The sequence below is a fragment of the Hyperolius riggenbachi genome, chromosome 1 (assembly GCF_040937935.1).
Source record: "Hyperolius riggenbachi isolate aHypRig1 chromosome 1, aHypRig1.pri, whole genome shotgun sequence".
In the NCBI taxonomy this organism is placed as follows: Eukaryota; Metazoa; Chordata; class Amphibia; order Anura; family Hyperoliidae; genus Hyperolius; species Hyperolius riggenbachi.
This window is the reverse complement of record NC_090646.1, coordinates 343107461-343684176: the sequence shown is the minus strand read 5'-3', so window position 1 is coordinate 343684176 and position 576716 is coordinate 343107461. Positions and strand designations below refer to the sequence as shown.

The window sequence follows — 576716 nt, the reverse complement described above, 5'->3', positions numbered from 1 at the left end:
AGTACTGCACGGTTTCCTTCCGAAGGCCTGAACTCTCCAAGGCGGGAGGAGTCAGGCTGACAGTAGGAAGATTAGTCTGAAAGTAACACTCAGAAGGTAGTGTCACTAACAGGACGGGGAACCGCCTCCAATAGTAAGGTCGGTTCTCGAGGTCGGACAAGCCAGGTTGTAACACACGGACAGATAAAGTACAGAATCATAAGGCAGAGGCGGAGTCTAGGTACAGGCAGGGTTCGGCAACAGGGTATCAGAAATATCGAGGTACAAGATCAGGAGGCAGAAGCAGAGTCTAAGGACGAGCCGGGGTTCGGCAACAGAGTATCAGAATGGCAAGGTACAAGATCAGAGTTCAGGAGGATAGTCAGGCAGGCAAAGAGTCATAACAGATAATCACAATCAAACTAGTACTTTAAGCTATCAACAGAATCTAGCTAAGTGTAGGATTACAGCTCCAGCTGGTCCCGGCACACTTAAGGATCTGACTACAGGTCTGAGTGCTCCCACGTATGTGTTTGCAACGCCAGACCAAGAGCAAGTGAACAGCCAGCAGTATATATACACAAGGACCTCTCCAGGACCTCCCTTATTGCTGGACCAATGAGAGTAGTGGAAAATGTCAGCTGACCCGCCTGGTCAGCTGACTCCCTTCTGGCTGTTATTTAAGATCTGCCTCTGTGCGCGCGCGCGTGTCACTCTGAATCTAGGTGGACTATCAGTCCCAGCCACACCAGTACTGTTTTGCAATGTATCCAGTGAACTGAGTGTGGGAGCCGCCTCTAATGCGGATTCCGCCGTTACCAATGCGGATTCCGCCGTTCCCAATGCGGATTCCAGCGCTCTGCCTATGCGGCATGCGGCGTTTTTTCCGCGTTGTGACGCCCTGCTGGACGCGGAAACAGCCGCCTCACCTTGAGAGGCAGCGGCTTTTCCGCGTTTCATCACAATTAGCATATTTCATCCGACCAATAAAAGAAAAGTGTTTGTAAACTAAAAAAGTCAACCTTCAAATAATTATGTTCAGTTATGCACTCAATACTTGGTCGGGAATCCTTTTGCAGAAATGACTGCTTCAATGCGGCGTGGAAAATGTAGAAAGGAGGATCCGCAGACCACAACAGGTTGAGGTAAAAAAAGGCTGATGAGTTTATTCGAAAAAGTCCACAGACAGTGCAATAAAATCACAGGATCAACTGACGCGTATCGGGCCTACCATCTGCCCTTAGTCGTAGTTAAAAGTGAACCTGTACAGGAGGGAGTTTATATGTGGCCGGGGGAGAGAAGACTCCACCCCCGGAAACACACAAGCTACCCCTTAAAGAGACATACATCCCAACATTTGCAATACAGAAAATACAATAATAACATCAAAAATATTATATAAAAGATGTAAAAAAGCGTTACCACTGAAAAACTACAAAGTTAAGTGTTGGCGGAGAAAAGAGAGGAGAGAAGACGGCAACAACAATTTACATAAATTAGTAACTAGATACAATATGTTGTCAAAAAGAGAAACAAAGGGATTTCAATATGTGTAGACTAAACTCAGATCCCATCTCTTGTTAAGACCCTGTGGTATACGAGTGCCTAGCCTATGAATCCAGAAAGCTTCACGTTTCAAAAGTAATCTTTGTAGATCGCATCCCCTAACCGGACAAACTACTCGTTCCACCCCCTTTGCCTCCTATATTATTTGGTACGGGAGGTTTATAGATGACTTACTTTTGGTGTGGGGGGGTCCCCCCGCCCTCCTCGAGGAGTTCCTGATCTACGTCAACCATAATGACCTCAACTTAAAATTTACCATGAGTTCAGATCCAGTTAAAATTGACTATTTGGATCTCACTCTCATGGGGGATTCCTTATCACATTTAGTCTCCACTCGCACCTTTCGGAAACCCACAGCGGGTAATTCCATTTTACTTGCCAATTCATGCCATCCCAGACACACCATAAATGCCATCCCCACAGGGGAATTTATTAGGGCTGCGCGTAACTGTTCAAATCCTATTGATCTTGAACAAGAATGCAACTTGGTGGAAAGTAGACTTAAGCAAAGAGGCTACACTAAAAGACAGCTGGCTGTGGGACGTCAGAAGGGGACCAAGAGACCACGTTCAGATTTATTGAAAAACAGGGCGAAGAGTGAGGTCGGAGATAATCAGGTCACTTGTGTCACCGGTTACAGCCTTGAATTCAATAAGATTACAAATATTATTAAAAAACATATCCCTGTGCTGTATCCGAATACAGAACTTAAAACCATCCTTGATAGAGGGTGCCGTTTCTCTGCCAGGAGGGCCCGCACTTTAGGGTCCATTCTCTCACCCAGTCTTTTTCGGTCCCCCTTCTCTCTCCGCACCCCCACTTGGCTAGCCACAGTAGGTTCTTACCCCTGTGGATTTCCCACCTGTAACTACTGTCAGTGTCACAGGAGAGGCAATACAGTCTTTTCTTTTGCACACAATAAAAATTTCCCCATCAAACAATATGTGAATTGCAACACGAAATACACGATCTATGTTATCTCCTGTACGACATGCTGTATACAATATGTGGGATGTATCACACGTCACCTCAGAGCCCGCATAGCAGAACATTACTGTGGCACCAATTGGAATACATTTCGCAAATCTGCAGTTTCTAAACACTTTGAGACTGTACACGGGAGGGATCTATCTTCCTTTGTTTTTCAGGGGGTGGAACAAGTAGTTTGTCCGGTTAGGGGATGCGATCTGCAAAGATTACTTTTGAAACGTGAAGCTTTCTGGATTCATAGGCTAGGCACTCGTATACCACAGGGTCTTAACAAGAGATGGGATCTGAAATTAGTCTACACATATTGAAATCCCTTTGTTTCTCTTTTTGACAACATATTGTATCTAGTTACTAATTTATGTAAATTGTTGTTGCCGTCTTCTCTCCTTTCTTTTCTCCGCCAACACTTAACTTTGTAGTTTTTCAGTGGTAACGCTTTTTTACATCTTTTATATAATATTTTTGATGTTATTATTGTATTTTCTGTATTGCAAATGTTGGGATGTATGTCTCTTTAAGGGGTAGCTTGTGTGTTTCCGGGGGTGGAGTCTTCTCTCCCCCGGCCACATATAAACTCCCTCCTGTACAGGTTCACTTTTAACTACGACTAAGGGCAGATGGTAGGCCCGATACGCGTCAGTTGATCCTGTGATTTTATTGCACTGTCTGTGGACTTTTTCGAATAAACTCATCAGCCTTTTTTTACCTCAACCTGTTGTGGTCTGCGGGTCCTCCTTTCTACATTTGTCCTGCTATGGTCTGGCTTGCCTGATCCTGCACCGATTGGTATGATGGTTGGGGGTAGAGCGTCATGAACTTTCCCATTGTCAATGCGGCATGGCATGGAGGCAATCAGCCTGTGGCACTGCTCAGGTGTTATGGAGGCCCAGGATGCTTCGATAGCGGCCTTAAGCTCATCCAGAGTGTTGGGTCTTGCGCCTCTCAACTTTCTCTTCACAATATCCCACAGATTCTCTATGGTGTTCAGGTCAGGAGAGTTGGCAGGCCAATTGAGCACAGTAATACCATGGTCAGTAAACCATTTTCCAGTGGTTTTGACACTGTGAGCCGGTGCCAGGTCGTGTTGAAAAATGAAATCTTCATCTCCATAAAGCTTTTCACAGATGGAAGCATGAAGTGCTCCAAAATCTCCTGATAGCTTGCTACATTGACCCTGCCCTTGATAAAACACAGTAGACCAACACCAGCAGCTGACATGGCACCCCAGACCATCACTGACTGTGGGTACTTGACACTGGACTTCAGGCATTTTGGCATTTCCCTCTCCCCAGTCTTCCTCCAGACTCTGGCACCTTGATTTCCGAATGACAAGTAAAAGTTGCTTTCATCCGAAAAAAGTACTTTGGACCACTGAGCAACAGTCCAGTGCTGCTTCTCTGTAGCCTAGGTCAGGCGCTTCTGCCGCTGTTTCTGGTTCGAAAGTGGGTTCATGCTTCCATCTGCTGAAAAGCTTTATGGAGATGAAGATTTCATTTTTCAGCACGACCTGTTGTCACATGCTCACAGTGCCAAAACCACTGGTAAAAGGTTTACTGACAATGGCATTACTGTGCTCAATTGGCCTGCCAACTCTCCTGACCTGAACCCCATAGAGAATCTGTGGGATATTGTGAAGAGGTAGTTGAGAGACGCAAGACCCAACACGCTAGATGAGCTTAAGGCCGCTATCGAAGCATCCTGGGCCTCCATAACACCTGAGCAGTGCCACAGGCTGAATGCCTCTATGCCAAGCCGCATTGAAGCAGTAATTTCTGCAAAAGGATTCCCGACCAAGTGGTATCAGTGAATAATGGCGCACAGTGCCTATGCATAGAAATGGCGCCGCATTAAAAAGATACGCTTATCGCTATTTATCGTTAGTACTGCATAATAATGGCGCACAGGGAAAAAAGAAGAAAAACGGCACACACTAACGTTATTTATCAATAGTGGCACACACTAACGTTATTTATCAATAGTGGCACACACTAACGTTATTTATCAATAGTGGCACACACTAACGTTATTTATCAATAGCGCCCTACATAAGCCAAACTGCAGAAGTTATTAAACTGCAAAATGATGAATGGATTTAATGTAACACTGTCAAGGTTAGGGTTAGGCACCACCAGGGGGGTGGTTAGGGTTAGGCACCACCAGGGGGGTGGTTAGGGTTAGGCACCACCAGGGGGGTGGTTAGGGTTAGGCACCACCAGGAGGGTGGTTAGGGTTAGGCACCACCAGGGGGGTGGTTAGGGTTAGGCACCACCAGGGGGGTGGTTAGGGTTAGGCACCACTGGGGGTGGTTAGGGTTAGGCACCACCAGGGGGGTGGTTAGGGTTAGGCACCACCAGGGGGGTGGTTAGGGTTAGGCACCACCAGGGGGGTGGTTAGGGTTAGGCACCACCGGGGGGGTTAGGGTTAGGCACCACCAGAGGGGGGGGGGTTAGGGTTAGGCACCACCAGGGGGGGGTTAGGGTTAGGCACCACCGGGGGGTTTAGGGGTTAGGGATAGGTACAGAGAGGGTTCTGTGTGTTAACGCTAAATAACAATAAGGCTTTAACGCCAAATAACAATAAGGCTTTAACGCTAAATAACAATAAGGCTTTAACGTTAAATAGCGATAAGCGGCAAACGGATTAGAGGCAACACTGTGCGCCATTATTCACAGGCGCCATTTTCAGATGGATGCCGACCAAGTATTGAGTGCATAACTGAACATAATTATTTGAAGGTTGACTTTTTTAGTTTTAAAAACATTTTTCTTTTATTGGTCGGATGAAATATGCTAATTTTTTGAGATAGGAAATTTGGGTTTTCATGAGCTGTATGCCAAAATCATTAATATTAAAACAATAAAAGGCTTGAACTACTTCAGTTGTGTATTTATATATTTTACATTTATTTGAATCTAAAATATATGAAAGTCCAATGTTTATCAGTACATTACAGAAAATAATTGTAACGATTGTGGAATTCTCTCCATGATCAGCGCACAGGGCGTGCGCTGACACTGCGGAAATCCTCCACAAGCGTATAATTTGAGGGAGCCCAGCAAAAGGTGCAATGCACCTGTAGAGGGAAATTCCTGTCGGCAGGTGGAGCTGTGGAGTGCAGAGGAACAGCTCCTCTGCCCTGCCACAGACGCCAGACAGGAATTGTACGAAGGGAAGAAACGCAGGGCAAGATAGCCCTGAAAGAGAGAGATCAAAGTGACAGAGGGTATGTGCGTCCACCAATCTAGTCGCCACCCTGCGGCGATGAACACACAACAGAGGAAACCAAGTGAGAACGCAATTGCAAGAGAAGCGATTGCGAAAGAGAATGAGCACAGGGATAGAATGTATGTATGTGCCCCAATCTAGTCGCCAACCCGCGACGGTGCACACACAACAGCAGATATGAAGTAGGAACGCAATCACGAGAGAGGCGATTGCCAGAGGTGACACAAGGCTACAGCAAGGCAGAGCACGAGAGTAGCAAAGGCACAGCAAATCATACAATGAGAAGATAAGGAAAATAATAAACACTAACTACGGTAAACGCGAACACCACACTCATTCGCAACAGCGAACGCGTTTTCTGCGCGGTCTCCGCGTGATAAGCACAACAGAGACAAGCACGCCTAACTAACCACCGACAGACAAACATGAAACAGAGGACGCGAACGCTTGCTTAACGGTTACGTCACCAAGCCTCCAGCAAGCGTTCGTAGCAGACAAGACAGATACACGAAAACAGGAATAAGTGAGAGATACGATCCACTGCTCTTTCCGCCAGAGCGAGTGCGATCCAAGTACAGCAAGAGAGATGGAGATCAGACGGATCCACAGCACTAGCGCAAGGCGAGTGCGATCCAGGCAAGACAGATCAAATGAGATAGCTGGTAGCAACCGCTGCTCCAGCTATACTCCAAGAACAAAGATCAGAACGACTTCCTGTTAACCACCGCTGGAACAGGACAATCGCAACAGACAAACAAAACAGATATGCAATCCTAACTGCACTAGGGAATCTGCCTAGTGCAGTCCCAGGAATTACTCTAGGCTAATCTTCAAACAATAAGCAAGGCTGACACTCCAGGAGTGTTTCACAGGACAAACCCTTTTGACCAGCCCAGGTCTGTGATATCACATGGTATTTATAGAGCAAGCCTACAAAGGATGTGGCTAGGCAATCTGCATGACAAACGTATGCAAATTCCTCAGCAGCAAGCTGCAAAACTGACAAAAGGTCTCTCTTCCAGAGACCTGCAGAATGCAGACCTGAACAGTGGTCAAAAAGCTGCCTGCCTGCGCAGGCAGCCGAGCGGATCCTCACAATAATGAACTTTATTACAATATGCTAATTTTTTGAGAAGATCATGTAGATTAGCAAGACAACTTATAACATGATAGGCCACAAGGGAAACACAAAAAGGAGTAGGGGAGGCCGGCACAGCTTTTCAAAGAAACTGAAACCGTATATGTACACCTCTCAACTTTATGAGATATGAAAGAGTGACACTTTAAAGGACATCTATCAATAAACAAGTTTTTTTAAATACTCTGTATTAGGGTTCACATTACCACTAGTACCAGGGGGACTGTATTTATTAAAATTCTCTATGTAGGTAGCGATCCACATTAACAAGTAGATGAAAAATAATTTGTCCCCTTAGGGACCGCACTCACCCGTCCAGATGGACCACTATCAGACTGGTCAATAGCGTTTTAGGAGTGCTCCTTGTTGGCGTCCGTCCGGGTGTCCTGATTGTGCTGCCCCGTATGTTATCCGTGCAGGGTGATGTCTCCAATATCGATAGATGCCTCCAATGCGGCTAGATGCCTTCAATTAACCTCATAGAGGGTAGATGTCTCCAATGTGCCTCATGTGTGTGTGGGGGGGGGGGATCAGCAAAGACCCCTGCATGCTATTCACTTATATGGAGTACACTACCGCCCAGCAATCTAACAGGGACATTAACCACTTAAGCCTAACTGGACGAAAATTTTCGTCCAGTTAGGCTGCGCGCACTCCCGCGGGTCGAGCGCGCTCCTGTGGGCCCCCCCGTGCACGCCCCCGCTGCTGGCCGCTAGCCCACCGATCAGTGAAAGGGATTTTAAATCCCTTTCGCTGATTGGACCCCCCCGAAGAAAAGCCAACAGCGTCTCTTCAGACACTGCGGCTTTTCTGAGCTCTGGTCTCCTTTCTTCTGCCTGGGAGCGAGATCGATCGCTCCCAGGACTTTTTGATTGTGGCCATCTTGCGGCCAAATAGCTAACTACACCAAAAAAAAAAATTTAACACTGAATAAAATACATTTACAAACATTTACAATTCCCAGTTTACCTCCCACACCAAAAAATACCCACATGCAAGTTTAAATAACAAAAAAAAAAAATTACAATAATAAAAAAAAAAAACATAAATAGTTACCTAAGGGTCTGAACTTTTTAAATAAGCATGTCAAAGGAGTATATCAACATGATTTAATAAATTATGGGCTTCTAAATAGTGATGGACGCAAATTGAAAAAATGCACCTTTATTTCCAAATAAAATATTGTCGCCATACATTGTGATAGGGACATAATTTTAACGGTGTAATACCTGGGGCATATGGGCAAATACAATACGTGAGTTTTAATTATGGAGGCATGTATTATTTTGAAACTATAATGGTAGAAAACTGAGAAATAATGAATTTTTTCCGTTTTTTTCTTATTCTTCCTGTTAAAATGCATTTACAGTAAAGTGGCTCTTAGCAAAATGTACCACCCACAGAAAGCCTAATTGGTGGCGGAAAAAACAAGATATAGATCAATTCATTGTGATGAGTAGTGATAAAGTTATTGGCAAATGAATGGGAGGTGAAAGTTGCTCGGATGTAAAAAAAAATTCAACTTTAAGTGGTTAAGCCAGTACACAGCGACTGTGAGCACTAACAATTTGCAGCAAATCTCTGGGTACAGAGTATGTGAAATTTATTAACTCTGATCCAGTGAAGAGCGATTTCAAACAGTGTCACTCTTGATTTTTATGTACTCTAAAGGTCAAGCCAAAATTGGCAAAGTGCGACACATCTTTTGCAGTCTCCAAGAGGTTTTCTTCCAAGTTTGCCCTGTATTTGGCTCCATCCATCTTCCCATCAACTCTGACCGGCTTCCCTGTCCCTGCTGAAGAGAAGCACCCCCAGAGCATGATGCTGTCACCACCATATTTGACAGTGGGGATGGTGTGTTCAGAGTGATGTGCAGTGTTAGTTTTCTGCCACACATAGCGTTTTGCAATTAACCAAAAAGTTCCATTTTGGTCTCATCTGACCAGAGCACCTTCTTCCACATGGTTGCTGTGTCCCCCACATGGCTTGTGGCAAACTGCAAACGGGACTTCTTATGCTTTCTATTAACAATGCCTTTCTTCTTGCCACTCTTCCATAAAGGCAAACTTTGTACAGTGCATGACTAATAGTCGTCCTATGGACAGAGTCTCCCACCTGAGCTGTAGATCTCTGCAGCTCGTCCAGAGTCACCATGGGCCTCTTGACTGCATTTCTGATCAGCGATCTCCTTGTTTGGCCTGTGAGTTTATGTGGATGGCCTTGTCTTGGTAGGTTTACAGTTGTGCCATACTCCTTCCATTTCTGAATGATCGCTTTAACAGTGCTCCGTGGGATGTTCAAGGCTTTGGAAATCTTTTTGTAGCCTAAGCCTGCTTTAAATTTCTCAATAACTTGATCTCTGACCTGTCTTGGACCTGTCTTGTGTGTTCTTTGGACTTCACAGTGTTGTTGCTCCCAATATTCGCTTAGACAACCTCTGAGGCCCTCACAGAGCAGCTGTATTTGTACTGACATTAGATTACACACTCTATCTATAGGTGCACTCTATTTAGTCATTAGCACTCATCAGGCAATGTCTATAGGCAACTGACTGCACTCAGATCAAAGGGGGCCAAATAATTATGCACACACCACTTTGCAGTTATTTATTTGTAAAAAATGTTTGGAATCATGTATGATTTTCATTCCACTTCTCACGTGTACACCACTTTGTGTTGGTCTTTCATGTGGAATTCCAATAAAATTGATTCATGTTTGTGGCAGTAATATGACAAAATGTGGAAAACTTCAAGGGGGCCGAATACTTTTGCAACTGTATGTATGTATGTATGTATGTATGTATGTATGTATGTATAGTATATATATACATATATACATACATATATATATACACACACACACGTGTATATATATATATATGGCCTGTGCTTCTGCCATATTGTTACTGATTTTTGCCTGGATTTTGACTACTCTCAGCCTGCCGCCTGCGTGACCTCTGCCTGGATTTTGTCTACTCTCTGCCTGCCGCTTGCACCGACTTCTGCCTTGATTTTGTCTACTCTCTGCCTGTCGCCTGCACCAATCTCTGCCTGGATTTTGACTACTCTCTGCCTGCCGCCTACACTGACCTCTGCCTGGATTTTGACTACTCTCTGCCTGCCTTATTTGTAAAGTTTTACAATCTTTTCAGTTTATTCATAAATGTAATTATTTCAACAAATTTGTTTTCTAATCTTTTATTTATATACCGACTGTCTACCAGGCTTTTATTCTGACATATTTTGGTGAGTTATGACTTAAGAATTGGAGGCCTAAAATTCTCGAAACAAATGTACCGCTTTCGAGACAGATATGCACCGCCATTCAGACAGATATGCACCGCCAGGGAGTTTAATATTATCCTTCGCTCCTAACACAGCTCACAAATACATTCAGTGTTCTCCTCACAGTATGGCACAGAGGCTGAGGAGGGAAGCTGATCTGAGGAGTTAACAGGGCTAGATGTGCTGGAATATTTCTGGATTATTACTAGCAGTAAGGGAGATTTCAGTCAGGGAGACATGTAAACACTCCTCCTGGCTGACTGCTTGTGTGATGTTTCACTTCTGGCACAAGGCTGCAGCTTGTAACAGCTCTGGCTTCTCCATGCAGGAAAAGGGGAAACCCAGGGCAGGGCCGAGGCAGAGGCGAGAGAGGCTCCAGCCTCAGGGCGCAGTGTAGGAGGGTGCGCACAACTCTAATCTTTCCCATATTGTGTTTGAAGCAGAGAGAAATAAGAAAGGGGGATACATGGCAGTGACTGCAAGCCAGATAAGTAGAGATGAAGGGGTTGGGGGCCCTGGGGCGCCTATTAAGGTGCCGATACATCTAGCGATGTATGGGCAGATTCGAACAAGAGATAAATCTCTCTCTTATCGAATCTGATAAGAGAAGGATCTGTCAGCTGCCAATTTACCACAAGTCGATTCCCGATCAATTTCATGCTAAAATCCATCTGGTATCGGCCATCCACCGCCTTGCCGCTGTGTCTCCCTAATGTAAATGTCCCCCATGCCCATAAAGCGGCCTCTGCTTGTCCCTACTGGCTTCCAGGATTCCATCTCTGCATAAACGCGCTCCCCACGTGGTTTCCTCGTAAGGGCGTATGTGTGTGACGTTGTGCACTTACTAGGAAACCACGTGGGACGTGCATATATGCAGAGATGGAATCCCGGAAGCCAGTGGGGGACAAGCAGAGGCGTGGGAGAGGTAATGTATACATTTACACGGGGCACGGGGGGACATTTACGTTAGGGGGGACAGCGTCGGGGGTTTCATCACGCTCGTCCATTGTCGGAAAAATGCACACCGTTAATGCCGCGCACCTGATCGAGCAACATCTTGTAGCATGCGCGATCGAGAATGCGACCAATTTTCATCCCGAAATTGGTCGTATTGTCGGTCGGGCATGCACTTGGTGGCACTGATTTTTATCCAGTTCGATTATAATAATCTAATTGAATGGTCGATTGGCCAAGTCGCCTGATGTATGGCCACTTTTAGTCTAATAGCAATTAGTGTTTGATGGCTGGGTTGGGAGGGATGGAGGGGCGCATTTTGGTGTCTCAGCCTTGGGTGCTGGAGGACCTTTTCCTGGCTCTCATCCTGCATGCTGCATTTCTTCTACATTCCCATCATCCAGAGAAAAATTGCAATGTATCTGTGATTTGCAGTATTAGAGAGTTCTAGCACACAGCCAGCTCATTGCACATTTTTATGTAAATGGCTGAAAAAATGGAAACCTACTTGCTCTTTTAAGTTGAAAACACAGTGAAAAACATGATCTTCAGCTTCCATTTGCATCATCTCGATGAGGATGAGAAAGACCAGGGGAGACAGGCTGAATAGAGCAGCAAGCAACAGCACAATTCTGCACCCATGTAGACTACATGCAGTTCTTTCGTAATACAAAAAGACAGAACAAAGGGTGCAGTACACAGCTGTGTACACTAGATGGTACCACAAGTTTTTGCCTGGATAACCAGTCCCCCGAAACTGCCTTGTGAGAGTTTTTGGACTGCCAATGGGACTTTTATGCTAGGTACATACCATACAATTTTCTGGTAGATTTACCAAAAAATGATTTAAAAAACTATCAGAAAATTGAAAAAATTGATTGAAATTCATATCGGACATGTTGGAAATAATCGATCTGGCAGGTAAATCTGCCAGAAGGGTCTACATGAAAAGGGCGCCGGTAAAAAAGGGCGCCTGGTGGAGCCCATATATAGCAACTTCGGCTACAAAAAAGGCGCCTGGTGTAGCCCATATAAACTTCGGCTACAAAAAAAGGTGCCTGGTGTAGCCCATATAAAAACTTCGGCTACATAAAAAAAGGCGCCTGGTGTAGCCCATATAAAAACTTCGGCTGCAAAAAAACTCCAGGATGTGTAAATTACTATTCCCCCTCCAGGGCGCCATGGATAGTGGGGGAATGAAATAATTCGGCTTACAGTGCTTGTAGCCCATATAAAAACTTTGGCTACAAAAAAACTCCGGGATGTGTAAATTACTATTCCCCCTCCAGGCCGCCATGGATAGTGGGGGAATGAAATAATTCGGCTTCCAGCACTTGTAGCCCATATAAAAACATAGGCTACAAAAAAACTCCGGGATGTGTAAATTACTATTCCCCCTCCAGGCCGCGATGGATAGTGGGGGAATGAAATAATTCGGCTTCCAGCACTTGTAGCCCATATAAAAACATAGGCTACAAAAAAAAGGCAATAATATGGGCTACAAAGGGGCACCTTGCTGTAGCAGAAAACCTTGTAGCCGAAAAAATATGGGCTACAAAGGGTAGCCCGCTTGTAGCCTATATCAAAACTCGGGCGCCCTTTTCTACACCTTGTAGCCCATATTTCCAGAAATAACATTGATGTCTATGGCGGCGCCCTTTTCATACAGGCAGCTCGGGCGCCCTTTTCAACCGATCCCTGCCAGAAAATTAGAACCAGCTTTGCCACCAATTGCCCTACTAATTGTAAAGCAATTTTGTTTCTCAAAATTAAATCTCAATTTCGCAAAACTTTCCTAATATTCATAAAACAGTAGCAAAAATGTAATTTGGACAATTTCTTCTATCTCAAGTTGTATTTAAAAATGTGTTTGCAATGTACAGTCAGGGTTGGTGCTATCATAGAGGCAAAGGCAAAGGCCTGTAGGGACTCTAAGGTGTTCCCTCATCTTAACTGTTGCTCCCTGGGGCCTCGAAAGAGTCTATGGCAGAGTAGTGTCTGACCTGTGCTGGGGGCCAGGCGAGAAGCTACACTGACAAAGACTCTGCAGGGGCCCTAGGGAACACAGTTAAGTTGGGAGGTGATTGGAAGGGAGGGGCAACAGCCAGCTCAGGGGCCCAGAAGGAAATTTAGGTTGCAACAAAGGGATCCTGATTCCGCTTTTCAGTTGTGGGGGGGGCGGGGTCTGTTGGGGGCCCCCAGGTTAATTGTGCCCTGGGGCTCCATTGTTACTAGAACCAGCCCTGTGTACAGTATAATTTGAACAGGATTTAGTATACATGTTTTAGCACAAATAGCACATTGTCATTTGATTGTTGTTGTTTTTTATAGGCGTCTTATAAATACTTAATTTTATATACAACCACACAACAAATCATAGGTTCTAGAACTGCACTAATAAAAATAACAGCGTCACACTAACCAACAATACAGTGCAGCACAGGGTGTCTAAACACATAGGTGTGACTGGATTCTTATAACCCCCCATGTTTGATTTTATTACACTTATGAGCAGCAAGAATACTGTATAATATACAAGAGTAATGAAGCAAGGGTTGCGCCCCTATTGTGCATGATAACTAGAGCAGAACCGAATATGAATTGTTGTTCTGGCTCTTAGCCCCCTAATAATATAATAATTCTGAGAGAAGAGAAATGAAAGTTATTAAACTAAAAGCTTCTCCCGAGGCTCTGCCAGCAGAATCTCTCCCAGAAATGCAATCGTTCTGCTCAGAAAGCTGGGGGTGGGGAGGCTACTTGTTCTGTGAATGATGCATTTTGGTGCAAAAGCATCTTTCTAACGCATTAACCCATGTTTTCTCTGACAAGCATGCTGAATGTGCACATTTGTTACAGGAAATAGATGACTGAACACTTTCATGTATGATTATGTTTCTAATTTATGTTTGTTTGAACTCCAGCCACGCATAAAAAACACTTTCATTAATTAAAATCACTGGATGAATCTTAAATGCTACTTTTATAATTGCTGAAATTTGTTTTAATATTAGGTTTACATAATTTCCAGCTCTTCAGGATAGGGGGAGAGCCAGCACTGAAAGCCAATCAGACTTAAACCCGTCCACACATTAGATTGTTGGTGCCACCTCTGCTGAGAATCTAGCATGTGTGCAGGACTCCCAACCCTCCCAATGCCTTGGCGAGAGATCCAGCCTGCTCCCTCCTTACCAATGTTGTGCACCACACATCGTCCCACCGCCCCTCCCATGGTAACAGAACACATCACTAGCAGCACATCTGTAAAGAACTCCGCTCTATGGGACTTAAGAGGCACATACCCCAAAATAAAAATAATAAATATAAAAACTAAACACGCAACCTTAGTGGATAAAATTGGCCGTAAGGCGTTGTCTATTGCGGTTTTCAAATTAAAGTTGTTCGATACTTTTATTCAATGGAATACTTTAAATATTAATTCAACCTTAACTTTATTAAAACTGTAAACAACATAAATAATTCAAATTTAAGCATATCAAAACACGCATCAGTCGAACAACTTCTACAGTACTTAGCCCGCCCACCACCGTGGGCAACTTTTACCGCCAATAAAGGCAATAGCCTACGACAGTCCAGAAAGTCCAAGAAGAGGGAGGGTGGGAGGGGGATCGCAGCTTGTCCTGACAGACACTGAGGAGAGAATGACAGCCTACACTGAGCTGTGACAGGAGCTCAAAGCTCATTGGCTGCCGATAACCCCACTCCTTCTGACAGCTGCCAATCAGGATTAACTCCAGATGCTCTTGCCCAGATACCTGGAAACCTCAGATATCACCAGCCGGCCCCTGAAAGAAAGGAGGGAAAAAGCAGTACCACAGAAAACCAAGTGTATAAAAACCTATGCATATATACAAGCAATACCATAACCTGTATTTTGTGTGGCCACAAAGTCCCAAGAGGCCCTTGCTCCATTATGTCGCTCAGGCCTTACATGGGACTTAAGAGGCACACACCCTAAAATAAAAATTATAAATATAAAAACTAAACATGCAACCTTAGTGGATAAAATTGGCCGTAAGGCGTTGTTTATTGCGGTTTTCAAATTAAAGTTGTTCGATACTTTTATTCAATGGAATACTTTAAATATTAATTCAACCTTAACTTTATTAAAACTGTAAACAACATAAATAATCCAAATTTAAGCATATCAAAACACACATCATAGTCCAACAACTTCTACAGTACTTAGCCCGCCCACCACCGTGGGCAACTTTTACCGCCACCAGACAGGCTATAGCCTGGCACCCAAGCCCACGGCCTTCTCAACCATATTCTGAAGCTCCATATTAAAAATGTCAACACCAATTGGGGACAAGTGAACTAAGTCCTTCCTATACAAACCCCGGACCCCCCCTTCCAAGTCAATGTGTCTGTAGGAAAAACCTCCGACCGAAGGGAGAAATTTGCACCTTGCCCAATTTACCCGCTTCCTAATTTTGTCGAAAAAACGCTTATTGGGTGAGACGTACCATAACAAACGAGGGACAATTTTGGAGAAGACAAAAACCGTGTTCGGAAAAATGTCTCCAATCTGCAGAAAATCCCGACGCATCCTAGCCAGAAGGTTTAAAGTTTTGACTTTTCCCAGGTCGTTTCCCCCTAAATGGATTATTAAGATGTCAGGAACCGGCCATTCGTCTACAAGGCAAACTAGTTTGGGCAACAGAGCTTCCCACCTCATACCCCTACAACCCTTCCAGTATATCTGGAAAGAGTCACAGTCTAAGTCCAGGTTGTCTGTATAAGGCCTCTCCTTAGCCCTTCGTCTTGCCCAAAAGATAAAAGAATGGCCGATAATCCACACCACCTGCTTCAGACCTAGGAAAGAAAACAAGTTATTCTATACAACCAAAGAAGGACGAACGTATAACCTATACCTATGGGACTCCCATCTGCCTATATTTTTAATTGTAGATTCCGACAATCCTAATCTCACAGCTTCTGTGGCTGCCCCAATTCGGAATGAGTGGCTTGAGAATTTAAAAGCCTGCAATCCCAGCGTATTCATATATTTACCGAGTATAGCTCTAAACTGAAAAATCGAAAGCGCCGACCCGTCGGCATGGGAAAGAAAGGAAGGAGACGAAGAACGGATACTGGAAAATTCGCTGACCAAGCGCACTGAGCAAGACGAGGAACCATCTAATTTAAAAAGTGTAAGCCAAACCCCCCGGCCGGCCCTATCCGTTTTAGACTTTTTATGAAAATGTGAACCGCCGTACTCGACAACGATACATCCTGGGGGCGAAGACCGGAATGCTCAGATTTGGCTTTTGCGACCAATTCTGAGATGCGCAGGGCTCCAAAAAAGGCTAAAGAAAGCCACTCGAAACAGACGAACTTCGTATTCAGAAGAGCAAAGCAAAGGAAGAATAAGCAACAAGTCGCCTAAAAGCTCGAAAGAAATCGGACACCTACCATCCGGCACCGAAAGACCCAAATGGAAGCCCTTCATCATCTGCTTCACTAGACAGTAGTCCGTGCACGGGGGCGAATGATGAAGCTTCCTAAAAAAGGAGATACCACAAAGCTTATGCTGTAACGATGGGATTAAGGCCCCTAAAGACACTTTGGAACAAACATAAGACAAAACCAACTCTACTTCATCAGCGAATGGCGACTTTTGAAACAGCCCAGTGTAACTGCACCAGTCCTGCCATGCAGCTGAATAATCATCCCATGTTTTTGCAGACAGTGATTTACGAACAGAAGCTGTTATTAAGTCCCAATCAAGGTCCATAAGTGCGCCGGGCAAGTCATTCCTTCTTCGTCCGCCAACGCCGCCAACACCCTGAATGTGGAGAGCTGCTGCCGGGATAAAGCTTCGGCAATCAGATTGGACTTACCGGGTAAATGTACAGCTTTCAGCCACATGTTAAAATTAAGACAGAGCAGGACTAATTGTCTAAGAATATGCAAAACAGGAAGGGATTTAGATGTAAGGCAGTTAACTGCATAGACCACTCCCTTATTGTCCGATTGGAGCAGAATCCGCTTGTTAGCAAATGATCTACCCCAAATCGACAATGCCACTAGTACAGGAAAAAGTTCCAAAAGAACAATGTTCTTAACAAATCCTTGCTCAATCCATGACACTGGCCACTGTTCAGCACTCCAGTGGCCCTTCCAATAAGCACCATACCCGATCGATCCAGCTGCATCGGTAAATAAATCCATCTGATAGTCTTTTATAAACTCCACCTGCCACATTGACCTTCCGTTATAGTTGATCAGGAAGCTATGCCACACCAGGTCTTCCTTCACGTCTCTGGTCAAGCGAACATGCCAAGAAGGATTCTTTAAACCAGACAGCAATCGTGCCGTGCGCCGCGAGAATACTCTCCTCATGGGCATAATGCGGCTCGCGAAAGCTAGACGGCCCAGGAGTTCTTGCAGCTCCTTGACTGTCGCTTTTGACTTGCCTAAAAGGTAGTGCAGCAATGACTTTAAAACCAAAATTTTTTCAGGGGGTAAACGATATTCCATTAAAACTGTGTCGATTGTAATTCCTAGAAGAACCAATTCCGTGGTCGGTAAAACCGATTTCTCTTCCGCAACCGGAACGCCAAATTTCTCCACTATGTCGTGAAAAGTTAAAAATAAGTTAACCGCCTCATCGGAACCGGGAGACCCGACGAATAAAAAATCATCAAGATAGTGTAAAGCCGCACCGGAACGACATACTTGCTGAACTACCCACTTGATGAACGTTGCAAAAATTTCAAAATAAAAACAGGACAGGGTACAGCCCATGGGGAGGCACATGTCGAAATAAAAAAGACCATTAAATTGAAAACCGAGGGAATTGAAAGCTCCTGGCCAAATTGGTAGCAAACGAAACGCCGATTTAATATCTGTTTTGGCTAGTAATGCGCCTTTACCGAAACCACGGATCACCGATACAGCCTGATCGAAGGATAAATAAGAGACAGATCGTAAATGCGTTTCAATGGAATCGTTTAGAGAGTCACCCTTGGGAAAAGATAAGTGATGGATTAGGCGCCATTCGTCTGGGTCTTTCTTCGGCACAATTCCCAAGGGTGACAATCTAAAATCCGTAAACGGTGGTGAGGAAAAAGGACCGGCAACCCTGCCTGCTGCAATCTTCTTGTCGATTTTAGATTGGACTACGGCTGACAAATTTTTAACCGATTTAAGATTCTCAACCCAGGAACAGCCAGATCCCGTAAATGGGGGAATATAAAACCCGTTCGCAAAGCCATTAAGCAGATATGTGCTGATCTCCCGGTTTGGGAAGTGCTCGAGCCACGTAATTAACTTGAGGAGCTTCACTGGCGTCCGCGCTCCGCAGAAAGGACGCCTTAGTGGAGCCCTGCACAGTAGCTGCTACTTTCTTATAGCAACGCGCTGCCGGGTGAAGGCCACCACAATTGACACGCTCGTGCTTGTATCAGCAGTTAGCCACAAACTTGCACTGTGACTCGTTAAAGGCATGACAAAAGCCTTTCTTAAATGTTACATTGCTAGCATTCCCACTTTGCGTGTTAGACTTAGGAGATTGCGCACGCTGTGGTAACAGTATGCTGATCCAAAGGCTGACATCTTTCGAGCCCCAACGCAGAGAGGGATAGATGGACATCTTCTGATGATAAGCGTCATCATAAGTAAACCACGCCATCCCTCCATACTGCCGTTGGGCCTCGAAAACAGTATCCATGTGCTGGAATAAACCTGCCGCAAGCTCCAGCTGCTTTTCAACTATAACACTGGCGAGAATTAAGAATGCTTGAAGCCAGTTATTAAATGACCTAGTTACAGGCCTACGCCTGTCTTCCTCCTCCTTCTTATCCTTCAGCAAATAGTCTTTACTAAAAGGAAGTAAAGAAAGCAAATCCACGTGCTCGCCCCGCCAGATCTTTTCCTTCACCGCAAGAGGTAAATGTGGAGAAGTGGAGAAGAAACGCAGGGTAAAGCCTCCTTATACAAGAGCTCTGAAACGCCAGACCTAATAACAGGAGGAGGAGTGTTACCAGTCTCTAGCGATAAAGGAAAATTTAAAGGCAAAGGAGCAGGGTTAACCATTTGATTGCCTGGGGGTACCCAGACAGCAGCAGATGAAGCAGAACTAGTAGGAACAGTATTAGCAACAGGCAATCTCTTGATCACTTGTTTTAAACAGTCAACTACAACATTCAATCTATCAAACAAACCCTCCCTGCGTTCACCCCTGCTCTCACCGTGTCTAGGAAGAGATGTCTCCTCGTCGGAGGAACTGGAATCCCTGACGCCAGCGACAGCCTCTCCTGCAGCAGCAGGAAGACGTCCGTCCTGGATCACTGTGCCAGCAGAACTGGCTCCAGATGCTGGGAGAAATCCTTGAACACGGCTGGATGTGGTGGAGGGGGCCCCTGATTGGCAGGCAGCCCCATAAGCACTCCCGGTGAGGACTCCAGAAAGGTGCTGCTGTGCAAAGTGGTCCAGAGTTGGCATGTCAGAAGCAGTAGGGAGAGGTGGGAAGGTGCTGGAGGAAGTGCTGGGAACATCCACAGGGAGGGGGAGAATCGGTGGGGGCCAAGACACAGGAGCCGCTTGGATGCCCGCAATTGTGCCCACAGAAGAATATGCTAGTGGGCTGCTGTGCGCTCTGTGCGGGGGGCAGACTGCGTATTGGAGGCGGATGGCTGGGAAGAGGGGGCGGAGGAAAGCGCTGGAGCGCAAACAGACCTCAGATCCACGGCAAGATGGCGCCCGCCGGTCACATGACTGCACCCACTTCCACCCTTACTATTGCGGCTACTTCCTGTGGGCATGGTGCTCCGGGATTTCGCTCCCCGCACGTCGGGAGAATAGGGCCTCCTTGGCTTCTTCGCCCTCTCAGAGGTGCCTGGCTCTTCTACTGACCACATATGCTATTGCTCCGTTGTTATTGCCTGATGAAGCGGGATCAAACCTGCGAAACGCGTTGCATATTTGGAGTTCATAAATAAAATATATTGACTGTGTTTACTACAGTCGTTGTGTGTCTACTTGGAGGAGGTAAGTCCACCACTACCTCCTCTATTTACCAAGAATTTGGTTTTTGTTTTTTAAGCTCATTTAGCTTCCTTTTATCCTTTTGGCGCCTCTGTTCTCCTGCATAACATTAGGGAACTGTATAGGGAAGGGTGGGGCCACTAGACCCCAGAGAACTGTATGGGGGGGGAGACCACTAGACATCAGGGAAGGTTATAAGGTGGCCAATAGACTTGAGGTGGGCCCATGACTAGATCCCAGTGCTCAACCGTGTATCTGAGTTTGACACCCCTGAAACAGAGGATAAAGCAGATGAAGATGCTGTTAAATAGTTTACATACAATGGCACCACAGTGATGCTGAGCTTTTCTAAGTTTTATATACATTTTAGAGTTCCTGACGAGCTAATAGGACATCATTTTTTATCAGAAAAGCAGAGTGTGCTGAGCATTGATAAATCTGTATTTTCATTGAATTATAACTGTGAAATATGTAACAGGCAGAAAATTTTACAGAGGTCAGCTGGTGCTTTATCACAGCTATTAGCCAGCACAGCTAGGAGTCTGTTACTGTGCTATCCGACATCTGGCTGGCATGCTGTTGCAGTGTGGATTGTAATAGAAACATCATGCTGTTAAGACAGAGCATCTACCCATCTCTCCTAGCTTGACCTGCAGTGTTTGATTAGTCACAGGACAAAGCTAACCTCGTAAATATCAGCTGGTATTAAGGAATATGTGAAGTGAGAGAAGAATGGAGAGTGCCTCTGGGTGACAACCATTTAATAAATGTTACTTTCCTTTAACCTCTTAGGTTCAGATAAGGTTGCACCAAACAGACAAAGTAAGTTCCCCATGTGATGTCATCAGAGAGGTTGGGGCCATTTCACTAGGCTAAGTAGCTTTGCTTCCTTGTATAGATGAATGAAGCATAGGCGTGGATGTGTTGGGACCCTATTGGTATGGTATGCACATTAAAACCCCAAGTTATTTTGTTTACAGATGCATATAACAGCATGTTTAACATTTTGGATTTGAAAGCCAGAATTCAGCTGAAAACAACCTCCAATAGAAGCATATTCATCAAAAGTATGTAGTCAGAGAATGAGTAAGAGGAAGAAGTATGTGAATATTCTTTTGCATTGAAAGGTGAGCTCCATAGCTGTGCTGTGATTGGTAAATAAGATTCATTTTGTTCCTATTTACATTAAAGTCTGTTGGACACAAAAAGATTTAGGACCAATTAATCATTGTTGTGCAGCAAAAACACTCAGGGCAGGGTCACAATTTTATGGACAAAAATCACACACATACTTTCACACGTTTTTTCGGACACCAACCATGTTCATATGCTTTTCCGCAGCAGCTAAAGTCAAATATAGAATAAATGTGCTGTGTCCTAGGAGATGCAACAGGCTGTCCGTTTTTAGGCCCCCGTGCAAAAAATTTGCATCAGATATAAATGAGTCCATTGATTCACATTGGCTGCCAGTCCTAATGCGAATTTGCATTGTGCAAAACTGCACAGAATTCTGTCAAGTACGAACCTTGCCTCAGGCTAGCTTGGACACACCCCTGAGAGCCCTAGAGCATCATGGGTCCTGTAATTTTTATTGTTATTACTACTGAATGAATTGATAATTAACCACTTCACTCCAAGGGTCTTTCCCCTTAAAAACCAGTTAGCGCTCCTTCTATTTATACATTTATAACTTTATTACTGCTTATCACAATGAAACAATCTATATTTAGTTTTTTTTCACCACCAATTAGGCTTTCTTTAGGGGGTACTTTTTGCTATGAATTATTTTATACTAACTGCATTTTAACAGGAAACTTAAGAAACATTTTTAAAAAATCATTATTTCTCAGATTTCGGCCATTATAGTTTTAAAATAATACATGCTATGTAATTAAAACCCACACATTTTGTTTGCCCATTTGTCTCAGTTATTACAACGTTTAAAATATTTCCCTAGTACAATGTATGGCACCAATATTTTATTTGGAAATAAAGGTGCATTTTTTCAGTTTTGCGTCCGTCGCTATTTAAAAGCCCATAGTTTAAAAATTAACAGCAATATAATCTCTGGACATACATATTAAAATTTTCAGTCTGTAAGGTAACTATTTATGTTTTTTTTTTTTTTTTTTTCTTTTTTAATGCAAAAAAATATTTGGATGTTTATAGGATATTGTGGGAGGTAAAGTGTTAATTTTAAATGTATTTGTGGATATTTTTAAAAAAAATTATTGTGTGTAGGTGTAATTTTACGATTTGACCACAAGATGTCCTTGCACATTACTTCCTATTGCATCTCTATAGTACGCAGGAAGTAATGTGTGCATGGGTTCCGTCGGAAGTAAAAAAAATGATCATGGCATCTCTTTGATGCCTGCGATCATTCACACAGGGACAGAGATTAATGAATGGGAGCTGCATACCCATTCATTCATCTCCTGTCTAAAGATCGGTGGTGATAACGAGCGCGGGAGCATGCGGGGGGGGGGGGGGAGTGGGAATGTGCAGCGGCAAGGGACGAAGTAGCTATGTCCCTGCAAGGGGAAGAGGGAATTTGCAGGGACGTAGTTACTCGTCCTGGGGGAGGGGAAGTGGTTAAATCATCTCTGGAGATTTTCCTATGTGACACTCAGGTCCTGATCCCATTCACTTTTTCTCCTAAGTTTTCTCCTACGAGATAATTTTCATCTTCTGTTTAAAATAACTTTTCAGTACTTTGCAATTAAAAAAAAAGTAAATGAAAAAGTACTGTCAAAATTATGCTAAGTTGTTGCATGCTTGTGGTGGCTCGGGCACGCAGTGTGAAAACTGTTGGAAGCACACAAAAGTCCAGACAGGAGCAGTATATGGAAAAGGAATAGGAAGAAGAATTAAATAGAACTGTTAGCTTAACAATAAATCTTGAAACTCTATAGCAAAATGTTGCTGCCACCTCCCACTTTGGACAGTGAACCTGTCAGTGGCAGCTTCAGATTTTTGGGGCACATGAAGAGGGCACAAAGTTAGCTAGTGGGGCCATTGCGACAAAAAAAATATACCCAACAATAATCTATTATAGTATATATTGTGTATTCAACAGATATTACAGTAAAGTCCCAGTTATCCAGAACTCAGGCATCCGGATGTCTCAACTAACTGGCATGCCTGAGGGATAATGGGTGCTGAAATTCAGAGATTTTAAAAGCAGCAACAACTTACCTATCCTCCATGCTCCGTCTGCTACATATCCTGCAGCTCTCAGCTGATCAATGGCCAAAATTGGGTGGCATGGGGGGGGGGGCACTATACACAAACAAGATCCTCAACAGAGGCAGTCGTTATCACCACCTCATCCGAGTTTAATCTATAATATAACTTTTATCCAGGGATTCCCCAAAATCCTAAAATTATCTGGAGGGTTCCCCCAGGGTAAAATCGTTGAGAAAAGCCTTTAACTCTGAAAATACACGATATCAGAGATATTTTTACAGAAGACATTAGTTCAGTAGCTCTTTAGTCATAAATGCAAATGTTTTGGCTTATAAAAATAAAAGAGCAGCTGAGCAAATTGCTTAAAGGTAGTTGGAGGCGCCCGTGTCGGATCAGGTGGACCTTCTGGTATGGTCCCTGGGTTGTATGTGTGTATGTGAACACTAATATCACAGTTCTATATTTATAGAGATAGCCTACCTTGTTAGTAGTAATCAAACCGTATAAAAGGAAATTCAGAATTTATTTGTGCACATCGATGTGCACAAATAAATTCTGAATTTCCTTTTATACGGTTTGGCTATCTCTATAAATATAAAACTGTGATATTAGTGTTCACATACACACATACAACCCAGGGACCATACCAGAAGGTCCACCTGATCCGACACGGGCGCCTCCAACTACCTTTAAGCTCATGCTACATCTACTCAGAGGGTCCACAGATACCAGGAACACCCTGTCATATCTGAATTTTTTCTGGAGCGACGACCGTACCGGACGGTAAAAGGCCGAGTGGGGGCGGTACTCCCCCACATGCTGAGACGAGTGGTTGCCTACAGCAACCCACACTTGTGAGTATTATTCTTACTCTACCACTAACCTGACGTTAGTCCAACGGTAATACACTAGATCGGGCTCCCGATCTCCCTGCGTTTTTGTCGTTTCAAGTCTGAGCTGAGCAAATTGAAACATGCCATGAAATATTTTGAGAGGGCATAAGTAAAGCTGCAGGAAAAGCAATTCCTTAAGAAATATGAAAGTACAATAAGGCAGGGATGAATGACAAAATTCTAAAAATGATGGATCAAAGGAAACAAATAAATAGTAAAGCTGTGAAACCAGACCATAGGAGAATGAATAAAGAAAAAGAAACAAGTGAAAGGAAGCAAAGGTAAAGTTGATTAACAACAAATGTAGAAAGGTAGACAGGAGACTTAGAAATATTGCAGCAAGATCAGAACCTGCAAAAAAAGGTATCTGCCAAACCCCATAATTTATTGTTTCATAAGACAATACACAAGACACAGAGGCACATATGCAATTAAAGTTTTTCTCGAGTTAACTCCTTGGAGATAATTTCCATATACTCTTTAAAATAACTTTTAAGCATTTTACAATTGATAAAGTACCCAAAAGTTGGTGAAAATTACTATAAAAATTATTTTGAAGCATTTTTTCTTGCTTTCTGGTTGTGTAAAATGCATTTTATGACAAGGTGTGAATTTGTCACCTAGGAGAAAACTCAGGAGAAAAACTTAATTGCATATGGGCCCGAGCATTATTGTATTTTCTCCTGGGGGACTGGCTTGAGCCAAGATTCAAACCCTTGTCGTAGGGCTCAAGTCCTAAATCAAAGACAACAGCCTTACCAGTACAGTATCCGGCTGACCCCGGAGGGATGCAAAAACATCCTTTTTTATTGGAAATAAAGATGACAATAGGAAGAAATAGGCAGAATATAGAAGAATGTTTTCGAGTAAAAATAAAAAGTGTGATATAATCAACTATGAATGAAGTTAACGCCATCAATTCTAATGCTGGGGATACACGGTACGTTTTCCCCCTTATCAATCGAACCGCTGATGGCTCGATTGATAATTTCTGACAGGTCCGATGACCCCGCTCGATCCCCGGCCGCTCGATCCCCGCGGGCGGACAATAGCAGGGAGTTGAGCGGAAGATAAGGAAGCACCTGCGGGGACGAGCGGGAATCGATCCGGACGGCGTCGGGGACAAGCGGGGACGCGGCGGGAGCTGATCCGAGGGCTAATCGAGCCGCCGGGTCGTACCGTGTATCCCCAGTATAACATGCAAAATTGTAAATATAATCAATAAGCTAAGCTCTCATAAAAAAAACAGGATTAGACAAAATCATGCCAGACTGGTGAAATACTCTTAGTGACACAGCAATTAAGTTTTTATAGACCTTTCCATCTTAAAGCGGAATATAACCCTGCATTTCAACTTTGCTCTAAAACATTATTTACAGTATATTATATGCAACCAGCATTTTTTTTTTACTAGACCAGCATTGGAAGGGTTACACAGGGCTTTAAAGTCCCTAGAGATTTCTGCAGACGAATCCGAACTTGAGTTAGATACTTTTTGTTTACAAATATGTGTTTATTATGACTCATCTCTCTCACTGAGAAGGAGCTTGGAGGACAGCCAAAGAGATGTATCTATTGATAAACAGTTACACACTAACTAAATAGAATGTAACTATCTGAATGTCTGCACGGAACTTAAAACCTCTGTGTTTAACCCTTCCAATGCTGGTCTAGTAAAAAAAAAATGCTTTTTGCATATAATATGCTGTAAATAATGTTTTAGAGCAAAGTTGAAATGCAGGGTTATATTCCGCTTTAAATTATAAAACATGGTATTTATCTAAAAATCTTAAATGCTCAATATGTATTCCAAAAAACAAAAGAATCTTGGGCTACTAGAAGTGAGAAATTTAGGACAATAAGCTTCATCAGTTCTTGAAAGTTCAGCTTTTTAAAAAAAAAACACTTTATTAGAATAAAAATCAGATTAACAACATTCGTTGGTCGATAAGTCATTATACAACTCCAAGCATAAACGATACAAAGTAGTATACTTTAGATCCTCTTAGCATTACAAAATAACAGATATTTGACTCTTGCATTACTATCTTGCTGTTAATAGTAATAGTTACATTTAAACTGACCAACATAGTAATAAACAGTTGAATATCAACAATTACCTCAATGCTGGTCTCTCCCCCTCCCAATAGACTGGCAAGAACAGTATGTTCCATAGAGCTTTAGCTAGGTCCCTACCTTCCCCTGATCCATTGTCCACACAGTTTTATATACTAGCTACCGTTAGTGGAGAGTCTAACCATATACTCCAAATTGCTAAGTATTTCGCCTCATACCCTCTATGCACATAAACCAGTTTATGGTATGGCAAGGCAAGGCCGCATTTATTAACCACTTCCCGACCGCCTAACGCACAGGGGCGGCCGGGAAGTGGAGCCCTTAAGGACCGGCTCACCCACAGAGGCGGCGGTCCATTTAAGGGCATGGGCGGAGAGATCGCGTCATCCGTGACGCGATCCTCCACCGGCGCCTGTCACCGGACGCCCGCCGCAACATCCCGCCGGCTATACGGAAGCGCCGGCGGGATGTTAACCCCGCGATCGCCGCATACAAAGTGTATAATACACTTTGTAATGTTTACAAAGTGTATTATACAAGCTGCCTCCTGCCCTGGTGGTCCCAGTGTCCGAGGGACCACCAGGGCAGGCTGCAGCCACCCTAGTCTGCACCCAAGCACACTGATTTCTCCCCCCCTGCCCCAGATCACCTACGGCACCCCTCAGACCCCCCCTGCCCACCCCCCAGACCCCTGTTTGCACCCAATCACCCCCCTAATCACCCATCAATCACTCCCTGTCACTATCTGTCAACGCTATTTTTTTTTCTCTCCCCCCCTGCCCACTGCCCCCTCCTGATCACCCCCCCACCCCTCAGATTCTCCCCAGACCCCCCCCCCCCAGACCCCCCCCCCTGTGTACTGTATGCATCTATCCCCCCTGATCACCTGTCAATCACCTGTCAATCACCTGTCAATCACCCATCAATCACCCCCTGTCACTGTCACCCATCAATCAGCCCCTAACCTGCCCCTTGCGGGCAATCTGATCACCCACCCACACCAATAGATCGCCGACATCAGATCACCACCCAAACGCAGTGTTTACATCTATTCTCTCCTCTAAACACCCACTAATTACCCATCAATCACCCATCAATCACCCTCTATCACCACCTGTCTCTGTTACCCATCAGATCAGACCCTAATCTGCCCCTTGCGGGCACCCAATCACCCGCCTATACGTTTAGATTGCCCTCAGACCCCCCTTATCAATTCGCCAGTGCAATATTTACATCTGTTCTTCCCTGTAATAACCCACTGATCACCTGTCAATCACCTGTCAATCACCCATCAATCACCCCCTGTCACTGCCACCCATCAATCACCCTCTGTCACTGCCACCCATCAATCAGCCCTTAACCTGCCCCTTGCGGGCAATCTGATCACCCACCCACACCAATAGATCGCCCGCAGATCCGACATTAGATCACCACCCAAACGCAGTGTTTACATCTATTCTCTCCTCTAAACACTAACTAATTACCCATCAATCACCCCCTATCACCACCTGTCACTGTTACCCATCAGATCAGACCCTAATCTGCCCCTTGCGGGCACCCAATCACCCGCCTACACGCTCAGATTGCCCTCAGACCCCCCCTTATCAATTCGCCAGGGCATTATTTACATCTGTCCTTCCCTGTAATAACCCACTGATCACCTGTCAATCACCCATCAATCACCCCCTGTCACTGCCACCCATCAATCACCCCCTGTCACTGCCACCCATCAATCAGCCCCTAACCTGCCCCTTGCGGGCAATCTGATCACCCACCCACACCAATAGATCGCCCGCAGATCCGACATCAGATCACCACCCAAGCGCAGTGTTTACATCTATTCTCTCCTCTAAACACCCACTAATTACCCATCAATCACCCATCAATCACCCCCTATCACCACCTGTCACTGTTACCCATCAGATCAGACCCTAATCTGCCCCTTGCGGGCACCCAATCACCCGCCTACACGCTCAGATTGCCCTCAGACCCCCCCTTATCAATTCGCCAGTGCATTAGTTACATCTGTTCTTCCCTGTAATAACCCACTGATCACCTGTCAATCACCCATCAATCACCCCCTGTCACTGCCACCCATCAATCACCCCCTGGCACAGCCACCCATCAATCACCCCCTGTCACTGCCACTCATCAATCAGCCCCTAACCTGCCCCTTGCGGGCAATCTGATCACCCACACCAATAGTTCGCCCGCAGATCCAACGTCAGATCACCTCCCAAGGGCAGTGTTTATATCTGTTCTCTACCCTAAACACCCACTAATTACCCATCAATCACCCCCTGTCACTGCTACCTATCAGATTAGACCCCTATCTGCCCCTAGGGCACTCAATCACCCGCCCACACCCTCAGAATGCCCTCAGGCCCCAGCCCTGATCACCTCGCCAGTGCATTGCTTGCATCTATTCCCCCTCTAATCACACCTTGAGACACCCATCAATCACCTCCTGTCACCCCCTAGCACACCTACCCATCAGATCAGGCCCTAATTTGCCCCGTGTGGGCTCCTGATCACTCGGCCAAACCCTCAGATCCCCCTCAGACCCCCTTCCGATCACCTCCCCAGTGCATTGATTGCATCTATTTTCCCCTCTAACCACCCCCTGAGACACCCATCAATCACCTCCTGTCACCCCCCTAGCACTCCTATCCATCAGATCAGGCCCAATACAACCTGTCATCTAAAAGGCCACCCTGCATATGACCGGTTCCACAAAATTCGCCCCCTCATAGACCACCTGTCATCAAAATTTGCAGATGCTTATACCCCTGAACAGTCATTTTGAGACATTTGGTTTCCAGACTACTCACGGTTTTGGGCCCGTAAAATGCCAGGGCGGTATAGGAACCCCAGAAACGGACCCCATTTTAGAAAAAAGAAACCCCAATGTATTCTGTTAGGTGTATGACGAGTTCATAGAAGATTTTATTTTTTGTCAAAAGTTAGCGGAAATTGATTTTTTTTTTTTTCACAAAGTGTCATTTTTCACTAACTTGTGACAAAAAATAAAATCTTCTATGAACTCGCCATACACCTAACGGAATACCTTGGGGTGTCTTCTTTCTAAAATGGGGTCACTTGTGGGGTTCCTATACTGCCCTGGCATTTTAGGGGCCCTAAACCGTGAGGAGTAGTCTAGAAAACAAATGCCTCAAAATGACCTGTGATTAGGACGTTGGGCCTCTTAGCGCACCTAGGCTGCAAAAAAGTGTCACACATGTGGTATCGCCGTACTCAGGAGAAGTAGTATAATGTGTTTTGGGGTGTATTTTTACACATACCCATGCTGGGTGGGAGAAATCTCTCTGTAAATGGACAATTGTGTGTAAAAAAAGTCCAATGAGTACCTTTAGGAATTCACAGGTCATTTTTGTTTCAAGACTACTCCTCACGGTTTAGGGCCCCTAAAATGCCAGGGCAGTATAGGAACCCCACAAATGACCCCATTCTAGAAAGAAGACACCCAAACGTATTCCGTTAGGAGTATGGTGAGTTCATAGAAGATTTTATTTTTTGTCACAAGTTAGCGGAAAATGACACTTTGTGAAAAAAACAATTAAAATCAATTTCCGCTAACTTGTGACAAAAAAATAAAAACTTCTATGAACTCACCATACTCCTAACGGAATACCTTGGGGTGTCTTCTTTCTAAAATGGGGTCATTAGTGGGGTTCCTATACTGCCCTGGCATTTTAGGGGCCCTAAACCGTGAGGAGTAGTCTTGAAACAAAAATGACCTGTGAAATCCTAAAGGTACTCATTGGACTTTGGGCCCCTTAGCGCAGTTAGGGTGCAAAAAAGTGCCACACATGTGGTATCGCCGTACTCGGGAGAAGTCGTACAATGTGTTTTGGGGTGTATTTTTACACATACCCATGCTGGGTGGGAGAAAGACCGCTGTAAATGGACAATTGTGTGTAAAAAAATCAAAAGATTGTCATTTACAGAGGTGTTTCTCCCACCCAGCATGGGTATGTGTAAAAATACACCCCAAAACACATTGTACTACTTCTCCCGAGTACGGCGATACCACATGTGTGGCACTTTTTTGCACCCTAACTGCGCTAAAGGGCCCAAAGTCCAATGAGTACCTTTAGGATTTCACAGGTCATTTTGAGAAATTTCGTTTCAAGACTACTCCTCACGGTTTAGGGCCCCTAAAATGCCAGGGCAGTATAGGAACCCCACAAATGACCCCATTTTAGAAAGAAGACACCCCAAGGTATTCCGTTAGTAGTATGGCGAGTTCATAGAAGATTTTATTTTTTGTCACAAGCGGAAATTGATTTTAATTGTGTTTTTTCACAAAGTGTCATTTTCCGCTAACTTGTGACAAAAAATAAAATCTTCTATAAACTCACCATACTCCTAACGGAATACCTTGGGGTGTCTTCTTTCTAAAATGGGGTCATTTGTGGGGTTCCTATACTGCCCTGGCATTTTAGGGGCCCTAAACTGTGAGGAGTAGTCTTGAAACGAAATGTCTCAAAATGACCTGTGAAATCCTAAAGGTACTCATTGGACTTTGGGCCCTTTAGCGCAGTTAGGGTGCAAAAAAGTGCCACACATGTGGTATCGCCGTACTCAGGAGAAGTAGTATAATGTGTTTTGGGGTGTATTTTTACACATACCCATGCTGAGTGGGAGAAAGATCTCTGTAAATGGACAATTGTGTGTAAAACAAATTAACAAATTGTCATTTACAGAGATATTTCTCCCACCCAGCATGGGTATGTGTAAAAATACACCCCAAAACACATTATACTACTTCTCCTGAGTACGGCAATACCACATGTGTGGCACTTTTTTGCAGCCTAACTGCGCTAAGGGGTCCAAAGTCCAATGAGCACCTTTAGGCTTTACAGGGGTGCTTACAATTTAGCACCCCCCAAAATGTCAGGACAGCAAACACACCCCACAAATGACCCCATTTTGGAAAGTAGACCCTTCAAGGTATTCAGAGAGGGGCATGGTGAGTCCGTGGCAGATTTCATTTTTTTTTTGTCGCAAGTTAGAAGGAATGGAAACTTTTTTTCTTTTTTGTCACAAAGTGTCATTTTCCGCTTACTTGTGACAAAAAATAATATCTTCTATGAACTCACTATGCCTCTCAGTGAATACTTTGGGATGTCTTCTTTCCAAAATGGGGTCATTTGGGGGGTATTTATACTATCCTGGAATTCCAGCCCCTCATGAAACATGACAGGGGGTCAGAAAAGTCATAGATGCTTGAAAATGGGAAAATTCACTTTTTGCACCATAGTTTGTAAACTATTGCTATAACTTTTACCCAAACCAATAAATATACACTGAATGGGTTTTTTTTTATCAAAAACATGTTTGTCCACATTTTTCGCGCTGCATGTATACAGAAATTTTACTTTATTTGAAAACTGTCAGCACAGAAAGTTAAAAAAATCATTTTTTTGCCAAAATTCATGTCTTTTTTGATGAATATAATAAAAAGTAAAAATCGCAGGAGCAATCAAATAGCACCAAAAGAAAGCTTTATTAGTGACAAGAAAAGGAGCCAAAATTCATTTAGGTGGTAGGTTGTATGAGCGAGCAATAAACCGTGAAAGCTGCAGTGGTCTGAATGGAAAAAAAGTGGCCGGTCCTTAAGGGGTAGAAAGCCCTAGGTCCTCAAGTGGTTAATTGTAACCAATGAGGTATAGTAGGGGTATCAGCAGCCATCCATTTTAAAACAATAGTTTTCCTTGCCATAAACAGAGTCTCCTTGATCAGTATTTTTTGAAACTTGTTGCCCATATCCACTTTCAAAATTCCCAATATACAAAGTTTAGCTTCAAGAGAAATGGTAAATTCAAGTACATGTGACGATAAGTTTAAAACTTGAGACCAAAAATTTTTAACTATAGAACATTCCCATATTAAATGCCAAAAATTAGCATATTGATATCCACATTTAGGACAATTGGAGGAACTCTGCCGATTAAATTTGAAGATAGATTTAGGTGACAAATAAGCTTGCTGAAGAATATAGAACTGGATAACAACAACAACAACAAACAACATTTGTAAATCGCTTTTCTCCCGTAGGACTCAAAGCGCATAAGCATGGCTCAGACCATCGTGGTACAGAGGAAGAATTTTATAAGTCCGGAAATGCCAGGCTAAACAGGTGGCTTTTCAGTCTGGATTTGAATAGCTCCAGGGATGGTGCTGTCTTTACTGGGTGTGGCAGGGAGTTCCAAAGAGTAGGGGTAGCATGACAGAAGGCCCTGTCTCCAGATTTTTTGAGGTGCACTCTGGGAGTGACCAAGTTTATAGAACTTGCTGATCTAAGTTTGTGAGAGGTGTGGTGCAGCTTCAGCAAGTCCTTCATGTATCCAGGGCCCAGATTGTGCAGGGATTTGAATGTCAGCAGTCCAATCTTGAGGAGTATTCTCCATTCTACTGGTAGCCAGTGCAGTGAGCGAAGGATCGGTGTAATGTGACAGTGGCGAGGCTGGTTAGTTAGTAATCTGGCAGCAGCTTTCTGCACTAATTGCAAGCGACGCAGGTCCTTTTTGGGGAGGCCAGCATAAAGGGCATTGCAGTAGTCCAGCCGTGATGTGATAAAGGCGTGAACTAGGGTTGGAAGATCCTCTGGGGGATCAGATGTTTAATCTTTGCAATGTTCCTAAGATAAAAATGAAGGAAGATTTAACTACAGATGGAATTTGGTTTCTGAAACTGAATTCCCCATCGATTAATACGCCAAGGCTGCGCACAAGGTTGGAGCTGTTTATGTCTGAATTCCCAATCCTGATTGGTGTTGATTTAGGATAGAGCTGTTTTGATGGCGAGCACTGGCTTTGGACAAAAAGGACCTCAGTTTTGTCAGCATTCAGTTTCAACCAGTTATCATTCATCCATACCTGTAGCTCAGCTAAACAAGAATTTATTTTTGGAGTAGGGTCTGTTCCACCAGGTTTGAAGGACAGGTATAGCTGTGTGTCATCGGCGTAGCAGTGGTACGTCAGGCCATGTTGTTGAATAAGTGTACCGAGTGGCAACATGTAGATTGCACAGCAGAGGGGATAGGATTGATCCTTGTGGCACTCCGAATTGTAGAGGTGCAGGTTTGGACATTATGGGTCCTAGGGATAATCTCTGTGTTCTGTCAGTCAGGAATGATCTGAACCACTGGAGGACTGATCCACTGATGCCACAGTACTCCTGCAGTCTGTTAAGCAGGATTTCATGGTTAACTGTGTCAAAAGCCGCTGAGAGATCCAACAGGATTAGGATGGAGCATTCCCCTCTGTCCCTTGCCATGAGCAGGACACAAGATAAGCGTATTATTTGCTGCTGGAGATGCCTGGGTGGGCGCTATTAACCAGATCGGCCTATCTGGACGGTAGCTAGCATATAAAACTGTGTGGACCTTCATGAGTGTTCAGCCAGACTGTTTTGTTGGAAATATCAGCTTTGAGGGACGTCTGGAAGCCGTCCCTAGGGGGGGGGGGGGGGGGGGGGGGTACTGTAATGATCTGCTCTGCTGTCTGCACAGGCAGGCAGCTTTTTGACCATTTTTCAGGTCTGTATGCTGCAGGTCCCTGGAAAGGAGACCTGTCTTCACTCTGCAAGTTTCAGAGTTGCTGTTCTGGTGAGGGATTTGCATTCACTTATCTGGCTATTGATAGCTCTGCCTCTCTTGAAGGCTTGCAGTATAAATACCATTTCCTCCCAGAATTCCCTGCTGGTCATAAAGGTTTGGTTCTGCTGGACTTACCTTGAGTTACAGCCCCTCTGCTAATTGTTTTCTAAATATTGTCTTAGAGTAGTATCCTTGGGAGTGCACTAGCATTCCTTCTAGCGCAGTCAGGTTGTTTATTATCTGTATTGCCTAGTTCTGTCTTATCTGTTGCAATTGCACTTTCTCCAACGGCAACTGACAGTGAATCGCTCTGTCTGTTTGGATCGCATTCGCCCTAGCGGTAGAGGCGGTGGATCTTTCTGTATTCTGTCTTGGAGTGTAAGCCAGAGCAGCGGTTGCTACTGGTTGCTCCATCTGTCTGTCTGTTGGGATCGCATTCGCCCTAGCGGTAGAGGATCTCTCGGTACTCTGTCTTGGAGTGTACCCAGAGCAGCAGTTGCTACTGGTTACTCCTTCTGTCTGTCTTGTCCGGAACGAACGCTTGCTGTTGTCTGGGTGAGGCAACTGATTAGCAAGTGTTCGCGTTCTTTGTTTGTTTTCTTTTTTCGTGTTTCATTTGTTAGTCAGGGTTGGTACGCTTTGTCGCTGTTGCGCTTAACTTGCAGTGACCGTGCTTTGCATGCGCTTTGTCGCTATTGCGCTTAACGTGTGGTGACCGGGTGTAGCTAGTCCTGTCTGTTATTTTGTGTTGGATTATAGTTTGTTATTAGTTCTGTCTTTATTCATACTATGATCTGTCTTTACTCAGTCTTGTGTCTCTATTAGCAATCGCTATTCTTGTGATTGCTTTCTCACTTTGGTCTTCGCTGTTGTATGTCAACCGTCGCCGGGTGGCGACTAGATTGTTGGACATACATACATTCTGTCTCTGTGCTCACTCTCTCTCTCTCGAGAGGCTATCTTGCCCCGTATTACTTAATTTCGTACAATTTCTATCTCGCATCTGTGGCAGTGCAGAGGGTTTATTCCTTTGCACTCCACAGCTTCATCTGCCGGTTGGAAATCCTCTCTACAGGTGCATTTGCACCAAAGCTGGGCTCTCTTTTCCAAGCGCTTGTGGAGGGTTTCCGCAGTGTCAGTGCACATGTTGTGTGCTGACCACGGAGATAATTCCTCATTTTTTACAGTATGACCAGCCAAACCGAAATTCCCAGTGTGGAGGGAATTTCTGATTTGTATGATTTTGTCGAATATGGTTCTTGTACCTTTAAGAGGTTTAAAAGACTAGACTGCAACCAAAGAGGACTTTCTTTCTGAATGCGTAAGATTTTTTCTTAACCCTGCATTTCAAATTACTGATTCTTCCATGTGGGCTCTCCAAATAACTTATGTTCTATTGCAAGGAGATCTGTTTCAGTGGGCTTATGAGATTTTGAAAAGTAATTCCTGGAATGATAAGCCTTATCAGTTTCTTACATTAATTTTTTCTCACTGGTTTTAACTGCCTTTCTTACCACCTATTCTTGATGAGTGTGTACCTGCAAATCAATCAGCTTTTCTATCCATTCCATGCAAAACCATTCAGTGTGATAATGAATGCAGTAACAGCTCCCTTGCATCTAGACAGCAGCCACTTGTAGCGGCTAAGACTAAAAGGAGAAAATATAGGAATGCTTCCCAGCTGAAAAATCCGTTGCCCATAGCAACTACAAATAAAAAAAAATATTTCTGTAAAGTTTGAAATTTGGAACACAGTTGAATGTGATAAATCCGGAGAAACTTCTCAGTCTCAGGTTTTATTACCTCCAGCAAAAGCATATGTGAATCCTATGATAGGCAGAGTTATTCAGTCCATTAAAGGAGTAAGAAAATCTATGCGTGTTCCTGATCCCAACCCATATGAGGGTTACCTTGATACAGGGTTGTTTGAGCCTCCATTTGCTCCATGGGAGATTGGGGCTTTGATTGAGGAGTTCGATATTGATTGGAAGGCGTTTTACGATTTTTACATCGCAGAAAGCGAAGAGATTCTTAATGCTTGTATTAATTCTGTGTACACTTTGATTGAATCTGGTGAGTGTGACGAGTATTTTGTGGATCCGGTGATGTGTGTGTGGCAGACGATTTTGTATGAATTGCACACACACCAACCAATTGACTCCAATAAAGAGACAAAGTTGTCGGATGATTGTTTCTGCCTTTCTGGGGTAAAGCAAGTGAGTTTAGACTCTGTGCGATCTGAAATGAATGAGTGTGCTACTGTTGTTGACACCAGTGTGAATTCTGAAAGATTCTTTCCCATGGCAACTGCTTGTGTGGAGTTTGAATCCGTGCGATCTAATGTCTTTTTCTCTGGTGTTCCTGCAAATTATGATCAACATGAATGTGTCAGTTTTGTCAAAGATATGTGGGATCCCTTGTCAATTAAAAACAGATCTTTTTCTCCCAGTAATTCTTTAAGATCCTCCATCTATGATCCTGCTATGGGGAAAATTCCTAAACTATGCAACCTCAAGAGTAATGTTAATGTGACTAATAAAGTTCCTCATGTTGTTGTCGCAACTTCTTCTGCAAATAAATCTATGCCTCACTCTGTTCACACCTGTGAAAGCACATTGCCAGATGAAAATTGTTCCAATATTCCTGTCCTGGACATTTTACAATTTGGTCCTCAGATTTCGGAGGCTTGCGCTTTAGAAGCTTCAGTTTCACAACCGAAAGCGATCTTGGATTCACAAATTTTGCGTTCTGCCTCCCCTGATTCGACATTGTTAGCCGAGTCTAAGGGTGACACAGCGCTTTGGTTGTGTGAATCTGATACTGAGGGATCTTTGCTTTGCCCAGAGAATATTTCTGTGAGCCTACCCTGTACCATGAATAAAACTATGATGTCCACTCGCACTGACATTTGTGAGTCCCTTTCTTGCTCTGAAGAAAGTACTGACTTTCCACCCTATACTCTAGATGAGTCAATGTTGCCTTGCATAAAATCTCCTGCAGTGAGCCCAGAGGCTCTTCTAGGTATGGCAACTATTCTTACCTGTTTTTCTGCCATTTTGGAATTGCAGTCTAGTTCGACTGCTATGCAGGATTCTGCGTGCAGTGAAACTAGAGTCAGGGAGTCAGTGTTTGTTCCAGTAGATATTCCTTGTCGGGCTGCCCCGACCTTCATGAGTGTTCAGCCAGACTGTTTTGTTGGAAATATTAGTTTTGAGGGACGTCTGGAAGCCGTCCCTAGAGGGGGGGGGGGGGGGTACTGTAATGATCTGCTATGCTGTCTGCACAGGCAGGCAGCTTTTTGACCATTTTTCAGGTCTGTATGCTGCAGGTCCCTGGAAAGGAGACCTGTCTTCACTCTGCAAGTTTCAGAGTTGCTGTTCTGGTGAAGGATTTGCATTCACTTATCTGGCTATTGATAGCTGTGCCTCTCTTGAAGGCTTGCAGTATAAATACCATTTCCTCCCAGAATTCCCTGCTGGTCATAAAGGTTTTGTTCTGTTGGACTTACCTTGAGTTTTTTGGGGGGGACGTCTGCTCCACCCAGCCTCCCCCTCCGGGGTGACGCTGTGGTCCCTAGGCAGTGAGAGAGCCTGGGGCCCCGCAGTCCCCCGGTTGTATGGGGGCATTGGAAAGCCTCCCCGTGGTGCTCCTGGATAGTGCTATGTAGCATGAACTAATTCCCGCAGGGCAACCGCTTCGCGGTATTAGTTTTAGATCCTGCAAAGTTTGGCATGCGAAAGCAAATGCATTTTTGCATGAGCAATGCCTTATGATAAGCCAATTTAGCCAGATTTGCACAGCCAGACTTGTAAGGATTAAGCTTGGTGTTGAGCACGCATACATTTTCTTGTGGTTAGCATTACCTTGAGTTACAGCCCCTCTGCTAATTGTTTGCTGAATATTATCTTAGTGTAGTATCCTTGGGAGTGCACTAGCATTCCTTCTAGCGCAGTCAGTTTGTTTATTATCTGTATTGCCTAGTCCTGTCTTATCTGTTATTTCTCCAACGGCGGCTGACAGTGAATCGCTCTGTCTGTTTGGAACGCATTCGCCCTAGCGGTAGAGGCGGTGGATCTTTCTGTATTCTGTCTTGGAGTGTAAGCCAGAGCAGCGGTTGCTACTGGTTGCTCCATCTGTCTGTCTGTTGGGATCGCATTCGCCCTAGCGGTAGAGGTGGTGGATCTCTCGGTACTCTGTCTTGGAGTGTAGCCAGAGCAGCGGTTGCTACTGGTTACTCCTTCTGTCTGTCTTGCCTGGCTCTTCTACTGACCACATATGCTATTGCTCCGTTGTTATTGCCTGATGAAGCGGGATCAAACCTGCGAAACGCGTTGCATATTTGGAGTTCATAAATAAAATATATTGACTGTCTTTACTACAGTCGTTGTGTGTCTACTTGGAGAAGGTAAGTCCACCACTGCCTCCTCTATTTACCAAGAATTTGGTTTTTAAGCTCATTTAGCTTCCTTTTATCCTTTTGGCGCCTCTGTTCTCCTGCAGAATATTTATTGATGTTGATTTACCAGGTATAAAGCCGGTCACTTGCCACAAGTAACTCTTTTCCTCTATAAAGCAAGTCTGGTCAGGAAGAATTAATGTAAGAATAACCTTTTGAATTGTATTAGCAATTATTTTGGCAAATATTTTATAATCAGAATTTAATAAAGAAATGGGTCGACATGAGGAACAGTCAAGAGGGTCTTTACCAGACTTTTCTAATAACACAATAGTCGCATTATAAAATGAAGGGCGAAATTTCCCAGATTGAGTAATAGAATCAAATAATTGTAATAGCATAGGAGCTAAAAATTCCCCATACCGTTTAAAGACTTCAGTAGGGAACCCGTCAGGGCCTGGTGATTTGTTACTAGCCAGAGATGCAATTGCAGTCTGAATTTCATCTAATGTAAAGTCTTTGGCCTCGTTCACATCAGGGCCGTTTCTGTGCGCTTTTTACAGCGCACTGCCATGTGCGATCACCAAGGTATTGATTTTCCCCTGTAACTAAATGTAGCTGGTTCACATCTATGCACTGCGCTGAGCAGCGTTACAAAAACGTAGTGTTGCATGCATTTCTGTGCACTGAGCTATAAAGCGCACATCAATGCAAGTGAATGGGTGCGCTTTTTTAGCGTACAGAAGCGCGTACAAGCGCATAGAAGCGCATGCGTTTTTTACACCTAATTGAAGAAAAAAATACATTTACATACAAAAACAAAGTTTTATTGACAACTGCTGCTGCTACAGTAAGCAAAACGTGTTTTAAAGAAGCGTAGCACAACGCACAGAAATGCACACTAAAGCGCGCACAAGCGCATGCGTTTTTTACCACGCGCTTTCTCACGTTTTTCAGCGCAGCAGATGTGAACGAGGCCTTTGTCTAGTTCTGAAAGTTGTGCTTCTGACAGAGAAGAGAGGTCAGTTTGGGCAGTATAGGCATCTACTGTATCTGTGTCTGAGATACATTAGAACGGGACTCATATAATACAGTATAATATTGTAGAAAGCAGTCAGCTATATCTAGTGTAGATACTAGTATATCTGAATTGGGGTCCCTAATTGCAGTAATTGTAGAGGAACCTCTAACACCATGGGCCAACTGGGCAAGCAACTTCGCCGATTGAACAAAGAACCTTTTGTTTCTGAAAAAACTGAGTTTGTTTAACCTGTGCATTTAAATAAATATCATGCCGTCATTGTGCTGCTAACCAAGACCTGCGACTCTCATCCGTGGGCTGTATAACAAAAGTAGACTCAGTGATAGAAACCTGCTTAGATAGTCTTTCACCTTCAAGACGATTGTTTCGTTTAACTACTGAAATTGCAGAATTAAATGAACCTCTTAAAAAGGCCTTCAATGCTTCCCAAATTATTGATTTATCTGTAACTCCAGGATCCTGCTATATAAATTCAGTTAGTTCAGTGGAGACTGGATCCGGCTCCGAGACCGGCAGCTGTGCTATCCAGAATGGATTCAGCCTCCACTGCCCAGTACAAGGAATAGCAGATACCTCTATAGTGAACAACATGGGTGAGTGATCTGAAATTGCTCTAAGAAGGTACTCAACTCCTTTTACCTAAGTTTGCGTATTAACAAAAAAGTAATCAATTCCAGATAGTGCTCCTTTTTGCACTGTGTGACAAGAATATACTTTCTTTGTTGGATTTGCAACCCTCCAAATGTCCACCCATTCAAGTTCCCCAATAAATCTGGCTAAGTATGTAACCCCAACTGTTACAGACACAGAGACATTCATTTTATCTAGTACAGCGTTCATTAGCATGTTAAAATCCCCCATACAGATTAGTTTCGCTCCAGGGTAATCTGAAGTAAACAGCATAATTTTATTTAATAGGTCTAAAGTTCAGCTTTATATTATCCTTGGATAAAATAAAGTACAAATCAATGAAAGGTTATTGTTTTTAAAAGAATCACCCCATTCAAAATATCCACATTTTGTTGTGTTGCAGCCTGGAATGAAGGCACATATAGAAAGAAAATTCCAGCTATATTTACTTACTAAAACTTATAAAGAAATAGAGAATTATTAATCTTCCCTAGTGTTTCCAACCTCTCTCTTCTCTTTGTTGTAAACCAGCAATGGAACCCCTGATCACACCCTTACTCACCTTCCCCATTGTTATTGTTGTAAAGTCTCTACCTAGCCTGTACAAGCAGTGTTGGAGGTTACTGAATTTCACACACATTTTTATACTCTCACTACATTTATATTCACTAGTGATGTATTATCATCCAATGTATGAGGGACTCATCCACAACAACATTTCAAATGGTTTAGAAGGGGTTGAATTTTTAAAAGGCAGTAGTAAGTCTGGTGGTTCAATTTAGGAGAACTGGTACAAGTATTCTGAGGCACGAGAGTCAGATACTTTGACCTAGGGACATGAATAATAGGGACAAGTGAACACCAATGATTTGATGGACACGCTGAATAATTATGAATGGTGGGATATTGTTTAATTACCATATTTTTCAGACTATAATGGTGTTTTTCAGTGTTTGTCAGGAACCAGTCCGACGAAGGCTTTTTATAAGCCGAAAGCTCACTGTTTATCCATCTCTAAGTTAGCCAATAAATGGTATCATCCTGATTCAAAACTCCTTGCTTTCAGACTATAAAACACGCCTGGCCATAAGACTAGGTTTAGAGGACAAAAACCAGGGGAAAAATATATATACTAAACCTGGTGCATCCATGGTGAAGGGGCATCTTGTGGACTATGCCCCTTTGTACCTCATGTCTTGTACCTCTTGTGTCTCCCTGTGTCCTCCTCAGTCCCCCTTGTGTCCCCCTCTGTCCTCCTTTTGTCCTCCTCTATGTCACTTCATGTCCCCATGTCCTTAGTTTGTCCCTCTGTGTCCTCCTCTGGATGGGCACATTACACAGAGTCCCCGACATTGGGGCAGGTTGGAGGTTCATATCGGTAGGCGTTCACAAGTCAGGAACTCCCTGCATTTGGACTATAAGACGTGGTGACTTTCCCCCCCCCCACTTTTGGGGGAGAAAAAGTGAGTGTTATAGTGGCCGGATAGTGTAATGATTAAGGGCTCTGCCTCTGACACAGGAGACCTGGGTTCAAAACTCAGATCTGCTTGATCAGTCAGCCAGCACCTATTCAGTAGGAGACCTTGGGCAAGTCTCCCTAACACTGCTACTGCCTATAGAGTGCATACTAGTGGCTGCAGCTCTGGCGCTTTGAGTCCGTCAGGAGAAAAGCGCGATATACATTTTCTGTGTTTGTTTGTTATAGTCCAAAAAATACAGTATATTACTCAGAGTATGACACATGCTGCCTAATAATTCTTGTGGACAACACAATGTCTTATTATATTTGGGAGCTACATGCTTCCTAATTATGTTATATGGGGGTTTCACACTGTCTAATTATGTTGTTTGAAGGCTACACACTCTGTAATTGCTATTTAGGGATACCCTTTGCCTACTTATTTTGCTAAGGGGGCACTCACCCAGTATTTATGTTGTTTTGGGTAAAATACTGCCTAATTGTTATTTGAGGCAACACACTGCCTAATTATGTTGTTTGTGGGCTACACACTGCCTAATTATATTATCTGAAGTCTGTTCATTGTTATACACTGCCTAATTATGTATAACCCTTAAGCATAGTGGTTTGCTAATTCTTTGCATGAAGATACCAAATAAAGGTGATATTTTAGTGTTATAAGAAAATGGTGGGTCCCACCCTCAGATATATCTTTAGCCAATGGATTACTATTTATTATTCAAATGTGAGTTATGGGGAAATAAAACAGTGTTGGGTTGTTGACTATTAAGAAATAAAGTAAAAAAAAAAATGAAATCAAGGTGAAATATGAAATTCTTAAAAATATATCGACACAAAAGCCAGGATAGGATGGATCTGAAGGGTGTACAGTGTCTATGTTATTTGGAGTCAACCCACTTGCATGGTTACACACTGACTCATTATGTCATTTGGAGGCTACATCATGTTTTACTATGCCATGCCAGCTGGTCTGGGATTAGCTGGTGTGCTATGAGCCTTCTCTATGGCAAATGATGTGGTGACGGTTGCGTATTCACTTGGTCATCTACCTCTATGCACACTAGAAGGCCTAATACATAATAAACATTGCTTCTCCAGTTTCTATTTTCTGCTTCCTCTCACTTACTCTAGACCAGTTGTGCAGTAACAAAGTAATGCCTAATTATTTTAATTGTGTGTTGCACCTTGCATAATTGTCATTTTAGAGTTAAACACTGCCCAATTATGTTGTGTGGGGGTACATACTGCCTAATTGTTAGTTAAAAGCTACACACTGCCTAATTATGTCATTTGGGGCTACTCACTACTTTATAATGTTGTTGAGGAGATATGCTGCCTGATTATGTTCTATGGGAGGGATACGCTGCCTAATCTTGTTTGAGGGAGGGCACACTGCTTAATTATGCTGTTTGGTGGGACACTGACTAATTGTGTTATTTAGGAGGACTGTAATGATCTGCTCTGCTGTCTGCACAGGCAGACAGCTTTTTGACCATTTTTTAGGTCTGAATCCTGCAGGTCTCTGGAGAAGAGACCTGTCTTCACTCTGCGAGTTGCAGAGCTGCTCTTCTTGTGCGGAATTTGCATCCACTTGTCATGCAAATTTGCTTAGCTGCTTCCTCTGATGGCTTGCAGTATAAAAAACATTTCTTCCCAGAATTCCTTGCTGGTCATGATGGTTTGTTCCTGCTAACTTACCTGGAGTCTCAGCCTTTGTGAATTGTTTGCTAAGATTATCTTAGAGTAATTCCTTGGGAGTGCACTAGGCATTCCTTCTAGCATAGTCAGGTTGTATTATCTGAATTGCCTTGTACTGTCTTTCTGTTGCGATTGTCTTGTCGCCAGCGGCGGTCGACAGGAAATCGTTCTGTCTGTTGGGATCGCATTCGCCCTAGCGGTAGTGGCAGTGGTTCCTTCTGTATTCTGCCTTAAGGGTGCTAGCCAGAGCAGCGGTTGCTACTGGTAGCCCCATCTGTCTGTCTGTCTGTCTGGATTGCATTCACCCTAGCTGTGGTGGCGGTGGTTCCTTCTGTACTCTGGGAGTGTAGGCCAGAGCTGCGGTTGCTACTGGTTACTCCTTCTGCCTGTCTTGTCTGGAACGAACGCTTGCAGTAGGCTCGGTGAGGTAACCGTTTAGCAAGCGTTTGCGTTCTCTATTTCGTGTTTGTGTTACTTTGGTTAGTTAGGGTGGCACGCTTATCACTGGGCGCCTAACACACGGTGATCGTGTCTTTAACGCGCCCACTGTTGCGAATGAGTGCGGAGTTCGCGTTTAGCTAGCGTTTGTTATTTTCTTTGATGTTCTGATCATTGCTATTTGCTATGTCTTTCTTGCTACACTTGTGCTCTGTCTAATTCAGTCTTGTGTCACTATTGGCAATCGCCACTCTTACGATTGCGTTCCCACTTTGTTTCCGCTGTTGTGTGTTCACCGTTGCTGGGTGGCGACTAGATTGGTGGACACACATACATTGGCAATCGCCCCTCTTGCGATTGCATTCTCACCTTGTTTCCACTGTTGTGTGTTCGCCATCGCTGGGTGGTGACTAGATTGGTGGACACGCATATATTCTGTCTCTGTGCTCTCTCTCTTTAAGGGCTATCTTGTCCTGCGTTGCTTCAACTCGTACAATTCCCATCTGGCATCTGTGGCGGTGCAGAGCTTGTGTTCCTCTGCACTCCACAGCTCCATCTGCCGGTGGGAATTTCCCTCTACAGGTGCATAGCACCATAGCTGGGTTCTCTTTAATCACACGCTTGTGGAGGATTTCCGCAGTGTCAGCGCACATCTTGTGCGCTGACCACGGAAATAATTCCGCAATCGTTACAAGGACTTAGTGCCTCACTATGCTAGTGGCATATATGCTGCCTAATTACGGTATGTCATTTAGTATTACATGCTACCTAATAGATGTTTCGAGGATCCCAGAAACGGTTGTTGTTGAAAATGGTACATTCACTTTCCCTCTCAAGTTCATATGCTGGTGCTGCAAGGGGAAGCTAGGTGGGGATTTATGTCACTGTGTTGGCAAAGATGGGAGGAGCATGTCTCTGCATTTGGGTTGACCTACAGGCATCTGCAGTGATGGTCAGGTGTATGCAAAATTTGAGAGATGAGGTTACAATGGTATACTAGTGAGGATAACTGTCTTTGAGTATAATAACCTCTGTATATGGCATCAACTTCTATTATCATTTTTTAAGTCACTCAGTTTTCCTTCAATGCAATTGTAGGTTAGTACAGAAAATAGAAATGTAGTTACAGTTTCCCACATTCTGTGTGCTCTGACTACCAGATTACATAGTCTGTATTTAGCAGTTCCCTGAAGTATGAGAGGCATCTTTGTAAATATAGCTACAGGGCATTCTTGTATCTATATCATAATCCTGTGTGAAGATGCTGTTACGTTGCTCTTGTGTATCCCACTCCCATGACCCTATAATGATTTCTTCCCATATGAACAACTCATTCTAGAAATTAAAAAAGACAGACAGTTTTAATCTGAATAATATGCATGACGGTCAGACCATGACCCCTTAATGCAGCGCTCTTATGAAATATACATATTGCATGACTGTTCCGATTACTGTGCAGCCTGCAGAATTAATATCTGTGAAGAGGTTTGCATTACATTAAGTGCTGGGCAAATGCCTGAGGAACTGAAGCTTCAGGTATGTTATTGGTTAAATCCCAAGCCTGAGAGAAATATTTCAAGATCAGAGTGGCAGACATTGCATGACGTGAGCTGGATAAAGCCAGAGTCTAACACCCCCACTTACAGATTTGATTGTGCTGAAGGCTGGCAGAAAAGGGAATTAAATCAATCGAGCGGTGCGTATAAAGCTGATGACATGAAGAAAGTTAGAACAGTCATTTTATCCCAATAAACACAATTCGTTTTGACTGTATAGAGGAGCACATGCAATGTTCTAGTTATTTCTATCATTCTACTTACAAATGTAACTTGCTTTACGGTTTATGGTTTGCTTAATCATTGAAGAATTTTAGCCTTTTGTCCCCTTAACTAAGTAAAAGGACTTTATATTCAAAAGCAGCTCATAGACTGTGACAGATTAATGTAAAATGGGGTCCGAAGCAATATAAAAGCCTTGGTTCCCCTTGCATCATACCTGGCAAGGTGAGGTGGGGCATGGAACTAGAAGAAATAGCAGTCAGACCTCTGGGCATACACCAGGCCCTAGGCAGTTTTCTAGGTTACCAGGTCTGGCTCGGCTTAAAGAACAGTATTTGTTATTGAAAGGCACATGAAAAAATGATGATGACTGCAGGAGGCTCAAACAAAAGCCAATCTGTACTATAGTAAAAAAAAAAAAAAATACTGCGGAGGTATCGGATAGTCAGGGCCGGCCCTAGACTTTTTGCCGCCTGAGGCAAATTTAGAAAAAAATTGCCGCCGCCGTAACCGGTCCCCCCCTCCTGTGGGGGGCCGCCGAGCCGGAGGGGTAGCGGGCAGGACGGGGGTATTGGGCCTAGCGGTGGGGAGGGGGGGTCGGTCCCCCCCCTCCCTCGCTTTGGTCCCCCGATCTGCGCTCCCCTCCAGCTGTGAATAGGAAGCAGCCGATGCCCAATAGTAAGAGGCACGGGCGGGGAGGACTCACCTTTTCCGCGTTCCAGCGTGCGCTCCACTGACGTCACTTCCTGCATCGCCGCCCACTATATTGTAAGTGGACGGCGATGCAGGAAGTGACGTCAGTGGAGCGCACGCTGGAACGCGGATAAGGTGAGTCCTCCCTGCCCGTGCCTCTTACTATTGGGCATCGGCTGCTTCCTATTTACAGCTATTTACAGAGGGGAGCGCAGATCGGGGGACCCAGGCGAAGGAGGGGGGGTCCGACCCCCCCTCCCCACCGCTAGGCCCAATACCCCCGTCCTGCCCGCTACCCCTCCGGATCGGCGGCCGGCCCCCCCGCACCCACGGACGGGCGGGTGCCGCCCCTAGAAGTTTGCCGCCTGAGGCAAAAGTTTCACCCCGCCTCATAAGCGGGCCGGCCCTGTGGATAGTTCACATTGCTATTGGCTCTGATACCTTCACTCTCCCCTGTACATCTCCTCACTAGTTTCCAGATACCAACCCAATCGCAATCTCAGATCTGCACATGACTATCCATCGTCCTCCTCTAGAATTACCTCCTCACATTCACGTATACAAGACTTCTCACGTGCTTCAGCCCTCCACTGCAATGCCCTATCACAGCACGTCCGTCACTCTCCAACCTTTGATATCTTTAAATGCTCTCTCAAAACTCACTTCTTCCAGCAAGCCATTCTCTCTTTGTCCTAAGGCCAAGTTGCACTGCTAATAGATAATACAACACACTGCCTCTAGGTATGTTTATTGTATACTACCCCACCTCTTGTCCCCCTCCCCCCCATTCCTTTAGATTATAAGCTCGCAAGGCAGGGCTCTTTCACCCTATTGTGTCTTGGAATTCATTATACATACATAGTTACATAGTTATTTTGGTTTAAAAAAGACATACGTCCATCAACTTCAACCAGAGAATAAAGTACAACACCAGCCTGCTCCCTCACATATCCCTGTGAATCCAGAGGAAGGCGAAAAACCCTTACAAGGCATGGTCCATGGTCCAATTAGCCCCAAAAGGGAGAAAATTCCTTCCTGATTCCAGAAGGCAATCAGATAAAATCCCTGGATCAACGCCACTGGGCATTACCTAATAATTGTAGCCATGGATGTCGTTCAACACAAGGAAAGCATCTAAGCCCCCTTTAAACGCAGATATAGAATTTGCCATAACTTCTTCCTGTGGCAATGCATTCCACATTTGAATCACTCTTACTGTAAAGAACCCTTTCCTAAACAAATGGCTAAAACGTTTTCCTCAAGATCATATCTCCTGGTCCTTTGTAAAAGCCTAGGGACAAAAAGCTCATCCGCCAAGCTTTTATATTGCCCTAAAACGTATTTATACATGTTAGATCTCCTCTAAGGCGTCTCTTCTCCAGACTAAATAAACCCAGTTTATCAAACCTTTCTTGGTAAGTGAGACCTTCCATCCCTCGCATCAATTTTGTAGCTCGTCTCTGCACCTGTTCTAAAACTGCAATATCTTTCCTGTAATGTGGTGCCCAGAATTGAATTCCATATTCCAGGTGTGGCCTTACTAAAGAGTTAAATGGGGGCAATATTATGCTAGCATCTCAAGTTTTTATTTCCCTTTTAATGCATCCCAAAATTTTATATGCTTTAGCTGCAGCGGCTTGGCATTGAATGCGATTATTTAACTTGTTGTTGATAAGTACTCCTAAGTCCTTCTCCAAGTTTGATGTCCCTATATGTATCCATTCATTTGACCAAAATTCATGACTTTACATTTTTCAACATTGAATTTCATCTGCCATTTATGTGCCCATATAGTCATCCTATCCAGATCCTATTGCAATATGTCACTATCCTCCTGGGAGAGTTGATGATTCTGCGCAATAGCAACATTGCTTTCTACAGCATCTACTAGGTCATTAATAAATAAATTGAAGAGCGCTAGACCCAGTACTGACCACCTGTGGGACCTAACTGCTAACAGTCACCCATTTTGAGTATGATCCATTGACCACAACTCTTTGTTTTCTGTCCATTAGCCAGTTCCCTATCCATGCACACAGACTCTTCCCCAGTGTAATGCTTGGGGGGTTATACTTTGACCACCCAAAGCAACAAGGCTGGTAGCTGAATAATGGAAGAGGCTACACAGGCTGCCCAGAGCAACTGCAGCTCTGGGCTTCCAATATCGCTACAAATAAAACACAATGGCAGCGCAGTGCGATGTTGCGCTGCCTTCGTTCGCACTGCGCTGTCTTAGCGATAGCAAGCATTCAGACAGGTACAAGACAGGACTATAGATTGGAGTGTAACTAGTAGCAACTGCAGCTCACAGTCACGTCCACAGAAGCAGAGCAAGCAGGCTAACAACAGTCACCAGCAAGCATCCACCCAGGCAAGACTACAGGATAGAACGTAACTAATAGCAACTGCAGCCTATAGTTATGTTCCCAGAAACTAGAGTAGCAGGAATACTACCAGTCACCAACGTGGTGATGGCAGAATCCAAGCTATCTGGATAATGGACTTCACTGATCCACCGCAGATGCAGCGAACGTCCATCAAACATGAAACTAGGCAATACACAATAATAAGAAAAATAACAAACGGCTTAACTAACGGACAAATATGTATTAGCAAGTCTGCAGAGAGTTGATGATTCTGCGCAATAGCAACATTGCTTTCTGCAGCATCTACTAGGTCATTAATAAATAAATTGAAGAGCGCTAGACCCAGTACTGACCACCTGTGGGACCTAACTGCTAACAGTCACCCATTTTGAGTATGATCCATTGACCACAACTCTTTGTTTTCTGTCCATTAGCCAGTTCCCTATCCATGCACACAGACTCTTCCCCAGTGTAATGCTGGGGGGTTATACTTTGACCACCCAAAGCAACAAGGCTGGTAGCTGAATAATGGAAGAGGCTACACAGGCTGCCCAGAGCAACTGCAGCTCTGGACTTCCGATATCGCTACAAATAAAACACAATGGCAGTAGAGTAGCAGGAATACTACCAGTCACCAACGTGGTGATGGCAGAATCCAAGCTATCTGGATAATGGACTTCACTGACCCACCACGGATGCAGTGAACGTCCATCAAGCATGGAACTAGGCAACACACAATAATAAGAAAAATAACAAACGGCTTAACTAACGGACAAATATATATTAGCAAGTCTGCATATATTTTTATCAAGAAACTAGCTAAAGCACAAGTAATAAGGTCGCACAGAACTACAATAACAGAACTATACAGTGTAACAAGGTGCCCAGCAGACCAGCATACTGACCGCTATGATGGGCAGGGTCTAAAATGGGAGGCAGACTTTTATATCGGCATCAGCCAATTGATGCAAGTATGCAAATTTCCACACAGCTGAATGGTAATCATTCAATCCTGAGCTGGCTTAATTACCATTTGCTAGCTGGCTGTGAATATAATACACTCCCATAAGAAATACATGCAGTATTATGTAACAACATGCATGCAGGAAATCCAGGGCTATCTGGCCGCAGCTCAGCTGCAACAAGCAATTGGTGGTATGATGACAGCATCCTGAGCTGCCCAGAACTGCAGAGCGATTGCACATGACAATGAGACTTATTGCGAATGCACAACCGAATGCAAGCAGATAAGCTAGAACTGTCCGTTTGCAGCTCCACTGCAACGGACAGAACACGCTACAGGAGGAGTCCTTACACCCAGTCCTTGCATCCTCAATTTTTGTACCAGACTTTTGTGGGGAACAGTGTTGAAGGCATTTTCAAAGTACAAGTATATCACATCTACAGCATTCCAAATATCCACATTAGCGTTCACTACCTCATAAAAGTTGAGCATGTTAGTCGGTCAAACAGGACCTGTCCTTAGTAAACCCATGCTGATGCTAAGAAATAAGATTATTTTCTGCTATGAAGTCTTGTATAGTATCTCTTAGTAACCCCTCAAATGGTTTGCACACAACTGTTGTTAAGCATACAAGTCTATAATTTCATCATGTTACTTTTGTCACTGTAATTACCAATTCTGTATTTTGTTACCACTTCTGTATCTTGTATATTGGTGTATTGTCTGTATTATTGTTTGTTTCTTACTTTATACAGTGCCACGGAATATGTTGGCACTTTATAAATCAATAATAATAATAATAGTCAGTTATGAAGGAAGTGTAGATGTGAATGCCACATACACTGTACTGTACCAAGTATGATGAAAACTTTCATTTGCACATGTAAGAATGTTGCTATTGCCAAATGGTCTAAACTAGGAAAGTCTTACTTCTATTTAGTACATACATGTCAAACTCTGGCCTCCAGAGCCATCAGAGCCAATTTGGCCTGCAAGTGTTTTCCCTACTTTGCATTATGCTTGTCCCACTGTGGACCACCAGGGAAGCTATGTCAGGGATGAAGCTGTAGATCATCAGAGAAGCAATATGGGGAGGAAGGGGGAAAGCAGTAGACACCAGGGAACTGTATGGGGCGGGGGGGGTGGAGGGGGATTAGAAAACAGGGAACGCTGTTATAAGATTTTGCAGCAGTCCTATAATAGAAATCATTATTATTTTAAAATAAATTCTCAAAGATTACCAGTATTACCATTAAATAAATACAACATACAATTGGAGAAGTGGCAGTGTCATGGTCTCTGCCAATGTCTTGGATTTATGCTATACAAACATAGCGCTTGTTGCTTGCCAACACCTGTGATGTAATAGAGTTTTGTTTTCATCCGGGAAAAGCAAACATTACAATATTAAATTAAATTCGAAAGCATTAACAATGTTACATTAAATAATTCTACAATTACACAATGTAAAAAACAAAAAAAAGTCCATGTAATTGTTATCATTGATTTTATAAATGACAGTGGAAATAATGTTTGTCTATGAATCCCCTGTGCCTGAAATGTAATATACTAAAAACAAAAATGCCATTCACAAGGTTGTGGCAGAAGGGTGATGTATTACCTCATTATTTCTCAATCTTAACAGTAAAACATAATTGTTGAAACTGAGATAAAATATAAACGAAAACCTCCTTTTATAACAGGATGGCCTGAGTGATTATAAACATATGCATGCACATAAAGTTGTGTTCTTTATACAATGCTAATGCAATGTGACTGTGACAATAAGCCACCCACTGAAGAAATGACAGTACAAATACAATTGCACCATACTAAGCTGTGTTCTTTACTTTTTTTGTGACAAAATGGCTGTTACAAGTGACACACTTCAGAAATGGACAGTATTGCCTTGAGGACCCTTTTCCACTGTTATGCACAATTGCAAGCCTCAATTTCACCGTTGTCCCTGAGGTAAAACCATTGGGAACAAAATGTGATTGTGCAGAGAATCACGCAAGCTGGCGTTCACGTATAGGGGAAAAAAAAGCGGGTAGAAGAAAATGAGCACTGCAATTTACTCTTGGGATCAGCAAAACGCTTGCGATCCAGTTTATGAAGCGGATCGCAGCTAGTGGAAAAGGGCCCTTACTGTATAAGTACGTAGATATATTTAGGTGGGTTAAAAAAAACACAGATAGTCCAAATAGTGCAATATGTAATAAAAGGTGATAATTTATGGTAAGACAATAATTTATTCACCAAGGTGGGCTTCATAGGGGACAACGGTCGCTCTCTTTAGGAAAAAGTAGATGACCTTCACCGTGACTAACACTGGGAGTGCCTCATTATTCTGCCTACTATTCCTATTGGCACTTTGACTGGCCTGAGGAAGTGGGCTCAGACACACAAAATGTGTTGCCTGTGCTAAATAAATTGAATTGTCTTATGAGATTGCCTTTATTGAGGTGAGCCACCTCTTCCCCTTCTTTTTATCTGATTTTAACTTAGTTTTATACATCCCTGTGTGCCTCTTTTCCATGTTTGCCTTACTGTATAAGTAGCAAGCCTGTATAACTACAAATATATAAACATTGTTGCCGTGATTTACCGTGAAATTGGAATTGCACAAAAAAGCACAGCAAACACAGTGGAGCTATGATTGTGCCTTTTCTCTGTGTTTGGCAATTTTGCAGTGAAAATGAGCCCTAACTGAAGAATAAGTGCTCGTTCAGACTATGCGCGCTGCCGTGCGCATTTTGGCAGCGCTCATAGTGTGCGACACACAAGAACGGTAGAAAGGCATAGACAGCCCTTCTACCATTCCCATTGTATTGCACTGCCCAGCAGCGCGATGCGCTATCGCGTGCTGCATGCATTTTCAGGAATCGCAGCGCAGATCCCATTCACTGCAATGAATGGGATCACTAGTGCAGCGCATAGTAGCGCAGATGGCGTGCGATCGGATGCATTGCGTTCTGATCGCACAGCCATCTGCGCTAATGATGTTGTGATGATCCGCTCAGCTGGCTGCACAGGTAGACAGCTGTTTGTCCATTCCTCTAGTCTGTGGGCTGCAGGTCTCTGGAACAGAGACCTGTCTTTCCATTGCAAGTTTCTGGTCTGTTCTCTTGCTGGGGAATTTGCATACATTCTGTAACGATCGGTGAAGCACGGAGAGGTCTGATTACCAGTGATCTGCAGTATCACAGGAAATACAGACGTATACCAGATTATATGTGATCTCCAGTATCACCGATAATCCAATATACAAGCTAACCTCTGTTCACCGGAGTAGAGTGTAGTGATTGGTGCAACAGTAATACAGAGGACAAGCCTCAGTGCAGCAAGGAGAACTGCACAGATTCCTTCCGCAGATCTGAGCTCTCCAAGACGGGAGGAGTCAGACTGACAGAGGGAAGGTAAGTCCGAAAGTGACACTCAGGAGGGAGTGTCACTAACAGGACGGGGAACCGCCTCCAATCGCGAGGTCGGTTCTCGAGGTCGGACAAGCCAGGTCGTACACACACGGACAGACAAGGTACAAGATCAGGAGGCAAAGGCGGAGTCAAAGTACAGGCAGGGTTCAGCAACGGGGTATCAGATATATCGGGGTACAAAATCAGGAGGCAGAAGCAGAGTCAAGGAACGAGCCAGGGTTCGGCAACAGAGTATCAGATATAACGAGGTTCAAGATCAGAGTTCAGGAGGATAGTCGAGGCAGGCAAAGGTCATAACAGATAATCACAATCAAACTAGTACTTTAAGCTATCAACAGAATCTAGCTTAGTGTAGGATTACAGCTCCAGCTGGTCCCGGCACACTAACGGATCTGACTACGGATCTGGGTGCTCCCACGTATGTGATCGCAACGCCAGACAAGATATGAGTGAACAGCCGGCAGTATATATACTCATACGTGTCCCCCAGCACCTCCCTGATTGCTGGACCAATGGGGAGCGGAGCTAGAGTCAGCTGACCTGCCTGATCAGCTGACTCTCTCCCGGGTGTCATAAACCTTGTTTGAGTGCGCGCGCGCGCGTCACTCTAAACCCTGTGGGACTACGAGTCCCAGCCACAGCAGCCCCGCTCTGCGGCTCTGCGGCTAGCGACGGCCACCATGCACATCTGGCCACGAGATCTTGCGTTCTAGCCGCTCCAGGATGTCCCGCGTTCTTATGAGAGTGGATCATCTCCAAGATCTGGAGACGGAATGGTAATGGAACAAATAATACCCCGTCTGGTTTCCCTTCCGGGATATCCTGCTGAAAAGGACACAAAGTCTCTTTCCAGTCCTCCCAAGTCTCGGTGGGACAATGGTCTCGGGAACAGAGGGCTGTGCTTTCTCCGGCTCAAAACACCTAGAAAGTGCGTCTGCCTTGGTATTCTTACTACCTGGCGTATACATGATCAAAAATGTAAATCTCGAGAAAAATAGGGACCATCGAGCCTGCCTTGGGCTTAACCTTTTAGCCCCCTCGATGTATTCCAGGTTTTTGTGGTCGGTATACACTGTGATAGTGTGCTCAGCTCCCTCTAGCCAATGACGCCACTCTTCGAAGGCCAATTTGACGGCTAGGAGCTCCCTGTTGCCTATGTCGTAGTTTCTCTCTGCCGGAGAGAACCTTCGGGAAAAATAGGCACACGGGTGTAGTCTACCCTGGAGACCAGAACGCTGGGACAGCACAGCCCCCACCCCGATCTCCGAGGCGTCTACCTCAACAATAAACGGAAAAGAAGTGTCCACGTGTCTGAGTATGGGTGCTGAGCAGAACAGTCCTTTTAACTTAGAAAAAGCCTGTACGGCCTCGGGAGGCCAATGAGTGGAGTCTGTCCCTTTTTTAGTAAGGCTAGTGAGAGGGGCGACTACTGTGGAGTACCCCTTTATAAACCTTCTATAATAGTTTGCAAACCCCAAGAACCGTTGCAATGATTTTAACCCCACCGGCTGCGGCCATTCCAGAACCGCGGAGACCTTGGCAGGGTCCATAGACAAACCTGAGGTGGAGATTATATATCCCAGAAAGGCAACCGATGTGACCTCAAAAATACATTTCTCGAGTTTGGCGTATAAAAGATTCTGCCTCAGTTTGTCTAATACCATCCTGACATGGGTTCTGTGTTCCTGGAGGTTGTTAGAAAAAATGAGAATGTCGTCTAGATAGACTAAAACGAACTTTCCCAACACCTCCCGAAAAACCTCATTGATGAGTTCCTGGAAGACGGCCGGGGCATTACACAATCCGAAGGGCATCACCCTATACTCGTAGTGCCCATCAGGGGTATTGAAGGCCGTCTTCCATTCATCGCCCTTCCTTATACGCACCAGGTTGTATGCCCCCCGTAAGTCCAGTTTCGAAAATATCCTAGCCTCAGTGACCTGTGTGAACAAATCGTCTATAAGTGGTAACGGGTAGCGGTTCTTCACTGTGATTTTATTGAGGCCACGATAATCGATGCAAGGCCGTAAACCCCTATCTTTTTTTTTAACAAAAAAGAAACCTGCCCCAGCGGGTGACCGGGACGGCCTAATGAAGCCTTTTGCCAAGTTCTCACGAATGTATTCCTGCATGGCGAGTTTCTCGGGACCAGATAAATTGTATAAATGGCCTCGAGGGGGCATACAACCGGAATGAAGGTCAATGGGACAGTCAAAAGGACGATGCGGAGGTAACGTATCCGCGGCCTTGGGACAAAACACATCGGCATAATCAGCGTATTGTTCCGGTACCCCTTCCACCCGTACCTTAGTTAGACCCAATGTCAGACTCCCCAAACACTGCTGGAAACAATGCGGTGACCAGGCTGTCAACTGTCCTGTGGCCCAGTCTATCTGCGGGGAGTGAACCTGCAACCAAGGCATGCCTAGGATAATAGTGGAGGTGGACATGTGTAAAACAAAAAATTGTAACTGCTCCCCGTGCAATACCCCTATGGTGAGCTTCACAAGCGGAGTCTGGGACAGCGGACAATTCCGCTGCAAAGGGGAATCGTCGACTGCCGTGACCTGAATGGGGGGTCTCACGGGAGTGAGTGGTAGACCCAACTCCTGAGCAAACTCAAAGTTCATAAAGTTAGCCGCTGAGCCGGAGTCAATGAAGGCTTCAGTGGCAACAGACTTATCATCCCATGTGACCGTACAAGGGAGAAGTAATTTTCTTTCTTTAAGGGGTGAGGTTTGTGTGCCTAGGGTGTCACCCCCCACTACTCCTAGGCAGACCCGTTTCCCGCCCTGTTGGGGCAGTTTCGCACCCTATGCCCTGCCTCAGCACAGTATAGGCACAGTTGTTCCGTCATCCTCCGCCTTCGCTCCACCTGGGTCAGTTTTGATCGACCAATTTGCATCGGTTCTGGTGGAGGCAAGGCCGAAACGGGCGAGACAGGCGGAGATGCTGTTATAGAGGATGCAGCAACCGGTGCCGCGTACGAAGTCACCCTAACACGATGACTGCCCCTAGCCTGCCTCTGATGGCGTAGCCTGCGATCTACTCGAATGGCCGATGATATGGCCTCGTCAACTGTCTTGGGCTCGGGTACAGTTAACATTAAGTCGGAGACCTCCTCCGTCAACCCAGACAAAAAATAATCCATTAGTGCGAAGTTATCAAATCTAGAGGTGACTGACCACCTACGGAACTCCGCCGCATAATCCTCGACCGAACCTCTGCCTTGCCGCAAAAGTTTGAGCTTCCGCTCTGAGGACGCAGCAAGGTCAGGGTCGTCGTAGATTATGGCCATGGCCTTAAAGAATTCCTCTACCGAGGTCAGAGCGGTATCGGTAGAAGGCAGATTATATGCCCAGGACTGGGAGTCCCCAGTCAACAACGTTTTAATAAAGATGACCCGTTGGGTCTCAGTCCCCGAGGATCGGGGTCTCAACTCGAAATACGACAACACTCTACTCCTGAAATTCCGGAAGTCAGATTTGTGGCCGGAAAATTTGTCAGGTACAGGCATACGTATGTCGTCACTAGGAGGGGATCGCACTGCATCAACTGACGTCTGGAGGGTTCGCACTGAGCCTGATAAGGCATCAATTAAGGCTTTGTGCTGGCCCAGTGCTTGATGGATACTGTCCACCGAAGTGGCAAGCGCAGTCAGAGGATCAGCGCGTTCCATCTGTCTTTTGGTCTGGCGTTCTGTAACGATCGGTGAAGCACGGAGAGGTCTGATTACCAGTGATCTGCAGTATCACAGGAAATACAGACGTATACCAGATTATATGTGATCTGCAGTATCACCGATAATCCAATATACAAGCTAACCTCTGTTCACCGGAGTAGAGTGTAGTGATTGGTGCAACAGTAATACAGAGGACAAGCCTCAGTGCAGCAAGGAGAACTGCACAGATTCCTTCCGCAGATCTGAGCTCTCCAAGACGGGAGGAGTCAGACTGACAGAGGGAAGGAAAGTCCGAAAGTGACACTCAGGAGGGAGTGTCACTAACAGGACGGGGAACCGCCTCCAATCGCGAGGTCGGTTTTCGAGGTCGGACAAGCCAGGTCGTACACACACGGACAGACAAGGTACAAGATCAGGAGGCAAAGGCGGAGTCAAAGTACAGGCAGGGTTCAGAAACGGGGTATCAGATATATCGGGGTACAAAATCAGGAGGCAGAAGCAGAGTCAAGGAACGAGCCGGGGTTCGGCAACAGAGTATCAGATATAACGAGGTTCAAGATCAGAGTTCAGGAGGATAGTCGAGGCAGGCAAAGGTCATAACAGATAATCACAATCAAACTAGTACTTTAAGCTATCAACAGAATCTAGCTTAGTGTAGGATTACAGCTCCAGCTGGTCCCGGCACACTAACGGATCTGACTACGGATCTGGGTGCTCCCACGTATGTGATCGCAACGCCAGACAAGATATGAGTGAACAGCCGGCAGTATATATACTCATACGTGTCCCCCAGCACCTCCCTGATTGCTGGACCAATGGGGAGCGGAGCTAGAGTCAGCTGACCTGCCTGATCAGCTGACTCTCTCCCGGGTGTCATAAACCTTGTTTGAGTGCGCGCGCGCGCGTCACTCTAAACCCTGTGGGACTACGAGTCCCAGCCACAGCAGCCCCGCTCTGCGGTGTCTCCGCAGCGGGGACATGTGCGCGAACCGCCGCGTCCAACAATCGCCGCGTTGCACAACATGCTGCACGGAGGCAGCCGCCTCATGATGTGAAGAGGCGGCTGCCTCTCCGTGTGATGCGGAAAGAGCCGCCCGCCGCTGGCTCATGGCGGCGGCTCTTCCGCGATTCCTCACACATTCGTTATGCAAATCCCCTACCTGCCTTCTTTGATGACTGGCACTATAAGAGCTTTATGTTTCCCAGAATGCTTTGCTGGTCATTTCCCTTCCATGGTCTGTTCCTGATGGACACTGCTGGAGTGTCAGCCATTGCTATCTAGTATAGTTAATTCCTGGGGGTTGCTTTAGGCTCCCCTTCTAGCCCAGTCAGGTTGTATTATCTGTATTGCCTGTTCTGTCTTGTCTTGCCTGTTGCCATTGTCCTGTCCCTATGGTGGTCGACAGGAAATGGTTCTGATCTCTGTTCTTGGAGTATAGCTGGTGCAGCGGTTGCTACCAGCTATCTCTTCTGTTCTGTTTCCTGGGATCGCGCTAGCTACTTTTCGCTAGCGCTGGGGATCCTTCTGTTCTGTCTTCTGGGATCGCGCTAGCTACTTTTCGCTAGCGCTGGGGATTCTTCTGTTCTGCTACTCTGTACCTGGATCGCGCTAGCCACTTTTCGCTAGTGCTGTGGATCCTATCTCTCGCTTGTCCCTGTTTTCGTGTGTCTCTCGTCTGCTACGCTACACTCTGTTTCATGTTTGTCTGTTAATGGTTAGTTAGGCGTGCTTGTCTCTATTGTGCTTATCACGTGGAGATCGCGCATAACCGCGTGCACTGTTGCGAATGAGTGCGGTGTTCGCGGTTAGCTAGCGTTTGTTATTTTCCATATCTCCTTATTGTATTATTTGCTGTGCCTTTGCTACCCTCGTATTCTATTCTGATCTGCCTTGTGTCACGTCTGGCGATCGCACCTCTCGCGATCGCGTTCCTATTTCATATCTGCTGTTGTGTGTGCACGGTCGCGGGGTGGCGACTGGATTGGCGCACACACATACAACCTGTCCCTTTGCTCAATCTCATTCGCAATCGCCTCTCTTGCGATTGCGTTCTACACTTCGTACAATTCCTGTCTGGCATTTGTGGAGGTACAGAGGATTGGTTCCTCTGCACTCCTCAGCGCCATCTGCCGACAGGAATTTCCCTCTACAGGTGCGTAGCACCTTTTGCTGGGTGCCTGCAATTACACGCTTGTGGAGGATTTCCGCCGTGTCAGCGCACGCGTTGTGCGCTGATCACGGAGAAAGTTTCACAACCGTTACAGAATGACCAGCGAAACCCAAAACCCCAGTGTAGACGGAATTTCCGATTTGTACGATTTTGTCGAATATGGCTCTTGTACCTTTAAGAGATTTAAAAAACTTGAACCTGAATCAGCAGACGAATTTTTGTCTGAGTGTACGAAACTGTTAGCGAACCCTGAATTCCAATGCACCCCAGTGTCTACCTGGGCCCCCCAAATGGTCTACATTCTGTTGGGGGGCGAAATGTCAATGTGGGGTTATGATGTGTTAGATCATACCACCCTGAGTCAAAGACCCCTGGAATTCTTGGCCTTTTTAATTCACAATTGGCTGAGATTACCTCAATTACCATACCCCCTTAATGAGTTGTTGTCAGCAGCTCAATCAGCTGTTCCATCTACTCTTTCATCCATAAAGCAGCCATCCAAAGCCTCTAAGTCTAAACGTAAAAGATCTAGGAAGGCTTCCCAGCGGAAAGATCCGTTGCCCATGGCAACCACAGATAGAGAGGTTATTTCTGTCAAGTCTGAAATGGGCAAAACCATGCAGTATGATAATGATGTTTATAATGCATCTGCTGATCAGTTTCCAGGTTTTTTGCCCCAATCCAAAGCTTATGTGGATCCTGCCATAGGTAGGATCGCACACTATATTAAAGCAGTTAAAAAATCTGTACTCGTTCCTGATCCCCACCCATATGGAGATTATTTAGATACTGGGTTGTTCGAACCGCCATTTGCCTCATGGGAAATCGGGGCCTTGGTGGAGGAATTTGATTTGGATTGGAAAGCCTTTTGCGATTTTTACATCGCAAAAAGCGCGGATGTCCTGAACGATTGTCTTGACTCTGTGTGCCTTTTGATTGATTCTGATGAATGTGACAAGTGTGTTGTGGATCTGGTGATGTATGTGTGGCAGATCATTTTGGATGAATTACACACACACCAATTAATTGATCCCAATAAAGAGGTAAAAGATTCCCGTTCTGTTCCTGCTCCAGTTCCATCTGTAGACTGTGCGCACTATGATTGTTCATCCTTTGTTAAGTGTGCATGGGAGCCCCCGTTTGAGAAATGGGAGATCGAGCTTCTGGTCTATGAATTGGAATGTGATTGGAGATAGTTTTACAATCATTACCTTTCTAAAAACGAAGCAGTTTTGTATGCGTGCATTGAGTCTGCGTGCACTTTAATCAAGACTGGTGAATATATCTCTGACTTTGTGACTCCGCTGTTTGACGCGTGGAGAATGATTTTGGATGAACTACATGCGCTTCAATCTGCTAAAAACACATTGTCAGCGGACGATTGTTCCAATCCTCTGGATTTAAAGAAAGTCAGTTTTGAATGCATTCCCTTTCCCAAAGCAACTGAGTGTTTGAAGTCTGAGTGCAAGTCGTTCAGAGCAGTTGCTTGTGTGGAAGTTGAACCAGTGCGGTCTGATGTCGCCACCGCACGTATGACTGCAAAAGGTCTGTGTGGTCCTGTGTCTAAGGAAGACAGATTTTTTCCCTCAGGTTCTCTAAGATCGTCCGTTTGTGAGCCTGCCATGGGGAAAATTCCTAAGTTATGCAACTTTAAGAAAATTATTGATGTGTCTAATAAAGTTTCTCCTGTTGTTGTCGCCACTTCTTTTGCAAATGAATCTATGTCTTATTCTGTTCGCACCTGTGCAGGCCTGTTGCCTGATGACAGTTGTTTCAGTGTTTCTGTCCTAGATGCCTTGCAGTCTGCTCCGCAGATCGCGGAGGTTTGCGATATGGAAGCGTCAGTTTCGCAACCTAAAGCGATCTTGGATCCGCAAATTTTGCGTTCTGACTCCTCGGATTCGACATTGTTAGCCAAATCTAAGAGTGAGACAGCGCTTCGGTTTTGAGAATCTGATGCTGAAGCTTCTTTGCCTTGTCCAGAGAAGCTTTCTCTGAACCTGCCCTGTACCATGAATGAAGGCATGATGTCCACTTGCATTGACATTTGCGAGTCTGATTCTGAAGAAAGTATTGACTCTCCACCCAGTACTCTGGATGAGTCAATATTGCCTTGTACAATATCTCCTGCCCTGCCCCTAGAGGCTCGTCTAGGTATTGCTGCCTTGCTGACTACTTTTGCAGCTCTTGTGGAGCTTCATTCATGTGTAGTCAATGATGATATTACAGTTACAGAAAATTCTGAATTTGAGTCCGAGTCTTCTTTTGAAAGACCAGTACCTGTGACCTTTACTCGTGATGATTTTCTGCCCGGTACTGGTTTTGATCTTGTCGTGTCGGACTCTGAGGTTGGCAGTTCCCCGACATGTCCTGAGGTTTCTCCTGTACTAGTGTACCCCGATGTGCTCTGTGACCCAGAAAGCCCAAGTGGGCCTCGGTTACCAGCGTACTCAGATGCTTCCTCAGTGGAGACATGTTCTGATATAGCCTGCCTGCTTGCATGCCCAGAAGTGGTCCCTGAAAGTCTTGATCTTGATGGGTGTCCTGCTAATTTTGAGTCTGGAATGATCATAGGTTCCATAGGGGTTCTTGGTGGTTCTCCATGTGAGCCTGGTGAGCGTTCTGGCTTCTTGGGATCTCTGCGGAGCTTCAAGGCGTTCTGGGAGATTCCGGGAAAGGTTTTGCTTGGTGCCCTGAATACGATCAGCAATGGCTTTGGTGTTGTAAGGGACACTTCGAACGGGTATTGCGGCAGGTTTGGTATTCTTGGACGCTCCTTGGAAGGTGGTGGGTATTGTCTGGAGGGTGTCGATGGCTTCTTCTCTGGTGTCCACAGTCCTGATGGGTGTTACGCTGAGACTTGCAGTGCTGATGGGCATGTTTCGGTGGCTTCTGCTTCCGATGAGGTCGGTTTCGGATGGACTGATTCTGGAATTGGGCCTTGTCGGCCTGTCCTGACCTTCATGAGTCTTCAGTTAGAGTTTTGTGATGATACCAGTTTTGAGGGATGTCTGGAATCCATCCCTAGAGGGGGGGGTACTGTGATGATCCGCTCAGCTGGCTGCACAGGCAGACAGCTGTTTGTCCATTCCTCTAGTCTGTGGGCTGCAGGTCTCTGGAACAGAGACCTGTCTTTCCATTGCAAGTTTCTGGTCTGTTCTCTTGCTGGGGAATTTGCATACATTCGTTATGCAAATCCCCTACCTGCCTTCTTTGATGACTGGCACTATAAGAGCTTTATGTTTCCCAGAATGCTTTGCTGGTCATTTCCCTTCCCTGGTCTGTTCCTGATGGACACTGCTGGAGTGTCAGCCATTGCTATCTAGTATAGTTAATTCCTGGGGGTTGCTTTAGGCTCCCCTTCTAGCCCAGTCAGGTTGTATTATCTGTATTGCCTGTTCTGTCTTGTCTTGCCTGTTGCCATTGTCCTGTCCCTATGGTGGTCGACAGGAAATGGTTCTGATCTCTGTTCTTGGAGTATAGCTGGTGCAGCGGTTGCTACCAGCTATCTCTTCTGTTCTGTTTCCTGGGATCGCGCTAGCTACTTTTCGCTAGCGCTGGGGATCCTTCTGTTCTGTCTCCTGGGAGCGCGCTAGCTACTTTTCGCTAGCGCTGGGGATCCTTCTGTTCTGTCTTCTGGGATCGCGCTAGCTACTTTTCGCTAGCGCTGGGGATCCTTCTGTTCTGCTACTCTGTACCTGGATCGCGCTAGCCACTTTTCGCTAGTGCTGTGGATCCTATCTCTCGCTTGTCCCTGTTTTCGTGTGTCTCTCGTCTGCTACGCTTGCTGGAGGCTCGGTGAGGTAACCGTTAAGCAAGCACTCGCGTCCTCTGTTTCATGTTTGTCTGTTAATGGTTAGTTAGGCGTGCTTGTCTCTATTGTGCTTATCACGTGGAGATCGCGCATAACCGCGTGCACTGTTGCGAATGAGTGCGGTGTTTGCGGTTAGCTAGCGTTTGTTATTTTCCATATCTCCTTATTGTATTATTTGCTGTGCCTTTGCTACCCTCGTATTCTATTCTGATCTGCCTTGTGTCACGTCTGGCGATCGCACCTCTCGCGATCGCGTTCCTATTTCATATCTGCTGTTGTGTGTGCGCGGTCGCGGGGTGGCGACTGGATTGGCGCACACACATACAACCTGCCCCTTTGCTCAATCTCATTCGCAATCGCCTCTCTTGTGATTGCGTTCTGCGCTTCGTACAATTCCTGTCTGGCATTTGTGGAGGTACAGAGGATTGATTCCTCTGCACTCCTCAGCGCCATCTGCCGACAGGAATTTCCCTCTACAGGCTGGGTGCCTGCAATTACACGCTTGTGGAGGATTTCCGCCGTGTCAGCGCACGCGTTGTGCGCTGATCACGGAGAAAGTTCCACAACCGTTACAGATGTGAACGAGGCCTTAGACTAAGACTGCAGCTTAGCATGTTATCAGAAATTACCAGTAAAGGGCAGCAAATCTTAAAGGGGAAATGGGGGGGGAGGTAGTTGTTATTTAGGTTTAGTACAAACATCATTTTTTTTTTTTAAATAAGAAATGTTAATGTGTACCCTAGGCGGAATATTTATAATGATTGGGACACAGAGGTATGAAGTCATCTCATACGCCTGTGTCCTTCCTGTTCTTCTTTGGGTCCCCCCAGATTGCTGCACTCCCCACTGCAAAATTGCCAACAAGGAGCTTGTTGGCAGCTTGAGAATGGAAGGGGCATTCTTTTCAGAAGAGGAAAACCTGCAGAATACCCTCACAGGGGCTAATAACTCTCCTTCCCCACCCTGCATTACATCTCGCTCGCCCCTTCTCCGTCCTCCTCGGTCCTTCCCCTCCTCTCTGTGCTCTACGAGGAGACGCAGAGAGCAGAGATGCAGCATGTGACCATTTATTGTTTTCTTAAACTGAAACCAACGGATTGAAGGCTGCAGGAGCGGCGTGCAGTGGCGGCACTACCTGATCCAATGACCCCGGATCAGTTAGATTTTTTTTTTTTAAAACATTTTAAACATTATGCGGTAAAATATGATATTTGCTTAACGTTCCACCTGTTGGTTTGGCTGAGGAACGTTTAAGGTCAAGAAAGGCCTAATTTTGCTGCTGAGTGGTACAGGTAACTCCGCAGAGAACAATAGGTCAGTCAATAAGCCTAGAGTCTTTGCGTTTTCACACACACATTTTTCGGGCCAGTCTATGCAGGAGAAGTGCACCCTCTACGTATCTCTCCAGCGGCTGCTGGAGAGATACGCAAACAGCGCACTTCACTTACATCAGACTGGCTCAGACTGATGGAAGTGCGGGGACCCGGTGTCGGAGCTGCGGGAATATTGAGGACGGCGGTGTTGGAGCGATCGGAGTGGATGGGGCTGGAGGAAGCCCAGGTATGTATAAAACTTTTTAGTTACAACAGCTCTGGTACACTTTAACTAATCCAGGCAGAATACAGGAGCCAGCACCATGCTCTACACTCCTGACTTCTCCCATCGCTTCCTCAATTCCTGCAGGCATGTATGGGGTCTCCATAGCTTGAGGTGAGGGGACACACACCTTGGGGGCCCCTACAGGCTCTGGGGCCTTGGGGCAATTGCCCCCTTTGCCTCTATGGAAGCACCGGCCCTGTATGTGAATTATCTCATAGCAACCATTAAGGAAATATTTTTCTTTCATCTGACTACAACTATTCTCGTTAATGTACCTATCCTAGCTTCTTTCATATGTTTATGCAATTCAATCAAGTGTACAGATACTACCTTTTGATTGCTTTACAGAGTTCTCCTTTAAGGTCCTTATCTTGCTAGTAGTTCAGACTTTCTGGCTGATGCCTAGTAAAGCTGTCATCAGATATCCCTGAACACAAGAAGGTAATAATCAAGGCATTTCTCTTCAGTATCCTTTATTATGGGCTATATCCCCTTCATGGACAATTATTGAGCAAATTTACTGACAAGTTATCAGGATTTCCTTCTTCACACAATATGCAAAGTGTCTGTCCTCACTGTTTTGTGTCATGCCTGTGCTATCCATCTAAGGAGAAAAAAGTCTTTCATTCTAAAGGAAGCTTTCAAGTATACCTGTAGGGGGAAAAGTGTCCTAAATAGATACCACAGTAGAGGCTTCCCCCATCCCTCTTGCCTTTGCAGTGCTAGGATTTGTTAAATAGGCTTGCTTGGCTGCGCTCCCATTGATATACAAGTACAGCCACACAGTGTAGGCACAAGATGGCTTGTGCCTGCGCAGTAATATCGAGCCACTCGTGTTTGTTTTTTTCTGCCTCACATGAGCGGCTCTGTGCAACTGTGCAGGTGTGGGCCACCTGCAAAGTGTGGCTGTGCTCCTTCACAGACGGGAGCACAGTCTAAACTTTCACAGGGTCCCAGAAAGTGTCTGTTGGTCTGGAGGAAGAAGTGGGAAACCTCTGGAGCCTCTACTGAGGTAAATATCGGATTTATTTTTGTATTAACGTGTTTGCTATTCTCTTTACATCATCCTTTATTATGATTAGACCTGTTTCATCAAATCCTGGATAAATAGAAAGGGTAAAAACAATCACATACCATATATGCTTCAGTTTAATCAATATTCAGAAATGTCGTAAAATACAAGATGTAAATATATGGCACCTGGAGATTTAAGATGCAGAAGACCACGAAAGAAATGTTATGCAAAATAGATGCTTTAGCTGTGCCGTTAGCCGCAAGGCGCCAAACCCCACTATTCCTAACTGGGGCAGCGAACATGTAACACGTACGGTTTGCAGGAATAGGAACAGTGAGAGCCCAGAACTGAAACAGGAGTGAGGTGAGCTACTTACCCAGCATTGCTTCCTGGCTCAATCTCTGAATAGAGGGGAGGAAGGCAGGACCACTAGGACAACAGAGAAGGCTATATGAGGTGGGAGAGGAGGACCACTAGACCACCAGGGAAATCTATATGGGGTTGGGGGACCACAAGACTACCAGGGACTACTGTGAGTGGGCTGAGGGACATTAGACCACCAGGGAAAGCTATATTGGGTTGGGGGAACCGCTAGAACACCAGTATGTTGTAAACAGTTAAAACAGAGGCGCCATAAGAGATTCAAATATGTTAAAATGGTAAAAATTATATATAAAAAGGGCAAGTATAAACTTATCTCTCCATAAAAGAGTCAGCAAGAAATGTATCATCAATATTCTTCTATTATACACTCCCAAAAAATTGTAACATGTTTTGCGGGTCTTAGCCCACTTCCTCTTGCTGACTCTTCTATGGGGAGGTAAGTTTATACTTCCCCTTTTTATATATAATTTTTACCATTTTAACGTATTTGAATCTGTTTTGCACCTCTGTTTTACCCATTTACAACATACTTTGTCCACTATTAGTGGAGGGGTTATCCCCATCTTTCCAACTTCTACAGAGTGCCACATCTTAATCCTGAGAGGGAGCAGGTCTAAATCCCCATCCTGCCTGAAAAGTGGTTGCCTATTGGTAATCCACATTTGTGAGTATAACCTCATATACTTTACAACTACATAATTTCTGGTCTAAAATAACTACACTAGATTGGGCTCTCGATTTTCTGTTTATATCTCGACTACAACTAACTTGCCTAATCTTCATGCTCTATCCAGTGACTGACTAAGCATTACCTTATGCTCATACTGTGCTGTGTGATCTGGTTTTCTTGTATTCCTGTATTGTCATATTGCTGTATGTCACCCCTAAATATTGTCTGTAACCTAAACTAATGTCCAGCGCTGCATAATATGTTGGTGCTTTATAAATACAACAAATAAATAAATAAGTAAATACAAAGAACACCAGTGACTACTGTGAGTGGAAGGGGGACCACTAGACTACCAGGGAAAGCTACATGGGGATGCTGGGACCACTATCCTGCCTGGTAAAACTGTAAGAGGGATGGGGGAACCACCAGACTACCAGGAAATGCTATATTAAAAGTGGGAGGGGGCCATTAGACTACAAGGAAAAACACTACAAGGAATGCGGGCCACTAGACCACCGAGGAATACTGTATGGGGGATGGGGACCACTAGAAAACAAGGGAAAACTGTAAGGCGTACAGCACATAGTTCTCTATGAGGCAGGGCAGCATATCAGAGGCATTTTGAAGAATTTAAGGTGATACTCTGCCTAATTATCTTTGGGGAACTCATGCCTATTGATGTGAAATGCAAATGCTGTCCAAATGTGTTTGGGGAACGTGCTGCCTAATTATATTTTTTGGGTGGGAAAGCTGCCTAAATTTTTTTGGGTGGGGAAAAACTGCCTAGCTTTGATGATTGGGGCCGACATGCTACCTAATTATGTTTTTTTAGAGAAACACTGCTATTTATGTTGTTTGCTGCACACACTGCTGCATAAGTCATGTGTGGGGGATTTTTGTGCTTAAATACAGTATGGGCTTGATTAATCAAGCTGCACTGCTCTCTTAATGAGAGTAGCGCAAGCCCAGCGCCCGCTATGCTGCAGTAGTGCAGCATAGCATGCCCTGGTAACTTACACGTGCTCCTTGTAACTGATGGCTTTTCCACTTGTCCCACCCTGAGCCCCTTTGGGTCCAGTGGCTTTCTAAGACACGATCCCGGCACTTTGATTGGCCCAATAGGCTCCCGGTTACTTGACAGGCAGCCGAATGGGCCAATCAACGTGCGGGGATCACGTGGAGTGGCCATTAGTTACAATGAGCGTGTGTAATTTACCAGCGCATGGTACACTGCGCTACCACAGCATAGCATGCGCTGGGCTTGCACTCCTCTCATTAAGCTGGGCTGCTTTAACAGCGCAACTTTATGAATCAAGCCCTAAGTGCTTACAGAGGACAATATATATCTTGTTATGTCTCATATGTCTGTTTATATGGTATTTAGGGCCTTATTTTTCTTCAAGGAGAAGGAGCACACTGTTGGTATGTTTGTGTACATTTGTCTCCACCCACAGTGTAACATGACACACCCATTTTTGCAGCAGACTACATGTATATCTGTGGTATGTCTAAGCGTTCCTTTTATCTGGATTAAACATTTGAGAGGTATGTTTTTTGTATTACAAAAAATGATGAAATTGCATGTACAGGTGATGGCAGTATTTTAAATATAAAAAAGATAGTGACATTTTTGTGGTGTACTTTTTCACTTACAGTGCTGCACTAATGAGTATGCGGAGTACCCTCTCCCTAATGTGTCTTGGGGCAGTGACACAATACTCAGTTGTTTGGGGGGGGGGGGGGGAGATCTGCCTAATTATGTTTATAGACCACTGTTTAATTATAATATGGGGAGGGGGGGGGGGAGGGTAACTCCATATTGTTTGTGGACACATTACTCAACTATATTTGGAGACAGGAGAGACACTGCTTTATTGTGATTTTGGGGGGTAAGAGCACTGCATATTGCTTAAGGGCAACTAACTAATTATGCATAGTTGACATTGCTTTATTATATAAAGGGTGAACACCACTGATATTTGGGGGCACACTACCTAATTATGTTTGTGAGACACACTACCTTATATTTTTTTTTTTTTTGGGGGGGGGGGGGATACTGCACGATTATTTTGGGTTTGGGGGGGGCACACTTCTGAATTATGTTTGAGGACACACTTCCCAATTTTATTGTTTGAGCAGACATTACCTAACTGTGTTGCTTAGTGGTTTTCTGCATATTTATGTTGTTTAAGGGACACTGCCTAATAATTTTGCATGGGGGCACACTCCTTAATGATGTTTTGGAGGGTATGCTGCTAATTTGTGTCGTTTGAGGGATACATGCTGGCTCATGAAGCTGTTTGGGGGGGTTACATGCTACCAAATTATGTTATTTGGAGGAGGGTACATGCTGCCTACAATTCTAGAAAATAAGGCATGTCTCAGATGGCATTTAGACCTTATTTTTTCCTTTGAGGAGAGTGAATTTTGTTTAAACGTTTGTTTCCACTAAGGGGCTCCACTGATTTCTCATTACACCCATACTAGTTCCACATACATAATTTGTTCATTAGGATGAATGGTGCTTTGGAGTAACCCCCAAGAATCTTAAGGGCGATAGAGACCAGGAGCCTAATGATGCGATAGCACTTGGATGGTTGGTATAAATAAGAGAAACAGTTATAATCACAAAGATGTGTTGCAGTACCTGCACCCACCATCAGAGCCTGTCTGATAAAACCATCCATGCTCGGTATTCCACGTATGCTGTGCAGGTCCTGGTTGGTCGCTCTTCTTAAAAGATTTTTTGAGGGGACACTGAAAAGTGTTTCAAAAAAACTATGACCCAATAAAGGCGTTATGACTATCTGAACAACAATGTTGGAGGCTCCCTGGGTGAATACTATTGTAGTAATAACTGCAACTGGTATATAGAAGGTGATGAGCCTTACCTCTCTAGCTGAAAACACCAAATTAATTGGAAAGATATTTATTTGTTCAAGCATATAAGGGACAACACATGCCTCAAGCTTACCTTACTATACAAGGCACTGTATAGACCTGAAGAAGCTGGACAGTACGCGTGAAACGCGTTGTCCCTTATGTGCTTGAACAATTGAACATTTTTCCAATTAATTTGGTGTTTTCATCTAAAGAGCTAAGGCTTAATGAGCCGTAGTGTGCCCTATGCATGTAGGGAGTGTGCCTGCCTTAGTTATGCGAATTGCTTCCTTAGCGATGCGCGAAGCAATGCGTGTAACATTAACTGTGAGTGGCCCTGCTTCTGTGAAGTATCCACCCACATTTAATGTTACACGCATTGCTTCGCGCATTCCTAAGGAAGCAATGCGCATTTGTTTGTTTTTAAGCAATAAATTGTTAATATCTTTTAAGAGTGCAAGTGACCAACAAGTTTGTTTATTTGTTTTGTGACGGTCACTTGTCATATCCTATATTGTGGAGCACTGTGGTGTGAATTACAGAGCCCTTCCTGAGGTTGCCAAGGGCTGAGGATTATTGCTATATATAACGGAGATCACTAGTGGAACTGGTTACTTCAGCAGCTGGTGGAATTATTGTATCAGGAGAGAGAGTTGGAGGAGCGCCTGTATTTTCCTTACAACTGTGCCTACACTCCTTCCATAGCAGCGTGCACTGATGAATCAAGCCCATTGCCTTCCATATACCAGCTGCAGTTATTGCTATAAAAGTATTCACCCAAGGCTCCTCCACCAGTGTTGTTCAGATAATCATTTGTTCATGTGCATGAATTGCATGACCATGCCTTCTTGCTGATTTTCTGCTGAGACTAATTCCATTAAAAGTAGCAGATGAGGGGCGTGGCTTGCTCATGGCGCGCGACGGATGTCTCTGGTGAGAGCTCCTGCTGGCTGACCTCCCTGTAGCCTCAATAAGCTTACAATAGCGTTGGATTTTGGACTCTATGGGTGGCAGAAAGAAGAGGGAGGAATCAGGAGCTGCAACTCCCGCTAAAAAGGGCAACATCCAGCAGTTTCTCCGCCCGCTTACCAGATCAGCAAGCATGGACGTGATATCCAAGATGGCGCCGGAGCCTCCTCTGAACGACAGGGCCGCAACCTCCCCGGGCAGCGTTTCGCTGCCAGAAAGTACTCCCAGACCCCCACCATCCCCCACCAGGTCTGAGGGTGCTGACTCCTATCTGGAGGTGGACCTTCACGAGTACATCAGGTCCTTACCCACTAAAGACGATCTGGAACGATACGTCAGCCGCATAGAAGCGACTTACCAGAGGGAGCTGGAGGAGGTTAAATCCGAAATCAGGTACGTAGGCCACAGAGTAGAGGAGACTGAGAAGGGACTGGAAGCACTGGCACAAACACAGAAGTCCCAGCAAGCAACGATTGACAGGCACACCTCGCAGCTGAGGGACATCTATTTGAAAATAGACGACCAAGAAAATCGCCAGAGGAGAAACAATCTAAGAGTAAGAGGCATCCCTGAAGCTACCAAAACCCCAGATCTGGTTCACACTCTCATAGGCATATTTAATATGTTCCTGGGCAACCCGAACGATTCTCCAATTGAAATCGACCGGGCGCACCGCACCCTGGGCCCAGTCAGCACCGACCCAGAAAGACCGAGGGACGTGGTGTGTAGAATCCATTATTATAATGTGAAAGACGCCATTATGCTGGCTGCCCGAGACAGAGGTCATGTGGAACTGGACGGCGCGAAAATCACCATCCTTTCTGATCTATCTCGCCTTACCTTACAAATGAGAAGGGCGGTCCGGGCCGTCCTGGATGCACTAAGAGAGAGACATATCCTATACAGATGGAGCTATCCTTTCCAACTACAAGCAAAGCATGATGGCAAGTCTGCATCCCTGTCTTCCCCGGAGGACTTAGACTCGTTCTGCGACACGTTGGGCCTTCCTAAACTCCATATCAAAGACTGGCCGCTGGACGCCCCAGACAACAAGAACCCTCTTCCACAACGACCCCGCTGGCAGACCGCGGGCAGAAATAACAGACGACGAGCATATCCTGACCAGAATCAGGACAACCACACTGGGTGAGATAAATCGTTTAATCTTATCAATTCACTTTCCACGTTGCCCCCCCAGCCATGGATCTACCTGTCTCCTCATTAAGCCCCAAGCACGACTGATCTGGCCATGCATGGCCGCCCCTAAGTACTAAGTAGCTTACTTAAGCCCGGGGCAAGGCCTTACACTCGGTGACAGATTAATCCGTTACAGCCTATGTTACGCACCGGGATCCATGTGGGGACACTGTCTATGATCCAGACAACATGGCGCTCTCTGTGGAGGGCCTGTTCACCCTATCTAAGACATATATGCTTTTCAGCTTCCTCAGCCGGATCCCCGGCTGGCTGGCCTGGGTCAAGCTCTCAGTTTGGCCTCAACGTTACTTGACTAAACTATAGTTTGCTTTTACAAATCCAATCCGAAAGAGACTCGGGGGGAAAGGCTACGGTCTGCCGCGTTCTGTTATGGGCCTCCTCGCTCCGCTGCACCTAAGCCCTTACATTCTTGGGCTTTTCAGTTTTTTAAATGTGCATTTCTTTTGCTCTGCATTCATTGCAGTTCATGTTATTAGTTATATGTTCACCCTTATTGTTTTCAGATGTTACGTGAAAGTTTTGTTTCTACCAACGATGTTCTTGCATATGTTAACGCTTTTTATGATTGTGCTCACCTATTACACATACACTGCTGTATTCCTACCGGCCACGCGCGTCCTGATAACTTATCAGGCTTAACATTGAGTATAAGATTTTTCAAGGCAATACGTGTGGCCGGTGCATGTGTGTTTTTCTTAAATCTTTGATATCATCAGTATGTAATGGTTTTATAGTTACTTATTCCCCATATAGCTACGAGACTAGTAGTACTTACTTTTGAGCAGTAGCCGTTATCCCATATTTATACTACGCCAACAGGGGCTAGGTAACTGGTTAATATACTAACAATATCTCTGTTATAATCTGGAATTTACTCTTACTTTGTAAGCGATACCGTTGGTTTCTTCCCCCTACCCCCTCTCTCTCCCATCCCTCTATCCCACCCCCCCATTCCCCTACCCCCCTCGACCCTCATCCTCCCTTCTTTCCTACTCTTCGCTCCCTCTCCCTCCCTACTTAAAAATGAGGATATGCTTGCTCTCTCAGGCTGTCTATGTAAAAGACTATCACAATGTATGTATTTCCTTATGTATATTGTCACGGACGGTTGCGGGGACGCAGGCGCGTCCTGGAACCGCCCGTGAAGAAAAGAACGATCGCACTCGATTCCTGCATCGATTGCGCCTCAGATCAATAGAACCAAGATTTGACGTGTAGTATCCCTATGCCTAGGAACAGCTGGGGGATCTGTCTTAGCTGAAGTGACAGCCTGGGGGGAAGGTGTTAATTAGCTTGGACATATTCCCTGTGGAAGGCACAATTCCCCTTTTGGTTCTGGGAACCAGGTGACACTTAGCTGATCTCATGGAGATGTTAATTAACCAAAAGATGCCTAGGTACAGCCAGGCAGGCTACGAATCCACGGGAGGTCTTGACACTTTGCTCCCTAGTAAAGATCAAAGGAAAGTCAGCTGTTAGCAGCTAGAACACACCCTGAATAAACCTGAAGTCTCATGGCATAATCCATAACTTCCCAGATCTGTAATATTTCTGGGGTTCCTGAGATGGCAGCTTCACCAAACGTGGGGGAAGTGTAGCATGAGCCCCAGTGCTGGTTCTGAGGAAGTTTCAGAACATTCTGAGGTAAGGACTGCCAGTTAGGCAGTTTGAAAATGCCCTGATGATACCACAGGGGTCCCACCCCTCATGTCTGGTATCAGGGCGCTGGGTAAATCGAGACAGACCTGAAAATGTTAATAAATCTGCCCTGACCTGTACGGTTCTGTGAGATAGAGCCCATATATGGGTAGATATGATTTCTAGCCCCCAGGATAAGAGGAGGGCTCATCTTATCTTCTAAGGGCGTGTATGGCTCCCCGCCCTCACTCCCTCCTACTGAAGCAGGGGCATAAGAATGGCTGAGGACCCAAACTCAGGGTCCTCCACACTGAAACATCTTGAATTCATCAGATGCCAGCTTGAGGATATGCTGGCATCCACCTGGTCTGAACTCTGAACTTTGATTGAAATCCAGAACTGATTTTTCCCACAAAAAGGACATCTTTCCAGGAACTAAGTCTTTTTCTCCCTTCTTTTATTTTTTATACTGGCTATTACTGTTTTAATAATTGTTGATTTTAATAATTGTCTGTATATATTAATTATTTATATTGCTGTGAATAAAAGACTTCCTCCAAGTCATTCACTGTCTGCTACCCTGCTTATCAGCACACACAGAACTGATCCCGGGTCTCTGAAGATACGCTACTGTTTGTTTGTTGTTGGCTAGACAGAATATCGTGTGTTTAACCGTTTTATTCGCAGGATTAGTCAGTTAATGGGCTCCACGGTCCCATGGTAACCGCGGTGGTGGCAGTTTACTCTGAACCAGTGGGTGAAGTTGTAATCACCCGTGTCTCACAGGCCCCCTTCTGAGTTGTCTGCGGCTAATTCTTAACGGTTCCTGCGCATTGACTGCGACCAGAGTTCGCACGATCTGTGCGCTGGCACCGTTTAGAAGGCTAAGGGCGGTCAGCCACTAGGGCTCCTGTGACAGTGTTAGGCAGCGGTTGGGACCTGTGTTGTGCTGAAAGTATTTGCGATAGCGCTAGCGCTATCGAGAAACGAACTAATTCGTTGGTGTAGCTGGAAGGCAATATATTTTTTATATATACAGAGAGACTGTGTAGCCAGTACCCCTCCCCAAAAGTTTTATTTTATTTGGCGTGGAAATGTCCGGGAACTACAAGAAAATGTGCCTGGCGGACCTGCAAAATCTTTGCCAAGAGAGAGGCATTGATGTCGGCCGCAAGAAACAAGGGGACCTGGTAACGGAATTGTTTCAATGGGATACCCAGCAACTGCAGGAGCTGGATGTGTCTGCTGAGGTAGACGCTGACCCATCTGACTCAAGGCAAGGGGAACCAGAGACTGAGACTCCTGACCGTACAGAGGTTGTGCATCCTGAGGGCCCTGCATCAACAGTTACGCAGGAGAATGTCAGTGTGGACCCCAATCCCAGAGTTTCTGAAAGTACTCGCCTGGAACCGGCCAGTACTGGACTGTCCGCTTGTACTGATCCGCTAATGCAGCAGGCATTACAAAAGCTGATGGACACTGACCTGGACAAGTACCTGCAGTACATGCGTGAAGAGCGCCAAATGCGGGAGCGAGAACGGGAGCGCCAATCTGCAGAGGCGCGGGAGAGACGACAGCATGAGCTCAACATGGCAAAGGTTCAACAGGCCAGCCGGAGTTCACCGCCCAGCCTCCCTGCTGAAGGAGCTGCACCACCCGTAAGTGCAAAATTTAAATTTGCTAATATTGAGAAAGACACAGACATTGACTTGTTTTTGCGGTCTTTTGAAAAAGCATGCCGTCAGTATCGTCTGTCCCAAGACCAGTGGGCCAGACATCTGACACCTTTGCTGCGCTACAAAGCGCTTGATGCCTTCGCAGAATTGCCTGCGGAGAAGGATAATGATTATGCTGCTATAAAAGACGCTATCATTACTAAGTACCAGCTGACGCCAGAAGCCTATCGGAAAAAGTTCAGGGCCTGGCAGAAAAAGCCTTCTGATTCGTACCGAGATGTGGCCAGCAGCTTGCTCACCACACTCCGCCAGTGGACACTAGGCCTCACCAAAGGGTCTTATGATGTCCTGGAGGACTTGATAGTCCTGGAACAATTTCTGAACATTTGCCCTGCTGATGTACGCCAGTTTGTGCTAGAACGCAGGCCGGCTTCAGCAACTGTCGCTGCAGACCTTGCTGAGACTTTTGCAACTACGCGGGTGGCTGATACCCGCAGGACTGTCCCATCCAGCTGGAGAGGAGGTCAGCCCAATACCTCGGCAGACCTTCCTGCCCCTGTGAGCCGTCCGCCACAGAGGCCACCCAGCGCAGCTGCTGCACCCAGGCCTGCAGCCTCTGGAGAGGTCACCTGTCACTACTGCCACAAGACGGGACACATGAAGTTCACCTGTCCGGAGCGGAGGCAGACACCACCAGCACCTGGATCATCTGCATCACCTGTACCTCACCCACAGCAGAGGCAACCCGCCAGCGAACCACAGCCTGGATCATCAGATTTTGTCCTGTTTGCCCGCGGAAAGGAAATCCGCGACCGAACCGACCAGCAGCAACTTGTTAGAGTGAACGGCAAAGTTGTCACCGGATTTCGAGACACCGGAGCTGACATCACGTTAGTTCACTCACATCTTGTGCCAAAGGAGAGCATCAGCTCCAGCCGATCCCTTGCCCTTACTGGAGTAGAGGGCACCCTTTTTCACATAGCCCACGCGACAGTGAAGCTGGATTGGGGATTAGGGATCCACGAAAGGGTTGTTGGGGTTATGAAGGATCTCCCAGTCCCTGTGTTGCTGGGGACTGATTTGGGCAAGCTTGTGTCCTACTATGAACCTGCCACGACTGCCTTGTCGCTCATGGGAGGAGACGGACTCTCCACCCACCACCAGGTACTTTATACACTTGGGGGAGCACCAGGGGGAGGCGGGTTGAATGTGCCCAGTTCAAGGGTACCAGGTTCAATAGTGCCTGCTTCAAAGGCACCTGAGTTTGATGTACAGACTGTCTGTTGTGATGATGCTGTAACTGTACCTGAGTTTACTGTACAACCTGTCTGTAATGAAAAAATGTCTATACCTGTCAATGTCATTACTGCATGCAATGATGATTTGAGTAATGTCCGTCTGTGCCATTCTGACAGTGTACCTGTGCTAGCAGTACCGCGCAGCTGCACTGCTCAGAACCCGAGCTCAGAACAGGTGGAGGGGGTTCCGGCCTCCTCCCCCTTCTCTGACCACAGGGATGAGACCTTTCAGCCGCTGGCCTCGTGTGACATGAGCCAGTTGGCTGAAACTGACAGCGCCGTATTCTCAGCCGCACTACAAAGTGACCCAAGCCTGAAGGTGCTCAGGCAGCAAGCCGCTGAGCCCCTCGCAGACGGGGCCGCTTTCAAGGTGTACTGGGAAGGTGGGAGACTGTACAGTGAGTCTGTACAGCCCCCTACAGGTAGATCCCACGCGAATACCAAATCGCTTGTGGTCCCGAGTGCGTTCAGGGGACATGTGCTGAAATCCGCACATGGTAATCCTCTGACAGGGCACTCAGGGGTCCGCAAGACACTTGCCGGTATTCGGAAACAGTTTTATTGGCCCCGGATGAACAGGGATGTAGCAAACTACTGCAGAGCATGTGCCGTCTGTCAGGAGCTGGGAAGGTCCAGGGATCCCCGCGGGGTTCCCTTAGGTCCACAGCCACTTAGCGGTGGAACCCCGCGTGGGCTGGCTGTTGACCTAACCAACCCACTGCCCGTTGTCAGCAGTCCCGGCAGACACCACGTCCGACTGCAGTGGCGCAAACGCCCTGTCCAGAACGGTCCATGTCGGGTCAACCCTGAGGGTAGCAGACCGCGCCCGGTCCAGGGGAACCGAGCCACAGGCTCCAATAGGTTTTCCCGCCGCACCGGCAACCCGAGATCCGTCAGCCAGGTTGGCCGACACGCAGCGGGCAGCCGACACCAGAACGCCGACGGGCTATCCCGTTGCAACGGGGAACTAGATCAGATCTCGCAGGTTAGCGGCACCGACACACATCTTGCTGATGAATGTCTATCTGCCTTCTCCCCAGGGAGGGCTGTCACGGACGGTTGCGGGGACGCAGGCGCGTCCTGGAACCGCCCGTGAAGAAAAGAACGATCGCACTTGATTCCTGCATCGATTGCGCCTCAGATCAATAGAACCAAGATTTGACGTGTAGTATCCCTATGCCTAGGAACAGCTGGGGGATCTGTCTTAGCTGAAGTGACAGCCTGGGGGGAAGGTGTTAATTAGCTTGGACATATTCCCTGTGGAAGGCACAATTCCCCTTTTGGTTCTGGGAACCAGGTGACACTTAGCTGATCTCATGGAGATGTTAATTAACCAAAGGATGCCTAGGTACAGCCAGGCAGGCTACGAATCCACGGGAGGTCTTGACACTTTGCTCCCTAGTAAAGATCAAAGGAAAGTCAGCTGTTAGCAGCTAGAACACACCCTGAATAAACCTGAAGTCTCATGGCATAATCCATAACTTCCCAGATCTGTAATATTTCTGGGGTTCCTGAGATGGCAGCTTCACCAAACGTGGGGGAAGTGTAGCATGAGCCCCAGTGCTGGTTCTGAGGAAGTTTCAGAACATTCTGAGGTAAGGACTGCCAGTTAGGCAGTTTGAAAATGCCCTGATGATACCACAGGGGTCCCACCCCTCATGTCTGGTATCAGGGCGCTGGGTAAATCGAGACAGACCTGAAAATGTTAATAAATCTGCCCTGACCTGTACGGTTCTGTGAGATAGAGCCCATATATGGGTAGATATGATTTCTAGCCCCCAGGATAAGGGGAGGGCTCATCTCATCTTCTAAGGGGGTGTATGGCTCCCCGCCCTCACTCCCTCCTACTGAAGCAGGGGCATAAGAATGGCTGAGGACCCAAACTCAGGGTCCTCCACACTGAAACATCTTGAATTCATCAGATGCCAGCTTGAGGATATGCTGGCATCCACCTGGTCTGAACTCTGAACTTTGATTGAAATCCAGAACTGATTTTTCCCACAAAAAGGACATCTTTCCAGGAACTAAGTATTTTTCTCCCTTCTTTTATTTTTTATACTGGCTATTACTGTTTTAATAATTGTTGATTTTAATAATTGTCTGTATATATTAATTATTTATATTGCTGTGAATAAAAGACTTCCTCGAAGTCATTCACTGTCTGCTACCCTGCTTATCAGCACACACAGAACTGATCCCGGGTCTCTGAAGATACGCTACTGTTTGTTTGTTGTTGGCTAGACAGAATATCGTGTGTTTAACCGTTTTATTCGCAGGATTAGTCAGTTAATGGGCTCCACGGTCCCATGGTAACCGCGGTGGTGGCAGTTTACTCTGAACCAGTGGGTGAAGTTGTAATCACCCGTGTCTCACAGGCTCCCTTCTGAGTTGTCTGCGGCTAATTCTTAACGGTTCCTGCGCATTGACTGCGACCAGAGTTCGCACGATCTGTGCGCTGGCACCGTTTAGAAGGCTAAGGGCGGTCAGCCACTAGGGCTCCTGTGACATATATTGTCGCAATTTGATGGTCTGTTTGTTTTCTCAAGCACCTCAATAAAATTTTGATTGTTTAAAAGTATCAGATGAGAAGGACAATTGACCGATTAATAAATCTGTCTATACTTAATCCAAACAAGCCTGTAGTGTCTAGCTCACTTTTGCTGCTGGTGTGAACAGACCCACACCTTCTGTGTCTACAATAGAATAGAATTCAGAGACATGCAAAAAGGACAAAGAAAACAAATTAGTATTTTGACATAGTATACACTAATGAGAAGGACAGTGCCTGAAAAGAAGTATATAAATTTCCAGCAGATAATGGACAGAGTAGAGAGGATATTATATGAGGCTCATGTATAAATCTGTCATATGGAGTCATTTTATCAGTCCACACAAAACAGAGTCACACTGTAAACGGCCTATTCTTAGGACATTAGAGGAAGTACATTGTATTTTAGTGTTCATTTCTATTATAGTGTCAGACATTTTTTGTACCTATCATGATTTAACTGAGAAAAAACGGCATGAATAATTATTAGTAACAGTAGTAGGACTAAGAATCATAACAATAATAAATATTGTTAAATATTAATGCTTGTATCTGGGAAAAAGGGGGCCTCTAATAGTTCAATACAAAATAAAAAAAGAAACAAAATACAAAATTGAGGGTTTACCGGCCCAGTAATCTTATGCATAAAAATACCTAGTGATACAGCATAAAAAAGTCATTAATATACATTGGTTATAATGTCAATATGATGGGGATGAACTTGGAAGGGGGGGAGGATGCTACATTTGTGGATATACCAGCCCATTGAGATCATGCACAATTACTTCTTTACTCAAATTTTTGTGTTCATTGTTAAAGGAAACACACATGGCCGTCATTAAGATTTCCCCTGAAATTACACACACCGTGCTATTTCATACCCTCGGCTTATACTACAAGTCAATAACCAGGTTTTTTAGGTAAAAGTTGGGATTTTTTTTTACTTTACCTAAAATGGCAAAATTTTTACACTGACTTGGAACTTTATGAGGTCTTGTGTTATGCATCCAGGGAAGTCAGCTGTAGTAGGCCCCTTTCCACTTGCACATTTTGCGCAATACAGGTGCAGGCAATCACTTTTTCAGCAATGCACAGTGTATGCGATGCAAATGACATCAGAAGTCATAGACAACACTGCCTAATATTTCCATCCATTCATTGCAATTCAGCACAGAATCACCATGCATGGTTACAGACAATTTCACGCAAACACAGTGCGATGCCATTATAAATAAAAGGGATCACAACCAAATTGGGGCCAATCACACAGCAATGCAAGTGCAGTGCATTGTGATGCACTGCACTTGCATTGCTGTGTGATTGGCCCCAATTTGGTTGTGATCCCTTTTATTTATAATGGCATCGCACTGTGTTTGCGTGAAATTGTCTGTAACCATGCATGGTGATTCTGTGCTGAATTGCAATGCATGGATGGAAATATTAGGCAGTGTTGTCTATGACTTCTGATGTCATTTGCATCGCATACACTGTGCATTGCTGAAAAAGTGATCAGCAATGCACAAGTGGGGAAGGGGCTGGAAGGCTCCAGAACACCCTTACTAAAGAGGTGGCTGTGTATTGCCATACCTAATCCCTTCCACTGCCTGCTGCTGTCTGCCTGCTCTCTCCATTACCAATTTACAGTTTTTATAAGGAGGCAAACACACTGAATTATGCAGCGTAGCTAATGGTTTTCATAAAGCACCGTTATCTCTTTTTCTTTAACGTTGATTCATTTCCACACTTTTTATGTTTATCTGTATAAAAACAGAGGGATCAATGGTGTTACATCTGCTAAAGGGCAAAGCTTAACCCTTTGGGCACCGCCGCATGTAAATCCTACGACGCACTTGTGGCTGCCCTAGGCTGATGTAGGATTTACGCCACCCACTGTTTCCGCTTCAGTCCCAATGCGATCGTGCGCATCCGAGAGGGGAGATTAAGCTGTCATATGACAGCTGACATCTCCCCTCAGTGATCAGGAGCCATCGTGATTGGCTCCTGATCATGTTATCACTACGATCGCCGGCGGATCCTTGTGATCACTGTTAGAGCTGCGGCAGTGGGAAGGGAAGAAGAGGATCCATGCACCTTCCTGATGTACCCACGACGATCGTCGCTCCCCTCCGCTATGGCCGGCATCCCCGCACGCTTTGCATTGTGTTGGGTCATCAAGCCACGACCCGGAACTGAGCATCAGTATGAGCGGGGATGCCGGCCAGATCAGAGGGGTCCACAGCTGCTCATTGCTGGAGCCTGGGAGGTGAGTAAAGGCTGCTGGCTACAGGGGGGACACCTGACTACCAGAGGGACACCATGCCCAGCTAGCCACAGTGGGGACCTCCCCCCCAAACGTGCCCCCTCCCCGCATGCAAAATCGCCTGGTCCTTAAGGGGAGTTAGGCAGGTGGTCCCGAAAGGGTTAAAGAGGCACTGCCTGAAGTAAATGATTCAATGAAAACCAATTTTATGTCAATTATCTTGGTTTCAGCATCAGAAACCTTCGTGTCCTTTATAATAAAGCCCATAGTGTCCCTGCGTCATCCTCCTCCTGACTGTGTGTCTGAGGTTTTGCGCTACTGTGCATGTGTTTGGACAGGAGGAGGATGGGGACAGGGGGGTGGGCGGCTGTTGTTGCGGGCATGCGAGCGCGTGCATGTGCGCACGGCGGTTGTGTGGACGCATGTGCGTTTGCGTGTGCGTGCGCTGCAGGTGTGCATGCGCACTGACATGCAGGACAGACCTAAAGCCTGTTTTTAAATGGGCTTAGGTCCCCTAGTGTGTATATATTGCTTTATATAGGTATATAACCCTGTTCCCCCAGTGATGTTTAGCTCAGGCTATTTAGTTATGCAGCCTTTTGCCCCAGAGCACTCTGGGAGATCAGGTGTTGTTTCTGATGACTTTGGGACAGATAACAAACAAACATTCTGCAGTGATGCACCTTACTAGCAGCAAAGATGTGTTCATCTGTGATAGATTTTAGAATGTAAATCAGGGAGAGGCATGTTTTTACAATGGGGAAACATTGACTGAATATTTTATAACTGAATATTGTGAAATATAAGCAATTTTAATCATTTTTTATAAGAGAAAATGTATTGAATTGTTCCAATATTGGCACTAACAGTAGCACCAGTCAAAAACAAAAAAAGAAAGAAAGAAAAAAGAACATAAAATAACATAGTTACAATCCAAAGCATGGAAAGTTCAGACAGAACATAAATTAATTTAGCAAAAATGCAGGTAATGCATCAAAACAGCATACTACCGGTATATTAAATATTCAGTAAAATGCAGAATATTCTGCAAGACTGGACTGTTGTTGACATTAAAATCCCTACACAATTTTGGCGCTGGATACATGAAGGACTTGCTGAAACTGCACCACACCTCTTACAACCTCAAATCAGCAGGTTCCATAAAATTGGTCAATCCCAGAGTGAACCTCAAAACCTTTGGGGCTAGAGCTTTCTGTCATGCTGCCCCTACCCTTTGGAATTCCCTACCAGTGCTACCACACCCAGTAAAGACAGCCCCATCCATGGAGTTATCCAAATCTACTTTTTTTAGCCTGGCATTTGCGTACTTATAGAATTCTTCCTCTTTACCACAATTTCCCAATCAACCACTCTTTGGTCTAAGCCATGCCTTTGCACTTTGAGTCCTATGTGAAAAAGCGCTTTACAAATGTTATTTGTTGTTGTTGTAGAACAGACAGCATAATAGGTAGGGATACTTAAGCAGAGTCAAATAAAATCACCCATGATCATATCCTCAATTTACTCTGTCTTGGACTGAGGAATTGATGTCTAAATTTGGAATTGTGGTGTCGAAGGTTTCAGCCCAAATCGACCATATCAAATTTGGTGGTTTGGTTGCAAAATTGGTAAATCAGCTTATACAGTGGTAGAGTTCACTAGCCTTTTCCAATCTGAAAAACTAGGTACATTCTGCTATTTCCACTTGAGAATAAGAGATTTTCTAGAGTAAAATAACAGGATCCTGATAAGCACTTGTTTCCAGCGACTGTATGAGACATCTTGTAAGATTCCTAACATACATGCCTTGAATGAAAACACATCAGGAAGGCACAGAACGTCTCTCAGGAAATGGATTTCCAATAATTATTGATTAGGGGACAAAACCAGACACAGTGTGTCTGCATTATTTTGGGCACATTTAAAGCAGCGGCCATTATATAGAGGGGTCATCTTGTTTGGGCAGACAGGAGAGAAACTGGCCTGGTGAAATCACTTAAGGCTAACAAGCTTATCATGGGAGTCAATAACTGTTGTAGTAAAATAGACTGCAATATCCTCCCAATCATCCTTAGTAATGCTATTGTCAGTGCTCGACCAGCGCCCCCACACAGACATGCATTTCTGAACACAACAAGGCTAGTTAAAGTTATTTAACTTTTTAATATATATAAAAAGTTAACATCTGGAGATTGCCTTGTAATGTCTTTTTATAGGCGTAATTGCTGAAGACCTGATGAAGTCAGGTCCACTTTGGACAAAGCGGTTTGCGCACTCACAGCATGCCTGAGTTGAAAATACCTAAAAAGGGCATGTCTAGGAGGGACAAACTATCACTAAAAATTTGAACAATTCTTAAAATTCTAAGCTAACAAAGGCGGAATGTGGCGGGGGGCATGCTATCAGGGGCAGATGCTACAAGGCTGACTGACAGCCTCACATAAATAAAGTCAGCTAGCAACAAACAGATTGTTGCTAGGTTGGCAACCTTTTAAGGGGGTGCAGCCCAGGGCAGGGGGGGCTGGCAGCGGCGATACAGTGACCCAGAGGCATATCTTTGTGCACATTGACATGCCTCTGGGTCCTATTAGGATTGCAGTATGCTGCCTCGGGTTCTCTTTAACATTATGTTGTATCCAGAAGATTTGAATTAAACCACAATGGGGAGTTAAGTGATATTGGAGTGACAGCGCAGGTCGGGGGAGGGGGGTTTGTCATCCAAGGGCAATACAACTTTGTTAAAAGTACAATAAAAGCAAAGATGTTTGTGGCTTACCTCTCCCATGACACTAGCGAAATTGACTAAAAGTAGTTTTTATTTGCATAAGCAAAATAAAAATGACTTTTAAATGACTAGGGTCTTGAGATGGCTCTCTTGTCCTGCCTATCTAGCTTTGCTGTAGCTTCTTGTTCTCTCAAAATTACAGTCTGGCATAACCATATAGCAAAAAAACTAAAGTATTTTCCTACTCTGCATTATCCCACTTGCTTTTGTTTTAAAGTAATGTTATCTGTGTAAAAAGCACAAGTCTCCCAAGATGCCAATTCTGTAGTGATGAGCGACAACTATTGCAGGGCTATGTTAGATACAGTTCATTCAAAAAGCTGTTCAGATAGGACAATTAGCTCTCTTCTGCTTAATATCATTTATTACTGCTTATAGAAACTCTATGTCGTGTTTTCTTTAGCCTTATCTAATGTAATTGGTCATCAAACAATACGAGAGCTCACTGCAGCAGTGAACAGTGACTGATAATTCTCCAGTGTAAAGCGAAACTATACACACAAGTTTAGAAGTTTGTTCCTATGGTGCAGCTAATCTGTTGGAGCAGCTCATAAGAAATGAGGATCTAATCTTGCAACAGCTGCAAAGCATCTTTTTAAAATTTTTTTACAAACATTAAATGCATAAAAAAAACAATCCTGTTCAATAGGATGGATTTTAAAGGGAATCCAAATTGAAAATAAACTTATGATATAACTTATGATATAATGATTTGTATGTGTAGTACAGCTAAGAAATAGAACATATAAGTCTCATACTGTTTCCAGTAAAGGAAGAGTTAAAGGACAACTGAAGCTAGAGGGATATGGAGGCTGCCATATTTATTTTCTTTTTAAGCAATACCAGTTGCCTAGCAGCCCTGCTGATCCTCTGCCTCTAACACTCTTAGCCATAGACCCTGAACAAGCATGCAGCAAATCACGTTTTTCTGACATTATTGTCAGATCTGACAAGATTAGATGCATGCTTGTTTCTGGTGTGATAAAGAGACTACTGCAGCCAAATAGATCAGCAGGGCTGCCAGGCAACTGGTATTGGTTACAAGGAAATAAATATGGCAGCTTCTATATTCCTCTCACTTCAGTTCCCCTTTAAGAAACTTCAGTTGTTATCTATGAAAAATAGCTTCTCTGAGCTCTCCAGCTAATTTAGTCAGTGCTCTTTTCTGAAGCACTTATCACAACCTGTTTCTTGCTGTTTCTTGTTTGTTTAAGGTTTTTTGCTGCAGAGTATAGATTATAAACTGCAAATATTAGAGAGTGATGATAAAAAAGCTATATAACTAAAAATACAAATATGAGACTCATATCTTTGCTACTAATGTTCTATGAATTACCCGTACTACACATACAATTCATTATACCATAAGTAGTTTTTTTTCTTCGCTTCAGTGTCACTTAACTGTCCCAAAATGGTTGTCGGACTATCTTGTTAGATGTGGTTATATTTCCTTCTGTCGGAGCTGCAGTTAGCAGAAGCAGCAGACAGACGTTTGTGTGACCTAATTCTGCTTTGTGCCTTCTCTTGTCTTCCTGCAGCCACTGCAGCTACAGTCATCTATCTGATTCCAGTCTTCAGGTGGAGGAGATGAAGCGAACTAAACAAAGATTTATACGTGAATAAACCTTGGTTATTTTTATAAAATATGGAAGTGCTGTTGTGGCTGGATGTAACATTAGGATTACATTAGAAGCGCGGCCTCCTATCCTTGGTCTTGCTTCTATTTCTGCTGTGTTTACAAGAGTACACTGCTCACATGGCAGAGTTTTTCAGTAGGATCTCTGCAGATGAGTGGCCTTCAATGTATCTATTCAGCTGTTAAAAAGGTGAACATTAGTGAGCACAGCAGGCAGGGGAAAGATTTATTTTGTGTCCCTTTTGTACCTCACCTCATTTAGCAGCAACCTATTTGGAAAACACTAAATTAGGCAGTGTCAAATGTACCAGTGGTTTCAAAGGAGAAGTAATTTCAGTTGGTTGGTCATGTATTGCACGGCAGTATGTTGTCTCATTTAAAGCAAATGTCTATTAGGTAAGTCTTTATAGCACTCTAGAGACAAAAATGTTATGCTGCCTGTATGGAGAGGGTTCAAATGAGGTAAGTACAATAATCCCCTATGAAGTGCAGGAGTTCTGCAAAGGCCACATAGGCCATGGCCTAAGACAGCTGCTGACCTCAGGGGAAGGGGGATGGATATAGAAGAGTAAGGCTGGTGCACCTAGATCAGGATGCAAATGGAAAAAGTAGTATGTTACTACATACAGAAGAGGGATGCTGCTGCCCAAAAGGGGCACATGGAAGGGAGGTCTGAAACTAAAACTGCTGTGTGCAGCCTGTGCCAGTATTTTTACCGACTTTAGGACTGGCACAGTCCTGAGGTTGGTGAGGTTGCTGGGCGCATGTAGCACACGGCAATTTTAATGGTACAAATACCAGGAGAGCACCACACATTAGTGACATGTACTAACCCCATTGTACTTAATGGCGGGCGACTTGCTAAAAGCTGCGCTCATGCCAGAAGAAGAGGGTGGCTCTGATCAGCTGAAGGGTCCTGGGCAGCGGAGGAGGAACGGAGGCCAGCGTGGGAAACCTCATTAGGATCCAGAGGCTTTTCTCTCCTTAGATAAGTATCTGTTTCTGAACCTGAGCTTCAGCGTGGGTTCTCTTTAAAGCGGTATAAAACTCTGACATAATATTCAATAAAAACATGTTTTCCTACTTTTTTATGCCATACGGTTATCATATTTGCATCTGTGCATACGTATTATTATTCATTTAGAAATTACAAGTTCCCAAAATTACAGTTTTTTGCTTTGAGAGGTGACTTTGCATCTTATTCATAACTGGTTTTATTCATTATGTATTGAAGGCAGAAATGCTTTGAGTTTCTGTCTGTGTCCAGGAGCTTCTGCACAGTCAGATAATGTGTCACATTCCTCACTTGATACAATTAAGTAAACACAAGATAACATTATCTAAACTTCGGATGCATCCAGATTTCTCTGCACTGAACTTTAAAGTCCTGTGTGTAACCCTTTAAATGCTGTTCGAGTAAAAAAAAATTCTGGTTGTATATAATATGATGTAAATAATTTTTTAGAGCAAAGAAGAATGCTGGGTTTCATTCCGCTTTAAGAGAGCAGTGTTATCTGTATGCAAATGAAGTAGTCAAACAGTAAGTCAAATGCAATCAAACTCTCCTAATCACTGCTTATAACAAGAGAGCTGCAAAGTGTAAATGTTCATTATTTATTTTTGTTAGCAGCTGAATGAACCCGATTGTACCTCACACTGGCAAGGCTGCTGTGCAGACTTCATAGAACTAGGATAATAGACTGCAAGGAGATTCTAAATAATATTGCTCCTATACACACGATTAATCATGAACAAGTTCAAACAAGTTCAGGTTTGCTTTTTAGTTGAATTGAGAAAAGTCAGATTTTTTGGAAAAACGACGGCTAAGGAGTGACCCGATTAACATCAGAGGGCAATACAAAAAAACATTTAAAATATAAACTGACTTAAAAAAAAAAGATCAGTTTAGGGTCTTCACTCTCAGCTCTTACTACTCCTTGTCCTACCTGATATTACTCGGGCGAATTGGGGAACACTAGAAGGGTGTTTTGTCCACTAACAACAGCCTACATGCTCCAAAAGGTTGAGACGTATTCTGCAAACAGGTGCTACAGAGCCTCGCTTAAAGGGATACTGTAGGGGGGTCGGGGGAAAATGAGTTGAACTTACCCAGGGCTTCTAATGGCCCCCCGCAGACATCCTGTACCCATGCAGCCAGTCACCGATGCTCCGGCCCCGCCTCCAGTTCACTTCTGGAATTTCAGACTTTAAAGTCTGAAAACCACTGTGCCTGCGCAGCTGCATCCTCGCTCCCGCTGATGTCACCAGGAGTGTATTGCACAAGCCCAGTATGGTCTTTGGTCTGCGCAGTACGCTTCTGGTGCCATCAGCAGGAGCGAGGACACGGCGACGCAGGCGCAGTGGTTTTCTGACTTTAAAGTCAGAAATTCCAGAAGTGAACTGGAGGCGGGGCTGGAGCATCGGTGAGTGGCTGCGCGGGCACGGGATGTCTGTGGGGGGCCATTAGAAGCCCCGGGTAACTTCAACTCATTTTCCCCCGACCCCCCTACAGTATACCTTTAACCACTTCTTTGCAGGGCATCAATGTCCTCTATTATGGACAAAGGCCTCATTCCCATCTGTTAAGTAAGTTGGCGGTAACAACCCCACATGTGACTGTAGGCCACAGTGGGTGATTTCCAGTTACATATGGAATTCGTAATAAAGAGAGCTGCAGATATCTATCCAATCAGAACTATCCAATCAGGTGAGATTATTATTATCATCATTATTGTTATTGATTTATATACACCATCATCTTCCGTAATACCGTACAATATAATTACTAAACAGGGCATAAGACAAAGGAAGTACAGTATAAGTATGATAATTCAAAATATTCTACAATACAGAATAGCAGTTGCAAGAAACAACAGGTGAGGAGTCCCTGCCCCTAAATTTAAGGAACAACTTGTGAACAGGGCGGATTCTAGACCTTTTGCTGCCTGAGGCAAACTTGCGAGGATGCGCTCCCCTCCCCAGATTTGGAATGATCGCACAGCACCCAACAATTTACTCTGCTTCATTCAATGTTCTCACATGACATGCTGCAGCTCGACACAAGAGCACACTGGCTGTCTGTGAGTCTGTGACAAACAAACTGCTCACCCTCAGCCACTCCATTCCTCCTCAGTCAGGACAGCTATACCACCTCCTCCCTTCTGCTGTGCAAGTCAAATGAAACCCTGCTGCTCTCCTGCCTCCCCCCTCCTCACTCACTGTCAGACTCCTCACACAGCACAACAAGCTGCTTTTCCCCACTGATGATCTCTTCACCTCGCTCGCTCGCTCTCCTTTTGTTTCTCTTCCTACTCTGACTGCATGCTATTAGTGTAAACACAGTAGAAACATGCTGCCCCTGTAATCTCTGCTGCTGCCTGATGCAAATGTTTCACCTTGCTTCATGAGAGAACCAGCCCTGCTTGTGAACACAGACTTCAATTAAAAACTACTTCATACAATTATAAAATACATTTTCATTTAATTCTGGGGTTAATTTATTATTATCATTTATTAATATAGTGCCATCCTCCTCCACAGTACTGTACAATATCATTACAAGACAGGGTGGAATTTTGATTCATTTAGCTGAATTCAAATTATGGCAAATTGTACCATCCTTAGTTGGCAAGAGGATGAAGAGAAAAATGTGTAATGTTTGCCATAAAGGTACAATTGCTGCAGTGTCTCTATCTCTTAGTATAATGATGTTAAAGGTAATGCTGCTCTTTGAAAATATTGCTTCCTATCATAACGATTGTGCAGTTACAGATCCCATAGCCTGCAAACTAACGCATATGCCAGCAGTCTGACACATTAACCGAAATGCTGCTCAGTTGAACATCCCTGTTTATGTTTTCAGAGATGGAATGGAAGATAAGCATACAGCAGGCACTACTGGCACTATAGCAATTGGGCATCCTTCTCTGATCTGCCCAATCAATCCCTCTCCATGAGAGCGGCTGGCTGATGGTCAGCTAGTGCGCCCACAGATGACATTGTGACCCTATCCAGCTGTCTTCAGCCAGATCAGGCACCTGTTTTCTCATGTTTATGGGGGAAATATTTTCATTAACAATAACTGCAGCTGTCAACAGATTGCAAGAGCAGGATGGCATTTTTATACCATCCTTCTATTTGTAAACAAATGGACAGAACTCTCTTTACTCTTTAAAGAGAACCAAGCACCATTTTTTAGCACCCAGGGCATCTCAATAGCATGTAAACATGCATGTCACCAATGTGGCTCATTATTTAAAAAAAAACGTACATTTTTCTCTTCTTTTTACATTTAAAAGTTTATCAGGGGGCTTTATTATTCTACTTCCTACCCACCATGCTATATATCCCCCCTGACCAAAATTAAATATGTGGAAGGCAGGTGTGTTTATACCACATTACCACATCTAGAGGGGAGACACACAAAGTGCCTCAAATAGCGTAATTCAGTTTATTCATGTAGAAAGGACAATGGTATTGCACATACATTAATCAAGAGCAGAGAGGAAGTCCTGAGTTCCGATCTGCTTTGAAAATAAAGCAACTGGTCAACAGTAAAGAGTTTCAGAGAGCACAATCAAAACAATAAAGCACTAAACAAATCTAGCAATTGTGTGTCTGGGGAAAGATCGAGTATGAACAGGGCAAGGGAAAAAGAGCCAGGAAACCGCAACAATTGTAAATGTATTACATCTTTAATATATAAACAGATCAAGAACAAAAACATATAAAATCAAGGAAAGTATATAAAATCCAAAGTAACGGCGTGATTGCCCATCCAGTGTCCAGGTGAGACATTTAAATTTTGAGGTTTAGTAATAGACAAGGACATTTTATGATTTTATGTCACTTTTTAGGGAAAATGAGAGTGAAGGCTGTATAGCCGTATATGACATTAACTGAAGGTAATGGTGACTTGGGACAGATGACCCTGGACAAAAAGTCATATTGGCAGAGCTCTATGTTAATTTTTGGAGTCTTTTTTAATGTCTGTTGCACAAATTCAGATATTTATTTTGCGTGACACTTAACCCTTGCAGCTTGTTTTTGTAGTAAAGTCTGGATTCTGTTCTGTTTGTGTCTTTGTTCTCCGCTGCAACCACGCACCCCAATGAGAAGGCTGCAGCACAACATTAGCAGTAAATAAGGAATACGTACTCCGGAGGCATAACTATGTATAATCCTGGCTGATAATGAGTATTTGCAGCCCTAAATTATCCTTCCTCTAGGCTGTAATAATGGAAAGGGAAGAAGAATATTACCCCTGGATTCAGCCAGTGAAAATGGATGAGGCTTCTGGCTTTTTGCCAGATAAAAAGACCACATACACTCTGCAGAGTTTCATTGTGTGGAAGAGGATTTGTAAGACAAGGTGGATTAAAGGCAGTGCACACACTGGGGCCAGATTGTCAGTGAGGAGCCAGCTACTCACTCTTACACACGCACAATTACTGTCACCCGCAGGGTTCAGGACTAATGTTGGTGTTCGTTTTCGGGATCCTGTATTTGGAAACTCGAATTATGCTGAACATGACACTTCAGCACCCAAGCTAGTGGACAGAGTCACAGGATTGCATTCCACGTCAGAAGGAGGAAGCATTGGAGTGTCATGAAGCAAAGTATGAACGGCACAGGAGTGACCCTCCTGTGACACATACATCAAATAAGGGTGTCAGGAAAAAAGGGCACGGGGTATAGCCAAAATTGTAAAAAGATATTGCCTATAACAATATGTTTATTGATTCTTCATCATTATCTGAGATAGAATAATAAATATGTTAAAATAACGGTGATAAAATCTCAACATACCATCTATAACAATGAAAACGAAAATATATGTACAGTTATAATAAGCATAGTAAAACACTGGTAAATATTACCGATATCCCACTACAACTCTACTGAGGCCTAAGCCTAAGAACCCCCCCCCAGCTTGTATCTTACCCTAAGATCCCCCCTTGTGCTGTCTAACCCTAAGACCCCCCTGGTGGTGCCTAACCCTTTAAACCACACTTCCTGACGCCTAGCCCTAAAACTGCCTTCCTGATGCCTAGCCCTAAAAACACCTTCCTGACGCCTAACCCTAAAACTGCCTTCCTGACTCCCAACCCTAAAACCCTCTTTCTCCGCTGCAAATAACATTAATGCAAAAAGCGATACATTTCTAAAATAATAAAGCTCAAAACGATAATTTACAATGTAATTCTCAAAACGAAAAATTTTGTTTGGATGGGCCCGGTGCCGCTTTTTATTGGTCTCCCAAATTTCTTCTTTAGTGCCCAAAAGCTGATAATTTGTATTAATGCCTGTGGGACACCCAAATAGTCCACAAGACACAGGCACCCAAATTTCCTGTTCCCCCATTACCCAGTCCACTAGCTTGGGTGCTGAAGTGCCATGCTCGGCATAATTCGGGTTTCCAAAAACTGGGTCCCGAATTCGACCACCAACATGAGTCAGGACTGCATCCCTCCAGCAACAGTTCTTGTCCAACTGCTATATAGACGCGTCAGTAACCTATTTCAGTTATCTCTGTTAGGCCTCTTGCACACTGCAAGTGATTCCGATTCAGATTCCGCTTTTTAATCAGTTTTTACATCCGATTCAGATTCCGCTTTGCAGTGTGCAGGGAGCAAACTGCAAATCGGAATTGGAATCAGATGTAAAAACTGATTAAAAAGCGGAATCGGAATCGGAATCACTTGCAGTGTGCAAGAGGCCTTAGAAATGACTGAACCAGAAACTTTTTATAGTGTAACTAAATGTTTAGCTTGGTTGTGTTTAGCTTTGCTTTAAATTGAGTGATAGAGACATCCCTGCCTCCAATCACAGTAGTGCTGAAAGGTCTTTGCAGCAACAACTGCTACTATGACTAAATTTGACTGACCATGACAGTCACAGAGCATCTTTATATGACAATTTCTGCTGCCAGCCCCCTATGAGGAATCTGAGAAAGACCTGAAAACGTCAAGGGTGAAGCAGAAGCAAATGGCTAGCCTATGCCATCCTATTCCATAAGTACTCCCCCAGTAGAAGGCTGGATACTGCTTATTCTTAATCTCCTGGTTAGAAAAAAATCTGATAAAACAAGCAAAACACCATCTTCACAGATGCTGTGCACAAACCTTTCACAACTAGATTGGGCCAAGCTCCTTGCATACTGTTGGCTGTTTTCCTCCACTATCAGGCAGTGTATGGGAATGTAGGTTTCTTGCCCTGCTGTAACAGAGAATAGACTTATAAGTTATAGCATGTCCCTTCCTTTTCCCATTGCCCATACTGGAAACAATAAAGCACCACCCATCCTTTTGTATTAAAATGTACCTGAGACGAATGAAAAAAGAATTTATACTTACCTGGGGCTTCCTCCAGCCCCCTGCAGTCCATCTGCTTCCTCATATGCTTCTATTTTCCTCCGTTGTGCCATGGTCAGTACTGTAAAGTCTGCAACCCAGCTCAATTGCAGACTATTGCTTATCCCAGCCACACACAGCACCCAATCTTGCTCCTGTAACTAGCTCCTGCATTTACAGTTCGTTAAGACTGTATCTGTGCTTGCCCAGAATGCAATGGAGGAGGCACAGGGCCCATAACAATGCATATGGTGTGGCCTGCAACCCAGCAGGATCACAGACTTCACAGTGGCAGAACAAAGGGGAATAGAAGCACATTGAGGGAGCAGACAGATTACAGGGGGCTGGTGGAAGCTCCAGGTAAGTAAAATACCATCGCTCTCATTCATCACAGGTTTATTCATCTCATGTTAACTTTAAACTGCGCTAGCATACATCTAATAGCTGGATAGTACCTATAACGGTCAGAAAATCATCCGAATGATAAAGACAATTTGCATATCCATCAGCTACCGGGTGAAAAAGGTATTCTGTTTGCTGCTGTTATGACAAGCTGTCTGGCTGTCTCTAAAGGTCCTATTTTATATTCCTCTCTAGCAATAAATTTATAAAAGGTCATTCTCAACTAGAAACTAAAAAAAATATTACTGTAAAAATAAGATAGTTATAATCAACATGAAATGGGTTGGAGAATAGATACCAGACTTGCCGTGAATATTTCCAGTGAGGAAGCATGTCTAACAACAGTTTAAATATTTAAACATCAGCTGAGCATCACTGTAATGAAGTCTTCTGAGAAAGTGTTAGTATGCAGCATATACCAGTGAGCAGCAGTAGTACTGGTCAGCTGTCCTGATATCGCCTGAATTATTGTGTTTAGCTCCAGCTTGGGCTTAGTCAGGCAAATAATTTGCCTAGGAACTATGAATGCAGATGAGATGATTTGCCTGCATGCATAATAACAAGGTGATTAAAGTGGCTTTTCATGGCCCACCTCCAGACTCATTGTAGCAATACAAGAATGGACTCTGCATGGAGTGTAAAGGGTCATTAGCCAACGTAAGTCAGTAATGAACAATTACAAATGAGAGATTCACTAAGTTCATTGTCAAGAGGGAAATCATTATTTAAAAGGCAACTGAGACTGCCAGGGGTTTCCACTCACTGCTACAGTGATGAAGTTTGTCATGCACATGTAGTGCAGCACATTTCAGTGAAGCAAATTGTGATGTATCATCCAAATTGTACATGAGTATAAAGCATCAAGATCTGGCAAAGTGCATATGATAGTTGTATGCAGAAGCGTATCTATGGTATGGCAGTTATGACTTGTGCCCTGGACTTGGGGGCACAGTGCACAAACCATGCTTTGCCATGCCCCAGATCACTGGCCTCCTTAAAGGGATACTTAAGTAAAAAAAAAAAAAAGATTTTTACTCACCTGGGGCATCCCTCAGCCCCCTGAAGCTGTATGGTGCCCTCGCAGCCTCGCTCCGATCCTCCTGTCCCTGCCGGCGGCTACTTCCGGGTTCGGCGACAGCCGCCGACAGGCTGGGAACGTGAGTGATTCTCCGCGTTCCCAGCCACTATATCACCCTCTATTCTGCTATAGCGTTTATGTTATATGCTATAGCAGCATAGAGGGTGATATAGCGGCTGGGAACACGGAGAATCACTCGCGTTCCAAGCCTGTCGGTGGCTGTCGCGGCGTCGCCGAACCCAGAAGTAGCCGCTGGCGAGGACAGGAGGATCAGAGCGAGGCTGCGAGGACACCATACAGCTTCAGGGGGCTGAGGGATGCCCCAGGTGAGTAAAAATCATTTTTTATTTTTGACTTAAGTATCCCTTTAAAGGACATCCGAGGTGAAAATAAACTGATGAGAAAAACAATTGTATCTATCCGCAGTCTCCTAAAAAGATATCCTCAGATATCCACAGTTTTATTTTATATTTAAATCTAGTTTTTAGGTTTTTACTGTCAAATCTATGAATTATTGATCCTTTTTATCTCTTTCCTGCTCTCAGAAGCCATTTATTAACAGTAAAGCGTTTTATGGCTGTACATTCTTATTGGTGAGGGTTATGCTATAGTCTGACCCAGTCCAACCCGGTCCCGACCCAGACAGAAACTGTCACTTGCATACCTGATGTTTAACTCTTTCAGGCAGAGAAATAAAAAAAAGGAACACAGCCTATTTATTTGTGTGCTTGGCACTATACATACACATGTCTATCTCATCTATCTCATCATGTCACATGTCACCTCGGTTGTCCTTTAAGGCAACTTAGGAGAAGGTGGTGGAGAGAGAGGATAGCTGTCTGCTGTAGGTTGACAGCACTTACGTGTCTTGGCATTCTCAACCCAGGCAAGGTATATCTGCACACCATATCCCAGTTTTTTCTCTAACCCTCACCCATTGTCCTATCACTGAGGATGCTAACATGAATGCAGGCTGGAACGAAGAGACATTTACAGGGGTCTGTCATGGGGTGCTGCCTGATAAAAGGGGCTGTCTGTTAATGGAGTCTGTCATGGGGTGCTGCTGCCTGATAAAAGGAGCTGTCTGTTATTGTGCATCTGTCATGGGGTGCTGCTTGATAAAAGGGGCTGTCTGTTATGGCAGCGGTCATGGGGTGCTGTCTGATAAAAGGGGCTGTCTGTTTTGGCAGCTTTCATGGGGTGCTGTCTGATTAAAGGGGCTGTCTGTTATGGCAGCTGTCATGGGGTGCTGCTTGATAAAAGGGGCTGTCTGTTTTGGAAGCTGCCATGGGGTGCTGTCTGATAAAAGGGGCTGTCTGTTTTGGCAGCTGCCATGGGGTGCTGTCTGATAAAAGGGGCTGTCTGTTATGGTAGCTGTCATGGGGTGCTGCCTGATAAAAGGGGCTGTCTGTTATGACAGCTGTCATGGAGTGCTGTCTGATAAAAGGGGCTGTCTGTTATTGCAGCTGTCACAGGGTGCTGTCTGATAAAAGGGGCTGTCTGTTATGGGCATCTGTCATGGGGTGCTGCCTGATGAAAGGGGCTGTCTGTTATGGCAGCTGTCATGGGATGCTGTCTGATAAAAGGGGCTGTCTGTTATGGGCATCTGGCATGGGGTGCTGCCTGATAAAAGGGGCTGTCTGTTATGGGCATCTGTCATTGGGTGCTGCCTGATAAAAGGGGCTGTCTGTTTTGGCAGCTGTCCTAGGGTCCTATCTGATAAAAGGGGCTGTCTGTTATGGGCATCTGTCATGGGGTGCTGCCTGATAAAAGGGGCTTACCCCTGTGAAGTACTCTGACTAGAATGTCGGAATACACATTTCTCTTTGTCTCACTCTCTCTTTGTCTCAGTAGCCATGGACTATATGCAATGCAGATTGCAGGAGAATGCAAATTGCCAAATCAACTTATAGCCATAGTGTAGTGGCAGGTTGCATTGTCTGTTATTTTTTAAACACAACGGATTCAATGTGAAAGGAGCCTAAAGCTACATACACACGGGGGACAAATGTCCCCCGTGGCATGTTTACCACCGACCAGGGAGCGACAGCTGTCCACATGTCTCGCCAGAAAGGTAGAGACGCGCCGGAAGCTGTCTGTGAATGGAGCATCCCCCGGCCGGATGCTCCATTCACTTGCATTGTGTTTCCTGTCGCTAATCCGCATACACACGCGGACTAGCGTCAGTTGCGGCGCAGTTGCGGCGACAGCTGTAACCGGCGATTGAACATGTCAATCGCCTGGCGACAGCTCCGACGGGCGACGGTTGTGGGAGTGGGATTGGCTATGATCAGCCACCCATTCCCGAGCAACGTTCCAGGTAGGGATGGTCAGAAATGCTGATTTCCGATTCCGATGGAATTTCGCATTCCGACAAATGTCTTCCCAATTTCTGACTCTGGTGAATGTTTTTTTTTTTGTGTTATTTTTGTCAATAAAGTTAGTTCATTGTAAAAAAAAATGTTTTTTTGCAGAATCCACTATTTTTTGAGGATGTATGCTATCATGCGTAACCCGCATTTTGCAAATAGCAACTGTGGTAACTTTCACATTCTCTGATTGGCCTAATACTTCTAATTCTTGTGATTGGGCTTAACTACTTCACAACTGAGGGGTTTTACCCCTTCAGCATTCAAGCAATTTTCACCTTGTAGCTCTCCTTCCATTCATTCGCCTATAACTTTATCATTACTTATCACAATGAAATGAACTATATCTTGTTTTTTTTGCCACCAATTAGGCTTTCCTTAGGTGGGACATTATGCCAAGAATTATTTTATTCTAAATGTGTTTTAATGGGAAAATAGGAAAACATTTGAAAAAAAAACATAATTTTTCAGTTTTTCAGCCATTATAGTTTTTAAATAATGCATGCTACTGTAATTAAAATCCAAATCATTTATTTGCCAATTTGTCCTGGTTATTACACCATTTAAATTATGGATAAAACAGCAATAGGAGGCGCCCTTGTTGTATGGTCCGCAATTAAGCTTACATATAGCAAATAAGATATATTGTAGATCGCCTACCTTAGGAATGGACACTCCACTCGGTAGAATAGATGTAATTGTTTATTGGTGATAAGCACTTAGGACAACGCGTTTTGCGGCATGAACCGCTTCATCAGGTCAATATAGTGCTGTATATTAATAGTGTATATCCTGGGCGCCAAGGATATACACTACTAATATACAGCACTATATTGACCTGATGAAGCGGTTCATGCCGCGAAACGCGTTGTCCTAAGTGCTTATCACCAATAAACAATTACATCTATTCTACCGAGTGGAGTGTCCATTCCTAAGGTAGGCGATCTACAATATATCTTATTTGCTATATGTAAGCTTAATTGCGGACCATACAACAAGGGCGCCTCCTATTGCTGTTTTATCCTGAGTGTAACATCCCACATCAGTGTGATTGTTATTTTTTGCCACAAACCTGTGGCAAGAAAGTTTTTTCTGAAGGAGCTGCGACCATCCATCTTAAAGACCGAGTGGGGACGGGCTTTCTCCACATGCTTATTTGAGTGGTTGCCTCTCCAAGCAACCTACACTTGTGAGTAATATCATTTGTATATCTTGACCAGATTGCAAAGATAATACACTATAGGGGCTCCCGGTGTCTCTGTGGTTTTTTCTTTTTTGTCCACATAGTACCATTTAAATTATGTCCCTATCACAATGTTTGGCACCAATATTTTATTTGGAAATAAAGGTGCATTTTTTTCAGTTTTGCGTCCATCCCTAATTACAAGCCCATAATTTATAAAGTAACAGTGTTATACCCTCTTGATATGAATAGTTAAAGAGTTCAGTCCCTAAGGTAACTATTTATGTATTTTTTTATTGTAATTTTTTTTTATTACAAAAAAAAGTTGGTAACAATTGGGGAGTGTGGGAGATAATGAGTTAATTTATAATGTAAAACTATGTATTTGTATAATACAATGAAAAATAATGAAAAATGCTTATGACTGTAGTTTTACTTTTTGGCCACAAGATGGCCACAGTAATTTTTTGTAAATGGACCTGTAAGCATAGTAAGTACGCTTACAGGAAGTTCAGTGAGGCTGGGAAACTTTTTTTTCACATTGATCGCACAGCTTCTCATAGAAGCAGCCGATCATTGCTGTGGGGACTTAGATCAACGAACGGGAACAGTTTTCCCGTTCATTGATCTCCGGGCGAGCGAGTGGCGGCGTGCACAAGCGCGGGAGCATGCGCATGAGCGAACGGGAGCGTGGACAGCGGCGGTAGCGGCGAGGGTGCATATATCTACGCCCCGGGCGAGGAAATGAAGTTAAAAGGGGCGTAGATATACTGTACCTGGGCGGCGAAGTGATTAAAATTCTGTGATATTCTAATTTCCGCTGTAAAATACTGATAATTCCCTGATTGTCCCAACACTTCTGTATCTTGTGATTGGCCAAATCTTGGTAATGTGGAATTCCGATTTCCACATACCGATTTCCACCACGTACAGCCGATTTCAGATCGGAAACTTGGAAACCGGGATTCCACGGAAATTCAAAAGCTCATTCCTGACAGTATGTGCTGTACATTTATATGCAAACTGCTGCAGGAAACACAGTGTTAAAAAAACAACACATTGAAAGATATTAATGCAGTAACTTTTTATTTCATGAACTTTAAATCACAGATTGTAAATGTCTCTTGTATCCAGTTAAGAGTCTTTCAATTCTTGTTGTATGGATTGTTGCCAAGACTCTCTTGCAGATCATTTCTAATTCCGAGATATTTGGCCGTCTGCCATGCACAGCATATTTGAAGATCTGCCCACAGATTTCCAATGATGCTGCAGCATCAGGGGACCGAGAGGACCATTCCACAACCTTCAGCTTGCTTTAGATGAACTAGTGCATAGTGGATTGTAAGGTATGGCTACAATCATTGATTTGGAGTACATCTTATCCCCTATTCAGTTTTAAGCCCAAGTTCACATTTTTTTAATGCATTTTATAGAACACTGTTTTACATTATGTATGTATTATAATTGGTTAAAAAAAAGTTGCTGTTTTTACAAAAGAAAAAAAGCAGCCACAGAACTATTGCATCAGTTGATTTCCTCCTCGGAAATCTCCAGCTGCCTGTTCAATCTATTCCTTCCTTCTCTCAGGGCTTGTTCACACTATGGGCTTGATTCACTAAACAGTGATTACTCAAATATTACACCTTATCAAAGATATCATACTTGTCAAAGTTAACCTTCCTTATCAGGGTAGCATAGTAAGCGCTACGAGCCCGCAGGGCAGGACGAGTGCCATTGCCAATTAGTAGTCATAAGTTTGTAGCGCTCGCTATGCTACTCTGATAAGGCATGTCAACTTTGATAAGGTGTGATATATTTGATAAGGTGTGATATTTGATAAGGTGTGATATCTTCGATAAGGTGTGATATTTGAATTATCACAGCTTAGTGAATCAAGCCCTATGAGTCTTTTCATTTTTTTTCAACTCTGGCAATTTTAAAAAGTGCTTTAAAAGCACTTGTGCAATAAGTTACAAGGTTAGTGTTCTCACATGAGCAATGAGCTTTCTCTCCGATCGCAAACACGTGTCCTGCACCATTTCCTGAGCATTTGCACTTCAATGGAAGGTATAGGAAAATTGCTAAGTGCTCTAAAAAGTGCTTTAAAAAATGATTTTGTGAGCGCTTTTGCTCTCAATCTATATTAGATACATTCAGTTCCAGGTCAAAGAGTTCACTTCCTGATTGTCTTCAGGAAGAAAATTTTAAATCGCCGGACGTAAGCACTTAGAAAAACGCTAAACAAAGCGCAATTCGCTCTGAAAGCACAGGGAAAAGCATTTTAAAAAGCGCCCACAAAAGCGTTCAGCACTTGCGATTGCAATGGCGTTTTCGATTGTGAAGAAGGCCTCAGTCAGTTTGAAACCATCATAGATTGTCAGTCATCAGGAACAAGAGAAACCAGTCACTTTCCTCCTTCATAGCCATGTAACTGCAGAGTAAGGCAGGGGTCGCACATGTCTGTCTTCAGGCGCATTTTCTGCACCAAAAATAAAAATTAAACTGAGAACTCATGAGAACTTTATTTACTACAAATGCACATTGGCCCATAAGCAATTCACTTTTTCTCCTAGTTGATATTTTCACAACTTGTCATAAAATGCCCTCCCTGGTGTTCAGTTTCTGCTGGCTTTCTGTGCAAAAAATGATTCAATTAATTTTCATAACCCTTTTTCTTTAACTTACCAAAAGGTGTCAAGCATGAGTCTAGTATACATTTTGAGTTTAATAAAAGCTTGAAACACAAAATCAAATCAAAACTAAAATGTCAAAATTACTCCCCAAAATCTCTGATCATTTACACTTCCGAGCTGCAGCTGCTCAACCTGCAGTAATGCGAATGTAATGGTAGCCATACATCTAGTGATAAAGGGCAGATTTGACCAAGAGGCAAATCTCTGTCTGATTGAATCTGATTAGAGAGAGATCTGCTGGCTGCCCATACACAGCAGGCTGATTCCCATTCGATTTCAGCATGACATCTCTCAAGAATCGTCCACTGTCCCCTTAGTGTATAAATGTACCCCACCATGTGTGATTTTATACATTACCTGTCCTGTGTCACCCACTGTGCGGTGCTCATCCGTCTTCGGAATTCCCCGCAGGTTATTGAATTGAATTTAATAATAATTAAAAAAAATAGTTTGCCACCAGATGTTGATGCTGAGGCCTGACCCTGGTGTCATCAGCACCGATCGTTGGAAAACATGTCACTATTGAAGGTACACAACGAGGGATCAGCACGCCAATGGCAAGTATAAGTGCCCCGATTATAGGTAGCCAAGTATAGCTGACAACAGTATAGGTTAGCCAGGTATAGGTGCCCCAGTATAGGTTAGCCAACTCTAGGTGCCCCAGTATTAGTGATGTCGCGAACCTCCGATTTTCGGTTCGCAAACCCCGTTCACGAACCTTCGTGGAAGGTTCGTTCGCGGAAAAGTTTGCGAACCACAATAGACTTCAATGGGGATGCGAACTTTGAAAAATAGAAAAAATTATGCTGGCCACAAAAGTGATGGAAAAGATGTTTCAAGGGGTCTAACACCTGGAGGGGGGCATGGCGGAGTGGGATACATGCCCAAAGTCCCGGGGAAAAATCTAAATGCTAAACTGCAGGCATAAACTGCTTTAAAACATCTTGCATGTGTATACATCAATCAGGGAGTGTAATTAGAGTTCTGCTTCACACTGACACACCAAACTCACTGTGTAACGCACCGCAAACAGCTGTTTGCGTAGTGACGGCCGTGCTGGACTGGTGCGCACCATGGCGAGAGTGTAGGCCGTGGCGGTTTTCAAGCCCATATGGTCGACGGGCTGTGGTAGCTCAATGATAGAACAACAGTGACTGTCCAGCTGATCAAAGTTGGCCTGACCACAATGAAGCAACAACCTTATTATCTTTTGTGTCCCACCCCCACCCGAGACACTCAAATAGCCGGCGGTCATTGCTTCATTGTGATACGCAAGCCCCTTCACCGCGGCAAGGTAAAGATCATGAAGGGGGATGGGCACATGTACATGCCTTTTGTTTTTTTTTGTTGCAGCCGCCAGCAGTGCAGCCAGAAAAATTAGGCAGGCATGTACACGCACCAGAAAAATTAGTGTAGCGGCCGCTGCTAGCAGCTGCTAGCAGCGGCCTTAAAAATTCAGGAATCCGCCTTGAGTCCTGGACCCTGTTGGTGGTGGTGGAGAAGGCAAGTGACCTGCAAGCAGAGATGCTGTGTGTGGGGACTGACTTAGTCTTCGGTCGTGCAGTAGCCCTCGGTTATCCATTCCTCATTCATTTTGATAAAGGTCAGGTACTGAACACTGTCGTGACTTAGGCGACTTCTCTTCTCAGTGACAATGCCTCCAGCTGCACTGAAGGTCCTTTCTGACAGGACGCTTGCGGCAGGGCAAGAGAGAAGTTGTATGGCAAATTGGGACAGCTCTGGCCACAGGTCAAGCCTGCGCAACCAGTAGTCCAAGGGTCCATCGTCGCTGCTCGCAGTGTCTACATCCACACTCAAGGCCAAGTAGTCGGCTACCTCCCGGTGCAGGCGTTGGTGGAGGGTGGATCCGGAAGGACTATGGCGAGGAGTTGGACTAAAGAATGTCCACATGTCCGACATCACCCTAAGATCGCTGGAGCGTCCTGTCCTTGCCTGCGTGGACTTGGGAGGAGGAGGGTTACTGCCAGTGGTACCTTGATTGCGTTGTGCAGCCACATCACCCTTAAACGCATTGTAAAGCATCATCGACAGCTTGTTCTGCAAGTGCTGCATCCTTTCCGCCTTGTGTTGAGTTGGTAACAGGTCCGCCACTTTGTGCCTGTACCGAGAGTCTAGTAGCGAGGTCATTCGCCTTGAGTTTTTTGATACAGGGGTCCCTCAACAGGCTGGACAACATGAAAGAGGCCATCTGCACAAAGCTGGATGCAGACATACTCTCCATCTCCTCTTGCTCTTCCTCAGTGACGGGACGCAACTCCTCTTCCTCCCTCCAGAACAATACCATGGGAACGTGGAGCAGCAGAAGCCCCCTGTGACGGCTGCCACAGATGTTCTTCTTCCACCACCTCTTCCTCCTCCACAGAAACACCTTCCTCATCATCATCATCATCAGAGTCTGACTCCTCTCCTTCCCCACATGACTTCTCTTCCTCCTCCACCTCCTCCCCCCTCTGTGCTGCCGCAGGTGTTGTGAAAACATCGGGTTTGGATGTAAATCGCTCCCACGACTCCTGCTGCTGTAACTGTTCTCGTTCACGCTCCTCCACAGCTGTATCCACCACTCTACGCACGGCACGCTCCAGAAAGTAGGCATAGGGGATCAAGTCGCTGATGGTGCCCTCAGCGCGACTCACCAATTTGGTCACCTCCTCAAAGGGCTCCATGACCCTGCATGCATTTCGCATCAACGTCCAGTTGTTGGGCCACAACATCCCCATCCTCCCAAATTGTGTCCTTGTACTGTAATGATACAGGTACTGGGTGACAGCTTTCTCCTGGTCTAGCAGGCGAGAGAACATCAGCAGGGTGGAATTCCAGCGAGTCGGGCTATCGCAAATCAGGCGTCTCACAGACAAGTTGTTTCTACGCTGAATGTCCGCAAAGCGTGCCATAGCCGTGTAAGAGCGCCTGAAATGCCCACACAACTTCCTGGCCTGCTTCAGAACTTCCTCTAAGCCTGGGTACTTGGACACAAATCTTTGCACGACCAGATTCAGCACATGTGCCATGCGGGGTACATGTGTCAGCTTTCCCAAATTCAACACGGAAATGAGATTGCTGCCGTTGTCACACACCACGTTGCCGATCTCAAGCTTGTGCGGGGTCAGCCATTGCTCCACCTGTTTGTTAAGAGCAGCCAGGAGAGCTGCTCCAGTGTGACTCACCGCTTTGAGGCAAGACATGTCTAACACTGCGTGGCACCATCGTACCTGGCATGCAGCATAGGCCCTGGGGTGCGGGGGCTGTGTAGCTTGAGAGGGGATCGCGGCACCAGCCAAGGAGGAGGAGGAGGATGACAACAGCGAAGAGGTGGTAGCAGGTGGAGAGGAGGTGGCTGGAGGCCTGCCTGCAAGCTGTGGAGGTGTGACAAGTCGGTCCGCTGCGCAGCCACGTACTCCCTGCTTGCTGCCATCGGCCACCAGGTTGACCCAATGGGCTGTGTACGTAATGTAGCAGCCCTGCCCATGCTTGGCAGACCAGGCATCCGTGGTCAGGTGGACCCTTGACCCAACGCTCTTCGCAATAGATGACACCACTTGCCTCTCAACTGCACGGTACAGTTTGGGTATGGCCTTTTGTGAAAAATAATTGCGGCCTGGTATCTTCCACTGCGGTGTACCAATGGCCACAAACTTACGGAAAACCTCCGACTCCCCCAGCTTGTATGGTAATAGCTGGCGAGCTAATAGTTCCGCCACGCCAGCTGTCAGATGCCGGGCAAGAGGGTGACTGGCAGACATTTGCTTCTTACGCTAGAGATGTGGCGAACTGTTCGCCCAGCGAACATCTCTGGAGCTCTTACTACTTCCGGGTCGCACTGACCCGGAGTAGTACGCCTGCGCTGCTCGGCTGAGCGCGTCCTAGATCACGCTCCTGTTGCTGGGCACTCTCTGCGCATGAGCGTGATGACGTCACGCACACGCGCAGAAAGTGCCCGGCAACAGGAGCGCGATCTAGGACGCGCTCCGCCGGGCAGCGCAGGCGTACTACTCCGGGTCAGTGCGACCCGGAAGTAGTAAGAGCCCCAGGGATTTGGAGATGTTCGCCGGCGAACGGTTCGGGAACCGTTCGCCACATCTCTATCTTACGCTCAAATACTTCCTTCACGGACAGCTGGGTACTGCTGTGGGCAGAGGAGAAGGAACCGCTCAAGGGAAGAGGCGTTGTGGAGGAGGGTGGCTGTGAAGGTGCAAGGGAGAAAGCGGATGAAGACGATGCACCTGAAGGAGTAAGAGGAGAAGGAGGGTGGCTTGTCTTTTGGGTGCTGCTTTTCCTCAGGTGTTCTTGCCATAGCTTTTTGTGCCTTTTCTCCAGGTGCCTTCGTAAGGCACTTGACCCTACGTGAGAGTTGGCCTTTCCACGGCTCAATTTTGCTGGCAGAGAGAACAGATGGCTTTGCTCCGATCTAAGACACACATGTTAAAACATTTCCAAACCGCTGAGCCCCCCTGGGGTGATGACGCTACGGTGGCATCAGCAGCTGATGTTGAAGGGCATGTTGGCTGGCTGTCCATAGCTGGCGATAAATGGCGCTGGACACTGCCCCCAGCTGTTTCTGAGGATGAGCTCCCTCTGCTTCTATCATGGAGTCGTCTCCTCCTACTCCTCTCTGACTCCCCCTCTGAACTGTCCCCCTGGTCATCTCCTCTACTGGGAACATACGTGGCATCCGTATAATCGTCATCATAATCCTCCTGCCCAGCTTCGCTTCCCTCAGACACCTCCTCAACTGCACCAACTTCAGGTGGTTCATCATCCCCCTCCTCACACGTTATGTCCATACTATCGCCACCTAACTCAGACGTATGAGGTGGTGTACCTGCGCCTTCTTCTAGTTGTTGCAGTAGTGACTGTGAATAAGTGATTTCACCACCACCAAATAACTCCTGCGAAGTGTCAAATGCAGCGGATGTGGTGCTTGCTGTAGCGCTGGTGGCTGCGGGAGATGAGGTGTTCTGTGTTAAATACTCAAGCACGTCCTCACAATTTCGGGAATTGATGGCACGTGCCTTCTTCTGAGCACTGTATTTTGGGCCAGGTCTGCACGAAATCACAGCAACACCACCTCGCACAGACCTGCCGGTGCCTGGTGGCCTTCCTCTGGGTTTGCCTCTACCTCTTCCTCTACCTGGTTTGTCCATTTTGTCCATCTCGGGGGGATGCTAGGTATATGCAGTGAGCTGGGTTCACTCAACACAACAGGTAGTTAGATGCAGTGAGCTGGGTTCACTGAACAGTAAAGGTACTTAGATGCAGTAAGGTGGGTTCACTCAACACAACAGGTAGTTAGATGCAGTGAGGTAGGTTCACTGAACAGTAAAGGTACTTAGATGCAGTGAGGTGGGTTCTCTGAACAGTAAAGGTACTTAGATGCAGTGAGCTGGGTTCACTGAACACAATAGGTAGTTAGATGCAGTGAGCTGGGTTCACTGAACACAACAGGTAGTTAGATGCAGTGAGGTGGGTTCACTCAACAGTAAAGGTAGTTATATGCAGTGAGGTGGGTTCACTCAACAGTAAAGGTAGTTATATGCAGTGAGGTGGGTTCACTCAACAGTAAAGGTAGTTATATGCAGTGAGGTGGGTTCACTCAACACAACAGGTAGTTAGATGCAGTGAGCTGGGTTCACTCAACACAACAGGTAGTTAGATGCAGTGAGCTGGGTTCACTCAACACAACAGGTAGTTAGATGCAGTGAGCTGGGTTCACTCAACACAAAGGTTGGTATATGCAGTGATGAGGTGGGTCAAGTAAACACAACAGGTACTGGGTATATACAGTACTGGGTAGTACAATGTGCAGCTCCCTGTCACACACACAGGTAGTCACTGAATGTGCTTGGCTGCTGGCAGAGGCACACACACTATGAATTAGCAAGGCTGTGAATGCAACAAAAGTGTCAGTTTGACACACAGAAAAAAAAAAAGTACAGGATTAGCTCTGAAAAGAGCTGTTGAGGGATGCTATAAAAGCAATAATAATTAGCCAGGAGCAAGCTAAGCAGCCAAGAACCTAACTTATCTGTCCCTAGGAGAACAAGTCTGCAGCAGCTGTCCCTAGTCTGTCTCTAGCAGGTACACGAGTGAGTGTAATGGCCGGCGAGCCTGCCTTATATAAGTGGGGGTGGGGCTCCAGGGCTTAGTGTAGCCTGAATGGCTACAATGTGCCTGCTGACTGTGATGCAGAGGGTCAAAGTTGACCCTCATAGTGCATTATGGGGCGAATCGAACTTCCGCAAAAGTTCGCCTGGTGCAGGCGAACGCGAACCACCAAAGTTCGCCTGGAGCTGTTCGCCGGCGAACCGTTCGCTACATCTCTACCCAGTATAGGTTAGCCAACTATAGGTGCCCCAGTATAGGTTAGCTAGCTATAGGTGTCCAGGTACTGGTTAGCCAGCTATAGGTGCCCCAGCATAGGTAGCCAGCTATAGGTGCCTCAGTATAAGTTAACCAGCTATAGGTGCCCCAGTATAGTTAGCCAGCTATAGGTGCTTCAGTATAGGTTAGCTAACTATAGGAGGCCCAGTATAGGTGCCTCCCCTCACTGATCCCCCCGAAGTGATTCTTGCCCCCATCTCTCTCTCTGCCTCCCTCCATCTGCAGCAATAGCGCCAGTACAGGATCCCCGGCAGCAATGTCCCACTCTGTTCTTCCTCCCTCCGCAGCGATAGTGGGTGGCTGGCGCTGTTACTCTCTTGCCCACTCCGATGGTGCCACCAACTTCGTTCTTCTCTTTCCACAGCACCATATCAGGGCGCAGCATGATGACATCATCATGCTGTGTCCTGGTATTGTGGACAGAGAAGACCAGATGGGGGGTTGCTATCAATGCGAGCGAGAGGCACGGTGACTAACAGCACTAGCCACCCGCTATAGTTGCGGAGGGAAAGAGGGGGGCATCGATGCAGGGGGGATCCTGTACGGGCGTACATGCAAAAAAGGCGTCGGGAAAAAAGGGCGCCTGGTGTAAGCGTTAATCTGAAATATCGTTTATAAAACAATTATATTTTAATATTTCGTTTAGGCTTCTTTCCCACCAGGACGTTGCGTTTTAGGGGACGTTATAGGTCGCATAACGTGCCCCTAACGCAACGCCTGGTGGTGGTGGACGAGGACGCTACCTAGAGCTGCGTTATGCAGCTCTTGGTGCGCCTTTTTTGTGCAATGCATGCGGAGACCACGTGATCCGCATCACGTGGTCCCGCCAGCCAATCGCCGCACAGAGCGGCTGCTCCAGGAAGTAAACACTGCACGTCACTGAGTGCAGTGAATATTAATTAGCCATGTGGCTGGCCGCGGAGGAGGAGGAGGGGGGGAGACCTCCTCCTCCAACATTACTGAGCATATGCAAACAGTCTAACGCGGCTTAGCCGAGTATAACGCACAGCATGCAGCACTTTATTTAAACGTGCTGCGTTACAATGTAACGCAACGTGGGCACTGTGAACAGCCCATTGATTTTTCATTGCTGTGCAGTGGGCTGCGTTACAGGCTGCACTAACGTGCGCCTGTAACGTCTTACTGTGAAAGCAGCCTTAGAATAATGTTTTACAAATGCAAATCATTAAATAATGTCTATGAAATGTTGTATTGGTAAAACACTATTCTCTGTAATTATAGATGGAAAATTACAATAACGTTTGTATATTCACAATGATTATTATAATTATTATGATTTAAAATGGATTTTACAATGTTTACATAAGTACTGTTTGTTATTTTTATTTTTTTTTATCATTTAACCAGATCAGGATTCAAAAACATACTGTATCTTTACATTTTATACTACTATAAAGTTTCTAAACTATATTTTGTAACAATTTTTGTTATTAAATTGATAAACCTTTAACCTCCTTGCCGGTTATCCCGAGCTCAGCTCGGGGTAACCTGCACAGGAGGATTTCTCAGGCCCCGCTGGGCCGATTGTCACAATTTTTGTTTTATTGCACGCAGCTAGCACTTTGTTAGCTGTGTGCATATCCCGATTGCCGCCGATTCGTCGCTACCCGCTACGCCCCCCACTCCAGAACCCTTGCGCAGCCTGGTCAATCAGTGCCAGACAGCTCTTAGCCGTGGATCGGGATTCCATCATCCATGGCGACGGGGAAAGCCGTGCAGGAAATCCCGTTCTGAACGGGATTTCCTGCTTGCAAAGATCGCCGTCGGCGATCGAAGTAGATAGAAGGATGCCGCTTGTCAGCGGCTATCATGTAGCTAGCGCTAGGCTAGCTACATGAATTAATTAATTTTTTTTTAAATAAGTGCTGCGCCGTTAAAAAGCCATTTAGTACAGATTAAAACTATTTTCACAGATATAAAAAAAAAATCAAATCATAAAAAAATACATTTGTAATAACTGTAGTAAAACATTAGTAAATATTACTAACATTTTACTACAACTAAACCTAACCCTATTCTCACACAGAAACCTTCCTCTACCTATCCCTAACCCTTAGACCCCCCTGGTGGTGCCTAACCTTAAGACCCCCCTGGTGGTGCCTAACACTAAGATCCCTCTTGTGGTGCCTAACCCTAAGACCCCCCCCTTGTGGTGCCTGCCTAACCCTAAGACCCCCCTGGTGGTGCCTAACCTTAAGATCCACCTAGTGGTGCCTAACCCTAAGACCCCCTGGTGGTGCCTAACCCTCAGACCCCCCCTGGTGGTGCCTAACCCTAAATCTCCCCTGGTAGGGCCTAACCCTAAATCTCCCCTGGTGGTGCCAAACCCTAAGACCCAAATTTCCTGCTTCCCCTGGACGGACGCTGTTGCTACGGAGAGAGATGGAGGGAGGCACAGAGACAGCGAGATGGGAGAGGAGAAGAACGGTGAGGTGGGGGCAGGGCCGTGCAGAGGATACTCAAGGGGGAGTGCTCAAATTTGAAAAAGGGGCCCTAATCGATTAATCATGCTAAATTGTGTATGTAATACCCCCTCCCCAGAAAGCAGTATTAGACAGTCCTAACCCAGTCTTCCCCCACCCTCCCTCCACACACACACCTTTATACCAGTATCAGGCAGACTTTGTGTCTCCTTCCAACCAAGTCTTTTGGCGCTACCACCCTCAAATCAGCAGTGATAGGTGCCCACTATTAGAATGGGCACAATGGAGCCTGAGGTAAGCACAGACTCACCTTTCATTACTGGGAACCTCTGTCCCTCTTGATCAGCACCCAAGCTTCTTTTCAGGCAAAGAAGAAGTGGTTGCCAATATGCAGTGGTTGCTAAGCATTAGTAGGTGCAAAAATGCAGTAAGTGCTAAGGTGCAGTGAGTGCCCAGATGCAGTGGGTGGTAAGATACGAAGGTCCAGTTTGTGCTAAGTTGCAGTGGGTGCTGCGGTGCCAAAGTACAGTCTGTGTCAAGCTGCTGTGGGTATCAAGGCCCAGTTTGTACTGGGTGTTTATTTGCAGTGGGTGCTAAGCAGTATTGGGTGCTAAATAAGTAGCAGATGGTAATAAACAATTGTGGGTGCCATGTGAGTGCTAATTGGTACAGGGAGCCATGTGAGTGCTGGACATGAGTGAGTAGGGAGTGCCATGTGTGAGTCTCATGATGCATTTCAGCTTTTATTTGCTTTTCAACAGCGGTTATACAGCAAGAAAGCTGTATAACCACTGTTGAAAAGCAAATAAAAGCTGAAATTCATCACAGAAGGGTCGAGTCCAGATTAGATTGTATGTGTATGGACTGTATTGCATTGGAGAATTGATGTCACTCCTACCTTAATCTGTGACTTCCCATGATCGATTGGACACAGTCTGAGGCCCATGGACTTTTCTTTGTTGTATGCATGTAGTGGATGTCATGTGACGGCTTGGTGTTTGTGCTGGGCCCCAAGTGGAGGCTTAGTGCAACTGGAACTACTGCAGATGAAACATGTGGGTGTTGGGTGCAGGTACTGGGTATCACATAGGTGCGAATACTTGGTACCATGCCTGCACTGGGTGCTAGCTATGGGTGGCCATGGTGCGTCATGTGTGGTGCAGGTACTTCGGGTGCTAGTACTGGTTATGTGGGTGCAGATAGTGGGTGCCATGTGGAGGCTGTGTGCAGGTGTGAGTAGTGGGTGCCAAGTCAGGGTTGGGTGCAAGTACTGTGCCATGTAGGTGTGAGTACTGGGTGCCATCTATAGGGTGAAGGGGAGCAGGTAGTGATTGTCATGTGGCTGCTTGATGCAAGTACTAAATGCCATATGGAGGCTTTGGGGGAGGTCACTGTGGGTCTTGGGGGAGGTAGAGGTCATTATGGGTACTGAAGGAAGGGGAGGTCACTGTGGGTGCTACTGTGAATGTCGTAGTTGATGCTAGGGGACGTAAAGGTCAGTGTAGTTGCTGGCAGAAGGAGAGATCAGTGTGGGTTCTGGGGGAAGGGTAGGTCATTGTGGGTGCTGTGGAAGATAGAGGTCAGTATGGGTGCTGGAGGAAGGGGAGATCAGTGTGGTTGCTGGGGGAAGGGTAGGTCACTGTGGGTGCTGTGGAAGATAGAGGTCAGTATGGGTGCTGGAGGAAGGGGAGATCACTGTGGGTGCTGGGAGAATTCAGTGTGGTTACTGGAGGAGGGAGAAGTCATTGTGGATGCTGGGTGTTGGGAGAGGTCTATGTTGGTGCTAGCGATGGGAGAGGTCAATGTAGGTGCTGCTTTTGCGATGGGAGGTCCCTGTGAGTGCTGCAGGGGGCAGGAGAGACGTCGCTGGGGAAGGGAAAGATCACTGTGGGTGCTGGGGGAGCGATAGGTCTGTGTGGGTGCTGGGATAGGCAGGATGACTGCTAGAGCTGGGGAGGGAGAGATGATTGTGGGTGCTAGGTGGAGGGAGAGGTCACTGTGGGTGCTAGGTGGAGAGAGAGGTCACTGTGGGTGCTAGGTGGATGGTGAGGTCACTGTGGGTCCTGGGGAAGGGAGAGTTCACTGAGGGTGCTAGGTTGAGGAAGAGGTCACTGTAAGTGCTAGGTGGTGGGAAAGGTCACTGTGGGTGCTAGGTGGTGGTAGAGGTCACTGTGGGTGCTGGGGAAGGGAGAGGTCACTGTGGGTGCTAGGTGGAGGGAGAGGTCACTGTGGGTGCTGGGGAAGGGAGAGGTCACTGTGGGTGCTAGGTGGAGGGAGACGTCACTGTGAGTCCTGGGGAAGGGAGAGGTCGCTGTGGGTGCTAGGTGGATGGAGACGTCACTGTGGGTGCGGGGGAGGGAGAGGTCACTGTGGATGCTAGGTGGAGGGAGAGGTCACTGTGGGTGCTAGGTGGAGGGAGAGGTCACTGCGGGTGCTGGGGGAGAGGTCAGTATGGGTCCTAGGTGGAGGGAGAGGTCACTGTGGTTGCTAGGTGGAGGGAGAGGTCATTTTACTTGCTCCCATGCAGCGAGGGGGGAGCTTCCAGCGGGTGGGTGGGGCTTAACACGGTTGGGGCGGAGATTCTTTTTCGCAGCCAGAGGGGCCTTTTTTGAAGATTTAAAAAATGTGTCTGGGCACCCAGAGCACCCCCCCCCCCCCCCTCTGCACATGCCTGGGTGAAGGCACCCACTAACCTATTCTGAGAGCACAGAGTGCTCTAGAAATCCTCCTGAGTGGCATGCCTGACACTGAAAGGGAACCCCAAAAACTGAAAGACAGGCCTGACTCCCTGCCTCCCTCCCTGTTTTTGCTGATGTGAGCAGAAATTTTAACCAGCGAAATAGAAGTTTACTTTTTTGTAAAACATGCACAGATTTCTTACAAATGTTTATATGAACAAAGCTAACTGGCTCCTTTGTCAAAGAGGGAGCTGTGTATAAAGGTCCATACACACGCCTGATCAAAGGCAACGACGAGTCCGTCGTCACCTCCTGCTGGGCGTGTTTTCAGCAGACAGTACAGCGTGTGTACAGTCTGTTGGTGGACTGATAAGGCTGTTTCTGAGCGATCCGCCCAGCGGATCTGTATGATCTTCCATTAGGGAGCGGGACCGTTCTTCCTACTCTTATGTAACAACAATAAGAACACCCTCCACATGTGTATGTTCCAGGTACAATGCAGTGATGTCTCGGATTGACGCCACCAAAGTGGCTCTGTACTAGAGTGTCCCGGAGGTACTTGGCTCTCCGAAACGTGAGACACGGACGCTCCGGAACTGCCTGACCCACTACTGGGTCATTCAATAAGAAATACCAATGTTTTGTAGAATATTGCGTAGAGCGGGGTGCTGAGCACAATACCTAGTTACAAAACGTAATTTGCTATCTGCCTCTGACCGCTTCCCCGAAGTACATGGTCTGCGACATAAGAGACTAGAATTATCCCTTCTCCTAACTGTTAAATGCCATTCGAAGTACCCCATCCGGATAACCTCTATCCAAAAATCGAGTACACAAACAGTCTGCTTGTATTTTAAAGCTCTTGTCTGAGGAGCAATTGTACCTCAGTCTAAGATATTGTCCAGTGGGGATCCCCCTAATAGTGTGAAAAGGATGGAAACTATTAGCATGTAGTAAGGCATTAGTTTCCTTCCTAAAAAGGTCGGTAAAAATAAGGCCATACTCCATAATGGAGATCCAAATATCCAAAAATGAGATCGTAGTCTCATCACAGACCATGGTAAAACGGAGATTTCGGTCATTGACAGCTTACCCACAAATTGGGACAAGTCATCCCGTGTGCCGGTCCACAAGATGAAGATGTTGTAAATGAACCTGTGCCACGACACAATGTAACACAGGTGCATAGTGAGATCATCATCTGAGAAAATGGACCGTTCCCACTCCCCCAGGTACAGGTTAGCATAAAATGGAGCACACGTCATGCCCATCGCTGCCCCCTGCACCAGGAGGTAGTGGGTCCCATCGAATACAAAAATGTTGTTTGTGAGCAAAAATCTCAACAAAGCCAAAAGAAACTAATTGTGCCCAGATTTACCTAGGCCACGCTCCCCCAAAAAGGTCGCTACTGCTAAACCTTGAGCATGCGGGATGCTTGAATAGAAGGCCTCCTCGTCCAGGGACACCAGAATGGTGCCGAGTGGCACCGTTAATTCATCCAACATACACAACAAGTGCGTGGTGTCTTTTGGTTCTTTTTATGTAGGATGGTAAACTCTGCACGTGGGGCTGGAGGTGCCCATCAATATAGATGCTATTTTTTTTTTAGTTATAGCACCTCTACTGGACACAATTGGTTGTCCAGGAGGATGAAGTAGCCGCTTATGTACTTTAGGTAAACTGTAGAATGTTGGAATTATGGGGTCACTGACCTTTAAATATTGTGCTACATTCGTATCAATAAATCCACTTTTAAGCACATCATCATTAAGCACCTCCAGCTCCCAAATGCACCTTGTAAGCCTGGACGGGGAGACCCTCAGATAGCATCCCGGATGCTCAAGCAGGTCCAAACACATCTTACGATAACTAAATGTAATCATAAGGGCGACGTTGCCGCCCTTATCGGATTAATTAATCTAATTTCTCTTTAAGCCAAGATAGCGCTTCAATCTCATCCAAAGTCAGATTAGGGGAACCAATAGTACCCGCCCAGTATATTCAACTGTGAAATATCATGCTCAACGGCCCGTATAAACGTTCTTAATCCTGCATTGGTAGTAAGTAGGGGAAAACGACGTGACCTACAACTAAATTGCTTATTAATATCTGCATATGTATAACCCCTGTGTAGATTAGCAGAGGACTAAGATGGAAGCGCTACCTCATCTGCAGCGCTAGACCAATCAAAAATCTGCCCTTCTGCAAATAACGCCTCAAGATCTTCTAATGTGTCAAGATCACTGTCTGTGAGTCCACTTGCTGGGGAATCTTGCTGGAGCTGTTGTTTGCCACGGAAGGTTTTAAACAGTATCTTGCAACAAAAAAGTTGTAAATCAACTATAAATTCAAATTTATCTAAATTCTGGACAGGGCAAAAGCCCAAGCCATGACTCAGTAAAGACTCTACTGCAGTTAGTAAAGACTCAGTAAAGACTCTACGGCAGTTGGTAAATTAGTATCCGTTAGATTAATAATTTGTAAACTGTCTTTTCCCTCCGTGACAACCTCAGCCCCAATCTGCAAATTGCCCAACAGGGAGACCGGACGGTCTTCACCTATAGGCCTACAGTAACTGATCTAAAAAAAAACACCCGGTATAGAGGCTGAAGAGGAACCAAGCCCCCCATTTCCACCCTTTACTGGCCCACATGTTGACCCACCACATGCTCCTGTATCAGAATCCTCTGTATCAGACTTTTGTTTGTTCTCTTTCACTCCTTCCTTAGGGTTCTTTTTATTAGATTCAAGTGATCTCAAAGGATAACTCAGTTTCTTATGCTCACTAGGTTGTCCGATGGATGGTGCAAAACCTTCACTCGCTGCTGATGAATCCAACTCGCCACTAGATGGGGTAGGTTTTGGGCCTCTCAGTGGTCTTCCTTTAGGATGCAAAATTTTTGGCCTACTATTCCACCGGTATGCAGTACTGATTTTTTAGGCCAAACAATCACTATTTATCTTGCGATCCCTAGAGATATCTAATTCACGGTTGTATTTTTTAATATGAGTTGTAAGTGATTCGTTTCTCTTTTTATAAAGAGGATCCTCTGCGAAACCACTCAACTTGAAGGTGATCTTACTAATTACTGTTTCTATTTCTTTCAACTCGGATTCATCTAATTCAGTGAGTAGGGTCAAGCATACCTGGGCACAATTCTCAAAATTAGTTTCCCACTTTTTTTTAAAATCCGGAGTGATGTTTTTACGGTGGGGAAAAATCTGAAATCTAAGCCAAGCTGGAGAAAAATGATCATCAGAATACTGATTATTGTATTTAATATTACACCATATTTTAGACTTGTGTTCATACAAACGTTCAAGCTTCCTAAAGCCTGAATGTATGGTCTGCTGTGCTCCTCTGCTGTCTGCGGTGAGTCCACAATCACTCTCGACCTCGGAGACAATGCTCTCCCACTGTAACATATTACCTCCAAAAAAAATATCGGAAACGTGGAGTATTTATGTCATCCCCCAGGGTTCAATGTCCCTGTTATAACCCCCAAATCTGGGTGTCCAACTCCGTAGGGGAGTGCACCAATAATCTCTACATACCAAACAATTATAATGGGGTACCTATATACGTACTACAATTTATACCAAATGGAGAGGAGATTAAGACTATAGGTAATCCCTGCTCGTCACCAATATATTCCAAAATTGTCAAAATACTTTTATTCTACACAAATATAATACAAAATTGTGACTTAAAAATAATATGAGATGGCCATCCCAGCGAGCAAAGAACCACATCTCACATGCATTTACACACACACACACACACACACACACACACACACACACACACACACATACACACACACACACACACACACACACACACACACACACACACACACACACACACACACACACACACACACACACACACCCCACTATGTCAGCTTATAGGCTATCAATACTAGATGGTATAGGATGCACCAATACTTCACATTGGCAGTCCAATATTGCAAATGGTCCGTCACAGTCAGTAGTTAGATGGATTGCAATCCACTTTATACAGTCAAATTGTCTCAAGCTAATTATGGCACGCAGATATGAAGCATATGCTTACTGAGTAGGTGCTGGCTAAGGGAATAGGAAAAGCCATGATTAAAACTCTGGTTCCCTGCATCATCAGAGGCAGAGCCCTTAAACACAGGGGCGTAAAAATAGGGGTTGCAGAGGTTGCGACCGCATCGGGGCCCTTGGGCCAGAGGGGCCCCAAGAGGCCCTCCCTCAACCACAGTATTAGCTCTCTATTGGTCCTCTGCCCATAATATTCACTTTTACAGATGCTTTGAATAGTGGTAATCATTAACAAACTGTTCCCCATCCCCTTCTTGCACCTCTGACACTGTAGTTGCCATTGGCAGGTTTTGGTGCGCCTTATCAATTGCTATGTATAGATTGCTTGGGGGGCCCCATGTAAAACTTGCATCGGGGCCCATAGCCAGGGCTGGATTTAGGTCAGGGCCACCTAGGCCATGGCCCAGGGCACCACAGGAGCAAGGGCACCAAAGCAGCAGGGTGAACTTATGCAGCATTTTCAAACTTGCAAATGCTGCAATGCAGGGAGATCAGGTGAGCGCCTGACTGCGGTACTCTGCTGCTAGCCGCCTGTGCAGCAGCCACCTTGCTCTCTGTGCATGTTTGCATTGTGGCGGGCGGCTATGGACTTGGGCAGCATTGGAGACAGAGGGGAAAAGGAAGCTTCTGCACTGGAGATGAGCAGATAAATGAGTGACACTGATGGCTGGCTGCTGCAGTGTGAAGGCAAGCTGGCTACATATACTGAAAGGGGGGAAGTTGGAAAAGGAGGGATTAAGGGAGTCATAGGGTTACCTATACTATAGGGAAGGGGGAAGGGGTCATCTGGCTACCTATACTAGAGGGGGTCGGCTGGTGACAGTGGCCTTGGGTGGTAAAGAGTTTAAATCCGGGCCTGCCCACAGCTCCTTAGCTACACCACTGCTTAACCACTTGAGGACCCACCCTTTACCCCCCCTTAAGGACCAGCGCTGGTTTGATTGATCTGTGCTGGGTGGGCTCTGCAGCCCCCAGCACAGATCAGGGTGCAGGCAGGGAGATCAGATTGCCCCCCTTTTTTCCCCCCTATGGGGATGATGTGCTGGGGGGGTCTGATCTCTCCTGCCTGCTGTGGGTGGCGGGGGGGGCACCTCAAAGCCCCCCTCCGCGGCGAAATTCCCCCCTCCCTCTCCTACCTGCTGCCTCCCCCGGTGATCGTCGCTGCACAGGACGGCTATCCGTCCTGTGCAGCCAGTGACGGGACGTCCCCTGTCACATGGCGGCGATCCCCGGCCGCTGATTGGCCGGGGATCGCCGATCTGCCTTACGGCGCTGCTGCGTAGCAGCGCCGTACAAATGTAAACAAAGCGGATTATTTCCGCTTGTGTTTACATCTAGCCTGCGAGCCGCCATCGGCGGCCCGCAGGCTATTCACGGAGCCCCCCGCCGTGATTTGACAGGAAGCAGCCGCTCGTACGAGCGGCTGCTTCCTGATTAATTAGGCTGCAGCTGGCGACGCAGTACTGCGTCGCTGGTCCTGCAGCTGCCACTTTGCCGACGCACGTTATGAGTGTGCGGTCGGCAAGTGGTTAAACAGTACACTATCCAGCCATTAACAGTAAACATACTCATTAAGAATTTTGATGCAACAGCTCAAGAAGTGAAAGCCAAAGGAACCTCTATCACAGGGGTCTAAAACTTGCGGCCCACGGGCCATTTGCGGCCCTCGATACAATATTTTGTGGCCCTTGCCGGCAAAAGCTTCCTTATAGTTCGATTCAGTGCTCCCAAGTAATCTGCCGCATCCCCGCCGATAAACAAGGGCTGCAGAGCCCCCAAATCACCTGGGGGGCAATCCGCCGGCATTTCCTGGAAGGGGCAGAGCTTTCAGCTTCAGCTCTGCCCCTCCTGACGTCAATCGCCGCACGGACTGCCGCCTCTCCCCGCCCCTCTCTGTGAAGGAAGAGTGAGAGGGTCGGGCAGAGGCGGCGATGCGCCACGATTGTGAAATCCCTTATGCGGCCCAGCCTCATCCTGACTTTGCCTCCTGCGGCCCCCAGGTAAATTGAGTTTGAGACCCCTGCTCTATCATTTTCAGTAACTGAAGAACAAAATTGAAGATGATAATATGGATGTCACGTTATCATCAATTTACTCACCAAATTCCAGACATACAGTACTGTATATGCAACACATTATTTCCAAATGTAAAGAATTCTGAGAAATCATATTTGTCATAGAAGGTGATCTTATTTTGCCTCTAGAACCTGCTTTAGATACATCTGATGCGATCTCTCCCTTATCATTCAAAAAGCTCAGTCAGGCAAATTAAGCCACATATGACTCTGTTACAACTAATTGATATTTGTGCTTATTTAACCCAACAGACAAATACTATACTTTTATCTCCCCTGCCTCAAAAATACAGTAGAATAGACTACCTAATCCTTATACCAAAAGTGATAGATGTAGGGATAGGTTCTACAAGTATTTCCGATCCTTCACCAGGTAATATTGTCCTTACAGTGACCCATAACAAACATTCATAAAGGCAGTTGAGATTTAGACAAAGACCCCAGCTTTTAACTTAGCTGTAGGGATAGCAGTGGTGCCTGGAGGATTGATCCATTTGAATGCATTTGTTTGAACATTTGCATGTGAGTGTGCAGAGGATTGTTGTTGTTTTTTTTTTTTGCTATTTTTCTGGCCACACCCCTTTTGGCACCTCCCTAATAATTTATTTAAATGTCCTAACTTGAGGGGATGCGCCTAGATATAGATTTATCTTTTTCTTGTAACTGACCCTTGTGGCCAGTGTATAATCTGGTTGCACTCCCTATTTTCCGTCTGTCACCATTGCCAGGACGCACACAGTGTATGCTGGTGTAAGCCTAGTGGACATTAATATATTTTGTTAGCTGCCTTGTAAGTTTAGTTTGATGCACTATCTGTCCCAGGCGAGGGCAGGAGGATGTGTGCTCCTAATCTTTTAGATAGGTTTGATGCAATAACTGTTTGCATGTCTGCACTATGCATGTTACAGGGCTAGAGTTAGGACATCTATGATTACCTGGGTACTTCTACACAGTGTTAGTGACTACACAAGATAATGAATTCTTTAGTAACTAAGATCCCAGCTTTTAACTTAACTGTATGGATAGCAGTGAAAATAGTCATAGGCCAGGTAAACCTCTAGCTTGGACCACAACGAATAGGAACTAGAAGCTACAACTTAGCTGCAATAGGAAACAAATTGGTACCAACTGTTATAAACTAGAGAAAGACTGCAGAGCAATTCAGAGAATACTAAGATAGCCTCTAGAATTTAAAACACAACACTACACAAAACAGAAAGAAAACGGGATTACATCAAGGGCAACGGCCTAACCTGATTCAATTAGAGCACTATACAGGATCCAGAAGCAACAATAACTGAAATGGAATTGTTCCTTGCCTTATAATAGTTTGAGCCAGGAAAATGCCCAGGACCTGACAGTCTAACCACTCAGCATTACAAAGCATGCAAAGACTACAGGTTTGTAAAGACCTTTAATAATATTCCTAGGGATCCAAAACAATCAGTCAAACTTTTGGAAGCCTTCATAACCTTGATCCCTAAAGAAGGCAAAGTTGTACAGGAATGTTCCTACAATCTTCCTATTTCCCATGTGAAAAATGACTTTAAGTTGTTAAAAAAGTGTGAACAATATAAATAAAATGAAGACAGCTCAGGAATTACACAGCATACAACTAAAACTGCCTTTTTAACCACTTGCCGACCGCGCACTCATACCGCGCGTCGGCAAAGTGGCAGTTCTGCGTCGCCGGCTGCAAGCTAATTAATCAGGAAGCAGCCGCTCGCGCGAGCGGCTGCTTCCCGTCAATTCACGGCGGGGGGCTCCGTGAATAGCCTACGGGCCGCCGATCGCGGCTCGCAGGCTAAATGTAAACACAAGTGGAAATAATCCGCTTTGTTTACATCCGTACAACGCTGCTAACAGTAGCAGCGTTGTACCAGATCAGCGATCCCCGGCCAATCAGCGGCCTGGGATCGCTGTCACATGACAGGCAGGAGCCTGTTAGAGGCTGCACAGGACAGATCCGTTCCTGTGCAGCCTCGGATCTCCGGGGAAGGGAGCGAGGAGAGGGAGGGGGGAATTTCGCCGCGGAGGGGGGCTTTGAGGTGCCCCCCCCCGCAACACGCAGGCAGGAGCGATCAGAACCCCCAGCACATCATCCCCCTAGTGGGGAAAAAAGGGGGGCGATCTGGTCGCTCTGCCTGCACCCTGATCTGTGCTGGGGGCTGTAGAGCCCACCCAGCACAGATTAGCTAAAACAGCGCTGGTCCTTAAGGGGGGGTAAAGGGTGGGTCCTCAAGTGGTTAATACTCAAGCCAGTTAGTTTAATGGAAAATGCATAGTGATCAAGAGCACTAAAATGACATTGTATGATGACATTGAATCAGGGGCAATAGGAAACTCGCTTGGCTTGCTTTGAGCTTTTAACGACTGGAATTGAATCAGGCCAAAGATGAGAGTATCATCATTAGCTCTTTATAAATAGGTCTGCAAAACTGCTTAGCTTAGTTGTGTATTCATTCATGCACTTTTCTTTTACTTCATATGGCATTACAAATGGCTTGTCATCACTGTTGTTTGTCACTGGAAATTTATTCTGACATTGGCTATCTTTAATCATATCAAGTAGGTCATGTCAGTTCTAAGGCATTTTACAAGGTAAAAGAAACCTCATTTTTAAACCACGCCTTGAACTATAAACCTTCATTAAAGCATACCTCCCAAATTTCAGAAATAAGGAAGAGGGACACTTGAGCCACACCCCTGCCATGCACCTTATCAGACCCCAGCACATCCCTAGTCACCTATACCATAAAGATTCCATAAAAAATATGTTGTTTTATAATACAAATAACACTGGTCCTTTCTATCCTGGTTCATTTTCCTTCATATTAACATTTGAAAATAGAAATATATACATTAATATAAAGAATGGGAATAAAGTTTAAAGTAATTTAACCACTTAAGGGCCACAGTGCTAAACCCCCCTAAAGACCGGTCTTTTTTTTTAATAAAATGGCCACTGCAGCTTTAAGGCCTAGCTGCAGGGCTGCACAACACAGCACACGAGTTATCCCCCCCCCCCTTTTTCTCCCCACCAATAGAGCTCTCTGTTGGTGGGGTCTGATCGCCCCCTAGTTGTTTTTTTTTTTTTTAAACAAATATTTATTTGTATTAAAAATATCTATTCTTTTATTTGTTTTCTTCCCTCTCGCTCCCGCCCACTCCCCGCCAGCCAATCACGGCGATCGGCTGTCATAGGCAGAAGCCTATGAGAGCCGATCGATCTCTTGTCCCCCAGGGGACATTCGTGTCACACGGCTGTCCCCAGTACAGCGCTGCTGCTGATCGCAGCGCTGTACTGTGTAAAGACGATTACACCGTCTAACAGTCCCCCGAGCGGCAATAGCCGTATGGAGACTGAAGATGGGGCGGAGCTCCGCCCCCCGACAAGGAGATGCGCGTGCACCCTGTGCGCGATCTCCTTCAGTAGCCAATTGGCGTTAGGCGGTCCTGGGGCTGCCGCCGCGTTCATGCCCATTGGCGTGACGCGGTCGTTAGGTAGTTAACCACCCTGGCGTTCTATTAAGATCGCCAGGGTGGCTGCGGGAGGGTTTTTTTTAAATAAAAAAAAACTATTTCATGCAGCCAACTGAAAGTTGGCTGCATGTAAGCCCACTAGAGGGCGCTCCAGAGGCGTTCTTCTGATCGCCTCCGGCGGCCAAAAGTGACACGGAAGGCCGCAATGAGCGGCCTTCCGTGTTTTGTTTACTTCGTCACCATGGCGACGAGCAGAGTGACGTCACGGACGTCAGCCGACGTCCTGACGTCAGCCGCCTCCGATCCAGCCCTTAGCGCTGGCCGGAACTATTTGTTCCGGCTGCGCAGGGCTCAGGCGGCTGGGGGGACCCTCTTTCGCCGCTGCTCTCGGCGGATCGCCGCAGAGCGGCGGCGATCAGGCAGCACACGCGGCTGGCAAAGTGCCGGCTGCGTGTGCTGCTTTTTATTTCATTAAAATCGGCCCAGCAGGGCCTGAGCGGCAGCCTCCGGCGGTGATGGACGAGCTGAGCTCGTCCATACCGCCCGGCTGGTTAAACACATTTTCAGTAGAAATATCCGTATATTTACACACATCTGTACAGGAGTCCTGAAAGGTGGACAAATGAAGAAAGAGGGACTGTCTCTCCAAAAGAGGGACAGTTAGGAGCTGTGAGGTAGAGCCATCTGAGGAAATCACAGCCTGAAGTGCTTGCTGCCTGGGCTGCAAGGGCTAACTGACCCTGACAAATATTGCTGCTTGTTCCCCAGAGCACATACCATTCCTAGTATTGAACAGAGCAAGATGAACGCCTATGTGTGTCTGGTAAATAGCATAGCGTTATGGAAGCCCCCTCTCCAGTGCTCCCCCATTCAGCAGTATAAGGGCAGACTACCGTGCAGGAAAAGAAACCTTGTATCTTTCACCTCTGCCGTTAATCTTCCTGTCACTGCTGTGAGACCAGCGGCTTCTCTCTACTCACATCACCACGTGGAGAAGGAGGAGAGGGAGGAAATGCCAGCCTCTAGGGGGAGCAGTGACTGAAATTCACAGCAACGAATGGCGTGGTGAGAGATGCAAAGATTACGTCCGTTGTGCAATACTCTGCCGAGCCGGGGAAGATGTAGAGAAAGCGGGATAAAGAGGGGGCAATACTGGACCCGAGACCAGACCCCCCAAAATGGGAGAATCCTGTGATAAATGGGACTGTTGCACCACATGATTAACCACTTGAGGACCTAGGGCTTTCTACCCCTTAAGGACCGGCCACTTTTTTTCCATTCAGACCACTGCAGCTTTCACGGTTTATTGCTCGCTCATACAACCTACCACCTAAATGAATTTTGGCTCCTTTTCTTGTCACTAATAAAGCTTTCTTTTGCTGCTATTTGATTGCTCCTGCGATTTTTACTTTTTATTATATTCATCAAAAAAGACATGAATTTTGGCAAAAAAATGATTTTTTTAACTTTCTGTGCTGACATTTTTCAAATAAAGTAAAATTTCTGTATACATGCAGCACGAAAAATGTGGACAAACATGTTTTTGATAAAAAAAACCCCATTCAGTGTATATTTATTGGTTTGGGTAAAAGTTATAGCGTTTACAAACTATAGTGCAAAAAGTGAATTTTCCCATTTTCAAGCATCTCTGACTTTTCTGACCCCCTGTCATGTTTCATGAGGGGCTAGAATTCCAGGATAGTATAAATACCCCCCAAATGACCCCATTTTGGAAAGAAGACATCCCAAAGTATTCACTGAGAGGCATAGTGAGTTCATAGAAGATATTATTTTTTGTCACAAGTAAGCGGAAAATGACACTTTGTGAGAAAAAAAAAAAAAGTTTCCATTTCTTCTAACTTGCGACATAAAAAAATGAAATCTGCCACGGACTCACCATGCCCCTCTCTGAATACCTTGAAGGGTCTACTTTCCAAAATGGGGTCATTTGTGGGGTGTGTTTACTGTCCTGACATTTTGGGGGGTGCTAAATTGTAAGCACCCCTGTAAAGCCTAAAGGTGCTCATTGGACTTTGGACCCCTTAGCGCAGTTAGGCTGCAAAAAAGTGCCACATATGTGGTATTGCCGTACTCAGGAGAAGTAGTATAATGTGTTTTGGGGTGTATTTTTACACATACCCATGCTGGGTGGGAGAAATATCTCTGTAAATGACAATTTGTTAATTTTTTTTACACACAATTGTCCATTTACAGAGATCTTTCTCCCACTCAGCATGGGTATGTGTAAAATTACACCACAAAACACATTATACTACTTCTCCTGAGTACGGCGATACCACATGTGTGGCACTTTTTTGCACCCTAACTGCGCTAAAGGGTCCAAAGTCCAATGAGTACCTTTAGGATTTCACAGGTCATTTTGAGAAATTTCGTTTCAAGACTACTCCTCACGGTTTAGGGCCCCTAAAATGCCAGGGCAGTATAGGAACCCCACAAATGACCCTATTTTAGAAAGAAGACACCCCAAGGTATTCCATTAGGAGTATGGTGAGTTCATAGAAGATTTTATTTTTTGTCAAAAGTTAGCGGAAAATGACACTTTGTGAAAAAACACAATTAAAATCAATTTCCGCTAACTTGTGACAAAAAATAAAATCTTCTATGAACTCGCCATACTACTAACGGAATACCTTGGGGTGTCTTCTTTCTAAAATGGGGTCATTTGTGGGGTTCCTATACTGCCCTGGCATTTTAGGGGCCCTAAACCGTGAGGAGTAGTCTTGAAACGAAATTTCTCAAAAATGACCTGTGAAATCCTAAAGGTACTCATTGGACTTTGGGCCCTTTAGCGCAGTTAGGGTGCAAAAAAGTGCCACACATGTGGTATCGCCATACTCGGGAGAAGTAGTACAATGTGTTTTGGGGTGTATTTTTACACATACCAATGCTGGGTGGGAGAAATACCTCTGTAAATGGACAATTGTGTGTAAAAAAAATCAAAAGATTGTCATTTACAGAGGTATTTCTCCCACCCAGCATGGGTATGTGTAAAAATACACCCCAAAACACATTATACTACTTCTCCCGAGTACGGCGATACCACATGTGTGGCACTTTTTTGCACCCTAACTGCACTAAGGGGCCCAAAGTCCAATGAGTACCTTTAGGATTTCACAGGTCATTTTTGTTTCAAGACTACTCCTCGCGGTTTAGGGCCCCTAAAATGCCAGGGCAGTATAGGAACCCCACTAATGACCCCATTTTAGAAGGAAGACACCCCAAGGTATTCCGTTAGGAGTATGGTGAGTTCATAGAAGTTTTTATTTTTTTGTCACAAGTTAGCGGAAATTGATTTTAATAGTTTTTTTTCACAAAGTGTCATTTTCCGCTAACTTGTGACAAAAAATAAAATCTTCTATGAACTCACCATACTCCGTACGGAATACCTTTGGGTGTCTTCTTTCTAGAATGGGGTCATTTGTGGGGTTCCTGTACTGCCCTGGCATTTTAGGGGCCCTAAACCGTGAGGAGTAGTCTTGAAACCAAATGTCGCAAAATGACCTGTGAAATCCTAAAGGTACTCATTGGACTTTGGGCCCCTTAGCGTACTTAGGGTGTAAAAAAGTGCCACACATGTGGTACCGCCGTACTCAGGAGAAGTAGTATAATGCGTTTTGGGGTGTATTTTTACACATACCTGTCACAGGAACCCTAGTGGCTGACCGCACTTAGCCTTCTAAACGGTGCCAGCGCACAGATCGTGCGAACTCTGGTCGCAGTCAATGCGCAGGAACCGTTAAGAATTAGCCGCAGACAACTCAGAAGGGAGCCTGTGAGACACGGGTAATTACAACGTCACCTACTGGTTCAGAGTAAACTGCCACCACCGCGGTTACTATGGGACCGTGGGGCCCACTAACTGACTGACTAATCCTGCGAATAAAACGGTTAAACACACGATATTCTGCCTAGCCAACAACAAACAAACAGTAGCGTATCTTCAGAGACCCGGGATCATTTCTGTGTGTGCTGATAAGCAGGGTAGCGAAACAGTGAATGACTTGGGGAAAGTAGTTTATTCACGCAATATAAATAATTAATATATACAGACAATTATGAAAATCAACAATTATTAAAACAGTAATAGCCAGTATGAAAAATAAAAGAAGGGAGAAAAATACTTAGTTCCTGGAAAGATGTCCTTATTGTGGGAAGAATCATAAAGTTCTTGGTTTCAAAGTCCAGAGTTCAGAGTTCAGACCAGGTGGATGCCAGCATATCCTCAAGCTGGCATCTGATGAGTGCAAGATGGTTCAGTGTGGAGGACACTGAGTTTGGGTCCTCAGCCATTCTTATGCCCCTGCTTCAGTAGGAGGGAGTGAGGGCGGGGAGCCATACACCCCCTTCAAAGATGAGATGAGCCCTCCCCTTATCCTGGGGCTAGAAATCATATCTACCCATATATGGGCTCTAACTCACAGAACCGTACAGGTCAGGGCAGATTTATTAACATTTTCAGGTCTGTCTCGATTTACCCAGCGCCCTGATACCAGACATGAGGGGTGGGACCCCTGTGGTATCATCAGGGCACTTTGAAACTGCCTAGCTGGCAGTCCTTACCTCCGAAGGTTCTGAAACTTCCTCAGAACCAGCACCGGGGCTCATGCTACACTTCCCCCACGTTTGGTGAAGCTGCCATCTCAGGAACCCCAGAAATATTACAGATCTGGGAAGTTATGGATTATGCCAGGATGTTCTAGCTGCTAACAGCTGACTTTCCTTTAATCTTTAGCAGAGAGCAGAGTGTCCAGACCTCCCGTGGATTCGTAGCCTGCTTGGCTGCACCTAGGCATCCTTTGGTTAATTAACATCTCCATGAGATCAGCTAAGTGTCACCTGGTTCCCAGAGCCAAAAGGGAAATTGTGCCTTCCACAGGGAATATGTCCAAGCTAATTAACACCTTCCCCCCAGGCTGTCATTTCAGCTAAGACAGATTTCCCAGCTGTTCCTAAGCAGAGGGATACTGCACATCAGATCTTGGTTTTATTGATCTGAGGCGCAATCGATGCAGGAATCGAGTGCGATCGTTCTTTTCTTCACGGGCGGTTCCAGGACGCGCCTGCGTCCCCGCAATCGTCCGTGACAGCCCTCCCCCTTGTCCGTGGCTTAGCCACTCATCCGCAAGATGTGTGGCGGCGCCGCTAACCTGGCTGACGGGCCTCGAGTTGCCGGTACGGCGGGAAAACCTATTGGAGCCTGTGGCTCGGTTCCCCTGGACCGGTCGCGGTCTGCTACCCTCAGGGTTGACCCAACATGGACCGTTCTGGACAGGGCGTTTGCGCCACTGCAGTCGGACGTGGTGTCTGCCGGGACTGCTGACAACGGGCAGTGGGTTGGTTAGGTCAACAGCCAGCCCACGCAGGGTTCCCCTGCTGAGTGGCTGTGGACCTAAGGGAACCCCGCGGGAATCCCTGGACCTTCCCAGCTCCTGACAGACGGCACATGCCCCGCAGTAGTTTGCTACATCCCTGTTCATCCGGGGCCAATAAAACTGGTTCCGAATACCGGCGAGTGTCTTGCGGACACCCGAGTGCCCTGTCAGAGGATTACCATGTGCGGATTTCAGCACATGTCCCCTGAACGCACTCGGGACCACAAGCCACTTGGTATTCGCGTGGGATCTACCTGTAGGGGGCTGTACAGACTCACTGTACAGTCTCTCACCTTCCCAGTACACCTTGAAAGCGGCCCCGTCTGCGAGGGGCTCAGCGGCTTGCTGCCTGAGCACCTCCAGGCTTGGGTCACTTTGTAGTGCGGCTGAGAATATGGCGCTGTCAGTTTCAGCCAACTGGCTCATGTCACACGAGGCCAGCGGCTGAAAGGTCTCATCCCTGCGGTCAGAGGAGGGGGAGGAGGCCGGAACCCCCTCCACCTGTTCTGAGCTCGGGTTCTGAGCAGTGCAGCTGCGCGGTACTGCTAGCACAGGTACACTGTCAGAATGGCACAGACGGACATTACTCAAATCATCATTGCATGCAGTAATGACATTGACAGGTATAGACATTTTTTCATTACAGACAGGTTGTACAGTAAACCCAGGTACAGCTACAGCATCATCACAACAGACAGTCTGTACATCAAACTCAGGTGCCTTTGAAGCAGGCACTATTGAACCTGGTACCCTTGAACTGGGCACATTCAACCCACCTCCCCTTGGTGCTCCCCCAAGTGTATAAAGTACCTGGTGGTGGGTGGAGAGTCCGTCTCCTTCCGTGAGCGACAAGGCGGTCGTGGCAGGTTCATAGTAGGACACAAGCTTGCCCAAATCAGTCCCCAGCAACACAGGGACTGGGAGATCCTTCATAACCCCAACAACCCTTTCGTGGACCCCTCCCACTCCCCAATCCAGCTTCACTCTTGCGTGGGCTATGTGGAAAAGGGTGCCCTCTACTCCAGTAAGGGCAAGGGATCGGCTGGAGCTGATGCTCTCCTTTGGCACAAGATGTGAGTGAACTAACGTGATGTCAGCTCCGGTGTCTCGAAATCCGGTGACAACTTTGCCGTTCACTCTAACAAGTTGCTGCTGGTCGGTTCGGTCGCGGATTTCCTTTCCGCGTGCAAACAGGACAAAATCTGATGATCCAGGCTGTGGTTCGCTGGTCGGTTGCCTCTGCTGTGGGTGAGGTACAGGTGATGCAGATGATCCAGGTGCTGGTGGTGTCTGTCTCCGCTCCGGACAGTCGAACTTCATGTGTCCGGGCTGGCGGCAGTAGTGACAGGTGACCTCTCCAGGCGCTGCAGGCCTGGGTGCAGCAGCTGCGCTGGGTGGCCTCTGTGGCTGACGGCTCACAGGGGCAGGAGAGTCTGCCAGAGTATTGGGCTGACCTCCTCTCCAGCTGGATGGGACAGTCCTGCGGGTATCAGCCACCCGGGTAGTTGCAAAAGTCTCAGCAAGGTCTGCAGCGACAGTTGCTGAAGCCGGCTTGCGTTCTAGCACAAATTGTCGTACATCAGCAGGGCAAATGTTCAGAAATTGTTCCAGGACTATCAAGTCCTCCAGGACGCCATAAGACCCTTTGGTGAGGCCTAGCGTCCACTGGCGGAGTGTGGTGAGCAAGCTGCTGACCACATCTCGGTACGAATCAGAAGACTTTTTCTGCCAGGCCCTGAACTTTTTCCGATAGGCTTCTGGCGTCAGCTGGTACTTAGTAATGATAGCGTCTTTTATAGCAGCATAATCATTATCCTTGTCCGCAGGCAATTCTGCGAAAGCATCAAGCGCTTTGTAGCGCAGCAAAGGTGTCAGATGTCTGGCCCACTGGTCTTGGGACAGACGATACTGACGGCATGCTTTTTCGAAAGATCGCAAAAACAAGTCAATGTCTGTGTCTTTCTCGATATTAGCAAATTTAAATTTTGCACTTACGGGTGCTGCAGCTCCTTCAGCAGGGAGGCTGGGCGGTGAACTCCGGCTGGCCTGTTGCACTTTTGCCATGTTTAGCTCATGCTGTCGTTGGCGCTCCCGTTCTCGCTCAGCGGCATCCCTCTCCGCGTGGCGTTCTGCAGCAGCAGCAGCAGCCTTGCGTTCTGCAGATTGGCGTTCCCGCTCCTCGCGGGCTTCCATGTACTGCATGTACTTGTCCAGGTCAGTCTCCATCAGCTTTTGTAATGCCTGCTGCGTTACCGGGTCAGCACCCCTGGACAGTCCAGTACTGGCCAGTTCCGGGCGAGTATTTTCAGAAACTTTGGGGTTGGGGTCCACACTGACATTCTCCTGCGTAACTGTTGATGCAGGGCCCTCAGGATGCACAACCTCTGTACGGTCAGGAGTCTCAGTCTCTGGTTCCCCTTGCCTTGAGTCAGATGGGTCAGCGTCTACCTCAGCAGACACATCCAACTCCTGCAGTTGCTGGGTATCCCATTGAAACAATTCCGTTACCAGGTCCCCTTGTTTCTTGCGGCCGACATCAATGCCTCTCTCTTGGCAAAGATTTTGCAGGTCCGCCAGGCACATTTTCTTGTAGTTCCCGGACATTTCCACGCCAAATAAAATAAAACTTTTGGGGAGGGGTACTGGCTACACAGTCTCTCTGTATATATAAAAAATATATTGCCTTCCAGCTACACCAACGAATTAGTTTGTTTCTCGATAGCGCTAGCGCTATCGTAGATACTTTCAGCACAACACAGATCCCAACCGCTGCCTAACACTGTCACAAGGAGCCCTCAGTGGCTGACCGCACTTAGCCTTCTAAACGGTGCCAGCGCACAGATCGTGCGAACTCTGGTCGCAGTCAATGCGCAGGAACCGTTAAGAATTAGCCGCAGACAACTCAGAAGGGAGCCTGTGAGACACGGGTAATTACAACGTCACCTACTGGTTCAGAGTAAACTGCCACCACCGCGGTTACTATGGGACCGTGGGGCCCACTAACTGACTGACTAATCCTGCGAATAAAACGGTTAAACACACGATATTCTGCCTAGCCAACAACAAACAAACAGTAGCGTATCTTCAGAGACCCGGGATCATTTCTGTGTGTGCTGATAAGCAGGGTAGCGAAACAGTGAATGACTTGGGGAAAGTAGTTTATTCACGCAATATAAATAATTAATATATACAGACAATTATGAAAATCAACAATTATTAAAACAGTAATAGCCAGTATGAAAAATAAAAGAAGGGAGAAAAATACTTAGTTCCTGGAAAGATGTCCTTATTGTGGGAAGAATCATAAAGTTCTTGGTTTCAAAGTCCAGAGTTCAGAGTTCAGACCAGGTGGATGCCAGCATATCCTCAAGCTGGCATCTGATGAGTGCAAGATGGTTCAGTGTGGAGGACACTGAGTTTGGGTCCTCAGCCATTCTTATGCCCCTGCTTCAGTAGGAGGGAGTGAGGGCGGGGAGCCATACACCCCCTTCAAAGATGAGATGAGCCCTCCCCTTATCCTGGGGCTAGAAATCATATCTACCCATATATGGGCTCTAACTCACAGAACCGTACAGGTCAGGGCAGATTTATTAACATTTTCAGGTCTGTCTCGATTTACCCAGCGCCCTGATACCAGACATGAGGGGTGGGACCCCTGTGGTATCATCAGGGCACTTTGAAACTGCCTAGCTGGCAGTCCTTACCTCCGAAGGTTCTGAAACTTCCTCAGAACCAGCACCGGGGCTCATGCTACACTTCCCCCACGTTTGGTGAAGCTGCCATCTCAGGAACCCCAGAAATATTACAGATCTGGGAAGTTATGGATTATGCCAGGATGTTCTAGCTGCTAACAGCTGACTTTCCTTTGATCTTTAGCAGAGAGCAGAGTGTCCAGACCTCCCGTGGATTCGTAGCCTGCTTGGCTGCACCTAGGCATCCTTTGGTTAATTAACATCTCCATGAGATCAGCTAAGTGTCACCTGGTTCCCAGAGCCAAAAGGGAAATTGTGCCTTCCACAGGGAATATGTCCAAGCTAATTAACACCTTCCCCCCAGGCTGTCATTTCAGCTAAGACAGATTTCCCAGCTGTTCCTAAGCAGAGGGATACTGCACATCAGATCTTGGTTTTATTGATCTGAGGCGCAATCGATGCAGGAATCGAGTGCGATCGTTCTTTTCTTCACGGGCGGTTCCAGGACGCGCCTGCGTCCCCGCAATCGTCCGTGACAATACCCATGCTAAGTGGGAGAAATATCTCTGTAAATGACAATTGTTTGATTTTTTTTACACACAATTGTCCATTTACATAGAAATTTCTCCCACCCAGCATGGGTATGTGTAAAAATACACCCCAAAACACATTATACTACTTTTCCTGAGTACGGCGGTACCACATGTGTGACACTTTTTTGCAGCCTAGGTGCGCTAAGGGGCCCAACGTCCTATTCACAGGTCATTTTGAGGCATTTGTTTTCTAGACTACTCCTCGCGGTTTAGGGCCCCTAAAATGCCAGGGCAGTATAGGAACCCCACAAGTGACCCCATTTTAGAAAGAAGACACCCCAAGGTATTCTGTTAGGTGTATGACGAGTTCATAGAAGATTTTATTTTTTTGTCAAAAGTTAGCGGAAAGTGACACTTTGTGGAAAAAAAACAATAAAAATCAATTTCCGCTAACTTTTGACAAAAAATAAAATCTTCTATGAACTCGTCATACACCTAACAGAATACCTTGGGGTGTCTTTTTTTCTAAAATGGGGACACTTGTGGGGTTGCTATACCGCCCTGGCATTTTACGGGCCCAAAACCGTGAGTAGTCTGGAAACCAAATGTCTCAAAATGACTGTTCAGGGGTATAAGCATCTGCAAATTTTGATGACAGGTGGTCTATGAGGGGGCGAATTTTGTGGAACCGGTCATAAGCAGGGTGGCCTTTTAGATGAAAGGTTGTATTGGGCCTGATCTGATGGATAGGAGTGCTAGGGGGGTGACAGGAGGTGATTGATGGGTGTCTCAGGGGGTGGTTAGAGGGGAAAATAGATGCAATCAATGCACTGGGGAGGTGATCGGAAGGGGGTCTGAGGGGGATCTGAGGGTTTGGCCGAGTGATCAGGAGCCCACACGGGGCAAATTAGGGCCTGATCTGATGGGTAGGTGTGCTAGGGGGTGACAGGAGGTGATTGATGGGTGTCTCAAGGTGTGATTAGAGGGGGGAATAGATGCAAGCAATGCACTGGCAAGGTGATCAGGGCTGGGGTCTGAGGGCATTCTGAGGGTGTGGGCGGGTGATTGAGTGCCCTAGGGGCAGATAGGGGTCTAATCTGATAGGTAGCAGTGACAGGGGGTGATTGATGGGTAATTAGTGGGTGTTTAGGGTAGAGAACAGATGTAAACACTGCACTTGGGAGGTGATCGGACGTCGGATCTGCGAGCGATCTATTGGTGTGGGTGGGTGATCAGATTGCCCGCAAGGGGCAGGTTAGGGGCTGATTGATGGGTGGCAGTTACAGCGGGTGATTGATGGGTGGCAGTGACAGGGGGTGATTGATGGGTGGCAGTGACAGGGGGTGATTGATGGGTGATTGATAGGTGATTGACAGGTGATTGACAGGTAATCAGTGGGTTATTACAGGGGAGAACAGATGTAAATATTGCACTGGCGAATTGATAAGGGGGGGTCTGAGGGTAATCTGAGCGTGTAGGCGGGTGATTGGGTGCCCGCAAGGGGCAGATTAGGGTCTGATCTGATGGGTAACAGTGACAGGTGGTGATAGGGGGTGATTGATGGGTGATTGATGGGTAATTAGTGGGTGTTTAGAGGAGAGTAAACGCTGCGCTTGGGTGGTGATCTGATGTCGGATCTGCGGGCGATCTATTGGTGTGGGTGGGTAATCAGATTGCCCGCAAGGGGCAGGTTAGGGGCTGATTGTTGGGTGGCAGTGACAGGGGGTGACAGGGGGTGATTGATGGGTGATAGGTGATTGGCAGGTGATTGACAGGTGATCAGTGGGTTATTACAGGGAAGGATAGATGTAAATAATGCCCTGGCGAATTGATAAGGGGGGGGTCTGAGGGTAATCTGAGCGTGTAGGCGGGTGATTGGGTGCCCGCAAAGGGCAGATTAGGGTCTGATCTGATAGGTAACAGTGATAGGGGGTGATTGATGGGTGATTGATGGGTAATTAGTGGGTGTTTAGAGAAGATAACAGATGTAAACAATACATTTGGGAGGTAATCTGACGGCGGGTTTGCGGGCGATCTAATGGTGTGGGTGGGTGATCAGATTGCCCGCAAGGGGCAGGTTAGGGGCTGATTGATGGGTGGCAGTGACAGGGGGTGATTGATGGGTGATAGGTGATTGACAGGTGATCAGTGGGTTATTACAGGGAAGAACAGATGTAATGAATGCACTGGTGAATTGATAAGGGGGGGTCTGAGGGCAATCTGAGTGTGTGGGCGGGTGATTGGGTGCCCGCAAGGGGCAGATTAGGGTCTGATCTGATAGGTAAAAGTGACAGGTAGTGATAGGGGGTGATTGATGGGTGATTGATGGGTAATTAGTGTGTGTTTAGAGGAGAGAATAGATGTAAACAATGGATTTGGGAGGTGATCTGATGTCGGATCTGCGGGCGATCTATTGGTGTGGGGGGGTGATCAGATTGCCCGCAAGGGGCAGGTTAGGGGCTGATTGATGGGTGGCAGTGACAGGGGGTGATTGATGGGTGATTGATGGGTGATTGACGGGTGATTGACAGGTGATTGACAGGTGATTGACAGGTGATCAGGGGGGATAGATGCATACAGTGCATGGGGGGGGGGGGGGGGTCTGGGGAGGGGGGTCTGGGGAGAATCTGGGGGGTGGGGGGGTGATCAGGAGGGAGCAGGGGGCAGGGGGGGGTATAAAAAAAATAGCTTTGACAGATAGTGACAGGGAGTGATTGATGGGTGATTAGGGGGGTGATTGGGTGCAAACAGGGGTCTGGGGGGTGGGCAGGGGGGGGTCTGATGGGTACTGTGGGCGATCTGGGGCGGGGGGGGGGAGAAAATCAGTGTGCTTGGTGCAGACTAGGGTGGCTGCAGCCTGCCCTGGTGGTCCCTCGGACACTGGGACCACCAGGGCAGGAGGCAGCCTGTATAATACACTTTGTAAACATTACAAAGTGTATTATACACTTTGTATGCGGCGATCGTCGGGTTAACATCCCGCCGGCGCTTCCGTATGGCCGGCGGGATGTTGCGGCGAGTGAGCGGCGACAGGCGGAGGCGGAGGATCGCGTCACGGATGACGCGATCGCTCCGCCCATGCCCAAACAAGGACCGCCGCCATTTGTCAATACGGCGGTCCTTGCGGCGTCTGCTTCCCGGCCGCCATTTGTCTATACGGCGGTCGGGAAGTAGTTAAAGGACCACTTAATAAAAAATAGTAAAAATAAAAATACATGTGTACACATACTTATAAGAAGTACATTTCTCCCAGAGTAAAATCCACTATGAATTACTTTTCTCCTATGTCCCTGTCACTTACAAGAGGCAGTAAAAATCTGACAGGTTTCAGACTAGTCTATCTCCTCATTGGGGTTTTCTTTACTTTCAAAACCACTAACTGAACAGTAGATGCCCAGTTCAACTACCAAAATAGTGTGCAAATGAGTAGGCTGGCTAGTCGACATCTTTGTATAGCTCCTTTCTGGGAATTGATTTTGTAAAGAATAAAGGAGATATTAAAGGTCCCCCATGAGGAGATGGATCTGTCATATTTTTACTGCCTATTGCAAGAGACAGCAACACAAGAAAAAAGTAATTTATTGTGCATTTTATTATGGAAGAAATGTGCCCCACAAAAGTATGCGTACACACGTCTTTTGAATTTTACAGTTTTTTTCTATAGTTGACCATTAAATGTACTCATTTAGTTGTCCAATTGTGAATTGTAATCCTTTCTTATTCATATATTCATATTCAACTGTGTACTTTTCAGATCAAGGTACACAGCACTGCACCAAACTAGTATACACTCACTACCCACTTTATTAGTCGAGCCGAGCGGATCAGTCAAAACCAGCATTATCAGCCTGCCGACAGACTGTACACACGGGGAAGCTGTTGTCAGAACGGCTGCCCCGCGGGCAGGTCTGATGACCCAACGTTTGAAGAAATCAGGTGTGTGTACGCGCCTTTAGATACTATAGGTTCAATTGTTTGTTGACTGAAATAATCAAACATATGGCAGCAACTCAATACATTGAGACATCTGTACATTGTGCAGACAGGTTGCTGAAGTTTGATCAGACTGTATGGGGAAGAAAGGAGCTTTAAATAACTTTGAATGTGTCATAGTTGTTGGTGCCAGAAGAGCTGCACTAAATATTTTAAAATGATGATCTAGTGGGATTTTCTTGCCTAAACATCTCTAGTGTTTACTGAGAATGGTCAGAAAAAACAGAAAATATTCAGTGAGCAGCAGTTGTGCAAATGAAAATATTTTGTTGGTGTCAGGAGACATCTGAGGAGAATGTGCTGGCTGGTTTGATAAGTTTGAAAAGCAACAGCAGCTCTACTAACCACCTGTTACAACCAAGGCATGCAAAATACAATCTCTGAGCACACAACACATCATACCTTGAAGCAGATTGGCTACAGCAGCAGGAGATCACACCGAGTACCAATCTTTTGAGCAATAAAACACTGAAACTGAGTACAGGTTCACAAAAAAAGTAACTACTATGTTTTGCAAGGATGTTTATTTACATACGAGTGTCTTTATTTGCTTCAATAATAGCAAGACAACCTGCAGAGGTAGCAGAGCCTTGGCCACTCTACAGCACCATGTAGTCCGCTACAGCCACCTGGCAAGTCTCACTACTCATATACATGCAAGACAGAGGGGAGAGGGAAAAAAAACACTTGTGCTATGTGATTTTGTTTCTGAAAGGTTCATTTTAAAAACTACAGTAGAGTTTGCATTTTCTATTGTTTTGCGAATGAAATAAATTAAAATAAAAGCACATATGTTGCCTAAATAGCAGCCTGCCCCATTTTTACAAGTGGCCCTGCATTTATACAGAACTTTATGGCATCTCTAAGCACTAGCTGATGGCAGCCTTTGGTAGAAAATAAAACAAGATGAAGTACGCTGAAAAAAAAATAGTGTGCATTGATGGCCTGCAATACGCCAGCTGTAAAACAATGTTGCCAAAAGTCCCATTAAAGAATGATTCTCCTGCCATACAATGACAAAAATGGATCGAGTGTTTCCCACCTGCATTGCTGCAGATAAAGCTATTCTGATGCTGTCTGCAGAACTGGAATGAAAAATAACACAAAATAAACCAATGTCTCTTTGAGCTTTAGAAAGATTGCTGTAATTTAGCTTCACTCTTTAACTACTGCAGCTGTAGCCTGCGACCTCTGCCTTATTACTTCCTATGTACCTCTGCTGCCTTATTATTCCCTTTTGACTTCTCCTTCAAGTATATGTTTATTTCTTGCTACCAATTCTCTTTTTTGCCGCTGCCTTTCTTTAATTTGCCATGTAAATTTCCCCCCAGGCAAACAAAAGGGCCCGTATAGCTTTAAGAGTGGCCAGGGTAAAATAAAATAGCCTACTATGAAATGTCAGTTTATTCTCTTAAAATTGCTGTTAAAGAGCACGTGACACCCATGCTAACCTAGAAATAAAAAACACATATATAAGTAGATAAATACTACTTCTACTTGCGTAACAGATGTATTGTGCTATCCACGTACTGATTCCTGTGAATTTTATAAAGGAAAAGCAGAAAATCCTATTCTAGGCAGTGGCCATCTTGCCAAGCTAATGCTGACATCACATCCTCCCTGACTCTTGTTTTCCCCCCTCCCTTCTCTTGCTCATTGTGTATTCATTAGTTGCCCTCCTCCCAGAGTCTTCAGACACTCCCACTGAGGTGTATACTAGGAACTACACTCCAATCGCTGAGTCATCTCAGCCTTGCTTGTAAACACAAGTGAGCAGAGATGTTTCAGATAAGAAAGCTAGGCATAATAATATATTATAAATAAAAATAACTCCCAGCATTCAACTCTTTATCACTGTTTGGCACTAGGGCCAGTGCTCATAAAGTATGTGATAACTCCAAACCATAACAGCAGAAAAAGTTTTGCAAGTTTTTAATGCAGGGTTAGCATCTTTATCACTTAATACACTCAGACCAGTTGCTGTTGAAATTTGATTTTTATGGTGACAATACCGCTTTAAGAAGTTCTGTGTTTGGCCTGGTACACACCATCCAACATTTACTTGCGATTGTCAAATGATCAGATAAAAATAATTAAATTGACTGTTCAATGGAAGTGAATTCTGCTGCCATGCATTTGGGAACAACTTCAGGTGCGTCCACACGTCCAACTCTTTTAAACTACCTGTCGTCCAAACGACTTGTAGTGCAAACAACAAGTCGTTCAGACATCATGTACACACTGACCAACAAAGCGGCTGATATGCTAATTTACTTAATTTACATGTCGTTTAACCAACTTGATAATGAACAATGGACTGAATAGAAGAATGAACTAGATTAAATGGCTGATGAAACGACTTGTTATTTGAATGTCTATTAGTGTGCAACTAACTAAAAATCAGACGTGTGAAAACTAAAATGTTGGTTCTAAAATAGTTGGCCGGGGATCTGACTGTTTGTTAGCAGCCATTATGTTTTTTCACCCTAACCGCCCCCTTAACCACTTCCCGACCGCCGCATGTACAAATGGCGGCCGAGAAGTGGATCCTGCAAGGACCGCCGCATGTACAAATGGCGGCGGTCCTTGTATGGGTGTGGGCGGAGCGATCGCGTCATCCTTGAAGCGGTCCTCCGCCGGGGATCGATAGCCGGCAATTTAGCCACACATGTGGTATCGCCACACATGTGGTATCACCGTACTCGGGAGAAGTAGTACAATGTGTTTTGGGGTGTACTCTAACACATACCCATGCTGGGTGGGAGAAATAACTCTGTAAATGGACAATTGTGTGTAAAAAAATCAAAAGATTGTCATTTACAGAGGTATTTCCCACCCAACATTGGTATGTGTAAAAATACACCCCAAAACACATTATACTACTTCTCCCGAGTACAGCGATACCACATGTGTGGCAGTTTTTTGCACCTTAACTGTGCTAAGGGGCCCAAAGTCCAATGAGTACCTTTAGGATTTCACAGGTCATTTTGCGGCATTTGATTTCCAGACTACTCCTCACGGTTTAGGGCCCCTAAAATGCCAGGGCAGTATAGGAACCCCACAAATGACCCCATTTTAGAAAGAAGACACCCCAATGTATTCTGTTAGGACTATGGTGAGTTCATAGAAGATTTTATTTTTTGTCACAAGTTAGCGGAAAATGACACTTTGTGAAAAAAAACAATACAAATCAATTTCCGCTAACTTGTGACAAAAAATAAAATCTTCTATGAACTCACCATACTCCTAACGGAATACCTTGGGGTGTCTTCTTTCTAAAATTGGGTCATTAGTGGGGTTCCTATACTGCCCTGGCATTTTAGGGGCCCTAAACCGTGAGGAGTAGTCTTGAAACCAAATGTCGCAAAATGACCTGTGAAATCCTAAAGGTACTCATTGGACTTTGGGCCCCTTAGCGCAGTTAGGGTGCAAAAAAGTGCCACACATGTGGTATCGCCGTACTCAGGAGAAGTAGTATAATGTGTTTTGGGGTGTATTTTTACACATACCCATGCTGAGTGGGAGAAAGATCTCTGTAAATGGACAATTGTGTATAAAAAAAATCAAAAAATTGTCATTTACAGAGATATTTCTCCCACCCAGCATCGGTATGTGAAAAAATACACTCCAAAACACATTCTACTACTTCTACTGAGTACGGCAATACCACATATGTGGCACTTTTTTGCAGCCTAACTACGCTAAGGGGTCCAAAGTCCAATGAGCACCTTTAGGCTTTACAGGAGTGCTTACAATTTAGCACCCCCCAAAATGTCAGGACAGTAAACACACCCCACAAATGACCCCATTTTGGAAAGTAGACACTTCAAGGTATTCAGAGAGGGGCATGGTGAGTCTGTGGCAGATTTCACTTTTTTTGTCGCAAGTTAGAAGAAATGGAAACTTTTTTTTTTTTTTGTCACAAAGTGTCATTTTCCGTTAATTTGTGACAAAAAAATAATATCTTCTATGAACTCACTATGCCTCTCAGTGAATCCTTTGGGATGTATTCTTTCCAAAATAGGATCATTTGGGGGGTATTTATACTATCCTGGAATTTTAGCCCCTCATGAAACATGACAGGTGGTCAGAATAGTCAGAGATGCTTGAAAATGGGAAAATTCACTTTTTGCACCATAGTTTGTAAACGCTATAACTTTTACCCAAACCAATAAATATAGGCTGAATGGGTTTTTTTGATCAAAAACATGTTTGTCCACATTTTTCGTGCTGCATGTATAGAGAAATTTTACTTTATTTGAAAAATGTCAGCACAGAAAGTTAAAAAAAAATCATTTTTTTGACAAAATTCATGTCTTTTTTGATGAATATAGTAAAAAGTAAAAATCGCAGCAGCAATCAAATCACACCAAAAGAAAGCTTTATTAGTGACAAGAAAAGGAGCCAAAATTCATTTAGGTGGTAGGTTGTATGAGCGAGCAATAAACCCTGAAAGCTGCAGTGGTCTGAATGGAAAAAAAGTGCCTGGTCCTTAAGAGGGGTAAAGCCCACGGTCCTCAAGTGGTTAATTGCTTCTAAATGAGTAAACACATAATACATCTATTTTACATGCTTGTAAAATAAAGGTATCCCCTTGTGAAGAGGCAGAGAGCTTGCGTTCATCTCCCCTAATCCAATTAGCAACACTCACACAAGTGGACTATTACAGCAGATAAAGGGGAGGAAATTATACCAAATAACAGAAGAAGTGAGTGTGTCCTGCTGTCTTTTATACACACCTAAATTAACTATGAGGGCTCATTCACACTAGAGGCGTTTTGTGATTTATTTTTTTTTAGTGCTAGCGATTTTTTAAAATCGCCCTGAAAGTGCTTGTGCAATGATTCTCTATGAGAGAGTTCACATCTGAGCGGTTTGTTTCCAATCCGCTTAGAAAAGCGGTGCCTGTACCATTATTGAGGCGATTTTGCCTCAATGAAAGGTATAGGAAAAATGCAAAACGCTCGCAAAATCGCTTTGTGCAGCGATTGCGTTCACGTTTTTAAGAATAAATACATTGTATTTATTCTTTTCTGGGTCAAAGAGTTCACTTCCTCACTTGCATCAGGGAGTGAATTAAAAAAACACTCGGGAAAGATGCTTAGAAAAGCGCTTTTCACAAAAACGCAAGCCCAAGCCCAGGGAATGAAAAAAAGTGTCAAAAAAACCCCCAATGCGAACGCTAATGCAATCGGTACGCAATATGAACGAGGCCTAAATGCTGTTTTAGGGAAACTGGCTAGGGCCACATAATCTATACCTTGTGATTAAACAACAGGCTTTTTAGCTATATTAAGTTAGCAGGTAAGAACTATTTACACTGTTCAAAGAATAGGTGAGAAAATAATACAAATAATCTTGAAAACTGGCCATACCTGTATTTTACCGCTACTTATTCCAGCATTAACTACTAATATTCGCAAAATGGGGGTATGGTGTACTGTGAACTATTTTGGACAGATCATTGTACTCCCTGGACAGCGACTCCTTCACAGGTCAGGGGGTGTTTATATGGAAGAATGCACAAGAGATACCCGTATGGCTGTAAAGGGGTGATTATCTAGAGGTGATATGAGGCTGTGCTCACTTGAAGCGTCCAGCCATCTGTAAACAAAAAGTTCCTATTTTTACATGTCTTTGCACATGTTGAAGCATTTGAAGTGAATAACGTATTCCCTTGCTTCTCTACCATAACTCTAGTAAATCACCCCCAAGGAGCGTGTTTATGCATAACTTCTCTTGCAGTGTTGCTAACACAGTGCTATAATACTGGGCAGTATATGTGTGTCTATTAATAGTTCAAATGGTAAATGGTAAAGGTGACATATGGCTAACCAGAATTCCAGAAACAGTGAGTTAATGCGCAGTGACTGCTGGACACTTTTGGTACAAGAAAAGATTAAATATATAATGAATTTTGAAGGCAAATCATGAATCTAAAATGAACTAGCCTATAAATTATTCATTGTTACTATTACATTTTTTTGACATTAGATGAAACTATGTGAAAATACCTCATATATAAAATTATTTCTTACAGATAGTTGGAATGTCAGTTTTTCCTCCACTTATCTAATAATTTGACAATGTATGTTCTTGACACTGAAAAATGGGTGCTTAATACACTATCTATAACAGGCAAATGGAGCGACTCATTGGAAAGTATTTTTGGGAAGGGGGTAGGCTTAAGAAATGATTCTTCTCTTGTAAGAAATTACTTGATCACTTATTCGGTGCGGGAATGAAAAATGAAGGTGATTAATTCTGTAGGCATACCATCTACTGGTAATTTTTCAAGCGATGGAAGGAAGAGTGATGCCACACATCTCTTCTTTTTTTTGTCCTGAGCTGAGGTTTAATATTTATTTGGCAGCTGCAAAGTGGTGGAAGAGCCCTATTTGCCCTATTGTGACTTACTTTATTTATTTATTATAAGTTAATACTGAACACCTAGAATAGGAAGTTTGAATGTTCACAGAAGAGCACTGCTTGGGATTAAATGGGACGGAGAAGTCGCAGCAAAAATAAGTGGTAGTGAATGATAGGTATATCTATATTATGTGACTAAAAATAATAAAAAATAATAAATAAAAAAATGGCTTACCTTTACCTTTAAATGCCAATTTCAAGCAAAATTTCCTCAGACACTAGCTGTTTAGGTGCTCCGAGCTTACTGTCTACAGTATCAACATACTGTTTTGTATTTAATCTGAGGAAGAGGATTGTGCTCCACAAAACGCATTATCTTTTATAGTGTCTGATGACTAATAAATCTTTCGTTTGAAATTGGCATTGCCCCTTCTTTTAGAGGTAAGCCATTTTTATCATTTTTTGTCACATAATATAGATATACCTGTCATCCACTACCACCTATTTCGGGGCGACTTCTCCCTCCCAGTTACGTCACAGCCCCACAGCTGCTTTGGGGGGGGGGGGGGGGTTAGTCTAGTGTTCACTTCTGAACTATTGCTTTTTTCTGGAGCACAACCCACATACAGGTATGTGACAACCTAAAGCACCCAGGGGAGGATTGGATTTCCTCACCTGCATTCATACTGTGGTTGCTAGTTATGCAACAACTCATACTTGGGAGTATTCTTTTGCTCTTTACGACAACAGGATCAGCACTTGACATACTACAACATAAGGGTCTCCTGGTGTCTCGGTATTTTTTCCTGTATCCCTAGGAAGTTTGTTAAATCCCTTGGGATAACACACACCCTTTTTTTACTGCTTGGGATTGATATGCTCAGCAAGTTGGGTGAGTACAGAGTGTATAGTGCCCTTACTGAAAGATGCATACTGTGGGTAAATGAGGGGTTCTGTGCAGGGTGGGCAATGCAGACTGAGAAAGTAGTAAAGAGTGGATTAATTCAGTCAGAGAAGGGGTTAAATACTATAGAGGAATAGATGTGGTGGGAATCAGCAAGCCCATTTCAGGACATTTTGCTGCAAAGTTTGAAACAAAGCTTTGTGTTTTGTTTTCTTTTAATAAATGAATAGACAAGGATACGAAACTTTAGCAGCATGTTTTTCCTGTTTATACTTTTAGAAAAATGTATTCTGATTCTTCATTTTTACACAGCTTAAAGATAATTAATCAGGAACAAATGGAAGCTCAAACAGCACATTAAAGGTTAAGGGTCATACACATCAAATACTGTTGTGCGCATGGATTGGGATTTGAGCCAATCCAGGACCAGGTGCTGTACTGATACATTGCTGCCCTAGAGGCTAGAGACATATCTGTTGCTATGGAGGGGGGAAGAGAGAAGCTGGAAGGGTGCATTGCACTATCTGCACATGGCAATTTTACCGATGTATAGTGAAACATGGCTTATGTCCCATGTGCAAGAAAAGTAATGCACACAGCCTCAGGCAACAAATGGAAGAAAATTACAGTAACTGCAGCTTCCCTGTGTTTCAGGAGAGCACTACCATCTACTTTAAGGAAAGCTTGCCAGGGAAAAGAGGCCCTACTCTTGTCATTAAAAACACTAGGTCTTTTTCAGCATTCATTATAGGCAATATCATGGCAATAGGCCTCCTGAAGTAAAAAATCATGGTCTAGGCCTTGGCCTATCTTAGGCCATTGAAGCTGCTAAATCATAACAAAATTATGTTGGTATACTAAATAGTCATCAATGGTAAATAGCCTAGCTACTGGGGAATAAGCGTTATGGTTCTGTATGGCAGGTCTATGTGAACTTGATTACTTGCCTGATCTCTCTTAGTTCAAATGACCAAGAACACATGATGATTTCAATAAGTAAACTATAGTATGAGAGCTGGATTTTACAAATGACTAAATATTAAATTGTTTCCTTGTGATTGGATATGCAAAACATGATCCTTTTTGAATAAAACGGGGTTGAGCACAATATCCACAAAAGAAATAACTCTGCTGGGATTTGTAGGGAATTAAGTCAGTTGACTTGTGTTGTGTACCCTGGAGCCCAGTGATCTGGATAAACAGGGGTGAAATTTACAAGTTATTTATAGTTCAAACGAGGGCATGTGTAAATGTGGTAGCCAGTTTCTCCTTGCTACTAAGTAGCGATCATTGATTCTTAATAACTCTCTGTAGAGTCCTGGAATGGGAATAGAAACTATTGTCGTAATGCGAAACATTGCCCATTTCAGCCAAAACCTAACTAATGAACTCCTACCTAGATTACATGCTTTCAAGATTGCTTGCTCTAAATAACAGTGGACGGTATCCTCTACCTAAAACAAAAAACAATTCAGTAGCTCTGAAGCCCTTTCATCAAATAGCTGTCATTCCGTGCAGTTCACTTGATTCACACCAAATGAGTACAGGGGAGACTATTCTAAATGTCCTTAGGGTCAAAGCCCTCAGCAAACAACTGCATGCTTCAATGTGTTTCTGTTTACATAGATCAATAATCCATGATTCTCCTTCTGTACAGTTACATCCTGAAGTGTATTGTGTCACTACAGTCCTTTAGTGTGAATGAAATAATAGCCATACTGGTTACTGAGGTAACCAAAAAAAGACACTCACTTGAATCCAGGAGGATATCATCGAAGAATCCATAACATACAATAATCTTGTTGGGCTATCTGGGATGCTTATAGACAATTTTCCTTCAAAGTCTGACATAAAAAGGTTAGAATAAAGTGAGGATATATTGTAGCCAATTTTTGTAGTAAATAAAACTGACTGTCAAGCACAATATAATTTTCAATCCATATGTCTACCAATGCAGATAATCTCAGGTCCTCATAAAGACACCACAAGAGTCGGTTCAGTCAGATGGCTGCTGGTGTCCGTCTACATCAATTAGCCTCAGGATCCACCATGTGCCGCATTGAGATGAATGGCAGCATTCATCTCAATGCGTTTACTGGTGACTGTAGCCAGTTGAATTTTCCAAGATGCTGCATGGAGCTTCTAGTCTCTGTTGCATTTGTTTCATTTCCCCATAGAGGTTCAAAAGGCAACACAATGATGGAACAATGGAAAGTGATGCTGAATGCTTTTCTGCTCGGTAGCAGAAAAGCGTTTAGCATCAGCAAAACAAGTCATAAGAACTGCTCCTCCTAAAGGATAAGGGTAATTTAAATCTCATTAAGGTATAATTACCATTTACATTATGTACAGTACATAAAAGACAATCTTCAGGAAGCTATCCTGATTCCTAAATTGTGTAGCTGGTTTGGAAAATCTATGGTGTGGTGCATATTATATATGAGCTGATGTGTGCAGCACCAAATCTAAACAAAGTAGCAAGAGGATGAAACAAAAATTCTATGCCAGCTACTCTATGCAGACCAGCTGTATTTTGGTGGTTTTATAAACCTAGGAAAGCAGAAGCAAAATGGCATTAACAAATAATCATAGATAAACAAATTGTTCAGTTTACTACCATTCTTCTGGTGAACACACAAAGCAATTTCCCATCTGATCGACGGGTGATTGGCCAGGAAGTTGTAGCTTGTGGACATGTCCAAACTGCTCCTGATCAATAAAGAGATCAATTTTCCCGATGATAACCTTGCTAAATTGATCCCTTTCACAATCGGAAACAGATCAGACATGTCAGAAATAATCGCCCGATTCCTGCCGAATGGACGGGAAAGTGCATCGTGTATTTTTCAGTATAAAGGGGCCCATACACTGGGCGATTTCAGCCATTGATCAATCGATCGATTCTATAGAATTGATCGATCAGAAATCGATTCTAACAAGCTCCCCATTCAATCGATTTGCGGCCGACTTTCGATCGATTTCGATCAATTTCATCTATCTGACAGGATGGAAAATCTAGGTCGATCTGCTGCTGCCAGCAGTTTGATGGCCCATAGAGTTGCATTGGATCTAATGGTCCAATAATGCATTTAGATCAATTTCCAATACATTTCATTTTGAAATCTATTGGAAATCTGTTCCTAGTGTGTGGCACACATCAGATAGATTCCTGTCAGATTAGACTTCACAGGCATCTGCCAGAAATCTATCTGATGATCGAATCTGCTGCAAATCTATAAGTGGTTGGCCAACTTAGCACCATCCTCAAAAGCTTTAACAAGATTATCTACAATCACTTTAAATACTGGTTCTCCCACTAGAGGCAAGTGAAGATTCTTGTCACTGTATTTGCAATTTTACCAAACTTTAGTCAACCCCAAAGACAGTAAGGTAATAGTAATCACTGACAAATACAGTATATTCTGGCATATAAAACTACTTTTTAATCCTTGAAAATTTTCTGAAAAGTCGGGGGTCGTCTTATACCCCGGGTGTCTTTAATGCCGGGTGATACACGATGCTGATACGCGATGCACATATGCGACATGCTGATGATTAATTACCGGGTGATGGAGATTCGGGAGGTCACCGCATATGCTGGGGGAGAACTCATCGCTCAAGGTCTGGGACGCCTAGGGTATGGAAGAAAGAAATCACGCTGTGCCCATAAAACATGCCTCTTCCGCCCGTCTGGCCCACCCTATTCTGTTACCACCTCTCAGATCTCGCTGCTGAGGACTGTAATGTAGCAGCGCAGGCGAGCATGTGCGACATCTGAGAGGCGGAGAAGGAGGTAAATAGGATACTAGGGCTGGCCAGACGGTTGAAAGAGGCATGTTTTATGGGCACAGTGCAATCTATTCTTCCATATCGCTCTGATAAACAGGGAGGCAGGGCGAGCTGACCAATCCGCTTTAAGACAGGTAGAGTTGACCAATCCGCTTATGGAGAGTTGACCAATCCAACCAGTCAATCACCTGTATACTGTTATATACTGGGTACCACATATAGTACAGCACCAGTATCTGTTCATGCATAGCACTAGTATATGATGGTTTTTTAATATTTATTTGGTTTGCGTTGGAAGAGGGCTAGTCTTATACGGCAAGTATATCCCAAACTCTATATTTTAAATGGAAAAGTTGGGGGGTCGTCTTATACGCCCAGTTGTCTTATACAACTGCAGTGTTAGGAAGTCTTGTCCAAAGACTTCTTACTGAATAGCTACCGACTTCAGCCAGGATTCAAACCCAGGTCTCCTATGTCAGAAGTGCTGAAGGCAGGTAGTTACATACAGTATGTTCACAATTTTGTCTCATAACAGCACAGCTGGCTTCTGGCTACCACTCCTATGCTGGGGATACACGGTACGTTTCTGTACCGTGTATCGACCAGCTGATCCGGCCAGTTGATAATATTTAGCTGGCCCGATCATGCCACTCAACCCGCGCCCGCTCGATTTCCGCCGGCGGACAATGGCAGGGAATCGAGCGGTGATAAGGAAACGACGGCGGGGACGAGTGGCAATCGATACGCACGCACGCGCGGACGAGCGGGGATGCGCCGCACATAAAACGAGCCGTGTATGCACGGCATTAGACATTTAGACATTTTCAGTGGATTAAATGTTAGGGTCAATAAACACATTGGGCCTAAATCACTTCACTTTATCTTCCAAGTTTTCTCCTAGGTGATCATTTTTGTCTTCTGTTTCAAACAACTTTTCAGTACTCTGCAATTGAAAAAGTACCAAAAAGTAGGTGAAAAGGTGCTGTCAAAATTATTCTTATTTTATTTTCCTAAAGTGTATTGTGTCACTACAGGCCTTTAGTGTGAAGGAAATAAGTCATAGAACTAGCGAGATAACCAAAGATTTAAGACACTCACTTGAATCCAGGAAGATATCGTTGAAGAATCAATAACATGAAACAAATAAAATCTTGTTGGACTATCTGGGATGCTTATAGACAATTTGTCCTGGTGGCTTAAAGGGCATTTTATTGATGAGATGTAAAAATATCACCTTAAGCTGGCCACTAACGGTCCAATTTCTAGTGAAAAATCGTTCGAGCGATCAGAAATTCTGATCGGACGAAAGATCGTTCACTACACCACCTACTAACCGATCATTGCTTCCTATCTATCACGACCACCAAGAAAATCCAAATTTTCGTTCGACGAAAATTCATTCGGGCGACATTTTTTTCACTCGTTCATAATCGATTGTGTCCATCAATGGAGATTATTTACAACCAATCCGATCAGAATTTCTGATCGCTCGAACGATTTTTCGCTACAAATTGGACCATTAGTGGCCAGCTTAAGAGAAAGCTTAGGCAGAAAAGTGAATTGCATGCGGCCTACTGAGTCCCACAAAACTCTATAGAAAATTAAGGATTCCTTCATTAGAATAAAGCCTGTGAGGAAAGTGGTCAGAATGACATTGCAACAGATGTCTGCTGGCATCTGATGTATGGTAGTACAGTACTGTAATACCTAGGTAAAAACTCAATATCAGCCTAATACCAATAATTTAAGTGATCTAAAGCCATATATGATCATGTATAGTGGACTTTCAAATAAACGTACACTGTGCATCATATGCAGTCTAATCAGTTAGATAAATGTTTAAATTAAGCATTAAATAGAATAAAAGATCAAAAATCAAAGACCTGTCAATCCATCAGTTGAAGATATCACTGAAAACTTCATAAAAGATGGCAGCACCTTTTTATCCCCTGAGTGTGAGCACTAGCTTCTAGCTTCTCTGGGTGGGGGATTTTAGCTTTGTACTGCATGAATCAGTACAAAGTTAGTGAGGGCAACATTTCCATTGTGATGGTATTACCAAAATCAAATCAACATAGAGTAGCACAGAGTAGTTATTATGGAAAACAATATCAGGGAGGATCTCATCTCACTGAAGACACCCTATACAATTTGTGGCAGATCTGGTAACCTAAAGACTACTGATTGAATACTGGGTCTGCTACCTTGCATCAGTAGATATTATGCAAACAGTGGTGCACATAACAGGTGGGGGCCCCGAGCACTGCCACTGCTTGTGACCCCAAAACCTGCATGCAACACAAAAGTGAAGGCGCGCAGATGAGCCCTTGAGTTGCACCACCAGGAACTCATCCCCACTAACACCTCAACTTACCGAACACAAAAGAAACAAATGCTCCCTCCCAGACAGCACTTTGCCGTTAAGGGGGTAGTGGGGGTGAGTTCCTGGTGGTGGCAGGCTGGCAGCTCTGGGGCTTGCCCGGGCCCCCCCCCCCCCCCCCCTCTTTGTGTTGCATGCAGGTTTGGGGATCCCGAGCAGTGACAGCATAATAACGTTTAAAGGAAAATATTTCCTTGTTACAGCTTGTTACTGCTGTAGAACGCCTACTGAGAATCGGCGGAGTGGTTACTTTCTGGTATCCTGAGAGTTAACCTCCATGATTACATATTAGCTTAGAATTTGGCAGTCGGCAGTGAGCTGGCTGCTCAAATTACACTAGCTCATTACTTGCTGAGAAGAGAGAATTAGACAGGCTATTCTCTATAAACACGCACAGGATGGCCACAGGGTGGATTTCGCTGTGTTTCCTCGTCTCCTGTGCAAGAGTTAAGGTCCGCTTTAAAGTGAAAAGACAGGTACAAAATTAGATACTTACCTATAAAGAGGCATCCCGCCTCTTTCTTGAGACCACTGCCACTGCCCAGACCTCACTGGAAATTCATGTGCATGAGCGGGGCCGTAGAGCACCTGCGCGAGTACAGCTGCACCTTCAGAGTACCATAGAGCTGCTTGTGTACAAGTGATTGCAAGGGATTGTGGTTTCTTATGCAGGCACGGCTCACACACGGCTGGGAGTATGGCCACAAAATCTGACAACCCTTTGTTGGATACGTTCCTCTGCTTTCCTCTCCTTAGGTGAGTAGCTAACTTTTTTTTATTTTATTCCACCTTAGGTATATTTTAAGAATCAGCATCATAGACCAAGAGACATGTGTGAATGACTAAGCATATTTATGTTACAAGTTCCCTGAGACCCTGTACATAGAGCAGAATTAGGCTGGGCAAAACTATAGTTTAGGATTGTTTGTACTGTGTGCTGCCAACTGGCCAAGCAGTGGAAACTCATGTCCACTTAGCTCAGCTGTATGTACTATCCTATAGACCTATAGAGAGTGGAGGAGGAGGATGAACAGATGGAGGCTCAATGCAATGCCAGTGGATAAAGCAATTGGATGAAAAATTCTACTGCAACTGATTACTTCTCGCCTGTATTTTGACTGGCACAGAAGCTGGGGATGGCTGGACAGACATCAAACTGACAGCTGAAATAATCACAAACGATCCTTTCAACTGTCAAACGTTTAATGTCTGTATATACCTTTAGGCACCTCTCTGTTAATGTAGCAAACAATATTATGATAATCCGTTGCACATACAGGTGGAATGTGTAGATAACAGCAGATAATAATGGCTCTCTGTCACATATTGAAGTGCTTCTTATTATTAGACCTAATACTGCAAAAGTGCAGAAGTTATAGAACAGTTTAATCATAATGGGACATCCCAGAAGCTGTTTATCTTCTATGGAGGCACTTAAATCCACTAATGTAATTCAAATGTAAAATATTGATCTGCTTTATAAAGAAAGCCTTAATGTTCCCACATAGTAATGATTATTTTAAGTTATAAATTGAATGCAATTTATCATTAGTATTGTAGGAAAAGTATCAATTAATTGAGAGTTCATTATTAAAGTGGAAAGCACCAAATACTTAATAATTATTTTGATTTATTATTGTAATGTTTACCTGAGAATCCCTTTTTTCATGAATTTTGTGTGCTGTTTTTTCATGCTGTATTTTCATGATCATATTTCATATGATTTGTTGCCTTTCTTTCTAGGATGCATTTCGTTTTCTTAAGACCCTTTTCCACTAGGAAGCGAGATCGCAAGTGCAATCACGTAACCCTCAATTTCCATTTGCTGGGGTCACGCTGTGAAGCCACCGGGAACATCAGCCAGCGATGCAATTTGCAATTTGTGAAAAAACTAATCATACTAGTGGATAATGTGAACTTCGATTTACATGAAAACAGTGGTGTTTTTGCGATCAGGAAACCAGTTGCGATCCGCTTCTTGAAGATCTCAGGTAGTGAATCAGGGCCCTTACTGTACATCTGCTTGGAGAAACACAATTACAGGTTTTCTAATGACTATGTATTGTATGTCAGTCTGTTGTTGCCTGGACATGCATTGATATAAGATGCAATAAACCACGCTAATCCTGCTACATTACTAAGAAGCAATTACCACATATAGCAGTAGTTGTAGAATACAGCTCACCTAAGTGCTTATAATAATAATAACAAAAATGATGCTCAAATTATATTCATAATGTGGTCCTATAGGCCCGTTCCTACTGGCCACATTCGCCTGCATCTTTGTGGATGCTTGCAGTTTGCTTGTCACAAGTGTGACATATTAGTCGTCACCCTCATGCAAGCAGTGCTTTTTCAAATGCGCTGCTGCATGCATTTTTCGAGGGAAAAACATTAAAGTGCAAATTAGAATGCATGCTAATGTGAAAAACCCACAAACGCAAATGTATCCTGTTTTCTGCACCTGTAGGTTGTAATGTAGGCAGGTCATGTTTTTACATTGGACTGAATCTGGCCAAGATTCTAGACTCTTGAGGTTGCTTAACCATTTCAGCCCGTGGGGATTTTTCACCTTATGCATCAGAGCAATTTTCACCTTCCATTCATTCGCTAATAATGTCATCACTACTTATCACAAGTTATTGATCTATATTTTGTTATTTCCGCCACTAATTAGGCTTTCTTTGGGTGGTACATTTTGCTAACAATTATTTTTTTATAAATGCATTTTAACAGGCTTAATAAGAAAAAAATGGAAAAACATCATTTTTTCTCAGTTTTCGTCCATTATAGCTTTAAAATAATCCATGCTACCATAATTAAAACCTATGTATTTTATTTGCCCGTTTGTCTCAGTTTTGACACCATTTACATTTTGTCCCTATCACAATGTTTGGCGCCAATATTTTATTTGGAAATAAAGGTGCATTTTTTCCGTTTTGCGTCCATCACTATTTACAAGCTTATAATTTAAAAAATGTTCGTAGTATACCCCCTTCACATATGCATATTTAAAAAGTTCAGACCCTTAGGTAACTATTTATGTTTTGGGTTTTTTTGTTTTTTTAATTGTAATTTTTTTTTCCATTAAAAATTTTATTTGGGTAATATTTTGGTGTGGGAAATAAACAGTTAATTTTAAATGTTAAAATATGTGTAAATTCCCTTAAAAATTTTTTGTAGATGTAGTTTTACTATTTGGCCACAAGATGGCCACCTTGAGTTTTTTTTTTAATCTTGTGCTTCTCGCTAACTGGAAGCACAAGGAGGACGGGGAAACTTTTTGTTGCAGAAAGACTGCGGCCTCTGGTAAGAGAGCACGGTTTTTCTGCTGGGGACACGGATCAGTGAACGGGAACCATGTTCCCGTTCACTGATCCCAGGGCTACCGGGGGACAGCACGGGGACATGGCGAGAGCGCCCCGAAGCGCGGCACCGCGGCAGAGCAGCCGCCTGGACATGAGGATCACGTCTGGGCGGCTGAAATGGTTAAAAACCCGGCATGCTGGGTGAGTCCAGTGCCTGACCACACTGTTTCCCTCTTTAAAGTGTACCAGAGCTTGTTTAAATAAAAATATTTATACATACCTGGGGCTTCCTCAAGCCCCATACTCTCCGAACGCTCCCACGCCTCCGTCCTCAGTCTTCTGCAGCGCGGGTACTGGGTCCCCGCACTTCCGTCAGTCAGAGCAGGTCTGACGAAAGAGAAGTGCACCCTCTACATATCTCTCCAGCAGCTAGACGCACTTCTCCTGCATAGACTGGAGCTGACTGACAAAAGTGCAGGAACCCGATACCGGCGCAGCAGAAGCCTGAGGACGCGGGGTGGGAGCAATTGGAGCGTATGGGGCTGGAGGAAGCGCAGGGGCGTAGAAATAGGGGGTGCAGCGGTAGCGACCGCATCGGGGCCCTTGGGCCAGAGGGGCCCCGAAGGGCCCTCCCTCAACTACAGTATTAGCTCTCTATTGGTCCTGTGCTCATAATAATCACTTCTATATATACATTGAGTAGTGGTAAACATTAACAAGCTCTTCTCCATCCCCTTCTTGCACCTCTGACACTGTAGTTGCCATTGGCAGGTTTTGGTGCGCCATATCAATTGTTATGTATAGAGTGCCTGGGGGGCCCCATTGTAAAACTTGCATCGGGGCCCACAGCTCCTTAGCTACGCCACTGAGGAAGCGCCAGGTATGTATAAATCTTTTATTGAAATGAGCTCTGAGTCCGTTTAACCCTCTGTATGAACTTTTATTGTCTCTGCAATTTGCGTAAAAAGACTTAAGGTAGTCATACATCTAGCGACCAGAGTCGATCAAGACGACTGGGTCTCCACCTGGATTTGTGCAAAAATGCTGGTTTATTGTACCATAGTAATAGAAAAAAACCCACAACGTTTCGGCCTGCGGCCTTTATCAAGTGTTGATAAAGGCCGCAGGCCGAAATGTTGTGTGTTTTTTTTATTACTATGGTACAATAAACCAGCATTTTTGCACAAATCCAGGTGGAGACCCAGTCATTTTGTCTTTCCTGCTGTGAATGTTACACACCTAAGAGGGATCCAGGTGTGGACTGGTTGACTCCCTGGTATATCCATTACCTTGCAGTAGAGCTGTGGAAACACTATTCTTGCTGCAGAGTCGACCAAGAGACAAATCTCTATCTTATCAAATCTGATGAGAGAGATCTGTCAGCTGCCAATACACCACAGGCCGATTCATGATCAATTTCATGCTGAAATCTCTTGGGAATCAGCCTTGTGCACCGCATACGGCCGCCTCGCCGCCCCGACACTGTACCTCCCTAATGTAAATGTTGCCCTAATGTAAATGTCCCCATATAAAGTGTAATTCTAATTCAAGAAGCAGATAATAGTGTGGCACTCCCTGTAATGATACAACTAATATGCGGGAGGAAACAATTGAAGCTGCAAACCACTCTTCGCCTCCACAAACCCTTCAATGAGATCCAAGGAATGCTGGGACATGTGCTCCGCCAAATATCATGGAAGGAAGAAAACAGCAGAAACATACATAAAGAAGCAGAGGCGTGCACCAATGTCCTCTAAACCGATCCTTTCACACCCTGGGCACCCACCAGATCACCGCCACCACAATCAGTATGTATGACATATATCTACATGTACACTGATGTTTACCCCACTGCATGGATTTGATCTGGAGGATTAAAAGGCAAGATTTGTTTAGAGGACATTGGTGCACGCCTCTGCTTCTTTATGTATGTTCCCAAGTAAAGTGTATACATTACCTCTCCGTAACCTCTGCTTGTCCCCCGCTGGCTTTTGGGATTCCATCTCTGCATACACACACGCACCACACATGGTTTTCTAGTATGGACACACATGTGACATCACACACGCGCCCTTAATAGGAAACCAAGTGGGGCATGTGTGTATGGAGAGGGAGTGCATCCGGAGCAGAGGAGGGACTAGCGCAGGCCGCAGACAGGTAATGTATACACTTTCCATGGGGCACCGGGAGGACAGTTACATTGGGTGGGGACAGTTTTGCCGCATTCGTCGATCGTCGGAAAATTGCACGCCATTACCGCCGCACACCTGATCGAGCAACATCTTGCAGCATGCGCGATCGAGAATGCAACCAATTTTCATCCCTGAAATTGGCCGCATTGTCGGTCGGGCATGCACTTGGCGGCACCGATTTTCATCCAATTCGATTATAATAATTGAATTGGATGGTCGATCGGCCGCCAAGTTGCCTGTTGTATGGCCACCTTTACAAGCCCACTTCAAAGTGACCCTTAGCTCCTCTCTTTAAAATAAAATGCATTTACATACTCTTTTCTTTGCCAGTATTATATACATATGTTATCTCTGTCATTTACTGTCATAAATATCTTCCCTTCCTGCATTCTCAATTTGCTGATTGAAAGAGGTGCAGTATCTGTTCCCTGCTGTGTCCACTCCATACTATGTAAACTTTGTCATCTCAAGAGAAGCTAAGGGGTCATAAAAAGAGTGTGAGACTTAAGGCCCATACACACGTCGGATTTGCGCGAACGACGGGTCGTTTGAACGTTCCGTCGTTCGCACGTTTCCGCATGAAATCCGGCGTGTGTACAGACTATCGTTCGGGAGATAAGACTGGTTACCAACGATCCGCCGGATTTCATGCGGAAACGTGCGAACGACCCGTCGTTCGCGCAAATCCGACGTGTGTATGGGCCTTTAGGCCTCAATTCACTAAGGTTAACTCCTGTCTTTAATAACTCTTCAGAGCTGTTTTACAGTTATCACAATTACCGTATATCACCATGGTGATAACTGTAAAACAGCTCAGAAGAGTTATTAAAGACAGGAGTCAACCTTAGTGAATTGAGGCCAAGGAATGTGTTTTTTACAATTTGCCCAGATCACGATGGCAGCCCCCTGAGACAGTACATTCTAAAACTATGGCCAGCAAGGTGAGATGTATTGGTGAATTAATGCTATTAAGCTATGCAGAACATGGAAGATATCAACTGAATTAAAGCTTAACTGAGCTTGCTTTAAAGACTAGTGTACATCTAAGTTTGCTTTCAGTTTAGTTTCAGTGCATATCCTAAGGCCCATTGTAGGAAGTATTGACACTTTGAGGAAATGCCTCAGTGACTGCTGGGTGGATTCCCTATTACAGCCTCTTAACCCTCCTGGCGGTTTGCTAAAAAATCGCCAGGGGGCAGCAAATCTTTTTTTTAAAATTTTTTTTTTTTTTTCATGTAGCGAGACAAAGTCTCGCTACATGATAGCCGCTGCTCAGCGGCATCCCCCCAGCCCCTCCGATCGCCGCCGGCGATCGGCGATCAGGAGATCCCGTTCAAAGAACGGGATCTCCTGGAGGGCTTCCCCCGTCGCCATGGCGGGTAGCGGCGGCGATCGGGCACTGCACGCAGCTAGCAAAGTGCTAGCTGTGTGCAGGAAAAAAAAAAATTATGCAAATCGGCCCAGCGGGGCCTGAGCGGTGCCTTCCGGCGGCATAGCCCGAGCTCAGCTCGGGCTTACCGCCAGGAAGGTTAATAGGTGCTTTCCGGGTTATATTGAGAACACTAAGCATCTTTTGGCCAGCGTATAGGGACATAAGTGGAAGCCACAGCACAACCGGGTTACCATCTATGTCAAATCCCTCTATTCCTGCATTCCACACCATTTAGCTCTGATTGCACTACAATACCATCTTGACAAGTATTCTGCCTGTTCTGCAGACCTCCGGACCTTTTGTTTGTCTTGTAGTCGAGTACCTCCTGACCCGCAACTACTTTATGTTTGATGGTGGCTTCTGCCTCCAGTGGTGAATGAGGGCCACATTTTTGCCATCTTTTACCAATCTCTATATGGGATGGTGAATGGGGCACTGCATGTTTGGAGGTGGGAGTCATCTTTTGGCGTGTGCTGCGTGGTACAGGAGGTACATTGATGGTCTTCTTGTTGTGTAGAAAGGTACTTTCACTGATATTCCAGTGCTAATGGAATACCTTAACGCAAATTAACTAAACCTGCAATTTACCCATACTTGGGACAAGGTGTGAACAAATTATTTTGATAAAAAACCTCAGTGGTGACCTGTATGTAAGACAGTCAGTACCACTACTTTCAGAAAGGCCTGTAGTGGAAATTACACCCTCAGGGTGAACAGTTGCCACCCAACTCACACCATTCAAGCTATTCCGGTGGGTGAATTTATTCAGGTCTGACTGGAGAATTCAAAGTTGTGGAGAGCCATCTACGGGACCGGAGTACCTCAGGTGGGTTCTTGAGAGGGGCAAATCTAAAGTTCAAGTTATGCCCAAAACTGATTTACACGGCTGCTGCTAGAGAAACCCACCTTCATCACCACTAATAGGTTGAAATTTACAGAAATTACAAACATTATCAAGAAATGCCTCCCATTTTGGAGGTGGACAAGGGTCTACGGCCTTTCTTGCAGGGGGTGTATGATTCGCTAGCAGACGAGCACCCACTCTGGCTCGTCTTCGGTCCCTAAGCCTTTTTTTATTCTAGAGCTCAGTCCTCCACATGGCTTTCAGATGTGGTGTATCTACCTGCTGAGACTGTTCGGTACATTGCAAAACACAATGTGGGGTTTCTGTCTCCAATGGCCATAGCTACCCCTTTAAGCAGTTTATTAACTCAAAAAAGTTGTTTATCTTATTACCTGCAGCGTATGCTTTTTGGAGTACATAAGGGGAAATACTAGGACTTCGAGGGCTAGGATAGATAAAAATCAGATCAAAAATGGCGCACAGCGCCGAGGGTAAAAAAAAAAAAATTATAAAAAAGGTATTTATCAACCGAACGCATGGAGGATCTATCACACACAATCTACTCAAAAAATGAACAGTTTTTGAAGACATGGAGACCTTGGTTTGAATTTACTGAATCTGATGAATATAAAAATAGAATGGAGAATTAGCACACTTCCCGTCCCAATACCCTGGCGTAGTCTGAGCGTCTTGTTATATATAAGTCATGATGGAGACTTTCTGAGACCAAAAAATTTTACACAGGCATCTGTGGTTCCCTGTACATCTGGTGCCGGCCGTCTCTTTCTCTCTCTTTCTTCTTTCCTTCTTACTGTATTTGTCTTGTCTTCTGTTTTGTCCTGTATTGTCTTTGTCCCGAATTAGCTCTAACAGGGAAATGTACGTACTCAGACAGCCCGAACTTGGATATTTTAGAAGGGTGTATCCTGAGTGTATGATCCCTCTGGGCCTCAGGTGCACCAGAAATCTCAAGATTTAAGTGAAACCTTTTCCGTTTCGCTAATTCATACACATGGGGGCAGACATGTGTTATAGGGAAGTTACATTATAGCTAATATTTCTTTGTCATTTAACCTCCTTGCCGGTCTAAAAAATCCGGCAAGGAGGCAGCGCCGCACTTTTTTTTAATTTTTATTTTTTTTAAATCATGTAGCGAGCCCAGGGCTCGCTACATGATAGCCGCTGAGTGGCAGCATCCCCCCACTCCGATCGCCTTCGGCGTCGGGACGTCATAGGGAATCCCGATCCGCCCCTCAACGCTGCCTGGCACTGATTGGCCAGGCAGCGCAGGGCTCTGGGGCGGGGGGGAGCGACTCGGCGCGGCGGATTGCGGCGGATCGGCGGCGAGCGGCGGCGATCAGAAGTTACAAGCAGCTAGCAAAGTGCTAGCTGCTTGTAACAAAAAAAAAATTATGCAAATTGGCCCAGCGGGGCCTAAGATATCCTCCTGCGCAGGTTACCCCGAGCTGAGCTCGGGATAACCGGCAAGGAGGTTAAAGTAGAATACCTGTTATATTTAAGGTTTTTGAAATACTCATTGTGCCCTGTTATTATTTGCATGGTGGCGCTGTTTGGTCACCCGGTTATTGTAAAACATGTGAATATCGGGCGCGATGTGAGGCGCTCTGTGTCTTTTTGTTTTTATTGTTAAACAAAAACTTTTTTCAAAAATAAAATTCTTTAAAAAAAAAAAAAAGTTATTTATTTTTATACCTGCAGCATATGCTCTTTGGAATACATAAGGGGAAATACTAGGACTATGAGGGCTAAGATAGATAAAAATGAGATAAAAAATGGCACACAGCGCAGAGGGGCTTCAGTCACCGCATGGTGATTGGCTGGCTGCAGTCCTCCTGTAAACTAGGAAGTGAAGGAGCGATCCCCGGGACAAGGTAATGTATGCCGGTGCACACATCCACCCCCACTCCCCCCCCCCCCCCCCCCGCCCCCGCTGCCTAACACTCTACCATTCCCAGCCCCGCTGCCTAACACTAGCCCCCTCCCCCCCTGAATTTTTTTAATGGCGCACCGTTCCGCTGATAAATATACCATAAAATGCAATTTGCCGTTTTAATGTATTACAGAGTAACTGTTAGGCAAAAAAAGCTAATTTAAATCTCTATTCTCCAGTTTGGAAGGAAGCCAACAAGGCAATACTGAAGTTAAAAAGATATCTTACTTTTTTGTTGGCTGAATAGCAATCCTCTTTATCCCCAGGCTGGTAAGGAGGCCGCAGGCCGCATAACAGAAGGTGCAGAGCATGCTGGGAGGGTTTTTATCTCTTCACTGCACTCCCTGGTCCTCCCCTTCATTTCCCTATCCCGCCCTAAGGCTGCTTTCACAGTGGGACGTTACAGGCTCACGTTACAGCAGCCTGTAACGCAGCCCAACTCACAGTAATGAAAAATTAATGGGCTGTTCACAGTGCACACTTTGCATTAGAGTATACTGAGACCGCTATTGTTCCTAGCCACATGGCTAATTAATATTCACTGCACTGTAGTGTTGTCCAGATCATGAACGATTCGGATCTTTGATCCGGATCTTTTTTGTGAGTCGAATCATCCGAAATTCGGTTCACAGTGGATGTCTGGAAGAAACAGGACTGCAGCTTCTGTGCACAAGCACAATATTCCTGCTCTGCATCTCTCCCTTCCCCATTAGCACCCTCAATGTGCCTTCATTCTCCTGAATCATTGAAAAGATCCGGACTTCCCAGTATAGAACGAAAACGGCTCACCTCTGTTCATCTGACAGCCCCGCCCCCCCGGGACGATCGCCCGCACCCCCCCCCCCTGACAGCACGATCGCCCGCAACCCCCCCCCCCCCCAATGCCCCCCTTCCCCGCTGAGTGACAGACATTATGCCCCGTTAGACCAGAGACTGGTGGGAGTGTCTGATGGCTGGGGCTTGGGAGGGCTAAAGAATCATCAATCAGGAAGCAGGGTAAGGGAGGATGTTACATCACAATTGGCTTCAGACAAGACAGTCAAAGATGGAACCTGCCATGAACTGTCAGGAGCATCAATCTCTGCAAATACTTAGCAGTAGTAGCTAAAATTACTGTAGTAGCTAAAATTGTTGTGCTTGCTATGATTGTTGTGTTGTGTGTCTTGTCTTCCATACTATGTCCCTGCCATGTGTACCACAAATAATAATTCTTGCTGTATTTGGCGAAATAAAAACGATTCTGATTCTGATTCTGAAATACTATATAAAAATTCTGTGAATCCAAACGTGGACAGTGAAATGCATATGTAATGTAAGTACAGCCAATCTTTAGCTACTGATACATGTGTTTTTCTCTGAGACCCTATACCTAACAGCTCCTCTTTAAACATTAATGTATTTACATTAAAAAGGTAAATAGCGTTTTATGGTACATTTATCGGCGGAGCGGTGCGCCATTTTTAACTGTATCCTTATATAGGGGCAGGATGGCTTAAAACTAACATCTCTAAAATTGCAAAACATTTCCACATCATAGTGACATGTCCGATTTTTCCTTTCAGGAGATTGAGAGAGTCTTTATCCGCGCTTTGAGTCCGCCAGGAGAAAAGCACGATATAAATGTTCTGTGTTTGTGTTTGTTTATTTCTAAGAGAGGAGGGGATCTATAGGGGAGAATACTCACAAGGAAAGCCCTGTGGATTTTCAGTTTAGAAATAAGAGTGCCTTGGAGTTCTAATGCCAGATAGGACCTAGCTCTGGCCACTTAAAAATTTATTGCGTTTTTCCCATGATCTTTTTCAGTATGTGACTCTCTCTCCATTTATTGTCTGCGCTGTTTTTCCTCTTTTTTCCTTATTTTTTCCTTAGTGTGCTTTATGTGTATACACTGTTTAATTATGTGCCTATTAATATGTATTTGGTTCCTATTTTGGGGTTTATTTATTTATTTATTTATTGTATTTATAAAGCTCCAACATATTACGCAGCGCTGAACATTAATTTAGGTTACAGACAATATTTAGGGGTGACATACAGCAATACGACAATACAGGAATACAAGAAAACCAGATCACACACCATAGTATTTGTACCAGGTAATGCTTAGTCAGTCACTGGATGGAGCATGGAGATTAGGCAAGTTAGGTTCACTCAGATGCATAGCATGGGTTCACAGTAATGGAGGTGCAAGATCAGGTAGGACACACTCCTCTTTCTGGGCAGATAAACACAGTTTCTCCACCCCATTTGTGAGAGGTGTAGGGCTTGCCCCAAGTACCATGTCTATTTAAGTGTGATGTTTAGCCATTGTACAACAGCTAAGGACTAGAGTAGTCCGAGCTTGTGCTAATATGGTGCTGTGATTGGCTACATCCATAAATAAGAAGTTACTTCGGCACCGTGCAGATCCTCTGCACTTTTCATTTCTTAAGTACACTAGTGAAAGGGGAACTGAAGTTGATCTGAGGTCACTTTGAACTCTGAAACTAAATACAAAGGTCTAAGTATACTAACTCAAACTGATCACCTGAAACAAGTTGCTCAAATGAAGCTGACTAATTGCAAATACCTTCTGTTTTCAGAAAGAAAATGTATTTGTTGCTATGCAATTGGAAATACACATGTCTGCCTGAATTTGAGCATGTTATGCTAGTATTATTTCTGGTACTTGCAGTATTTTGACGTTGTTAACCTCCTTAGCGGTAACCCCGTGTGTGACACGGGGTAAGCCGCCGGAGGGTGCCGCTCAGGCCCTGCTGGGCCGATTTACTTAATTTTTTTTTTGCTGGACGCAGCTAGCACTTTGCTAGCTGCGCCAGCACCCCGATCGCCGCCGCCGCGCGCCCGATCGCCGCTATCCGGTGCGGCGCGCGGCCCCCCCCCCCCAGACCCCGAGCGCTGCCTGGCCAATCAGTGCCAGGCAGCGCGAGGGGTGGATCGGGTCTCCCAATGACGTCCCGACGTCGCTGACGTCGGTGACGTCATTCCGCCCCGTCGCCATGGCGACGGGGGAAGCCCTCCAGGAAATCCCGTTCTTTGAACGGGATTTCCTGATCGCCTATCGCCGGAGGCGATCGGCGGGGCTGGGGGGATGCCGCTGAGCCCTCGGCTCGCTACATGATTTAAAAAAAAATAATTTTAAAAAAACTGCTGCGCTGCCCCCTGGCGGTATTTTTCATACCGCCAAGGGGGTTAAGGCATGTTCCATTGAATGGAGGATGGAGAATAAATCATTAGCCAGCACCACTCGAATGCCTGTAGCAGAATTTGTAGCAAAGCCTAGAAGTGCCAAGTTGTATGAACTGGGCTAACTGAGAACCATGCACTTTACACTTAGTAACTTAGTTTGGTTAAAAAGGGCATTCGACCATCAAGTCCAATCAGAAAATAATATATAAGTCAGCATTAGGTACTTTTCTCTCTTGCACTCTTACATACCCCTGTTGATCAAGGGGAAGGAAAAAGAAACATACAAGGCTTGGGCCAATTAACTTTTAAGGAGAAAAAAAATCCTTCCCGACTCCAGGTGGCAGTCACATAAAATCCCTGGTCCAACTTGGTTGGGAGTGAACTAGTAATTATAGCCGCTGATGTCCTTCAATACAAGGTAAGCATCCAAACCTCTTTTAAATGCAGATATAAAATTTATCATAACTACTTCCTGTGGTAAAATATTCAACATTTTAACAACACTTACTATGAAGAATGTCTTCCTAAATAGATGGGAAAACCTTTTTTCCTCCATACACAGATCATGTCCCCTTGTACTTTTGTACAAGCCTAGGACCAAAAATCTCATCTGTCAAGCTTTTGTATTGCTGTCTGATGTATTTATACATGATAATCAGGTCACACCTTAGCTGTCTTTTTTCCAAGCTAAATAAACCCAGTTTGTCCAACCTTTCTTGATAAGTGAGACCTTCCACCCCGATTAATTTAGTTGCCTGTCTTTGTATCTGTTCTAGTATGTTAATGTCCTTCCTATAGTGTGGTGCGCAAAACTGTATTTCATACTCCAGATGTGGCCTTACAAGTGAAATGTACAGAGTGAGTAGTATACTATCATCTCATGAATTTATTTCCTGTTTTATGCATCCCAGAAATGTATTTGCTTTAGCTGCTGGTGCTTGGCATTGAATATGGGTATTTAACTTATTATCAACCAGAATTCCCAAGTCCTTCTACAAGTCTGATGGTCCCAGCTGTAAGCCATTTATCTTATATGTTGCTCTACCATTGGCACATCCAATGTGCATGATCTTACATTTATTTACATTAAATTTTATTCTACTATCTGTGTGCCCATATTGCCATGCTGTTGAGATCCTGTTGTAAAATGTCACTATATTGCTTACTATTTATAATTCTGCATAATTTTGTATCAGTTGCAAAGGTGGCAACATTACTCTGTATTTCATCTGCTAGATCATTAACCACTTGCCGACCGCGCACTCATACCGCACGTCGGCAAAGTGGCAGCTGCAGGACCAGCGACGCAGTTCTGCGTCGCCGGCTGCAAGCTAATTAATCAGGAAGCAGCCGCTCGCGCGAGCGGCTGCTTCCTGTCAATTCATGGCGGGGGGCTCCGTGAATAGCCTGCGGGCCGCCGATCGCGGCTCGCAGGCTAAATGTAAACACAAGCGGAAATAATCCGCTTTGTTTTCATCCGTACAACGCTGCTAACAGTTGCAGCGTTGTACCAGATCAGCGATCCCCGGCCAATCAGCGGCCGGGGATCGCTGTCACATGACAGGCAGGAGCCTGTTAGAGGCTGCACAGGACAGATCCGTTCCTGTGCAGCCTCGGATCTCCGGGGGGAAGCTAGGTAGGAGAGGGAGGGGGGAATGTCGCCGCGGAGGGATGCTTTGAGGAGCCCCCTCCTCCCGCAACACCCAGGCAGGCAGGAGCGATCAGACCCCCCCAGCACATCATCCCCCTAGTGAGGAAAAAAGGGGGGCGATCTGGTCGCTCTGCCTGCACCCTGATCTGTGCTGGGGGCTGCACAGCCCACCCAGCACAGATAAGCTAAAACAGCGCTGGTCCTTAAGGGGGGGTAAAGGGTGGGTCCTCAAGTGGTTAAAGCGGTTTAAAACCCGGACATAATATTCAATAAAAACATGTTTTCCTACTTTTTATATGCCATACGGTTATACGCCATTTTTATATGCCATACATAGTTGCATTTGTGCATAAGTATTATTATTCAATTATAAGTTATAGCTTCCCAAAAGTACAGTTTTTTTGCTTTATGAGCTGACTTTGCATTTTATTAACCTCTTGCCACCCGCGTCACGCCAATGGGCGTGGCCGTGACGGCAGCCCCAGGACCGCCTAACGCCGATTGGCGTAAAGTCCTGGGGCCCGCTAATGTAGGAGATTGTGCGCACGCTGCGCGCGCATCTCCTGCTTGGGGGCGGAGCTCCGCCCTGCCTTCAGTCTCCGAGCGGCGACTGTTAGACGGCGTGATCGCCGTCTATTTACACTGTGCAGCGCTGCGATCAGCAGCAGCGCTGCACTGGGGACAGCCGTGTGACACGGCTGTCCCCCTGGGGGACAAGAGAGCGATCGGCTCTCAAAGGCAGGAGCCTATGACAGCCGATCGCCGTAATTGGCTGGCTGTGGTGAGGGAGGGAAGGGTTTTAAAGACACAGCTTAAAAAAAAAAAAAAAAAGCAGGAACAATAATATTTATTACTAAAAAAATAAACATGGGGGGAGCGATCAGACCCCACCAACAGAGAGCTCTGTTGGTGGGGAGAAAAGGGGGGGGGGAATCACTTCTGTGCTTTGTTGTGCGGCCCTGCAGCTTGGCCTTAAAGCTGCAGTGGCCAATTTTACCAAAAATGGCCTGGTCACTAGGGGGGTTTAGCCCTGCAGTCCTCAAGAGGTTAATAACTGCTTTTATTCATTCATTCATTCATTCATTCATTCAGGCAGACATGGTTTGACTCTCTCTCTCTATCCGGGAGCTCCTGCACAGTCAGAGAATGTGTCACATTCCACACTTGATACATTTAAGTAAACACAAGATTACATTGTTTAACTTTCGGAAGCGGCCAGCTCCAAAGGCATTGAAGCTTCTAAAGTCTGTGTTAACCCTTTGAATTATGTTCTAGTAAAAAAAATGCTGGTTGTATATAATATGCTGTGAATAATCTATTAGAGCAAAGAAGAAATTCTGGGTTATATTCCGCTTTAATAGATTGAAAAGGATTGGACCTACTACTGACCCTTGTGGGACGCTACTGCTAACAGTTTCCCATTTTGAATATGACACATTTACTATTTATTTATTATTTATTTATTGTATTTATAAAGCGCCAACATATTACGCAGCGCTGAACTATCACTCTTTCCTTCTGTGCCTTAACCAGTTCTCTATCTGCATACATACATCATAGCCCTCTGTCCTCAGCTTCTGCACCAGGCTATTGTTGGTAACAGTGTCAAAAGTCTTTGCAAAGTCTAAGTACACAACATCTTTAGCTTCCCCAAGATCTAAATGTGCATTCACTACTTCATAAAAGCTACAAAACATATTATGCCTAGTACACACAATGAGATTTTCAGGCAGATTTCCTGCCAGATCGATTATTTACAACATGTCTGATCTGATTTTGATCGATTTTCCGATCGATTTACTGTTCACTGCTACGGAAAATCAATCAGAAAATCAATCGTAATCAGATCGGACATATTGAAAATAATTAATCTGGCAGGAAATCTGCCTGGAAATCTCATTGTCTGTACTAGGCTTTAGTGAGACAAGACCTGTCTTTAGTAAAGCCATGCTAATGAGCTGAAATGAGATTATTCTGTGCTATAAAATCTTGTATAGCTTCTCTTATGCTGGGAATACACGGTTCGTTTTTGCCTTCGTTTAAACCTTCGATTCGTTCGGTAAACGAATCGAGTGTTGAAAACGTATGTGAAAATAGTCATAATCTCATTATAGTTTCGATTAATAGACCCCAAAAACGAACGACTAGTGATCGAACATGTTTGATATTATCTCTCTTTATCCATCTAATCGAGCCATTGGTAGGCTTGATGGCTGTTCAGATCGATTATATATTCGTTTATGCTAGTCCGTCCCTGTAAAAAGGGATTTTCGTTTCGTTTCTTTGCAGCCTTCAAACATTGGAAAAACGAAACCATCAGAATCGAAAAAAAAAACGAAACCGTGGGTGGTGATATTAACCGTATGACCGATTATTTCGGGATCGAAAAGGACAAAAGGCACAATCGAAACGAAGGTTTAAACGAAGGCAAAAACGAACCGTGTATTCCCAGCATAAGAATACCTTCAGTTTAAACACAATTTATGTTAATCTTACAGGTCTATAGTTTCCCAGTTCTGATCCTGGCCCCATTCTTAACCGCTTCCAGACCATGGTAATTGAAATCTACATCCTGCTTGGGACCTGTTATCCCTGCCAGGGAGTACATTTCAATTACTGCACCGTATGCTCCTGCTGCTATCGCCGATCGCGCCACTCTCCCATCACTGCTGCCCACTCGCTCTGATGTCGGTATGAAAGAAGAGCTCCTTGAGGTGATTTCATTGGCTCTTGACCCTGTGATCACTGAGATTGGTTATGATTGATCACAGGGTCAGGAGCCAATTAAATCAGGTGAGAGAGACGGGTCCGTGCATTGTGACGTCAGTGAGCCCCAGTTTTGTACCAGAAAGTCTTTAAAGAGAAACTCCGACCAAGAATTGAACTTTATCCCAATCAGTAGCTGATACCCATTTTTACATGAAAAATATAATGATTTTCACAAACAGACCATCAGGGGGCGCTGTATGACTGATTTTGTGCTGAAACCCCTCCCACAAGAGGCTCTGGTACCGTACGGTACTCTGGGCAAACTGCCACAATGTAACAATGACACACACAGGAAATGGCTGTTTATAGCTGTCTGTTAAAGCCAGAACAGCTACATAATCTGCCCACAGTAACAATGTCACCATGTAATACATGTCAGAATGTGAATCTGGGAGAGGAAAGATTTTACAATGAGCAAACTCTGACTAAATCATGTATACATAATTATTGTAAAAATTAAGCACCTTTTTATATTAAATTATTTTCACTGGAGTTCCTCTTTAAGGGGCCAAAGACTTCTGATACTTAAAGTAAACCAGAGATCTAAAAATAGCAAGAATAAATACTTACCCAGGGCTTCCTCCAGCCTCATAAACACGTCTGAGTCCCTCGGTGTTCTCCCGCGGTCTGCTGTTCAGCCGCGATCAGCCCTGGGAACTGGCTCAGTCGCATCAGTCCGGGTCTATGGTGCATGCAGAAACCCAGACTGGACCCAACTGAGCCAGTTACCGGGGCTGATCGCGGCGGAACGGTAGACAGCGGGAGGACTCCGATGTGTTTATGGGGCTGGAAGAAGCCCCGGGTAAGTATCGATTTTTGCTATTTTTAGATCTGTTGTACACTTTAACCACTTGCCGACCGCACGCTTATACCGTGCGTCGGCAAAGTGGCAGCTGCAGGACCAGCGACGCAGTACTGCGTCGCCAGCTGCAGGCTAATTAATCAGGAAGCAGCCGCTCGCGCGAGCGGCTGCTTCCTGTCAATTCACGGCGGGGGGCTCCGTGAATAGCCTGCGGGCCGCCGATGGCGGCTCGCAGACTAAATGTAAACACAAGCGGAAATAATCCGCTTTGTTTACATTTGTACGGCGCTGCTGCGCAGCAGCGCCGTAAGGCAGATCGGCGATCCCCGGCCAATCAGCGGCCGGGGATCGCCTCCATGTGACAGGGGACGTCCTGTCACTGGCTGCACAGGTCGGATAGCGTCCTGTGCAGCCTCGATCGCCGGGGGGGGCAGCAGGTAGGAGAGGGAGGGGGGAATTTCGCCGCGGAGGGGGGCTTTGAGGTGCCCCCCCCCGCATCACCCAGCAGGCAGAAGAGATCAGACCCCCCCAGCACATCATCCCCATAGGGGGGAAAAAAGGGGGGCAATCTGATCTCTCTGCCTGCTACCTGATCTGTGCTGGGGGCTGCAGAGCCCACCCAGCACAGATCAGTAAAAACAGCGCTGGTCCTTAAGGGGGGGTAAAGGGTGGGTCATCAAGTGGTTAAGTACTTAAAGGGACACTGTAGGAGGTCGGGGGAAAATGAGTTAAAGTTACCCGGGGCTTCTAATGGTCCCCCACAGACATCCTGTGCCCACACAGCCACTCCCCAATGCTCCGGCCACGCCTCTGGTTCACTTCTGGAATTTCAGACTTTAAAGTCTGAAAACCACTGCGCCTGCGTTGCCGTGTCCTCACTGCCACTGATGACACCAGGAGGGTACTGCGCATGCCCAGTATGGTCTGTGCCTGCGCCGTACGTTCCTGGTGACATCAGGGGGGCGAGGACACGGCAACGCAAGCGCAGTGGTTTTCAGACTTTAAAGTCTGAAATTCCAGAAGTGAGCCAGAGGCCGGAGCATCGGTGAGTGGTTGCGCGGGCACAGGATGCCTGCGGGGGACCATTAGAAGCCCCAGGTAAGTTCAACTCATTTTCCCCCGACCCCCCCTACAGTATACCTTTAAATAAGGGAAAAACATCAGCTTTACACCATAGGTAGCTGACCCACTTGAAAGAGAATTGTAGAAAATAAGGTAGAGTATCCTATCAATAATTGAACTCAGCTCCCTTAATACCCGGGGGTGAATGCCATCGGGGCATTACATCTATACTTAAAACACAACTCTAAAGAGGGAAATACTGAAGCATTCATTGTTGACTACCTTCTGAAATATGTTGGTTTTCTTGCTTTAATGGCAGTTATTTTATTTGACAATATTCAATTACAACCTGAAAAGTATATTCAGATTAGTTGTTTTGGCACATCTAATTTGCATATCCAGCGTTCCAGCTTCATATTACCTATAACTCTCACATGTTCCATTCATTATTATTATTATTTATTGTACTTATAAAGCGCCAACATATTACGCAACGCTGGACATTAGTTTAGGTTACAGACAATATTTTGGGGTGACATACAGCAAAATGACAATACATGAATACAAGAAAGACCAGATCATGCAGCACAGTATGAGTACAAGGTAATGCTTAGTCAGTCACTGGATGGGAGCATGGAGATTAGGCAAGTTAGGTTCACTCAGATGCATAGCATGGGTTCACAGTAATGGAGGTGCATGATCAGGTAGGACACAAAAGGAGGAGGACCCTGCCCAAAGGCTTACAATCTAGAGGGAGAGGTAAGGACACGAAAGGTAGGGGACCAGAGTTCAGCTGTGGGTTTAGAGCACTTGTGAGGGGTAGTAGGCCAGAGTGAAAAGGTGAGTTTTGAGGGCCTTCTTGAAGATGTTGGAGGGGGCTGCCCTAATGGGTGGAGGTAGGGAGTTCCATAGTGTTGGAGCAGCTCTTGAGAAGTCCTGGAGGCGTGCATGGGACTGGGTGATGCGGTGGGCTGTTAGGCGAAGTTCATTGGAAGAGCAGAGTGAGCGGCTACGTGTGTACCTCTGAGTAAGATCGGAAATGTAGGTTGGACAGGTTTTGTGGACAGATTTGTAGGTCAGGCACAGTATCTTGAATCTGATTCTGGACTGGATAGGAAGCGAGTGGAGGGATTCAAGGAGGGGATCTACCGTGGTGGATAATTCTGGCAGCTGCATTCATGATGGACTGCAGTGGGGCTGTTCAGGTCATAGGGAGACCAGACAGCAGGGCATTGCAGTAGTCAAGGCAGGAAATTATGAGGGCATGGATGAGGAGTTTGGTGGTGGCAGAGGTCAGGAAAGGGCGAATCTTACAGATGTTACGAAGGTGGAAGTTGCAGGACTTTGTGAGGTTTTGGATGTGGGAGGTGAAGGAGAGTGCGGAGTCCAGGGTGACACCCAGACAGCAGGCTTGAGAGATAGGGCGAATGGTAGTGTGGTTAACAGTGACATGCACATCTGGGAGGTTCATGGATGGCCGGGGTGGGAAGATCATAAATTCCGTTTTGTCTAGTTTTAGTTTCAGGAACCTAGTGGACATCCAGGAGGAGATGGCTGATAGGCAGGAGTAGACCTTGTCCATGGTAGTGGTGGATATGATAGGGGTGTGGAGGTAGATCTTGGTATCATCTGCATACAGATGATAGTTAAAACCCATGGAGGAGATAACCTTGTCAATGGAGGATGTGTATAGGGAGAACAGTAGGGGGCCAAGGACTGAACCTTGGGGGACTCCCACCGAGAGGTGGTTGGGGGTGGGCGAGGACTCATTGAAGGCAGTCGTGAAGGAGCGGTTGGAGAGGTAGGATGAAAGCCAAGACAGAGCGAGATCGTGAATGCCCATGGACTGGAGGAGTAGGGGATGATCTACTGTGTCAAAAGCTGCTGAAAGGTCAAGGAGGAGGAGAATGGAGTATTTACCTTCAGATTTAGCTAAGGCAAGGTCATTGACCACTTTGGTGAGAGCAGTTTCGGTTGAGTGGGCAGGCCGAAATCCAGATTGCAGTGGGTCTAGCAGTGAGTTGGCATTGAGGTACTGGGTCAGGCGTTTGTGAACCAGACGCTCAAGGAGTTTTGAGGCAAAGGGGAGGAGGGAGATAGGACGGTAGTTGGAGGGTAGCGAGGGGTCGAGGGAGGGTTTCTTTGAGCAGGGGTAGTACAGTGGCCTGCTTGAAGTCTGAGGGGAAGGTGCCTGTGGATAGGGAGAGGTTGAACAGGGTAGTGAGGACTGGGGCCAATTCTGTGAAGTAAGGCTGGAGTAAATCAGAAGGGATGGGGTCAAGGGGGGAAGTAGTGGTATGGGAAGTCTGCAGTAGGTGGGTGACTTCCTCAGTGGTAGTAGGAGTAATAGTAATATAATAAGGATTAGGAGATCTACCTAGACCAGCCATTTATCTTTGTTGTCTGTTTCCCCATGGCTGTTTTTAGGCATAGACAAACCAGGCATATGTTTTAATTGTTAATTCAATTAAGAAAGGACTGGTAAGTAATTTTAACACCTAAATGGGAACTTCTGATGTGCATAAGCATAACAGAAGAGGTCTGAATAGCTTAATAATGATATGGCAGGTGCTACTAACATGCTAATTAAATTGTAATTGTTTTAGATTTGGTCTGTATTGATTGTTGCAACTCTTCTGGATTTCCAGTGCAAGATACTAATGAAAGCGTATCTATGCATCTATCAGCTGCTCCTTTCTTATTTTTCAGGTCCAGGTGGATTGGATGGGAAATTCAGATTTCTTCAGGATAGGTAAGTATTGTAGTACATTTCTTTTTTTATTACAAATACCTGAAGTAATTAGGAAATAGTAAGCAACAGTACCTATAATAAATACTATGTATGTGGTACCCTGGCTATATGTGATCATGCAGTATATACTTTCATGTGTATTAAAATAAGGTATTTATTCTTCTTACTAAAGCTGTGCAGAGACTCAGACAGACTCAAAAAGGGTTGGAAAGCAAACAGGAAAGATGCATTATTCAGTACAGAACGTAAAGTGAGCACACGGCTTGTATTTAATGTCTTCATCACTGTGAGTATTTTTTACCCTTGTGACCAAACTGATTCTGCTGAGAAGACTTTAGCCACTTTAATATTTATTCGCAGAGGCCTCAGTTCCTGTAGTAGTGTTTCTATCTCATCCTTGGTGGTGAAGAAGAACACAAAGAGGGTTTGTGTAACAAAGTAGTTTTTCAAGGCCAACTCCAGGTACAGATTGTTATGTATGGGTGTTTCACTATCTCACAGCAGACCTTTTATTCAGCACTTTTTCAGCACAAACACAACGGCTCCATTACAGTATTTTTTTTTCTTAGCAGGTTATTTCAAGCTGAATGTAATCCATTTCCTCTGTGGGTTGTAATGGTATCTTAGGCCATAAAAAAGTAAAATTGTATATTAGAGATGATCATTCTTTATACAGTATCACACAACTGTATAACAAATAAAAAGATGCCACTTCAGTAGAATTTCCCTCTTTCTGATACAAATGTAATTTCAACAGTAGTGGACTGGTAGACCTGAACATAATGGCGTCAATTCACCTGAGAGGATTTACTAAGAAAAAAAAGGTAGGTAGTTTATCTCATGAGGTATTTTAACACTCTGGAGTCAATTCACCAGTGTGAGAGGACAGAGAGAAAAGTGTTTGATAGCAGGGGATAATGGAGAGATATGCATGAGGAAAGTGTGAGAAAGCAGAGAGTTAGGTAATCGGTATTAATGATTTACATGGGATTCTTTTCCTCTCTGTAATCTTGAAAGTGAAGCATTGTGGGTAGGAGGCGGAGTTTTACCACTACGTGACCAGAGTATTCCCGCCTTTTACTGCCAGATCATATCATAAATCATATCACGAGTGAGTCTGAACTTCTTCACCACCTCTGTCTCAGTAAAATTATAAAGAACTGTTCTCTCACGAAAAATACGAGGGGCGATTAAACAGACCCTCCTCCTGCGCCTTCGTCTCCTTATAATAGAAGCAAGCTCTAAGGCCTAGTGCACACCAGAGCGGTTCGGCTGCGTTTTGCGATCCATTTGCGGCTGCGGATACGCTTGGGTAATGTATTTCAATGGGGTGGTGCACACTAGAGCGGGAGGCGTTTTGCAGAAACGCATACTCCCGGGCTGCTGCAGATTTTGGATTGCGGAGGCGTTTCTGCCTCAATGTTAAGTATAGGAAAAACGCAAACCGCTCTGAAAAACGGCACTTCAGAGCGGTTTGCCAGGCGGTTTTTGTTACAGTAGCTGTTCAGTAACAGCTTTACTGTAACAATACATGAAATCTACTACACCAAAAACGCTTCACAAAACCGCAAAATGCTAGCTGAAACGCTACAGAAAAATAATAAAAAGCGTTTCAAAATCTGCTAGCATTTTGCGGATCTGCTAGCGGTTTTTGGTGTGCACCAGGCCTAACAGAGTAAGCTCAAAAGGCTCCATCTTCCACAGCAGCAGCTGCTGTGTGAAAACCACGATATCTCCAGGTTCATTCAGGGGATAAAGAGATGAAAAAAATAACGAATGGCCACACCCCCTTTCTTCCCTGGTGAATTGTGATTTGGAGAAAAACTAACTACTAACTATCACTTATTTATCTCATACTTATCTCACATTTATCTCTTGCATTTCTCTCTGTCGATATTTTCCCCTATACTTCTGGAGAATTGCTATTTGGAGATATCACAGGAGGTAAATTACCTCCCAAGAGATAAATAGGTTGGTAACCTCTGGTGAATTGACGCCAATGTGTTTCTAGCACTGTGTGTGTGCTGCAGGTTCCTGTTCTGCATCACTCCTCCAGTGCGCTACAATTTTCTGTACTCTCTCTCCCAGTCACAGGAGCGTGATCAAGGAGGCATGTGAACGAGGGCGCGCATGCACAGTAATCCCTGACTGGCTAAGTTGGGGACTTTACCAGATAGACTGCAGGGGGGCTGGAATAAGCCAGGTAAGTAAAAATCAACTTTTCTTTTCACTTAACGTATCCTTTAAGCTTGTTTGCTTAACCTTTTAATGTAACATGTTTATAATTATCTTTTGTTTTTAATACACTTTATTTAAAAAAAAATATTTTTAGAGGTTCATAGACATCCAAGGTTCCTATGACCAGTATAATTTTGAATATGATGTTGAACCCCTTCGATTAAGGCTAATTTATCACCAAGAGCTCTGTCCCCAATAAAATAATTCCACTCTAAGTTGCCACCTGGTCTTCATTATAACACCCAAACTTTAACATTAGCCACTACCCCTAGTGAGCAATGGCTTCTATGCTACCAGTGGGATGAACGGAACTTGTAATTGTACTTATGTCAGAAGGAGGACGTTTTATGGTGGCCATACATGGTACAATAAAACGTTCGATTATCCCGTTTATTCGATCTAACTGATCAAATCAAATAAAAGTTGAAAATATTTTTTTTTTCGCTCAAGAAATTTGAACGATTATTCTGTTTTTTCGAGAAAAATCAGATCGGACATGCTGGAAAAATCTTTATATTCGATCTAACGGAATAATCAAACTAAATTATCTAATCGAAAAAAAAAGAAAAATTGTACCATGTATGGCCACCTTTGGAGAGATGGAGCATGATGTGAAGCGCAGCGCACAGAGCCTGGGAACAAGGGTGAATTAACTCTGTCTGCATAAGTACAAATTCGAGTTTGGTTCCAAATGCTTTGGGAGCCTTGGGACGTGGCTTTGAGTTTGTGTGCTCATCCCTAGCTGCCAGTGACCACCAAGTAGCAACCCCTAAAATTGCTCCACCAGTTGAAGGGACAGCAGGGGCAGGCTGCAGGCAAGTGTAGTCAAGTAACAAGCAGAGGTCGAGGCTCGTGGAAGGCCAACTTTATCAAGGTACCAGACCAAGGTTGGGGCAGGCAGCAGGCTCTTACAACAAGGTCACAAGCCGAGGTCAAGACAGGTGAATATCTAGCGATATCAAGGTTTTAAGACAAAGTCAGACCAGAGAATCAGGTTTGAGAATAATCAGACAGGCTGTGTTGAGAACAAAATTATGGATCACAGAAGACAAGGCAGGCTGGACAGAAGAGACATGGTCAGAACAAACAGCAGTGGGCACTGGCTGGAGAAGGCCTTTCATGGAAGACAGAAGGCACTTTGAAACAAATTGTTGCGTGTTGTGCATGTGTATTTGCATTTACAGTGCCCACAGTATGCGCACGCAGGACTCGACATATATGACTGCACGGACCGCAAGTGCAGTACTGTGGACAGAATAGTGTTACAAACTTAGTAATTGGAGTGCTCATATTTTTGTGTGAAATAAGGTTTTTACATCTAAACATTTCTTGAAGGGGCACTATGGCAAAAAATTGTAAAATTTAAAATACATGTAAACATAGACAAATAAGAAGTACATTTTTTCCAGAGTAAAATGAGCCATAAATTACTTTTCTCTTATGTTGCTTTCACTTACAGTAGGTAGTAGAAATCTGACAGAAGTGACAGGTTTTGGACTAGTCCATCTCTTCCGAGGAGATTCACAGGGATTTATTTATTTTCAAAAGCACTTAGTGAATGGCAGTTGCTCTGAATATTGATTTCATCAATATTCAGCGTTCTGCAGGAAAATGCCGAATTTCATGTTCCGATTTTTCTGTTCCAAAGGCATTTTCCACTGAAGTCAATGCAGTCAATACTTTCCAATGCTGGAAACAAGAATTTTCAGCAAACGTGATGTTATTACAGCGGTGATGTTTGAATTTGGAAAGAAGAATTTTCAGCAAACATGGTGGTAACACAATGGCTAAGAAAGTGATAATTGGCTTCTAAAACAAGAATTTTCGGCAAACAGTGACACCAACAAGATGACCGCCAGGGAATCCCCAGAAGCCACAATAGAGTGGCAGACTGAGCAATTTTCCACATGGAGACCAGGAGACCAGGGCAGGGGATGCACTGATCCCCTGGACCCCCCATTCATGTAAAAAAGCGCACATTCTGCCATTCTAACATGGCCTTTGGGGATTCCCCAGCAGCCATCTTGTTGGTGTCACTGTTTGCCAAAAATTATTGTTTCAGAAGCCAATTATCACTTTCCTAGCCATTATGTTAACACCATGGTTGCTAAAAATTCTTTCCGAATCCAATTTTCACCATGTTACCGCCGTGTAGGCTGAAAATTCTAGTGTCCAAAGCCAATTTTTGCATGGTGAGAATGGAATGTGGTACTCAAAACAAGATAATTTTCAATTTTTGTGATTTTACTCGGAAAGTCTGAATTCTGAGAGCTCCTCCTTAGTTTCTATAAGTTCTTATGGTGTGGCTAACCTATTGGAGCAGAGGGGATATTTTGACTACAGTTCTACTTTCATGTTTGAACCTTTGATCACATAATGATAAGCAGCTGTCTTGATGAAGTCTAGGTTTCAGGTTGTGTGAATGTCGCTGCTGCTAGAATTGCATTATCCTTTTCTTCAAAGTTCATGTAAATGAGCACAGACTGAATCTCTCTGAAAAGTCTGCAGCTTCTAGCAATGACAGTCTGTGCAGGACGTGGGTTCCTGACAGGTTGCATCAAGAGATGTATTTGCTGCTACTAGTTGCAGCTATTAAGATGATAAGCAGCTGCTACTAATGTATCCATTGCACATGCTAACAACTCTTGCACACAATAGCAAATAGTTATTGCTGCCATAGTGTTTCTAAGACATGATCGCATACACCTGAGTAGACTAAAACAAGATGAAATCTATGGTATCATTTGATATTTGTAAAATATGAATATATTTCATATATAATTGATACCATTTTGATGTAATGTATGTTAACATATAGATTAAATATGTTTTATTAAGATTCATTGATCGACAGTGCTGGGAAAGTTCAATTTTTCAGAGAGTTCTGATGAAACCTCACTGTGACATGTTTATTGTCTCTTTCGTTTTTTTTCTTACTAGGTATATGAAATGTATTATGAGAAAAAGATAAGGCAAAATAACTCATTAGACAAATGTAGTCTCATACACACAGAGCCGGGACAAGGTCCTCCAGCACCCAAGGCTGAGACACCAAAGTGCGTCCCTCCATCGCTGCCAGGCTCCCACCACAGCCGTCAAACACTCATTGCTATTAGACTAAGAAGCAGCCCAGGGCCTCCAACCCTCAACTCCTTAATCTCTAGTCATCTGGCTTGCAGTCACTGCCATGTATCCCCTTTTCTTATTTCTTTTCTCTGCTTCAAACACAAAAGGGTAATGATAGCTGAGTGAGTTGTGCGCCCCCTCCTACACTGCGCACTGAGGCTGGAGCCTCTCTCGCCTCTGCCTCGTCCCGGCCCTGCATACACACCTTGAATCAGTGTCACCCTTTTCCTGCAGTTTCTTCTGGATTCTATTAGCTATATGAGCTGTCATGTTCTCCCCTCCCCTTCTAGTTCCCCTTATTTTTGCAGGGGCAGGTGTGAAGAAAGAATCTGCAACTTCTCTAAACTTTTATAAGAACAGTGTCCTATCCCTTCCCCCATTCCCCACTGATGAAAGCTTTTGTTTGCACTCTGCTAATGTGTGCAATAAAATAATTACATCAGTCCTTATCTGCCTAAAATTTCTGCACTGGGGAAGGCCCTGCCGTCCGCAGAAGTAGGGTAATAAAAGCCTCTGCTAAACTTTTAAATGTAAAAAGAAGAGGTAAAATAAAATGTTTTTTTAGTAATGAGCCACATTGTTAGCATACATATTTAATGTGCTATTGAAATGCACTGGGTGCTAAAAATTGTGCTCGGTTCCCTTTAATAATCATTAGGGTGACACTGCAGTTCACAAGTGCTGTACATATAGATTTACATGCTTCTAAACTATATGCAAGCAGTGTGAACTGTTCAATGGACAGAGAATGAGGGACAGCCGAACGGCACATAAGAGAGCGGCTTCTGGCAAGTAGGGAGAGCAAAAATATAATGTTAGGCTGCATTGGGGGCAGACATTACATATATGTAGTGGCTGGATAGTGCACTAGTTAAGAGAACCACCTTTGACATAGGAGACAAGGGTTTGAATCCTGGCTGGGGACAGTATCTATTCAGTAAGGAGTCCTTAGGCAACACTCTACTGAGTGCCCCCTTAGTGACTGCAGCTCTCAAGCGCCTTAGGTCCAAAAGGAGAAATACGCTATACAAATATTAACATTATTATAGATTCTCAACCAAGATGGTGCTAGCTGACTGCCTTGGCTGAGTTCCCTCTAGCGTATGTACGAGGCTCTAGTCTCTCCTGTGATATGGCCGTACAACTAATCAAAGCACTTCTACAGACAAATACCAGTTTTGTGACTGAGTGCCTCCACAGGTCTATGAAAAATGTTTCTGCCAGGAGTGGGGCTTTAAAAATGCACTTCCTCACACTAACTAAATTCAGCTTTCCTCAGATATTCAAAACCTATTACAACTTTCTCAACTTCCTGTAGATGATTCACTATACATAATCTAGATGATGTCAAGAGCAATTTTTATTCCCAAGTAAAGCAATCTGATTTTATCATTGGATTTATATTTGTATGTAAATTGGTTTTCCAGGCAGTAAGATCCAGGAGTTATTTTTATATGTTGTGTTTTAAATGGAGGTTTAATAAATTTGCTGCATTATCAGAGATTGCTGGAACATCCACTCTATATATCTGAGATGTGTTTGTCTTTGAAATCCCACACTGAACATGCCTCACTCAGAATGACACAGTTACAGAGGAGGAGGTATCATTAGGGTGTTGGTCACATACGCAGCAAAGGGGCTTCCTCAGTCCGTGACAGCAGCACAAGCGGGAAAACGGCTCCCTCTCCGCATACAAATTCACTCACTTCTGCACTTCACAATGCCTCCTATTAGGCAGCCAGTATTATTCTGTCAGTTTGAGAGAGACAAATTGATGTGGCACAGTGTACATTCCACAGGGTTACTTATCTACTCCTTGATGGGCTTCCTCACAATCTACTATCTATATATCTTCCTGAATGACTCATCAGAATTACAAAATGGGGATGTCAATGATCACCATCTCTAAACGTTACTGTTTCCTAACCTAGGTCAGTTACTTTGTGTAGTTATAAATATCAACATCCTGCAATATTACCAAAAAAATGCCTACATGTGTTAGTCACTGCTGCACATACTGGTGTGTGTGTGTGTGTGTGTGTGTGTGTGTGTGTGTGTGTGTGTGTGTGTGTGTGTGTGTGTGTGTGTGTGTGTGTGTGTGTATGTGTGTGCGTGTGTGTATATACTGTATGTGTGTGTGTTTGTGTGTGTATGTGTGTGTGTGTGTATGTGTGTGTGTGAGTGTGTGTGTGTGTGTGTGTGTGTGTGTATATACTGTATGTTTGTGAGTGTGTGTGTATATGTGTTGCGTGTGTGTATATACTGTATGTGTGTGTGTGTGTGTGTGTGTATGTGTGTATGTTTGTGTGTGTGTGTGTGTGTGTGTATATACTGTATGTGAGTGTGTGTGTGTATATATGTGTGTGTGTGTGTATATGTGTGCATGTGTGTATATACTGTGTGTGTATGTATGTGTGTGTGAGTGTGTGCGTGTGTGTGTGTATATACTGTGTGTGTGTGTGTGTGTGTGTGTGTGTGTGTGTGTGTGTGTGTGTCTGTGTATGAGAGAACACATCTCCTTTTTTACCTATCCTTGCTTTTTTTCTCTTTCTGGCACTGTCTAATCTTGTCCATTTCATATTGGCGGTGTTCCTCCTGTACTATTGCTTTTGTCTGGACAGTGTCCAAATTCACCCCAGTACTGGGCGACAGACAAAGAATAGATGACCCCAAATAGCCCTTTTGTTAAATCGAGATGCTTTATAACGACAGCAATCACACATGCCAAATGAGAAATCTGCTCTCTGGAATCTAAAGTGTTAAAAAAAAGAAGCAGAAGAAAAAGAAAATGCAACTGGTATTATGGCACAGGACACTTGATGCCCAGGATATTACTGCAGTGTATTTTCTGCAAGCATCATCTTTACAAGACTGCCTAATCATGTTTTTTGCATTTTTGGTGTGTTGGTTTAGCTAACAGCGTATGTGTCTTTTTCAGGTTTCATTGGTTTGATTCTCTTACGACCTGAAGTAATTCCTGGTGTCCTTTAGTAATTGCTTGCTGTCCATACTGACTGAGCTCATAAAACTGTAGCCTCTGTTGCACCTTGTGAGAAACCATCCAAGTGTGCAACTCATGGTCATGCTGATTAGTCTTATTAGTCCCGTCTCTGTGCATGCCCTTGCCTTGTGCTTACTGTCCCAGACAGTCTGCGAGATGTGACAGAGCCAAGGGACCCATCTTTCTTTTGATTGATCCTGACTATAATCAGAAATAGCATTTATTCAGCTTAGTCACAACTTTATAGTCAGCCTGCAGAACCCTGTACCTAGTGATCCCGCATTTTACCCTGCCTGTTTATTCTGACTTCCTTCAATATAAATTGCTTGACAATCCCTCAGTTGTCTAGATGATGTCACACAAGATTCATGTTTTTAAAAGGTTCATTTATCATGTATCTCACATTATTTTTTCTCATCTACAGCCACCCTTTAGCATTTCTTATCTTGCTTTCCCCTGCCTGCTTTCTTTTTCCTGTTCATCAATATTTTTGACCTCCTCTCCTCTGGTCCCTCTCTCCCTCCTGGTCTCTCTCCCTCCCCTCTCTCGTTCTGTTCTGTCAGTATCACCAGACTCCAGCAAACAGTGGCAGAGCAGATCTCAACTCAGCATTCAGTCTGATTCATCCTGGAGAAATAGCATTCCTTCTTTTCCCATCATTCACTTTCTAATTTCCACACCTTTGTCTTCATTCATCTCATCATCTTACCTATGTATTATCTATGTATGTGGCTGTCCACTCTTTTCTTATTTATCTCCACTGACCTCTCCTCTCATGCACTTTACTCTCCCTCTGTTTCTCATCTGCTCCTTTCATCCTCAGCTCTACCCTCCACTGTCCCATCCTACTCATCATTCACAAGTGTGCCCCTCTTACTCACTTCACTACCTTATCTCACCCCCTCCCCTTAGGCTGTACCTTATGGATATTTTACACTGGCTTTGTTTATACCTTGGTGTGTTCTGCAGCTTAGTGCCTTGCTATGGTCACCCTCAGCCGTGTCGTATTCTCGCCCGTATTGGACACACAGTCCGTCTTGGTGCCCTCTTACCCCTGGCTGGACACTCTCAAACAAGAATCCAGAATGTTCTTTCCCGGATTAGCCGCAGCAGTTTGCTTCCCTACAACCTGAGTTTGGAGGTGGTTTCTGGAGCTCCCAAGGAAAGGGACCCTGCCTCATTGGCACGATGGTTGTGCCAGGTAATAGTAGCACAAGGGGTGGCTGCAGTTCTGGCATTCCCTCAGTCACAGGAGGAGCTACTACAATTGGAATTCTTGTCCAGTTTTTTGGAAATTCCGTTCCTCAGTATTCTGGAGCAGGAGCAAATTACTCCACTCAATACTAAGGTAATTGCTCAAAACCTGTTACTTTGCAAGTGTTTCTTGTAGTACACAACATATTCTGTGTACATAACCACACCAAATGCATGCTAAATGTGACTAAAACTGAGACGACTATGCTTTTCCTTAGGCTCTTGTATCATGTGTCTTTAAACCTACCTATATACACCTGAAGTAAGCATTTAGTATTTTCTGTAATCATTTAACTGAACTTGTAACTCAGATAAGTGTAACCTTCCATCCACTGCTCAGATTTCAGACTCCTATCCAATGTCATTTATCAGGGGTGTTTTGTGTGTTTTGTCTAGTGTTTATTGGGCAGTCAGCTTACCATCACTCAGCCAATCATACAGTCACAGCAGACATAGCTTCCTACCTTCCAGTAATGAGAAACACATAGAATTGTCTATTAAGGGCATGCATGCCGCTGTCTGTATTTGTGAAGACCTAATGTATGTAGGACTAATCCTTATTTTGACTGAAAATCCATTACAGAAAAAAGGAGGCTGCCATTACATCTCTCCTATGAAAATGCAAGTTGTCAGGCAAGGTCACGTCTGTTCATGCTGGGGCCCCATTTTAAAATCATTATAGGGTCCCCTGGCTCTTTATCGTCTAGTTCAAGATTACGTCCTACAGGGAGAAATGTGCTACTCCAACACATTAACAGCATTGAGTGCATTATACTAATTGTCTCCGTAGCATATGATTATTTCATCCTAATTTATTACCTTAATAGCGCTAGTTATCCAAGTTGTTGCAGCCAAACACTGCTTGGCTTCCTGTCACGGGCTTCTATGATTATAATTATTCCTTAGTGTCACGCTGATCCTCTGATGTGCATGCTTACTCTGGCGGGTGACTCAAAGTATTATAGCCAGAGGATCAGCATGAAGATAAGGCAGCCATCATGTTCTTAATGGAACTAGCAATGACAGGCCCTGCAATCCTCTCAACACACATTTACTGGAACTTAAAGAGAGTCTGAAGCCTACAAAAATACCTCTTTTTACTTGTCAGTTCTTTTCAGCATTAAGGCCATAGCTGAAACGCCGCATCCCTGCGGCTGAGCGCTAAATTAATACCCCTGAAATCCCAGGGCAAAATTCGGGGCTCCTTCCTGGTAGAGGCAGAGATTTGTGCTCTGCCTCTACTCGCGTCAATCTCCGCCGATCTCTGCCTGCTCCCGCCCCCTCTCAGTCTTTTTTCACTGAGAGGGGCAGGGAGAGGCGGAGATCCACGGAGAGACTGGAGGCAGAGCTACAGCGCAAAGCTCTGCCTCCTCCGGGCAGCAAAATCCACGACCTGGAAAGTAATGGAATTTTGCCACAGGAGTTCAGGGGTATTAATTGAGTGTTCAGCTGCGGGGACGCGGCGTTTCTGCTATGGCCTTAATGCTGAAGAGAACTGACAAGTAAAAAGGGGTATTTTTGTAGGCTTCAGACTCCCTTTAACTTAATATTATATGTATGTATATATAGTAACAGTAACAGAGAAATTCGGAATCGGCTGCCTTAGGCTGAGACAGGCAGGAATGGAAGCAAGTCTGGAGAAGCAGTCCTTATGTGTGCTGTACGAACTATTTACAATATGTATAGAAAATAAACATGTTGTCACTGGATGTGCTAAAAACTAAATTTAAAAAGTGAGAACGCCTCTCTATACAAGACAAGCCTAAGGCATCGTTCACACTATGGGCTTGATTCACAAAAGAGTGCTAACTATTAGCATGGCCGTTTTCCCGTGAATTTTCGCATTGCGCGCGATCGTGAATTTTCCTGCGAAATCGATATCGTTTTCGCGCGAAAATTCACCTTTACGTGCGAAAATGTTATCGTTTCGCGTGAAAATTCGCGATCGCGCGCAATGCTAACAGTTAGCACTCTTTTGTGAATCAAGCCCTATATGTGTTGCGGTGCACATTTCTTCAACTCCTATACTGTGGGATATGCAAAAACATCAGAAGTGCATAGATTGCACTTGATGTTTTTTTTTTTTTTAATAAAATGCAATGCTAACCTATTCACTGTAGATGGCGCGTGATGATCACGTGCATTGTGTTCTGAATGCATGACCATCTGTGCTTACTAATGTGAACGAGGCCTAATATTTGCCTTATACCAAACAATTCAACATCATTCAAATATAGCAGTCTTTTCCAGCAAAAATCACAATACCTTTGCAGCCTAGCACACAACCTGTGTACTCTTCCAGATCAGACTATGTAATGCTGTGTTGATTAGGCTTTTATTTCCCAGCTGAGCAATCTCTTAGGGGAAACAGCAAAAAAAAAAAAAGAAAGTGTGAAAGTGTGTAATAATGGTTTAACCTCTAGCCGACCGCGTCACGCCGATGGGTCCTGGGGCTCTGTTTTGCAGGAGATCGCATGCAGGCTGCGCACGCATCTCCTGCTTGGTGCCTTCAGCGCTACTCGGGAGACTGTTAGATAACGGAACTGCCATCTAATTACTGGGACAGCGCTGCAATCTACAGCAGCGCTGTACTGGGGACAGCCGTGTGACACGGCAGTCCCCTCCAGAGGCACAGGGGTGACCGGCTGTCATAGGCTGAAGCCTATGACAGCTGATCACGGGGATTGGCTGGCGGGGGGAGAACAAGAGATTAAAAAAACACATTTTTAATTAAAAAACAACAACAAATAAACAAAAATAAACAAATAAACATCTGGGGGGCGATCAGACCCCACCAACAGAGAGCTGTGTTGGTGGGGAGAAAAGGGAGAGGGAATCACTTGTGTGCTGTGTCGTGTGGCCCTGAGCTTGGCCTTAAAGCTGCAGTGGCCAATTTCTCAAAAAATGACCTGGTCTTTAGGGGGGATCAATACTACGGTCCTCAAGTGGTTAAACAAAATTAGGCAGGTGCATAAATTTGGGCACTGTTGTCATTTTATTGATTCCAAAACCTTTACAGCTAATTATTAGAACGTAAATTGACTTGGTAAGCTCAGTGACCCCTGACCTACATACACAGGTGAATCCAATTATGAGAAAGAGTATCTAAGGGGGTCAATTATAAGTTTTCCTCCTCTTTTAATTTTCTCTGAAGTATAGCAACATGGGGGTCTCAAAACAACTCTCAAATGACCTGAAGACAAAGATTGTTCACCCTGATGGTTTAGGGCACATGCGTCAAACTCCAGGCCTGGAGTGCCAGATCCATGCTAGTGTTTAGGATGGACTGAGAAAGAAAGGAATGTGTTCTACCTGATAGACCACACCCTTCCTGATTCAGACCCATCAATTCATTTGAGCTGTATCAAAAATGTGTGAGGATCTCGGCCCTCGTAGGACCGGTTTGACATACCTGGTTTAGGGGTGGGATACAGAAAGCTGTCTCAGAGATTTCAGCTGTTTCAGTTAGGAACATATTGAGGAAATGGAAGACCACAGGCTCAGTTCAAGTTAAGGCTCGAAGTGGCAGAATAAGAAAACTCTCAGATAAACAGAAGCGACGAATGGTGAGAACAGTCAGAGTCAACCCACAGGCCAAAGACCTACAACATCATCTTGCTGCAGTTGGAGTCCCTGTGCATCGTTCAACCATTCGGTGCACTTTACACAAGTAGATGCTGTATGCGAGAGTGATGCAGAGGAAGCCTTTTCTCTGCCCACAGCACAAACAGAGCCGCTTAAGGTATGCGAAAGCACATTTGGCCAAGCCAGTTTCATTTTGGAATAAGGTGCTGTGGACTGATGAAACTAAAATTCAGTTATTTGGGCATAACAAGGGGCGTTATGCATAGAGGAAAAACAACACAGCATTCCAAGAAAAACACCTGCTACCCACAGTAAGATATGGTGGTGGTTCCATCATGCTGTGGGGCTGTGTGGCCAGTGCAGGGACTGGGAATCTTGTCAAAGGTGAGGGATGCATGGATTCCACTCAGTATCAACAGATTCTGGAGACCAATGTTCAGGCATCAGTGACAAAGCTGAAGTTGCGCCGGTGCTGGATCTTCCAACAAGACAATGACCCTAAACACTGCTCAAAATCCACTAAGGCATTGATGCAGAAGAACAAGTACAATGTTCTGGAATGGCCATCTCAGTCCTCAGACCTTAATATTATTGAAAATCTGTGGTGTGAGTTAAAGAGAGCCATCAAACCTGAATGAACTAGAGATGTTTTGTAAAGAGGAATGGTCCAAAATACCTTCAACCAGAATCCATACTCTCATTGGAACCTACAAGAAGCGTTTAGAGGCTGTCATTTCTGCAAAAGGAGGGTTTACTAAAACATAACAACCAACAATTTATACAGGAAAATCATGAAAATTAACAAGGTTGCCCAAACTTTAGCATCCCACTGTATAACTGAGACTTTCCATTACTTTAACCTCCCTAGCGTTCTGGACGAGCTGAGCTCGTCCAGAGACGCCGGAGGTCACCGCTCAGGCCCCGCTGGGCCGATTTGAATATTTTTTTTTTAAAACACGCAGCATGTCCTACCCGATCGCCGCCGCTCGCCGCCGATCCGCTGCTTGCCGCCGCGATACAGGGCCCCCGCCGAGATCCCGTGCGCTGCCTGGCCAATCAGCGCTAGGCAGCGCTGAGGGGTGGATTGAGACTCCCTGTGACGTCACGACTTTGATGACGTCACTCCGTTCGTCGCCATGGCGACGGGGGAAGCCCTGAAGGAAATCCCGTTCGGAACAGGATTTCCGGACGGGTCTTTGCGCCGGCGGCGATCGGATGGGTGGGAGGGACGCCGCAGGAAGGGGGGAATCATGTAGCTAGCGCTAGGCTAGTGTAACGAATGTGGAACTTTCTCCGTGATCAGCGCACAACGCGTGCGCTGACACGGCGGAAATCCTCCACAAGCGTATATTTGCAGGCACCCAGCAAAAGGTGCTACGCACCTGTAGAGGGAAATTCCTGTCGGCAGATGGCGCTAGGGAGTGCAGAGGAACCAATCCTCTGTACCTCCACAAGTGCCAGACAGGAATTGTACGAAGCGCAGAACGCAATTGCAAGAGAGGCGATTGCGAATGAGATTGAGCAAAGGGACAGGTTGTATGTGTGTGCGCCAATCCAGTCGCCACCCCGCGACCGCGCACACACAACAGCAGATATGAAATAGGAACGCGATCGCGAGAAGTGCGATCGCCAGACGTGACACAAGGCAGATCAGAATAGAATACGAGGGTAGCAAAGGCACAGCAAATAATACAATAAGGAGATACGGAAAATAACAAACGCTAGCTAACCGCGAACACCGCACTCATTCGCAACAGTGCACGCGGTTATGCGCGGTCTCCACGTGATAAGCACAATAGAGACAAGCACGCCTAACTAACCATCGACAAACAAACATGAAACAGAGGACGCGAGCGCTTGCTTAACGGTTACCTCACCGAGCCTCCAGCAAGCGTAGCAGACAAGACAGACACACGAAAACAGGGACAAGCGAGAGATAGGATCCACAGCACTAGCGAAAAGTGGCTAGCGCGATCCAGGTACAGAGTAGCAGAACAGAAGGATCCCCAGCGCTAGTGAAAAGTAGCTAGCGCGATCCCAGAAGACAGAACAGAAGGATCCCCAGCGCTAGCGAAAAGTAGCTAGCACGATCCCAGGAGACAGAACAGAAGAGATAGCTGGTAGCAACCGCTGCACCAGCTATACTCCAAGAACAGAGATCAGAACCATTTCCTGTCGACCACCTTTGGGACAGGACAATGGCAACAGGCAAGACAAGACAGAACAGGCAATACAGATAATACAACCTGACTGGGCTAGAAGGGGAGCCTAAAGCAACCCCCAGGAATTAACTATACTAGATAGCAATGGCTGACACTCCAGCAGTGTCCATCAGGAACAGACCATGGAAAGGAAATGACCAGCAAAGCCTTCTGGGAAAAATAAAGCTCTTATAGTGCCAGTCATCAAAGAAGGCAGGTAGGGGATTTGCATAACGAATGTATGCAAATTCCCCAGCAAGAGAACAGACCAGAAACTTGCAATGGAAAGACAGGTCTCTGTTTCAGAGACCTGCAGCCCACAGACTAGAGGAATGGACAAACAGCTGTCTGCCTATGCAGCCAGCTGAGCGGATCATCACAGCTAGCTACATGATAAAAAAAAAAATGCACAAAAAAAGTTCCATCAGAACGCCAGGAAGGTTAATGTAATTGACTCATAACAACTTCCAAATACACGTGTCCAAACCGTGTTTATGTTCTCAGTGTACAATTGGCAGAACTATATCTCATCGCAAAATATTACCCAACTATTTAACACTACAAATGTATCCTAGCATAATCTTCTTTTTTATGCATCCCAAAGTTTTATTTGCTTTTGCAGCTTCTGCTTGACACTGTGTACTACTGCTTAGCTTATTGTCATATAGTATTTTCTAGACCAAGAGTGTCAAATTCAGTTGCATAAGGGGCAAAAATAAAAAGAAACTGTGAGGAAACGCGGAAAAGCCGCCGCGTGTGCCAAGAGCTAGGCGGCTGACTCCGCGTCCTACGCGGCGGTTTGCACGCGTCTGGTTGTGTGGTGGAACGCGGAAAAGCCGCCGCATGTCCTGACAGCAAAGCGGCTGTTTGCATGCAGCAGCATGTGCTTGGTGTGGCTGGGTCTGTTAGTGCACCTAGGCAGATGGAGAGCTATGCTCGTGCGGGCCTGAATTCAGGACCTTTATACCTGCAGAGGAAGTGTCAGCTGATCAGGAAGGTCAGCTGATTCCTGCAGGACTCATGATTGGCTGAATGGTTCGGGCGGGGCAGCAGAGTCCAGCAACTATATATTCTGCTGCTTATTCAGTTGCTGGTTGTCTGGCGTTGCGATCACATACGTGGGAGCACCCAGATCCGTAGTCAGATCCGCAAGTGTGCCGGGACCAGCTGGAGCTGTAATCCTACACTTAGCTAGTTTCTGTTGATAGCTTAAAGTACTAGTTTGATTGTGATTATCTGTTATGACCTTTTGCCTGCCTGACTATCCTCCTGAACTCTGATCTTGTACCTCGATATTTCTGATACTCTGTTGCCGAACCCCGGCTTGTCCTTAGACTCTGCTTCTGCCTACTGATCTTGTACCTCGATATTTCTGATACCCTGTTGCCGAACCCTGCCTGTACCTGACTCCGCCTTTGCCTCTTGATATTGTACTTTATCTGTCCGTGTGTGTACGACCTGGCTTGTCCAACCTCGAGAACCAACCTCACTGTTGGAGGCGGTTCCCCGTTCTATCAGTGACACTTCCTCCAGAGTGTTACTTTTAGACAATCCTTCCTTCTCTCAGCCTGACTCCTCCCATCTTGGAGAGTCCAGGTCTTCGGAAGGAATCCGTGCAGTATACCTTACTGCGCTGAGGCTTAGTCCTCAAAGTGTTACTGTTACACCAAACACTACACTCTACTCAGGTGAACAGAGGTTAGCTGGTATATCGGATTATCGGTGATACTGCAGATCACTTATAATCTGGTATACATCTGTATTCCCAGTGATACTGCAGATCACCGGTAATCAGATCCTCTCTGTGCTTCACCGATCGTTACAGAAACAGCCTATGTTGCGAGCCAAATTTTTTAATAGGAACAATTATTGAGTATTCATAAATTAACAATGTTTCAACCAGAAATATAAATTTGAAAAGAGTGCAACAATTTTTTCCTTAATAAACTAAATTGAAATAATTGTACTCCATCACCGACACTGTCCCATAGCACAAGATACAGACTGGTTTACCTTCTCTAAGCACAAACATGTAAAAATCACTTTCCCATTACATTGTTTGCCTTCAGTGTCAACTTTTCTCTTTTTGGGCATTTTGAGATCAATATACAGTATCTAATCACAGCATAGGAGATTATTTTCAATGTACAGAAGGAGGGAGAAGAAGAGACTTTACCGGCTATCTGTGGCTGGATAGTGTACTGGCTAGGGGCACCGCCTTTGACATGGATGACCAGGGTTTGAATTCTGGCTAGGGATAGTACCTATTTAGTAAGGAGTTCAAGGCAAGACTCCCTAACACTGCAGGGTGGCCCTTGGCGCGTCCCAGTGGCTGCAGCTCTTGAGCGCTTTGAGTTCGACAGGAGAAAAGTGCTATACAAATGTTTGGATCATGATTATCTTGGCAAATGGTATGGAGAGGGCTCCCATACTTTGCATAGGAGCGCAGAAAACTCTCATAGCAATCGTGCCCCTATGTGATTTTCCCCCCCTAATTGGCAATTCAAACTAGGCTTTTTTTCTCCCCTTGGAAATCCCAGTTGAGCTGTACGTCTGACGAATCACAGAGCAATCACCGCCAAATTACGCTGATGGAAATGAAAAGAAGCACAATCTTATTGCAGCGTGATTTTGCATGCAACCGCGTTTCCTAGTGAAAAAGGGCCTTTACTCTGTTCTTCCCAGCTCTACTGAGGACAGTTATATGGCCATATCCCGAGTACCTAATTTTCTGTGTACGTTCTGTGAAAGACATAAAAAGTGTGTGACAAGTATAGCACATAAATTAGGTGACTCAAGCAAGGCCTTAACTTTTCTGCATTTAACACATCTATGTTTTCTGTATTTGGAAGGGCAAGTAAATGCTAATGCAAAATCAGCTGTGATTTCAAATATTGATTAAATGACAAACACAAAAAATGTCCCTGTTTGAGTGACACATAAATCAAAGTCTTTAACCCGAGTAGGTCTTGAATTTTTGCAATCACTCTTTTGTGTGACACCAAGACTTTATTAACCATTAAGCACTTGTTGGCCAGGACAAATTAAACGTTTATTTTTTTTTTCGTGCAAGATCCGGTGAATGCTTAGTGTTGATGGGCTTCTGTTTTGCTTCTTAAATGCAAGGTTGCCTGAAGGGCACGGCTACTGAGGTGGCTGCTTTACACCCCAAGGCTAACAAGGTCTCCCTAGGCAACAGCTTCTACTATTCTGAAGCCATATGTAGCATGTTTATAGAATGAAATACAGGCTCTTGATAGTTATGTGGTAGTGGTAAATCCCTATGCAACATTCATGTTGCAAAACAGAAAAACGTGTTTATTGAAGAAATGAAGCAGAACCATGCAGAGTATTTTGTTCATGCCAACCATCCCATTTTCCATGTAACAAAAACATTGCCTGTTAGACTAGACCCTCCATGAGTACATAAGGTTTAGTTGTATGTCTTGCCTACCATAGGTGTCAATCTGCAGAAGAGGGTGCAGTGTGCTCTTTCAGTGTGCGCTCCATAGATGATGGCAAGAAAGTCATTTGAGATGTCACATGACCACCTTTAAACTCCTATAAACCAACCTGGATTTTTAGAAGCTTGTTTTAGTATAAAAAACTCTGGACCTGTCCATAACTAACTCAGCTCTATGTTATAACGTCCTGTCCCTATGATATAGGGCTTGGTTGACAGCTCACAATGTAACTCTCTGTCAACCAGGGAAAAATCAAAGCAGAAGAGTAGTCCCCTCATAATGCTGAATATGTGGTTCATCAAAACAGTCTGTTAAAGTGCCAGATAGAATTTCCTTAATACCGTGTATCCTAAACTATAAGTCGAGAAATGTAGGCCTGACTTACTAAATGAAAATATAGGAGTCAACTCATAGGCAAGTGAGGCCTAAATTTCTCAATCTATAGCCTCCCTCTCTTTCCCGCTATGTGAATAAGAAGAGCACATTACCCAACTCAGTCCTGGGTCCTCTCCACCTCTTCATTACAGCTGGTTAGCAAGCATCAGCATCCCTCCAAAGGCTCCTGATGTCATGTGACATCCATCCAGAGCATGAGGGATGCTACAGAGGACCTGGCGCTGGATTAGGTATGTGCTCTTCTGCAGCTGCACTGAATAATCACATAGCAGGAGAGAGACAGTATTTAATGGCCATGATTACCTGGGGGGGGGGGGGGGGGGGGGCTCAGGATTAGAGATACTGGCTGCATTCCATACTAAGGGGTAGGGGGTTACATATACAGGCTGCACTGCTTACTAAGGTAGATGATGGGTGTGTAAGTACTCCACTTGGCACCACATAAGTTTATTCTAGTTTAAGAGGGTAAAATATTGGGGTAAACTTGTATATGAATTCAACTTATAGTTGAGCATATATATTAGTTCCCCTTTACAATAACATTTGTGAAGTGCTTTTCTCCCATAAGACTCAAAGATATATATCCTGCAATGTCACAAAACAAACATTTTAGAAAAACAAAAGATTTTGCAATAGGGATTTGGTGCAGCAAATGCTTAATAGTTTGTCTTTTGAATGGTATTTTCTATTGTTATGCTTCCTTGCATTCCTTTTGGCACTTTCTTAGCAATATTGTCAGGGATCCTGCTTGGCATTTACCACTATGACATTGATGGTTTCTCTGTTTTGCTTTACGGCAAGTGTGGAATTTTTCCATGTAACACTGTTGTGCACTTTACAGGATGTTTTTGCTTATGACAATGATTTACAATCCGCCTGGCACTTTTCCATGACCTTGAGATTGTGTGTGACAGTTCACCATTGAGCATAAATGGGCGTTTGGGAGCAGGGAGCCACAAGAGTGCAAGAGCAATGCCTCACACTTGACATTAGCCCACACAATTAACTTCTGCCTACGACACCCTGGTATGAGGAGGCCATATTCACTCACCTGAGAATGGCATCATTTGTTCTTATAATGGATGATGCGGAAATAAGAGAAGGGGTGAGTGGGCAGAATTCAGTTTTGAGCTACTTTGGCTGCAGCAGACCTCAGCATATATTTCACAGAGAATGGCTTAAGTATGTAAGTTGGCAGATTCTCTGTGAATTTACCTGATTAAGGTGATGCTTGAATGTGTGTTATGCTACTATGAAAAGAGGATAATCCTGAATATTTGAATAAGTTGCAAAGTCTCTCCAACATATTTAATTCAGGTGCATAAACAAAATATTTCTACACACACACACACACACACACACCTACACACACACACACACACACACACACACACACACACACACACACACACACCTACACCTACACCTACACACACACACACACACACATACATACACACACACACAAACACACAAACACACACACACACACACACCTACACACACACACACACTACACACACACACATACATACATGCATACACACATACTACACTCATACACACACACACACACACACACACACTACACACACACTACACATACATACACTACACATACACACACACACACACACACACACACACACACTACACACACACACTACACACACACACATACATACATGCATACACACATACTACACTCATACACACACACACACTACACACACACTACACATACATACACTACACACACACACACACACACACACTACACACACACACACTACACACACACACACACACACACACACACACACACACACACACACACACACACACACACTACACACACACACATACATACATGCATACACACACACACACGGTGGCGTAGTGGTTAGCTCTCTCGCCCTGCAGCGCTGGGTCCCTGGTTCGAATCCCAGCCAGGGCACTATCTGCAAAGAGTTTGTATGTTCTCTCTGTGTCTGTGTGGGTTTCTTCCGGGAACTCCGGTTTCCTCCCACATTCCAAAAACATACGGATAAGTTAATTGGCTCCCCCTAAAAAAAAAATTGGCCCTAGACTACAGTACTTACACTACATAATATAGACATATGGCAATGGTAGGGATTAGATTGTGAGCTCCTTTGAGGGACAGTTAGTGACAAGATATATATATAGACTGTACAGCGCTGTGTAATATGTCGGCGCTATATAAATACTAAATAATAATAATAATACATACATACATACATGCACACACACACTACACACTACACATACATACACACACACACACACGCACGCACGCAAGCACACACACACACACACACACCAGTTAACTAAAAATGTTTTACTGCAGTGTGCATTCCTCATATATCTGGAAGAGTTGCGGTTATTTCCCATTGTGACACAGCCAGCCGCAGGTTGCAGAGACAGATGTTACAGTGTTTTTCTACATTTGTCATGCAGATTTGAGACACACGAGTATCTTTAGCATTATGCTCTCTTTTTCTGGCTTTTGTACTTAGAATCATTTTACATGAGTGGTGACTGTACAAGAGGAGTGCCATTTATCACAAACGCAAGGGAAGCTCTGTATACAGCCCTGTAAACATATGTAGTAGCCTGCATTAAATATGTCAAAAGTAGATCATTTATTTTAATGTGTATAGATATGATCTAATCTACTTTGATATTAGACGTATTAAAAGCTCCATGTTTATAACTGTGCAGAGAATGCAGCTTACTAAATTAGAACAGAGAGGAACACAGAGAATAAAGAAAAATAACAATCCCATAAATATCATCATCACATCTTACACACAATGATCATCTTGTGGTTGTTTTACTATACTGCAGTTTAAGGTAATAATGTTGTTAAATCTCTAACAATTGTAAGACAAATTAAAGAGGCACTGTAGCGGCATATAGTAGTAAATTATTCAAGATACCCACTTTTACAGTAATGATCTAGGTTTCAGCATCAGGAACTCTTCCAATATCTATATATTGTGGTATATTGGTATGTAGCCCTGCCCTCCCAATGATGCTTGGCCCCCCGACAAGCATTCTGGGAGACTAGGCATTATTTGTACTGGCTTTGAACTCTCAGTAAACCAACAATGTAAACCAAATCATTTCTAAATACAGTATACTTACATTCCTTGTTGTATGTTAACCCATGTATCTATTGTCCAGCGCTGCATAATATGCTGGGGCTTTATAAATATGATAATAAATAATAATAAATTAATATTGTACATTTGGTAAATTGCTTTATATCTATATTTTTTGCATGCCCGACTCATCTTTTCCCCTGTCACCTTACTTAACCCTATAGTATAATCAGTTATGTATTATTCTGAAGCTGTCTGGAGGCTGTAACCTCTGTGTATTGTTGCCACTATAGGTAGTCTCTAACCAGCCTACACAATCTCTTCCATTACTCCCATATGTACATACAAGAAGGGCGCCTGGAAAAAAGGGCGCGGGATATAGTCAAAATTACAAGCTTTTAGCTAAAACAATATTTTTCGGCTATAGTTTATAAATGAAAATCAAGTGCTAAATATGTTGAATAAACAGAAATGAAATGGCAAAATACCATCTATAACCAAAAACGATATTGGAAATGAAACGGCAAAATACCGTCTATAACAAAAAATGATATTTACACTTGTAATAAGCATAGCAATACAATTGTAGATATTACAGGTATTTTATTGCAACTATACCTAACCGTACTCTCACACAGATCTCTCCCTATCTCTAACCCCTAGACCCCCCCCCCCTTTGTGTAAATATACATAATTTAATAAATTGTATATATTAAAAATATTGTACTGTAACTATACCTAACCCTACTCTCACACAGAACCCGCCATGTACCAATCCCTAACCCCTAGACCCCCTTGTTGGAGCCTAAACCTAAAACCCTCCTTGTGGTGCCTAATCCTAACTACCCACCTGGTGGTGCCTAATCCTAACCACCCCCCTGGTGGTGCCTAACCCTAACCGCTCTCCTGGTGGTGCCTAACCCTAAACCCCCCTTGGTGGTACCTAACCCTAACCACCCCCATGGAGGGGCCTAACCCTAACCACCCCCCTGGTGGTGCCTAACCCTAACCCCCCTGGTGGTGCCTAACCCTAACCACCCCCCTGGTGGTGCCTAACCCTAAACCCTCCGGTGGTACCTAACCCTAACCACCCCCCTGGTGGTGCCTAACCCTAACCACCCCCCTGGTGGTGCCTAACCCTAACTCCCCCGGTGGTGCCTAACCCTAACCACCCCCCTGGTGGTGACTAACCCTAACCACCCACCTGATGGTGCCTAAACCTAATCATCCCCCTTGTGGTGCCTAACCCTAATCATCCCCACTGCACAATCACCCTTACACACATATAAACAATAATATTCCTTAAAATACTTCATTACAAATAACATGAATAGAATAATGTATATATTTTTAATAGAATAAATAGCCTTACAATCACGTACGCATTAAAAATCTTAAAATAACGATAATATTAAAAGCGTTATATTAGTAAGATAATACATCTGAAAACTATGATCAACACATTATAATTCTGAAAACTAGACTAATACCAAAAGAAAACTCAAAAAGGAGAAGGCAGGCACTCAGTAAAATGACATGTATGCTGGTAGCTGCATGTATGGCTGCTGGATGTGCGCTCCCTGCAGTAGTTACGTGCTCTAGTCTAGATCATGTAGATACACTATAGCTGACAAACTGGAGCAAGAAGAAGTGATCTGGCACTGTAGCTTTAATTGAACATGGCAAATGTACAACTCAGATGGATGAACACAATTCACAGTGAAAAGTTCAATAGTGAAAGTTCCTTGTACTTATCGTGCTCCTGCTGGGGTGTGGGAGATGACTGTGGGCGCCAGAGGGTGCACGGCCTTACAACCATTTTTCTGTGGGGTGAGCTTTGCTTCTTCCGAGGCCTGCGTGCACAATGTGTGGTAGTGTTGTCCGGATCATGAACGATTCGGATCTTTGATCCGAATCTCTTTTGTGAGTCGAATCATCCGGATCATCAAAATGAACGATTCGGGTTCTGCAGAACATCACCCTGTTCGGGTGATGTTCGAGTTCGGCCGAACATCTGATGGTGTTCGGCCAAACTGTTCGGCCATATGGCCGAACTAAGAGCGCATGGCCGAACGTTCCCCGAACGTTCGGCTAGCACTGTGATTGGCCAAACGGGTCACGTGTAGTGTTGGGCGAACATCTAGATGTTCGGGTTCGGGCCGAACATGGTCGCGATGTTCGGGTGTTCGAGCCGAACTCCGAACATAATGGAAGTCAATGGGGACTCGAACTTTCGTGCTTTGTAAAGCCTCCTTACATGCTACATACCCCAAATTTACAGGGTATGTGCACCTTGGGAGTGGGTACAAGAGGGAAAAAAAATGTTGTGACCCTAGGCTATGACCTCTTTGGCCTAGGGGCCCGAAACTCACCAGTCATGTTCCCCCTAAGGGTCCCTACAATGCTAGAAAATTTGCCACTGCTGAGCAATTGCCCTTTGAAAAGATGTGAGATTTTGGAAAGTGAAATAGGGAGGCAATGAAAGCCTATGGGGGATTTTACCAATTTTGGACCCCTGTAACTCTGGTTTGCAGAGATGTAGGGACCCCATCTTTGGAATCCAAGTCTAACAATATGTCTTCTACCTGCATGAGACATTTCGTGAAATTCAGACGTTGCTAACGGCCATGGCTGAGATTTATGTACGTCAGCATCACTACCATTGAAATTGCCCAAACAAACAGGTTTTTGTGACCCTAGGCTATGACCTCTTTGGCCTAGGGGCCCGAAACTCACCAGTCATGTTCCCCCTAAGGGTCCCTACAATGCTAGAAAATTTGCCACTGCTGAGCAATTGCCCTTTGAAAAGATGTGAGATTTTGGAAAGTGAAATAGGGAGGCAATGCAAGCCTATGGGGGATTTTACCGATTTTGCACCCCTGTAACTCTGGTTTGCAGAGATGTAGGGACCCCATCTTTGGAATCCAAGTCTAACAATATGTCTTCTACCTGCATGAGACATTTCGTGAAATTCAGACGTTGCTAACGGCCATGGCTGAGATTTATGTACGTCAGCATCACTACCATTGAAATTGCCCAAATAAACAGGTTTTTGTGACCCTAGGCTATGACCTCTTTGGCCTAGGGGCCCGAAACTCACCAGTCATGTTCCCCCTAAGGGTCCCTACAATGCTAGAAAATTTGCCACTGCTGAGCAATTGCCCTTTAAAAAGATGTGAGATTTTGGAAAGTGAAATAGGGAGGCAATGCAAGCCTATGGGGGATTTTACCAATTTTGCACCCCTGTAACTCTGGTTTGCAGAGATGTAGGGACCCCATCTTTGGAATCCAAGTCTAACAATATGTCTTCTACCTGCATGAGACATTTCGCGAAATTCAGACGTTGCTAACGGCCATGGCTGAGATTTATGTACGTCAGCATAACTACCATTGAAATTGCCCAAATAAACAGGTTTTTGTGACTCTAGGCTATGACCTGTTTGGCCTAGGGGCCCGAAACTCACCAGTTATGTTCCCCCTAAGGGTCCCTATAATGCTAGAAAATTTGCCACTGCTGAGCAATTGCCCTTTGAAAAGATGTGAGATTTTGGAAAGTGAAATAGGGAGGCAATGAAAGCCTATGGGGGATTTTACCAATTTTGCACCCCTGTAACTCTGGTTTGCAGAGATGTAGGGACCCCATCTTTGGAATCCAAGTCTAACAAATGTCTTCTACCTGCATGAGACATTTCGTAAAATTCAGACGTTGCTAACGGCCATGGCTGAGATTTATGTACGTCAGCATAACTACCATTGAAATTGCCCAAATAAACAGGTTTTTGTGACCCTAGGCTATGACCTCTTTGGCCTAGGGGCCCGAAACTCACCAGTCATGTTCCCCCTAAGGGTCCCTACAATGCTAGAAAATTTGCCACTGCTGAGCAATTGCCTTTTGAAAAGATGTGAGATTTTGTAACTGTAAATAGGAGGCCCAATTAAAGCCTATGGGGGATTTTACCAAATTTGGAGCCCTGTAACTCTGGTTTGCAGAGATGTAGGGAACCCATCTTTGGAGCCCAAGTCTAACAATATGTCTTCTACCTGCATGAGACATTTCGTGAGATTCAGACGTTGCTAACGGCCATTGCTGCGATTTATGTACGTCAGACCCGCCACCATTGAAATTGCCCAAATAAACAGGTTTTTGTGACCCTAGGCTATGACCTCTTCGGCCTAGGACTGCATTGAACGCGACCCACGCATTGTGCGCATTCTGGACAACACCAATTACTATTTATTGTTTATTGAACCTCTCATCTGTATTACATTTATGACTGCATGGCGACAAAATGCAAATTGCTATCCGCGCGCTTCTTGTCCTCATGCAAGGCCTGGGTTGTTGTGTCTCAAAGCGTGGCCTTCTCCTCCTGCGCCGCCCTCCTCCTGTTCCATCACGTGTGCTGCTGCTGGGTTAGCGTTACCGGTCCCTTTTCCTGGAACCTCTTATCTGTATTACATTTATGACTGCATGCCGACAAAAAGCATGTTACCTGTGCAAAGAAAACAGACATTTCCCGCGTTTAAAAGACAGTTTTCCCTTTGAAACTTTAAAATCGATTTTCTCAAAAACTATAAGCTCTTTTTGCTAATTTTTTTTTCTCTTGTACCCACTCCCAAGGTGCACATACCCTGTAAATTTGGGGTATGTAGCATGTAAGGAGGCTTTACAAAGCACGAAAGTTCGGGTCCCCATTGACTTCCATTATGTTCGGAGTTCGGCTCGAACACCCGAACATCGCGGCCATGTTCGGCCTGTTCGGCCCGAACATCTAGATGTTCGCCCAACACTAGGTCCTGGAAGCAGAGCAGAGATGGATCGCTCAGTTGGAGGGGAGCCAGCCTTGCAGGGACAGGTAGATGAGAGAGGGGACATGGGTGCCACTGCCAGATATGTGTAGAGCACACGTACTGGCTGTAATGTGCTGCTCATTTTAGGCTGTCTGTTCCGTAATTGTGCATAGTGAACAAATGGGAAACTTTTGGCTCAGAAGCACAGCTCAGTAACTTTGCAGACAGCGTGCTGGGCTAGAATGACTGTGATTGCAGTGCAATATCATCCTCCTGCACTCGGCTCTAAACAGCTGCACTTCACGTCTCCCTAAATTTATGATGAGTGTTCTAGGTGAGAAAAGGACACATTGGGGAATGCTTTCTTTCACTGTGAGACGTTTGCATTAAAAAGTATACAGATGAACATATAGGTGAAATATATTTAAAGCATATGATTGCAACATGTGGGTAATGTGTGCAAAAAACATTTCTGCTCTCCCATCTTCGTCCACCTCCTCCCTTCTCTGTCCATTCCCTGCCCTACCCTGTCCATCTTCTCCCCTTTTCTGTCTGTCCACCCCCTCCCCTTCTCTGTCCACTACAGGGAAAGTCCTGTTCTGCTAGTCATTTCACCCCCAAATGCTTCCCTAGTAAAATGATTCAAAGATTTGGATCAAAGATCCGGATCTTTTTAATGATCTGATTCGAATGATCCGAATCCTTGAAAAGATCCGGACTTCCCATCTCTAATGTGTGGATCGGAACAGGCTATTGAAATAGCCTGTTTCCGTATAGGATCCCCGCCTACCCGTCCCATGTGTCACCGGGCCAATGCAATAGGAGAGCTACCTCTGGCTGCATAATGTCGCGATCACGAAAACGTCATCACGCTATGAGGGTGCTGCTATCCGGCTAGGAGGGGAAGCATTACCATGGCAACGGCCGTGTCTCGTTTTGCTGTCCCGAGTGGCCACAGCGGAAGGCAGTCAGCCAATGGGCAGCAGGAGGGGGCGGACCAACTGTCTACATGGAAATGCTAAACAAAGAGCCTATGTTACAATAATGACAACCTCCCGCGCCACCCCCCTCTGGTGGTGCCTAACCCTAACCCCCCACCTGGTGGTGCCTAAACCTAATCATCCCCCTAGTGGTGCCTAACCCTAATCATCCCCACTGCACAAGCACCCTTACACACATATAAACAATAATATATTTATTCCTTAACCCTTTCTGGACCAGCACCCTCTGCCCCCTTAAGGACCAGAGGGTGCTGGTCCAGCAAACCGCCGCTTCCCGACGAATCGCCGCAAGTTACCGTCGCTCCCGCCAGACACGCCGCTCTGTCCCCACCGCAGGCTGCTCTCTCTGCCGTCGCTATGATGGCAGAGCGCTGTGCGTCGGTCATTGGCTCCTGACCCTGTCATTCCATGTAAGCAAATGGGAACGGCTTATATGAATGACAGGGCCAGGAGCCAATGAAAACGGCTCCAGCCCGGCTCACAGTGCTCTGCCGTCATAGAGGCGGCAGGGCAGCTGATTGCGGCGGGGGCAGAGCGGACCGAGCGGCGGGGACAGGCAGGGGCGCGCTGTGAATGGGACGTAGAGTTTACGTCCGGTCAGGACCGCAGCGCCCCCTGCCCGCCGTAGATTCATACTCGCTCGGTCCGCAGGTAGTTAAAATACTTCACAACAAATAACATGAATAGAATAATGTATATATTTTTAATAGAATAAATAGCCTTACAATCATGTACGCATTAAAAATCGTAAAATAACGGTAATATTAAAAGCGATATAATAAATCTGAAAACTATAATCGATGCATTATAATTCTGAAAACTAGGTTAATACCAAAAGCAATGTATTTCTAATACAATAAGGTTGAAAACGATATTTAAGCATTATACGTATGAAATCGAATTTTAAAACCATAAAATAAGTGTAAACGTAAAACCAAAAGTCAAAATGAATTTGTAAAGGATATTTGTAATAAACCTTTTTCTGTAAACAAAAACTTTTGTTGACACAATCTCTGCAACCGCTATTTCTTGGGTGCCCTAATTTCGTGTTGACTGCCCAATAGCCAATATTTTGCATTGCAGCCTATGGCGGCGCCATTTTTGTCCATTAGCCATATGCGCCCCTTTTCCTGCGCCGACTCCCACAGTTTGGTACATTTCCTTGCTGTTCGTAAGCAATTTGAATCTTTTTTTTTTTTTTTTTTTTATAATCTCTAATTGAAAGCATGTATGACATCAAAATAACAACATTAAAATATCTATATTAAGATCATTTACCGTACATTAGTAGCAATCAGAAAATGATGCACTTATGAACAAACGTTACCATCCAATCAATGTAATCAGCACACACAACTTCCACATTTTTCAGTTTTTTTTTGTTTTCATTTTTTTTCAACAACATCAGAGAGGAAGAAATTAAAAAGGTCTAATGACCCAACATGGGTAGGAATATGAACAATACTATTGGAGATAGCATTTCTATAGATAAATTGCAGGCTTAATCCACATAGAGGTTGGTCTCGCTACAATGTCCCACCAGCACACTAGCCAGCCCTGCTAGAACCTCCATGTCAGCATCATCCAGCTATATTGGAGTAAAACCTTATTATTATTATTATTTAGTATTTATATAGCGCCGACATCTTACGCAGCGATGTACAGTATATATATATTGTCTTGTCACTAACTGTCCCTCAAAGGAGCTCACAATCTAATCCCTACTATTATCATATGTTTATGTATGTATTATGTAGTGTAAGTACTGTAGTCTAGGGCCAATTTAGGGGTGTGACAATTAACTTATCTGTATGGTTTTGGGATGTGGGAGGAAGCTGGAGTACCTGGAGGAAACCCATGCAGACACGGGGAGAACATACAAACTCCTTGCAGATGGTGCCCTGCTGGAATTCAAACCCAGGGACTCAGCTCTGCAAGGCGAGAGCGCTAACCACTACGCCACCGTGCTGCACCTTAACAAACATAACCACACACAAAAAAAAAAGATAAACATCAATAACGCCGCAGCTGCCCATTTTATCCCAGGCAAGCACCAGTTAGGGCCAAGGCCATACAGCAATTTGAATAGTTTTTAATAAAACTTTTCTAATAAAAAAAAAGAATACAATGGAAAAAAAGTGACAGGAAGTTCATTTGATTGCTCTAATTCTAAGCTGCATACAGTTTGCATTAAATTGGTGTGCAAGTAGTAATTATTATTTCATTGGCCATCCCTACTGACTTATATTCTGAAGGCAGAGTGATTTGTTAAGCTACAAGATAAATGATCTCAGCCTGGAACTTGACTTTTTCCAGTGTGTTTCTGAAACTCTGTAGGCAGTCTGGACATGTTGCACATCCTGTGCTGTTATCAAGATGTCACTCAGATAAGCAAACAGTTGGAACCCTTGAAGTGAATGTCAGAGTGAAAATTGTGTTTTTTTCGTGTTCCCTGTAACAGCTAGTCTGAATGATAGGACTTAAAACCAGCTATGCTGAACCAACATTATGGAATGTATTTTCATTCCCTGTAAAAATTGATACTGAAGAACAGGAAAGTTTTGAATAATATTTTGGCTTTCTGTCCCAGAGTTTAGCTTCTTGGTGGATGTTACAACCTGACTCTAATGTTTTATAGTTATTGTCATTATATTATTTTTAGTTTTGGATAGCACAGAAAGGGCTTGGATCTTCTGTGGTTAATTCTGTTAGTACCCCATCTGGAAATAAATTCCACCTCTTCTTGTGCCTTAGATTGTCATGGCTTTTCTCAAGTATCTAATTTAGGACAATAGTGTTTAAAACATCCTTATATTTTCACTTTCTGATATACAATCATATGCATAGCATGTAAAGCCAATATCTATACAAAATAATATTAACTATTTATTTATTTATTTGTTTGTTTTTTATCTTTATTTTTATCTTTCTTCTCCCTGTGACACCTTACCCCACCCATTAGTATTATCAGTTATGTATTTTTCTGAAGCTGTCTGGAGGCTGTAACCTCTGTGTATTGTTGCCTCTATAGGCAATCTCTACACAATCTTTTCCATTACTTCTACAGTTTGGTACTTTTCCTTGCTGTTTGTAAGCAATTTGAATCGTTTTACCTAAGAGCAGGGATGCTCATCACAAAGTCAATTTTCCCAAATCTGGGTACTCGAATTCGTGATCGTTGATCTGAATTCGAGTGCACCCGTGAGTTTACTCGAAGTTCGGACGTGATGACGGGTTAACCCGTGATCACAAATCCGGATGCGGCAGTGATTAAACTGCCAAAGCCCGACAAATTTAGCGGTTAAAGAGACACTGAAGCGAAAAAAAAAATATGATATAGTGAATTGGTTGTGTACTATGAATAATTACTAGAAGATTAGCAGCAAAGAAAATATTCTCATACTTTTATTTTCAGGTATATAGTGTTTTTTCTAACATTGCATCATTCTATAATATGTGCAGATTACACAACACTCAGCATTCAAAATGAGTCTTTCAGAGCAGTCTGTGAAGTAATGACCTCTCCTCTAGCAGAGAAAAGTAAACAGTTCACTTACAGTTGAGATAATAGAAGTCAGATAACAGCCCTCTCCACGACTAAAGGTGGCCATACACTGGCCCAATTTGCGGCCGTTTCGACAGCAGATTCGATCCTGGGATTGAATCTGCTGCCAATCGTTCGCGCTAAACGCACCCGCCGATCCAATTTCCTCCCGAAATCGGATCGGTCCATCGATCGCGCCGTGCGGGAAATTACCCTCGATCGCCCGCGGATAGGGTGCGCGTCGCTACGACGCTGGCTCCCGGGCGTCTTCTCTGCGCTGCACCGCTCTGTTCCGGCTCCATCCCGGCGCTTCCTGTGTCACTGCAGTGACCAGGAAGTTCAAATAGAGGGCGCTCTATTTGAACCTCCTGGTCACGGAGTGACACAGGAAGCGCCGGGATGGAGCCGGAACAGAGCGGTGCGGTGCAGCGTGGAGAAGACGCCCGGGAGCCAACTTCAGGTAATGTATACGGGGGGGGGGGCACAGGCGGCAGGAGCAGCTCAACAGATTGTGATCGGTTTCAGGCTGAAATCGATTCACAATCTGTTTGCAGTAAAGGCAGCCATACGATCCCTCTCTGATCAGATTCGATCAGATAGGGATCTGTCAGCTGGTCGATCTAATGGCAAATCGACCAGTGTATGGCTACCTTAAGACTTAGTCGGAGACTTAATGGCTTGTTTGCATAGAGATAACAACTGGAGTTTCTTAACTCTTCCTGTACTGGAAACAATTAGACTGATGTATCTAATCTTAATGTTTTATTTCTTAGCTGTACTACACATACAAATCATAATATCATAATTTTTTTTCCGCTTCAGTGTCTCTTTAAAGAGAATCTGTATTGTTAAAATCGCACAAAAGTAAACATACCAGTGCGTTAGGGGACATCTCCTATTACCCTCTGTCACAATTTTGCCGCTCCTCGCCGCATTAAAAGTGGTTAAAAACAGTTTTAAAAAGTTTGTTTATAAACAAACAAAATGGCCACCAAAACAGGAAGTAGATTGATGTACAGTATGTCCACACATAGAAAATACATCCATACACAAGCAGGCTGTATACAGCCTTCCTTTTGAATCTCAAGAGATCATTTGTGTGTTTCATCCCCCCTGCAGCTATCTTCCACTGAAGTGTCAGGCTGTTTCTTCCTGCAGAGTGCAGACAGCTCTGACTGTATGTAATTCCTCTGTATGTGAAAGCCCACCTAGCTCAGAGGAGGATTTATCCAGCTTGTAAAAGATAAGAGAGAAGAGAGAAGCTGCTCTAATCTAAATAATACACAGGCAGTGTGCAGAGAGGGGCCTGGATGGGGGAGATGCATCACAGAACCACAACACTGAAGAACTTGGCAGCCTTCCAGACACAGGCTGACAAGTCTGACAAGGGAAAGATACATTGATTTATTACAGAGACAGTGATAGCATAAAGTGCTGCAGTAAGCCAGAACAGATTAGAATAGCTTTTGGAACTTGTAGGATGATAAAAAACAGGATGCAATTTTTGTTACGGAGTCTCTTTAATAGCAAAGCCCCCTTACATGGTATAAACACACAATTTGCCAGATATGTTAAGAAGAATAGTGGGAACAAGAGGAAATTTTTTTTCTCAAAAAGACCTTATACTTTTTGAGAAAATCGATTTTAAATCTTAAAAGGAAAAAAGTATACATTGAAATGCAGTAAATGACAGTTCATTAATGAAACAAAACCTACCGATGTTAGCAGTTAATAGCAAAGCCACCTTGCATACTAAAAACACCAAATTTTCAGGATATGTTAAAAAGATAGTGGGAAAGAATATTTAAAAAAACAATTAAAAAAAAAAAATGTTGTGCTGATTGTGGGAATTTTTTTTTTTAAATGGCATGGGGTCCCCCCTCCTGAACCTCTGTAACCCCTTGTCTCCCATGCAGACTGGGAAAGCCAGAATTCGGAGTCCTTGCCAACTGGGGCTTTGCACCCTGAGCTATACCAGCCCGCATGGTCCATGGTATGGGGGGGCTCCGGGGGAGAGAGGAGGCCAAGCCTTCCCCTTTCTCCCCAAGCCCTTGTCCAAATCCATGGACAAGGGGCTCTTCCCCACCTCTGGTGCCCCAGGAGGAGGTGGTGGCAGGCTGGCAGCGATTCCCGGGGGGGGGAGGGGTTCAGGGTGGCATCTGGAAGTTCCCAGAAGGGGAAGGGGACCCCAGATGCCCACCCCCCTCCCAGGAGAAATGAGTATAGGGGTACAAAGTACCACTTACCCATTCCCATAAAGGGTTAAGTAATAAAGATTAGTGAGGCACCTCTCTATGGTAGCAATGTGATGTGCCATGGCAAGACCTGACAGCACTCCTGGTCGACCTTATACTTGAAAGAAAGATGCCGGCACCATCAGATATCCTCTTATGCTCTTTTATTGATCCATATACACAGCAGCCGTCATGGCAATGTTTCAGAGAAAACTTCTCCTTTATCAAGCTAAGCCGCAATGTAGTACACTTTATGCTAGTATTCTCATGGGGAACATCGCAGGGTGACGTCAGCGGGAGCAGCGTCATCCGCTCGCTCCAGCCCACTCAGAGGAACAGCGAATGATGTGAGCGCCGACTTCCGTCGGCGCCTCCCATCACTTTAGATGTAAACATAACGGCAGAGCGTGGAGCAAACCATACTAAATAGAGAAGGTGATCGCAACTCTATTAAATAAAAGCAAGAAGTTTTAAATCAGGATGATACCATTTATTGGCTAACTACAAATGAATAAGAATAAACAAGCTTTCGGCCTTGCAGCCTTCGTCAGGTTTACATCCTGTTAGTTTGCAAGCTGGTGGTACAGACAGCTTATATACATGCAACATCAAAAGGGAAAACAGATATTTTTTTCAAGCATAAATACGTCATTAAGATGCCTTAATACAAACAGACCATCTAAATGGGGTAAGATAAGGATCCTTGTTTACTCCATTGCTTACCCCATTTAGATGGTCTGTTTGTATTAAGGCATCTTAATGACGTATTTATGCTTGAAAAAAATATCTGTTTTCCCTTTTGATGTTGCATGTATATAAGCTGTCTGTACCACCAGCTTGCAAACTAACAGGATGTAAACCTGACGAAGGCTGCAAGGCCGAAAGCTTGTTTATTCTTATTCATTTGTAGTTAGCCAATAAATGGTATCATCCTGATTTAAAACTTCTTGCTTTTACTGATGACTAACACGGTACAATACCCTACTGCTACTACTATTAAATAAACTAAACTACCAAGGATATAGGCAAGGGAAGCATGGGAGGGGGGAGAGAAGAAAACCTCAGGGGGGACATTTCAGCATGAATCAAAAGTTAAATAGATATCACACAGTGGTAAAACTTATCGCGTATCTAGCATACACGTATAGATATATAAACAGTAATAGATGTAGCAGCCCAGGAGAGGTGTCTAGAGGAACGGCAGCAGATCCAGCTCACGGTTTAAACCCTGTGGTTCCATAGTGTCTAATTTTTTTTATCCAAAATGCCTCGCGCCATAATAACTTTTTAATCCTATCTCCACCTCTTCTAAGAGGTGGGACCTGCTCCAAGATCATAAATCTAAGTTGAGAAACATTATGTCTAGCTAGAGAAAAATGATAAGGGACTGCCTGATCAATCAGGTTTTCCCGTATAGCATGTTTGTGAGATGACAATCTCACCTTCATCTTCTGTGTTGTCTGACCTATGTAAAGAAGTCCGCAGGGGCATTTAAGTGCATAAACTACATACATTGAGTCACAAGTGTGACATCCTTTGATCTTAAAGGGAAGGTCCAAGCAAAATAAAAAAATGAGTTTCACTTACCTGGGGCTTCTACCAGCCCCATGCAGCCATCCTGTGCCCTCGTAGTCACTCACTGCTGCTCCAGTCCCCCGCTGGCAGCTTTCCGACCTCGGAGGCCGGCGGGCCGCATTGCGTACGTTTTTTACGCATTCCCACTAGTGCAGGAACATTAACACATACATTTTTACGCATTAATGGTTCAATGCGTAAAAATGTACGCATTGAACCAGTAACGCGTAAAAATGTATGTGTTAATGTTCTTGCACTAGCGGGAATGCGTAAAAATGTACGCAATGCGTCCCGCCGACCTCCGAGGTCGGAAAGCTGCCAGCGGGGGACTGGAGCAGCAGTGAGTGACTACGAGGGCACAGGATGGCTGCATGGGGCTGGTAGAAGCCCCAGGTAAGTGAAACTCATTTTTTTATTTTGCTTGGACCTTCCCTTTAAATTTAATACCCCTATGGGGTACCTTTAATAGCTGAACTACAGTGTACGCAATTCAAGCATGGAAAGGTACCTTTACGTGTAGATACTGATTTGCTAGATGGATTTGTATCAGTATGTACCAGCCGGTCCTTAAGATTTGGTGCTCTACGATAAGAAAACAAGGGGGGATTCACAAAATGTTCTATATCTGGAAAACTGTCAGACAGAAAATGCCAGGGTTTCCTAATAATTTTTGACACATTACTGCTTGCTGTACTATATCTGGACACAAATGGTATCCTATTTTCCTTCTGTCTAAGTTTTCTCTGTCTACCGCCATTGCCCAAACACCTCTCATGGGCTGCCACCCCCCAGGCAGACCCATAGTGGCGGGGGTAGAGTCTGTTTTTGCCCCCATAGCGAAATACCTTGATAGAATTCTGCATCACTATGTGATATCGCAGAAGTCTTATTTGCGGGACACTCCTATGTTTTTGAATGTGATTCGCAATGTAGAGTCTATCCCAGATGACTGCTGGTTGGTTACTATGGATGTGGAGAGCCTCTACACCTCCATCCCACATGATGGGGGTGTGGAGGCTGTCCAACATATGTTGGAGGTTGCTTCAGACTATTCAAGGGAACAGGTAGATTTTGTATGCAGATTATTGGAGATTGTTTTGCAATACAACTATTTTCGATTTGAGGACACCTTCTATATGCAGTTGAGGGGTACTGCTATGGGGTCGAATGTGGCCCCGTCCTACGCAAACATCTATATGGGCCTATGTGAACAGATGTATGTATATACTAACAGCATTTTTAAAAAATATGCCCTACATTGGTTAAGATATATTGATGATGTTTTTTTGCGTGTGGGCGGGGACACATTCGACCCTAGAAGCCTTTGTGTCGGAATTAATGAGCCAATGTCATGAGATTAAACTTACTACCCATAGCTCCCGAGAAAAGATAAGTTTTCTTGATACTATGGTCATTAGGCAGGATGGCCATTTGACTACCGATCTCTTTGTCAAGCCCACGGATGTGAACTCCCTGTTGCATTTTGGGAGTTTCCACCCATGGGCTACTAAGAGGTCGGTACCGATAAGTCAGTTCCAGAGGGTCCAGACCATTGTAGAGGATGAGACAGTGAGGAAAGAAAGAATGGATCAGATGCATTTGAAATTTATACAGAGGGGTTATCCCTCTGATGTGGTACAGGCAGCCCATGAGAGGTGTTTGGGCAATGGCGGTAGACAGAAAAACCTTAGACAGAAGGAAAATAGGATACCATTTGTGTCCAGATATAGTACAGCAAGTAGTAATGTGTTAAAAATTATTAGGAAACCCTGGCATTTTCTGTCTGACAGTTTTCCAGATATGGAACATTTTGTGAATCCCCCTTTGTTTTCTTATCGTAGAGCACCAAATCTTAAGGACCGGCTGGTACATTCGGATACAAATCCATCTAGCAAATCAGTATCTACACGTAAAGGTACCTTCCCATGCTTGAATTGCGTACACTGTAGTTCAGTTATTAAAGGTAATGAAATTGTTCATCCCCATAGGGGTAATAAATTTAAGATCAAAGGATGTCACCCTTGTGACTCAATGTATGTAGTTTATGCACTTAAATGCCCCTGCGGACCTCTTTACATAGGTCAGACAACACAGAAGATGAAGGTGAGATTGTCATCTCACAAACATGCTATACGGGAAAACCTAATTGATCAGGCAGTCCCTTATCATTTTTCTCTAGCTAGACATAATGTTTCTCAACTTAGATTTATGATCTTGGAGCAGGTCCCACCTCTTAGAAGAGGTGGAGATAGGATTAAAAAGTTATTATGGCGCGAGGCATTTTGGATAAAAAAATTAGACACTATGGAACCACGGGGTTTAATCCGTGAGCTGGATCTGCTGCCGTTCCTCTAGACACCTCTCCTGGGTTGCTACATCTATTACTGTTTATATATCTATACGTGTATGCTAGATACGCGATAAGTTTTACCACTGTGTGATATCTATTTAACTTTTGATTCATGCTGTAATGTTCCCCCTGAGGTATTCTTCCCTCCCTCCTCCCCTGCTTCCCTTGCCTATATCCTTGGTAGTTTCGTTTATTTAATAGAGTTGCGATCGCCTTCTCTGTTTAGTATGGTTTGCTCCACGCTCTGCCGTTATGTTTACATCTGAAGTGATGGGAGGCGCTCACATCATTCGCTGTTCCTCTGAGTGGGCAGGAGTGAGCGGATGACGCTGCTCCCGCTGACATCACCCTGCGATGTTCCCCATCAGGTCCGCTTGCTGTGGATGTGGTGGGAGGAGTGCGCAGGAGGAGGGACAGCGGGGATAGCGGCAGCTCGTGGTGGCGACCAATAGATTTGAAGGTGGGAGAGGCGGGCCTGCCTGCCAGCGCCCAATGGGCTTGCTATGGTGGAGTTCTCCATCAGGTCCGGTTAGCAGCGGACCTGCGGGATTGGCTAGATACCAATCTCCAACGCTATTGGTGGATAGCCCTCTATGCCCTGTATATAAAGCGTGAGAATACTAGCATAAAGTGTACTACATTGCGGCTTAGCTTGATAAAGGAGAAGTTTTCTCTGAAACGTTGCCATGACGGCTGCTGTGTATATGGATAAATAAAAGAGCAATAGTAGATATCTGATGGTGCCGGCATCTTTCTTTCAAGCATAAAGGGTTAAGTGAAATAAAAACACAACAACGAATAAAGTCCTTTAATATTCTTAACTAACCAGAAATACTTACCTGTACCTTTAAAAAAATGTTCCCACGCCAATATCCTCAGGAAAAGGCCCCACGACAATATCCTCTATCTTGTGATCTTCTTCTGTAACAACATGATTGAAGATCTCCCGCCGGCCGCTGCCACACACATCGCTCCCCGCCGCAGCTCTAGCTGTGCATCCGCCTATGCGGACGCATTGCTGCCAGCTCCCACTGTGCTTCCTTCCTCCCACACCTGTCATCCTCACCCATGCTGGCACCCAGTGGGTGCACTGGGTGCCAGCATACAGTGGGATGCGAAAGTTTGGGCAACCTTGTTAATTTTCATGATTTTCCTGTATAAATAATTGGTTGTTACGATAAAAAAAATGTCAAATAAATACATCATATAGGAGACACACACAGTGATATTTGAGAAGTGAAATTAAGTTTATTGGATTTACAGAAAGTGTGCAATAATTGTTTAAACAAAATTAGGCAGGTGCATAAATTTGGAAAGAAATGAAATCAATATTTAGTAGATCCTCCTTTTGCAGAAATTACAGCCTCTAAACACTTCCTGTAGATTCCAATGAGAGTTTGGATTCTGGTTGAAGGTGTTTTGGACCATTCCTCTTTACAAAACATCTCTAGATCATTCAGGTTTGATGACTCACGAGCATGGACAGCTCTCTTTAACTCACACTACAGATTTTCAATTATATTCAGGTCTGGGGACTGAGATGGCCATTCCAGAATGTTGTACTTGTTCCTCTGCATAAATGTCATATTGGATTTTGAGCAGTGTTTAGGGTTGTTGTCTTGTTGAAAGATCCAGCCCCGGGGCAGCTTCAGCTTTGTCACTGATTCCTGGACATTGGTCTCCAGAATCTGCTTATACTGAGTGGAATCCATGCGTCCCTCAACTTAGACAAGATTCCTAATCCTTGCACTGGCCCCAAAGCCCCATAGCACGATGGAACCACCACCGTATTTTACTGTAGGTAGCAGGTGTTTTTCTTGGAATGCTGTGTTCTTTTTCCTCCATGCATAACACCCATTGTTATGCCCAAATAACTAAATTTTTGTTTCATCAGTCCACAGCACCTTATTCCAAAATTAAGCTGGCTTGTCCAAATGTGCTTTACCATACCTTAACCACTTGAGGACCGCGGCGTTAAACCCCCCTAGTGACCAGGCCATTTTTACTTAATTGGGCCACTGCAGATTTAAGGCAAAGCTGCAGGGCTGCACAACACAGCACACAAGTGTTTTCCGCCCCCCTTTTCCCCCCACCAACAGAGCTCTCTGTTGGTGGGGTCTGATCGCGCCCCCTATGTTTATTTTTTTTATGTAAATATTTGTATTATTATTTTTTAAATAAAAAAACATATTTCTTTAAATGTTTTCCCTCCCTCCCTCCTCCAGTCAGCCAATCACTGCAATCGGCGGTGATAGGCTTCAGGTCCCCAGTACAGCGCTGCCTTAGATCGCAGCACTGTACTACCCTATTAGACGGCATCTAACAGTCTCCCGACCGGCGATCGCCGCTTGGAGACTGAATGCAGGGCGGAGCTCCGTCCCTAAAGCAGGAGATGTGCGAGCAGCGTGTGCGTGATCTCCTGCTAGCCCCATAGAAGATCTTTCATGCCAATCGGCGTGGAGCGGTCCTAGGGCTGCCGCACTGTTCAAGCCAATTGGCGTGGAGCAGTCGGCAAGTAGTTAAGCGGCTCTGTGCTGTGGGCAGAGAAAAGGCTTCCTCTGCATCACTCTCGCATACAGCATCTCCTTGTGTAAAGTTCGCCGAATGGTTGACCGATGCACAGTCACTCCATCTGCAGCAAGATGATGTTTGCAGCAAGTAGTATGTGTATCGTAGTCTAGGGCCAATTTAGGGGGGGGGGGGCAATTAACTTATCTGTATGTTTTTTTTGTGATGTGGGAGGAAACCCGAGTACCCGGAGGAAACCCACACAGACACGGGGAGAACATACAAACTCCTTGGAGATGTTGACCTGGCTGGGATTCAAACCAGGGACACAGTGCTGCAAGGCGAGGGAGGTAACCACTACGCTACCATGCTTGTCAGACCTCTCCTTACCAAGCTAGAACAGTCCGAGGTACACAGCAGCCTGAGACTGGGAGCTCACTGGCATAGCAGTTAGTACTCTTGCCTTTCAGCACTGGGTCCCCTGATCGAATCCCAGCTGAGGCACTATCTACATGGAGCTTGTAGGTTCTCTCCGTGTTTGCGTGGGTTTCCTCCCACATCCCAAAAACATACAGATAAGTTAATTCCCCCTAAATTGGCCCTAGACTATGATACACGCATTACACTATACATAGACAGACGTATGCTTATGGTAGGGATTCAATTGTGAGCCCCTCTGAGGGACAGCTAGTGACAAGACTATATACTCTGTACAGCGCTACTCTGCACAGCGCTGCAGAAGATGTTGTTGCTATATAAATACTAAATAATAATAATCTTGTCTGCATGATTAGGAAACGCTGCACACATCCTGCCTCCTGCAATAAACAAAACCTGGCCTGAATTAAAGGAGGAAGGAGGAAAAATACCTTTGTCAGGGAAAAATGTAAATCCCATCTTGGGTTTTCCCAGCCCTGACCTCTCACTCCGTGCCAAAGGGTAGGCTGCTCAATCTGCGCTGGATGTGACAGTATGGAATTGAACCAGAGACTTCTATTTATTAATCCTAAACAAGTATTGTATTTTGAATAATTTTGGAATTGTATATTGTGTGCATAATCCATGGTGGAACAGAATTACAGTTACATATCGAAAATAAGAGCAATGCTGTAAAGTGTTATAACCTGTGTAGGGTTCATGCTGAACATTTATTTCTATAGATAGTACCACTAAAAATCTCTCCCTGTGTAATGATCCGCTCAGCTGTCTGCACAGACAGACAGCTGTTTGACCATTCCTTAAGTCTGAGGGCTGCAGGTCTCTGGAAAAGAGACCTGCAAGTTTCAGACCTGCTCTGCTGCTGAGAAATTTGCATACATTCGTTATGCAAATTGCCTACTTGCCTCCTTTGAAGGCTGGCAGTATAAATACCATGTTCTCCCAGAATCCTTTGCTGGTCATCTTAATGGTTTGTTACTGCTAAACACTCCTAGAGTGTCAGCCTTGCCTGTTTGTCAAAGATTATCTTAGAGTAATTCTTGGGACTGTACTAGGCATTCCCTCTAGTGCAGTCAGATTGTATTATCTGTTTTGCCTGTACAGTCTTTGTGTTGCGATTGTCCTGTCGCCAGCGGCGGTCAACAGGAAATCGTTCTGTCTGTCTGGGGGTGCTAACCAGAGCAGCGGTTGCTACTGGTAGCCCCTTCTGTTCATCTGTCTGGATCGCACTTGCCCTAGTGGTAGTGGCAGTGCCTCCTTCTGTTGCGATTGTCCTGTTGCCAGCGGCGGTCGACAGGAAATCGTTCTGTCTGTCTGGGAGTGTAGGCCAGAGCTGCGGTTGCTGCTGGCTGCTCCATCTGTCTGGATCGCACTTGCCCTAGTGGTAGTGGCAGTGCCTCCTTCCGTATCTCAGCCTTTGGGGTGTTAACCAGAGCAGCGGTTGCTTCTGGTGGCCCCTTCTATTTATCTGTCTGGATCACACTTGCCCTAGTGGTAGTGGCAGTGCCTCCTTCTGTATCTCTGCCTTAGGGGTGCTAGCCAGAGCAGCGGTTGCTACTGGCAGCCCCACCTGTCTGTCTGTCTTGTCTGATACAAACGCTTGCTGTAGGCTCGGTGAGGTAACCGTTTAGCAAACGTTCGCGTTCTCTATTTCGTGTTTGTCTGTCATTGGTCAGTTAGGGTGGTACGGTTATCACTGGGCGCCTAACGCGCGGTGATCATGCAGAAACGCGTTCGCTGTTGCGAATGAGTGCGGTGTTCGCTTTTAGCTAGCGTTTGTTATTTTCCTTATCTTCTGATTGTTGTTTGCTGTGCCTTTGCTACTCTCATGCTCTGTCCTTCTCAGTCTGGTGTCTGTTGGCAATCGCCATTCTTGCGATTGCATTCGCGCTTTCTTTCCGTTGATGTGTGTTCATCGTCGCTGGGGGGCGACTAGATTGGTGAACACACATTCTGTCTGTCCCTGTGCTATTTCTCTTGAGGGCTATTCAGCCCTGCTTGATCCTGCTCGTACAATTCCCACTGGCATCTGTTGCTGTGCAGAGGCTGTGCTCATCTGCACTCCACAGCTCCATCAGCTGGTGCGAATTACCCTCTACTGGTGCATTGCACCTAACCTGGGTTCTCCCAATTACACGTTTGTGGAAGAATTCCACCGTGTCAGCGCACGTCTGGTGCACTGACCACGGAAATGATTCCGCAAACGTTACACCCTGTTAATGATCATAAAGGGGCATTTTGAGGGGTGTAGTGGCAGTGGTAAGTAAAAGAACATGTATGTTTAAATTGTGCAGCTTGGAGCACTAAATGCTGAGCACTGAAGAAAAAGAACGTTTTTGATAGATTATGACTGCTGTCTAGATAACTATCTGGAGTGGGTTATGTTTACTTCCTGCCCCACTGAGAGGAGTCACTGAGAAAAAGTATGGTAAAACCCCTCAAATGGGTACACTGAAATCGATAAAAGCATTTTTAGAGGTATAAAAAAGAATAACATGTTTGAACGGTTAATGTGTCAGTTTTTGCTGAAATCCTCTATAATATTCCCCCTGTGTCCCTGCGTCCTCCTTTGTCCCTGTGTCCATGCTTTTAGCTTACCGCGCATGCGCGGACATTGGGTTAGTAGGACGGGGCCAGGGGGCGGGCGTGTGCGGGGTTTGAGAAGGGAGAGGCCTAGCACTCGTTAATGTAATGGGCCTTAAAGGAATACTATCGATACCCAAGTGTTCTACAATGACAGTGTGCAAATAATGTCTAAGTAGCTGTGTAAACATTTTCCTACTTTTCATGTTAAATATCAGAGGCAAAAGCTGTAATTTATTGAGAGAAGGATTTAGCTATATTGGGACAAATCAATTTCAGAAGGGGTGTCTGCTTCAATGCACAGCCAGAGTTGCGTATCAGACTACAGAAAGCAAATATCAAACATATCAAACTCTGAAAGCAAAAACAGTATGAAAAGCTGTGACAATTAGTTACATTTCCTCTGCTCTCTTCAGACACCTCAGTCAGAAACACAGGACACAGGAGCTGCAGCTGTTGGGAGCTCTCTTCTCTGTCACACACAGAGCTGCAAATAGAGTTCACTGATCAAGTGTGAGGGGAATTTCCCCTCTTCTCATGGCTCATTAAGCCGTCAGTTTTGGCGTCAGTAAAGTTTGAAAGTATTTTGATAACAGTAAACAAAGAAGTTGCTACTAAAATGTATACACCAGTACTTAGCAGCACTTCCCAAACAATTCCTGTGTCAATTGAAAAAAATATGTGAATCGATAGTATTCCTTTAAGTCTAGTTTCAGTATAAATATGAGAGCACTACCTTTTTGTTGAATTTTAGCCTATCATGTCATTATCTTTAGGCTGAACCCAATCACTAGATCATAGCTTTGGTAATGTTATACTTATAAGGTTCAATAGTGTTATCGGTGATGGTTTGAGAAATAGATGGAAAGTCATGTTCCATGAAAATCACGTATTGCTGTTTTCTTTCCTATTCTGTATGCATTTCCTTTCTCTATACAATTTCATAATTTTTTGTAAAATATTCCAAATTATTTGATTTCAGTTTAACTTCCATGAACACACTTTGACCAAATACGGTAATATTAATGATGTACTGTACTGCAACTATTTTTATGTGCATATCCCTTTCTTGTAGGAAGTTAGTATTAGTAGTCAGTCAATTCACTTTTATTTCTAAGTTTTCTACAAGTTGATATTTTTACACCTTTTCAATAAACCACCAGCAAGCAAGGAAATACCCAGACAATTTTGACAGTACTCTTTCAATTGCAGAATGCCAAAAAGTTATTTTTAACAGGAGGCGAAAGATTATCTCTTAAAAGAAAAAGTCAATTGAACATGTGCAAGTGGCCCATATGCAATTCACTTTCTCTTCTGAGTTTCCGCCTAGGAGATTATTTTTCAACTTCTTTTTAAAATAACTTTTCAGCATTCTTCAATGGATGAAGTACCAAAAAGTAGGTGAAAAAGTGCTATCAACATTATTTTGAGTATTTTCGCACTTGCTGATGGTTTAAAATGCATTTTATTGACAAGGTTTGAAAAAATCCCCTAGGACGGGGATCCCCAACCTGTGGTCCGCGGCCCACTGGTGGTCCGCGGGACGCTCCCAGTTGGGCCGCAGGACTGTCCTCTTCCCCCCCTCCTGCCCGTCCCCCGTCCCCGCGGCCGCCGCTGTTATTACCTTAGCAGCGGCCGCTCTCCCCTCTCCAGCGCATGTATTTATTCAAGCAACGTATCTCCCGGCTGCTCTGTGTGTGATGCGCAGGAAGCAGAGCTCAGTTACCATAGTAACGGCGATGCCCTGCTTCCTGCCGCATCACATACAGAGCAGCCGGGAGATACGCTGCTTGAATAAATACACGCGCCGGAGAGAGGAGTGTTATAAACTGTTCTATATCACCTTGCTTCGACACCATTAACTTCTTACAGTTGCGTCTCACAGACTGTGAGATCACTTGACTCTCCACACAGCAAGCAGGAGATAGACTTTCTCAGGCTTCTTTAAGGTTTACGTTATTTATTCAAGAAACAGGAATACAGATAGACACAGTTTATAACAATGGTGCTGATTAAACCCTGATTGAACACTGTCTAGCAGTACAAGCAGACAGGGGCCGGGGGCCGAAGAAGTTTTCAAGATATTCCACAGCAAAACAAGCGGAGTAGACGCGGACTGGAAAAGCTTATCAAGCTGATAAGTGGTGTGTGTGTGCGGGAGCCAAGCACACGGCTGCAATTCGAGGATATCAGCGGCGAAACTCTTGGACGTTACACTTTGACTGCATGTGCACTGCAGGTCACAGCCGACATTGGATCGGGAGGAACCCTCTGACGGCCAGCTGGCAACTTTGCTGCGAGAGGTCGATCCGCTGTGGGGGAGTGGGAGCCCCCCCCCACTCCCCGAAAGTTCCGGTGTCCATTCAGTTTCGCGGAGAACAGTTGCGAAAGCTGATGAATTGCGAAGAGTCCGCAGATCAGGCATGTATGATTTACGTTGTTATATGGCGTTATCTGTGTTGTATTTGGTGTTATAACAAGGAGAGGATAATGTGTTAATATGTATATTCTGTGTTAATTGCAGTGTGGAGGCTGCGGGCTTCTCATCTCTCCCGTGCGTGGTGGGAGGGGTGAGGATAGGAGCAGCTCCGTGGTAAATACATAGTGCTGTTTTCAGAGTTTATGTGCTTTGATTTTTTCTTAGGATTCAATGTTCCTGTGTTGCTAGAGCGTACATAGTATGAGATTTAATGTTTCTGTAATGTTTGGTACAGCTTATATAGTGGTTATATCCACATTTGTCACAGGCATGTTTTTTTTCTGCTGGTGGTATTTGCTGTGTTTGTTTTTTTTCTCTCTTTCGCTTTCACAGAGCAGCTGTCTGCGTAGGGGGAGGACAGCTTGGAGGGAGGCCAGCGGTGTTTTAGTCTAGCGTAGAGCGCCCGCAGAAAAGGAGGGGACAGCTTTCAAGCAAGTAGATGGGTGAGAGAGAGGTAGCCGAGTAGACAGGAGAGGGAATGTGTAAAACTTAGAAGTACGTTTTTTCTTTGGTGAGCTGGCATTTTTTCCCGATCCCGATCAGTGTGTTTTTTTTCCTCTCTGTCCGTAGTGGAAAGCGTAGAGAGATAAGTAAGCTTCTCTCGTTCCAGTCAGTGCTGCTAACATGTTTTTAAATGTCTGCATAGGTTTTATGTTGTGTGGTGAGCTCCGGCTGAAATGTGTGCGTCTCAGAAGAAGTTTCTAGCTGGGATGGTAACAGTTAAAGTGGTTTGGAGTTGTATAGCTCGCTCGGGCGGTTCTGAGTTATGTCTGTGATAGAGTGAGAGAGATTCCTACGTCTCTGGGGATCCTTATGTCTGATTGCAGTTCGGATTACAGCTGAGACGTGGGGTTTGGGTTTTTTCAGGTTTGGCAGGCATTCGTGAGAATATGTGACGGAATGCTGAGGTTCTGCACTGTGTATCGATGCTGTGTAATTATGCATAAAATGTTTGTTCTGTTTGAGTTTGTTTTTTCTCCTAATGTTATAGGATTAAGAGGTTGCTATGGGAGCAGCCATCTTAGCTGGCAGTCCAGGACTCAAAATGGCGGCAGTGGAGAGGGCCCGCCCCCAAGAGTCATGGCTCCCACACGTCATGGCAGGGGGGAGGAGGGGCTGGGGGATCCACATCACGTCAGGCTGTGCTCGCGGCTCCGGGCAGAGCAGCTGAAAGGAAGGGGGGTAGAAATACAGAGACATTCTACTGAGTGTCTCGGTTCTCAAAGTATTTCCCCAGAAGCTTTTCCCTGGGTCCATGGAAAGGAATGCCAGAATACGTGCACCAAGCTATTACTGTAAGACTAGCATGGTCACGGATAGGAAATGTTTCCCAGCTAGGTGCAGGGAGACAAGAAACAGCGCAGATCAGGAAAGGGTCTGTACTGAGTTGCTTATGGGATTATTCCTGTAAGTGGGGCACCTTAATGGGTGTTGCAGCATGAGTTCCCAACAGTGCAGCAAGGGGGTGCCAGAGTTGGAAAAAAGGGAGTGGACCAATCCGGGTTTTCGCTGCTGTTGCAGAGCGGTAACGTTTTTTTTCCGTTTTTTGTCGTGGACAGGTCCAGAGCTTGACTAAGAGGTCCATGCTGGGCTGGGGCTGTGTTTTGTGCGTTTTTTTTCCGTCCACTGATTGGTCAAATATGTTTTTTCCAGCTCCTATTAATTGTAGCACAAAGAACAAGAACTGTCAGCAGTTCATGGGGCAATTATACAAATGAAAGAATTGCCATGTACAGAGTGACAGTGTATCAGTACGGTGTTTGCCATATGACTACCTACCAAGTGGGCATTCAGGGATCTGCATACAGGCATGTGACGCTGGTATGCTTAGCCCTGCACCCTGTGTAGTTTAAGTGCAAAGTGCTCCTTCCTACAGGGAGGCAGCCATTTTTTTTTTGTGAAGTCTGGGGGTAGTGGCACGGCAAACATTGATCAGAGGGTACAACACACAGAACTTCTAGCAGAGCTGGTATTGCGATGAGGTTCTAGATAAGTAAATGCGATAATAAGTAAGAGCATTGCAGGCTCACCTGCAAAGCAACAACAGGTGGGGCATCCGTAATCTGTGCATGCGACGGCCGCGCATGGACAGATAGGGGGGGATGTGGAAGGAGCTTGCAATGAGGTGAGAGCTTCCAAAGGTGAAGTCCGCGGGAGCATATGTTACACAGGTAAGTACTTCGGATAGTACTTAGGTAGGGGGGTGAAGTTTAACTCCAATCTACCAAAAAGAGTAAACAGAGTTCATGAGAACCATAAAGCAACGAGATCAATTACGGCATATATTGATCAAGTTAAAGTGTACAGAGTACAAGCTGCAGGGCGAATCCCAAATCATTAATAAGAATTGATTTGTTTGTATTTCGATTTCAGGAGTTTGGCAATATGGGCTCGAGACAGCTGCAGTGCTGGCAGCAAAGATGGAGATGTCAGTCGGATAAGCGAAAGGTTCCAGATGCCAATCTAAGTTTGGAGAAACACGAGATTCCTGAAATTGGAGAGACTAAAACACGAGATTCCTGAAATTGGAAAGAGACTAAAACACGAGATTCCTGAGATTGGAAAACGACTAAAAAAAAACTGACTGAGCAAAGCATAGTGCAAATTGCTAATGTTTTTCTTTCCCAAGGTGGTGCTTTTATAATAAAAAGTACCGTGCTGATGGTGATCCTAGGTTGCCGTTTCGTCCTAGGAGAACGAAGAGAGGACATTCTCATGTATAATAAGGGGTTAATGAGAATGCAAGGCCCAAGCATGTTAATGTTTGGTGACAAAGGTACTAATCCTTTCACACCTCCCTCCGCTTGGCACAGATGGACCAAGCAGGGATGGAGGAAAAGAGCACTTGTGCCAGGAGAAATCTAATTTCATGGCACAAGGTGGGTGAAAGGTCTGAAGGGTCAGGTGTGCGGGCAGTGGGAATTGAATGGCAGTGTAAATCTGCTATTGAATGCCACACTCCCAGAATCGATGCACCGATCCAAAGAGTTGTTAAAAGGTACATTGCAGTACAATGGGTACATGCAAAAGGTGGAGTGTGTGATTCAGGGGTACCTTGTCTTGGTTATGCAGAGTGAGATGGTTCCAGATTGGAGAGGAACGAGCAGGAGGCGTCAATTCTCCTACCAGAGAGACGCAGGGGACAACATCACACTCTGGAGCTACCAACAGAGAGTGCCTCTGAAACAACTATACACACGTAAAGGCTGGAAAGCCGAGGGTTGGTGGTTCTCGAAACAAGAAGTAAAAATCGAGATCAAGCCACATTTCCAGGTGACAAATAGGGTGGGGAGAGCGGTCCCGGGGGAGGGAAAGCCAACACAGGGAACCCCATTCACACCACACGGGTCACCACAGGGGACGGTATTACACAGTCCATATGCAGCCACTTATCCTCATGCTAGTTGGGTAAGTGAAGAGGTACTCTTAATTGAAAGATTGCAGAGAGTACAGTCTTCCCGACCTCAGGTACATATTGTGCCTCAGGACATAAGGGGGGAAGAGGTCCAATCAGGACAGTTGGGGGCATATTTTGTCAGGGAGAGGCTAAAAGATCCTGTGCAACTGAGATTGGACAAGGAGAGGTATATCGATTTTTCTGGAGAAGAATCTTTTGCATGGAAGCTTCAAGATGTTTGGGTGAACAAATGGAAACGGTGCAACATTCCTTTAGGCACCGCCACTTCCTTAGTTCCCACCTCAACACATGTCTTACACCATGACCTGAGAGGTCAATCTTTTTTGGTGCTAGACGGGGAGGTGAAACGAGTAGAGTTGTCCTCATGCGGGCAATTCTCACAGAGGTACCTGTGTTTGCCGGGGCAAGTCGAATTTAGTGAAGAAGCCTGCAGGCTCAATAACGCAGAATGCGAGGCTACCATTCAAAAGATCCACCCTGAAGCCAAACCGATAGTTCCGGTGGCTGAAGGAAAGGTTTGTTTTAGCATCATGTCTAAGGACACATTCAAGGTACATTTTCATAATTGTTCCAATAAGGGGGATCTGTCAAGGGGAACATATTGGGGGAGCGGAGATCCCATGTGGATCCAGTCATCCAGGTTTGATGACGTTATTTCTCAAATTGTTAAGAGAACTCTTAAGGTCAAAGTTTCACGGGGAGTTCCTGTCCTAAAAGAGAACCCGACATGGGACAAAGGGGAACAGGGTTTGATCCAAGACGACCACATTTTGTTACAAAGGTTAAACAAACAGTACACTAAGTTAGAGGTAAGATTTCACCATGATCCAGGTGATTTTAACGAGGTAGAACACAAAAATAAGCAGGTGAGTTCCAGTCTGACCTGGTGGAAAAGGTTTCCGGTGATGTTCCAGGGACACTTGGACTGGGCCTCTGCAGTTCAAAAGTTCTTCCTACACCCACTGGTCGTCTGGATGGGGATGACAACTTTAGGCATCATTATCCAGGTGAGGTTGCGTGTTAAAATTACGTAAAACAAATTAAAGTGGTTAAGAGATTGGTGCCTCATAAACAATCTCATGAACCAATATTTTTAAATTAAGGGATATACAGGGTTACGGGTATAGGTTTAGTAGTACCGGTGATGGAGTTGATTGTATAAAGGCGCTCTTTTAGAAGGCACCTGGCACTGCTCCATTGAGTAACAAACAAACGAGTTTCACTTTTCTGTGGTCATGCAAGTTTGTGAGTGATACGCAAGTGACGCAAATGCTGAGCATGTGGTATAGAGGGACTTAAAAGTAGGGCCTCCCCAGAGAGCCTGGTTACAGGAAGACCAAGAGGTCGTGCTCTCTCTTTTCAAGGGGTAACCACCGAGAGCAGAGAAGGTGTGTGAGCACGAACATCGAAAAGTGAAACATAAAGAAAGAAACCAGGTACGGTTAGGTTCAGAAGTTGGGATCTGCGGGTCAAGCCTTTTTAGGGGGGATTGTTATAATTTAAGTAGGCCTCAGTTATTTGGACTGAGTTAGTCAAAAAGGCTTGATGAGCAGACCTGCCCTTTAAGGGGATTTTCTCTTAGAGAGAAAATCTGCAGTTCTGTCAGCAGAACTAGAACATACCAAGAAGCTGTTCTATGAACAAGGCCGCAGGTCTCACTGACCTCAGCTTGTACGCCACTAGAACAATAAACATCAGCCATGTTTTATAAACATCCACATTCCAGTAAGTAAAGGAAAGGTGACATTAAATATTAATCGAGTGGGTGGGTATTATGACACCACGAGGTGGCCCAACCAATAGTCTGGTCTAGGGGAGGGCGAATATGATGTCACATTTAACTCTTTCCTAGTCGGTATTAAAACCAAGGTGGGCGATCAGAGCTCATTCTGCTTCTGACCTTCCCACTAGATCTAAAGGCTGACTGGAACCTCTATTTTCATTCTATATATAATCTGATATAATGTATGCTGTACATACTGTAGGTAGTCTAGTGTAACGTAGTTAGGAAGAAGGTACCTGATTGACTTCAGCAGGAAGTCTAATCAAGAAGCTTGTAACGCAACATGAAGATTGGCGTGGCTAGGATATGATGAACTGTGTCTATCTGTATTCCTGTTTCTTGAATAAATAACGTAAACCTTGAAGAAGCCTGAGAAAGTCTATCTCCTGCTTGCTGTGTGGAGAGTCAAGTGATCTCACAGTCTGTGAGACGCAACTGTAGGAAGTTAATGGTGTCGAAGCAAGGTAATATAGAACAGTTTATAACAAGGAGAGCGGCCGCTGTTAAGGTAATAACAGCGGCGGGACAGGCGGGGGGCACCACCTACCCATACTGGCTATACCAGGGCACTATACTGGCTATCCTGGGGCACTATACTGGGGCGCAATCCTGGGGCACTATACTGGCTATACTGGGGCACTATTATGGCTATACTGGGGCACTATACTGGCTATACTGGGGCACTAAACTGGCTATACTGGGGCACTATACTGGCTATACTGGGGCACTATACCGGATATACTGGGGCACTATACTGGCTATACTGGGGCACTATACTTGGGCACTATACTGGCTATACTGGGGTACTATACTGGCTATACTGGGGCACTATACTGGCTATACTGGGGCACTATACTGGGGCACTATACTAGCTATACTGGGGTACTATACTGGCTATACTGGGGCACTGTAACGTTTGCGGAATCGTTTTCGTGTTCAGCGCACGAGATGCGCACTGACACAGCGAAAACCTTCCACAAGCGTATAATTGGGTGAACCCAGGCTAGGTGCAATGCACCAGCAGAGGGCAATTCCCACCGGCAGATGGCGCTGTGGAGTGCAGACGAGTACAATCGCTGCACGGCCACAGATGCCAGATGGGGATTTTACAGATCAAGACAATGCGGGGCTGAACAGACCATAAAGAGAAAGAGCACAGGGACAGGACGAATGTGTGTTCACCAATCTAGTCGCGACCCTGCGACGGTGAACACACAACAGCAGAATCAAAAGTAGGAACGCGATCGCGAGAAAGGCGATCGCCAGAAGTGACACAAGACAGACTAGAACAGAACACAAGAGGAGCAAAGGCACAGCAAATAATACAATGAGAATGATAAAGAAAATAACAAACGCTAACTAAACGCGAACACCGCACTCATTCGCAACAGCGAACGCATTTATAGCACGGTCTCCGCGCGTTAAGCACAACAGAGACAAGCACGCCTAACTAACCACCGACAGACAAACACAAAACAAAGAACGTGAACGCTTGCTTAACGGTTACCTCACCAAGCCTACAGCAAGCTCCCGTATCAGACAAGACAGACAAACGAGGAACAGGAACTAGGCAGAAAGGATCCACCGCTCTTCCGCCAGAGCAAGTGTGATCCAAGCAAGAACACAGATCAGAAAGATCCACAGCCGCTAACGCTAGCGGCTAGTGCGATCTAAACAAGACAGATCAAATGAGATAGCCGGAAGCAACCGCAGCTCCAGCTTACACTCCAGAAACTAGATCACAAGGATCCACAGCCACTACCGCTAGAGGCTATTGCGATCCAGACAAGACAGATTAGACGAGGTAGCCAGAAGCGACCGTAGCTCCAGCTTACACTCCAGAAACTAGATCAGAAGGATCCACAGCCACTACCGCTAGAGGCTATTGCGATCCAGACAAGACAGATCAGAAGGGGCTTCCAGCAACTACCGCAGCGCCGGTTAGCACCCCAGACAAACAGAACAATTTCCTGTCGACCACCGCTGGGACAGGACAATCGTAACAGACAAACAAACAGATATGCAATCCTAACTGCACTAGGGAAACTGCCTAGTGCAGTCCTAAGAATTACTCTAAGATAACTTTAACAAGAAGTAGCATGGCTGACACTCTAGGAGTGTTTACTACAAACCCTGAAGGAATGACCAGCAAAGCATTCTGGGAGCAGAAAGCTGTTATAGTGCTAGTCATCAAAGGAGGCAGGCAGGGGATTTGCATAACGAATGTATGCAAATTCCTCAGCAGCAGAACAGACCAGAAACTTGCAATGGAAAAACAGGTCTCTCTTCCAGAGACCTGCAGCCCACAGACTAGAGGAATGGTCAAACAGCTGTCTGCCTGTGCAGCCAGCTGAGCGGATCATCACAGTACCCCCCTCCCCCCCCCCCTTTAGGGATGGATTCCAGACGTCCCTCAAAACTGGTATTTCCACAAAACTCTAACTGGAGACTCATGAAGGTCGGGACAGCCCGACAAGGCCCAATTCCAGAATCAGTCCACCCGAAACCGACCTCATCGGAAGCAGAAGCCACCGAAACAAGTCTCAGTGTAACACCCATCAGGACTGTGAATGCCAGAGAAGAAGCCATCGACACCCTCCAGACAATACCCACCACCTTCCAGGGAGCGTCCGAAAATACCAAATCTGTCACAATACCTGTTCGAAGTGTCCCTTTCAACACGAAAGCCACTATTGATCCTATCCAGGGTACCAAGCAAAATATCTCCCGGAATCTCCCAGAACTCTTTGAAGCTCCGCAGAGATCCCAAGAGGCCAGAACGCTCACCAGGCCCACATGGAGAACTACCAAGAACCCCTATGGAGCCTATGATTACTCTGGACTCAAAATTACCAGGACACCCACCAAGATCAGGACTTTCAGGGAAGACCTCTGGGCATGCAAGCAGGCAGGCAACATCAGAGCGTGTCTCCACCAAGGAAGCATCGGAGTATGCTGGTAACCGAGGCACACTTGGGCTTTCTGGGTCACAGAGCACATTGGGGTACACCAGCACAGGAGAAACCTCAGGACATGTCGGGGAACTGCCAACCTCAGAATCCGACATGACAAGACCAAAACCAGTACCGGGCAGAAAATCATCACAAGTAGAGGTCACAGGTACTGGTCTTTCAAAAGAAGACTCGGACTTAAATTCAGAATTTTCTGTGACTGTAATATCATCATTGACTACACATGAGTGAAGCTCCACAAGAGCTGCAAAGGTAGTCAGCACAAGAGCAATGCCTACCGGAGTGGGCAAAACCTCAGACGGATCTGGGGGGAAGGAGGCATCTCCTAGAAGTTCTGCACCCTTTAGGAGGGACTTGGAAACCTCCAAAACATCAACTAAGACCTCAGAAATGTAATTTTCCAAGTTTTCAATGAAGGATTCTGAACTATCCATGTTACAGGGCTGAACATTAAATACCTCCTGCAGGCAGGGCAGATGTCCCAGGAATGGTTCTACCATATGCTGAGACTGAATTTCATCATCAAGACAGGGATACATAGGAATATCTAGTGAAACTAGCTCTGACTTTCTGAGTTCCGTTTCACTGCAGACAGATTCCTCCATAGCAGTCAAACTAGACTGCAATTCTAAAATAGCAGAGAAGCAGGTGAAAATGGTTGCAATACCTAGACGAGCCTCTAGGGTCACTGCAGGAAATTTTAAACAAGGTAATATTGGCTCATCCAGAGTACAGGATGGACTCAGAGAACCCTTCTCTGGACACAACAAAGATGCTTCAGTATCAGATTCGCAAACCCAAGGCGCTGTTTCACTCTTAGACTCGGCTAACGATGTCGAATCTGAGGAGTCAGAACGCAAAATTTGCGAATCCAAGATCGCAGTCAATTGCGAAACTGGACATTTCGAAGACAGGGATTCTGAGGTCTCCAGGCTGGATTGGTGGATCTCAGAAACGCCAGCTGACAATGTACTCTTACAAACATCACCTGAATGAAGTACACGTTGTTCATTCAGAATCATTTTCCACATACAAATCAGCGGACTCACAAAGTCAAATTCACACCCCTTTTCTTTTCTTAAGGCGGAAGCAGAACTTATGCATGCTCTCAAGACAGACTCACTTCTGGCAATGTAGTACTCACAAAACGACTTTGAATCGTTCTCCAATTCATACACCAACGCTTCAAGCTGCTTTTTCTGGAACGGGGGCTCCCATTCACACCTGACTAGGTCTGAGCATTCATACTGAACAATATTAGAAGAAGAAGTTGTGACAACAACATGAGAAACTTTATTAATCATATTAACCTTACTCTTGAAACTGCATAGTTTTGGAATTTTCCCCATAGCAAGATCATAGATGGAGGATCTTAAAGTAGTACTGGGAGAAGAAGATCGGTTTTTACATGACAAGGGATCCCACCTATCATTGACAAAACTGACACACTCACGCCGATCACAATCGACAGGAACATCTGAGAAACAGGCATCAGATTTAAAACAGGGTAGTATTGTCTCATCAGTGTGAGACTTCCCATGACTGAGAAATTCTTCCTCACATATATCACACAAGTACAATTTCTCACCGGTGTGAGATCTCCCATGAGCTACAGGCGGTAATTCAGGTACAAAAGAGTCCCCACACTCAGAACATGAATAACGACTTGTGAAGTGAGACCTCAGTGTACAGGTTGGAGAGTCAATACTTTCTTCAGGATCAGACTCGCAAACAGATTCAGACTCCACACGATCAGAAGATAATTTTTCAAGATTCGTACTGGAATAAACATGTGATGACAGTGTCTCTTTATTAGAAGTAATTGGTTGGTGTGTGTGCAATTCATCCAAAATAGTCTACCACACATAAATCACCAGATCCACATCACACTCATCACATTCATCAGAATCAATCAAAAGGTGCATAGAGTCGAGACAATCATTCAAGACAACCGCGCTTTTTGCGATATAAAATTCGCAAAAGGCTTTCCAATCAAAATCAAATTCCTCCAACAAGGCCCCAATTTCCCATGAGGCAAATGGCGGTTCAAATAACCCAGTATCCAGATAATCCCCATATGGGTGGGGATCAGGGACGAGCACAGATTTTTTAACTGCTTTAATATAGTGTGCAATCCTACCTATAATAGGATCCACATATGCTTTCGTCTTAGGCAATGACATCTGAAGCAAATCGAAGGTTCCCTCTGCCCTGGGAATTTCGGTTGGGCTGGTCATTCTGTAACGTTTGCGGAATCGTTTTCGTGGTCAGCGCACGAGATGCGCACTGACACAGCGAAAACCTTCCACAAGCGTATAATTGGGTGAACCCAGGCTAGGTGCAATGCACCAGCAGAGGGCAATTCCCACCGGCAGATGGCGCTGTGGAGTGCAGACGAGTACAATCGCTGCATGGCCACAGATGCCAGATGGGGATTTTACAGATCAAGACAATGCGGGGCTGAACAGCCCATAAAGAGAAAGAGCACAGGGACAGGATGAATGTGTGTTCACCAATCTAGTCGCGACCCTGCGACGGTGAACACACAACAGCAGAATCAAAAGTAGGAACGCGATCGCGAGAAAGGCGATCGCCAGAAGTGACACAAGACAGACTAGAACAGAACACAAGAGGAGCAAAGGCACAGCAAATAATACAATGAGAATGATAAAGAAAATAACAAACGCTAACTAAACGCGAACACCGCACTCATTCGCAACAGCGAACGCGTTTATAGCGCGGTCTCCGCGCGTTAAGCACAACAGAGACAAGCACGCCTAACTAACCACCGACAGACAAACACAAAACAAAGTACGTGAATGCTTGCTTAACGGTTACCTCACCAAGCCTACAGCAAGCTCCCGTATCAGACAAGACAGACAAACGAGGAACAGGAACTAGGCAGAAAGGATCCACCGCTCTTCCGCCAGAGCAAGTGTGATCCAAGCAAGAACACAGATCAGAAAGATCCACAGCCGCTAACACTAGTGGCTAGTGCGATCTAAACAAGACAGATCAAATGAGATAGCCGGAAGCAACCGCAGCTCCAGCTTACACTCCAGAAACTAGATCACAAGGATCCACAGCCACTACCGCTAGAGGCTATTGCGATCCAGACAAGACAGATTAGACGAGGTAGCCAGAAGCGACCGTAGCTCCAGCTTACACTCCAGAAACTAGATCAGAAGGATCCACAGCCACTACCGCTAGAGGCTATTGCGATCCAGACAAGACAGATCAGAAGGGGCTTCCAGCAACTACCGCAGCGCCGGTTAGCACCCCAGACAAACAGAACGATTTCCTGTCGACCACCGCTGGGACAGGACAATCGTAACAGACAAACAAACAGATATGCAATCCTAACTGCACTAGGGAAACTGCCTAGTGCAGTCCTAAGAATTACTCTAAGATAACTTTAACAAGAAGTAGCATGGCTGACACTCTAGGAGTGTTTACTACAAACCCTGAAGGAATGACCAGCAAAGCATTCTGGGAGCAGAAAGCTCTTATAGTGCCAGTCATCAAAGGAGGCAGGCAGGGGATTTGCATAACAAATGTATGCAAATTCCTCAGCAGCGGAACAGACCAGAAACTTGCAATGGAAAAACAGGTCTCTCTTCCAGAGACCTGCAGCCCACAGACTAGAGGAATGGTCAAACAGCTGTCTGCCTGTGCAGCCAGCTGAGCGGATCATCACAGGCACTATACTGGTTATACTGGGGCACTATACTGGGGCAATATACTGGCTATACTGGGGCACTATACTGGCTATACTGGGGCACTATACTAGCTATACTGGGGCACTATTCTGGCTATACTGGGGCACTATACTGGCTATACTGGGGCACTATACTGGGGCACTATACTGGCTATACTGGGGCACTATACTGGCTATACTGGGGCACTATACTGGGGCACTATACTGGCTATACTGGGGCACTATACTGGGGCACTATACTGGGGCACTATACTGGCTATACTGGGGCACTATACTGGCTATACTGGGGTACTATACTAGCTGTACTGAGGCAACTAAACTCCCTATATTGGGGAAACTATGCTAGCCCCCCCCCCGTGACCCATTCCACCGTCCACTAGGTCGCGCACCCAACGTCCACCCTCCCCCGCTCCCCCCCAACTAACTAACTGTTGGTTAAAATGATTTATTAAAAAAACAGTGACATTTTCTGTGTTTACAGCGAACATCTAATCTAGTACATGGGCATTTAAAGAGACACTGAAGCGAAAAAAAAATTATGATAGCATGAATTGGTTGTGTAGTATGGATAATTACTAGAACATTGATAACAAAAAAAATATTCTCATATTTTTATTTTCAGTTATAAAGCTTTTTTTTTATAACATTGCATCATTCTCTAATACTTGCAGTTTACACATTAATCAGCATTCTAAAAGTTTTTGCAGAACAGGCAGTGAACTTTTGACCTGTCCTGAACTGTTTTCTGCAAAAGAAACACAATACAGTTGAGATAACCCAATCAGAAGTCAGAGCTCTCCACAACTTTCAAAGTCGCAGAGCTCAATGGCTATTTGCATAGATAACAACTGGATTTTCTTAAAGCTAATGGGTACCGTTTTAAAAATAAAAAAGTCAGATACTCACCTAAGGAGAGGGAAGGCTCGGTCCTAATGAGCCTTCCATCTTCTCTCCCGGTGCCCGGTCCCGCGCAGGATCCCCCGTAGCACTATTCGACCAGTTTGGTCAAATACTGCCACTTCTGCCGCCGATGGAAGGTTTCGGAAGTCTTTGGAAGCACTCGTGCTCCCGAAGACAGGCCGCTCCATAGTACGCATGCGCGAGCGCCCTCTATGATGCACTCGCGCGTGCTTGGTATGGAGCGGCCCGTCTTCGGGAGCCCAAGTGCTTCCGAAGACTTCCGAAGTCCCCGCGGCGGCGGATTTGAACAGAGGATCCACCGGGCACCCGGAGAGGAGAGGGAAGGCTCATTAGGACCGAGCCTTCCCTCTCCTTAGGTGAGTATCTGACTTTTTTATTTTTAAAACGGTACCCATTCACTTTAACTCTTCCTGTACTGGAAACAAATATTAGACTTATGTCTCTGCTCCTAATGCTTTATTTCTTAGCTGTACTACACAACCAATTCATTATATCATATTTTTTTTCGCTTCAGTTCCTCTTAAAAGCCATATTTCATCCATAGCAACACTCTCTAAAAGGTAGTCAGATGAATCAGTATATTACCATCCAGTCATTGTCTTCCCTCCAAACCCATTCAAATTTTAGGTCATGTTGCCACCAGCTTAACCTCCTTGCCGGTTATCCCGAGCTCAGCTCGGGGTAACCTGCGCAGGAGGATATCTCAGGCCCCGCTGGGCCGATTTGCATAATTTTTTTTTGTTACAAGCAGCTAGCACTTTGCTAGCTGCTTGTAACTTCCGATCGCCGCCGCTCGCCGCCGATCCGCCGCAATCCGCCGCGCCGAGTCGCTCCCCCCCGCCTCAGAGCCCTGCGCTGCCTGGCCAATCAGTGCCAGGCAGCGTTGAGGGGCAGATCGGGATTCCCTATGACGTCCCGACGTCCATGACGTCGGTGACGTCATCCCGCCCCGTCGCCATGGCGACCGGGGAAGCCCTGCAGGAAATCCCGTTCTCAACGGGATTCCCTGCATACTCTGATCGCCGAAGGCGATCGGAGTGGGTGGGGGGATGCCGCCGCTTAGCGGCTATCATGTAGCGAGCCCTTGGCTCGCTACATGATTTAAAAAAAAAAAAAAAAAAAATGTGCGGCGCTGCCTCCTTGCCGGATTTTTTAGACCGGCAAGGAGGTTAAATGAATTTACTGCCAGTGGGTGACAACTTCCTGCTTGCACATGACATTGATGCCATTTTGCTTCTATGCATTGATGCTTCAGACTGGAATGATGTCACCTGAGCCCTGTATGCTAGTGTAGCAGGAACACGTCTTATGCTGGTCCACTGTAACCAGTGAGGTAACTATCAGCCTTTTACTGGACCACCACTGAATTTGAAAAAGATATATATAGCTCACCTTAACTCTGAATACAGAACAAAGGTAGTGGGAACTAGGAGGTTGCCAATAAGAGTGTCTCAGTACATGATTAGACAGGTGAACAGACACAGAAAAGTTACTGATGTGCACTGTACATCTACTTCAATAGCTCACTCCAGTGTCTCACTTGAAAATGAAATGAGATTTGGTCCCATCCCGGGTAGTAGTCTGCTTTTACTGACTGCTGTGCTGGTTGTGCTTCCTCCACACCAGGTATATGACATTATAGACTGGTCTGTTAAATTGCATTAGTCTTTTATCATGGACGTATCTATTAAGAGGCACCCGTGGGCCGGTGCCATTGGCGGGTCCTCGGGGGGGGGGCGGCCATCTATTGTTCATTTATACATTTTAAAAAAATTTCTTTAAAAATTTTTTTTTATTAAAAAAAATAAAATATTTTTTTTTCGGGGGGTGGGGTGAGAGCGGCGGAGAGCACACACACGCGCATGCATCATGGGAACTCGCTACCCCTCTGCCCGGCAGAGTGGTAGTGGCCAGCCGGGACGTGATCCTAAACTCTGCATGCCGCTGGTGTGGTCTAGTTAGTGACGTCAGGTGGCATGCAGAGTTTCCCTCGCGCAGCACGCCGAGTGTACAGTGAGCGAGAGAGAGGGGTCAGATTCCTCACAGCACCCCTGCAGCCTTCCCTCAGCTACTTCCTGGTGCCACTGTGCTAGATCTGGATGGAGCACTAGCGTCTGTTGCCTCGGGGACCTTCCCCCTGCTGCTGGAGACAGGGAAATCATTTTCCTTCCTCCCTGTGCAGCCAAAGGTTTTAGTGAAGTTTGATTCCATCCTCCCCTGTCTGTCACAGCTCCGGCGCGAGAATTCAAGTGGGGGCGTTCAGAGGACAGTGAGCACTGGAGCATGACACTCAGCCCAGCACAGGCACGCTAACAAGGGGGGGGGGGGGGGGGGGAGACAGCCACAGCCAGCATGTATTGCAGCCAGGATCAGAGATGAAAGAGCCAGCCCACCAAAGTGTCAGCAAGCATCAGAGAGAGAGAGCCAGCCAGGCCAGGACAATGGACTGGAGGTAATACACCCTGCCTCATGCTCTGTTACCCATAGGCATGCTCTCTTTGTTTCAACGCTCTGTCTGTCAGCCTCTCTTCCTAAACTCCTGTCTCTCTTTTAAGCTCTGCCAGTCCTGTCACAGTCACCTCCTGCATTCCAGCGCCTGGCTCCTCTATCTTGTCTGCCAGACTGCCTTGTTTGTCACTCAGCCCAGCCCGCCAGACTGTCCTGTCACTCAGCCCAGCCCGCCAGACTGTCCTGTCACTCAGCCCAGCCCGCCAGACTGTCCTGTCACTCAGCCCAGCCCGCCAGACTGTCCTGTCACTCAGCCCAGCCCGCCAGACTGTCCTGTCACTCAGCCCAGCCCACCAGTCCGTCCTGCCAGTCTGCCCTATCACTCAGTCCAGTCTGCTAGTCTGTCCTGTCAGTTAGGCCAGTCTATCCTGTCAGTCCTACATTGCAATCAGACCTGCCATTCCTACCTTCCTGTCTGCCCTATCAGTCCCTACCTTCCTGTCAAGCTTACCAGCCATTCCTGTCAGTTATTTCTGCTAGCTTCACCTGCTCCTCTTTCTCACAGTGTGGGGCTCACCCTAACGATTTTTAATGTTACTGGTGAGGCAATCCCAGGGGTTGTGAACTAGTTGCCACTAGGCTGTAAAGTGGTCCATCACCGACTGGGAGCACCCACACCAATCACCGATGCTGAGACCTCTGATTTTTGGTTCAACTTCCGCGAAAGCTTAGGTTCGTGCGAACTTTCTGTGTGCTACTATGTGTGCACGCCCGTTCCACTCTATCATCTCTGCTGAAATAATGCCCACTGTATGATTATCTTCTGGTTTTATGCTGCCCACATTGCAATTATTCTCTGCTGAAATGTGATTATTCTTTGCTGAAATGTTGCACTCATTGTGATTATTCTCTGCTGAAATGTTGCACTCATTGCGATTATTTTCAGGTGAAATGTTGCCCACATTGCAATTATTCTCTGCTGAAATGCTGCCAACATTGCAATTATTTTCTGGTGAAATGCTGTACACAATTTGATTAATTTCATGGTGAAACATTGCTGCATTACGATTATTTTATGGTGAAACGCTGCCCCATTACAATTATTTTATAGTGAAACGCTTCCCCATTATGATTGTCTGGCACCTATGGGGGGGCTCAATCCAAATTTTCGCAAGGGGGCCCAGTAAATTCTATTTACGCCTCTACTACCTAACTGGGGATACCTATAGACCTGGCTATCTATACTGGGGACACCTATAGTATGTCTACATTGGGGACACTTATAGACCTGGCTACTTTATACTGTATTTATACTAATTATTTATATAGCGCCAACATATTACACAGCACTGTACAGAGTATGTATTGTCTTGTCACTAACTGTCCCACAGAGGGGCTCACAATCTAATCCCTACCATAGTCATATGTGTATGTATGTATCTGTCAGAAATCCTGTGCTTACCAACTCAGTTGCGGCTGTCACCGCTGGCAGCGCATCTGGGACTTCCGTTGCGGCTACCCGCAGTAGCAGGGATAGTGTCAGCAACGTTCCTGCGGAGATCCGGCCGCATGATACTCAGACTGTAAATGAGGGCGGACGCATACGCTGGCAACGTCACTCCTCTTATGCCATAAGGAAGCGTGTCAGCTGATCTGCTGTCAGCTGACACGCAGGACCCCACCTCCAGTTCCTGATTGCCCAAGCGGCTGGAGGGTGTGTTCTCCTGCTTACCCGGGCTATTTAAGCTCTGTTCTGATACTTGCTCACTGTCTGCACTAACTAACACTGCAGAGTGAAGGCTTCAGACCTTAGTCAGTTCTGTGTGTGGCTTGAAGCGGCAGGACCCCGGGGATTCCATACTAGCTCAGCTATTATATATTGTATTACCTGTGTATTGACTTCTGCCTGTTTTCCTGACTACTCTCTGCCTGCCGATTTTGTACTTTGCCAATCTGATCGGTTGCCGACTTCTGCCTGTTTACTCACTTAGATTTAGCCTGCCGATTCTGTACCTCTGCCTATCTGACCAGTTGCCGACCTCGGCCTGATTACTCACTTTGTTATTGCCTGCCGATTTTGTACTTGACCAATCTAATCTGTTGCAGACTCGATTTACCTGACCATTCTATATAGATCTGTTGTACTGCCTTCTACTGTCACTGTATGTAAGACTTTACCCTTTCAGGGAAAGTCCATTTGTTGTCTGTCTGCTAGTGCCCACACACACTAGCAGATCGTTACAGTATCATAGTCTAGGGCCAATTTTAAGGGGGAAGCCAATTAACTTATCTGTATCGTATGTTATTGGGATGTGGGAGGAAACCAGAGTGTATGAAGGAAACCCACACAGACACAGGGAGAACATACAAACCCCTTGCAGAAGTTGACCTGGCTGGGATTCCAATTGAGAACACAGCGCTGCAAGGCGTGAGCGCTAACCACTATGCCACCATGCTGCCATACTACTGTACTGTATTGTACTGCCATCTTCAGCAGTATTTCACAGATTACGTAGTCATGTCACTGACTATCCTCTGAGGAACTTACAATCTAATTCTGCCATAGTCTAAAGTCCTACCATATTATTATGTATTTATATAGCACTGGCATCTTCTGCAGAACTTTGCAGAGAACAGTCATGTTACTGACTTTTCTCAGGGGAGCTCACAATCTAATACCTACCACTATTTTGTGTGAGAGAACACTGGCTAATGTGTGTGTTTTTTGGGGGGGAGGGGGAGGGGGAACATTTCCTCGCTTTTTTAGGGTCACTTTACTCATACCCGGGGAGAAAACATGGCCCCACCGACTTTGGGCTGCACTCTTACTAGGAAATTGGCCACACCCACTGCTTGTTATGGACACGCCCACTGTATTCTGTGACCACGCCCGTTTTTCACCGCGCTCCGTGCGCCACCAACGTCCTTCTGAAGGGGGGGAGGGGGCATAGGTTTTGGGTGCCTAGGGGAGCCCAAACCCTAAATACAGCCCTGTCTTTTATACAAGTACTGTAAAAGCCCTAAACGTACCTAAAGGTTTATGACCAACATATTCTTAGATTTGTTCATATATTTTGGTGTTCGAATTACACTGTATACTGGATTTCTGTGTTGGAATGCTTCAATTATTTTAACGCCAAAGCTGTTTAAACAAGTTGAGTATCATATTTAACAATTTGGTCCTTAATTCTTTTCAGAACCCTTTTCATCTGCAGTTGGATACAAGAAGCTCAGTAGATTCCCTAATGGAAATCCTGAGCAGCGTTGTACAGAACAGCAGCTGGGAGGAAATTGTTGTTATCACCTGCCACCCATGGGAGAGCACCAGCATACAGGACTTCCTGACCGCTAATACAACCCTGGACACACGTGAGATCCTCACCATTCACTCACATGATGATTCTATTGTGGAGTCCTATCTGCAACACCACTTTGATAATATAAGGGACCCTCAGATCCCCCTGCTTCTGCATGGATGTGATGCTCATCGTTCCTCCTTGGTATTTCAAGCAGCTAGAAATTTTGGGCTGGAACCACTTGAGTTTCATTGGCTGGTTGGACAGCCACTTAGTGTGGAAGACATGCAGACAGATGGCATGCCCCCTGGGCTACTAGCTTATGGAGAGGTTAGCCCGCCGAGCTTGGAAAAATGTATACGAGATGCTGTAGGGTTAGTAACTAGAGCAATCACCACAGCAGTGCAGGTGAGACCCGATCTTGCACTTATCCAATCCATGGTGAACTGCAATGATAAACAGGCATCACAAAATGAATCTTCAGGCATGTACCTATCCAGGTGAGCTATTATTGTCACTAAAACTACAATGTGAACTGATGCTGATCTGGTTTAAAGAAGGACTAATGGTGCTTTTTTACCCAAATAGTTTTATTTATAGGGGTGACTGAGTCTCTAGAACTAGTAATTGCAACTAGTCACTTATCATAGGAACTTGTTGCAGCAATGAGTCACCAGCACTAACAAATACACACCTCCCAACTTTTTGAGATGAGAAAGAGGGACAATTAAGCCACACCCCTGCCACACCCCTAATCACGCCCCTGTTAGCCCCCTGGTCACGCATACGATTTCATACGAAAAATATGTTGTTTTATAATTCAAACCACACTGGTCCTTTCTATCCCAGTTCATTTTCCTTTATTTTAACATTTTAACATTAAGTAATATATCAATTTAAAGGCTGGGAATAAAGTTTAGAGTCAAACACATTTTTAGTAGAGAAATATTTATATATTTACATAGAAAGAGGGACAAAGTCCTGAAAGAGGGACAAATAAGGAGGACACGGACAGAGGGACAGGGCTCCCAAAGAGGGACTGTCCCTCCGAAAGAGGGACAGTTGGGAGCTATGCAAATAGTTGCTCTGACTAATATCTAGTGCTAATAACAACTTGCTATTGCTGGCAACTCCATTAAAATGTATTGAAGTCTAGTTGTTGTTACTAATTGCTGCAGCTAGCTAATAGTAACTCAGTTGCACATGTCACATGGTCCTAAAGTCATTATGCCATCCAACTGGAAGAAAGGAGTATTGTGCCATGAATAAAAGCAGAAACTTTGGAGTAAGGCTAATGCTAATTATTGGCTAAATGAATATGTTTGAAAAGCAAGCATTCATTTAGTTTTCTCATCAAGTATATTATGAAACAAAAACCCTAAAAAATAAGAATAACCTGAAAAATATTAAGTCGGGTAAAGGTGTGGAGCCTTACGGGCAGACCTTGCAGTGTTATAAATCCTATAATGACATTTAAAGAGGAACTTCAGCCTAAACAAACATACTGTCATTAAGTTACATTACTTATGTTAATTAAAATAGATAGGTAATATAATATCTTACCCACCCTGTTTTAGAAGAACAGGCAAATGTTTGTGATTTCATGGGAGCAGCCATCTTTTTGGGTGACAGGGTGCATGAGACACAGTTCCAAATGTCCTGTGCCCTGATCAACCCTTCCAGTTGCTAAGCAACGAGAACAACAACATCAGAAATCTCATCATGCTTTGCACAACATCAGGGGAAAAATGTCCGGGCAGTTTTCTTTGATAAGGAGGAGCTTAACTTCTGTGCAGCTAAAAATAGGGCTTTGATAAGAAAAACAAACTTCTGATGCTGTGAAACTGTTAAAGAAACACCAAGCCTTTTCAGTGCTGCTGAGTAGATTTTTAGTCTGGAGGTTCACTTTAAGCTCTCTATTTTGTAAAGTCACAAACGACACTTCCCCATCAACCAAGCTTTTAGAAGTATTTATTGTGTTTATTCCTAATAAAAGGAAGAATCCTTTAAATTGTAAGAGTTACTGCCTAGCTTCCCTCCTCAGTGTGGATCCAAGTTTTCCCCTTAAATATATGATATTCTTAGTCATGTTGCAGCCCAGGAAAAGGACACCAGCACAGCTCTTTTCGGGTTCGATTCACAAAGCGGTGCTAACCTAGTTAGCACGCCTAAAGGCTTTGGGCGTGCTAACTAGGGTGCTAAGTAGTTAGCACGCACAAAGCTTTAAGAAATTGCGCGCAAAGTTATGCGTGCAAAACTTTACGCGCGTAAACCTTTATGCATGCACAAAAGTTTACTGTGCGCATAAAGGTTTACACGCGCAAAGTTTTGCACACATAACTTTGCGCGCGATGCGAAAAGCTCTTTTAGACATGCTAAGGGGCTTTTCACAGGCGTGCTAAGTTAGCATCGCTTTGTGAATCAAGCCCCTCATCTTCTCCACAGTACTTATGACACATAGGAGGTGATTCAGCCAGATTGGGGAGAACAGTGGAAAAATGGCCATATCAGAACACAGGTCAGTAAATTAGAATTTATGCTATTGGAGTCATATGCAGCACCTGCAGCAATAAGTCCAGATCAGCTTGCATTTCGTGAACAAAGATATTCTGATATAGTTAACTGTTTATATGGGTTGAAAAACACAAAATCAACCTTTTAAGCTTTACTGCATCTTAACCCAGAGGAAGAAAAGCCACAAGGTCAGAAATTATCTAACTGGATCAAATAATCACCTACCTACAACTAACAACCACGGGTGTAACAATAGACCCTGCCAAAAATGCAGCTGCAGGGGGGCCCAGAAGCCACAGGGGGACCCATCCCGAGAGACTGACAACAAAGGGCAAGGAGAGATAATACTCTCTGCACAATTGTGTTAATAACTGCACCTGCTCAGCCACTGATAACGAATCATACAAAGTTTTGTAGACAAAGATTTGTAGACTGTCCCTGTTCAGTGTACAGGGGAAGCGGGTCCCATTCAAAGTTTTGCAGGGGAGCCTAGTGATTTCTGGTTACACCCCTGCTAACAAACATAGCTGTGGATACTATTTAAAGTAAGGAAAGCATTCAAGCCCATTTTAAATACCAGTATAGAATTTGTCATAGCTAATTCTTGTAGTAATATCTTCTATATATCTTAAACACTGCAAGAGCTTTTCTGAGCGCTTGATGATTTTAAAAGCTCCTAATGTTATCCTATGTGTGTGTTCACACTGGAGTGATGTGATTTTGAAAAAATCCACCGTAGCATTGCATTAGCAAGAGCTTTTAAAATTACCAGCACTTTAAAAAGCTCTTGCAGTGTGAACCAGCTCTTAGGGCTGGTGCACACCACAAGAGCTTTCTAAAGGCTAGAGATTTTAAAAGCTCTTGCTAATGCAATGCTAGGGGGGATTTTTTCAAAATCACATCGCTCCAGTGTGAACACACACATAGGATAACATTAGCAGGAGCTTTTAAAATCAGAAAATCTCTTCTGGTGTGCACCAGCCTTATGCTGGGGATACACGGTATGTTTCTGTACCGTGTATCGACTAGCTGATCCGGCCAGCTGATAATATTCAGTTGGCCCGATCAAGCCGCTTGACTCCCGCCCGCTCGATCCCCGCCGGTGGACAATGGCAGGTAATCGAGCGCAGATAAGGAAGCGCCGGCGGGGATGAGCGGCAATCGATCCGTGCGCACGCGCGGGGATACGGCGGGGACGCGGCTGGGGTAGATCCGGCGGCTAATCGGCCGCCGGATCGAAGCGTGTATTTTAGGCATTACTGTGAAGACGCCTTTTCTAAAGAAATGGTAAAATCTCCTTTCCTCCATGTGTAGTTAATTTCCTCTTGTCCTTTGCAAAGACCTAGAGATGTAAAGCTTTTTTTGTCAAATTTTGACATTGTCCTTTCAAAGCCAAATAAGGCATCAAATGGTCTTATTTCCTGTGTTCTGCGTTCCAGAATTGTATTTTTTCTGCTTGCCATTGAGTACAATTAACTTATTATAATCTGAAATCCCCAAGTCCTTCTTCAAGCCTGATGTTCCCAGCTGTATCCAACTTAGCTTATATGGTGCTATGCCATAGGCCAAGATGCTTCATATTTTATCCAATTTTCTGGACAACTTTATTAATAAAACTGCCCCTGCGCTTTTTGCAAATATCTCACAAGAAAGACCTGTGCTGGTATATAACAAGTTACAGAAGAATGGAAATTAGAATTTTGGAAATTTTTTGCCATTATGGGCACAAGGAACAGAAATTTGAATCTACCAGCAATTTTAGAAATAACAGTTGGGTTGGGAAAGATATACATTTTTAAAAGTGTTATGTTGCAAAACAGTTTATTACAGCAGTTATACTGTATATGGTATATGCTTTATGAATATTTGAACAAACTTCCTAGCCTTGTTAACTGTATAATGTATGCTGGGTTTTTGTCTGCATGACATGAATTAGACACAGTTAACTATTTATTTATATTCCCAAAATACCATCTGAGAATTGCTAACACGTCTTTATTCTCTACAGGTATTTAGCCAATACATCATTCTCTGGGCAAACAGGGCGCATCTATGTAACAGACAGTAACTTTATCCACACTGACCACCACTACAAGATATGGAGCCTGGTACGTGACTCTGTAGGTGACCCAACATGGGTTACTGTTGGTGGCTGGCATGAAGGCAAGATGGAAGTGGAGGAAGGTTTGTGGCAAAGTCGAATAAACAAACCCGAGCCAGTGGCAATAGTGACTCCAAAAACCAAACTTCGAGTGGTCACTCTGGTGGAGCACCCCTTTGTCTTCACACGAGAAGTTGATGCTGATGGTAGTTGTCCAGCTGGACAAATGTGTCTGGATCCTCGGACTAATAACTCTGCACTGCTAGATTTGCTGTTTGAAGAACTAAATTCACCAAATGGCTCTGTGCCATTGGAATATAAAACCTGCTGTTATGGCTACTGCATAGACTTACTGGAAAAACTAGCAGAAGATCTCAGGTTTGATTTTGAACTATATATCGTTGGGGATGGGAAATATGGAGCAAGAAAGGGTGACCACTGGACAGGACTAGTTGGGGACTTGTTGAGCGGCGCAGCTCACATGGCTGTCAGCTCTTTCAGCATAAACTCAGCTAGGAGCACCGTTATAGACTTTACCAGTCCATTCTACTCTACAAGTCTTGGAATATTAGTGAGAATGAAAGACACTGCATCCCCCATTGGAGCCTTTATGTGGCCCTTACACTGGTCCATGTGGTTAGGTATATTTGTGGCCTTGCACATAACTGCTCTCTTTCTCACCTTCTATGAATGGAAAAGTCCTTTTGGCATGACCCCACATGGGCGCAACCGAATGAAAGTCTTTTCATACTCTTCTGCCCTAAACTTATGTTATGCCATTCTCTTTGGGAGAACAGTATCAAGTAAGACACCAAAATGTTGCACTGGCAGAGTGCTCATGAATCTTTGGGCCATTTTCTGCCTGCTTGTCTTGTCCAGCTACACAGCAAACCTTGCAGCAGTTATGGTGGGAGAGAAGACTTTTGAGGTTTTGTCAGGAATCCATGATCCAAAGGTAGGTATGCTGTGCTGTTCACTCTAAGATATTATGTTACACAGTCTAGTTGTATTTACATCCACAATATATTCCATTCTTTTATTATTGTAACATCTTAGTCGTAAGATATATTGTTGGAAGATGACAATTCTGAGCTTTACCAGTACTTGAATGTATAAAGTATGACTAATGGTGGATGGCGCATAAGGAGGGAAAGTTTGTAAAATGCATAGGCGCACAGTGCATGGTAAGCTCATCTATTCAGTTGCAATTTTCCCTAAAAGCACCCTGTCACTTTCCACACCTTCTGTACCGTACATTGATTGCTCTAATTACATTAATGCTTAAGCCTAACACACACACTACAATGGACTCGGCTGAGGCAGCTGTTCAGAGCTGTTAGTATACAGGTGTCCCATGAGTATTTTTAAGCAAGGGCAATGGGCAAACACATTCCCCTCTTACCTTGCCCGCTGGAAGCCATCCCCTCATGTGTTGCGCCATCGTCCTTCCTCCCCCCTAAATAGCAACAGTATATGTTGCTCGGCTGTAGCTGAAGGAGATCTCTATAAAAGCTAGCAAAAATAACAGGCACCATAGGGGCTGAGTCCCTATCCATACAGGCAACAGTTATAGTGGATGTATACTTACCTTAACCACTTAAGTCTATCTGGATAGATATATATGTCCAGATAGACTGTGCTGCTGCAGCGGCGCCGTGCGTGCGCTCCCGCCGCCTGCCGTTAGGCTCGAGATCAATGAATGGGAATATAGTTCCCATTCATTGATCTATCTCCCCGGCAGAAAAACCAACGACCTCTTGTCAGAGGCCGTGGTCTTTCTGCAGAAAAAGTTTCCCGTCCTCCTAATGCTTCCTGAAAGCGAGATCGTTCACTTCCAGGACTTTTTGACTGTGGCCATCTTGTTGCCAAATAGTAAAACTACACCCACATACATTTTTTTTTAAATAAATACATTATATTACATTTAATATTAACTGTTTACTTCCCATACCAAAAATTACCCAAATAAAATTTTTAATAAAAATAAAATTACAATTAAAAAAAACAAAAAAAAAAAAACATAAATAGTTACCTAAGGGTCTAAACCTTTTGAATATGCATGGTAAGAGAGTATACTACTATACATTTTTAAATTATAAGCTTGTCAATAGTGATGGACGCAAATTGAAAAAATGCACCTTTATTTCCAAATAAAATATTGGCGCCATAAATTGTGATAGGGACCTAATTTAAATGGTGTAATAACCAGAACAAATGGGCAAATAAAATACATGGGTTTTAATTACGGTAGCATGTATTAATTTCAAACTATAATGGCCGAAAAATGAGAAATAATGTTTTTTTTCCATTTCTTTCTTAATCTTCCTGTTAAAATGGATATAGGATAAAATAATTCTTAGCAAAATGTACCACCCAAAGAAAGCCTTAATGGTGGCGGAAAAAAAGCAAGATATAGATCATTTCAGTGTGAGAAGTAGTGATAAAGTTATTGGCGAATGAATGGGAGGTGAAAGTTGCTCAGATGCATAAGGTGAACAACACTGTAGGCTGAAGTGGTTAAAGGAGTTTCACTTACCTGGGGCTTCTACCAGCCCCATGCAGCCATCCCGGCATTCCCGCTGGTGCAGGAACATTAACACATACGTTTTTACGCATTACTGGTTCAGTAACACGTAAAAACGTATGTGTTAATGTTCCTGCACCGGCGGGAATGCATAAAAATATATGCAATGCGGCCTGCCGACCCTGAGGTCGGCAAAAACACAACTAGCTGGCGGAGGGGGACTGGAGCAGCAGTGAGTGACTACGAGTGCACATGATGGCTGCATGGGGCTGGTAGAAGCCCCAGGTAAGTGAAACTCATTTATTTATTTTTTTGCCTGATAATTCCTTTAAGAGTGGCTGCATTTCTGATCACAATCTTAAACCAGTAGGTATAACTCACTGCAGTTGGAGAACACTGGAGAACAAATGAGATCCAACAAACCTATACTTTTATAAAACCTATCTGTTATTAAGTGACATAAAGTCTTGCCTGGGCCATATCAGAATATAACACATGTAAGCTTAGTTAATTAAACTTGTGCTACTGCAGTTAAATACATGCATCCACGATAAGAATTTTTCTTTCAAAAATATATATGATAACCAAGTTTTAATTATTTTTTTGATATAAAAAAACCCCAAAGTTAAATAAAGTACATACAAAGATATGCAATGGTAGCCAGTCCAGGGCTGTATTCTCCATTCCCCCTCCCGCCAAGCCCCCCTTTCTCTGCAATTCCTCCTGTACTAGGGCCAGACCACCTGTGGACCTTTGAACTGGATATACTAGCTTTTGCGCATGCACAATTAGATCCTGGTCTCTGCTCTGGCCATGCTCCTGCCTTTACACGCACTGCTCATAGTGCTGTGAGCATGCACACCACGATAAGGAAGCTCGGGCAGAGTGGCGTCCAGGATCCAACTGTGCAGGCGCGAAAGATAGTATATGCGGTTCAAAGGTCCCAACCACAGGTCTTGTTATATTATTATTATCTAATTAACTGCCAATATATTACTCAGCATTGTACAATAAAGAGGAGGTATTGATTGCAAACCTGCATACATAACAAGGACAAACTACAGCACAAGAAGAAAAAGGACTCTGCCCAGTGGAAAAAATGCCAATATAGCAAAATAGAGATTGTTTAGAGAGAAAAGAAGATAACTAAGTGACTTTGCAGAGGTGGGTTTTAAGTGCTTGTTTACATGTATAAAGGTACAATTAAGTCTTATGGGATAAAAGGTATTCTAGAAAGTGAGGGCTGCCCTAGAGAAGCCTTGGAACCATGTGTGGAAGGGGTTATAAATAAGGAAGTCATTGCAGGAGTTTAAAGAGTGGTTGGGATGCAATTATGTATAATGCTGGAAATATAAGTGATAATTTCAAAAATATACCACAAACGTTACATTTAAGTTTTCAAAACTGAAGTGCATTGAAGCCAGCGAGAAACATGAAGACTTTAAAAGTGTTCCAAATGTCTCAAGAGCAATCCATGTACACCCCTTAATTTATGACTGGAAATAGCTACTCTTCATACTTCAAAAGCAACTAAGTAAAAAGAGATCTAGGCTTTTATGTTTTTCACTAATGGACTCTTTCACTAATGGAGCCTATGAGAATCTATAGTCATACAATATTCTAGACTCTAATGGTGCAACTGTGAACAGAGCAATTGCAGCAGACCCTACCTACTGGCCACTCCCTTATTCATACTGGTCTGGTGGAAGATCACTCTCTGATTGACTGGTACTTGTGCCAATTAGCACCTTTGTTTCTATGGATGCAGAGCAATCAAAATACTTTGTATAACTCTAAATTACCATTTCCTGGTACTAAATAGAGGCTGAACATTTAATCGTTGGCGCCCAGATATTGGCCTGGGAAGTGGAACTGCCAGTGCCCCCTCCATATACATCAGGAAGAGGCTGTTCAAGAAAGGCATGTGCTGTATACAAATCATGCTTGTGTGTCTCCTCTCTTGGCATTCATTGTGGTACATTGCTTGGCACTCAAATAAAACACAGCTTCAGCCAAACCTTTTTGGTAGTTATAGATATACTGAAAAGGCTTAGAACCTTTGTCAGGTTGTCATGGCTATATATACAGTATTTATGTACCAGCTGAGGAGACTCTCATTTCATGACCCAATATCACCCTGGGATCAGTGAAGTTTGGTGTTCGCTGGGACAGAAGGTAAGGGACTGAAATTAAAACCTGACAGAGGTCCTTATGTGTTCTTAACCAAGAAATGTTATTATTGTAATCTCTGTTCCTGTTAGAAAGATTTACCCAGCCTTCTGCTAGGAGAAACAAAGTGGAGATAATGGTTTCCTGAAACGTTGCTGCAGTATACAAAATTGTTTTTGTATTTGCTGAAGTTAGAATTTAAAGTAAATCTGCAATGGGAGAAATATTTAAACTGATTTATTTTTTTGGAGTCTATAAACTAGAAAAAGTGTGCAGTCAGTGAAGTCTGAATAAAGTCTGAATGCCTGATATGCATGTTGTGCTTTGGGCCATTGACTCAAAGAATGCTGAATGCAGAAGATAAAAATGACAATCCGACAATAGCAATTGTAAGGAGGAGGTCAGTAATGACTGTGTGTACATTTCCCTAACTGGCCAGTGATGTTTCATAGGCATTTTTTGATGTACAAATTGAAAACTGCAGCAACTTCAATTTTTCTACAGAGATGATAAAGCCAACATTCGCTTAATAGAGGTCTCTGTGTTCTCTCTTCCCATGAAAGATAGTTACTCCCTAGCCAAATTATCCTGCCTCTCTCTTTCTCTATATCTATAACTCTCTTTTTCCACCTCTCTTGTTCCTTCAAATGAAATCAAATCAAAAAAACTTTTTTTGGCGTGACCAAGATGCATACAGACTTTTCTAAAGCAAGGTGAAATGGGGGGCATGGAAAATAAGAAAAGGGCTGAGTTCTTGTGGTGTGCGTGTATGTGTGTGTGTGTGGGGGGGGGGGGGAGGGTTGGGGGGGGGGTGATAGAAGTATGATAGGTAGCAATAGCAGATAGCAGTCTGTGGACATTTTTATGTCATGTATGCTCCTTTCAGACTGTGACATCGTGTACAGCGATTGTCACTGCGGATACATTCTCTCCTAGTAGAATGTAGAGTTTTCTCTCATCCTCTTATGAGTGGTAGTCCGGGATAAGGTCCGGCAATTTCTTAAAGAAGATGTCCCTGGTTTCAATATATTTGGGGCAGTGCAGCAGGAAGTGAGTCTCATCCTCGAGGGTCCTCGGTGCTGGCATAGTCTATACTCCCAGGGTTTGTATGTCTTTCAGTGGCCCATATGCAGTTAACTTTTTCTCCTTAGTTTTCTCCTAGGTGATATTTTCAAAATTGTCAATAAAATGCTTTTTAAACAGCACACAATAAAATATTCAAAATAGTTTTTATAGTACCTTTTTTACCTAGCTTTTGGTACGTTTTCAGAGGCAAAGTGCTGAAAAGTTATTTTAAATAGAAGATGAAAAATGATCTCCTTGGAGAAAACTCAGGAGAAGAGGTTAATTGCATATGGGCCCATGTCTCTTAGACTTGATTTCTATTCTCACTCTCTCCTCACTGCTCTCTCTCGACATGGAGACAGAATTATATAGAACCCTGGGCTCAGTTTCAGCAGCAAAGGCTTACCGTAATTCAAGATTCAAGCACTTTATTGTCATTGTATAACACAACAAAATTACTTGGGATGGGGAATAGTCACTGTGATTTCCAATGCGCAACATAACAAAAATAAAATTGCCAATCTAGCAACATCCAAAGGATTAAATTACTTGGTGCAAATTCATTGACGTGTGGATAATCCAAATACTTTCAGGCATTTTTCATTTAAAAAAATGTAAAGTATTTTCACAAAAATACGCTTTTACCTATTTATTTTATGTCTAGGGATATCTTAATCCTATAGGAGTTAATAAAATAGCCGGTCAGCTCTGCCATACTTTATTTGCGCCTACCTATCTCTCAAAATGAGTCACTTTCAGGGATGCTATGAGACTATTGCAATAATGCTTCTGCTCATGTTGAAATTGAAAGTACTAAAACTGGTGCTGCCATTTTAGAGATCAAGGGCACTGATTTCTGAAATGTTCATGTATTGCAGCTTGAACCCAGTGCACAAATTAATAATGCAATGCAATGCAAAGCAAGGACTATTTTGTACTAATGATGCTAGCTGAAACCTTTCCATGTTACTGTGTCTCAGCAAACAAGAAGCACCCCGGTGATAGATGTGCCAACCTAGATGGTAAAGGAACCTGGTGGCAATTCTAGCCATTTTACTTCCTGAGGCAAATAACACCCCCCAATTTCTTAAAGTGGCAACTATACCATTAGCATGAGGGACTGGAACCAAAGGGGGACCCATGGAGAGCTAAAAATAGTAATATTGGACTGTTTTATATTCACCAACTGTACCAGATGGACAGAGTATACATCCAAGTTTTGATACATGCTTGCTTAATCCTGCATAGTTCTGGTGCAAGTGTAACATTTATACTTTTTCTTAATGGTTGGGAGTGGGCAAAGGGCAATAGGAGCTCCATGGAGCAGTAGATGTAGCGATGAAGTGAGATGCAGGCAGACAGAAGGCAGTGGAGGCATCTCCAGTAGATCATCCCTCTGCAGATCTGGAGAGGCAACTTATAATGAAGGTTTTTCATCCTCACTAAACAACAGTCTGAAAAAAGATTGCCTGGGGGGAGGGGAGGCCATTATACTATATAATAACACCAATGCATTATACCCTTTATGCCCTTATGGGAAAGAGGATACAATGACCACCATGAGGGTTGTGGGAAACCAATCAACTCACAGGTATTAGTTCATTTTTTCTTATAGGAAATGGGACACACTGACACGACAAGTGAAGGGTAGGTTGCTCCCACTCTCCCACAATGTGAGTGCAATTTCATGCTATTTTAAAGTTTAATAAACAGTATTACGCTATGCAAAGACATTTGTAGTTGTAGATTTAAAGACTGAAGGCTATGCAGGAGGCTTGCCTGCTTAGGAATACTGCCACCTAACCTAACAAATGATATCTGCTGGTCTGTGGTCAGACAGCCAGTGAATCTGATGAGCAGTTTATTTTGTTACAGGTGATGGATTATCACATGTGGGCAGGGCAGCCATCAGGGGGGAACAACTGACACTGCAGTGAGGGCCCCAGGGCTTCTGGGGGCCCTGTCCCCCCCCCAAAGCCCTGGAAGGGCCACATGTGCTGGCTGCGGGCCTGTGGCTCACTCACCAGCACACCACGTTCCAGCACTGAGAGAGAAATGACAACAGCGCTTAAATGTAGGGAGCAGATGAGTGAGCCCGCTACAGCGGACTTTCTATACTGGGGCACCACCTATATCTGGCTACAGGCTACCTATACAGGGGCACTACCTATACCTGGGTACCAATACTGGGGCTGGAACTACCTATACCTAGCTACCTATACTAGGGCACCGCCTATACCTGGCTACCTATACTGGGGCACCACCTATACTTGGCTACCTATACTGGGGCACCACCTATACCTGGCTACCTATACTGGGGCACCTATAGCTTTCTACCTATACTGGGACACCTATACCTGGCTAACCTATACTGGTGCACCACCTATACCAGGCTACCTATACTGGGGGCATCTACACCAGGCTACCTATACCGGGGAACCACCTATAGCTGGCTACTTATACTAGGGGAACCTATACCTGGATACCTATACTGGGGGAACCTATGCCTGGATACCTATACTGGGGGCACCAATGCCTGGCTAGGGCAGGGGGATGAGCTGAGACAGAAGGAGACAAGAGGTAACACAGGGGGATAAAAGAGGCACAGGGGGAACAGAGATGGACAAAAGAGGCACAGGGAGAAAAGAGATGAGACAGGAACATGAGGTCACACAGAGGGGCAAAAAAGAGGCACAAACTGAGGTGAGACAGGGGGGACAAAAGAGGCACAGGAAGAAAAGAGGGGGACAAAAGAGAACGGATAAAGGATAAGAACGGACCTACAAGTCCCTATCTTATTTGTTAACCTGGGACTACATGTATTTTGATAGTATTTGGCTCCACCCACAACATGCCATGATCACGCCCACTTTTTGCTGCATCACGTTGTGCAAGCCGCTTTCTTCAGTGTTGGATGCCATGCAAATTTTTTGCTGCAGCGCACTTCGCACACGGGCACAGGGGTAGGGTGGCTAGTGGGCGGGTACAGCAACTGGTGGTTGGGCCCAGGGAGAGGGCCTGGCCTGATGATGTGTGAGGGGCCCCAAAATTTCTGATGGCGGCCCTGCATGTGGGTGCCGTTGTAGGTTCTCATACATGTGGAATACTGGTGGTTGGGTATTTCTGCCTTGTAAGGACATAGTACACCAGTGGTTCTCAACCTGGGGTCCGCGTACCCCTGGGGTACATCAGTACCTGTCAGGGGGTCCCCCAGGGGCTGCGGACAAAATGGCGGAGAACCGATGCATCGGCTAAAATTAATCTCCCCCATAGCGCGTACGAGCCTGCTTCAAGAGCCGATTCTTTGACGCGAATCAGAGGACCCGTACGAGCCGTCTGAAGAGCCGTTTGAGAGCCATACGAGCCGGCTCTTTAATGGGAGCCGGCGCTCGTGTGGGAGAGGTGTGCCTAGCTCTCATATTGGCCTAAATGCTGTCTGTCACAGCAGCGCGTGCACCACCATTGCGGCCAATCGGAGCCGCTGCTGTGACAGACAGTATTTGGGCCAATCAGAGAGCTAGGCACACATCTCCCGCACGAGCGCCTGTACATTGGGCATAGCGCCGCTACGGGGACATTTAATAATTAAATTATGAAGTGACAGTGCTGGGGGGGGGGGGGGGGTGTTGGTCGCGGGGTGCAGCAAGTGTGCTTGAGTTTTTCTGGGGGAGGTAGGGAATAGGGATGGTTGGATAGAGATAGATCTGCTCCAGCCACCATTTTCCTGTACCCAGAAATAGAGGAGCAGGTCATGGGAAGGGGAGGGGAAGGCAAAGGAGGTGGCAGAGGCTCTTCCGTCCAGCGCCATTTGCAGACTGTTGCTGCAAGTGGCTGGACGTGTGAGAGGGAGCTCTCATATTGTGTATCACTGTAATACTGATCCCAAAAGCTTTTCTAAAAGCTATTATTAGGAGAAGGAGGGGTGTTATTATTAAGTGGATAGGTAGGCTGGTGGTGGTGGTGGAAAAAAAAACTGTTCTTTTTTTTCAATCTTTTTCCTTGCTGAGGCCCATAGATTTTCATTGTGTGTGCTGCGTGACTAGTGCAAGGCAATTCTACTGTCACTCCTGCCCAGCGCATCACCACATACATGAAAAAAAGAAAATGTGTACAATTATTTTATTTTTCAATCTTTTTCCTTGCTGAGGCCCATAGATTTTCCATGTGTGTGCTGTTAAACTGCGTGACTACTGCGTGAATGTGGGTTTGCAAAAAACTGTGACACGAAAGTTAAAAAGAGGAACAGACTTGATGCCACTGCAGATATACGCTGTCAGCTGTCACCTCTGATACCAGATTTTACAAAAATTGCTACAAATATGCAACAACAGATTTCGCATTAACTTTTTTAAAATTAAGTATGGACACAGTCCCTGCCTATTTCATTTGTTAACCATGGACTACCTGTATTTCGCTAGTATTTGGCTCCACCCACATCATGCCATGGCCACACCCACATTTTCACCGCGGCGCCTTATTCGGTAGGGGGTACATTTCTTTAGGGATGACCCGCATAGGGGTACATGTGCTGAAAAGGTTGACAACCACTGTACTACACCAAAAGTGTCTGTTTATAATTTTTTAAAGAATGCTGATGAAGATTTAATGATTCCAGAGGAGACAATTCTATTGGATACTGAGCGTGCTTTACTGGTCTGTCATTGGTCAGCTATTATATCTGGTGAGAAGTAATTTTGGATGATATTGTGGGATTCAGGAAGTCACATGAGGATCTGACTTGATGAATTCATTTGATTTGACGTGTGGACATTGTTACAGTGGAGTACCAAAACACCACACTGTCTTTGCTATTAATGTTTGATTATTTATCTGTACTACACATACAATTCATTATATCATTTTTTTTTCGCTTCGGAGACACTTTAAGTACTAATTGCACATGGGTAAAAGATAATATTAAATAATTCGACTGTAACGATCTTACCTGTCAGCGGCTCCAGCGAGGTCGCAGCCAGCTCTGGAGACGGAGCTTCGCAGTCTTCTTCTTGCAGTGGCATCCCCGGCTCCCCTGTGGTCGTGGCCAAGCGCTCCTCCAGTCTCCCGCCTGCCCGTGATAGCAATCAGTACGCTGGTTTTGCTGGGCACTTTGTCACTCTATGATAAACTATTGTATTTTAATGCGACTTTTATTACTCAATTATTGTATTTCAATGCGACTGCCAGACTGACTTAGATACAACTTTAGCTTTACTGACCATTCTCTCGCCTAGTCCTTTGTACTGCAGCCATCTGATCTAACGTGTATGACCTTAGTCTGTTACCGACTCCGATTCCGCCCAGTCCATTGTGCTGCAGCCATCTAATCTAACGTGTATGACCTTAGCCTGTTACCGACTCTGATTCTCTCTAGTCCACTGTACCGCAGCCATCTGATCTAACGTGTATGACCCTAGCCTGTTACGGACTACGTGTGTTGTGTATTGTATCACATAGCATCTAGCGTGATATTATCACGGGTCAATAAAGACTTAATATGGAGGAGCTACAACAACAGGTCCTGTTGCTCACAGGGGCTGTTATTAGCTCACGGAACAAATGGCTGCTCAACAGGCTCAGTTGGCCCTTCTGGCTAACACACAGCCCCGTGTTGATCAATCAACAGCTCCTAATGTCCAATCTGTACCTCCTCCAACTTCTCCTGTGCAGACTCCTTTGGAGCCTAAAATGCCGCTACCAGAGAAGTTTTCTGGTTCTAGGTCAGATTTTGGTAATTTTATGAACAGCTGTTTAACTTATTTTGAGGTTCGCCCTAGGTCTACAGGGTCTGAGACTCAGAAAGTATCCTTGATCAAATACCTTCTGCAGGGGGATTCACAGACTTGGACTTATGGCTTACCACCTAACCATGAAGCTCTTACCTCTGTGGATAACTTCTTTAAGGCCATGTCTATTATATATTCTGACCATGATGTTTCTGCTACTGCTGTTCGAAAGCTAAGGGAACTCCACCAGGGTCGTCATACTGCAGAGGAATACGCTGCAGAGTTCAGGCGTTGGTCAGTCTCAACCAAATGGTGGGAGGCCGCACTTCTGGACCAGTTTCTGTTTGGTTTATCCAATTCTGTCAACGATGTATTAGTCAGTCACCAGATCCACAGACTTTGGAGAATGCTATTTCTTTAGCCATTCGAGTGGATAGGCGTGTTAGGCATCATCGCCAAGGTAAAGCTTAGTTGCCTGTCGTGGTGGTCTCTCGCTCAGGTAATGGTGTCTCTGTCTGAAGAAGTGCCCATGCAGATAGGGTTTTCCAAACTTTTTACTGCAGAGAAACTCAGAAGATGCAGAGAGGGCCTGCGTCTATATTGTGGTGTCAAAGGACACTACGTCCAAAATTGTCCTGCAAAGAAAGGGTCGGAAAACTCCAGCGCCTAGGTGAAGTCGGGGAACTTCACTTGGGCGATCAGGTTCTTCCCCTAAAAATGAAAAAGATACTTTGACATGTAACCTTACATTGGCAGGATAAGTCTTATCACTGTCAAGCCTTTGTTGATTCTGGGGCAGCTGGAAATTTTCTTGACTCTAAAATTGGAATTCCGGCCTTAAATTTGCAGGACAAGGTCTATGTCACTGCTATTGATGATTCGCCTCTTCAGGCAAATCAACCTATTTCCATTTCTCCTAAAATCTCATTACAGGTAGGGGCATTACATTTTAAACTCTACAATTTTATCTGCTCAAAATGCCTTCCAGTCCTCTGGTCCTGGGTCTCCCTTAGTTAAAGCTACACAACCCCCACATTGATTGGTGTTCTGGTCAACTCACTAACTGGTCTCCCTTTTGCTTTGACAACTGTCTTAAGTCGCTCCCATTGCATAATGTTGGCATTAAACTCAATAGACTGCCTTCCTGTTATAAAGATTTTGCGGTTGTTTTCTCTCCTCAGGCTGCCAACAGGCTTCCGCCTCACAGACCTTACGGCTGCCCTATTGATCTGTTACCCGGTACCATGCCTCCTTGGGGGTATTTGTATAATCTCTCTGGCCCAGAAAAACAGGCCATGAAAGATTATATCAGAGAGAATGTAGCTAAGGGCTTTATCCGTCCCTCTTCCTTCCCTGCTGCCGCAGGGGTTTTTTTTGTAGAAAAAAAAGATGGAGGTTTATGTCCTTGTATTGACTATCGAGCCTTGAACAAAATTACAGTCAAGAACAGATACCCCTTGCCTCTTATTAACGATTTATTCACACAAGTATCAGGGGCGAGAGTGTTTACTAAGTTGGATTTAAGAGGAGCATATAATCTCATCAGAATTCGCCAGGGAGATGAATGGAAGACAGCTTTCAATATTCAGGATGGTCATTACGAATACCTTGTGATACCTTTCTGTCTTTGTAATGCCCCAGCTGTCTTCCAGGATTTTGTGAATGACAGTTTTAGAGATTTTTTGGGTAAATTTGTTGTTGTTTACTTAGATGATATCCTGATTTACTCTGTTTCTATGTCTGAACATCGGAAACACGCGCAAGCCGTTCTACTGAGATTGAGAGAAAACTCTCTCTACGCTAAGTTGGTAAAATGTGTTTTTGAAGTCAGTCTAGTTCCATTTCTAGGCTACATTATTTCTGACACAGGTCTATCCATGGACCATGGGAAATTGTCTGCAGTCATGGATTTGCCTCAGCCCAGGGGTTTGAAAGCTCTTCAATGTTTTCTGGGCTTTGCCAATTATTATTGGCAAAAGTTTATAAGGAACTTTTCCATTCTGGTTGCCCCCTAACTGATCTCACCAAGAAAGGGGCAGACCCGTCAAATTGGCCCCACAGGCATGTAATGCTTTTTCAGTTCTTAACCACTTCCCGACCGCCTAACGCACAGAGGCGGCCGGGAAGTGGACCCCGCAAGGACCAGCTCATGCCCAAAGGCGGCGGTCCTTGTAGGGGCATGGGCGGAGCGATCGCGTCATCCGTGACGCGATCCTCCGCAGGCGCCTGTCACCGCTCGCCGGCCGCAACATCCCGCCGGCTATACGGAAGCGCCGGCGGGATGTTAACCCCGCGATCGCCGCATACAAAGTGTATAATACACTTTGTAATGTTTACAAAGTGTATTATACGGGCTGCCTCCTGCCCTGGTGGTCCCAGTGTCCGAGGGACCACCAGGGCAGGCTGCAGCCACCCTAGTCTGCACCCAAGCACACTGATTTCTCCCCCCCCCCTGCCCCAGATCGCCCACAGCACCCCTCAGACCCCCCCTGCCCACCCCCCAGACCTCTGTTTGCACCCAATCACCCCCCTAATCACCCATCAATCACTCCCTGTCACTATCTGTCAACGCTATTTTTTTTTATCTCCCCCACTGCCCAATGCCCCCTCCTGATCACCCCCCACCCCTCAGATTCTCCCCAGACCCCCCCCCCCCCAGACCCCCCACCCCCTGTGTACTGTATGCATCTATCCCCCCTGATCACCTGTCAATCACCTGTCAATCACCTGTCAATCACCCATCAATCACCCCCTGTCACTGCCACCCATCAATCAGCCTCTAACCTGCCCCTTGTGGGCAATCTGATCACCCACCCACACCGATAGATCGCCCGCAGATCCGAGATCAGATCACCACCCAAGCGCAGTGTTTACATCTATTCTCTCCTCTAAACACCCACTAATTACCCATCAATCACCCCCTATCACCACCTGTCACTGTTACCCATCAGATCAGACCCTAATCTGCCCCTTGCAGGCACCCAATCACCCGCCTACACGCTCAGATTGCCCTCAGACCCCCCCTTATCAATTCGCCAGTGCAATATTTACATCTGTGCTTCCCTGTAATAACCCACTGATCACCTGTCAATCACCTGTCAATCACCCATCAATCACCCCCTGTCACTGCCACCCATCAATCACCCCCTGTTACTGCCACCCATCAATCAGCCGCTAACCTGCCCCTTGCGGGCAATCTGATCACCCACCCACACCAATAGATCGCCCGCAGATCCGACATCAGATCACCACCCAAGCGCAGCGTTTACATCTATTGTCTCCTCTAAACACCCACTAATTACCCATCAATCACCCCCTATCACCACCTGTCACTGTTACCCATCAGATCAGACCCTAATCTGCCCCTTGCCGGCACCCAATCACCCGCCTACACGCTCAGATTGCCCTCAGACCCCCCCTTATCAATTCGCCAGGGCATTATTTACATCTGTCCTTCCCTGTAATAAACCACTGATCACCCATCAATCACCCCCTGTCACTGCCACCCATCAATCACCCCCTGTCACTGCCACTCATCAATCAGCCCCTAACCTGCCCCTTGTGGGCAATCTGATCACCCACCCACACCAATAGTTCGCCCGCAGATCCGACGTCAGATCACCTCCCAAGTGCAGTGTTTATATCTGTTCTCTACCCTAAACACCCACTAATTACCCATCAATCACCCCCTGTCACTGCTACCTATCAGATTAGACCCCTATCTGCCCCTAGGGCACTCAATCACCCGCCCACACCCTCAGAATGCCCTCATGCCCCAGCCCTGATCACCTCGCCAGTGCATTGCTTGCTTCAATTCCCCCCTCTAATCACACCTTGAGACACCCATCAATCACCTCCTGTCACCCCCTAGCACACCTACCCATCAGATCAGGCCCTAATTTGCCCCGTGTGGGCTCCTGATCACTTGGCCAAACCCTCAGATCCCCCTCAGACCCCCTTCCGATCACCTCCCCAGTGCATTGATTGCATCTATTTTCCCCTCTAACCACCCCCTGAGACACCCATCAATCACCTCCTGTCACCCCCTAGCACTCCTATCCATCAGATCATGCCCAATACAACCTGTCATCTAAAAGGCCACCCTGCTTATGTCCGGTTCCACAAAATTTGCCCCCTCATAGACCACCTGTCATCAAAATTTTCAGATGCTTATACCCCTGAACAGTCATTTTGAGACATTTGGTTTCCAGACTACTCACGGTTTTGGGCCCGTAAAATGCCAGGGCAGTATAGGAACCCCACAAACTGACCCCATTTTAGAAAAAGACACCCCAATGTATTCTGTTAGGTGTATGACGAGTTCATAGAAGATTTTATTTTTTGTCAAAAGTTAGCGGAAATTGATTTTTGTTTTTTTTTCACAAAGTGTCATTTTTCACTAACTTGTGACAAAAAATAAAATCTTCTATGAACTCGCCATACACCTAACGGAATACCTTGGGATGTCTTCTTTCTAAAATGGGGTCACTTGTGGGGTTCCTATACTGCCCTGGCATTTTAGGGGCCCTAAACCGTGAGGAGTAGTCTAGAAAACAAATGCCTCAAAATGACCTGTGATTAGGACGTTTGGCCCCTTAGCGCACCTAGGCTGCAAAAAAGTGTCACACATGTGGTATCGCCGTACTCAGGAGAAGTAGTATAATGTGTTTTGGGGTGTATTTTTACACATACCCATGCTGGGTGGGAGAAATCTCTCTGTAAATGGACAATTGTGTGTAAAAAAAATCAAACAATTGTCATTTACAGAGATATTTCTCCCACCCAGCATGGGTATGTGTAAAAATACACCCCAAAACACATTATACTACTTCTCCTGAGTACGGCGGTACCACATATGTGGCACTTTTTTACACCTTAAGTACGCTAAGGGGCCCAAAGTCCAATGAGTACCTTTAGGATTTCACAGGTCATTTTGCGACATTGTTGGTTTCAAGACTACTCCTCACGGTTTATGGTCCCTAAAATGCGAGGGCAGTATAGGAACCCCACAAATGACCCCATTCTAGAAAGAAGACACCCAAAGGTATTCCGTTAGGAGTATGGTGAGTTCATAGAAGATTTTATTTTTTGTCACAAGGTAGCGGAAAATGACACTTTGTGAAAAAAAACAATTAAAATCAATTTCCGCTAACTTGTGACAAAAAAATAAAAACTTCTATGAACTCACCATACTCCTAACGGAATACCTTGGGGTGTCTTCTTTCTAAAATGGGGTCATTAGTGGGGTTCCTATACTGCCCTGGCATTTTAGGGGCCCTAAACCGTGAGGAGTAGTCTTGAAACAAAAATGACCTGTGAAATCCTAAAGGTACTCATTGGACTTTGAGCCCCTTAGCGCAGTTAGGGTGCAAAAAAGTGCCACACATGTGGTATCGCCGTACTCAGGAGAAGTAGTATAATGTGTTTTGGGGTGTATTTTTACACATACCCATGCTGGGTGGGAGAAATACCTCTGTAAATGACAATCTTTCGATTTTTTTACACACAATTGTCCATTTACAGAGTTATTTCTCCCACCCAGCATGGGTATGTGTAAAAATACACCCCAAAACACATTGTACTACTTCTCCCGAGTACGGCAATACCACATGTGTGGCACTTTTTTGCACCCTAACTGCGCTAAGGGGCCCAAAGTCCAATGAGTACCTTTAGGATTTCACAGGTCATTTTGAGAAATTTCGTTTCAAGACTACTCCTCACGGTTTAGGGCCCCTAAAACGCCAGGACAGTATAGGAACCCCACAAATGACTCCATTTTAGAAAGAAGACACCCCAAGGTATTCTGTTAGTCATACGGTGAGTTCATAGAAGATTTTATTTTTTGTCACAAGTTAGCGAAAATTGATTTTTATTGGTTTTTTTCACAAAGTGTAATTTCCCGCTAACTTGTGACAAAAATTAATAGCTTAATAGCCTCTCAGTGAATACTTTGGGATGTCTTCTTTCCAAAATGGGGTCATTTGGGGGGTATTTATACTATCCTGGAATTCTAGCCCCTCATGGAACATGTCAGGTGGTCAGAAAAGTCATAGATGCTTGAAAATGGGAAAATTCACTTTTTGCACCATAGTTTGTAAACACTATAACTTTTACCCAAACCAATAAATATACACTGAATGGGTTTTTTTTTAATTAAAAACATGTTTGTCCACATTTTTCGCGCTGCATGTATACAGAAATTTTACTTTATTTGAAAAATGTCAGCACAGAAAGTTAAAAAAATCATTTTTTTGCCAAAATTCATGTCTTTTTTGATGAATATAATAAAAAGTAAAAATCGCAGGAGCCGTCAAATAGCACCAAAAGAAAGCTTTATTAGTGACAAGAAAAGGAGCCAAAATTCATTTAGGTGGTAGGTTGTATGAGCGAGCAATAAACCGTGAAAGCTGCAGTGGTCTGAATGGAAAAAAAGTGGCCGGTCCTTAAGGGGGGTAAAACCCTAGGTCCTCAAGTGGTTAAGACTGCCTTTTGTTCTGCACCAGTTTTGACCCATCTTGATGTCCAGCTACCTTTTTTTGTAGAAGTAGATGCATCTGAGATTGGTGCTTTCTCAGTATTCAGGCCAACCAGAAAAACTTCATCCTTGCGCTTTTTTCTCCAAAAAATACTCTGCAGCTGAACGCAACTATGACATAGGGAATAGAGAACTTCTGGTCATAAAAATGGCCTTCGAAGAATGAAGGCACTGGTTGGAGGGGGCCAATTACCCAGTTACAGTTTATACCGACCATAAAAATCTGGAATATATTGAGGGAGCTAAAAGACTCAATCCTAGGCAGGCACGCTGGGCCATGTTCTTTTCTCGATTTAATTTTACCATTACGTACAAGCCAGGTTTCAAAAACGTCAAGGCTGATGCTCTGTCTTGATGTTTTGAACCAGAAACCTCTCAACCAGTGTCTCCCGAACCCATTTTGCCTAAACGTTGTGTGATCGCTGCTTTAGTTTCTCAGTTATTCTCTGATCTCTCTAATCTCCTATCACCATTTCAGAAGGAGATTCCTCCTCGTATACCTCCTAACGTTTTGTTTGTTCCTCTTCACTTACGTTTGCAAGTGCTCCGCCAATTCCATGACTCAAAACTGTCTGGGAACCTGGGTGAAACTAAGACTCTTGAGTTATTATCACAACATGTCTGGTGGCCTTCTCTGAGGAAAGATTGTAAAGCCTTTGTCGGTGCCTGTGATGTATGTGCCAGGAATAAAGTTTCCACGGTTGCCGCTCGGGATAATCCTCTGCCGCTGCCTATTCCTCTGAAACCATGGACTCATTTGTCCATGGATTTTATAGTTAATTTGCCACCCTCTGAGGGTAACAGTGTGATTTGGGTTGTAATGGACAGATTCAGCAAAATGGCGCATTTCATTCTATTACGCAAACTACCTTGTGCTAAAGTCTATTTATCTATTAAACATATCTTCCGCTTACATGGGATTCCTGAGAATATCGGATAGAGATGTTCAGTTTGTCTCACAGTTTTGACGGGCCTTCTGCTCCTATTTAGGAACTGCGCTTCCTTTTTCCTCAGGATTTCACCTGAAACCAATGGTCAGACTGAAAGGACCAACCAAACTCTAGAGCAATACTTGCATTGTTTTGTTTTCCAGTTGTCAAGAATCATGGTCGGAATTTTTGGCCTTTGCAGAATTCTCTTTTAAAAATCTGCCTAATGCTTCCACCAAGTTATCGCCTTTCCAGATAGTCACTGGTCTGAATCCTAAATTTTCCTCATTGTCTGTCTCACCCTCTACTTTTCCCGCATTGGAAGATTGGTTCACTTAAATGAATTCTGTTTGGGTGTAGGTTCAACAAAATTAATTTACTGAAGGCAGTTTCCCAACAAAAACATTATGCTGACCTTCAACGATCTCCAGAGTTTAAATTCTCTCCTGGGGATCTTGTTTGGGTCTCTACATGAAATATTCCTCTGCGTCAGCCCTCTTCCAAATTGGGACCCAGGTATATTGGCCCTTACCCTGTACAGAAGAAGATTAATAATGTTACCTATCGGGTTACCTTGCCTCAATCTATGCGGTGGGTAAATTCTTTTCACGTCTCTTTGTTGAAGCCAGAAGTTAATGTTATTGAGACTTCTCCTCCACCGCCTCCGGTAGAAGTTGATGGTGTACCTGAATTTGAGGTAGAAAGAATCCTTGACTCTCGGAAGGTTAGAAATTCATTACAGTATTTGATTGATTGGAGGGGTATGGTCCTGAGGAGAGATGCTGTGTTCTAGAATGACAGGTTCATGCAGACGAGTTAGTCCATGAATTGCAAGCATCCCAATAAGCCTAAAAGAGAGTGTTCGGAGACCACTCCTCGGGGCGGGGGGGCAATGTAACGATCTTGCCTGTCAGCGGCTCTAGCGAGGTCGCAGACAGCTCTGGAGATGGAGCTTTGCAGTCTTCTTCTTGCAGCAGCATCCCCGGCTCCCCTGCGGTCATGGCCAAGCGCTCCTCCAGTCTCCCCAGGCGAACGCGCACGTCTCTGAGAAGTTCTTATACTCTCAGACGGGTCACACGTAATTAGAGTCAGCTGACATGCTTGTCAGCTGACACCTTGCTAGAAGATTGCTTTTGGTCAGCTGGGTTCTGTGTGCTGTTCTGATTGGTTGTTTACTCCTGGGGGTTAGTATATGTTCCTTGCTGTCTGTATTTAAACTACCTTGCTGCAGTGTCTCGTTGCCCGTGATAGCAATCAGTACGCTTGTTTTGCTGGGCACTTTGTCACTCTATGATAAACTATTGTATTTCAATGCGACTTTCATTACTCAATTATTGTATTTTAATGTGACTGCCAGGCTGACTTAGTACGACTTTTGCTTTACTGACCATTCTCTCACCTAATCCTTTGTACTGCAGCCATCTGATCTAACGTGTATGACCTTAGCCTGTTACCGACTCTGATTCCACCTAGTCCATTGTACCGCAGCCATATGATCTAACGTGTATGACCCTAGCCTGTTACCGACTACGTCTGTTGTGTATTGTATCACATAGCATCTAGCGTGATATCGACATAAATATTGTAGTATCTTAGAACAGCTATAGCAAGCTAACTAGAGCAATGTCTTTTAGGACTGGAGCGCTGGAGGAAATTGTTACAGCCTTGGGAATGTCCTTACTATAGTATGTTATAGAAAGGATAGAGATAATTAAATTTATGATTACCTCTTAATTACTTTATCTTATTGAAGGTATCCCAATCGTTTTACCTACACGCTGATTCGGCAACTATAAAAAAAATTTTTGAGATTGCATTCGTAAAGTAATAACAGCAAGAAGCACATATTAAAATGACTAGCGATCAAACAGGCTGGTGGCATACGCAGATACTTTCAATGAGAACATCTTAAAAGGGTGCCCGAGTGGCAAATTAACGATCTCTTTGTGCAGTGGGTTTCTCTGGAATAAATGGATTATGATTTCAATTTAATATAAACTTGGAACCATATACTTGAAATAAAATAGTTCCAGAGTTGCTCACACCCCTTAGCTACTCCAAGTTAAAAAATTCTGTTACAATTAATTAAACTCAAACAACTGTCTTTGGAACTCCCGCCGTTACTCATATAATGACAATTAACTGCCCGATCCAAAGCATGGTTTAAAATAAATCAGGTCAAGGAAGATACCAGACTTACAGACACTGTAAATTATTAAGATTAAATGTTAGCCTGTTCTCCAACCCAGTCCAAGAAGGATTTAAAGTACGGTGATTTGGATAGGAAGTATGGTGTTATGTGATTCAGAATATAAGAAATGGTTCTTAGCAAAAACTACATAGTATAACTTACTTTCTTGACTATACAACTTTCTGGCCTGTAGAGAACACAGTGAACTGCCAAAAATATTAATAACATGGGTGGTTTAAATGGGGCACAAAAGCAATGCTGTTACTTGCTTGATTTAAAAAAGTTTTAGAGTTTGTAGTGTATAGGAGACCATTTATGTTCAGTTAAGCTGTATCCCTCTCCTCCATTCCTCAATGCTGTTTTTATTCATCTTAAAGGCTGTTCAACAGAGGCATAAAACTTTGTCTAAACATGGATTAATTTACAAAGCTACTGGGTCCACTTATTAGCCAAGATCTTGGCATAGAGCATAATATCTAAATTTAGTTAGAATATGGGATAATAGGTTGTGCATAGGGATGTATTCTTCCCTGTTTAATGATGGATATGTGAGATTTGAGCATACCTTGAAGGAACAATGGGTTCCTCTTTCTCGGTGAGTGTTTTTATTGCACTGAATAATTATGGGCGTAATCCATCATAATTAGTCTTATTTTAGGTGCTTGATTATATTTACAAGGGCCTGGTGACTTTCCAGTGGGAGCTTATGATAAGGGCATTTTATTCTCTGCACAGGATATGGGTTCTCCCAGTTTCTGAATTGCAGATTGGGAGGCAGAGGGCATTTTAGATGCAGCAATATATTCTTGTATTTTTTACTTTACCAATAAAAGTATCTGTCTGTGTGAGTTTGTATACGGCCTAATAAGATTTTTTTTTTTTTTTTAAACATTCACATTATTGATTTCATTCTACAATGCTTTTGTGATAAGGGCTTGTTGATGCTCGGGAGGGCATAATGTGCAATTTGTTGTTTAATGCCTTTTATCCATTAGACAGCTACATTTATTCCCTGATTTATAAAACAAATGTCTACATCACTGTTACAAATGTGTTGTTTTTAAAGATCAAGGTTTTCAGCTTTTCCCTTTCTAGGTTAGCTGCATTAAAGGAAACCAGAGATGAATGCTTTGGCACAAAATAAACATATACCCCGATAGATTTTACAAAATAAGTACTATTCCTGGTATTTTTGCCGCTCTGGTGTGATGGTTTTTGTGTTTTTTTACTAAAACTCCATGCAAAACACAGTTCATCAGAAAAGCATATTATTTAGTGGGCTGTGTGCAAAATGAAATGACCATTTCTAAAAAAAACTCTTAGGCCCGGTTCACATCTGCATTTGCCAACGCGTGGTCCGTTCCTCTGAACCAACAAAAAAATGCTGCAGGCCCTAATTTTCTGGACCGTTTTGCTCAACGGAACAGAAATGGAAGGTTTCGCAGCTACATAGTAACAAATAGAGAACTGACAGTTTACAACACACTGGCTGTAAAAACTGACAGTTTTTACTGGTCTTGATGGCCGGATCAGTATGACCGGCTCCACATAAAAACGCTAATGTGGGCCTTATGACAAAAAAAAATACAGATAAAAAAAAAATTAAATACATTTTTCTGCTAATATTTACATTAGCAGACACAAGCATAGCTCCTTCCTCGGCACCAGCAGCTCCTCCCATTTCATCACAGCTCTCTGTGATGCTGTGAGTATACAGAACAGAAAAGCAGAGCCAGAAGGGGGCAGGCGTGGGCTTGAATAGACGTCAGAGAAGACAAACTCAGCTATAATGATTCCTGAGCAAAGCCAGACTGAATGTTCAGTCGGGGATTTTATCAGGGCTCATAACAAGCAGGCTGAGCAGTGAAGGATGAAACAGAGAGCAGGTAGGTATTTTCTGTAATGTTCAACTGATATATATATATATATGGTAATATATATATATGGTAAGGTAGAGCCTTTTAGTATTTCATTTCAAGAAAGGATGAGGGAGCCACATCCTTCTTCTTCTTTATGTACCATACTTTCCTCCCTCGCTTTCTTACTGCACACTCATATGCTTCCTAGATCAACACTGGGGAGGAGTCTTCAATTACATTATTTTCTAAATATTCCCTGAATCTGCTTGTAGTCTTTCTTGACACTACACAGATAATTATTTTTAAGGCAGAGTTAAATTGTCCTTTAGCAGGTTTAAAAATGAAGTCCCACCACCAGAGCCCAAAGACAGATGCAAATCAGCTGGAGAGAGTGGAAAACCACCAAAAGAGCATACTGAGCTGCATTTATTTATAAAGATCTATCATCTACATATATTTTATAAACCAAAAACACAAATATAAATGTAAATATAAATGTAAACTGGGTACCTGCTAATTGTCTTAATCTCACACAGACAGATAAAATGCAATACACTGAACACAAATATAATTCCTTCAGTTGCTTTTATATTGTTTGTTCTCTAACAAAAAGTGTCTGAGCTGCTCTTAGCACTAGAAGGAACCACAAGCTGTAGTCTCTTTGATTACCCCAAAGTAAATAGCAATCTCAGTGAAAAGTTGCTGCAGTCTTGCCAGTGGTTCTGCTGATGGCCAACTGGTAGATTTAAGATTGGTCTTTATTCATAGATCCTTTTTTTCAGATGAGGCTTTGAGTTGAATGACTTGACTGCTCCACTTTGATGGCCACACTTGTGTAACAAGACAGCAGTAATGTTGGTGGGATGCTTACTCTGGGTAATAGTCCCGACTCTTAGTTGGGTTAGCAAAAAACAATTAACCCTTCGCACACTCGCATGCAAATGTTCAAACAAATGCATTCACAGATTCACTCATCCAGGCACAACTGTTATCCTTACAGCTAAGTTAAAACCCGGAGTCTTAGTTCACAGAAGAATGCATTCTTTTGCTTAGTCACCTATACTGCTCAGAAGTACCCAGGTAATCGTAGGTGTCCTAACTCTAGCCCTGTAACATGCATAGTGCAGACATTCATTGCATTAAACCTATTTAGGGATTAGGAGCACACATCCTGACGTCCTGTGCTCCTAATCCCTAATCCATGTTGTGCAAAAATAACACATCAAATTAACCCTTTGCAATCTACCATGTTTTAATTGGCATTGCATAAAAACAGGGACTAAAAGACATGGATTGCATAACCATTTCTGCTTAAAAAACAAAGATTACTGATATTACTGACCTTAGCCAGAGATAAGCTCTGCATAAAATCCGGGACCAAACACTTCAAAAACAGAGACTCCGGTCATGTTTACTGCACCAACCACATGCATGGCACAGTGTACAGATATAAAGGCATATTGCCAGGTAGAGTAGGACTCATCAGACAAGGGATACTTTGTCAACATTGGGCTGGTGGGCTTATACCATAGATATCTTTAGACAGTCCTTGTTTTGCTAATACTAATTATATCAGTAATACCTATTTTTGAGCCGAAGCGATTAGGCAGTTCATGTATTTTAGTCTATGCTGCAGCTGTTGGCTAAAACATGGTGGAGGTGAAGGTGAAAGATTCAGTGTATTCAGTCCTTCAGACCATCAATTGGCAAATTAAGTAAAAAACAAAGTGAACAATTATTTGTTTAACCAGTTCAGGACCACAGGCTTACACTCCCCTAGTGACCAGGCTATTTTTTACAATTTAGTGCTCTGCAGCTTTAATAGCTTGTTGCAGAGCCATACTACTTAGCACACAAGTGATTCCCCCCCTTTTCTGCCCACCAACAGAGCTTTCTGTTGGTGGGCTCTGATCGCTGCTGGCATGTTTGTTTATTTTTTTTATTTGTATTTTTTTGTTATAAATTTCTCTATTTTTTTATTGCTCCCTTCCCTCCGACAGCCAATCAGGGTGATCCTCTCACATAGGCATCAGCCTATGAGAGGGGATTGCGATCCAAGCCTCTCCAGGGGACAGCCGAGTGACACAGCTGTCCCCAGTAGAGCTCTGCAGTAGATCGCAGCACTGTACAATGTAAATAGACAGAGGTTTCGCTCTTGATGCTTTTCAGCATTAGGCGGTCCTGGGGCTGCCACCTTCCCCGATGCCTATCGGCGTTAGGTGGTCGGGAAGGGGTTAAAGAAATGTGTCTCCAGTGGTTAAACTGGTTTCAAATGAGCATCTCAAGGAATCTTGCATAGAGCAGACCTAACTGACATCCCTGATATAAGGAGGGGGTTATGGTATTATAGCTATTTCTCCAGTCAACATCATGCATAGTATAGCATCACAAAGGATCAGCACCACACCAAGTATTGATAGCTCTAATACTTTATTTAGGTCATAAAATGACAGGCAACCTGTAATAATAAATAAACCAATAAAGTATTAGAGCTATCAATACTTGGTGTGGGGCCGATCCTTTGCTGGAAACTTGGACTGTGTCTGTGACCCCGTGGTACAGGGGAGCGCATCTGGGCACACACTTGAAGATTTGAGCCTTGAGGTGGGTGCTCCCAGAACCAAGTTTACACTAGTATAGCATCGCAGAAATGCAGCCACCTTTTACTAGTCTTCTCTTTGGTGTATTTTGTGAGTCTGAATGATGGCTTTGTTTTAATTAGGTCAGTGTAAACATGCTCTAAAGTACAAAACGTTCGCATCTCATTTATTAATGTCCAGCAGTGACTATAATTGCTCTCGCTGTAGAGAAGTTATGACAAAGACAAAGCTTGTGCAGAAGCCTTTAATGGAATGCGTGATCCAGCAGACCCTGCATGATAATTATCTGTGTGTTTCTTTACAGCTCCATCATCCTTCTCAAGGCTTCCGCTTTGGCACAGTCTGGGAGAGCAGCGCAGAGCAATACATAAAAAAAAGTTTTCCCGAAATGCACGGCTACATGCGAAGGTTCAGCGTCCCATCCACTTCAGATGGAGTCCAAATGTTAAAGTGAGGAGGCATTTCAGTGACAGGGTGGGCACAACTGTTAGACAATATAATATATTGTTTGGGGGCATCTAAGATTTAAAAACTGTAAGCTACATGGCATTTAGTTATGTGAAATGTGTATCAAATCAGCCCAACACAACCTCTTCCAAATGACCTATATATGTTACACTGAGTCAGAATGTAGGTCACTACTTCACAGCATGAGACTACCTCGAGATGGATCTGTTTTATAATTCCATTATGTTTTAAATAAATCAGTCTCCTCTGAACCTCAGAAACAACACACCAAATGAGAGAGAAACGATTTCCACCACCGTGTACACTACTGAAAAAACTTGTTACTATTCAGAAACCAAAACAGTGTATACTGTGGAAGTATAGTAGTATGTTCCATCCAACCAAAGCCTTCAAAAAGATGGACTGATGCAGAACGTAGATAAGGAACAGTTCCAATATAGTTATCGTCAACTGTGGGCAGCATGGTTGTATAGTGGCTAGCACTCTTGCCTTGAAGAGACCGGATCCCAGGCTTCAGTTTTGGCTGTTAGAAACTAAAGGAACGTGAATTTCACTTCATGAAAAAATTCATGTACCTCAGAACGTGTAGTATTCTACAGCAGATATTTCAGCATGACCGAAAGGTAGTACAATTACATCACATAATTAGTATGTACATCAGCTTATTTATAGATCAGAAGTTTGTTTAATATTGTTCAAATTGCCTTATAACTCTGCACTCATGGTAGAGGCCTGCGTAGGTCTAATTTTTCAGACCCGTACCCGCAGCCCCGCTACCTGCAACCCAGTTTCTGGTGAATCTTGTACATGTACCCAACCTGCACCCGCAGACCCGCTTCCCGCACCCGACCCACAACCCGATTAAAAACAAAATGGGTACCCGAACCCGACCCGCATTTTGGTAACCCACGGTTGTCCGACCCGAAGCAGGCCTTCTAACTCATGTCATATGACATGATGCCCTTAACGGGTCTAATTTTTCAGACCCGCACCCGACTTGCACCCGCAGCCCAACTACCCGCACATGACCCGCAGCCTGCTTTCTGGTAAATCTGGTACCCACTTCCGACCCGGAACCACACACCTGCTACTCACACCTGATCCGCAACCTGATTAAAGGGAACCTTAACTGAGATGGATATGTATGTTTCCTTTTAAACAATACCAGTTGCTTGGCAGTCCTGATGATCTCTTTGGCTGCAGTAGTGGCTGAATCACACACCTGAAACAAGAATGCAGCTAATCAAGTCTGACTTCAGTCAAAGCACCTGATCTGCATGCTTGTTGAGGGGCTGTGGCTAAAAGTATTAGAGACACAGGATCAGCAGGCGAGTCAGGCAACTGGTATTATTTAAAAAGGAAAAATCCATATCCTTCAAATTTTGTAATCAAAATGGTTAACCGAACCCGACCCGCATTTCAGGTACCCGACTCGATGCAGGCCTCTATCTCATGGCATATGACATGTAGTGTATTCTACATTTATGTTTTTAAAAAATTGTCATATCAGTGTTATATTGCTTGCTCCTATTCCTATATCTATTCTATAATAACAGGTTGATTGATTATGCTTAATCTCATATTATTCACTTGCTCAGCATGGTCTTTGTGACACATTCCTAGTTTTTAGCAGCATGTGAAATGTCACCATGCCCAGGTGTAACTTTAGGGTATAAACAACGTTAAAATTTACGTGCGCAGACAACATATGCAAATCTGAATGGACTTTATGCAAATTACATCACACACATTATGCAATTTGTGGAACTTGTGTTATATACACAACCTCTGCTTTGCTTTTGTGACAGGGAGTAAATAAATAGTGCATTTGTGAATTACGCAAACTGCATAACATACATTAAAATTCATCCGGCAAAAATATTGTCTAGTGTATAGCCAGCGCTAGGACTATTTCCCATAAATCTCTGGTAGTGCTGATGTCAGTGTATCCAGAGTGGCTGCTTAGAATTAGGTCACACTGGAACAAACCTGAAGCTCTAAACGCTCCAATGCAGCATAGAGTGGCAGCTATAATGTGCATTTACAGCTATGCCTGTCTAAGAAGCTATATTATCAAAAGCTTTACTTAGTGAATAACGGGCACAGAGGACCTGACTGAACCTCCTGATGAATATCCCTTCTTCTTTTTCAGACACCACTAAATGCCACTGATTGGAGGACATAAATGCCTCATCTGTTAAAGGGGGGGACACAAGGACCTCACCTCTGTTATTTAGGGCTATAAGGACCACACCTGTTACTGTATATCGTTGACATATAGGGGACATAAGAACCACACATCTTGACTTAATCATGAAAAAAGGAGCGCTTGTTTCATTCAAGTTGTAAAGTTTACCTAATTATTTGGGAGCCTACACATGATAATAAGCATTATGCAAGCAATACCAGATCACAAAACTTTTATTGAAGTATAACAATGAATGAGGGGGATAGAGTTTTTACTCATTCAATGTTATACTTCAATATAAGGTGTGTATTGTTACATAGACATGTGTGATCTGGTATTGTTAGAACATGATGACTGCCCTTCTTGTGTTGACACCATCATGGCTGCGCTTGCTATGTGGAGGTAATGACACTGCACTTTTTATGTGGGGGCACTGATGGTTACACTTGTTATGTGAGGCTAATGATATCTGTAGATAAGACAAAAAGAGGTGCTCAAAAGAACAATTCAAATGTAAATAAAAAGGTAGTAAGTGTTGGCCTAACTCCCAGTAGGGACACCAAAGTGGTAATAGTAGTTTATTGATTTAAAGCACAAAAGACAAAGCAGTTTGTGGAACCAGCCCTCTATAGAGGCGCTTGGGCTCTATTGACACTGCTAACTGGCATGTCATTAGTCTGACTGGTTCCGTGAAACGCGTTGTACTTTGTGCTTTGAATCAATAAACTAATATTACCAGTTTGGTGTCCTTGCCGGGAGGTAGGCTAATTCTTATTTCCCTTTTTAATCAGATTTTAATTGTGTTATTATCTTTTGGGCACATCTCTTTGTTATATCCTGTTTATGTTTAATTTTTAAACATACATATTTAGAGCGCGACCGGAACCATAAAGGAACCATAAAGGCCAAGCAAGGATGGCATCTTCTCTCAGGTGGTTGACAGGGCTGGATTTCTGGCAAGGCCACCTAGGCCATGGCCTAGGGCGCCAGAAAATCAACCCTGTTTAGGGCGGCTGAGGGCAGGAAACATTTGTATACAACACTGGGATCAAAGCGCCCGACCGCGCTAACCATCTAAGCCGACTCCTAACTCCTGCATAGTGCAGCAGCCGCCCTGCATCACACATAGTAGCGGCAGCTGCAGGCAGGCACGTGACTCACACTGTAGCAGGGATGTAAGAACATGTGGCTGGCAGAAGGAAGAAGGAGGCGGCGAGGCAGGGCAGCTGATTTGTGGAGCAGTGTGTGGGGACGCAAAGGAGCCTTGGAAGTCAGTGACCAATCAACATGCTTGGAGGCACACGCACAGAATGTGGCCTCATTCGGGAAAACTTAATAAAATTAAGACCTACTGCTGATTTGTCATGGAAGCGGCAATCACAGAAAAAGCACCCAAAGACATTTCCATCCATTCTTGCTGCTGCTGCCTTCATTCTTGATCCACGCTGGCTGTTTTGTTTTTGTTTGTTTTGTTGTAATATTGGCTCCACCGCCTGCCCCCTGGAGCTTCACAGGGGAGACCGGTCACCGGAGCAGATGTTCAGCGTCAGGCTTATCACCGAATATAGCTTCTGTCCTGCTGAGAGGGACTCTCTTCAAAGGAAGACACAGTACTTTGCTGCTTCTGTGTAAGCATGTGTATGGTCATAGTGTGTTGTATTTGCTGCCTGCCTGTGCTGGAATGCTGTGTGGGGGATGTGAGGGAATTGCCGGGGACTCAGGCAGAGGTCTGTTTTAGCAAGTTTTGTGTTATTGGCTGCTGTGCTGTCTGATTTCTGCCCACAATTGCTAAGGACAAGGTGATGTATAACACGAATGCAGACCAGGTGTTCTTACTTCCATCTCTCTTTATTGGCTGCCTGTATGCTTGTTACAAGCCAAAATGTTGCATTGCACACTCCTTTCAGCTTAGGTTTCAGGCATGTTTCATTGGGAAGAAGGGGTGTGTGGGGTGTGTGTGCTGTCTGATGTGGATTGTGGGGGGGGGGGGTAAATTGTGTTCAGATTTACTTACCTGGGGCTACTCCCAGTCTATCAGGTCCCTTCTTTGCTATAATTCCGATCCCCTCTAAAGTGCCACTGGCCCCTCCAAAAGATCTGATAGTCGTCCAGTGTCGGTCGCTATGGCACATGTGTAGGTCCATCTGGGTGCTTCCTCAATCGCACTCCCACTTCCAGAAGCATTTGTAGTTCACAAAGACAAACTGTGCATACGCCGACCACTCCTGGTCATTGGAGAGTGATCGAGTAGATGCGCAGTAGCCAGATATTTTGGAGGGGACAGCGGCACCATGGAGGGAATCAGAACTAAAGCAAGAGATCTGATAGACTGCTGGTAACTGGAAGAAGCCTCAGGTAGGAAAATCTGATCTTCCCTGCTTTGTTTTTTTCTCTTCCATAGTAGAGTGTTATGAAAAAACGTATTAAGTGTTAACAGTGCCATAGGAAAACATGGGCATTACTTCGAAAATCAGTTTTCCTTTCAGTTATGTGAGTCAGTTGTTTCAGTTGTCCTTTCAGTTATGTTCAGTTTATGTGAGCTGTATCACTAGGGAGGAGGAGCGGATGTTTGTTCAGCCCTCTGCTGTAATCAAACCGAAGAATCAGTCAGGTAGTTATTAGTTCATATTGAAATATGAACTGGGTTCCATTTCACTTTAAAGAGCAGGGCAGGGGTGGATATAGGCTGTGGGGGGGGGGGGATGCTGTTGGTCAGGGGGCGGCTGGTAATAGTTGGCCTAGGGCAGTAAAAAGTGCAAATCCGGCCCTGGTGGTTGATTGTGCAACTTGTTTGTGAGAATAGTCTTAAACTCTCTGTAGTGAATCCACCTCTATCAGAACATACTACACTATATTGGACTCTTGGTGTCCCTGTGTTGCTTGTTTAGGAACCTTCTGGTTACTCCCTCTCACATGTAAGGATGTCTGCGCTTGTTATGATAAAGCTTACACTTTTTATAATGGGGCAATTATTATTGAATAATTTATGTATAATTTATTGATAAAGCTACATATTGTGAGTTATGAGTATAATGTTTATGCAGTGGCCCCCAGTGAGACTACAGTTGTAAGGGATTTAAAGGACCACTCCAGCGAAAAAAGTAAGTAGTTAAAATCTGACAGAACCAACAGGTTTTGGACTAGTCCAGCTCCTCATGGGGGATTCTCTGGGTTTTCTTTAGTATCCTTGAGGAAATGTTGGACCAATTTCTATGTATGCTTTGGGTCATTGTCTTGTTGGAAGACCCAGCAGCGACCTAAGCCTAGACTACGAGCAGATTTCTGCATATTCTCCCTTAAAATGTCAACATAATTTTCTTTTTTCATGATGCTATGCACCCGAACAAGGCTCCCTGTGCATGAGGCTGCAAATCAGCCCCTCCACATGTTGCCCCCACCACTATATTTAACTGTGGGAACTGTGTTCCTAGGGTTGAAGGCCTCTCCCTTTCTTCACCAAACATAAGCAACATTCATGTGCCCAAACAGTTCCAGTTTAGACTCATAAGACCAAAGCACAGACTTCCAAAACTCATCTTTGCCTTTCACATGTTCATGGGCAAACCTCAGTCGGGTTGTGATGTGCTGCTCTTCGAGTAAGGGGGTTCTGGGATGATGGCCTTGAAGCCCACTATTATTAAGAGCCCTCACAACTGTGTTCCTGGCAACATCAACTCCAGAAGAGGCCAGGTCAACAACAATCATCTTGTCAGATGTCCGGGGCTCTTTGCTAATATCTGACTATTTTCCTCTCCAGAGTTCTAGAAATCTTGAGCTTAGGGCCATGGCCAGGTTTGTTACTTACAGAATTTGTCTCCTTGTACTTGGCAATGATGCAAGGTACAGCAGTTCTAGACACTGTGAACTGCTTGGAAATGGCAGTGTAGCCTTCCTCTTTATCATGAGCCTCTACTATCTTCTTTCTGAGCTCCAGACTGATTTGCTTTGTCTTTGGCATGGTGAGTAACAGTAGGCCCTCTCATGTGTTCAAGTGCCCTATTCCTTGGAGTCTGCTTATGCTGATTGAACGTTGTTAGGAAGCCAATTGACTACACGTGTGGTTTCAAAGCTGATGGTTAATTACTACAAGTGCAGGCTGGATTTACATCACAGGAGCCTATAGGCACAGATGTCCTGGCACCTTAGACTTTGCCCTCCATGAACCTACCGAACCGCACCAAACTTCACCATAAGTGTGCTGGCTGTCACTGCTGTCACTTTTCCCTTAGTTTCCTTGCCCGTCTTAGGTAGCTACAGGTGTCCCTTAGTATTAGGTATCCAGAGCTATCCTCATTATTAAGTATCTAGAGGTGTCCCTAAGTATTAAGTAGCTAGTGGTGTCCCCAACTGAATGGAGATCTGGTCAGTGGAATGCCGAGAGCTGGGTGAGTAACCTTTAATTTACACTTCACTCAGGACTCTGCATAGACAAGGAAAGAGGCATTTGGGGAGGGGAGTGAGCTGCCTTAACATCATCAGGCGCCTTTAGGCACGTGCCTACAGTGCCTTATGGTTAATCCGGCCTTGTGTAGGTGTGTTTTGAAAGCAAACATTTACATGGGGCTAATATTTTTGACCACCATAGATTTGTTTTGGCAGTATTCAGGGGAGGTCAGTGCACAAATTATCATTAATACGTATTTTAGGACATCAAGTAATAGGCGCAACCGTACTGTTTGCAAAATCAAAGAAAAAAGAAATTTCAGGTATAAAGCGCCACACAAATTGGGACACAGGTGTGCTCTTGCACCTCCGAGTACACAACATACACATAGTGAATTAAAATTAATTTCACATACATACACTATTAAAAACCTGAGGTTGCCACCGGGGTCATCATACACATATCTATATTAGCACAAAAGGCTGGATAATCGTAAGCACTTTTGGTTATACTCCCTTTAAGTATATATTGCGTATATGCCACACTATCGATTTGTGTGGCAATATTGCCTATTTAGCATGCAGTTAGTTGCTAAGCAAGTTAATAAGCTGCAAAATTTATAGCATAGTTCTTTGTTGCTGATAAAGCCATGCATTGACGTGCAGCAGCACATATACTTGCGTTTTTTTTAAGGCGACAAAATAGTTGTCAAGCCAGTGTTTATCATACCGCTCCACAGGGGGACAGTTCAAGCTTCCAACAGTTGATTAAAGAGAACCTGTACTGAGTAAAATTATTTAAAATAAACACATGAGGTAACTTCAATTGAACATTACATAGTTACCTTGCCATCAGTTCCTCTCAGAAGCTCACCATTTTCTTCTGACAATGATCCCTTCCAGTTCTGACAACATTTTGTCAGAAATGAAATATATCAGTTGCTGTTAGTTACAGCTGAGAGGAGAGCTGATGTGTCCATGTTTCCCTATGGCTCAAGTGGGCGATGTTACAGTTTAACTGTGTGCTGACCAGGAAGCTGTTATGGTGTAATGGCCATTTTCAAAATGGAGGACAGAGAATTCCCTTGATCACAGTGGAAAAACAGGACGCAGGAGAGGAGAAAGAGATTGAGGAGTAGACTACATGGGAGGTACGTATGACCTGTGTATGTTGATTTTCACTTTTAATTTTCAGTTCAGGTTTTCTTTAAGCTTCATTCCAATGGGCCCATTGTGTCCTCACCGGTGTGCGTTGAGCACTGCGCAGGCTTGCCCTTTAACCATATGGTCTGGCTTGCAGTTGTAGTCCACCAACACTACATGTCATGCAGAGAGGGAGGAATATTCCTTAATGTGCATACAGACTGCCGTGCGCATTCTGCATTGGCGCCTGCTCACACTTCCAGCTGAAGTCCAGGCCTCGCATTCAGCAGCAACAAAGTCCGCACACTAAAACCAGCATAGCAGGGAGCAAGATCGCATGGCCGGCGGCTCCTCCCACCTACGCGTTTCACGTCATTAGACGTTTTATCAGGGCATAGCTTGTGTCCATGTTAGCCCCAGTTAAATAGGCTGAGCTGTCCTTTGATTTTTTATGTGCCTTCATCGCCATCTAGTGTTCATACTTATTATTGCTTTTGTATTCCATTCCTTTAGTTTACTCGATACCAGATGTATCTAATTCCTTACTAATACGTTCAAAGTATATCTTACTAGCCTTTATTCACATGCATTATTAATAATTTTGCTGGCATTTGCCTTCTATTTCATAGGGTACACCTCCTATTACTTTATCCTCCTTTTTGAACATAATATTTTTGACCAACTCATTTTTAAGATATTTGATATAAAGCAAGCCTAAACAGGAAATGTATGTGTACCAAACGCTATTGAATAACACTGGTGATTGATTGTTAATTTGTTATATTAAGTTTTATCAATGCTGCAAACATTGGGAAGAAGTTTAGGAAAATAATCCATAATTCCTGGGGGGCTAATAATTTTGGCCTCAGCTGTAATTCAGTAAATCACAGTTTGTCTGTCATTAGACAAGCCAGACTGCAGAGTAATACCTTGCTCACACCATCTCTGCTGCCCTTACAGCAGCAGACAAACCCCTAAATACTCGTTACAGCCTTACCTGCACATAGATTCTCCAGCATGTATCTTTCAGACCATAAGGCATACTTTTTCTCCCCCAAAAGTGTAAGTGTGTGTGTGTGCGTGTGTGTGTGTGTGGGGGGGGGGGGGGGGGGGGTTAGTTCATAATATGGTCTGATTGTGGCCCCAATTAGCCATCAAAAATGTACTCACGGCTGGAGGGGAGGAGAGGCGTTCCGAAAATGTGGCTGCAGCCCAGCTGTGTAGGACATTGGACCTGAAGAGATCTGTGGTGAAGGGCAGAGGACACAATGGGTGGCAGACAGGGGTGCAACAATAGACCACGCAAGGGATGAAGCTGCAGGGGGGCCAGGAGAAGCCGCAGGGGGCCCCATGGTGGGCAAAGTTTATTTTCCCTGTCCTGAGAGACTGACAACCAAGGGCATTAAAAGAAAAAGCTTTCTGCTCTCTGCGCAATTGTTCTAATGACTGCATCTGCTCAGCTACTAATAAGGAATCATACAAAGTTTTTCAGACGAAGATTTGTAGACAGTCCCTATTCAGTGTTAGCAGGGTTTTGTGTACAGCGCTGTTTTACCTCCAGCCTTTCTACTCCTCCCGAAGTGCTTTGTACTGCAGTGTTGCTTGAGGGGTCTGGGCATGAAGAGAAAAAGCTTTCTATTATCTGCACAATTGTTCTAATGACTGCATCTGCTCAGCCACTGATAACGAACCATACAAAGTTATGTAGACAAAGATTTGTAGACAATCTCTATTCAGTGTGCAGCAGAGTGTTGTGAACAGGCCCAGCCCCAACCTCTCTACCCCTACCCAAGTGCTCTGTACTGTAGTGATGCTGGAGTAGTCTGCAAAGCCAGTTCTGCTCCATCAGAGATGGACAGAGTGAGTGTAATAAGCTGAGGCTGGGCGCACACTCATCTGTCGGTTTTCTGCACACCATGTGTGTCTTTATGTGTGAAAACATGCACGTTTTATCACAGATGCTAATGTAATTGATAGAGAAAATGCATGCAGTGCTTCACTGCTGTCTGTTTTTATTTGCATGGGGAAAACACATTCAAGTGTGCACTAGCCACTTGAATGACATTGGTTCTCAGTTCACCTGTGCTGAAAGCGGGGGAGAGGGCCCTCCAAAGTTTTTCAGGGGGGGGGGGGGGAGGTCAGTGATTTCTAGTCACGCCCCTGGCGGCAGATGCAGACAGTATCTATGTGGCCGCATACTCCTGTGTCCTCCAGGCAGCCTCCTCCATGTCAATTGCCGCCTCTTAGAGCTTCCAGCCATTGGAGCTATGCAGCGCCCCCCCCCCCCCCCCCCAGCTTCCAGATTACATGCAGAACGGCAATGGGGAAGATTTAAATTACGTTTCTTTCATATTATGTGAGCCGGCGGTCTCGAGGGCGCGGACCAGGCTTTGTCTTTAGACCAATCACTGCACACGACCTTAATCGAGTGGAGTTCTGTTTTCTCTTTTGTAACTGTATTCTTGATTCTTGTGACATTTTCTTCTTCTGTTTACTTCAAACATTTGGCACATTTAATCTGCAAACGTCTTTCTTCTTCAAACTTATTTTCTTCATGTCATCATCTGTATTCTTTCTTGTCAAAACTTGATTGATAGATGGACCACCCCAGCTTCCATGTGTGTAACATCTATGTACAGCCTCCTATCTGCTTCCTCTTTCTTATACAGCAAACGTAGTGCAGGAAGATGCCATGTGCAGCATATGGATGGCTTATTAGCCAGCATTTCAAGTAACATCAGTGCTTGCCTGCCTACTTGCCATATAACCTCTGAAAATGTGGCATTCAGCTATAAAACAGCTGTAAATTACAAGGTTTATACCCTAATGCTCTGGAACTGTTCCTTTTCATCATGCCATAAATCTTCTGCATTTTATCCTGTGGCTTCTTCTGTTCTCTTCTTTGAAAATACGTTTGAAGCTTGGAACCGCATGACTCATAGCAAGCAGAAATGATATGCTCTAGTCAGCATTACCGTGAGCCAGTCAAGTGGTTTTACAGTTTTCCTTCATCTCTCCTATTTTGGCAATTGAGAGAATGCATAGCTTCTCTGGGAAGCCACACTTGGCATTCAAGAGGGATGGTCCTAGCAAAGATGAGGAAACTACGTGAGATAATTTGTACCTCATTGCAGACAAGAAGCATCCACAAGGCAACCCATGCAGCTGCCTGGGGCCTAGTGGGGATCAAGGGATCCTGACTGTCACCTTCTTTGACTCCACTCCCACTCCAGGTTACCAGAAAGACTTGGGTTACCAAAGCTATTGCCTTGCCTTGGGCCCTGTTTTGTCTTAATCCTTCTCTGCCTCATGCATTACATTTCACGCTGTATCCTGCAGTCAGAATAGCATGTAGTAGCTGCATTAGCAAATTTGTTACTGTATCAACAACAGCATATTAGAATATTTACTTGATTGTGTTTTCATTTTTTGCTCAATTGAACTGAATTGAAGAAAAATACAAGTTTCCCTGCTGCTTGCCCCCGTATGAGAGCTAAAGGCAATAGATATGTGATTCTATTTCCAGCGGAGATGAGAATATAAGATGGAGAGACAGCACAATCTGTTTATGAAGGTTCTGTGCAATTGGCACGATACTCTTTCAAGGCTAACAAGACAGCTAGAAAGTGTCTATTTTGCAGTTTGTTTCTTCATATACATTGCATCAATTGATAACTTTTATATATACTGTAGGTAACTAGGAGGTTTGTGAAAGGATGCATGCCTAGTCTGACACTGGTAACGTACAGGAAATAGCATAAGGCAGAATTGTGTGATATATCCTAGCACAGATTGAGACTCCACTGACTGATTTGAGTGGCAATAGGAGTGACATAAACTGGACTCAGGAGAAATGATAGGAGTGTATGAAATATATTGTAGAAAGTATTGGTTTATACATGACACAGGTTTTTCACAGAAAGCCTATTATATGGCTTTCTTTGGCGGACATAAGCAGGGATTATGTAAACTCCCCAAGGCAGATATTTAAATACCAGGATAACAGTTCCTCTGTAAAGGTTATTTATAGGGAAGTTGGAAATTTTGGTACCGGCGGCTAATGAACTATTCGGGCGCCCCACAATCGCTAATGCAAAATATCAGCTTGGGCGCTAAAAGCATAAATTTGGGCATTCGATAAACAGCGGGCGCCAGGCCTGTCCAACCAAAATTTTTCACTTTGAGAATTATCCTTTTCAAATTTCTTTTGAGAATTATCATTTTGTAAATGGTCTTTTGGAATGTATTTTATAGAAATGTATAGTTTTTTGGTATGTATGTTATTTTCGGCAGAGGAAGGAGGTTTTAGGGTTAGGCATTAGGAAGGGGTCTTAGGGTTAGGCGTAAGAGGAAGATGATTCTGTGTAAGAGAAGGGTTAGGTTTAGTTGTGGTAAAATATCGGTAATACTTACCAATGTTCTATTATTGTCATTACCAATGTAAATATTTTTTCATTTTCATTGTTAAAGATGATATTTTGCAATTTGAACTGAATATAGAGAACATGTGGCAGTCATGAGAAGAAAATACAACAGAAGATGAACAAAGCATTGCACCTACTGAGCCTGGCAGTCACATAGTGACAGTTATAAATCAGTAGAGCACGCCCTTTTTAATACCATTATTATAAAATATTTTCTAATCTAGGGGAGAAAAAGATGAAGAAACGATAAGAACATTGTTATAGACAATATTTTGAGATTTCGGCTTCCCCGTGCCCTTTTTTCCTCATCCTCTTATGTAACGTATTTATAGTATGTGTTTAGCAGCTACTAACTGATAAGAAATTCCAACTATAAAACACTTTCGTAGCAGAAAATGGCTTCTGAGAGCAAGAAAGAGGTAAAAGGGGGAAATTCTTATCAGTGAGGGTCACATTGTAGTCACTTCCTGTCTGAGTCAGGACCGAGTCAGCCACTTACATACATACCTGATATTTAACTCTTTCAGGCAGAGAAAGAAAAAAAGGAACACAACATAGTTATTTGTGTGCTAGGCACTGTACATACACATGTCTATCTCATCATGTCCCATGCCACTTCGGGTATCCTTTAATGTTAGGAAGCAGTCAAGTTGCTTTCAAGAGTTCCATAAATGCCAAGCATGTTTTTGTGCAAAACAAGCAATGTTTACAGGATAGTAAGATGAGTGCACGGCTGGTGATTGCCATGTCTGTTGGGAATTGCCATTCAGAAGGTCTGAATGTTTTTCCTTGCAGAAGCATGATAATACATCTCAACAGATCACATCTACATGCACATTTGTTGCATAACTTATGATTGTGCATGTTTCTGCGCTTGTCAGGGGAATGCACTTGTTTTACTGAGCTTATTATTCTGACATCCAACTTCTGTCTAAAGCTGTGTACAAATATTAGATAAAAAATCATTTGTGCAAAGCATGATCTGACTATTACATCCAGTCTGCACAGTAATCCTCTCTGTCAATGGCAAGCAGAATGTTGGGGAGAAGAGTAACAAGAAGCATACCATGTTGGGGTGATACAACAACAACAATCTGATAACTAAATGCAGTCCAGCCAGTTGCTACTATCCCAAGCAGAGTTGTCTGCAGAGTATTTGCACCTGTGCAGAAAACAAGAGTAGCACCTTATTGGATCAAGAGGGATCATTTCATTTGATTAATGCCTATGCAGCAGTGACATGACACACTTTTTTTATGGAACATATGGATCTTGAAAACTTTAACCATTTGTTAAAATGATGCATTTCAAATCACACGCTTCTTACACAAGTCTGAGCAAAGGCTATTATAGAGTAGATCAAAATACTAATAAAATGTGTGCATTATTACAGACTTTTTTTGTCATCAGAATAAAAATATTTTTGTCACTTTTTTTCAGAACAGATCCACCAACTCTTAATGCCTTTATCATGGACAAAGCTTTGTTGGATTATGAGGTATCCATAGATTCTGACTGCAAACTGCTGACTGTGGGGAAACCATTTGCAATAGAAGGTAATGATAGAGAGATAGATAGATAGATAGATAGATAGATAGATAGATAGATAGATAGATAGATAGATAGATAGATAGATAGATATTCTGTAGATAATCACATTTTCCTTTCTTTCCCAGGTTATGGAATTGGCTTGCCCCAAAACTCTGCCTTAACGTCTAATATATCAGAGTTTATAAGTCGATACAAATCATCTGGATTCATGGACACTTTACATGACAAGTGGTACAAAATGGTGCCTTGTGGGAAGCGGGTGTTTGCTGTGACTGAGGTAAAAGTTATTTGATTGTGGTCCTTATGATAACATTTCCTAATTTATTATAGAAGCAAAAGAGTTTATGTACCGTGTTAGCCAAACAAATTATGTAGGTACAAAAAAGGAAAATTATGTAAAAGTAATACCTTTTAATGGCTAACTGATAAAAGTTAAATTCATTTTTTCTACCTACGTAATTTATTATGATATGTATGTTCACTTAACTGATTCATACATGATTTCTTTTTTGTGAACATCTTGAAACACAAAATTGAAATGTAACTATATTCTTAGATGCAGTTAAAACAATGTAACACTAACCAAGGTTGCAGGAGTGATTTTCCTAAAAGATAATGACATACAAAATAGTATAGCAATAAACAAAAAATATTTGTGTTTTTTTATTTATTTTTTTGCCATTTGGAAGAGCCATTTAGGAGGAAATTGACTCTTCCATAAAGTTGTGAGAGTGACTAGATATTGAACAAGCTACAGTATTCTCCAGTGGCAATGGAAGCTACTGTTACGCTACTGTTACGCTTTGTTCCCTGGCACATCTCTGATCCCAGTCCTTGTCATACATATATTTAATGGCTATGCCTTCTGCCAGAAGAAGTTTCCTTCTGCACACATGGATGCTCCTTGTGTACTTCTGATGTCTTAGATGGTGTCTGTACGAAAGACTAAGTAAATACGTTTTTGCAGCACCTTTTTGCTTTTTTTTTCTTGGTTACAACAGTTATATATTAGGACAGATTAGTTACGAGAATTTATTATGTTGGGTGAGGACTTAATTTACAGTGAGCCAAGCAGAGTGAAATATATGAGGAGAGGATCTATCATGATATGCTAGGTACACACTATGAGATTTTCTGGCAGATTTACTGTCAGATCGATTATTTCCAACATGTCCAATCTGATTTTCGATCGACTTCTGAGCCTTTTTCAATCGATTTTCCATTGAAGTGACTGAAAAATGGTTGGAAGTGAATGGAAAACGGTTGGAAATTTATCGCAAAAATGTTCGAAAATCGATTGGACATGTTGAAAATAATAGATCTGACAGTAAATCTGCCAGAAAATATCAATGTTGTGTACCTAGCGTTATTGTTTGGTACATCTCTGACCTCTTACCTATTTATAATAAATGGTTGAATGAATATGTTATTCAAAATAAATCCACAAGTAACAATTTCATTAAAAATAATAAAGAAAAATAATAATAATAATAAAGCGTTCCTTCCTTCCTCTTTCCTTCTTTTTTCTATGTTTATCTGTTTCCTCTGTATACTTCTGTCTTCATATCTATATTCTTATATATTTTTCCTAGCAAGAAGTTTTGTATCAGGATGATACCATTTATTAGCTAACTAAAAAGAATAAGCGTAAGCAAGATTTCGGCTGTATAGCCTTCGTCCGGCTTCAATCCTGTTTGCTTGCAAGCTGATGGAACACACAGCACAACATACATGCAACATCAAAAGGGGATACACAGATTTTTTTCAAGCATGAATACTTGTCATTAAGATGCCTTAAGTGAAACAGAACATCTAAATGGGTCGGGAGGTTGTTAGCTGAGATAAGACTCTTTGTTTACACAATATTCACAGACTTGGGACTGTCTGTCACAGAGGCATTGTAAATTCTGAGTTCACAAGTGTAGCTATATAGGCTGAGAAAGAGTTTTGGCATTAAATATCATCCGCCTCATACCAGTATAAACATTTTTTGTCCTTATTCGAGCCTTTGTCCACCGCTTTGAGCCAATTTATAATTTTTGTTTCTGCTATTAATCTATTATTTGATGTTTTGAAGCCACCCTTTAGGGCAGTGACACGAAGATCGTTCATGCTGTGTCCGTTGGAACGAAAGTGTATAGCATCTGGGAGTACAGATTTTGGATTGTTAATAGTGTGCCTGTGTCCATTCATACGTTTGCGCAGAGTTTGTCCAGTTTCTCCCACGTACGTAACATTGGGGCATTTAGCACACATGATCAAATATACCACATTGGTGGAACCACAGGAAAATGTGCCTTGCACTCTTTTCTCCTGTTGTGAATCTGGTGTCGTTAAACTGTCAGTGGAGTAAATGTGTCTGCAGGTCCCACACTTTTTTTGTCGGCAGGGTGATGTTCCGTTTGTTGAGGCCTATTCAAAGAACTCCTGACAATCATCTGTTTTAGGTTGGGTGGCTGCCGATATGACAGGAGGGGAGGGTTAGGGAATATCTTTTTCAGTCTGTGTTCCTTGCAAAAAAAAGGGATGAATTTCCTTAGCAATCCTCCTTAAGATTTCCAGGTGTGTGTTTTAGGTGACAACTATAGGGACACAGTCCTCTTTCTGCTTTTGCTTATATTTCAGGAGTTCAGTCCTGGGCAGGGCCGGATTTACCATAAGGCATTGTAGGCACGTGCCTGCAGGTGCCTGATGATGGAAAGGCGGCTCACTCCCCTCCCTGAGTGCCTTCCTCCCTCCTTCCCTATACAGAGTCCCGAGCAGAGCATAGATGACAGGTTACTTACTCACCCAGCTCTCTGCATTCCACTTATGAGATCTCCCTTCAGTCAGGTGCACAACTAGCTACTGTTAATACTGGGGGTACATCTAGCTACTCAGTATTGAGGGTACTTCTTATTACCTAATATTAAGGGGCACCTGTAGTTACCTATGCTGGGCAGGGAAAGTAGGGGGGAGGTTAAAGCTGCAGGGTGGTTCAGTGAGGGGTTGTAGGTTTGCGGATGGTGGAGTCTAGGGTGCCAGGACATCTGTGCCTATAGGCTCCTGTGATGTAAATCCAGGCCTGGTCCTGAGGATGATGTTGGCTTTCTTGATTTTGGCCTCTGTCATAGGAGTACTGTAACCTTGTTTAATGTACTTGTTCTTAAGGCAATCCAGGTGCTTGTCTCTGTCCATCATGTCAGAACAAATCCTGTTGTACCTTATAGCTTGGCTGTAAATTACAGAGTTTCTAATGTGCTTGGGATGGAAACTCTCATACCTTAGGTATGTGGGACAGTCTGTTGGTTTGCGATAGACAGACATTTGCAGGTTGTTCCCCCTGATGTATATGGTGGTGTCCAGAAAGTTAATCTCCATGTGAGAGTAGGTAATTTTCAGTTTGATTGTAGGATGGAAGGCATTAAAGTTCCTGTGGAACTGGAGAAGATCATCCTCACTTGTGGACCAGATGATTAAAGGGGAACTGAAGTTAGAGGTATACAGAGGCTGCCATATTTATTTCAGCCCTGCTGGTCTATTTCAATGCAGTAGTATCTGAATAACACCAGAAACAAGCATGCAGCTAGTCTTGTCAGATCTGACTTTTAAGTCTGAACCACTGAAACACCTGATATGCTTCAAGCTTATTCAGGGGCTATGGCTAATAGTATTAGAGGCAGAGGATCAGTAGGGCTGCCAGGCAACTGGTATTGCTTAAAAGGAAATAAACATGACAGCCTCCATATACCTCTCTCTTCAGTTCCCCTTTAAAATATCATCAATGAAACGGACGTTGGCCATGGGTTTTATGCCACATGCATTGAGGTATTCCTTTTCGATTTTGGCCATGAAGAGATTTGCATACTGTGGTGCAAATCGTGAACCCATTGCCACTCCCATCTGCTGTAAATAGAGGTCCCATACAAATGTGAAATAATTATGGGTGGGAATGAATTTCATCAGTCCAGCAATAGGTTTTACAAGTATGCCCCGACCGTGAAGATAATTATGACAGGCCGCAATGCCATCATCATGGGGGATATTCGTGTACAGGGACTCCACGTCCATCGTGGCCAGTGTGGTTCCCTCAGGTACTGGGCCGATGGCAGTTAGTTTGTTAAGGAGGTGGGTGGTATCCTGTATGTAGCGGAGTCTTTTACAGACAAGAGGTTTCAAGATGTTTTCTAGCCACCCTGAGATATTCTCTGTGAGAGTTCCGCTCCCTGAGATTATAGGCCTGCCTGGGTTTCTCTCTTTGTGGATCTTGGGAAGCATGTAGAAGCAGGCTGTTCTAGGCTCTTCAGGGATAAGGGTCGTTACATGTTGTCTGATGTTTGCAGGCAATCAGTTTACCATCATATTGAGTGCCCTACTGTAGCCTTTTGTGGGGTCCCCCTGTAATTTGGCTTAGTGTGTGGTGTTAGATAAGTGTCTTTGTGCCTCCTGGATGTAGTTACTGGTGTTCAGGATGACTATGGCACCCCCTTTATCATACTGGCCACAATGGACGTGGAGTCCCTGTACATGAACATCCCCCATGATGATGGCATTGCGTCCTGTCATAAATATCTTCAGGGTCGGGGCATACCTGTAAAACCTATTGCTGGACTGATGAAATTCATTCTCAGTCATAATTATTTCACTTTTGGACAGAACCTCTATTTACAGAAGATGGGAGTGGCAATGGGTTCACGATTTCACAGTATGCAAATCTCTTCATGGCCAAAATCGAAAAGGAATACCTCAATGCATGTCGCATAAAACCCATGGCCTACTTCCGTTTCATTGATGATATTTTAATCATCTGGTCTGCAAGTGAGGATGATCTTCTCCAGTAAATTATATCATCCTGATACAAAACTTCTTGCTTTTACTGATGGCTAACACGGTACAATACCCTACTGCTACTACTATATTTTTCTTACGTACACGTCTTTTGGCATTTTCTTTCTTGTTGTTTGTTTTTCTTTTCTTCTAGCTTTGTGTTCTATCCTTGCAGTCTTCTGCTCTTCAGTACTGATCAGGACGCTTCTTATAAGGGATTTAATTTTCCCATTCTGTAAATAAGTGCCTGACTAAGCATCCCTGTCATGTGGGCTGACCTTTGTCTTTACCTCATCTAGAATCTCATTTCACAATTCAGACTTTGTCCCTCATTATGGATCCATGACAAGCGCTGGTGACACAGAGTATTCACATTTTATGACTCTCGTCTCAGAATGCCTCCTGCTTCTCTGGGCTATGGACAGCATAGCAGCCACTATTTACTGTATATTGTACTCAGAATCATCACTATGTTGTCCATTTCCCTTTACTATTGGGATGTATTAATATACATAGCGAAATAAGTTGCAGCTTTTATCACTTAGACATTGCTACGACTCACAATGAGATAACAATACAGCAAGTACACCATATTATGAGAGATTATTGGAATATATTTGTAACATGTAATAATCTTTTCAGAGTATTGGTGTAATGATTAAAGTTAATGCTCTCTGGATGCACACACCTAGTAGCAGGATGAAAATGGCATATAATTATATTATTTTTTTCTTAAGACAATTGACAGTGACGTGCCAAATTCTCCTGACATGTTAATAAGCCCCAGTAGGAGGCAGATTATCAAATCGAAATTTTTAGTAGCTGGGTAAAGTGTTCAGTGACTTGATGGCCAAAACTACCATCTTCCCCCTTCCTAGTAAAAACTAATTAGAATTGTTGGTGTACAGGTAGTCCCCAGTTAATGAACGAGATAGGGAGTGTAGGTTTGTTCTTACCCTGAGTCCATTCTTAAGTCGGTGCACTGTTCCACCTCTTTCTCCTGTGCCTTCTTTCTATGTGCCCCCTTTTGCCTCCAGTGTCCCTCCTCTGTGCCTGTCCCTCTCTGTCCCCTTATGTGTCTCTCTATTCCCCTCTGTTCCCTTATGTGTCTCTCTGTCCCCCTCTGTGCTTCTCTGTTCCCCTCTGTGCCTATTTGCCCCCTTCAGTGCCTTTGTTGCCCCTCTGTGCCTCTCCATCCCCTTCTGTACCTCTCTGTTCCTCTGTGGCTCTGCCCCCCTCTGTGCCTCTTAGTCCTCCTTTGTTGCTCTGATCCCCTGTCCCCTCGCTGTGCCTTTCTCCTTCGTTTGCCTCTCTGTATCCTCTGTGCCTCTTTGTCCATTATGTGGATCTGTCCCCCAGATTTTGGAAGCTCCCTCCCCCAGCAGAAGGGTCATTTGGGGATTAACTGTACTTTATTTTCACTCATCATTACAAGTGAAATGATAATTGTCTTTGTGAGCGTTCAATATTAGCCTGCATTGTTGTGCTTATTTCGTTCAGACCCTCCAGATGGGAATTTACCATTTTTCGGGGTTATTTGTTATGCTCTGCATTGGATTCTGTGGCTCACTTCTCACATCATTAGGAGAGAGAATTGTCTACTATCTGATTTTGCCCCGAATGAGAAAACGATGTAGATTCAAATACTGGCTACATACCAGCCAGGTAAGTTGAATATTTTAAAAATTTACCTCTATTGTCTTGAGCCATCCATGTACTTGCTGTGAATGATAATGTGTAGTATGGATTCCCTTAGGTGTGAGGGGTGGGGGTCTGAGGTATGTAAAAGGGCAGAAAGCAGCAGCGGCATTTTGCTTAAATTAAAGTGAACCTCCAAACTAAAAATCTACTCAGCAGAACTGAAAAGGCTTGGTGTTTCTTTAAAGCGGAATATAACCCTGCATTTCAACTTTGCTCTAAAACATTATTTACAGCATATTATATGCAAAAAGCATTTTTTTTTTACTAGACCAGCATTGGAAGGGTTAAGCACAGAGGGTTAAAGTTCCGTGGAGAGATATGCAGAAGTTCAGATTGTTATATTCTATTTAGTTAAATGTATCTATTGAGAAATGTTACACACTCTTTGGCTGTCCTCCAGCTCCTTCTCAGTCAGAGAGAGTGAGTCACATTCAACACTTAGATACATTTATGTAAACAAAATGTATCTATGTCAGCTTCGGATGCGTCTGCAGAAATCTCCAGGAACTTTAAAGCCCTGTGTAACCCTTCCAATGCTGGTCTAGTAAAAAAAAAAAATGCTGGTTGCATATAATACGCTGTAAATAATGTTTTAGAGCAAAGTTGAAATGCAGGGTTATATTCCGCTTTAACAGTTTCACAGCATCAGAACTTTGTTTTTCCTACCAAAGCATCATTTTTAGCTGCATTTTTAGCTAAGCTCCACCCATCAAAGAAAAAAAGCCCAGGCTTTTTTTCCTTGATGCTGTGCAGAGCATGATGGGATTTTCTATGTTGTTATTCATGTTGCCTAGCAACTGGGAGAGGTGCTCAGGACACAGGACAGTTGGAACTGTGTCTCATGCTCCCTGTCACCTCCTATCAACCAAAAAGATGGCTGCCATCATAAAATCAAACATTTGCCTGTTCTTTTAAAACAGTGTGGGTAAGAGATTATATTGCCTATCTATTTTAATTAACATAACTAATGTAACTTAATGACAGTATGTTTGTTTAGGCTGGAGTTCCACTTTAACCTATAAATGACTGAATTTCTTACTATCCTTTGGTAGTATAACAGAAGATTATTGATGAGACAAATGATACGTGTAAGGTTTTAAATATTAAAAAATCTTTTGTGAATGATTTCTTTGAGGCGTGAAAAAACTTAAGGTGTATCAGAGAGCTTATTTGCCCAGATATTATAATGCTAAAACGCATTACCTGTTTTTTTCACCTCACAAACTGTGAAGTTAAAGTGGACCTGAACTCATGCACAAGACACAAGGGAAACACAGATTAATCCACCTTATTTGCGTTTAGAGTGAAGAGCTTGTCTAATTCCCCCTCAGCTGCAAGTAATCACAATTGTAAATTGAGCGTACAGCAGTGTCAGCAAAGGAATCTTGGCAGCCTCAGCAACCTCAGCTAATTTGTAAACACAGGATGTTAACCCACTGTCTGCTTCCATGAAAGCAGGAAGTAGACACACTGCAGATGTATTGCAGGAGTTCTGTGGGCTGCAACAAATATTTTTTTTTCTGTAAAGGTTATTATGCTGTATTATGCTGTTATTATGCTGCTGCGTATCTTTTAGAGCAGAGAGGAAGTTCTGAGTTCAGGTCTGCTTTAAGCAAGTAGTAATGGTGAGAAAATATTAGCAAAAATATTCGCAAAATTAGCAAAACAAGCCAGTTTGTGTCATTTACAAATTATATGTGTGTCTGTTACCCTGACCTGGACCCTGGACCAACTAAACATATGCTGAAATGCCCTGACCTGCTTGGTCCAGCATTTCACAAAATAGTAAATTGCTCTCTGCAAGCAGGGAGGTTTCCTACCTCTCTAAAAGAAGGAATCATCAAGCCCCTTCTTAAAAAACCTTCCATGGATCCAGATGCTCTGAGCAGCTACAGACCTGTCTCCAACCTCCCCTTCTTAGGTAAAGTTATTGAAAAGGCTGTCTATCTGCAACTTGAAACCAGGCTGTCAGTAAACAACATCCTGGACCCTCTACAATCTGGCTTTAAGAAACACCACAGCTGTGAAACAGCCCTCATCCAAGTCTGCAACGATCTGCTCATGGCAAGGGACAGAGGGGAATGCTCCATCCTAATCCTGTTGGATCTCTCAGCTGCTTTTGATACAGTTGACCATAAAATCCTGCTTAACAGACTGCAGAAGTACTGTGGCATCAGTGGATCAGTCCTCCAGTGGTTCAGATCATTCCTGACTGACAGAACACAGAGAGTATCCCTAGGACCTATAATGTCCAAACCTGCACCTCTACAATTCGGAGTGCCACAAGGATCAATCCTATCCCCTCTGCTGTTTGCAATCTACATGTTGCCAATCGGTACACTTATCCAACGACATGGCCTGACGTACCACTGCTACGCCGATGACACACAGCTATACCTGTCCTTCAAACCTGGTGGAACAGACCCTACCCAAAAATAAACTCTTGCTTAGCTGAGCTTCAGGCATGAACGAATGATAACTGGTTGAAACTGAATGCTGACAAAACTGAGGTCCTGTTTGTCCAAAGCCAGTGCTCGCCATCAAAACAGCTCTATCCTAAAGCAACACCAATCAGGATTGGGAATTCAGACATAAACAGCTCCAACCTTGTGCGCAGCCTTGGCGTACTAATCGATGGGGAATTGAGTTTCAGAAACCAAATTTCATCTGTAGTTAAATCTTCCTTCTTTCATCTGAAGAACATTGCAAAGATTAAACATCTGATTCCCCCAGAGGATCTTCAAACCCTAGTCCACGCCTTCATCACATCACGGCTGGACTACTGCAATGCCCTTTATGCTGGCCTCCCCAAAAAGGACCTGCGTCGCCTGCAATTAGTGCAGAATGCTGCTGCCAGATTGCTAACAAACCAGCCTCGCCACTGTCACATTACACCGATCCTTCGCTCACTGCACTGGCTACCAGTAGAATGGAGAATACTCTTCAAGATTGGACTGCTGACATTCAAATCCCTGCACAATCTGGGCCCTGGATACATGAAGGACTTGCTGAAGCTGCACCACACCTCTCACAACCTCAGATCAGCAAGTTCTATAAACTTGGTCACTCCCAGAGTGCACCTCAAAAAATCTGGAGACAGAGCCTTCTGTCATGCTGCCCCTACTCTTTGGAACTCCCTACCACACCCAGTAAAGACAGCACCATCCCTGGAGCTATTCAAATCCAGACTGAAAAGCCACCTGTTTAGCCTGGCATTTCCAGATTTATAAAATTCTTCCTCTGTACCACGATGGTCGGAGCCATGCTTATGCGCTTTGAGTCCCACGGGAGAAAAGCGCTTTACAAATGTTATTTGTTGTTGTTGTTGTTGTTGTTAGAGAGTTGTGGGGATAAATAAAGGAAAACTCCCATGGTGTGTCTATGGCCATGTAATGTTTTCCGATAAAGTGGAATCTGCAACCACACATTTTGAATGGCCAAATTTAAGAGGTTAGGGAAATGTATGTGCCGTTTAATGAATGCTGCATTATAATTAGCTAAAACATGGCCACACTGGGCATACCATCATGGCATGGTTATACTGTGCATGCAATGGCATGTGTGTCAAGACCAAATTGTTGACCCATTGATTTTGGAGGATCTAGTTCTTGATGGGATGGTCCATAAGAAACAAGTAGATGCATATTTTATGGTAATTTTTTGACTAATTCATGTAGACTGATAGTGAACTAATCAATTGCCATAACTGCTGCAATTCCTTGGTCCATTTTCAAGCTGCTTAAAACTGTCATTTTACTTGCATCAACTTGGTATTATTTTCATCTCATGGGCCTGGAATCCCAGTGAAGCAAGTTTAAGAAGAATGGCCCTGAAACATTTTGTGAGGAGGAGGAGGAAAATGAAAGTAGGAGTCAATAAAGGATGGATATGAAAGGCTACAACGAAGAGCAACAGAATCCGGGCACCAGCCAATAAAGTCTAAATCATCACCTCTATTTCATCCTCAAATCACAAGACAAAAGTTGCAGAAGTTTGGCCTGACAGTCTGTTTTGCAGGAAACCCTGCTTCGTCAGATGCAAAATTATTACACTAGGTTATGGTACAACAATCTTATACATAACTGCATAAAGTCCAATGCCGCCGCACAGCCGAGCACACACCGTTTTTGAGTGCTACCCCGAGCCACTGACCCGCTCGAGCGTATAGTAATCTAGGTGACCCGCTTGAACAGCGGTAAGCCGGAATAGGAACAAACAAGTTAAACACAGTTAAAACCATGTTTCACTTGTTTGTTTCTATTCAGGCTTACCGCTGTTCAGACGGGTCACCTAGGTTACTATACCCCCACCTGCCTACCCTCACTGATACCGTGACTCATCTCCTAGGACACAGTTGGTCACTATGGAGTGACGTTGGCCTACTGGATTTTCCGAATTACATACTCAGAAGGGGCGAGGCTCACGCCAGCAGGTTGGTGGCTTGAGGCGGAGCTCAGAATCGTTGAGCACTCGGCTGTGCGGCGGCATTGGATGAGCAGTAAGCCTTACACTTTATGCAGTTATGTATATATAAGATTGTTGTACCATAACCTAGTGTAATAATTTTGCATCTGACGAAGCAGGGTTTACTTCAAAACAGACTGTTAGGCCACACTTTGATTTGAGGATAAAATAAAGGTGACAATTTGGACTTTATTGGCTGGTGCCTGGATTCTGTTGCTCTTCGTTGTATACTATTGAATCTTAATGGTCTGGAGGCACAGCCATTGCACCACTACCTTCAGCAGCCTGACCTGGTATCTTGTTGTGCCAATCTATTTCCTTCCCATCTAATTAACATTTATAACAGAAAGAGGTCGACCACGAGCGCCCTTAGTAATCTAGGGCACTAATGTTATGATTATCCTTGGGCATTCCCTCTGCCACCAGATTTGTCAGAAAGACATACAGTAGGTAAGAGTCTACAGTGCAGATAAACACATGCATACGGCAAAGTAAAATCTGTGGTTCTGTGTCCTGCATTTGTTTCCCTCAGTGTAATGACTGGAAGTGTTTATGTAGCTTCTGTTTATCGTTTTACAGTGTAGATTATCAACTGAAACAGGAAATGCAATTGGTTGCTATAGGCAGTGAACACAAATGCTTCCCACACATAAGGCTCTGCAATTTTTGTATCTCACAGTCAAGAGGTTAAAGGACAACTGTAGCGAGACGGATATGGAGGCTGCTATATTTATTTCCTTTTAAACAATACCAGTTGCCTGGCAGCCATGCTGATCTATTTGGCTGCAGTAGTGTCTGAATCACACCAGAAACAAGTATGCAGATAATCTTGACAGATCGGACAATAATGTCAGAAACACCTGATCTGCTGCATGCTTGTTCAGGATCTATGGCTAAAAGTATTAGAAGCAGAGGATCAGCAGGATAGCCAGGCAACTGCTATTGCTTAAAAGGAAATAACTATGGCAGCTTCCATATCCTTATCGTTACAGTTGTCCTTTAATGTAAGTGCAATGCCTAATATTCCTATCACTAATACGACATGGCTAGAGATGGTGACAGTTGGCCACTGGGGCAGCACAGTGAGTATTGTATGACTCAGACCTGAATCCAACTCAATACACATATAAAAAAATGCAATTTCAGAGGGAGGATACCAGACATGGAGCAACTGTAGGCTGACAACACAATGGTGCATATATATATATATATATATATATACACTCACCTAAAGGATTATTAGGTACACCTGTTCAATTTCTCATTAATGCAGTTATCTAATCAACCAATCACATGGCAGTTGCTTCAATGCATTTAGGGTTGTGGTCTTGGTCAAGACAATCTTCTGAACTCCAAACTGAATGTCAGAATGGGAAATAAAGGTGATTTAAGCAATTTTTAGTGTGGCATGGTTTTTGGTGCCAGATGGGCTGGTCTCAGTATTTCACAATCTGGTCAATTACTGGGATTTTCACGCACAACGATTTCTAGGGTTTACAAGGAATGGTGGGAAAAGCATCCAGTATGCGGCAGTCCTGTGGGTGAAAATGCCTTGTTGGTGCTAGAAGTCAGAGGAGAATAAGCCGACTGAGTCAAGCTGATAGAAGAGCAATGTTAACTGAAATAACCACTCATTACAACCGAGGTATGCAGCAAAGCATTTGTGAAGCCACAAAACGCTCAACCTTGAGACGGATGGGCTACAACAGCAGAAGACCCCACCGGGTACCACGCATCTCCACTACAAATAGGAAAAAGAGGCTAGAATTTACTCGAGCTCACCAAATTTGGACTGTTGAAGACTGGAAAAATGTTGCCTGGTCTGATGAGTCTCGATAGAGTCAGAATTTGGCGTAAACAGAATGAGAACATGGATCCATCATGCCTTGTTACCACTGTGCAGGCTGGTGGTGGTGTAATGGTGTGGGTGATGTTTTCTTGGCACACTTTAGGCCCCTTAGTGCCAATTGGGCATCGTTTAACCACTTCCCCTCTGCTGGGATGAGTAACTACGTCCCTGCAAAATGTCACAACTCTGTGCAGGGGCATAGGTACTACGTCCCTCCCGCCGTGCCCCCACCCCTGTGCGCTCAGTAACCGCTTATTACCGCCGATCGTTAGCTGCTAGATCAATGAATGGGAAAACAAATCCCATTCATTGATCTAAGTTCCCCTGTGAATGGCTGCAGCCATCTATTCAGATGGCTCTGCCATTCATAAATCCTGTCCACGTAGTGCTTCCGTTTCCGTACTAATAGTACGGAGCTGTAGTCACCACTGAGGACATCTTGTGGACAAATTGAAATATTACACCCCCCCTTTTTTTATTTCAATTAATCATCCCTAGTTCCCTTTTTTTTTTTAAATTAACTCCTGACCTCCCACACTCCCCCCAAAGTTACCATTTTTTTTATTTTATTTATTTTTAATTAAAAAAAATTACAAATAAAAAAAAAATACATAATTAGTTGCCTTAGGGACTGAACATTTTTTTAATATGCACATAACACTGTATACTACAATTACTTTATAAATTATGGGCTTGTAATTAGGGATAGACGCAAAACTGAAAAAATGCACCTTTATTTCCAAATAAAATATTGGCGCCATACATTGCACTAGGGAAACATTTTAAACGTTGCAATAACTGATATGAATTGGCAAATAAATAAATAATGTGTGGGTTTTAATTACGGTAGCATGTTTTATTTTGAAACTATATTGGCCGAAAACTGAGAAATAATGAATTTTTTCATTTTTTTCGTATTATTCCCATTATAAGTTAGAATAAAAAGATTCTTAGCAAAAAGTTTCCCCCCAAAGAAAGCCTAATCAGTGGTGAAAAAAAAACAACATATAGATTGTTTCATTGTGATAAGTAGTAATAAAGTTATAGGTGAATGAATGGAAGGAGCACTGACGGGTGAAAATTGCTCTGGTTTTTTAAGGGGAAAAACCCTTCGAGGTGAAGTGGTTAAATGCCACGGGCTACCTGAGCATTGTTTTTGACCATGTCCATCCCTTCATGACCAACATGTGCCCATCCTTTGATGGCTTCTTCCAGCAGGACAATACACCATGTCACAAAGCTCAAATAATTTAAAATTGGTTTCTTGAACATGACAATGAGTTCACTGTACTAAAATGGCCCCCACAGTCATCAGATCTCAACCCAATAGAGCATCTTTGGGATGTGATGGAACAGGAGCTTCGTGCCCTGGCTGTGCATCCCACAAATCTCCATCAACTGCAAGATGCTATCCTATCAATATGGGCCAACAGTTCTAAAGAATGCTTTCAGGACCTTGTTGAATCAATGCCAAGTAGAATTAAGGCAGTTCTGAAGGCGAAAGAGGGTCAAACACCATATTAATACGGTGTTCCTAATAATCCTTTAGGTGAGTATATATATATATATATATATTTTTATTTTTTATTTTTTTACAGTTTTTGTTTACACTTTGCAATAGCAAGGTGTGGTCAAGAAATCCTAATAATGAACAGTGGCTTATTGCACAAAAAAATCGCCATGAACACTAATAATCAGGACTAACAACAATACAAATACTAGAAGAGATTCTGATATACAGTACAGTGTAGCCAATGTAGCAGTGGCCCCTACGGGATGGAGGCTGGAACACTACAAACAGGATCTGGACACATGTATTTTAATTGAAGAAAGGGAGGCTTAGTATTCTAAACATAGAATCTCCCACAGTGTATGCACAAAGAAACAAAAACTTACGATGAACAAAAATAATGCATAACAAAGTATGCATATATTTCTAATGGGAGGTAGCTTTGAGAATTTGAAAAACAATTCCAAATTGTTTGTCTAGTCACCTAGCATCCTTAAAGTGGTCCTTTCCTTCCATGACTAGATATGCATCAATTCTCTTGGAGTCTACTCAGATACATTTTGGAGCTGTTCAGGTTAAACTCCATAACAGGACAAAAATTATTACACTGCCTCAGATATAAATGTATGTGTCAGCCAGTAATGACGGAGGGCCAGTTGTTCAGTTTTTTTTGCAACATCTGAACCAACAGGTAGACATATCAGAAAGAGGTGTAAAAGCGTTCTTGCACCCAATGACACCAGGATACAGTGAGGCTGGGTACCTTGCCTAATAAATGCACAGGGAACCACATGATTAAACAACCCCCAGTGTATGGCTTGTAATACCAAGTTGAAGCTTGTAAAATCCTAAATAAGGTTCACAGTATCTTACTCAAAATTGGGCTTATTGACAGAACCAAACCACATGACCTTGGAGTTCCTACCTTGCCACAAAATCTTCAACAAACAGATGTCACATTAAACATCTTTATAAACGTGTTTTGTAAGTGATCTAGATGCTTTCTCCTGCATTTTCTCATGAGGAATTTTTACACCTTCTGAAGGAACTCCCACAAACATTGCAGTTTGACACTATCGAAGGCCTTAGCTTTGTCAAGAGACAGCAGGGGTCTGTTCTTAAAATTATCAAGAATAAACTAGGTTTAAAAAGACTCTCCTTACCCAATATGGGTAGCTCTGGAGAATGAGCTGATTCAACCTATGACCTGGCGGGGGGGGGGGGGGGTCCTGTGGTCTGGTGGTAGGAGCTTTGGGCCCCTGAGAGCACTTGCCCCCACTGTCCATCACACTTTATGTGTCTGGAGGAAGGTAAGATTTAAATCTTAACTCCAGGGCAAACTTGACCTATGATTGAGCTGTTTGGTAACCCAGACTTTTCAGCAAGCTTGGACCAACTTGTCTTTTTTAAACTGGAAAGTGGCCAGTCTTCTAACTGTAAATGACCTTTTGCAGGCTGGCAAAATTCCAACTTTGAATCATTTGTCTGAAATCAGCCCCAAATAAAGTGGTGAATTTCTCCGAAAGTACCAATATTATCACTATGTTTCCTCCATATGCACAAACCAAAACTTCATCACAACTACAGAGTTTGAACAAACATTACCAACAAGATTGGGAATTAGATATAGTGGACAAGCTTGAATGATGAAGAATGGTCGGATTGTTGGACATCCCTTTTAAGGGACAGCTTGTATCCCTCTGGCCTAGAATGCCCAATTAAGCTTCTGCACAAAGTATACATGAGTCCCCAGAGGATTCATGGATTCAACCATTCTAGATCACCAAAATGTTTTAGGGGCTGCAATTTGCAGTGGTCTTTATTTCATGCCTTTTGTTCATGTCCAACAGTGTTGAATCTATGGGATATTGTACATTCCCTCATCCAGCGTGATTTAAAGATCCAGAGTGCTGGTATTCAAACCTCCCTCACTGAATATAGCTTTGGCAACCAAGCTACACATAGCTAGCTCTTGGCTACAGCCTACCCTAAGATTTTAACAGGTCCAAGATAAAATTAATTACATCATGCAGTGTGAATGCCTTAACGTTTGGGTGGCAGACAACTCTAGACCACTGGCAAAAGGTATGGCAACTTTGGTTAGATAAGAAATGCTCAAGGGGGGGTCGCAAGGGACAGTGTAATGGTTAAGGGCTCAGCCTCTGGGTTCGAATCTCGGCTTTGCCTGTTCAGTAAGCCAGTACCTTTTCAGTAGGAGACCTTGGGCAAGTCTCCCTAACACTGCTACTGCCTATAGAGTGCGTCCTAGTGGCTGCAGCTCTGGCGCTTTGAGTCCGCCAGGAGAAAAGCGCTATATAAATGTTCTGTGTCTGTCTGTCTGTCTATATGTATTTATGTCAGGAATTACAGGGATAAAGTCCATATTTGTACACCAAAGTACCCTTTTCGTGTTAATTTTACAATTGGTTGCAGGACTTCCTGTGCTGAGGTCCTGTTTAATAATACAGATTTTTTCTCACAAGATCTATGGCATTTATTGATTGTAATTATGATTTATTCCCCACAACAATGTGTACTGCTGTACTAGTTAATATTAGCTAAGTACATGCACACTGTCAATGTCAAATGCACTGTTTAAATATTATGTATGCTCTTGTTGATACTCCTTCAATAAAAGCCTTTGAAACTATAAAGACTCACCTGATGACTTTTACTAGGATAAACCCGGGCTATTCAGTGTGTAACTTCTTAGTAATGACTCGGGAGAGGCATATGAATAGGATTTGTAGGCAATACATTCCTTTGCCCTTATAAGCCAAACATACATCCAAAAGTGTTGGTTTATAGCAAATCTAGCTTACGGATTTTACAAACGATACAACTCCCAGATAACTGTTTCAGTTTGTTTTGTCCTACATCAGTGCAAGGAATAGACTGGATAAGTCTGTGGATGGGCATAGGGCTGGACTGGACTAGATAACTGTACAGGTAGTAGCTGAGTCATGTTACAGAGAAAATATAATTTATAGAGTACCAGATCCACCAGGCATTTTTGTAATGAACTTAAAGGAACCCAAAAGATTCCTAGAGAAATAGCAGTGCAAAGGTACAAAAATGTTCCTTACAACTATGTGCAAGTGGATATTTTAGGCCTCTTTCCCACCCACAGCTGAACTGCTCATCAGTTCAGCCGCCTGGGTGCCGGCCACAAGCACCATTTCACTGCAATTACATGCAACCAAATGGCAGTGTTCTGTAACACAACACAGCATTACCTGGTGGCAAAAAAACCCCCCTGAGACCCGGGCTGCAGCTCGGACTTCCGGGTCTCGGCGAGCCACTGACACCACTGGAACGCAGGGTGGCGCTCAGATCGCATTAGACAGGCGGAGGACGCGCTCTCAGTATGCGCTCCCCCGATGTAAACAGTAGCCGCATGTCTGCCTGCGTGTCAGCCGGCTAGCTGACACCCTGAATGCTGATTGGGTTATTTTCAACTCTGTTTCATGTTGATTGGTTAGTCCTTGTATTTAAACTTACTGATCGCTCCCAGTCTTCGCCCATGATAGCATTAGCTTTGGCTTGCTGGGTGTGCGCTCACTGTGTGATTGATTCTTGTTGCTGATTTCTGCCTTGTATCCTGAACACGTTTAACCTCTGATTGATTCCTGTTGCCGACTCTGCCTTGTATCCTGACCACGTTAACCTCTGATTGATTCCTGTTGCCGAGTCTGCCTGACACACAGTGTCGGGCATACCGCTAAGGAGGTTAAAGAACCAGTTTAAACCGGGACTTTCAGAACAACTCAAAGATGAAATTGCTTGGGTAGGAATTACAAGTACCTTGAAGGAACTAATTAGTCTTGCCATTCAGATTGACAGACGTCTCAGAGAAAGACGAATGGAGAGACTGGCTCCTCAGAAGTCAGATTGGGTTCCTCCAAAACCACTTCTTCATCCAATTCCTCCATCCAACATTCCTGCTAGGTCTGAGCCTGAACCCATGCAGTTAGGCTTCTCTAAGCTTTCTTATGCAGAAAGAAATCGCCGGAGAGTAGAAAGATTGTGTTTCTATTGTGGGGAACCTGGTCATGTCGTTCATTCATGCAGGAAGCGCTCCCCCGCTGCACCGAGGGGATTTGGGAGATCAGGGACCCCCGTTAAGCCGTGGGATAGCGGCGGTTTAGCAGGGGCACACATGCCCCTGCTATTTATGAGGTCTGAAGCGAGATTTATTCTCGCTTCAGACTCTCTTTAACTAGGGTTGAGAGAACTCAGTTTAGTGGTCAGTGCTTCTCTCATGAAAGTAATCTCATTATGTTTCCTGTCTCTATTTTCAAAGATTAAATTATACAAAGCTGTCAAGCCTTTGTCGGTTGTGGAGCTGTGGGCAATTTCATGGATATTTCTTTGGCTGAGAAATTACCCATTCAGACAACTGCAGTGTCTGAATCGATATGCATTACTGCTGTTGATGATTCTGTATTACAACAAGGTCAAGGGTTAAGGTTGACTTCTGAAGTTACCCTACAAGTAGGCGCCCTGCAATATGAAGTTCCATTGTTTAAAATTACTCTCTTATTCTATTGTTTTGGGGTTACCATGGTTAAAGAGACATAATCCAGTGTTTAACTGGCAGACTGGTCAGTTGATCAGTTGGTCTACTCAATGTGAACATGAATATTTACAAAGAGTGGTGTCATGCTGGACTAAGCTCATTGAGAAAACATTACCTTTGGTTTATCAGGAATTTGCAGATGCATTTTCTCCAAAGGAAGCAGATGAATTACCACCTCATAGGCCTTATGATTGTGCCATTGATCTTTTTTTCTGGCAGTATGCCCCCTTGTGGTCGGCTGTATAATTTGACCAGGACTGAGGAGAAGGCCATAAGGGAGTATATCCAGGATAATTTGCAGAAGGGGTTCATCAGAACTTCTTCCTCACCAGCTGGTGCAGGGTTCTTTTTTGTGGAGAAAAAAGATGGTAGTTTAAGACCTTGTATTGATTACAGAGGGTTAAACAAAATAATTATAAAAGATCGATATCCATTGCCTTTGATTGATGATTTGTTTTCTCAGGTTGTGGGTGCTAAGATCTTTTCTAAATTAGATCTTAGAGGTGCTTATAATCTCATTCGTATCAGAGAGGATGACGAATGGAAAACTGCATTTAATACGAAAGATGGTCATTATGAGTATTTGGTCATGCCCTTGGGGTTATGAAATGCCCCTGCGGTATTTCAGCATTTTGTTAATGATATATTTCGTGAGTACCTTGGAAAATGTATGGTTGTTTATCTTGACTATATACAAATTTTTTCCTCTTCCTTGTCTGAACATTGTGATCATGTGAAAAAAGTATTAACAAAGTTAAGGGTAAACCGATTGTATGCTAAATTGGAAAGATGTATCTTTCAAGTAAGACAAGTCACATTTCTGGGTTATGTGATTGCTGATACCGGTTTGACTATGGATCAGGAGAAAGTCAAAGCGGTGTTAGAATGGCCTCAGCCTAACAGTCTTAAAGCCTTGCAACGTTTATTAGGCTTTGCAAATTTTTATAGGAAGTTCATTAGCAATTTCTCTACTAGTTGCTCCACTTACGGATTTCACAAAAAAGGGGCAGATCCTTCCAATTGGAGCTCTAAGGCTGTGATGGCATTTGAGGAATTAAAACAGACCTTTTGTTCAGCGCCAGTTTTAATTCATCCTGATGTCCAAAAGTCTTTTATTGTTGAGGTTGATGCATCTGAAATGGGAGTTGGAACAGTCTTGTCACAGTTTTCTGGTAATCCTGAGAAATTACACCCTTGTGCTTTTTTTTTCTCAAAAATGTTCTCCTACTGAAAGACATTATGACATCGGAAACAGCGAGTTACTAGCCATTAAATTGGCCCTAGAAGAGTGGAGACATTGGTTGGAAGGATCAGAGAGTCCTGTGACAATTTATACTGATCACAAGAATCTTGAATACACTGAAAATGCCAAGAGATTAAATTCTCGACAAGCCCGCTGGGCATTGTTCTTTTCCAGGTTCAATTTTTATATTACTTATAAAATCTGGTTCAAATAACATTAAGGCTGATGCCTTGTCAAAAAGTTTTGAGAAAGAGAATTACAGTATGGATTCTGTACCTATAATTCCTAAGAAATGCATAATTTCTGTTTGTAAATTGTGACCTGACCTATCCAACCAGTTGCTCAAAGCACAAGACCAGGCACCTCAGAATAAGGCACTTTGGAAATTGTTTATTCTCTGTGATTATAGAGAACAGGTTTTTAAACAATTTCATGAGAATAAATCTGCAGGCCATCCTGGGGTTAAGAAGACTATTGAGCTTCTCAGACGGGATGTTTGGTGGCCCTCTCTCAGTAAAGACGTTGATGCTTTTGTTAAATCATGTTCTGTCTGTGCCCGAAGTAAGGTTGCACGTGTCACACCTCAAGGTACTTTGTTGCCCTTACCCATTCCTGAAGAGCCCTGGTCACATGTATCCATTTTGTGGTTGATCTTTCAGTTTCCCAGGGTAAAACTGTCAATTGGCCGGTGGTGAACAGGTTTAGCAAGATGACTCTTCCTAAACTTCCATCGGCTAAGGAATTAGCCCAGATTTTTGTTGAGAACATTTTTAAAATCCATGGTGTTCCTGAAAACATTGTATCTAATAGAGGGGTGCAATTTGATTCGCAGTTCTGGCGTGCTTTTTGTGACAAATTCAGAGTTTCTTTGTCATTTTCTTCTGGTTTTCATCCTGAGTCCGATGGACAAACTAAAAGAATGAATCAGTCTTTAGAACAATATTTGAGATGTTTTGTTTCAGACTGTCAAGAAGAATGGGTTCAGTTTTTGCCTTGTGCTGAATTTTCTATGAACAATCAGATTCATAGTTCCACTAAGATGTCTCCTTTCCAGATCATTTATGGTTCAAACCCTAAGTTCAATGCACTTTCTGGTATTTCCAATCTTCCTGAGTTACAAGAATGGTCTTCAATGTGTAATCAAATTTGGAAACAAGAGCAGGATAACATTGCTGGAAATACCCAGAAATTTTTTCTGATATGCATCGAACTGTTGAGGATGAATTCATGCCCAGGGATTTGGTATGGGTCTCGACCCGTCACATTCCGTTACGCCAGCCTTCTGCTAAGCTGGGACCCAGATCTATTGGTCCATATCCAGTGGTGGAAAAGATTAACTGGGTTACTTATCGAGTCAAATTGCCAAAATCCATTAGAGGGGTTAAATCATTTCAGGTTTCTATGTTGAAATCTGCAGTTAATTATAACACTTCGGACCCACCCCTTCCACCCGTGGAAGTTGATGGTGAACAAGAATTTGCAGTTGAGAGAATTCTTGATTCTCGTATTCTGAGAAATCTATTACAATTCTTAATTGACTGGAAGGGATATGGACCAGAAGAGAGATCTTTGGTTCCTACTAAACAGGTTCATGCTGATTTAGCAATTAAAGTTTTATGAGAAAAATCCTGGTAAACCCAGGTTGGAGTGTCCAGAGTCCACTCCTAGGGGAGGGGTTACTGTAAAATATGAGTGGCAGAACACCGAGACCCGGGCTGCAGCTCGGACTTCCGAGTCTCGGCGAGCCGCTTACGTCACTGAAATGCAGGGTGGCGCTCAGATCCCATTAGACAGGCGGAGGACGCGCTCTCAGTACGTGCTCCGTCAATGTAAAAGTAGTTGACTAGCTGACAAGCTGAATGCTGATTGGGTTATTTTCAACTCTGTTTCACGTTGATTGGTTAGTTCTTGTATTTAAACTTGCTGAGCGCTCCCAGTCTTCGCCCGTGATAGCATTCGCTTTGACTTGCTGGGTGTGCGCTCACTGTCTGATTGATTCTTGTTGCTGACATCTGCCTTGTATCCTGACCACGTTTAACCTCTGATTGATTCCTGTTGCCGACTCTGCCTTGAATCCTGACCACGTTAACCTCTGATTCCTGTTGCCGACTCTGCCTTGTATCTTGACTTGCGCAGGTGTTACGGGCTGGGCTATAGGTCAGTCATATGGGCATACAGCCTGACCTATAGTTATCAACCAGACAAGCCTGACACTCATGTTACGTCTGAGCAGGGCAAGCACCATGCTCAGATGCAACTACATGGGGGGCAGTCTGTCCACCGCCCAAGCTGAGCACTAGCAAGCACCTGGCTACTTGATGGGAATAGCTGACAAGCGGCCTAATTCACCACCTACATCTGCTCATGGAAAAGAGTCCTTAGGTGCATTTGACTATAGACCATATCCTAGGCTAATCCAGCATCTGAATGCAGATATAGCTTTCTGGTTTGCAACATCTCATTTAACTGTGACAGAGGTTCTGAGTGGAAAGTGATAAAAAAAAGGTACAGAGGTTTGCGTAGGGTATAGTAGATAATATATTCAAATTGTGTTTTATCTGTAAAGGTTAGATTCTTCTACAGAGATAGAACAAAAGAACAAAAGTTGAAGGTTTAAGAACAAATTATTATCTGTGAGATCATATCTTTATTTTAAAAACTGAACATCTACCATTTTTGGAATATAGACCTTTAACATTTTAATCTTAAATATCTCTGTTCAAAGTCAGTGTGGAACTAATCTCAGCTGCATAATAACCAGAAAAGTTCAGCTGCCTAAAACTGAAATAAGGTAGCATGAGAATGATGTCAGATTAAATTATGTACACCAACTGTCCCTTTAAGAGGACGCAAACTGAAAACTGATCATGCCTTGCAAAATAATGAAGTATCATAATATTTCAATATGAAGTCCTAAAAATGTTTGGGAACATTAATTCAACTATTTGTAGACTAAAGCCTCCCCTGCCTTCCCCACCCCTGAGACAGCCAAGGAGGTATCATGTTGTATGCTGGGACAACAACTACACAGGCTCAGAGAATCGCAGATGTAAATAAAATTGCAGAAACATTGCAAGCATTTGCTTTTTTTATCCACTTTTCATTTGTTTGCGTCTTCCATGCATTTTTAACTCGTTTGCATTTTTAACCACTTGAGGACCTAGGGCTTTCTACCCCTTAAGGACCGGCCACTTTTTTTCCATTCAGACCACTGCAGCTTTCACGGTTTATTGCTCGCTCATACAACCTACCACCTAAATGAATTTTGGCTCCTTTTCTTGTCACTAATAAAGCTTTCTTTTGGTGCTATTTTATTGCTCCTGCGATTTTTACTTTTTATTATATTCATCAAAAAAGACATGAATTTTGGCAAAAAAATGATTTTTTTTACTTTCTGTGCTGACATTTTTCAAATAAAGTAAAATTTCTGTATACATGCAGCGCGAAAAATGTGGACAAACATGTTTTTGATAAAAAAAAAAACCCATTCAGTGTATATTTATTGGTTTGGGTAAAAGTTATAGCGTTTACAAACTATGGTGCAAAAAGTGAATTTTCCCATTTTCAAGCATCTCTGACTTTTCTGACCCCCTGTCATGTTTCATGAGGGGCTAGAATTCCAGGATAGTATAAATACCCCCCAAATGACCCCATTTTGGAAAGAAGACATCCCAAAGTATTCACTGAGAGGCATAGTGAGTTCATAGAAGATATTATTTTTTGTCACAAGTAAGCGGAAAATGACACTTTGTGAGAAAAAAAAAAAAAAAAAGTTTCCATTTCTTCTAACTTGCGACAAAAAAAAATGAAATCTGCCACGGACTCACCATGCCCCTCTCTGAATACCTTGAAGGGTCTACTTTCCAAAATGGGGTCATTTGTGGGGTGTGTTTACTGTCCTGACATTTTGGTGGGTGCTAAATTGTAAGCACCCCTGTAAAGCCTAAAGGTGCTCATTGGACTTTGGACCCCTTAGCGCAGTTAGGCTGCAAAAAAGTGCCACACATGTGGTATTGCCATACTCAGGAGAAGTAGTATAATGTGTTTTGTGGTGTATTTTTACACATACCCATGCTGGGTGGGAGAAATATCTCTGTAAATGACAATTTGTTAATTTTTATAACACACAATTGTCCATTTACAGAGATCTTTCTCCCACTCAGCATGGGTATGTGTAAAAATACACCACAAAACACATTATACTACTTCTCCTGAGTACGGCGATACCACATGTGTGGCACTTTTTTGCACCCTAACTGCGCTAAAGGGCCCAAAGTCCAATGAGTACCTTTAGGATTTCACAGGTCATTTTGAGAAATTTCGTTTCAAGACTACTCCTCACGGTTTAGGGCCCCTAAAATGCCAGGGCAGTATAGGAACCCCACAAATGACCCCATTTTAGAAAGAAGACACCCCAAGGTATTCCGTTAGGAGTATGGTGAGTTCATAGAAGATTTTATTTTTTGTCAAAAGTTAGCGGAAAATGACACTTTGTGAAAAAACACAATTAAAATCAATTTCCGCTAACTTGTGACAAAAAATAAAATCTTCTATGAACTCGCCATACTACTAACGGAATACCTTGGGGTGTCTTCTTTCTAAAATGGGGTCATTTTGTGGGGTTCCTATACTGCCCTGGCATTTTAGGGGCCCTAAACCGTGAGGAGTAGTCTTGAAACGAAATTTCTCAAAATGACCTGTGAAATCCTAAAGGTACTCATTGGACTTTGGGCCCTTTAGCGCAGTTAGGGTGCAAAAAAGTGCCACACATGTGGTATCACCATACTCGGGAGAAGTAGTACAATGTGTTTTGGGGTGTATTTTTACACATACCCATGCTGGGTGGGAGAAATACCTCTGTAAATGGACAATTGTGTGTAAAAAAATCAAAAGATTGTCATTTACAGAGGTATTTCTCCCACCCAGCATGGGAATGTGTAAAACTACACCCCAAAACACATTATACTACTTCTCCCGAGTACGGCGATACCACATGTGTGGCACTTTTTTGCACCCTAACTGCACTAAGGGGCCCAAAGTCCAATGAGTAACTTTAGGATTTCACAGGTCATTTTTGTTTCAAGACTACTCCTCGCGGTTTAGGGCCCCTAAAATGCCAGGGCAGTATAGGAACCCCACTAATGACCCCATTTTAGAAAGAAGACACCCCAAGGTATTCCGTTAGGAGTATGGTGAGTTCATAGAAGTTTTTATATTTTGTCACAAGTTAGCGGACATTGATTTTAATAGTTTTTTTTCACAAAGTGTCATTTTCCGCTAACTTGTGACAAAAAATAAAATCTTCTATGAACTCACCATACTCCGTACGGAATACCTTTGGGTGTCTTCTTTCTAGAATGGGGTCATTTGTGGGGTTCCTATACTGCCCTGGCATTTTAGGGGCCCTAAACCGTGAGGAGTAGTCTTGAAACCAAATGTAGCAAAATGACCTGTGAAATCCTAAAGGTACTCATTGGACTTTGGGCCCCTTAGCGTACTTAGGGTGTAAAAAAGTGCCACACATGTGGTACCGCCGTACTCAGGAGAAGTAGTATAATGCGTTTTAGGGTGTATTTTTACACATACCCATGCTAAGTGGGAGAAATATCTCTGTAAATGACAATTGTTTGATTTTTTTACACACAATTGTCCATTTACATAGAAATTTCTCCCACCCAGCATGGGTATGTGTAAAAATACACCCTAAAACACATTATACTACTTTTCCTGAGTACGGCGGTACCACATGTGTGACACTTTTTTGCAGCCTAGGTGCGCTAAGGGGCCCAACGTCCTATTCACAGATCATTTTGAAACATTTGTTTTCTAGACTACTCCTCGCGGTTTAGGGGCCCTAAAATGCCAGGGCAGTATAGGAACCCCACAAGTGACCCCATTTTAGAAAGAAGACACCCCAAGGTATTCTGTTAGGTGTATGGCGAGTTCATAGAAGATTTTATTTTTTGTCACAAGTTAGTGAAAAATGACACTTTGGGAAAAAAAACCAATAAAAATTAATTTCCGCTAACTTTTGACAAAAAATAAAATCTTCTATGAACTCGTCATACACCTAACAAAATACCTTGGGGTGTCTTTTTTTCTAAAATGGGGTCACTTGTGGGGTTCCTATACCGCCCTGGCATTTTACAGGCCCAAAACCGTGAGTAGTCTGGAAACCAAATGTCTCAAAATGACTGTTCAGGGGTATAAGCATCTGCAAATTTTGATGACAGGTGGTCTATGAGGGGGCGAATTTTGTGGAACCGGTCATAAGCAGGGTGGCCTTTTAGATGACAGGTTGTATTGGGCCTGATCTGATGGATAGGAGTGCTAGGGGGGGTGACAGGAGGTGATTGATGGGTGTCTCAGGGGGTGGTTAGAGGGGAAAATAGATGCAATCAATGCACTGGGGAGGTGATCGGAAGGGGGTCTGAGGGGGATCTGAGGGTTTGGCCGAGTGATCAGGAGCCCACACGGGGCAAATTGGGGCCTGATCTGATGGGTAGGTGTGCTAGGGGGTGACAGGAGGTGATTGATGGGTGTCTCAAGGTGTGATTAGAGGGGGGAATAGATGCAAGCAATGCACTGGCGAGGTGATCAGGGCTGGGGTCTGAGGGCATTCTGAGGGTGTGAGCGGGTGATTGAGTGCCCTAGGGGCAGATAGGGGTCTAATCTGATAGGTAGCATTGACAGGGGGTGATTGATGGGTAATTAGTGGGTGTTTAGGGTAGAGAATAGATGGAAACACTGCGCTTGGGTGGTGATCTGATGTCGGATCTGCGGGCGATCTATTGGTGTGGGTGGGTGATCAGTTTGCCCGCAAGGGGCAGGTTAGGGGCTGATTGATGGGTGGCAGTGACAGCGGGTGATTGATGGGTGGCAGTGACAGGGGGTGATTGATGGGTGGCAGTGACAGGGGGTGATTGATGGGTGATAGGTGATTGGCAGGTGATTGACAGGTGATCAGTGGGTTATTACAGGGAAGGACAGATGTAAATATTGCACTGGCGAATTGATAAGGGGGGGTCTGAGGGCAATCTGAGCGTGTAGGCGGGTGATTGGGTGCCCGCAAGGGGCAGATTAGGGTCTGATCTGATGGGTAACAGTGACAGGTGGCGATAGGGGGTGATTGATGGGTAATTAGTGGGTGTTTAGAGGAGAGAATAGATGTAAACGCTGCGCTTGGGTGGTGATCTGATGTCGGATCTGCGGGCGATCTATTTGTGTGGGTGGGTGATCAGATTGCCCGCAAGGGGCAGGTTAGGGGCTGATTGTTGGGTGGCAGTGACAGGGGGTGATTGATGGGTGATAGGTGATTGGCAGGTGATTGACAGGTGATCAGTGGGTTATTACAGGGAAGGACAGATGTAATTAATGCACTGGCGAATTGATAAGGGGGGGGGGGGGTCTGAGGGCAATCTGAGCGTGTGGGCGGGTGATTGGGTGCCCGCAAAGGGCAGATTAGGGTCTGATCTGATAGGTAACAGTGACAGGTGATGATAGGGGGTGATTGATGGGTGATTGATGGGTAATTAGTGGGTGTTTAGAGAAGATAACAGATGTAAACGATACATTTGGGAGGTAATCTGACGGCGGGTTTGCGGGCGATCTAATGGTGTGGGTGGGTGATCAGATTGCCCGCAAGGGGCAGGTTAGGGGCTGATTGATGGGTGGCAGTGACAGGGGGTGATTGATGGGTGATAGGTGATTGGCAGGTGATTGACAGGTGATCAGTGGGTTATTACAGGGAAGAACAGATGTAATTAATGCACTGGTGAATTGATAAGGGGGGGTCAGAGGGCAATCTGAGTGTGTGGGCGGGTGATTGGGTGCCCGCAAGGGGCAGATTAGGGTCTGATCTGATAGGTAAAAGTGACAGGTGGTGATAGGGGGTGATTGATGGGTGATTGATGGGTAATTAGTGGGTGTTTAGAGGAGAGAATAGATGTAAACAATGGATTTGGGAGGTGATCTGATGTCGGATCTGCGGGCGATCTATTGGTGTGGGGGGGTGATCAGATTGCCCGCAAGGGGCAGGTTAGGGGCTGATTGATGGGTGGCAGTGACAGGGGGTGATTGATGGGTGATTGACAGGCAATTGACAGGTGATTGACAGGTGATTGACAGGTGATCAGGGGGGATAGATGCATACAGTACATGGGGGGGGGTCTGGGGGGGGGGGGTCTGGGGAGAATCTGAGGGGTGGGGGGGTGATCAGGAGGGAGCAGTGGGCAGGGGGGGGGATAAAAAAAATAGCGTTGACAGATAGTGACAGGGAGTGATTGATGGGTGATTAGGGGGGTGATTGGGTGCAAACAGGGGTCTGGGGGGTGGGCAGGGGGGGGGTCTGATGGGTGCTGTGGGCGATCTGGGGCAGGGGGGGTAAAAAATCAGTGTGCTTGGTGCAGACTAGGGTGGCTGCAGCCTGCCCTGGTGGTCCCTCGGACACTGGGACCACCAGGGCAGGAGGCAGCCTGTATAATACACTTTGTAAACATTACAAAGTGTATTATACACTTTGTATGCGGCGATCGTCGGGTTAACATCCCGCCGGTGCTTCCGTATGGCCGGCGGGATGTTGCGGCGGGTGAGCGGCGCCAGGCGGAGGCGGAGGATCGCGTCACGGATGACGCGATCGCTCCGCCCATGCCCCTACAAGGACCGCCGCCAATTGTCAATACGGCGGTCCTTGCGGGGTGCACTTCCCGGCCGCCAATTGTCAATACGGCGGTCGGGAAGTGGTTAAAGATGGTGGTAGCCAGACTTTGATGCAGCAGCCCACTTATCAAAAATGATAAACAATGGTGTAGAAGTAGCTAGGTAGCTGTATTTTCTGTTTATAATGTTGTGGGTGCAATATGGTGAAAGTTTTTTTTTTTTTTTAGTTTTGTTCCTCTTTTTAAAGACACATTCAATTTCACTATTTATAGAGGACGTGAATTCGGGCCAAGTTCCACCTAGCAGGTGTATGTAGCCTGAATCAATAATAATAATAACTGTAGGAAATCTAAGATTTTCAGCTGAGGGATGTGAAAATTAAACATGGGGCTGTTCTATCCACCAAACAATGGAGCTTATTGAGCAAACTTCACTGGTACAATTAACTTCTATTTTATATCCTATTTTAAGGATGTTGCTGCCTTATCTCCAAATGTTGAAACTATGCTAAGACCAAAGGCAAAATAAAGTAGTCCTTTTATTGTATACGGTGCACCTTTTTGTTTATTTTATGAGTCATTACATCCTCTTTTTCTGTAAATAACTTATGTGCTGTGTTAATAAATTATTTAAAATCATTAACCTCATTCTGTAAATGCTTTGAGTAGAGAGCAATTGCATTTTGCCTCGAAAGGATGTTACTATAATGTGTATTCAAAGCTCTGGGTCACCCTGTCACAGAGCCAGAGGGCGAAGGAGAAATTGCTTAAAAAGAGAGTGTACTTCTTTCCTTGTGTACAAGTCGTGCTCTAGACTCTCACCAAAAACATGTGGTAGCAGATATGAGCGAGTGAGTGAGTGAGTGAGTGAGTGAGTGAGTGTATGCATGTGTGACTACTTACTGGCTGCCTGCAAGGGGTGAAGAGATAAGACTACCGTGAAGTCCCCTTCTATACACTGTTCGCAACAGCCAAGAGTTTTATGCAGCATTCATTGCACCTAAAACATATTTGCATCCTTCATTTTGACTTAATTTAGGATGAGCAAATTCAATTTTCAGGTTCAGTCTTGCAGTGAATTGGCCATATATTTGCTTCTCCCCAAAAAATAGTGAAATTGACAGCGATTTCAGATCAAGTTTCAGGTTTTCATGAATTGCATAAAACTTGAAATGTAAATGTCAACGACTTATGCAATTAATAACAAATCCCCCACAGATGCTTTCTTCACCAAATTTGCTACAAATACTAGAGAGAATACAGAATACAGAATTCTTTATTCGCCAAGTGCGACAGGTGCCGCACCCGGAATTATTTGTGGACACAGGCAATTGGCTAAGATGGCATGGTGCATGGTGCAAATAACAATTTAACACATGGTGCAAATAACACAACAACATAGAGCAAATTAAAATACAAATATTGTAACAACATGGTGCAAAAAAACAAAACATAGTGAGAGTAGCTACATTCTATACAGCCGCATCTTTACACTGCAATGCTTAGTACTGGTGGCAACTTTCATTGTGCCAAGAGTAAGCATATGGGGAATCGGGATCAGTCATTGGGCATGTGCTCGTGCTCTGGGGTGCCAAGGATCTTGGAGGGTGCTAGAAAATGGCGTTGGAGAATGGTCTGAATTGAGGAGGGTAATCGCTTGTGGGAAAAATGTATTTCTGCGCCTGGTGGTTTTGGTGGGGATGGACCTATAGCGACGCCCTGAGTGGAGGAAGGTGAAGAAGTGATTTCCAGGGTGGGAGGGGTCATGTATGATCCTGTTGGCCCTGGACTTCATTCTGGAAGTATGGAGAAGGTCTAGTGGAGGCAGGGGGGACCCGATAATCCTCTCTGCAGTGTTGATAACTCTCTGGAGTTTGAGCCTGTCCCTTGCGTTTGTACCCGAGTACCAGACAATGATGGAGGAGCAAAGGACAGATTCAATGGTCGCCATGTAGAAACTGGTCAGTAGTTCCCTTGGCATTCCAAACTTCCTCAGCTGTCTCAGGAAAAACAGTCTCTGCTGGGCTTTCTTTTGTGTTGTGGAGGTATTTACATCCCATTGCAATTTCTCGGTGATGGTGGTGCCTAGGAGCCGCGCACTTTGTACCCTGGTGACCTCCGTGCCATTGATGAAGACTGGGCTGGGTGGTGGAGCGTTCTTCCTGAAGTCCACTATCAGTTCCACAGTTTTTGCCTCATTTAGTACAAGTCTGTTGTCTGAGCACCACCCGATGGTCAGCTCAATCTCGCGGTGATATTCAAGCTCGCCATCTTCACCGATGAGACCTAGGATGCTGGTATCATCCGCAAACTTAATGACCTTGAGCGTGTTCACAGATGAGGTGCAGCTGTTTGTGTACAGGGAAAAGAGCAGCGGCGATAGTACACACCCTTGCGGTGCACCAGTGTTGGTGGTTCTTGCACTGGAGGAGCAGTCGCCAAGTCTAACTAGCTGTGTTCTATTAGTGAGAAAGTCTTTGATCCAGGCACAGAGGGTGGGATCAACACCAAGTCGTTCCAGGTTGTCATGCAGAATGTTCGGACAGATGGTGTTAAATGCGGAACTGAAGTCCAGGAGGAGGATCCTTGCACATGACTTGGGTTTATCCAGGTGTTCAGTGATGTGTGCAAGAATGATGTTGATGGTGTCATCCACAGATCGGTTGGCCCTGTATGCAAATTGGAGAGGGTCCAGTAGTAGACCAATGTGGTTCTGCAGATGGGACAGGACCAGTCTTTCGAAGGTCTTCATGATGATTGGGGTTAAGGCCACCGGTCTGAAGTTGTTTAGATCCGTGACTCCTGGCTTTTTGGGGACCGAAATGATGTCGGCTTTTTTGAAACAGGAAGGAACTTTTCCCAGCTCCAGAGATCTGTTGAAAATGGAGGCTAGGACCGGGGCTAGCTGACCTGCACAGATTTTCAGACAGGATGGGGATATGCCATCCGGGCCTGAGGCCTTCCTTGTCTTTAGCTTCCGGAGGTGCTTTAGAACATCGGTCTCCTGGACTGTAGCCAGTGCTGGGGGGGGGGGGGGGAGGGCATGCAGACCAGAGTGTGGAGGAGAGGAGGGTCGTGGATGCCTGAGAGAGGATGTGGTCACCTGATCTGCGGGGTGGATTGGTTCGGCCTCTAACCTGCAATAGAACTTATTGAGCTCCTCGGCTAGTGCGGTGTTTGGAAGTGTGTGTTGAGGAGTGGGCCTGAAGTTTGTGGCAGCCCTTAGGCCAGGCTTTCTCAACCAGGGTTCCCTGGAACCCCAGGATTCCTTGAGTACTCTGCAGGGGTTCCCTGGCATTTTCCCCCATCGTGGGGTAAGTATAACAGAGCACACTATAATAGGTGGTATTGTAACAAGAAGCACTAAATTGGGGGCTCAGGAGACAGTATAATGAGTGGCAGTGTAATAGGGGGTAGTGAAATAAGCAGCCACACATACTTTTAAAGACCATGCCTCCTGCAAAATAAATACAGGGGTTCCTCAAGATCAAAAAATGGTTGGCAGGGGCTCTTTGAGGTCCAAAAGTTATTTGCAGGGTTCCTCCAGGGTAGAAAGGTTGAGAAAGGCTGCCTTAGGCCTTTCCAGACCTCTCGAGCGTTGTTGGATTGAAGGTTGATTTTCAGCTTGTTTGAGTATTCTCTCTTTGCCACCTTCAGCTCTCGTTTTAAGGTGTTCCTGACCTCCCTGAACTCCTCTGGTGTTCCATATTTGTGGGCTTCCTCTTTTGACTTACGTAGCTTGCGTAGTCTGCCATTGAACCAGGGCTTATTACATAGTTACATAGTTACATAGTTATTTTGGTTGAAAAAAGACATACGTCCATCGAGTTCAACCAGTATAAGTATTGTTTGGGAAGATCTTAATGGTCGCCGCTGGAATGCATGTTTCCTCGCAGAATCTAATGTAGGAGGTGACATTTTCTGACCATTCCTCCAGACAGGAAGATTCCAGGGCTGACCAATCAGTGCTGTCGAAACAGGCCTGAAGTTGCCCCTTGGCTTCCTCCGTCCATTTTTTGATGGTCCTGACTGACGGCTTTGAGGTTTCAAGATGCCTTCTGTAGGTGGGGATCAGGTGAATTATGCAGTGATCCGAGGTGCCTAGAGCAGCTTGGCTTGTAGCCTTGTACGCATCTTTGAGTACTGTGTAACAGTGGTCCAGGGTACTCTGGTTCCTTGTAGGGCAGGTGATGTGTTGTTTGTATCGAGGCAGCTCCTGGCGAAGGTTTGCCCTATTGAAATCTCCTAGGATGATGAAGAAGGAGTGTGGGAGGGATGTCTCCCCCATTGAGATGACATCGCTGAGTGTGCGCAGAGCATTATTGGTGTTGGCATCTGGGGGGATGTAAGTGCAAGCAAGAACGTAGGAGCTGAATTCCCTGGGAGAGTACTGAGGCCTGCAGTTAATGATTAGGAGCTCGAGGTCTGGAAAGCAGCATTTATGCAGGATGGTGGTGTTGGAGCACCAGGAGGAGTTGATGTAGAAACAGATACCTCCTCCTTTGCTTTTCCCCGAGAGTGCCTGGTCGCGGTCTCCACGAAAGAGATTGAAGCCAGGTAGGTGGAGGGAGTTGTCCGGGATGTATTCATGCAGCCAGGTCTCAGTGAAGCAGAGTACAGGGGAGTTACTGCCAAGCGAGGGTTTGCTGCCGAGCAGTAGAGACAGCTCGTCCAACTTGTTCGGGAGGGAGCGAACGTTCGCTAGCAAAATGGCTGATATAGGTGACCGCAAGCCTTTCCTTTTAAGTCTCACTTGAGCACCCGCTCTCCTCCCCCTCGGCCGGTGTCTGCTCCTGCGGGCCCATTTATCGAGTTGAGCCCAGACTGTGTCCCACAGAGGTAGTGCCTGGGCCTGGTGTTCCCATTCCAGTAGCTTCCTAAGCTGAGAGGCTTAGGAGGCTGCCGACTAGACAGAGTAACTGAAACTAGTCTAAAGACTAAGTGTAACTAAAAAATAACAAAAAAAGTAACAGAAAAAGTAACAAAAAAGTAAAAATGCCGGAGCCGATGTGTCCAAGGCTGCCACCTACGGCGCCATCTTAGCTCCTCATTGCACCACGTGGCCGATGTGACCTGCAAACGCGTGCACGTGGCAGCTGCGACCTATCTCTGGAAGCCCAGCAGCACATGCCAGCTGTGATCTGCCTCTGCCCTCACCATCACATTTGAGCCTGCTGTGTGAGTATTTTTCTCCCTCACTTTTTCACTTTCTCAAGAACTGTTTCATCAGGGTTAGCCATTGGCATTAATTAGCATCGCACTGCTATAGACACTGCTCCACATCGTTGCCACAGCTGCTGCATGAGAAATGTGTTTTCCACTACAAGTGGAAAACATTTTCAAAAAGACTAGTTTTTGAGAAAATTGATACGTTATTGAAAAAAAAAAGCTTTCTAAATTGAGTTAAATGACACATAATGTAACCTTACCCATCGGCATTGCAGTTGTACATAGATTCCCAGCAAAAGCAGTGAACTTGCTGCTGGTGTACAGCCACAATATTACTGTATAAGGATCCCTGCCAAATATACACACTATTTACTGTCTAAATAATACAAAAAATGCAAAATCTCCATACCAGACTCTTTTACTTCTAGTCACTCATGCACTCAGACATAGCCAGAATTCAGAGCCCAGACAACATGGGGCTCCATGCCTTGAGCTATACCAGCCTCTATGGTTAAGGGGTTAAGAAGGGGCGGATCTTGGAGATATTAAGGAGGTGGAAATTGCAGGCTCTGGTGATGTTTTGGATGTGTGGGATGAAGGAGAGGTCAGAGTCCAAGGTGACACCCAGACAGCGGGCCTGGGAGGTAGGGAGAATGGTTGTGTTGTCGATTGTGAGGTGGAAATCTGGGAGGGGTGCAGCAGCATGGGGTGGAAAGATCAGGAGCTCAGTTTTGTCTAGGTTAAGCTTTAGGAACCTAGCTGACATCCAGGAGGAAATTGCTGAGAGACACGAGGAGACCTTGTTTATGGTGGTGGATGAGAGATCAGGGGTATGGAGGTAAATCTGAGTGTCATCTGCATAAAGGTGGTAATTGAAGCCCAGGGAGGAGATAAGCTTGCCAATTGAGGAAGTGTATATGGAGAAAAGAAGGGGGCCTAGAACAGAGCCCTGGGGGACCCCAACTGAGAGGGGGGCAGGGGTTGGGGCCCAGTTGAAGCCACAATCGGCGGCGAATCGCGAAGGCTCTATTCCAGGGGCATCACACTGCTTCCAGTTATCCCTCAGCACTCGGGTAAGCTTCCTACCTTTTGACACGGTTGGTCACATCCATTGTTTCCTAGCTGGCGCGGTCCAGCCCTCTCACTACCTTTTCATGCTGGTCTCTTTGCTCTCCTCTTTCACTTTTCACTATTTCTCAGTGCACAGGGTCCATCGTCTTCCTTGTTTAACCCTTTCAGGTCCTACAGTGATCATTTATGGGGGATTCTTCTTTTTGTTATAGCACTAGCACTTTAGCTTGCTCTATTTATGGTGATATAGGGTGATATTCATCATTTATCACTATTTGGAAGCCGATTCATGATTGTATGTAATATTTTATTCATATATCATGTTTATTTATTATAATGGTGTGCTATCCTGGATTATTCATTTTAATTGATTTTATTGTTGGAACCTAATTGTTATACAATAAAGCTTTTGTTACTTTGCTTAAACTTGTGTGGTGCGGTCTCTGTGGGGATAAGTCTTTATTTTGGTTGTTGCAGGAGCTCAGTTTTGTCTAGGTTAAGCTTTAGGAACCTAGCTGACATCCAGGAGGAAATTGCTGAGAGACACGAGGAGACCTTTTTTATGGTGGTGGATGAGAGATCGGGGGTATGGAGGTAAATCTGAGTGTCATCTGCATAAAGGTGGTAATTGAAGCCCAGGGAGGAGATAAGCTTGCCAATTGAGGAAGTGTATATGGAGAAAAGAAGGGGACCTAGAACAGAGCCCTGGGGGACTCCAACTGAGAGGGGGGCAGGGGTTGAGGAGGAGCCATTGAAGGAAGTGGTGAAGGAGCGATTGGATAGGTAGGAGGAGATCCAGGCCAAGGCAAGATCATGGATGCCCATGGACTGTAGTGATTGGAGGAGGAGGGAGTGGTCAACAGTGTCAAAAGCTGCAGAGAGGTCAAGGAGGAGCAGGATGGAATAACTGCCTTTGGCCCAGGCAAGGGTAAGGTCGTTGACCATCTTGGCAAGGGCTGTTTTAGTTGAGTGTGCAGGTCGGAATCCAGACTGTAGGGGGTCAAGTAGGGTATTGGTGTTGATGTATTGGGTAATGCGTTGGTGGACTAGGCGTTCGAGGAGTTTAGAAGCATAGGGAAGGAGGGAGATTGGGCGGTAGTTTGAGGGTAGGGATGGGTCGAGTGAGGGTTTTTTCAGCAGGGGAAGTACAGTGGCCTGTTTGAATGCTTTGGGGAAGATGCCTGTGGAAAGCAAGAGATTGAACAAGGAGGTGAGGACTGGGGCCAGGTCAGGGAAGTGGGGACGAAGAGTATTCGCGGGTACCGGATCACAGGTAGAGGATGTGGGGGGGGGGGAGCCATAAGTAGCAGGCTGACTTCATCAATAGTGGCAGGAGCAAAAGAGGCGAGGGGTGGATGAGACAGGGGAGCAGCTGGGAGGGAAGGCAAGGGGACAACCTGAAAGGCGTTGGGAAGGTAGGGATGGAGGAGGGAAATTTCATTGCGTATTGTTGCAATTTTAGTGGTGAAGTGGTTGGCAAAGTCGTTGGCTGAGAGGGAGGAGCTGGGAGGGGGAGGAGTGGGGTTGAGGAGGGAATTGAAGGTAGCAAAAAGCTGTCGAGGGTTGGAAGCTTGGGTTCCAATCAGTGCTGCAAAGTACCTTTGTTTAGCCTCAGAGAGGGCAGTATGGAAGAGTAACAGTTTGGCCTTGTAATCTAGGAAGTCAGAATTGAGATGTGATTTCCTCCATTTCCGTACGACTGCTCGAGTTTCTTTCCTGAGGTTACGTGTGTGAGTGTTGTGCCATGGTTGGGGGTTGGGGGGCTTGTTAGGGCAGAAGATTGAGGGGGCAGCTTGATCTAAAGCAGATGAGAGGGCAAGGTTATATTGTGCAGCCGCTTCATTGGGGCATGTTAGGGTGGGTAGGTGGGAGGAGAGGGAGAGAAGGGGACTTGCTAGGACATTTGGGCTGAGATTACGTAGGTCTCTCTGCCATCGACCAGGCTGAGGGGTGGGGAGAGAAGTTGTGGGTGGGGAGATGGTGAAGGTGAGGAGGTGATGGTCAGAGATAGGGAAAGGTGCGATGTCCAGGTTGCTGAGGGAGGTGGACTTTGTGAATATGAGGTCAAGAGTATGACCAGCGCGGTGGGTGGCGGAATTTGTGTGCTGAGAGAGACCAAGGGATTTGGTGAGGGAGAGTAGCTGCTTGGCAGCAGTGGAGATAGGCTCATCAATAGGTAAGTTGAAATCCCCGAGTATGATGGTGGAGAGGTCAGATGACAGGATGTGGGGGAGCCAGGAGGCCAGGTTGTCCAGGAAGAGTGAAGTTGGAGCAGATGGGGGTGATATAGGGCCGCAATGATGGCTGGGAGAGGTTGGTACAGGCGGATTACATGGGCCTCAAAGGATGAGAAGTGCAAGGAAGGGGGCGGTGATAGGACCCGGAAGGTGCAGGATGCGGAAAGAAGCAGGCCCACACCTCCTCCAGACTTGTTGTCAGGTCTGGGGGTGTGACTGAGATGCAGTCCCGCATAGGAGAGAGCAGCGGCTGCGGTACAGTCAGAGGGGGTGAGCCATGTTTCTGTGAGGGCGAGGAAGGTGAGGGATTTGGAGAGGAAGAGCTCATGGATTGATGTGAGCTTGTTGCGGACAGATCTGGCATTCCATAGACCACAAAGCAGAGGGAGAGAGTGCCTGGGGGTGTATGGATGGGAATAAGATTATTATTTGGCTGGCAGATGGCGGATCTGTACGGCCGGCTCCGCAAAAAAACGCTAATGTGAACCGGGCCTAAGACAAATGGAGCCCCAGGTCCACTCCCTCCACCACACAGACTCCACGCAGGCTAAATGTAAACACAAGCGGAAATAATCCGCTTTGTTTACATTGTACGGCGCTGCTGCGCAGCAGCGCCGTAAGGCAGATCGGCGATCCCCGGCCAATCAGCGGCCGGGGATCGCCGCCATGTGACAGGGGACAGCCTGACACTGGCTGCACAGGACGGATAGCGTCCTGTGCAGCCCAGATCACCAGGGGGGACAGGGAGGAGAGGGAGGAGGGGAATCTCGCCGCGGAGGGGGGCTTTGAGGTGCCCCCCCCCCCCGCAACACCCATCAGGCAGGAGTGATCAGACCCCCCCAGCACATCATCCCCCTAGTGGGGAAAAAAGGGGGGCGATCTGGTCACTCTGCCTGCACCCTGATCTGTGCTGGGGGCTGTAGAGCCCACCCAGCACAGATCAGCTAAAACAGCGCTGGTCCTTAAGGGGGGGTAAGGGGTGGGTCCTCAAGTGGTTAAGAAAGATAATAAAGATACAGGAAATTTACATGACATCCTTTTTATGGTTAATATCCACAGTTATCCTTATTCTCTATTTCATTTCAAAGGATGGTCTCCTCCCTGCACTTAGTGTAACTTTATAAACATGCCAAATTAGCAGCAAAGTGTGGGAGTTATATGACTACCACTAAGCTCCAGCACTTGAAAAGCTCTGTATTTTTTAGCTCATGTTGTCTCCTAGAAGGGAAAGCACAGCCAAACTGTTGCCGACCATCCAGAACGCATAAGGAGACGTGGGTGAGTTTTCATACCATCCCTGGTTGTATGCAGGGCTGGGCCAAGGCAGAGGTGAGAGAGGCTCCAGCCTCAGGGTGCAGTGTAGGAGGGGGCGCACAACTCACTCAGCTATCATTCCACTATTGTGTTTGCAGCAAAGAGAAGTAAGAAAAGGGGATACATGTCAGTGACTTGAAGCCAGATAACTAGAGATGAAAGTGTTTGGGGGGTTTGGGGCTCTGGGGCACCTCTTATAGCAATCAGTGTGTGACGCCTGGGGTGAGAGGTATGGGGGGGCACTTTGGTGTCTAAGCCTTGGGTGCTGGAGGACCTTGTCTCTGGTTGTATGGAAGGGTCTATGGAGTGGCCAGAGACACAGACAGCTACTTTCAGGTATCTACAGCCATTCTCACTTTTATTAGTGTGTGTGTGTTTGTGTTGTTTCACTATTTCTTCTAGTATCTAACTTTGTTTTGGGTTCTTTCTTTAGTTCCATGGCCTCTCCCCTCATACGCATAATCACTACAATATTTGTTAATTTGTTTTTCTCTGTTTCTCTATCTTCAAAGCAGTTATATTGTTCTGAATTACATCACACATATTTGTAATGTAATTTTAATATTTCACAGAAAATTCATCGGGCTTTAAACATGACCATCGAAGACAATGATGAGAAGCCTACAAAACCTGATAAACGGTATGCTGGTCTGGTTTTTTTTTTTTCACTTTCTATTTTGTTTTCAATGAGAGTGTCCAGATTACTTATCCAATGGAAAGGAGATAATATAACAGGGGTGCTCCTTTGAAAAACAAAACAAAAACTTGCTGTCTGAGATGGTACTGCTTACCATAAGGGGCTTGATTCGCAAAGCGGTGCTAACCCAGTTAGAGACTTTAGGCGTGATAACCATTGCACGACGCTGGTGAAAAGCCAGTTTAGGCGTGATAAGTTTAGGCATGATAAGTTTAGATAAGTTTAGATCGCACGCAAAGTCCCGCACGCAAAGCAGCGCCATTAAACTCTATGCAAAGTGCACCAGACTTTGCTAGCTCAAAACTTTTGATCAGCTGTGCACTGCGGTGGTAACCCAGTTGGTGCTTAAACTTATCATGGCTAAACTTATCACACCTAAACTTAACATGCCTAAACTTATCACACCTAAACTTATCACACCTAAACTTATCATGCCTAAACTGAGTTTAGGCATGATAAAGGGCTTTTCACCAGCGTACTAACTGCTAGCACCGCTATGTGAATCAGGCCCAAGATGTGCACTAACATGTATCCAAGTTATACTTGTTTATAACATTGTTCACACATAACATTGTTGGAATATCTATGCCAGGGCTGCTACCTCATCCCTTTAACTGCTGACATTTTGGTGTTACTTACCATTATTATTATATATTTATATAGTGCTGCTAGTTCAAGGCGAGAGTGCTATCCAGGAAACAAAATTACTTTTGCACTGCAGCTGAGTTGAACAAACAACTGTTTGTATGTGCAATTTGTTCCTTACAGTTGACATATAAGATGAAGTATAATTCAATTATTTCAGTAAATAAGGGGATGAGCTAGCAAAACTAATCAATGCCATATGAAGGCAAGTTATCACGCTGGTTCATTGGAAATGAGTTTAATTTGGCCTTTTTTTTAAACTCCTTGCAGTAAATAGGGCATTTGTTAACTGCAATACTATATTGTAAGCAATATACTGTAAGCAATCAAAACTAACATGCTGAGGCGGTAATGGCATTTGAGCAGGATAGATAGATAGATAGATAGATAGGCGATATATCTATCTATCTATCTATATATCTATCTATCTATCTATCTATCTATCTATCTATCTATCTATCTATCTATCTATATATATATATATATATATATATATATATATATATACACAGTGGCTTGCAAAAGTATTCGGCCCCCTTGAAGTTTTCCACATTTTGTCATATTACTACCACAAACATGAATCAATTTTATTGGAATTCCACGTGAAAGACCAGTACAAGGTGGTGTACATGTGAGGAGTGGAACACAAATCATACATGATTCCAAACATTTTTTACAAATCAATAACTGCAAAGTGGGGTGTGCGTAATAATTCAGCCCCCTGAGTCAACACTTTGTAGAACCACCTTTTGCTGCAATTACAGCAGCCAGTCTTTTAGGGTATGTCTCCAGGGCCGGGCCGAGGCATAGGCTGGAGAGGCTCCAGCCTCAGGGCGCAGTGTAGGAGGGGGCACAGAATTCATTCAGCTGTCATTCCTAATTGTGTTTGAAGCAGAAAGAAATAATACAAGGGGATACATGGCAGTGACTGCAAGCCAGATAACTAGATATTAAGGTGTTGGGGAGGTTGTGGGCCCTGTGGCGCCTCTTAGTCAATAGCAATCAGTGTGTGATGGCTGGGGAGGCAGGGATGGAGGGGCGCACTTTGGTGTCTCAGCCTTGGGCGCTGGAGGACCTTGTCCCGGCTCTGTATGTCTCTACCAGCTTTGCACATCTAGAGACTGAAATCCTTGCCCATTATTCTTTGCAAAACAGCTCCAGCTCAGTTAGATTAGATGGACAGTGTTTGTGAACAGCAGTTTTCAGATCTTGGCACAGATTCTCGACTGGGCCATTCTAAAGGTCCGTACACACGCCGGACTGGAGGCGACGACGGGTCCGTCGTCACCTCCCGCGGGGTGGGCGTTCCAACGACAGTCCGGCATGTGTACAGTCTGTCGGCGGACTGATACGGCTGTTTCTGAGTGATCCGCCGGGTGGATCGCTCAGAAACAGCCGTATCAGTCTGCAGACAGACTGTACACACGCCGGACTGTCGCTGGAACGCCCACCCAGCGGGAGATGACGACGGACCCGTCGTTGCCTCCAGTCTGGCGTGTGTATGGACCTTAACACATAGATATGTTTTGTTTTAAACCATTCCATTGTTGCCCTGGCTTTATGTTTAGGGTAGTTGTCCTGCTGGAAGGTGAACCTCCGCTCCAGTCTCAAGTGTTTTGCAGACTCCAAGAGATTTTCTTCCAAGATTGCCCCGTATTTGGCTTCATCCATCTTCCTATCAACTCTGACCAGCTTCCCTTTCCCTGCTGAAGTGAAGCACCCCCAGAGCATGATGCTGCCACCACCATATTTGACAGTGGGGATGGTGTGTTCTGAGTGGTGTGCAGTGTTAGTTTTCCGCGACACATAGCGTTTTGCATTTTTGCCAAAAAGTTCCATTTTGGTCTCATCTGACCAGAGCACCTTCTTCCACATGGTTGCTGTATCCCCCACATGGCTTGTGGCAAACTGCAAATGGGACTTCTTATGCTTTTCTGTTAACAATGGCTTTCTTCTTTCCACTCTTCCATAAAGGCCAACTTTGTGCAGTGCACGACTAATAGTTGTCCTGTGGACAGATTCCCCCACCTGAGCTGTAGATCTCTGAAGCTCGTCCAGAGTCACAGTGGGCCTCTTGAATGCATTTCTGATCAGCGTTCTCCTTGTTCGGCTTGTGAGTTTAGGTGGATGGCCTTGTCTTGGTAGGTTTACAGTTGTGCCATACTCCTTCCATTTCTGAATGGTCGCTTGAACAGTGCTCCGTGGGATGTTCAAGGCTTTGGAAATCTTTTTGTAGCCTAAGTCTGCTTTAAATTTCTCAATAACTTTATCCCTGACCTAGCAAGGAAATGAGTAGCGCTACTTAAAAACAGACTAGTGCCTACCTGCAAAAGAGTGCAAGCCCCACTTGTGGGGTCGAATACACACCGAGCATACACATGACCTATCTACCACTGGAGGATGTTGGTTTCCTGTAACAGCTTGCATGCAACCTATTAAGTACTCGTCCCTCCCACTGCGAAGAAGTCAATCCTCCATGGGAGGGGCCTAACACTAACTAAATCCTAACCTATGTATATGCACAGCCTGGGTGCGTTACAAAATAAAATTAAAAAATCGAAAATTGCGCAAAAGGTGGAGCAGCGGGAAACCAACATCCTCCAGTGGTAGACAGGTCATGTGTATGCTCGGTGTGTATTCGACCCCACAAGTGGGGCTTGCACTCTTTTGCAGGTAGGCACTATTCTGTTTTTAAGTAGCGCTACTCATTTCCTTGCTATGTACTAATTTAATTCGTTTTTGGTCAGCTGCTCCCACTTAACAGCCATGCTTTTGGTGTATATGCAGAGCTTCTGTTTGGGTTCAAGGTGCGTTTGTAGTTCCTGGGGGGGCTAAGCGCATCTCTGATTGGAGGCCATTCGGAGGCGGCCTGGTGTTGCGTTTATCCCTGACCTGTCTGGTGTGTTCTTTGGACTTCATGGTGTTTTTGCTCCCAAGATTCTCTTAGACAACCCCTGAGGCTGTCACAGAGCAGCTGTATTTGTACTGACATTAGATTACACACAGGTGCACTCTATTTAGTCATTAGCACTCATCAGGCAATATCTATGGGCACATGACTGCACTCAGACCAAAGGGGGCCGAATATTAACGCACACCCCACTTTGCAGTTATTGATTTGTAAAAAATGTTTGGAATCATGTATGATTTTTGTTCCACTTCTCACGTGTAAACCACTTAGTATTGGTCTTTCACGTGGAATTCCAATAAAATTGATTCATGTTTGTGGCAGTAATATGACAAAATGTGGAAAACTTCAAGGGGGCCGAATACTTTTGCAACCCACTGTGTGTGTGTGTGTGTGTGTATATATATATGTATGTATATATATATATATATATATATATATATATATATATATATATATATATATATATATATATATAGTGGAGGAAATAATTATTTGACCCCTCACTGATTTTGTAAGTTTGTCCAATGACAAAGAAATGAAGAGTCTCAGAACAGTATCATTTCAATGGTAGGTTTATTTTAACAGTGGCAGATAGCACATCAAAAGGAAAATCGAAAAAATAACCTTAAATAAAAGATAGCAACTGATTTGCATTTCATTGAGTGAAATAAGTTTTTGAACCCTCTAACAATAAAAGACTTAATACTTAGTGGAAAAAACCTTGTTTGCAAGCACAAAGGTCAAACGTTTCTTGTAATTGATGACCAAGTTTGCACACATTTTAGGAGGAATGTTGGTCCACTCCTCTTTGCAGATCATCTCTAAATCCCTAAGGTTTCGAGGCTGTCTCTGTGCAACTCTGAGCTTGAGCTCCCTCCATAGGTTTTCTATTGGATTAAGGTCCGGAGACTGACTAGGCCACTCCATGACCTTAATGTGCTTCTTCTTGAGCCACTCCTTTGTTGCCTTTGCTGTATGTTTTGGGTCATTGTCGTGCTTGAACACCCATCCACGACCCATTTTCAGTTTCCTGGCAGAGGGAAGGAGGTTGTCGTTCAGGATTTCACAATACATGGCTCCGTCCATTTTCCCGTTAATGCGATTAAGTTGTCCTGTGCCCTTAGCAGAAAAACACCCCCAAAGCAAAATGTTTCCACCCCCATGCTTGACGGTGGGGACGGTGTTTTGGGGGTCATAGGCAGCATTTTTCTTCCTCCAAACACAGCGAGTTGAGTTAATGCCAAAGAGCTCTATTTTGGTCTCATCAGACCACAGCACCTTCTCCCAGTCACTCACAGAATCATTCAGGTGTTCATTGGCAAACTTCAGACGGACCTGCACATGTGCCTTCTTGAGCAGGGGGACCTTGCGAGCCCTACAGGATTTTAATCCATTGCGGTGTAATGTTTTTCCAATGGTTTTCTTGGTGACTGTGGTCCCTGCTAATTTGAGGTCATTCACTAACTCCTCCCGTGTAGTTCTAGGATGCTTTTTCACCTTTCTCAGAACCATTGACACCCCACGAGGTGAGATCTTGCGTGGAGCCCCAACGCGAGGTCGATTGATGGTCATTTTGTGCTCCTTCCATTTTCGAACAATCGCACCAACAGTTGTCACCTTCTCTCCCAGCTTCTTGCTAATGGTTTTGTAGCCCATTCCAGCCTTGTGCAGGTCTACAATTTTGTCTCTGACATCCTTGGACAGGTCTTTCCCATGTTGGAGAGTTTGGAGTCTGCTTGATTGATTGATTCTGTGTACAGGTGTCTTTTATACAGGTGACTAGTTAAGACAGGTGTCCTTAATGAGGGTGACTAATTGAGTAGAAGTGTCTAACCACTCTGTGGGAGCCAGAACTCTTAAAGGGATACTGTAGGGGGTCGGGGGAAAATGAGCTGAACTTAACCGGGGCTTCTAATGGTCCCCCGCAGACATCCTGTGCCCGCGCAGCTGCTCACCGATGCTCCGGCCCCGCCTTCGGTTCACTTCTGGAATTTCTGACTTTAAAGTCAGAAAACCACTGCGCCTGCGTTGCCGTGTCCTCGATCCCGCACAGTATCCCTTTAATGGTTGGTAGGGGTTCAAAAACTTATTTCACTCAATGAAATGCAAATCAGTTGCTATCTTTTATTTAAAGAGACTCCGTAACAAAAATTGCATCCTGTTTTTTATCATCCTACAAGTTCCAAAAGCTATTCTAATGTGTTCTGGCTTACTGCAGCACATTCTACTATCACCGTCTCTGTAATAAATCAACTTATCTCTCTCTTGTCAGACTTGTCAGCCTGTGTCTGGAAGGCTGCCAAGTTCTTCAGTGTTGTGGTTCTGTGATGCATCTCCCCCCTCCAGGCCCCTCTCTGCACACTGCCTGTGTATTATTTAGATTAGGGCAGCTTCTCTCTTCTCTCTTATCTTTTACAAGCTGGATAAATCCTCCTCTGAGCTGGCTGGGCTTTCACATACTGAGGAATTACAGAGCTGCCTGCACTCTGCAGGAAGAAACAGCCTGACACTTCAGTGGAAGATAGCTGCAGGGGGAAAGAAACACACAAATGATCTCTTGAGATTCAAAAGGAAGGGTGTATACAGCCTGCTTGTGTATGAATGTATTTTCTATGTGTGGACATACTGTACATCAACCTACTTCCTGTTTTGGTGGCCATTTTGTTTGTTTATAAACAAACTTTTTAAAACTGTTTTTAACCACTTTTAATGCGGCGAGGAGCGGCGAAATTGTGACAGAGGGTAATAGGAGATGTCCCCTAACGCACTGGTATGTTTACTTTTGTGCGATTTTAACAATACAGATTCTCTTTAAGGTTATTTTTTCGATTTTCCTTTTGGTGTGCTATCTGCCACTGTTAAAATAAACCTACCATTGAAATGATACTGTTCTGAGACTTTTCATTTCTTTGTCATTGGACAAACTTACAAAATCAGTGAGGGGTCAAATAATTATTTCCTCCACTGTATATATATATATATATATATATATATATATATATATATATATATTTTTCTTTTTTTTTTTTTTCTTTTCCCTAACCTGTAGTCACCATTATTTTTTTATGGATTCAAATTGCACCAGTTGAACAATTGTAAAATATTTAGTATAGTAGCGACACCAAAGAGATGTTCTTACTGATGCAAAATAATTGTGAGGCGAGACTTTTAACAGTGCAGGTAGCTGGCCTTTTCCCACATGCACAATTGCAAAACTCAAACCGTTGTTGATCCCCTAGGATATCCCAATGCAGATATTGTTCAATAGAGCAGCCATCTCTGTCAAGCTGAGATCCAAAGGTCAAACTGTAGTCCTAAAGCAATAACTTTCCATCTTCTCCCAGCACCCACCCTGGAGTAAAACAAGCCCTTGCAGCCTGTGCACTCCTGCCCCGGCTCCAGCAGCATGATGGCAGAGCTGATGAAAAAATATTAATTAGTCCGCAGTTCAAGTGTAAATTTGCTCATGTCATCCACAATATCAAATAGATCATGCATGCTTGATGATTAAATCAGAGGATAATATTGTGACCCAGCAGTAGCAGACTGTTGATACAATTAAGAAATCCAAACAGATATACTGTATATAAAACAATCTCTGGCATCTGCATTATGAATGACTGGGCCCAAGCTTAAGAAGGAACTCCACTTAAAGTGAACCTAAACTGAGTAAAATTATTTAAAGTAAACACATGATGTACCTGCAAATGAATATTACATGCTTACCTCGCTGCCAGTTCCCCCCAGAAGCTCACCACTTTCTTCTAACAATGATTCTTTCCACTTCTGACAAGAGTTTGTCAGAACTGAAATATATCAGTTGCTGTTAGTTATATATCAGTTGCTGTCAGTTATAATTGAAAGGATAACTGGTGAGCAAGTTAATGTCCATATTAACATGTGGTATAAGTGGGCAATATTACAATTTAAGCTCTTCAGGACCACAAGCTTTACCCCCCCCCCCCCCGCCCCCCCCTAAGGACCAGGCTATTTTTTCACAAAAACGGTCACTTCAGCTTTAAAGGCTCGCTGCAGGCTCCCCCCCCCCCCCTCTTTTCTCCCCACCAACAGAGCTCTCTGTCTGATCGCTCCCCCAATGTTTTTTTTTTTTTTTACAAATATTTATTTCTTTATTTTTGTAATATTTTTATCGCTTCTTCCCCCCTTCTTCTACCAGCCAGTCAGTACAATCGGCTGTGATAGGCTCCAGCCTATCACAGCGGATCACTTTTGTCCCTCTGGAGGGGAAAACCGAGTGACACGGCGGTCCCCTGTACAGCGCTGCCTTAGATTGCAGCGCTGTACATACTAAATCTGTCTAACAGTCTCCTAGCGGCGATCACCACTGGGAGACTAAAGACGGAGCGGAGCCTACCAAGCAGGAGATGCACGCGCAGCCTGCGCACCATCTCCTGCAGTAGCCGGCCCCAGGACTTGACGCCAATTGACGTTAGGCGGTACTCGCTGCATTGGTGTGACGTGGTCTTTAGGAAGTTAATTGAGTGTTCAGCCGCAGGGATGCGGCGTTTCAGCTATGGCCTTAATGCTGAAGAGAACTGACAAGTAAAAAGAGGTATTTTTGTAGGCTTCAGACTCTCTTTAAGTTCCAGTAAATGTATGTTGAGAGGATTGCAGGCCTGTCATTGCTAGTTCCCTTAAAGAGAACCCGAGGTGGCCTTGTATTACGTAAGTGGGGCACAGAGGCTGGTTGGGCACACTAACACCAGCCTCTGTTGCCCCATCGTGTGTGTCAAAGACCCCCCTGCTCGCCGCTAAACTCCCCGCAGTGCTGGCGACACGCAGCGCGTCGCCAGCACAATGTTTACTCTATCGCTGTCTGTCAGCGCCGCTCCCACGCCTCCTCCGCATCGCCGCTACCCGCCCTCGTCCCTTCCCTCCAATCAGCGGGAGGGAAGGGACGAGGGCGGGTAGCGGCGATGCGGAGGAGGCGGCGGAGCGGCGCTGACAGACAGCGCTAGAGTAAACATTGTGCTGGCGACACGCTGCGTGTCGCCAGCTCTGCGGGGGTATAGCGGCGAGCAGGGGGGTCTTTGACACACACGATGGGGCAACAGAGGCTGGTGTTAGTGTGCCCAACCAGCCTCTGTGCCCCACTTACGTAATACAAGGCCACCTCGGGTTCTCTTTAACTCTCCTGGTGGTCTATTAAAATCCGCCAGGGGCAGCGCAGCAGTCTTTTTAAAAAAAATTTTTAAATCATGTAGCGAGCTCAGGGCTCGCTACATGATAGCCGCTATGCATCGGCATTCCCCCGCCCACTTCGATCAGGAAATCCCGTTCAAAGAACGGGATGTCCTGGAGAGCTTCCCCCGTCGCCATGGCGACGGGGCGGGATGACGTCACCGATGTTGTGACGTCATTGGGAGTCCCGATCCACCCCTCAGCGCTGCCTGGCACTGTTTGGCCAGGCAGCGCACGGGGTCTGGGGGGGCAGCGCGGCGGGGTTACCGCCAGGAAGGTTAAGAACATGATGGCTGCCTTATCTTCATGCTGATCCTCTGGCTATAATACTTTGAGTTACTCGCCAGAATAAGCATGCACATCAGAGGATCAGCGTAACACAAAGGAATAATTATAATCATCATAGCATCCCATGACAGGAAGCTCCACTCTGCCTACCAAGCAGGAGATGCATGCGCAGCGTGCGCGCGATTTCCTGCAAAAGCCTGCCCCAGGACTTTACACCGATTGGCGTTATTCAGTCCTGGGGCTGCCACCGCGGCCACGCCCATCGGTGTGACGCAGTCCTAGAGTGGTTAACAGTGTGCTGACCAGGAAGCTGTTATGGGGTAACGTCCTTTTTCAAAATAGAGGACGGAGAATTCCATTGATCACAGTGAACAAACAGGACGCAGGAAAGGAGAAAAAGATTGATAAGGTATGTATGAGGTGTGTATGAGAGGTAAGTATGATGTGTGCATGTTTATTTTGACTTTTCATTTTCAGTTCAGGTTTGCTTTAATGACATTATTATATACAGTATACTGTTACATAAAACATTCCTAAGTAGGGATGAGCTTCAATCTTTGCCAAAGTAATTTTCAGATTGAAATGTGCATGCCGGAAATCTATAGTAGGTATGAAATCAGGATGTAATATCACAGTAAACTATGGCTCCACCAACATAAGAAAAACATGACCGTTGATGAACAGGAAGCATTTCATAAGTAGACATAGCTATAGGAAATCCACCATCAGCGGGCTATGCTGAGCTGCCTTGACTTTTGATCATAGAGCATCACTTCAATTAAATGCACAATTTGTCAGCTACATGTGTTAATCCATACCAAACATACTTGACACAGTGCTCAATTCAGACAGCACATCCTCAACACGCGATACTTACCAATTCACTGCTGAATTATCGCAGGGGCAAACCCAGGATTTTCAAGGGGGGCGGGGATTCCTGACAGGTTCCCCTCAGCCACACACAATTCAGTATAATAATATTGTAGAACATCATGCTTGGTACACATAATGCAATTTCCCATCTAACTGACAGATTCTTACAATTATTTCTTAAATGTCCGATCTGTTCCAGATCGACAACGGGATCGACCAGGAGCAGTTTGGATACAGATAATAATAAGGACAGCTGACATTGGTAATGCAGGGGAAAGTGAAGCATTCACCCAGCAGGGGCACAGGGCTGTGTTCATACCTGGCTCTGTGCTAAGTTAAGTTCCCCAGGGCTGCTCCATGCTCTGTAAACACGCTGCTGTTACATCCAAAATCAACTGTAGCAGGGAAAGAAAGGGGGTTGTGCTGTGAGCTGTAGATATTCTGGTGCCTCAGCTTGTGCCTGTCCCCAGACACTGCACTGGCCCTGGTCTGAGGGGGGGATTCTGGGCAGCTGTAATCCCCCCAGTGTTTGCCCAGGTATCCCTTTTATTAGTATTGTGCCATTAAATAATCTCCTAACTGATTTTACTTCTGTGCTGACAGGCGACTGGTTCAAATAGTTTATTGTATTTTCTACAGTTTGCACATTACAACTGCTCTTCCTGTTATAGTATTCAGGTAGCCCATAACTCTGTTTAAACAGGATATGGATAAAGAAAAAAAATAATGGGCACCATTTATTACTACTCTCTGTAACATGTTTCATTTTATTTACCCTTTCTTCAAACTTTTTGTTTTATTTCTTTAAGCTGTAACCTCCAAAGGAATGCCAGTAAAGAGCCTCAGTCTGTGTGGAACAACTTAGGTCGAACCCCCATTCGTCAAGAGAAAAGAGTACACTTTAATTTGGAGACAGTGAATTCCAAGGAGAGACCGTGTGAGAATGGCCAAATCTGCTGCTCCAAAGTTGAGGAGTTAAAGGAGCTGGAGGATAAAATAGAAGATATGAAGGAACAGCTAAGGTCTGCCCTGGTGAGGAAAAGTCAGTTGATGGTGGTCCTTCAGCCCCCATGTAATCATACTCATGCAAAGCCTGAAGGCAACAGATGATAAACACCAGACTGCTTGTCTATATGCAACTCATCTAGTTATAAAAGCTCTGTTGAAGAGCTCACAATTTGATTGCTCGGTTTTTCCAGTGAGGAGTTGCAGGCAGTTCATCACTGAAGGATAAAGGCCAAGGCACACAGAGACTATTAATGCAATCCTCAAAAGTAAATAACCTGGTACGGTGTTGTTTGGAAGGGACACACACACACACACGTGCAATATCTATTATTATTAATGTAATTCATTATTAACTTCACTACAAACATATTATTGAAGTGGAAAAAAAAAAGGATTTTTCACTGTTTTTAGTATGACTTTCTCCATGTGTCTTTTTTCTATTATGACGTTAGTTGCTGCTGAAGAAGATCGTAGTTGACTAGCAATGCCGGGCCACCATATGAACTAGAAAGTAAACGTAAAGGGTACAAATAAATATGTGGCAATTTAAATTTTACTATCTAAAATACAACTATACATTAGTCAGCATTGATAAGCATCATTTCATGTTATTTCAATATAACAATATTTCAGAATACATAATTGATTACATAATTGTCTACTTTCTGACAACCAGCATAGTTTGCTTGTACAGCCAGTGATACCTCTGATTTTGGAGTACATAATATGAATGATGTATTAGCATTGTGATGTCAAGATGGAACTGACCTGTTTATATGTTTTCCCTGGGTGAAATAAACTGCTGAAGCTATTACCAAGGAGGAAAATTGTCGTGCAACTAAACAAATAGCAGTTGTAAAAAAAAAAAATCCCATACTTTCTCACATATACAAAAGACTATATATAAATGCATACATTTTATTTTTATTTATTCAAGTATTTATATAGCGCCAACATATTACGCAGCGCTATACAGAGTTCATTGTCTTGTCACTAACTGTCCCTCAGAGGGGCTCACAATCTAGTCCCAACCATAGTCATATGTCTATGTATGTATCATACAATATGTAGAAAAAGAAGCAGAACCTCCGGGCACCTTCCGTCCAATTTCTTTATTGCAGTGCTTAGGTACAGGTGATACATCTGCGATACATCCGGGTTACGGATCCTCAAGTGATGGTGTGATGAAGGTGGGGGGATGCCGGGCACCAGGTGCAGCTTGCGACGGCTGTTTCGCGTCTCAGTGGACGCTTGGTCACGCTGTGCTCTTTGGAGCACAGGAAACGGCCGTCGCAAGCCCCACCTGGTGCCCGGCATCCCTCCACCTCCATCACACCATCACTTGAGGATCCGTAACCCGGATGTATCGCAGATGTATCACCTGTACCTAAGCACTGCAATAAAGAAATTGGACGGAAGGTGCCCGGAGGGTCTGCTATTTTTTCTACATATTGGATGTTATTGATGGCTTTCTTCATACAGTCCGATGTGCACATGTCCCAGCAGCAGATGCAGGAAGCGTCGGTGATTTGGTGAGAACATTTTTTGCCCATGCACTCACACTGCTCCATGTTACTGTAGGGAGTGCCACTCATATCTGTTTCTCTTTGGTAAAATATGTATGTATCATAGTCTAGGGCCAATTTATGGGAAGCCAATTAACTTATCTGTATGTTTTTGGGATGTGGGAGGAAACCGGAGTGCCCGGAGAAAACCCACACAGACACGGGGAGAACATACAAACTCCTTGCAGATGTTGACCTGGCTGGGATTCAAACCAGGGACCCAGCGCTGCAAGGCAAGAGTGCTAACCACTATGCCACCGTACTGCCCTATACTCTTTTTCAAAATAGACCCAAACTAAATGATGGCAGCAATGTGTGGTATTACGTTTTTCCTAAAGATGTCAGTAATTGCGCCATTGTTGATGTCATTATGTGACCATCAGGCGAGCGTAAAATAAAATGGCGGAGGTGTGCTTGAGCAGTCTCTGTGGGCGTTCTAGTCAGTCTTGTTAATGCAGTACTTTGACTGGAGTTTCTGGATGGCGACCACTTTGAGCACCTAATGTGATTGCATAATTCAAACATGACTTACAGATATCCTTTTAAAGGTTATATAAATCTAGTACTAACAATGTGTAAGCATTTTCAGGCCCCCGTGTACATATATATCAGTAATAGAATAATTGGATGCAGGATACATTGTTCCAAAAATGCACAGCATTCTGTACCTAAAGATCAATCATAATCCTTTAGGTCTCCAAAACAGGATTTATCATCGTTTCATTTCAGGCACAGTATGATGCCCCTTTTATAGGGAAGGTTGATCTCCGTCCTTGTCAAGCGGAAGAGCTTCCTGGCCACAAGCACCTTTTGACTGCAGCTTCATGTGGCTGAATGTCAGCATTTGTAATTGTAACACCACCACATATGTGATGGTTTGACATATGGAGTTGTATTTACTAAACTGCGGTAAGCAGAATAACATGCGTAAAGTCCTACCACCCCGAGTAGAGTGTAATGCATTGCATTGTAATCATTGTGCGCTAAGACTTTACACATGTTATTCTGCTTACTGCAGTTTACTCAATAAACCCCATGGTGGTTAAAAAAAACCCCACAATATGTTGCATCTGAGTGTGGCCTGGTTGGTGCACAGGTGACAAGTAGTGAATTCACCACCTCCCTTGTAAAAGGGGTCTGGGAAAGTCCTAGCCATAGGCAATTAACGTATTTTTCTTTTTGAGACAGTATATCCTTAGGCCCCATGTACTTACAGTTTATAGATAGATAGATAGATAGATAGATAGATAGATAGATAGATAGATAGATAGATAGATAGATAGAGTAGATAGATTTTTTTAAGGGAGGACTATAGATTGGATTTTTATATGGTATTATATGATTATATGATTTTTATATGGTATTATATGGTACCATATTTTTATATGGTATTTCTTAGCGAATACAATTTAATTGAGGATATACCTCCCAACTTTTTGAGATAGGAAAGAGGGTCACATTTAAGTCCCCCAGAACATTCCTGACCACACCCCTAGTCATACATATCACAAAGAATTTATTATAAAGCAAAATATTTTCATTATTTTGTCGGCGCTATATAAATACTAAATACCGTATATACTGGCGTATAAGACGACTTTTTAACCCTGAAAAAACATCTGAAAAGTCGGGGGTCGTCTTATACGCCGAGTGTCAGAATGTCAGGTCTGGTCAGGGTGCCGTGTGTCAGGCAGAACTGTAATTACCTTATGCTGCAGTCATCCGGCAATAAGAAATATAGATCGCATTCTCCGTTTAAAAAAATAACTTGTTGTAACAGCTTCTTGCGAGCAGCCGCTCGCACGGGTAGCAGTGCAGCTTCCTGCATCACCTGACTTGTGACGTGTGCGCTCCACAATACATCCCGGCAATCTCTTCCGGCGTGAGCCTCATCAGTGGAGCGCACACGTCACCAGTCAAGGGACGCAGGAAGCTGCACTGCTACCCATGCGAGCGGCTGCTCGCAAGAAGCTGTTACAACAAGTTATTTTTTAAACTGAGAACGCGATCTATCTTTCTTATTACCGGATGACTGCAGCATAAGGTAATTACAGCTCTGCCTGATACCCGGCACCCTGACACTCCTACTATGGGGTAGTCTTATACGGCGAGGATACCCCAACCTCTACATTTTAACTGGCAAAGTTGGGGGGTCATCTTATACGCCCAGTCGCCTAATACGCCAGCATATACGGTAATTATAATTATGTAAGCTACACGTCACATAACGTGTCACACGAGTCACATAAACATATTTCTTAGAAAAGAAATACATACATTTACTCAGATCTGTGCATCAGACTTAAAGCGGGAGTGTCACCATAAAAATCTAATTTCAACAGCAACTGGTCTGAGTGTATTAAGGGATAAAGATGCTAATCCTGCATTCAAAACTTTCAAAACTTTTTTTGCTGTTATGATTTGGAGTTATCACATACTTAAGGGGCGCTGTCCCTTTAGTAGTCAGTGCCAAACAGTTTCATGCTGGGGGTTCTTTTTATCTATAATATATTCCTCCTCCTCCCTTTATTTCCCTGCCAGCTGCTTATCTGAAACCTGATCCCCTGCTCACTTGTGTTTACAAGCAAGGCTGAGGTGACTCAGCAATTGGAGGAGAAAAGAAAAAAAGTAAAGGGCAGAAATTATATCACTAGTTAACCTAAACTGTGGGCAAAAGACATAACCCCCACCAGGAACAGAATTCTCTTCATTTACTTTGTAACATTCACTGAAATCAAAATGTGGACAGTACAATACATGTGTTATGTAAGTAGATCAAGTATTTATCTACTTATATACGTGTTTTTTTCCCTGGCATAGTATAGCTAATCCTACTGCTTTAAAGGAGGGACAATTAAGAGGAAAGGGGGTGGGGTGGGTATTGTTTTCAAAAGAGGAACACTTTCTATAAAAAGAGAGACAGTTGGGATGTTCAACATTTCTTGTGCATTCATTTAACATATTCCATGAAAGCAGAGGTATTGCTGAGTAAATGAGTAACCTAAGCTGGCTGGCTGAGGTGAATGCCATATGTTGTGGGCACTGTGCCAAAAGTTTCTATCTAATGTATCCAGAATATGCGGTATCAATAAATCACGCTAATAACAGTAAAAGCCAACTGTGCAAAAACTAATAAACTGAAATAGCTAATAATAACTAGAACTAGACTGTAGAAAAAATGCTTTTACTTTCTTACTTTTGACAGTAGTAATACCCAGCAAGGCTCAACAATCTTGGACCCGCAATATGCCACTCATACCGGGAATGCTGGTTTATATCTACAACACTGACAGCATAGTCCTGCTGCATTCACTGACAGAGGTATAGCCAGTGACGTAGCAATAGGGGATGCAGAGGTGGTGACTGCACTGGAGACCCTGCACCAGAGGCGCACACCAAGGACCCTCATTCAACTGCTGTGTCAGCTCTCCATACCACCTCTGTATGTGCTTTGAATAATGGTAATCATTAACAAACTGCTTACACCTCTCTGACACTGTGGCTGTCTCTGTAAGGTTTTGATGCTTCCTATCAATTGTTATATGTGGAGTGCCTGAGGGTCTTAGGGAATCTGATTAATTCCGAAATGTCTGATCTGCTCCCAATTAGATAGTGGGATATATTTTCCCGACATTATCACAGAAAAATCGATACCCTTATCAATCAGAAGCAGTTTGGATATGTACACACGATACACCTTTCCCATCAGATTACCCATCAATCGGATGGGAAATTGGGTCATGTGTACCCAGCATACAACTTGCACAGGAGACTAAAGCTTTTTAGGGTATAGTTATTATGTATATCAGTTTCTAATACAGTCCCAGGTGTATGAAACTGGTACCAGGAATATCTCGAAGTGGCACAAGAATATGTGTTGTAGATGGCCCATGTCGGGTCTGCTTTTGCCACTGCATCAGCTCTTCATTGGTGCTATAGCGGTAATCATTATCGCTATGTATTGCTGTACAGAGCAGTGATCATTATTACACTGCTCCCCACACCAGACTCTGTGCTGGGCAAACAGGTTCTGAAAGAGAAAAAAGGGGGGCCCCATTATTAAACTCTGCTGTGCAGGGAGGGGGCGACTAGTATAGAAGGAGTGCTGGTTGATGTGAACCATGAACTGCATTCAAAACTCTGTTTTTTATTGGTCATTGGTAATAGCCATGAGGAATCTAGAGGTATAAAAATAGAAATATTATACAAACTGGGCATGGTGTAATTACAAAATTTCTCCAGCAATAAAAGCAGGCAGGAGCTGAAATTATTTGATTTTCCAGTTGCATGATTAACTTTGACGTTGCACTGCCAGGCAAAAATTAGCTCACCCAGCAGTGCGAGAAAGAACTAATTTGGAGATTATTTTTAGTCAGTTAGTGGTTGTATCACTCAAAATGATTTGCTCACCTACTATTCAGTTAACTTTTCTCCTGCCTTTTTTCCCAGGTGATAAAACACCTTATCGAAAAAATACACTTGAAGACTTCAGTAAGCAAAATAAGATTATTTCTTTTTTATTTTGTGCTGGGGGTTTGTCATCCATGGGCAGGATTGTGCTTGGTGCAGTGGTAATAGACGACAGGGGATTGTAATTTGCATTAAGGCATTTGACTATAATATAGAAGTGCCAGGGGGACATTAAGCACCAGGTTATCATAGGTAAGGGGGGATTAGTGTTAGGCATAGATGGGGTGAGGTTACAGTTAGGAGTAAGTGGGGGAAGCAGAGACGGGACAAGGTCCTCCAGCACCCAAGGCTGAGACACCAAAGTGCGCCCCTCCATCCCTGCCACCCCAGCCGTCACACACTGATTGCTATTAGACTAAGAGGCGCCACAGGGCCCACAACCTCCCCAACACCTTAATATCTAGTTATCTGACTTGCAGTCACTGCCATGTATCCCCTTTTCTTATTTATTTCTGCTTCAAACACAATTAGGAATGACAGCTGAATGAATTGTGCGCCCCCCCCCCTACCCTGCGCCCTGAGGCTGGAGCCTCTCCAGCCTATGCCTCGGCCCGGCCCTGGGGGGAAGTCAGTGTTAGGCATAGCTAGGGGAGGGACAGTGAGAGATTTAGGTTACAGTAAGGGTTAGCAAATATTGGTATAATTACCGATTACAGAAATTCTGCTATCGGGATTTCGGCTCGCTCATTTTACCAGGTGTCCCCTTTAAAAGTACTGCATGTTGGTATTTTTTCAGTTGCAAAGTGCTGAAAAGTTACTTTGCAGATAAGATAAAAAATAATCTCCAAGGAGAAAACTCAGGAGAAAAGGTAAATGCATATGGGCCTAGGAGTGTTCATTTTAAAAAGAAATCACCTGCTAACTTTACTGTAGATGTAAGGCCCGGTTCACATTAGCGGTCACCGTCCGGAATCGCCGTGCCGGGGGCCGGACCGCATGCAGAACGGACGGAACGGACGCACGGCATAGCAATGAAAGCCTATGCGTCCGTTCACATGCGTCCGTTTCGTCCGGACCGGATCCGGCATAAGACCCAACATGCGCTATTTTTTGGTCCACCATCCGGCCAATACAAACCAATGAGAACCGGAGAGCGCACAACACACTGGCTAAAAATCCGGATGTTCTACCCCACTTCCTATGCGTATTGAAGCGGCGATTTTGGATGGGGACACATGGGCAAGCATTTTGGAGTGGAGCAGCAGTGATTTTAAACGTGCTGGAGATGTTGGCAGTATGTCGGAGGTGGAGGTGAGTGCTAAACAGCGGAGGGCCTGATTCCACAGGTCCACCTTCTGCTGACCTCCCAGACCCCAACATTTTTATTCTATTTCTACTATCTTTTGCCAAACGGATCCGGATCGCATCCTGATGAACACCTGATGCAACGATCCGGATCAGAACCGTACGGTTCCGATCCGGATCCGGTCCGGATCCGGTCAGGTCATCCGGTCCGTTTGGCAGAGAACCGCAAGTGTGAACCGGGCCTAAAGCAGAAAGACAAAAGGCTTGCATGTCTCGAAGAGAGAGTAACTATGTAAAATTTTACATTTACTAAATGTCAGAAAATTATTGGAATAAATAAAATAAAAGTCTTTCAAGTATAAATACAACACATCACATCTTATTTGATGAAAATAATAAGCCTGATGCACGTTTCATGGCTTCAAGGACAAGGACCACTTCATCAAGTCAAAGCACATCAGCTGTCCATATCAGGTACCCAGCAAAGGTACAGCCCCTGGCCAAGATCGTAGAAAAAGAAGTGTAACTATAGCTTAGAGACTCCACTGGCACCACATGAAGGGCCACGAAGACAGGAAGAGCAGCCACAGACATGCTAGAAGTTAATGAAAATGCACAGCGCATCCTCTCTAACTTTTCTGCATACTTGATTCTGCTCTTCCTAGCTCTTCGTTTGGTGCCAGTGGAATTTTTGTACTATGGTTACACTTTTTATACTTTTTACACCACAAAAGGCTGTACAAGTGATGAGTACCTGATACAGTATGGGCAGCTGATATGCTTTGATTTAATATATGTACCATCTTTCTGGGATGATTCATTATATTTTAATTGGTCATGGCAGATGTTTAACTACTTAATGACTGTGCTGATAAAGTGGTCCTTGTCAATATATGTACTACCTTTCTAGAATGAGTTATGATTTATAATAGTAGCAAGAGTTCATTTGTTTGTTCTACCATATATTTCTACCTATGATTTATAATAGTAATTTAATATATTGTTGCTGGATGTTTTTATACCACCCATAAACTAATAACGGCTTTTGTACTTGTGTCGCTGGATGTTTTGATTGTACTGTGCCTATCTACGGACTCCCCGCTATTATATGTTTTAGTTTGTTTTATATTCTGTACAACACCAGCTGCAGCCACTATAAATAATAGTATTTTTACTGGTCATGGCAAGATGCTTAAGGGCTGGTTCACACCAAGAGCAATTTTCAGCAGCTTTCCGATCGCTAGAGCTTTGAAAAGTGCTTGGTTAATGTAATAAAATAGGCTATTTTTTTTTCTTTAAATCTGCACATAGCTTTTTTTCACATTGCGATTCTGTGGAAAGTGTGGAAAAGCAAAAGTGCTGTGAAAATTGCTTCAAAATTGGTTGTCAAAAGTCACTATAAAATGACTCCAAAATAGCTCATCGCAAAGTGCTTTTTGGTGTGAAACGGCCCTTATTACTACATGTACTTGTGCCTCCGAATAAGCAGCCCTCTGAACTGTGAAACGAGCGTCAATTTTGTAATTATTATCAGTCAAGCAGTGATATCCTGTATTTATACTTGAACAGCATGTATCCCAGACATTTAATGATTACATTTTACATACTGTAGTTTTATCTATGTCTCCTAAAAAATATTTCCGGTCCATATGGACACTTGCTTTATGTATTTTTCAGCACTGAGCGGAGCTTATAATGGTTGTGCTTAGTCTTCTGTCTTCAAGGCATTCCAAGAGTGTGAATTTACTTACAGTAAGTAAGATCCATAGAATACCCGAGCAGCTCGGGGTGACCTAAACCACTGGGAACGTATAGGGGAATAAAAGAGACCAAAAAGCCCTCTTACTAAAAAGCAACGCTCAGTGTAATTTCCACACTGCAGCTGAGTCTGATGATTGGTCAGTATGGAACTTAGTGTAATTTGCCTTCTTAAAACAGAAGGTATTTGCTATTATTCAGCTTTAAGTGAGCAACTGTGGCTACCCATAATGCATCACTACTAAATATGCAAATTATCTATTTGGCTTCAGGGTCATAAATATATAATTTGCATATTCAATAGTGATGCATTGTGGGTAACCACAGTTGCTCTTTAAAGCTGAATAATCACAAATATCTTCTGTTTTAAGAAGGCAAATTACACTAAGCTCCATGGTGACAAATCAGTAGACTGGGGAAGAGGCATTGCCCATGTTGTGTTGCTCAGCTGTAGTGTGGATAAGAGGGAGGTCACTTGTGGTCTAAAGCTGGGCTACCTGATTACGATGGCTGAACAAAATTACAATTCATCTGGTAGGTAAGACATTTCACAAGCACTGTATTCCATCTGTGTATGTAGCTGTCTGCTTGAAATTCACATGTGAACATCCTTATGAAATAAAGTATTCTTCAGGTTTTAAAGACGTCCCACTCTTTCAACAGTTTATCTTTAAAGTAGAGTGACCAGATTTTTGTGGGTCCAACCTGGGACGGGGAGGGGGGGGGGGGGGGGCGGCGCGCGCCGCGGCGAAAAGTGGGGAGGACTGAGGAGCGCGCAGCGACGAAGACTGGGGGGGGCTGCGCCGCGGCGAAAAATGGGCGTGGCCATGACATTGTATGGGCGGAGCTAACGTAATGATGTAACAGCGAGGCATAAGAAAGCAGTGTTTACGCCATGATGTGGACAGTCGAGACTTTGCATCATGGGTGTGCAGAAACTCTGTGATGCTAATAGTATACCGTAACCACAAAGCAGCAAACATAGCCATCTATGACCATTAAATAATAAATGCAGTAACGGTTACCCCGGACACCAGAAAATAAACGCAATAGGCAACATGTCAGCACAAAATAACCGCAATGCGGGCAACATGTCAGTATAAAATAAATGCAATGCGGGCAAACATGTCAGTACAAAGTAAACGCAATGCGGGCAAACATGTCAGTACAAAATAAACGCAATGCGGGCAAACATGTCAGTACAAAATAAACGCAATGCGGGCAAACATGTCAGTACAAAATAAATGCAATGCGGGCAACATGTCAGTACAAAAGAAACGCAATGCGGGCAAACATTTCACCAGAAAAGAAACGCAATGCGGGCAAACATTTCACCAGAAAAGAAACGCAATGCGGGCAAACATTTCACCAGAAAAGAAACACAATGCGGGCAAACATTTCACCAGAAAAGAAACGCAATGCGGGCAAACATTTCACCAGAAAAGAAACGCACTGCGGGCAAACATTTCACCGGAAAAGAAACGCACTGCGGGCAAACATTTCACCGGAAAAGAAACAATGCGGGCAAACATTTCACCGGAAAAGAAACAATGCGGGCAAATATTTCACCGGAAAAGAAACAATGCGGGCAAACATTTCACCTGTAAAAGAAACAATGCGGGCAAACATTTCACCTGTAAAAGAAACAATGCGGGCAAACATTTCACCTGTAAAAGAAACAATGCGGGCAAACATTTCACCTGTAAAAGAAACAATGCGGGCAAACATTTCACCTGTAAAAGAAACAATGCGGGCAAACATTTCACCTGTAAAAGAAACAATGCGGGCAAACATTTCACGGGCAAACATTTCACCTGGAAAAGAAAGCATTGATTTACTCACCTGGCAGAAGTCTCCGGCCTCTGGCGCGCTGCTCCTGGGACCGTCTTACTTCTCCTGCAGTCTCCCGCGCTGACAGGGCTACGGCAAGATGGCGCCCGAAGCCCTGTATTGGAGACACAAATAGGTCTCCAGTACAGGGCTTCGGCAGCCATCATGCCGTAGCCCTGCTCTGCTGGTGTCGGAACAGACACCGGAAGAGGAGGCTGGAGCGGGGCTGCAGGCAATGAACTGGCACGGCGTCTATAGACGCCGCTGCCAGTTCATTGAGGAGAGAGTGGCCAGAGTCCGGAGGCTGGGACGTCCCGCTGCTGAAAGCGGGACGTTTTCCCGGGACCTCATTAAGCCTGGGACAGCGGACCCCGAATCCGGGACGTGTCCCGGGCAATCTGGGACGTCTGGTCACTCTATTTAAAGAGACACTGAAGCGAAAAAAAAAATATGATATAGTGAATTGGTTGTGTACTATGAATAATTACTAGAAGATTAGCAGCAAAGAAAATATTCTCATACTTTTATTTTCAGGTATATAGTGTTTTTTCTAACATTGCATCATTCTATATTATGTGCAGATTACACAACACTCAGCATTCAAAATGAGTCTTTCAGAGCAGTCTGTGAACTAATGAACTCTCCTCTAGCAGAGGAAAAGTAAATAGTCCAGGAACAGTTGAGATAATAAAAGTCAGATAACAGCCCTCTCCAGGACTAACTTAGTTGGAGAGCTTAATGGCTTGTTTGCATAGAGATAACAACTGGAGTTTCTCAACTCTTCCTGTACTGGAAACAATTAGACTGATGTATCTGATCTTAATGTTTTATTTCTTAGCTGTGCTACACATACAAATCATAATATCATCATTTTTTTTCCGCTTCAGTGTCTCTTTAATCTAATCTAATTTTTTATTTTATAAATGCAAAGAGTAAGTTACAATTTAAAAAATATATGTTTATATGGTTTAGAGCCTAGGTTCTCAACGTGTGGTACGCGTACCCCAGGGGGTACTCCTGATGGTTGCAGGGGGTACTCGGACTTGATATACTTAACCAAGATGAACAAATTTAGAGTTTTAGAAAATGATAAATCTTATTTAAACAACACCAAATTAGTATTTTAGCTAATTAAAAGCAATAGTAAATGCTTGGAAATAGTTTAGAACCAATTATCATGTACTATGATTAAATATCTATTTGTCAAGGGGTACTTGTGATAATGTTTACTATGCTAGGGGGTACTTGGTGAGTACAGGGTTTTAAAAGGGGTACATACCAATAAAATGTTGAGAAACACTGGTTTAGAGGACTACTGTCATTTGCCTAAAGCAAAGGTTTATTTAAAGATACTTTGACTCATTTTTAAAAGCTAGCATAAATTTTTTACCACATAACATTTATGTTGACTGTACCAAGTAGAGAGGTACAAATAGGTAAAGATCGATATAATAACTATCTTTGTGACATCATGGCAATACTACTCACACATTTATCATGATGTTTATAAAACAAAGATCAATGAAAGTGTTACTCTTAAGTACAGTGAAAAGGAAAGGCATTCAAAAGCAATATGTTAGCAGTAATTGTGGCAACACATAACAATAATGAGTCAATAACTGATAGGAGAGGTGATGGGTGATTCTCCTCTTTAATTCGCATTGGTATTGCTATCTCATGATGGCAAAACGTTTATCAAACAGAATGCCTTAAAGAGAATCTGCATTGTTAAAATCGCACAAAAGTAAACATACCAGTGCGTTCGGGGACATCTCCTATTACCCTCTGACACAATTTCACCGCTCCTCACCGCATTAAAAGTGGTTAAAAACAGTTTAAAAAAGTTTGTTTATAAACAAACAAAATGGCCACCAAAACAGGAAGTAGGTTGATGTACAGTATATCCACACATAGAAAATACATCCATACACAAGCAGGCTGTATACAGCCTTCCTTTTGAATCTCAAGAGATCATTTGTGTGTTTCTTTCCCCCTGCTCTCATGCACTGAAGTTTCAGGCTGCTTGTTTCTTCCTGCAAACAGCTTTGCCCTTGTCTGTAATTCTTCAGTATGTGAAAGCCCAGCCAGCTCAGAGGACGATTTATCCAGCTTGTAAAAGATAAGAGAGAAGAGAGAAGCTGCTCTAATCTAAATAATACACAGGCAGTGTGCATAGAGGGGCCTGGAAGGGGGAGTTCATAGCAGAACCACAACACTGAAGAACTTGGCAGCCTTCCAGACACAGGCCGACAAGTCTGACAGGGGAAAGATACATTGATTTATTACAGAGACAGTGATAGTATAAAGTGCTGCAGTAAGCCAGAACACATTAGAATAGCTTTTTGAACTTGTAGGATGATAAAAAACAGGATGCAATTTTTGTTACGGAGTCTCTTTAAGGTGCGTACACACGTCCAACTTGATGCCTGATTGTCGTTTAAACTGGTAGTTTGAATGACTTGAAGTGCAAACAAAAAGTCGTTCAAACGTCACGTACACACTGTCCAACAAAGCGTCTGAAATCCTAATTTACATGACGTTTAACCAACTTGATAATGGACAATGGACTGGTTAGAACAATGGACTAGATTAAACGACTGGTTAAACGACTGTATGTATGAACGTCTATTAGTTGGACAAATAACTAGTAGTCGTTTGTACACACGCACTGCACTTTGCGCATCCACATGTCCAACTTGTTGTCCGACCAACAGGATTGAACTATAGTTGGTCGGAAAAAGTTGGACATGTATACGCACCTTTGAAGGTATGGAAACCACTTCTGAATATATAAAGAACAACATTAAGTCAATTGCAAGTGAAGCACCACAATAATTCTTATCAAAACTGTGTAGCAAGTATTTTATAAAAAAAAAAAAGCAGTAAGGAAAAAAAATGAGGACAAGGCATGTATAAATACATATTGCTTTGTTATTATTTTATAATCTTGTCCCAGAATCTAATGTTCTAAGCCAGCCGTGCCCAACCTACGGCCCGCGGGCCATTTGTGGCCCGCGAAGCCAGTTTCTGTGGCCCGTGCGATGTCTGCCCGTGGTGTCCTGCGGAGGGGGAGAGGATCGGGTGGTATTGCGTAGTATCGGCACTCGGCAGGTATTGTGTCCCGCGCATACACCAGCGTGTGCTCGTATTCAGCCCCGGGTAGCGCTGGGATGGTTAGAAAGCCTCGCTCATTGGTTACTGCAGGAACCTTCCTCCAATAGGAATCAGCCTAATTCCTATTGGAGGAAGGTTCCTGCAGTAACCAATGAGCGAGGCTTTCTAACTATCCCAGCGCTACCCGTGGCTGAATACGGAGCACACGCTGGTGTATGTGCGAGACACAATACCTGACGAGTGCCGATAGTACGCAATGCCACCCGATCCTCTCCTCCTCCGGAGGACACCGCGAGCAGACACCGGCGCGCATGCTGTGACAGCCCCCTCAGCCCCACACAGAGCTGACAGCCTCCTCAGCCAGCACACTACAGGCCACGTGTGGGTAATTAGGCCTCTGTTCCTCCTCAGCAGAGCTGACAGCCTCCTCAACCAGCACACTACAGGCCACGTGTGGGTAATTAGGCCTCTGTTCCTCCTCAGCAGAGCTGACAGCCTCCTCAGCCAGCACACTACAGGCCACGTGCTCATTACTGCATACACCCAGGTACCGTACTGGACTCTGATACCATTGCTGCATTAATCTGTATTAAGAAAAAATGTTACAAATTTGGAGCCAAATATCCAGAAATTGGTTTCTGAAAAACAGCCGTTTCCAAAACCATGTTAACTGTTACTAGAAAAACGGTAAACGTTTTACATCAAAATTTTGTACGCATGTGTTGTGGCCCTCGAGATTTTTCTTGATTTGAAGTTCGGCCCTCGGGCCAAAAAAGGTTGAGCACCACTGTTCTAAGCAATGCAGGATGTGAAACTGCTGGCTTCTGTGACTGCTCTATAGTGCATGGCAGCAGACTGACATCACTCCTGCCTAAACAGTTTCTAAGAGGAGACATAGCAACATAGCCAACTTCTGGAAATAGTTTCCCACTGGCTTTTGCTCTATCTAGCTCAATGTCTCATCATATAGACAAGCTATTGGCACTCATGGCATAGCTAGATCTGCTTTGTGATTAATTTTGTTGAAGAAACTGTTCCCAGAGGGGCCAGTACACAAAATAAAATCCTGGCTGCCCTACATTATACATTTTGACCAGTCGGGATTTGTCCTTGGCACAGTGGTCAGGGACAGCCCTACCTGGGCACTTTTCCACTAAGCAGCCAGAAAAAGTGTGGCACTGGTGGCCCTTTCAACGGACGGTGAGAAGGAATTCAACAGGGTCAAATGGTGGCCTCTGATGACAACATTACAGAATTTCCATCTAGGCCCTTCCATGTAAAAGTGACAAGAGTGACAATGAATGGAGTGTTTTCACTTAATTTTCACATCACACAAGTCTGGGCTGCTTCTTCCCTCTGTTGATTCTTGCCCTCAAGGGAATTACCATGGTTCATGGTATTTGGATAAGATCTTCTATCAATAAGTTATCACAATAGGTTGATACCATCTTAATTTATATAACCAATCCCCATATATCCCTTTCTAACTTAATTTCTGAGATCCAAAATATTAATAGCTCTCAAATTTTATAATTAATATAGGAAATTATAAGAATTGATTCACTTTTTTTCTCCTAACTTTTCTCCTAGGTGATATTTTCACACTATAAAGAAAATGCTTTTTGGGCCACTAGCAGCAAGCAAGAAAATACATTTTTTTTAACCTACTTTATGGTACTTTTGAATTGCAGAGTGCAAAAGTTGTTTTAATTCCTTTTTGAAAAAAAAAAAAACAATAAAAACTATTGAAACATAAGCAGAACATGAAAAATTATCTCCTAGGAGAAAAAGTGAATTTGATCTGGCCCTTGAAAGATACCCTCCATGGAGAAGTGGAGAGTATGAGAGCTAGACACTTACAGTTAAGACCAAAATATTGCAATACCTTGGAATACACCTTACAGGGGACTTGATTCACTTAGACAAATAGAATGCCTTATCAGAGTTAACATGCCTTATCAGAGTTAACACTCCTTATCAGAGTTAACATGCCCTGTCAGCGTACCATAGCGTTCGCTACGAACTTATGCCTGCTAATTGGCAATGACCAGAGCTCCACTTGTCCTGCCCTGAGCCTCTGTGGGTCCAATTACTTTAAAGGACATTATCCCCGCACTTTGATTAGCCCAATAGGCTGCCTGTCAAGTTTCCTGTTAAGTGATAGGCAGCCTATTGGGCCAATCAAAGTAAGTACTCTGATAAGGCATGTTAACTCTGAAAAAGTGTGTTAACTCTGATAAGGAATGCTAATTGTCTTAGTGAATCAAGCACAAAAAAATCTAATTTCATTGTGTTATATAAACTAGACTTTTGCGAATTGCAGGAGTACAAGGGAGTTACGTATTAACAGTAAATAAACTAAATAATTATAGTGAGGGACAGCCTACTGCAAATCATACCAAGCACAAGGGAAGAAGTCTGCAAGCAGTCACACTGAACTGACAGCATGCTGCTGTTAAATTTGTCGTACTTTCATTTTTGTGTTTTTTGTTGACTAATATCCATTTAGGAGGGAAAACAACAATGGCGCAGGTTGAATAAGATTTGTGATAACTTTTACCATGTAACAAATATACAGTGGGTTGCAAAAGTATTCGGCCCCCTTAATGTTTTCCACATTTTTTCATATTACTGACCAATACAAAGTGGTGTACATGTGATGTGAGAAGTGGAACGAAAATCATACATGATTCCAAACATTTTTTACAAATAAATAACTGCAAAGTGGGGTGTGCGTAATTATTCGCCCCCCTGAGTCAATACTTTGTAAAACCACCTTTTGCTGCAATTACAGCTGCCAGTCTTTTAGGGTATGTCTCTACCAGCTTTGCACATCTAGAGACTGAAATCCTTGCCCATTCTTCTTTGCAAAACAGCTCCAGCTCAGTCAGATTTATAATAATAATAATAATAATAATAATAATAATCTGAACATTTGTATAGCGCTTTTCTCCTGTCGGACTCAAAGCGCTCAAGAGCTGCAGCCACTGGGACGCGCTCAGGAGGCCACCCTGCAGTGTTAGGGAGTCTTGCCTTGAACTCCTTACTGAATAGGTACTTGACCTAGCCAGGATTCGAACCCTGGTCTCCCATGTCAAAGGCAGAGCCCTTAACCAGTACACTATCCAGCCAGATTTGATGGACAGCGCTTGTGAACAGCAGTTTACAGATCTTGCCACAGATTCTCGATTGGATTTAGATCTGGACTTTGACTGGGCCATTCTAACACATAGATATGTTTTGTTTTAAACTAGTGTTGGGCGAACATCTAGATGTTCGGGTTCGGGCCGAACAGGCCGAACATGGCCGCGATGTTCGGGTGTTCGACCCGAGCTCCGAACATAATGGAAGTCAATGGGGACCCGAATTTTCGTGCTTTGTAAAGCCTCCTTATATGCTACATACCCCAAATTTACAGGGTATGTGCACCTTAGGAGTGGGTACAAGAGGAAAAAAATTTTTTGCAAAAAGAGCTTATAGTTTTTGAGAAAATCGATTTTAAAGTTTCAAAGGGAAAACTGTCTTTTAAATGCGTGAAATGTCTGTTTTCTTTGCACAGGTAACATGCTTTTTGTCGGCATGCAGTCATAAATGTAATACATATAAGAGGTTCCAGGAAAAGGGACCGGTAACGCTAACCCAGCAGCAGCACACGTGATGGAACAGGAGGAGGGTGGCGCAGGAGGAGAAGGCCACGCTTTGAGACACAACAACCCAGGCCTTGCATGAGGACAAGAAGCGTGCGGATAGCAATTTGCATTTTGTCGCCATGCAGTCATAAATGTAATACAGATGAGAGGTTCAATAAACAGGGACCGGAAACGCTAACCCATCACAGATGTTCATTGTTCATGTTACTTGGTTGGGGTCCGGGAGTGTTGCGTAGTCGTTTCCAATCCAGGATTGATTCATTTTAATTTGAGTCAGACGGTCTGCATTTTCTGTGGAGAGGCGGATACGCCGCCGATCTGTGACGATGCCTCCGGCAGCACTGAAACAGCGTTCTGACATAACGCTGGCTGCCGGGCAAGCCAGCACCTCTATTGCGTACATTGCCAGTTTGTGCCAGGTGTCTAGCTTCGATACCCAATAGTTGAAGGGTGCAGATGGATTGTTCAACACAGCTACGCCATCTGACATGTAGTCCTTGACCATCTTCTCCAGGCGATCGGTGTTGGAGGTGGATCTGCACGCTTGCTGTTCTGTGTGCTGCTGCATGGGTGTCAGAAAATTTTCCCACTCCAAGGACACTGCCGATACCATTCCCTTTTGGGCACTAGCTGTGGCTTGTGTTGTTTGCTGCCCTCCTGGTCGTCCTGGGTTTGCGGAAGTCAGTCTGTCGGCGTACAACTGGCTAGAGGAGGGGGAGGATGTCAATCTCCTCTCTAAAGTCTCCACAAGGGCCTGCTGGTATTCTTCCATTTTGACCTGTCTGGCTCTTTCTTCAAGCAGTTTTGGAACATTGTGTTGGTACCGTGGATCCAGAAGGGTATAAACCCAGTAATTGGTGTTGTCCAGAATGCGCACAATGCGTGGGTCGCGTTCAATGCAGTCCTAGGCCGAAGAGGTCATAGCCTAGGGTCACAAAACCTGTTTATTTGGGCTATTTCAATGGTAGTGATGGTGACGTACATAAATCGCAGCAATGGCCGTTAGCAACGCCTGAATCTCACGAAATGTCTCATGCAGGTAGAAGACATATTGTTAGACTTGGGCTCCAAAGATGGGTTCCCTACATCTCTGCAAACCAGAGTTACAGGGCTCCAAATTTGGTAAAATCACCCATAGGCTTTCATTGGGCCTCCTATTTACAGTTCCAAAATCTCACATCTTTTCAAAGGGCAATTACTCAGCAGTGGCAAATTTTCTAGCATTGTAGGGACCCTTAGGGGGAACATGACTGGTGAGTTTCGGGCCCCTAGGCCAAAGAGGTCATAGCCTAGGGTCACAAAAACCTGTTTATTTGGGCTATTTCAATGGTAGTGATGGTGACGTACATAAATCGCAGCAATGGCCGTTAGCAAAGTCTGAATCTCACGAAATGTCTCATGCAGGTAGAAGACATATTGTTAGACTTGGATTCCAAAGATGGGGTCCCTACATCTCTGCAAACCATTGGGCCTCCTATTTACCGTTCCAAAATCTCACACCATTTCAAAGGGCAATGGCTCAGCAGTGGCAAAACTCACCAGTCATGATCCCCCTAAGGGTCCCTACAATGCTAGAAAATTTGGTACTGCTGAGCCATTGCCCTTTGAAAAGATGTGAGATTTTGGAAAGTGAAATAGGGAGGCAATGAAATCCTATGGGGGATTTTACCAATTTTGGACCCCTGTAACTCTGGTTTGCAGAGATGTAGGGACCCCATCTTTGGAATCCAAGTCTAACAATATGTCTTCTACCTGCATGAGACATTTCGTGAGATTCAGACGTTGCTAACGGCCATTGCTGCGATTTATGTACGCCACCATCACTACCATTGAAATAGCCCAAATAAACAGGTTTTTGTGACCCTAGGCTATGACCTCTTTGGCCTAGGGGCCCGAAACTCACCAGTCATGTTCCCCCTAAGGGTCCCTACAATGCTAGAAAATTTGGTACTGCTGAGCCATTGCCCTTTGAAAAGATGTGAGATTTTGGAAAGTGAAATAGGGAGGCAATGAAATCCTATGGGGGATTTTACCAATTTTGGACCCCTGTAACTCTGGTTTGCAGAGATGTAGGGACCCCATCTTTGGAATCCAAGTCTAACAATATGTCTTCTACCTGCATGAGACATTTCGTGAGATTCAGGCGTTGCTAACGGCCATGGCTGTGATTTATGTACGCCACCATCACTACCATTGAAATAGCCCAAATAAACAGGTTTTTGTGACCCTAGGCTATGACCTCTTCGGCCTAGGGGCCCGAAACTCACCAGTCATGTTCCCCCTAAGGGTCCCTACAATGCTAGAAAATTTGGTACTGCTGAGCCATTGCCCTTTGAAAAGATGTGAGATTTTGGAAAGTGAAATAGGGAGGCAATGAAATCCTATGGGGGATTTTACCAATTTTGGACCCCTGTAACTCTAGTTTGCAGAGATGTAGGGACCCCATCTTTGGAATCCAAGTCTAACAATATGTCTTCTACCTGCATGAGACATTTCGTGAGATTCAGACTTTGCTAACGGCCATTGCTGCGATTTATGTACGTCACCATCACTACCATTGAAATAGCCCAAATAAACAGGTTTTTGTGACCCTAGGCTATGACCTCTTTGGCCTAGGGGCCCGAAACTCACCAGTCATGTTCCCCCTAAGGGTCCCTACAATGCTAGAAAATTTGCCACTGCTGAGTAATTGCCCTTTGAAAAGATGTGAGATTTTGGAACTGTAAATAGGAGGCCCAATGAAAGCCTATGGGTGATTTTACCAAATTTGGAGCCCTGTAACTCTGGTTTGCAGAGATGTAGGGAACCCATCTTTGGAGCCCAAGTCTAACAATATGTCTTCTACCTGCATGAGACATTTCGTAAGATTCAGACGTTGCTAACGGCCATTGCTGCGATTTATGTACGTCAGACTCGCCACCATTGAAATTGCCCAAATAAACAGGTTTTGTGACCCTAGGCTATGACCTCTTCGGCCTAGGACTGCATTGAACGCGACCCACGCATTGTGCGCATTCTGGACAACACCAATTACTGGGTTTATACCCTTCTGGATCCACGGTACAAACACAATCTTCCAAAACTGCTTGAAGAAAGAGCCAGACAGGTCAAAATGGAAGAATACCAGCAGGCCCTTGTGGAGACTTTAGAGAGGAGATTGACATCCTCCCCCTCCTCTAGCCAGTTGTACGCCGACAGACTGACTTCCGCAAACCCAGGACGACCAGGAGGGCAGCAAACAACACAAGCCGCAGCTAGTGCCCAAAAGGGAATGGTATCGGCAGTGTCCTTGGAGTGGGAAAATTTTCTGACACCCATGCAGCAGCACACAGAACAGCAAGCGTGCAGATCCACCTCCAACACCGATCGCCTGGAGAAGATGGTCAAGGACTACATGTCAGATGGCGTAGCTGTGTTGAACAATCCATCTGCACCCTTCAACTATTGGGTATCGAAGCTAGACACCTGGCACAAACTGGCAATGTACGCAATAGAGGTGCTGGCTTGCCCGGCAGCCAGCGTTATGTCGGAACGCTGTTTCAGTGCTGCCGGAGGCATCGTCACAGATCGGCGGCGTATCCGCCTCTCCACAGAAAATGCAGACCGTCTGACTCAAATTAAAATGAATCAATCCTGGATTGGAAACGACTACGCAACACTCCCGGACCCCAACCAAGTAACATGAACAATGAACATCTGTGATGGGTTAGCGTTTCCGGTCCCTGTTTATTGAACCTCTCATCTGTATTACATTTATGACTGCATGGCGACAAAATGCAAATTGCTATCCGCACGCTTCTTGTCCTCATGCAAGGCCTGGGTTGTTGTGTCTCAAAGCGTGGCCTTCTCCTCCTGCGCCACCCTCCTCCTGTTCCATCACGTGTGCTGCTGCTGGGTTAGCGTTACCGGTCCCTTTTCCTGGAACCTCTTATATGTATTACATTTATGACTGCATGCCGACAAAAAGCATGTTACCTGTGCAAAGAAAACAGACATTTCCCGCATTTAAAAGACAGTTTTCCCTTTGAAACTTTAAAATCGATTTTCTCAAAAACTATAAGCTCTTTTTGCTAATTTTTTTTCCTCTTGTACCCACTCCCAAGGTGCACATACCCTGTAAATTTGGGGTATGTAGCATATAAGGAGGCTTTACAAAGCACAAAAGTTCGGGTCCCCATTGACTTCCATTATGTTCGGAGTTCGGCCATGTTCGGCCCGAACCCGAACATCTAGATGTTCGCCCAACACTACACGTGACCCGTTCGGCCAATCACAGCGCTAGCCGAACGTTCGGGTAACGTTCGGCCATGCGCTCTTAGTTCGCCCATATGGCCGAACAGTTTGGCCGAACACCATTAGGTGTTCGGCCGAACCCGAACATCACCCGAACAGGGTGATGTTCTGCAGAACCCGAACAGTGGCGAACACTGTTCGCCCAACACTATTTTAAACCATTCCATTGTTGCCCTGGCTTTATATTTAGGGTCATTGTCCTGTGGAAGGTGAACCTCCGCCCCAGTCTCAAGTCTTTTGCAGTCTCCAAGAGGTTTTCTTCCAAGTTTGCCCTGTATTTGGCTTCATCCATCTTCCCATCAACTCTGACTAGCTTCCCTGTCCCTGCTGAAGAGATGCAACCCCCGAGCATGATGCTGCCACCACCATATTTGACAGTGGGGATGGTGTGTTCTGAGTGATGTGCAGTGTTAGTTTTCCGCCACACATAGCGTTTTGCATTTTTGCCAAAAAGTTCCATTTTGGTCTCATCTAACCAGAGCACCCTTCTTCCACATGGTTGCAGTGTCCCCCACATGGCTTGCGGCAAACTGCAAATGGGACTTCTTATGCTTTCTGTTAACAATGCCTTTCTTCTTGCCACTCTTCCATAAAGGCCAACTTTGTAAAGTGCATGACTGATAGTTGTCCCCCACCTGATCTGTAGATCTCTGCAGCTCGTCCAGAGTCACCATGGGCCTCTTGACTGCATTTCTGATCAGCGCTCCCCTTGTTCAGCCTGTGAGTTTAGGTGGATGGCCTTGTCTTGGTAGGTTTACAGTTGTTTGAACTGTTTCTTCTCCATGTTGGCGGAGCACCCGTCCTGTGACAGTAGACCTCAGTACAACTAGTGCAGGCCTGCTGGACTGTGAGGGTGTTGTCTGTGTTCCTCACTCCCTGCCTGGGATGTGCCACACCTACCACTTTTTCCTTTAGAGCTACAACAGGTTTACAGTTGTGCCATACTCCTTCCATTTCTGAATGATCGCTTGAACAGTGCTCCGTGGGATGTTCAAGGCTTTGGAAATCTTTTTGTAGCCTAAAGGCCCATACACACGTCGGATTTCCGCGAACGACGGGTCGTTTGAACGTCCCGTCATTCGCGGAAATCCGACGTGTGTATGGGCCTTAAGCCTGCTTTAAATTTCTCAATAACTTGATCCCTGACCTGTCTTGTGTGTTCTTTGGACTTCACGGTGTTGTTGCTCCCAATAGTCTCTTAGACAACCTCTGAGGCCCTCACAGAGCAGCTGTATTTTTACTGACATTAGATTACACACAGGTGCACTCTATTTAGTCATTAGCACTCATCAGGCAATGTCTATTGGCAACTGACTGCACTCAGCTCAAAGGGGGCCGAATAATTATGCACACACCACTTTCCGGTTATTTATTTGTAAAACATGTTTGGAATCATGTATGATTTTCGTTCCACTTCTCATGTGTACATGTACACCACTTTGTGTTGGTCTTTCATGTGGAATTCCAATAAAATTGATTCATGTTTGTGGCAGTAATATGACAAAATGTGGAAAACTTCAAGGGGGCTGAATACTTTTGCAACCCACTGTATGTCCAGAGGTACCGTAAATTGAATAGATGTGAAATGGATTCTGTTTGCTCTGTTCTCCAAGTAATGGCCTCAAACTAAAGACTACGTTAAAAGCATACAAGCACTGTGCTTAGCATGCATGAGCCAGTCTTGTAAATTGTAATAGGGCTGCGCTGCCTCCAACTTTCACTACATAAATAATTATACCGGCGTGATCCACAATCAATTTATAATCCTATAAGACCTTACTGCAGTCCATATAGATATATCTCACAGTTTGATTTCAGTAAAAAGTCCTATATTTCCAAATCACCAAACATTGTTCATGGGATCGCTGCTGCAAAGTTCCAGAATGTCAATTTATATCGCAATATTGAGCTGCGCTCTCCATATATACTAAAAGACAAAATTATTCACATAGCGTAATTCTTTTTTTCCACACAACACCCAGTGATAGTGAGAAAAAGTGTAAGCCACTCGTGAATCCTCTCCCCTATCCAGATTGCGCTCACCAGATTGTAGCCACCTCAAACACCAGGTGGATCTAACGCGTAATTCATACAACACTCTCTGGCACTTTGTATCTTCAATATTCTTTAATACTCCAGATAAAACTCCATGAAAAGATATATAAAACATAAAACCATCATAGCGTATTATGTCATATTTTGTCTTTTAGGGTATATGGAGAACGCAGCTCAATATTGCGATATAAAATGAGCCAGTCTTGCATGCTGCTGCTGTCACATATCCTTTATTATCCCAATATTCTGCTGCTGCTGCTTTCAACCCTCCCCAGTATCTGAGGTGATATAACAGCAACTTTAATGTAATCATAGACTCTGCTGGCTGCAGCCTAGGAAGTCCACACAGATAACTACTACTATCTTTTACTGCTAATCTCTGTTACTTTTCTATGGATCTGAAAAAGAGCAGAGTGATTGTTGGGGATCCCCTCACAGCAACATGCAGCCTACAGACTGATCAACGAGAAGAAACACTAAGATGTGCATGTGGAATTAGGATAGGTACACATGCTGGATTAAACTGGGCTGAATCCTTAAAGTGGTATTGTCACCATAAAAATCAAATTTCAACAGCAACTGGTCTGAGTGTATTAAGTGATAAAGATGTTAATCCTGCATTCAAAACTTTTTCTGCTGTTATGGTTTGGAGTTATCATATACTTTAGGAGCATTGGCCCTAGTGCCAAACAGTGCCAAAAAATGAATGCTGGGAGTTCTTTTGAATGCTGGGAGTTCTTTTTATCTGTAATATATTCCTCCTCTTCCATTTATTTCCCTGCCTAGCTGATCACTTGTGTTTACAAGCAAGGCTGAGGTGACTCAGTGATTGGATGTGTAAATAAAAAAAAGACTCTGGGAGGAGGGCAGCTAATGAATACACAATGAGCAAGAGAAGGGAGGGGGGAAACAAGAGTCAGGGAGGATATGATGTCAGCATTAGCTTGGCAAAATGGCCACTGCCTGCAATAGGATTTTCTGCTTTTCCTTTATAAAATTCACAGGAATCATTAGGTGGATAGCACAATACATCTGTTATCGAAGTAGAAGTAGTATTTATCTACTTATATATATGTGTTTTTATTACTAGGTTAGCATGGGTGTCACTTGTTCTTTAAGGACCATCTTGGATGAGAATGTATAGTGTGTATAGGAGCCCACTGTTATCCCCTAAAGATCATGCATGCTGGATCTTTAGCAATGTCTTACACCTAACTAATCCCTGAGTGCATTAATTGCATCCTCACCCTACCCATTGCCACTATGTCCAGCACTAGGCATTGTTCCTCCTTCCCCATCTATAGCAACAAATGCTTTGCTGGCCAATAGGCTAGTGATGTGCCTGTACAGCACTCGGTCTTGAACTGTCATCTGAGGGATCTGATTCTTGCAGGAGACAGTACTTATATGTGACATTATGATGGAAGACTGGTTTGTATCTTCTCTGCTAGTGTAAGCTCACTAGAGAGTCCACAAGAGAATGCAGTAAAAGGTTGTAATAGCAATCTCTGTACGTTAGCGATTCTGCAGCCTAAAAAGCAGGTGTAATTATTTAGCAGCTTTGTCCACGATTCGTAAATTTACAGATAAAAAAAATGAAATGGCTCACTTCACTTGTGAAGTCTATGAACTTCCTTCCCCTACAGAAATTAACATGCAGGTAGAATTTTTTTTTTAGCCTTTTGTCCATAAAAATAGAAAAAGTAGCTTAGCAACCCCGTCATATAGAAATCACTCATATCAACTCACTACTGTTGTAGAGACAAAAAAAAAAAGTAAGAAAACCGTTTGTTGTGCATTACTATGCATTAAACAAGCTTTATTGATAATAATTGAATGTATGGAAAATTACAATCATACTGTAAGTAAATGGGATCGATGTTAAAAGTCTTTAAAATCAATAGTTAGTACAAAGTCACCAAAACTGTCCTAAGGTAAGTTACACTTTGGGTAAGCATTGGGTCAGCTGTGAACGATTGTTGGTTTTCTGAATAGTACAGTAATGAGCCTGCCATCCAGTTCTAAACACAAATATAGATAAAAATCACAAGCTGGAAGCAAGAAATGTTAGAAGGGAGTTTCTACAGTCTGACATTCCTCTGCCGTGCCTTGACAAAGGAAGAGAATGTAATCTATATGTTGTAGTGTATTGTATGCAGTGGTACCATCCCAAAATATAAGCTTGCATTGATTTTATGCCCTACAGCATTAATATTACAATAAATGGGTTAAAACCAATGGGAATCGCCAAAATACTTTTTTTTTTTTAAAAACACAATTCAAAAACACACATGTACAGTGGGTTTCAAAAGTATTCGGCCCCCTTGAAGTTTTCCACATTTTGTCACATTACTGGCTGCCACAAACATGCATCAATTTTATTGGAATTCCACGTGAAAGACCAATACAAAGTGGTGTACATGTGAGACGTGGATCGAAAATCATACACCATTCCAAACATTTTTTACAAATAAATAACTGCAAAGTGGGGTGTGCGTAATTATTCGGCCCCCTGAGTCAATACTTTGTAGAACCACCTTTTGCTGCAATTACTGCTGCCAGTCTTTTAGGGTATGTCTCTACCAGCTTTGCACATCTAGAGACTGAAATCCTTGCCCATTCTTCTTTGCAAAACAGCTCCAGCTCAGTCAGATTACATGGACAGCGTTTGTGAACAGCAGTTTTCAGATCTTGCCACAGATTCTCGACTGGGCCATTCTAACACAGATATGTTTTGTTTTAAACCATTCCATTGTTGCCCTAGCTTTATGTTTAGGGTCATTGTCCTGCTGGAAGGTGAACCTCCGCCCCAGTCTCAAGTGTTTTGCAGACTCCAAGAGGTTTTCTTCCAAGTTTGCCCTGTATTTGGCTCCATCCATCTTCCCATCAACTCTGACCAGCTTCCCTGTCCCTGCTGAAGAGATGCACCCCCCGAGCGTGATGCTGCCACCACCATATTTGACAGTGGGGATGGTGTGTTCAGAGTGATGTGCAGTGTTAGTTTTCTGCCACACATAGCGTTTTGCATTTTGGCCAAAAAGTTCCATTTTGGTCTCATCTGACCAGAGCACCTTCTTCCACATGATTGCTGTGTCCCCCACATGGCTTGTGGCAAACTGCAAACAGGACTTCTTATGCTTTCTGTTAACAATGCCTTTCTTCTTGCCACTCTTCCATAAAGGCCAACTTTGTACAGTGCATGACTAATAGTTGTCCTATGGACAGTCTCCCACCTGAGCTGTAGATCTCTGCAGCTCGTCCAGAGTCACCATGGGCCTCTTGACTGCATTTCTGATCAGCGCTCACCTTGTTCGGCCTGTGAGTTTAGGTGGATGGCCTTGTCTTGGTAGGTTTACAGTTGTGCCATACTCCTTCCATTTCTGAATGATTGCTTGAACAGTGCTCCGTGGGATGTTCAAGGCTTTGGAAATCATTTTGTAGCCTAAGCCTGCTTCAAATTTCTCAATAACTTGATCCCTGACCTGTCTTGGACCTGTCTTGTGTGTTCTTTGGACTTCACGTGTTGTTGCTCCCAATATTCTCTTAGAGGCCCTCACAGAGCAGCTGTATTTGTACTGACAGAGTACACACAGGTGCACTCTATTTAGTTATTAGCACTCATCAGGCAATGTCTATGGGCAACTGACTGCACTCAGACCAAAGGGGGCTGAATAATTATGCACACACCACTTTTCAGTTATTGATTTGTAAAAAATGTTTGGAATTATGTATGATTTTCGTTCCACTTCTCATGTGTACACCACTTTGTGTTGGTGTTTCATGTGGAATTCCAATAAAATTGATTCATGTTTGTGGCAGTAATATGACAAAATGTGGAAAACTTCAAGGGGGCCGAATATTTTTGCAACCCACTGTATATGTTCAGTAAGTTTCACTTACTATTGCCTGGTAACGTTTTTGCCGCTCCACCGCTTAGGGTACCCGGTATTTTGTTCCCTAAAGATCAGTCCTGTGACCTCAAAGATGGCTGTGACCTTAACTTTAGTTCCAGTTCACCAAGGTCTTCCTGAATACATGCACATACATGTCACTCTCCGGAGCGCATCCACTGATCTTTTGGGTATGGAGTTACGCATGCGCGCGTGTGCATAATCATAAAGTTCATAAAGTTTTTGAACACTTGTGGCATAAATATGAATAAAATCGTAACAATCGTGAATGATTAGTACATTTTGCTTTTATCTTTGAGGAAATGAAAAGTTATAGCACTGTGCCTCTAATGCTGACACTGGAACAGTGTTACTCTGCGTGCTCCGGTAAATCAGAGCAGGGAGCCGCGCTTCATCGGCAGCGCGGCTCAGAGGGGCCTTGGAAATAATTTCTCTTTCCTCATCCTCATAGCTTATTCGACCAAACTAGTCAAATATTTTAAGGAGTGATTGCAGGTGCAGGGGTGCTGCCAGAGGAACGGCAGGTTGACAATATCTTATGGGTCCCTTAAAGGTTAAAGAATATATATTTATTTTAAAAAATTATTCCCATTGACTTTAAAGTAAACCACAAGCTTTTTAAAAAATGGCTTTCCTGTTTGTCCAGGAACTCTTCACTGCGCAGCTGCACTGCACAGGCACATGGATGGCCTTGCCTGCACAGTAAGCATGGAACTGCTCAAGCATGGAAAAAAAATATCAGTGTGTGAGCAGCTCTGTGCTATGCAGTGCGGCTGTGCTAGTAGATGTAGGGGAGTGTGGCAACAAGCAATCTTCAACTTTAATGCTTGAGATAGTGTAGAGCAGTAGCCCTCAAACTAAGGCCCGCGGGCCGAATGTGGCCCGCGGAGGCTTTTTTACCGGCCCCACACACACAAAATATATTACTTATAGATGAGGTTATTGGTGGTCCGCATATAGAATAGCAGTGCTGGTTCCACCCATCCAGATGGAAGCCAAAAAGCAGTAGTTTGCTGGTTTCCAATCAAATTCCACATCAGGTGACACTGTACTTGGACTGCAGATTGTCACCTGGGTATGCTTCACTGTCTGGCCCGCAAAGGCTTCTACATCATTTTATGTATACTCCGGCCCCCAGCAGTCTGAAGTATATTGACCCGGCCCTCGACCCAAAACATTTGGGGACCCCTGGTGTAGAGGGTTCAAGCACAGCGCAGGAGGGGCAAAGGAAGGTTGCGGAACCTTCTGGACCATTCAGAGGCTTCCTCCTACTGAGGTGTCTTCTTTTTTTAAAATGACTTCAGGTTTAATTGAATAGCCTACAGCTGTTCTGCGGCAATGGAGGTTGATCAAGCCCTGAAAGTTGGTACCAATTTCTACAGGTGTCCCAATTTTTCCTGATTACTTACAGCCCTCTCTATGTAAAAGTAATGTTGGAACACACTGGGGCACCATACAATTCTAAACATTATTTGAATAGTATTGTACTACAGAAATTAGTATGTTGCTATAAAATGGCAATAAAAAGGCAATGAACAATGGAAAGGGAGTGAATGGGACAGGGATGGGAAGGTTATGGCAGGGTGATAGGAGGTAACATCACTACATGTCTACCTCTTCCTGTCTGAAATTTCACTTTAGCCAGAAGTAACATTTTTCAATGAGTGACAATTGGGGTCAGGGATGAGGAAAGAAATGTAATGTATATTGTACATAAAGAATGTATATTGCACAGAAGTATGTGGATCTACCAGGAACGTTCATATGTACTTACCACAGTTAGCGTTACCTCCGATCAAGTATACTTTAACTGATGTAAACACTGGATAGTTCTGTCTGCAGCCCTCAGTGACATCATCCCAGCATGCATCTGCAAGCAATACCTCCCAACTTTTTGAGATGAGAAAGAGGGACACTTAAGCCACGCCCCTGCCACACGCCTGATCACGCACCCATCACACCCCTAGTCACGCATACCATAAAGATTTCATAAGAAAAAAAATATGTTTTATAATTCAAACCACACTGGTCCTTTCTATCCTGGTTCATTTTCCTTCATAGTAACATTTTGCAATTAGTAATGTTTCAATTTAAAGGATGTGAATAAAGTTTAGAGTCAATCAAACCCATTTTTTAGTTGAGAAATATATATATATGCATAGAAAGAGGGACAAAGTCCTGAAAGAGGGACAAATGAGGAGGAAAGAGGGACAGAGGGACAGGGCTCCCAAAGAGGCACTGTCCCTCCAAAAGAGGGACAGTTGGGAGCTATGTCTGCAAGTCATTGGCCTAATCATAATCACAATCCCAGAAAGTGGAGTTAGCATCTTCTTGACTATAAAAGATAACGAAATGAGTAGGAAACTACCTGTACTGAAACTCAAACTCTTGTCTGATTATGCTTTAAAGTCACAGTCATGCCATTCCAGCCAAAGCTTTTTTAGTATTAAGAAGAATATAGGCCAGCATTAGTACATCTGTGTGTGTCCCTAAAGGTTGTATTTCTCTATGTCCACAGTGACAGAGAAAGTGAGGCTGTGCTGGAGCATAATAATGGCCTACAGTGGTGTGAAAAACTATTTGCCCCCTTCCTGATTTCTTATTCTTTTGCATGTTTGTCACACTTAAATGTTTCTGCTCATCAAAAACCGTTAACTATTAGTCAAAGATAACATAATTGAACACAAAATGCAGTTTTAAATGAGGGTTTTTATTATTTACTGAGGAAAAAAAACTCAAAACCTACATGGTCCTGTGTGAAAAAGTGATTGCCCCCCTTGTTAAAAAATAACTTAACTGTGGTTTATCACACCTGAGTTCAATTTCTGTTGTCACCCCCAGGCCTGATTACTGCCACACCTGTTTCAATCAAGAAATCACTTAAATAGGAGCTATCTGACACAGAGAAGTAGACCAAAAGCACCTCAAAAGCTAGACATCATGCCAAGATCCAAAGAAATTCAGGAACAAATGAGAACAAAAGTACTGTAATTGAGATCTATCAGTCTGGTAAAGGTTATAAAGCCATTTCTAAAGCTTTGGGACTCCAGCGAACCACAGTGAGAGCCATTATCCACAAATGGCAAAAACATGGAACAGTGATGAACCTTCCCAGGAGTGGCTGGCCGACCAAATTTACCCCAAGAGCGCAGAGAAAACTCATCCGAGAGGCCACAAAAGACCCCAGGACAACATCTAAAGAACTGCAGGCCTCACTTGCCTCAATTAAGGTCAATGTTCACAACTCCACCATAAGAAAGAGACTGGGCAAAAACGGCCTGCATGGCAGATATCCAAGGCACAAACCACTTTTAAACAAAAAGAACATTAAGGCTCGTCTTAATTTTGCTAAAAAAACATCTCAATGATTGCCAAGACTTGTGGGAAAATACCTTGTGGACGGCCGAGACAAAGGTTGAACTTTTTGGAAGGTGCGTGTCCTGTTAAATCTGTCGTAGAAGTAACACAGCATTTCAGCAAAAGAACATCATACCAACAGTAAAATATGGTGGCGGTAGTGTGATGGTCTGGGGTTGTTTTGCTGCTTCAGGACCTGGAAGGCTTGCTGTGATAGATGGAACCATGAATTCTACTGTCTACCAAAAAATCCTGAAGGAGAATGTCCGGCCATCTGTTCGTCAACTCAAGCTGAAGCGATCTTGGGTGCTGCAGCAGGACAATGACCCAAAACACACCAGCAAATCCACCTCTGAATGGCTGAAGAAAAACAAAATGAAGACTTTGGAGTGGCCTAGTCAAAGCCCTGACCTGAATCCTATTGAGATGTTGTGGCATGACCTTAAAAAGGCAGTTCATGCTAGAAAACCGTCAAATAAAGCTGATTTACAACAATTCTGCAAAGATGAGTGGGCCAAAATTCCTCCAGAGCGCTGTAAAAGACTTGTTGCAAGTTATCGCACACGCTTGATTGCAGTTATTGCTGCTAAGGGTGGCCCAACCAGTTATAGGTTCAGGGGGCAATTTCTTTTTCACACAGGGCCATGTAGGTTTTGAGTTTTTTGTCTCACTAAATAATAAAAACCATCATTTAAAACTGCATTTTGTGTTCAATTATGTTATCTTTAACTACTGGTTAACGGTTTTTAATGAGCAGAAACATTTAAGTGTGAAAAACATGCAAAAGAATAAGAAATCAGGAAGGGGGCAAATAGTTTTTCACACCACTGTATATCAGGGTTTCACAACCGTCCTTACATCCCACCAACAGTACATGTTGTGCAGGTAACCTCACGTACAGTATGTTCAGGTGGGCTCATTTTTGTCTCCGCTAATTGGAATCCACAATTACCCCACCTGTGCATATGTAGGGTAACCTGAAAACCATGCACTGTTGGAGAGCTGTAAGGACAGGTATGGGAACACAATGACCTACAGGATCTTCTCAAAAAATTAGCATATTGTGATAAAGTTCATTATTTTCTGTAATGTAATGATAAACATTAGACTTTCATATATTTTAGATTCAAATACACAAAACTGAAGTAGTTCAAGCCTTTTATTGTTTTAATATCGATGATTTTGGCATACAGCGCATGAAAACCCAAAATTCCTATCTCAAAAAATTAGCATATTTCATCCGACCAATAAAAGGAAAGTGTTTTTAAAACAAAAAAAGTCAACTTTAAAATAATTATGTTCAGTTATGCACTCAATACTTGGTCGGGAATCCTTTTGCAGAAATGACTGCTTCAATGTGGCGTGGCATGGAGGCAATCAGCCTGTGGCACTGCTCAGGTGTTGTGGAGGCCCAGGATGCTTCAATAGCGGCCTTAAGCTCATCCAGTGTGTTGGGCCTTGCGTCTCTCAACTTTCTCTTCACAATATCCCACAGATTCTATATGGGGTTCAGGTCAGGAGAGTTGGCCGGCCAATTGAGCACAGTAATACCATGGTCAGTAAACCATTTACCAGTGGTTTTGGCACTGTGAGCAGGTGCCAGGTCGTGCTGAAAAATGAAATCTTCATCTCCATAAAGCTTTTCAGCAGATGGAAGCATAAACCCACTTTTGAACCAGAAACAGCGGCAGAAGCGCCTGACCTGGGCTACAAAGAAGCAGCACTGGACTGTTGCTCAGTGGTCCAAAGTACTTTTTTTCAGATGAAAGCAACTTTTACATGTCATTCGGAAATCAAGGTGCCAGAGTCTGAAGGAAGACTGGGGAAAGGGAAATGCCAAAATGCCTGAAGTCCAGTGTCAAGTACCCACAGTCAATGATGGTCTGGGGTGCCATGTCAGCTGCTGGTGTTGGTCCACTGTGTTTTATCAAGGGCAGGGTCAATGCAGCTAGCTATCAGGAGATTTTGGAGCACTTCATGCTTCCATCTGCTGTAAAGCTTTATGGAGATGAAGATTTCATTTTTCAGCACGACCTGGCACCTGCTCACAGTGCCAAAACCACTGGTAAATGGTTTACTGACCATGGTATTACTGTGCTCAATTGGCTGGCCAACTCTCCTGACCTGAACCCCATAGAGAATCTGTGGGATACTGTGAAGAGAAGGTTGAGAGACGCAAGACCCAACACTCTGGATGAGCTTAAAGAGACACTGAAGCGAGAATAAATCTCGCTTCAGAGCTCATAGTTAGCAGGGGCATGTGTGCCCCTGCTAAAACGCCGCTAACCCGCGGCTAAACTGGGGTCCCTTACCACCCAAATCACCCCCTGCAAAATCAACAACCAACTTGGTCGTAGATATTGCTGCTGTTGAGGCAGGGCTAACGGCTGCAGCCCTGCCTCTCAGCGCCGTCTATCCTCTCCCCCGCCCCTCTCAGCGAAGAAAGACTGAAAGGGGCGGGGGAGAGGCGGAGATACGCGCTGACAGACGCGCGTGAGGCAGGGCTGCGGCCATTAGCCATGCCTCAATGCGGAAGTGATCCCCCGGTGCACGGAGGGGATTTGGGAGGTAAGGGACCGCCGTTTAGCCGCGGGATAGCGGCGTTTTAGCAGGGGCACACATGCCCCTGCTAACCATGAGCTCTGAAGCGAGATTTATTCTCGCAGCAGTGTCTCTTTAAGGCCGCTATCGAAGTATCCTGGTCCTCCATAACACCTGAGCAGTGCCACAGGCTGATTGCCTCCATGCCACGCCGCATTGAAGCAGTCATTTCTGCAAAAGGATTCCCGACCAAGTATTGAGTGCATAACTGAACATAATTATTTGAAAGTAGACTTTTTTTGTTTTAAAAACACTTTTCTTTTATTGGTCGGATGAAATGCTAATTTTTTGAGATAGGAATTTTGGGTTTTCATGAGCTGTATGCCAAAATCATCAATATTAAAACAATAAAAGGATTGAACTACTTCAGTTGTGTGTATTTGAATCTAAAATATATGAAAGTCTAATGTTTATCAGTACATTACAGAAAATAATGAACTTTATCACAATATGCTAATTTTTTGAGAAGATCCTGTATACAGAAAGGTGAGGTTGCTACAGCTGCAGGCTTTTCTGGACCACATTAGAGAGTGCATTTGTGTGCAATCTATGCCTAGCAAAATGCACTGCAACACAGACCTGCACTCAGGCCATACCTCATTTCAGTACATAGAGAATAGCGATGGTCAATGAGATGCAGACCATTCCTGCTTGCATACAAATTAAATGCAAATTGTGTGGAACTTGAGAATCTGAGCCAATAAAATGCACTTATGACCATCTTAAAGTGAACCTCCGGACTAAAAATCGACTCAGCAGCACTGAAAAGGCTTGGTGTTTCTTTAACAGTTTCACAGCATCAGAACTTTGTTTCTCTTATGCAAGCCTCATTTTTAGCTGCACAGAAGAAAACTGCCCGGACTTTTTTCCCCTGATGCTATGCAAAGCATGATGGGATTTCTGATGTTGTTGTTCTCGTTCTGCTGTTTTGGTGCAATTTTTTTTTTTTTTACATTTTGAATTTGGCATTTGAAGCCTAGCGCATGCAGCTGGGAGGGGTTATCAGGACACAGGACAGTTGGAACTGTGTCTCCTGCTCCTTGTCACCTCCTTTCAACCAAAAAGATGGCTGCCCCCATGACAAAGATGGCAGCCCCCATGAATCACAAACATTTGCCTGTTCTTTTAAAACAGGGTGGGTAAGAGATTATATTACCTATCTATTCTAATTAACATAACTAATGTAACTTAATAACAGTATGTTTGTTTAGGCTGAAGTTCCCCTTTAACTGGCCTAATTCCAAGCTGTATTTAAGCCAGAATGGTTGTCCTCTCATTGACCATCTCTGGGGGAGAACTCAGGAAGTGTTGCTTAAACAACATCTGAAGTAGGAGGGATATGAAGGCAGCCATATTTATTTCCTTTTAAACAATACCAGTTGCCTGGAGCTGGAAGTCCTGCTGGCATCAGTAGTGTCTGAATCACCCATCTGTAACAAGCATGTATTGTTTTAAAGGAAATAAATATGTCAGCCTCCATATCCATCTCACTTCAGGTGTGCTTTAAACAGTTTTACTTAAAGGAATACTATCAATAACCCCAAGTGTTCTAAAATAACAGTGTACAAATAATGTCCAAGTAGCTGTGTAAACATTTTCCTACTTTTCATGTTAAATATCAGAGGCAAAAGCTGTAATTTATTGAGGGTAGGAATTAGCTATATTGGGACAAATCAATTGCAGAAGGGGTGTCTTCTTCAATGCACAGCCAGAGTTACATATCAGACTACAGAAAGCAAATATCAAACATATCAAACTCTGAAAGCAAAAACAGTATGAAAAGCTGTGAGAATTAGTTACATTTCCTCTGCTCTCTTCAGACACTTCAGTCAGAAACACAGGACACAGGAGCTGCAGCTGTTGGGAGCTCTCTTCTCTGTCACACACAGAGCTACACATAGAGTTAACTGATCAAGTGTGAGGGGAATTTCCCCTCTCCTCATGGCTCAGTCAGCCGTCAGTTTTGGCGTCAGTAACGTTTGAAAGTATTTTGCTAACAGTAAACAAAGAAGTTGCTACTAAAATGTATACACCAATACTTTCCAAACAATTCCTGTGTCAATTGAAAAAAATATGTGAATCGATAGTATTCCTTTAAATAATACGGTTGTGGTAAGAAATGAGGATAGCACAGGAGCCAGTAACATAATCTGTTGTGAACGTAAATATTTTGTGTGGTAAAGTGACCATCTTTTAAAGTGTTCATTATGCATAATACTCCTCCTGTAAAAAACAGAATAATAATAAGTAACAATACAGAATAAAGTTCATGTCTGCTTGCAAAATAGACTAGCATATTTACATTTTGTTTGTTACAACTTTTCTATTTTAGGAAATTTGCAAGCAGATAAATGAAGCCAGACCACTGTCAAAATGTGACAAAACTGGTCAAAAATAGATGTACTGGAATTGTAAGAAAAGCTAACAAAAGAACTTAATTTTGCAGGCTCCAGAGAGCAATATCCATTTCCACATGACAGTGATAAATGACCATTTGTAATAATTCTCACTTTCTGCTTCTCAGCGTCTGGAGACTGGCGCTTCTGCATATTTCTGGATAGCTGGATTACACTATGCTCACAAAGATTTGCTTTTGGTAACAAAACTTGTTTTATAAATTGTATTATATGAAAACATAAATATTCTGAAGTATTTGCCTGCTGTGTGTGCAGTATAATATAACTGCTGAGAAAAGGTTATGGGTGTTTTCTGCTACCCTGCTTCAAACAGCCATTGTCTACTCCAGGAAAGAAGTAGCTCAGATCTCTGAAGGTTTGGTTCCCATATCAAATTGCACTAGCATATATGGTCAGTACAAAACTACATGTCTCCAGTGCACGCTCTTGTGGTTCCATGTGGAGGTATAACATTGTAATAAAGGGCAATGCTTTCTGCTGCCTGGAATAATGTGCCAGGTTGAATTGTACTGCAGCACATAGAACTGTAACAGATACAAATACATCTCGGGTATCCACTGTGGTACACAGCAGCACAATGAAGGCAGTTTGAACTGAGCCTCAGAGAGCTTCCAAAGGCTAAAGGGAATCTGAAGCGAGAAGTATATTGATTTCCTTTTAAACAATACCAGTTGCCTGGCAGCCCTGCTGGTCTATTCGGCTGCAGTAGTATCTGAATTATACCAGAAACAAGCATGCAGCTAATATTTTCAGATTTGACATAAATGTCCGAAACACCTGTTTAAGATGGCCAGTTTTACACCAAATCGTGTTTATTAAAATCTAAAATCGTGTACAATTTTGGAGTGATTAAGAATTTGTAACAACTATAGAAAAGTAAAATCATTGTTAAAATTGCTTGCAAAAAAATCGTTATCAAATCGCTCCAAAATCGCACAGCCCAGTTTCACATCAAAAAGTGCCTTGCAATTAACAATTTTGGAGCAAGCGATTTGGGGGCTCGTTAACCACTTGCCGACCGCCCGCTCATAACGCGCGTCGGCAAAGTGGTAGCTGCAGGACCAGCGACGCACATCTGCGTCGCCGGCTGCAGGCTAATAAATTAGCGCGAGCGGCTGCTTCCTGTCAATTCACGGCGGGGGGCTCCGTGAATAGCCTGCGGGCCGCTGATCGCGGCTCGCAGGCTAAATGTAAACACAAGCGGAAATAATCCGTTTTGTTTACATTTTTACAATGCTGCTAACAGTAGCAGCGTTGTACTAGATCAGCGATCCCCGGCCAGTCAGCGGCCGGGGATCGCTGTCACATGACAGGCAGGAGCCTGTTAGAGGCTGCACAGGACAGATCCGCTACTGTGCAACCTCTGATCTCCGGGGCAGGGAGGGAGAAGAGGGAGAGGGGGAATCCTGCGGTGGAGGGGGCTTTGAGGTGCCCCCCGCCACCCACACGCATGCAGGAGTGATCAGACCCCCCCCAGCACATCATCCCCCTAGGGGGGAAAAAAGGGGAGCGATCTGGTCGCTCTGCCTGTTATTTGATCTGTGCTGGGGGCTGTAGAGCCCACCCAGCACAGATCTTAGAAATCAGCGCTGGTCCTTAAGGGGGGGTAAAGGCTGAGTCCTGAAGTGGTTAAGGCCCTTTTCCACTAGCAAGCACGATCGCAAGTGCAATCACACTGTGTTTGCGATCACGCAGGCTGATTTTCCTACCCGCAGTGATTGCATTGTATAGACATCAGGAAGTGCTAAAGCCTTGGGCAACCGCGGAAGTGAGCAGTCTCCAAACCATCAGTTGGAGACTGCTAATGGGGGATCAAGCGCTGGAACGCGGAGACTGTGAGAGGAGCGGGAAGGCTCTATACTCAGTTCCCCAACCCTGTCCTCAAGGCCCCACCAACAATACATGTTTTGCAGAACACCACAAACATGCACAGGTGGGGTAATTAGTGTCTCAGCAGAGCTGATTAACCACTTAAGGACCGCCTAACGCCGACAGGCGGCGGCGGGTTTAAGTGGTTATTACATGGAAACAGCCGCTCGTTCGAGCGGCCTTTCCATGTCAGTTCACGGAGACTGTCTCTGTGAACAGTGTGCGAGCCGCTGATCGCGGCTCGCACGCCTAATGTAAACACGCGGGGAAGAAATCCCACTGCTGCGCAGCAGCGCCTTAAGGCAGATCGGCGATTCCCGACCTCTGATTGGCCGGGGATCGCAGTCATTTGATAGGCTGAAGCCTATCCTACAATGCGCAGGACGGATATCCGTCCTGCGCAACTCTATGAGGGAGAGGGAGGGACAGGGAAGGAAGGTGCACGGAAACCGCTGCGGAGGGGGGCTTTGAAGAGCCCCCCCGCTTGGCCACACAGAGCGGCGGCGATCAGACCCCCCCAGCAGGTCATCCCCTAGTGGGGAAAAAAGGGGGGAAGTCTGATCGCCCTGTCGTGCACACGATCTGCGCTGCGGGCTGGAGAGCAGCCCCGGTCCTCTACCTCTGTGGATTTCCACAAAACATGCACTGTTGGACGGCCTTGAGGACAGAGTTGGGGACCCCTGCTCTACAGGACCCAGACCCTTCCCTCTCCTTAGGTGAGTATCTGTTTTTTTTTTATAATCCCTTCAGACTCTCTGTAAAGCCTAGATCCATTTATTTACCAACAGTTGCAACATTTTACAGCGATACGCTCATAGCGCGACTGCGATTCTCCTATGCGGCCACTACTACAGTAAAGTGCACGTTACCATAGTAGTGGCTGCCGCTGCCCTACTGGAGTACCCTGGTCATGCTACCAGTGTGTTGTGCAGTAGTTAAGTGCATACGCTACAGTAATATTACCACACATGTGTAATATTACCGCGTGCTGTGTGTGTGCATGGAAATAACGCAGTTTGATGAATCAACCCCTGTGTGAGACCAACAAAAAGTAGAGGAGGACAAACTGGCTCCAGTATGCAGCAGGGGGAGGGTTATGCTCCAAGTACAGGGTGCTTGCTCTTCAGTGAAGCAATGCAGCAATATACAGTAGAAGGAAAAAGCGAGGCACCGCTCCCTTTAAAACCCTTTACTGCGTTGTTTGATACATATCAAGCGAGGGGCAAAAGAATTCCTGACAGCTGTTTTGCAATTAAATTTGCTTCTTCAGAGGCAATCAATTCTGAGAATGGCCTCCCAACAGCTCACATCTGTGGCTGTGCTCAGTAAAAGTGATCTGCCAAAGATACATCTCATCAAAGCAAAGAACGCTTCCTATTTTTGGTTAGTGCTAATCATATGCGTTCCACTGCTTGAAGTAAGAAGCTGGCAATGCTTCATTTTGGGGTCTCTATCCTTCACTATTGAAATAATGAGATCAGCCATTGTTGACTGTTTTTCACTTCAAAACACTGGATATAACAGTGCAATCAGAGGGGAAAGCATTATCTGGTTGGTTACACTTCTTACCACATTTTTGGGCCTGATCGATTGTTTCCTTCCGATCACGATTATCGGATCAGAAAGTCAATCGTTCTCTAAAATTGTATTGTTAATGGGCACCTGTTGATGTATCAGCAGATCCTCTGACATTGTCCATGTAATTAAGCATCCTTAACCCCATCTGTTTCACAGCACAGTGCATGACTGTGGGATGTAGGCGGCAAGACTAGCTATTATGTGTTATCCTATCCTCTGGCGCATTACTTTAAATATACACAATAGGCTGCATTTAGACAAATGGGCTCTTGAACACAAGCATGAGAAGATTGATAGCGAAGGAGCCCACATCGTTTTATATGCATCTCTGACTTCAGTCTAAAATGTAGTGTTTCCTTCTTTCAAGAATGATGAAATTAACTGCTGGTAAGAGATTTCATACCCATACAGCAAATTGTTTTTTTGTTTGAATGACTTTTACAACATATTCTCAGACGTGCAATCTATTAGGTGTAGCATTTTAGACCGAATCCTGAAACTAATACATAAAAATATTATAAGTGGGAGTAAGCCAAAAAACAACACACCCAAAGAGCTCAGATATCGTGCCAACTTCTAGGGTAGCATGGCATCAGCCTGTACCGAATCCTTTAAATACTGGTACTGTTACAGCCAGGCCCAGATTTACCTCACAGGAGCCTAAAGGCATAGATGTCCTGGCACCCTACATTTCACCCTGCATTAACTTAGAACATCCGCCAAACCGCAACACAAGTGTGCTGGTTGGCTCAGCTGTCACTTCTCCCTTATTTCCCTTGCCTGTCATAGGTAGCTACAGGTGCCCCTTAGTAATAGGCAGCCAGTGCTATCTTCAGTATTAAGTGTCTAAAGGAACCACAGTATTAAGTAGCTAGAGGTGCCCCTGACTGGGAGATCTGGTCAGGGGAATGCCGAGACCCAGGTGAATAACTTCTCATTTACACTCCCCTCAGGACTCTGCATAGGGAAGAAGGGAGGGAGCCACTAGGGGAGTGAGCCGCCTTTCCATCATTAGTCGCTTGTAGGCATGTGCCTACAGTGCCTTATGTTAAATACGGGCCAAATTACCGTCTCTGGAACAAAACCTATTATTATTTTTTATTTGTATAGCCAGCATTTTCCATAGCACTGTACATTAGTACAAAACAAATATTGGGGAACAAATATACATGAGAAATTCAAGACACTGTACAGTCATGACATTCAATAGTAGAAATACAAATAAATACATAGTTATATGTAGTTTGAGATATCTCTAAAGTTGGTACATGTGCATATGGTAAATTACAGCAGTAAGAGAAACACTAGGTGGAGGTCCGTGCCCTTGCGAGCTTACAATCTAGAGGGTAGTGGGGAGGAAACAATAGGGAAGGAGACACAGGGGTTAATGCGTGAGACAGTGACCTTTAATGCTACCTATAGCAAATTATAGGCTTATCGGAATAGGTGTGTCTTCAGGGTACGTTTAAAGGTTTTCAAGCTCGGAGCATGACGAACAGGCTGTGGGAGAATTTCAAAGGAGAGGGACAGCTCGTGAGTCCTGGATGCGAGAGTGAGAGGAGGTGACCAGGCTAGAAGACAAAAGGGTCTCATGTGATCTGGGCGGGTAGGTATCTGGTGATCAAAGAGGAAATGTATGGAGGTGACAGCTTGTGTAGAGCTTTGTATGCAAGCATGAGAGGTTTAAATTGATCCTATTAGGTAATTGGTAACCAATGGAGAGCTTGGCAGAGAGGGGCTGCCTCAGAGGATCTGGAAGAGAGGTGGATGAGGCGGGCAACAGAGTTTAGTAGGTACTGGAGAGGTGCCAGTCTGCTGTTTGGTAAACCACAGAGTAGGTTGTTACAGTAGTCAAGATGGGAGATGATTAGAGCATGTACAAGCATTTTGGTTGCCTCTTGTGAGAGGAAGGCTCGGACTCTGGAAATGTCTTTGAGATGGAAGTAGCATGAGGTAGTTAATGGGTTGATATGTGGTATAAATGACAGCTCAGAGTCCAGAATTACCCCCAGACAGTAAGCTTTAGGAGTTAAGGTTATCAGTGTGTTATCCACATTGATTGTTACTATGGGAGGTGGAACAGAGAGCGAAGGAGGAAATATCACAATCTCTGTTTTGCTCATGTTGAATTTAAAGAAAAGGGATAACATGAATGTATTGTAGATACAGCGGATAGACAGTCAGGGACTTTAGATAGTAGTGGTGTGGAGAGGTCTGGGGCAGAACAATAAATGTGGGTGTCATCAGCATAGAGGTGATATTCAAAACCAAAAGAGCTTATTTTTTGTCCCAGGCTGTGACTCCAAATGGAAAAGAGGAGGGGTCCAATGATGAACCCTTGTGGCACTCCCACAGACAGTGGGGGTGGAGAGGAGTTGGTATTGGCATAAGAGACAATGAAAGAACACCCAGGCAGTTAAGAGTTTATCCAGAAATGTGCTAGGCCCTTGATTCCCAGTGTTGAGAGGGTCTGGAGAAGCAGGGTATGATCAACACTGTCAAAGGACAGATCAGGAGTATTAGTACAAAAAAATTGCCTTTGGATTCAGCAACTAGGAGGTCATTAGCAACCTTAGTAAGAACTGTTTCTGTGGAGTGTTGAGGGTAGAAGCCGGACTGGAAGGGGTCCAACAGGGAGTTAGCAGAGAGAAAGTTAGACAGTTCTGAGTAAATGTGGCGTTCCAGCAGTTTAGAGACAAAGGGAAGGAGTGAGATTAGACAGTAATTAGAAAGGGCAGTAGGGTCCAAGGAGGGTTTTTTGATCAGTGGTGTTATGATAGCTTGTTTAAAAGAAGAAGGGAAAATGGAAGTAGAGATGGAGAGGTTAAAAAGCATTGTTAAAGCACAAACGAGAAAGAAGGAGAGCTGGGGGATAAGATGAGAGGGAATAGGGTCCAGAGCATAGGTAGTGAGATGAGCTTTAGAGATTAGTGAAGAAAGGTGCTGTTCGCTTAACCACCTTAGCGGTATGGACGAGCTCAGCTCGTCCATTACCGCCAGAGGGTGCCGCTCAGGCCCTGCTGGGCCGATTTTGATAAAATAAAAAGCAGCACACGCAGCCGGCACTTTGCCAGCCGCGTGAGCTACCTGATCGCCGATCCGCCGCGTGCAGCGGCGAAAGAGGGTCCCCCCAGCGGCCCGAGCTCTGCGCAGCCGGAACAAATAGTTCCGGCCAGCGCTAAGGGCTGAATCGGAGGCGGCTGACATCAGGACGTCGGCTGACGTCCATGACGTCACTCCGCTCATCGCCATGGCGACGAGGAAAGCCAAACAAGGAAGGCTGCTCATTGCAGCCTTCCTTGTTACTTCTGATTGCCGGAGGCGATCAGAAGAACGCATTCGGAGCGCCCTCTAGTGGGCTTTCATGCAGCCAACTGAAAGTTGGCTGCATGAAATAGTTTTATTTTAATTTTAAAAAAACCCTCCCGCAGCCGCCCTGGCGATCTCAATAGAACGCCAGGGTGGTTAAAGGGAACCTGAAGCGAGTAAAATTATTTAAAATAAACACATGACGTAGCTGCAAATGAACATTACATACTAACCTCACTGTCAGTTCCTCTCAGAAGCTCACCATTTTCTTCTTACAGTGTTCCCTTACAGTTCTGACAATATTTTGTCAGAATTGAAATATACCAGTTGCTGTCTGTTATATATCAGCAGATGTCAGTTACAGCTGAATGTGCAAGGTAATGTCCACGTTTCACTATGGCTCAAGTGGGCGATAATACAGTTTAACAGTGTGCACACCAGGAAGTTGTTATGGGGTGATGGCCATTTTTAAAATGTAGGATGGAGAATTCCATTGATCACAGTGGACAAATGGGGCGCAGGAGAGGAGAGATTCAGAAGTAGACAACACAGGATGTAAGACCTGTGTATGGTTATTTTGACATTTCATTTTCAATTCAGGTTCTCTTTAAGGCAGAGGAGGTTATTAGTAGGACATAGGTTTGAGTGAGGGACTGGTCATGTAAAGAGGGGGAGTCGATAGTTGGGGTACAACCTGGCAGAGAGGAGAAAGGAGGAGGTGATTGGCCTGGTGAAGAGGGTTGCTTTTGAAAGCTGTTCTGTATTGTTTCAAGTTTATTCACAAAGTATGATGCAAAGTCTTCTGCACACAAGCATGTGGTTGCAGGGGGGGGGGGGGGGGAGTGGAGAAGAGAGCTGAAGGTGTTAAATAGTTGTTTAGGGTTTTGGGACTGTAATCTAGGATGTGATTTTAACCATAATAATACCTTAATACAAAATTCCTAAAATATTTTTAGTTAGTGATAGAGCAGATGAGTGTCAGACGGAATCATGCAGATCCAGTGAGAAAAGTGGAACTGCACCAACTCCCTGTACAACCGGGGTTAACAAGATTAGCAATAGTAGAAGAAAAATAAAAGTCCCTTAACTAGTTTTGCACTGGGTAAATCATAAAAGTACTGGTTTTCCTTCTTCTTTTACTGTAGAAATGTTAATAAGTCCAAGTTTATGGACATTTTATACAAACGTATGCAACTTGGAATTGCCACTGCATTTGATTTGTCTGTTTCTGAGCTGTATAGATTTGCATTAAAATTGAAATTTGCATCAACTTCAACTTATTAGCATACTCAGAATTATCATCTCATTGACCATATACTGTATACTGGTAATTACTAAATTTTGCTTTTAGCATGTATTGCATATTGGTAATCACAGGGCAGTTTCTAGGCTAAATCCCCCCCCCCCCCAGAATTGGTAGCAAGGCATAGGTGCCCCCTGTAAAATTAGCCCGTCATAGGTGCCCCCACCCCCTCAATGCTCCCCCCTCTACTGCAGCGGTATAGCACACACTGCAAATAAACTCACCTGCAGTGCTCCAAGTGATGTTCACTTGTCGCCGGGATCCTCTCTCTGACTTTAACAGGGCTTCCTCTTACTGCTTAGTAGTAGTAAGAGGCTTCCTCTTACTACTAAAGTAATAAGAGGAAGCCTTGTTGAAGTCAGAGAGAGGAGCCCGGCGACAAGTGTACATCACTTGGAGCCCTGCAGGTGAGTTTATTTGCAGTGTGTGCTATACCGCTGCAGTGGAGGGGGGAGCACGGGAAGGGGGGGGGGTTGTGTGCCTGAGAAGAGAGAGGAAGGAGTCGGGCCCCCCTTCCCACAGTTGAGTACAAGTGTGCCCGAGGCTCCCCCTCCCTCACAGTGCCCCAGGAGGACACCCGCCTTTGGTAATTATTAAAAGAAAAAAAAAAAGCTGTGCCCTGCCAAGACCTGGATGAGACCAGGCTCACTTCCTGTTTGTGGCACCAAGCACAAATCAGGAGACTCAAATGTGACCCAGGTCGTTAAAAGTGAAGATTCCGATGTGAATTTTCACATAAAAAAAAAGAAAGTGTGTGAATTTTCCATGGACTTTCAAATGTGCCTAGTATTTATGACAACTTTCTCCTGTCACACGCCCCCTGGTGGCCAGACCGCACAATGCCTTCCAATCGGTTTCAGCACACAGACCCTGCAATCTGTGATCGCAATCGGTGCGCAGAAACCGCTGGAATTTTGGCAACAGACACTATTTCAGGGTATAACTGCCACCACTCCTACAGAAGGGTGGGAGACCTAACTGCAATGATACCTGCAAATAAAACGGTTAAACACACTCTATTTTATCTAGCTATCAACAGTAGTAGCGACTCTTCAGAAGCTAGGATTCAGTTTGTGTGGCTGAATAGCAGGGTTAGCTAAACAAATAAATGACTTTTTAGAAGTCTTTTATTATAAATGCAATATAAATAATTAATATATACAGAAAATCATTAAAATCTACAATTATAGAGACAATAATAGCGCAGTATGAAAATAAAAAGGAAAGAAAATACGTATACTTAAGATCAGGTGAAAATATGTCCTTTCTGGGAAAGAAATGCTAAGTCCTTGGTTTCAGAATCAGGCAACTCAGCGTCCAAGTCCAAACAAGCCGGATGCCAGCATGTCTTCAAGCTGGCAAGGATGTAATCGGGATGATGTTTCAAAGTGGAGGACATTGATTTTGGGTCCTCTGCCATTTTTATACCTCTGACACAGTAGGATGGAGTAAGGGCGGGAACCACACAACACCTTAGAACATGAGATGAGCCCTCCCCCTTCTCCTGGGCACCAAAAATCATATCTAACCAATTATGGGCTCTATCTCACAGAACCGTACAGGTCAGGGCAGATTTACTAACATTTTCAGGTCAGTCCGGATTTATCCAGCACCATGATACCAAACACGAGAGGTAGGACTCCTGTGGTATCACCAGGTTACTTTCGAACTGCCTAACTGACAGCCCATAACTCAGAATAATCTGGAACCTTCTCAGTACCAGCGCCAGGCAAGGTCCGACACACTCTGCGAGTTTGAAGGGCCTGGCAGCTTTGCAACACGGGAAATATGACAAATATAGCAGTTTATAGATTATTATAGACATCTAGGAGTTACAGCAGGTCAGTTCTAGGTGAAGGGCTCAGCGGGAGTGTCTTTGAAGCTAAGACAGCAGAGCTAAGTGTCAGCTTTCCTGCTGAGATCGGGGACGAGGAGTCTCACTCTCTCTCCTTTAAATTGGTTCTGCCAGGCTCCTATCTGACTTCATCTGATGGATGGGCCCTTAACACAGCTGGGTGCCTGGGACACTTTCCTGCTGAAGGCTTCCTGCCATTTGGTGAAAGGAAAACAAGCTGTCTTTTAAAAGAAGAAATGTCATTCTGAACGCTGCAATGACTGCGCAAATCTAACCGGGAAGCGATCAGAAAATCGACTGAGTGAATCTGCCCGATTCGCCTGCGCTGCTCACGGCTACTCCATGACACCTGAATTTTCACATTTCTCACATTCAATGATTTTTACATATTACATGCACAATTGGACGTAAACGTGTGGCATGCCAAAAAAATGCAGCAGACTTATTTTTTTCCTCATAAGGCAATAAAGACTAAAGTTTGCATGCAGTGGAAACAAGATCATAGACTGTCATTTTCACTACTTGGAAATGCAAAGATTTGCATAACAAGGCCTTAGTGGGGCAGTAGTGGGTAATTTAGATTACCACTATATGAACCATGCGTGGTAGTGATAATTACCACTATACCACCTATTACATTTGCGTAGGATAACACTCGTGACCTCAGTTTCCTGTGTGTCTATAGAGTATGCATGTTGAGGAGGGGGTAGTTTACCTTTAAGTATCTCTTGCCTTGAGTCAGAACAATACTACTGATTCAAGAAAATAAAATGTTCCGAATCATCACAGCAATAGGCATTTTAGCAGAATTTATAGTATCTCAAAGTGAGGAGGTCATCCAGGAAACAATAAATCAGGCTGGAAGCTGAAAGGAAGGACAGACGGGAGAAAAATAGTACTCAGGTTATATGAAAAATAATGATGTATGATCCATTATAGTCAGAAGAGTCCTTTGAGGTCCAAGAGGGCACACAGTCACAACTCATAGGAATTCTGACAAGAAGGCACCAGTAAATGATATTACAAGTGTCACTATAATCCTGTATTAAAGTATGGAGCAGTTCTACACCAAATCAAGCAATTGGGAAAAAAAAAAAACTCGTTGAAAGGAAAAAAAAAATATCTATAACTCCTCAAGAAATTTACAATTGTCTAGATCAGCGTTTTTCAACCGCTGTGCCGCGGCACACAAGTGTGCCGCGGGATGTTTCCTGGTGTGAGACTGTGCTTCCTGATTAGCAGAAGCACAGTGGGCGGCATTGAAGGTGGAGATCTGTGACGACATGACGCTGCCGGCGCTTGGAACGTGGGGTGGTGAGTAATTCTGCGCATGCCTCCCCGCCGCCGAGCCCGCACTTGCCACCGCTAAATGTAGGGGGAGAGAGGCAGAAGGAGGGGTCCCAGGTGAGGGAGGGGGGGATATTTCCCCCCTCCCCAACGCTGCCTCCACTGCCCCTCCTTCTAGCGCTGCTTCCCCCCTCCTGGGCATCTATACTGGGGGGAACTGTACTAGCTATACTGGGGGCAATTAAACTAGCTATACTGGGGGCAACTAAACTAGCTATACTGGGGGCAACTAAACTACCTACACTGGGGGCAACTAAACTAGCTATACTGGGGGCAACTAAACTAGCTATACTGGGGGCAACTAAACTACCTACACTGGGGGCAACTAAACTAGCTATACTGGGGGCAACTATACTAGCTATACTGGGCACTTTACTGGCTATACTGGGGCACTACCTACCCATACTGGGCACTATACAGGGGCACTACCTATCCATACTGGGACTATACTAGCTATACTGGGGCACTATACTGGGGTAACTATACTAACCATACTGGGGCAACTAAACTCCCTATACTGGGGCAACTATGCTAGCTATGCAGCCGCACCCCAGCCCCCCCTCCCCCCCCACAGCCTGCTGCGCACGGCACTGTCCACTAGGTCGCGCAAACACCCGTTGGGAACCACTGGTCTAGATAAACTGTTTATGTTTGTTACTCCAGAATGTAGGCAATCGTACTGTTTTTTTCCGAGGCTTGGACGAATATATCCCTTCAGTGAGGGTTCACAGTGAGATGTTGCGGAGCTGTGTTATAAAAATGTATAACGCACCTTACCGCACTGCAATAAAAAGTCTACGCACACGTTGCATTGCAACTTTACAACGCAACGTCCTACTGTGAACCTAGCCTCAGGCTCCTGTCACATTACATCCCTTGCATTGCAATGGACAAATACATGCAATTATATTTCAATGGGCCTTTCACATTGGCAGTTTTGCGTTGTGATGATTTCCAACAGAATAACATGCAGCATGCAGTGCGTTACTGGGCGATGCATGTGGTGCAAGCATAAGGTCTATGGATTGTATGCAGCACTGTGTGGGTCGCAATGCAGCTGCAGGTTGTGAAAGCAGATGTAATATATGCTATGTATGTGCCTCTCCTTCCCCATTAACCTCCCTGGCGGTGCATGTGTGTCTGGAATTATGAGTCAAAAGCGGTACATTTTTTTTCAAGAATTTTCGGCCTCCAATTCTTAAGTCATAATTTACCAAAATATGACAGAATAAAAGCCTGGTAGACATTCTGCATATAAATAAAAGACTAGAACACAAATTTTGTGAATTCATTAAATTTATGAAGACACTTAAAAATTTTAAAACTGTACAAATAAGAGAGTAGTCAAAATCAGGGCAGAGGTCGATGCAGGCGGCAGGCAGAAAGTAATCAAAATCAGAGCAAAAATCAGTAACAGTATGGCAGAAGCACTTAGCTCAGAAGCATTTGGGAGCCAAATGGCTATATTGTTACTGTCCTGTGCTTTCAAATAAGCTTTTCTGCCATCTCTGCCATGGCAGTCAGGTGACACAGGGGAGAGATCAAATTACAACTTGTGATTATAGACAAATGAGGCTAAACTCTATCTGTACAGTATATACATATTCATACAAACATGTACATACATACACGTACATACGTACGTACATACATACATACATACATACAGCGCTGCGTAATATGTTGGCGCTTTATAAATAAAATAAATAAAATACATACATGCATGCATGTACACTTGCTCTTGTTTATTGAGCGTCACACAAGTTATATACAGGCAGACAGTTTCGGCTGTCCCCAGCCTTTATCAATGCTAAAAGAAATATGCATCACAATTCATTTATATACCCGCCCATACAGGTTAATTAAGAATGACATCACAATGTGAACCGCCCATTATGGGGATTAAGCCTGACAGTCTAAATAGTGTTATCATCACACTTATCTGGTGCAAATAGTCCATAAGTCCACATATGTAATCTGTATCTCCAGTCTTCATCCGGTTATGGTGTGAACCAAGTGATATTAACACATAGTATACCTAGAAAGGGAGAAGTTACAAAAATAAATGCAAATCAAAATCTTTATTAAGACCATTAGGGAACAAGGTTCCTAGTTTATCTATCTACATAACTTCACGTTTTTTTAAAAGGAGAATACGATCTCCCCCATGTCTCTGCTTGGGTATATGGTCAATGACCATGAACTTAAGGTCACTATCCCTATGTCCCATTTGTCTCCAATGTTTAGAGACTGGCAGTTCAGATGTCACTGACCTGACAGAGCTCCTATGCTGTGCAATGCAATCCCGAACCTTTTGTGTGGTTTCCCCCACATAATGGAGACTACATGGACAAGTTAAAAGGTACACAACATAGGAGCTCTGGCAGGTCAGGAAGTGTCGAATACAGTAATCCCCACAAAATGTAGAACCCTTGATCAGGTTGATGCACTCACTGCAGGTCAGACAGGGGTAAGACCCCAAACGTTTTGGCCCCAAGAACGTTTCACATTGTTTCACCATAGGTGGGAGGTCAGCCTTCACGACCTTATTTCCTATTGTTTCATTACGTCTGTAGGCCGGTATAGGAGGCAAATGGAATTCCTGTATCTCAGGGTACGCACTACCCAAAATGTGCCAATGCCTTTTAATACATGCCAACACCTTGTTTGAAAGGCCATGGTACTGGCACACAAAGGGTAGGCGCAATCCTTTAGTCTTGCCTGTACCCGGATCCAGTGTTTGTTCAGGGGAGATAATTTTCTCCTAGCAACCGAACGGAAGACAGCAGGTGGGTGGAAGCTCTCAAAATGGAGTAATTGGTTTCGGTCAGTGGGTTTCTGATAAAAATCAGAAATAAGTGCATCACCTGCCCTTTTGATGGTAGTATCAAGGAAATTTATCTCCGCCTTGTCATAGACGATCTCGAACCGAATGTTCTGGTGGAACTGGTTAAGTTCCTCATGAAAAGCGAGTAGGGGTCCAATGGGGCCCCTCCACACCGCAAATACGTCGTCTATAAAACGCCACCATACTAGACAATGTCTAGCAAACAATTCATTGCAATATACATGCGACGTTTCAAAGCGATGCATGAACGCACCTGCAAACGAGGGGGCCACATTGGACCCCATCGCTGTGCCGTGTTGTTGGAGATAAAAGTCCTCTTTAAACAGGAAGTAGTTATTATCTAGCACAAAATGAAATAATGTTTGAAAAAAACTTAATTGACGTGCAGTATAACTCCCTGTAGTTCTGATGAGATCTATGCATGCATCAATACCTTCAGACTGTGGGATCGATGTATACAAAGATGCTACATCCCAACCAACCAACCATATTTCATCTGCAGTGTTAAATTTCAAAGTTGACACTTTTTCAAGAAAATCAGACATATCTGTGATATGGGAGGTAGTGCCTTTAATGAGGGGGGAAAGCACCTTATCCAAGATATTTACAGACACAGAGGGCGACTTTCCTTTACATTACTTTCGGACCTGAACATCTTCAGGTCCACGTTAAAATTTAGCCCCGCCCCGCTGCGTGACGTCACAACGCCCCACCGCTACCGCGCACTGATTGGCCGCCGGGTCCCCGGAAGAATGGAGGGGACTTGGGGATCCCGGCGGCCAAAAAAGTAAAAAAAAAAGGTTAGAGGGGAGAAACCTGGGTCCCGCTGGCAGCGCTGATCGCACGCGGGACCCAGGTAAACACAGCAGGAGGCAGACTGTTCACAGCCCGACCTGAGCACAGGCTTACCGCTGTGCACATAGAAATTACAGCCCGTGCTCAGGTCGGGCTTACCGTCAGGGAGGCTACCATTGTTTGTTAGGGTCGGTCACACTTGTTTCAAAAAACATATCTGTGGCTCAGTTTTCTGGGCCGGACCAAAACCGGAGCCACGTATACCAATGTTAAAAATGGCGGCCGTCTTCCCACACTTTTAAAACGGATCTGCTGGATCCAGTTTGAAAAACTGAACAGAGTCCGGATTTGCAAAATTTTCACGCAGCCCGGATACCTGTATAGGCAATGAAAGGCAAAACAAAAACGGATCTCCCTCTACACAGGCTAATTTGCACACAAAAACGGAGGGAGAACCCAGGGCCGGATTACCGACCAGGCAACAAAACCAGTCGCTTGGGGCCCCATTCAGAGTCAAAGGGGCCCCATCAGCACATAAACAAGCCCTCACCATCCTGTCAGCGGTGGCTGGATGGTATAATGGTTAAAGGGACTCTGAGCAGTGCAGTAACTATGGAAAGATGCATATCATTTTAAAGCTCTCTTTCTCCTCTTTCCAATGATATATAAACCGTCGCCCTATGCCTTTTAGTTTTCACTACTTTCGCAATTGAAATCTCGGCCACGGCAATTTCGATCGCAAAAATAGCGAAAACTAAAAGGCGTAGGGTGGCAGTTCATCTATCAAGAGGAGAAAGAGAGCGTCAAAATGATATGCATCTTTCCATAGTTACATTGTATTACACAGGGGGACTTTTCTCCAAAGTCGGCAGCTCGATTCTGCACAATGCAATGAAATATAAGGAACCCAGGGGGATATAATTACAAACATCATGCTGGTAGGTGTGAGGATGTAATTAATTAGTTGTGGGTATGCTTAAAGGCATACCCACAGGCACTGCTCGGAGTCCCTTTAAGGGCTCTGCCTCTGACACAGGAGACCAGGGTTCGAATCTCGGCTCTGCCTGTTCAGTAAGCCAGCACCTATTCAGTAGGAGACCTTAGGCAAGTCTCTCTAACACTGCTACTGCCTATATGGCACGTCCTAGGGGCTGCAGCTCTGGCGCTTTGAGTCCGCCAGGAGAAAAGCGCGATATAAATGTTATTTGTCTTGTCTTGTCAAATGATGCCGTGCGATGCTGATTGTCTTCAGAGCCAAGCTCTCCTCCTAGGTCCCCCTCCTGCTACTGTGCGCTCTGCCGCTGCCCACTCCTCCCTCCCTTCCCACAGAGAACAACAGCTGCAGCAAGAATGATAGCAGCAGATGGCAAACGCTCACTCACCTATCCATGATCCAAGCGATAGAGATCCCGTCATCTGAAACCCATCTGTCTTTTCTACAGTGCAGCCGCTCGCTCTGAACTTCCTGATTCCCAGATCAGACAGAACGTAGGAAGTAGTAATAGCAGTAGTAACAGAGCGGCAGCACTCTAGAGGAGACAGATGGGCTCTGGATGACGGGACCTCTATTGCTTGGATCGCAATAGGTGAATGTGAGTCATCTGGTGCTGTCATTCTCCCCCGCTGCCTTCTCTGCTGGACTATCATACTCACTGGGATGGAGGCTGCATGGTGGCTGTCTAGTTTGGGAGGAAATCGGTTGTTCGGTGGTGGGGGTGGTTATGTAATTCTGTCTGGGGAGGGCTTCCGGTTTGGCGGTGTCCAGAGCTTTCTGCTATTGCCAGGCTGGAGATGCAGGGGGAAAGTGCTGCTGCTGTGATATCTGGAGCCCTCTTCACAGGGGTGCCCCAGCCCCTGAGTGCAAATGTCCCAGCCATTCTTCTCTCACTCTGCATTTTGCCGCTGCTACTCCCTGCATTGTGCACCCACAGAGGAAAGCGGGCTGTTGCCCATAGCAACCAGTAGCTCGGCTGCCCCGGTGTGTGCGGCATGTTGTTTTGCAGCTGCATCTTCTGATTAGTTTACGACATGATGGGGGGGCCCAAATCGTTTACTTTGCTTAGGGCCCCATTTAGCTTTAATCCGGCTCTGGGAGAACCGGATTGCCTACTGCTTGCTCTTCCCCTCCAAGCCATCTTTGTGGACCTCTCCCCCATAGGTTGCCCTCAGGTAGCCTGGAGGGGATAGCAGCCAGAAAGGGGGGCAGTGGGCACATCGACGGGGAAGCCCCCCCTCCCTCACCTTGTTCCCCCCAGTCCCCGCTCCCTCTCCAGCTAAGCAGCGAGCGGGGAAGCAATTACCTACTTTTTTCCTCCGCTCGCCGTGTGACTTCCTGCAATGCCGCCCACTGAAGTATAGAGGGCTGCATTGCAGAAAGTCACACGGTGAGCGGTAGAAGGCAAGGAAGGTAATTGCTTCCCCTCTCGCTGCATTTACATATAGCTGGAGGGGGAGCAGGAACGGGGTCCGACACAGGGGGGGGGGGGCTCACAGCTGGAGGGGGTATGTTTTTTAAAATGCAAACAGACTAGAAACGTATGCTGCAAAAGGGCAGTATGGAGCGGTTTACGTTCTGGTTTTTGAAACTGGAGGCCAGACCACGGATTGCGTTCTGCAACCGTACCTAGTGTGGGCCGAGCCTAAGTCACAGATGATATCACACTACTTTATACAATACAATAACATTTCTATAGCGCTTTTCTCCCATAGGACTCAAAGCGCTTAGGCTCTCTCAGATTCAGTAATTAGTAGGAAGAAGTATTCACACAACAAAAGTTATATTTCTGCAAATGCCAAACTGAACAGGTGAGTTTTCAGTCTGGATTTAAACACGTCCAGGGATGGAGCTGTCCTGATCTGTTGAGGTAAGGAGTTCCAAAACGTAGGGGCAGCATGACAGAAGGCTCTGGGACCAAAAGTTTCCAAGTGGATTCTGGGTATGACTAGATTATTAGAACCTGTTGATCTGAGAATGCGGGGATTGCTACGTAGCTGCAACATATCTTTCATGTATCCAGGGCCTAGATTATTCAGGGATTTAAATGTCAGTAGGCCGATCTTGAATAGGACCCTCCATTCTATAGGTAGCCAGTGAAGGGAGTGCAGGACTGGCGTTATGTGGCAGTGACGGGGTTGGTTGGTTAGCAGTCTGGCAGCAGTAATCTGTATCAGCTGTAGACGGTACAAGACCTTTTTTGGAAGGCCAGTGTAGAGAGCATTGCAGTAGTCCAGTCGGGATGTGATGAAGGCATGGACTAAGGTTGGCATTGCATAGGAATATACCCTGTGGAAGTTCTGAGACTGATCTCTACTTATAGACCATACTGCTTCTTGGTAAAAGAATACTAATTATACATACAGTATAGTGATAAAACATTATTTCGAATATCTACATTGATATACCAGCTCTAAAGAAAAGCAGTTTCAAAATGTGCTTAAAGCAGAACTGAACTCTGGCACAGCACACAATAAAAAGTCTTAATTCCACATATAGTTGCTGAAGAAATTCACTTCTCTGTGTTCTGAGTTTGTTTAGGGAGATCAACCTAATTAGTTCTTATCAGCAACTGTTAAATTGCAGGCGACCTCTACCTAGGCAGCTCTCCATATAGTAAACACTGAGGCTTAACCTTTTCAGTGCCTTCTACAGAAGTGAAACCAAGTAAGGGCTCTTTTCCACTATGAAATGCGATCGCGATTGCGATTCCGATCACAATCGCGTTTCAATTTCCACCATGCGATTGCGATTGCGCTACTATACTCATTATAGTCCAGCTCAATCGCATACAAAACACGGCAGAACGACGATTGCGATTTGACCAAAATCGCATCGCAATCGGATCGCACTAATTGAAATTGCTGCTGCAGTTTCCATTAGTTTAATGTACCTTGCGATTTGCGATCAGAAGCAAATCGCAAATCGCAAGCTAGTGGAAAAAGGCCCTAAAACTTCAGGGTTTTTTTTAGGATTGCCATAAATGACAATGAAATTTTTTTCCCATAAAGGTTATCATGCTGTGGCTAATCTTTTAGGATGGAGAGGAAGTTCTGTGTTTAGTTTTACTTTAATAAGTTATATGTGCGCACAGATATACAAGTGTTAAGGACTTGCTATCTTTTTTTGTGCCCTGTTAATTTTTTGAAACCAAATTTTCATGCATTAAATCACCTATTGGTGTATATGAGCACAAGACATCAGACGTACTCATGTTAGAATAGCTGTAGGCTTCCCTGTAGTGTGTGCTTGTCATTTTTCTAAATGTCATTTGTACAGAGCTTGCAAATTAAAAAAATGACTATGGTTGCTGTTAGCAACAAGCATAAATTCTTCATATACTCAAGGCTCTACGCTCCAGTATTTTCTCTCTGGTCCTTCTCTCTTAGGGCTCGTTTCCACTAGTGCGGTGCGAATCGCCGTGATTCCACCGCTGACGAAAACGCATGCGGATGCGATTCCGCGTGTGGTTTTTGGCGCGATTTCGCATGTGATTTGCATAGGCAGGGTATATGCGAATTTAACCATGTCACTGCCTGGTTCAATTTAGATTACTTTTGGTGCAAATTCGCGGCAAAAAACGCATGTGCGATTTCCCCTATTAAATACATTGCCTGCGAATCGCCTGCATTCCACATGCAGGCGAATTCTGCAGGCTCTACCGTGCAGAAAAATCCTGCACAGAAAAACGCACCAAAAAACTGACAAGTGGAAACAGGGCCATCCACTTGTATTGGTTATGCGAATCCGCATGCAGACAACGCATGCAGATTCGCTCTAGTGGAAAACGGGCCCTTATGGTTACTTCATTTTTTTGGTAATGTAGAAAAGCATTAAGGCAGCCATACACTGGTCAATTGCCACCAGACCAACCGACAGATCCTTCTCTGATCGAATCTGATCAGAGAGGGATCTAATGGCTGCCTATACACTGCACACATATTTTGAATCAATTTCAGCATGAAATAGAAATAGATTCACAACCTGTGGAGCTGCTGCTGTGCTTGCTCACTGCCCCCATTTGGTCTCCTGCTGGCCGCAGCAATACATTACTTGTTCCGCCGGGGTGAGTCCCCAGGTCCATGCTGTCCCTTTCTCTGGCTGGCCTTTTTCTCCATCTCCTCTTCACTTCCTGTCTCGTCCTGTGAGAAGGGGAAGTTCAAACAGTACAGCGCCCTCTACTTTTTGAATTTCCGCTGGTCACAGGACGGGACAGGAAGTGAAGAGAAGATGGAGAAGGCGGCCAGCCGGAGAAAAGGACAGCACGGACCTGGGGACTTGCGCCGGAAGAACAAGTGAAATTATTGCTGTGTCGGTCGTCTCCGAAGTCAGCAGTCTTACCCATGATTGTGGTTTTGAGTAATGAACTAGGCTGGGAGTTTTTAAAAGCCTCAGGAATCTTTTGCAGGTGTTTAGAGTTAATTAGTTGATTCAGATGATTAGGTTAATAGCTCGTTTAGAGAACCCTTTCATGATTATGCTAATTTTTTGAGATAGGAATTTGGGAGTTTCATGAGCTGTATGCCAAAATCATCAATATTAAAACAATAAAAGGCTTGAACTACTTCAGTTGTGTGAAATGAATCTAAAATATATGAAAGTCTAATGTTTATCAGTACATTACAGAAAATAATGAACTTTATCACAATATGCTAATTTTTTGAGAAGGACCTGTATATATGTTACGGCCAAAACCAGAAATCGGCCAATTCTAGAATTGGCCGGCCGTTTCTAGAACTGGCCGATTTCACGTCGGCCAAAGTCCAAAATGCTGGGAATTTCTGACATTGGCCGGCCAGTTCTAGAACCGGCCAATGTCAGTCGGCCAAAGTCCAAAATGCAAAAATCCCAGAACATCCCGGGACTTTCTATTTGTTAGTTACAGCTGATACAAATCCTGCAATAAATCTGCAGTGTGTCTACATCCTGCTTTCTTGGGAGCAGACATATTGTTAACATCCTGTGCATTTTAATTAGCTGCTCTGCTGTGGCAGTCAGGTGACACAGGGGAGAGGGGGGATGCATGCATGTATGGGGGGTGCTTTGCTGGGCGCTATGCGTGGCTGGAGGGGGGGGGGGCTTTGCTGGACGCTTTGCATGGTGGGGAGGGGGGGGGGGGTTGCTGGGTGCTTTGCATGGCTGAGGGGAGGGATTTGCTGGGTTTTTGCATGACTGGGGTTTGATATGCTGGGCCCTTTGCATGCCCAGGGGGGCTTTGTGCATTGCTGGGGTAGTTTTGCATGGCTGTGGGGGGTGGAGGCTTTTCTGGCTGCTTTGCATGGCTGGGGGGAGGGATTTGCTGGGCGCTTTGCATGGCTGGGGGGGGGATTTGCTGTGCACTTTGCATGACTGGGGGGGGAGGGGGGATTTGCTGGCTGTTTTGCATGGCTGGGGGGGGGGGAATATGCTGGGCGCTTTGCTGGGCACTCTGCATTGCTGGGGTAGTTTTGCATGGCTGTGGGGGCTTTTCTGGCTGGTTTGCAAGGCTTTGCCGTGCGCTTTGCATGACTGGGGGGGCAGCCTGCGCTATTTCCAGACCCCAGATCAGGGCGACCAGAGCGGCGGAGAGAAGCAGAGCGCACACTACCCGCCCTGACCCATACACTTCACATGCGGAAGTGAGCAATGACGTCACTTCAGCATGGAAGTGTATGCGTCTTGCGTGTCGCGTGTGCACTGCTCTGCCTCTCCGGTCCGGGTCGTCCTGATGTGAGGTCTGACTAGAGGCAGCGCAGAGGAGAGGTGAGCGGCACTTCGGGACTTGGCCGGCCACACTTATCCAGAACGCGTTCTGGCCGGCCAAAGTCCGGAGGAAACGTTTATTTCTAACATTGGCCGCATCAGCTGGCCACTTCTAGATTTGACCGGCCAGAACCCGAAGTGGCCAGACTTCGGATTCTGGCCGTAACATATACATACACACCACATTATAAATTCATAAATTCTGGTCTCCCTGCTACGTGGATTTAACTTTTCTTTAATATACTGCATTATAAAGCATTAGCAGTTTCCACCTTATTCAAACTAACTTTCATGAAAACTTGCAGTTCAAGACCCGTACTAAAGACTGATGGCTTGAATGGAAAGAGGCAGTTAGCGGGAATCTTCCAGAAGAAAGTATTAACATCATAAAGCTTTTACAGGACAACTTTACTTGCAACGTAAGTGCAGTTACTGGTTTACCCCTCCTAGTGCTTCAATAAAAAGTTAACTAGACCCCCTGCCCAGTATGTTTGGATACAGCGATTTAGTTTTTTGATGCACTATGGGGGGCAAATAGGTAGTTGGAATGCATGCAAGTACAGTTATGTAATAAAGTCATTATAAATTATACAGCACTGGCATGCTCCACAGCACTTTACAGAGTACATTGAACAATTCACATCCCCATCTCTCAGAGCTCACTAGGTTCACAGTGGTCAGTTGCATAATGCACACATTATGGCCCACATGCAATTCTACCATCTGAATATCACCCTTCAATTAGGAAGAGCGGTTATTTATTCTTCACATAGTACACACCGGTAATGAAATGTCAAATTCATCATCCGATAGTAGTTTGAGATGTGGTGAGGCCTTTCAGGCTCAAAAAGTATAATGAAGAGAGCATAGGTTTTCCTAAAGTTGGATGATGTGGCAGAGAGGTTACAATGACCTCATGTTGAGGGAATAGAATTGTTTTTCTTTCTTGTCGGTGTGCTTTGAACCAAATGGATAAAGGTTGGGTTAAGGTGCCCAATAATGATACAATTTTTTTTGTCCAATCCTACCATTTTTTTTTTTTTTAAATTAGCCTTTATTAAAAGCATTCGGAATAGAAAAGTGCAAACGTTTCACTTGAAAATCTTTAACACAAGCAGCAGCAGCAACAATATCAGTTACATTGAGAGAACAGCAGTGCACGCCAGTTAGCTGCACAGAAGCGACAAAATCTTAACAGGCACAAAAAACTTTGGACAGGTGACCCCATCATTTTATAAATCCCTTACTTTGTCAAGTGAAGTTGTCTGACGCCCTACACGAATAACCTGTACCTCTTACAAGGAAAGGGAGAAATTACATTCTTGCAACATTCCCCATAAGCAGTCTATCATGTATTAAAGTTGAGTCAGGCAGACCTGGAGTATCTAGCCATGCATGCCAATTTTTTTCAAATTTACCTGGGACTCCCCTGTGCCGATAAATTAACTATTTATTTATTATTTATTTATTGTACTTGTAAAGCGCCAACATATTACGCAGCGCTTACAAATTTTTAATATGCATTTACTTGCTTAATCCAGGAGGAGACCGTAGGGGAACTTGAACTTTTACAATTCAATAAAATAAGTTTTCTTGCTTAAAACAGTAGACGATGAATCATAAGTTGCCCATGTTTCTGAGATTTAGTGTTGGAGATTAGTCCCAAGATACAAAACTGAGATGACTTCGAAACTTTCTGATTTGATACCTCATCAATTATATCTAAAATGTCTTCCCAGTATCTGTTAAGTTTAGGGCACCGCCACAACATATGCAATAAGCCCCCATGATCCCTACAACACCTAGGACACATTGGATCATCCCTAAGGTGCATATCAAAACGTTTTTTTTAGGAAAGGGCAAATTTCTATAAAGAACATTTAATTGCGATAATTTGTGAGATGCATTTGTAGACACCATTGGTACAGCCTGCAAAATAGCTACCCAGTCTTCCTCAGATATATTTTCTACATCTTGAACCCATTTGTCATAACACTTGAGAGGAAACTTCTTCAAATACAACCCAACCCAAGAAATAGAGCATAGCAAAACGAAATGAACTCACTTTGTGTGCTCTGTTGGCTAATTAGATTAAAGACTGGAGAAGGACAGAGTTCTAGAGAGTGAGATGAACGTTGTTTATGAATAGCATGGGAGAGTTGCAAATATTGATATTGCAATAGTATAGTTTTGGGCTTTTGCATATCATTTAATATAACATCTAAGGGTTTCAGGGCTTCTCCCTCCATCACTTGTGTAAGTGAAGAGATCCCTTCTTTTGAGAAAATCGAGTTGTACTGATTCTGGAAGACGAATTACACGGTTAATAGGGGTAAATCTAGTAATTCCCTCAATTCCTTTCATAAAGCATTTCCTATTCCACATTTTCTGCATTAGCTGAAATGTAGGACAACTTTTCCCCTCAGTACCACACAAGTCAGGCTCGAGCACAGTGTATATTGATTGGGTGTCCATAAAAAGGTTTATCAACAGTCTGCTGGAATCCAATAAGTCCTTATTTTCCCAACCTACCAGATGTTGTGCCTGAGAAGCTAGGAAGTCGACCCAAGGATTGGGAACAGCTAGTCCACCCTCCTCTTTAGAATGCTGAAGGTATTGGAGTTTTAACTTAACCCTCCCCTGACCCCAGATGAAATCTCTGATGATCCTGTCTATGGTTTTGAATAATTTTAGATGGAGCCATATTGGAGCATTGTGCAAGATGTGCAAGAGTTGGGGCATCATTACCATTTGTAATAGATTTACCATATTTTTCGGACTATAAGACGCACCGGACGTTTAGAGGACAAAAATCAGGGAAAAAAAATATACTTAACATGGTGCATCCATGGTGCAGGGGTGTTTTATGGACCTTCTCCTTCTATGCCTTCTCTATCTAAGCTACACTAACTAACCCCTGCTGCCCTCCCAGATACACAAACTACCCTACACTAACCCCTCTGATCCTTCCTGGTTTACCCGACACTTACTATCACCTCTGAATAAACCCCATCACATACTTTTCCCTTTGTATATATTACCTGTCACATACCTCTGTATCCACAGACCACACAATATGCCCTGTGTATATGCCCCGTCACACACTATGTTCTCTGTATATACCCCCACTGCATCCCCTCTGCACAGCACCCACTACTAGCAGGCATTCTGCATTTTTTAGCACTATGTGTAGAAGACAGGAGAAGGGGGAGCACATGGATGGGTATCAAGATGTTGCTTGAACTTATGGTAACCCCAGCTGGGCTTTCTCCACTCACTCCTGAAGCACCCACAGTCTCTGGCACTGTGTCCCATCTATCTTGCCCAAAGTAATCTGCAGCATCCCCCCAGAGCAGGAAAGCCTCGATGCTGCTTCCAGCTACTGCCATCCTGCATGACTCAGCGCACATGTACCACCAGGTCACTCAGTGAGAGGGCTCTAGGATGGATGCCAGAGAGTGTCAAATTGCCGTATATGGAGGAGGCGCTGAGGCACATCGTAGCTGAAGGTGGAAGAGGCGCTGGGGCTGGAAATGGAGGAAGCGCCGGCAGAGATTGGAGCCAGAGAAGGAGGCGCTGGGGGACATCGCAGCTGAAGATGGAGGCGCCGCTGGTGGAGATCAGAGCCAGAGAAGAAGGCGCTAGGGGACATCGCGGCTGAAGATGGAGGAGGCGCCAGCGGAGATTGGAGCCAGAGATGGAGGAAGCGCTGGGGGACATCGCGGCTGAAGATGGAGGAGGCGCTGGTGGAGATTGTGACCAGAGACGGAGGAGACGCTGGTTCAGGGATGTAAAGGAGAAGACTTGGGACTTGGAGCATGTGGCTGGATGGGTAAGGGCTTCTGCTGCGCTTTCTGCATTCTGTAATCTGCCGTACATTCGAGCTATAAGACGCAGGCACTTTTTCCCCCCACTTTTAGGGGAGAAAGTGCATGTTATAGTCCGAAAAATACGGTATATGTGCCACTGGAGAGAGAGGCAGTTTGGACCAAACTTTTAAATTTTGCCTGATCTTAGCTATCATTGGAGTAATAAGTGTTTCAAACGCTGTAATATCTGCGGATATAATGTTACCTACAGTGGTATGGAAAAGTATTCGGCCTCCTTGAAGTTTCCCACATTTTGTCATATTACTGCCACAAACATGAATCAATTTTATTGGAATTCCACGTGAAAGACCAATACAAAGTGGTGTACACGTGAGAAGTGGAACAAAAATCAAACAGGATTCCAATTTTTTTTTTACAAATAACTGCAAAGTGGGGTGTGGGTAATTATTTAGCCCCCTTTGGTCTGAGTGCAGTCAGTTGCCCATAGACATTGTCTGATGAGTGCTAATGACTAAATAGAGTGCACCTGTGTGTAATCTAATGTCAGTACAAATACAGCTGCTCTGTGACGGCCTCAGAAGTTATCTAAGAGAATATTGAAAGCAACAACACCATGAAGTCCAAAGAACACACCAGACAGGTCAGGGATAAAGTTATTGAGAAATTTAAAGCAGGCTTAGGCTACAAAAATATTTCCAAAGCCTTGAACATCCCACGGAGCACTGTTCAAGCGATCATTCAGAAATGGAAGGAGTATGGCACAACTGTAAACCTACCAAGACCAGGCCATTCACCTAAACTCACAGGCCGAACAAGGAGAGTGCTGATCAGAAATGCAGTCAAGAAGCCCATGTTGACTCTGGACGAGCTGCAGAGATCTACAGCTCAGGTGGGGGAATCTGTCCATAGGACAACTATTAGTCATGCACTGCACAAAATTTGCCTTTATGGAAGAGTGGCAAGAAGAAAGCCATTGTTAACAGAAAAGCATAAGAAGTCCCGTTTGCAGTTTGCCACAAGCCATGTGGGGGACACAGCAAACGTGGAAGAAGGTGCTCTGGTCAGATGAGACCAAAATAGAATCATCACTCTGAACACACCATCCCCACTGTCAAATGTGGTGGTGGCAGCATCATGCTCTGGGGGTGCTTATCTTCAGCAGGGACAGGGAAGCTGGTCAGAGTTGATTGGAAGATGGATGGAGCCAAATACAGGGCAATCTTGGAAGAAAACCTCTTGGAGTCTGCTAAAAACTTGAGACTGGGGCGGAGGTTCACCTTCCAGCAGGACAACGACCCTAAACATAAAGCCAGGGCAACAATGGAATGGTTTAAAACAAAACATATCCATGTGTTAGAATGGCCCAGTCAAAGTCCAGATCTAAATCCAATCGAGAATCTGTGGCAAGATCTGAAAACTGCTGTTTACAAATGTTGTCCATCTAATCTGACTGAGCTGGAGCTGTTTTGCAAAGAAGAATGGGCAAGGATTTCAGTCTCTAGATGTGCAAAGCTGGTAGAGACATACCCTAAAAGACTGGCAGCTGTAATTGCAGGAAAAGGTGGTTCTACAAAGTATTGACTCAGGGGCTGAATAACTACGCACACCCTACTTTGCAGTTATTTTTTTTAAATGTTTGGAATCATGTATGATTTTCGTTCCACTTCTCACGTGTACACAACTGGTCCTTCAAGTGCCATTCCAATAAAATTGATTCAGGTTTGTGGTAGTAATATGACAAAATATGGAAAACTTCAAGGGGGCTGAATACTTTTGCAAACCACTGTACATATTTACATGAGGATACTTTTTGTATCTGGTTACAATTAGCTGGCAAGGTACCATTTGGATTGTCTAAACAGAGGACAGAAGATTTGTCCAAATTCACCACCAACCCAAAATATTCCCCAAACTTTTTTAAAGTGGACATTAAATAGCTATATCTAATGATAATATAGCTCTATCGCCTATGTTGGCAGAAGTGAGTTGTAGATTCAAAAAAGTATGTCTAATGTTTATAGCTGTTGATTTGGAAGGGATAAAACCTGATTGATCTGGTTTAATTATACTGGATATTACTTTAGCCAAGCGATTTGACACTTTCGCTAATATCTTAATATCAACCGTCAAGAGGGAGATAGGTCTATAGGAGTCTGGTTTCAAAATATCTTTACCTGGTTTTGGGAGAAGGATTATGGCAGCTTCAGTCATGGAAGGGGGTAATACGCCTGTTTTAAACGATTCGTTAAATACATCCAGTAAATTGGGAAGGAGCACTTCAGAATATCTTTTATAGACTTCTATTGGCAGGCCATCCTATCTAATACAGTGAGGAGAGAACTAATATGGTTAGTTGGTTCTTGTGCCCTGGTAATAACTGACAACAAATTACCTGTTTGGTCTCCCTGCTCAAAGAAGGCCTGATTGAGAAAAAAATCGTTTGTGGTTAGCTTTAGTTAGGAGATACTCATTGAGAATGTCTTGTGCCTGAACCCAAGCTAATTTTAGATTTTCATCTGGCTTTGCTATATACAGTGGCTTGCAAAAGTATTTGGCCCCCTTGAAGTTTTCCACATTTTGTCATATTACTGACACAAACATGAATCAATTTTATTTGAATTTCACGTGAAAGACCAATACAAAGTGGTGTACACGTGAGAAGTGGAACAAAAATCATACATGATTCCAAACATTTTTTACAAATCAACTTGCAAAGTGGGGTGTGTATAATTGTTCAGCCCCCTTTGGTCTGAGTGCAGTCAGTTGCCCATAGACATTGCCTGATGAGTGCTAATGACTAAATAGAGTGCACCTGTGTGTAATCTAATGTCAGTACAAATACAGCTGCTCTGTGACGGCCTCAGAGGTTGTCTAAGAGAATCTTGGGAGCAACAACACCATGAAGTCCAAAGAACACACCAGACAGGTCAGGGATAAAGTTATTGAGAAATTTAAAGCAGGCTTAGGCTACAAAAATATTTCCAAAGCCTTGAACATACCACAGAGCACTGTTCAAGCGATCATTCAGAAATGGAAGGAGTATGGCACAACTGTAAACCTACCAAGACAAGGCCGTCCACCTAAACTCACAGGTCGAATAAGGAGAGCGCTAATCAGAAATGCAGTCAAGAGGCCCATGGTGACTCTGGAGGAGTTGCAGAGATCTATAGCTCAGGTGGGTGAATCTGTCCATAGGACAACTATTAGTCGTGCATTGCACAAAGTTGGCTTTTATGGAAGAGTGACAAGAAGAAAGCCATTGTTAACAGAAAAGCATAAGAAGTCCTGTTTGCAGTTTGCCACGAGCCATGTGAGGGACACAGCAAACATGTGGAAGAAGGTGTTCTGGTTGGATGAGACCAAAATGGAACTTTTTGGCCAAAATGCAAAACGCTATGCGTGGCAGAAAACACTGCACAGAGTCAGAACACACCATCCCCACTGTTAAATATGGTGCTGGCAGCATCATGCTCTGGAGTTGCTTCTCTTCAGCAGGGACAGGGAAGCTGGTCAAAGTTGATAGGAAGATGGATGGAGCCAAATACAGGGCAATCTTGGAAGAAAACCTCTTGGAGACTGCAAAAGACTTGAGACTGGGGCAGAAGTTCACCTTCCAGCAGGACAACGACCCTAAACATAAAGCCACGGCAACAATGGAATGGTTTAAAACAAAACATATCCATCTGTTAGAATGGCCCAGTCAAGGTCCAGATCTAAATCCAATCGAGAATCTGTGGCAAGATCTGAAAACTGCTGTTCACAAACGCGGTCCATCTAATCTGACTGAGCTGGAGCTGTTTTGCAAAGAAGAATGGGCAAGGATTTCAGTCTCTAGATGTGCAAAGCTGGTAGAGACATACTCTAAAGACTGGCAGCTGTAATTGCAGCAAAAGGTGGTTCTACAAAGTATTGACTCAGGGGGCTGAATAGTTACGCACACCCCACTTTGGCTATCATTCATAAAGCATTTCCGCATGCGGAAATGCATAAAACAGCTGACTTTACCAAACACTCGGCAAAGTCAGCATTCATAAAGGCTCTTTCCGCATGAAAAAATGACACTACTGAGCAGAGTGATAAATCACCGCCTTGTGCGGTGATTATCGGAACAAATGTAGCAAAATGTTAATTCATAAAGATCACCGCAAGCGGTGTGAGGTCGGGAAGTACCGCTCCCTCTGATGTGGCGATACCAATGTAAGTGAATGGAGACACACAGACCTCCCAGGCAGCTGCAGCAGAGCGGAACACGGAGAAATGTATCAACTCGGCAGCTTCCGTGTCTCCGCAACCCTTCCGCCTGCCTACCGCCTGCCTAGTTCGGGGAATCTCCGCACTGCTACCGCACATGGATAAATTTTTATGAATGCCTACCCAGAAGTTTAAAATACCGGCAGCGGTGTTTTCCCGCATTGATTCCCCTTACCGACAGCTCCTTTATGAATGATAGCCTTTGCAGTTATTGATTTGTAAAACATGTTTGGAATCATGTATGATTTTCGTTCCACTTCTCACGTGTACACCACTTTGTATTGGTCTTTCACGTGGAATTCCAATAAAATTGATTCATGTTTGTGGCAGCAATGTGATAAAATGTGGAAAACTTCAAGGGGGCCAAATACTTTTGCAAGCCACTGTAGGCCGCCTCAGAATCCTCCACCTTCTTTATTAATGACTCATGTCTCTCTCTAGTACCGGACCTAATTTTATTAATCTCTCTTATAAATATACCCCGTAAATAAGCCAAAAGGGCCCTTTGCCACCTTTTCCACTAGAGGCGATTGCTGAACCTCAAATCGCTAGCAATTTTAAAATCGCTAGGGTTTGCTAAACTACATAGGAATCGCGGTAGGTAATTTCCGCTACCGCGATTCAATTTATACAAAAGCGCGATCACGCCACGGAGCAATTTTTGCCGCGATCTTGCTATGCTATGCAGTGCATAGCAAAATTGCAATCTCCAGGAAAAATTTGGACTTCTGAATCGCAATCACTACCGTTTAGCGCAAAAGCTAGCGATTGCTAGTGGAAAAGGGCCCTAAAGGTTTCCCAAACTAGTCCACATTTTGTGGGATCTTTTTTATACAAGAAAAACATTCTGATATCTTGTTCTATATTCGCATGTGATTCTAGTAATGTTAATCAATACGGGTTGAGTTTCCAGGGTAACTTGAATTTAGTTTTATCCGATGGATTCTTAAGTGTGACCATCAGAGGGGAATGATCCGAAAGTGAGTGAACTAAATAAGTCACTCCTACTACCAGTGATGCCATAGGTATATAGCAAAGAAATGAACAGCGCTACTCAAAAACAGATAAGTGCCTACCTGCAAGAGAGTGCAAGCCCCACTTGTAGGATAAAATACACACCTAGCATACACATAACCCGTCTAACTAAATCCTAACCTATGCATATACATAGCCTGGGTGCGCTACCAATTTTACTTGGTAGCGCACCCAGGCTATGCATATGCATAGGTTAGGATTTAGTTAGTGTTAGGTCCCCTCCCATAGGGGGATGACTTCTCTGCAGTGGGAGGGACGAGTGCTTAACAAGCTGCATGCAAGCTGTTACAGGAAACCAACATCCTCCAGTGGTAGACGGGTTATGTGTATGCTAGGTGAGTATTTGATCCCACAAGTGGGGCTTGCACTCTCTTGCAGGTAGGCACTTATCTGTTTTTGAGTAGTGCTGTTCATTTCTTTGCTATGTACTAATTTAATTAATTTTTGGTCAGCTGCTCCCACTTAGCAGCCCTGCTTTTGGTGTATATGCAGAGCTTCTGTTTGGGTTCAAGGGGCGTTTGCAGTTTCTGGGAGGGCTCAGCGCACCTCTGATTGTAGGCCATTCGGAGGCGGCCTGGTGATGCGCTGATGCCATAGGTATATTACCCACTGCTAGGTCTATCCGAGAGAGACTAAAGCATGAGTATTTACATTCTTGAGGGTGTGTACTTCTCCATACGTCTAACATGTTTAATTCTGCTAAGAGCCTAGCCAGCACCGATGGTTAACTCTCCGGTGTCCTTGATCTGAATCTATCAAATTTCGGGTCTAGATACATATTGTAGTCTCCTATCCATAATGTAGGTATATGCAATTTCTCTTGTAGGAATTTCACACTTAGCTGTATGCTGGAAGGTGAGAAGGGTGACGGCCAGTATATTGCCACTAAAGTACATTCAATTGAATTGAATTTACCATGAATTATCACAAACCGACCTTCAGCATCTATGTGAGACTCTATATGAGTAAATTACATTTTCAAGTGTATTAGGATTGAGACGCCTCTCGAGTACGAAGTATGAGTCGAATGAAATACAATTGGTGCCCATTTGTTTTTGTTTAGCCAATTCAAGGTTTGGGAGGTTAACCACTTGCCGACCGCCCACTGCACAGAGGCGGCCGGCAAGTGGATCCCGCAAGGATCGCCGTATGCACAGAGGCGGCGGTCCTTGTACGGGCATGGGCGGAGCGATTGCGTCATTCGTGACGCGATCCTCCGCCGGGGACTGGCTCCGCCCCCCCTCGCGCTGTAACCCGCCGGCCGTTCGGAAGCGCCGGCGGGTTACTAGCACCCGGATCGCCGCATACAAAGTGTATAATACACTTTGTAATATATACAAAGTGTATTATACAGGCTGCCTCCTGCCCTGGTGGTCCCGGTGTCCGAGGGACAACCAGGGCAGGCTGCAGCCACCCTAGTCTGCACCCAAGCACACTGATTTCCCCCCCCTCTCTGCCCCGATTGCCCACAGCACCCCTCAGACCCCCCCCCTGCCCACCCCCCAGATCACTGTTTGCACCCAATCACCCCCCTAATCACCCATCAATCACTCCCTGTCACTATCTGTAAACGCTATTTTTTTTTATGCCCTAAACTGCCCCTTGCTCCCTCCTGATCACCCCCCCCACCCTTCAGATTCTCCCCAGACCCCCCCCCCCCTGTGTACTGTATGCATCTATCCCCCTGATCACCTGTCAATCACCTGTAAATCAGCCATCAATCACCCCCTGTCACTGCCACCCATCAATCAGCCCCTAACCTGCCCCTTGCGGGCAATCTGATCACTCACCCACATCAATAGATCGCCCGCAGATACGACGTCAGATCACCTCCCAAGTGCAGGGTTTACATCTGTTCTCTACCCTAAACACCCACTAATTACCCATCAATCAGCCCCTATCACCACCTGTCACTGTTACCCATCAGATCAGACCCTAATCTGCCCCTTGCGGGCACCCAATCACCCGCTTACACACGCTCAGATTGCCCTCGGACCCCCCCTTATCAATTCGCCAGTGCATTATTTACATCTGTTCTTCCCTGTAATAACCCACGGATCACCTGTCAATCACCCATCAATCACCCCCTGTCACTGCCACCCATCAATCACCCCCTGTCACTGCCACCCATCAATCAGACCCTAACCTGCCCCCTGCGGGCAATCTGATCACCCACCCACACCAATAGATCGCCTGCAGATCCGACGTCAGATCACCTCCCAAGTGCAGTGTTTACATCTGTTCTCTACCCTAAACACTCACTAATTACCCATCAATCACCCCCTGTCACTGCTACATATCAGATTAGACCCCTAGCTGCCACTATGGCACTCAATCTCCCACCCACACCCTCAGAACGCCCTCAGACCCCAGCCATGATCACCTCGCCAGTGCATTGCTTGCATCTATTCCCCCCTCTAATCACACCTTGAGACACCCATCAATCACCTCCTGTCACCCCCTAGCACACCTACCCATCAGATCAGGCCCTAATTTGCCCCGTGTGGGCTCCTGATCACTCGGCTAAACCCTCAGATCCCCTTCAGATCACCTCCCCAGTGCATTGATTGCATCTATTTTCCCCTCTAACCACCCCTTGAGACACCCATCAATCACCTCCTGTCACCTCCTAGCACTCCTATCCATCAGATCAGGCCCAATACAACCTCATCTAAAAGGCCACCCTGCTTATGACCGGTTCCACAAAATTCGCTCCCTCATAGACCACCTGTCATCAAAATTTGCAGATGCTTATACCCCTGAACAGTCATTTTGAGACATTTGGTTTCCAGACTACTCACGGTTTTAGGCCCGTAAAATGCTAGGGCGGTATAGGAACCCCACAAGTGACCCCATTTTAGAAAAAAAGACACCCCAAGGTATTCTGTTAGGTGTATGATGAGTTCATAGAAAATTTTATTTTTTGTCACAAGTTAGCGGAAAATGACACTTTGTGAAAAAAAAAGCAATTAAAATCAATTTCCGCTAACTTGTGACAAAAAATAAAATCTTCTATGAACTCACCATACTCCTAACGGAATACCTTGAGGTGTGTTCTTTCTAAAATGGGGTCATTAGTGGGGTTCCTATACTGCCCTGGCATTTTAGGGGCCCTAAACCGTGAGGAGTAGTCTTGAAACAAAAATGACCTGTGAAATCCTAAAGGTACTCATTGAACTTTGGGCCCCTTAGCGCAGTTAGGGTGCAAAAAAGTGCCACACATGTATCGCCGTACTCAGGAGAAGTAGTATAATGTGTTTTGGGGTGTATTTTTACACATACCCATGCTGAGTGGGAGAAATATCTCTGTAAATGGACAATTGTGTGTAAAAAAAAAAATCAAACAATTGTCATTTACAGAGATATTTCTCCCACCCAGCATGGGTATGTGTAAAAATACACCTCAAAACACATTATACTACTTCTCCTGAGTACGGCAATACCACATGTGTTGCACTTTTTTGCAGCCTAACTGCACTAAGAGGCCCAAAGTCCAATGAGCACCTTTAGGCTTTACAGGGGTGCTTACAAATTAGCACCCCCCAAAATGCGAGGACAGTAAACACCCCACAAATGACCCCATTTTGGAAAGTACACACTTCAAGGTATTCATAGAGGGGCATGGTTAGTCCGTGGCAGATTTCATTTTTTTTTTTTGTCACAAGTTAGCAGAAATGGAAACTTTTTTTTTTTCGTCACAAACTGTCATTTTCCGCTACCTTGTGACAAAAAATAATATCTTCTATGAACTCACTATGCCTCTGAGTGAATAATTTGGGATGTCTTCTTTCCAAAATGGGGTCATTTAGGGGGTGTTTATACTATCCTGGAATTCTAGCCCCTCATGAAACATGACAGGTGGTCAGAAAAGTCAGAGATGCTTGAAAATGGGAAAATTCACTTTTTGCACCATAGTTTGTAAATGCTATAACTTTTACCCAAACCAATAAATATAGGCTGAATGGTTTTTTTTTTAATCAAAAACATGTTTGTACACATTTTTCGTGCCGCATGTATACAAAAATTTGATTTTATTTGAAAAATGTCAGCACAGAAAGTTAAAAAAATAATTTTTTTGACAAAATTCATGTCTTTTTTGATGAATATAATAAAAAGTAAAAATCGCAGCAGCAATCAAATAGCACCAAAAGAAAGCTTTATTAGTGACAAAAAAAGGAGCCAAAATTCATTTAGGTGGTAGGTTGTATGAGCGAGCAATAAACCGTGAAAGCTGCAGTGGTCTGAATGGAAAAAAAGGGTCTGGTCCTTAAAGGGGGGTAAAGCCCGCGGTCCTCAAGTGGTTAAAGGAAACCCGTACTGAGTAAAATTATTTAAAATAAACACAAGGTAACTTCAAATGAACATTACATAGTGGTTCGCGTGACCAAGCGCCAGATAGACGCGAAACGGCTGTCGCTCCACCGCTATTGCCTCCACCCACCTCCAACCTCCACAACCCTGCTACCAACGGTCACGTAAGACTAGCCTGACTATGCATACCCCACCAGGGGATATCAATGTTTGATGAAAACCACAACCTGCTTGCACATTTGAATGTACGGTTTACTTTTGGTCATTAAATCACCCATTTGCAGATGGAAGGTGCACACCAATTGCTTTTTTTCTTGAAGATGAATGTTGATGTATTTTTCTACTATATATGGTTGTGCACACGTCCACAACGCCAGTTAACGGATTAAGCAAGCAGGCAAGGTGCAGGGATTTGAAATAGCGCATTGCAAAGTGTCACTTATACTACTCGGCTCAAGTGTATATGCACTTTTGATGGGATGTGCCACACACAGACTTTCTCTTCTTATCTAAGAACATTACATAGTTACCTTGCTATTAGTTCCTCTCAGAAGCTCACCATTTTCTTTTGACAGTGATCGCTTCGAGTTCTGACAACATTTTGTCAGAATTGAAACCTATCAGTTGCTGTCAGTTATTTATCAGTTGCTGTCAGTTATAGCTGAGAGGACAACTGATGTGCCAAGTAATGTCTGTTTTCCTATGGCTCAAGTGGGCGATATGACAGTTTAACAGTGTGCTGACCAGAAAGCTGTTATGGGGTAATGACCATTTTCAAAATGGAGGACAGAGAATTCCCTTTATCACAGTGGACAAACTGGATGCGGGAAAGGAGAAAGAGATTGAGGAGTAGACTACACAGGAGGCAAGTATGACTTGTGTATGGTTATTTTGACTTTTAATTTTCAGTTCAGGTTTTCTTTAAGTGCGTTTCCTGTAAACAATACACCGCTGGGCCTTGTTTTTGTAGGTAAGACCAGATTGCTTGTCTCTTAGTGTGGTCAGCCAATCCCCTCACATTCCAGCTAAGTATAAAAAAAAAAAAATCAGCCCTATCCCTACCTGTTGAAAAAAGGATAGTCTAACTGGATACAATGCTTTAAAGAATAACCTCTGCTGCTGCATGCAGAAAAAAATAATAATATATAGAACATAATATCAGAACACAATAGAAAAAAAAAAACCCTGGCCCATTGAGCCATTACAATCATCACCTGAGATGAGATCAGGTACCCTGATTGAACAGATGCAAAAACCAGACTAACCGCCTGATCGCTCTGCAAAACCAGTGCACACAAGCAGGGATGCTCATCCGGGTTCTGGATATCCGGGTAACCCGGATATCCGAACTTTTTTACGCTATCAAATTCGGATTTCGGATTTTAAAAAAAAATCCGGTTAGCCATCTGCGGATATTTGGACGCATGACACGGATATCCGCGGATATTGCAGATATCCGGATCTGAAACAAATTACAAAGATAAAATCTCTCCTCCTCCTCCTCCCTGTTCATGGATCTTCTCTTCCAGGGATTTGTAGGATGTCAAAAACAAGCTCACATACATTGGCCAGGAATCGAACCCAGGTCAACTGCTTGGAAGGCAGCTATGCTCACCACTATACTGCCACACAGTGAATGCTTTGCTGTAGGAAAAAGTGGTAAACTTCTTGGAGCAGACTTACTTCCTCCCTTCAAAAGACACACATACATCCCCATAAAATCATTTAGCAGCAACTGAGTGCACAGTCTCTGTGGCGCAATTGGTTAGTGCATTTGGCTGTTAACCGAAAGGTTGGTGGTTCAAGCCCACCCAGGGATGGCCTTGCCTTTTGTGTTCAACAGTTGTCCGTAGATAACCCCAGATAGCCATTTAGCAGCAACTGCATGCACAGTCTCTGTGGCGCATTTGGTTAGCACATTCGGCTGTTAACCGAAAGGTTGATGGTTCAAGCCCACCCAGGGACGGCCTTGCCTTTTGTGTTCAACAGTTGTCTGAAGAGAACCCCAGATTGCACTCAGTTGCTGCTAAATGGCTCAGTCTCTGTGGCGCAATTGGTTAGAGCATTCGGCTGTTAACCGAAAGGTTGGTGGTTCAAGCTCACCCAGGGATGGCCTTGCCTTTTGTGTTCAACAGTTGTCCGTCGATAACCCCAGATAGCCATTTAGCAGCAACTGCATGCACAATGATTTTATGGGGGTGTATGTCTGTCTTTTGGAAGGAGGAAGAAAGTCTGCTCCAAGAAGTTTAATACCACTTTTTCCTACAGCAAAGCATTCACTGTGTGGCAGTATAGTGGTGAGCATAGCTGCCTTCCAAGCAGTTGACCTGGATTCGATTCCTGGCCAATGTATGTGAGCTTGCTTTTGACATCCTACAAATCCCTGGAAGACAAGATCCATGAACGAGGAGGAGGAGTTTTTCACCTTCCAAAACATTTTAGAAGCATTTTAAATGGCCTTCCAGTTTTTCTATCTAGATATATCCGAATAGGTTATATATCTGCGGATAATGCATCCGGATATCCGCGTTCACGCGGATATCTAAAAGGTTGGATTCAGATATCCGAACCGGATCCGGATATCTGGATCCGGATCAATTCGGATTTTAAAAAGTACTATCCGAACACCCCTGCACACAACGTATAGATTTCACTCTTAGCACCTCACAAAATTCAAGTAACAGATGAAGTACAAACAGAAAACACACTTCTGAACCTAAACAGATATTTAAACAGAATTATAGTCCCATGCGAACAACTGAATACCCCTCAAATATAAAAATCATGATATCTTCCCACTTATTGCTACAGACATTGGAGCACAATATACTAACTATAACCATGCAGTTATGTACACTAAGTAGAAAAAATAAAGAGCAGTTCTATGCTGAGTATAAACAAGCTTAAGAAGGCCTTAGTGCAAAAATCAAAAAATCAGGAGATTATTTTGCATATATGAAAGATGCTTTGAAAAAAATAAAAATAAATAAATAAAAGGAGTCCATGGCATTATTTGGATTCTTCTGCTTCATCCTGAGGTTTTACAGCCAATTGCTACTAATTCTGATCCAACCATATCATGGCATCTCATGGAGAAAGAGAAAAGTGTGCTTCATTTTCTGCTATGCTTTTAAGCTTGGATGGGTACAGCATGGCATATTGCAACTTTGTTTTTTGCAGTCTCTTTTTGACATCGTAGAATTCACTGCCGCAAGAATATCGTTTAGGGCCCTTTTCCACTAGAGCGTTTGCGATAGCTGAATCGCAAAATCGCAAACCGCTAGCGATTTTAAAATCGCAAAGGTTTTCTAAATAACATAGGAATCGCAGTAGGCAATTTCCACTACCGCGATTCGTTTTTACTAAATCGCTATCGCGCCACGGAACGATTTTTGCCGCGATTTTGCCATGCTGTGCATAGCAAAATCACGATCGCAAACGTCAGGAAATCGCCGGGAAATTTTTTACGTTTGCTGAATCGCGAACGTTAGCAATTGCTAGTGGAAAAGGGCCCTTAGTGATGGCTCTTTGTGGTCAGCGTGAGCGGCGTCTTGCTCTGGGTCAGCCTACATATTGGCCGCAGCAGGTACTTCTGACGCCATGTCAGTTTCCCACTCCGTATCTGCGCCATCTTGAACAGGGCCTTCTGCCTGAAGCTGATCCCCTTCTATCTCTCCCCAGTCCTCTTTCCTAGTTTGTGTATTGCCCTCCACTGACCTGTTGTCTTTGTGTGTAAATTTCTCCAGACGTGCAGCCACATCCTCCATCTGAGTGCGAGACCGCGCCATCTTGTTTCCTCGGCGTGTCCACCAGGCCTTTCTCTTCCCGGAGCTTTGCCTTGCAAACGCCAGCCATTTCGATCCCCAAAGCAATACCGATGGGACACCAGGCAATCCCCTCCACAGCGGGCTAAGGCAGGAGCAAAAACGAGGTGTTTCAGCCGTCACACAGGATCTATATTGCAGGATCAGAGCGGGAGCTGTGTGAGACGCATCTGCTTACATTGCCGGACGCCACGCCCGCCAATCCTAACATTTTTATGTAATATGAGGGACTGCCTTAAAAGGGAGCCTAAACTGAGAAGGATACATTTTTCCTTTTAAAATAATACCAGTTGCTTGACTCTCCTGCTGATCCTGTATCTCTAAGCCACAGCCCCTCAACAAGCATGCAGATCAGGGGCTCTGACTGAAGTCAGACTGGATTAGCTGCATGCTTGTTTTAGGTGTGTGATTCAGCCACTACTGCAGCAAAAGAGATCAGCAGAACTGACAAGCAACTGGTATTGTTTAAAAGGAAACATCCATATCCCTCTCAGTGAAGGTTCCCTTTAAATATCCATTCAGAGTATATTAACTCAGCTTACCCTTCTACTACATAGATTTCGTAAGATTGTAAAGAAACTTTTTTTTGTGGGCACCATTACACTAATCTATTGCTGTCAAGTTATAACGGAACGGACAACTGATGCACAGCCAGGTAAAGGAAATGACCATGTTTTCCTATTGTAGGACCTGTTTCCACAGAAGTGTTTTCACGCATGCGAATTCCTATGCAGAATCAGTCTATTCAAATCAATAGGCAGCAACTGCAGGAAAAAAAAAATGCTGCCTGCTGCAGTTTTCCACTAAACAAACCCCCATAGCTAGCATGAGTGCCATATCTATTTCGGAAACTGATGCGGTGCCTCAGTGGAAACCCAGCACTGAAAGATTTTTCACAATGCTGCAGGACAAATGATCAGTTAAAACGCATCCATTTTTTCAGCATACAGTGTAAACTAGCCCTATGGGACGATTCTTCCATTAAAGTAAAATAGGGACCCACTTTGGTAGGAAGCCAAGAGGTAGAGATTGAAGGATCAGGTAGTAGTGGCCCAAATACCAGGCCAATAAAACAGGGAGAAGTCCTAGACTGCAGCAATATCACATGTGCATAGATAAGAACAGGATGTGACTGTGCGGACATCTGTTAAGGTAGCCATACATCTAGTAATGTATGGGCAGATTTGACCAAGAGAAATCTCTCTCTAATCGAATCTGATGAAAGATTGTCAGCAGTCCATACACCATGGGCCGATTCCCGATCAATGTAATGCTAAAATTGATCCGGAATCGGCCTTGTACGCAACCATCCTCTAATGAAAAATGTCCCCACGATGCCCTGTGTAAAGTATACATTACCGGTCTGCAACCTCCGCTTGTCCCCTGCTGGCTTCCGTGATTCCTCCTCTGCATACACACGCGCCCCACGTGGTTTCCTAGTAAGGGCGTGCGTGACATAACACGTGCGCCCTTATTGGAAAACCATGTGAGGTGCATGTATGGACAGCAGCGTGCGCCCGGAGCAGCAGCGGGACAAGCGCAGGCTGTGGGCAGGTAATGTACACCTTACACTGGGCACTGGGTGGGGGGGGGTCGGAAAGAGACGGGACATTTTTCATTAGGGGTACGGCGATGGGGGTTTTGCCATGTTCAATTGTCGCAAAATTGCACGCCATTCCCACCGCGCACCGATTGAGCAAGTCAGCCCAACATCATGCGCAATTGACAATGGGTCCAATTTTCATCCTGAAATTAGTCGCATTGTCGATCAGGCATGCACTTGGCGTCACCTATTTTCATCTAATTCGACTGGTCGATCGGCTGCCAAGACATCTGAGGTATTGCCACCTTAAAAGAAAGGGGACTCTTGTAGGAAATGCAGAAAGTGAATATCCAAAGCTATAGGAAGAAGATGCCGCTCTAAGGTAATGATGGAGATTACAGTCAGAAGGTGCATGCCTGGCAGTGTGTACATGGCCCTGAATACTAGAGTTTTGCCTGTGACCACCTTTCCTCCCCATGGGACCAGTAGACACTGGCCCTGGACTTTGTGCAGCATGCTGAAGTGTGAGAAGTGACTCAGGATAGGGACATCCACTTGGCCTTTCCTGCCTGTATAGCACACATTGGCTATACAGCTAGCCAAGTTGTTCTCCATTTTCTCGACCTCCATGATCTGTGAGCAAAAAGCCACCTTTGTGAAATTCGGGGGAGTTGGTAGGTAGAAGCACCCAAAAGAGACCCACAGAAAAATACTGGGACAATATACAGTATAAAACTCAAGTAGATAGTGTCCTGTGAAGGGCTGTGGCTTTGCAGTCTGCACAGTACAAGAAAATTAGAGGCCGATTGTGAAGAGGAACAGTAGGCATAGTGACCAGCAAGAGAACTGGGGTGTGGAAGGGAGGGGCAGCTGCCAGAGGTGGAGATAGTAGTTGATGGCATCTTCTGGGGCTCTTGGTAATAGTGGGTGGCCAGACACAGAGGTGGTAAATGTCCAGTGTTCTGTTCTCAGGCTTTTTATCCTATTTCAGACGTGTCCAATTATGGATATGCTCATATGTGTAGGATTCAATAGCATTCATTGTTAGCGTAGGGACCCTTCTACGAGATTGGCCTTGACATTGGCAGAGGACCTAAACTGAGAAGAATACGGATTTTTCCTTTTAAAATAATACTAGTTGCCAGACTCTCCTGCTGATCTTGTGTCTAATACTTTTAGCCACAGCCCCTAAACAAGCATGCAGATCAAGTGCTCTGACTGAAGTCAGACTGGATTAGCTGCATGCTTGTTTGCGGTGTGTGATTCAATTACTACTGCAGCCAAAGAGATCAGCAGGACTGCCAGGCAACTGGTATTGTTTAAAAAGGAAACATCCATATACCTCTCAGTTTAGGTTTCCTTTAACCCACATGCCTGTTGGACATGTGAAACAATGAATCTCAATTTTTGGGATGTTGACCTATCCGCTGGTCATCTTTGTATTTGAGCTGAGGTCACTAAAATTCTGCAATATGTCTAGTCTTCACCATGTGTAAAATTCAAAGATAAAGTGGCAAATATATAATAACACAGGAACTCTAGAGATGCAGTAGTGATGCAACCAGCACAAAAATGGTAAATGGCTGGAAGTATTTTGTGTACCTGTGTTGCTACTGTGCTGAAACCTAAAATGGCCAATGCCAATATACACTCACCTAAAGGATTATTAGGAACACCTGTACAATTTCTCATGAATGCAATTATCTAATTAACCAATCACATGGCAGTTGCTTCAATGCATTTAGGGGTGTGGTCCTGGTCAAGACAATCTCCTGAACTGCAAACTGAATGTCAGAATAGAAAAGAAAGGAGATTTAAGCAATTTTGAGCACGGCATGGTTGTTGGTGCCAGATGGGCCGGGTATATCACAATCTGCTCAGTTACTGGGATTTTCACGCACAACCATTTCTAGGGTTTACAAAAATGGTGTGAAAAGGGAAAAACATCCAGTGGGCGAAAAATGGCGTTGTTGATGCTAGAGGTCAGAGAAGAATGGGCTGATTGATTCAAGCTGATAGAAGAGCAATGTTGACTGAAATAATCACTCGTTACAACCGACGTATGCAGCAAAGCATTTTGTTTGTGAAGCCACAACACGCACAACCTTGAGGCAGATGAGCTACAACAGCAGAAGACCCCACCGGGTACCACTCATCTCCACTACAAATAGGAAAAAGAGGCTACAATTTGCACAAGCTCACCAAAATTTGACAGTTGAAGATTGGAAAAATGTTGCCTGGTCTGATGAGTCTCAATAGTTAGAATTTGGCGTAAACAGAATGAGAATATGGATCCATCATCCCTTCATGACCACCATGTACCCATCCTCTGATGGCTACTTCCAGCAGGATAATGCACCATGTCCCAATGAGTTCACTGTACTAAAATGGCCCCCAGTGTCACCAGATCTCAACCTTTGTGCCCTGGATGTGCATTCCACAAACATCCATCAACTGCAAGATGCTATCCTATCAATATGGGCCAACATTTCTAAAGAATGCTTTCAGCACCTTGTTGAATCAATGCCATGTAGCATTAACCACCCTGGCGTTCTGATTAAATCGCCAGGGTGGCTGCGGGAGGGTTTTTTTTAAATAAAAAAAAAACTATTTCATGCAGCCAACTGAAAGTTGGCTGCATGAAAGCCCACTAGAGGGCGCTCCGGAGGCGATCTTCCGATCGCCTCCGGCGCCCAGAATAAACAAGGAAGGCCGCAATGAGCGGCCTTCCTTGTTTTGCTTATATCGTCGCCATAGCGACGAGCGGAGTGACGTCATCGACGTCAGCCGACGTCCTGACGTCAGCCGCCTCCGATCCAGCCCTTAGCGCTGGCCGGAACTTTTTGTTCCGGCTACGCTGGGCTCAGGCGGCTGGGGGGACCCTCTTTCGCCGCTGCTCGCGGCGGATCGCCGCAGAGCGGCGGCGATCAGGCAGCACACGCGGCTGGCAAAGTGCCGGCTGCGTGTGCTGCTTTTTATTTGATGAAAATCGGCCCAGCAGGGCCTGAGCGGCGACCTCCGGCGGTGTTGGACGAGCTGAGCTCGTCCAGACCGCTCAGGTGGTTAAGGCAGTTCTGAAGGTGAAAGGGGGTCAAACACCATATTAGTATGGTGTTCCTAATAATCCTTTAGGTGAGTGTACAACTGTGAAGCAAATTGTAATATCTGTCAAGGCAACATTGTGAAACAATTTAAAGAGGAAACTTTAAACGTGGAGGTGAGGAAATCGATACATTGTAAAGTGAGGAAGTTAAAAAATAGGAGAGAGATCAAGAAATGATATCCCCATATTGTTTGATCCACAATCAGCCTGCATGTAATAATCTCTACTACTTGCAGACATGGAAAAAAAAAAAAAAAAAAAAACACGACAGCACCAACGGCTATTGCTTATAACCACACCGCCTAACAATTCAATAGGCTAAAAGTGTTTGTCTTCTTATAAATATACATATGCACAGAGGGAGATACTGGTTGTTTAGGAGTTGGAAAGAGCCGTTATTTCCCACAATGCAACAAGGCTCCCACAGTGTGATGTTAGGCCGTAAGTCTTGACAACACATTGTGGGAGGGGTTTCACCACAATATCAGCCATATAGACGTTCCATGATGATCTATTCAAGAAAACAAAAATGTCTCGTGGTAAAGGGGGTACCAGCAAATGACTACGATGAAGTTAAATCCTTGATTACAGTTCCTCCTGAAGGTTCAAAACCAGTGCAGTTGCACACAAATGTTGTAGCCATACATCTAGCGATGATGGGCAGATTCGACCAAGAGACAAATCTCTCTAATCGAATTTCATGCTGAAATCTATCCGGAATCGGCCTTTTGCACCGCATCCGTCCGCCTCACTCCCCGAATGAAAAAAAAAAAGTCTCCCTGGTGCCCAGTGCAAGATATATATTACCGTCAGCGGCCTCAGCTTATCCCCAGCTGGCTTCCGGGCACATTCCGCTGTCCATACATGCGCGCCCCATGTGGTTTCTTAGTAAGGGCGCTCGTGTGAGACATACACGCTTGCCCTTACTAGGAAGCCACGTGGGTGCATGTGTATGGACAGCGGAATGTACCCGGGGCAGTGGAGGAACAAGCAGAGGCCGCAGGCAGGTAATGTATAACTTGCATGAGGCATCGGGGGGACAATTATTAGGTGGGACAACGTCAGGGGTTTTGCTGCATTTGGCAATTGTTGCGAAAATGCACGCCATTCTTGCCGTGCATCGATCAAGCAAGTTGCCCCAATATCTTGCAGCATGCGCAATCGACAATGTGAACAATTTTCATCCCGGAATTGGTCACGGTGTAGTCGGGCATGCACTTGGCGGCAGCAATTTTCATCCAATTCGATTATAATAATCAAATCGTATGGTCGATCAGCCACCAAGTCGCCGGATGTATGGCCACCTTTACTCTGTAAGGAAAGATGTACAATAAGATAAGTCCATTTACAAAACAAAAAAAGTAATGCGCACAATGTTCCAGATAGAATATTTATTATCATATGTACAAACACAATTTATCAATGTAGATTTATGAGGTACAATTAAAAAAAGACTTCTGGGCACATATCTGCCAGCCTGAATATAGTATTTATTCCATTTACCCTAACTAAAACCAGTAAGCCCTCTCGAGGTTATGCATACTGGAAGGTGCTGCAACTAAATTATCTTTATTATATGTAATCACCCTACTCTTAGCAGCAAGAGATGACTCTGCCAACCAATGCTATAAAACTAAAAAAAAAAAAAATACCCGCTCAATGTCAGAAATATGCAATAGTTGGCAGTACAACCTATTCTCAATTACAGTCTGACCAAAACATTCACATTTAATATTTATGGATTTCCTCCACTCAAGTAGCTTTTCCTTGTTTTAGATAAAATCCCCTGTAACAGTTAACAAGCCCACCAAGTGATCCTCTGCTGAACTCTCTCGAATCTTGTTCTGTTTTGTCTGTACACTGACAGAACCAAATCAGTGAAGGTTTCCACCCGTTTCCAGAGCCAACTTTGCAAAAAGCGTACAAATGTGCAATTGTGTGGAGAAATGCTTTGCTAACATTTTCAATAAATAAAGCTGCATGCCTTTCATTACTGCCAACATTGCTTACATTTTAACCTACTGGATCTAATGGTTTTGTTTAATTGGTCTTGATCTTTGTAGTACACAGGTAACAAGTAGTTAATCTGAAAATCTGAAAAAAATATTCAAAAATTGAAGGATCAAACCTTTTTTTGAAACAAATTGGCCATCTTAAAAGGCATCCATCTTGAGGCAAGGAATACACCGCTACAATATTTTGAATAGATCAGACATTGAACCTGACAAATACTACAAACAAACAGACAATAAGATGCAAAGTATCCAGAGTTACTGAAGGATTATGCACATTTTGTATGCAAATTTATGCAGCTTGAAAATGGACCACTCAAGTCCCACCAAGTTGGAATTGGATTGGTCCATTTCCAAGCTGCATAGATATAGAATTTGCATAAACCCACATCAACACAATTATTTTCATCTCAATGACCATTTCTAATAAACACTGGATCAAATTAAAATCTAGAATATTTTCTATTAATATCAAAATATTGATCAGGCATTGATAAGGAATGTTACCAGCCGGAGAGTGAGGGTCCACAGACTGCAGTGTTACACAATGATGTATTTATCGCTTTGTACTGCACTGTGCAATTCAAAGATAATGGCAATGTGAGTGATATTAGACAAGATTTCTGTTGAACTCTTGTCTAATATCTAATTTTACAAAGCGACAGACAGGCTACACTATCACTATCAGGAAGATAATTATCAGTTACATAACCTACCCCTAATTGACTAGTGTATTCCCTGTTTACCCTGCTTTAAAGTGTACCAGAGACGAAAAAAGAAAAAAAAAAGTTTTATACATGCTTGAGGCTTTGTCCAGCCCCATGCGCACAGATCACTCCCACGCTGCCGTCCTCCACTGCGTACAGCTCTAGCATAGAGTACAGTTAGTTCTGCCAGTTGCGGCCAGTCTGCGCAAGAGGAAGTGCGCTCTCTACAGATCTCTCCGGCAGCCGCCAGAGAGATATGTAGAGAGCGCATTTCCTCTTGCGCAGACTGGCTGCGCCTGGCAGAACAGGACCAGATACTGGAGCTGCAGGCAGCAGAGGACAGCAGTGTGAGAGGGATCCGTGTGCATTGGGGCTGGAGGAAGCCCCAGGTGTGTGTGTGTGTGTGTGTGTGTGTGTGTGTGTGTGTGTGTGTGTGTGTGTGTATATATATATATATATATATTAGTCTCTGGTTTCCTTTACCCATTAATGTCCCAAGTAAGAAGTCAATTTACTTCAAATTAAGTTTCATTTACCGTAAATTTGGATCACTATCATTTCTCTAAGCAAATAAAAGCAGCCAAAGCTCCATAAGCGTACAGCCGCTTTGTTCGTGAGTTTCTATCCAAACAATTAACAGGAAATGAGCATGTGCAGTATGCATAAATGAATCATTTCTTTAGTACATTTTTGGCGTAAAAATATTGCACTGAGCCAAACAAATTGCAGCAATAAAGGAGGAGGTACTGAAAATTACAAAATGGACATGAATGTCTGAAGGCCATTATTAAATTAATAAAAGTCAAACTAGAACATCATCAAAAAGAAAAAATACCAAAACAAATATCGGCATAAGTTTAAATGATCACTTACAAAATTGAATTAACAAGACTTGTAGTAAGACTGCTTAAGATCTGTATCATCTGCTTTGTGAGCCACTTACTGTAATGCACAAGATACTCCAGCCAGTTCCCATTCTGTAAAAGTTCTGATGGCAGCTTAGCCAGGGAGGAGCAAGTGTGTTATTAGTGTTTACAGGTCATCAAGATTAGCAGTATTAAAAGCAGAAAAAGACGAAGGTAGAACTGCAGAATTATGCACATGTGATGTACCAGAAATGCTACTTTTTTTGTGTTTTCTTTCTAACTGAAGTGGTCATATAAGTATAGTTATAGTCTGGGGCAAGCCAACATGTCAGATATATATATATAAAATTTTCTCTCTATATAAATGTACAGGAGTATAAGAACAAAAGTGCAAGACACAAGGAAAATGTATTTTATACCAATGAAGTGTGGATGGGCATCAATAACACACCATTTCAAACGATGATAATCTGAAAAATGAGTACATCTGAATGGATGCTTGTATTGCATTTACACCGACTTTAATACAGACACAAAAGCGCTTAAAACGCAGCATAATTGGACATGCTGTGTTTAAATAAATGTAAGGCAAATCTAATTATTCCAAAGAGCAATTACGAACGCCAGAATAGACTGCTTCCTACAATTCCATTAGATATAAAATATCATGTCTTGATCCATTTCAAGTTCCTCATAAATGCATGTCAGAAGTATCAAACAAATGCTCATGTACACTATTCCTTAAGCTGATCTTTGATACTGAAAGAAAGCAAAGTGTGCTGAACTAGATAAAAACTATTGTCCTAGTGGTAGTTAAAGAAAATATCTGACTCGCTGCCATGGGCATCACTGATGCAGTGACCTGTTCTACATCTTCTAAGCAATTCACTTCATGTATGCACTGGCCCTTCTTAAGCAGAAATAAAAAAGGCACATATACATAAAAGGCTGTACACCCTTCTGGCACAACCAGTCTTCTGACTATACGGAACTGATGCTTCAACTGCACAAACACATCTGTCCCAGAGTATGCATGTACATTCCCAGAAAACTTGCAAAGAGCTGTAAGCGGAAAAACAGATAGCTTATTACAGGTAGAAAAACCATCAGCCTTTTTCTCAAATGATTTAAAGCTTTTCTTTCTAAGCAAATTAATTACATCATTCTTGCTTGGTCTAGCAACTGTAGATTAATAAAATATCAAAAAGTCACATGGGCTCCTCCACTTAAAGAATTAGAATTGTTAAGCAGGATGCCAACAGGTATATTGTATATGAAATATGGCTGTCAGAATTACCATAACTGGAGGTAGGGAACAGATGTAGACAAGTATGCCCCACAAAATACCCTACTTAAAATGTTAAGGAAACGTTGTCTCTGTCCTATTATGCATCTGAATTTTCCCAGATTTGTGGCATTTAGCTTACATGACAGGCTAAAAAATAAAACTAAAGCAAACGCAGTCAGTTTGTGTGCAAGTACCCCCGCACACATGCCCACTGATCTGAAAATGCAGCAGGCCTCTGACTCCAGCAGCAGAGGTATTATCTTTCTGTACAACTCCCCTTTAGGAAAATACACTTCTCCCCATTTGTATGAGTGGAATTTATCGGACAGAGGCTATGCTCAGGAGTCCACAGTAATATGCTCTGTATCACATGCACTTGGCTGTGAAGCACTAGCTTCTGTTGGTGGCCCTGTCAAGGCTGATGGAGGACAATTTCTTTGCTCTTCATTATTGTGGCTGCTGTCTGAAAGTCCTGGATTACAGTCTGTGGGGAGGAAAATATTTTCCAATTGGGGTTCATTTAGTTTTTTTGAGTTGTTGCTGGCTGTAACTGTTGGCAACGTTGGTGGAGGATCTCCAGTTTGGGTCACTTCTGCAGCACCTCGTTCAAAAGGTTTACTGCCAACAGCTTCTTGTGTTGGCTCTGCAGACTGTGAAGATGCACTGAGTATAGCTTCTACCTCAGGTGCCGTTTCAGCATTGCTCACACCAGAGTTCTGGGCATCTGGTAAGACTTCACTGGCAGAGCCTACGGTCGGTGGTGCTGACTGAAGGGCCATTCCAGGGGCTGGTGGGTTTACAATCGATGGCTCAGATGCAGTATTATTATTTAGGTTATCTTGAAGGCTGGTCTGGTTCTGACCAGCCTGCTGGTTTTGAAGGAGCATTTCTTGGATTCTAATCTGCTGGAGGATAGCAGGGAGCTCATAATGATGAAAAAAATAGATCATTGAATGCTGTGGAAAGCAGAAGAAGTGAAATCTGTATAAATACATGAGGTGAAATATTATCCACACATCTTCCCCTCACAGACCCCGGTATGTTCAAACTGCATCTGATGCATTAAAGGGTGAAGTCCTAAGGCAAAATAACTTTTCTCCCCAAAAAACATATTCCCTTTCGGGATCTAATAAGCAAAAGGGTTTTTAACATAAAATGCAAAAATATTACAAATAACATTACTAATTTGTTAAAGAGAACCCGAGGTGGCATTGTATTACGTTAGTGGGGCACAGAGGCTGGTTGGGCACACTAACACCAGCCTCTGTTGCCCCATTGTGGGTCTCAAAGACCCCCCTGCTCGCCGCTATACTCCCCGCAGTGCTGGCGACACGCAGCGTGTCGCCAGCACAATGTTTACTCTAGCGCTGTCTGTCAGCGCCGCTCCCCCGCCTCCTCCGCATCGCCGCTACCCGCCCTCGTCCCTTCCCTCCAATCAGCGGGAGGGAAGGGACGAGGGCGGGTAGCGGCGATGCGGAGGAGGCTGCGGAGCGTTGCTGACAGACAGCGCTAGAGTAAACATTGTGCTGGCGACACGCTGAGTGTCGCCAGCACTGCGAGGGTATAGCGGCGAGCAGGGGGGTCTTTGAGACACACGATGGGGCAACAGAGGCTGGTGTTAGTGTGACCAACCAGCCTCTGTGCCCCACTAACGTAATACAATGCCACCTCGGGTTCTCTTTAAAGCAGACTGCAATCACTAAACATTTCAAGTAAGATAGGCCAAATAATTAGGCCCGGTTCACACCTGCGTTAGTGGCAAATGGATCCATGAAAACGGATCAGATTATAGGTTGAACGGAAAGATTTTCATTCTGTTTGCCCTCCGCTGCTTCCATTCCGTTTATCACCCCCCCCCCCCCCATCAATCAGCAAAGTTAATTTGCTGGATAGAGCGGTCCGTTTCTTCACTAGTGTAAAGAAACATTTCATTTTCTCATTGCCCCCATGGAGTGCTTCAGCTTCTGTTTCGGTTCTGCTGGGCTCAGCGTTCCGGAAAAATTGCCGCAGCAGGAAACTGTTCAGCGGATTGTGCAAAACGGATCCATTTGAACTGATCCATAGGTTAACACTGGACCCATTTGCATCCGTGCCAATCTGTTCTCTTCCGATCCGGGAACAATTTCAACTTTTTTTAGCGCCAATGTGAACCGGGCCTTAGTCTGGTGCCAAGGGTTCTGATAAAAACCAGTCAACGCTAAATTAAAAATGTACCACAACCACCTTTACCATAAAAGACAGTAAAATTAGATCTCTGTAGAACAGAGTTGAGGTGCCCATCAATTATATAATCTTCAAAGTACAATCTTACCAAATCAATTTAGTAGAAATGCCTCATAATATATTATATCGAAGAGGTAAGATTGAGCAATCAAGCTTGTATCATTAATGGGCCCCTTTACACGCTATGAAGGAACCAAATTCTTGCATGCTGTATACAGTGGGTTGCAAAAGTATTCAGCCCCCTTGAAGTTTTCCACATTTTGTCACATTACTGCCACAAACATGCATCAATTTTATTGGAATTCCATGTGAAAGACCAATACAAAGTGGTGTACATGTGAGAAGTGGATCGAAAATCATACATCATTCCAAACATTTTTTACAAATAAATAACTGCAAAGTGGGGTGTGCGTAATTATTCGGCTCCGAGTCAATACTTTGTAGAACCACCTTTTGCTGCAATTACAGCTGCCAGTCTTTTAGGGTATGTCTCTACCAGTTTTGCACATCTAAAGACTGAAATCCTTGCCCATTCTTCTTTGCAAAACAGCTCCAGCTCAGTCAGATTAGATGGACAGCGTTTGTGAACAGGAGTTTTCAGATCTTGCCACAGATTCTCGATTGGATTTAGATCTGGACTTTGATTGGGCCAATCTAACTCAGATATGTTTTGTTTTAAACCATTCCATGTTGCCCTGGCTTTATGTTTAGGGTCATTGTCCTGCTGGAAGGTGAACCTCTGCCCCAGTCTCAAGTCTTTTGCAGTCTCCAAGAGGTTTTCTTCCAAGTTTGCCCTGTATTTGGCTCCATCCATCTTCCCATCAACTCTGACCAGCTTCCCTGTCCCTGCTGAAGAGATGCACCCCTCGAGCATGATGCTGCCACCACCATATTTGACAGTGGGGATGGGGTGTTCAGAGTGATGTGCAGTGTTAGTTTTCCGCCACACATAGCGTTTTGCATTTTGGCCAAAAAGTTCCATTTTGGTCTCATCTGACCAGAGCACCTTCTTGGACATGGTTGCTGTGTCCCCCACATGGCTTGTGGCAAACCGCAAACAGGACTTCTTATGCTTTCTGTTAACAATGCCTTTCTTCTTGCCACTCTTCCATAAAGGCCAACTTTGTACAGTGCATGACTTATAGTTGTCCTATGGACAGATTCCCCCACCTGAGCTGTAGATCTCTGCAGCTCATCCAGAGTCACCATGGGCCTCTTGACTGCATTTCTGATCAGCGCTCTCCTTGTTCGGCCTGTGAGTTATGGTGGATGGCCTGGTCTTGGTAGGTTTACAGTTGTGCCATACTACTTCCATTTCTGAATGATCGCTTGAACAGTGCTCCGTGGGATGATCAAGGCTTTGGAAATATTTTTGTAGCCTAAGCCTGCTTTAAATTTCTCAATAACTTGATCCCTGTCTTGTGGGTTCTTTGGACTTCACGGTGTTGTTGCTCCCAATATTCTCTTACACAAACTGAGGCCCTCACAGAGCAGCTGTATTTGTACTGACATTAGATTACACACAGGTGCACTCTAGTCATTAGCACTCATCAGGCAATGTCTATAGGCAACTGACTGCACTCAGATCAAAGGGGCCGAATAATTATGCACACACCACTTTGCAGTTATTTATTTGTAAAAAATGTTTGGACTCGTGTATGATTTTCGTTCCACTTCTCATGTGTACACCACTTTGTGTTGGTCTTTCACGTGTAATTCCAATAAAATTGATTCATTTTTGTGGCAGTAATATGACAAAATGTGGAAATCTTTAAGGGGGCCGAATACTTTTGCAACCCACTGTATGTGGAAAATTGTCATGTCAGTAATATAATTACAATTACATTTTTATTTTTCAGTGCTTAATTACAGCGGGGTGTGTTACCTGTATGAAAAGCCAAGATGTGACAAGTGCTAGGCTGCTGTATTGCCCATTGAAGCGATAGTGGTAGGCATAAAACGCAAAGTGATACAAGTAGAAGAATCTGTCAAGAAGGAAACCTTTGATTACAGAAGAAACCACAAGTGGGAAAAACGAACAACACATAGCAAAAACATTTCCGGTTGAGGACCTTTAACCCAAATATTATTAGTCTAGGTTTTAACAAACACCATTGAGCAAATGTAGCAACCACAGACACTAAGAAACCACTAATAATAATAAAAATAATAAATGGGACCTGTTAAACCATGTATTTTTTACCCCTTTCGTATTTCAAGTTCTAAAGTCTGATCTCAGACAAGTCAGCCACTGCCTAGAGATGGGAACGTGCTGACAAGCATGATCTTTCTGGAGAAACTGACAGAATTGGCAGGTGTGTGAAAGAACCTGGAAGTGGAATTAAGCTGTTGCACAGGCTGATGCAGAGCTAAGTATTTATTATGTTTACAGGTCACTAGGGCTGATCAATGAGATACTAGTAATTCCTGCTGGCATGCAAATGTTACACAATTTGATACTGAGCAAATCAAATGTGCTGTAGATTTGGCAAGTCCCAATTCCAAGCAGCATACAATTTGCATTACATTTGCAAACAAGCCAGAATTATTAGCATCTAATTATTAGCATATTGACTGATCACTTACTACTTTGATATTATGTACTGAGACAATTAACAGGAGGTGCCAAAGTAGTATAAAAGTGATTAAAAACCAGTTTAAAAAGATGAGACAGTGGTGGACTTGCCTCCTCCAAGTAGACACCAAAAATTGTTGGTTTACAATAAACAACAATTTTATTCACTATACTCCAAAGTGCAACGTGTTTCATAGGTTTGATCCTGCTTAATCAGGCAGTGAAACGGAGCAGTAACAAAGGGTCAAATAGTAGAGCCAAGCACCTTTGTGCTGCATTCTTTCATATTATGCTATAGTCAAAATGTTATCTTTAAAGGGAACCTGATGCGAGAAGAATATGGAGACTGCCATCGTCATTTCCTTATTAACAATGCCAGTTGCCTGCCGGTCATACTGAGCTTTAGGTACCGTTTATATCGGTCAAAATGTAACGCCTTTTCCTCTACAGAGGCATGTATCTTTTCATGTTTTGTTTTTTTTTCCCCATAGGTATACTTTAAGTATTATAGGCAGAGTATCAGCATAGAAGTCAGGCAACTGGTATTGCTTAGAGCAGTGGTCCTCAAACTAAGGACCGCGGGCCGAATGTGGCCCCCTGAGGCTTATTTACCGGCCCCCCAAACACAAAATGTACCACTTATAGATGCAGTCAGCTACATCTTTAAATATTTGTGGTCCGCATATAGAATAGCAGTGCTGGCACCACCCATCCACATGGAAGCCAAAAAGCAGTAATTTGCTGGTTTCCAATCACATTCCACATCAGGTGACATGCTGTTCAATTGGACTGCAGGTTGTCACTTGGGTATGCTTCACTGTCTGGCCCGCAAAGACTTCTACATCATTTTATGTATGCTTCGGGCCACCCAGCAGTCTGAAGTACGTTGACCCGGCCCTCGACTTAAAACGTTTGGGGACCCCTGGCTTAGAGGATGCAGAGGGCAGCCTCTGTATTCCTCTCTCTTCAGGATCCCTTTAAATAACTGGAGCTGCAAAACTAATTTTAAAATGATCACAATGTACAATTCTGCAATGACAACACAGGATTCAAAATGCCTGGTACACAACATGAAATTTCCAGTCAGACGGATCAAATCATTTATTTCCGACAAGTCTGATCTGATTTACGATAATTTTTCCAATCTTTTCTATACAAAATAGATGAGAAAAATGATCGGAAATCCAATCAGACCTGTCAGAAATAATCAATACCTGTTTATCTGTTGCCTACACACTATATATTTTGTTACTTAGCCAACCCGCCACTTCTAATTTCACTTGGCATTTATTATTTTTGCTGTTATACCTATATTTGCATCATGTGATAGTTTTTCTATTTATAAGACTGTTATTGTTAACACTGAAGCTACTGGTCTTTTTTTTGCAAAAACAAGGAAACAAAAATCTAGGTAAAAAACAAACAAAACACATGCAGGTCAAAAGCCTACATCATAACCATGCTGATATCACTTGCACCATAGCATGCCACAGTAAACTATAGAGATCACACCAGATTGTGGGTGGAGCCAAATATTGGGCATAACATAAAAGTATGTGAATGCAGGCGATATAGTGCAGCCGCTATGTTAATGGGAGACATTGCCTTTACCCATACACTATGCCTCATATTACTGACACAAGCAAGCATCACTGCTCCTCATGACAGTATCATACATGCTATTAAAGAAAAAGATGAAAAATATTCACTTACTGTCCCCCAAATATCATGCACCAAGCACATCCCCAAAATAGCAGTTAAGCAGTGTCTCCAAACAACAATTGTATCTTAAAACCCTACTCCCCCCTCTTACATCCCTCCCACAAGAAGTTCCAGAAGCACAACCACCCTCCCCCCCCCCTCCCAGCACAAATATCCAGAATGTCCCATGTGTTTCATTAACGGACGATTTAAAAAGGCTCATCATGCTACACTCAGTCAGATGGCCACAGGTAAATAGCCTAGGGTCCCTTTGTGCTCTGTGCAGCAGCTAGGCAGTCACATAAGGAAAATATGTGCAGCCTCAGAACTGTAGACAGTATTCCCAGTAAGGACTCGACCCTCAGCGGATAATTATCCAATAATATTTATTGCTTCCAATATTGCAGTAGTACAGCGCATACTAGCCAGCACGACGTTTCGGGCTGTCGCCCTTTCTCAAGTGCCTCAGAACTGGCCACAAAGAGTTAATCTCACCAGCAAGAAAGAGGTGGTTAGGTTGGCTGTGTTCTCAGAAGAGGTAGCCGTACAACAGCTAAACATCACCCACACTCATGGCACATACAATATTTGTGAATTAACCCAGGCTTACAGGACTGCCTTTTCTAAGGGGAATGCCCTTGAAACAGCTGCATCAAAATTGCTTGTATAATGGCATAGTCCCCATTCACCTTTCTAAATGAAAAGGCAGGAGAAATAACTAGGGTTTTAACCCAAGTAAATACTGTTATCAATTAATTGAACAAATGTTTAGGAAGTTGTATCAGAAACACTAGATTTACATATATGACCTGGTAAATATAAATTACACTATGCTGCTATATATTCTGTTTCTTCACAAAGAAGATTTACGTTTCAAATTAAGAAAAATAAAATAAAATACTGACCTGAGCCAATGCCTCTTGCTGGTGTTCGTGTGACAGCAAATGGCATCATACTGATCAGCAAGCCACACAATAAGAATGATGTAAAAGGCAGTTGTAGTGTCATTGAAGAACTCTGACATAATGGCTTCCATTCCTATTTTAGGAGAAAATTTATATAAACATGTGTTTTACGCTATTTTTAACTAAATGCATCAGGATATGAAAGTTGGATCACCTACCTACAAGTGCCAGAATCACAGTCAGAAGTGGAGCGGCTGGGAATGCAATACTCATATTCATCTCCAACATCTGCAGAAGGTCCACTGTGCAGAGACAGAAATACAGTGTATACTTATGTGGCAGTATGAATGACAATACACAATGAATATTGAAAAAAGGAAAAAACCTGCAACAGAGAAAAAAGAATCATAAAATATAAATATCGTACAAGAGGGTGGCGCTTACAGGTCCCAATTGTTTCACCTTAAGGGTAGAAGGAGCTATACACTATGCAAGATATACAGATACAACAGTTCTCCTCAATAAGCACATCAGATTTTCCTGCATAAGAAGCATAAAAAAAAGAAAAAATCCCATGAGGGCTCTTTCACATTAGGCAACGCGTGCACAGACCCGATTTCATGCACGCTTTGTGAAGTGGGAAGTTGCGGTGCAATGCTGATTAGCAACGGTAGTTCTAATTAACCCAATGGGAAACCGCCTGTGCCGGACAATCAAAAGCTCCCAGGTGCGTCAAACCGCAACACACCAAAACATTATGGGCCTGATTCACAAAGCGGTGCAAACTTTTTCGCGGACTTTTGCGCGCGCAATTTGCGGCAAATTGCGCACGCAAAAGTCCGCGAAAAAGTTTGCACCGCTTTGTGAATCAGGCCCTAAATGTGAAAGGTAACATGAAAGTCTATGGACTTTCATTATACCTTGGTTCAAGTGGATCTGAGATAATCTTTTACTCATTGCATAATAGTGTTCCTTTCCTATTGTTTATGGGGCATTCCTCAAGCCAAATACTTTTTTTGTTTTTGTTTTAATATTCTAATTCCCTATAAACTAAACAAGCCTCGCCCACAGCTTTTCAGAGTGCCTTGGCATTTTCAGACAGTAGCAAGGGCTTATGGGAGCTCAGTCTGGGCAGGAGGAGGGGGACTTGTTACTAGCCAGAGATTTCAGAGGCAGAGGGGAGGAGGGAAGAGTTTTCACAGTGCTGGAGATGCAGATCAGCTTGCCGGTGTGTAATGTTTACAAACAACATGGCTGCTGTCGTATTACAGGAAAAAATAATTCTGTTGAAGCTGTTTGCAGCTAGATTTGCAGTGTAAACTATCTAAACTTTAGATAAGAGATATATATATATATATATATATATATATATATATATATATATATATATATATATATATATATATATATATATATATATATATATATATATATATAATTACTTGTCATGGTTCGTTTTTCATCTCAGATCCGCTTTAACCATTTTCGCCTTGTGGACGTGCGTTCCCGCTGCTGGGCGCATCTGGGCGAACTTTTTAAATATGCATATCAAGAAGGTACATTAATATTTTTTTAAATTAAAAGCTTGTAAATAGTGATGACACAAAACTGAAAAAATTGCCCCTTTATTTCCAAATAAAATATTGGCACCATACATTGCGTTAGGGACATCATTTAAATGGTGTAATAACCGGGACAAATGGGCAAATAAAATGTGTGGGTTTTAATTATGGTAGCATGTATTATTTTAAAGCTATAATGGCAGAAAACTGGGAAATAATGAATTGTTCCATTTTTTCTTAATATTCGTGTTAAAATGCATTTAGAAAAAAATAATTCTTAGCAAAATGTACCACCCAAAGAGAGCCTAATTGGTGGCAGAAAAAACAAGATATAGATCAATCAATTGTGATAAGTAGTGATAAAGTTATTGGCAAATGACTGGGAGGTGAAAATTGCTTGGATGCATAAGGTGAAAAATGACTGAAGGCTAAAGTGGTTAAAGCAATCTATTGCCGTTGCATCAAAACGCTGAAAACCAGCTCAGATGTGAAAGAGCCCTGAGAGTTAATCCTATGAATATGTTGCACTAAGTTCGCATTCCAAAGAGAGAGTCTACCATGTTCAACTTCAACTTGATTAGAGTTGATTTGGCTCCTCCAGCACCTGGAGCTTAAGACACGGCTAGCGTTGTTGAAACAGCAATATATGGGAACTGGGAGTGCAGCACACAAGGTGTGGAAGAAGCAGATGAAGGTGAAAGGGAAGCTGAGTCAGAGTGGTGGGGGACAACCTGGGAACAGTCCCAATGCTACATTTGACGTGCCATTAGGTTGCTACACATGGTGAGTCGCTCACTGGGGTGTGGTGGCAGCGATCTATCCAGGGCATTTGATTTAGAAGCATACAAGGCAGGACTGAGTAAAGGAGTTGAACATGCTAGACTCTCTCTTAGGATTGTGAACTTTATGCAACACATTCATAGGTTTAACTCTCATGAGACTTGATGTTTTTTATGCAGGAAAATCTGATGTGGTTATTGAGGAGAACTGTTGTATCTGTATATCTTGCATAGTGTATAGATCCTTCTCCCCTTAAAGAGACTCAGAGACAAAAATACTAAAGCTCTGATACTTACCCGGGGCTTTTTTCTCCCGCCCCATAAACACATCTAAGTCTCACGCCCTGACATTCAGCCGTGGTGAGCTCTGTTACCAGGCTCAGTTGATGCCAGTCAGGGTCTACTGCACTAATGTCATTGAGCCTGTTACCGGGGCTCACCGCGGCTGAACGGCAGATCGCGGGAGGACGGCGTGGGACTTAGACGTGTTTTTGGGGTGGGAGAAAGCTCCGGGTAAGTATTAGAGGTTTAGTATTCTTCGTCTGAGCCTCTTTAAGGTGAAATAATTGGGGCCTGTGAGCGCCATCGTCTTGTATACATTTTTTCTGTGGCGAAAGAGGAGGCGAACCAGAGGGCTGACATCACACAATACCAGCGTGCAGGTGTGTTTTTGCATTAGAAAAGAAAAAAAATCATGTTCTCTTGAGCTAAAAGGTGGGTCACTTACCAATAAAAACAAATATTTGATGGTGAGAATAACGCAGGAGCATAGAGACTGAGAGGGTCTAGAAAAAACAGAACAAGGCCAAAAACAATCAAACAAATGGAAAACCGATTCTAGCAACATGGAAAAGAATGTGACAGATATGAAACTGGTCAACTTTGTATGAGGTTTAGGAAAAAATGCCTTTTATAAAGATCACCTACAAATTATTTTAGCCTATAAAACCTTGATAATTTGTAACACTGGGCACACGCTTACTATGCCAATTATGCTGATGCAAATGTCTACTGCTAAGGATGCAGCCCTAAAGAATGCAGTACAGTATTCTGCAGTGTTTGGCAGTTGCTTTATCCTCATGTCCAGTATGCTTGAATTTCCATGAGATCTGTAAGTCTCAGCCAGAAAGAGGACCCATCAGTAGGTAAAGTACCTTGCTCAACAAGAAGCCAATGACTCATTAGTACATTTGCAGGGCACACCGTTGATTGTACTGCTGTGGACGGGAGTGCTCTGCGAATGCGCACTATGTAAAGACTCTTCGTGTGTAAAGCGCTCCCAGCCATAAAACATTCTTAAACCCTATAGAGATTTGGCGTCAAACTGACTTACACCCTACAGAGAATGTGTGGGATATTGTCAAGAGAAAGATTAGACACCAGACCCAAAAATGCTAACAAGCTGAAGGCTGCTATCGAAGCATCCTAGGCTTCCACAACATCTCAGCAGTCCCACAGGCTGATCGGTTCCATTCCACGCTGCACTTAAACAGTAATTCATCTAAAAAGAAGCCCGGACCAAGTACTGCATATACTCGATTAAAAGTCGAGAAATTTAGGACTGACTCATAGTATAAAAGTGCGGTGGGGATCGAACTATGCATGAGTAAATTACATTTTTCAGCCTATAGCCTGTGTGGGGTAGTTGCTGCAGAAGCTGCTACTCATCATCCACCGCCGGGCGCAGCATCCTCTCTTCTCACTCCCGCCGGTCTACCTGCTTTAGTTTGAAGCTCTGGCTTCTTGTCACAAGACTTCGGGAGTGGGAGTTACACTAACGCTTGCACACCGGCACGAGTGAAGGAGAAGAGAGGACGCTGCTCCTCGCGGTGGATGGTAACGGCTGCAGCTACGGGGGAGAGTGTGCATAGAGGTTAACAGCACACTATTCGGGATCCCTGCAGCTTCTATTTTCTTCCTCTCCCAGGCATCCGTCGCCTTGGTAACAGCACCCCCTGTGATGATGTAACCGCATATCACAGGGGGCGCTGGTACCAACGCAACGGATGCCCTGGAGCGGAAGACGACAGAGGCTGCAGGAATCCTGAAAGGCGAGTGGTTACTGTGCTATGCCCGTTCTTCCCCACCGCTGTGCCTATGCCTGGCAACCTATACTGGAGGCACCTGCCTGGCCAAGCTATACTGGGGGCAACTATACTGGCTACCTTTACTGGAGGCACCTACCTGACTAGCCTATACTGGGGGCAGCTATACTGGCTACCTCTACTGGAGGCACCAACCTGGCTAGCCTATACTGGGGGCAACTATACTGGCTACCTATACTGGGGGCAACTATACTGGCTAACTATACTGGGGGCACCTACCTGGCTAACCTATACTGGAGTCACCTACCTGGCTAACCTATACTGGGGGGACCTATAACTTGCTACCTATACTGGGAGCACCTAGACCTGGATACCCTATATCACGGATAGATTTATACTTCTGTGTGTAATAAATCTAGAATATGTACCAGTTTCACTTTAATAGTTGCATAGTTATTTGGGTTGAAAACAAACATGTTCATTAAGTTCAATGATATTTAAATTTACTGAAACACTCCCGTACATAAGCTAAAATCAATACCAAATTACCCACTAATAAGCACAGCAAAGTTCAGTTTACACACACACATACTACACCATTACCAGTAGTCTTGTTCAGGCCGAAAAGCAGGCTACATACAAATATACCTGCATCCTTTAACCACTCACATTTTTCCTTAAAACCACAAATAGAGGGATATATGCAGAAATCAACTCACAAATATAACCATGATGACAAAGGCAGCGAGGTATGAAGTGCGAGCCATCCACATACTAACAAATCTGTAGTGTTCTCCCGAAACCACATTCCTTAGGAAGCCTGAGAACAAGAAGCAGAAATTCATACAATGCACAAATCTGTACACAATAATATGAGTGGATTACATACACACCTTTGTTTTCCTCATTCTCTGCCAAGGCCTTCACACTAGACATGAGAATATCATCATAGCCCAGAAACTCATCCAGGAGGAATCGGCTAAATCTGTCTCCAAAGCATAGGTCTCGTGTTGGGTCTGTAAAGAACATGAAGAAAACGCAATTCGGTCTTTGATTTTTCAGTAAGCTTTTTGTCTACTTCTGATTTGGCATAAAAGTGCCAAACAAAGCCCTTTAGACTATGGCACCAACAAGCACAAATGATCTTTCAAAGGCACATTTATTCAATTGTCATATGTCCTTGTCTGTAGTTCCCTGTGGTAAGCATCATTAGGACCAAAAAGCTACATAAAATCTCCCCAGGAGGACAATGGCAGTAACAAACAGGCCTGTGGTGTTACAGACAGAAGAAATTATTGATTACTTTGAGATTGCAAAAATGTTTTTCCTTGAAATGAAAAAAAAAAAAAATCCTACTTCACAGACAACTGTCATCTGTGATGTAAAGTTCAGTGCGTTGTAGATTCACTAGTGTGAAGTCTAAGATTTTATGCAAATTGACATTTATACATAAATTATAATCTGGATTACAGAACATTAAAAAAAAAGTTTTAATTTTATTTGTGCTGTAATATATTTAAACAAATGCATGTGAAATTAATCTCTCAGGCCAATTCCATGAAATTGTAAAACTCATTTACCTCATGAAATAAATTGATACAGTATTAAAGCTGGGCACAGTGTTTATAAATCAATCACGATTATACAGTACTACATTGTTGTAAATTTACTATGAATACAGAGGTGCTGCTCATCTACTATAAAGCAAGTTTTAATAGGGCATAAGGAATATGTTAGATGAAGACTCCCCTAATTTCCCCTGCAGATTTGCAGATTAAGGGCTCGTTTCCACTATTGCGGTGCAGAATCGCCTGGATTCCACCGCTGATGAAATAGCATGAAATAGCATGCGGATGTTTTCGCGTTTTTTGCCGCGAATTCGCATAGGTGAGGGTATATGCGAATTTAACCATGTCACTGCCTGTTTGAAGTTACATTGGTACCTATGCGAATTCGCATGAAAATTCGCCCCCCCCCCCCCCCCCCAAAGTACAGGCAGTCCCCAGATATAGGTAAACTATTCTTAAAGATACATACACATGTTTAGTCGTTAGACAAAAAACAGTTGATGTAAATCTCTATATTAAGACCTTGTGGGGTCAGACTATGTAAATTGTATATCCATTTAGTTTCCAACTTGGAAAGTTCGCGTAGCCTATTACACCCCCTCCAGTGTGCGTTCAATTTTTCTATTGCACAAAACTGCATACGGGTTGGATCACACGAATGGTGTTTTTTTAAAATGGGCGGACACACTGATTTTAGTGTCCTTTTTTGGATGGATTGAGATATATATATATATATATATATATATATATATATATATATATATATATATATATATATATATATATATATATATATATATATATATATATATATATATATATATATATATTTTTTTTTTTTTTTAATTTTCACCTATCCTTTCTTTCAGTTCGCGTGTGGTACGGCCCACGTACTGATATCCACAATCACCCCATATTAGATATACTACATATTTTGTAGAGCAGGTTATGAATGATTTTATCTTATACCGTTACTTTGTTATAGAGGACTCAAACTGGTGTTTGACACGTTTGTTATCTGGGTTAAGTCTGCATCCTTGGCATTTCCCACATGAGTAAAACCCCGGTTTCTGCCATTGGTTGTCTCGTTGTATTCGTGGAGGCTCCACACAGCCCAGGACTATTTTGTCCCTCAGATTTAGTGCCCTTCCATATATGAACAAGGGCCTGTCAGGTATTGCCCTTGATAACATCTGATCACACATTAGTACCTGCCAAGGTCTCAAAGATTTTTTTTCTACTTCCTTATATTGTAAACTATATTCACTTATAAAAGCAGTGTTGGGTTAGTCCCATGGGTGCCCCTTACAATGTCCTCCCTTCTCCATGCTGCACACCTGGTCCATAGTTCTATTTAGTGCCCGCTCATCATACCCTTTCTGGAGGAATCTATTTTTCAAGATACCAGCTTGTACATCATAATCTTGGATATTAGTACAGTTCCTACGTACTCATATCATCTGCCCCTTTGGTATAGCTGTAACCCATTGGGGATGATTACAACTGTCTATCTGTATAAAACCGTTGCAGTCTGTTTTTTTAAAATAACATTTAGTTTTCAACCTATTGTTATGTGGATAACAATACGTTGAAAACTAAATGTTATTTAAAAAAAAACAACAGAGTGTGAGGGTGTGTGTATTCTCTCAATTGGGGTTCTTGTCCCTTCCACACAATCAGGAGATCGTCTATAAAGCGCCACCATGCGATGATATTTTTTTTTTTTGGGGGGGGGGGGGGTCTAATCACCTCAGAAACCCTTTTTTTGAGCACATGGGTGTTTTGATAAGGCGGTACTTGCTATGAGGGAACCGCTCTTCTCTTTGCTTATATTTAAGGTTTGGATCTGACAAGGCCGAACTCTGTTGGAGCTGCTATCGCGATTGGATTTCCTGTGGGAATATACTCATTTATAGCGTGCAGCCTGGAGCGAGCGGTGGAAATAGGACACTGAGCGCAGTTTCATTTGATAGGTAGTGCAAACATGCCTCTTTCACCCGTCTGGCCCACCTTTGTATGCTATTACCTCCTTCTCTGCCTCTCACATCTCACACATGCGTGCCTGTGCTGCTTCACTGCAGTCCTTAGGAGCGAGATCTGAAGGCAGAGAAGGAGGTAAAGTAATAGGATACAAGGGCAGGCAAGACTGGTGAAAGAGGCGTGCTTTTCTGGCACAGCGCTGCTCTTCTTCCATACCCAGAGCGTCCCGGACGCTTGCAGCTTGCTCCACCCTTCACCTCGTCATTGGGACCGCATTAAGTCACTTCTTTCCAGGCATCCTGGTGAGTGGCTCTTCTACCATTCTTGTACAGTACCGCGCCCTTGTTGTTTTCATACGGTCGCCGCATATGGCAGGGATGAGGCCGCAGACATTTTTGAGCTCCCCCCATCGTATGCGGCAACCGGAGATTCTCCAGTCCGGCTCGGAAGTTTCAGCACCCGCCCTATAAGACGACACCCGGTGTATAAGACGACCTCAGACTTTTGAAAAGATTTTCCTGGGTTAAAAAGTAGTCTTATATGCCATAATATACAGTAATCAAATTTGAGTGGTGTACTCAGTTTTGTGAAATACCGTATATCCCCCAAAAAGATGGCAGCAAAAGGAGAGGTTCCCCTTAACCACTTAAGGACCGCATGAGTTTTCTATGATCTGTGCTGGGTGGGCTCTTCAGCACGCAGCACAGATCATGTGGCAGGCAGGGCGATCAGACTCCCCCCCCCCCCTTTTTCCCCACTAAGGGGATGTCCTGCTGGGGGGGGGGGGGGGGGTCTGAGCGCCGCCGCCTGTTTTTGTTTAGCAGGGAGGACTGTGGGCAGGACAGGACGGCGATCCGTCCTGTACCACCTCTGATAGGCTTCAGTCACTCAGAGGCCGGGGATCACCGATCTCCTGTACGGTGCTGCTGTGACAGCAGCGCCGTGCGACGTAAACACCGGGGATTTCTTCCCCGGGTGTTTACATTTCGCCTGCGAGCCGCGATCGGAAGCTCGCAGGCTGTTCAGAGACTCCCGTGAACTGACATGAAACAGCCGCTCCATGGAAACACCACTGCGACCAGCCGCCGCCTATCAAGCTACAATAATGTGAAATGGAATTTGCATATGAAAATGGAAATATAAATAAAGGATTACAACTACATTTGTCTTCCTCTCAGCCCAGTCTGTAGGTCTTAAAACATTGTATAAAATGTCTGACAAGTCCTGATCCTCTCTCTTGATTATCCTGTTTGTTGGAAATATGAAGATGTATTCCATAAAAAATAAAGTGACATTTACATGATTAATACCAGACTGAAAACACAACTGCACTTGTAACCTTAAAAAACTAAAGTTATTATATCTTGGATAGTTTATCTCTGTTCACAATGCATATGCTGTAGTTATTGCTTAAGGGCTCTTTCACACTAGAGCCCACTTCTGGCGTTTTAACGCAAAGTCTATACTTTGCGTTAACCAAGGTAAAAGGAAAGTCCATAGACTTTCCTTTTACCTTTCACACCCGACGCTGCGTTTCGATACGTTGCGGTACGACGCGTCCCGGCGCATTTTATCGTCGGGAATCGTCGCTTCCCCTTCGGTGTAATTAACTACCACCGCCGCTACTCAGCGTCGCACCGGAGTTTCCCGACGACACGCCGCAACGCGTGCAGGAGCCGTTCTCCTGCACGCTTTTGGTGTGTAACGAGCCTGAGTGCTTGGAAGCAACTAAACACAAAGGCAATGCTTTTCTGTCTGCATCAAGAGTTTCCAGCTGCAGCACAGATGGTCTAGGTGTACTACTGCCACCCAGAAAGACCAACGTCTCCAATAGATTGTTTCCTGGGCTCTCTCCAGATAAATGTTGGGTGTGATAATCTGGTATTTCACTGATGAAATAAGGCATTACTGCCATTGTTATTCTTAAAAAGGAAGGAAGCAGAACAGCTGCCACTTCAAATACAACAACAATTCAATTTTGCTCCAATAAAACTGTATTTTTCTAAAACGTTTCCCAAGATTAATGTTGTGCTCATATTCCACTACTATCTGGCCACTGTGGGCTAATGTATCATGTGAAGCGCACCTGTCAAATTACCACAATAAAGTGACAGGATGCATTTGTATTGTAGTATTTGCTAATGACCCAATTCCTGTAAACACACTCCCTTCCAGAGTTTCAAGCTTCCCTGAACTAGCCTTCAGCCCCCCTTTCCACAAAGGCCTCGATTCATAAAGCATTACCGCATGCGGTAATGCTGGAAACAGCTGACTTAACCGAACACTTAGCAAAATGTAAATTCATAAAAGCGGTGTCCGCATGAAAAGCTGAAATTCCCGAGCAGTGAGGTAAATTACCGGCTTATGCGGTGAACACCTCCAGCACGTCAGTAAATGTCACTAAATGTCAATTCATAAATATTAACGCAGGCGATATTGGGACGGAGAATACTGCTTGCTTTGAAGAGGTGATAAGGGTGCGGATAAGAGCAAAGTTAATAGGGACAGATCTCCCAGGCAGCAGCAGCAAGAGCAGAACAAACAAGGCTTTCCAGAATACCACAGGCTGTGTTTTTTAACCTCTTGGGTACCTGTTTTTATATGTTTTTTACATCAGAAAGCCTGCATGTGTAACATTTCTTGAAGTTCTCCTGCACTGTGGCAATTAACTAGATTGTTTAGAAAGACTAAGACAGATTCAGGGCAAGGAGAGGCAGTAAAACTAAACGGGCACATCCAAACTAAAGCTGGGATGCCTCTTATTGTAATGCGGTCTCTGCACGGAGAACAGCAAAATGTAACAAAACAGCCAGCTACATTCCTCACGTTACCAACAGCTGGGCTTTGGGGAAAATACCGCATTTCTACCGCACCTGTGAAAAGGTTTATGAATTAGTACGCAGAAGTCTAAAATACCGAATTCTGTATTTTTCCTCCCAGATTTCTTTACCGCAAAGCCTTTTATAAATCGAGGCCAAAGTGTTTTGCTTACATCTTTACAAGACATGCTCTGGATGGCAAGCATTGGATCTGTACAAGAATGGAGTCACTTGAAAAAGCAACACTGTTTGCATCCTGTAAGTTTAACAGGTAATGCTGGGAAAACACAATGCAATTTCCTTCTTGATCGACGGGAATCGGGCGATTATTTCTGACATTCGATCAATTTCCAATCGAAAAAAGGAATTAATTTTGCAACATTATCGGAAAATTGATCCTTTTATCAAACTGGAGCAGTTTGAACATGTACACACAGTACAACTTCCTGTCTGATCACCTGTCGATTGGACAGGAAATTGCATCGTGTGTTCCTAGCATTAAGTAGCAGCTGTATTTTAAAATTGACGGTATAATTTACAATCAGTCAAGATGTGATACGCCACTGGGCTCATTACCGGCCTACTAGCAGACAATATTGCTTGAACCCATCACGTCTGATTCACTCACCAAGTGTAACCACCATAACAGGGATGTTGAGTCTCTGCCTGGTACTCTGAGAGAGGCGAAGGAATCCATATTCTAGTGAATACTCCACTATGTATTCTTCTTGGGGCCAAACTGGTAGAAACAAAATGAGAAAAAACATTACTGCCTGAAAGAATGAATTAGGAGGTGCATAGTAATTAAACAAGCAGGCTGGTTCGTTTAATGCACAGAATGCTTAAAAAACAAAACAAAAAAACACATTACAACACTTCATGGGTAAACTCATTCAAATAGAAGTAAACTGGTAGCACATGAAAATGTAATGTTTTGTGTAACAATATGAGGGCCTATAACCAGGCATGAATAAAATGTTGACATAATCCTGAGCAGGAGAAGCTGCTATTGTTTTCGCACTATATCCTTTCACAGAAGTGTATATCAGAATGATATATGTAGGGTACATGCATCTGAAATAAAAACAAAGTCCAAGTAAAAACAAGTGAGAGGACTATGGGGATAAACTACTGATTAACACAAATATTCACTACATTAAAGTATCAAGAAGAGGATCTGGGACGACAAAGGGTAGGGCCAGGCTTGACCCTTGAAGGGATACAGTATTTGCATGGGCGTAACAATAGGGGATGCAGCCCCTGCTCTCGGGGGGGGGGGGCGCTCAGGGCCATTTTGGGGGGGGGGGGGGGGTCACAGCATGAGGGGAGAGCTTGGTTGCACATCGGTGGGGAGGGGGGACGGTCCCCCCCCCTCACCTCAGGCTCTCCCCTCTGTGCTCCCCTCCAGCATTGAATAGAGCATGTGCAGGCGGCGGGCAGATACATACCTTTCTTGAGTTTCAGTGCGGATGTTTCTCTCTCTAGTGTCTGACGCGACTTCCTGTTTATACAGGAAGTCGCGTCAGAAGCTAGAGAGAGGAACATCCGTGGAACGCAAGGAAGGTATGTATCTGCCGCTGCCTGCATACTGAGCGGGCCCCAGGGGGAGGGGGGGGGGGGGGGAAAGAGGGGGCCCGCTCAGAATTCCTGCAGGGGGGCCCGTCGATTCTTAGTTATGCCCCTGAGTATTTCACTACGGTTGTATAAATCTAAAATTAGATTTTTATCATAAGAAATTTTTGAAACAGTTTACAGCCACATGTGTAGTTCAGCCTTTCTCCAGAAAAGCAAGCTGGTCATTGGCTGGTCATTTTCTGAATAGAATGGGCTATACTCCTCCAGAGCCATTATCTGCTCTGTGCAGTGAATTATATTTGCAGGCAGAAGAGAATTTTAGATGCTGTGTGCCTGTGCCAGGGTTCTTGTGAACCATAGGGGTTCTGTTGATCCAGTCACTGGTATCAAGGGGCGAGCAGTTCCAGTGTGTGGGTTCTAAGCAAGCACAGGTCTAAGCAAGCACAGGTCTTTACTAGTGCACCCCACAAGGGATGATGGGCTGTCATCCCTAGGTGGCGGACTACTTTGCTGCCTGGTGCTTGCCAGGTCACGACCCCCAGAACTACCGCACCAGTGACGGGAAGAACAGAGGGTACCCGACGGGGTGGGGGGGGTTCGAGCAGAGGAGACCGTCAAGCTATCAGGCCAGGATAGACTTGACGGGACTGACTGAGCAGGAAGGCCTAACCTAAAGGGAATCCCAGGAAGGATACATACTGGAGGAGTTCCCAAGAGGGTAACAGAGAGGCAGTGGAAACCCAGGAAGGGAGCAGACTGAGGAGATCAAACAGTTGGGGGAAATCCGAGTAAGGCTCAGGCAGGCTAACAGGCAAAGTGTAGCAAAAGGGAAATGCCAAAGGGAATCCTGGAGAGGGATGCCTGGTCAAGAAGGGGATGGTAAAAGGGAACGACTTGGAAGGGAATGGGGGGAATAACGGCGGAACGCCGTGGCTGTGACCAGGGATGCAACAGCATCCAAGCAGTGACAGTGCAGGGCTCAAGTTAGGGAAGGGCGCAGTACCACCTACATCCACTGCGTAAAAGGAGAGGAGGCACATGCGCACGTGCCCTAGCAACAAAGAACGCCAGAGCCCAGAAGCACGTCAGGCCGGCGTCGTCCACCATGCGGACAAACCATGAAGAGAAGATGCATGGGACTCTGCGGCTGGAGGGTAACAAGCGTTCGTTACCCTCTGCCATCCTTACAGGGGTCGGTGCAGGCTGCGATGGAAGGTGAGTAACGAGCTTTCGTTACAGTGCTTGCATTCTGCAAATCGCATGCGATTGTAACTGGTTCATAAAACACAATGTTTTGAAAAGACCCTATGGGCTATTTCACACCGAGAGCACTTTTCAGCGATTGTCCAATCGCTAGTCTTAAAAAGGGCTAGGGTATTGTAATCAGATGGGCTATTTCACAATGTAGCATAATAATAAATAAATAAATACCGACAGGACTGCGTGTAGCCTTTTTGCCAATTGTGATTATGTAGGAAGCATGAAAATGGTTTCTAAACGGCTGGTCAAAAATCGCTATAAATCTCTCCAAAATCGTAAAACGCAAAGTGCTTTTTGGTGTGAAAGAGTATTTTTGGGATTTTTACAGGTGTCCCCGTCACCCATGTCTGAGAAATTCCATCATCTTCCTGTCCAGACAGAGAATGCAACAAATAAAACTTTTTGTTGAATGGGGGAAAGAGTCATCAAACTAATATTATGTGGGAGGAGTTGACCCAGCAGCAGTGTCATGAGAGACCAAAGTTCATTGATGCAAGTAGCTAGAAAAGCTAAGTAGTCTAATTTAAACCCAGACAATGCTTCAAAAAAAAAAAAAAACATACAGTGCATGAATACTTACTCCTCACAAGGCTATGTAGTCACCAACTAGTCAATGTGTCCATGCTAGCCCCTGTGCAACATCAAAATGTCTACAATGGGCATATTAGTGTTAACTGCAGCATGGAGCAAAGGAAAAGGGCAACCTAGGCAAATCATGTTCTTTGGATTCCAAATACCCCAGAACTCAATCAGTTCACACTTCTGTGGGATATACTGGAAAAAAATATATACTGGTAATTAATGAAGGTGCAACCTCAGAACTTAAAAGATCTTCTGCTAATATCCTGGTACCAGATACATTGTGAAGGAGGTGTTCATGCCTCAACAGATCAGACCTGTTTTGGCAACACAAGTAGGACCTACACAATATTAGACAGGTGATTTTAATATTTTAGTTGATGTGTGAAGGTATGAACAAAGGAATTATACCTTACATCATAAACAGTTCTATATTATCAGAAGAGGATGATGATGATGATGCTAAAAGCTATAATTTTCAGAGAAACAATGAAGATGCATAAGCCATCCAAATTAAACTAAACAAAATTATTTTAGAAAACCATAAAAGGCAACTTTTACACATCCTTGAATAAAGTCTGGTTGACACATTTAATATTGGTGGGCTAATTATGCCACTTCCATGTAGTATGAGAGCTTACCTACACATTATATTCATAGTATTAAAAGTTTGTTGACTGTCGCACTACATGGAAGTGGTGAAATTGATCAGTGATTGGCCAATCAAAATTAAAGGAGTATACTGCTTAAGTGATTGGAGAGAACCCTGCTGTTTTTGTTAAAGCGGGCAAGTTACAGAACATTTGAGTATCAGGAATGGGGAATGGGTTTCCCATACAGCATGACAATGTATGTACCTAAACAAAAACCGTTAATGCAAGAGGTTGTCATGCAACTGTAAATTAGACTCCAAAATTCACTGACAAAGCAGGTATACGCTTATAAATATCTGGGAACTGTAGCATGCACAACTGAGCATGTTAAAGCAGAATTAAATGAGAAAATAAAATCTCTTCAATGTCAAAGTTGGCTTTCTTGGGAAAAGAGATTACAAAAGGAACAAGCTTGCAGTTTATAATTTGATTTATAACCCAATCTTATTGCATAGCAGCCAGCGATGGACATGAAATGTGAGGCACGAATCAAAAATAATGGAGGTATGGTGTGAAAGAAAGACAAGAGGAGACAGAATAAGGAACCAAAAGAATCAGGAAAAAATTCAAATGTGGAACTACTGTGGAGAGGAAAAGGGCAGTTGTGTAAATGTGGGCATTAAAGTGTAACTGTCAGGCATAAAATCAATTTTTTATTTTGATCTGGCTAACAAGTAATAAGGATGCTAACCAGGCAATCCAAAAGTAAAAAATCACTATTACTTTTCTTGTTGATAAATGATCATTCCCCAGTTTACCTGACTCTTATTTGGTACATTGCCGCACAAAGGACGTTGCAGGACATGCTGGGTTGTCCTTTTTTGCTTCTGTACTTTCCCCTCAGACTTACCTAATGTAGCCTGATTGGCTGAAGCCTCTTTCCCTCCCGTTTTCCCCTCCCACACCTCTGTTCCTCTCTGATTGGCCAATATCTCTCATGCCGAGACAATGCCCTCTCTATAGTGGAGGACGGACAATGCATACACAATCAGGCAGAGGAGAGTAAGGGAGAAAAGGATCGACTTCAAAATAGCCACAGTTAAAATGGAAAATGCTAAGAAGCATGTTCTCTTTTTTTTTTTTTTTTTTTTTACTGTAGAAAATTCACTAAAATCAAAATGTGGACAGTGCAATACATATGTTACGTTAGTAGAGCAAGTATTTATCTACTTATATGTGTGTTTTTTTTTCTGAGATAGTATGTCTGACAGCTCCTCTTTAAAGAGGACAACACATTAAACATTACTTAGTATTCAATACAAGAACACTAATGAAAAGAAGCAAAGCGGAAATTCAAAACTTTGTCAAAAGACGAGGCGTCCTGTGCAGTGCGGTTGCACTCGTTCACGGACTGGAGCGCAAAGTAACCTTCTAGAGGGTCCCAGTGCTGAATCACAGGTTTGCTTTAAAATGTATAAAATGTGTATGCAGAACACGGAACTTGCTATAAAGTAAAATGTCATGCTACTGCTTTACCCACTTCAGCCAATCTGGACGGATATATTTGTCCAAAAATCGTCACGCAAAGGCAATCTGGACGAATATATCTGTCCAGCAGTGTTGCTGCCGTTGTGCACGCATGTCCGCGATTACAGGGGATTGATTGCTGAAGAGGAACAAGTGCTCTCCTGAGGCAAACTATTCCCTGTCAATGAGCCAAGATGCCTCCAATTAGGAGGCATCTTGATTCATGAACCGAAATGTAAAAAAAAAAAAAAAAAAAAAAAGACGATCTCGAACTCCCTGATATGAGTGTTTAGCAGCGCCACCTAGTGGCCAAAAAGTTAAAGTAGAAATGGAAAAAAATAAAACAAACAATACGTTTGACTCCCCACCCTGCCCATTAATTAAAAAAATAAAAACACTTTAAAAAAATAAAATAAAAACAAAGTTTAAAAAGAAAAAAAATACAAATAGTTACCTTAGGGGCTAAACTGTATGTGGTGAAGGTATATATTACTATATACCTTATTACCTTTAGCCTATATGGGCTTGTAATTAGTGATGGACGCAAAATTGAAAAAATGCACCTTTATTTCTGAAAATATTTGCGCCATACATTGTACTAGGGAAATATCTTGACCGTTGCATTAACCGGGATAAATGTGCAAATAAAATGTGGGGATTTTATCCACAGCACAACGTTTTATTTTATAACTATGATGGCCGAAAACTGGGAAAATGATTTTTTCCTATTCCTGATAAAATGCATTTAGTATAAAATAATTTATAGAAAAATGTACCACCTAAAGAAAGCCTAATTGGTGGCAAAAAACAAAACAAGATATAGATCATATATGTGTGATAAGTAGAGATGTCGCAAACCTCCAATCTTCGGTTCGCGAACCGGGTTCGCGAACTTCCGCGGAGGGTTCGGTTCGCGGAAAAGTTCGCGAACCGCAATAGACTTCAATGGGGAGGCGAACTTTGAAAAATAGAAAAAATTATGCTGGCCACAAAAGTGATGGAAAAGATGTTTCAAGGGGTCTAACACCTGGAGGGGGGCATGGCGGAGTGGAATACATGCCAAAAGTCCCGGGGAAAAATCTGGATGTGACGCAAAGCAGCGTTTTAAGGGCAGAAATCACATTGAATGCTAAATTGCAGGCCTAACGTGCTTTAAAACATCTTGCATGTGTATACATCAATCAGGTAGTGTAATTAGCGTACTGCTTCACACTGACACACCAAACTAACTGTGTAACGCACCGCAAGTTACCAGCTGTTTGTGTAGTGGCGGCCATGCTGGACTACTGTGCAACATGGCGAGATTGCTCTTCCTCACTCAGTGATGTCAGGTAATGTGTGACTGCCTTATCAACTTTCCATGGCATTGTTAAAAAGCTTACGTTTTGTTTTTAAATTACATTTTCTACTTGCTGTGTACTTGTTCAGTACCGCTACAATGAGAATCCTATGGAGGCGGGCAAGTCTGGCATTGTGACCCCAGGTAATGGCCGGGGAATGAGGGTTTGAATCCGGTGTGGAGCCTGAGCAACGGCTACCACTACACATCCAAGGAAGGCAGCAGGCAGGCATGCACGCCCGCCCCGAGGTAGTGACCAAAAATAACAATACAGGAGGAGGACTTTCGAGGCCCTGCTGTGTATTTGAAATGAATTAACTTTAAATCCTTTAACGAGTACCAGTTATGGCAGGAAATTAGTATATGGTTGGCAATCTAAAAGATCTCCTTTCACGAGAATCATATGGAGGGCAAGTCTGCCATTGTGACCGCGGGGAATGAAGGTTGGATTCCGGCCCGAAGTGGGAGCCTGCTGAGACCCATGCTGTAGCTGCCCTGACCGTGCTTTCCAGACCAGGCATCTGTGGTCAGATGGACCCTTGAAACAGCGGAAGACAAACCAAGTCGAAAGCATTTGCCAAGAATGTTTTACGGAGGGCAAGTTTTTTTGCCCTTTTTTTTACATTTTTTGAAAATGATAGATGGTTGTATTTTTAAATTGTTTGAAAGTTTACATGGTTGTATTTTTAAAAATTGTTTAAAAGTGTATCCATTCTTCCTCCCCCCAGCCACGAACAATACCATGGGAACATGGAGCAGCAGAAGCCCCCTGTGACGGCTGCCGCGGTTGTTCTCCGCGGCTTGTCTTGAGGGGTGCTGCTTTTCCTCAGGTGTTCTTGCCAATCATAGCTGTTTGGGCCTTCTCTCCAGGTGCCTTCGTAAAGCAATTGTCCCTACGTGACAGTTGGCCTTTCCACGGCTCAATTTTTGCTGGCAGAGACAACAGATGGCTTTGCTCCGATCTGAGACACACACGTTAAAAAATTTCCAAACCGCTGAGCCCCCCTGGGATGATGGCGCTACGGTGGCATCAGCAGCTGAGGTTGAAGGGCATGTTGGCTGTCTGGCCATAGCGGGCGATACATGGCGCCGAACACTGCCCCCAGCTGTTTCTGAGGACGAGCTCCCTCTTGTATTGCGTTCCGGAGTTGGAGCCTGATCAACGTCTACCACCACACATCCAGGCAAGGAGGGAGGCAGGCAGGCATGCACGCCCGCCCCGAGGTAGTGACCAAAAATAACAATACAGGACTCAGGAGGACCTTTTGCGGCCCTAATTGAAATGAATTAACTTTAAATCCTTTAACGGGAATCCGTTATGGAGGGCAAGTCTGCCATTGTCGCCGCGGGGAATGAAGGTTAGATTCTGGCCCGAAGTGGGAGCCTGCTGAGACCCATGCTGTAGCTGCCCTGACCGTGCTTTCCAGACCAGGCATCTGTGGTCAGATGGACCCTTGAGCCAGCGGAAGACAAACCAAGTCGAAAGCATTTGCCAAGAATGTTGTACGGAGGGCAAGTTTTTTTGCCCTTTTTTTTTTTACATTTTTTGAAAATGATAGATGGTTGTATTTTTAAATTGTTTGAAAGTTTACATGGTTGTATTTTTAAATTGTTTACAAGTGTATACATTCAAGTGCAAGTTATGCACTGACTGCCAGGTATAATGTGCAGTCACAGATGCAGTGAAAGGTATGCAGTGACTGCAAACAGCCGTTTGTGTAGTGACGGCCGTGCTGGACTGGTGCGCACCGTGACGAGAGTGCAGGTGATGATGGTGGCTTTTCAGCCCATATGCTCGCCCGGCTGATGTAGCTGAATGACAGAACAGTGACTGTCCAGCTGATCAAATTTGGTCTGACCACAATGAAGCAACGACCTTATTATCTTTTGTGTGCCACCCCCACCCGAGACACTCAAATAGCCGGCGGTCATTGCTTCATTGTGATGCGCAAGCCCCTTCACCGCGGCAAAGTAATGATCACGAAGGGGGATGGGCACATGTACACGCACCAGAAAAATTAGTGTAGCGGCCGCTGCTAGCAGCGGCCTTAAAAATTCAGGAATCCGCCTAGAGTCCTGGACCCTGTTGGTAGTGGCGGAGAAGGCAGTCAAGCGGCCTGCAGGCAGAGATGCTGTGTGTGGGGAATGACAGTCTTCGGTCGTGCAGTAGCCCTCCGTGATCCATTCCTCATTCATTTTGATAAAGGTCAGGTACTGAACACTGTCGTGACTTAGGCGACTTCTCTTCTCAGTAACTATGCCTCCAGCTGCACTGAAGGTCCTTTCTGACAGGAGGCTTGCGGCAGGGCAAGAGAGAAGTTGTATGGCAAATTGGGACAGCTCTAGCCACAGGTCAAGCCTGCGCAACCAGTAGTCCAAGGGTTCATCGTCGTTTTTCGCAGAGTCTACATCCACACTCAAGGCCAGGTAGTCGGCTACCTGCCGGTCCAGGCGTTGGTGGAGGGTGGATCCGGAAGGACTATGGCGAGGAGTTGGACGAAAGAACGTCCGCATGTCCGACATCACCCTGAGATCGCTGGAGCGTCCTGTTCTTGCCTGCGTGGACTTGGGAGGAGGAGGGTTACTGCCAGTGGTACCTCGATTGCGTTGTGCAGCCACATCACCCTTAAATGCATTGTAAAGCATCATCGACAGCTTGTTCTGCAAGTGCTGCATCCTTTCTGCCTTTTGTTGAGTTGCTAAGAGGTCCGCCACTTTGTGCCTGTACCGAGGGTCTAGTAGCGTGGCCACCCAGTACAGGTCATTCGTCTTGAGTTTTTTGATACGGGGGTCCCTCAACAGGCTGGACAACATGAAAGAGGACATCTGCACAAAGCTGGATGCAGATGTACTCTCCATCTCCTCTTGCTCTTTCTCAGTGACGGGACGGAACTCCTCTTCCTCCCCCCAGCCACGAACAATACCACGGGAACGTGGAGCAGCAGAAGCCCCCTGTGATGGCTGCCGTGGTTGTTCTCCTTCCGCCGCCTCTTTCTCCTCCACAGAAACACCTTCCTCATCATCACCATCATCAGAGTCTGACTCCTCTCCTTCCCCACACGACTCCTCCTCTTCTTCCTCCTCCTCCCCCCCTCTGTGCTGCCGCCGGTGTTGTGGAAACATCGGGTTCGTGTGTAAATGGCTCCCACGACTCCTGCTGCCCTAACTCTTTTGTTCACGCTCCTCCACAGCTGTATCCACCACTTTACGCACGGCACGCTCCAGGAAGTAGGCGTAGGGGATCAAGTCGCTGATGGTGCCCTCATCGCGACTCACCAGTTTGGTCACCTCATCAAATGGCTCCATGACCCTGCATGCATTTCGCATCAGTGTCCAGTTGTTGGGCCACAACATCCCCATCCTCCCAGATTGTGTCCTTGTACTGTAATGAGATAGGTACTGGGTGACTGCTTTCTCCTGGTCTAGCAGGCGAGAGAACATCAGCAGGGTGGAATTCCAGCGAGTCGGGCTATCGCAAATCAGGCATCTCACCGGCAAGTTGTTGCTACGCTGAATCTCCGCAAAGCGTGCCATGGCCTTGTAAGAGCGCCTGAAATGCCCACACAACTTCCTGGCCTGCTTCAGGACGTCCTCTAAGCCTGGGTACTTGGACACAAATCTTTGCACGACCAGATTAAGCACATGTGCCATGCAAGGTATGTGTGTCAGCTTTCCCAAATTCAACGCAGCAATGAGATTGCTGCCGTTGTCACACACCACGTTGCCAATCTCAAGCTTGTGCGGGGTCAGCCATTGCTCCAACTGTTTGTTAAGAGCAGCAAGGAGAGCTGCTCCAGTGTGACTCTCCGCTTTCAGGCAAGACATGTCTAACACTGCATGACACCATCGCACCTGGCATGCAGCATAGGCCCTGGGGTGCTGGGGCTGTGTAGCTGGAGAGGAGATGGCGGCACCAGCCAAGGAGGAGGAGGGGGAGGATGACGACAGCGAAGCGGTGATAGCAGGTGGAGAGGAGGTGGCTGGAGGCCTGCCTGCAAGCCGTGGAGGTGTGACAAGTCGGTCCTCTGCGCAGCCACGTACTCCCTGCTTGCTGCCATCGGTCCCCAGGTTGACCCAATGGGGTGTGCATGTAATGTAGTGGCCCTGCCCGTGCTTGGCAGACCAGGCATCCGTGGTCAGGTGGACCCTTGACCCAACGCTGTGTGCCAGAGATGACACCACTTGCCTCTCAACTGCACGGTACAGTTTGGGTATGGCCTTTTGTGAAAAATAATTGCGGCCTGGTATCTTCCACTGCGGTGTACCAATGGCCACAAACTTACGGAAAGCCTCCGACTCCACCAGCTTGTATGATAATAGCTGGCGAGCGAATAGTTCCGCCACGCCAGCTGTCAGACGCCGTGCAAGAGGGTGACTGGCAGACATTTGCTTCTTCCGCTCAAATACTTCCTTCACGGACAGCTGGGTACTGCTGTGGGCAGAGGAGAAGGAACCGCTCAAGGGAAGAGGCGGTGTGGAGGAGGGTGGCTGTGAAGGTGCAAGGGAGAAAGTGGATGAAGACGATGCACCTGAAGGAGGAAGAGGAGAAGGAGGGTGGCTTGTCTTTTGAGGGGTGCTGCTTTTCCTCAGGTGTTCTTGCCATAGCTGTTTGTGCCTTCTCTCCAGGTGCCTTCGTGAGGCACTTGTCCCTACGTGAGAGTTGGCCTTTCCACGGCTCAATTTTTGCTGGCAGAGACAACAGATGGCTTTGCTCCGATCTGAGACACACACGTTAAAAAATTTCCAAACCGCTGAACCCCCCTGGGGTGATGGCGCTAGGGTGGCATCAGCAGCTGACATTGAAGGGCATGTTGGCTGGCTGGCCATAGCTGGTGATACATGGCGCCGGACACTGCCCCCAGCTGTTTCTGAGGACGAGCTCCCTCTGCTTCTATCATGGAGTCGTCTCCTCCTACTCCTCTGACTCCTCCTCTGAACTGTCCACCTGGTCATCTCCTCTACCGGGAACATATGTGGTATCCATATAATAGTCATCATAATCCTCCTGGCCAGCTGCGCTTTCCTCAGACACCTCCTCAAGTGCACCAACTTCAGGTGGTCCACCATCATCCCCATCCACACACGTTACGTCCATACTATTGCCACCTAACTCAGACTGTGTTAAATACTCAATCACCTCCTCACGATTTTGGGAAGTGATGGCACGTGCCTTCTTCTGAGCACTGTATTTTGGGGCAGGTCCGCACGAAATCACAGAAACACCACCTCGCACAGCCACAGACCTGCCGGTGCCTGGTGGCCTTCCTCTGGGTCTGCCTCTACCTCTACCTGGTTTGTCCATTTTGACCATCTCAGGGGTATGCTAGCTATATGCAGTGAGGTGGGTTCTCACTCAACACAACAGGTAGTTAGATGCAGCGAGGTGGCCAGGTGGGTTCACACTCAACACAACAAGTAGTTAGATGCAGTGAGCTGGGTTCACTCAACACAACGCTAGGTATATGCAGTGATGAGGTGGGTTAAGTAAACACAACAGGTACTGGGGTATATGCAGTACTGGGTAATACAATGTGCAGCTCCCTGTCACACACACAGGTAGTCACTGAATGTGCTGGGCTGCTGGCAGTGGCACACACACTATCAATTAGCAAGGCTGTGCATGCAACAAAAGTGTCAGTTTGACACACAGAAAAAAATTTTTTTTACAGGTTGAGCTCTGAAAAGAGCTGTTGCTGGGTGCTTTAAAAGCAATAATAATCAGTCAGGAGCAAGCAAAGCAGCCTAGAACCTAACTAATCTGTCCCTAGGAGAAAAAGTCTGCACCAGCTGTTCCTTTCCTCTCACTAGCAGGCACACGAGTGAGTGTAATGGCCGCCGGAGGCTGCCTTATATAAGGGGGGGGGGGGGGGGGGAGGGGGGCTCCAGGGCTTAGTGTAGCCTGAATGGCTACAATGTGCCTGCTGACTGTGATGCAGAGGGTCAAAGTTGACCCTCATAGTGCATTATGGGGCGAATCGAACTTCCGCAAAAGTTCGCCTGGTGCAGGCGAACGCGAACCCCCTAAGTTCGCCTGGAACCGTTCGCTACACCCCTAGTGATAAGTAGTGATAAAATTATTGGTGAATGAATGGAAGGAGCGCTGACAGCCCTGAAGGTGAAAACACCTGTGGGCTGAAGTGATTAAAATACCTTTTTTCTTTGCATTTTATAAAACCAATTTTCACAAAAATATGGTCTTTTTGTAAAAAAAAAAAAATATGACTTGTTCCCAAAGAATTACATTTGACATTTTTGTGGCGTTGGATTAAATCCGGATGAGATCCGATTTAAACACTTCCTCCAACCCGGGAGGAAGGGTTTCTAGTCACGTGACTGCCGCTTGGAACGCAGCGTGGGAGGCGTGGAACAGATGAAAGGCTGCTGCTGAGTAAGTTTAACCACCCCAGCTGCATTAATTACCCGAATGAAACTTATCCGGATTTCATCCGTTGCTCATCCCTGGTTGGAGGGCAATGCAAGAGGTATATATGCACATGGTGCTCTCTGCTGGTGACAGTCTATGATTATGGCCTAACCCTCTCGCCTGAATGTTGCTGAACTTACGCAATGCTAATCGGCTCAGTGTATGGGCCCCTTAAGAGTTAGCATTTGCTTCACATGTATATTGATACATATGCTTATAACAGAAGAGTTCCACTTTAACTTGACACTAATGCGCTAAGAGCTACCAAAACATAGCTTCGTTTTAGCAGAAGTAAACCAGATTCCCTCCCGGGAATCTGTTAAGTTTGACAGGCATCATTTTGCCTCTTAAACTGACCTATTTAGAAAAAAACATAACTGCTTGTGCAGTCCCGTTTTGCTAAATGTATATCTCTGAGACCTATTAGAGAGGCCGATGAAGCAAGGCCACTTCCTAGTTTACAAAGAATTCAATGTTTAACAGGATTGCCAGATTATCAAGAGAACTGGGGAGTGATGAGCAATATTCTGCTAATTGTTAATCTCCCACTGAGATGGATCAGCCAAATGCCTATTATTAAAGAGAAACTCCAACCAAGAATTGAACTTTATCCCAATCAGTAGCTGATACCCCCTTTTACATGAGAAAAAGAATGATTTTCACAAACAGACCATCAGGGGGCGCTGTGTGACTAATTTTGTGCTGAAACCCCTCCCACAAAAGGCTCTGAATACCGCGGTACTCTGGGCAAACTGCCACAATGTAACAATGTTCACAGACAGGAAATGGCTGTTTAAAGCTGTCTGTAACAGCCAGAGCAGCTAGAAACCGCTACATAACTTGCCCACAGTAACAATGTCACCATGTAATACATGTCAGAATGTGAATCTGGGAGAGGAAAGATTTTACAATGAGCAAAAACTGACTAAATCATTTATACATAATTATTGTAAAAATGAAGCACTTTTTTTAATTAAATTATTTTCACTGGAGTTCCTCTTTAAGGCATGCGTCTAACGGTTTACCTGCTTATCAAGTAGCAGGGAGAGCGTTAAAAGCTGTGTTCTGTTGAGAAAGCGCCTGACAGTAGGGAGTTTTGCATAGAGGCAGGGTCTTTCTGTTTTGGTCAGTCACCCTGTATTGTAGAGCATCAGGGAGAGACTGCTGTGATCAAGCCAGGAAAACACATAGTGAAGCTCTAACCTACTGATACTAAAAATTCCCTCACCCTGACAGCTGATAGATCTACAAAAGGACAAAAATGACCGAGTCTCCACCAGGATTTCAGCAATTATAGCTTTAATTATTTAAAGTACCACAGAAAACATTCTGCATTTTATGCTTTGGTACTTTAAATAAAGAAAGCTAAAATTGCTGAAATCCAGGTGGAGACCTGGACATTTTTGTCCATTGCAGTACATTCTTACATCCTGGGTGGATCCGGGTGTGGACTGGTTGACTCTCTGGTGCATGGATTGGAAGCAATACGAGTAGCTGGGCTACCCTTTCTTGATTGTAGATACCAGACAGCTTGCTACTGGGACTGATGGTACTTGTTGATCATTCAGTATCCTTCTGAGGACTGTTATTTCATGAAGACTTGTAGTTTGCTGTGCTGAAGAGGATGTAGATTGTGGAGACAAGTGTACCAGTGATGTGCAGAAAGGTACGATCTATACTTACCTGGGGCTTCCTCCTACCCCATCAGGTCTGTGGGCTCCCTCACTGTCCTCTTGTAATCACTCCCGATAATGTGGCCAGTGGTGCACTACTGCGCATGTGCGACCTTGGAGCATTCTGCACAGTACTATTGTGCAGGCATAGAATGATCCAGCTGCGAGAGCACGACGAGGGTGCATGCGCAGCCGAGCTGTGCATGTGCAGAAGAGCGCAGCCGACCAGATTATCGGGAGTGATTACAAGTGAAGAGAGGGTGAAAAGGACAGCAAGGGAGCCCACGGGGCTGGAGAAAGCCACAGGTAAGTATAAATACACACATTATGTGTCCTTTAATGAGGAACTTTAACCAAGGATTGAACTTCATTCCAGTCAGCAGCTGATACTCCCTTTCCCACCATGTAATTCCTCCGTACAGCATATGCAGCAATATTACACTGCTGTAAAGTTGAGTGCAGGCTTGGCTCTGGAGGAATGAGTGGCGACCCCTGCTTTTAAAGAGAAACTCCGACCAAGAATTGAACTTTATCCCAATCAGAGCTGATACCCCCTTTTACATGAGAAATCTATTCCTTTTCACAAACAGACCATCAGTGGGCGCTGTATGACTGATAGATTTCTGATCTGATGCGTTTAGGAACATTTTTTTACTAGGAACAGATTTCCAATAGAATTCAGTATAAAATCTATTGAAAATCGATCTGATGGCATTTTTTTTGCCATCAGTACGTACTCCTGGCAGATTCCTGTCTGTGAACCTTGCTGCATTGTGGGAAATAGCTGTTTACAGCTGTTTCCAACTGCCAAAAAAACATGCAGCAGCTACATCACCTGCCAGCAGTACAAATGTCCCCATGTAATAAATGTCAGAATGAAAATCAGGGATTTAAAAGATTTTACAATGGGCAAACACTGACTAAATCATTTATACATAATTATTGTAAAAATGAAGCATTTTTTTTATTACATTATTTTCACTGGAGTTCCTCTTTAAAGCCGGTTAAAGTTGAGCTTTTTCACTTAGCATTTCCATTAGACATGCACCAATGTGCAAATAATTACAGCAGAGTCATAATGTGGAAGATTGGTATACAAAATAAAAAAAAAAAACGAACAACAAAAAAACAAAAAACAAAAAGGACCACACCTTTACTGGCAGCATCGCTGAATGACAGCGTCTGGCTCTGATTGTCATTAGCTTGTGTCACAGTCTCAAGTGATGGCTTTAAGAACACTTTCGGTTCAATGTCAAGTTCAAACTGTAACAACAAAATAGGAACAAATGCTAAAAAGTTAACAGCAATGACAGTTATTCCAAAAGGGCAGTTTTCACATCATCTAGTAATTGCGATGATAATCCCTCTATATAAAAAAAAACAAAAAAAAAAACACTCCAGAGTGAAAAAAAGATAGCTTTCAGAACTGAAGGACATGTACAGCACTTATAATGTGCATTTATATGAGCTGCACACAACCCCATCATCCTTTCAAAGGCCCCCAAGTACATGCTCATGCCCATCCACCAGCAGCTGGTGTAATGCAATTGCATACTACAGTCACTTAGCGGTGCTACACTGTAGAGGCACAGCCTGCAGGGAGGAAGAGCATTAAAGTGGATCTGAGAAATTTTTCTGCTCCTTACATATAGTTTATTGAGCATTCTCTCCCCATCCCCCCCCCCCACACACCCCTCCCCCCATGCTTTAAAATTGTATTTATTACCTAACTGCATGTAAATAAATGCTCAATATCCACGCCCCCAGCACCTAAGCATTCCGAGTCCCATGCTGCAAGTGCAAATGGGAACTCAGCCTGGGGAGGAGGCAGCTCCAGCGCCGCAGTTCCACAGACCTCCAGGATGCCGCTGTCCCCTCCATAAGATCTCCAACCCCAGCTGGGTAGAGGACTTCTGCACATGCACAGGGACACCATGTGCCTCTTGTGATTGTGCACACGTGGCTAGCATTCTGTGCAGCAATCTTACAGAGGGGACAGTGGCACCCTGGAGGGCAGCGGAACTGCAGCACTGGACCAGATAGACTTCTAGGGGCTGGAAGAAGCCCCAAGTAAAGCCTAACTTTCTTTTGTTACAGCTACTTTAATGCTCTTCCTCCCTGCAGGCTGTGCTGCTGTCCTCTACAGTCTAGCACCGCTAAGTGGCTGTAGTATGTAACTGCATACATACCTACTATACAGAGGCTTCCTTCTACCTGGGCAAGTGCACCAATCTCGTCACATACTTGGGATACCCAACTGTGAATTTGAAAGTGAAACTATCCAACACTGCTGACAAAATGCAATCACTTGGCCCTAGGCTTGTGCAAAGGACAAGGGGACATGGTCTGTGTAAGTAGGACAAGAGGTTATGAACAGATTCTTTACAGTAAGAATGGTTAAAATGTAGAATGCATTACCACAGGAAAGAGTTATGGCAAGATCTATATTTGCATTTTAAGAGGGCTTATATGCTTTCCTTGCATTGACGACACCCATGACTAGAATTATCAGGCAATTCTCAGGAGAGTTGATCTGGGGATTTTAGGTGACCATCATGAGCCGGGAAGGAATTTTTCTTTTAAAGGAATAGTTATGTCATGTAAAAAAAAATCCAGTTTTACTTACCTGATGCTTCTACTGACCCCCCATAGTCACCCTGTGCCTGCGCCGGTACTCTCAATGATCCTGCAGTCCCCTGCTGCGGCTCAGTCTTGCCTTCGTTGTCAGAGTCTGTCACTGGCCGCAACTCCTGTGCAGCCCTGGCTGCGCGCGTCCTCCCTCCCTGCTGCTAGAAGGATCCTATGCAGGCGCAGTAGAGATTTTCTAGTATTGCACCTGCGCAGTACGCTCCCGGTGTCGGGAGTGCGAATGACGTTGCGTGCACTCAGGGCCGTGCAGCTGCAATGGCTGACAACAGGCTTAGTAGCCAAAAGCAAAACTGGGCCGGGGACTGTAGGATAGTTGAGCACCAGCGCGGGCACAGGGCAACTGCAGGAGGCCGGTAGAAGCCCAAGGTAAGTAAAACTGATTTTTTTTTTTACATGACTTATAGGAGACACTGAAGGGGGAAAAAAAATTATGATATAATGATTTGTATGTGCAGTACAGCTAAGAAATAAAACATTAGGAGCAGAGTCTAATATGGTTTCCAGTACAGGAAGAGTTAAGAAACTCCAGTTATCTATGCAAAAGAGCCATTGAGCTCCACGACTTTCAAAGTCACAAAGAGCTCTGTCTTCTGAAGCTTGTCATCTCAACTGTCAGTCTTTAGATTTTCTTTTTCTCTGCAGAGGGCAGATCAAAAGTTCACTGGCCTGCTCTGTAAAATCATTTAGAATGCTGAGTAGTGTGTAAACTGCAAATATTAGAGAATGATGCAATGTTATAAAAATCACAAACATAACTGAAAATAAAAATATGAGAATATTTTCTTTGCTACTAATGTTCTAGTAATTATCCGTACGATACAACTAATTCGTTATATCATAATGTTTCTTTTGCTTCAGTGTCTCTTTAAAGGGACTCGGAGCTCTTAAATTAAAAAGATTTTATTTTAAGATTTTATACCTGGGGCTTCCTCAAGCCCCATTCGCTCTGATCGCTTCCACACCACTGTCCTTCCCTGCCCGCAGCTTCGGGAATCGGGTCCTGTCACTGGCGTCAGTCGGGGCCCGCTACGCAGGAGAAGTGCGCTCTTTGCTCGTCAGAGCGAATGGGGCTGGAGGAAGCCCCAGGTATGTATAAAATCTTTTTAATTTAAGAGCTCTGGTACACTTTAAGTTTACTTGGTCTAAGCCTTGTAAAGGGTTTTCACTTTCCACGGAATCAACTGCGATGTGAGGTTCAGGACGTATTGATTAATTTTTTTCTGGTAAAACTTGATGGATGGATGCCTTTTTTTTAATCCTAACGGAGTAATATTTCAGTTCACCTCTGCAACATTATCAATCCGTGGGGTTTATAACAGACTGATATGGGAATGTCCAAGACAGTGGATTAGTCCAGGTGTGCAAAATGCGTGACAAGCTTGTGTGCTGCAAGATGAGAAGTTTCTAGGCAGTCTGTGTCCCACTAGGAGTACAGATTCCAGGCTGGCAAAGAAAAGAAAACTCACCCTCAACCAGTTTTGGAAATTCATCACTTGCTCTAAAATTTAAGGGAAAGATACTTTTTAACAGTATGTAATAAACCATCTGATATTTCTGATGTTTCTCTGTAGCAATTTTCAGGGAATGTGGAGTTTCATTTTAATGATGGGATATTAACCCAAAAAATTGTTCAGCAGTCAGAACATCTCATTAACATTTACAATTCTGTAATATAATTTCTTTGTGCCCATACCCCACTGCATGACCTCTTCAAAATATCAGAGAAAAGTTCGAATGACAGTGCACTATGGAGGGGCTGTGGAGTCACAGTTAGAAGCAATTATTGAGTACCTGGAATCAGAGTCCTTAAAAATAGGCAGACTGACTCCTAATAAGTTTAAACTGTAATTTAAAATAAATCTATATATAAAATATTCTGTTTCTCATACAATATAGTGATGATACATAACTTGCATATGCATTTTCACTGCCTCAAATATTTAACATAGAAAAAAAAAAAAACTAAAATAAAAAAAAAAAACAGTTACTACTAGTGTTGCTGCAATAAAGCAGTAACCGACTGTTCAAAATCAGCCCAATCTCAGAGCCATATAAATCCATGCACTGGTGAGGAGCAGAAACTCCAAAACGGCTGCATACTGGATTGGTGTGGCTTTGTGAACGCCATAGGCTTAATTTGCACCAAAGGTTCTGGAAGGGTGTGCCTGGCTTTTAGGGCTATAAAGAGATAATTTTGCATATTGAGCAGTGATGAGTCATTGATCTTTCTTGCTCACTTAAAACAGATTTACAAATATTTTCTATTTTAAAGCGGACCTGAACTCAGAACTTCCTCTCTGCCCTAAAAGGTACGCAACAGCATAATAACTTTTAAAGAGAAACATTTGTTACAGCTGATAAAAATCCTACCATAAATCTGCAGGGATTCTAATTTGTGCTTTCATGGAAGCAGACATTGTTAACATCCTGTGCTTTCAAATGAGCTTATCTGCCTTGCCAGTCAGCTGACACAGGGGAGAGATCAAATTACAATTTGTGATTAGACACAGATGAGGGGGAATTAGGCAGGCTAGGCTAAACTGTAAATACATACAGGGTGCATTTCACTATGTTTTTCTTCAGTCCTGTGCAAGAGTTCCGGTCCACTTTAAGGGCTCATTTCCACTATCGCGATTTCGCATGAGTTTTTCGCATGCAAATTCGCATAGCAATACAAGTGAATGGGACTGTTTCCACTTGTCAGGATTCCTTTGCGTTTTTCTGTGCAGAAAAAATTCGCATGGCAGAGCCATCAGAATTCGCATACCGCTATGCGAATTGCATACAATGTATTTATTAGGAAATTCGCATGAGGTTTGGGTATGCAAATTTTCATGCGAATTTGCATAGAAACAATGGAAAAGCACACCAGCACTGCCATGGTTAAATTCGCATACATCGTCATCCATGCGAATTCGCATGAAAATTCGCATAGACCCGCATGTGAAATTCGCATCCGCATGCAAATTTTTACCGCGGCTATTTGCACCACACAAGTGGAAATGCAGCCTAAAGGACACATCCGAGAACATTGAAAATAAAACAATCCACTTACCTTCCTCCAGCCCCTGCCAGCCGTGCCCTTGCCGCAGCTCTGCTCACCGCTGGTGGCCGGGGTCCCCTCCGGCATAGGAAGTCCAATGCGCCTGCGTGAGCGGCTCTCCGAGTCGCACTGATGTCACCTGAACTGTACTGCGCAGGCACAGTAGTTCTGCGCCTGTGCTGTACAGTCTGGATGATGTCAGCGCGACCAGTGAGCCGCACACTGGAGCGCAGGGGAAGCCGACCTGGAAGATGACATGGCGAGGTCGGCTTCTCCACCAGAGGGTACCGGGAGCCACCAGAGCTGCGGCAAGGGCACAGGACGTAAGCAGTGGGCTGGAAGAAGCCACAGGTAAGTGGATTTTTTTTTCATTGCTCATACCTTTCCTTTAAGAAGGCAAATTCATATTAAAGTGTACCTGAGATGAGAAACGTCTCAGGTACCATACTTACCTGGAGTTTCCTAAAGCCCCTTAGAGGAAACCTAAACTGAGAAGGAAATGGATTTTCCCTTTAAAAAAAAAAAAAAAAAAAAAAAATACTAGTTGCCTGACTCTCCTGCTGATCCTGTGTCTCTAAAACTTTTAGCCTCAGCCCCTCAATAAGCATGCAGATCAGGTGCTCTAACTGAAGTCAGACTGGATTAGCTGCATGCCCGTTTCAGGTGTGTGATTCAGCCACTACTGCAGCAACATAGATCAGCAGGATTGCCAAGCAACTGGTATTGTTTAAAAGTAAACATCCATATCCCTCTCAGTTTAGGTCCCCTTTAAGGCCGCTTGTCCTTCACGGTCTCCCTGGGTGGCTCCGGTCTCCCGCTTCGTTGCACATGCACGGCGCGGCCAGGTGCACTCCCCCAGTGTGTACACAGGAACATCTGATGCATAACAGTAAGCCAGCACCTATTTCAGTAAGGAGATAAATAACAGGTTCTGGCGCTGATCTTGAATTCTACCGGGCTGCAACAGTATTCAAAGGGTTCACTCTCATCCCCACCAAAATACAAGTAAATAGAAAAAATAGATACCTGCGCCCTTACTTTTTTAAAATAAAGTACTTTAATAGAACAATAAAATAGCCCATAAAACGTACTGCATATGACACTTCATGCACACAATCATACAGACCTCAACTGTCACTCAGTATCCAACACTCCTCAAAGGTCTTCTCTGATGGCAATACACCTGTATGTCAATAGTGCACTATTGAATCATTCCCATACTTCCAACATCAAACGGAATTCCGTATAAGCAGTAAAGCAGCAAAACTTCAATTTTTCCAAAAACGGGCTCTGAAGAAGGTGGGCAGACCCACCGAAACTAGTAAGCTGATTGGCTGCAAACTTGTGGTGACGTCACCTGAACCTCCGGCAGACCACGCCGGAGTTCCGTTATGCATTTGGGTCATATGCAGTACGTTTTATGGGCTATTTTATTGTTCTATTAAAGTACTTTATTTTAAAAAAGTAAGGGCGCAGGTATCTATTTTTTCTATTTCAGTAAGGAGTTTCTTGGGCAAGTCTCCTTAACACTGCTACTGCCTACTGAGTGCGCTCTAGTGGCTGCCTCGCAAGTGCTTTGAGTCAGCCAGGAGAAAGGCGCTATACAAATACTGCAATTATTATTATTATTATAATTATAATGTACAACATAATTGCTGTAGAAAAAAAGCCTGATGCGTAGTTGTGTTACTGCTGCAATGTCCAGCTGAGCCATTATGCAAACTAACATTCAGACATGTTGATATGTATTTTTAGCCCATTACATTTGAGTGTAAACTTCATAAAAATTGTTAGCTCCTGGACCAATTTCACATGATTTCCAATTTCACTTTGCTCATGAAATCAGTTTAATGTATTACTACATTTGGGGTTAGAGTCTACAATTTAAATCAAGGACATCCTGGATTTATTATAAAGATTTTGCAATCCACATGTGCATTTGCTATCTCAATCTTATGACTACTATCTTATTAACCTTTCACCAGTCTTAGCTGTAGTTTGATATAAACTTTTACAAACCCAGTCCAGATTTGCTGGATGACCTATCCTCCTGTTCTCCAACCTTAGAGAAGGAGAGCTACAGTGAGAGGTCTAGCATCAGAAATCTCACTGCATCTGACAGTCAAATAATGGCAGCTTCTATCACTGGCTGGAGGTTTCAGCTGAATGCATTATTTAACATACTGAAAAGATCCTTCGCAACAATTCATAATTTACAGTATTTTACCAACACCACTTAATGCAGCACAGACACTACAGAGAAGAAAGGCAATTTTAAAGTAGGGATGATCAATGAGATGCAAATATTTCTGAGTTCATGCAAGATTATATAAATTTTGTATGCAAACATATGTGGCGTTAAAGTGGACAAATCAATTTAAACCTTGGTTGGATCTGACTGGTCCATTTTCAACCCCTACCTTTAATTTGGTCTATACCTCAAGCAAAGCAACTCAGCTGTCAGTTGAGGACTATTTTGATAAAATATGTCCAGATAAAAAGGTATTCCAAAAACAATTATGGAAAAATAACCCCCCTAAACAGGCCAAGAAAAAAAATGTGATTACTAAAATACTGTTTAGGTACACCAAATTCCAGGATGTTCCCCAGCCAACAAACAAACTTCTGGATTGCAGGTGAAGGTTCCAGCTGCATACCTTATGAAGCTGAATGAATACATACTAAAGAAACAGACTCACGTCTTAAACACACCTGATGGAGAAGTCCTTATACGTCTTGTGCCTTTTTTGTGATGGATTGCTTTTTATTTCTAATCTACAAGCCTGACTAATTTGCTATTCATCACTGCGCAACATGTTGCCACTTAGTTATGCTTTTTTTTTATAATCTCATACCTTGATAGAGCTATTCTGGTAGGTTTCCACATTCATCTCCTCTTCATCTTCTTCTGACTCTTCATCTGAAAGAGGCTCCTTTACCAACCCAGGGAAGGTGTCACTGTCATAGAACTGTAGGAATATAGGTGCCCGACTTGAATTCAATTGGATTTCCACTCTCAGAATTCCATCTCTGGGCCACTTATCTCGTACATGCTCCAAGCAGTTGATAGGAGATCGTGAGAATGCAATATGGATGTAAGCAAGGATGAAAAGAACTAACAGAGCCTATTGGAATGACAAAAAAATATATATATAGATCAGCTAATCTGTGAAATACCCTTAATCCTTCAACAGGAACACCACATTTTCTTGAGACTGGCACGCTGACTATACCTTGCATGGTCATGCATTTGAAAACAAACGTGTGTGCGTGTGCTTATATAGATAGTACATTTGTTCCACTCTATAATTTACTTTTAGTTTCCCATCTTCCTGTTACTTACATTAGGCTGTAAAAAAATCTGACAGCTCTAGTCAGCGCTAGTCCATCTCCTTATGGGGGATTTTCAGGGTTTTCTTTAATTTCAAAAGCATTTACAGAGTAGCAGTTGTTCAGTTCAACTGCCAAAATAGCGTGTAAAGGGTAGGAAGGCTGGTCAGCATCTCTGTATAGATCCTTTTCATAGAGTGCTTTTGTAAAGAATAAAGGAAATACTGAGACTCCCCCATGGAGAGATAGGCTAGTCCAAAACATATGGACTAGTCCAAAACCTGACAGATTTTTGCTACCTACTGTAAGGGCTGGTGCACACCAAAACCCGCTAGCAGATCCGCAAAATGCTAGCAGATTTTTAAACGCTTTTTTTTATTTTTATGAGGCGTTTTGCTAGCGTTTTGCGGATTGCTGCTGCGGTTTTCAGTATAGTAGATTTCATATATTGTTACAGTAAAGCTGTTACTGAACAGCTTCTGTAACAAAAACGCCTGCAAAACCGCTCTGAACAGGCGTTTTTCAGAGCGGTTTGCGTTTTTCCTATACTTAACATTGAGGCAGAAACGCATCCGAAATCCAAAAAATGCCTCACCCAGGCATTTTTCGTTTCTGCAAAACGCCTGCCGCTCTGGTGTGCACCACCCCATTGAGATACATTGACCAAGCAGATCCGCAGCCGCAAGCGGATCTGAAAACGCCCAAAAAGCCGCTCGGTGTGCACCAGCCCTAAGTGACAGTGGAATAGGAGAAAAGTAATGTATGGTGCATATTACACTGGGAGAAATGAAGTCTTTACAAATGCTTTTTCAATTTGCCAATTTTTTGCAATAGTGGTCTTTTAAATCCACTTACAAATAAAATGACATTTCACAGAGCACTCTGTAGCATTACATTGTTCCATATCATGCAGTAAAAGACAACCTATGTTAAAATATACAATACATGTACAATTTAAACCTCTTTATAAGTTATGCTAGAGTTACCGGATGCTAGGGGAATTAACTCCCAAGCTCACCTGTAAAATCAGAACTACTGTAAAACTGTGCCCCCCCCCCCCCCCCCCATCAGCAAAACCAGCATGTTTCCAAAGCTCTGTGGCCAGCCCAACGTGTGTTGCCTTGGCCCGCCCCTAGTTTGGCAGCCATGGTATGGTATGGTATGGTGGCTGCTGAGCTGGGGGGGGCCACAGAGCTTTGGAAACACTTTGAGCAAATACAGCCACACTGGCTTTGCCTATAGGGGGGCGTGGAGTTCCACAATAATTCAAATTTATGGGCGAGCGGTGATTTACTGCTGATTCGATCATAACTTACAAAGAGGTATAAATATTTCTATATTTCAACCTACATGCTCTTGAATATATTTAGTGCCAAGGCTTCCATCTCAATGCAATCAGAAACACAAAACTAATTTTACAAAACAAAACCTTAAGGAAGGATGATAATTTTATTTCTGCAAAAAAAAAAAAAAAAAATGTTGGCTGGCCCCCAAGCTGGTCTTTTGGCTTCAGTAATTGAATGTCGTTGGTGGTGACAGAACACCCGAGCCACAAACTCAAAGTGTTAGAGGCAAAAGTACAGCACTGCAGTCAGCAATGGCATCTTCAATTCCTTTCACTTTTTTGAAACTAAAGTGAAAAAAAAAAATAAAAAAAAAATGGATGTAACGATTTCTACGTGTAGTACTGATTATTGATAGAACATTAGTGCCAAATAAAATGGTTTTAATTTTTAGATATGTAGCTTTTTTTATTAACAATACAAAATTCTCTAATATTTGCACTTACAAGCCACACTCTGTATTTTAAACTATAACACAAGCAGAGCTAATGACACTTTCAATTTCCCAGGAGTACAAAATGTTATCTAATGCTGTGAATACATAATGCGTTTTTTTCGGTCGCTTTTCCATTCGATCGATTTTTGATTAGTTTTTCCGCTCGATTCTCTTTTCTTATCAATTTCCATTCACTTCTATGAGAAATCAAGCAGTAAAACGATCGAAAGCAAGATTGGACATGTCGGAAATTATCAAACCATCTATCTGCCGAAAATCTATCTGCCGAATATCTGTCTCTGGCTGTATGATATATAAAAGCTCCAGAAAGCAGTGAACAAAATTGGTTCTGCAGCTCAGATAAGCTCTTTTGCATAAACAACTGAAGTCTCTTAACTCTTCCTGTATTGGAAACAATATCTGTGCTGCTAATGTTTTTTTCCTTAGCTCTATTACACATACACATCATCATAAGTTTATTTTCACTTCAGATCCCCTGAACAAACTTAAAAAATATAAAAATAAAATAAAAATCAGTTTCACTTACCTGGGGCTTCTGCCAGCCCCCTGCAGCTGCCCTGTGCCGGCGCTGACTTGCAAGTCGATGGTCACTGTGCTTGCGCCTGCATAGGACGCTCCTGGCGACAGGAGCACGAACGAGCACACGCGTGGCCAAGGCAACGGTAATGAAACTTAGCTGCGGTAGGGGACCGGAGGATCATTCTGTGACGGCGCGGCTGCAGGGGGCTGGCTGAAGCCCCAGGTAAGTGAAACTCTAAGTTTGTTCAGGTTTCCCTTAAGTAAAATTTCTCCTTCAAGTAAAAAAAAGTGACTGAAAAAAAAGAAATGATGTATACACACAAACAGGGCTGGGGAGTCGGTCCAAAAATCCACTGACTCCGACTCCTCAGTTTAGGATTCCACCGACTGACTCCTAATTTGCATATTACAATTTTGTTGATTAACAGTATGTAACGTGAAATTCGTCTCTTAACTGCCAACGCTTAGGAATTTTACAAGACAACTGAAGTGAGAAGGATATGTAGACTACTATATTTATTCCCTTTAGACTAAAACTAGTCCTTGGTAAGAGTACTTGTAAAAGGTACAAACCGGAACAAAGAACATCTATAAGGCCCTAGGCAACGTAACCGTGGGTACATGTAAGAATGATGTGCAGGTACTCTACAGGGGAATGAGGAGATTCTTCCTCTATTACACATTCTTCAAGCACAATCTAAACCAGGTTTATGGGGGATAGTCAACACCTCTGTTCAATGTGCACAACATTCTCAGTGGATTCCCTGCAGCTCTGTGGGGAGTGCATATGCAGAGTATAGTACTACTGTGTAACAAAGTAAACCTGAGACAGATGAAATTAAAGTTTTATACATACCTGGGGCTTCCTCCAACCCCCTTCAGGCTAATCAGTCCCTCGCTGTCCTCCTCCGCCACCTGGATCTTCTGCTATGAGTCCAGGTACTTGAGCCAGTCTGGTGTAGTGCGCATGCACACACTCTGCCGCCGGGAGCGTACACTTGCACAGCACTATTGCGCAGGTGCAGAATGCTCCTGGCTGTGGAAGTGGCACGTAGCCAGACTGTCCTGACTGGCTGAATTACCAGGACTCATAGCAGAAGATCCAGTTGGTGGAGGTGGACAGCGAGGGACTGATTAGCCTGAAGGGGGCTGGAAGAAGCCCCAGGTATGTCTAACACTTTTCTTTTCATCTGTCTCAGGTACCCTTTAATGTGTAGTCACCAAACCAAATTTTAACATATCAAATTATTTGATTTCATGAGCAAAGAGAGTGCATACATTTGCATAAACCAGCATCAGCGCAGAATTATCATCTCATTGACCATCTCTATTAGTGACTTGGCTACACATCAGGCTTTATTCTTACAGCATAGACGTTATTTAGTATATATAAGATTCCTGTGTACACATCAGATATACTGTACATTCACAATCAGATATGTATATCTGACTTTAAAAATACGGGGACTGCTTTATTGAAGCAGCACAAGTAACTAATTTTGATTGGTTTATTTCATTTTTGTGGACTGAGCACAGCTATTACTGTATATATACACATTATTTTTAATGACTATTATCTGAGAAATAGAACATTTTATCATATTTTCTATTTTAATTACAGTTACAAATTCATTAGGAGTCAGTGCATTTTTTTCCCGACACCGACTCCAGGCACCCAATATTGCTCCGACTCCACAGCCCTGCACACAAACAGTAGAATCTTGCTTTGCGAGCATAATTTGTTTCAGAAACATGCTTGTATTCCAAGGCACTCATATCAAAGTGAATTTCCACACAATGATTAATGGAAATTCAGATGATTCGTTCCACAATTATAAAAAATTATTTATTACAAAGTACTGTATAAAGTAAAAAATGTAAAAAAATAAATAACTATAACTGAATTATTGCCATCTGTAGGCTAGCACAACCTTTTTTTTGTATGGCTTTAACAAGGATCTCGTCCAGTGTCAGTTACTTTTGAGGATTTCACAGAAATGTGACAATGGGCTCTATTCATAATACATATGCGGGAAAAAAATCTTGGAGGGAAAACACTGCATCAGTATTTTAGACTTGTGTACTAATTCATAAAAAAAGTTTACACTTGCGATGAAAGGTCGGGGAATTCCCGCACTAAACTAGCGGTGCTGCCTGAGTTGGTACATTTTCTCTGTGCAGATACAGAGTTACTATAAAGGAGGCAGGCCCAGCATTCCTTTAGATGTTTCCTTTTTTTTTTTTTTTTTGCGCTGAATCTGTGGGGGGGGGGGGGGGGGGGGGGGCATTTGATGAGTTGATTGCCTCATTTATAAAGTGTGGACACTTTAGCAGATCGCCATATTTATAAAAGTGACTGCTTAAAATTGCTACCACTTTGATTCCTGTGATCACCTCAACTGCCAATAATTATCAGAAATAGAAAACAATTGCCATATCTATAAAGAAATAAGTCGCCTAATCATTACTTAAATCAACAAATAACATTTGTCACTGAAATTGAAAAATGCAACTGAATTCAAGAAAGCAGAGCACCCCCCCCCCCCCCCCAGCAAAAAAAAACAAAAAAAAAAACACTTATTCTGGCACTTTTGCCATGGTAGAAATCTTTAAAAAGCGGAGATCCTTGGCATCACTGGAGTCAAATTCAGAAAGTCTTTAAAGAAAACCTGAACTGAAAATTAAAAGTCAAAATAAGCATACACAAGTCATACTTCTCTCCTGTGTAGACTACTACTCAATCTCTTTCTCCTCTCCTGTCTGTCCACTGTTATCAATGGAATTCTCCGTCCTACATTTTGAAAATGGCCATTACCCCATAACAGCTTTATGGTCAGCACACAGTTAAACTGTAACATCGCCCACTTGAGCCATAGGGAAACTTAGACACATCAGTTCTCCTCTCAGCTGTAACTGACAGCAACTGACATAACTGACAGCAACTGATATATTTCAGTTCTGACAAAATCTTGTCAGAACTGGAAGGGATTATTGTCAGAAGAAAATGGTGAGCTTCTGAGAGGAACTGATGGCAAGGTAACTATGTAATGTTCATTTGAAGTTACCTCATGTGTTTATTTTAAATAATTTTACTCAGTACAGGTTCTCTTTAAGAAGCTGTTTGCCACTTCCAAGGCTCAATTCCAGTGAACGTGGGTGCACTTTACGCTATCAAAAGACTGATTGCGAGGTGCATGCACTGTGCCACTGTAGTCAGCCACGCCATATGGGCTGCACTTCCAAATTAACAGAAAAGCCCAATCAATAATAGACTGTGGAGGAAGGTAATGTAATCCTCTGTTTGGTCAATGTTCACATTCCACTTCCCCAGTTATTACCTAGGCCACACTGACCAGACAGGATCTGGAAGACAAGGCTGACTAGGAGAAGGGGTCCATCTCTACCTTATTCTAAATAAAGAGAAGGATGGTGGCTGACACTTGGCAGATTGCTGTCTTCCATATTAAATAAACACCTGTTGTTCCCAATAAGACAATGCTGCTTGGAATATTGCCCTAACTGATCACATACTACATAAGACTATTATAACTAGGGCTTGATATTAAAACTTAACCTTGAGTTATTCTTTCCTGCGATAATCTGGTACATTATGCTAATTATGTGACTATATTTTACTACTCCTGACCCTGAATGCACTCTGGGTTATTTGCTGTTTGTTGGCTTTAACATTTTAATACAAAAGGGTATCATTCATAAAGCATTACCGCATGCGGAAATGCTGAAAACAGCTGACTTTACCGAACACTTAGCAAAATCTCCATTCATAAAGGCTCTTTCCACATGAAAAGCGGACATTACCAAGCAGAGCGATAAATCACCGCCTTGTGCGGTGATTATCGTAAAAAATGTAACAAAATGTCAATTCATAAATATTACCGCAAGCGGTATGAGGATGGGAAATACCGCTCCCTTGGATGTGGTGAGAACCATGCTGAGTTAATGGAGACACAGACCTCCCAGGCAGCTGCAGTAGAGCGGAACACGGAGAAATGCATCAACCTGGCAGCTTCCTGCGTTTCCGCAAGCCTACCGCCTGCCTAGTTCGGGAAATCTCCGCACTGCTATCGCAACTGTGCACTTTTTCATGAATGACCACACAGAAGTCTAAAATACCGACAGCAGTGTTTTCCCGCACTGATTCTCATTACCGACAACACTTTTATGAATGATACCCAAAGTCTCTGTTAAAAAAAACCCTTGAGTTATTCTACAGATAACAGAACAGCAGTTTTCACTTTGCGCCACTAGATGTCAATAGTACAATTTACTCAGCCTTCAACCAAATATTGCGTTTAATACTTCATTCTCTGGCTTTACTGCTTTCACAGGCTCTGCAATGCCTATAACACTATTATCTAGACACTTATGGGTTGGGCTAGTGAGATTTCTTATAATTGTATATGAGAACAGAGAAAGTCTACTGTACCATTGCTTGGTCAATGCCAAGATATAGCATGAAAGGAAGAAATTAAAGAACTGATTATTATCTTAATGTTTCTTCTCAGGTACGTTTTATGGATTCTAAGGACTGCAAGTACAATATTAAAGAGAATCTGTACTCTAAAATTCTTACAATAAAAAGCATACCATTCTATTCATTATGTTCTCCTGGGCCCCTCTGTGCTGTTTCTGCCACTCCCTGCTGCAACCCTGGCTTGTAATTGTCATTTTTATGCAGTGTTTACAAACAAAAGACATAGCAAGTGATAGGCTGGGAAGAGCTCAGTGTGTGAGTCATACAGAGTGTGCAGGGGGCCTGGAGAGGGTGTGTATAGCTTCTATCCAATCACAAGCAGCACAGCACATTCCAGCTTGACTGCCTCTGCCGGACAGAGGAGAGAAGATTAGATTATATAACAGAGATAATACAGCCACTGTGCAAGTAGGAAAGGCTGCAGTTAGAGCACATTAGAACAGGTATTGGAACTTATAGGATAGAAGAAATGAGGATGAAACTTCTCTAGTCTCTTTAAAATGACTAGATAGTTAAGCAATCACAGGCTGCTAATTATAACAATATAAGTGTTAGTTTTATACATAAGCCAGGTTTCATGTGTAACCACAATACTACCAAAACCTTGCCCAACCAGGGTTCTTATGTCTCCCCAGAAAGGATATTGTTCTTAAAGATGCATACCAACTATGAGTTATCCCACACTCTCAGAGAAAGGAGTCCTCACTAATACCTTAGTTATATTGCCATGTTATGTGTTGCTTGCAGGGAACAAGATCACAAGCTTTTATAACATATCATAGTTATTACAGTTCACAGTTGTCACTTGTTCTCTCTGAAAGTTTTAATTTCCTTGTCGATTTATTGCTCCTGCAGCGTACCTCCCAAATAAATCTACATCATTCTAACTAACAGAATATAAAAGATTCCTGTCTACAAATATATAGACACAATCAGATATGTAAATTCAATTTAAAAAATATGGTGACTGCTTTATTGCAGCAGCTGTTTTTTTGATTGGTTTATTTCATTTTGAGAAATAAGCACCCTTTATTAGTATGTGTGCGTGAGCATATATAATTTTTTTTCAGTAGGAGACCTCAGGCAAGACTCCCTAACAATGCTACTGCCTACAGATCGCCTCCTAGTGGCAGCAGCTGATGTTTTGAGTCTGCCAGGAGAAAAGCACAATATAAATTTGTCTTGTTTTTGTCATTATGTTATTTATAGTGACTATCGTATATACTCGTGTATAAGTATAATTTTTCAGCACATAAAATGTGCTGAAAAGTTACCCCCTAGGCTTATATGCGAGTCAGTGGAGCAAACAGATGGTAAAGCAGGTTTTGTTACTGGCAGAGGAGCATAAGGATGTTGCACTAGTGATCTTGCTCTTGGCAGCTGGCTCCCTGCTGTGTCCATGCCTCGCATCCCCTGCAACATGGTGTGCAGAGTGCGCTGCTCAAGACTACCTGTGTCCCCTGGCTTGTAGAGCAGAGCTTGTAAGCAATGTGTCAGCGGTCCAATGATCGGGTGTGTCAATCTCTGTGTCTAATATCTATGATGATCGGGTGTGTCAATCTCTGTGTCTAATATCTATGATGCCATCTAGTGATGTCTTGAGACACAGTTGTATTATCGTTGGGGCACACCTGGCTATGACGAGAAGGAATGACTTGTACTGGGGGCACATCTGGCTGCTGTGGAGGGGGCTATACTGGGGAGAGTGATTATACACAAGTCAATCACTTTTTCCTGGTTCCTGAGGGAAAAGTGGGTACCTCGGCTTATATGCGAGTATATATGGTATTATCTGAGAAATTTAACATTTTAACATATTTTCTCTTTTAATTACAGTTTAAATTTATTAGGAGTCAGAGCATTAAGTTCGACTCCACAGCCTCGCCAAATATCTTAGTAAATAAACCATTTGTCCCCCAACTACAGTATATTTACATATTCTCCGACAACCGTTCTAGCAAAAACAGGTGAATATTAGTCGAGGAGCACAGCACATGTTCAGCTGTGTATGGTGTCACAAACTAATTCTCTGCTAATGCACACCACCTCTAAATTGTGGGAGGAAATACTATTCAAATTTACATGGCTACTGAACTCCTTGGCAATTCTATTTCTGAAGAGGGACTAGACCCCAGATCTTTCCATTGGTGGAGCTCTCATGGCCTCACATTACGCAAATTCCTAGAACATGGGAATCTTATTAAAATGGAGAAGTTTTCACTATCAAGATCGGCAAAACCAGAAGAGGAACATGTATAGAGGTTTCCCCCATTCATAATCATGAATAGGGCAAAAATGCATGTGAAAAATTAATAACAGCACACATAAAAAAAATGCTCTCTGAAACCTTACCTCAAGTGTGCTACCTGATGTTGGCATTCAGTAGAACCTGATTGTAACAAGCAGGGCTGTGGAGTCGGAGTTGGAGTCGAGGAGTCGGAGCAATTTTGGGCACCCGGAGTCGGAGTCGTTGATTTCATAAACTGAGGAGTTGGAGTCGGGAGTCTGAGTCGGATGATTTTTGTACAAAATCCACAGCCCTGTTAAGTATTAGACTAAGGAGTCGGAGTCGAGGAGTCGGAGTCTGAGCCATTTTGGGTACCCGGAGTCAGAGTCGTGGTTTTTAGAAACTGAGGAGTCGGAGTTGGAGTCGGAAGATTTTTGTACCGACTCCACAGCCCTGGTAACAAGTACCCATAGTTTAATGACCAGCAACTGTCTTCTACCCACCTGAGAGGTGCCAGGCCTTACTATTGATACAGGAACCATGCAACCACAGTGGAAAAGCCCAGTTTAGTGGTAGTAGCCTGCATTGCTGAGCTGGAAATACTGGACTGTATACAGCATGCCAATTTACTGCAATGTAATCTTCATGACAGCTTTAGGAGCCACTGTGAAAGAACACTAACTGCCATGAGCAGCCCATTAAAGAGAAACCATGACCAAGAATTGAACTTCATCCCAATCAGTAGCGGATACCCCCTTTTCCCATGTGAGAAATCTATTCCTTTTCACCAACTGATCACCAGGGGGCTCTGTATGGTTGATATTGTGGTGAAACACCTCCTACAAGAAACTGAGGACCATGGCAGTTTCCTGTCTGTGAACCTTGTTGCATTGCGGGAAATAGCTGTTTACAGCGGTTTCCAACTGCCAAAAAAGCAAGCTGCAGCTACATCATCTGCCAGCAGTAAAAATGTCACCATGATAAATGTCAGAATGTAAATCAGGGATTTAAAAGTTTTTACAATGGGCAAACACTGACTAAATCATGTATACATAATTATTGTAAAAATAAAACACTTATTTTCACTGGAGTTCCTCTTTAACCACTTAAGCCCTCGGTCGTTTTCACTTTATGCATCCGAGCAATGTTCACCACCCATTCATTAGCCTATAACTTTATCACTACTTATCACAATGAACTGATCTATATCTTGTTTTTTCCGCCACCAATTAGGCTTTCTTTGGGTGGTACATTTTGCTAAGAGCTACCTTACTGTAAATGCATTTTAACAGTAAGAAAAAAACTGAAAAAAAAATTCTCAGTTTTCGGCCATTATAGTTTTAAAATAATACATGCCTCCATAATTAAAACCCACGTATTGTATTTGCCCATTTGTCCCGGTTATTACACCGTTTAAATTATGTCCCTATCACAATGTATGGCGACAATATTTTATTTGGGAATAAAAGAGCATTTTTTCTGTTTTGCATCTATCACTATTTACAAGCTTTAAAAAAAAAAAAATATTTGAAATACTTAATCTTTACATAGATATTTAAAAAGTTTAGACCCTTAGGTAAAAATTTATGTGGGTTTTTTATTGTAATTTTTTTTTAATTATTAAACATTTTATGTGGGTATTTTTGGGAGGGTGGGATGTAAATAGTATTTGTTTTAAGTAAATATATGTGTATTTTATTTTTTTTATTTATTTTTATTTTTTTTTTACATTTAGATGTAGTTTTACTTTTTGGCCACAAGATGAGTTTGTTTACATGACGTAACATGTACTCTTAGAGGGACACAGGAGGCAGAAAAAGCGAAGCTTCCGAGAGAAGCTGTCGCTTTTTCTGCGGGGGAGAGGAATCAGTGTTCGGGCACCATGGCCCGATTCATTGATTCCTGGGCTAACGATCCGCGTCCACACGCGCGATCGGCCGCGGGAGCGCACATGGCCTCCTTGACGTAGTTCTACATCAAGGAGGACAAAGTGGTTAAAGAGACACTGAAGCGAAAAAAAAATTATGATATTATGATTTGTATGTGTAGTACAGCTAAGAAATAAAACATTAAGATCAGATACATTAGTCTAATTGTTTCCAGTACAGGAAGATTTAAGAAACTCCAGTTGTTATCTCTATACAAAAAAGCCATTAAGCTCTACGACTTTCAAAGTCGTGAAGAGGGCTGTTTTCTGACTTTTATTATTTCAACTGTTTGTTAATTTTTTACTTTTCCTCTGCCAGAGGAGAGGTCATTAGTTCACAAACTGCTCTGAAAGAATCATTTTGAATGCTGAGTGTTGTGTAATCTGCACATATTAGAGAATGATGCAATGTTAGAAAAAAACACTATATACCTGAAAATAAAAATATGAGAATATTTTCTTTGCTGCTAATCGTCTAGTAATTATTCATAGTACACAACCAATTCATTATATCATATATTTTTTTTCGCTTCAGTGTCTCTTTAAAGACACTGAAGCGAAAAAAAATATATGATATAATGAATTGGTTGTGTACTATGAATAATTACTAGAAGATTAGCAGCAAAGAAAATATTCTCATTTTTATTTTCAGGTATATAGTGTTTTTTCTAACATTGCATCACTCTATAATATGTGCACATTACACAACACTCAGCATTCGAAATGAGTCTTTCAGAGCAGTCTGTGAAGTAATGACTTCTCCTCTAGCAGAGGAAAAGTAAACAGTTCAATTACAGTTGAGATAATAAAAGTCAGATAACAGCCCTCTCCACGACTAAGTTAGTCGGAGAGCTTAATAGCTTTTTTGCATAGAGATAACAACTGGAGTTTCTCAACTCTTCCTGTACTGGAAACAATTAGACTGATGTATCTGATCTTAATGTTTTATTTCTTAGCTGTAATACACATACAAATCATAATATCATCATTTTTTTTTTCGCTTCAGTGTCTCTTTAAGGGATTGGCTGTATGGTGTCAGGATAAGTATTAACATTAGTTATTCTGATAGTTGAAATACAATGCTTTAACCAGTGACATTTTTCAAATATGAATTCCCATGGCCAGGTTGACAGAGCCATCCCCAAGATCCCAGACATCAAGGGCTTAACTAGAAATCACTGGGCCCCCCTGCAAAACTTTGGATGGGGCCCCCTCCCTCTGCTTTCTGCACAGGTAAACTTGGAACCAATGTTATTCGATTGGCTAGTGCACACCTGAATGTGTTTTCCCCATGCAGATAAAAACAGACAACAGTGAAGCACTGCACACATTTTCTCTATCAATTACAATAGCTTTTGTGATAAAACCTGCATTCTGAACACTGAATAGGGACTGTGTACAAATCTTTGTCTGCAAAAGTTTGAATGATTCCTTAACAGTGGCTGAGCTGATGCAGTCATTAGAACAATTGTGCAGAGAGCAGAACGTCTTTTTTTTTCTCTCTGTGCCCTTGTCAGTCTCTCTGGACAGGGAAAAGAAACTTCTCCCCCCACGGGAGGCCCATGGCGGCTGCATTCCTTGCAGGGTCTATTGTTACGCCCCTGTCAGACATTGGAGGATTTAAACACTCCAAAATAATTATACAAGTATGTAATGGAACAATGCAAACATTAAAAAATATTTTGAATTACACAGAAGCAAGCTCTGTTTAACCTTACTTATGCTGGGAATACACGGTTCATTTTTGAGCCATTTAGATGGCTTGATATATCATTTCTGACATGTCCGATCTCTCGCTCGATCATGTCGACGCTTGATTTGTAATAGCAGTGAATGGAAAAAGATAAGAAAAACGAGCAGAAGATAAGAGAATCGACTGCAGAATTGAGCGGCGAAACGATCGAACGGGATAATCGAGCGGCAAAAAAATGGGCCGTGTATGCACAGCATTAAACTAGCTTCATTCAGCAGCCTAGCTCGCAGATCCAAACCCCAACCTCGCCTCCTCTCTTATCAGTCTTAACCCAATTAACTAAACACTCACATCTGTAATGCTGGGAATACACGGTTCGTTTTTGCCTTCGTTTAAACCTTCGTTTCGATTGTGCCTTTTGTCCTTTTCGATCCCGAAATAATCGGTAATACGGTTAATATCACCACCCACGGTTTCGTTTTTTTTTTTTTCGATTCTGATGGTTTCGTTTTTCCAATGATCGAAGGCTGCAAAGAAACGAAACGAAAATCCCTTTTTACAGGGACGGACTAGCATAAACGAATATATAATCGATCTGAACAGCCATCAAGCCTACCAATGGCTCGATTAGATGGATAAAGAGAGATAATATCAAACATGTTCGATCACTAGTCGTTCGTTTTTGGGGTCTATTAATCGAAACCATAATGAGATTATGACTATTTTCACATACGTTTTCAACACTCGATTCGTTTATCGAACGAATCGAAGGTTTAAACGAAGGCAAAAACGAACCGTGTTTCCCCAGCATAAATCACGTCCCACTACCTACTCTCTCACCTCATGACTGCTTTCCTCTTCCTTTTTACCTGCCCTAACCTTTCTCTTCAACCTTTTGTGAATGTGGTTTGTTGACCACAGCTCTGGAGGGGAAAGGGAAAAAAAATCACTCTTTGGAGGTCTCTTGTAGAGTGGGTCCCCTTATTCAGGGGTTACTGAATCTGAGTAAGAGAAAGGTAGGAGGCACCCAGAAAAAGAAGCTTTGCATTCAAAAATAGGACTTGCAATATTGGCAAGTAGAAAGTATAGGCCCTACCTTAAATGAGGACCTCATGTGTGTTAGTTCAAAAAAAATTTTATTGAGCACTTGGGACAACATGTATCACAGTGTAAACTGCTTCCTCAGGTCGATTGTTGTGCCCTGGAGAAGGCAGCGTAAGCCTCAGGTGCCACTACCATACACGTGAGAAGTCCTCATTTAAGGTAGGACCTATACTTTCGACTTACCAGAGTTTTATGTCCTATTTTTGTATGCATAACTTATTTTTCTGACCGCCTCCTACCTTGCTCTTACTCACATCCACTAGGAGTTGGCAAGTCAACCCCACTGCAAACTCACTGTTTGATCAGCTCCAGTCTGGCTTGTGGCCCAGTCAGTCTACACTCACAGCGCTATTTACTGTAAGTAGTCAGCGATTAATTCATAGCAAAAGCCAAAAGGTGTCCACTTGATCCTTCTGGATCGCTACTCAACTTTTGATACAGTGGATTATCATCAGCTTCTCCAAATCTCCTCTCTGGGCATCCAGTGCTTTCTTGTGGCTGTCATCTCTCAGAAAGTTCCTTTAGAATTGCACATCTAGACAGCAACTCCTCTTCCTACCCTCTCCCTCTGTGTTCTCCAAAGCTTAGTCCTTTCCCCATCTACACCTATGGTCTCAAGCAACTTATCAGATCCTTTGGAGTCACACTTTCTTCCGCCATGTTTGACATGAGTGGGGTTAGAAATGTAGACATACCACTGGACGTAATTGCAGCCTATGTAGGCACTAGTAGCCAGCAGCTGGAAGGCTGAACTGCCTGACAAGCGCACAGTTCAGCCTCCTGTGTGAAGGAGGCCTAAGATTGCTAGCTGCAGACTAAAAAGTTTAACATTTTTAATGCTAAATAGTATATTACAAAATAACATTTTTGCAGCATAGACACATTGGTCTCAATCCAATTGACTTTCTCTCCTAAGTTTTCGCCTAGGAGAATATTTTTCGTCTTTTGTATAAAATAACTTTTGCACTATGCAAATGAAAAAGTACTGTCAAAGTTATTGAGTATTTTCTTGCTTGCTGGTGGTGGCTTAAAAGGCATTTTATTTTTAATGTAAAAATATCACCAAGGAGAAAAAACTGGAGAAAAGGTGAATTGGATCAGGCCCTTTACATCATTTGTTTTACAAGAAAAATAAATTGATATTCTTTAAAGGGTACCTAAACAATAAAGAAATAAAGAGATGGCAATACCTATTTCCCCCATAACCTCAGTGGCACCTCACCTCAACCGGCCTTTACTCCGTTTTCCTGCTTTTACCCCATTCCAAGTGCCGACTGAGCGCAGTCAGAGCAAGTGCACATGCTCTTTCCTGTTGAATACAATTGTAACTGCGCATGTCCAGAACAATCCCAGCTGGACTCCAGCACATGGTTGTGGGGGAGTGCATATAAAGAGAGTGCAAGTGGACTGGCAATGCACATATCACACAAAGACGTAGGGGAGGCCAGCAATTATGGGGGCATAGAAGAAAGCCCAGATCTGACCAGCTCATACTTGTATTTTAGTGCAGTTGTGCTTTAAGTTGCACAACAGCCAATTCACTATTATTTCAGTAATCCTACACTATAGTCTGTTAAGTCCCAGACACGGATTGTAAAAGCGCACAACCTTTCCACACCTAACAATCTTTAATACATTCACACCAAATTTGCAGGAACACTTATGTTCAACCAATGGTCTCCATCTAAGAAAACCATAGTAATGCCTGTGACCGCTAGCAGTGCTTTTGAGTGCTTGCAATTTAAAAAGCACCAGCCAATGTAATGCTGTGTGTGTGATCCCACTTGAGGGATGCAATTTTCTTAAAAAAAATAAATAAATAAAAAAAAAATCACCAGAGCATTACATTACCAAGACCTTTTCAAATCACAAGCGCTTAGCAAAAGCAATGCTCGTGGATTCCAGGCCTAAGTGGTTACAGGAATGGTAAGTTTGCTTAAAGCAATACAGAGGTGAAAATAAAATGGATATAATTGTATCTATCCTTCAACTAAAAGTGACTTTTCTTATAAAAATTTTTTTTAGATACCCAGTTTTATTTTAGATTTAAATCTACTTTTTACTGTTTCGTCTCCGCTCAATGACACATTCATTGAAGTATGCCAGAGCGAAAATCAATGAACTATTGACCCTTTTTCATGCTCTTAGAAGCCATTTTCTGCCAGGAAAGTGTCTTATGGCTATTATTCCTTATCAGTGAGGGTTATGCTATATTCCGACCAGGTCCCGACTGGACAGAAACTGTCACTTGCATACCTGAATAACTTTCAGGGAGAGTAAGAAAAAAAAAAAGTAACACCGTAATTTGTGTGCTTAGCAATGTACATACACGTCTATCTCATCATGTCACCTTGGTATTGCTTTAAAGTTCATCTGAAGTTTAAAAAAAAGAAAGAAAGTATTTATACATACCTATGTTGAGGGAAGGCTTCCAAAGAGCCTTCCCAAACCTTGCACTGTTCCGTAGTTCCTGCACTATTCCTGGTGGAAGTGCATGCCTTATGAAGCCCTCACGAGTCACGACTAGTACTTCTGAAAACGAGCTTGTCCAGGCTCGCGCAGTATGGATGCAGTCGTCTTCAGAAGTGCTTGGTAATGCAAATACTTACAAAGGCTGCACAAGCGCCAAAGACCTTGAAGAATGGGTAGCTTCCAGCAGGGTTGGTGTAGGAACAGGACAGTGTTCATAGTGGGGACAAGGAAGGCTTTATGGTTTCCCGAACCTCCCCTCTACATAGGTACGTATAAAACTTTTTTTTTTTTATTCACTTCAGATTTGCTTTAAAGAGAACCCGAGGTGGGTTTGAAGAATGTTATCTGCATACAGAGGCTGGATCTGCCTATACAGCCCAGCCTCTGTTGCTGTCCCAAACCCCCCTAAGGTCCCCCTGCACTCTGCAATCCCTCATAAATCACAGCCACACGGCTGACAAACAGCTTGTCAGAGCTGGCTGTGTTTATCTCTATAGCGTCAGTCTGCTGCTCTCCCCGCCTTCTGCAGAACTCCGGTCCCCGCCTGCATCCCTTCCCTCCCTGCTGATTGGAGGGAAGGGATGGGGGCAGGGACCGGAGCTATGCAGGAGGCGGGGGAGCAGCCGAGACTGACACTACAGATGTAAACACAGCCTCACAGCAGGGCTGTGATTTATGGGGGATTGCAGAGTGCAGGGGGACCTTAGGGGGGTTTGGGATAGCAACAGAGGCTGGGCTGTATAGGCAGATCCAGCCTCTGTATGCAGATAACATTCTTTAAACACACCTCGGGTTCTCTTTAAGGTGCATACTAACATCCAATTGTGACTGTCCAATTTTACTACTTCCATGTAGAATAAGAGCTTGCTTTCATATTCTGTTCATAGTATTCAACATCTGTTGGCCATCATACTATATGAAAATGGTAAAATTGGCCAATCAAAGCTGGATGTGTGTGCACACCCTTACAAGGCATGCATCATATTTTATTATGTAAAGAAAGCAACGATCCAAATCCAACGCAACATTTAAAAAAGTTACCTTAAGCAGCACGAAAAACTCAAATATTCTACGGAAAGAAGGGGGGAAAAGTCGGGCGTATGTGACCGCCATCTTGAAGAAAAGTGCATGGAAAAGGCGATCTCGCACATTTATCAGAGGATTCTGGTTCAAGTTGGGTGTTCGGACCCGGTTTCCATTTGTGTTGTTGATGGGGATGTTTCCCTGATTCTCAGACATCTTTGCAGTGCCTTAAATATGAAACAAGAAGAAAACTGAAATAATGTCATCAGTGCTGCACCTTGCAGAGACAGCACATTAGAGGTACTGGCAGCAGAAGGCTTCCACAGCTACAGGTGCATAAGTGGAGACTGCAGTGGCTCTGCACTAGCGACACATTTAGGGTTAGAGCCTCCTTCCAACATACTGGCTCAAAACAGCCACAGACGACAGAAGGAGCCAACCAACATGCCGAGGAGGCAGCCACAATCAAGCAGCACTATCTACCTCTCCCTTATCCCTATCTGTGCGGAGAGAGAACCCCGCAAATCCTCCGGGGTCGCACAGGTTCTATTCAGCAGCCACTTCCGCTCTTTCTTCCGCTTCCTCTGGCCTCAGCCATTGCGGTGACCGTGAAAGTCGCGCTGCATTATGGGAGATTGGGCAGTGCTTCGCTCTGTAATCTGCATATGCCGATGATGCATTGCGCTGTGGGCGCTCATTGTATTCCGAACTTTTTGCTGATGCAAACACTGGATGACACGGTAACGCAATACACACTCGTATAGAATATTTACATGTACAGTACGTGTCCATGACTATAATCGTATTTAGCATAAAACATCAAACAGTATGGGCAATGTAAACCAGCAGCATGTAAATTGTGGGCGTGGCTACTGGCTGTAAGGGAGAATATGTTTTTTGCTCTGGCAGAGGTTGTGAGCCCTCTATGCAATCTGACCGAATTCATTGCGTAGATATACACAGAAATAAACATTACTTGCAGCATGACTACATTTAACAAATTAGGGTATTACTAAGTGAAGTACTTGTACTGAGCATTTTAGGATAGTAATTAGCCAACTACAACTGTAACATTTCTTACATATAGCTAAATAGGACTGTCTTCTCTGACCACCAGACGGCTGATCACACCTGCCCTCCGTTAAAGTGGCCACACACCATAAAATATCTGTTCAATTCAAGAATTGCCCTCAATTTTTTTCTGACTGATTGTAACATTTCAAAAATATTTTCAGTTTTCCCCCAAGATCCCCAGATCTCTTATGCCTAATGCTAAACATACACGGTTCGAGAATGTCCTTATCAATCGAGCCGCTGATGGCCGATTGATAATATCCGACAAGTCCAATGACCCGACGGATAGATTCCCCGCTGGCGGACAATAGCGGGGAATCGAGCGGCTGATAAGGAGCGCCGGCGGGAAACGATCCACGCGGACGAGCGGGGACGCGTCGGCATCGAGCCGCTGGCTCGATACCGGCGCATTATCGCGCCGTGTATGCCCAGCATAATGCTGGGAATACGCTATACAATTTTCTGTTAGATTTTTCTGTTCGATTTCTGTTAGAATGCATAATTAGATTATTTTCTGTAGATAATGGTCATTATCTCTGGTGCCTTGTCTTCTGGTCATCTCCTGCTGAGCAGAACAATGCCTAATTGCTGGTCAGATAGATGGTAAGATAGATACATTTCCAACATGTTGAACTTTATCTATCTGGCAGGTAAATCTAACAGAAAATTGTATGGTGTATTCCCAGCATAATACACTCGGTACAACTTTCCATGAGATCGATGGATCCGATTGATCAAATCCGTCATGTCCGATATTGCTCCCGATCGTTTCTGCGCTCGATTTCTCATAGCAGTGAATGGAAAAATATAAGAAAAACTAATGGCGATAAGAGAATCGAGCGCAGAATCGTGCGGAAAAAAGGATCTGGTCAGAACATCGCATGGAAAATCTTGCCATGTGTACCCAGCATAAGATAGATCTAATAAGAAATTGTATCGTGTGTAGATGTCTAAATTGTTTCAGATCAATTTTGCGAAATATTTTGCTTTGATAAGTACCAAAAATCTATTGCAAAATCTAACGCGATCCGATTGGACCAGTTAGAAATTATCTAATAGATCCGGATCTGGCGGAAAATTGTACCGTGTAGATGAGGCTTAAACACAAACACCATACAGTCTTTAGAAAAATTTACAGCATTCTGTAACAATCAAAATCGAAAAAAAAAAAAACGGGAAATCCGTTCAGATTTTTTAGTCGAATGAACATTTCTTTTCGATTTTTTTTTTTTTTTGGGTAGATTCCGATCATATTTATCGAATTGCTGTAAAATCAGATCATTTTATTGTATCCTGTGTGGCCACCTTTGGGGAGAATTGTAAAACTGGGTGGATTTTCCTTTAGGCCCAGTGCACACCAAAACCGCTAGCAGATCTGCAAAATGCTAGAGGCTTTTGAAGCAGATTTTCAGAGCGATTCTAGGCATGTTTAGAGAGGTTTTCTAAACATGCCTAGCTTTTTTTGGAGTGTTTTTGTGTAGCAGATTACAAATATTGTTACAGTGAAGCTGTTACTGAACAGCTAATGTAACAAAAACACCTGGAAAACAGCTCTGATCTAGCGTTTTTCAGAGCAGTTTGAGCTTTTCCTATACTTTGCATTAAGGCAGAAACGCATCTGCAAACCTCAAAAGTGCTGCAGGACCCACGTTTGCGGTTTGCTAAAAACCTCAAACCGCTGGTGTGCACCATCCCATTGAAATACATTAGCCAAGCGTTTTCACAGGCGGAAGCGGTTTGGAACGCTTCAAAAACCGCTCGGTGTGCACCAGGCCAAAATGTGTGTTTTGCCCATTCACACTTTAAAACGTAAACCAGTAGTGCTTAATGCTACCATTTTCAGCGGGTGATTTTTCCGTGACTTAACATGGAAAAATCACTGAACAAATATGCGTTCCTGGAGTGTTCGCGATTAGCACTTCTATAGCATGCTAAATCGCTCCCGAATCGCCCAAAAAAATGCTGCAGGTAAAGTGTTTCGTGATTGACGCGATTCGCCCACGATCGGTGGCAATCGCTGCAGTGAGATCACTGCCATATACTTACTATTGCGCTAGCGCTTTAAAAAGCGCTACAGCAATTAGTGTGAATGGACTGTAGGCAATAGGAATCGACATGTACGAGTGTGGTCGTACTGTGCCTACACAGTAGCACAGAGTTGCTTGTGGACAATCGGTTTACTGCACAGGCATGGCCATACTCACGCAGGCGCAGTACAACTGTGCTGGTACATAGTATATCCACTAGGATGTATCCAACAAACTCTTTTCGGACATGTTCAGAGGGTGAGGGTCCGTGCATGGAAACTGATCATATCTCCTGGGAATCTTCCAAAATGTCACTTTTGATTGGACAGGATGGAAAGTGTAGGTTGATTGGGGGATAGCATTGCACTGCATCGAACTGCATGTGATGAAATTCGATCCATTTTCAATTGATTCCCTGGTACAATCTTTTGTAAGTGGATGTGCTGTGTGTGGCAGGAATTGAATCTGATCAGAGGAATCGATAGTTTTGCCACATCAGGTAGCAAACTACAAGGGCCCTTTTCCACTGGCTGCGAATCTGCATAGTTTCTGTTGCGTTTGCATTTTGAAATATGCATTCTCAGTCACTTGAATGGGAATCGCGGTAAATTTGAGCACTGCGATTTTTCCATGACTATCAAGTTAATGAAAATGCATTTTTAAAAACGCAATGGAAACACTGTGTATTCGCAGCTAGTGAATGGGGATCCTAAGTGTACATCCAGCTTTAAGGTGCCCCTTAACGGTACACGTTTGCAGCCAGTCGGTACCACGGTAATCAACTGGAAATGATCGGTTGTGCCCATTAACGGCTGCATTCCCACAAGTCAGTTTGATTAGATGAATGCAATCAATCTATTTTTCGTATCGCTCCCATAGATCTGATTGGATTGGTTAGCAGGAATTCAACCTTTCATGGGTACCACCGATCAATTACCGTGGCACTCATAATCGATCAATGGGCTGCAAAATTGTCCTGTTAATAGGAAAAGGGAGTAGGCACACGGAAAGCCACTCATACTGGAACAACTCTCCGTCCCTCTACCTCTTCCGTTGTCCCCCCCTTTTGTACAACATACACACAGGATGCGTAAGATACTCGTGCTACCATATATAAATCCAAAATAATCTGTGTGAAAAAATAATTATTCACATATTTATTGTAAACTGAATGGCCCACATCTAAACTACTGTCTCACCTGTGATGGGGGAACATAAGATTAAGACACTTAGCTCAGTAGTGGAAAGCCTCCAGATGGTCCAGATGCTTTCTAGATCTTCTTCAAGCCCACCGTCCCTATGCAGGACTCATTTCATCTTTTGGTCACGCTCTGGCTGTGGACAAGTACATCTGTACAGGACATGCGCAAGTACGATCCATGCATGCCCAGTAGAAGGAGTCACTCATGCACGTTTTTTTTATCCTCCATGCAAGAGCACTTCATTCTATTGGGCATGTGCAGACCTTACTCACACATGCCCTGTCCAGATGTTCTCCTACATGATGGAAGCATTGTGCCCCCTAGTCCCTCCTCTACGGAGCGCAAGCAACACAGACTTACTTGCCTCCTCCATGGTCCAGGGAGTGCAAATATTGGCAAACAGGGAGGGAGGATAGATGCCAGCCTTGGCCTGGCCCTGATCCCATTGGTGCCAACATCTAACAAAGCGCTAGGCCATACATGTCAAACTCTGGCCCGCAGGCCAAATCTGGCCCTCATAGCCATTAAATTTGGCCCTCAAGTGATTTCCCTACTTTGCATTATGTTTGGCCCACTATAGACCACCAGGGAAACTATATTGGAGGTGAAGCCCTAGAACACCAAGGATGCCATATGGGGGAGGTAGGGAAAAGCACTAAACACTAGGGAACTGTATAGGGGAGGGTGGAAGCCACTAGACACCAGGGAACTGTATAGGGGTTGGGAGGGAGGCCATTAGACACCAGGGAACTTCATAAGGTGACTAGTAGACATTGAGGTTGGCCCGCAACTAGGTCTCAGTGTTCAGTTTAGGCCCACTTTGTATTTAAGTTTGACACTCCTACACTAGGCTAATCATTCAGCCACTGTTAAAGAGGCAGCCAATCAGGAGAATCCACTCACTTTGCAATTGGCTCCAATACCTCTGTGGATAGGACTTAACACGCGTCTTGCACTGTAATATTGGGTGCAGAGAGGCTCCATCCTGACTTCATTGGTCTTACACTGACACATGAGCCACCTACTTTCTACTATAGCCAGAGACAGCATCACGTAGGGGACAAAAAACTATTTTACTATACCCAAAGTTTTATAATATCTGCATTTGTTACACAAGGCATTTCCCCCATAGAATTATAATGGAGTTTGGCCGGAACCTTGAAAAGTAGTTTACTATATCAAAATCTTTACTGAAATGAGATTATGCTGTATATATAATAAATAAATGTTATACAAAGTCCAGAATTCAGACAAGACGCATAACATGTATAGTGCGGTGGACTCAAAGCGCTTTGGGGCTGCAGCCACTTAGGGCGTGCTCCACGGGTAACCAGAATCATTAGGAAGTCCAAAGACTCCTTACCGTTTTACATACTGGTTTGAGTTGGGATCCAAACCCTACATCAAAGGCAACAGCTGACTTAACAAATTAAAGTGTACCTGTAAGGATGAGAAGTGCCCCTGTGGGGTACTTACCTCGGCAGGGGGAAGCCTCTGGATCAAAGGAGGCTTTCCCCATCCTTTTCTGTCCCTCCATTCCAGCGCTGGGACCCTTGAAAAAAAGAACTGCAGGCGCAGTAGCTCCGTCCCGCTCAGCTTTCTTTGGCAAAAGCCGGGCTGGATTGGTTCCGCCCCACAGACCTGATCGGGCTCGGCTATTTCCAAAAACCCAAATGGGCCGGAGCTAGCACGCATGTGCAAGGAGGCCGCTTTTCAGGGGTCCCAGCGTAGGAACCAGAGGAACCTCCTGGAGTGAGTGCCTCCTAGGGGAGCTTTTTTTCACAGGTTAACTTTAAGGTTTACTAAGACATGCATAAAATCTATCAAATCAATTAGTAATATGAAATGAAAAGAATTCAACAATTTTCTTGTTGCCGTTGTTTACAAAGTATATAATATAGTGGAGTCATCAAAATGAGATAAAATTGGTGTTAAAGGCACCAAAGTGGTAATTGCATCAACCTTTATGTCTGTAAAGCCAAGCAAAGTTGGTTCGCAGCCTCTGTCAGGATGCTTACAGTATATCCAATTGCAGCCATGGATTAAGATGACAGAAAAGAACATCAAAGCCTGTCAGTAATTTAACAACATAACACTACAGACACATTCTGGAAACCCAAACTGAGAATTGTGGAAAAAACCTTGGTTAAATCAGATTTGAAAAAGCTACAGCCATAAGATAGCAAAGGTGGAGGTAAGTGTAGGTATGATTCATGCTTGCCAAAAAGAGCTATCACTAGACCCTCAAAACTGCTTTGCACTGGTGCATGCTTCACACTGGCCATACCAGTTAATCAACTAAATATTCCTATAGGAGTTTATGGTCAAGGGAACCAAGAGGCTCAAGAAACACACAAAGTGGAAGTGCAGCAGAAACACTTTCTACAACTACAGGGTACAACAGCTGCAGGTTATGCATTCCAGTGATGGACAATCATTCCCATGCCACAAGGTGGAGATCTTTAGGTTCCAAGACTTGAAGAAAATACATTTAATTGGCATCTGCAGAAATGGGTTCTGTGCTGGGGAAATCTGTAGTGTCCTTCCACAACGACTCTCTGTAGCAGATACAGTTACTTTTAGAAAAAAAAGTTTTTTTTTTCTAAAAGAATGAAATCTAGGTGAACAATCCAAGGGCTTGATTCACAAAAGCCCCATCTACACGATACAATTCTTTGTGCGATGTGATTATGATTCTATTTACGATCCGATTAAATCCGACATGTCCGATCGGGATTCAATTCGATTTGCCATTGCAAAACAATGGCAAATTAAATTGAATCGAATCCGGGGGGCGTGACCGGAAGCTCATGAGGTAGAGACGCACTTCGGAGAGGCTCCATGCTTAAACCCGTTTTAAAGATGTTCGCCGGCACCCTGGCTGCCCTTAATACCACCCAGGACACAGCTAAGAATCCCCGCAACCCGCAGCCCTTCTCTCCGGTCATGACTCGCAGAGCCACAGAAGCGGCGGCGAAACTCCGCCAATTCAAGCATACCAGCCAAGATGGCGCCGACACTCCCAGTGTCTCCGGCACTCCAGACAACCTCTCGGAAGATGAATTCTCCCAGCCAGCACCACTACCAAGCCCGCTTGAACAGCTCCTGGAGGGGGTCTCAGCATGTCAGGCGAGTCTAGCTGTCATAACTGTTAAACTAGAAGAGGTTTGCACGGATGTCTCGTTAGTGAGGCAGGACATACAGAACCTGAGAGCGCGTGTCACCCAAGCGGAAGACCGTATAAGTTCGCTGGAGGACTCCACTAGGCCTCTGCAGCCAGCAATGCAAGCAACACAGCGGGAACTTAAAACTTTGCACTCCAGGCAAGATGACCTCGAAAACAGGAACCGCAGATCCAATATTAGAATCGTAGGCCTGCCCGAAAAGGTAGAAGGCCCCAATCCAGAGGTATTTGCGGAAACACTCCTGACCGACATCTTTGGCAGAGATACTTTCTCTTCAGTATTCATTATAGAGCGGGCGCATCGCATCTCACCTAAGGTACCCCCGCCCGGTGCCCCACCACGCAACTTCACCTTCAAAGTCCTGAACTACCGCGACAGGGATACCATCCTCCGTGCCGCAAGGAACAAAGGGGAAATCACCTATCAAAACGCCAGAATTTCCTTTTATCCCGACTTTTCCCTGGAAGTCCAAAAGCAACGTGCACTATTTACAGCAGCTAAAAAGCACCTTCGAGACCTACACATACCATACTCCATGATGTATCCTGCCAGGCTGCGTGTGGAAGAGGGAGACCGCACCCAGTTCTTTGCAGCCCCACAAGAGGTATTTAACTGGCTCGAAACTAGGCCGCGAAGCCCCCGTGTTCGCCAGTCACCTTCAAGATCGCCTGAACAGTGAGTAACTTTCGCTTTACACCTCACAAGAGACCCTTCGCCCAGATGGTGGTGAACAAGACTAATCTTTCACCCGTATCGCCTTGCTGAACCTTACCCACCTAGAGGCCAAGGCCTCAGAGTCCTAACTACCTTCCGCAACAATGGCTGTCCTGATTTGTGACGCACCTACTTTTAGTATACCTACAGCGGCCTTTACCATCTGCCTATGCAACATCTTCCTGAAAACTCATATACACATACTTGGATACCTACATAGGCTACTGCTGATCCTGAGTATCTTATGGCAAGCAGTTCTGTTGTACTCCAGACCCTGCTATAGCATGGATGCAAAAAGGAGGCTTGCTCAGTGAACAGCAACCACAGTGTTGCACGTTATTATGGGTGCACTATCATGCTTTGCATGGACTAATGTTTTTTTTTTTTTCTCTATTATGCCAGTAACCGACAACAGATATCTCTGCACTGTACCCCCCTTACCCTGTCATCCCTCCCCCTTTTTTCCATACTCAACCCCCCCCTGCCCAAACCCCTCGTCCTAATCCCCCCTCCCCCCCTTTTAATTTTTCCTCTTCACCCCTCCCCCCCCCTCCCATCCAACACCTGATTGTTGACAGTGCATTGTGACATAGCATAATGGATGTGAATGTGGGACATTTCTGGGACTTGGGCATATAACTTATACTGAGTTCAGTAACTGGCCGGGTGCCTGATGGAATATGTCATTTCCATTCTTTTTGGGGCACGGACCCCCCCCTCAGATCTCAAGTGCAACCCCCACCTCTAGCACTAATGTGTCTCTACCTCGTGCTTCTGTTGTGTTATCTCCTCAGCTACTATTTGGAGTTAGGTTATAGCTTCTATGTTAGCTGGATATACGTTATTGGGTTTGGGGTTAAAGCCCTCCTCGTTTTAAAGGAAGGGCAGGGTGGGCATTGGGATCTACTTTTAGTAACCATTGTAACTGGTGCAATTCAGTATTATGCGTGCAGCTATAGAATGAACACATGCTATTTTTATAATGATATAGAACATTGCAAATTACTTGGATATACTGTCAAATGGCATCTCAGCTAACCTTAATTACATGGAATGTACGAGGAGTGAACGATAAGATAAAGAGGCAAACACTGCTATCCTATCTCTACAAACAAAAACCTGACATAGTGGCTCTTCAGGAGACCCATCTGTCGGGCACTAAAACCTTAAGTCTTCGTAGGGGGTGGATGGGCTGGGCGTATCATGCTACATTTTCCCAGACCTCATGGGGAGTATCAATCCTAGTCAATAAGAAACTTCAGTTTCAACTTATTGCCTCTCAAATTGACCCAATGGGTAGATTCATCTTTCTCAACTATACTATAGTGTGTTTGCCTCTCCTCTTATTGGTATATTATGTCCCCCCTCCATACTCGGTTACCCCTCTTAAAGAGGGTTTATCCTTCATAATGAGATACCCTGGGATTCCCGCACTATGGATGGGGGACTTTAATGCGGTCAAAAACCCAAAACAAGACAGGTTCCCCCTGCAAATAGATAAAGAAACCTCCTTCTTTATTTTTAAATGAAATAAACATGCTGGATGTATGGACCCATTTGCGCCCTGGGGAGCCAGGTTATACCTGCTCCTCAGCTACATACCGTACCCTATCGCGTATTGACTTTGTTTTGGCGTCGCCTCATCTGCTTCCACTGGTATCACAAATTAAGCTACTACCCCGTTTGGTCTTAGATCACTCCCCCATTCAGCTTTCTATACAATGGGGAACTCCTCCTCCGCCCAGACTATGGAAATTTAACCCATTTTGGTTGGATGTCATGGGAGCAGATGAGAAGATACGCAGAGAGATAACAGAGTTTATACACATTCATAGAGATGAAGATAACAGAATGCTAGTATGGGAAACCCTTAAAGCCTACCTAAGAGGTATCCTTATCAAAGCAGTCTCCTCCCATAAAATGTCAAACGTGCAAGAGGAGCAAGAACTCCAGGCACAGGTATCCTCCTTAGAACAGAAATACCTTCAGGAGCCACAGCCCACTAACTATGAAAGTTGGCAACGTGCTATTAGAAGCCTTGCCCTACACCACGAGGAGAGGGCCAAATCCTCACTTTTTTTTTCAAAAACAGACATACTATGAGCAAGGGGAGCGCACTGGTACCCTCTTAGCTAAAATTTCACGTACTTATGCAGCACCCCCTGTAATTGCATCCATCTTAGATAAGGCAGGTGCTGAGGTACGGGGCCCAGAAATTGTAAACTCCACATTTCGGGATTACTATAAGAGCCTATATCAAACTAAGTCGCCAGCAACTCAATCAGACTCTGAGATATTCTTAACTGAAATTAATCTCCCACGCCTTTCTCCTGAACAACGTGACCTACTGGACAAACCTTTTACCATAGCTGAGCTTGAAATGGCAATAGCTAGTTTCCCCTCCAAGAAAGCCCCCGGCTTGGATGGTATCCCTACTGAAATATATAAAAGGTTCTCAGAGGAACTATCGCCCTTTCTCCTAGAACTATATGAAGAGGCCTTTGAAAAGGCTACATTGCCTTCTTCAATGCGAGAGGCCTTAATAGCAGTGCTCCCTAAGCCTGGGAAGAATATACTTTTATGTGAATCTTATAGGCCCATATCTTTACTTCCGGTCGATGCTAAAATCTTGGCCAAAGCACTTGCCATTAGACTTAATACTGTAATTTTGGACCTAGTTCATCCTGATCAGACGGGTTTTATGCCTGGCAAGAACACGGCCATAAACATTCGGAGACGCATGGCAAACCTCCAATGTGCACACAGCAACCCAGGCCAGAGAGCGGTAGCCTCGCTTGACATGGCTAAGGCCTTCGATACCGTCGAATGGCCATATCTACAGGCGGTTCTTGCCAGATTTGGATTCGGAGACAGGTTTATGAAATGGGTACAAATACTATATACAAATCCCTGTGCCCGCATATGCACAAACTCCTGGGTCTCTGAGTCCTTTCCCCTTGAAAGAGGTACGAGGGAGGGGTGCCCCCTGTCCCCTCTTTTATATGCTTTAGCAGCTGAACCCCTTGCATGCAGAATCAGAGATCATCCAAATATACATGGTCTTCGTACTCCCCATACACATGAGAAAATATCCATGTATGCGGATGACACCATTCTATATTTGGCTGATATAGGCCCCTCTTTAGACCTAGCACTAGATGTAATCCAGGAGTCTGGGTACTACTCAGGTCTCCAGCTAAACAAAGGAAAATCAGTAATCTTACTCATAGACCAGCCCGACCCAGAATCATCTGTACCTGCTCCACCATTGCAAATTGTGACAACATTTAAGTATTTGGGAATTACTATCCATCTAGATCCTAAACAATACATACACAACGAGATATACCCTCTTCACCAGTTAGTCAGAGACAAGAGCAGATCTTGGACTAAACTTCCCCTTTCAGTGACTGGCAGAGTCAACCTAGTAAAAATGAACCTCCTCCCTAAAATTTTATATGTTCTCCATCATTCTCCAGTATATATTACTCAACACCTTTTTAAACGTCTAAGGTCGTTAATACTCAGTTTAGTATGGAACAATGGGCGGACGTAAATACGCTATAAGCTAATGCAAAACCCCAATGGTGAAGGCGGACTGGCCCTACCCTCATTCCAAAAATACTATATTGCGGCACAGCTACAGCAAATAGCAGCATGGTTCTCCTCAGATGTGGCTTACAAACCAGAAATATATGGCTACGATAGGGACCCCAGATGCGCTTCCCTTGCTCTAGACCTTATGAGGTGTACTTTACCTCGTGGCCCCAAAGCACATACCCTTCTTGACCAAGCAACTAAAGTGTGGCAGTGGAACCTCCGGTATTTCCCTACCACCCAAATGGAATCTCACACTCCCCTTTGGAACAACCACCACCTCCCCGAACTCATGGGCCTCCCTGATGTCCATCTCTGGGTGTCAAAGGGTATAGTCTTCCTGGGTCAGATCTTGGAGAGAGGCAGGCTTCTCTCATTCGGGACTCTATCTTCCAGATTTGACTTTTCGTCCAAATTTTACTTTAGATATATCCAGTTATCTCATGCCTTTAAAGCCCAATTTGGCACTTCAGCAGTGCCTATACACACATCCCTTATTATAGATAAAATCCATAATGGTCAACAGAAACATATGGTGGGAGAACTATACTCAATTCTTATTCAACATAAAGCCGAATTACACAACGCCCCCTCTAGGGGAAAGTGGGTGGCATGTGGCCTTGAAATTAATGATGAAGACTGGGATGATATTCTTCAGGCGGCTAGACTTACTTCCCCATCTATTAGAGAAAGCCTCACCCAGATATACATCATCCACCAAGCTTATCTTACTCCCCTAAAACTAGCTAAGTTCGACTTAAGTATGTCCACCGTTTGCCCTAAATGCTCCTCCGCTACTCCCACTTTCTTGCACTTAATCTGGGAATGTCCCCCTATTGCAATGTTTTGGAAACAGCTAGTACAATTCTTGCATGACAAAATGGGCTGCCCTGTGAAGATGGATCCTGCTATGTGCATCTTAGGTTTAATTACAGATGATTCTATGTCTAATAACACCAGAATACTTATCTCTCAAACCTTATTCCAAGCCAGACAAGAAATAGCCCAAAAATGGCTTTCAGCTGAACCTCCTACACTCCAAGCCTGGATAACTAGAATTGATCGCACTCTTTCATACAAGAAGCTCATCTATCTTCACAGGAACATCATAAATAAATTTCATCTGATATGGGATAGTTGGATAGAGAGATAGTCACTTTAAAATCTCGGTCTTCTCCTACCACACAATGTTTCCCTGCCCTCCACGTTCCCACTTGACCTTCAATAACATAACCCACTATTCCATTTAGGTTGTATCAGAAATGTTTGCCTCAAATGCACGATAATGCTTTCACTCTTTGACACCATGTAAAAGATCTAAACCTTTAAATTACAACATTTGACTTGTGTATCTCCTTATTTTCACTATGTAATTATACACCTTGTCTGATACTTTGCATATATGTTCCATATATACTTCTATATGTGCATTCTGCCTTGCACCAGGCAGTGTTGTAACTTACGCTGCATTGTTCTCAATAAACTACGCTTTGGTTTAAAAAAAAATTGAATCGAATCCCAATCAGACATGTCGGATTTAATTGGATCGTAAATAGAATAGTAATTGAATCGCACAAAGAATCGTATTGTGTAGATGAGGCTTAAGACAAATAGCATGCCTTATCAGAGGTAACACTCCTTATCAGAGGTAACACTCCTTATCAGAGGTAACACTCCTTATCAGAGGTAACACTCCTTATCAGAGGTAACACTCCTTATCAGAGGTAACACTCCTTATCAGAGGTAACACTCCTTATCAGAGGTAACACTCCTTATCAGAGGTAACACTCCTTATCAGAGGTAACACTCCTTATCAGAGGTATAACTCCTTATCAGAGAGAACACTCCTTATCAGAGATAAAATGCCTTGCCAAAGTTAACACGCCTTATCAGAGTAGTCTAGCAAGCGCTACGAACTTATGCCTGCTAAGTGGCAATGACGAGAGCTCCACTCGTCCTGCCCTGAGCCCCTGCGAGTCCAATCACTTTAAAGAACTTTATCCCTGCACTTTGATTGGCCCAATAGAATAAGTGTGAAGATAATGTCCTTTAAAGTGATTGGACCCGCACGGGCTCAGGGCAGGGCGAGTGGAGCTCTCGTCATTGCCAATTAGCAGGCATAATTTTGTAGCGCTCGCTATATTACTCTGATAAGGCATGTTAACTTTGATAAGGCATGTTATCTCTGATAAGGCATGCTATTTGTCTTATGCTGGGATTACACAGGTCAATTCTGGCGCTCGATTCTGCGCCCGATAGTTTTGCCCGCTCGATTCTCTTATCTTCCACTTGTTTTTCTTATCTTTTTTCAATTCACTTCAATGATGAATCGAGCGGCAAAGCGATCGAACGGTGATCGAACATGTCGGAAATTATCTCTCGAACCATCTTAATGGCTCAAAGTCGAGCCGTGTATTCCCAGCATTAGTGAATCTAGCCCCATGTTTGCAATAATCAGTGGTAAGATTTTGATGCAGAGGTTTTGTGTGATTGGTATGTAGAGTCAAGGATTTTTTTTCTCCTGGTGTAAATCAGTCCATACTTTGCAAGGCCTTCATTATATGATTTATTTATTTTTTGCCTTTTACTGGATCAGCTGAGGTTTCTACAGATTTTTTACTACTTTCAACTAAATGGAGATATTTATTTCAGTTAACTTTGTGATGCCTATGGTTCTCTATAAATGACTGCATTTAGACACAATTGTTTGTTTCTAATTTTTTCCAAATTTTTTTTTCACAGGAGGACGTCATTCCTGAACTCTGCTCCTTTCAGTTTTCAGTTTCTTTGTATTGACAAATGAAGAGTCCTGCAGTGGATTTCTACAGTGAGATGGGAGAGATGGTTACCATGATGCTTTTGTTGAGGAGGAGAAAGAAAGCCTTGGAGCAGAAAAGGAAACGTCAGCGACGTTTTTGGGTGCATCCTATGATCTCTCAGAGGCTTTCCATTGGCCACTTCCCTCTGCTGTTTAGAGAACTTCGGAAGAACCCTGAGAAGTTTTTCAGCTACACTCGGATGTCTGTTGCTACATTTGATTCCCTTTTGGTGGTATTGCGTCCTAGGTTAATGAGGATCACTACTAACATGAGAAAAAGCATCACCCCTGAAGAACGTCTTATTGTAACTCTAAGGTTTGTACTTCACATTTTCACATATATATTTAAGTCACCAACGTTGGATTGTAATCTAACTATGACTCAACTACTGTCTACCTCCCCACCTATTACCTGTCTGGCCTCAATATTGGTAAAGAGTTTAGAATAGATGATACAAAAGAAGTTATATAGGGAGATGCATATAATTAATTACTTAAAGGACAATTATCAATACCAAATGTTCTAAAATTACAATGTACAAATTTTGTCAGAAACATGAGCGGCAAAAGCTGTAATTCATTGTGTGTAGGTTTTATCTGCTTTGGATTTATTAGCAAAGGAAGTCTGTTCTTTGTGAGAAAAGTGACAATACAGCCGATGCTTGTCTATGCATCTCTCAAAAGACTACAGAGTATTTTCCTTCCACAGCAAAAAATTATCGGGAGGCATATCGCAAGAACGGAGGGGCTGAAGAGGACGGCCAGGGAGGCTACGGTCCTCATGGGGCTGGAAGAAGCCCCAGGTAAGTATAAATACACAATATTTTAACATCTCAGGTTCTCTTTAAGTATTAATATCCTGCCTTGGTATCAATTTCCCACACAAAAAAGAATGTTTACTTGCTAATAACAGATGCATTTCCTTCTGCTGGCTCTGCACAAGTCAATACATTATTCTCCTGAGACAGTCAACCCTCCAAGCCTGGGTTGCTTACCTGGACAGCTCATGCAGAGAGGCAAAAACTTCAGACATACCTTCGCCGCAACTTTTCCTGTGATTTTCTTTCCTGCAGCCGACGATTATTTGCACAACCAGGAATCATTTCCCATGATTTTGAGCTGTGGATATGTGTGCGCGATTAAACGAACCATATTTTTCAACACATGGTGATTACGACCATCATGGCAAATCGGATCTTTAAGATCCCCCGAAAACTCCCGTGCAAAGTGTCGCGATTGTTTGAACTCTCGTTCACACCCGTCATGTGCCGTTGCGTGTTCCTGCGATAGGAAGATGGATTGGGGAATGTTCGATCATCGGTTCCTGTCGCCGCAAGTTCCGTGATTCACCTTCAGGCGAGTATTTACCTTAAAGTGAACCTCCAGTCTAAAAATCGACTCAGCAGCACTGAAAAGGCCTTGTGTTATTTTAACAGTTTCACAGCATCAGAACTTTGTTTCTCTTGTACAAGCCTAATTTTTAGCTGCACAGAAGAAAACTGCCCCGGGCAGTTTTCCCCTTATGCTGTGCAAAGCATGATGGGATTTCTGGTGTTGTTGTTCTCGTTCTGCTGTTTTGGTGCAATTTTTTTCTTTTACATTTTGAATTTGACATTTGAAGCCCAGTGCGTGCAGCTGGGGGGGGGGGGGGGTGGTATCAGGACACAGGACAGTTAGAACTGTGTCTCATGCTCCCTGTCACCTCCTTTCAACCAAAAAGATGGCTGCCACCATGACAAAGATGGCAGCCCCCATGAATCACAAACATTTGCCTGTTCTTTTAAAACAGGATGGGTAAGAGATTATATTACCTATCTATTCTAATTAACATAACTAATGTAACTTAATGACAGTATGTTTGTTTAGGCTGAAGTTCCCCTTTAACATCTCTAGTTTAAGCTAGTGAGATGAGCAAAAGGAGGAAGTGGTCTGCACTGCTTTGTAACAGCTTTAATAATAAATTGATATCCATAGTGACAAACTGCAAAAATAGACAATAGAGGTCACGTACCATTGAAGTGCAGGATATAGGGAGGGTGCAGGGGGAAGATGTGAGACTTTTTATCTACAAAGTATATAAAGTACACACAGGGCTAACAGATGTAAGGAGAGGGATTCCATGCTCCCCACATAATTCACTGGTCTGACACCATGGTCCAACACTCCTCTTGTTAGTGAATTGTGAGCGGAATTTGATAACATAAAAGGAAGGATAAGCAGGGAGACAAATACAGCAATACTTAGGAACACCTAGACAAGCTATTCCCATCCCAGTTTAAAAAACATGTTAATAGATAGTTGTCTTTTAACAGTGTAAAGAGAGAAAACTTTATAATAGGGTGCTGGCTGGATAAAATATTTAAGCCGCATACATACATTTGTATATAAGGAGACAATGTAGAATAGGCTTTCTCAACCTTTTTACCCTGGAGGAACCCTACAAATAACTTTTGGATCTCAAGGAACTCCTGCAAACAATTTTTTTGATCTCGAGGAACCCCTGCATTTATTTTGCAGGAGGCATGGTCTTTAAATAGGTTAGGCTGCTACTTTCACTATCTCCTATTACACTGCCACTCATACTGTCTCCTGACCCCCCAATTTAGTGCTTCTTGTTACACTACCACCTATTATAGTGTGCTCTATTATACTTCCCCCATGATGGGGGAAAATGCCAAGGAACCCCTGCAGAGTACTCAAGGAATCCTGGGGTTCCAGGGAACCCTGGTTGAGAAAGCCTGATGTAGAAGAAAGCGCACGCATTGTGTTAACTATGAAATGTGTCCAGCCGGCCGTAGAATGATCTCACCTCAGTGTGGATAGCACCACAATAAACAGATCTTTACATTACACGGCTTCCCCGTGTATTGTTGTTTGCACAGACTTGCAACTTACCCCTGCCAACTCCATTACACACCACCAGCTAATGTACAGAGAACTAACGAACTAACAGAGTGCAGGTAACGCTTGTGCTAGAAGGTGGAAGCCAGTTTGCACACCAATCCCAAGAGTAGATACTTTTACAATTGGCACCCGCTATGGCCACTGGGCACCTGCATAGTGCAGAACGCTGGTGACTGCAAGGCGAGTGGTGCTATCCACAGCTGAGAGAGGAGAGGAACGAAGGAATCCTGGCTGCCATTAGCCTGGTCCCTGGGTTAAAGGGACAAAGCCTGTGAGCTGGTACACCCATATGGGCTAACCAGCACTACATTGAGGTGAGATCATTCTATGCCCGACCATCCACATTTCATAATTCACACACTGAGTGCGCTTTCTTCTACTTTGTATCCATATATCTTACTGTTAATTTTGCAATTAATGGCTTATATTTATTCATGAAGTACAAAAAAACACAAAGCAGAAAAAATACACCTTTATTTCTAAATAATATATTGTCGCCATACATTGTACTTGGGACATAATTTAAACATTGTAATAACCGGGACAAATGGGAAATAAAATGTGTGGGTTTTATTTACAGTAGCATTGTTTATTTTAAAAGTATAGGGTGTGGAATTGGAGAAATAGTGTATTTTTTTCCCTTTGTTTTCCCTTTAAAATGCATAGAAAATAAAGTAATTACCTAGTCTCACCCTACCTAGCACCCTCACCTACTTCTCTCCACCCAGCATGTTCACCTACCTCTCCCCATCCAGCACCCTCATCTAGTCTCTCCCAGCACCCTCACTTACCTCACCCCACCCAGCACCCTCCACTGCCTCCCCACATCCAGCAACCTCGCAGAACCTCAAGTTCATTCAGGATAATGCACTCTACTTTCATGAATTTCAGGATTATTACTGTATTCTGGGTTTTTTTCACTATACATATATGATGTATCACAAACATCAGAAAATTTGCTGTAATGTGTCTTGACTAGAAAAGCTTTTTAAATATGTATGCCATGAGGGTGTACTACAGTAATGTTTTGCAAATAAGGACTTTGTTATCACTGATAGTACAATAAGAAAATAAGAAAACAAAAAAAATGTACTATGGACATATTGTAAATGTTGTGGTAGCCAAGACAAATAGGCAGATTAAATGCCTATTTTGTGGGTGGGTTTTTTCTACAGTACCATTGTTTATTTTAAAATTGTAGGGGATATAATCTTTTTATTGTTTTCCTTATTTTTCCCTTTAAAATGCATAGCAAATAAAGTAATTACTGAAAACAAAGATATAGATCATTTAGGTGTGATAAGCGTTGATAAAGTTATGGCCAAATGAATGGGAAGAGTGCTGAAAGCTGAAAATGTCTCTTGGCGGTAATAGTAAAATTGTCTCTGGGGTGAAGTGGTTAATGGACACCTTACCCGAGGCAAAGCTACCTAAGGTTAGCACAGAGATATATTCATGCTGCATCCTCATACCTCTGTGCATTGTCCGTTCTGCTAGTTCCTTCCAATCGCCACAATTGTTCCTCGAAAAAAGTGACTTTCTCTGCCCCATTCACTCCCCTTAGGGAGAGTGATAGGAGAGAACATTGCGGCAAGCCTGCTTCTACTTGTCTGAAAATCAGACTTTTGCCGAAAGTCAAGTTTTTCAAGAAGTGATTACAGAGACTGGTGGGAAATAGGAGATAAAGACAACGTACAGAGGTATGTGGATCCAGCATTAACATGCCTCTGTGCTTACCTTTGGTAGCTTTGCTTCAGTTCAGGTATACTTTAGGCCCCAAAGAAAACTACTTTTAAATAAGTAAATTATCTTACTAGTCTTTACTAAAAGAAGCAAAAGATAGGAAAATTATAATGCACAATTCTTTTCAAGCCCCTCTTGTCCCCTGCCATACAGTCCTATAATTGGCATTGGATTATTTTGTACATGCATGTTATTTACAGAAATATAACAACTTCATCTCTCTTGCTTTTACAATTTCAGATATCTTGCTACTGGTGAGTCATTTGCCTCTCTACGTGTTCTTTTCCTTATGGGCACAACAACAATAGGGAAGATTTTGAAAGAAACATGCCAAGCCATCTGGGAGGAACTGAAGAGTTCTATTATGCCCGAGCCTACACAGCAACAGTGGCTAGAGAATGTGGACTTGTTCTGGCAGAGTACACAGTTTCCAAACTGTATAGGGGCGTTAGATGGGAGACTCATTCGAATACTGATGCCTCCAATGTCTGAATCACGCACATATAATTATAAAAGACATTTTTCCATGGTGCTAGCAGCTATAGTTGATAACAACTACAATTTTGTAACTATAGATGTCTTTGGGAGTTCTGCTGACTTGAAACCTTTCCGCTCCTCTCCTATGGGACAAAAACTGGCTGAAGGAATATTCAATATACCTTCAAGACAACCTTTGCCCGGAAGAACTCAACCAGCTGTTCCATTTGTGTTGGCTGCCAGTGAAGCATTTGGACTTTCTGAGAACCACCTTTGTCCGTATGCTCACAGAGGACTTACTAAGAAAAAGAAGGTTTTCTGTTATAGACTCGGCAAAGCGAGGCGTGTAGCAGCGTGTGCCTTTAATATCCTATCAAATAAATGGCGAGTTTTAAAGAGTACTATGCAATTAAATGTGGACACTGCAGGCACTGTTGTCCAGGCTTGTTGTATCCTTCACAACTATGTTCATCAAAAAGAAGGACACACAGATGAAGAAGTTGCTACAGAAAATCTACTGCCAGTGGCCTTTAAGCCTGTACGTGCACCTTTGTATGTACACAGAATCCGTGACATGTTTGCAGACTATTTTATAAGCAGTTCTGGAGAGAATCCAGGGCAACACTCTGTTGATGTGGTAGGATGTTGAATGTAATGTGTTTATGCGCGAAGAGATGTATCTAAAGATACCCGCTGCGATGTCGGGGACTGCCTGTATTGACTCTGTGTCCTGTGCTACCCCTATAGAAAGTAATTAGCCGCAGCCGCTATCACTCACCTCATCCTGAGTGCCTGAAGCGATCAGAGAGAGACAGAAGCAGCTGATCGCCACTGGCTCACTGGATGAGGTGAGTGATACCTGCGGCTACCGCCGCTAATTACATTTGCAGAGCAGGAGTATTTGGGACATCGCAACATGAACACCAGGGACACAGAGGGGACAACTTCTGATTGCCGCAGGCACTCAGGATAAGGTGAGTGATGGCGGCTGCCACTAATTACCTCCTACAGGGGGAGCGCAGGACACAGGGACACATGGGGACAGGAGGCAGACACAGGGGGGACATGAGGCAGACACTGAGAGGGACAGGAGGAGGACACAAAGTGGGACAGGAAGAGGACACTAGGTGGGCAGGAGGAGGACACCAAGGGGACAGGAGGAAGACACCAAGGGGACAGGAGGAAGACAATAATTGGGGGGAGAACATCTACAAGACGCCCCTGGACCATAGACGCACCAGGATTAGTAATTTTTTTCCCCTTGGTTTTTGCCCTTTAAACCTAGGTGCATCTTCTAGTCCGAAAAATACAGTAGTTATCTCATTCATGAATGGCCAAACGAAACAACAATGATGTTAGCTGTAAAATGTGGGGAGTGTCCCATAATGCCCTTGTCAATTGGCAGCAGCCAATTCGCATCCAGGGATGAGCAGTAACCTTTGGAAACCATGTTTGCTGTGGCAAGCAATCTATTAGATGCTTTCCTCTCCTTCTATACAGCTGGGGATGTACATATAGTTTACATTTTTCAGATAGCATTTTTCTTTTGCTAATCTAGCTCGTTAGATTAGTACTTCTGAAAAATTAGATTTGATTTGGGGAGGATAACTTGACTGCTTTGGGGTATTTTTATCGGAGTATTAGAACTTAGTACAAGCATTACTAAGCTTCACAATATTTCCAGATGCTGAATTCTGACAGAAACAAGGAAAACCTATGGGAATGTACAGAGTATGTTCTCACTAAGCTGTTTACCCTATATGTACAATCCTTCTGCTCTTTAATACCTTGTGTCACCTTCTCTGCCTTCTTATCTGTCACCTACTGCCTTCATCTGTCAATTTCTGGCGCATTTTGTCACCGACTAGCCACCAAGCCTGCTTCTGCCGGGGACAAGATCACACCGCCGCCTGTGAAAAGCTCCTTAATACTGATGGGAGCCCCGGCAAAAGTATAGAAAACCACTGGAACTCCCTATTGCATTAAAACAGATCAATGGGAATCCTCTCTGCTGAAAAAGCAGCAACACAAGTGACAGCGCAGGAACCCGAGTGGCGTGCATGGGTGCAGAACAGTGCTAGTGTGACTGAGACACGGACACTGCAACAGGCACAGCATATCTGCATGGGATACACTTGGAACACAGCATTGTGTATCCCTCATAGTAGGAACTTTATTATTATTATTTCATACTAATGTCACCGGTGTAGAATGCCACAGGCATGCAGAAAGAGAAGTGTCTCCTCTTTGCATCTACTGTGAGCCTGTGTCCAATGAGAAGGGGGTGTCTGTAGTCTTATATGACAAGGTGTGTCACCCAGAATTTGTTTTGGTAGGGCTATTTGAAAAAGGAAGAAATTGCACAGCGTAAACATCATGGGAGAGGGAGCAGGTTACATAAAACCAAAGGGCTTCTACTGTTTAAGCATTGTCATTTATTGGCCGAGAGAGGCATTTATACATTTTTATCATCACATAAATAGGACAGCAACATTTGGAGTACAGTTTCAGCTATCAATGCAGCAGTATTTAAACTTGCTACGCTCATTAAGACTTGGCTTTTCTCTTTGTTTGTAAGCTTTATTGCGAAAGGTTTTCTACTGTGTCATCATTTGTACATGTTATGTCTTTAAGCTTGTAATCTGCACTTACAATTTTTGTATCGTGTTGTTTTTAACATATTGTCACTTAAATAAAATAATCATTTGTCACCACCTTTGTCTGGGTCCAATAAAACTGCTGCCATTTTTAGGAACTAGAGATGGAACAAATCCCAAATTTCCTTGAATCCCAATACAAAAAAAATCTCAATTTTCTTGAATCTTTCATATCTGACGAATCCTGTACATAAGAATTGTGTAATCCGTGTAAGAATAGTATATTCTAAGTCTTACTACTCTTACTGTACATGGATAACACAATTCTTATATACAGGATTCGTTAGATTTTCAGATCCAAATCCAATTTTTTTGGATTCAGATTCGAGGAAATTTAGGATTTGTTCCATTTCTATTATGAACTTTTGCTCTGTCACGTGTACTGCTGGGCATACACTTTCTAGATATGGCAAACAATTGGTACCAATCAGTTGCCACCAGACCTCCTCACTAGACCTTCTTTATTTTGGGAATCATTTTGTTTGTTTGTTTGCTTTTTAAGTCTGTTATGTTTGTTTTTGTAGTTGCTTTTTACATGGAACACTTTGAGGGAATTGGTAAGGGTCACTATGGGCTTGATTCACAAAAGCGCGTTAAAGCATAGCACGACCTTGCTATGCGTTTAGCTCGCAATGTGACGCGCATGAAGGCTTGCACGCGTAAAGATTTACATGCGCGCCCTAACAAAGGTTGTCATGCACAGTTTGCAGCGTTAGCGCATGCACGTAAATCTTTACGCGCGCAAAACCTTTGCGCACGTTACATTGCACACTAAACGCATAGCACGGTCATGCTATGCTTTAGCACGCTTTTGTGAATCAAGCCCAATGTGCCATATAGACTTTTTACAAGTTATTGTATATCTGCAAAAGTCGGTCACATGATCCAGAGATCTGTGCACAAATTATACAACTTCCAGCAGACTGGGAGCCACCATCTAACCAGAGGCATTTCCTCTCTCTGCTCCCTTCTGTGGAGTGCAGGAAGCAGGTGTGCACAGCCAGCTTTGTGATCAGAAGAAAACCTGGCTGATGCCCCCTCTCAGCTCCTCCCTATTCTACTTCTTATCAGTGATGAGGGGATAGGGGGAGGTATTTAAACAGCACATGGGCTCAATTTGCTAAAACCTGTTCCGTAAAAAATAATTGGTTGGTAAAATACTGCATTCAGTATTTAAGACTTTTTTTTCTGAATTCACTACGATTTTCACACAAGGGGTAATAGTTTTGTGATTTACTGAAAAACATGGCTTAAATTCACTAAGTCATGTTCAGTAAAAAGTAGAAGTCTTAACAAGGCTGTGGAGTAGGTCTTAGAGCTGGTTTACACTAGGTTCGGAAACGTATCCGTGGCTTCGTTTTTAAAACCTGATCAAAACCGGAGCCACGGATAGTATTATTAAAAATAGTAGCTGTCTTTACCCAACAAATAAACGGATCCATCTGCTGGGACCCGCTTTTAATACCGTCCCAGAGGGTCCGGATCTGCAGCTTTTTCACACAACGGATCTGAAACCTGATACACGCAGGGGTAGTGGCAGGCAATGGAAAAAAGGATCCCCCTCTACACAGGCAGATTTAGACACAGAAACGGATCCGTTTCTGTGTCACAGCCTGTGGGGAGAGAGGGGGCCGCCATGCTAGAGGGGCATAGCAGCCAGGACAGGGGTGGCAGCGTGGAGGGGGGACGTCCCCCCCCCCTCACCTGGGTCCCCCGTCTCCGCTACCCCCTTCAGCTACATGCCGCAAAAATGTAATGTATAGCAGCGGGGAGCTTACCTCCTCCTCCTACTTCCTCTGCTCGCCGCGTAACTGCCTGCAATATGCCGCCCTCCGAACTATAGAGGGCAGCACTGCAGGCAGTGACGCGGCTAGCGGAGGAAGTACAGTAGTAGGGGAAGGAGGTAAGCTCCCCGCTCGCCGCTGCTATACTTTAAATTTTTGCGGCATGTAGCTGGAGGGGGTAGCGGGTACGGGGGACCCAGGTGAGGGAGGGGGGACATCTCCGCTGACCGCTGCCACCCCCATCCTGCCTGCTACCCCCTCAGCCAAAAAAAAACAAACAAAAAAAAACGGATCGAAAACGTATCCTGCAAAAAGGCAGCATTGATCCGTTTGCGTTCCCTTGGCTAGGATCACGGACCGATAGGATCACGGACCGCAGGCTCCGTCCTGCAACCGTGCCTAGTGTGGACTTAGCCTTAGCAGTAAGCTGTGTTCTGCTGTGGTGATGTTTTCCCACTCCTGGCCAAAGTTGTGATAATTCCTCAGGTTGTCTGCCCAAAATATGAGCCATTCCTTTGCAAGAGTGGTTTGTAACAACTTACAACAGCAAAAGACATCCACAAGCGTCCCTTTAGATCTGCATGTGTGCCACTAGAGGGCCCTCTCTGTATATCAGTCTATGCATGTGCACGTCTAAAGGGATACTGGGCAAACCTCTATGAATGTGCCCTGCTCCTGCATCTCTGATTTTTGTGGAGTAGTATGGGCTGTCTCCTTTGTCTGTCCATTTTACTGAATGGATGATTGTTAGTTACAGCTCCAGGGTGTAGTTAAAATACTGAACATCTAACTTGTTTTACCAAATGTTTTAATTGACATTTATTGAGAAATTTACTGCATAAGTCAGTAATTTACCTCACTAGTTGGTAATTTTACTTTTCCATCAAGTAACTGCTTTAGTGAATTGACATTTGACAAGGTGTTCGGTAAAATCAGCTTTTTTTCTGCATTACCAAATGCTATTCAGTCGAAGCAAGCGGCATTTCACAATCACAAAGTAAGTCAGAATTGCACACTCAGTCATCCAGGTGACAAAATGATTAATGCAAAAATGGTTTATAAACAACACACAAAACTACTTGTATGTTGCAAATTCTACGTAGTGTGCGTTAGAGAACACAAGTCTGAAGGGTGCTAATAAATTTACAGATAGGATAAGAATATTCACTACTTACCAGCTATACATTTTTGCCATTTTATTCCCTCCCTTTCCATTGTAAGCTTTTTATAAAGAAGCTATATCACACCTCCTTCACCTATTTGTTCTGTTCTGTTTGAGTTGCTTGGTGCCTGCTTCATGCTTTGACAGGCACAGAAAGCCTGGAGATCACCTGCTAGATGTGAAGGAGTGCTGAATATGTACAGAAAGGGGGAGCGCCAATGTGAAAGCTGCTGGAAAGATTAGTAAGTAGTATGCAAATTCACCAATTGCTGGAGCACTGTGTGTAGGTAATAACTGGGGAAATTACAGTGGTGTCTATTCTTTTACCAATTGAAAATGTGGCCATGGGGATTATTTCAGTATTTAAGACTAGTTAACTATATGCTAATGTATGAGTGTGCTTTGTTTAGTATGATAACTTTTTTGTTTCATGAAGCTTTCAATGCTATTATAGTGACAGTAGTTGACCTTGGTATATACTAATATTAAAATGGCATGATATTGCAGTATAGTAGTTTCCACTTTTGCTTTTACCTTTATGGTATGTTGGTTTTAGTATCTGATGGGTTGGGCACAGAACTATGTGCCTACATTTGCCTTCCTCGCTATGTAAAAATAACTTCTGGATCCCCTGAAATATCCATCTTTACAAATGAAACAATAAATATGACCGGCTGTAATGAGCAACAAGCACAGGTAAATGGAGGCTGCAGTCCCTCCTCCCTCTCAAAGGACCTTGAAGTAAAAAATGTATTTCTTAAAGGGACTCCGAGCAGTGCTGAAACTACGGAAAGATGCATATCATTTTAAAGCTCTCTTTCTCCTCTTTCCAATGATATATAAACCGCCGCCCTACGCCTTTTTGGTTTTCGCTATTTTCTCGATTGAAATTGCCGCGGCCGCGTTTTCAATCGCGAAAATAGAGAAAACTAAAAGGCGTAGGGCGACGATTTAGGTGTCGCCAGAAAGAGGAGAAAGAGAGCTTTAAAACAATATACATCTTTCCATAGTTACATTGTATTACACAGGACGACACTTTCCCCAGTGTAAGCAGCTCCATTCAGCAGAATGGAGCTGCTGACTTTAGGAAAAAGTCGCCCTGTGTAATACAATGTAACTATGGAAAGATGGATGTCATTTTAAAGCTCTCTTTCTCCTCTTTCTGGCGACACCTAAATCGTCGCCCTACGCCTTTTAGTTTTCTCTTTTCGCAATTGAAATTGCAGTCGCGGAAATTTCAATCGCGAAAATAGCGAAAACTAAAATGCATAGGACGGCGGGTTATATATCATTGGAAAGAGGAGAAAGAGAGCTTTAAAATGATATGCATCTTTCCATAGTTTCTGCACTGCTCGGAGTCCCTTTAAGTTCTCTCTTTCCATACCCCCCTACATATGATGAGAGTTGGCCAATGGGAGCAGTTTAGTGAGGGAGGAAGGGGCGGCCAAAACTAGGTCTCACTTCATCTGGACTTCATTCACATATTAAAAGGGCAATTTCAAAGTAAGAAAAACAACCTTGAAGGCATGCATGAAACCGTAATAACAAGGCAACATGTAAAACATTTTCACAGGTTTGCTTTACTTTGCAGGATTTGATCACTGGTTCATTCTACATGATCTGGTCTAGCAAAATGTGGACATTATTATTATTATTAATATTGATTTATAAAGCGCCAACATATTCCGTGGCGCTGTACAAAGTAAGAAACAAACATGGGGTATATAATACAGACAATGGTGTACACTAATATACAAGATACATAATTAGTGACAAAATACAAAAAATGATACAGCTTACAGAATACAAAATACAGAAGTGGTAATGACAGTGATAAAAATAACATGATGAATAAAATGTATAATGATTTCCAAGACACAAAAGGGGGAGAGAGCCCTGCCCTTGCGAGCTTACAATCTAAAGGGAATGGGGGGAAACAAGAGGAGGGGTAGTATACGTTAAAATATATAAAGGCAGTGTGTTTTAGGATACCTAGTAGGAGTGCAATTTGGTCTTAGGACAAAGGGAAGTGGCTTAAGGTAGCGCATATGCTTGTCGGAACAAATGAGTTTTTAGAGAGCGTTTAAAAGTAGCAAAGGTTGGCGAGTGACGGATGTGTTGTGGGAGGGGATTCCAGAGAAGGGGTGAAGCGCGTGCACAATCTTGTAAGCGTGAATGTGAGGAGGTGATTCTAGAGGAGGACAACAGAAGATCGTGTGCAGATCTGAGATTGCGATTGGGTTTGTATCTGGAAATTAGTGAGGATATGTACCGGGGAGAGAGATTGTGGAGAGCTTTGTAAATTAGGGTTAGGAGTTTGAACTGGATCCTCTGCTTAATTGGCAGCCAGTGAAGAGCTTGACAGAGAGGGTCAGCAGAGGAAGATCGAGAAGAAAGATGAATGAGACGAGCAGCTGATTTCAGTTCCGACTGGAGCGGGGCCAGTTTGTTAGAAGGTAGTCCACAAAGTAGTACGTTGCAGTAGTCCAGACGAGAAATTATAAGAGCATTTATTAACATTTTGGTAATTTATTTTAAATGATTTGGTTATTCGGCATCTGTAAGCTCCCAAGGTCAAAATACTTTGGCTAAAGAAAGCATCTGCTGGCACAATGATCATGTCCATACCTGGTGAATGATGATTCTAAGTCGAAAAAAAATTGGTCTTCTGTAGATTTTTGCAGCTGAGCATCAGGAAAGTGTAGCATATCTAAAGTAATGTTTCTCTGCGGCAAATTAAGCTTCTCTAGTCAAACTTTAGCCATAGTTAGCTGAAATTGCTACTAGGCACAGCAGAAAATAGTCTGTAATGTCCGCCTATTATCTGCAAATTAAATTGTCTACGGGTACCTTAAGGTGGCCATACATCTAGCGATTTGGCTGTACAATCGACCATTCGATTCGATCATTTTATAGAATTGAGAGAGAATCGAGTGTGTTAAAGCATTCCCCATTGATGAAAAGTGGCTGATATCAGGTCGAATCGACCAGCTTAGTCGATTGGGCAGGATACAAGATATCGGTCAATCGCACAGGAATTGGCTACTGTTCACGTCATTTGATCGTCTTTGAATCAATTTTGCATTTAGAACATGGAGACACAACATAGGTCAGATCAAATGTGAAGGTGAATCGCATAGGATATCATTTGTAGTGTGTGGGCCACTAGTCAATCGACTTTCGATCAACCATACTGAAGTCGATTCCTTAACCACTTGAGGACCTAGGGCTTTCTACCCCTTAAGGACCGGCCACTTTTTTTCCATTCAGACCACTGCAGCTTTCACGGTTTATTGCTCGCTCATACAACCTACCACCTAAATGAATTTTGGCTCCTTTTCTTGTCACTAATACAGCTTTCTTTTGGTGCTATTTGATTGCTCCTGCGATTTTTACTTTTTATTATATTCATCAAAAAAGACATGAATTTTAGCAAAAAAATGATTTTTTTAACTTTCTGTGCTGACATTCTTCAAATAAAGTAAAATTTCTGTATACATGCAGCGCGAAAAATGTGGACAAACATGTTTTGGATAAAAAAAACCCCATTCAGTGTATATTTATTGGTTTGGGTAAAAGTTATAGCGTTTACAAACTATGGTGCAAAAAGTGAATTTTCCCATTTTCAAGCATCTATGACTTTTCTGACCCCCTGTCATGTTTCATGAGGGGCTAGAATTCCAGGATAGTATAAATACCCCCCAAATGACCCCATTTTGGAAAGAAGACATCCCAAAGTATTCACTGAGAGGCATAGTGAGTTCATAGAAGATATTATTTTTTGTCACAAGTAAGCGGAAAATGTCACTTTGTGACAAAAAAAAAAAAAAGTTTCCATTTCTTCTAACTTGCGACAAAAAAAAATGAAATCTGCCACGGACTCACCATGCCCCTCTCTGAATACCTTGAAGGGTCTACTTTCCAAAATGGGGTCATTTGTGGGGTGTGTTTACTGTCCTGACATTTTGGGGGGTGCTAAATTGTAAGCACCCCTGTAAAGCCTAAAGGTGCTCATTGGACTTTGGACCCCTTAGCGCAGTTAGGCTGCAAAAAAGTGCCACACATGTGGTATTGCCGTACTCAGGAGAAGTAGTATAATGTGTTTTGGGGTGTATTTTTACACATACCCATGCTGGGTGGGAGAAATATCTCTGTAAATGAAAATTTGTTAATTTTTTTTACACACAATTGTCCATTTACAGAGATCTTTCTCCCACTCAGCATGGGTATGTGTAAAAATACACCCCAAAACACATTATACTACTTCTCCTGAGTACGGCGATACCACATGTGTGGCACTTTTTTGCACCCTAACTGCGCTAAAGGGCCCAAAGTCCAATGAGTACCTTTAGGATTTCACAGGTCATTTTGAGAAATTTCGTTTCAAGACTACTCCTCACGGTTTAGGGCCCCTAAAATGCCAGGGCAGTATAGGAACCCCACAAATTACCCCATTTTAGAAAGAAGACACCCCAAGGTATTCCGTTAGGAGTATGGTGAGTTCATAGAAGATTTTATTTTTTGTCACAAGTTAGCGGAAAATGACACTTTGTGAAAAAAACTATTAAAATCAATTTCCGCTAACTTGTGACAAAAAATAAAATCTTCTATGAACTCGCTATACTCCTAACGGAATACCTTGGGGTGTCTTCTTTCTAAAATGGGGTCATTTGTGGGGTTCCTATACTGCCCTGGCATTTTAGGGGCCCTAAACCGTGAGGAGTAGTCTTGAAACGAAATTTCTCAAAATGACCTGTGAAATCCTAAAGGTACTCATTGGACTTTGGGCCCTTTAGCGCAGTTAGGGTGCAAAAAAGTGCCACACATGTGGTATCGCCGTACTCGGGAGAAGTAGTACAATGTGTTTTGGGGTGTATTTTTACACATACCCATGCTGGGTGGGAGAAATAACTCTGTAAATGGACAATTGTGTGTAAAAAAATCAAAAGATTGTCATTTACAGAGGTATTTCTCCCACCCAGCATGGGTATGTGTAAAAATACACCCCAAAACACATTGTACTACTTCTCCCGAGTACGGCAATACCACATGTGTGGCACTTTTTTGCACCCTAACTGCGCTAAAAGGCCCAAAGTCCAATGAGTACCTTTAGGATTTCACAGGTCATTTTTGTTTCAAGACTACTCCTCACGGTTTAGGGCCCCTAAAATGCCAGGGCAGTATAGGAACCCCACTAATGACCCCATTTTAGAAAGAAGACACCCCAAGGTATTCCGTTAGGAGTATGGTGAGTTCATAGAAGTTTTTATTTTTTTGTCACAAGTTAGCGGAAATTGATTTTAATTGTTTTTTTCACAAAGTGTCATTTTCCGCTAACTTGTGACAAAAAATAAAATCTTCTATGAACTCACCATACTCCTAACGGAATACCTTTGGGTGTCTTCATTGGACTTCATTGGTGTCTTCCGTGAGGAGTAGTCTTGAAACCAAATGTCGCAAAATGACCTGTGAAAGGTACTCATTGGACTTTGGGCCCCTTAGCGTACTTAGGGTGTAAAAAAGTGCCACACATGTGGTACCGCCGTACTCAGGAGAAGTAGTATAATGTATAATGTGTTTTGGGGTGTATTTTTACACATACCCATGCTAAGTGAGAGAAATATCTTTGTAAATGACAATTGTTTGATTTTTTTTACACACAATTGTCCATTTACATAGAAATTTCTCCCACCCAGCATGGGTATGTGTAAAAATACACCCCAAAACACATTCTACTACTTTTCCTGAGTAAGGCGGTACCACATGTGTGACACTTCTTTGCAGCCTAGGTGCGCTAAGGGGCCCAACGTCCTATTCACAGGTCATTTTGAGGCATTTGTTTTCTAGACTACTCCTCGCGGTTTAGGGCCCCTAAAATGCCAGGGCAGTATAGGAACCCCACAAGTGACCCCATTTTAGAAAGAAGACACCCCAAGGTATTCCGTTAGGTGTATGGCGAGTTCATAGAAGATTTTATTTTTTGTCACAAGTTAGTGAAAAATGACACTTTGTGAAAAAAAAACCAATAAAAATCAATTTCCGCTAACTTTTGACAAAAAAAATCTTCTATGAACTCGTCATACACCTAACAGAATACCTTGGGGTGTCTTTTTTTCTAAAATGGGGTCACTTGTGGGGTTCCTATACCGCCCTGGCATTTTACGGGCCCAAAACCGTGAGTAGTCTGGAAACCAAATGTCTCAAAATGACTGTTCAGGGGTATAAGCATCTGCAAATTTTGATGACAGGTGGTCTATGAGGGGGCGAATTTTGTGGAACCGGTCATAAGCAGGGTGGCCTTTTAGATGACAGGTTGTATTGGGCCTGATCTGATGGATAGGAGTGCTAGGGGGGTGACAGGAGGTGATTGATGGGTGTCTCAGGGGGTGGTTAAAGGGGAAAATAGATGCAATCAATGCACTGGGGAGGTGATCGGAAGGGGGTCTGAGGGGGATCTGAGGGTTTGGCCGAGTGATCAGGAGCCCACATGGGGCAAATTAGGGCCTGATCTGATGGGTAGGTGTGCTAGGGGGTGACAGGAGGTGATTGATGGGTGTCTCAAGGTGTGATTAGAGGGGGGAATAGATGCAAGCAATGCACTGGCGAGGTGATCAGGGCTGGGGTCTGAGGGCATTCTGAGGGTGTGGGCGGGTGATTGAGTGCCCTAGGGGCAGATAGGGGTCTAATCTGATAGGTAGCAGTGACAGGGGGTGATTGATGGGTAATTAGTGGGTGTTTAGGGTAGAGAACAGATGTAAACACTGCACTTGGGAGGTGATCGGACGTCGGATCTGCGGGCGATCTATTGGTGTGGGTGGGTGATCAGTTTGCCCGCAAGGGGCAGGTTAGGGGCTGATTGATGGGTGGCAGTGACAGCGGGTGATTGATGGGTGGCAGTGACAGGGGGTGATTAATGGGTGGCAGTGACAGGGGGTGATTGATGGGTGATTGATAGGTGATTGACAGGTGGTTGACAGGTAATCAGTGGGTTATTACAGGGGAGAACAGATTTAAATATTGCACTGGCGAATTGATAAGGAGGGGTCTGAGGGCAATCTGAGCGTGTAGGCGGGTGATTGGGTGCCCGCAAGGGGCAGATTAGGGTCTGATCTGATGGGTAACAGTGACAGGTGGTGATAGGGGGTGATTGATGGGTGATTGATGGGTAATTAGTGGGTGTTTAGAGGAGAGAATAGATGTAAACACTGCGCTTGGGTGGTGATCTGATGTCGGATCTGCGGGCGATCTATTGGTGTGGGTGGGTGATCAGTTTGCCCGCAAGGGGCAGGTTAGGGGCTGATTGATGGGTGGCAGTGACAGGGGGTGATTGATGGGTGGCAGTGACAGGGGGTGATTGATGGGTGATTGACAGGTGATTGACAGGTGATCAGTGGGTTATTACAGGGAAGGACAGATGTAAATAATGCCCTGGCGAATTGATAAGGGGGGGTCTGAGGGCAATCTGAGCATGTAGGCGGGTGATTGGGTGCCCGCAAGGGGCAGATTAGGGTCTGATCTGATGGGTAACAGTGACAGGTGGTGATAGGGGGTGATTGATGGGTGATTGATGGGTAATTAGTGGGTGTTTAGAGGAGAGAATAGATGTAAACACTGCGCTTGGGTGGTGATCTGATGTCAGATCTGCGGGCGATCTATTGGTGTGGGTGGGTGATCAGTTTGCCCGCAAGGGGCAGGTTAGGGGCTGATTGATGGGTGGCAGTGACAGGGGGTGATTGATGGGTGGCAGTGACAGGGGGTGATTGATGGGTGATTGACAGGTGATTGACAGGTGATCAGTGGGTTATTACAGGGAAGGACAGATGTAAATAATGCCCTGGCGAATTGATAAGGGGGAGTCTGAGGGCAATCTGAGCGTGTAGGCGGGTGATTGGGTGCCCGCAAGGGGCAGATTAGGGTCTGATCTGATGGGTAACAGTGACAGGTGGTGATAGGGGGTGATTGATGGGTGATTGATGGGTAATTAGTGGGTGTTTAGAGGAGAGAATAGATGTAAACGCTGCGCTTGGGTGGTGATCTGATGTCGGATCTGCGGGCGATCTATTGGTGTGGGTGGGTGATCAGATTGCCCGCAAGGGGCAGGTTAGGGGCTGATTGTTGGGTGGCAGTGACAGGGGGTGACAGGGGGTGATTGATGGGTGATAGGTGATTGGCAGGTGATTGACAGGTGATCAGTGGGTTATTACAGGGAAGGACAGATGTAATTAATGCACTGGCGAATTGATAAGGGGGGTCGGGTCTGAGGGCAATCTGAGCGTGTGGGCGGGTGATTGGGTGCCCGCAAGGGGCAGATTAGGGTCTGATCTGATAGGTAACAGTGACAGGTGGTGATAGGGGGTGATTGATGGGTAATTAGTGGGTGTTTAGAGAAGATAACAGATGTAAACAATACATTTGGGAGGTAATCTGACGGCGGGTTTGCGGGCGATCTAATGGTGTGGGTGGGTGATCAGATTGCCCGCAAGGGGCAGGTTAGGGGCTGATTGATGGGTGGCAGTGACAGGGGGTGATTGATGGGTGATAGGTGATTGGCAGGTGATTGACAGGTGATCAGTGGGTTATTACAGGGAAGAACAGATGTAATTAATGCACTGGTGAATTGATAAGGAGGGGTCAGAGGGCAATCTGAGCGTGTGGGCGGGTGATTGGGTGCCCTCAAGGGGCAGATTAGGGTCTGATCTGATAGGTAAAAGTGACAGGTGGTGATAGGGGGTGATTGATGGGTAATTAGTGGGTGTTTAGAGGAGAGAATAGATGTAAACAATGGATTTGGGAGGTGATCTGATGTCGGATCTGGGGGCGATCTATTGGTGTGGGGGGGGGGGTGATCAGATTGCCCGCAAGGGGCAGGTTAGGGTCTGATTGATGGGTGGCAGTGACAGGGGGTGATTGATGGGTGATTGACAGGTGATTGACAGGTGATCAGGGGGGATAGATGCATACAGTACATGGGGGGGGGGGGGTCTGGGGAGAATCTGAGGGGTGAGGGGGTGATCAGGAGGGAGCAGGGGGCAGAGGGGGAGATAAAACAAAAAATAGCGTTGACAGATAGTGACAGGGAGTGATTGATGGGTGATTAGGGGGGTGATTGGGTGCAAACAGGGGTCTGGGGGCTGGGCAGGGGGGGTCTGATGGGTGCTGTGGGCGATCTGGGGCAGGGGGGGGGGAATCAGTGTGCTTGGTGCAGACTAGGGTGGATGCAGCCTGCCCTGGTGGTCCCTCGGACACTGGGACCACCAGGGCAGGAGGCAGCCTGTATAATACACTTTGTAAACATTACAAAGTGTATTATACACTTTGTATGCGGCGATCGTTGGGTTAACATCCCGCCGGCGCTTCCGTATGGCCGGCGGGATGTTGCGGCGGGTGAGCGGCACCAGGCGGAGGCGGGGGATCGCGTCACGGATGACGCGATCGCTCCGCCCATGCCCCTACAAGGACCGCCGCCATTTGTCTATACGGCGGTCCTTGCGGGGTGCACTTCCCGGCCGCCAATTGTATATACGGCGGTCGGGAAGTGGTTAATAAAGTTGATCGCAATCGAATCAGAATCGCTAGCTTAATTCAGATGACAAGATTTTTTCTAATGAGAAACTGAAACTGAATGGTAATTGAACTGATGTGGTAATCAGGCACCCCCACCTAAACAGTGGCTTAGCAATAATGGGTGCAGAGGTAGCAACTGCACCAGGGCCCCTAAACCAGAGGAGCCTAGTAGGGGCCCTCCTTCAACCGCTTTATTAGCTCTTTATTGGTGTTGGGCAGGTAACGAACACCTCTATATGTGCTTTGATTAGTTGTAATCATTAAAGGGGAACTTCAGCCTAAACAAACGTACTGTCATTAAGTTACATTAGTTATGTTAATTACAATAGATAGGTAATATAATTTTTTACCCACTCGGTTTTAAAAGAACAGGCAAATGTTTGTGATTCATGGGGGCTGCCATCTTTGTCATGGGGGCAGCCATCTTTTTGGTTGAAAGGAGGTGACAAGGAGCATAAGACACAGTTCCAATTGTCCTTTGTCCTGATAACCCCTCCCAGCTGCACACGCTAGGCTTTAAATGTCAAATTCAAAATGTAAAAAAAAAAAATAATTACACCAAAACAGCAGAACGAGAACAACAACATCAGAAATACCATCATGCTTTGCACAGCATCAGGGGAAAAAAGCCCAGGCAGTTTTCTTCTGTGCAGCTAAAAATGAGGCTTGTATAAGAGAAACAAAGTTCTGATGCTGTGAAACTGTTAAAGAAACACCAGGCCTTTTCAGTGCTGCTGAGTCGATTTTTAGTCTCGAGGTTCACTTTAATAGACTCTTCTCCTCCCCTGCTTACACCTCTCTGACACTGCAGCTGTCCTTGGCAGGGTTTGGGGTTCCATATCAATTGTTATGTATTGAACGCTTGAGGCGGCCCAATATAAAACTCACACTGGGGCCCAGAGCTCCTAAGCTATGCTACTGCACCTAAACTATATCCGTTCAGATGATACTTATGCACTAAGGTCTCAGGCAGTCCACGCAGGCACATTAGCAAGTCAGAGTATCCATAACTTGATGCACCAGCATTAGGTCAACATAGTCTACATTAACTAGTAGAGATGGCCCGAATGGTTCGCACGCGAACTTCGGTGGTTCGTGTTCGCGGTGAACCGCAAACTATATGCGAGTTCGACCCGCCCCCTATACTACATCATTAGGGTCAACTTTGACCCTCTACATCACAGTCAGCAGACACAGGGTAGCCAATCAGGCTACACTCCCGCCTGGAACCCCCCCCCTTATAAAACGTAGGCAGCGTCAGCCTTTTCACTCACTCATGTGGCTGCAGTAATTAGAGAAGGGAGAGAACCTGCTGACATAGGGAAAGCTTAGTTAGGCTCTTGTGTTGGGCTTGTTGGGTTGCTCATTCTTGCTGATACTTATTGCTAAAAAGCACTCCTCATCCTCAACAGCTCTTTTGAGAGTTAATGTTGTTCTTGTGATCTATTTTTTTTTGTGTGTGTGTGTCCCACAGACACTTGTGTTGCATATACAGCCCTGTCAGTCAGTTGCAGCTGCTGGACTGTGGACCCTTGGTAATTCCTACTGTGCCACTGCCAGGCCCAGAACATTCAGTGACTACCTACTGTATGTGTGACAGCTGCACATTTGTAATACCAATCACTGCATACCCACCTGTGTTCAGTGCACCTACCTACCTACGTGAGCACACGCAGTGTTATATACCACTAGTCACTGCACCTGTTCATGGTACCTTTGTGTGTGACAGCTGCACATTTGTAATACCAATCACTGCATACCCAACTGTTCAGTGCACCTACCTACCGATGTGAGCGCATGCAGTGTTATATGCCACCAGTCACTGCACCTCTTCACGGTACCTGTGTGTGTGACAGCTGCACATTTGTATTACCAATCACTGCATACCCACCTGTTCAGTACACCTACCTACTTACGTGAGCGCACGCAGTATTATATACCAGTCAGTCGCTGCACCTTTTGCATTGTATTGATACCAGTCACTGCATACCTGTTCACTGCACCTGTGTGACTGCACATTGTATTAGTCAAGTCAGTGCATACCTTTCACTTCATCCACCCCAATATTGGCAAAACAGGCAGAGGTAGGCCGCCCGGCAGGTCTGTTCGAGGTCGTGCTGTTGTGATTTCGTGCGGCCCTGGACCAAAGTACAGTGTTCAGAAGGTGTGTGCCATCAACCCCCAAGATTGTCAAGACGTAGTTGACTATTTAACACAGAACACCTCATCTTCCTCAGCTTCCGCACAGAACCGTGACATATCTTTCTCCTCCTGCTCTGATTCTGGCACCCCACTTAACACTCAGTCGGCCGCCACCGCCAAAGTGCCATCACCCCAGGGCTCAGCAGTGTGGACTTTTTTTGTGTGTCTGCCTCAGATGAGAGCAATGCCATCTGTACTCTCTGCCACCAAAAATTGAGCTGTGGAAAGACCAAGACCCGCGTAGGGACAACTTCCTTACGAAGGCACATGATGACAAAGCACAAACTGCAATGGGATGACCACCTGAGGAATAGCAGCACACAAAAGCAAAGCCACACACCGCAGTGGTAGATACCAGGCCACAATTATTTCTCAAAAAAGGTGATACCCAAACTGTACCGTGATGGTGAAAACAAGTGGTGTCATCTCTGGCACACAGCGTTGGGTCAAGGGTCAGGGGCGTAGCTAGAAATCATGGGGCCCCATAGCAAAGTTTGGGTGTGGGCCCCTCCCCCCCCCAAAAAAAAAAATTAAAAGGCACCCTTTTTCCTGTCTCCATAGTAATCCCCCCAGTATAGATAGCCAATAGCAGCCCCCCCAAGCAGGGCATTGTTGTCACCTCAGGCAAGAAGACCTGTGTCTCCTCCACCCCAAAAGTACATACTGTATATACACACAGGCTATAAAACAACAAAAAAAGATTCCCCTCAAGAATAAGCTTATAGTGAAAACATTAGACCGTGACTATGGCAGGATTAGTGATCGCGGCAGGATTTGAGATCGTCTAAGGACATTTAGAGACAAGACGATGTATTCTGTAAAGTGATGCAGAAGATGTCAGTGCTGTATAAATACATGTGGTTAGCACTCACACTGGGTCTCCAGTTTCTAATACCAGCCAGGGCACTACCTGCATGGAGTTTGTAGGTTTTGCCCATGTCTGGGTATGTTTCCTTCAGGAACTCCAGTATCCTACCACATCACAAAAACATACAGGTAAATAAATTGTCTTCCCCTAATTTGATCCTAGACTATGATGGACATATGACTATGGTAGGGATTAGATTGTGAGCCCATCTGAGGAACATTTACTGACAAGATATAGATATAGATAATGGTAGGAAATTAGACTATGACTGTGGTAGGATTAGACTGTGAGCTTCTCTGAGGACAGTCAGTGACATGACTGTACTCTGTAAAGTGATGCAGAAGATGTCAGTGATATAAATGCATAATAATTATGCTGCTGGGGGAGAAAGGGGTCACTGAGGGAGGGTGGGGTACTGCGGTCCCTGGGTGCTGCTGAGGGAGGGTGGGGACTGGGGGAAAGGTCCTTGGGTGCTGCTGAGGGAGAGTGAGGATTGAAGAGAGGACCATGGTTGCTGCTGAGGGTGGGTGGGGTACTGGGGAGAGGTCCCAGGGTGCTTCTGTGGGAGGATGAGGGGCTGGCGAGGCGTACCTGGGTACTGCTGAGGGAGGGTGGGGGACTGGGGAGAGGTCCCTGGGTACTGTTGAGGGATGGTGGGGATCTGGGGAGAGGTCCCAGGGTGCTTCTGAGGGAGGTTGGGGGACTGGGGAAAGGTCCCTGGGTACTGCTGAGGGATGGTGGGGGACTGGGGAGGCGACCTTGGAGCTTCTGAGGGAGGGTGGGAGACTGTGGAGAGGTCCCGGGTACTGCTGAGGGTTAGTGGGGACTGGGGAGAGGTCCCACCCAGGGTGCTTCTGAGGGAGGGTGGGGGACTGGGGAGAGGTCCCTGGGTGCTTCTGAGGGAGAGTGGGGAATGGGGAAAGGTCCCTGAGTGTCGCTGAGGGAGGGTGGGGACTGGGGAGAAGTACCTGGGTGTCGCTGAGGGAGGGTGGTGGACTGGGAGAGGTCCCAGGGTGCTTCTGAGGGAGGGTGGTGGACTGGGAGAGGTCCAGGGTGCTTCTGAGGCAAGGTGGTGGATTGGGAGAGGTCCCAGGGTGCTTCTGAGGGAGGGTGGGGACTGGGAGAGGTCCCAGGGTGCTTCTGAGGGAGAGTGGGGACTGGGAGAGGTCCCAGGGTGCTTCTGAGGGAGAGTGGGGACTGGGAGAGGTCCCAGGGTGCTCCTGAGGAAGGGTGGTGGACTGGGAGAGGTCCCAGGGTGCTTCTGAGGGAGGGTGGGGACTGGGAGAGGTCCCAGGGTGCTTCTGAGGGAGAGTGGGGACTGGGAGAGGTCCCAGGGTGCTTCTGAGGGAGAGTGGGGACTGGGAGAGGTCCCAGGGTGCTCCTGAGGAAGGGTGGTGGACTGGGAGAGGTCCCAGGGTGCTTCTGAGGGAGGGTGGTGGACTGGGAGAGGTCCCAGGGTGTCACTGAAGGAGGGTGGGGACTGGGAGAGGTCCCCGGGTGCTTCTGAGGGAGGGTGGGGACTGGGAGAGGTCCCAGAGTGCTTCTGAGGGAGGGTGGGGACTGGGAGAGGTCCCAGGGTGCTTCTGAGGGAGGGTGGAGACTGGGAGAGGTCCCAGGGTGCTTCTGAGGGAGAGTGGGGACTGGGAGAGGTCCCAGGGTGCTTCTGAGGAAGGGTGGTGGACTGGGAGAGGTCCCAGGGTGCTTCTGAGGGAGGGTGGTGGACTGGGAGAGGTCCCAGGGTGTTGCTGAGGGAGGGTGGGAACTGGGAGAGGTCCCCAGGTGCTTCTGAGGGAGGGTGGGGACTGGGAGAGGTCCCAGAGTGCTTCTGAGGGAGGGTGGGGACTGGGAGAGGTCCCAGAGTGCTTCTGAGGGAGGGTGGGGACTGGGAGAGGTCCCAGGGTGCTTCTGAGGGAGGTTGGGGGACTGGGGAAAGGTCCCTGGGTACTGCTGAGGGATGGTGGGGGACTGGGGAGGCGACCTTGGAGCTTCTGATTGAGGGTGGGAGACTGTGGAGAGGTCCCGGGTACTGCTGAGGGTTAGTGGGGACTGGGGAGAGGTCCCACCCAGGGTGCTTCTGAGGGAGGGTGGGGGACTGGGGAGAGGTCCCTGGGTGCTTCTGAGGGAGAGTGGGGAATGGGGAAAGGTCCCTGAGTGTCGCTGAGGGAGGGTGGGGACTGGGGAGAAGTACCTGGGTGTCGCTGAGGGAGGGTGGTGGACTGGGAGAGGTCCCAGGGTGCTTCTGAGGGAGGGTGGTGGACTGGGAGAGGTCCAGGGTGCTTCTGAGGCAAGGTGGTGGATTGGGAGAGGTCCCAGGGTGCTTCTGAGGGAGGGTGGGGACTGGGAGAGGTCCCAGGGTGCTTCTGAGGGAGAGTGGGGACTGGGAGAGGTCCCAGGGTGCTTCTGAGGGAGAGTGGGGACTGGGAGAGGTCCCAGGGTGCTCCTGAGGAAGGGTGGTGGACTGGGAGAGGTCCCAGGGTGCTTCTGAGGGAGGGTGGGGACTGGGAGAGGTCCCAGGTTGCTTCTGAGGGAGAGTGGGGACTGGGAGAGGTCCCAGGGTGCTTCTGAGGGAGAGTGGGGACTGGAAGAGGTCCCAGGGTGCTCCTGAGGAAGGGTGGTGGACTGGGAGAGGTCCCAGGGTGCTTCTGAGGGAGGGTGGTGGACTGGGAGAGGTCCCAGGGTGTCACTGAAGGAGGGTGGGGACTGGGAGAGGTCCCCGGGTGCTTCTGAGGGAGGGTGGGGACTGGGAGAGGTCCCAGAGTGCTTCTGAGGGAGGGTGGGGACTGGGAGAGGTCCCAGGGTGCTTCTGAGGGAGGGTGGAGACTGGGAGAGGTCCCAGGGTGCTTCTGAGGGAGAGTGGGGACTGGGAGAGGTCCCAGGGTGCTTCTGAGGAAGGGTGGTGGACTGGGAGAGGTCCCAGGGTGCTTCTGAGGGAGGGTGGTGGACTGGGAGAGGTCCCAGGGTGTTGCTGAGGGAGGGTGGGAACTGGGAGAGGTCCCCGGGTGCTTCTGAGGGAGGGTGGGGACTGGGAGAGGTCCCAGAGTGCTTCTGAGGGAGGGTGGGGACTGGGAGAGGTCCCAGAGTGCTTCTGAGGGAGGGTGGGGACTGGGAGAGGTCCCAGGGTGCTTCTGAGGGAGGTTGGGGGACTGGGGAAAGGTCCCTGGGTACTGCTGAGGGATGGTGGGGGACTGGGGAGGCGACCTTGGAGCTTCTGATTGAGGGTGGGAGACTGTGGAGAGGTCCCGGGTACTGCTGAGGGTTAGTGGGGACTGGGGAGAGGTCCCACCCAGGGTGCTTCTGAGGGAGGGTGGGGGACTGGGGAGAGGTCCCTGGGTGCTTCTGAGGGAGAGTGGGGAATGGGGAAAGGTCCCTGAGTGTCGCTGAGGGAGGGTGGGGACTGGGGAGAAGTACCTGGGTGTCGCTGAGGGAGGGTGGTGGACTGGGAGAGGTCCCAGGGTGCTTCTGAGGGAGGGTGGTGGACTGGGAGAGGTCCAGGGTGCTTCTGAGGCAAGGTGGTGGATTGGGAGAGGTCCCAGGGTGCTTCTGAGGGAGGGTGGGGACTGGGAGAGGTCCCAGGGTGCTTCTGAGGGAGAGTGGGGACTGGGAGAGGTCCCAGGGTGCTTCTGAGGGAGAGTGGGGACTGGGAGAGGTCCCAGGGTGCTCCTGAGGAAGGGTGGTGGACTGGGAGAGGTCCCAGGGTGCTTCTGAGGGAGGGTGGGGACTGGGAGAGGTCCCAGGGTGCTTCTGAGGGAGAGTGGGGACTGGGAGAGGTCCCAGGGTGCTTCTGAGGGAGAGTGGGGACTGGGAGAGGTCCCAGGGTGCTCCTGAGGAAGGGTGGTGGACTGGGAGAGGTCCCAGGGTGCTTCTGAGGGAGGGTGGTGGACTGGGAGAGGTCCCAGGGTGTCACTGAAGGAGGGTGGGGACTGGGAGAGGTCCCCGGGTGCTTCTGAGGGAGGGTGGGGACTGGGAGAGGTCCCAGAGTGCTTCTGAGGGAGGGTGGGGACTGGGAGAGGTCCCAGGGTGCTTCTGAGGGAGGGTGGAGACTGGGAGAGGTCCCAGGGTGCTTCTGAGGGAGAGTGGGGACTGGGAGAGGTCCCAGGGTGCTTCTGAGGAAGGGTGGTGGACTGGGAGAGGTCCCAGGGTGCTTCTGAGGGAGGGTGGTGGACTGGGAGAGGTCCCAGGGTGTTGCTGAGGGAGGGTGGGAACTGGGAGAGGTCCCCGGGTGCTTCTGAGGGAGGGTGGGGACTGGGAGAGGTCCCAGAGTGCTTCTGAGGGAGGGTGGGGACTGGGAGAGGTCCCAGAGTGCTTCTGAGGGAGGGTGGGGACTGGGAGAGGTCCCCAGGTGCTTCTGAGGGAGGGTGGGGAAAGAAAGACATCATCCTACCTGCTCTTGCATCTAATTATCTTGACTTCATCTATTCCTGCTGCCAGATGGGGGCGGAGCTTATGTCAGTAGGAGGCGGGGCTTCTCGCGGCCGTGGGCGGGGCTTATTCTCTCCGCTCTTCTGTCTCTGTGTCCTCTCTCCTGTCTCTCTGTGTCCCCTGCAGTGCTGTTAGGGCTCAGGCAGAGTACTGAGCCATCAAAGTTTGATAGAGGGGTGAAGACACAGCGGGAACGTGAAGGGGCGGAGTCAGGCTCCAGTACACTGAGCACAGTTCCTCTCTCTTTTTCCTGGCCATGTAATGACAATTGTCGGCCAGATCAATGGCAGTGAGGCGACAGGTGGAGAAATAGTCCCGGTTTTACCTGCCTGCCTCACTGCAATAAGGAAGTAGAGCTGTCAGTAGCGCTGAAGGTCCTGGAGACTAAAAAATAAAAGTAAAGCTCGGACTCACGGGCCCCCTTGTGGCAAGGGCCCTATAGCCTTGCTATGGCTGCTATAGTGATTTCTACGCCCCTGTCAAGGGTCCATCTGACCACGTGGTCTGCAAAGCACGGTCAGGCCTGCCCGAAGACTAAGTCAGTCCTCACACACAGCATCTCTGCCTGCACGCCGTGTGACTGCCTGCCCCATGACTAAGTCGGTCCCCACACAGCATCTCTGCCTGCAGGCCGCTTGACTGCCTTCTCCGCCACCACCAATTCTCCGCCACCACCAACAGGGTCCAGGACTCCAGGCGGATTCCTACATTTTTAAGGCCGCTGCTAGCAGCGGCCGCTATAATAATTTTTCTAGTGCATGTACATGCCTGCCTAATTTTTCTGGCTGCACTGCAGCTGCAACAACAAAACAAAAGGCATGTACATGTGTCAATTCACCTTAGTGATCGTTACCTTGCCACGGTGAAGGGGCTTGCGTATCACAGTGAAGCAATGACTGACAGCTATATAAGTGTCTCGGGGGGGGGGGGGGGGGATTTTGGGCACACCCAAGATAATAAGGTTGTTGCTTCATTGTGGACAGACCAAATTTGATCAGCTGGACAGTCACTGTTCTGTCATTGAGCTACCTCAGCCCGGCGACCATATGGGCTTGAAACCCGCCATGGTGCGCACCAGTCCAGCACGGCCGACACTACACAAACAGCTGTTTGCGGTGCGTTACACACTGAGTTTGGTGTGTCAGTGTGAAGCAGTACTCTAGTTACACTCCCTGATTGATGTATACACATGCAAGATGTTTTAAAGCACTTTAGGCCTCCTATTTAGCATGCAATGTGATTTCTGCCCTTAAAACGCTGCTGTGGGTCAAATCCTGATTTTTTTCCCCGGGACTTTTGGCGTGTATCCCACTCATCCAGGCAAAAACTCAGATGTTAGACGCCTTGAAACATCTTTGCCATCACTTTTGTGGCCAACATAAATGTTTCTAGTTTTCAAAGTTTGCATCTCCATTGAAGTCTATTGCAGTTCGCGAAAGTTTGCGCGAACCGAACTTTTTGCGGAGGTTCGCGTTCGAGGTTCGCGAAACGAAAATCGGAGGTTCGAGCCATCTCTATTAACTAGTTGATGCTCAAGGCCAGATTTCAACTTTTTCTGCCTCTAGGCTCCCTATGTTGTTTCTACTTTTGCAGCAATGCTCCTCAGATTCCATGGGCAGCGTCCTCTTCTATGTGTAACATCCATGTACAGCAGCTCCCCTCTTCTATGTGCTGCTCCCCATTTGCAGTCACTCTTTTCCATTTGAAGCCTTCTCTTCCATATGTATCAACCTCTCTTCCATTTCCAACTGCTCCCTTGGGAAGCAGCTGCCCAAGGCCCAGGCCTTTGTGGTCATTCCGAAGATCCTGCCCTGTCTATGCTAAACTCTCTTTTTCTACTACTACATTGCCACACAGCCAGCCCAGCTTTGTTGGCTGACAATAGACTGCAATAGCACTTGTATGGGAATCTTGCATTTGTGATGTTAGCTAGATTTACTAAATACATACATTTCACTGCAGAATTGATTGCCTTTGTACTACAAAATCTTTCACAACTGATTTAGGACCTTGCAAAAAATCATTTTTATTTGTAACAGATTTGGACTGTTTCTGCTGTCTGAGCCGTGCATGTCTACAGGCTGAGCAAATCAATCTCCTCTGGGTATGCCTGCATTTCCAGACTAGGAAAAAAGGCAGCTTAACTGTTACTATCAAATTACTATAGTTTCTATTATATTCTGTAAAGACGAATAAACATTCCACGTCTTAGCAGCTGTGAAATAGCAGGTATTGAATATCAGTAATAATGACGTTTAACGTGACTCATGAATATTACCAGCCGCTTAGCATGTCATAAGACTTCCAAAGATTTATTTTCTTAGCAAAAGCATTATGGATCTTACCCTGTACTCTACATTTTGCAGCAGGAACAAGGTCTTAAGGCGCATACACATGCACGACGATTGTCACCTGCAGGGATCAGCAGTCATTTCGGAGCAATTTTATAGAGGACAGTGATAGTCCAAAATCGCTTTCCTCTAAATTGCTCTGGAATCACTTGTTTTTAAGTTGTAAAATTTATCTCAGCGTTTTTAAAGTGATTGCAATCGCAAGTGGGTGTTTAGCCTTAGAGACGCTGTCACCATGACTCAAGTCTCCATCTTGCAAGAATATACCACTGAGGTTGTAGAGATGGGACAACCTTCTGAAGCTTTATTGAGGATATGGGCAATGACAACCAAGCAAATTGATCTGGTGATAGAAATCATTTTTTGAAATGTGTATGATAGTAAATGTGCATTTATTAGTAATGCACACATTTCCACTATGTATGTCTGTTCTAGCTCCATTCCCTGGTGAGATGTCAGTGTAATTTTATTGGAGAGTCAACTGGCCATACTTCTCGCCTTATCAAGGGGAGGTAGTCAGGAAGGAGCTAAGAGGGGAGCAGCCAGTTTCCCTTAGTATGCACAGATTAACCAATCCCACCGAAATCCTTCCTCTTCTGAGAGTTTAACCTTTTGGCCTGAACTGTAGCATTCATCATGGCTGCACTTGCAATGGAACTAGTGTCCTGAAGGGACAGCATAAACTGAGAAGTGGGTCAGCAAATAGTGCAATAAGTGTTTATTAAATAAGGTGAAAATAAACCCAAGTGAAAAACAAACAAGCACAATGACGCCAGTCCTAAAGGCATCAAACAAGCAGATCTAGCTATGTATGTCACTAACTACTATACACAACATATACAACATAAACAAAACTAGGTGGGACAGCAGTCAGACTATGTTCACATTATAAATCTACAGCGCTATTTCAAGCACTGAGCAATTAATAGTGATTTTTTTTAATTGCTTTCCCTACACTTTCTAAGCGCTTTTGCAGAGCAATTTTTTTTTCACTTCCTGATGTCAGTCAGGAAGTGAACTCTTTCACCCGGAAATTAATAAATACAATGTATTTATTCATAGAAGCACTCAGGAAATCGCTATACAAAGTGATTTTTCAAGGACTTTGCGATTTCCCTATACCTTCCAGTATAGCCAAATCGCCCTGAAAATGGTACAGGCTTTTGTAAGTAGGTCGCAATCGAACCGCTTACATGTGAACACTCTCCCAGGGAATGATTGGACAAGAGATTTAAGGGCGATTTCTGAAAACGCCAGCACTTAAAAAAAACAAAAATGCTCATAGTGTGAACAAGCCCTAAGAAGATTCAAAGACAGGTCAAAATCCATGAAACAGAGTCAGGGTGAGGGGGTCACAAGCAGGAGCAGAGAACACAGTCACACTGCAAAGAACAAGAGCCAACTGAGCTGGCGTTCTCACAAAGTTCTTAGAATGGTGGTGTCTATAAATAAAGGCGCTCTTGGCATATGCCTAATCAATGTCCAGACAGCTTTCAGAAAGGTGCCACCTACTAGTGAGCAGTGGATGTACCACAATCCAGATGTACAATGCCACCATCAGGAGAAGCAGGGACATGAATATACAGACAGTCTTGCAGAAACCACTTGTTGGTAAGTGGAGGAAGTAAAACAGTCCAGGCATACAGTGCTCCTAGTCCTAACAGCACTACAGTTTATCTCCCTGTTCCTGGTTATGGTCTGTACACAGGCACTATTTGTCTTGTCTGTCAAGATTAATCTTGATCCTGCAGGCAACTCTGCTGGGAGCGTACACCATATACCACAGGGATGCATACTGTCTCACAAAGGAGCAGCCACAGTTAGGAAGGGTAAGTAGGGGAACAATACCCTTGGGGTAGCCATCATTATTAATCCTCAAAATCAACTGAACATTGTCAACAGACTCAGGGGAAAACAGGAGATTTTAAGCAGATTCAACCAGAGTTATGAAATCTGCCTGATATTGGTTCAGCGCATTGTGGCTAGCAGCTTTTAACATTTATACATATGACAGTAGCAGCTGTAAGTATCAGAACCATTAACAATAACGGCTCATACACATACTTGATGGTTATTATTGGCTGCCTCAGACGATAATTAGGCATGTGTACAGTGGCTCACATCCCCTGACCCGCCAGCAATCCACCCGGCGGATCAATTCACCCCCTCCAGTGAGGGCTGATCCCATTGCCTACGTTGCTCTCCTGCCCACTGTGTGATGTCACACACACGCTGCTCCGTTGTCCCTCACAGCACGTTGTCGGCTACACAGCTGACTTATGTCTGCGCAGCCTGGACCAGTGATGTTGCCCAAGCGGATCGGGTCACAATCCCCGTTGGGCAACATCCATCAAAGGTGCGTACGCTCCTTTAAACCCACAAGATTCTGAAAACCTTCATGAACTCAATAGGGCTTCTCCTAAAAACATATATGCGACATAAAACGCATCCTTTCATGTTATGTTATCTGTGCTTTATCAGTCAGGCTGGCTTGAGCATAGCAGGTCTGTGTAAATAAAGAGTAAATCAATAAGGCTGGGTGCACACATAATATAACGTGAAAGGATGCATTATATGTCATGTTTTATGTCAACGTTGTGTGCGTTTTTGATGCATTTGCAATATGTTTTTCATGCGTTTTGCGTGCGTTTTAATGCATTTGCGGTTCGCATATACAAAACACATATGCGTTTTGTATGCGTTTTTCATGCGTTTTTAAATTTCCATGTATGCAAATCACTAGGAAGACAACAGGAAGCGAAAATACAGCATAAAAAAATATTTTTGGGAAAAAAACACATGAAAAGCGCATACCATCGTGTTCCCCTTGACTTTCATTATGTGCGTTTTTATGCATTTATGAATATTATGCAACAAAACCTGCGTTTTTAAAAATTCAGGTTTGAAAACGCATAGAAAACGCATATGCATTAATATATGCGTTTTTTCCTGCAGGCCGTAGACTTCCATTAGCGATAAAATGCAGCGTTTTCCGCAATGCTAGCGTTTCTGCTATGTGTGCAACTAACCTAAAACTTGATACTTTGGAGAAACAAGAGCTTCCAGGCATATTGGTTCAGGTTGATTAAATCTGCCTTAAATCAATCATTTCCAGAGAACTGTGTTTCTGGCCACCCTAACCAGCTAAGTGTTTTTATATCTTTTTGTCTGTAAGCACTTTAAGATAATTGATGTTTGGGTTGCACTTTTTAACAACAATGTCAAACCAGACATGAATTAATTATCTTTCTAACAACATTAAAAAGAAAACACAAATGCTTGCACACTTTCTCCTTTTTTGCTGGGAAAACATAGCATTCTGGTTAATTAAAGTTCTTCAGCCTCCCACAACCTCCTCCACGGCTAAGCAGTGCCACATTCATCTGGCTTGAGTCCACAGAGCAGGCAGATCGGCACTAAATACAATCAAACAACATGAGTGATATATTGCACAACAGACCATGACTGGTGTCTTTTGTTTACCAACGCTGCTTTGTATTCAGCAAGAAGAAAAACAAATCTCTTAAAACCACAAATACAAATGGCAAAGTTACACTAGTTGTGTTTACTTTATGTGTAGGGGACAAACATAGGTAGGCCAATGGAATTTCCACTGAATAGATTGCGTGCACGGGTCCATTTGCTGATATCATTTAGATCTTTATAAACAAAAGTTTGCATCTTTTCCAATATTTGCAGATTTGACATGTGTTTGCGGCACAATTTGGCCCCCACCCATTGATAATGACAACAGACAGCTTGGAACAACTACTACTCACCAGAGACTCACCAGAGACCCAAAGCAATGTCCACTACTTACAGTGAATTGATGACAATGAATAATAATAAACTAGATAAATGCTTTGAAAAATGTACCAATGGCATCTCCCACTAGATAGGGATGAGGTATTGGAAGTCTTCTCTACTGTAGTGGTATTAGCTAGAGACGAATTATAATAAACTAAATTCTTACACACGGTATACCTCACACCTGACTGCATGCATAAAATGAATAATGCCAATTCTGATCTTTGCTGGAGATGTTTGACCTCACTGGGAAATGTTATACACATCTTCTGGTCCTGCCCTTTAATTACCCCCCTTTGGAAAGACGTTCTGGGAATAACAAACACCTTTCTCAAGACCTCACTACCTTTAGACCCTGGCCTATTACTACTGGGAAGATTTGGTGTAACCACCCTTGCTAAATACAAGCAAACAATGGTTAGAGTCCTGTGTTTCCAGGCGTGGAAGGAGATTCTTAAACTTTGGAGAAAGGCCTCTATTCCTACTCTCGGAATGTGGGCGAAATCAGTCAACAAAATACTACCTCTCTACATAACTACATATCTAAATCGCAGATGTCTTAAGACACACATGAAAATCTGGGGAATATGGGAAGAGAGAATAATGTATTCCAGAAACCCTAATTCTAAATCCATCCTAAACTAAACAAGGGCAAGGTGTGGGGTATGTTGCAGCCTTAACTGGAAGCAAGACGAGAGAATCTGCAGGGGTGAGGCAGGGAACACACTTGTCTTTCAGTTTTCTGCGCGCGTTTTTCTGCATACTTTTACTGCACACCAAGTGTGTTTCTATGCAGGAAAACGCGCGTGTTTTTTCACAGCATCTGATGTAATTGATTGAGAAAACTGACAAAATGTGCAGAGTCATGATGCAGAATTTCAATTTTTTTCTGCGCGCGAACAACATCTTAAGTGTAGACTAGCTCATTGATTAACATGTGTTCTCAGTTTTTCTGTGCAGAAAACGCGCACGAAAACAGTCAAGTGTGTTCCCTGCCTCAATAGAGCTGTAACTTCACTTCTCTATCTTTTCTTTCTATTCTCAGTCTGGAGCGTTACATTACAATCTTATAATAGTCTGGCGCAAGGCTGAAATTGGCGTGGCAAGACGCAATCACCGATATAATATGTACCAAGCATTCTGTTCTAACCTTGCATATACAATGCTGAAAATCCATGTTATTGTACCATTAGGAAATACAATGTGATGTACCCCTAGATGTCTTTTTCTGTACCTTAACTTGCTGTGCAATTCAAACTAAAAATTTCAGCGCTAAAAAAAGTGAGATGGGAAAATTGTCCTTTTTATTTTAACTGTGTAATAATTCTGCACAATAATAGTTGCCTAATAATAGTGCACACATATGTATTCCCCTTTGCATTTTTAAAGTGTACTTGAGATGGGACCACATAAAAAATGTATACATACCTAGGGCTTCCTCCAGCCCCCTCCAGGCTGATTGCTCCCACGCTGTCCTCCTCCGACTCCCCATTCGTCCGCGAATGGCCCCAGAAAAACCTCCAGTCGGCACAGGTGCAGTCCAGCCAGGTGGACTCCCCCATCTCATTCTGTGCCTGCACAGTAGTACTGCACAGGCGTATAACGATCCTGGCAACGTGAGTGAGGATGAAGGTGCATGTGCAGTTGGCTCCGGACTGAGGACTTTCCAGGGCCGATTACAGACGAACGGGGACGGCGTGGGAGTGATCAGGCCGGAAGGGGCTGGAGGAAGCCCCAGATATGTATATTTTATTGTTTTAGCTCCATCTCACAGGTTCCCTTTAAACTCACATTTCCTATGTAAAGCATTCAGGTTCTAGGTTTGTTTTTCTTTAACAGAGAATTTTTATTACCATTTTGTCTCAAATGAGCTAAAATTAACAAATAAGAACAATAACAGGTAAATGCAACTGTTCATACAGTAGTTACAATACAATCTCGGGAATAATACATGTGAGAATAGTCTGGATAACATATACATGTTTTATACTCCAGTTACATTAGCCACTATTAATATCCAGGCTCCAGGTTTATTAACATTTTGGATTGACTGATAGCACTGTGTTTGTTCCATAAAAAAAATAAAAAATAAAAGTAATCCTCAGAATACTCACTTGCCTTATAATTGTGTACACAGTGTATCAAGGTCTCATATACAGATATAGAAATGGCATGCAAGAATACATTTTCTTCTGTCATTTTACCTAGAAAACGATACTTGCAATGACTGACTGCTTGTGAAAGTGTTCTGTAAATATAGAGGTCTGTCTAAAGATGTGTACACATGCTAGATGACTCTCACTCAAAGCTGGTCGGGGCTGCCTCTGCCTGATAAACTAGAGTGTGTGCAGTGGCCCTGGATACCCCTTGTTGGCTCAGACAGTGGTCAGCCTGGTGGATGGTCTTGGCTGAGTGCTGACTGAGGGCATTGTCCTCTCCACTCCCTCCCAGCTCAGTTGTGGGCCACTCCATCGGCCTTTCTCCCCTCTACATAGCAGCCCGGAGGCTAGTGACGCATCTGTACAGCCTAGACCCTGCACTGCTGCCCAAGGAATTGAGTCCTAATCACTGCCGTGGGACAGTACTTGTATGTGTGTATGAGGCTTTAGTGACTTATCACAGCAGATTACATGCAAAGGAAAGATGTATTAAAAAATGTACTTTTTATTTAAAATTGTATGTAAAAATTGATAGAGCTATAGGGAGTCTTTGTAAGCAAAATCACACTTACTTATCTGTCTGGTGTGCTCGTCTGTCATCTCTGGTACTCCGTGACCCCCGGGGTATGAGCACAGGGAGGTTACAGGAGAACACAGGGAGGAGAGTGCCTGCAGGAGAGGTGAATATGACTTTGCTCCACCCCGCTAATACGCTGCACAGACACCAGCTAGAGCAATATTAGCAGGGTAAAACCTGGAGGAGTAGCTGCAATTTAATTTCTAATAGAATTTATGCTGAAATCAGGCCTGGATTTACCTCACAGGTGCCTATAAGCACAGATGTCCTGGCACCTTAGACTTCACCCTCCATGAACCTACAAACGCTAGCCAAACTGCACTGCAATTGTGCTGGCTGGCCCAGCTGTCACTTCTCCATTACTTCCACTGCCCCAGCTACAGGTGCCCCTTAGTATTAGGTAGACAGAGGTTTCCTCAGTATTAAGTAACTAGAGTTGCCCAAGACTGAATGGGGATCTCATCAGTGGAATACTGAGAGCAGGGTGAGTAACCTCTCATTTACACTCTCATCAGCACTCAGCATATAGGGAAGGAGGGAGGTAGGCGCTCAGGGAGGGGAGTGAGCTGCCTTTCTATTATCAGGCACCTGTAGGCACATGTCTACAGTGCTTTATGGTAAATCCGGCCCTGCCTGAAATCTATTAAAAATGTATGTGCAGTGTGTAATAGATCCCTCTCTGATCAGATGTCGATCTCGATCAGAGAGGGAGCTATGTTTTGGGCACATCAGAAGAAAGTTGGTCAGTGTATGGCAGGCTTTACTTTTCCTGCATTACAAGTGTAGCTATGCTGTGTCCTGTAGCCATATTTCTTCAATAACAATTGTAAAAGAGAACAGAGGCGCCAAAAGGATAAAATGTACTTAAAAACGTTTAAATTTTCCTGGGAGGTAGTGGTAGACTTACCTCCCCGAAGTAGACATACAACTGTCAGTAATAAGATAACAGAGGCGCCAAAAGGATAAAAGGGACTAAATGAGCTTTAAATTGTAATAGAGGAGGCAGTGGTACACTTACCCCTTCCAAGCAGAACACACGACTGTAGATTTTCAGTCAAAAAACGTTTATTGGGTACTCCAAAATAAAGTGCAATGCGTTTTGCAGGTTAAACCTGCTTCCTCAGGCAATACAGATAGGAGTAAAAAAGCATCTGCTAGTAACATTAAAGCTGAGTGCCTCTGTCTGTCACAGAGGCGCTCAGCTTTGATGTTACTAGCAGATGCTTTTTTACTCCTATCTGTATTGCCTGAGGAAGCAGATTTAACCTGTGAAACGCGTGGCACTTTATTTTGGAGTACCCAATAAATGTTTTTTACTGAAAATCTACAGTCCTGTGTTCTGCTTGGAGGGGGTAAGTCCACCACTGCCTCCTCTATTACCAAATTGGTTTTTAAGCTCATTTAGTCCCTTTTATCCTTTTTGGCCCCTCTGTTATCTTATTGCTACATTGAGTCCACCCTAGGTAGAGGGTTGTACCCACTTCCTTCTTCTACAACAGAGAGCGACTTCTTAATCCTGAGTGGGGTCAGGACAATCTCCCCACCTGCCTTGACAGTGGTTGCCTAATGGTAACCCTGGTTTGTGAGTATTACATTTTGAATTACTCTATAAATCTTCCATTACCAGTACATACTACACTATATTGGGCTCTTGGTGTTCTCTTCTTCTCATACAACTGTCAGTATTCACACAGAAAAATGTATTCACATACTCCAACATACAGTGCAACGCGTTTTGCAGGTATATTCTGGCTTCTTCGGGCAATAACAGGGAGGAGTATCACACTGTAAGAACCAGAGACAAGTATGGTGTCCTCAGACCAATGTGTATATTGTACAATGATAGTTGTATTTATACAGTATATAACTAGTATATTTGTGAAATGTGGGGTGAGGGGTAAGTGGGGACAGTTGAACAACGTATGTTTCTAAACATAGGGAATATATGTGGCTGAGAGGGTTAAATGTGGATGGGGCTAGTTTTCAAGTAGACGTAGTGAGTACGGTGGGACTACAGAGGAGTGAATAGTACAGGTATACGGCAATGTGCAAAAATAAGGGCAATGTATAAACAAAATTATATGTAGTATAGGGCCATGGGATAAGTCAAACCATGGTGAATGCAAAAAGTGGCACTGGATTAGAGTAGTGTGTGCCCAGACATACTTGCTGTGTCCTGCCAGGTAGGAAGGTCTGAAACCAGCTAAGAACAGTACCCCTTAGGCCACAGTAATTCTTCAGTCGCTGGATTAGTATTTCATGATCCACAGTATCAAATGCTGCAGACAAGTCAAGAAGAATCAGAATTGAGCAATCACCCTTGTCATTACTCGGACTAATGCCGTTTCAGAGCTGTGCCTTTTCCTGAATCCTGACTTAATAGTATCAAAAATGTTGTTATCTGTAAGCATGGCTTCTAGCTGGTTGGTGATTGCTTCCTCAATAACTTTTGATAGGAATGGTAAGTTCGCCACAAGTCTGTAGTTGGTCACAGAATCAGAATCTAGCGATGGTTTCTTCAAGAGAAACAAGAGTTTTCTTTCTTAAAACAGAAAGAATTTGCAATAATTCAGGTTGGAGTGAGCTTGAGATGTCTCCCAGTGCATCACTGCTGAATATATGAAAATTAACTATTGTTGCCCTTAGAAGCGAAACACCCCTCTGAACCGCTGGAATGCAATGATGTGTCAGCTTGTTAATTTGTACAGAGCCATAATAATCCAACATGCATACAGACTGTTTCAGATTGTTTGATCCTCATCAGTGCATGGCATGGATTAATTTGGCTCTATGTAGGACCATTGTAGCCCCTCACACACTCCAATGAGTTCTGGTTCACCATGAGCTTGCTGGTTAGTCTGTTTCTTCAAGAGGGTTTTAATCAGGTGCTCCACATTCTGAACACAATCCAGAAACCTACTGGTCAGTAAACTGGCCCTAGGATGTAATTAGATTCTGAACCCCTCTAAAACACAGCTGATTACTCTATAAACTGCTGTGGGGCAGCACAGTATACTGTATGTTCAAAGTAATAACTGCTCCATAGTAAAACAATTCCTTATAATTAATGCAATGCTTATCCTGTAGGTGCAGTATAGGAGATGAAGACAACCAGGAAGCTGAAGCATCAACAAATAGGCCATCTGTTACTTCCCAGCATTAGTGTAATTAATCCACCAACAGGTCAGTGTGGAACTATCAGTCTGCTGGTGACTGCTTCATGTGATGTCCAAGTGCTTCCATAACTTTCATATATTTAAAGACCTATATGTTCCTTTCATAATATCTGACCATATACTTATGTTTTAATTATTGTATGCAGGTTAACAGTTTGTGGTTTGCTATTAGCATGAATGAGTTACATTTTCTATTTTCGCAGAATTGCTCATTGAAATTGAACATGTTTTAAGAATTACAGTTAATACTGTAACTAAATAATTAACAAAAGGTAAACAGAGAAGATGTGAAGCTGGCACTACTATAAATGCTGATTTATTAATACAAAAAAATAAAATCACAGGTGCAGTCTTGCTAACATGATAAGATGGATGGTACGCATACCAACAAGGGAGGAAGCACGGTGGTGGTGGTGGGTGCTGGGTACAGGATGCCTGACGGCCGTTTCACGCTATGCTGCGCTCCTACGGAGGCTACCATCCATTTTATCATGTTTGAAATGATAAATCAACACCACCAATTTAGTACTTTAGCTTTTTAGAACTAACTACCAAGTACTACAATTAAATATGTGTTTGTCAAAGGTATACATCAGGCCTCGTTCACATCTGGTGCGCTGAGAAACGTGTAAAAGCGCATGGTAAAAAACGCATGCACTTGTGCGCGCTTTAGTGCGGGTTTCTGTGCGTTGCGCCTTTTTTAAGCATGTTTGGCTTATTGTAGCAGTAGCAGTTGTCAATAAAGCTTTGTTTTCATATGTAAATGTATTTTTTTTTTCAATTAGGGGTAAAAAACGCATGCGCTTCTATGTGCTTTGTATGCCCTAAAAAAGCACACCCATTCACTTGCACTGATGTGCGCTTTACAGCTCAATGCACAGAAATGCATGCAACATTACGTTTTTGTAATGCTGCTCAGAGCAGCACATAGATGTGAACCAGGCACATTTAATTACATGGAAAAATCAATACCTTGCAGAACGCACAGGGCATAGCGCTGTGAAAAGCGCACAGAATTGTCCCTAGTGTGAACAAGGCCTTAGCCATGCTGGGGGGTATTCGATGAGCACAGGCTTTCAAAGGGGATACAAACCAATAAAATGTTGAGAAACCCTGCTGTATGTGTTAACAAGCCATATAGTTTTGCGTTGCATCAAGCAGTACAATTATATAATCAAGGATCTAACAGAAAAAAATCCAGGAAACCAAAAAAATTGCAAAATATACTTTTTCTTTTAATAATTCAAAAAGGTGCAGAAATTTGTACACAAAATCTTCAGTCACATGGTAAAGTGCATAAATGGTAGAGAAGGCAACAACATCAATTTGCTTTTGTATCAACAACCCTTCTTCAGGCCTTTATACATATAATGAACATCTGCACAAACTAGATACACAACTTAAGGTGGCCATACACTGGCCCGATTCGCGGCCGTTTCGACAGCAGATTCGATCCTGGGATCGAATCTGCTGCCAATCGTTCGCGCTAAACACACCCGCCGATCCGATTTCCTCCCGAAATCGGATCGGTCCGTCGATCGCGCCGTGCGGGAAATTACCCTCGATCGCCCGCGGGTAGGGAGCGCGTCGCTAGCGGCGGCCGATCCGATCAGGTATACATTACCTGACGCTGGCTCCCGGGCGTCTTCTCCGCATCTTCTCCGCGCTGCACCCGCTCCATCCCGGCGCTTCCTGTCACTGCAGTGACCAGGAAGTTCAAATAGAGGGCGCTCTATTTGAACTTCCTGGTCACGGAGTGACACAGGAAGCGCCGGGATGGAGTGGGTGCAGCGTGGAGAAGATGCGGAGAAGATGCCCGGGAGCCAGCGTCAGGTAATGTATGCGCGGGGGGGGACAGGCGGCAGCGGCGGCTCCACAGATTGTGATCGGTTTCAGGCTGAAGTCGATTCACAATCTGTTTGCAGTAAAGGCAGCCATATGATCCCTCTCTGATCAGATTCGATCAGATAGGGATCTGTCAGCTGGTCGATCTAATGGCAAATCGACCAGTGTATGGCTACCTTTAGTCTCATCTGGACAAACATCCAGGATAGACCACCAACTGAAGGTCTAAGAATGGAGCCGCATGGAAGCAGGCGTCAGGACCAGGTGGCATCAAGCAGTACAAATGTAGTGTTTTGAGCCCCACCAACAGTGGAGTGACTATTTTTACAACATATACCAAAAAGAAGCCACCAAAATATGAAGCAAACAGTGTTTATTGAAATAAAAGTGCAATATACAGTATACAATAATGCAATTGTGGTTAGTCAAATAATTCAGACACAGTGAATCACAGGTTCTGTCCTATTGAGAGGGTAAGAGTGAGAAAAAGTGTGAGGTGTCGTAGCAGGGAAACATAATAGCAATCAGCAACAGAGGGCTGTCCATCTTGGCAGATTGCTGAAGGGAGGAAGCAGCTAACATCAGGAAAGACCTATGCACATAGTAGACTGTCAGCTAAAATAATCATGTTTTGGCTCACAAAAGTACCATGTGTACACATTTTTACCTCTGTATCAAGTACCTGTGGTATCATACATTCTGTGCAAACATGAAACCACATCCTGAGGTTGACAAGCATGTTAATGTGCATTTGGCAAATGTAATGAAATGTAGTAAAGTAAAGAGATAAAATACCCATTATTGTGCTTAATGTATATTTAAATTAACTTTTATTTAACTTTTATGCTGTTATTTTTGTCTTGTCAAAACCAGCGGTAAAGTCTGACAATTTTCTTTGCTGTTTAGATGCCGCCCGATCATATAACAAGAGAGATTTAGAGAATAACTGTGAGGTAAGGAATAATTAAAGATGATAAATACTGATCGATTTCATACTTCAGCCAAAAAAGGATGGCTTCTGGTCTCTGCTGGGAGACTGTGTATCAAACACCTAGTCTACATGAAAGTTCACTTGGAGCACACTGCAAATCTTAAAAAGAACCCAGGGCAGATTTATGAAATCTTAATAAGACACAGAGGCATATCCTGTGCACAATGACATGCCTCTGTGTCATACTGAGAAGTACTTCCTGGGTCGCGGCTTAGCTTCCGATTGTAGGAAGCTAGCAGAGGTGGGGAGCCATGCTATGAAGGAAAAGCTGATTGACAAGCTCAGGTAAATAAGCTAACGGCAAGCAGATTGCCACTAGTCTGGCGGTATTTTTCAGGGGGGGGGGAGGACAGCAGAGCATGGGAGGGAGACTGGAGCCAGTCCAGAATGACAAAGAGGCATGTCATTGTGCACAGGACATGCCTCTGTGTCTTAAGATTTCAAAAATCCGACCTCCAGTTCTCTTTAACCTCTTGCCGACCGCGTCACGCCAGTAGGCGTGGCCGCGGCGGCAGCCCCAGGACCGCCTAACGCCAATTGGCGTAAAGTCCTGGGGCTCTATTTTGCAGGCTCCGCCCCGCCTTCAGTCTCCGAGCGGCTATTGCCGCTCGGGAGATTGTTAGACGGCGTGATCGCCGTCTATTTACTCTGTGCAGCGCTGCGATCAGCAGCAGCGCTGCACTGGGGACAGCCGTGTGACACGGCTGTCCCCATGGGGGACAAGAGAGCGATCGGCTCTCATAGGCAGAAGCCTATGACAGCCGATCGCTGTAATTGGCCGGCTGTGGGGAGGGAGGGAGCGAGGGAGGGAAGGGATTTAAAGGAAGAGGGTTTTTTTTTTAAATACGGCAACACAAATATTTATTAAACAAAAAATAAACATGGGGGGAGCGATCAGACCCCACCAACAGAGAGCTCTGTTGGTGGGGAGAAAAGGGGTGGGATCACTCGTGTGCTATGTTGTGCGGCCCTGCAGCTTGGCCTTAAAGCTGCAGTGGCCTTTTAAACTAAAAATTGCCTGGTCACTAGGGGGGTTTAGCCCTGCAGTCCTCAAGAGGTTAAAAGCACAAGTATAATCAGGATACCATTTTTTGGCTAACTTAAAATAGCCCGCTGCATGCGCTGCCTCGCTGTCTTCCAAATCCGTCACTTTTCATTAGCCCCATACACACTGCCAGCGTGACATCACACATACTATGCGCCGACAGTGTGTATGAGGCTAATGAAGAGTGGGGTATACGAAAGACAGGTGGGCACTGCGACTCAGGACAGGTAATGTATAAACGCACATATACATGCACTTTTACACTCTGTGGGAAAAGTGCCTGGGTTTGGTCGCATTCATTGCTCGTCCCGATATCACTTGCCCTTACTGCCGCACACCCGACCGGTTAGCAGCATGTCCGACTGATTCATGCAATCAATTTTGGCCCAACATTGGTCGCATGGGTGTTAGGAACTGTGTACTGCTTGCTCCTGCCTGCTGATGGCAGTATTGGCATGGAATGCCTGAAACTTTCATTGTATCACCAGCAGAGGGCTTGTTGGACTTTTGAACAGACCTGCAGTTCTACAATCCAACAGCAGGTGGCTGTTCACTCACAAAGACTTGCAGTTCCTGATCTGGCCTGTGGGTGGTTCAGGAGTTTATTGCAATTACTCACCACCAGCTGCATCCTCTATGCACTTTCACATGGGCTATTTAATGCTGGGTACACACAATGAGATTTTCTGTCCGATTTACTGTCAGATCGATTATTTCCAACATGTCCGATTTGCTTTCCGATCGATTTCCGTTCACTTTAATAGGAGATCGCTCGGAAATTGATCGGAAAGCAAATGGGACATGTTGAAAATAATCAATCTGACAGTAAATCGCCCAGAAAATCTCATAGTGTGTACCCAGCATAAGACCTGCCACTTCCCCCTACTGATTGCCAGAACTTTGTACTTCCAGGTCTGAGTTCCTAGACGAGCTAGTATCCTGTCTTGAACCTTGTCTTGTTACCTATTGCTGAACCTGTTTTTCTGCCTAGACCTTGCTTTTGCCTAATCCATGTTACCGTGCTTTTCTGATAATCTGTTGCTGACCTTGCTCTCCTGCTGACTCTGATATTCTGCCTGATCCCTTTTGTACTGCGATTGTGTGTATATTATCCTGTATATATTTGCTGTTATGCTGTATATATTTAGCTAGTCAGATAGTCAGGGTGTTATATGTATTTACCACTGCTTTCCTGGGTTGTTGTATATATTGTGTGCTATGCATGGGTTTGTATCGTATTTGCATTCATGGTTGTATGTATGCTTGCATTATTGCTTGGCAATAAAACTTTATATTTGCACCATATTCCTTGTTTCAGTGTCTGTATAGTGCAAACTGTGTTAAACCCTGTTTCTCCATTCAGGTCTGTGACAATGGGCATGCACTTGGTAGCACCGATTTTCATCTGATTCGAAAATAATGTAATCGGATTGTCGATTGGCTGCCAAGTCGCCTGATGTATGGCCACTTTTATTCTTTTAAGTTAGCCAATAAATGGTATCATCTTGATTTAAAACTTCTTGCTTTTACTGAAAGCTAACACGGTACAATACTCTACTGCTACCAACACAAGTATGCAGCTGTTCATCCATAGAGTATCACAATACAGCTGGTAAACTGTAACAAAGATAAGAAGAAAGTGCTCCTTATGTTTAAAAGTATAAACTAGATCCTCATCTCTTTATGCAGAGAGCGGCTCACCTTATTAGATGGCTGAAAATGCCAATATTGACAGTTCAGCATAGAAGTGTAGTAGCGCTCTTTCACATTACATGATGCTTGGAGGAGCTGATTTCCTGCAAGCGTTATTATCTGCAGCGTGGACGACGGGATGTTGCGGTGGTAGTTATAATTCACCCGACGGGAAAACTGCGTCGGCCCGATTAAAAGTTCCCGAATGCGTAGAAACGCAACACTCCAAAAGGATGTGAAAGGTAAGCTGAAAGTCTATGAACTCTCATTTTACCTTGGTTAATGCAAAGTATTGACTTTGCATCAAAACGCCAGAGATCAACTCTGGTGTGAAAGAGCCCTTATTGGATTAACCACTGTTGATCTATCCTCAATCCCGTCTGTGTGGGAAGCACCATCCTGGGATCCAATATGCAAGCCATCAAAGCTGTCCGGATGAGTCTTAGGCCAGATCATGATATCAGTAAATCACAGGCTATTTGTGCCAATAGGTAAGTAACAAACATCTATTGAACAAAAAATGCAAAACTAAAATAGGTAGGAGTATTGGGACCATGGGAATTGAACATCTATGTCATGTCAGGAATAGGGGGACATAAACACATTGTAGTTTTCAACTTGCATGGTCTACAGTAGAAGTGGTTAAAATCAGTCCCATTTTTGCTAAGAAAATAAGCTAGTTGTATTCCACAAAAAAAAATCCCTGTTCTGAAGACCTGCATGTGACCCAATGGTATAAAGTGAAACATTGGATGCATTATGCATCGCACTACCATTCAGATCAAAACCAGTTACATTTTTATACAACTGTTTTAATGGACATCACTGAAGGAGTTTAGAGACCCCTAAGGGCCCGATTCCACTTGTGTGAATCTGCATGTGTTTTCTGCTTGCAGATTCGTATAACTAATACAAGTGGAGGGGCCTGTTTCCACTTGTCAGAAATCCTGTGCGGTTTTGTGTGCAGGAAAAATCTGCACAGCAGAGCCATCAGAATTCGCACACTGCCTTGCGGTGTGCGATTCGCATACAATGTATTTAATAGGAAATTCTCATGCATTTTCGTATGCAAATTTTACCGCGCGCAAATTAGTTTTGCTTTTTCCGCTACTAATTCGCACTGCACAAGTGGAAACGGGCCCTAAGTGATGTAATTTGTGTTAATCAGTAGCTTTAATATAAGGCTACTAAGGTTTGTACTTTCTGAATTCTGAACTTAATAACAACAAAGGCACTGATTGCCATTATACATGATCTACATACTGATTATAATTAAACTTGCCACCCACTGCTGCCCCTCTCTGACCTTAGATGCAGAGATCTCCTCTTGCATGCTTGTTGTTTGGTTTCTACATCATGTGATCAGTCTCCTAATCATTACTATTATACTATTATAAAATAGCAAAAGAGGGCTGGATGTACTTGGGGAGGCGGTTATACTTGAGAGGGATGTGTGTGTGTGTGCTTGCATGCGTGTACAAGAGAGGTTGAATTACAGAGGAGAAGCAGCAGTACTTTTGCGAAAAACAAAGAGGAGGAGCACTGTGACACTAATGGAGGGTATTTCTTAGAAGTAGTGTGTGAGCAATACTTGAGAAAAGGGATCCATGCTATATTTGCACTGGTGCCTGTGGTAATTAAACTAAGCCAATCAAAGGATAGAGAGGTTTGCTTGCTGGTAAAGGCCCCTCTTATGTATTAAAAGATATTGATTGGTATGGTGGGTAAGAAGGGAGGGGGGACACACAGATCTATGCACACAGGGACACACACCTCATCACCAATAGCCAGTACACACCTCATCACCAATAGCCAGCACATTTGCTGAATGACTGCACATAGTGAGAATAGCACTCATTTGTGTGTGCAGGAAAAATCTGCACAGCAGAGCCATCAGAATTCGCACACTGCCTTGCGGTGTGCGATTCGCATACAATGTATTTAATAGGAAATTCTCAAGCGTTTTCATATGCGAATTTTACCGCGCGCAAATTAGTTTTGCGTTTTCCGCTACTAATTCGCACAGCACAAGTGGAAACGGCCCTAAGTGAGAATAGCACTCATTTCCATGAAATATTTGGTAGCATTTTCACTGCAAAATTACAGTGGGATGCGAAAATTTGGGCAACCTTGTTAATCGTCATGATTTTCCTGTATAAATCGTTGGTGGTTACGATAAAAAATGTCAGTTAAATATATCATATAGGAGACAAACACAGTGATATTTGAGAAGTGAAATGAAGTTTATTGGATTTACAGAAAGTGCGCAATAATTGTGTAAATAAATTTAGGCAGGTGTATACATTTGGGCACTGTTGTCATTTTATCGATTCTAAAACCTTTAGAACTAATTATTGGAACTCAAATTGGCTTGGTAAGCTCAGTGACCCCTGACCTACATACACAAGTGAATCCAATTATGAGAAAGAGTATTTTAGGGGGGGTCAGTTGTAAGTTTCCTCCTCTTTTAATTATCTCTGAAGAGTAGCAACATAGGGGTCTCAATTTAAATGAGCTAAAGACAAAGGTTGTTCACCATCATGGTTTAGGGGAAGGACACAGAAAGCTGTCTCAGAGATTTCAGCTGTCTGTTTCCACAGTTAGGAACATATTGAGGAAATGTAAGACCACAGGCTCAGTTCAAGTTAAAGAGACTGTGTAACAAAAATGTCATCCTTTTTTCTACTATCCTGCTGTGAGGATCCGCGTGGCTGCCTGCGCAGGCAGGCAGCCTTTTGACCACTGTTCAGGTCTGCATTCTGCAGGTCTCTGGAAGAGAGACCTTTTGTCAGTTGTGCAGCTTGCTGCTGAGGAATTTGCATATGTTTGTCATGCAGATTGCCTAGCCACATCCTTTGTGGGCTTGCTCTATAAAGAGCTATGTTTCCCACAGTAAGGGGCTGGTCATAAGGATTCTTCCTGGGAAACACTCTGGAGAGTGTCAGCCTTGCTTATTGTTTGAAGATTAGCTTAAGAGTAATTCCTGGGACTGCACTTAGGCAGGTTTCCCTAGTGCAGTTAGGATTGTATATCTGTTTGGTTTGTCTGTTGCGATTGTCCTGTCCCTGGTCGACAGGAAGTCATTCTGATCTTTGTTCTTGGAGTATAGCTGGAGCAGCGGTTGCTACCAGCTATCTCCTCTATCTGTCTTGCCTGGATCGCACTCGCCTAGCGCTAGTGCTATGGATCCGTTTGATCTCCATCTCTCTGTCTCCCTGGATCGCACTGGCCTCTTTTCGCTAGTGCTGTGGATCCTTCTGTTCTGTCTTCCTGGATCGCACCAGCCTCTTGCGCTAGTGCTGTGTATCCTTCCGGTCTGCAACTCTGTACTTGGATCGCACTAGCATCTTGCGCTAGCGCTGTGAATCCTTCTGTTCTGTCTTCCTGGATCGCGCTAGCCACTTTCGCTAGTGCTGTGGATCCTATCTCTCACTTGTTCATGTTTTTGTGTGTCTGTCTTGTCCGCTACGAACGCTTGCTGGAGGCTCAGTGAGGTAACCGTTAAGCAAGCGCTCGTGTCCTCTGTTTCATGTTTGTTTGTCGTGGTTAGTTAGGCGTGCTTGTCTCTATTGTGCTTATCACGTGGAGACTACGCAGGAACGCGTGCACTGTTGCGAATGAGTGCGGTGTTCGCGTTCAGTTAGCGTTTGTTATTTTCCTTATCTCCTCATTGTATGATTTGCTGTGCCTTTGCTACTCTCGTGCTCTGCCTTGCTGTAGCCTTGTGTCACGTCTGGCGATCGCACCTCTCGCGATCACGTTCCTACTTCATATCTGTTGTGGTGTGTGCACCGTCGTGGATTGGCGACTAGTTTGGTGCACACACATACAATCTGTCTCTGTGCTCACTCTCAATCGCTTCTCTTGCGATTGCGTTCTTCCCTTCGTGCAATTCCTGTCTGGCGTGTGTGGTAGGGCAGAGGAGCTGTTCCTCTGCACTCCACAGCTCCACCTGCCGACAGGAATTTCCCTCTGCAGGTGCATTGCACCTTCTGCTGGGTTCCTGCAAATTACACGCTTGTGGAGGATTTCCGCAGTGTCAGCGCACGTCTTGTGCGCTGATCACGGAGAGAATTCCACAATCGTTACAGTATGACCAGCCCAACCAAAATTCCCAGTGTAGAGGGAATTTCTGATTTGTACGATTTTGTTGAATATGGGTCCTGTATCTTTAAGAGGTTTAAGATACTGGACTCTGAGAACCAGAGATGACTTTATATCAGAATGTTCCAGATTCTTGGCAAATCCTGAATTTCAGGCCACCAGCATTTCCACTTGGAGTGCTCAGATTGCTTACAATCTTTTCCAAGAGGATCTGTTTGTGTGGGCGGATGAGTGTGCCAAACACGTGAATCTGAGACATAACCCTCACAGATTTCTGAGTCATGTATTTTCTCGTAAGCTTAGAATTCCCCTGCCAGGTTATTTCTATGAGTTTTTTCCTGCAGAGCATGATGCTGATCAGATTAGCTTATGCAACATTTCTGTGCCATCTCCATATGTTAATGAGTTGGTGCTTGCAGGCCAATCTGCTGATTTGGCTTGTCAGCCAAAAGATTCGTTGCCCATAGCAACCACAACTAAAGAGGTTATTTCTGTCAAGTATAAAATGTGCAAAACCATTCCGTATGATAATGAGGTTTACCATGATGTTGATCTGTCTCCGGGTTTTTTGCCTCAATCCAAAGCTTGTGTGGATCCTACTATAAGTAGGATCGCCCACTATATTAAAGCAGTTAAAAAGTCTGTTCTTGTTCCTGAACTCCACCCATATGGAGATTATCTGGATACTGGCCTGTTTGAACCTCCATTTGCCTCATGGGACATTGGGGCCTTGATGGAGGAATTTGATTTTGATTGGAAAGCCTTTTACGATTTTTACATCGCAAAAGGCGAAGATGTCTTGAATGAATGTCTCAATTCTGTGTACCTTTTGATTGATTCCGATGAGTGTGACAGGTGCTTTGTGGATCCGGTGTTGTATGTGTGGCAGACGATTTTGGATGAGTTGCACACACACCAATCAATTGATTCCAGTAGAGACATCGTTGTCGGATGATTGTTCCTGCATTTCTGGGGTAAAGCATGTGAGTCATGACATTGTGCGATCTGAAATGAGTGGGTGTGCCATTGTGGTTGATTCCTGTGCGAATCCTGGAGGATTCTCTCCTGACTGCGTGCAGTTTAAATCTGTGCGATCTGATGCCTATTTCTCTGATGTTCCTGCAGATTGTGATCAGCATGAATGTGCCAGTTTTCTCAAGGATGTGTGGGACCCCTTATCATTTAGAGACAGATCTTTAAGATCTTCCATCTGTGATTCTGCCATGGGGAAAATTCCTAAATTTTGCAGCATCAAAAGTAAAATTAATATGTGTAATAAAACTTTTCCTGATGTTGTCGCTATTTCTACTGCAGATGCGTCTTTGTCTCACCCTGTTCACACCTGTAAGGGCCCATTGCCTGGTGACAGTTGCTCCAGTGTTTCTGTTCTGGTCTGCCCCGCAGATCGCGGAGGTTTGCGCTATGGAAGCGTCAGTTTCACAACCTAAAGCGATTTTTGATTCGCAGGTTTTGCGTTCTGGCTCCTCAGATTTGACATTGTTAGCCGAATCTAAGAGTGAGACAGCGCTTCGGTTTTGCGAATCTGACTCTGAAACATCTTTGCTGGGTCCAGAGAAAGTTTCTCTGAGCCTGCCCTGTACCATGAATAACAATATGATTTCCAATCACACTGACATTTGTGAGTCCCTTTCTTGTTCTGAGGAAAATGCTGATTCTGCACCCTGTACTCTGGATGAGTTAAGATGGCCTTGTTTAGAGTCTCCTGCAGTGTCCCTAGAGGCTCGTCTAGGTATTGCCACTATACTCACCTGTTTTTCTGCAGTTTTGGAGTTGCAAGCTAGTTTGACTGCTACGCAGAATTTTGGGTGCAGCAAGATTAAAGTTAGGGAGTCAGTGTGTGTTCCAGCAAATATTCCTGTACGTTTCGCTCATGATGATGAAATTCAGTCTCAGTTTATGGTGGAACCTTCCCTGGGACATCTGCCCTGTTCACAAAATAAAGTTCCAGTTTTGCCCTGTAGCATGGATAGTACAGAATCCTTCTTAGAAAACTTGAAAACTGATGTTCCTGAGGTCTTGCCTGATTTCCTGGAGACCTCCGAGTTCCTCCCAAAGGGTGCAGAACTTGTAGGAGACGTCTCCTGCCCCTCAAGCCCTTCTGAGGTGTTGCCCACTTCAGTAGGCATTGCTGCCTTGCTGACTACTTTTTCAGCTCTGGTGGAGCTTCAGTTATGCATAGTCAATGATGAGTTTTTTCTTGAAAGTCCAGTGCTTGAGACCACTGCTCATGATGATCCTCTGCCCAGTACTGGTTTTGGTCCTGTCGTGCCGGACTCTGAGGTTGGCAGTTCCCCGACATGTTCTTAGGTTTCTCCTGTGCTGGTGTACCCCAATGTGCTCTGTGACCCAGAAAGCCCAAGTGTGCCTCGGTTACCAGCATGCTCAGATGCTTCCTCGGTGGAGACAAACAAACAAACACAGAACATTTATATCGCGCTTTTCTCCTGGCGGACTCAAAGCGCCAGAGCTGCAGCCACTAGGACGCGCTCTATAGGCAGTAGCAGTGTTAGGGAGACTTGCCAAAGGTCTCCTACTGAAAAGGTGCTGGCTTACTGAACAGGCAGAGCCGAGATTCGAACCCAGGTCTCCTGTGTCAGAGGCAGAGCCCTTAACCATTACTCCATTCAGCCACTGTGCTCAGACATGCTCTGATATGGCCTGCCTGCTTGCATGCCCAGAAGTGGTCCCTGAAAGTCTTGATCTTGATGGGTGTCCTCGTAATTCTGAATCTGGAATTGTCATTGGTTCCATGGGGGTTCTGAATAATTCTCCATGTGAGCCTGGTGATTGTTCTGCCCTCTTGGGATCTCTGTGGAGCTTCAAAAGGTTCTGGAAGATTCTGGGAGAAATTTTGCTTGGTACCCTGGATAAGATCAACAGTGGCTTTTGTGTTGTAAGGGACACTTCGAACAGGTATTGTGGCAGGTTTGGTATTTTCGGACACTCCTTGGAAGGTGGTGGGTATTGTCTGGAGGGTGTTGATGGCTTCTTCTCTGGCGTTCACAGTCCTGATGGGTGTTATACTGAGACTGGTAGTACTGATGGGCATGTTTCGGTGGCGTTTGCTTCCGATGAGGTCGGTTTCGGCTGGACTGACTCTGGAATTGGGCCTTGTCGGGCTGCCCTGACCTTCATGAGTCTTCAGTTAGAGTCTTTTGTAAATATCAGGTTAAAGGGTCGTCTGGAATCCGACCCTAGGGGGGGGGGGGGGTACTGTGAGGATCCGCATGGCTGCCTGCGCAGGCAGGCAGCCTTTTGACCACTGTTCAGGTCTGCATTCTGCAGGTCTCTGGAAGAGAGACCTTTTGTCAGTTGTGCAGCTTGCTGCTGAGGAATTTGCATATGTTTGTCATGCAGATTGCCTAGCCACATCCTTTGTGGGCTTGCTCTATAAAGAGCTATGTTTCCCACAGTAAGGGGCTGGTCATAAGGATTCTTCCTGTGAAACACTCTGGAGAGTGTCAGCCTTGCTTATTGTTTGAAGATTAGCTTAAGAGTAATTCCTGGGACTGCACTTAGGCAGGTTTCCCTAGTGCGGTTAGGATTGTATATCTGTTTGGTTTGTCTGTTGCGATTGTCCTGTCCCTGCGGTGGTCGACAGGAAGTCATTCTGATCTTTGTTCTTGGAGTATAGCTGGAGCAGCGGTTGCTACCAGCTATCTCCTCTATCTGTCTTGCCTGGATCGCACTCGCCGAGCGCTAGTGCTGTGGATCCGTTTGATCTCCATCTCTCTGTCTCCCTGGATCGCACTGGCCTCTTTTCGCTAGTGCTGTGGATCCTTCTGTTCTGTCTTCCTGGATCGCACCAGCCTCTTGCACTAGTGCTGTGGATCCTTCTGGTCTGCTACTCTGTACTTGAATCACACTAGCATCTTGCGCTAGCGCTGTGAATCCTTCTGTTCTGTCTTCCTGGATCACGCTAGCCACTTTCGCTAGTGCTGTGGATCCTATCTCTCACTTGTTCTTGTTTTCGTGTGTCTGTCTTGTCCGCTACGAACGCTTGCTGGAGGCTCGGTGAGGTAACCGTTAAGCAAGCGCTCGCGTCCTCTGTTTCATGTTTGTTTGTCGGTGGTTAGTTAGGCGTGCTTGTCTCTATTGTGCTTATCACGTGGAGACCGCGCAGGAACGCGTGCACTGTTGCGAATGAGTGCGGTGTTCGCGTTCAGTTAGCGTTTGTTATTTTCCTTATCTCCTCATTGTATGATTTGCTGTGCCTTTGCTACTCTCATGCTCCGCCTTGCTGTAGCCTTGTGTCACGACTGGCGATCGCACCTCTCGCGATCGCGTTCCTACTTCATATCTGCTTTGGTGTGTGCACCGTCGCGGGTTGGCAACTAGTTTGGTGCACACACACACAATCTGTCTTGTGCTCACTCTCAATCGCTTCTCTTGCGATTGCGTTCTTCCCTTCGTACAATTCCCGTCTGGCGTGTGTGGTAGGGCAGAGGAGCTGTTCCTCTGCACTCCACAGCTCCACCTGCCGACAGGAATTTCCCTCTGCAGGTGCATTGCACCTTCTGCTGGGTTCCCACAAATTACACGCTTGTGGAGGATTTCCGCAGTGTCAGCGCAGTGTCAGTGACAAAGCTGAAGCTGCGCCGGGGCTGGATCTTTCAACAACGACCATAAACACTGCTCAAAATCCATTAAGCCATTCATGCAGAGGAACAAGTACAACGTTCTGGAATGGCCATCTCAGTCCCCAGACCTGAATATAATTGAAAATCTGTGGTGTGAGAGAGCTTTCCATGCTCGGAAGCCATCAAACCTGAATGAACTAGAGATGTTTTGTAAAGAGGAATGGTTCAAAATATCTTCAACCAGAATTCAGACTCTCATTAGAACTTACAGGAAGCATTTAGAGGCTGTAATTTCTGCAAAAGGAGGATCTACTAAATATTGATTTCATTTATTTTTTGTGGTGCCCAAATTTATGCACCTGCCTAATTTTGTTTAAACAATTATTGTGCAATTTCTGTAAATCCAATAAACGTAATTTCACTTCTCAGATATCACTGTGTGTGTCTCCTAAATGATATATTGAACTGACATTTTTTATTGCAAAGACCAACGATTTATACAGGAAAATCATGATGATTAACAAGGTTGCCCAAACTTTCACATCCCACTGTAGTTTAGCTGAAATTGGCAACTCATCATTGGTACTTTGATCCAAGGTTGGTTGTAGTTTTTTCATTTCATTCCATTCAGTCTGAATAAACAAAGTAGTGTAAGTACTGTATATTGACTCACCCATGCATGTGTGTTCTCTCTACAGAAAATCTCTTTCAGATACCCTCGCAAAACAAACCTCAAATCAAGCCCTGATCAACACAGCCAAGAACAGCCGATGATTCGCCACATAATCATTGATCTTCGACCAGTTTTGCGGCAGATTATTGACGATGGTGAAGTTGAAACAGCATATGTTTCAAAGCAAGAGAGGAAAAGACCTGACGCATATACACAAGCACAAGCCCCCCAAAGCCAAGGGGAAGAAATAAATGAAACACATACAGAAGAAAAAGCTCCCCAAAGGCAAGGGAGGAAACAAGGAGATGTACACATGAAAGCACCAGCATCTCCCATACAGAGGAATTCAGGAGTAATCAGCATTTCTCTTCCTTCTATAGTGAACTGCAAAAGCAGTGAGGAGGAGACTAGACCTGCCCATGTTCATCCTACAGTGAATTTGGTAGCAGTAACCAGTGAAGGCACATTTACCTGTAAAACAAAAAAGGAATCCAGGGACCCTTCTCCAGTGTGCTTCCCTAGAGTCATATTGAACCAAGACCCACTGCAAAAGGCATCTAAAGAGCAGAGACATAATGTATGTATTGATATTGCTCGGGTGGATGTGGAGAGAATGCTGGATGATAAATGGATCAATCTTTCATTTTGAGTAAAGTGGGAAAGAGTTAGAAACCCACTCTTAATGAAACATATTGTTTTTGTTGTTGTTGATTTTACCCTAATCAATAAACATTCCCCGGCCCCGGGTTACCTTTAGTTGGTTCTCAGCCATTGTCTTCTGGTCCCTTATGTATCACCAAAAGATTCTGCGTGCCTGATCATCTCATCTGAGCGCAAGGCAAGGACATTTTTCTGCTCCCAACCACTCCCACTCTATTATGCGATGTGCATTATCTTCCTCCCCACTCCAAAGCAAACATACATGCCTGTACAACATTCGGCACTGACAGTACTTGCACGTTAAGTCTAAGCCATCTCCCTGTAATTAACTGACAATGTACCGTATATTTGATTTTACTGTGCATATATTTACTGTACTTTTTACATGCACCAAGCACTTTTACACTCTTACCCCTGACAAAGCCCCAATGTTGGGGTAAAACATGATGGGTCACCTTAGTGTTTGTTTGTAGTGTGCAAATGATTGCTACTAAATACAGGTGATTATACCTGACCTATTATATAATGACATATGTGAACCCTGCACATTAAGTTTATTTATGTAAGTCCAGATTTAGATACCGGTATATACGAGTACAGGGGCGTAACAATAGACCCTGCAAGGGATGCAGCCGCCGGGTGGCCCAGAAGCCATAGGGGGCCCAGTTCTGAAAGACTGACAACTAAGAGCAAGAAGAGAAAACAAACGTTCTGCTCTCTGCACAATCGTTCTAATGACTGCATCTGCTCAGCCACTGATAAGGAATCATACAAAGTTTTGCAGACAAAAATTTGCAGACAGTCCCTATTCAGTGTTCAGCAGGGTCTTGTGTACAGCGCTGTTCTGCTGGCAGGAGGGGGCCCCAGCCAAAGTTTTGCAGGGGGCCCAGTGATTTCTAGTTACACCCCTGTACGAGTATATAACTTATTTAAGTGGTTTTTTTTCATATAGACTAGACATAGCTTGGTGTAAGTTATGTTTTAATAACATTTAATTACAAAAAGTCTTGCAGAGCACTGTTATATTTGTAGCACTTGAACATTTTAGAAGAACAGCTTAAAGAGAACCTGAACTGAAAATAAAAAGTCAAAATAACCATACACAGGTCATACTTACCTCCTGTGTAGTCTACTACTCAGTCTCTTTCTGCTCTCCTGTGTCCCATTTAGCCACTGTGATCAATAGATTTTTCCATCCTCCATTTTAAAAATGGCCATTACCCCCTAACAGCTTCCTGGTCATCACACTGTTAAACTGTAATATCACCCACTTGAGCCATAGGGAAACATGGACATTCGCAATCTAGAGTGTATCTGCCCGCCTTTGGGATAAATAGATTATATTGGGGAGTCCTGTCAGGGCTAGAGGTCCATCACTCCTCCTCGACAATCCAAAACGCAAAAACATTACCAGTAGGACTCGACCCTCCACAGATGTATTTCCAATCTTTTATTGCATATTAATGGCAGTGGTACAAGAGCATAACAACATAACAACAGCATGCATGACGTTTCGGGCGGGGGCCCTTTCCTTCCTTTTCTCCAACATATAAAGACAATGAAACAACACGCCCCCCCTCTTAGGGGGTGGGAACAAACCTTAAAGTTACTTAACACTCACTAGGGGAGAAAGAGCAGCAATAAAGGTCATAAAAAGCATCTAAGGCTAAAATCCTCATTTAACCCGCCCGGTGACTGAGTCCCCAGCCTGCCCATCCAGCAAGCCTCACGTCTCAGAAGGGTATTTCTATGATCCCTCCCTTCCAAACATTGTACCACCTCTAACACCTGCCACCTAATCTGTGTCACTCTATGTCTCAGTTCAATGAAATGACGTGCCAAGGGGGACTCTCTTTTCGTCTGTATATCACCTTCTTTCACTTTCGGTGGGTTTTTTATGCTACTTTTATGCTCATTGAGCCTCGTTTTTATATCTCGAGTGGTCTGGCCTACATATGCCAGACCACACGGGCATTTGATGAGATAAACCACCCCCTTGGTGTCAAATGTGGCATAGTGTTTAAGCGGAATGGAGACCCCTGAACTAGGATGACGCACTTCAGGTCCTTTGATTATACTATTACAATGTTGACAATTAAAACACGGGTATGTCCCAACTTTCCCGGGGCCTAAAAACATTTGTGTTTTACCCCTTGTGCGACCAACGTCAGCCCGCACTAAGTGGTCCTTCAAAGACTTACCCCGTCTATACACACCTCGGCGGGGTCTTACACGTATGGACAAGCTGGGGATCACTCTCAATCACCGACCAGAATTTAAGAACCGTATCTTTAAGTAAAGCTGATTCCCCACAAAAAGTTGTGATCGAATTCACCTCGCTAGACACACCATCAATATCAGCTCTATAATCTCTCAGTGCCTTTCTATCCATTTCCAGCACCTCTGATACGATTTCCTCGCATCTCGTCTCACTGTAACCTCTAGTGACAAAATCCTGAGTGAAGGCTGCGCCTTTTCCAGAAACAATTCGTCTGTGGAGGTAATCCTCCTCGCCCTAATAAATTGGCTCTTAGGGAGACCATGAATGAGAGGACGCGGGTGGCAGCTCTCTGCTGACAAAAAAGAGTTCTTGTCAGTCTCCTTTCTATATAAATTAGTCACCACTTCCCCCTCCTTCTTCATGATCTCCACATCCAAGAAATGTAACCTATGGGCCATGCTCCATCTTAAATTTAAGAGTCCCATGTCTCTGATTAAGACCCCCATAGAACAGGTGCAGCTTCTCCTCACTCCCACTCCAACAAAAAAACAAATCATCAATAAACCTGCAGTATCCCCGGATGTGCCCCGGGGCGTCCTGTCCCAAAAAATGTATTTATTTATTTATTATTTATTTGTTGTATTTATAAAGCGCCAACATATTACGCAGCGCTGGACATTAATTTAGGTTACAGACAATATTTAGGGGTGACAAACAGCAATATGACAACACAGGAATACAAGAAAACCAGATCACACAGCACAGTATGAGTACAAGGTAATGCTTAGTCAGTCACTGGATGGGAGCATGGAGTTAGGCAAGTTAGGTTCACTCAAATGCATAGCATGGGTGCACAGTAATAGAGGTGAATGATCAGGTAGGACACAAAAGGAGTGAGGACCCTGCCCAAAGGCTTACAATCTAGAGGAAAAATGGGTATTCTCAAAATCAGACATTACGATATTTGCCACAGAAGGGGCATACGGTGCCCCCATGGGCACACCCAGGGTCTGCAGGTAAAACACGTCACCAAATCTAAAGTACGAGTGAGTGAGGCAGAATTCAAGAATCAACATGACAAAAACAAGCGTCTCATTCCCAACCCTCCCGTCTGTCCTCAGCCTCTCTTGGACTGACTGTAATGCTTCCACATGAACAATATTATTATAAAGGTTTACAACATCCATAGATACAAGGAAGTTAACACCCTCCATATCTATACTTTCCAGTTTGTTCAGGAAATGAGTTGTGTCCTTCAGACATATTTCATTGTCTCTAATGATTGGCTGCAGCCATGAATCTATGTATATCCCCAGAGGCTCCACCAGGGAGTCCACTGCCGAAACAATGGGTCTCCCCGGTGGATGCCTCAGGTCCTTATGGATCTTCGGTAGCGTATAAAACACTGGCACCCTCGGCCTCTCTTTTTTCAAAACAGCTAACAGCTCTTTACTTATAATTCCTGTACTTGCTGCATCATCAAGCAGGACATCCAACTCCCTTTTAAACCCAAAGGTGGGGTCACCAGATAATTCTCTGTACATCTGTACATCACCCAATTGGCGCATAATCTCTGCCACATAATCTATGTGATCCTGTATAACAATGGCCCCCCCTTTGTCCGCTAAGCGTCATCAGTGCACTGTGCTCACTTCTAGTGAGATTATATTGCCTCCTCTTCTTTTTATTTACGAGTTGCTTAGTCTCCTTCAGCACAAGTTTTTCAAATAATTCCAAGGCACTGCTGGAAAACGGAGGATCCAGTTTACTCTTAAGTCTTAATCTCTTGGGGATCTCTGCCTCTTCTCTCTGCATTTCTAATATACCTGTATCCCTCCTCGGTCTATGGGCATGGACATTACCTTGCACATACAGTTGTAACTGACAGCTGCTGATATATAACTGACAGCAACTGGTATATTTCAGTTCTGACAAAATGTTGTCAGAACTGGAAGGGATCACTGTAAGAAGAAAATGAGGAGCTTCTGAGAGGAATGGATGGTGAGGTAAGTATGTAATATTCATTTGCAGGTACGTCATGTGTTAATTTTAAATAATTTTCCTCACTTCAGGTTCCCTTTAAAGAAGAAATAGAGCAACTGTCTGAAAGCTCATGTACGCAGATTGCAGAGTAGTATGTTTTTGTATTTCCCCACAAGATGGCGTTATTGGCAGGTACTATTTCTGTCTCACAGATTATGCTGTCTAAATCCTAGCTTTTCAACATTATAGGCAAACTTGTGGAGAACAGATGAGCTTGAGTACTCAATCGAGTTTTGACTGAAACATGCGCTGTACAGCTATGGACCGTGGGAGTGGAGGTTAACTCACCCTTATTTCTGCCTCTGGCCGCTGTGTTCCATGTTGTGTTCCTTTACTTCACTGCTTCCTCTTTCAAAGCCAGAAGGAGGATGCATCACAGTGATGTGGAACGCGACATGGAATGTGTGAGTTAACCCGCTGCCTCGGTCCGCAGCTATACAGCGCCTGTTTCAGTTGAAACTCTGATCAAGTGCTTGGAATCTCATCATTACTCATGAAGTACCTGGGTGGTGTACTGGGGTTCTTAAACTTGTCATAGTCTGTCTTATTGTGAGCTGGGGATTACAAAAAAGATAAATTATATAAAAATACATCTGAATAAGTATTGTTAGTTAATTACAAGTAGAAAAGAATGTTTGGCAAGTATTTATACAAACATATGGCATACTCCTAACATAAATATGCATGTTAAGGGGTACTTGAAAAGATTTAGTCCACAACAGAGGATACTTGGCAAATAAATACCATCTTTCATAAATTCTATAATAAAACAGTGCTGTAGAGTAAAGGAGAAGAACTTTAACAGGGGTGCTATAGTCAAGGGTACACTAGAGATGGACAATACTTTTCTCCCTTCTCCCAACACACACAACTTATTATCTTGAAATTGGAAGGCATGCCTGTGTGAGAACATGCTCTGACTACATCCTTGGGGCCTGTTCACACACCCATGCTGGAAAAGGTAATATATTCCGCTACAGCTCACCACTGTGTTACTCTGCAATGAAGAAGAGACATACAGTAGCTACTTGAGAAGTGAAGGACCCTGTATTAGAAGGAATAAGATGAGCCCCTCCTGGCCCTAAGCTCCCTCACGGTTAAAGAGGCTGTTTCCTTCTTAGTTACACCATTGAAGACTGCCACAAATGTTACCACTGTTTAAACCCACAAGTTTTTATTTCTATACCACCAAACATTTTGCCTCCCACCCCCAGATTCATATTAAATCCATGGAGGTCCACAGATATTCCAAGAATATTAAATGAGAAAAAATCTTATCACATAATGCTAAAGAAAACAAACAATCTTACTAGAGTTGGGATTTAAATTTTCTGCTGCCTGTATGTGTTGCATGCAGGTGACAAGAGGTACCTGAATGCCCCTCTGGGTATCTTGCAGACCTGGCCTTTCAAGTGTCCTCACCCCTTCACTTTTTTAACCTTGCTTTTGGCACATCACTGTGATAAAAAAAACCTGCCTTTGTGTTTATCATAACACATTATTTCTATTGCCATATTACTTAAAGATGGTCTTCTCTTCCATAAATCAGATGAACTCCTTATGGCTGGGTGTGGACGCGCTCCCAATGGCTGAACTGGTGAGGGTGGTAAAGGAGAAGACTGATAGTAGACACCACACTCTAATTTCCCAAGTGCTTTGCTCTTTGAGAGAAAAACAGTGAGTACTTTCATGTTTCTTTTAGGTCTGAATAAGCTACCTTCAAGCAGTCAGTACAGAAAATACAAACAATAAAAGTGCATTTGTGCTTATAAGAAATGTTGCCATAGTGTTACAAGTTATTTCACAAAGTGGACAGTAGCTATAGTTTGTTGACTCTAAAAGTCTGCTAGCGGTATGTCATCAAAAGAAATCCTTATTTTCTGTTACTCAGTTAAATAATATGCAACTGCCGGATTTAATCTGGAACCTAAATGACTTACCTTAAAAGGTCTACTAAAGGAACAGGCTTAAGAATATTAATTAGGGCTACATTCCTACTTATCAGAAGCAAAAGTACACCAGTTTTTATGTGTGTGGTTTTCTGCATCTGTTGGTTTTTGAAATCACAAACACTGGTTCCCACGACAGCCGGGGGCCCCAGTCTTACTCACTGGGTGGGCCGCCAAAACACCATGCGATACCCAGAGGGAAGTGCGGGTGAGCCCTGGACCTCTCACCCCCAGTGAGGGGGTGAATTCCCTATTCACCCCCACTGCCTCTGAACTGAATGCTAACTGCAAAACACTCAATTTGCTCACTCCCAGCTCAAGCAATTTCCTACCTTTATTTGGTCAGCAGGTGCCAGTCAGCCAATCAGGTGTACTGTCATACACCCTTTGCCTGCCATACCAAATGTAGCAGGAATTGCATAAATTAAGTTAAATTAGGTAGCATTCGGGTGGGAGGCTTTGGTTGGACGCAATCGTAGATTACGTCTTTTACAGGGACGCCCCGTGTAGGCACATCTGCCACATGGTCCCCTCCCTAACCACTCACCTGTCAACTGCATCCAGGAAGCTGCAAAAAAGAAATTTAAAATCACAAACACTGGTTCCCACGACAGCCGACTGGTTCTCCCGGCTGTCGTGCGTACCAGTGTTTGTGATTTTAAATTTCTTTTTTGAAACTTCTAGGATGCGGTTGACAGGTGAGTGGTTAGGGAGGGGACCATGTGGAAGATGTGCCTACATGGGGCATCCCTGTAAAAGACGTAATCTACGATTGCGTCCAACCAAAGCCTCCCATCCGAATTCAGTGCTGCGTAATATGTTGGCACTTTATAAATACAATAAATAAATAATAAATAAATAACAGAGGACTTCTGCTTTCAGTTTCTATGTTTTCTGCTAGTAGACAGAGATCCAAGCATTCCAAGAGTTTACAGCACAACGCGTTCTGCTGACCGAGGTCAAAAGCAGTGCACTTATCTCAAACGAGATAACTCTATTGAACTAAATTAATCAGTAATGGTGCAGTAAGAAGGAATGATATACATCCAACTATAGTAAAATATCTGTATAGTAAACTTCAAGGGACCTGGCCAAGTAGGTTACTGTATCAGAATGTGTCATACATTATACAGTATATTTATGATCGGGACCTGGGGACTGAGTTTACTTTAGCCAGAGGTTTACTGTGTCAGAGATTACTATAATGGGATTCTACTGCATAACATAGTAAAATACCACTCAACACTCCATCTCTGTGTTCCAATTTCATGTAGACTGTTATTCATAAGACTTCCATAGAAAATAACATTGTCAATACTTCCATAGAAAATGGAATCGTCAATGCATTTTTGGGTCAACTGCTCTTTAGCTCCTTGTTCTTTTGTATTGTATTGTATCACCATTAGTACAATACATTTTAATGGAAATTGTACACTTTGGGGCATATGCAATTCATTTTTTCACCTGAGTTATCTCCTACTTCTAGGACACACTCCAATGAGTTCTGGGTCACCATGAGCTTGCTGGTTAGTCTGTACTTCTAGGAGATAGTTTTCATCTTCTCTGTAAACTAAATTTTCAGCATTTTACAATTGTAAAAGTACCTAAAAGTTGGTGAAAAAGTGCTATCAAATTTATTTTGAGTATCTTTTTGCTTGCTGGTGACTTAAAGAGGAACTCCAGTGAAAATAATGTAGTAAAAAAAGTGCTTCATTTTTTACCATAATTATGTATAAATGATTTAGTCAGGGTTTGCTCATTGTAAAATCTTTCCTCTCCCTGATTTACATTCTGACATGTATTACATGGTGACATTTTTACTGTTGGCAGGTTATGTAGCTGCTCCTAGCTGTTTTGGCTGTTAGAGACAGCTGTAAACAGCTACTTCCTGTCTGTGAACATTGTTACATTGTGGCAGTTTGCCCAGAGTACCGCGGTACTCAGAGCTTCTTGTGGGAGGGATTTCAGCACAAAATCAGTCATACAGCACCCCCTGATGGTCTGTTTGTGAAAAGCATCATATTTCTCATGTAAAAGGGGGTATCAGCTACTGATTGGGATAAAGTTCAATTATAGGTTGGAGTTTCTCTTTAAAAGGCATTTAATGACAAGTTGTAAAAATATCACCTAGGAGATAACTCGGGTGAAACAATTAATTGCATATGGGCCTTTGTCTGGAAAAAGCAGCTAGTTGTTGTTTTTATAAACACAAACACGGAAGTGCATTATGCTAACACATTTCGACACTGTGGAAACACATATACAGACAAATCATATGTAATGTGAATGGGCCATCAGGGATCTATTTATAACAGTTGTCTGAAGTATGTATGGCAGCCTGAACAACTATTTTCCAATTTATAATTTAAATGGAACCCAAAGTGAGAAGGCTATAGAGGCTGCCATATTTATTTCCTTGTAAACAATCCATGCTGCCTGGTGGCCCTGTTGATCTTTTGGCATTATTAGTGTCTGAGTCAAAACCCTGGAACAAGCATATATCTAATCCAGTAAAACCTGAGTCAGCGCACCTGATCAGCTTCATGCTTGTTCAGAGTCTGTGGCTAGCAGTTAGAGATACAGGATCAGGAAAACTGCTAGGCAACTGGTGTTGTTTAAAAGGAATTAAATATGGCACCCTCCATATTCCTCTCACCTCGGGTTCCCTTTAATGTTTAATCTTGTGACTACAACAGAAAGTGTAACTGTCGGGCATAAAATCAAAAATCATTTCTTTATTTTTATCTGGTAAACAAGCAATGAGGATGCTAACCAGACAATCCAAAAGTTAAAAATCACTATTACTTTTCTTGTTGATAAATGATCATTCCCCAGTTTACCTGACTCTTATTTGGTACATTGCCGCACAAAGGAAGTTGCAGGGCATGCTGGGTTGTATTTTTTTGCTTCTTTGCTTTCCTCTCAGACTTAACTAATGCAGCCTGATTGGCTGAAACCTCTTTCCCTCCTGTTTTCCCCTCCCACACCTCTGTTCCTCTCTGATTGTCTAATATTTCTCATGCTGAGACAATGCACTTTCTATTGCAAAGCTGGGTGGCAGTGCCTGCAGACTGAGGGCAGGCAATGCATACACAATCAGGCAGAGAAGAATAAGGGAGGAAATGACATTAGAATTGGCTTCAAGAGAGACACAGTTTAAATGGAGTATTCTTAGAAGGATTTTCTCTTTATTTTTATTATTGAAAAATCATTAAAACAAAATTTGGACAGTGCAATACATATGTTATGTAAGTAGAGCAAGTATACATCTACTTTTATAGGTGCTTTTTTTTTCTGAGATAGTATGGCTGACAGCTCCTCTTTAAAAAGCTTTTCTTTAGTGAATTAACAACCAGGAGATCTTCCAGTTTTATGACATAGTAAAAAGGATATAACACAAGAGAGGTGATTTACTATAGCATTACTCCTGATTCAGAAACTTCTACCTATGCTGCACAGATATAGCACTGTATCAAAATCTATCCCAGTAGGCTTCTTATGCTGGGCATACACGGGTCGTTTTTTCTTATCAATCGAGCCGCTGATGGCTTGATTGATAATATCCGACGTGTCCGATCAGCGCCTGGATCGATTCCGCGCTCGACACCCGCGGGCGGAACAATGGGAGAAAACGAGCGGAAGATAAGAAGCGCCCGCGGGGACAAGCAGGAATCGAGGCAGGTGCCCGCGGGGACGTGGCGGAAGTCAATCCGGCGGCTAATCGATCCGCAGAAACGGATCATGTATTCCCAGCATCAGGGTGGTCATAGACAAGATCCTTTGCTCAGCAATCTGTCAGATGGTTGCAAACTTTAACTGAGCATTGACTCTACAAACATTATCCTTTATTGAAGTTTGTTAAAACACATATAAAAATTTACAAATTTTTGGCGGTTGCATAGCTGAAATGGTGTGCTAGGAAATAAGCAATACTTTCAGCTACTTGCAGGAAGCACTGTACCAGGTTATTGGCTTTATGGCAGTCATTTTAGCATGGTGTTTCAGCCACTTTTCAGATTTTAGTTATGGTTTAAAGTTAGGGATACAAGTAAGAAAAATAAAATACTCCGCTGATATTGTGGTGCTGTAGGAGGTACATATGAAACAAACTCAAGGTAAATTTGGCTTGAGGAAAGCCGATATTAAGTATATTTACAATATAATCTTTCCAATATGCAAATATATTTATTGGTAAGTGATTCGGCACTTATCCAACTTTGTTCCCATAACCTCAATGGATCATGTTCCATACACCTAGCCTACCCATCTAATGTAATCATCTCCCTAATTACTAACTCTAAACTCCTCCGCTAATGTAGTCCCCTTCTTGATGCCTAAACCTCTCTGCCTAATGCAATACCCTTCCTAATGCCAAACCCTAATATCTCTGTCCAACATAATCCCATTCCTTATAGCTAACCTCCCTGGCTAACATAATAACCTGTTTCTCAACTACTGCACACCTAGTGTATGTCTACTGAAAAATGTCAAATAGGTGAACTTGTTCCTATTTCAGGTCGTGTGTGGACAATACTCAGCTGTTTAGTATCACTAGCAAAGGGGTCATAAAGATAGTATCACAAATACTTTGTAAAGAACACACAGCTTGATTTGAACTAAATAAATGTCTTATGCTGGGAATACACGGGTCGTTTTTGCAGCAGATAGATGGTTAGATAGATCATTTCCGACATGTCCAATCTCCCATTCGATCATTTTGCCACTCGATTACTGATAGAGGTGAATGGAAAAGGATAAGAAGAATGAGCAGAAGATAAGAGAATCAAGTGGCGAATCAAGTGGCAAAATCGATCGAGCAGAAAAATCGACCTGTGTATTCCCAGCATAATTTTCAGTATTCTAGCATCTAATGCTAGGTACACACAATACAATTTTCTTACAAATTAACTGTCAGATCGACTATTTCCAACAGGTCTGATCTGATTTCAGATCAATTTTCCATAGTGAATGGATGGGAATGGAAAATAGACCAGAAATCAGATCGGACCTGTTGGAAATAGTTGATCTGACAATAAATCTGTCAGAAAATTGTATCGTGTGTACCTAGCATAGGAATTGATCATCCTCACATATGGGTGGATCTCTATATGCTTCTTATGACCATTAAGCAATGTTTCCATTTTCTTTACTATGAACTATTTTAGATATATTTATTGTACTGTAGAATAGAAAAATAATGAAATCTGCTGAATCATGTTACAGAGAGAAAGTTGTCCTTGAAGACCAGCACAGTGTTGGAATGCAGGAAGGGATGCTTGTGGAGGCTTCACATAAAGCACCCCTTGTCCCATGTGTAGGTGGTGCTGCCAGGCTGACTTGGATGAAGAGACGCTGAAGCATCATCATACAAGAAAAACATCAACCGATGACTCTTGAGAGGAGTGCATTTTTAATTCATTTTGCTTAGCAATTTTAAAGCGGGCCGAAATTGAGCTCTGGGACCAAGTCGCAGGCCAACCTCAATGTCTAGTGGCTACCTCTCTCCCTGGTGTCTAATAGCCCTCCACCATCCCCTATACAGTTCCCTGATGTTTAGTAGTCCTCCCTCCCTCATCTATACTATTCCCTGATGTTTAGTGGTCCTCCCTCCCCTATACAGTTTCCTGGTGTATAGTGGTCCCCTCCTTCCCCTATATAGTTCCCTGGTGTCTAGTGGCCCCCTCCTTCCCTTATACAGTGTCCTGGTGTCTAGAGGCCCCATTCCCTCTCCTATACAGTTCCCTGTTATCTAGTGCTTTCCTGCTGCTCATATGGCCTCCCTGGTGATCTAGGGCTTACCCTTCAATATAGCTTCCCTGGTGATCTAGAGTGGGCCAAACATAATGCAAATTGGAAAAACCACCTGAGAACCAAATCTGATGGCTTTGAGGGCCAGATTTGGCCAACGGCTGGAGTTTGACATGTATGATGTAATGGATTTTTAAGCATATTACTTGCATGTATGGAAATCCAATGTTCATGGTTGAATTATAATTGCGACATTCATTTTGATGTTATGAAAATAACCATTAACATTCCATCGAAATGGAGGCTTCTTGTATTTCCTTGCATGTGACTGAACAGACGAATTTAGCACTGGGCAGGACATTATGGCCCTCATACTCTATAATGGTCATTTTACCCATACCTTGTTTCAAAAATCTGATAAGTGCTGAGTGAATGCATGAGCTCAGGGAAGATAAATGCTTAAGGGGCCCATACATTGGTCGATTTCAGCCATCGATCGGAGATCGATTCTATTGAATCAGCCGATCGATCGATTTGCGGCCAATTTTGATTGATTTGATCTATCTGACTGGATGGAAAATCTAGGTCGATGGCCCATAGAGTTGCATTGGATCTAATGGTCCAATAATGGATTTAGATCTATTTCCAATAGATTTCATTCTGTGATCAATTGGAAATCTGTTTTTAGTGTGTGGCACACATCAGATAGATTCCTGTCAGATTCGACTTGACAGGCACCTGTCAGAAATCTATCTGATGGTCGAATCTGCTGCAAATCTATAAATGTATGGCAACCTTTAATCAGATAGTGCTGTCCTACCATCAACAGAAAACAGTAGATGTAAGCAGGCCAATGGTCTGTACTACCTGTAAACCTATGATCCACACAAAGGCCCATATGTTCGAAAGAAATTACAGAAACATTTGGCAATGTGCAAGCCAGCTAGCCCCCATTCTCACTTCCATATCTGACAAATCCTTGTCACTGGGAAAAGTCCCCCTCTGCTTCAAAAACATTCTACCATCATTTCAATCTCTAAGAAGGCAGGAGTCACAGATCTAAACAACTACAGTGGTTTGCAAAAGTATTCGGCCCCCTTGAAGTTTTCCACATTTTGTCATATTACTGTCACAAACATGAATGAATTTTATTGGAATTCCACGTGAAAGACCAATATAAATTGGTGTACATGTGAGAAGTGGAACGAAAATCATACATGATTCCAAACATTTCTTTACAAATAAATAACTGCAAAGTGGGGTGTGCGTAATTATTCATCCCCCTTTGGTCTGAGTGCAGTCACTTGCACATAGACATTGCCTGATGAGTGCTGATGACTAAATAGAGTGCACCCGTGTGTATTCTAATGTCAGTACAAATACAGCTGCTCTGTGACTTCCTCAGAGGTTGTCTAAGAGAATATTGGGCGCAACAACACCATGAAGTCCAAAGAACACACCAGACAGGTTAGGGATAAAGTTATTGAGAAATTTAAAGCAGGCTTAGGCTACAAAAAGATTTCCAAAGCCTTGAACATCCCACGGAGCACTGTTCAAGCAATCATTCAGAAATGGAAGGAGTATGGCACAACTGTAAACCTACCAAGACAAGGCCGTCCACCTAAACTCACAGGCTGAACAAGGAGAGCGCTGATCAGAAATGCAGTCAAGAGGCCCATGGTGACTCTGGATGAGCTGCAGAGATCTACAGCTCAGGTGGGGGAATCTGTCCATAGGACAACTATTAGCTGTGCATAGTGTTGGGCGAACAGTGTTCGCCACTGTTCGGGTTCTGCAGAACATCACCCTGTTCGGGTGATGTTCGAGTTCGGCCGAACACCTGATGGTGTTCGGCCAAACTGTTCGGCCATATGGCCGAACTAAGAGCGCATGGCCGAACGTTACACGAACGTTCGGCTAGCGCTGTGATTGGCCGAACGGGTCACGTGGTTCGGACCCGAACGCGCTCTGATTGGCCAAACGGGTCACGTGGTTCGGGTAAATAAATACCCGATCCACGTCATTTCTCCGCCATTTGTCTGTGGGTTTAGCTTTGGGTAGGCAGGCAGGGTAGTTCTCTCTCCAGCCAGGCTAGCCAGGGTCCCCCGGTCATTGTGTCGCTGCTGGGAATAGTAGTACACCGCTCACCCACACTATATAGCATTGTGTTTACTGCCACTCTGTGTCTCTCTGCTGGGAACAGTAGTACACCGCTCACCCTGTATAGCATTGTGCTCTGTGTCGCTGCTGGGAACAGTAGTACACCGCTCACCCACACTATATAGCATTGTGTTTACTGCCACTCTGTGTGTCTGCTGGGAACAGTAGTACACCGCTCACCCTGTATAGCATTGTGCTCTGTGTCGCTGCTGGGAATAGTAGTACACCGCTCACCCACACTATATAGCATTGTGTTTACTGCCACTCTGTGTCTCTGCTGGGAACAGTAGTACACCGCTCACCCAACACTGTATAGCATTGTGCTCTGTGTCGCTGCTGGAAACAGTAGTACACCGCTCACCCACCCACCACTGTATAGCATTGTACTCTGTGTCGCTGCTGGGAACAGTAGTACACCGCTCAGCCACCACTGTATAGCATTGTGTTTACTGCCACTCTGTGTCTCTGCTGGGAACAGTAGTACACCGCTCACCCACCACTGTATAGCATTGTGCTCTGTGTCGCTGCTGGGAACAGTAGTACACCGCTCAGCCACACTATATAGCATTGTGTTTACTGCCACCCTGTGTCTCTGCTGGGAACAGTAGTACACCGCTCACCCACCACTGTATAGCATTGTGCTCTGTATCGCTGCTGGGAACAGTAGTACACCACTCACCCACCACTGTATAGCATTGTGCTCTGTGTCGCTGCTGGGAACAGTAGTACACCGCTCAGCCACCACTGTATAGCATTGTGTTTACTGCCACTCTGTGTCTCTGCTGGGAACAGTAGTACACCGCTCACCCACCACTGTATAGCATTGTGCTCTGTGTCGCTGCTGGGAACAGTAGTACACCACTCACCCACCACTGTATAGCATTGTGCTCTGTGTCGCTGCTGGGAACAGTAGTACACCGCTCAGCCACCACTGTATAGCATTGTGTTTACTGCCACTCTGTGTCTCTGCTGGGAACAGTAGTACACCGCTCACCCACCACTGTATAGCATTGTGCTCTGTGTCGCTGCTGGGAACAGTAGTACACCGCTCAGCCACACTATATAGCATTGTGTTTACTGCCACTCTGTGTCTCTGCTGGGAACAGTAGTACACCGCTCACCCACCACTGTATAGCATTGTGCTCTGTATCGCTGCTGGGAACAGTAGTACACCACTCACCCACCACTGTATACCATTGTGCTCTGTGTCGCTGCTGGGAACAGTAGTACACTGCTCAGCCACCACTGTATAGCATTGTGTTTACTGCCACTCTGTGTCTCTGCTGGGAACAGTAGTACACAGCTCACCCACCACTGTATAGCATTGTGCTCTGTGTCGCTGCTGGGAACAGTAGTACACCGCTCAGCCACCACTGTATAGCATTGTGTTTACTGCCACTCTGTGTCTCTGCTGGGAACAGTAGTACACCGCTCACCCACCACTGTATAGCATTGTGCTCTGTGTCACTGCTGGGAACAGTAGTACACCGCTCACCAACCCACCACTGTATAGCATTGTGCTCTGTGTCGCTGCTGGGAACAGTAGTACACCGCTCAGCCACCACTGTATAGCATTGTGTTTACTGCCACTCTGTGTCTCTGCTGGGAACAGTAGTACACCACTCACCCACCACTATATAGCATTGTGCTCTGTGTCGCTGCTGGGAACAGTAGTATACCGCTCACCCACCCACCACTGTATAGCATTGTGCTCTGTGTCACTGCTGGGAACAGTAGTACACCGCTCAGCCACCACTGTATAGCATTGTGTTTACTGCCACTCTGTGTCTCTGCTGGGAACAGTAGTACACCGCTCACCCACCACTGTATAGCATTGTGCTCTGTGTCGCTGCTGGGAATAGTAGTACACTGCTCACCCACCACTGTATAGCATTGTGCTCTGTGTCGCTGCTGGGAATAGTAGTACACCGCTCACCCGCCACTGTATAGCATTTCTGTACTGCCACTGTACTGCTGCCAGTCAGCGTGTACTTTAAGGATAAGTGAAATGAAGAAGAAATCCTGTGAAAGAGGGAGGGGCAAGGGAAGAGGTGTTTCCCCTGACGGTTCATGTACAGGCCACAGTGGAGCACCGAAGAAAACCCACTCAATACCGCCCATGTTGTCCAGGAAATCAACCCTCACAAATCCAAAAGAACAGGACCAGACAATTAATTGGATGACCTCTCAAGCGTCCAGCAGTGGGTTAAGCAGCAACAGCACATCACGCACGAGGTCCGAGTCCTCAGCCAGTTACAAGGAGCCAGTGGGCACAAAGCTGACACAACCGGCAGCGACACCACGCACACAACTGCCAAATAACCAGTCCGAAGAATTTCCTCAGGACACAATGGGGTATTCGCAGGAGCTATTCCCAGCCCAACAAACTTCTACCTTTCAAAGGTCAATGGAACAGCCAGAAATTTTGTGCCCGGATTCACAACCATTTAGTGTGGGAAATGCATCGCGCACTGAAATGCAAGGCGAGTCCGAGGACTTTGAAACCCAAATCCCAGAGCAAGTTGGGCAGGAGGGGTTTCAATTGCAGGAGGTCAGCCGAGAAGATCTGGAAGACGACGTTGGAGTGAGCTGCGCAGAGGTTGTTCTGGGGAGCTCTACTCCACGGCGGCGGCCCACAATCACATATGACGAGTTTGAGGAGATGGAAGAGGAGGAGGGTATGGACAATGTTGACAGAGACCCAGATTTTATATGTGAAGGAGAACATCGCCGTCGTAGCAGCAGCACAGATGAGTCTGTTGAAGAACCCACTGCTGCACGAGTTCGCCTTGTGCCACAAGGTAGGCGGCGCGAAATTTCAGGCACCACAAGCGTGGAAGTTCAAGTGAGACGCAAAAGAGGCGCAAACAGAAATCGCCAGCAAGGCAGGTGCTCCAAAGTCTGGCCTTTCTTTGAAGACTGCAGTGAGGATGGTACCATGGTGATTTGCAAGGTGTGCAAGACCCGCCTGAGCAGGGGGAAAAATATTAACAACCTCTCCACCACCAGCATGACCCGCCACATGGTATCCAAACATCCCACTCTGTGGGCGCCAGAACAGGGTACCAGCAACACTGCCTCCCTTGGGGTCACCAGACTCACCACCAGACCCTCCTCAGCAGCAGCAGTAGCCCAGCCATTGCGTGGTTCACTACAACATTCACAAACATCAGACGACGCTGACACTGTCACTTTCCGGAATAGTGCTCTTGAGGTCTCCCAGTCTTCATCAAACACAACAACCAACAGCCCTTCAGTGTGCAGCCCTACGGTTCAGTTGTCTGTCTCGGAGATGTTTGAGCGCAAGAGGAAATTGCCAGCAAATGACCCCCGGGCCGTGGCACTAACAGCCAGCATAGCCAAGCTTCTGGCCTGCGAAATGCTGCCATATTGAGTGGTGTAGACAAACAGCTTTAAGGGCATGATGTCAGTGGCCATCCCACGTTACGTGGTTCCCAGCCGCTACCACTTTGCACGCTCTGCAGTGCCTGAGTTGCATGAGCACGTGGTCAGCAAAATAACCCAAAGCTTGAAGAATGCCGTTGCCTGCAAGGTTCACCTCACCACTGACACCTGGACGAGTGCGTTCGGCCAGGGTCGATACATCTCCCTTACCGCGCACTGGGTGAACCTTGTGGAGCCTGGCAGTGATTCCTCACCTGCTACGGCGCGGGGGTTGCCCACACCACAAACAGCTGCACCGCCGTCCTTCCCACTGGATAACAACAGCAGCACCTACCTCTCTGACTCCTTCTCCTCCAACGCATCTCAAAGCTGTACCTCATCCGGAAACGCTAACCCAGCAGCAGTAGGATCGTGGAAGCAGTGCAGCACAGCTATTGGCATGCGTCAGCAAGCGTTGCTGAAGCTGATCTGCCTTGGGGATAAGCAGCACACAGGGGAGGAAATTTGGAAGGAAATAAAGGAACAGACGGATTTGTGGTTGGCACCGCTGGACCTGAAACCGGGCATGGTTGTGTGTGATAATGGGAGTAATCTCATTCACGCTTTAAGGTTGGCTAAGCTGACACACATCCCTTGCCTGGCGCACGTGATGAACCTAGTAGTTCAGCGGTTCCTGAGGACATACCCAGGCGTGGCCGATCTTCTGTTGAAGGTGCGACGAGTGGCCAAACATTGCAGAAATTCCAGTACTGCTTCGGGGGCACTCGCCAAGATGCAGGAGCGCTTCACTCTCCCCCACCATCGCTTGCTGTGTGATGTCCCTACGCGCTGGAATTCTACGCTGCACATGCTAGCCCGCTTTTGCGAGCAGAAGAGTGCAGTGGTCCAGTACATGACGGCGCAGTACCGAGGCGCATCCAGACAGTTGCCAAGCTTCTGTGGATCCGATTGGGCCAACATGTTGGACCTCTGCCAAGTCCTCCAAAATTTTGAGCAATCCACGTTGCTTGTGAGCAGTGACAACTCTTCAGTCAGCATTACCATACCACTGCTGTGTTTACTGAAGAAGTCAATGTTGAAAATCAAGGAAACAGCTGTCATGATGCAACTGGGGGAATCTGAAGGAGAAAACGATCAGCGTGATGGTACCAACATCAGGCCATCCGCCTCAGGAAACGCTGGCCCCAGCAGCTATGATGAAGAAGAGGAGGAGGGACAGCTGGAGTTGGAGCAGGAATTTCATGCCACCACTGACGAGGGCCAGAGCGGTGCACGTTGGACTTCCACAATTCAGCACGAATGGTCAGCAGAAGCAGACCAGGAAGAAGGTGACGACTATGATGCATCACAACAACTATCACAACGCTCACAAGAGGATGATGAGGATTCTGGCAGGACTCTGGCACACATGGCTCAATTCATGCTAGACTGCATTGAACGCGACCCACGCATTGTGCGCATTCTGGACAACACCAATTACTGGTTTTATACCCTTCTGGATCCACAGTACAAACACAATGTTCCAAAACTGCTTGAAGAAAGAGTCAGACAGGTCAAAATGGAAGAATACCAGCAGGCCCTTGTGGAGACTTTAGAGAGGAGATTGACATCCTCCCCCTCCTCTAGCCAGTTGTACACTGACAGACTGACTTCCGCAAACCCAGGACGACCAGGACGGCAGCAAACAACACAAGCCGCAGCTAGTGCCCAAAAGGGAATGGTATCGGCAGTGTGCTTGGAGTGGGAAAATTTTCTGACACCCATGCAGCAGCCCACAGAACAGCAAGCATGCAGATCCACCTCCAACACCGATCGCCTGGAGAAGATGGTCAAGGACTACATGTCAGATGGCGTAGCTGTGTTGAACAATCCATCTGCACCCTTCAACTATTGGGTATCGAAGCTAGACACCTGGCACGAACTGGCAATGTACGCAATAGAGGTGCTGGCTTGCCCGGCAGCCAGCGTTATGTCGGAACGCTGTTTCAGTGCTGCCGGAGGCATCGTCACAGATCGGCGTATCCGCCTCTCCACAGAAAATGCAGACCGTCTGACTCAAATTAAAATGAATCAATCCTGGATTGGAAACAACTATGCAACACTCCTGGACCCCAACCAAGTAACATAAACAATGACCATCTGTGATGGGTTAGCGTTTCCGGTCCCTGTTTATTGAACCTCTTATCTGTATTACATTTATGACTGCATGGCGGTAAAAAGCATGCTATCCGCACGCTTCTTGTCCTCATGCAAGGCCTGGGTTGTTGTGTCTGAAAGCATGGCCTTCTCCTCCTGCGCCTCCTCCTGTTCCATCACGTGTGCTGCTGCTGGCTGGGTTAGCGTTGCCGGTCCCTGTTTATGGAACCTCTTATCTTTATTACATTTATGACTGCATGGCGGCAAAATGCATGCTATCCGCACGCTTCTTGTCCTCATGCAAGGCCTGGGTTGTTGTGTCTGAAAGCGTGGCCTTCTCCTCCTGCGCCTCCTCCTGTTCCATCATGTGTCCTGCTGCTGGGTTAGCGTTGCCGGTCCCTGTTTATGGAACCTCTTATCTTTATTACATTTATGACTGCATGGCGGCAAAATGCATGCTATCCGCACGCTTCTTGTCCTCATGCAAGGCCTGGGTTGTTGTGTCTGAAAGCGTGGCCTTCTCCTCCTGCGCCTCCTCCTGTTCCATCACGTGTGCTACTGCTGGGTTAGCATTGCCGGTCCCTGTTTATGGAACCTCTTATCTTTATTACATTTATGACTGCATAGCGGCAAAATGCATGCTATCCGCACGCTTCTTGTCCTCATGCAAGGCCTGGGTTGTTGTGTCTCAAAGCGTGGCCTTCTCCTCCTGCGCCGCCTCCTGTTCCATCACGTGTGCTGCTGCTGGGTTAGCGTTGCCGGTCCCTGTTTATGGAACCTCTTATCTTTATTACATTTATGACTGCATGGCGGCAAAATGCATGCTATCCGCACGCTTCTTGTCCTCATGCAAGGCCTGGGTTGTTGTGTCTCAAAGCGTGGCCTTCTCCTCCTGCACCTCCTCCTGTTCCATCACGTGTGCTGCTGCTGGGTTAGCGTTGCCGGTCCCTGTTTATGGAACCTCTTATCTTTATTACATTTATGACTGCATGGCGGCAAAATGCATGCTATCCGCACGCTTCTTGTCCTCATGCAAGGCCTGGGTTGTTGTGTCTGAAAGCGTGGCCTTCTCCTCCTGCGCCTCCTCCTGTTCCATCACGTGTGCTGCTGCTGGGTTAGCGTTGCCCGTACCTGTTTATGGAACCTCTTATCTTTATTACATTTATGACTGCATGGCGGCAAAATGCATGCTATCCGCACGCTTCTTGTCCTCATGCAAGGCCTGGGTTGTTGTGTCTGAAAGCGTGGCCTTCTCCTCCTGCGCCTCCTCCTGTTCCATCACGTGTGCTGCTGCTGGGTTAGCGTTGCCGGTCCCTGTTTATGGAACCTCTAATCTTTATTACATTTATGACTGCATGGCGGCAAAATGCATGCTATCCGCACGCTTCTTGTCCTCATGCAAGGCTTGGGTTGTTGTGTCTCAAAGCGTGGCCTTCTCCTCCTGCGCCGCCTCCTGTTCCATCACGTGTGCTGCTGCTGGGTTAGCGTTGCCGGTCCCTGTTTATGGAACCTCTTATCTTTATTACATTTATGACTGCATGGCAGCAAAATGCATGCTATCCGCACGCTTCTTGTCCTCATGCAAGGCCTGGGTTGTTGTGTCTGAAAGCGGGGCCTTCTCCTCCTGCGCCTCCTCCTGTTCCATCACGTGTGCTGCTGCTGCTGGGTTAGCGTTGCCGGTCCCTGTTTATGGAACCTCTTATCTTTATTACATTTATGACTGCATGGCGGCAAAATGCATGCTATCCGCACGCTTCTTGTCCTCATGCAAGGCCTGGGTTGTTGTGTCTCAAAGCGTGGCCTTCTCCTCCTGCGCCTCCTCCTGTTCCATCACGTGTGATGCTGCTGGGTTAGCATTGCCGGTCCCTGTTTATGGAACCTCTTATCTTTATTACATTTATGACTGCATGGCGGCAAAATGCATGCTATCCGCACGCTTCTTGTCCTCATGCAAGGCCTGGGTTGTTGTGTCTGAAAGCGTGGCCTTCTCCTCCTGTGCCTCCTCCTGTTCCATCACGTGTGCTGCTGCTGGGTTAGCGTTGCCGGTCCCTGTTTATGAAACCTCTTATCTTTATTACATTTATGACTGCATGGCGGCAAAATGCATGCTATCCGCACGCTTCTTGTCCTCATGCAAGGCCTGGGTTGTTGTGTCTGAAAGCGTGGCCTTCTCCTCCTGCGCCTCCTCCTGTTCCATCACGTGTGCTGCTGCTGGGTTAGCGTTGCCGGTCCCTATTATTGGAACCTCTTATCTTTATTACATTTATGACTGCATGGCGGCAAAATGCATGCTATCCGCACGCTTCTTGTCCTCATGCAAGGCCTGGGTTGTTGTGTCTGAAAGCGTGGCCTTCTCCTCCTGCGCCTCCTCCTGTTCCATCACGTGTGCTACTGCTGGGTTAGCGTTGCCGGTCCCTGTTTATGGAACCTCTTATCTTTATTACATTTATGACTGCATGGCGGCAAAATGCATGCTATCCGCACGCTTCTTGTCCTCATGCAAGGCCTGGGTTGTTGTGTCTCAAAGCGTGGCCTTCTCCTCCTGCACCGCCTCCTGTTCCATCACGTGTGCTGCTGCTGGGTTAGCGTTGCCGGTCCCTGTTTATGGAACCTCTTATCTTTATTACATTTATGACTGCATGGCGGCAAAATGCATGCTATCCGCACGCTTCTTGTCCTCATGCAAGGCCTGGGTTGTTGTGTCTGAAAGCGTGGCCTTCTCCTCCTGCGCCTCCTCCTGTTCCATCACGTGTGCTGCTGCTGGGTTAGCGTTGCCGGTCCCTGTTTATGGAACCTCTTATCTTTATTACATTTATGACTGCATGGCGGCAAAATGCATGCTATCCGCACGCTTCTTGTCCTCATGCAAGGCCTGGGTTGTTGTGTCTGAAAGCGTGGCCTTCTCCTCCTGCGCCTCCTCCTGTTTCAACACGTGTGCTGCTGCTGGGTTAGCGTTGCCGGTCCCTGTTTATGGAACCTCTTATCTTTATTACATTTATGACTGCATGGCGGCAAAATGCATGCTATCCGCACGCTTCTTGTCCTCATGCAAGGCCTGGGTTGTTGTGTCTGAAAGCGGGGCCTTCTCCTCCTGCGCCTCCTCCTGTTCCATCACGTGTGCTGCTGCTGCTGGGTTAGCGTTGCCGGTCCCTGTTCATGGAACCTCTTATCTTTATTACATTTATGACTGCATGGCGGCAAAATGCATGCTATCCGCACGCTTCTTGTCCTCATGCAAGGCCTGGGTTGTTGTGTCTCAAAGCGTGGCCTTCTCCTGCGCCGCCTCCTGTTCCATCACGTGTGCTGCTGCTGGGTTAGCGTTGCCGGTCCCTGTTTATGGAACCTCTTATCTTTATTACATTTATGACTGCATGGCGGCAAAATGCATGCTATCCGCACGCTTCTTGTCCTCATGCAAGGCCTGGGTTGTTGTGTCTGAAAGCGTGGCCTTCTCCTCCTGCGCCTCCTCCTGTTCCATCACGTGTGCTGCTGCTGGCTGGGTTAGAGTTGCCGGTCCCTGTTTATGGAACCTCTTATCTTTATTACATTTATGACTGCATGGCGGCAAAATGCATGCTATCCGCACGCTTCTTGTCCTCATGCAAGGCCTGGGTTGTTGTGTCTCAAAGCGTGGCCTTCTCCTCCTGCGCCGCCTCCTGTTCCATCACGTGTGCTGCTGCTGGGTTAGCGTTGCCGGTCCCTGTTTATGGAACCTCTTATCTTTATTACATTTATGACTGCATGGCGGCAAAATGCATGCTATCCGCACGCTTCTTGTCCTCATGCAAGGCCTGGGTTATTGTGTCTGAAAGCGTGGCCTTCTCCTCCTGCGCCTCCTCCTGTTCCATCACGTGTGCTGCTGCTGCTGGGTTAGCGTTGCCGGTCCCTGTTTATGGAACCTCTTATCTTTATTACATTTATGACTGAATGGCGGCAAAATGCATGCTATCCGCACGCTTCTTGTCCTCATGCAAGGCCTGGGTTGTTGTGTCTCAAAGCGTGGCCTTCTCCTCCTGCGCCGCCTCCTGTTCCATCACGTGTGCTGCTGCTGGGTTAGCGTTGCCGGTCCGTTTATGGAACCTCTTATCTTTATTACATTTATGACTGCATGGCGGCAAAATGCATGCTATCCGCACGCTTCTTGTCCTCATGCAAGGCCTGGGTTGTTGTGTCTGAAAGCGTGGCCTTCTCCTCCTGCGCCTCCTCCTGTTCCATCACGTGTGCTGCTGCTGGCTGGGTTAGCGTTGCCAGTCCCTGTTCATGGAACCTCTTATCTTTATTACATTTATGACTGCATGGCGGCAAAATGCATGCTATCCGCACGCTTCTTGTCCTCATGCAAGGCCTGGGTTGTTGTGTCTCAAAGCGTGGCCTTCTCCTCCTGCGCCGCCTCCTGTTCCATCACGTGTGCTGCTGCTGGGTTAGCGTTGCCGGTCCCTGTTTATGGAACCTCTTATCTTTATTACATTTATGACTGCATGGCGGCAAAATGCATGCTATCCGCACGCTTCTTGTCCTCATGCAAGGCCTGGGTTATTGTGTCTGAAAGCGTGGCCTTCTCCTCCTGTGCCTCCTCCTGTTCCATCACGTGTGCTGCTGCTGGGTTAGCGTTGCCGGTCCCTGTTTATGGAACCTCTTATCTTTATTACATTTATGACTGCATGGCGGCAAAATGCATGCTATCCGCACGCTTCTTGTCCTTATGCAAGGCCTGGGTTGGGTTGTTGTGTCTGAAAGAGTGGCCTTCTCCTCCTGCGCCTCCTCCTGTTCCATCACGTGTGCTGCTGCTGGGTTAGCGTTGCCGGTCCCTGTTTATTGAACCTCTTATCTTTATTACATTTATGACTGCATGGCGGCAAAATGCATGCTATTTGCATGCTTCTTGTCCTCATGCAAGGCCTGGGTTGTTGTGTCTCAAAGCGTGGCCTTCTCCTCCTGCGCCGCCTCCTGTTCCATCACGTGTGCTGCTGCTGGGTTAGCGTTGCCGGTCCCTGTTTATGGAACCTCTTATCTTTATTACATTTATGACTGCATGGCGGCAAAATGCATGCTATCCGCACGCTTCTTGTCCTCATGCAAGGCCTGGGTTGTTGTGTCTGAAAGCGTGGCCTTCTCCTCCTGCGCCTCCTCCTGTTCCATCACGTGTGCTGCTGCTGCTGGGTTAGCGTTGCCGGTCCCTGTTTATGGAACCTCTTATCTTTATTACATTTATGACTGCATGGCGGCAAAATGCATGCTATCCGCACGCTTCTTGTCCTCATGCAAGGCCTGGGTTGTTGTGTCTCAAAGCGTGGCCTTCTCCTCCTGCGCCTCCTCCTGTTCCATCACGTGTGCTGCTGCTGGGTTAGCGTTGCCGGTCCCTGTTTATGGAACCTCTTATCTTTATTACATTTATGACTGCATGGCGGCAAAATGCATGCTACCTGTGCAAAGAAAACAGACATTTCCCGCATTTAAAAGACAGTTTTCCCTTTGAAACTTTAAAATCGATTTTCTCAAAAACTATAAGCTCTTTTTGCTAAATTGTTTTTCCTCTTGTACCCACTCCCAAGGTGCACATACCCTGTAAATTTGGGGTATGTAGTATGTAAGGAGGCTTTACAAAGCACGAAAGTTCGGGTCCCCATTGACTTCCATTATGTTCGGAGTTCGGCGCGAACACCCGAACATCGCGGCCATGTTCAGGGAACGTTCGCGAACCCGAACATCCAGGTGTTCGCCCAACACTAGTTGTGCACTGCACAAAGTTGGCCTTCATGGAAGAGTGGCAAGAAGAAAGCCATTGTTAACAGAAAAGCATAAGAAGTCCCATTTGCAGTTTGCCACAAGCGATGTGGGGGACACCGCAAATATGTGGAGGAAGGTGCTCTGGTCAGATGAGACCAAAATGGAACTTTTTGGCCAAAATGCAAAATGCTATGTGTGGTGGAAAACTAACACTGCACATCACTCTGAACACACAATCCCCACTGTCAAATATGGTGGTGGCAGCATCATACTCTGGGGGTGCTTCTCTTCAGCAGGGACAGGGAAGCTGGTCAGAGTTGATGGAAAGACGGATGGAGCCAAATACAGGGCAATCTTGGAAGAAAACCTCTTGGAGTCTGCAAAAGACTTGAGACTGGGGTGGAGGTTCACCTTCCAGCAGGACAACGACCCTAAACATAAAGCCAGAGCAACAATGGAATGGTTTAAAACAAAACATAGCCATGTGTTAGAATGGCCCAGTCAAAGTCCAGATCTAAATCCAATCAAGAATCTGTGGCAAGATCTGAAAACTGCTGTTCGCAAATGCTGTCCATCTAATCTGACTGAGCTGGAGCAGTTTTGCAAAGAAGAATGGGCAAGGATTTCAGTCTCTAGATGTGCAAAGCTGGTAGAGACATACTCCTAAAAGACTGGCAGCTGTAATTGCTGGTTCTACAAAGTATTGACTCAGGGGGCTGAATAATTACGCACACCCTACTTTGCAGTTATTTTTTTTTAATGTTTGGAATCATGTATGATTTTAGTTCCATTTATCACGTGTACACCACTTTGTATTGGTCTTTCAATGGAATTCCAAAACATTTTTATTGGAATTCCAATAAAATTGATTCATGTTTGTGGCCGTAATATGACAAAATGTGGAAAACTTCAAGGGGGCCGAATACTTTTGCAAACCACTGTATAAGGCTGTTGCTCCCCCTAACCCCTGCATGACAGTGTTTTACAAACCTCCCTTATGGGGAGGTTCATTGTGTTCAGTTCCCTTTAACACCAATTGTCATGAAGACCTTTGAAAGACTGCTACTCTACCAGATTCTCTCCAATTACATACTGGTCCATAGAGGACACCATTAATATCAGTCTGGCATACATTACAGAACAGCTTACTCAGACCCAATACCTACACCAGGATCCTCGTCTTAGACTTTTGTTCTGCTTTCAACACCATCTGCTAGAGCATCCTGCACGACAACCTAGTACAACTCTGTGTTGACCAATGACTTGAGATGGAGCGTGAACACCACAACCCAAAAGACCCAGCAGAAACTGTTATTCCTGAGGAAGTTTGGAATGCCACGGGAGTTACTGAACAGTTTCTATACTAGTCTGGTATTCCAGTAAATAGTCTGGTACACAGGGGCAAATGCACGCAACAGGCACAAACTCCAGAGAGTAAATCAGTGGCGCTGAGATGATCATTCAACTAGAATGAGGTCCAGGGCCAACAGGATAACAAGCCCCCCTGACACCAGCTTCTTCAGCCTCCTTCCCTCAGGCTACCACTACAGGCCATCCCCACCAAAACCTCCAGGCACAGGAACACTTTCCTTCCCCAAGAAGCCCTCCTCCTGAACTCATGCGCCCTCCCCAAGAATACCATCCAATCCCCCCTCCAGCTTCTCTGGAGTCCCAGCATTTGTAAGCACGTCCTTATGTTTGTCTTTCGCCTGTTGCACTTTACTTCAAGTAATTATTTGCACTGTTAATTGCCGTGTGTGCCACAAATAATCCCAAGTGCGGAACCTGTCACACATGGCAAATAAAGTTGTTGCCGATTTCTTAACCTCTTGAGGACTGCAGTGTTATACCCCCCTAAAGACCAGGACATTTTTCATTAAATTGGCCACTGCAGCTTTAAGGCCAAGCTGCAGGGCCGCACAACACAGCACATAAGTGATTCTTCCACCCTTTTCTCCCCACCAACAGAGCTCTCTGTTGGTGGGGTCTGATCGCCCCCCAGATGTTTGTTTGTTTGTTTATTTGTTCCTATGTGTTTGTTTTTTAAATAAGCAGGAGATGCACGCGCACCCTGCGCGCGATCTCCTGCAAAACACAGCCCCAGGACTTTACACCAATTGGCGTTAGGCGGTCCTGGGGCTGCCGCCGCGGCCACGCCCATCGGCGTGACGCGGTCGGGAAAAGGTTAAATAAAACACTGAGGGAAAAAATAAAAGCTTATAGGAGGGGATTTTAACAATCTCCACTTTGAGGGATAGAACCCCAACTACCTACAAGGTCACGTCTATCCAAGCCTAGATCCTGGATATTACCACAATAAAAAAAATGAAGAGAATGACATATGAGGACGACATTGAATCCAACTGATACAGACTACACCTAGCATCATAAAATTCCCTATTGAGAACTTTTTATATGCACATGTCCCAAATATTCCACTGTTGAAACAAGTTAGAATCCACCCGATTACATGTTTTGATCATAACCTTGTACTAATAGATAAAATGTGACTCCTCATACAGAAGACGCATTTTCTACAAACAAATGGTTCACTTCTACAATATGCACAAGTAGCTGAGAAAGTCAGTGCCCGTTTAACAGAATACTTTTTTCCTTAAGGGACAACTGTAGCGACAGGTATACAGAGGCTGCCATATTTATCCCCATTAAGCAATACCAGTTGCCTGGCAGCCCTGCTGTTTGGCAGCAGTAGTGTCTGAATAACACCAGAAACAAGCATGCACCTGATCTGCTGCATGCTTGTTCAGGGTCTATGGCTAAAAGTATTGGACAGAGGATTAGCAGGACAGCCAGGCAGCCCATCTTGATCATGCCACAGGACGCTGGACCAAAAGGTAACTCAAAATTATATTATCAGCCCGTCGCGCTCCTACCAAAGGGCACCTGACTAAAATATAACTCAAAATTTTATTATCAGCCTGTTGCGCTCTTTCTACAGGGTGCCGGACCAAAAGATAACTCAAAATTACATTATCAGCCCGTCACGCACCTACCACAGGGCGCCGGACCAAAAGGGAACTAAAAATTACATTATCAGCCTGTCGCGCTCCTACCAATGGGCGCCGGACCAAAAGGAAACTCAAAATTTTAGTAGCCTGTCACGCTCTTTCCACAGGGCACCGGACCAAAAGGTAATGTAACTAATGTAACTAAAAATTATTTTTTTCAGCCCGTCGCGCTCCTTCCACAGGACGCCGGACCAAATGGTAACTCCAACTTTTATTATCAGCCCGTTGCGCTCTTCCACAGGGTGCTGGACCAAAAAGTAACTCAAAATTATATTATCAGCCCATCTTGATCATTCCACAGGACGCTGGACCAAAAGGTAACTCAAAATTATATTATCAGCCCATCGCGCTCCTACCAAAGGGTGCTGGACCAAAAGGTAACTCAAAAAATATATTACCAGCCTGTCGCACTCCTACCAATGGGCACCGGACCAAACGGTAACTCAAAATTTTATTATCAGCCCGTTGCGTTCTTTCCACAGGGCGCCGGACCAAAAGGTAACTCAAAATTATATTATCAGCCCGCTTGAGAATGACATCCCAACTGCCAACAAAATACTTCACGCATTGCACCTTTGTGATGTATGCACATCGCAAGCACTGCAGGGATTTACCACAGTGCTTTGCTGAATACCGGCTATCAGCAAAGAACAGAAATGCTTCCCACCAAAAGCACCCCAAGCGTAAACTGGCCCTTTAGAGAACTTAATTGGTGATTACAAATTGCTACAACCAAAATGATTTAAATATACCCCCAAATTCTACTTATGGCCTCCTCCTCCCCTACAGCCATACCAATCCTCACCAAAATGTACAAAGCATAAGAATGCAAACAAAACAAAGAAAATGCTGACCGACAAATGCCATTTTCAGAAAATAACAATAGCACTAGCAAAGACCTAGAACTGCAATTTACATGTTCATCGCAGTGCTGTTACTAATGACAAAACAGAAACGATTTGATTTTTAGTTTGAAAAGTGCTTAGTGGATAAATGCCCTAATTGTTCTCCTCTAAGATATTTTTAATATTCTTTTTTAGCACAGTACTTTAGGTAAGGTAATACAAAATTATATTATCAGCCCGTCGCGCTCCTACCAAAGGGCGCCGGACCAAAAGATAACTCAAAATTTTAATATCAGCCCGTCGCGCTCTTTTAACAGGGCGCTGGACCAAAAGGTAAATTAAAATTACATTATCAGCCCGTCACGCACCTACCACAGGGCGCCGGACATAAAGGTAACTGAAAATTACATTATCAGCCCGTCGCGCTCCTACAAATGGGCGCCGGACCAAAAGGTAACTCAAAATTTTAGTATCAGCCCGTCGTGCTCTTTACAGAGGGCACTGGACCTAAAGGTAATGTAACAAATGTAGCAAAAATGTATATTTTCAGCCCGTCGCGCCCCTACCACAGGGTGCCGGACCAAACGGTAACTCCAACTTTTATTATCAGCTCGTCGCGCTCTTTCCACAGGCGCCGGATCAAAAGGTAACTCAAAATTATATTATCAGCCCGTTTGGGAATGGCATATCAACTGCCAACAAAATACTGCACGCATTGCACCTTTGCGATGTATGCACATTGCAAGCACTGCAGGGATTTACCACAGTGCTTTGCTGAATACGGGCTATCAGCAAAGAGCAAAAACGCTTCCCACCAAAGGCACCCCAAGCGTGAACTGGCCCTTGAGAGAACTTGATTGGTGATTACAAGTTGCTGCAACCTAAAGAATAGAACTCAGGGGCATATTTAAAATAGTTTAAGTATACCGCCAAATTCTATTCATGGCCTCCTCCTCCCCTACAGCCATACCAATCCTCACCAAAAAGGTAAAAAGCATAAGAGTGCAAACAAAACAAAGTAAATGCTGGCCGACAATAGCCATTCCAGAAAACACAAACAGCACTAGCAAAGACCCAGAACTGCAATTTACATGTTCATCGCAGTGCTGCTACTAATGCCAAAACGGAAATGATTTGATTTTTAGATCGAAAAGTGCTTAGTGGATAAATGCCCTAATTGTTCTCCTCTAAGATATTTTTAATATTCTTTTTTTGGCACAGTACTTTCGGTAAGGTAACCCAAAATTATATTATCAGCTCGTCGCACTCCTACCAAAGGGCGCCGGACCAAAAGATAACTTAAAATTTTAATATCAGCCCGTCGCGCTCTTTTAACAGGGCGCTGGACCAAAAGGTAAATTAAAATTACATTATCAGCCCGTCACGCACCTACCACAGGGCGCCGGACCAAAAGGTAACTCAAAATTACATTATCAGCCCGTCGCGCTCCCACAAATGGGCGCCGGACCAAACGGTAACTCAAAATTTTAGTATCAGCCCGTTGTGCTCTTTCCAGAGGGCACCGGATCTAAAGGTAATGTAACAAAAGTAGCAAAAATGTATATTTTCAGCCCATCGCACTCCTACCATAGGGCGCCGGACCAAACGGTATCTTTTATTATCAGCTCGTCGCGCTCTTTCCACAGGCGCCGGACCAAAAGGTAACTCAAAATTATATTATCAGCCCGTTTGGGAATGGCATACCAACTGCCAACAAAATACTGCACGCATTGCACCTTTGCGCTGTATGCACATTGCAAGCACTGCAGGGATTTACCACAGTGCTTTGCTGAATACCGGCTATCAGCAAAGAGCAGAAACGCTTCCCACCAAAGGCACCCCAAGCGTGATCTGGCCCTTGAGAGAACTTGATTGGTGATTACAAGTTGCTGCAACCTGAAGAATAGAACTCAGGGGCATATTTAAAATGGTTTAAGTATACCGCCAAATTCTATTCATGGCCTCCTCCTCCCCTACAGCCATACCAATCCTCACCAAAAAGGTAAAAAGCATAAGAGTGCAAACAAGAAACAAGAAACAAGAAAATGCTGGCCGACAATAGCAATTTCCGAAAACACAAACAGCACTAGCAAAGACCCAGAACTGCGATTTACATGTTCATCGCAGTGCTGTTACTAATGCCAAAACGGAAATGATTTGATTTTTAGATCGAAAAGTGCTTAGTGGGTAAGGGCCCTAATTAGTTGTTCTCCTCTAAGATATGTTTTATATTCTTTTTTGGCACAGTACTTTAGGTAAGGCAATTCAAAATGATATTATCAGCCCATCTTGTTCATTCCACAGGACGCCGGATGAAAAGGTAACTCAAAATTATATTATCAGCCCGTCGCGCTTCTACCAATGGGTGCCGGACAAAAAGGTAACGCAAAATTTTATTATCAGCCCGTCGCGCTCTTTCCACAGGGTGCCGGAGCAAAACGTAACTCAAAATTACATTGTCAGCCTGTCGCGCTCCTACAAATGGACGCCGGACCAAAAGGTAACTCAAAATTACATTATCAGCCCGTCTCGCTCCTACAAATGGGCGCCGGACCAAAAGGTAACTCAAAATTTTATTATTAGCCCGTCGTGCTCTTTCCACAGAGTTCCGGACCAAAAGGTAATGTAACTAATGTAACTAAAAATTATATTTTCAGCCCGTTGCGCTTCCACCACAGGGCTCCGGACAAAACGGTAACTCCAACTTTTATTATCAGCGCGTTGCGCTCTTTCCACAAGGCATTGGATGAAAAGGTAATGTAACTAATGTAACTAAAAATAATATTTTCATCCTGTCGCGCTCCTACCAATGGGCGCCGGACCAAAAGGTAACTCAAAATTGTATTATTAGCCCGTCGCGCTCTTTCCACAGGGCAGCGGACCTAAAGGTAATGTAAATAATGTAGAAAAAACTTATATTTTCAGCCCGTCGCTACTACCACAGGGCGCCCGACCAAACGGTAACTCCAAATTCTATTATCATCCCGTCGCGCTCTTTCCACAGGCACCAGACCAAAAGGTAACTCAAAATTATATTATCACCCTGTTTGGAAATGGCATACCAACTGCCAACAAAATACTGCACGCATTGCACCTTGGCGATGTATGCACATTGCAAGCAGTGCAGGGATTTACCACAGTGCTTTGCTGAATACCGGCTATTAGCAAAGAGCAGAAAAGCTTCCCACCAAAGGCACCCCAAGCGTGAACTGGCCCCTGAGAGAACTTGATTGGTGATTACAAGTTGCTGCAACCTGAAGAGTAGAACTCGGGCATATTTAAAATGATTTAAATATACCCCCAAATTCTATTCATGGCCTCCTCCTCCCCTACAGCCATACCAATCCTCACCAAAAAGGTAAAAAGCATAAGAGTGCAAACAAAACAAAGAAAATGCCGGCTGACAATTGCCATTCCAAAAAAATACAAACAGCACTAGCAAAGACCCAGAAGTGCGATTTACCTGTTCTTTGCCGTGCCGTTACTAATGCCAAAACGGAAATGATTCAATTTTTAGATCGAAAGGTGCTTAGTGGATAAGGGCCCTAATTAGTTGTTTTCCTCTAAGATATTTTTTATATTCTTTTTTGGCACTTTGGCACTAGTACTTTAGGTAAGGCAATTCAAAATTATATTATCAGCCCATCTTGATCATTTCACAGGACGCCGGACGAAAAGGTAACTCAAAAATTATATTATCAGCCCGTCGCGCTCCTACCAATTGGGTGCCGGACCAAAAGGTAACTCTTATTATCAGCCCATCGCGCTCTTTCCACAGAGCACAGGACCAAACGGTAACTCCAACTTTTATTATCAGCCCGTTGCGCTCTTTCCACAGGGCGTTGGATGAAAGGTAATGTAACTAAAAATTATATTTTCAGCCCGTCGCGCTCCTACCTCAGGGCGCC

The 576716-nt window shown here is 44.4% G+C and overlaps 3 protein-coding genes across 9 annotated transcripts; 2 read left to right on the top strand and 1 right to left on the bottom strand.

Annotated features, from left to right (window-relative positions):
* Positions 1-170566: 170566 nt before the first annotated feature.
* Positions 170567-329551, top strand: GRIN3B (glutamate ionotropic receptor NMDA type subunit 3B). Of its 2 annotated transcripts, XM_068234034.1 has the most exons (10): positions 170567-170631; positions 172434-172548; positions 234693-235291; positions 239314-240361; positions 265306-265451; positions 279048-279163; positions 279284-279435; positions 285465-285629; positions 318331-318398; positions 329184-329551. In XM_068234034.1, exons 1-10 carry the CDS (start codon positions 170618-170620, stop codon positions 329482-329484), a joined length of 2724 nt encoding a protein of 907 aa, XP_068090135.1. In that variant the 5' UTR covers positions 170567-170617; the 3' UTR covers positions 329485-329551. The 2 variants fall into 2 exon arrangements, with proteins under 2 accessions (XP_068090135.1, XP_068090134.1); XM_068234033.1 differs by lacking the exons at positions 170567-170631; positions 172434-172548 and adding an exon at positions 179412-180058.
* A 185-nt stretch (positions 329552-329736) lies between these two features.
* TMEM259 (transmembrane protein 259) lies at positions 329737-474072 on the bottom strand. Of its 4 annotated transcripts, XM_068234036.1 has the most exons (12): positions 473951-474072; positions 473486-473694; positions 455733-456002; positions 448337-448448; positions 432844-432954; positions 426742-426864; positions 426568-426668; positions 424531-424588; positions 421681-421764; positions 421463-421595; positions 418167-418266; positions 410562-415014 (listed from the first exon to the last, which is right to left on the bottom strand). In XM_068234036.1, the coding sequence occupies exons 2-12, from the start codon at positions 473681-473683 to the stop codon at positions 414397-414399; spliced, it is 1908 nt and encodes a 635-aa protein (XP_068090137.1). In that variant the 5' UTR covers positions 473684-473694; positions 473951-474072; the 3' UTR covers positions 410562-414396. The 4 variants fall into 4 exon arrangements, with proteins under 4 accessions (XP_068090139.1, XP_068090138.1, XP_068090137.1 ...); XM_068234038.1 differs by lacking the exon at positions 410562-415014 and adding an exon at positions 329737-329886 and having other exon boundaries at positions 473486-474072; XM_068234037.1 differs by lacking the exon at positions 410562-415014 and adding an exon at positions 378686-378947 and having other exon boundaries at positions 473486-474072.
* Positions 474064-555753, top strand: LOC137512208 (uncharacterized). Of its 3 annotated transcripts, XM_068234040.1 has the most exons (7): positions 474064-474207; positions 488009-488400; positions 527846-527941; positions 530686-530732; positions 542911-543462; positions 549359-549486; positions 554982-555753. In XM_068234040.1, exons 3-7 carry the CDS (start codon positions 527860-527862, stop codon positions 555112-555114), a joined length of 942 nt encoding a protein of 313 aa, XP_068090141.1. In that variant the 5' UTR covers positions 474064-474207; positions 488009-488400; positions 527846-527859; the 3' UTR covers positions 555115-555753. The 3 variants fall into 3 exon arrangements, with proteins under 3 accessions (XP_068090141.1, XP_068090140.1, XP_068090142.1); XM_068234041.1 differs by lacking the exons at positions 474064-474207; positions 488009-488400 and adding an exon at positions 498969-499053; XM_068234039.1 differs by lacking the exons at positions 527846-527941; positions 530686-530732; positions 542911-543462; positions 549359-549486; positions 554982-555753 and adding an exon at positions 492972-495836 and having other exon boundaries at positions 474079-474207.
* Positions 555754-576716: the final 20963 nt, after the last annotated feature.

What these genes read in the sequence shown, in the direction of transcription:
- GRIN3B (XM_068234033.1), top strand. Translation starts at nt 179,486, where the DNA reads ATGCACTTTACTCTCCCTCTGTTTCTCATCTGCTCCTTTCATCCTCAG. An exon ending in CAGGAATCCATGATCCAAAG is followed by an intron (nt 240,362 to 265,305) that starts GTAGGTATGCTG and finishes GTTTCTTTACAG; the next exon opens with CTCCATCATCCTTCTCAAGG. An exon ending in GAAACCATTTGCAATAGAAG is followed by an intron (nt 279,164 to 279,283) that starts GTAATGATAGAG and finishes TTTCTTTCCCAG; the next exon opens with GTTATGGAATTGGCTTGCCC.
- TMEM259 (XM_068234035.1), bottom strand. Translation starts at nt 473,683, where the DNA reads ATGTCTGAGAATCAGGGAAACATCCCCATCAACAACACAAATGGAAAC. An exon ending in AGTTTTTCGTGCTGCTTAAG is followed by an intron (nt 456,003 to 473,485) that starts GTAACTTTTTTA and finishes TCATTCCAATAG; the next exon opens with GCTCTGTTAGTTCTTTTCAT. An exon ending in CATCTTGGCTTTTCATACAG is followed by an intron (nt 415,015 to 418,166) that starts GTAACACACCCC and finishes TGCTTTCCACAG; the next exon opens with CATTCAATGATCTATTTTTT.
- LOC137512208 (XM_068234039.1), top strand. Translation starts at nt 488,066, where the DNA reads ATGAAGAGTCCTGCAGTGGATTTCTACAGTGAGATGGGAGAGATGGTT. An exon ending in CGTCTTATTGTAACTCTAAG is followed by an intron (nt 488,401 to 492,971) that starts GTTTGTACTTCA and finishes TTACAATTTCAG; the next exon opens with ATATCTTGCTACTGGTGAGT.